Source organism: Ammospiza caudacuta, chromosome 4 (genome assembly GCF_027887145.1).
Source record: "Ammospiza caudacuta isolate bAmmCau1 chromosome 4, bAmmCau1.pri, whole genome shotgun sequence".
Lineage (NCBI taxonomy): Eukaryota > Metazoa > Chordata > Aves > Passeriformes > Passerellidae > Ammospiza > Ammospiza caudacuta.
In genome coordinates this window covers 50,934,810-51,511,525 of record NC_080596.1, presented here as the reverse complement: position 1 = coordinate 51,511,525, position 576,716 = coordinate 50,934,810, and the positions used below count along the sequence as shown (strand labels likewise).

The 576,716-nt window shown below is 40.3% G+C and overlaps 5 protein-coding genes, 1 long non-coding RNA gene and 1 other non-coding gene across 9 annotated transcripts; 4 read left to right on the top strand and 3 right to left on the bottom strand.

The window, feature by feature from the left end:
* Window positions 1–55,298: 55,298 nt before the first annotated feature.
* Window positions 55,299–89,198, bottom strand: USP46 (ubiquitin specific peptidase 46). The gene is made up of 9 exons (XM_058803237.1): window positions 88,793–89,198; window positions 75,223–75,303; window positions 74,256–74,469; window positions 71,726–71,955; window positions 68,253–68,329; window positions 63,777–63,860; window positions 63,284–63,481; window positions 62,523–62,601; window positions 55,299–61,617 (listed from the first exon to the last, which is right to left on the bottom strand). Exons 1-9 carry the CDS (start codon window positions 88,826–88,828, stop codon window positions 61,516–61,518), a joined length of 1,101 nt encoding a protein of 366 aa, XP_058659220.1. The 5' UTR covers window positions 88,829–89,198; the 3' UTR covers window positions 55,299–61,515.
* Window positions 89,199–97,567: 8,369 nt separating this feature from the next.
* Window positions 97,568–100,100, top strand: LOC131557161 (uncharacterized). Its single transcript, XR_009274691.1, has 4 exons — window positions 97,568–97,580; window positions 97,880–98,042; window positions 98,832–98,941; window positions 99,807–100,100. It is a non-coding gene; the product is annotated as an uncharacterized LOC131557161 (long non-coding RNA).
* On the top strand, window positions 99,078–99,196 carry LOC131557337 (small nucleolar RNA SNORA26). The gene has a single exon (XR_009274734.1). It is a non-coding gene; the product is annotated as a small nucleolar RNA SNORA26 (small nucleolar RNA).
* Window positions 100,101–136,672: 36,572 nt separating the features above from the next.
* Window positions 136,673–140,572, top strand: RASL11B (RAS like family 11 member B). Its single transcript, XM_058803679.1, has 4 exons — window positions 136,673–136,835; window positions 136,920–136,976; window positions 138,074–138,150; window positions 138,988–140,572. Exons 1-4 carry the CDS (start codon window positions 136,712–136,714, stop codon window positions 139,453–139,455), a joined length of 726 nt encoding a protein of 241 aa, XP_058659662.1. The 5' UTR covers window positions 136,673–136,711; the 3' UTR covers window positions 139,456–140,572.
* A 1,448-nt stretch (window positions 140,573–142,020) lies between these two features.
* SCFD2 (sec1 family domain containing 2) lies at window positions 142,021–328,048 on the bottom strand. The gene is made up of 9 exons (XM_058803724.1): window positions 327,313–328,048; window positions 322,498–322,666; window positions 297,330–297,457; window positions 279,822–279,997; window positions 248,735–248,984; window positions 156,623–156,768; window positions 153,013–153,147; window positions 147,666–147,785; window positions 142,021–143,680 (listed from the first exon to the last, which is right to left on the bottom strand). The coding sequence occupies exons 1-9, from the start codon at window positions 328,046–328,048 to the stop codon at window positions 143,588–143,590; spliced, it is 1,953 nt and encodes a 650-aa protein (XP_058659707.1). The 3' UTR covers window positions 142,021–143,587.
* A 3,222-nt stretch (window positions 328,049–331,270) lies between these two features.
* On the top strand, window positions 331,271–368,541 carry FIP1L1 (factor interacting with PAPOLA and CPSF1). Of its 2 annotated transcripts, XM_058804412.1 has the most exons (17): window positions 331,271–331,450; window positions 332,143–332,182; window positions 334,535–334,592; window positions 337,199–337,302; window positions 339,552–339,613; window positions 339,819–339,926; window positions 341,069–341,199; window positions 341,475–341,543; window positions 343,818–343,927; window positions 349,593–349,686; window positions 350,660–350,813; window positions 355,991–356,017; window positions 356,574–356,628; window positions 357,495–357,550; window positions 362,813–363,038; window positions 367,324–367,461; window positions 368,199–368,541. In XM_058804412.1, exons 1-17 carry the CDS (start codon window positions 331,369–331,371, stop codon window positions 368,344–368,346), a joined length of 1,662 nt encoding a protein of 553 aa, XP_058660395.1. In that variant the 5' UTR covers window positions 331,271–331,368; the 3' UTR covers window positions 368,347–368,541. The 2 variants fall into 2 exon arrangements, with proteins under 2 accessions (XP_058660395.1, XP_058660396.1); XM_058804413.1 differs by lacking the exon at window positions 341,475–341,543 and having other exon boundaries at window positions 331,273–331,450; window positions 368,199–368,540.
* Window positions 368,542–369,277: 736 nt separating this feature from the next.
* LNX1 (ligand of numb-protein X 1) lies at window positions 369,278–434,412 on the bottom strand. 2 transcript variants are annotated; one of them, XM_058804410.1, is made up of 10 exons: window positions 434,027–434,412; window positions 402,719–402,960; window positions 400,982–401,137; window positions 391,991–392,193; window positions 390,042–390,413; window positions 384,857–384,988; window positions 379,039–379,216; window positions 376,945–377,173; window positions 371,133–371,291; window positions 369,278–370,106 (listed from the first exon to the last, which is right to left on the bottom strand). In XM_058804410.1, the coding sequence occupies exons 1-10, from the start codon at window positions 434,410–434,412 to the stop codon at window positions 369,971–369,973; spliced, it is 2,193 nt and encodes a 730-aa protein (XP_058660393.1). In that variant the 3' UTR covers window positions 369,278–369,970. The 2 variants fall into 2 exon arrangements, with proteins under 2 accessions (XP_058660393.1, XP_058660394.1); XM_058804411.1 differs by lacking the exon at window positions 434,027–434,412 and adding an exon at window positions 430,108–430,208.
* Between the last annotated feature and the right edge of the window lie 142,304 nt (window positions 434,413–576,716).

Below are 576,716 nucleotides of genomic sequence, written 5' to 3'. Positions count from 1 at the left end.
ACTGAGGTGGCTGAGTGTATGTCAAATGCCTCCTTCATTGTGTGCTAGCTAATGTCCTGGGTGAAAATTTGATGTTTTTCTCCTGTTTCTGAGGTGCTTCTTGAACATTTCAAAGTTGGTTTTGTTTTGTTTTGTTTTATTTCCAGAAATCCCTTTTTACATTACAGGGGAAAAATGATACATGGACTGGAGCAATGCTCTTGCCAGATATGTAAGTAGTGGTTACTTTCATCACAGGAATAGAGATATTGGGGAAACTGAGGTAGCTTTCCAGGATCTGAAGGAAAGAATACCCTCAGAGCACATACTTCTTTCTCTTCCATGAAGCTTCTTCACCAGTCTTCCTGAATTTCAGCTTTAACCCACCTTTCTCTCTTTGTTTCCCCCATCTTCCTTCATCAGGCAAGTCATGATGGTACAAGCACTCTCAATTTTTAAATTTTCTTCTTTGAGCTCACCTGGATAAATCATACTCCTCACCACCCAATCTCTCTCTCTCCCATTGTCATGGCTGTAATTGACATCTGCAGGAAAAAAATATAAGTGGAATTTTGACAGGAAGGCTCCAGTGCCTTGAGGGCTGCACCCAGTTTTCTGTAGTGCCTTTAAAACCAAGGTCTGGGCCTGAAAGAGTAATTTATTGGCATGCAAAACCACTCCAGGACAGGAGTGGCCTTCTTGCAGGTATTCGTTCCTCCTTGTAAAACTCCCACCTTTTCTGAGGAATGCCTGAGAACAAACTGTCAAAGAACAAGCTGTCAACACTCTTCAGGGTTGTAAAAGAAATATTTCCTCACCCTAAACCACTTTTCAGAATTATATCAGAGCCTAGTCCAAGTTTAGAGAACAAAAAAAAGACAGTTTTCTAGATTATTGCATAAGAGTTAGAGACTGATCATCTGTGTTTGAGAGTGTTTTAGTGTGTGGTGGTCTGCAGGTGCTGCTGTAAGATACTTATTTGCCAATGTCATTTTCACAATTAGAAATACCAATGAGGCAGGATTTATAATAGAGGAACAGCAGTGGGAAATCTGCCAGGGAGACTGTCCACCTGGGCATGCTGTAGCTCTAGCTGCAGTTCACCACTAACATGTCCTTTATAACTAGAAAAACCTTGACACAATCAAGTTACACACGAAAATAATGCTGCATTTTGAGCTGCAGTTGCACCAAGATTTTCAGTATTACCTGTATCTTCTGCAGGACAGACTGGCTCAAAAGTGCTGGCTCAAGAGTGCTTTGTAATCCATGTAACAGAGCAGGTACCAAAATGAGCATTTAAAGAAACACAGATCTTGCTGTGGAGTCACCCAGATCTTCATGCAAGGCCTTGTTAAGGGAGTGCGAGGGCCAAGTGGCACCTGAAGCAAACGTGGGGGAATGGACTGACAGTGTGCTGTGGTTGCCCTGAGGTGTCTCTTCTGCATCTCAGGGTCCCCTGGGTGCCCCTTGGTGACTCTAAGCAACATTGTGGGCTGGTCAGAGAAGCAAGAGAGCTCACACTGGGTCCACAGGTGTTCAAACAGATTCATTCACGTTCTCTCAGTACATTCACATATTTGGAGAGGTGTTTGAGAAATGTCACTGAAGCGTCCACTCTGCTCTGGCTAGAGGTTTGTTACTGCAGAAAGAGCGCATTTTCAGAAAGAGGTGGCTGACCCAAGAGACCCAGAACACTGAAATAATAGCCAGATTGTATTTGATCACTATCGCTAAAGATGAAAGTATTGTGAACTGAGCTTCTTGGATTCACTTATATGCCATGCTAAAAACATTTGAAACCATTGCACCTGCGATGTAGGTGTTTATATGAAAATCCAAGACCCTACAGCTCCCTTGGCTGCAGCGTTTTCTCCCTTTCCAGGCCACTGCACAGGACCAACATCACTGTGCTGTCCCACACCAACAAGGCATGAATAGATTCCTGTGGGAACCCAGGAAATTCCTCTGGCTGCCCTGGAGGACATGAGACCCTGTCAGGGGGCTCGGAGACCTTGGCACAGAGCCCAAGACCCCTGTGCCTTTGATTTAGCCCTTGGAGAAAACAATTACCAACCTTGTATGAAGAATTACGAGCCACAAAAGTTTATGTAGAATGATAGTGAATTTATCACAGAGTGGAAAAATAGATTTTTTTGGGTTTTTAGCATGGGGGTTCAGGGGCCATATGGAGGAATCTGGGTGTGTCCAGCCTTTCTCCTTCTTCTTGGCCTCCATCTTCTGCTGTGATGTTGGCACTTTTAGATTGATTTAGAGTAGAAGCTCACTGTCTAACATAGGTGATAGGTATTGGAAAGTAATTGTAAATACAGTACACGTAGTTTTTAGTATAAAAACATAACACCGCCCTGGGGCAGGCAGAGTGCCTCTGACTGTCTTGCTGAGCAGATCTCGGCCGGACAGGAGAAAGAATTTTATAGATAAGATACAATAAACAACCTTGAGACTGAGAAATTAAGAGCTCTGTCTCATTCTTCGACCGCCGGGCTGGGAAAAGACTTTCTAACGTTTCTCGGGGTCAGTGACCAGCTAGAGACCCCAAGAGATTCCCACACAGGAGAGGCTTCAGAATTGTTTCACAGACATGCTGCTCACCAGCTCTGTGGCTGGTTTGCCGTGCCTGCGGGGCTCTCCCCGGCACATTCGGGGTGACAAGGGGCTCACCAGCTCTGTGGCTGGTTTGCCGTGCCTGCGGGGCTCTCCCCGGCACATTCGGGCGCTCCTCAGTGACCGGCCCTGCTGCGGCTCCGCAACCCTCGGCCTGTGACAGCAGAGGGCAGCAAGAGGCAGAGAAGATGGTTCCATAAACTGGGTCAAATTCCATTCTCTGACATTTGCTCTCGGATCCAGGCTGCCTGCGGTTCCCGGGCTGCCTCCCCGGCCGGCGGGCGGCGGGCTGGGCTCGGCTCCGGGGCCGTCCCGCGCGGGATGCGCTGCACGGAGCCGGCGCCAGCAGGGACCTGGCCTCGCACGTGTGCGCATCACCAAGTGGGCTAGAGAGGGAATCGTGCTGATTTTGGAGACTTTGCCCAGTTACAAGAGCACCATATGGCATTTTATCGTGCTTGTGTTGAGAAGCTATAAAAATCTGAAATTAGCTATGCTTAGCTTTCACCACACAGCAAAATGTAGCACTTACTTTAACTGTGAATAAAAAATTTCTTATATAATGATGAGAGCTGCTGGGCTGCATTCCTCTTCCCCTGTACTCTGCAAATCTCTAAAGAGAGGTGTATAATCTCTAAAGAGAGGTATATGCTGGAAAATGCTTTCTAATGAAGGACAAATTGAAAGGGTCATTGCTACTATCTGATTTTTAACAAATGCTATTTTTTCCACTGCAGGTTCATAGAAATACATCTTTTTTCCTTTCTTAGATAGCGTTTAGGTAAAAAAACCCACCTCTGTCGTAATGCAAGTCTCCCATCACTTTTCTGCAAGTATGTACTCAAAGCATGTGGTTTTGGTACAGAGTGCAAACCCAGCTGCAGGTATCTTCTCAGGTGACAGCAGGAAGAAACGTGGCAGCCAGGTTCCCTGGAGGTGAGAGTAGCTGCCCTCAAATGTAGGAACTGAAACTGCTGCTATAGCTGGTCTTCATGCCTGCCTGTAAAACCCATGTTGGTTGATGTAAACACAGTGCATATGACTTCAGGCAGGTACAAATGAGCTCTGTGATCTGGAATGAGCAAGTGTAGTGGGTTGGTTCCTCTGCTTGCTTGCCCCTGGCACAACAGCAAGAATATCCAGCTTTGCAGAATCCCAGAACAAGGCAGAGTTGGAAGGGACCCTCAGAGGTCACCAAGCCCAACCCCTGGCCCTGCACAGCACCATTGCCAGCTTGTATGTTGTCTTCAGCAATGGTCTCATTAACTGGGAAGTGAGTGGCCTTGAGCTCTTCACATCATTAACCTTCTCTGAACAGATAATTTATTTCCACGATGAACAAACATTTGCAAAATTCAGCACAATTTGCATGTTAGATAAACTTCTTACATCAACAGAATAATGGTGGACATTTCCTCCTATACAGTGAAAAGTGCAGTTCAGCTCACAGCCCTCAAAAATCTCTGTTTCTCCAGTGTAGGGACAGAGAAGCTAAAAAAACATGGCAAGTGGTTTGGATGGATTGAGAACTGTGCATGAGGGGTAATAGGAGACAGAATGTAAAGAACAATCTGAAGGCACCTTCTATTTTAATAAAAATATGCTTCAAAAGGGGATAGCATTTAGATGTGGTTGTGGTTTTAATGTCTTTACAATATTGCAAACTGAGACAGAGCACTGCCATGTAAGCATGTATCAGAGTAAAGCTGTCTGGTTTAGTTTCACTGAAACTTCAAGAAGTTCACCCTAGTTCAGATTCTCGTTAATCTACTCAACATTGCTCCCACTGAGCAATCATAAGTGTGCTGTAGTACCTGTTTCACTTTTTACATCTGCTGTCAGGAAGTGTGCACCTCTGCCGAGCACGGGGCCAAACCCTGGTGTTTCTTCCTTGCTGTCACTGGCTGGCAAAGTGATGAGAGCACTCAGCATGGCAGACCACATTTTGATGTTATACAGCAAATGAGACAGACCTCCAGATTCATGCAGATAAACTATTCTTATGTTCTTATATAATATATTCCTAACACTTTTTTTTTTTTGTTCTGTTTAAACATCTTCCATTTGGACCATTTTCCACATTAATTCCATATTCCAAGTTAAATTAAATTGTCTGATAGAATTAATTATATTCCATGCTGCTATAATCTGAAAGCAATATAAAAGAGGGTTGGTTTCTACCTAAATGAATTCTATGTTTTTTTAATTCAAAAGGAGCCTAAAATTCAGGGCAGTCTCCAGGCTGAAGTCAAAGCAATGACCATCTTCTCACAAACAGGCTGTGGCTGCTTGTATTCCACAGTAATGAACACATACAAAACTCACAGATGGACACAACTTCAGGAGGCAAAAATAATGAAACTCTGTGTGACAAACACTGCTCTGCTGTGCAGAGCAGCCCACTACCCCTCTCTAGAGGCTCTTCTTCACAAATTTTTACATAATGGTCTAGGAAATGCCCTATGTGCTGATTTGTTTTTAGTTCAATGATGCTGTCACTGAGAACTTTTCAAGTGGATTTTAGAAGTCCTCCATCATCTAAGAAAAAAACCCAATGTATGTTTGTTGACCAAAGACCAAAACCACACATCCTAGAAGCACATTTCACTTTACATTATTCAATTTGGTTGTGATTTTCCAAAGACTTTTAAGATCTAAAATATAGAGTTGAAATTAAATGTAGTTTTAAATGAGAAGGGTTCTAACACTTAAAGTTTCTAACATAGGTAATTACTAAGATAGGTAATTTCTTACACTTAAAGGTTCAAACACGTAATGCTGAAATTTTTATTCCCTTCTTTTTGACAGTAGAAAATGAATGCTCCTCATAAATTTGGAATAAAAGTTTGTGGGTTAAATCACATATCTGGTGAACAAAACACATGTAAGAGCCTAAAGATGAAAATTTCATACTTTGTCCCTGTCCTGATACAGATTAGGAATCTGTCCTTAAATGAACTTTCACAGAATTTAACCCACTCTAGTATTTTGTAGAAATCCATGAAAACTATTGCAGAATATATTTTTCCAAAGTGACATATTTCTCTGTTGATATATTCCTTGATTGTTTTTATCCCTGTTTCCTCCCTGGAGTACTGCTGCATAGTGAAAGCTCCTACACTGAGCTTGTTAGTGAGCTGGAAGAAGTGCAGTGTACCCTTGCCTTTAGGCATAAAACTGTAACTTCATCCCATGCAATTAACTGCTTACTGAATGTTTCTTTCTCTCACTGTTCACGGCACATATTATGGATTGCTTGCTGAAATTTGTCTTCTCACCTAGGGCAGGAATCTGCTGCATGGCAAATTTCCAGAACACATCATCCAGGCATCCAGGTAGACTTACACTCCTTAGCATGAAAAATCCTTCTCCCCATCTGGAATTTCACAGTGATTGATTTCCTGCAAAACACCTCACTCCAAAGTGAATTCAGGATTGGACTCACCTCCTTCCTGCTTCAGGAAGCAGGAGAACTTCAATAGCCAAATTCTTGTGCTAAGCTAAGTTTCTCCCAGAAGTCTCAGGCTGAGTCCATGGACATGATGGCTTTGGGGAGTTGTGGCCATGAGTTCTAGTTTTAATCCTTTGCTCACTCACATACTATGTGGGCTTGATCAAATCATTTGGGGAAATGTTTTTAAACTTTCATTCATTTTGACATTTCCCAAAACTGACATTTACTTATTAAACCTTTTCTTCTTTGCTCCTGCTGCTCTGTGCAGGGCTGTTTTCAGAAGTTCTCAGTGAATCTGTAGGTATTGACAAACAACTCCATAAATCAGATGTTGTAACTCACTGCTAATCCCCCATTCTCAGCAAGCCTGAAAGTCTCTTCCAATTTTCTATTCTCACCAACCCAATCAGTGGGTTTTTTCCAAAGCTATAATCTGTCTCCTAGCAAGGTAAGTTGATTTCTACAATAAAACTGCCCAAATACTGTGTTTTTCTGTAATTTGTTACCACCCTGAGAAGAGACATTTCCAAACATTTGTTAGAGTGTGTATACACATTCTTCTTATAACTGTTTAGTTAAGAAGAATGAATCACCTCTCCTAGATTTATTTTGTTAATGATGCCTAGTTACAGTGCTATTGGGTACATTGGAAATTAACCTCAATAGAATTGGCCTGGAGAATTCATTTGGCAAAAACCTGAAACCTACTAAATATTTTAGAGATGCAGGTGTTATCACAAACTATTCTTATATCAAGTACAACGTGTTTTGTTTTATCTGGCTTAATACCTTTATGCTATATTTCAGCCTGATTCTGTTAAAAAGCAAAGAGCAAATGCTTGAAGAAAACTTTGCAGAGGAAATTTTTTAATGCATTTATTTATTTTAGCAGGTAAAGGGGATTTGAAGCCTAAGAACACACATGTAAATGGCATAGGAGGGGCAATTAGTATGACAGTCTGGCACATGGGATAGGCATACAGAAAAGCATTCCCAGAACCTCAGTATTATAAAATTCTTTTTCACCCAAGTGCCTAACCAATAATACAAGTCCCATAAGATGTTCCTCTTGGCAGGGAGAAGACAATGTGGGATCCAGACATTTCTCTATGCAGAATTTACAAACTGAGCATGGGACAGATCAAATTGGGAAATATTTCTTTACATAGGAAGGTTCCTGGTCAAAGGGTTCAAAGAGTGATAGAAACTCCTCTGCCAGCTGTGTCTGGGGGCTGAACTGTGGGCCTGTCCTTTGCTATGCTACCTTTCTTTGTCCCAGCAGACACAATATGGGCTTCTTGTACCTTTCCAGCATTCTTCTCGGTCTTTCCTGTGTGCCCACTTCTGTCTACACATCTGTTTATGATTTATTGCTTTTGCTACACAAATGTTTCTAAATCTGGTTTTTATCTTAACTGCCTGAGGACAGTAAAGATCTAGCAAAATGTTTACCTGCAGGTCCAGCCCCATTTTTCTCACAACATGAGATTAAAGCTGTGGAAATCAGTTTCAGTAGACCTTGCATGGGTGATCTGACAGCCAGTCACCATCTTACCAGGGCACAGTTTTTTCTTTCTGTCCTCCCTCTTTATTTCTTCTATGGGAACAGGAAATTGTCAGAGTTTCTGTGTGTCTACAGTACTGATTCAGTACTGGGTTGTGTAATTTTTCTTCACATTTTTTTGGTGCTACAGAACAGCCTGAAGCTGTTTCACAATCAGCATCATCTAAAAAAACCTGACTGCAAAAATACATTGACATTCACAAATCAATCACAGCTAGCTCTTAATCCTAAAGACTTCTGTCAGCATTTATACCAGAACCAGATAACACACTACATCTGTTTGTAGCTGGTGTGTCTTTACTGCCTCTCTTCTCTGGTATTTCTGACTCTTATCATGCACACCTGAAACTGTTTAGAAGTAGAGCCATGAGTTTTCCTTGGGAGATGTATGCCTTCTCTGTGCTTTTTGGAGAATGCTGATACATGCCTGGTTTTGGCAAACTCCTGTTGTTTCAGCTGCCTGGTTTTGAAATGGAGTTTCACGACACTTAGAAATCCTTGCATTCATTATTGTTATTACAGCACCAGTGCCTCCTCTAATGAGATCTCTTTCCCTCTTCCCATATCCCATCTCCTCTTACGTGAGCAGATTTGAACTGAGTGCTCAGTGCTGGGGTTACATGCATTGCTGTGCCTGTTTTGCAGTTGACAGCTCACAGTTCAGTGATGAGGCTGCCATTTTTGGATATCCCACCAACTCTATTGTTTCATCACTGCAGTGTGCCCTAAGTTCCACTGACACCAAATGGAGGGCAAGGTTTGCCATCTATTGTTCTGTCAGCATCTCAAGGAAGCCAGAAACTAGAAAGAGAAAGGTACTAGGACAACATATTTCCATGCATTAAAGCATAGGCAATTCCCATTGCATGTTGCATTGAAGAGAATGTCTTGATAAATGTTTTGAAAAATCTAAAGATTAAGAATTAAATATTGAATTTTCTCTTTCTTCCCTACCTCTGGGAATGGGCATTGCATTCTATTTCATTCTACCAAAAAGTCCACAGAGCTGAGGAGCAGTGTGCTCTTTGGGATGCAAGACTGTGTTTTGGGGAAATAAAATACTAGGGCAATTCACAAAGCATTTGAACAAAGCTCTTTGGCTCTCACATGGCATTCCAGTGCAGCACTGAGCTGTGGGGAACATACCAGGTAATTCATACGCAAAAGAATTCAAAAGGGAGGCATAAAAATCTATTTTTTCTGAAGAGCAGAAGTTTAATCCTAAAATAAAAGAAGGAAATTATGCAAACAGGATTTGGCCATAAGAAAATCACATGCCTTGGGTGTGCTGAGGGATTTGTCCCGTGGCCCATATGCATTACAAGGCTGTGTAATGCCCAGATTGTGGTATGCATTCACAGTCCTTTTCAAATCAAATGTGCTTGGTGCTGTAACAATGAGACAATTGCACAGATATACCTCTCACTGTTCCATGCCATTTAGGTGAAGTTAATCTCTTTACAGTCAAGATTGTAAATAGCTTCCAACCAAAAGCCTAATTTAGGTATCAGCATTTCATTCTGTGTTTATATAGGGCCTGGTGCAATGAGATCCTAATTCATGACTGGGCTTCTTTAGCAATACTGCAATAAGATTAACAGATCTTTCCTTTTGTGCCAAGAGTGCTATGGGGCCAAAGGAAAATGTCAGAACACAAGAAACAAAGTGCCTACAAGGAAAAAAGAGGAATTCAGAGTATGCCTACTCTTTGTGATCGAGTGATTAGATTTCTACTGATATCAGTGGGATTGAATTAAGCAGTTGGTGGTCGGTGGTTGACATAAAAAAACCACAGAGAGATGGAAATAATTGTGTTAAGATCCCAGATGGTCATGCTGCAAGATGTTTTCTCCAGGCTTATGTATTTCTGAATGCTTGAAGGAAAGTTCTCCTTCCAGATATGAACTTCAAAACTTGGTACTTGAGCTCATGAAGTCTTGACTTCCCATCTGCAGGTAGCCCTACTTCACTGAGTGGATTGCCTTTTGCACTGGACTGTGTGAAAATATCTATTCCTAGTAAGTAGTGCTCCAGATTAACAGTTGTTAATCTGTCCTTTCCACATCCAGTGTCCTCTCTGCTGAAAATTCAGAAATATTTATTCATTTGCTTTGAATCCTCAGTGCACAAATGGCCGACATTATTCTCTTCGTTGTTTTAGACTTTGAATTGCATTTTGCCTCTCCTGCTTTTTTTCAATCTCAATTCTCTAATGCTCCATGAATTTACTGATTCCACAGAGATTAAAGTGAAGAAGAAAGAGTAGTTTAACCATTTATTTATACTCCCTTTATATAAGGAACTTCAAAAATTCCACCTATTTGTTTTCATTTTTGTCCGAAGACTTTAGACTAAAGACTTTAGACTGAAGCTTTTAAGACATTATAGATGAAATCATATGCCCCAAGGTGAAAGCAGATGAGATCTCTGATCCTTGTTAGTATAAGCTGAAGAAAATTCATTTTTGATTCCAAATCTAACACAACTGTACTCTGAGCAGATAACTGAGACATAGTTCATGTTTTATCAGCTTTATCACAGCCCTTGGAGTGAAGGGAGAAAGTCTGACACACTGAGCTGTGTTTATGGCATTTTCAGTCCATGCTGTACCATGGTGGGATCCTGGTCCACATCTGGGTCTCTTTATCAAGTGGCTCAATCACTGTGCACCACAAAATCACCTTCCTGAGCCCCCCAGGAGGTGAGGGAGGCCCGGAACTCTGAGATGAGATTTTAGCCACTGTTAGGGAATAGCACTGGGTATGACAGGAACACTCTGGGTATGTCCAAGCTGGGTGCAGGGAGGGGATCTGTAACAGAGGGAGTCCCTGGCCACAGAGGAGAGAGGCTGGGTGAGTGCAGTGACCATCCAGCATCCATCTCTGTCCACTGGGCTTTCCTCCTCAGAGCAGATTATCCTACTCCTCCAGAGCAGTGTCTGATTTCTCATTGAACCCTGTTAAGGTGAGGTCCCACAAGAGGTGTCCTTGGGAATCTGGGGCAGGCAGAATCCTGGCTGATCTCTGGTTGCTGTGGCTGCAGGACATCAGAGTCCTCCATGCCATCTGGAGGCCTGGCTGAATGCCCTGGGGTACTACTTGCCACCTGTGTTTGTGAATCTGCATTTGGTAAAAAGTTCCCTCTTCCCCTTACAGGCTGTTTCCAAGTATAAATAGTCCCATATATCTAACCTTAACTCTAAAACCTTGTCTTTTCCAGCATGAATAAACTTGTACTCTGTTTCTCCCTAGATGACCATAAATCTTTTTTATGGTGTGTCCTGTCTCTTTGAGAAGCTGGATAAGTTAAAAGCATTTTCTGTGCTCCCTCTTGTATTCCCACATGCTCCTCAATGTATAAGCTCAGCAAAAAAATGAATTTTAGCAATTCATTCAATTTTAGGCTGTGCACAGGGCCAAGTTCTCTTTGCTACCTCTCTTCATTATTTCTCTTTGTATTTATTGAAGGCATATTGCAGTTTTTTTTCTGGTAGCATTTACAGTCACTCTCAACAATGTGTGAGTTGTGGCTGTTATCACAAGTCTGTGGCCATCACCTGTGTCCCTGAGTCCCAGGTGCAGGCTGGATGATGACTGACTTACCTTGCAATTCAGATAACTCAGCCTCTGCGGTCTGCTATTCCATTATTTTTATTTTGATCTACAGTGAATGCCACCATCAAATACTTCACATTCCTAAATGATTGATGAAGTGTCAGTGTTGGCTCAGGGACTGGTCTCTACAGACAGGGCTGGAATGACCTTGGTAACAGAGACATTTCCATTAAGACATGACAAAATTCACCAATGAGGCAGTTTTTAGTTATTTTAATATGTATTTTGTTATTCTCCTTACAATGTTTTTAAAACAAAATATCACCGGCTCCTCAATCAAATGCCCTGCAGAAATCAATATAGACCATATCAATACACATGACTTGTCAACTATGCCTGAGATTGCCTTGAAAAAAGGAATATTTAATGCCTTGATTTTCTGTTACATGGGACAGCCTGAGTGCCATTTCATCAAGCATATGAAGTATAGCCTGAGGCACTCAGTTAAGGGTGTGTGAAGATAATGCACTACTTTTAAAACTTATCTCTAACCCTGACTAAAGAGTAATAGTAGTGCTTTGATGAATGACTGGAGGTAACTGAGTTTCTGAAATTATTGTTGCATGACATGATTTGCATTTTGGAAGTCTGATATATGAAAAGAGGCCATTCATTTACAAATAATTTGGATTTTTAATCAAAAAGGCTAAGCTTGTCATAAGATTGATGTGTTTGCTCTGGCCACTTTACTCAGACACTGCCAATCATTTTCTGCTAGGACTGGTTGGCATTTTTTTCCATTTTAAGTGATGGTGATCCCACAGTCAGAGAACATAGAATTATTCTTCATTGTAATTTGTTTCTTCTACCTGATTTCTACTTTTATTGCTGTTACCTAAGAAAGTATCAGCTTGGAGGCAACTGGGCCAATGTTGCGGTTCTCTGGGTATAAATGCCCATATACTTCAATAAAGTGTACAGAAGGTTTCAGTATGGATCAGTGAGCCAAATTCCACTCATATAACATTGTCTCCAGGAGACTTGCAGTCTGGACCATTACTCAATTGACAATTAAAATTCCAGCCAGGCAGTGGACTCCTATTCTTAGGACTTTGCCTGTAATATATTGTGTGTCTTTTTGAAGATGACCTTTGAAATTGGAAGAAGCTTTATTCTAAGAAGATCTGAAGATTTTAGCCCAGAAGATATAAAACAGATGATGATATGTCTTGGTTTTTCTAATTCAATTACCGTCTATTTTTATCTCAGACAGAATTTGCATAGAAACAATGTAAGTGAAGGGAAATGGTATCAAAGAATCACGTGGAAGATAATTTGATTGGTGAGACCTCAAACCTATTTATCAACAATTTCACATTAAGCAATTCTCTAGAATGCTTTTTGTTTCTTTCTTATACCTATTTCTGTAGGGTGGCATTTAATCAAGTGCAGCAAAACGTTGTGGTAGGCTTGATCCCATTTCTCTTCATCTCAGAGCTGGAGAAGCTCAGCCAAAAGAGCTATTGCTAAAAATTGATACATCTCTCTCTTCTCAGAGTCACTCTTCACAATTTGTAATTCTCAGAGAACCCTCCTTTCTGCTCATATTTCAGGGTCGTAAAAACACGGATGTGTTGTAATGGGCGGCTGCAGACGTGGTCCCTGCAGAGAGGGGCCCTTGCCATGGGGCACAGCAGCTGCCCAGGCCAGGGAGCGCGGTGTCAGGGGAGCTGCTGGGGACATCAGGGACACAGCTGCCTCCTGGTGCCTCCACAGAGGCAGGGAGAGCTTGGTGTGACCCCCCATGCAGCACCATGGTGGTTCTTGCTGTGGGGTGACAAGGAAGAGCTCCGCTGCCTGAGCGAGCTTCCCCAGTCAGTGAGGCCCGAGAGCCCGGATTGCAGCAGGCAGTGGAACCTGGGGAACTGTGTCACCTGCCAGGAAAACAACCTGCCCACCCCATTGCAGGGGAAACCACTCCAACCTTCAAGACACTGAGGAACTACTGTAAAGGTACAGGAGCCTGTGATAGGGAAAAGAGAGTCAGTGGAAGTTGGAAACTGAACTATAAGACTGAGGGGGATTTTTTGTCTTTGTTTACATAATGCTATTAAAATCAATTGGCAGGTTAAGTCATTTTTGTAAAGAATAGTTAACAAATATTTCAGACCCTGCAGAAAGCTTTTATCCACACCTTTGCTAAGTGGTTGTTTGCCCAATCTTTTGCTACATTTTGTTGCTGCGTTCCTTGCAGTCACTCAGTAGTTTCATAGCAATAAGCCACTGAATTGCTGCCTGTGAAGGCTAAGGCAGCACAAAGAATTTAGTGATAGCTCTATGCCTACAGACTGCACAGGGAATTTGGTTTCCTAAAGCTCCTATGAGGTCTGAGGTATGCCAGCTTTGAAGTTTTGTGCCCTGATAGCTCTAAAGAGATTCCACTGCTTCCTCACCCATGGGGCTTTTCATAATGCCAGCAGTGGCGTCCCAGAGACATTTACTTGCCTAACTGGTAGTGGAATCATATGGGACTTAGAAACCAGAACAACTATGCTGCTTCCCCAGCTGGAACAAAAAGGATTAACCAGAGAAATGCAGCAGACAGCATATTTAGCAGTGTGAGCAAATGCAAAGAGCTCCCCTTGGCATTCTGGCCTGACCAGCTCCAGGCTTGGCTAGCGGAAGCCATGTGTCAGATGACAAATGTGGCCAAACACAGAGCTGTGTGCTCTGGGCTCTGTGCTTCCTGGATGTGATTACATGTCTGTGGGAAGCAGCTTCCTTCAGCCTTCCTGGCCAGTTATGGGAGAACACGGGATGTTGAATGTTATTTGTACCACGAGGTTGCTGGTTCAAATATCGTCCCAAATGGTTTATAACTAAATATCATTGCAATTTGATTAGAGCTCTGTCTTTAATATCAATTAGCCAATGGAAAAGGAACTTGTGGTTTCACCTTGATTCTTAGTAGGCAGATACCCATATCATATCAACTGAACCCTGTGCAGCTCACCTGGAGTGGACAAGGGAGGCATTTGGGAAAGCAGCTGACCATGATCCTGGGGAAAGTCTTAAATCATGGAGTGTTGCTGTATGCTGTACCCTTTGTAGCAGAATATTTTACTTTCCAGTTCTTTTTGCTTTCATGTCTCCTAATCAACTGATTAGGATCACTTCTCTTTAATGACTTGCTTCTAATTAAGAGTGGAAAGAGAACGCAGTTGTAGTAAGAGACTCATCCATCACACAGTTAAGGACAAATCCTTCTCCAGGATAAATTGACATTGCTCTAATGACTTAAGGGGAGCTTCAGTCAACTGAAAGTCTTCCCCATTAATTTGGACAAGTTAAGCCCATAAGCCTGTTGTGGTCCTCAATAAAGATTAGCATGCAAAAAGTACTGGCATTGGCCTCTTGGCAATGGTGTTTGATTTAATTATTTGAAGACAAATTTCAGGGAATGGAGGTCAGTCACAAATGAGAACAAGTGCAAATTCTGTTCTCTGAGTATTTTCTTACAGCTGTACTACAGCCTCCTACTGAGAAAAAAAAAATCATACCTGAACTTGGGTGATGAGATAATAATGTGAAGAATAATTCCTGAGAAGACTTTGCCTTGCCCCATATACCCCCAGCTGCATAGCAGGAATGCTGTGATCAATAATGTACTGCCTTGAACCAAATGCTGTATAAATTGAGTTTAAAAGGAATACAAAGAAGATAGGGACCTTCCCCCATAATGTTAATCCTTCATTTCCCCTTGTAAGTGGAGGGTGTTTCTTACCCTCACCTTGGGTAAGAGACCACTCCAAGATGCTGAGTTGAAAAGCTGAACACTCTCCTGAGCTGCAAACATCAAAGAACACAGTGGAAGTTTTGGAGTATTTACTCATATGTTTCAGATTCATGATGAAGACTAGAAGCTGACAGGAGGAAAAAACCCCACAGAACCCAAACCACTTAGTAGCTGGCTGCAGCAAAACCCATCAAGGTTTATTTTTATCCAACCCCAAACTTCTTTAGTCAGAGTCCCTAAAGTCACTTTATATGCTGGAGAGAAATATGATTGTGCAAACATGGGAAGAAATCTTTCTCTTCATAAGTAGAAAAATATGGCCTTTTATAAATGTTGACTTTTCTTTAGGTAGTCTATAATATTTTAGTGTTGATAACAAAAATAACTGAAATCCAGTACAAAGAGCAAGTGGGTGGTCTGGAAAGAAAAGCAATATGGATTGATCTACTTTTTTTGTGGAGTCTGTGAGACATTTTAGCCACATGACAGCTTGACTTTTTACCTCTCTGATTATTCAGTATGAGATAGTAATAATGGTTACAAGTTTTGCTGCCTAGAAAGCTCTGAGACATCCCATTTAACTCAGTTTTCCAGTGTTTATAAGGACACCAAACATATTTATGGAACTAGGCCAATTATAATACAGGAAAAGAGTATAGGAGATTTTTGAAGACATGCTGAAGACTTTGCAGATAGAGGAAAGTCTTACTGTGGATTTCCATTTTGCATATTTAGTAGTTGATGAAAACTCACAGAAGTACCATACTAATAGAAAAAAGTGATGTAGGAATCAAACAAGATACAAGTTGAAATTAATTGCTTTGAAGTGTTGATCTTGGCTAATAAAACTGCAGAAAGAAGGGAAAAATAGCTTATCTGTGACTAGGTAATTCTGAGGGGTTCATCTTGCTAGAGGTGATAATGCTGCAGTTGGGAAAATGGCACTGGAGAGTTTCACAGGGCCATCTGAAGGGATCTGAGCAGCTTCTGCGTCTCTGTCACCTCCCAGTGGGCCTGGGAGATGTTGTTCATTAAAAAAAAAAGCAGCACTTGTTTGTTTTTTCTTTTTTTACCCCAGAGAAGTGCTCAGGAAAATGTAGTGTATCCATAAGAGAAATAGAAAGGCAACCTAGGAATATATCAAAGGTTGCATAATCTATGTATTCTTTTTTACACCTCATTGAGTAACTGCCTGAACTTTTGGCTGCTGAACTTGAGAGTATAGGGAGTAGGAAGGAACAAAAAATAGTGGTATACAACTACTGCCTGTCCTATAAAAAAAAGCATGTGCCAAAACACTCTCTGGTAAACAAAACTGTTGTTTGATTAATAAATATTAGACTGTTCAATAAAATGCTTGATATGTAACTTAATGAAAGGTGTAAAAAATCAAACATCCTTTCCCTCTTCATTATTTATGCCCACTGTGTTATTCAAACATGATAAAGCAATTTGTTGAGTGATAGGTTTAGTATTGAAATTTCTTTGTTGGAGCTGCATCCATAAAGATAAACTCAGCTAACCATTAGTCAGAGTTTGCTGACGTTAATGAACAGGGATGATCTATATATGAATAAACTCATGGACGCCTGCCTGATTAGTCACATGAGCCAAATTCACACAGAATCAGTCTCTGGTTTGTAAGGAACCTTGAATCAGATGATATATGTTCTTGGTCTGCTGTGTATTATGGACTGAGCCACACTAAATCTAAAGACTTCTGAGGAAAATATTTTACTGTTTGAACACAGGCCTTAATGTAAATATCATACTTGGCCATGCCACCTTGGTTACAGCTGGGACCAAAATCTTAATCTATCAGATGTCCTCAGAGGTGAAGAGGAAATTAAAATCCAGCTCTGCTTGTAAAGGTCAGGTTCATCTGAAAAATAAACACCAAGTATAAGTTTAAAATGACAGCAGATCAGGAAATCACTGAGCAAACAAACTAGCACATCTAGTGTTTAAAAGCCACCATTTATTGACAGGTGTTGAAGACCAGTGCAAAGCAAGGTTATACCTGCAGGGGAGCACCGTAAAACCCCATTAATCACCTTCCCCCTATATTCAGATGCCAAAAGACTAAACACATTCTACAGACACAAAAATGGCTAGAGATTACTCCATCTCTGAGGTTTTTTTTTTTTTCTCTGTGCCAGCTCTTGCTTAATGACTCACATTTGCATACATTTGCAAAGCAGTGATCAGAATATTCCCGGTGGTGTGGCTGCTCTTGATAAAATCTCCCGTGACAGGAAAATGCATGCATGGAGGCATGAGAGGCAGCACCTTTTTCCAAGTGGATGAGGGGGGACAACTGACCTGGTAAGTGAGGAATGGTGCCAAGTCCCCTCAAAATGTGGGCACTGTGTGTCTCAGGGGCAGCTTTTGTTGGCAGGGTGAGGTACAGCCTTGCCACTGCCTCTTGCAACTCAGTCGTCAGGGTTGGTGCACTGAATGTCCTTTGCACCACTCTCATATTTTGCAAAAGTGAACCAAGTTTTTTATATTTACTGTGTTTTAACACCACCATTTATTGAGGAGAAGAGGAGACTCATCTATTCAACCCAAAATCTTCAGTTAAGAAAAAAAAAGGTGGAGATTCTCCCAGAGTCCTTAATAGTGTCCACAGTACAATAAAAAAACTCCATTAGAGCCCTGTGCATCAAAATTTTTTGCTCATTTTCACTTAATTCTGTAGGGACACTGGGAACTGAGTTATCTAGACAAAAACATAGACCTTGGAAAAAAGCAGGACAGTTAAATAAATCCCCTGAATTTCAGTAATAAAATTAGGTTAGAGTGTTAGGCAGCTGCCATCAGCTTCCTTTTAAGGAGGCTTAACAAACCACACAGGTTTTTTTTTTTAACCCCTTTATGTTTTATCTGAATGCTGAGTAAACATCTGAGCTCTACAATGCATGTAGGCTGTGTGAAAGATTAATGTGCAAGAAATAAGCCTCATTTATGTACATCTGGAAATAATTATTGCGCACTTAACCACGGGTATAAATATTGTCATAATTCCAACCAGGAAGGCACAGGAAGCATGGGAGCTCATTAGCTTTTCCCCTTTAGAGAGACAGGTTCAAAACTTGCTTTCCAGAAAGAATGCAAAGTGTTTTGTTATTCTCGTTTATTTACCATGTGCTTGAGTAATCTTCTAACCATGGGACCCGAGACCATCTTATTCTGATTTTTTGGGAGATACATCCCACCTCCGTTCTTGCTGTTTTCCCTCTCACTCTGGCAGCCCTTCCATCCGTCCATCCATCCATCACAGCAATGTGCTGGCACCCTGCAGTCTGCAAGGTCAGAGTGCACAGGCTGCCTGACTGGCTGCTCTCAGCTCAAAGCCACTGCAGGAGGCTTCTCTTAGAACTGGGGCAACGTTCAGTGGCTGAAACAGCGACCTGAGTGCGGTAATTCAGACACTGTGAGCAAAGCCTGCATCCATTGCCCTGTGCCATCTGCCCCTGGGGATCTGGAGGAGCAATGGTGGAGGGAGGTGGCACAGCTGGGGAGTGCCTGAGGGCTGACACTGACCTCAAGGTTTGCATGACAGCACTCAGAGAAGAGATCTGCATAAGACCTGGGTTATCATGGAATCACAGAATGGTTAGATTGGAAGGATCCTTGAGGATCATCTAGCTCCAACCCTCTGCCACAGGTAGGGACACCTTTCACTTAAATCAGATTGCTCAAAACCCCTTGAGTATTTCCAGAGATGGGGCATCCACAACTTCTCTGTGCAACATGTCCCAGTGCCTCACCACCCTCACAATAAAGATGTTCTTCCTAATCTTATCTTAGCCTACTGTCTTTCATAATGCAAATAGCAGGGGTAAAAAGAATGACTGCATTTTGAACAAGAGAGATTGACCCCTCAATGGTATGCTCTTTTTGCATCCCACTACAGATGAAGTAAGTGGACATGGAAACACCTGTAACCTTTCCAATATTTTTGGATGCTGAAAGATAGTGCTGACAGCAGATTCCAAAAATTGGTAAGAAAAGCACTATTGACATAGTCAGAGAAGCATATGGTCTCCTTGTGATCCAGTCATTCCATCCTGAGTACACCCTTGTGCACAAACAGTGCTGGAAATGAACACTTTGTAGTGGTTGTGTAGTAGGTGGCTTAGAACAAGTTGTTTTAAAGGGTGTGTTCTGTATTCAAGCTGCACTTGACATGACAAATCTTCCTCTTATTTTTAAATGCAACACCAGCAAGGACATGCTTTGGCCTCATTTATTTCCTTAGAAGAAGCAAAAGCAAAATGTGGAAATTTCTTGATCCTGCTGCAATCCATCAAAAACAACAATTATGCCCATGGTATTTCAGGAAGAGACATGAATGTTTTCCCCTCAAGGCATCTAAAATGTTGGATCAAATTTATAATGAGAAGATGCTATCTCATGAAATAAAATAAAACACCAGGAAAGACACATGAAGGGGTTAAGTGGCAGGGTCAGAAGTAAAATGAGAGCCAATGTATTGATTTCATGACTATAAAATGATGGGTTTCACAGCAAGGATTTATTACTCTGCACTTCACAGTCTCTAAGAATAAAAGCTTGGCTTTAGTCTCAGTTACAAAATTAATATATTAATTCGTATTTTCCTTCCCTCTCCCCCACAGTTGTATACTTTAGCCTGGATTTTGATTTATCCTGTAACAGAAATAGAATCTGGCATCAAAATTTGGATCTTGACCCAAATGTACTACAGAACTGGGGCATATTGAAAAAAGATGAGATTGTGATACTCTGGCCTCATATTCTGGGGTCAGGTTTTTGATTACATGTGAAAACTGGGAACAGATCTTTCTGTATGCTGGTTTGCAATATGTCACAAGAGAAGAGAGTGGTCATTTGATTATGAACAGACAATCTCAAATGTCTGAACTGCAAAATTCTCACAGTGACCTCACAGCCCACTGTACTTCATTACATTAAAGTTCACCTGGCCATACATACAGAAGATGTTTGTTCATAAATGTTGTGTGTATGCACAAAGGTGGTGTTTATTTGTCTCCTTCAGCCATTCCAACTATTGTATATGGTAGAGAAATATCTCCTGAATCTTTCTTTGCTGAGATCACAATTTTTCCCCTTTAATTTTTAGATTAAGAAGAGCTGGTAACTGTGCCCTTGTCAATAAAAATAACTCCTGGTAACAACATGTATGAGGTGAATTATTTGTTAATCTTCTGAAAGAGCAAGGAGCATAAAAAGGATGAGATGGAGCTGCAGAAAAAAAAAAGTGGCATGAAGGCCAAGATTTCACCACTAGAGAGTGTAATTTTACTACATAATTTGACCTTTTCTGCTCCTACAGAGAAACTGATTCAAGGCAATTAAGTTAGAAATATATGATATGTTGACTAAGATTGCCTGAAGTACTTTCTTTAGGTCTTTTATCAAAATGAAAATCAAATGCTTGGAAGATAAATGCATTACTTCCTCTGTGCACTACTTAGCATGAGTTTCAGGTGGCATTTTGCAAAGTAAGATGTATGTAAATTGGAATAAGAGCTTATATCAAACTTATCCTCGAGGCAGATGGTTATGCATTCAAATTTAAATTTCAAGCATTTTAATAAATTTAGTCAGCCAAAACGCATTTATATGTAATTTTTAATTTTGTTTTCAACTCTCTGTGTTCTATCACTATGCTTTCCCCATGGGCTGATGGTGCAATTTTTACTTCAAAGACAGTTTTAAAAAAATTCTGCCTTTGCTTCTACTGGTATGACTCCCAAAGTGCACTGTGAAAGTCACTGCTGTCCCATGGCCTAATGAGAAGCAAACCAGGCATGTAATGGTTAAAGAAATAGGGGAAATGAACCTCTCACTTACATGTGCTCCCACTTCTGCTTATGGAGGCATAACTTTGTCATGAGGCTCACATGGGGATTCTTCACTGACTGCTGCAGTCTGCCCGTGGTGGCAGCTTTGGGTCTCTTTCAGTGGTCACACAGTCAGACCTCAGGTCATATCTCACTTGTTAATGCCTGGGATTTCTCTGCCTTGCTGCAGCCTCACTCCTCCTCACTGGGCTGAGAGATGAAGCCATGGCTGGCAGCCAGAAGCAAGAATTGGCACCTGCAGGACCTGCTGGAGGGCAGGAGCTCTGAGGGGGCTCTGGAAGCCTGGGGCATGGATCTAGCCAAGACTGATGCTGGCAGAGAGAATGAAGGTTCTTAGGTCACCTTCTATGGCCACTGTTAGCTGATGGGAGGAGCCTGTGAAAGGCAGAGGCACAGCTCTTGGGCTGTGGATGAGAAAAGGTGGAGCTTGGCATCAGGCCCATGCACAGCCTTGGCAGCCCTTGTTCAAACCAAGCTCCAGCTCAGTTAGAATGACCAGAAGGGTCACTGAACCTGAGCAGGAATAAGGCTGCTGAGTATACCCCAGTAATCCATGCTTAAGGGATCATTAATGGCTCCTCTGTGTGTGCACAAGTGTGTGTACAAAAAAACTACAGCACTTGTACCTGCAATCTGGCAGGTTTAAGAACAAGCTGACTGAATTATGTATGCAGAGAGTCTGTCCCGTGCCACTCATCTCCCACACAGTATATTGGGAAAGAGTTTATATGACAGGTTCCAGTAAGCACTTAAATGCTGTGCTCAGGAACCCAGGAAGGGGTCATCATATATACTGAGATCTGTGAATGTGGCTACACCTCTAACAATGTCCATGAGTGTATGTCTTAGCCCTGAAGCTAGTGAAACAATTGTTTTTGAGTGTAACTGCATTTATTTTAGCTGAGTTTGCTGTCGGGGTGAATATGACTAAGTTTTTCCCTGCTGGAATTTTAAAACTTTGCAGTGTATTGAGATATATGTAACCCAGAACATCTTTTAGTGCTTAAAAAGTTTTGCTCCATTCTCTTTTCAAAACAAAGCTGGTATAAACTTACATGTCACATACACTAAATGCAGCAATTAACTCAGTTATAGCATGTTCCAAAGAACATGTTGTTCTGTGACTGACCATTGAAATACCACACCAATTATGTTCAATTCATGTATTCATTTAGGCAACACAAAGCATTTAAGAAAGAATGGGTATTTTAAGTGAGTTTTATATGGTTTCCATGGTGATAGTACTAAAAAAAATAACAATAGTCTTAAATATGTTTTCATTTAGAATATCTTGAAAGAACTTTTATGGTTCTGACATGCTGTGTTTATGCTATAATTTGTTCCAAATCACCGATTATTATAAAATGTAGGAAAATTGGTGTGGCAGTATTGTTCAAACACTTTAACAGAGCACCAAAATAGTTCAAAGCTTGTTGCTCAATATTTTTATCCCAGCTGACATGCACATTAAAGTGGAAAAAAGTTCCAAAAGGCAGTAACATAATGATTTAAATACGGTGCCACGGTTTTGCATTAGGCCATCTTCCAGAGTACATTTTGCTCTTGCTGTTTTATTATAGAATTCAGGAGCTTATCAAGAGACAGCTAAACTTTGTTGGCAGCTTCTCAGGAACACACAGCAGTTCAAAACTGGGAGTATTTGCATAGCAATGAGGGGTAGGGGGAACAGATTGCACTGATAGCTCTTACTTTGGCCTTTCTTTAAAAAATTACAGAAACCACATCATCCTTGAGCCCACCTGCAATAAACAGCATAAAGAAATGATGGGATACTGCTATGAGTATGAAGTAAGGCACAAGGATCTGGGGGCAATTTTTGCAATAGAGATTTTCAGCTTGAACATCAGTGTCCTGGTTTCATGCAACTATTTCAGTTACTACTAATTTACTACAGGATGAAACCTCCTGAAAGGCACTACTGCCTCTTGAAGCAAGAAAAGTGAGCCAGGACTTGTTATGCTTGCTGGGTTCAGCCAGCAGAGATATATGGTCAAAGCTATTCTTTCATTTAAATATAGTGATATTTTGCCTTAGTCTTTGTTTTCTGAATTAGGAGCAGCATACTGGTGAAAGTCATACTTTGCACTAAAATTGTCCTTCTCTGACTTCCAGGTGACCAAAACTAACAAAGTCTCTCTGAGATGATCTGCTGCCTCCACTGAACTTGGGAACAGCAAGTGCAAACAATTTAGAAAAGCATGGTAATTCCCTAAAGCTTCAAATTGTTCTCTGTTTCTGGATTGGTCTCTGGCAGTGCTAATGCCTCCCATGGTAGGGGGAATGGCAGCCTAAGGAAGCGCATCTTCCTGAGCTCCCTCTTCAGCAAAGGGATGGGAACAGCCTCCCCCAGAAGGCAGCCAGGAGCACCCAAAGCTTGGTTTCTGTGCTGGGTGGCCCTGCAGAGGTGCCCATCTGACTCCGGCCATGAGAGGTGCTGGGAAGACCAGGCTTACTGTGCTAAAGATAATGTTTATAACCACCACTCCTCCACTCACACAGGCTTCAAACCCTACCCAGAGCCGAGTCTCTGGGCTTTAGATGAAGAGGAGAGCAAGGTACCTCTGAAAAATGAATGAGGGTGAGTATTAAACAACCAAGTCTTGGACTCTCAACTGAGGAATGAGGTGGGTTTAGGCTTTTTGAAGCTTTGGCTTTCACCACATTGTGTAAGGTGGCAGTATGCATGTAAAATCCTTGTATACTTTTCAAAAGTCAGTCAAGACTAAGTTATGCTGTTCTTCTGTGAATTATAAATGCTGCAGCCACAGTTAGCTTCCAAGTCACAGAGCAAGCTGAATGACATCTCGACTCTGAGGTAACCTTGGATGAAAATGTTCCTCCTGTGTTCAGCTCAGTCTTCTTGGAAGCTGCTCCTCCATAAATGTTTAATAAGGCACAGTAACTGTAGATACTGGTCAGCTGGGATACGGATGCTTTTGTTCATATGCAACTACTTTGAAAAATTGAGATAATGCTAGGAAGACAACTGTGCTTGAACTGAGAAATATTTGTGGTTATTTCTCCTTGACTTCCCTTCCATATTTCAATTTTGGCTGTCTTTCCTCAGGTCTGCATGGAAATCTGCACTTTCCAAAAAGGCTGAGTACAACTGTGTATAATTATGTGCAAATGCACAAGGGTGGTGGTTCAGGAAAATGTGTGCCTGATGTGTTCTGAAACAGCATGAGAGGAAGCAGAAACAACCATTACTCCTGCAGTACCAGCTTCTTTCTGTAAGGAAGTTTATGCTTTGGGAAGGTAGGAATTCAAATACTGCTGTTCCAAAGCTGTATCTTCTTTAAAGCACATTTACTCAGGGTCTTCCAGAGAGAAGCCTAACCTTACTTTTACATGAGATGTTGGATTTTAGCTGATGTACTTCAGCTTTCAGTTTTGTAAGCAGAGACTTCAGCTCATACAGGAGGCTTGCAACTTGCTGCAGAGAATGTGCTGCTGTTACTGGGTGAAATTCTCCATCCAGCTTTGTAGAGGTCAAACAGCCAAATCAGATGATTTTTGCCATAATTTCTTTTCTCTTTTTATTTTTTTTTTTAACTTGGAAAAAGGAAGCAGTGATCACAGTGATTTCTAGTTTTCTGTAGCTCCCTGGCCTTGGCCACAGGCTCTTTGTGAAATACTGACATCTTGGCTCAGGTTTTCCAGGTAGTACGTTTTCTTTAGACAGAGTCCACCACTCTTTCTGCACACAGGGCAAAGAAGAATTGTAGCAAAATTGCTGGAGGGAGCTGTTGAGGAAAAAAACAAAACAGACTAGATTTTGTCTCTCTTGAGAAACATCTTTTGTTTTCCTTCAGCAGCCTGTGCATCAGTGAAAATGGCTTCAGTTTGGGATAGATTTAAGTCAGATCAACATGTAGCAGCTCTAGGAGTTGCAGCTATGAGCAAAGCACAAAAATCTTCAAGAAAACAGTCTCTTAAGTGTCAGAGGGTTGCAGTGACTCAAATGAGAACCTGTGCTGCTAATAACTGGCTTAGCTGAGAAGTGTCTGAGGATTTACAAACAGCCTTTTCTTTCTTTTATAGCAGGAGAAAAAAGGAAAGCTGTTATACTTCAAGGGCTGCTCTGTGTGGGTGGTCTTTTCCTCACAAAAGCTTACCTGAAAAGTGTTATGTTCATAAGCATTCTGCAGCGATTTTAACTTCTTTTTCTTGGCTGTAGTTCTAATACAACTTCTACCCAAGGATCAAAATGTGCCACACACAAGTAACTACTCAGGCAGCAAAGCGGGTTATCTCAGACCCACATAGCCAGCAACACAATGTTTTCCACTCCTGTCTCTAATGTAGACAACCTCTGCCTGGCATAATGCACTTTGCTGTAGAGAAAACTGACACACCTTCAATGGCTGATGGTGATTTGCAATTAACTGTAAAGTGCAAAGCAGCTGTCCTAATTACAACACAGGGGAAAAGGGCATTTAGATCTTCACATAGCATTGTACATATCCTGAAAGTCCCTGAATTATATATTCCTTTGGAATTACTAGCTATCTAGTTACAATCAGCAGAACTTCCTATAATGACGCACCACTGTTTTCTTATCATACCTAAAACTACATGGTAAATGGTCGTTCTGTTTTGGTTCTAACAGCTTCATACACAGGTGTCTACAAGCTTTATTTTTTCTCTTCTTTCACAGATTCCCAGAATGAGCAAGGTTGAAAAGAATTACATTGGATCACCTCCCTGCTCAAGGAGGGTCATCCTAGAACACATTGCACAGGATTGTGTCTTGATGGTTCTTGAATATTTTTTTACTGGATAGCATCACAGTGTTGTGCTTTGCATTTAATGCTGAAAGTAAACAGCAAGTAGATGAAAGTAACAAGCCAAAATATGAAATTGCATTTTTGTCCTGTTCACTGACTTTCAAAACTATTTTAAGTTTTATGCTATTAAATATTGTCACTGTTGCTTTCCGTTTTACTTACCATTGTGATGGGGTGAGAGGGCAGATCAGACTCTGCATCAAACCTTTGAAATCTTTGCATTTGACAAGAAGCCATTGCAATGACTCTCAAACAATTCAAGAAAAGCCACTAGCCTGATACACTAAAAGCACCATGAGTGAGTTTGTGGGTACACCCACCACTGTGCAGATGTGCTTAGGGCTATGTGTGTGCTTTGGGCTGTGTAGGTACCTGGTTTAACCTGCCACATGCAAGAAAAGAGCCTGTGATCAGGTACATCCAGAAGCTTGTACAAGAGGTGTGGACCACTGCCAGGCCTGTTCCTCTTAAAAAGTGCTTGCAAGATAAATAAGCAAAAGTACTATGGTACAGATAATATGGTGATACAGAAGGGAAGGCAATGGACTTGTGGAGTCCAAGGCTGCCTCCACTTTAATTTGGCCACTTACCTTGTTTTTCATTTTGCCAGTACGGAAGAGGCCATACTGTGATAAACAGAAAATATGTTTCATAAGGGAGCCTGAATTCTCTAAGAACACATTGATCCAGCCCAGCAGAGAATTTTACATCTCTTCTCACTCATGCCATTATCAGTCCTCCAGAGCAGTGCATTGTTACCCTTTTGTAATATAGAACACTGATTGTTTTTGAAATGTTGGTGCAGTTCGTCAAAGCAATGATGTTGTTCTCATTTATGAGAAGATTTCTTTCTACAACCAGATTAGTGCAGAAGTGCAGAGGAAGTTTTCAGAAAGCAATAACTGAAGCTCAGTGCCTTAATGTGCCTGTATTTTTTAAGATTAGTACACATTACTGTCAGCAACTTTTATACCTGAGGAATCAGACAATACATTGCAGGAAAACACACTAAAGCCTTAAAGGAGAAAGGAATAAGTGGAACTGTATTGGTTATTGGCTGTCTATTGTCTATCTTTAAGAAAATTCCTCTTTGTGACATCTCTATCCCTACCAATATTCTCCAGCAGGCAAACTATTTTTGTCTATTAATCATATATGTGCGATCAAGATTGACTCCTTTGTTAACAAAGCAAAAATCAATGAAGCTGAAGTGAGGGATAGTTTGGTTTCTATTAGATTTTCAGCATGATTCAAGATGAGTTTTCTTTTACTAATTAACACATCTGAGTCTTAAATTCTGGTGATTTTTGCAAGGGGAGAATTTATTGCTTTAATAATCATACTGGGTTCTCCTATTAAAAAAGAATAATTTAGTCTTCCTATGTCTCTGTGTAAATTTCAGGGAGAAAATGGTGAGGTAGGAGAGATGTGGCTGCCTAGTGCTGCAGGCAGGGGTGATTAGTTTTGTACTTATTTTTTCAAGTGGTGCATCATGATATCAAACTCGTTAAACACTCTTGAGAGCAGGAGACAGGGAAAAAAGGCTTATAAACCCACTCACACACTTGAAATGATATTGTCAAAGTTTCCAGCCTTTGCAGTCCCTGAAAATGATAGAATATTGTTGGGAAATTATCTTGACTATTCTACAGGCCTTCAGATACTATAAATTACCATCTTCCTACAGTAGTAGCAGTTTATATCACTTTAGGGTTTGTTCTCTGTGTTGTAAACCAAACCACCAGACTTCTCAGTTCAAGCAACTTGCTATTTAAAGGTTGGGTCTAAAGTAGTGGTCACAACATGAACAATCCCTATTTAATTCAAGCTCTGTGTGTGTGTTCACTCATCAGAAAACCTGACATCACTTAAGGCTTCTCTTCTTTCTGACCAGTAACACCACCAGCCAATTATTCCTGAAGAGAGATCCCTCAAGAGAAGGCTGACATCTGTGCCACGTATTGACTGCTCTATTAGGAGCCTACTGTTATATGCAGCCCATGTCTGATCAGATTTCATGTGCCTTGAAATCCAGACAACCTGGAATGGGACACTCTTAGGCAGTTAAATGACATCAAATATTTAAACATAGAGTTTGACAGCATCCATTAGATCTCTAAAAGAATCTCTTTTCTTGCTATCAGAACTAACCACACAGCTTAAAAATTGCATGATTTTTACAATAAGTAGCACTTTCTGCTTCCTATGTTCTCCAAGAATAATTTTTCATGGTCGTTTCCAATGTATCCACAATACAGCCAGCATTTTCCATGAAAGTTTCTAATTTTATTTCCACTGAAGGCAATGTCACCAAAATTAGTTTTATAATAATTTGAAGAGAAGAAAGAAAGGAGAAGGGAACAAATAATTTATAGTACAGAGATTTTGAACAAACCTGGATGAAGCAAATAAAAAAAATATCAATTTTTCACTAGAATTTGAGTGCATCAAGCAAAATACTTTATTGCAAGACCTCCTTGGTGTACTACCAAGTTACCAAGAACCCTGGAAGGGGGGCCAGTGGTGCACTGCCAGCTAGTGGAATGAATTCCAGCACAAAGGAGTTATGAAAAACTGTCTTGTGTCCAAGACTGATTTCAATGGCAAAGCTGAGGGCTACAGCCAGGTTTTGTGACAGTTGGTGCTGTCTTTAAATTGGTAACGTTGTCTTCTGTTTCTGGAAAATACCACAGTATCAGCACTGCTCCAGTTTGGCTCCAGCTGAAATCAGTTAATATTAAGTCCATACTCCATATACATAGTAATGATACATTATTCCAATGGCATTTTACCTTCCTAGAAAGATCTGCACCACTCTAACAATGATGAAAACCCTCTGCACTGTGCTTTGTCTGATTTCTGATTTTTCCTTGTATAAATATTTATTGAGAAATATTTATTCAAGAAAGAAAGATTCCTTTATGCACATTCCACTGTCTGTTTTTGAAAGCTGCTCCCTCCTAAGGTTTTGCAAGGCTCTGAAAAAACTCAACTTTCACAGTGCTTGCTACATATTGTTCTCACATTTAGCTCTAAATTATTGTCCTGATAAATTATTCTACTTCAGAAATTGCTCATCTTTCTTTATTCTGTTCTCATTTAGGCCATTTTCACTTTGTGGTCACAACAGGATGAAGGAAAGCAGAGTTAAATTGCATGATATTATAATTTTTGCTGGATCTTCAGTAGTCCGTTGATGTGACATTGTGATAACTTTGAAGTAACTTTCATGCCAAATTAAAAAATGTTTCTTTCAGGGGATGTTGACATAGAACATTTGTACACAAAATGATGCTATACCAGAACGTGTGCTGTTATATGATGATAGCAAATAAAAGAATGACAAATTATGCTAGAAACAGAAACAATGATATGGGAGTTTTTTAATGTGAGAAAAATTGATATGTTGCATTTTTTAAAGAAACATTTGTCTGAAGAAATACAGTTTTATTATTTACTTTAAATAAATAAATACAGGGGGGCAGGATTGCTCATATATGAATGACTGTCATGGTTCTAACTTCACTGTAACTTGTAACCTAAAGGTAACTTCAGCTGCAATGTGATTTTAAGAGGCAGTGTTGGAGGAGAAAGGTGACCCAAGGTATGAAGGTGATGACCCTGATGACAGAGGGTGTAATATTTGGCCAGTAAAAATAAGCTACTTCTTGAGCTATATGGTCTGACTGTAGGAGACACCTTGGAGAGAGCTCTGTGACTGTGCCAGCGTATCTGTGAGGAGGCAGAGTGTATCACTGCTTAGCATACTGCCCTTACTTGTGGTGAGGTTCACCTTGCTGACTTCTCTTGGGTTTCCCTTTGAAGGGCTGTAGCATCCATCCTCATGGAGCTTGGACCCTGGGTGTGTGTGGCTGAGCAGCCCTAGAGGAAAAAGAGGACATAACAGGGGTGATGGCTGCCAGGTCAGGCAAGCAACCTGGAATTCAGTGTGATGAATGACCAGCTCCTGGGGCTGCTTTAGAAGACACCATGGGTCTGTGGGACAACTATTGGACACTCATGGTCCATGAGTCTTCATGATAAGCTGTTCTCTGTGCTCTGCAGAGTGATTTCTGTGTGAGCAGGAGCCCTTCTGCATAATTCAGTTTGAAGGGTTGCCTGCCTTTGAAGGGTTGCCTGATTTTTAAGTTGAAATAAAATCTGGCTTTTTGTCTAATTATTGGTAAACTGCTCTTTTGTTTCTTTCCTTTTTTTTCTTTTTTTCCCTTGTTTTTTACTGCAGCTAATACAAACTTGACTAATTTTCCCTCCCGAAGGAAAATGTTTGTGGTTTCTCACATATGCAAAGCTGTGGATGATAAACAGGAAGATATATAGCACAAATGCATTTATTCAAGGGAGAAAACCCCCTGCAATCATACAAAATTTACCATTGGAAACAGACACTTTAAAACTGGGCCACACTTAATACCTTCTGAAATTGGCATTTTCAAAGGTATGACAACCTTCTGAGGGCAGGTTATGGATAAGTTACAGAGGTCATGTGGGGACAGAAAAATATCTTTTGTCAGTACAGTCACCCCAAGGAAATCAACAGAACCAGATTCCTTTCTTATTCAGAAGAATAAGAATATTTCATCTCTATTTCATCTCTATTTCATCTCTATTTCATCTCTATTTCATCTCTGCCCTCTTCATCTTGATCTTCGCAGCTTTCTCACCTTTCCCCCATACCCACAGTTACGCACAATGTCTGCAAACCTCCCACCTTCCCCATCTGCACTCTCCAGCCTGGCTCTGTGTTTGCCACACGCCTAAGGAGTCAGCAAAGGCATCATCTGCTCCTTTCCTCACCCTCTAACACGGCTGTGGAGATGCAGTCTCCTCCTCACCTGTTATCTTTTACGTGTTCTTGACTTGCCCAGTACACCTCTAGGAAACAAATCTCCTTCTCTTGACATCTTGATACTGGAACTGGAATGTTGCTTTCTTGTCAACATACAAGTCTTATCAAATCTTCTGACAGGATTCAAAGTTCTATGAAGTGGAAGAAATCTCAAGATAACTGATCCGACTTTTACCACTCTAACAGTGAACTGTGTGGTGAATATTGTATCATCCTGTCTTCCCCCAGCTATAAGCCATTTTTCACAAAAGTATTTCTGTCTTAGTTGCATTGCTGTACATCACAAGACTCTTTCCCTTTTTTTTTGTTTGTATCTGGTTTTGCCTAAAGTTTTCCAGACTCCAGGTTTTGCTTTGCTTTTGTTTCTGTGAGCAATTTGGCTTTAGCTTCTCTTTACTTTTGAAGCTCTTCTGCTAGTGCCCTGCTTCATGATCTGAACAACAATGACCTTTGTGAAAGCAAACAATTTTTCCGTCTTTGCTTGGTAAAGAACACATTGAAAAGCAGTATCCCATTTCCTCTGAAATGTCTGTGTTTTTTCATCTGCTAAACTTTCATCAGCAGAAATGGAACACTTCTTTCATTTCTAGTTTCTCAATGTGTCTTAGTTTTTTGCCACTGCTGTATGCAGCCTGAATTACACTGCACCTCTGAGAGATTTCATATCATGCAGTAAAGAGAATCAGCAAATACAGTGACAACTTCAAATACATTGAAGCATTGGAAAAGCACAGAAGAAAATAATTACCATTTAATTTGTGTCATTAGGCTAGACTGACACAGCTCCTTTCAGCATACCATCTGTCTTAGACTGAATGGAAAAGTTTCTTATTAAATGATGCATTTGCAAGGGGTTCACAGCTGCAGAACCAACAAAATCTTTTAGCATCTGTTCAATCTAAAGAGATCTAAGGACCTAAGTCACCTTTGAAAGAATATTCTCGAAATAGTTCTTTACTTCAATGTCAGAATGGGTTGTTCAGTACTGTTGTGCATTTGCAATTCTACATTTAATAATGGTGTTATCAAATGGGACTATGGAAAGAGCATCCACTGGACAGAGTGGCCTGGTATGAGCTGAGAAGGCCTGCAAATATCTCAGGCTTTTTAACTTCCCAAGTACACTCCAGGTTTTCAAACCTATATGATGTGAGAGCTTGAAATTTTGACAGCTGTAAGGAGGCTGTGACTGTGGAAAGAGAAGGGCACTGTGAGATCACCAACACTGCTTAGTCATGGATCTTGCTTTGCCACCAGGCAGTGAGAAATGGTAGCAACAATGGCAGCATATGTTCAATCAGTAATGAATGCATTGCAGACTACAACAGTTTTTGCTCTTGTCAGGTTTCCACTGTGTTTGTTCACTGAAGAGAATGATGAGTTTACTCTTACTTGAGCATTCACTTCAAATGTGTTTGTGTTTAATAATCTCTTTGTTTGAAGCACAGGAAATTACTGTGTGCCAAAAAAAGGACTAAATATTTGGATAGCAGTCCAGAAAGGTCATGCTATTATGCACAAGAATAAAGATAATCCATCTGTGATCAACTGTCTTATTTAAAAAGCAAATAAAATGGCCACCTCCAGATATGATTAATATGTCTGGTAACCAGACTATGCATGCATGGCTGCTCCAGAAGTAGGACACAGCAAAGCTGCTGCTGTGCCACACGCAGGCAGTTAATCCAGTAGGTCCAGCACGTGTCCAAATTGACAGGGATGCACAGATTGATAATATGGACAAGCATAATAACACTGACACATCTGGATCTTTGTGTTATGCTGGCCAAAAAGGCCTGGCTGCCCTGTACTACAGGTTTTGGGTCAGTGAGATCCACTTTGAAATGAAGACACTGGAGGTGTGGGCAGGCAGCTGTCTTTGGCATTAGAAGAGTGGGAGCTGCAGCAAAACCTCAGCCCCATGGGACTGAGCCCAGACTGCATTGGAAGATGGGCCAAGATATGTGGGGCAGCAGTGGAGTAGGAAAATCCTATTGCCCAGTAGGAGAAGGGGTTATTCTACCCAGCCAAAGCCCCATCAGCAGCAGAAATGGCCCAACTGTGTCTCCCAAGCTCTTTGTAGGAGGAGGCTGTGTCTTTTCTTCTTCTTTCCAGGGGATCTACCAAGGAAAGCTTGGCATTGGACCATCATGCTTGGGGAAGTACAACTAAATTTGTGCTATGATGGTAAGAAGTTGTAATGGCTGGTTTGTCACATTCTTCTGCTACAGAGGTCTGGTCTTTGGTCTGATGCAGAGAAGTGGGGATGGGGCTCATTCTTGCAAACAAGACCAGCTTGATGTATGTGAGCAGTCCTGTTAAAACCAGCAGACCCACTCTGAGAGCAAAACTAAATACATGCAGTTTACCTAATCTGAGATTGCCTTTTAAACAGCTATTTAGTTTAAGGATTGCATACCCAGTGTCTCTGGCTCCTTACAAGGGAAAATGTGGTGATAAATGATACTTTGGCACTGGCTATCACTCATTCTCATAACAGCTGGTAGACTGCTTTACTTGACTTAAACGGGCATTAAAATTTAATTGCCCATAATCAAATTATCCTATCACAAATAAACCAACCTTGCTGAACTAATTTTCTTAGTGTGCTTTTATGGTGAATGCTTCTATATTTATTTTCACTTGTTCATTGTCAGAGAAAGGAGAACAAATGGGATATTCAAACAGTTTCTGCCAGCTTCCCCAGTTCACCAGCACCCAACCAATTAGTAGTCAAATAAACATAAATAGCTAAAGTCCAGCCATTCTCTGTGTGGGATGTTGTGTTACCTGGGTTATTCTTCATTTCAATATGTTTATAATAGAACTAGAAGGAAAATCATCTTGTGCCCTGTGTTTCCATTTCCTGGTAGTACATGTTTTCTGAAGAAAAACATATACTTGATGTTAGTCATCCTTCTCCATCTCAATAATGAAAATATGTTCTAGAACTCTGAAAATAACATCAGACTAATTTAATAGAGAAATGGTGTCTGTTTCTTGTGTATTGCTATCCATTATATAGGCACTGTGATTACTCCTCCACTTCATTTTGTGATGGTAAGGTTTTATTTTGCTAGATAGATTTTTCTTTTTAATTTGAGTATGTCTTTTTATTATGAGTATTTCTTTTATTTAGCTGTTTTTGAAAATCAAGCGTTAATTTCCTGATCCCATGACAGAGAAAGAGTTCAACTTCAGAAAAAAATTTCAGTGAAAATGTATAAAAGATGTTAAGGTTCTTGTGTGGAAAAGCAACAGTAAGCGCAGGAGATATGATAAATTCACTAAACTGGGAGAAAGCAAAACATAGAGCAGATTGTCAAGAGCCAAGCATAGCCCTGAAATTGTTACTCTGAGTAGCAAAGGGAAGATGAGAAATAGCTAAAAGTTGATTTGAAGGTGATACCAAACCATGACATCCCTGTTACAACATTTTCATGCTTCAGCCTGTGTTTTATGGCTTTGCTACAAATGAGGTATAAGGATCTGGGTAAGACTGAATAAACAGAGGATGCTTCTCACTTCAGCACATGTCAACACATATAGCCCAAAAAATAACTTGATGGGGTGGGTGTTTTAGTTCAAAAATCAAACACATGGTGCAGTAAGAACAAAAATGTATACAAAGTTATTTGTGAATTTGTGATGTGATGTGGTAGATGCACTTTTCACATGGAGAACAGATGAGTGTTTAAAAATGGGCTTAGTATTTGACATCTTTGGCTGGAAGAGAGGTAACAAAGTAGTGTAGAGTGTATAATACAGTGTATATGATATACAACCTTTTTAAGTGCACCTTGTGACCCTACCATTTGGGTCTCCTGACTCTGAAACTCTTCACATAGCCCTGACCAGGTATCTGAAGATTTTCATGAGAGCTCAGCTGTGGACTGCAGTTCCTGGTGTACAAAGGAGGGTGGTTTCTGTATTCTGTAAGGAAAACAAGGTGGAAAGGAAGAAGGAGTTCTTATTTCAGCTATGCTAGGTGTGGTATGTTTGTTCACCCAAGCCTGGAGTATATTTTTATGCAGTCAAGCAGCTGTCACGAGGAGCAGGATCCAAAGATATAAGCTGGATACAACTATACTCTTGTGATTTTTTTGTTGGGTCTTTTGTTTGCATTTTTTTCCCTCATGAACAAAGTTTAGGACTCTAACATCAAAGCACTGGGACAAAATGGACGATCATGATGACACTGAAAGCTGTAAAACATCTCTAATGACTGTCTGAAGGAACCAAAAGCATGCTATGCAACACTGAAAAACAAGATAGGTCATGATAGGGCTAAGAGTAGTGCTTGAGGCCACTTGCATCAGAAAATGCATCCCTGCAAATAAAAAAGCTTGATACACTCTGTTTGGCCTTATCCTGCCATCAGTCCCAAGCACCAACAAACTGTTGGTGACAGCTTAAATTTGAAAGTCCAAATTTAAGCTTCTGGAAATAAAAATGTCCCAGCACATGAACTGTGGCTTAGCACTGAAATTATGCCAGGTGTCCTGTAACATGTTGTATGTGGCATGCATTAATCTACACTTCCAATTAACCATCACTTGATTGCCCTGGTGGTACAGAAACTCAAGGAAAATCACAGAGTGTCCTTTGGACTCTTCTCAATGAACACCTCCCATCCCAGCTGCAATGCCATTTCAGTTTCCTCCTGGAAAAGGACATTTTCTTGGTCAATGCAGAGGAAACAACCACTGCCAGGCTGTTAACAGCCCCCATTGCTCTCTGCCTGCTTCCTGAACTGCATTGTTTGCTCATTGACTCAAGCTAAAATTCTCATTATTCACCATGTTCTTATTTAATTTTTGTATTTGCAGAAACCTAGTAAGAGGCTTTCTTTTCCTGGCTACCATCTCTCCAGTGGAGCCCAGGCTGGGCAGGAAAATTACTCCAGCAGAAAATGAGAGGACAGGAGGCAAAGCTGATGGTCATGTGAAGGCTGCACAGCCCAAATGCCAGCAACTGCAGAGCAAACAGACTTTGTCTCAGGGAAAGGTTTCCAGTGCAGGGCACTGCTTATGGGAACAGGGCGGAAGAATCACATCCCAGGCTCAGGGATTCTTTGCTGTGGTTAGAAAGTGCAGCAGGTTATACAGGTTTCACTAAGCAAGAGAGAGGGTATTGTGACAATTGTTTGTGAACATGGAATGGCTGCTTAGGCTTGAGCAAAATTTAATGCTGAAGAATGAAGCAGTCAAAAGTGAAGTTCCTTAGTAAAACTGCCATTGGCTTAATTACTCAGATGTTTGAAATCTGGTCTGTTCTTAAAGGCTAGAGAATGGCTAATATAAGATGGTTTATTTAAATTTCATCATTCCACAGTTTATAATCCCTTAAATTATAACAATCAAGAAAAATGCTAATGAATATCTTTAGATTAAATCATAGTAATAACTTAGAGGAAAAAGAAAACAAAACCAAACCAAGCACTTTTTTTTTTCAATCACAGTGCATTACAAAGCATTTGAAGTCCACAAAATTGTTTAGTGTCTGAAATAGTGATCTGGATACATTGTGATAGAGTAGTGGTGACTGGGAACAAAAGGCAAAGTGGTCTGTCTTTTCTTTCAGGAACTTCCAGACACAAACCAGAATGATCAGGTTTTGTAACTAAAATAATCCTTGTGCAGCACTTACCGTCCAGCATGACTTAAACCTGTTGCTTGACAGTGCACAGTGAAGAATTTTATTTACAAAAATTTGGTGACCAATACTACATTTGAGACTTCCTATGGTGGCCACTTCTTTTAAAGAAAGGAACTGCTGGTCTTGCTCTACTTGGTCTCTTTTCTCTTTCAGAAAAGTCAATGGACATAACCATGAAAAAAACCCAGGCAGGAGCTGCCTGCCAAATGTGAAAAAAAACCAAGAAACCCTTAGAAAAAGCTGAATCAAGAACTGGAGCAGGAAGTTCAGAACCTTGAAATCCTCCTCAGATCAACACTCTTTCTGTAAAAGCCTTTTCTATTAGTGTCCCTGGTTCCAAATCATGTTTTAAGGGGACCTACTCACAGGAACACATCATCAGCACTCTCTCTGAAGGGGAACAAAAAATTTGTGCCACTACATTTAGCAATCAGAAAAGGCTGCTTCACAATTAGACTTTCTTGTGGATTAGTTTTTTTTTTGTTTGTTTGCTTGCTTTTTTAATGCTTGTTATATGAAATATCACTTTAAAATAAGTCAGTCAGATATTCCAATAATGGTGGACTTCCTTTTCTCAATTTCCCAAATGTAACTTTTGTATTTATCATTTAGAAATTACACTCTTTCTAAAAGTTTTAATTTTCTAAATATTTAAAAGTTTTAATATTTTAAAGGTAGAAAGTTATCATTCAGATAAAAAAATGGGATAAATATAATTAATATTAAAAACTTACACAGTCCAAAAGAAAATATTCAAAATACTTTCAATATATGACAAACATACTTTGTTTCAAATTCTAATTGACAGCAAGAATTAACTTGCAATATCAGAACCTCCTTAATAATAAAGAAATTCTGAATTTCAATCAGCTTTATTCATTCCAAAGTCTTCGGCTGATGTCTCATTAGATGTGCTGTTATACACTGGATTGCAAGTTAGGAGGAACTGAAGAGGAGAAGGTCACAAGGAAGGATGCTGTGGTCAGCTGGCTCCTGAACTGCCCATGACAGAAGTAGCAACAGCCCCAGTAATTTTGGGAGTGAATTATGCTGAGATGTGAGACTTCTGGCTCATCTGGATTTTAGCATCCACTATAGATGTCTGAACACAGTACAACACTGTCCTTATTTTGGTCAGAGCCACTGACATACCAAAGTAGACACAATCTGAATCCATGATGTGTGGCATTTGGGAGCCAGTCTGGGTTCCCACTCCCAGGTTTTATCCCAGATAAACACCCCTTGTCTGAGCCCATACCCTGACAAGAAGGGCCTTTGTGGAGAAATGGCCTCTCGCTGGCCATTGGAGCTGGCAGACTTTTTTTGGTTGACAGGTTACTCACTCATCACTTTTTAAAACTAAAAAATCTATGTATTTATAGACCTGCAAGGAAATTGGTAATAGGAATAATACCTGGGTAGATGGTTAATCCTTTACATGCCTGAAAGCCCTTGTTATCTGAAGGACCTGTAATCTGGTTTCCATGATGTGTCAGTAGTCAGAAATACTCTGTTCTCAGCTGTGTTGGCCTGGGAAACACCTCACAGATACCCTGTAGCTTTTGCAGTTGCTTGGAGTCATAGAATTCAGAAACAGCTGGTTTTGTTTGTCACATTTGACTGTAATCCTGAGCTTGACTAAACTGAACATAGACACACTATGCTTCCAACTCAAACTGATCTTTAAGCTCTGGCTTTGAAATCTCATCCTGGAAGGAAGCAAGAACAAACAGGAGAAAATATCTTGAGAAGCTTTTAGTTGCTTTTCATTTCTCCTCCTTGCCTTCTTTGCCCTTCTCAGTCAGAAACAATAATTGCTTTTTCTTTTTAACTAAAAACAAACTATGAGAAAAGCAGGTATTTTCCTACTCCAACAGCTGTATGTGATTTACAGCACATATGGAGGATGTCTTCATTTTCATCACTTGTCTCAGAGCAAACCTAAGTGAGTTTGTGTGATGTCTGCAAGTGTGATCCGAAGACAGGGCACAGCACAAAAGCACTGACAATCTTGCACATTTGAGGCAAGGCAGGCTAGGAACTTGCTCTATTTCCTTGCTCTCTGCTTGTGAGAGCTGTCTGAGAAAGTGAGAGCTTTGTGGCTGGTGGGTAATAGCAGAGCTCTACTGATTGCTGTAGCCTAGATCTCCTGCTTATGGAAACAATCACTACTTGTCTTATTTTAATCTGATCTGTCTGTGGCTGCTAGTCGGTGATTTTCCAGTGGAGAAGAAAGTCTGAATGATGAACATCTCCCCTCAGTTAACACTGCTGGGACTTGCCTGCCTCAGCTCCTCCATCTATGCAGACCTGGACTAGGATTTTGTGACTAAGTGCACTGTGCCCCTGGATAGAACAATTATATGCCTCAAGAAACCTTTCTTCATTTTATTCCCAAATACTTTTCATGTTTTTTACCTAGCAGGGTTGACCTGCAGTCATTCCATTTACAGTAGAAGTTATTGATGTTTCAGTGCCTAATCAGGCAGCAATTCTTGGTAATACATTGCCTGTTTGGGGCTTAGAAGATTTTTTTTTCCTTATCCTTGCTCTCAGGTGGCATCACTACTGCAATGCTTTATTTTATGAGACTAATAAATTAAAATTTTCTTTCCATGTTCTGTAAAAAGACAAGAAGTTGTTATTTTTCTTGCAAAACCACATTAAAGAGAAAGCAACAGCAACTCGAGTATTGCTGTCATTGCTTAATGAAAACCAGAGCATTGCAGTGGAAAACATGCTGGGAAGGACAGCTTCAATTAGAGGAACGGGGAGATTAAAGACCTCTCTTTTATACAACCTAGGGAAGGAATGTGAAAGAATGGGTTTGAAGAAGGCTCTAATTGAAGGATAAAATGGAAACAGTAAATGGCTTATGATAAGATCAGTAAGCAGAGACAGTGAAGCCAGTATTGCTAGGAATATGTGTAGAAGTTCATAAAACCCCCCAAACCCAATTCAGTCTGGAAAGGCAGATATAGAGGAAATATCCCAGGAATTGTGAGTATGTAGAAATCCTATTGGACAGGGACAAAAGATTTGAAAAGGAAGAATGTAAATAGTTTGAAAAACAATCAAGTGTTGTTTGCATTTTCAAATTATTCACTGAAATAAGAGGAGAGTCAGAAAGATCAAGGTCTTTTCCTGAAGGAGGAATGAAAGAAATTTGATGACAATTGTGTACTGAAGATATCCCTGTAATCAGGGATATCTTCTCAACAGGGAAAATCTGCGTAGCCATAAATGTAAAATCTCTTTAACTTGAAATGAGTATAACAAGGTGTAGTATTTCTTCTTAATGCATTGTATAAAAGAGCTTTGACTCAGATAAGTATGTTTTTAATTAATATAAATCCTTAATTCAGCCAGGCCAAGAACAAGGTTGGGGAGAGAGGAAAGCTGGATGAAGAAAATTATTTCAAATTCAAAGAACATTCAACTGCATTAACATGAGCAAGAAAAATGAGATACCAAGAAGAGGAGATTTTTTTGCAAAGAAGTCTTCATTCTCTCTAGCTTGGCTGTAACACCTAAAAATTTTAACCTGTTTGTTTGCTGCTTCTCTGATTTTGAAACAAGACCAACCTTGTTTTCACTCCCCTATTGATCCTTTGGAGAGCAGCTCCACCTGAGCAATCTGCTACTTGTATGTGCTGGGTTTTTTCAGCAAACCCAGTTAGCACCACAGGTTAAGTGCTGCTGTACCTTGTAGTTAGTATTGCCATCTGATACCACTGACCATTTAATTTATTCCATCAAGTGTCTGAATGTGTCTGTCCTCTTGGAGGCCACAGATGTCCCATTTCTTGCTGCTCTTAGCTGCTGTTTGCCCTGGTTTTGTATCACGCACTTGATTTTGGCAATTGGTCCTTTCCACTGTCTGTGCCTGTTCCACCAAGTTTCTTTCTCTCTCAGCTATTAAAAGCCCTGAGGCTAGCCCAGTATGTGTGCATAGGTGGGTATGTATATGCACATATGTATATACTTCATTTATCCAGGCCTTGCCACATCCCTGATCCTTTTTGATGGCTGGCCATCATTCATTTTGGGAATGATGTTTTGGGGACAGTTGCTGGCACATGCAGGCATCTGCCATGGTGAAAGGAAAGGAACCAGCCCTTTAGAAAAATGGCTGCTGCAGGTCAGGCCTTAGACACATAAGTATGTGAGGAAACTTGGCTGTTCCCTGCCTGTACCATATCTAGATCTTTCCAATGCCCTGGGTCCATTTATTTCATCACTACTTAAAACCTCTTTGAAGTATTTATAATTTTTTATTGGGTGTTTCTAAGAGACACACATAATATGGTTGGTTCAACAGTAAATCTGCTATGATGTGTTTATAAGGCAGGCTTTAGAGTCTCTGGAAAGATTAGCATTGAATGATGCAAGTTTAGACTGAGCTGGATATGTGAACCAGAAAATCTAGGTAATTATGGGAGAGTTTCTATTTTTACCTGGAATAGATGAACATCATCTGACATCTTTATGAAAAGGTAACATTGTTTTATTATTGATTTATCTTCACTGTGTTTTCCTTTTTGTTTAAATTCTGCCCTGGTGAAGACTAGGGAATGTTCCTGTTGCAGCACAGGTCTATGTACAGATATCCCAGTTTGTCCTGTTATTGAACAAGGTGTATTATCCCAGGCTGAACAGTACCCTGATGGAACTTCCTACTCAGCTGCTTTGCCTCCTAGGCACAGCTCTGTGCCATGTAGACAGGTTTGCATTGACAAACGTGATATGCTTGGTGACTGGTACAATTTTCCCCCAGTTACAAGTGACCACCAGGTGTTCACAGCTGGAACTTGTGAGCCTGTGATCCTGGCCATGAAGCAGAACAGGACCTGGAGCAGCTCTTCATCAACTCTAACAGCCTAACAGGGCATGCCATCCCTTACACCCACTCCAGACAGGTGAATTTTATCACTTTTATTATTCAGCACTTACAGCTTTGTTAATGTTCAGAAAGGAGAAGTATTGCACTGGATAAAGATGACCTAAATTTAAAATTTCCACAGTTTCTCCAGTCAGTCTCCATTCAGGTAGACAGGTCTGTCTACCACCAAGAAACAGGAATGGGCAAAAATTGGACGCTTTGTCCACTGCTATGGCTGAGCAAGCCCAGGGAGGTGAGCTTGTTAGTGTCCATTAGAATGGACACTAATTGTAAGATGGATTATTACTCTTCCCCAAAACACATTTTGTCACTGCATTACAAGCTGGAAAATCTTCTAAAGTTATTTGTCCAGGAACAGGACAATGCCTCCAATTTAAATTTTTGTGGGTTGGAGAAAGCCATTTTGCATTTTTGCTGTGGCCTTTCCATCATCTCCATCCTGCCACACCATGCTGCAGATTCTAGAGAAGGATGGGTCCACAATGCAGGATCCTGTGTGGGCAAGCATTGTTACTCATGCGACCTGTTTTCCTTGGGGGTGGCTCTAGGGCCACAGAGCCAGTGGTGTTATAATTCCAGCTGCCTGAGCAGCTGTGTGGCAGTTTGGAAGGGCACTGCCTTGTGCCCATGCTTCTCGGAGAGCTTTTTCCTTTTTGATTACCTTCAATCACATCCTGCACTTTTCTTGCGTATCTTGTGCCAAGTTGTCCTCAGGTTAAATAAATCTCAAAAATTTAATTGGGCTTTAGGAAAGTTAATCTATTTTTGTTTGTTCCTTAATCATTGAGAAGATGCAAATCCTGCAGAAGAGAGAAAATAATGACTATTTTATATAATAATATGTATATACATATATTTCTCAGTGCTTATTAATTGAAAAGGACTCTTCTATCTACCATGAGGAGAGGTTCCAGTGTGACAAATTTTGTATATATGCCCTTTAGAAATCCCAGTCTGAACCATTGACTTCAAAACTGCATTGAACCAGATTCTATGCTTATTTTATGAGATGATCCTTCAGCTTTGACTTGTTTAGACAAGAAACTGCTGAAAGTGCCTTTTAACATAAAGCAAAGGTAGTGGAAATTATCTACTTCTTCAAATACACTAGCATCCAAACAAAAAGGGGATGGTGTTTGGGTAAGGTATTTCTCAATGTGAGTAAGGCTGAACTGGCCCAAGGCAGGTGTATTTGCTCCTGTGGGCAGCATAGCATTTGGAGTCACTAGCATCACACTAGTTTTACTATTTCCTATTTGAAATTATTTTAAAGTATATTTAAGCATAGCTGAAATTATTAAAACTTGGTGTATTGTTTATGATGTTATAAAATGTAGTTTGAAATTTTAAATAGAGAATAATCTCTGCTTAAGATGAAAACTAAGTAGAAACCAGGGAAATAAGATGTAATAAGGTGCTAAGAAAAGGAAGAGAATAATTTGTGACATGCATTTTGAGCAGAATTGGTGGTTTAGGGTAAAGATGACAGTGGCATGTGTGAGTAGTTTATTCCCTATTGGGGGCAGAATAGCAAAGACAATAAAATCTGAGACTAGTGCAACTCTGGGCCTCCCACAGAGAGCCACAGTCCTGCTTTTGAGGAATGAGCAGAAATAAAATCCTGTGAAGCACTATGGCAACCATCACCAGGGAGACCATCACAGATCTCAAACATGTTTATCCAGAAGAATTACAAGTCACAGAGTGAGATGATATACTTGGAAATGGTATTTTAAAAGTAAAAACACTGTTACCTGGTAATTGCAGTGGTATGGAAATGTGACACTTTGAGTTCTTAATTAAACAAATCTGTTTTTAAGAGATACTGCAGTGAATATCTCCTAGAAACAGCTAAAGAGTTGTACTTGCAAAATATCAGTACGTGAGAGAGCTGGTCTTTGTGCAAGAAGGGAAAGCACTGTGGTAGATTGGTAAAGATCTTTAAACAAAACAGAAGTTAAAAAATCAATGAAACAAATAATCAAAAAGCATTTTATGGTTCTATATAAGACAAACACAAATAAGAGGTGATCCTGTTTGTGGGTGAAACAAATTCCACTGAGTGCAATGTGGTCCTCATGGATAGGGCTCAGATGGACTTTGATCAAATTTGGAAAGATGGAAAGCCCAACAATTGTGTGCTCTGTTTTGTTTTAAACAGGGAAATGGAAATTGTTGCATTCTGGTCCTGGTTATACTACTGATCCATCATACTGGGTAATGCATCTACTTGTTTCAAGTTTCTATCTTACAAAGGAAGATAGAAGCTTGCTAGAGTGTTATGAAGATGAGCCAGTTACCATTTATGCAGAGGTTTACACATGTGAAGTGTAGGTTTATCAAATGCTGTATGTCTCAATTTGTTGGCATTCTTCACAACTGACCTTTTTTTTCACCTGTCTTGAAAGCTTTTCACCTATGCTGCCCATGAGTCACCTTGTTTCTCCAGGAGTTTTTTAATTTCACATAGTTCTTGTTGGCTCTGTCTACTCAAATCTGCAGAAGAGTAGAAAAAGTGTTGCCCATTATTATTGCTGAGTTCATGACTGATCCTGTAAGAACAATATCTAAAAGTAGCAGTCTGGGCATACATGTGTTTCTGAACAAGAGTTTCTTGCTGACAGGCCTGGTTTGAATGTGAAGTTGAATTTGCTGGTAGTTGGATGGTTCCAGTCTCCTGTCCCATCTCTCTGTGTGTATAAATATCCACAAACCTTTGCAGATGACCCAGTTAATAAAAGATAATATTAAAGAAAATCCACAAGCCCCTCAGTCTATACCAGGAACACCAGCTGGTGCTGCTTGATGACCCCATGGAGGAGCCTCGTGCCCAGGAGCAAGTCTGGGTCACCCTGATATGGCACCTCCATGTCCACTTTTACCCCTTGCCACTTGAGAGAGAAAAGAATCAAGATTGAAACCATCATCACTGATTATCCAGGAGGTATGTCACTCTAAATCAGAAAAATATTTCTAATGTTTGAGATAGGAAAGAAACAAGTAACGTTTCTGTAGTAGGAGCCTGATTCTGATTTTGAATAACAAAAAACTGATTCTGAGTAACATGAAGGACAAAAGGAAAAGAGAGAGAAAGATTATCAGAGACATATTCCTTCTTAGTCTCAAATGTACTCTCATCTCTGTATTTCATTGTGCACTTTTTTGACCCTGATATTGTCAGTGCGGTGTTTACCTTCCATTATGACATCAAACCATTCCTCAGTGCTTACGTCTTGGCTTATGTCCTAAGAAAGGAGCACTTTGTTCTGCATTCTTTAATGTTATTCTTCACTCTTATTGGCAGAAATATATTACTGTCACTTGCACACTGACACAAATGTATTCTTTCAGTGAAAGTTGTGCCCCAATTAAATTGATCAGTGTGCATTTTATAAAAATGTTTCAAGATAAAATGGATCAAGTCAGTCAAATAACGAAGTAGTCCAATGATTCATTACAGCTGATATCTTTAGTTATATTAGTATTGCATCTTTAACTTATTTTAAAAGCAATTTTCTTTTTGCAGCCCTGATTTTCTTACTGCTAAACACATAGGCCTTTATGACTGAATTTTCTTGGAGTAGGGAGCTGTATGACTTTTTTGCCATGTAACTTTTTTCCTGTTTTCAAGGGCAGAAGAATACTTGCTTGGTCTGCTGCAGGCTGCCCCACTGTGTGGGTCACAAAAGCACTCTGCATGGCACCCACTTGTCTTCCACTGGGAAAATTGTTTCCTTTCCACTTGTGTCAGCATTTTGCCTGCATTTGCAAACCAAAGGCCACTTCCTTATGGATCATTTTATTCTGAGTGATGAGCCATTCAGGTGGTTTTCTGAGAAAGATAGCATAGCATCTCCTAATGATTCAGTGTAATGTTTTAAAAAGTCAGGGCTTATTTCTAGATGGATGTGGTCATAGTTTTCCCTTTATAAGTGCATGTGCCAATTACAGCTCGACTGTACTGCCATATGAATCAGAAGTGCCTGTGTAGAAACCTGCTGATGTGGGAGTTTCAGGCATGCTTTAGTGGAGAGAAGCTGTGACTCTACCCCAAGAGCATTTTGGAAGACAATCTCATGCTCTGTTACAAATAGAAAAAAACACTACCTGCACTAGGTACACAGCACAAGTACTCTTTGCAATATCTAACCATGAAGACAGGTAAGACAGAATGTTACTTCACTTTGAATGAGTTCCTGTGAAGAAACCACAGAGCTTCAGCTACAGGCTTCATTGCAAAAATGTTGTTTAGGTACTTGGAGCTATCTCTTCTTGGCAATTATATAATCCACTTTTATAGCAAAGGGTATAGGAAGGGGACTAATGAATTTACCATGCTATTATGTATCAAAAATTCTAAGGCTAAGAGTTTCATACAGCAGCTCCCTCATGCCCCTGAAGATACACATATGAAATCAGAACCATTTGGTTGAGAGAAGACAGCAACAATTAAGGATGGAGGGTGGTTTCCATGTGTTGAGAATCAATAAGTTTTCACAGCTCTCAGCAGACCTACACTGCAGAGAACTCGGCTGCTCAGATTCCTACATGTCTTTTTGTCAAGGATGACTCTGCCCTTGGACATGCATGCCAGAGTCCCTGAGCTGCTGGGAAGCCCCAGAGCAGAAGACACAAGACTGAAAAACCTGGACTCAACACATGTTAAACATGGGGGAAAATCTCAGATTCTTAAGTGCCTTCCTTACTCTGAAAGCTAGATAGCACTGATGAAATGCCTTGATGGAAATTTTCCATAGCAATTTTCAAACAGGAATTTGCAAATGTATTCAGCAAATTTAGAGGTTTATAATGGAATATAAGAGACATAAATTGTCCTACCTTTTTAAATAGGCTTCAAACAGTGCAATCTACATACAATCTTATAGCTGTCTGATTATTTAATCTCATTATTTGGTTTGCAGTATTTCCTTTATGATGAGCCTGGCAGCTAAATGGGACTGGACTGTTCAATTTAATGGCTTCCATTAGATTATAAGGTTCCACTAGAATGAATGGAGAATTATGAGCAATTTAATTCATGAAGAGCAGCAGTGAGCACAGGCTGAATTTGAACTCAGGGGCCATGAGGAGCAAGAAATATTTTTATTAACTTTAAACTGCTGTTAGAATCCTCATGAGATCTATGGTTAGAAAAGAAATATAGAATCTGAACATCTTGATTTTTTTAACTAAATGCTTATTAACCAGTCATAACATTCTCAAATTTAGATAAACAGCTATATTAAAACATAGTGTTTGAGTAAAGCAACTTTTGGCTAGTACCTTGAATATATCCTCATTTTCATTGAAATAAATGGCAGAGCTTTTCTTCCATTTTCCCATCTCCAGTACTGACCAGGTCCAGATCCTCAGCTTTATTAAAGAAGCCTTAATTAAAAATCTACTGCATTCAAAGGGAAGATGTCCCTTTGGATTTCAGAAGAAGCAGAAGCAAGACATATAAGTGGCTATTACATACTCTTTGCCTATTTTCTAGCCAAAACTTGGAATAGAATGTTTTGACTACCCACCAAATAGTTGAAGTATGCTACATTATTCTAAGTTAATATCAAAGTAGCCAAAAGTTTAAAGAATTATAGAAGGGATATTCTCATTTTTGCTTGTAAAATCATTTATACTTATAGTTTGTCTTCACACTGCTGTGCTTCCCAGGAGTCACTTTGGAGCTGTTAGTGGTGTTAATTAGTGGAACTCCAGCCCTTCTCAGAGCCAGGTGACTTTACTGGAACAAGAGCAGGTGGTTTACTGGTGAAACAATCAACCTGGGTAAATATCTCAGGGTCATACAAGCCAGTGGGCATGGGAAAAAGGAAAAGTTGTTTGGGGTGTGGATGTGTGCCAAGGGCACCCTGAGGAGCCTAAGAAAATGTAGGAATTAGGAGCTCTGGGCTTCATTGCCCACATGTCACTGACGTGTTGTGCTACTCCAGTTCAGGACTTCACCTGGATGAGCACATGTAAAGGGTTCTACAGACTTGCTCCCTCTCCTGTTCCAGAAGGCATAGCAGCCTTTTTGAAGGGAAAAAATTAGAGTTAATTAAGTAAATAATGACTACATATTATGTTGGAATCTGTAAAATGTGAGTTTATAACTTAGGTACACAGTAAACTAAAAATTTTCCTTCTTGATGAGTTGCTATAGCAAATAATAAAAAAAGATCTTTGGAAGAGATTTTGGGCAGCTTAAATGCAAGTGATTTATGTGAAAAGAATCATAAAAAATTAAAGAGTAGATGTAGTTTTCAATTTAACTTCTGTTTTCTCTGATATCAGAGACTGGAAATTTACTTCCACAGAGACAAAATACATACTGATCAGTGACCCAGGCAGCAAAGAATCAAAAGAAATGTAGCATGAGAACATTTTTGAATTTTTTTAAACTTTACCATGCCTTTTTTGAATTCTCTTTGCTCCCAACATCAGAGAGAGACCCCTGTCAAACATACTCCTGATCAAACAGCCTAGAAGAAGTTTTTATTCAAGCTCCTTGTTTACAAGTTGTTCTTACACAAGTTGTCAGTTTACAGCCAGGGACTAAAAGAGAGGAGAAAAAAATACTGACCTCAAAACTCTGCTGTTCCATGATGAACCACTCTCCTGGAGCTGATGGCTTCTCCAGAAACCTGGCTCATTTTTGGTTTTTTCTGACTCAGTTTTTTTGGAAATTGTCCTAGAAAGCACAGGCAAAACTGTCAGAGAGCTTATAACAGCAGGAAATTCATCATGAGCTACCAAGGGCCACGATCCCCACACTGCATTTGCAAGCACAGTGACATGCACTGAGCTGAGAGCTTTATTGCGCACTTTCAATTAACACACACCTGGTCACTGTCTGTCCTGGTCAGCTTTCCAACACAGCACAATAAAAACTGCTCCAGCTGACTTTAGTCAACACCCCAAAGCACACTGAGTTGTAGCATGCAAAAGGGAGGATTTCTTTCCCATCTGCGTGTATGTATCAAATATTGCACAAATGTAACGATGATAATTCATGCCAATTGGGGTTATTTGGATAAAGTGCTTTGTTTTGATCTCAATTTTCATCAGACCCTGTTCATCAGGGCCTGGGCCTGCTTTGTTCACTGACACTTGAGGTTTTTCTTGAGATACAGAGGGTTTGCTTTGTTAGGCTTTTTATTAAATTTCAATTATTGAAGGATGGCAGGTAGGATTTGGAAGAAAGAAAAGCAATGCTTTTTCACAGGAGGAGACTACAGTTCCAGTGTGAATGATTTCAGTGTGAGAATTCATCTGCTGCTAAGAAAATAAATTTTCTTTGAGAAATAAAATCATCGTTTTCTCCTACTGCAACTTCTGCGAATTAATATCCATGCTACAGTCCAGAGGAAACAGCAATGGGAAGAGAAGTTTCCGTTGCAAAACACTTGGGTGGGAATACACGGGTTTAAGAATATTTTTTACAAAGTAACAAGTGGGATGATATTTGGTGTTCTCATTAGCATCGCAGGACAGCGCAGAGCAGAAGGATGCCATGCCCTGAAGCTCATGCCTGAGGCAGCCACCCATCTCTTCCCCATCACCCTCCCAAATAGGTTTCCAATCTGAGTGCACGGTGTTCTTTGTGTGTGAAATTGTCTATTGACTGAGAAGCAAGTAAAAGGGGGTGATGTTTAACTGTTTAGAAAAAATGCTTGCTACTTAGAAGTTCCTGTGTTACACACTTATATTAGTTATCTAATCTGCTGTATCACCCAGCAGGAAAGCGGGCACAACCTATCCAGCCTTCACCCCATGTCAATGGATTCGAACCACATGGCTTACAAAACTCAGAACAGTCCTAGCAGTGAGGTTAGTTGGATGTGTTGCTTCTAAAGACAAGTATTACTTATGTTTTCACATCAAATTTATAAACTTGGAACTGGTTTCAGCTCTGGATTTGACAGATCTGTGGATTTCCCGAAATTTGGGAATGCTGAGCTGATTAGTAGAAGGTTAAGTAGAAACTGAAAAGTAAAGGCAACACTTGGTAAATGTCCCCAAAGGAAAGGACTAAGTAGAACAAAACATTTTTGTTTCACGTAGCTGATACAGCTGAAACCAAGGGACAGTGACCTTGTAACGCAAAGTCCTTGACTTCACTTATTTGTTATGTGAAGTCTCTTAGTTAAGCAGAAAAGCCACCCAGTGACACAGCTTTTCTTACTTGTTCAAAGAAGCTGAGAAGGTTTTGTGGAGTCCCTTCCTGACTGTGTGTGTGCTGTGTGTGTGCAGGAAGCAAAAGCAAATTATTCTGCTATAGCTAGACAGCATTATAAAATTAACATTCAGCTAAATTAAGATTTTCCTCTAGAAAAGATCTTATATGCTTTTGCCTTTTCTTTGTTTGGTGACCAGTTAAAAGGGCCTGATAAAAACAGACATTGGAAATGAGCAGCAGCTTTTTGAGCCACCAGCCTGTCACAGTGACAGCTGAGGATGGTTCACTTCTGCAGGGTGCATATTGTTTGTTCCAGACTCAAAACGTGGGTTATTTGATCCATACAAGTTCCAAATGCCCATGTGGGCGAGGAATTGCCCTTTATAAAGGGAACACAGCATTTCTTACTCCTCTTCATGGACATTAACCACTTCCTTCCCAGAACAGTGCCATGACTTAGTTGACCTCTCTGCTCTGCAGATATGCAAAAAAAAAGATTAAAATGAAGAATATAAAACCCAAGAGTAAAATCCTTCAAGGACAGAGTTCTAGAAAAAAAATGTTTCCATAAAAAGCCTCACCTTTTTGCTATTTAACTTTATAACGCCATTAAAGGGTTGTTTCTTTTTTTTTTTCTTTTTTTTTTTTTTTTTTTTTGTTTTTGTTTTTGTTTTTGTTTTTGTTTGTTGGCTTTGGTTGGTTGGTTGGTTGGTTGGTTGGTTGGTTTTTTCAGTATTGCCTTATGCTTGTTAGGTCAGTTTTGCTGGTATTCATGTGTCCATGTAATCATTCCAGGGCCCAAGATAAGTAATAATAAGTACTGCTCTAAATAACATGATAGCATCTCATTATCTAAGGCATACATGGAAAATTATTATGGATAACAAAATACTTTTGGGGGGAATTAGCTAAGCAGATACATGAAGAATGAGGCAATACACAGTGCATAACCCATTAGCTTAATTCCTGTCTGTAAAAAAAGCAACCATAAACTGAGTAAGCTTGGATAGAAAGTTTCTTTCCCTTGTAAAGTTTCATTGCTTTCTAAGGAAGTGATCTTTAATGGGTCATTTATTTCATAAGCTGTCTCCTGTAGAATTTTCTCCCCTTCCTTTGAAACCACTAGATGTAGCCATGGTGAGAGACAGAGAGCTGGACCTGGTATATTTTACTCTGACTTCGGTTGGCCTTGTGAGGGGGAATGTTGCTTGGAAATAAAATCCAATAGTACTGACCTTTTATGACAAATTTGGAGCACATTTGTATCACTGAATTAATTCCTGCCACCTCTGGGCATTTTTTTGTTGTCTTGTAAAGATCTTGTGTCAAATAGCAGTTAACTACTCTTAATGTTTACAAATTGCCCTCCTTGAAAGGAGTGCTGCAATTATTAACTGATGAGTGCCTGAAAAGGGAAAAAATGTGATAACCTAATTATTGTGCATGTAAGAGTAACTTAGGTGGCAACCTCTACTTCTCTGATCTAGGCTCCATAGTTCTCTGATGTGTATAAATCTTGGCTTACTCATTTTCTAGCTGAGAAATAGAGGAAGGGGGAGGTTGCATTCTTTGTCCCATGTAATAAAATGAGTTCTTGACAGGGATAAGAATGTAAAGCTCAGATTTGCCTGTCCAATCTACAGCCTTTGCTGCTTTCCTGAACATACTCTCCCAAGGGCTGAGTCCTCTGAATGTACCCAATAGTAGGGGCTAATAAATCATTGCAAAATTCACTGAAGTTGGTGGACTGACATTGCAATCCCTTGGAGAAAGAGAAGATAAGTGCTCTTCCATTCAAGGAGAGCTGGAATAGTAGATGATACTGTCCAACATCACAGCAGTAGTAGGAAAAATAAGGTAGCCCATACATAATGGCTAATAGGAAGTAAAAATCCAACACCCCAATGTAAAGGGCACAAATGTCACTAGAGTACTGCCACCTTGTTCCTGTACCTTGGGTTTTTCCTTAAGAAATAGTATAATGAATTAATATTTAACACAGTTTCATGAAAAAAAATTCACCTGGGACATATGACTTATTATTATACTGCAGGGATTTTGAGTAAAATACCTTTGGATAAATAAAGTTCAACTGTATTTAGAGCATGATGAATGAAGCAGTTTGTTCTCAGCTCAGCATCAGGAGGTGGGGTTTGGCTGCACAAGAGTGAGAGCCAGAGATTCACTATATTAAGGAAACACATTTTCCAGGTACATTATTTTTACAAGTGTCATGACAACTAAACAGAGACATGAAACAGTGAACCTTTATTCACAGCCATTACCACACCAAATACTGGCTGGGCACAGTCTGTGCTCTGCAGTACCACTTCTTTTAGGACAAACTGATTGTCTTTCTTCATCCTCTGTAACTGCATTTGGGAACAATAAATAAGTATGAATGTGTAATTTTAGTTATAATGAACAGTGTTCTCTAAGTCACGGCAAAAATACAATTTAATATAAATATTGAATATTACTCCAAAGCATGTTAATACAAAAGTTTGGTTGATTCAATGTGGATTGAAACAACATGACAGGATAGTGATGCAGTATGCCCAGAAATATCCCATAGATGTCAACAGTAGAATTAGCAACCTGTGTTTGAGTATTTAAAAATATCACAGTTGTAAAGGTTAGGGGGAAGAATTCTTTTGGGCTTTATCTTGTCCTCAAGACCATATTCTGAAGGGCAAGAGAGTGTCATGCTGCTGCCTTAGTCAACACTGGTCTTTGCCTCAATTACTCACCTTGCAGAATTAAAACAGACTGTGACCTCACCTCAGAATACTTTTGTTCATCTGAAAATATACATCCAGAATTAAGAAAGAGAAATAAACCATAAATAAGTTACATCATCCTTGCTTTACCTAATATTTTCTGCTAGTGTATAATAATTAATGATTATGAAGGGGTAAAAGAAAACCAACCCATTCCTTGGAAAGTGAAGTGCTGTAATGACAAAATTCCTGAGTAACCTCAACTGTTCCAGTGCATTCCAGGCAAGATGAGCTGCATTAGAGAGAGCAAGGCATCAGGTTTTAGTGGATCAGTGTGCTACAGGGTCTGCACTTTGAACTGCATCCAGTGATGCCTTAAGTTTTAGCTTTTATATTCTTCAATATAAAAGCTAAAACTTAAGCACTGCTTTAGTGTATAACTCTAAAACTCCATGGCCTGTCAGCTGCCGTTCTCCCATTTTATTCAGACAAAACAATTTCTCTATAGGCCTGAAACTCAAGGACACCTTACTGTCTCAGGCCCCAAAAAACATAAAGAAAAAGTGAATTGGGGGGAGCAAACTGGGGGAATGTGATTACATTACCTGAAGGTGTAATTGGACAATTAACCTCTGATATGCAAATAGACCAAACTTCTATCTGTCTGAAAAACTTGTGATTGTAGTCCATCTTGGGTGTAGTCTCTGTGAGACTCCTGCACTGCCCAAGGTGTGCCTTGTGAAAGGCTTTCAATAAATACCTACCTTCATCCTTTAGCTCTGTCTAGCCTCTCTTCTAGGTAGCCTTTCCCGGCATCACCAGAAGTGAAGGGGTCATCAAGGTAGTTACTGAGGGACGGTGAAAATATTCCTACAGTTCAACTGCTCTAGCTGAGTGGTGGCCAGATTCAGCTCAAGTTGAAGTTATTTAAAATATATAAGGATTTTGGTACACATTACCCAATTTCTACCATTTTCACCCAATTAAGTCTTGAAAGTTTATTTGATTATCAGGTAAACTGCCTTGAGGATGAAAAATGCTTCATAAATGAAAGTGAGAATTACATGATTAGTGAATAAATAAAATTTAACATTATATTTTGCTCCTGAAACTTGTTTTCAAAGAAGAGATAACCACACATTCAGTAACAATAGTAGTAGTTCTTCTCCAGTGTTCACAGTGTTCCACACATTACCATGTCTTACAGCTGCACAGAAATCACAGCTCTGCTCACCAGAATTTGTATGAGGATGCTATAGAAACTTTATTCCAGATTCTGCTATTACTAATCCCACTGTTAAGCTGCGAACCTACCTGGAGCTTCCTTACAGCCATAGTGATGTGATTGATAGTAAAACTTGCTCTCTAAGCATTTGTGATGCCTGGTTTGCAATACTGGGTGATGTCTGTATCTTCTGTTTCCACATCTTCGGTTCTGCCCTGTACATGACTTGAATATTTCTTTTCATATGTGTGTCAAATTAAATCCAAAGGCTGTTTCACTCTGTCTTATTCCAAATTTCATTCAGCTTTGACCTCTTTATTTTATTCTTGCAGTGATTTGGAAAAAAGTCTTTATCAGCCTCCGCTTCTTGACTTTTATTTGATCCTGGTAGATCTCTCCATTCATCCTGGGCCAACCTGCAAACTCTGGGGTGTTGACTCCTTTGCAGTTTCTGTATTCATGGTGAGATGAAATGCACTATTAGCACCAGGTGAAATGTTTGTGACTGGTTAAACTCTGCATTGTGCAGTGAGGCAGTGAGGCTGAGTGAAATTGAACAAGGTGAGGTAGGGATCTCAAAGTACTTGTAAAAAAATTAATAAGAGGAAGTTTTTTCCAGAACAGATAATGGAAATGTCCTGTTGCCATATATATATGTGTGTGTGTGTGTGTGTGTGTGCGTGTGTGTGTTGAAAATGGTTGTCCTATTTTTCTTGAATTGGTACTAGATTTTTAAGTTGCACACAAGCACTCAAGGAAATTGATATCTCCAGAATTGTGGAACGTGGTTTTCTATGTCATGTATTTAGTAATATCTAATAAATATCATTTGAAGTCTGGTGATTACATTTAAATGAGTAACCTTACAATTTTCTCCTACCATATCTGACTTTTCAATTCAGATTAAATTATATTTTTTAACATTTCTCTGGTTATCTGGTGCACAGAACATAACCCTGTTTAATGCAAAATGATTAATCTAATTCATACAAAACAATAATGAACAAAGATACAGGTAAACATCATACAGCTTCTAGGAAAGTGCATTTCTGAAGTGAGAGAAGTTCTAGTGAAGTTCACATACAACGAATATGAATCCTGCCCCTGGCAACTATTTCTTGGTTTCTTAATTTGTACACCATTAATTCTATTTCCTCAAAATGTTTTAAAATAATGGATTCATGAATATTTAGTTCAGTCATCTCCTTTGTTTTAAATTTCTGTCTCCATCCTGCAGTCAAACACTTATGTCCTAATAACCCAGGAATAAATTTGAAGGTACTTCAAATATTTTTAATTTTAAAAGAAACATGTACTATAAGATATTAAATCCTCCAAACCAGTCCTTTGATAGTCTGATGTGCCATAAATCTTACAGTGTGTTAGCTATAAATGCAACATGCAGTTTGGCAGCTATGTTTGATTTCAGTTCCTTAAATGAATATGAAGGGATAAAGATAATCCATTTAGACAGGAGCAAGAAACTCCAGTCCTTTATTTACCTCACTTTTGAGAATGTAAATTGTGTTTGTTAATGAACAACTAAAGGAAAATCAGCAGACAACAGGAACCTTTCAACTCTTGGACAAAATTTTAGACCTCAGTAGCGAAATCCTTTTCCACTCTATTAGTCACAGGTAAAATCCCAGGCTGAAAGGGCTCATTGTTTCCTGATGTTAAAGGTAGTTCAATTCTGGCTGATTTTTATTCTCTTCAGTTTTAGCTGAAACTTTGAAGCTCAAACATTGACAAGGCCAATGGTGGTGTGCTTTAACCGGGTACAGCTCAGTCATGCAATTGTATGTGTATTCTACCAAGACAGCTCAGAAAATACTTGCAAAACTTGTTCTTTTAAGATACTTCAGAGTCAATCAGCCCATGGGGTGAAATATTCTCAGAAGTCACTTAAAATGTGTTGATCACATTAAATGAAATAAAAAGCAAGCATCATTATTCTTGTCATCTGTAAGAACACAGGCATCTGACATTCAAAAACATGTTGTGTAACAACCAACATCAATACTCAGCCTTAGTATGGCTCCAGCTGAAGACAAAACAAATTGAATGGAAGTGAGATCAGCTACAGAGTTTATTTTATGTAAAATATAAACATGTTAACAGGAGAAAATACTGTTTTCTTATGTTACAACCTTAATAACCAACATGATTTTTATCTTACAGTTCTGCAGGTGGTGCAGGGTTCAATTACATGTACATGATGATTAAAAAGAGCAGATATTCATCTGTACACATACACCGAATATTGTATGCTGTACTAGAAATCCAGTATTTGTATGTGTCCCCAACTGAGTGCCTCAAATTCTGCTACCTCTTATTCCATTTAAAAAACTAGCACAAAATTTAAGTAGTTTTATTATGATTGCATCATTTTGACAAGGTAGAGAGGGACTATATATTTACAAACAGATACACATATTCAAAGCCTCTGAAAAAAACCAACCCTTTCCATATTTCATCTTTCTTCTTCCTGCTACCCTACATTCATATCCATACAGGATGTGGTTGCTTTACTCCTAAAGCATCATGATAAGTAATGGAGCTTGTGTTAGGTCTTTTTAAATGAAAGCCACTGAGATTAGAAAATTGTCTCCAGGAAAACCACTGGCACCTGTAACATGGCATCCCTGATGTTGCTCTTGCTGTTAGAATGAGAGTTGAGAGAGGACTAGGAAACAATTTAGTCTGTGGCCAGAGTCTGGGGTGGGACATTTCAAACATGAACACCATTGCAAATACAAAGCTGAGGTTTAAGCTCAGCCCCTCCAAGGAATGTGTACCAATTAATGAGATTCTGGGGAGTGGGGACAGAGGGGTTGCAGATACTCATTAATTATCTACTGCAGCAAGCAATGTTTTGGTGAACTGCAAGATGTCTTCATGAAGGGCTTAGTCCTGCCACTCTGGAATCCTATGAGAAGGGTCAGGATTATCTAGAGGATGGAGATTAGAAAGCTGCATGTCAGTCCAGCTTCTCCCACAGAGCTACTGTGCTATCACAGAAAAGTTACTTTTTCATATTCTTGCCACCTGCCACAACCTTCATCAGAAGCACTAGGCTGTTAAATTGCTGCAGTGAATGGCACACACAATTTATTTTACATAGTACAATAATCCCAAGTCTTGATAACCAAATGAAACAGAATTTATTGAAGAATTATAGCAAGAGATCATGAATAAAGGGAGTTATTTTGCAGTTTTGTATTGAATCAGTCAGGCAAAGCCAGCAACCAAACCTCCTAGAGGGTTAAGAATCATTAGTATGTAAAATGGTGTGGGTTTAGCCAGATGGTCCCATCAGGTGGGCACATACCTCCTGATAGGTGTTATTTGATCCTGTATGCAAAAGAACTGTGCTATCTGAATACATTTTGTAGACAGGTTCAAGCAATCTCTTTGAAGTAATGCATACTAACTGAAAAGAAATTAAATGGGTGTCTATCAAGACTTGCCAAGGGCTATTTACATAGTAAGGGCCATGTTAAATTGAGAAGAAACACCTCAGGATCAGAACAACAAGAAAAAGTTCTGGTCTTTTCACTGGTCAAAGAAAATACAGTATCTAAAGCACTAGGAATAACCCTTGCATTAACAACACAGAAAGTCACTGGCTTTCTGATATGGACATCACAGATGCTGCCCTCTAAAACCCATCATTTTACACAAGCATTTATCTTACTTCATTATCTCTTTGCTTCATATTGGCCCAAGTGAAGAGAAGAAAGATGCAAAAATTTGCTCTCCTTGCCAGCACACACACAGTAGCCAAGAATAATTGTGGCTCATCAGATTATTCACAGTTGAGACCAAACAGAGCATTTATAAAGCAGCAAAGAGAGCAATACCTGTATTATCAGCTGACTGACAGCTGACTCTGTGTCTGGTAAAAGAGAATTCTCCTGTAAGAACTAGAGCTTTTGTAAATTTTAGTCATTGATAACTGTGTCACAGATTGAAGTACTGCAGTCATCCCCAGATGGGTCAGCAGGCAGAGAGCACAAGAGGCTGCGAAATGTGCAGAGTGCAACTCATCAGGTACGTCTTATACATGAACAAATATGTATGAAAATGCTTGGGCTTTCCAATTTTACAATCCAGCTAGGACTACAAGCCTAAAAATGGAAATTGAGTTGTAACTAGAGATATTGGATCACAAGCAAACAGTTCCAAAAGCAGTAAGATAAAGGCAAAATATTAAGCTGATTGGAATTTCACAAGATTGACATTGTTGCTTAAAGTGCTTGGGTTGATTACATTTAAAAAAATACATAAAAACTAAAGCAAAACAAATAGTATTGACCACATAAGTTATTATACAAATACAGTAACAGACCAACAAAAGAAAAATAAATTAAAACAAACTCTTCTAAAAGACATTAGCAAAGAACAGGTACACAGCCAAAACTTCATAAAATTTCTAGTATTCATTCAGCTGTAAGACACTGCTCACAACTATCAGCCACATGCAGCAAAAAAGAGATAAAACAAAAAGGGTTTGCTGTTGAGAGGCATCAAATCACTGGCAGCTGCAAACTGTCAGCTCAGGTGCCAGTACATGAAGTTGGAACAGAAGAGTGACTGAAATGTAATGTCTGAAGAGAAAAGGTTGTGGTAACACTTTAGGATCCATCGTGTAAGGTGAATTTCAGTTGAATTTACACCAAACCTGATAAGAAAGGAACTCCTGCTTCTTTGTTTTCTTTGCTCCAACTGCTAAAGGAACAAAACTTTTCATACATAATCTAGCACTCTGAGGTAACTAAATTGTTAAAATAGAATTGACAGGAGTAATTTTGGGACATAATTTCAAAAAGGTGTTCTGTTTCATTGGTATGGCTTTTCCATCACTCCACTCTTCTGCCTCCCTCTGCTATATCCCCACATTTGAAATGCCATAAAATCCCGACAGCCTGTTCTTGGAAATACAGAAGCTGAGTTCTGAGCTCATCCTGTAAGATAACTGATTCATCAGCACTGCAGTGCTGTGGAAACACAGATAAGACAAAAATGAGGTTTTTTCTAAGTAAAGAACATTGTAATAGTATTTATAAATGGATAGTGCATCTCAGCAACAGCATGGGAAACAATTGAAATACTCCAATTGTTGTTAGACCTAATATACCTAGAACCTGACACCATAAAATATAGTCATTTTAGGGAAGCACACAATAGTATTAGAGATCTGTGCTAGCATTTTGTTTTCTAGCTGCTAGCTGAAAATCTTTTATTGTCTTAGGTATTTTTCCATTATTTCGTAAGGGACTGGAAATCTATGCATAAGCATAAGAGAAAAAGGATTATGCTTTATTTAATCAACTGAAATACTTTACACCATAAGACTGATCCTGTGGGGATCCCAGTCCTGCAAAACCTGAGTGAATGTGCTTAATTTCACAAAGAGGAGTTCCTCTGCCTAGACTGGCACAATTCATAGAGCTGTGACAGACAGCTTTTGGACTGATGTAAAACATTCAGTGCACTGGAGACTGGATCCAATCTACAGAATTGTGACCACAACTTTGTTAACCAAAAGAAAATGCTCCTTAGTTTAGCCAATGTTAATATGAACTGTGTATTCCACAATGCTTCAGAGCTGATGTCAGACTACTGATGCTGGACTGGCGTGATACTGGTGCTGTGATCTTTCCATGGGCCAGCATGAATTAAAAATGCTTTTTCATACTTTGTGAAGCAGCTTATTCTAGTAATTTTCCTCTCAATAACTTACTGCAATGATCTGTATGTTTTACAATCTAAAGCTGTCTTGCAGTGGAGAAAAATAGATTATTATTCTGCAGTTTAGCATTTAAATATTAATTCAAACCATTAACATTTTTAAAACCAATTTGCCCATAGATCTATTGAAATAAGGAATATGTTTCCTAAAATTAAACTGATTTAAAAATTATTTTTATGAAAATTTACTTTTCATATAAACATGAGCCCAGAAGATTCAAATTATGACCTTAAGAATATCTGGTTTTTTTGAATCTTTCTAAACAAAAGAATGCTGTGAGAATGTTCAGCAGTAAACTGCAAAATACAGACCTTTGGTCCAGCACTGATTAATGCTGATCTAGAAAGTGATTTCATTCACAGTAAGGAAACCTTATCCATTTTCAAAGGCCAGTAATTTTCATCTTTTTATACAGAAATTCTGAATGTTTGTAAATAAATCAATTAAAGAGGGATTTGCAGGTTTAGCTTTTCAGTGGAAAAGCTCCCGGGTCTCAGAGGGAGTTGAAGTCTGCTGTAAGATGTCTGTCTTCTGTATTAGAGACAGAACATTTCATTCTAACATCAATGAAAGAATAAGGGCTGCATCCTAATTATGCATGTCTTGAACCTGCATACCAGCCTTCATTCATGTGAGTGATCTCTGTAGACCACTACTCTCATTCACTTAAGTCCTCTAAGGTTACATTCTATGTCTCCCTTCTTGCATCAGTATAATAACATGATAAATCACAAATAATCTTTGCTGAAAAGTCCACTTCTGTTTCTCATTTAGTGTAAAGTGCTACATTGCCTTAGTTTAAAAAATGGCCATTGAAAAATCCAACTGAACTTCAAATGATGTCACAGTAGAAGCTACTTAATTTTCACCAATATTTCACAAAAGATATTTCACATTCACAGTAGAGAACAATGAAAAACACTATTATCTTTTCTACAGAACACTAAAATATGAGATGCAGCTGAACTTCAAAAGCCATTTCTTGAAAGGGATTGTTGGCCATAAAGTGTCAGGCAGGCTTCTTAAAGAAAAAAGACAAAAATCAACATTGTCTGATAAATACATAATGAGTGAATAAAATGTAACAGGTAGAAATAAATTTTGTGGGGTGAGAATATTTCCTTATAAATACTAGAACTGTCAGTCCCCATGAAGACAAAGAAGAGTTTTTTTGCTGTTATGTCATTGGAATAGGATTTTGGCTACTGAAGTTCAAGAATTGTATAATGGAATGGAAGTGGCAAACTGAAGAAGGTAGCTACCCAGCATGACCACTTACTCAAGCCACTATCAATCCCTTCTCAAACCCTATTGATACTTTCTTCGACATCTATTCTTTGCCAAATTCAGGTATTCAGGTGAATTCAGAAATTTTATTAGCCAGTGCATGACAAGTGCCATCCAAATTAATCCAGAAAAATCACAAATTTGGTCTTTTGTACTAATTTTGAAATCCAGCACTCCAGATCCCTATCTGTTTCTGTGGTGACAAAACTCTGTCAAATATGACCAAAATGTTAAGGATGATATATACATGATAGCATGTACACTAGTGGTTGGTATGTATCATGTTTCTAAGAAATTGACTCTGTCTTGAGAAATGAAAATGGGACCTACAGATGTTGAGAAAATTGCAGGATCAAGTTGTGTCATACGTACAAACAATGCTTATTTAAATGGATTGGATAATTTCAGTCCTGATGGATATGTTACATGTGAGCAGTGTTGCAATCACAACACAGTCCAAGTAAACTATATAATTTTAACAAAAATCTAAGCTCAATCTTTATAAAAGCAACTTATCTCTGTATCATATGTGCGATCTTACTCCCTTTATTCCAGTGCTCTGTAAGTTCTGAAATCTCACCTCATCTGTACTATCTCATGACAAAGTGGCTGAACATACAGAATTACTTAGTTCCAGTGTAATTTAAATCCCTCTATGTGAATTTTAGGTCTGCGGTTACACTCTGAAAGTTTTTAACAATCAAAATTTAAATGATTTTGGAAGAATATCTTTTCTGCAGCAGAGTAACATGTAAAAAAATCCCCTATACAACCACAACTCAAATAAACATGAAACTGGTTGTTTTCCTTACACTTAAAAGGGATAAGTACATGTCAGGATGTATTTAAAGGAATGCTTGTAAATCAACACACTCCAAAACCATCTAGAAAGTTTTAAATAATTTTGTCCTAAATGTAATGAACACTTTCATATAAAATACTACTCTAGCTGGATTGGGTTTAACAGTTGACATCCAAATCTTATTATCTGTAAATGTTAGTCCATATAAATTCCACTAAAATCTGACTGCAATTAGCTCTTCAATCAGACTTAAAAACTACACACAACCCCCACCTCTAAAACAAAGTTCTGAATGTCAAGAATGGACGGTCACAGTCAGCATCACATAAACCATGGAACAGGAGACAGTGTATTGTTGTTCAACCATCCGGGATGTGGGCTGTGTAAAAGTCACTCTGGGGGAGCTGGCGCCTTCCTCTACGTGCAGCATCCTTGTGCGCAGTCACCACGGTTTGCCAAGTCACTCTCTTGACTGGTAGAATAAAATATAGCCAGACTCTGAATTTTTTGATATATCAGAGGTCAGACCGTAGAATTCTTCAATAGCTTGAGCGTCTATTTTCTGCAAAATAAATATTTTATTAATATGCTGTTAGATAAAACAAATACTAAGTACAGATTAAATTACTGCAATTAGCAAATACTGTTTGCAATTTAAGCAGTGAAAGGGTAAAGATTAGGGGCTGAGCCTTGCTGATCTCACTCATGAAATTCATAGGCATGTTTCTGTCACTGAACATAACTGAATTAGGCTTTTTCCAATAACAGAGACACTCCTTGGAATGCAGTAATAAACACTGTTAAAACACATAAATGTGACCATATGATCCCATCTTTCTCAAATTTTCAGAAATCTTCCTCAAGACTTGCCCCATCCAGCATCCCAGTGCTTACTTTCCTTACCTCTCGGGAAATCAGACTCAAAATCCCAGTTTTGCCAGTGGGCCACAATGACATAAAAGGGTTTGCATAAGAATGAATTTCAGAGTGTTCAGACAGAATCTGCAATAGCTGTGGGACAGATTCTACTCTAATCTATATTCAGGCAATCCCAGATCAACAACACAATTCAGACTTTCTTGTAACTTCCCTATTCAAAACTAAAAATTCTACAGAAATGCTAGCTTTACTTAGTTCAATTTTACCAAGTGAAATGGTTTTAATGAATTAAATTTATTTTTTTAGATACAGAAAACATTCAAAATTAAACTCTTTAAGTCTGGTATTAAAAACATTTGATCTTGCTATGAAATAAAAAAATCCCTCTGACACTGACAGAGCACAAACTACAGGACTAATAATTTTGTTTACAATTTTTCTTCCTAACAGTATTGAAATAAACATTACAACCAAACTGTAGCTTTGTAGACTGGTAGTCTCTACCCAGTTCTGGATCAGAATTTTAACCCCAAGCAGGGAAGCATACATTAATAAAAAAGTTGTGCTCATGACCTTCAGCATACTGACCTCTACAATGTCATCATCAAACAAGAGCCAAAATCCATGACTTTTCACAATAGTAATGTAATGCCCTCGATTAGGTCCACTAGAAAGAAAAACAAAATCCCAAAATATTAGAATGTACTATTGAGTCCATTTTGAAAAGTCACATTTCTTTATGAATGCAGAATTACAACTAAATGTTATAAAAATCATGATAAATCCACCTGTAGTGGTACTCTAGACATTTAGTCCTTTCCATTTTTATTTTAAGTTGTTGCAAAGCTAATCAGCTGAAACCTAAAGGTGTTATTTTCATCTGTACCAGGACCATTTAGCGAATTATCCTACAGAACACTTAACAAGTTGCTCATGGTAGGCATCAAATGCATTTAAAACTGCAAGAACTAAGTATAGGGGGGGAAATGGACCAAAATGATCTGTTGTGAGACCTACATGATGACGTGTATGTCTCACAACAGATGACTTGAAGACAGCCTTTGGCCCTCAAAGAGTCCTGGCTCCCAACTTTTTTAAGGGGTCTTGTGAGGAAGGAGGTAGTTTTATCAATTTAAGCCAAACTTGTGACTTTTGGAGACCTGAGACATTATTTCTTAAACAAGTACACATTTACGATGAGGGATGTTAGTTAAATGGTCCAGCCCAAGACACGTGCAAGTCCATGCAGCAGCAGGCTTTAAGTCCATCCTCCCCATATTTTGTCAGGGGTAGCTCAGCCCTTGGCCAACACCTGCCAGCAGCCTGTGACACAGATGGAGGCCCCTCACCTTCCACAGTGAACAACCACAGCCACCAAGTCATACATGCGATCCAGGTTGACGGCGTCGCCGGAGGTGTTGAAGAGCCGCAGCTCCAGGGGAAACACGACCCGGTAGGACAGCTTCGTGTACCTGTGCAGCTGCTCCATGTACTTGAATCTCTTGAGGTGTAAGGCAAGAATCATTGGCAGTTTTTTTACTCTCATCCTGTGAAACCATTAAGAATGTATATAATGAACACCTGACCAGTTCAAGGCCGTTCTCTCTTCCCTTAATAAGCAAATGGCTGCATTATAAAAGCACTTTGTAAGTAACAATAATCAACTAGAAGTGGCCTTTACACTAAGACACATGCCTTTAAATTTTTCTGCAGGCTCTCTCATCCACACAGAGAATGCATTTGGGATGAAAGGTTTCTAGGTATTTAAACAAAATAAATATCAAGGAGTAAGTTTGCCAGAGCCCAGGAGGAGCATGGGGAAACAGCCTGCTCTTTGCTTACCTCTTCTGTGCCTCTTGTTTACTGCAGCAAGTTTCACAGTAGTATTTCTGTTCACTACATAGTGTCTCTGTGTTACTGAAGTCTCTGTAAAAAAATACAATCATCAGTTCTTTAAGGATATGAATACATTTACTTGGGCTGATGAACTGGAACCCAAAAGACACACAGGATGAAATCTTCACCCATTCCAGTTTTCTAAAGCATCTGAAGCGACTGTACTGGGGTTTGCAAACAGAGTTAGGGTATCTGGCTGCTATGACAAGTTATATTGGGAGTTGAAGCCCTCTGTATGATACCAATAAAGGTCAGGTGTCTCAAAATGGGGACCTCTGTCTGGTCTCTCACATAAAGGTGCTGCCCAGATTTGGGTATAATCACTCAATTAATTCTATTTCTTTTTAAATTATTTGCAGAATAAAGCAACTTTAAGTGCACTTCTGCCATCTCCAAATATCTCGCATTTTATGGTGTTCTTCCATAAGAAAGATTTGAATCCTCTTACAAAGAAGAAATAAATTGAACTTAGTTTCCTGCATCCTCTAACCTTTTGAACAGTTATCCAGAAGTTTATAGATCATACTTTTCCATTTTCTAAAAAAGGAAAGAGGCAGGTGGTATAGAAAATTTTGTAAATCCTGATCAAGTAAATACACTTGGAGATATTTCTGGATTGAGCTTTTAAAGTGACAAAGGCAGTGGAAGGCTGGTCTAATAGCATCTCTCAGCTCACAGAAAAGATTTGCTGGAAGTCACAGTGCTGATATGCTTTGGAGCAAAATTTAAGGTGCCTAACACCACTTAACTGTAAAAAAAACCCAGTAATTATTTTTGTCATCTCTTGTGTTACATTGCAGCTGAGCAAGAGTTTTGAGAACTGTGAATGCAGATATAAGCACCTATCTTCCATTTTAAACACATGGGTTTTCCTGTGACTTTGGGCCCTAAATAGCTATATTAGAATTCCAGAACTGTCTTATTGAGTGTCCCTACCTTGTACCTGACAGGTTTCTGAACTTCAGGCAAATTCAGACACAAATAAATTCACTTCTATCACTGCAATTCACATTCATGGAGGCTGAATCCCCACTGTCTGCAACTTCAGCCTGCTCTCACAGCAGGCAGCACCAGAATTGTCTTACAAGGCAAAGGGAGGACTCTGGGTGATTATTTCTTCCTGACATCATCACTACAGGGGTAGGTGGGAGAGATGAAGACTACATAGTTTGCTAGGGCATAGATATTAGAAGTTAATTACCTAACCTCATAGAAGCTTAAGGTTGACAGAGCATGACAAAGAAGCACTTCATATGACTGCATAATATTTTTTAAAACTGAGATTACTTTTACTGATTTATTTTCTTTATAAGGTCTTAACACTGAAGAGAAAAAGCTGAAATTTAGAAAAAATACATATTTTGAAAGATAAGTTACAGCTAAATTTTGATCATAAATATTATTTTTTATCTAAAAGAAAAGAAACATTGTTACTGGGAAGGATTTGCTTCAGTGGTAAATACTGATCTCAATATGTGTTTTCATATTTGAATTTAAACATAAAATTAATTTGATTCAGCAAATTCCTCTGAAAAGCATGGTAACCTTTCAGGTAAGTGAAGAGCTGAAATTATCGAAAATATTAAAGATGAGTTATATGTGCAGGGAATGTAAGGCTCAGTAGAATGTGCCTGTGAAAGTTTTTGGTTGGCTGTTAGAGAAAGAGTCTCATATTTATTTTCAAGGCCTAGAGTCTCAATTTTAAAAAAAGCAAACAAATTTGGGGAATTTATTAGTTTTCTTCTCATCTCAAATTGAAGCAAGGAAAAATGTTTTTCTAACATGAACAAACATGTGCAGATGGTAGAAATTTGATAGATATTGGTTTGTTCTATTCCAAGTCTCCCATGGAAGTTAATTAAACTCAAAGAATTTCTGAATTCCTTTTAAAATATACTGGTTATTCTGATGCTATTAATATCTATTATTAGTATTACTATTTATTATTAGTAGTATTTATTAATAGCATTGTGGTATCTATTCTTGGTAGTATTAGAAAAAAATGTTTCACTGAAAAATGGTTAGGATTGAAATAATTTCAACTTCAGTAACTCTTTCAGCAATCAAGAATTTTCAGCATGGCACTTCTAATAGATGTTGAACAGTTAAAAACAACAGATCACTGACTGGAGTTCCCAAAGTCTGCATGTGCAAGAGCCACAGCTTTGCAGAACCCTTCTCTAGACCTGCAAAGCTAGTTTCAAGATATGTCTAACTCTCTCCTATTCCATTAATAGTCCAATCTGCATTCTGCTTATATGTTATTTTAGCAAGAAAAAGAAATTTTTAAATATACCTGCTCAAGATGTACTAACTTATCATTGACCTTGGGCTTCTACAGCCTCTCTGCTACAGTGTGAAAGGTGCTTCCTATTGCTTATATGCATAAATAGTATTAATTTTGTGTTTTAAGACATGAGATAATTATTAGTGTAATATCAATTATTATACCAGTCAGGATCAAACTGACTGATAAACATTGCAACTCCAAGTGGAAATAAAAACAATGGATACATACTATATTTGTTATAAGACTTTGCTTCCGGCCCAGCTGTCTATCCTGTGGATTTAGACCATGCCAGAGGTTTGTATTATTGCTGTCCTTTAGACATCTTGAGCACTCAAGGACTTTTTACATTTTGAAAAACTACAGAAATAAAAGAATAGTCATCTGTAGTGGTAAAGAGATTCATTATACTTAAATGTTATCTTGCACAGCTTTTCTATATTTGACCTTTTAAATGCAGCAGCCCTTAAAGCTATTAAGACACACCAAGGCAGCTGTTAAAAAAAAAAAACAGCAAAGATTGCAAAAAGAGTAATAACTTGGATGTTCTCATTGAAATAAACCACAAAAGCACTTACATTTTGTGTAATAATGCATAATACCAGCAGCAATGAGAGGAAATCCATATTCTTACTGAATATATGTTTTCTAAACAGAAGTTGAAATGTTGCTAACATAAAACACAATAGAGTAGATGAGAGGTGATAACTCTCCTCCTATTCAATCTGTAAACAGTGGCCTGTACCACCTCAAGAAAAGAAAAATTGGGATTTTGCTTTCCTTTATTTCCAAAAGGAGCAATGGATAAACTTCAAAATACATGTCATGCTGTGGGAGTAAAGGCTCTACACTGGAATGCATAAAGAGACTTAGGGCATTCATTCTTCTCAGGATTGTATTGATCTCTCTTGGAATATTATGTCCTGTTCTAGACAGCAACTTCAAGAAAGACAGAGTTCAAGAGAGAGGTGCAATAGGAGAGAAGGTTGAAGAGTAATAAACATGTGTAGAGATTCAGAGAAGATAGCCTAAGAAGGAGAAGTTGAATGACTTTAGGCTGTTTAAATTTTTTTAAAAGTGATTACATTCTTCCTGTATGTAAAAGGCCACTGAAGGGGAATGGGGGCAACCCCTGGTTTATATCTCGAGTACTCAGGGCAAGTAGAAATAGGCTTGAACTGAAACACCAAAGATTCATATTACACAGCAGGAAAAACTTCCTAGTACTAAAGAACAAGAAGGACTGGGACAGACAATCAAGAAAATACTGCTGAAAAGATCTTCTGGAACAGGTTGGATAAGCATCCTCTCTGACATGAAATAGGGGATAACCTCCTTGAAGTCACTTTCAACTCCACCATTTACTTGTTGGTTGCAGTTGTGCAGATGCAGTTCTTACATCTCTTAAGCCACAGCCACTGTCTGTTCAGTAGAAGAAATGCTATTGGTATTTTTAATGAAGTGCTTAATCTGCCATTACTTAAAATGGCCATTCCCAACAAAACTTTTCCAAGAAGATAAAAATCAAGAATGTAAATAAAAAACTGGAGAAAGCCGGACAGATGGTAACATCTATGCAGCAGCAGTTTTTAACATGTTCACCAAACTAGGGATATACCAGGAGCAGAACAGAAATTTGGAATAAAAGACTTCACATAATTTTAGGATGAGACACAGAATAAGTTATTTCTGATAATAAAATAGACTTTTGAAATATTTTGCCCTCTATGGACTCTAGAACTCATTCTGCAAAACACACACTCAACTTTTAATATGTCTACGAATCTTAATCAACAAAGCACTTCTGTAGAAGCTTAAAGACAAGCACATTTAAATCTCTTTGAAACCAATTATAATTCTGCAGCAATTCTTCCAGACAACAAAGCAATCAATTATTTTCCCTGAAAGTTGATTTATTTTCCTCTTTCAAATAGAAACATTGAAAGAGAAAGGGCGTAAAGCAAAGTACAATAATGTATATTTTGTCATTAGAGGAAACATACAGTTTAAAGTTTTTTTTCTCCTGCTTTGGGTAAGTTCAAATCTAAATGTTATTGTACTTTTCTTTTCTATACCTACTAGACCTGAAAAATCTGGCAGTTAGAGTTATCTGCTGAAAAGATGCATTCATTTACCTTAGACAGTGTGTAATCGATGTGTTCTGCTCCACATCAACAGAAAGGTCAAGAAAATCTTCATCTTTGCTACTAACCTGTTGCAAAACACATACATGTAAAACAGAGATGCCATACATCTAAATGCTGTTTATATCTTTAACAAATGCTAATGATATTTATTTCTGTACAAATTGCTCTTAGATAAAAGTAATTAATTTCAATGCTTTAATTTTTTTTTAGTTCAGTTTGAATAATGTTCAGTGTGATATTTATTAGTAACTCTACTAATCCAGCTTTCATATAATTTAGCTTCTTTCTATTCCACTTGTCCAATCCCACCAACCATGGGCCATCAATGACAGCCTACTGTTCAGTAAAGGTGAAGCATCCTCCCTTATATCATCTGGGATTGGTGCATTAAGTGTTTCCTTGTTATGTAACACAGCCTACCTTCTTTTATTATCAGAAATTTGTTTACCCTTTGTATAACATATTACAATATGCATTCACATTTTATTCTTACATAATTATTTCCACTATTAAGGATGCAATGAAGATAACTTCCAAATATATTTCTGTCACAAAAGTCATACTTTACCATGTTATCCTTTCTCTCTAGTGAGTATTGAAAAGTGTGGGTTTATATTTCTGGTTGACACGGCTACATTTCCCCATTGGATATTGCTCCTGGTCAATATTTTGATTTAAAAAAATTAAAATATTAAAGGTAAAAATGGCTCAGTGATAATATTTTGCAAAATCATTTTGGTGTTGCCAATCTTTTTTTTAGACAGAACAAGAGGAGAAAAACTTTACTGAGGAGTTTTTATCTAAAAAATTTAAGTCTGAATATTTTCAGAACTTCAGATCCCGATTTTTGCATTGAAAATTATTTTTCAATAAGAGTGTTTAATCTCAAAGGTGAAGTAATATTAACAAAAAATCATCCAAATGGCTAATTCTTGTAATACTTCAACTGAGTCAAAAGACTGCAGAAATACTTACTGCATATGAATTCAGTCATATTCATAACAATGTTTTTATAAAATTTTGCATGAACACCCCATGTTTTTGCCTCCTGTTGTATTTCTTTAGAATAACTAAATCAGATGGGAAAATAGTGAAGTCCAAATCAAGAACTTCTGTGAGGAGATGAATCCATTGTTCTGGCAGAAGTCCCTTACACTCAGATTTTTGCAGTGCTGTGGATGTGATAGTTATGTACCACCTTGAGCTCAAATTTGTTGTTATGTCAGGGATACTAGAAGCTTGGTGAATGCAGCCCATATCAGACCTGAATGCAGAGAAACACCTTTGGCTGGATTAATTTTGGTATTATCAGAGATGTACAGAGGCATAATGCACACCCAACTTAAATGAGCAGCAGTTCTTCAAACAAAAATCTTCCCTGAGACGTGACTTGACCCACAGAGGACAGGAAACCACAAAACTGGCTGCAATCAACTGCAGTATAAATATACAGCTAAAATTTGAAAGATAAAGCAACAAAGCTTCAGAGAACATCGTGTCTCTACAGCTGGAGCTAGAGTTCTGTCAGACACACTGAGTATCATGAGAACTTAAACACTTGAAAAAGTCCTTGGCAGGCATTGTGCTTCATCTGAGTGCCTCAAAAAGCTAGGAATTCTGTTATTGATTCCTGCACATCAAGTATTTCCTGGAAGGGAAGATGAACTACTTAGAGCTAGAATAATACAGATTAAAACTAAAGGTAGCTGGAAAACCAGATTCAAATGGCACTCTTTGTAAGTGAGAATAAGAATTGCTGAAATCTGAATGACCCTTCATGTACTGCTTATGAATATTTTAGCAAAGGAATAACTTTCATTCTGTTTTACTATTTTCCTAAGATTTCAAGTTACACTAATCCAAGGAAAACACACTGGAAAAACATCCTGAGTAATTTATAGTATTTCTATACTCAGAGGAAGCTACAGACAAGATACATTTTCTATAAAGCTTCATCACTTTGAGTTACAAGTACAGAATTGTGCAGTTATGCTGTTACCCAAGGACACATCCTCACTTCACCAGTTTCTCAGAGTAAACATTAGATAATGATTTAGAATTAAGGCACAACTATTTAGAGAAGCTCGTCAGTTAAAAAATAATTCTAACCTTTCACTTATTTTAACTTGCTATTACTCAAGATTTTATAGTTGAAATAGATTGAATAATTAATTTTCAGTATCTCTGTCATGTGTTCACTTATACAAGCTTGTTCCAAACTTGCTCCAACATCTTACGTCAACTATCATTGTATCTCTTCTCCTCACCATCCTCCTCTGACCAAGTTCCTGGAAAAGCCACACATATTTTTTGGAATATTATTCTTTATGATTAGAAATATCAGACTATATTCTTTTACACATCTGGTAGGACATGGGTAGAGTTCATCTCACCAAACTTCAGTTGTGTAAATCTCAGCTTGCTGTCTGAAGATACCTTCTCTGGGCACCTTCTCCCATCTTAACGCTGCTAATCTAATGCTGTGTTTTCTTTGAGGAAGCCCATAGTAGCAGCACTGATCTTAGTAAAAGTACGTCATTCTTGGGCCAGATCAGTTTGTTAACCCAGTTCTCACATTGCTGCACCAACAATTGCAACAGCTTAGTGACACCATGGAGCCAGGACAAGCTGCATGGAACAGAACACCAGATACTGCTAAAAACTTTGTTTCCTGAAACAGCCTAGAGACAGATGGAGAGAGTTTCCTGCAGAAGCTCCTTCACAATCTCCATCATCTGCAGGAGTAGAGATAACTAGTTCATCCTTGATGCCTATCAACTTTGCTTTACCAAGCAAAGGTTAGGTGATATTAATTCCAACCTTTGTAGAAGGTCAGTGTCACTGTTCTCCCCAAAGATTTTTTTTCCTGTGGTACTCTTTCATGCAACCTCACAGGAACAATTTAAAAAAATTATTTTTTTGCTCTTTCAATAGGAGCATGTGTTTGAAAAAGACAGTAGTAATCAATAGGAGACTTGCAATCAGTTTTCCCAACAAAAGTTAATTTTTACTTATAGCTCAAACATAAGGGATTTCAAACTGACATCATCCTCTAGAAAATATTAGGGAGATAAAAGAAAACAGTTTGTTAAAAATGAACCCTGTGTATACCTGTCAGACTCTTAAGATGGAATAAACACAAATCATCTTAACACTTCACTTTTATAAATATGATGTGAATAACTGTTCTCAATGTTACAGTGATACGGAAAGGTACTGATTCACTAGCAAGGATTTTAACTGTAGACATATGTATTAGGACAGCAAAACTTGGCAGAGATTAGCCAAGGAATGCTTAGAAAAATAAATTTTTAGAAAAGAATATACTCACTTCAAGAAGTAAATTCTACAGGAATATCCACAATTCTCAGATGTCTGAAAAGATTCATATATTCATATATACAAAATGTATCTATCTATTAATGGGCAACAACAACAAAAAAATCTATTCCAATGCTTACGGTTTCACAGTTCAAACATCTAGTTTCGTTAGTCAGTGTTCCCTGAAAAATCTCATGCACCCAGGTCAGTTCTTGTTTATTGTTCTCTTCAGCTTCATTCATGTTGCCATTTTTCAGTTTCCCATTTTGCTTTTCCTGTTTCTTCTCCTCCTGCAAAATGTCTGCAATGGTGTTGAGCAGGTAATTTAAAAACTCATGTGCATCCTGCTGCATGTAGTTGTCAAAGAGATCTGTGAAGAGAGTCAAGATTTGTACAGCTGAATATCCTTTCCTCAAAGAAAGAAAATTATATTTTTCCCCAAGTACTTGTACTGGCCCTTGCTCAGCAAAGTATTTGGAATCATCCCAAAGGACAGTTTTGCAGCCAGTCACCTTGGTTTCAATGAAGTTACTTTGGGGGAAAGCTTCATCTCACCTAACTCAAGCTGTCTAGAATAGTTACACTCATCAGAGTTGGTTGTGTAGGCTCCCATTACAGTCAATGAAGTAAGCAAGAGAGTGACTCATCCTAAATTACTTCCTTACACTAGACACTTACTGCCTAACTTTAGTCAGCACTGACTTCCATCCCCATATTCCGAGTCCCTCAGACACTCAGGAACATCACAGAGCTTTGACAGTAAGCCACATGGCTGGGAAAACTGAGGCCATAGGATGCTGACACACACTTGTGTACTGTGTCTGGGATGGAGTTACCTTTCCTCACAGTAGCCCACAGGATGCTGACACACACTTGTGTACTGTGTCTGGGATGGAGTTACCTTTCCTCACAGTAGCCCACAGGATGCTGTGCTTTGTAGGTGTGCCTAAAATGGAGGTGAAGATGTACCAGTGTTTCAGCTGATGCTGAGCAGCGCTTGCACAGCATCAAGGCTGTCCCTCATCCCGCCCAAAGTCTGGTAGACTGGGTGTGAAAGAGGTTGGGAAGGGGACATAGGTGAGGTAGCTGACCCAAAAACTGGCCAAAGTCATATTTTGTGCCATGTGACTTCATGTTCATCACTAAAATCTAAGAGAAAGATGGGTGGGTTTTCATTATTAAGATATATCTCTTCCAAACAAAGTTCTACACATGCCAAGGCCCTATGTTCCAGGTAGTATCTGGAAATCATCTGTTGATGGGAGGTAGAGAATAAATCTCCTTTGGTTTTCCTTTCTTTCTGCATGTAATTTTTGGCTTTTTTTTTTTTTTTTTAATTAAAATACTTAGATCTCAACTCATGAGGTTTTTTCCTCTTATCTTCTCCTCCCACCCTGCTAAGAGGAGGAGTGAGAGACAGGCTGGGTGGGTACCTGGCAGCCAGTTAAGGTTAACTCACTTCAAGTAATAATAATAACACCACCTAACAAAGCTCATTTTTCACACACAAGTCTGATGAGAAAAGACTTGTCTTGTTCAATACGAATTCCTTGCAGGAAGAGGGGAAAATATCCCAGTGGTGATTCAGTACAGATTTCTCCAGTAAAGGCTTAACTCGCCTACCATGTCAAAGAAAAAAGAATGTGTGTTCCCAGAAATGTGTATTTTATCCCCTGCTCCTGAAAAAGTTCACATGGATTTCCTCAGAAAATATTGTACAGAACCATTGGCTTTGTAGTGTCTAGCCTGGACATATAAGCAGGGTAATACACACTGACTCTGGCACTAATTTAAAAAAGCTGAAAACATAAGATCCAGTCTTTACAAGTGATCCCCAACAGTGTGGAGGCATTTATCACTAGATGACTCACAGTTAACTTTTTCATGATTTCAAATGTCTGCTCTGAAATGAACAGTCTGCCCATTTATATGCTGTCACCAGGAAGCAATTTCTTCCAGGTGTTTGACTCCTACTTTGTCTCTTCATTCAAAGCCTCTCTGTTTCTAAGCATACCATGCACACCAATATGAATCCAGGCCAAAATGGAGCTGTGACAGGCTTCTCTATCTCAAAATGTTCCTCATATCCCTTAGACAGAACTACTACAAGATTAGGTATATGCTGTTGCCAGCTTAATGTTCAAAAGGGGTCTCATGTTTCACCAAGTGAGACTGTGCCCACCACTTCCAAGAGCCAGAGCAGCAGCTGATGTGGAGTGGATTGACCACCCCACGTGTACCCGGCTCCTTATCCTCCATTGCAGACAATTCCTCTGGAATTTGTGGTGCCTGCAGCCTTCCTAGGTCACACAGTTTCTGTACTGCCAGCTGGCCTCAATGTTTCTCTCTGCCATACTCCACAAAAAAAAAATTTAAAAATTACAGCAATGTCACCCTATTCCCAGCCCTAGCTCACCCTACAGGAAGGTCTGCCCCACTGTGCTGTGAAAACATCACTAATTCACACACCTCTGGGAGCCTATGAAATCTGCTATGGTTATTTCAAGCATAATATCATTTACACAGATGCTAAAATAATAATACACCCCACAAAGTACTAAAAGCAATTTACAAATCTTACCTCTGTTTCTGATTAATATGATCACATTGGTCAATATTTATTTGTACTTCTTTGATCAATGCATTAATACCTTTCAGTTTTACACTTACCATTCTCCTTTCGTAACCTTGATATGAACTTCTTTGGTGGAATAACTCCAACTTTTTTCTTCTGAGTAGCAATACTGTGGAAAAGATCTGCCAGGCAAGTCAAGAGGTTTTCCTTCTTTTTCTGTTGGGCCTTGTATGATAATACATTTTCCCGAAACGGCCGGCAAAAATACAATGCCTGCAGCACGGAGTTACAGTAGCAGGTGTTCCCAAACTGCCACGCAGAATTTAAAACAAGATTAATCCCTGTGCATCACAACAAAACTAGCTGTTCTTTCAAATTCTGACTCCTGTCACTGTCACAAACCAGCCATTTTGCCATATAGTAGTTGCAGTAGAAATATATTTCCACACCCACCATGACACATGGAAAAAACTGTGGTGTTCTAAATTAACTAGGATACAAAGTAAAGGTTTCCACTTGTAAGAAAAACATTTTTTTGTACTGGATTTCATTAAGTTTATTCCATATCTGGGCTCTATTTACTGCTCAGTAGCAGAATGACTAATGTTTTCAATGGAAAAATTATTATATCTATATCATTTCTATGGAAACAAACAAGTGATTAAACACTCTTCTCACTCATTTTCCCCTTGGTCAAATAAAAAAGCTCCTCCTAAGAGTTGCCAATGCAGAAGGCTGTACCTAAACTTGTTCATACTTTCATCACTTCCTCCACCCTATTTCACACCTAAAATAGACTTTGAATTTTATTTAAGTGTATGTTCTAATCCCTGGAAATATTCATAGAACTGTTCTCCCTGGGGGTGTATGAAGCCATCTTCAAACATCTGATACAGTTTTACAACTCACTTTGCCTAAAATTGCAACATGAGCAGCACTTGAAAAAAAAAGACAATTCTGCATTAGAATAAGATTGATAAGAGCAGGGAAGAGAGAAAAACAAAACAAAACCAAACCAAGGAACTAAGCAAATTTCAAGTAACATCAAAATTGACCACTTACATTGACCAATCCAAAGTAGTGTTCATTGATTGGAAACTGCTCTGGGCCAATGTCTTTTTCCAGAGCAGAGGCATTGGTGCCCTATACAAAGGGGAAAAAAAATGAAAAAATGTCAGAACACAAACCAAACAACAGCAACAACAAAACATTAAAAAGGAAGAAATTATTTCGAATATTAAGATTCTAAAGTACAATAATGGACAGTATTGAGACAAAAAATAATTAATTCCTTTTAGCTATGATTAGCCACACTAACTCTGTCTTACTGATAGGCGCAACAGTCTCAAGAGCCACTAAAAATATTTGCAAATCTGGATAGTTGAGCTGGCCTGACATGGACCCTCTAGTAACAGATGACTAGAAATGAACAGGTCACAGCAGTGGTTCTTCCCACATCCACCTCCCCTTTATTTTTACTGTGTTCATGGCCATCTGGATCCCATTACTCTCTTGTCTCATAAAGACAGTAGTTGATCTTAAATACAACCCTAAAAACCAGTTCTTAGATGGAAGGCAGGTTTTCTAAGCATTACTGAAACTCCTCTGAATCCCTTTGAATTAAACATCAGCCTGTAACAATACCTGGGTTTCAGATTGGCACCCAGTTCTAGCAACAACACAGATGTTGAAAGCAAGTGTAATATAACTGTTATTTTGTCCTATCTAACATTAAAGAGCACATAAATCCAAGATAGATCCCTTAGTATGTTCAGCTGTATCTTCAACATAAAAGTTGTTTAAGTAACTGCTGGTCTGTAAGCACAACCACTAATTTGGTATGTTACCTGTCATTTTACTATATTAAAATGCCCATTTTTGAACAAGCTTAAATTACTAAGCAAGTAAGGTAGGTTGCTGCCAAAGCAATTGTCATCACTCCTATACACATTATAAGCTTGCCCCATCCTCTGACAGCCTCACTTCAGATACTTACAGATGTTGATGAGTTCCCCTCTCAGCTCTCTCTCCTCCAAGCTGAACAGGCCCAGCTCCCTCAGCCTTTACTCACAAGACAGATGCTCCAATCCCTCACTCATCTTTGTTGCCCTCCACTGGACCTGCTCCAGGAGCTCCATGTCTCTCCTGCCCTGAGGAGCCCAGAGCTGGGCACAGCACTCCTGGTGTGGCCTCACCAGGGCTGAGTAGAGGGGCAGGATCCCCTCCCTCAGCCTGCTGGCAATGTCCTTCCTAATGCCCCCCAGGCCACCTTTGGCCTTCTCATCCCCATGGGCACACTGCTGGCTCGTGGACAGTTTGTTGTCCACCAGAACCCCCAGGTCCTTCCCTTTGCAGCTGCTTTCCAGCAGGTCAATCCCAGCCTGTGCTGGTGCATGGGGTCACCCCTCCCCAGCTGCAGGACCCTGCACTTGGCTTTGCTGGATTTCCTCCCTGCCCATGTCTCCAGCCTGGCAAGGCCCTTCTGAAGGGCTGCACAGCACTCTGGGGTATTGGCTGCTCCTCCCAGCTTGGTGCCATCACCAAACTTGCTGAGGAGGCATTTGCCACTTCATCCAAGTCATTGATGAATAAGTTAAACTCCCAATATTGAATAATGAGGGACACCACAAGTGTCAGGCCTCCAACCAGAACCTGTATCACTGATTGTGACTCTCTGGAGTCAACCAGTTCTCAATCCATCTCACTGTCCACTCATCCAGACCATACTTCTTGAATTTGTCTATGAGGACATTGTGAGAGACAGTGTTGAAAGCCTTGGTGAAGTCAAGGCAGACATTTGCTTAGACTTCATCAGCTAAAATTTTCAAAGTAACTGGTAATCAGATTTAGAATTCTCATGTCCCTTCCCCATCTTCTCCCCAAGGCCTGATTTCTGTTTCCTTACTGCACCTACCATCACCACTGCTTGCCAAATCAGATTATTATTTCATGCCAACTCATTAAAGGAAGATTTAGTCAACAGCATTAGCAGTGTGAAACTCAGCACAGGTACTCTTTGAGAATTTGCAAGCCTTGAAAGTAAAAACTTCTCCTTTAAGTTGGCAAGTTCCAGAAAGCTCACAAGATTTCATATTTCATATCCCCTTCTCAGATCTTTTTCCATTCTCTCACTTTCTCTCACATACACAGAGTTCATTGCTCAGACCAAGTATATGTTATTTCTCAGAAAATCCTTTGAGACTGAAGTACCTTACAGACACAGGCCTCCATGAGAAGATTCATAAGGGATATATGTTCTCACCAGACTCTGCTAAGCCTTGGTGGGAAACTTGGGAAAAAAGATTGATTAATACAAAGCAATTATTGGCTACCATTCAACAGAGATGACAGTGTGATAATTACGTAAGTCTCATATGAAGATTAGTTTCATTGCTTGGAAAGTCAGCCTTGCCAAAGATGCACATATTCAGCAAACCATTCCAAGAGGGAAGAAGCTGATAAATATTTGCCTATCTGATATTAGCAGTGAAGCAAACAGCCACTGTTACCCTCAAAACCTTGTCTGACACAAGAGAAACATGACTACAGAAGATTAATGCAGCTTCTGAGGAAAAACATCTTCACATTAATACTCATTGTACAGCATTCAGATCAAAGCAAAGGTTTTCTTTGAATTCACTTTGAACATTACAATTGAGTTCCCTAAAAGAAAAATGAAATGGGTGTTTTTTTCCAGTTTTGTAGGAAGTATTCTCCACACTGAAATAAATTCTCCCTCTACAGTTCATGGAAAATATTATCTCTAAAAAGTAACCTCCTACACTTTCATGAAACTACAGGTTAGTGTATTCTGTTAGACAAATATGATGCAAGTGCTGTGCTAATTAGTTGTCCTACATTACTCATTTGCCTTTCCTCCAGGCCAGGGTTTCTTACTCCAGAGGATGCCAGATGGCTGGACAAACCCTTTCTTGTATTTAAATTTTCTTGTAAATATTGTGAGAAAGATCAAGAATCAGGATTAACCAAACAATATTATCACTGAAAACCAAATAAATTAATGATGCATACTTCACGTATGCCATACTAACTAATCTTCATATAAAAACCCCACATTGCACAGAAATTTCTAAAGTACTTGCTGTTGAAAAAAACACATGCTTAGTAACATCTCGTCATGGAGCTTTTCTACCTCTCCCAATCCAGGCCTTGGCTGTTGCAAATATAAAATAAAGTACAATGTGACAGTGACCCAACAAAACATGAGGTTAAATTCAATTTTTGAGTAAACTGACATAACCCACTCAGACTTCATTAGGAGTAGGGCCTTCTTGTATCAAAGGTAATTTCAGTTATATTTTAATTTATTCTGAGGTCTCCAAAAGGATACTGTTAGATCCAAGGAAAAAGAAGTCTAGGAACATGGGGAAGAGGCACAAAGACCTGATGCTTCAAAGAAGGATATATTCCTTATATGGAGAAAAAAATGTAGACAGGCCACTTAGTAAAACTCAAACCATGTCACACTGTATATAAATTACTTGTTTTGCATATGAAGTCTCCTTAATAAACAGTTGACATGAGGACAGAAGAAGAAAATTTTTCCAAGAAAGTATACAAGGAACTGCACACCCAATCCAGGTTTAAACTGGAAAAAGTATATTACTAGGGATGTGTTAAAGGTGGTTGAGAATTCAGATTAAATCAACCATATATAATGGAAAACATATTCGTTAGTCTACTGATGTTACTCTACAGCAAACATCAACCACGACTGTTTTTCCAGCGTATTTGTGTTTGTTCTCACTCCCAGCAAGTAATTTTGATTACTTCTACAGTGAAAACCTGCTCAGACATTTTAATGCAACCACTCTCTATTGTTTTTTAAAAGCTTCAGCTAGGAGAAATATCCTACCACAGATGAATCTACTGTAGTTCCATAAAAATAAGCAAGACCAGCAGTGTAGCTACAGAGCCTGAAATGAGGAGAGGCTGCATAAGTCACTGAAGTGGGATTTGGGAGTATTAAATAAAGTCATATCAGACTATAGAGACAGTAAAGGAGACTGGCTCCTTCTTAAAAGAATACACTAGTGAAGGAAATGCAGTGGAGTGACTGTGGTATGCAGACCTTATGAGGGTGAGAACTAGGTCAATGTGGAAACTCCTACTGTGCATTCTGTGGTGTTGGAACCTTGATTTCCCAGTTTTACCACTTAATTCAACAATTAATATTCAGCCCTCGTAAAAAGACATACAGCTAGAGACATAGCCAAGCACAGGTCAATTCAGGCCAAGATTTTTGCCACAGCATGGCTCCAAAAACATTCAGCCCATATGACCTATATTTTTTTCATCTTGTTATTTTGTCCTGGACTTTCCAAAGAATAAGACTACTGGTTTACTTTTCAGTTTAAATTTCTGAATATGTTGCAAAGAGTTTCATTTGTGCTTTGGATCACATGAAATAGATTAGGTTAAAAAAAACCCCTGCTGTTCCTTTACACTTTAGCATATATATAAAAAAAAAAAAGAGTCAGGATAAAAAAGAAGTCCCCAGATTAGTTCATTAAATCACATGTAGAAAAGTAATGTAAATACAATTATTTTAAGGAGGATGAGAAATGGACAAGAGCTAATAAGAAAGATACTGTCAACAGAAGACAGCAAATCAGACTAAACTTTGTACTGTGACAGAGCTATGAAAATGGCTCTAACTTTCTAGAAATATACATGTGTTTAATTTAAAGTAAACGGATACAGTAAAGAAATTAGACCCTTCATAAGCCCCCTATTAAGTGGGTATCACTAAATAAACAGAAACATGGTATGAAAAAGAAAAAATTAATTAAATTTTTCTTTGTACAGAATAATATGTCTGTACAAAGACCAAAAAAATGAAATAAGAAGAAATATCATGTTCACAAGAAAATCTAAAAAATGTAACAAAAACATATAAAAATTGAATAATTAAAACAGAAACTTAAATACACGAAGAGCAAGAGATAATGAAGTAAGATGGCTGGTCCGTATGAAGGGTTTCGGACCATATACATTTATAGACTAGATTTCTTTTTTCTTAGTATTTGGGGAAAGCAAGAGCAACACGATAATTTCTTGAAGGAAGAAACTGAAGACTTAAGACAAACTAATGATGATATTTGGGCTGGTAGAAGAAAAATTAGAGTAAAAATAGAAATGGCTTCAGGGCTAGGCAGCCTGAGTTGAAGGATTTTGGAAGGCACAGCACATGGAAGGGAAGGAAAAAAGAGAATAAAGAAAGATGAGGAAGGCCTCCTGGCCAAAAAATGGCAGTGGTGGATAACTCAAAAGAGAGGAGGTAATTGTAAAAACCTGAAATTAGTACCCAGAAGCAACACAAAGAACCAAGAGTAAAAGGAGAACTAGCAATAGCACAGCATGCAGCATACATGCAGCTGCTTTCAAAGATGCATCACCTGCCCCCAGTGCTGGTCTTTGGCTATCCTCAGGAATGACCTCGACTTTCAGAGAGATATGGTGAGTAACTGAAATAGCTGAACCAGCCTTCTTAAAAACTCATCTATATTAAATGCCAAATGTGAAGAATTTCTGTAATTTTATAAAGTCTAAGTCCCACAAGATGGTTGAATTTAACCAGATCAGCTCTCCCTTCATTCTGTGAGGAAATGCTTTTTGTTCCTCCAGCAAAACTATTTTGGGTCTTTTTGACCACAAGAAGAAAGAGGAAAGAGACGAGTCTATGAAAACACAGAGGAGATCATAGTAAACAGTAAAAGAACCTTGACTGACCGAAAAACCACTGTGTATTCAAATTTTTTTAGGAGAGATGATTTATCAAAATATATCTAAATAAATTATTTTTGTGTGTTTTTTCCAGAGAGTCTTCTGATCATTAAGGCAAATTATAAGAGCTTGAAAGGAGAGACCTAACCTTTTTTCTTGCTGGGTACACTAAGCTATCTCTATTTACAGACCTAAGTATCACATATACCACAAATAGCTTCAGCCCTATTCTGTGTGGTTTCCAAGAAATGGATAAAAATTGCAAGACCAGAAATCCTGAACCACTTAAAACCTTGGACAGAGTTTTTAAGGTACTCCGTCTTACATAGCTGATAAACTTGGTTTTCTCAAAGCACAAAGCAACCAAGTACTGCAAATGAGGCTCTATTGAAGTGCTGCAAGTCCAGTGTCTATATCCATAAGTAATTAAAAAAAAATATTGACCTTTAAACTTTCCAAGATTAGACAGCTTTTACCAAACTGCAACTCAACATTCTCTTGTGAGTCTTTCAGTATCCCCAGCTTAGTTTTTCTTGGATTTGTGGCACCCAGGCTTTTTCTGGAGGAAGCAGCAAGACCATTGGTTTTGGCCAATTTCCTTCTTCAGAAAGCAGAGCGTCAAGATGGTCTCATGAGTCAAAATGAAACTAAGATTTGCCTACAAACTATTAACTTCTTCAGTAACATTTTTGTCTAGACCACCTAGACTGCATATGTGCTGCCTCAGAGCATTTGAAAAGCAAGGCACCTTCTAAACTTCATCACAGCTGCACCAGCTGGGATACTCTGATGACTTGGAGACAGAAGAAGGAATATGTTCGTTAAATCTCCATACAAGGTTGAGTAATGAGGGCTGCAGCTATGTTGCAGGACAGGTTTAAAATTAAAAATAGTTTTTACAGTATTTTTCTTTTAGAGAAATCCTGTAAGGACCTGAGACAAGTGCAAGATTCTGCACATGAAGAGAAGAATCACCATGTACAAAATGGGAAACAGCTGACTAAGGTAGTAACAAGAAAGAGGGAGGGACGAAGGAAGGAAGGAAGGAAGGAAGGAAGGAAGGAAGGAAGGAAGGAAGGAAGGAAGGAAGGAAGGAAGGAAGGAAGGAAGGAAGGAAGGAAGGAAGGAAGGAAGGAAGGAAGGAAGGAAGGAAGGAAGGAAGGAAGGAAGGAAGGAAGGAAGGAAGGAAGGAAGGAAGGAAGGAAGGAAGGAAGGAAGGAAGGAAGGAAGGAAGGAAGGAAGGAAGGAAGGAAGGAAGGAAGGAAGGAAGGAAGGAAGGAAGGAAGTGTCGGAAGGAAGTGTCGGAAGGAAGTGTCGGAAGGAAGTGTCGGAAGGAAGTGTCGGAAGGAAGTGTCGGAAGGAAGTGTCGGAAGGAAGTGTCGGAAGGAAGGAAGAAAGAAAGAAAGAAAGAAAGAAAGAAAGAAAGAAAGAAAGAAAGAAAGAAAGAAAGAAAGAAAGAAAGAAAGAAAGAAAGAAAGAAAGAAAGAAAGAAAGAAAGAAAGAAAGAAAGAAAGAAAGAAAGAAAGAGGAAGTCTATGTGTTGTACAAGATGAATAAGCCACAGGTATGCAGTGTTACTTAAAAAATTCCCCAAAAACACAGCAACAAATGTTGACAACGTAATCAACACTTGCAGATGGTAGTCTACAAAGATCTTAAAGTAACTTTCCTGTTTAACTTGTCAGTGGTAAGACATCTTACATCCAGGTTTGGGTGCCTGGTTTCAAGTAAGATAAAGGTAACTGGAAAGAATCCAAAAGAAGCCAGTCAAAATGGAGGACCCAACTCAAGAGAAAAGTGACCTATAAAAACACGTTTAATGGGGTTGTGTTGCATAAGACAGAAAAGGCTGCATAATGCAGGAAAGGGCATGACAATATTTTCAAGTCTACAATTTGTTACAGAAAGAAACTAGTCTGTTCTTGGCCTCAGCAATGGCCAGGATGAGAAGTACCAAGCTCAAATTACTGTAATGTAGATTCCAGTAAGACTTTAGGAAATGCGATGTAGTTCCTATCATTGGAAATCTCCAACTCTGGCTGACCTACATCAGGAATAACAGGTTTATCACATTCAGTGGACAGTGGGAGACTTTCTTGTCATAGGATACTTTACATACAGTTGTTATGAGGCCATTAATCAAAATCAAAAAATCAAGTTAAATACCTGAAACATGCAATATCCAGTAATGGCTGGTTTGAAACCCTCAGCACAACAGCCTTTTCTGCAATGGCTGAGCACACCCAAGACCATGCTTACAGTGGAGTCCTGACCCTGAGGATGCTTCTTCCCCAGAAGCACTGATATCCTGGGGTGTTAAGCACGCAATGTACGTAATAAATGTATGTAAGCATACCTACAAAACAGCCAACCAAGGACATTTTCTGCAGCTAAAGAAAGGTCAGCAGAAGAGAACTGGCTGACTGCTTCTCTGACTGGCCAGGACTTAGACCCCACAGACTGTGCCTTGTCAAATCCATCCGAACCGAACCTCCTGTGTGGCACTTGCCCACCACACACAGTTAATCAGGGTCCAGAGTCTGCTTTTAATGTCATTTCTTCCACAATTCAGATTCACTCAGCCTTGCTGAGCTATAACTAAGAGGTTCCTTTACTGAGTTGTTTAGTATAACCACTGGTTTATTCTTAATTCAGCAATATGAAGCCGAAGACTACGTGCATCTAAAACAAACACACTGTACACTACATGTCGTGTTCATGAATTGTCCTTTTGTACTTACTTTCTAAACAGCTAGTAAGTACATAAGAACCACTTTAGCCATTAAAAGGTATTCATGCAAGAAAAACTTCAGCCATTACTCAAGGTTATACTTTGGGAAGTATATATTGGGGTGTTTCTCATTTTGTGTATACTCCTCAATCCAATAAAAAATATCTTTTGTGGACTTCCATTCATCTTTTCATGGAATGCACACTTCCTCTCTGTTAGTCCAGTGCCCATTTGTCAGTCATACTCTCAAGTTTCTCATTACTTCATGAAGTTATTACAAAGATTACACTTCATATTCTCCATACTTTTCATATTTTTGTTTCTATATTTTCTATGTCATATTGAAATTGTCACTCTTGAGAAAAACTGCATTGCTTGAACTGTCTACATCTTATCTGATGTAAAAATTTATTTTCCTTTATCAATCTAAATATGCCTTCCGATAACTGTTTTTATTGTCTGGCATGTATTATTTTGCCTTTATCTGTATTTATGGGAAGATATATGAGACATGAAGAAATATACACTGCAAGTTGTCCAAATGAATAAATCCAATTGAAAATCATAGTGATCAATTCTGTAGCCAAATAATATTCTTATTATTCCTGTATGAAACAGGATTTTAGAATTTCCGCAGCATTAAAATCATAAGCTTTTTTTTTTTGTATAAAGCCTTTTCCAAATCTGTAGTTTGAGTCTTCATTCTGCCAATGCCCTATATGCAAACAAATGCTGCAATTAGTCTCTAAAATCATGCTATTAAATAAACAAAAAAATTCCAACATTTATTCTTATTTGTTTCCTGAATGTAGAGACTCCTAGGCTTGTATATTTTTTCTCTATAACCAGTTTCTAGGATTGTTAGAAACACTTTGTTTGTTTGTTTATTTTAAAATGAAAGCTGCAATTCACAGGTGTTCACATAATTCCTGATGAATTGTGTGAATGTTTTCATGCAGAAAAACAGCTATTTTTCTGAAACTCATGAGACTATGAGAAGAAAGAGTAACATGAAATTCCAAAATTAATCCAAGGAATGGCAACTTTTATTCCAAAGGATATCTATACAACAACTACCAGGAGTAACTATGAGGTATCTCAGATAATACCTTGTATCAGAGAACACTGAATGTGTTTAGATTATTCTGTTCATTAATTGTCAGAGGACTATGAAGTTCTAATTGGAATATTTGAGATACTATTACAAAAATGTGAAAGGCAGGGAATTAATACCTGTTCTCAACAGAATTCTAAAAGAGAGAAATATGATCCACAGAGCTTGTTAGCCAGATTCAGTAAATGTATGTCAATACATTCTGAAATGGTTAGATGTCCTTCACTGCACATAACAGTAATATCCCTAGGCCACAGCTGCAGCATGAGCTTAACTCAGAACTCAAGGCTTTACCCAAAGCTCATCAGCTGAGAAACATACTGCAGAGGATTTCAGTAAGCATGAAATGCCAGCATGCCTGTCTACCCATGAACCAGAATTTGGTATTTGAGTCATTGGGTTATTCCACAGAAACAATAAGCAAAGAGAATTACAGCACATGCCTAGCTGGTGCCTACAGTCTCCCAGTGTTAGGAGGCACTGCCTGTTGGTATTCCCTCAAATAGAGTTTTTTCAATGTATTCTATGCTTCTTCACATCTGTTGTAGCTGTCCTACATAAAAGATGAGAACTCGTATACATGGTATACAAGTGTATACATCCCTCAGTGTGAAAATGGTGTGCAGACAGAGTGAATGAGTTTTCGCAGGGGCTGAAGGGCAGGTAAGTTGAACATTCTGTGGACTACACCTCCTTCTCAGTGAACATGGCCATCATGCCCACATAAGAATCCTACTGATCCCTCAGGCACAGTTGCCTTCATCCCCTCCACCCATTCAGAACAAGTTTTAGCTCTTAATTCTCATTAAACAAATCAGTGAATAATAACTAAACTATTGCTGTTATTATAACTTAGAGGACAAAACTGGTAAAAGACAATAGAGGAATTTTGTTTAATTCTAGAGAGTTGTGCATTTAAATATTTACTACAAGTAAATGTGCCAAGTGGAAACTTCCCCAGCCAAATATTTGTTTCTTACTGGCTAGCTCCTACTGTGTCTATCTCAGCATGTGAGAGCTTATCCAGTGAATATATAGTACTAAGGATCTTTTGCAAGTGAGTTAAATACTGTTCCTGTCTTTCTTGCTTCACTACACTTGTTTTGATCCTTCCTGAAAAGACTAATGACCTCTACCATCTTTAGGAGATCAAAATTACAACCCAAGATATCAAATATCAGGCAGACAACTTAATAGCAAACATACATCAAAAAATGCTGGCTAGCCAGGTTTTTCGATTAATTAAGTTAAATTTCAGTAATATTTTTCCCTTCAGGACATGAGAGCAAACATTGAACAAACACACTCAAAAAACTTTGTCAAGGACTACCATTGAAAACACAATCTAAGTTGCATTCAGGGAAGGACAAGCATTTCAGGACCAATTGCTGCCTCTGTCTCTCTTCTTCTACTCCCCCCACCACCCCTAAAAACCAACCAGACATCTTTGTTTAGATTTTGGTTTTTTTTTCAAAAAACGAAAAACCCTCAGTGAACACTCTAAAGTGGAATGGGAAAAAAATAAAGACCAGAACGCCCTTTTTAAAATTACTGAGTTTAACCAGTTAAAAAACTTAGAAACCTATTATTATGTAGCATTATACAGAAAAACATATTATATTGCTAAAGAACTATACAGCTATTTCGTAGTCCACAGCTTGTCTGTAGCTCAGTTTTCAAGCGCTACATTATAGTGCAGGAACAAAGTCTGGGAATCAGCATCTCAGCATCTTTCTAGATAGATTTCTACAGATGTCCTAAATCAAACTATATTTAGGGCAAATATTTAGGTTTTAAAAAGGCAAAGGTTTACTTTTATACCTCTAGCCCTCTGGAAGGTTGTCATAGCTCCTACAGACCACTGAGTTCAAGTCCATCACCTCATCAGAGTGGACACATTTTTGGAGGAGCCATAATGCAACGTTGCCAGCACTTGAAAGAATTTGTATTTCTCTTACAGCCCCAAATTCCTGTAGCTGTCTAAAACTCCATTGTTTTTGCCTAAAAGAACTTCCAGTCCCTGAGGGTTATCCAGAAAAAAACTAAATGTAACCAACACAACATGGCATCTCTAAAAGCTAAGTACACAGACCTCAAGGAATGTGTAGCCTTAAAACATCAGTAACATTGAATAGACTACACCTTCTGTCACAGTACCATCAGCTAGAATTGTCTTGAAGTATGAATCCTGGTATGCTCCCTTTTCTGCTTGGGGCTCTCCTTCTTCCTTTTAGTCTCTCCACCTCTCAGATGCTACTTTTACAGGATTTACTGGCAATGACAGCTGAGCAGCATACCCCTGCAAGAACTTCATCAGTTCTGTTGTGAATCTGTTCAGTCTTTGGGAGAACTGTGCTGCATGCAAGTGCATCTGTCTGAAGCACATGAAAAAATCAGAGTTCCTAGTACTTTATACCAAGGTCTTACATCCACCTATGAGTCTCCAGCTCCCCTTCATGCAGTGTTCTTTTATAAAATTTGCAAGGCATCACATCCACCATTAATCAGCAGTAAAAACTGGAGCCTGCCTCAGAGAGAAGGTAAGTGCATCTAGGTTTTCTCCTCAGTCCTGTACCATTTCCTGAAGCTCTCTTTGCAGTATTTGTGGCTCATTGGACTGGAAATCATTAAGAACAATGAAAAGTTCAGAAAACTAGTTACTGTTGATGAAGAAAGGTGAGCACCCAGGTTATTATACCACAAATCTGGATTTTGTATTAATTCTTTTAACCTCAGAACCAACTCACCCTCTCTGCATTTCAGAGCAGGCATTTCAAAGGGAGGGCTGAGGTTCAAATGAAAGCTATGCATGGGATTTCCCAGGCATCTCTTTTGCAACAAAAGACCAATCGCACTTAAGTGGAAGTGTGGACACATGGAAGGGGAGCAGGCTTGCGCTCTGCACTCCCTCACTCAGACCCCGCAGCAGCCAGGCCTCTGGGGTTGTGCCCACTGCCTTACCCTAGAGACAGGCTCCATTCTCCAGGGCAGGTGAGTGGTATGTGTGGCATCAGCAGCACAAGGCATGCTGGGGTACCACATGGAGGGAAGCTGGCAACTGTGTGTAGCTGCTCTTGAAGAACCTGGAAATAAGGGTGAAAAATACAGACTAAAAACCCAAAATGAACAAAAATAGGATTCTCTTCTGTTTGCATTGAGATGCTTAGCACGCAAGTATTTATTTGGCAAGTTTGCTACAGTCTCACAGTGTTAAAAAGTCTTTGACAGAGTTTGAGCTTTTCCTCCTCCTGCCAAGAAATTTTAAAAACCTAAACCAAATTAGGTGCTCCAAGTTTGTTAGAATTAAAATTAAACCCAAACATAATGCAGAAAGCATCGTTTCAACTGTTCCATGGGGAGAAAAGTAGCAAAGTGAACATAACAAAAATACAAACGTTTCCTTGTTCCTTCCTAATTGCCTAATTGGTTTTGAGAAAGCTAAGTGATTCAAGAGTACTTTATAAACACCAGTTCTCTTCGAGCAGCATGCAGTGCAAGTTAAACCCAGTTAGCTCTAAAGCAAAGACTTCCTAGAGCAACCACCTGGCATCGGGATCTAAAAGTGTTATTAGGCATCTAATCATCCTTCTTTTCTGTGTAATCTGGGGAGCTGCTGGCCCTAGGAGAGCGCAGGGTGCCTGCCTGAGAGGGTTAAACAGGGTCACTGATTTAATGTGGATTCAGAACCCAACTTTGGTCCTTTCGCAGTATTAGGGCAGGAGGAAGGGCCGGCGGAGGAAGGGCGGGCCACGGCTCCGTCTGCAACGCGCCTCGGCCGGGGTCAGACCCGCTCCGGGGGCCTCGCACCGGTTCTGCATCTGCGTCCCTCCCCGGCCCACGCCCGGGCTGCTCCCGGAAAACTCCTCGGGACATCGTCACTCTCCGTCGGCCAACTCCATCCCGGGCACTTCTCGGCAGCCTGCCCGGCTCCCCCGCCGCTGGGGACGGGACGGAGCCGCGAGGTTGGGCTGCGCCCCGGGGCAGCCCCCAGCCGGCCCCCGCAGGGGCAGCCGCGCCGCCCGCCCCCCGCCAGCACTCACCATATTACAGATGGAGGCGATGTTTCTGACAGTCATTAGTCTAAAGGTTGCAGCGATCCCACACCGCCATCTTTATAAGGTGAAAACAGCCCCGCTCATGGTGGGAAGAGCGCAGGAAGGGATAGGGGGCGGCGGCGGCTCCTGCTCCGGGGCTGGGATAAAAGCGAGAGGAGGGGACTACACAGGCACCCTTTGCGCCCGCAGAGCGGCGAGAAGGACGGACCTTCCCGGCCTCCCTCCTCCGGCCGAGTGACCGGGAGCTTCAGCAGCGCGGGGAGAGCGGCCGCATCTCCGCTCCTTCCGCCTGTGCCTCTCGCACGGTCCGCAGGGCCCCGGGCTCCCGCTGGAGCGCTCAGCCGCGCCTCTGCGCCAGCCGGCACCGCGCTAATCTCTCCCTTCCTCCTCCTCCTCCTCTTCCTCCTCTCCCGGCGGCTGCCGTTGCCGCTCGCCGCTCCATCGCAGCGCCGCGCCTGCTGATGCGCTCTGACAGCGCCGGGGACGGGAAGAGAAGGGAAGGGAAGGTCAGAGGCAGTGCCGGGCACAGGGCACCCAGCGGGCCTGGCGGGGCGGCCGCCGCCGCAGCCAATGCGCTGCGGGGCCGAGGGGGCGCGGAGGCGCTGCGCCCGCCGCCCCTCCGGACGGGCCCTCCGACAGGAGCCGCGGTGCTTTAATCACCGGGCCTGGAATGGCCACGGGGCTGGGAATCCCGGCCTCGGTGCGTGCACAGCCATACCGGCAGGCAGCTGGGTGAAGGACAGGAAGGCAGGACGACGTGGATGTATGGCAGGAACGGCGGCACTGTGCTTTGGAACATGCTCACCCCACCTAATTAGGAGGTACACAGGAGCCCAGGCACTTGCAAAATCCAGAACCGTAGGCTGGAATGTAATTTACTGCCCTCACTTGGTGCTTTGTATTGTCATTCATGCAGATAACATTTATCTTCACAGATGCTCTTTTGGTACTGTCCCCACACCATGTGCTCACCACAAATTCACAACATCTAGCATTTATACGACACAGTTAATGTAATAATCTCAGGTTCTCTTCAAACACAAGCAAGTCGAGGCCCATGCCTTTCTCCAAGGCAGAGCAGTGTAAGTGTATTAAATTCACACACGTGACAATAGGCCCAAGGTTGTTAAATAGCTAACTGGAGGTCACATAGCAAATCTCTGAGAGAAGCAAGAGCAGAGTTCAGCTAGGGCAAACCTCATCTTAGAATTCCCCTTTCCTTAGCAGATGTTGCTTTTTTTCAGCAAGAGCCTAAGGCCCGTTTATTGTTCCTCTGCTGTGCTGGGAAAATCATTCAAATAAAGAGAGAACTACTAGCATTTCTACAGACACCTCTGTTCCTAACAGCACCTGAAGGGTGGCATGCTCATTCCTGGCTACACCTTTCATTTCATGATGCTAGAATAAAATAATTGCAGCCTATAGAGCCTGGGTCCACAGCCTTCATTTACAGGAAACATTCTGAAGTCAGTATTTTTTTAAATTATAATTTCAAAAAAAGATCTATGATTACTAGTAAAATCTGGCATCAGCAATAACATCTAAAGATAAATTCCTGCCCTGAAAATACTGTTAGGTAAGTGGCCTTAATCCAGCTCACTGTGGACAAGTGCCTGCTTTATAAAAACGGTATCAAATTTGGCATTAGTTGGTATCTTGCTGAGAGTTTCAGCAAAGAAACTCAAAATCGAGTTGTCACAGAGACAGAATTTTCTTTCCTCCTTAAGTTGGATTAGTTATATTAAATCATTGCAGACATTCAACATACAGGATGGAGAAAGATTTTTGGACATAATGGAGTGAAGTCCACAGGGCCACTAAACTGCTTCATAAATCCGCAAATCACTATGCAAAAGAGCCATTAAATAACATCACTGAGAAAAAAAATTATCTTTGGTATAATTCTATTAAGTTCATGGTCTTACATTATGTGTGAATTTGATCCCAAGTGTTTAATTTGCTTAAACTCAGAGGACTGGATTACACATAATATGACAGGTTTTCTCAACATAACCAGGGAAAATGGGAGTTAAGCCAACATGTCAGGACTGAAGCAATCAAGGTCTGATTAGTTTCCAGTGCATTTCTAAGTAGCCTGGACAGTACTGCACCATCCCTGGTTTTTAAACTGATGCCTGTTATTACACAAGCCTAATTATGTATTCTTTGCTGTAGCCTGCTTATTCCAATTTACTGTGGAGAATCATAATTGCTATCAGTGAAAAGTTATGGAACAAACAAACGGGTTTGAAAGGTGATTAAAAATTTAAATGACACAAAATGCAGTATCTAATAAAGCCATTTGCCTCACGTATATTTTAATGTCAATAACATTACTTCCATAATACAAACCCCAGAGAAATCATAGAATGTGTGAAGACAAAAAAGAAAAAAGTGGTATTTCCATACTTCTTTTTTTCTTAAATGCCAATTACTTGACTTCAGGGTAAGTTTTCTGTTGTTTCTGTTCGTTAAACTTTTTTGACACAAAATTAAATTGCTACTGATTAAGCACGTACTGGTTGTTCAAGGGAATATTTGTCAACATGCACATACATCATTCTGTGAAGAATTCAGTATCATATTCCTTAATGCTAGTATAAATACTTTCATTTAAAGGTGGACACTTTTCTTGTCTTTTTTTCTGAAGATAAATAATAAATATAGAGAATAATATACAAGTGTATTTGTGTCAGTTTGAAAATAGTCTAGCACTGTCTTTTTTGCTCTTCAGACATATCAAAACAGGAAAGAAGAAAGAAACTTTCATGCTGGAAATGGACTAGTGTCTGGTTTTGGTTTTTTCTGCTGTTGTCATTTTCAGGAATAGAAACTTTATTCCTGTCGCTGTTTGAAGATAAAAAAGTGCTAAGCAATGCAACAGATACTAGTAACAAACTTTATAGGAATTGTATAAATAAAGAACAGTGCACAATTGTTTCCACTCCAAAGCATTGCCCTATCTCCTTACAACAAACAACCAACCCTGTGTTTCTTCTTAGTGTTAGACAAAGAGAAGGAAAACAAAGGACTATTTATAACCTAAGAGTGCTTATATAATTTCTGTTGAAAGGTCAAAAAATACCTCCTGCATTTAATTTTAGATCTGTCTTGGTCTCATCTGGTTTTACGCTTGAACATTTCTATTTCACTGCATAAAATATGGACCTATTGTAAATATCCTCTTTGGCTAGCAGAGGCATGGATTTCCATAACATTTTCCACCAGACTTTTCAGAGTATTTTGCAAGTATTCACCAAATACTTGCAAAGTTAACTCAGGAGAGTTGGTAGCAAATCTGAGACTAGAATATCTGTTCATTCTGTGCTACAAAGAGGATATTGCATTTCCTCTCCAGAAATCTTGTAAAATTCCACAGAGGGTTCATTTATGTTTTTCTTGTAATAAACTTGGGTCCAGAAGTGGGTAATCATCAGTCAGTTTGCTGAACAAATGTTTGGAACAGATCAAATTTAGGATATATTTCCAACCAATTAAAAGGTCATTTTAATGGAAAAGGGAGTTAAAACAATACTAAGGCTTCCTGAAAGCATGGAAAATACATAAGAATTATAGGAGAATTCAGATGTCCGAAATATTACAGTGCTGACAATGTAGGTTTAGAATTTTACAATTTTTAAAATGTTTTGTATATAATATTAAATTATGTTCTACCAAAAAATAGCAAAATATCTTTAACAAAATGGCAAATGTGTAGACACAAGAATGAGAAATCGGGATTTTCCATGAAGCTTGGCCTCATTCCAGAACAGACTGGTGGCTTTAGTACAATGCCAAATACCAGCTTGCAGCCTATGGATTGAATCTGTGGCACATGGCTCACAGCAAGTCCATGGAAACCACTCCATCTGCACCTGACATTCTAATGGCAAGAGTGAGTTGCAGTCCATGAACAATTCATGGAAATCCATAGAAAATGTGCAGAGTCTAAAACCAAAATATCAACCCAACTTTGGAATTACTATTTTTCTTTGAGACTGTCATCTTCAAAACAACCCCTACCCAACATTTTCAAATTATCTGAGAAATTATTTCTCTTTATTCAAAATACTGTAAAACTTCATGTTTTTGTGATAGTATGACTTGTCAGGATTCTAAAGATAAAGCATAGAAATAAAACTGCATTAAATTGATCCCTGAATCTTGCCTATCTTTTGCTAGTTTAAACATTTTAGAGTTGGCAAGTAGAGAATACCACCTCTTCATTTTTCTCAGAAATTATTACTTTACAGAAGAAAACAAAACACTCTATAGCATCTTGTGGAATCCTCTGACTCCTCCCCCTCAGGGACATCCCCAGGGCCTTGCCTTGGGAGAATACATCATAAAGTTTTCCCCACCTCAGCGGACAGAGAGGACTAAGCCATGATGCTCTGCAGCACTACTGCCAATCTACGTTAGATTGCCTCCCCCATTGGCCAGCGGATGCTGCCCACCCCAATTACTCCTCCCTCATCCCCCCTACAGGGTGCTGCCCTTTGTCCTTTGCTGTGCCCTCAGGGCACTGGCCACTGACCCCACGCTGAAGTCATGCAGGCCACATGGTTCTGTCTTTTGTCTCTGCTCCCTTTGGCAGGGTGGACGCAATAAACCCCAGCTGGAATAGACCATGCACAGAGCCTCCCTGTCTTTCCTCTGCTGAGCTCTCTGTGGTGTGTGTGTGTGTGTATGGGCTTGAAATGGCTGCTCTGGAGGCCTCACTCTGAGCAGCTTCTGAAGGAGACCTGCCAAAGAAGGTTGCAGCACTTCTGCTACTCTGCCACACTGCAACAGCATCTGACATCATCATTTTTTGGCCGCACACCACATCTGGAAGGCCAAAGACAGCAGAACAAGACAGAAGCAAGTACATGGCTGTTGAGGTACCAAAAGCTGGCTGAGTAGATACAAGGGGTCGAAGAGTTCTCTAGTGAAAGCCATTGCATTCTAGTCTATGAAGAGGCTGTTAAAGCCTCTGCAGCCAGTCCGAGTCAATCATGGCCTGGAGCTGTGAATATCTCATCACACCTTACCCCTGCCCTTTTCCTTCCACTTGAGTTTCACATACACTGTGTTAAGAGCTTGGAACAGTGACTGTAATAGAACTTCAGTGCTCTGTAAATAGTACTGACCTTCCCCACTCTCATTACTCAAGGAAAAATATTCCCACCTTTCCAGAAGGAAGACTCTTGAAGAATGGCCTCTTCATCAGGTATATTATTTGTGGAGAGTTTAGTTCAGGCATGGCTTGAGGAAAAAGGCCATGAAGCCATGCAATTGAGAGAAAAGTAACAGGTAGCTGTGAAGCAGTTCCAAAGCAGTTCCCAGCCTGACTTCTATAAACAATTAGTCTCTCTCAGGCATCATTGTATAAACAATAAGGTTCTCAGGCAGTCTTCCCATAACAAGTGAAACACCCTCTCTGGGAAAAGATGGCACCCTGGGAACAGATATGGAAGTTTTGGGAACCGTTCATATCACAGTGGGAACACTGGTTTTATTTTGTGTAAACAATCAACGGTATTGTAAAACAAAAGGAGTGGTTAGAGTTTTCTCTGTTAGCCTATCATAAACCTGGATTTTGGAATATGCATGAAGTTCATTAACACTATTATTTAAGCTGGCTGATCGATCAATAAACTCGAGTTCGATGCATTATAGGATGGTCGTTCTCCCCTCACTTCAACAATTATTCAGCAAGGGAGCTCACAAGAAAACTTTACTGGCATTTTTCTTACCTATACAAAATGTGTTTTCAGGTGGAAAAACACTATTTAAATTCTAATCGTACATATTAGCTGGAAAGAGATAACAAAAACTTTTAACCATGGAAGTAATTTATCAAACAAAAAGAGACTCACTGAGCAAAAATAACAGAAAATTGAAGTTTTTACAGAAATATATTGATATTTCTGCCTCTGAAAAGGAAATAATGATTCTGGCTTGCCTTCCTCTTCTCCAAAGATTGTATTTAACATTTTTATTCTCTTTTACAGGCTCCAATTTTAACTCACAAACATTCTGAGGACAAAAAAAAAAGCCCAAAGGACAGATAAGCTGTAACTGGCATTTAGTCTATTTTCAGCATGAATTTAAAATAGTCTTTACATTCTATGAAATTGTGCATAAATTAAATTACACTTTTATTACATTACATTACATCTCAAAGTTTTAACCAAATTTAACCACACACAAACACACACATACACACATATATATAAAAATATAAATAAAAGTATTTTACATTTTAAGATTTCAAACATGACAATTATTTAATGCTACTGAATACTAATACTACTTTGCAGGTAATTCACCAGCAAAGACTGATGGACACAATGAGGTTTTACTTGATTGATTTTCCTTCATTGTGGAGAAAGACAGTAAAATTGAAGTGAAATGTTTATGACAATTGCACATTGTGGTAAGCTCCTGATGTTCTTAAACAGGTTGTTTTCAAGAGTCTTTCTTCTGTGAGAAGCATCAAAGCATCAGAGACTTTGAGACTTAATTCTTGCATGTGACAAAGAGAGACTTGGCTAATTAGAGCATCACTCTTCAATATTTGAACAAATTAATTCAGGTCACCCACCTCCTCAAAAAGCTCAACACTAATCTACAAAATAAGACACCCTGCTGCCACTTAATAAATTTCAAAATGCCCTCATGATAACTGGATTTCCTACAAATTCTGCTCATGACCAGACCTGTATTTCTCCCAGTTAGTTAAAATTAACCTGTACCCAGATCCACCAATATTGTGGTCTTTCCCTCAAGTCCCCAAAGTACCCAAGCTGTGGGCAGACTCAGTGCCCAGCTGAGAAGTTCATTCAGATAAAAGTTACATCCTACACACATGGAAACAGCAGATCTGCCTGCAGCCTTGTAGGCAGCAACTTAGTGGTTACAGCCCTATAACAGGAAATGAGACAACTAACATGCAAGTAAAGGGGCTCAAATCCACATCTGATCCTTGCAGTAATTTATTAAAGGACAGTTATTTTATTCTATAGAGCAGCTTTGGAATAGGACAGGCAGGTCAGGTAGACTCTGCATTTCTTCTCTTGAAGTTGTGCCGCTATCAGACACAAAAGTTTCATGGAGCCAGAGAGAAGGCAAACAATACAAACTTTGTATTGGGGAAAACAGAAGAAAACTTCTGAGGGGCAAGAAAAAGGTGTAGGATTATGTGAATTATTAAAATGCTCAATTAGGATGGATACTGATCACTGGTTTGCTGTGGATTGCTGGTTTTCTGTGTAACAGAAGTGCCAGTTTACTTTCTGTACTGGAAGAGAAGAAAGCAAACTTGACATAAATCCCACTGGCATAAGTGCTAAAAATTTAAAGATTGAATACCACTTCATCTTTTTGACTACATTACGGAAAAAGACTGATCTGACTTAGGTGTCTGACCACAGAAAATAGTCATTGCAAAAGGAGCCCACTTGAAATAACTTAAAACTACATGTCTCACAAATTTATCTCCAGAGACTGATTTACCTGCAGTCCTAAGACTGGTTTTGAATCTGGGTGTACAGACAATAAACTGTCACAGGGTTAATCTGCAACAATGTTTTGAGCGTCAAGAATTAGAAGAGGTAACTAGAAGTGGAAGGAAACAATTTCTAGAATCATCCCTTGATTGCAACTATGTGACTATTTGTTTCAGGCTGCATCAGATTGGTTAGCTCTGTTGAGAGTGATTTGAATGCAGGGTTCAGATTAGAGATAGTGGGCCAACTCGTTGTTTTCTTTCTACACACTTTACAGGTGGAACTCAGCGTGAGCCAGGACATATTCCTCCTCACTGAGACAGGAAGGTATGAATTATCAGCAATATACACACCTATTTGAGAAGCAGGGCCTTTCTCCCTCCGCAGTGTGTCCCGAGGAAGCGGCGAGCCCTTCAATTCAGTTTGGACAATGCTTTCAGACACAGGATGTGATTCTTGGGGTGTCCTGTGCTGGGCCAGGGGTTGGACTTGAAGATCCTGATGGGTCCCTTCCACCTCAGTACATTCTATGATATATTGTGATTCCTGCCTACCAGCTTTGCGAAGTCTCTGTCCTACAAACTACTAATTCCCTGTTTATGCTAATCTGCTCGTACTCACTCCAAACCCTCTTAGCAGCATCCCCAGACGGGCGGCCCGTTCTATCTGGGGCAGAAGAGCCGCAGAGCTGCGCACCGTGCTGAGGGCTGGCTCGCAGGCCAGGCCTGCTGGCCCCGCGTCACGGCTGGCGCGCAGCCCGGCACAGCTGCACGGCATGGCCAGGGCATTAGCGAGGCTCGGGGCTTTACCTCGCCATCCTCAGACAGCTCCTAAGCCTCCTAAGCACGGCTTAGACAGGAGTTTAGACAGAGATCAGCGGTATTTAATGCCTCAAACCCGCTACACAGCTGCCACTTCGCACCGAAGGCACTTTGTTAAACGTCTGCGGGCACCCAGAACTCGGCCCGGGGAGGAATGGACGAGCGTGCCCCCGCAAAAGCCTTGATCTGACCCATGGGGACCGCCGCAGGAAGCTCAGCTGCTCAGCCGGGCCGGCCCCTCAGACGCGGCCGTGGCGCGTCCCTGCGGCAGCTCCCGGGCCCTCCGGCTCAGCGCGGCTCGGCCGCGCGGCCCCGCCCCGCCCCACGGGAGGTCACGCGCGCTGTCCTCGCCAATAGGCAGCGGCGGCCGGAGCCGCGTGGGTCTCGCGGGAGCGCGCGGCGGTATTTAGCGGCCGGCGAGGCGCTGGTCCATCCTTCTATCCGCCGGCTGTGGGCGCGGTAAGGTGAACGCGGCCGCTCTCAGGGGAAGCCGCCTTGCCCTCCGCACGGACGGGCTTTGGGCCTAGGGGAGGTGGGACACACCTGTGTGGTTTTCCCTTCACATCTTGCCCTCTCGGAGCTTGGCGGTGCTCCGGGGAGTCAACACAGGGGGATAGAGCAGCTTTCCCTCACTAAAACCCAGTGCGGAGCCCTTCCCTCCGCCCTGCATCCTGTCGTGAGGCACAAATGGCCCGCGTCCCTCCATTCCCCCCTCGCGGTCCCCTTGCTGCCCGGCTGATGCCTTTCTCCCTCCGCAGTGTGTCCCGAGGAAGCGGCGAGCCCTTCAATGCCCGCCATGGGCAGGAGCCCCGGCGCGGCTGGCCCGGGCAGGCCCAGCGCTGGCGGGCTGCGCTCACGGCCTGGGACGCCCATGGGTGAGGGACACACCGAGCTCAGCGCTCCTACTGCAGCCTGGGGCTGGTAAGAAAAGGCTTCCGGAGTGGAGGGCTATGAATCCTGAGAGTTTTTTAAAACAACAGATATATATATGGGGTGCTGCCCTGTGTCTCTGAGTCAAAATAACTGTCTACATTTGCACTCTTCTGTATTTTAAGTCGCAGCTATTGGGCTGCACAAACCTTGAATCCGAATCACTGCGTTTATTTAGTTTTTTAATGGGCCGCATCAAGAAAATTGCAATTGTAACCTGTGATGTTTAGACTGTAGGCACTTAGGGCTTGGGTTTAACTGGGCTTGATAATTGTTCAAACAAAGAAAAAACCCCCTCTGTCTTGGGCTTTCCCTGAATATTCTAGTCCACCTGTAACAGTATCATTTGATGTCTCTTGGATGAGTGCTTTATAAGTTATAACAAGGTGTGTGTATATATCTATCTGTGCGTAGACACAAGGTAGCAATGAATTATCTGGCAAAGACTCAGTCAAACCTACAGGCTTATAGTTCACCTCGGTAGCATCAGCACTGAAAGTAATTTAGGCTTAATAAACGTTACATTGTTTAGGATTAAAAGTATATTTTAAAAAATGTTAAAAAGGCATGTTCTATGTAGTTTAACTGGGCTAATGAACATGCCTTATCAACAGATTGAACCAGTAATTGCCATTTGCTCTAGGTTTTGATTTAAAAATAAACTTCTTGTAAATGACTTTCAACAATATAATAGCAACTCTGTAGAATAAACTTTAGAGTTTTAACTTTAGTTAAACAGTATTAATTATAATTTTACAATTTTTTTTGTGTGTTCTCTAGAGGCCTCACATAGCAACCATGCTTGAAATGTTTTAGACATGGGTAATCACACCTAAATGTGAAGCAATGCTCAGGACTTCTTAGGAATAAATAATGCCTTCTCCTTGAAGGTAAGTGTGCTCTGTCTAATGACAATTTCCAACGGTATTTCAAGCAAATTCTAGTATCTCTTAGATAGTATATTCAGATCATCCTAGTTGATAAGAAAACACTATAACATGCTAAAATCTACTCCCCTTTTATGCTTTGCCCTCTTAAGTCTGGCAGTGTCTTAAGTGGCCAATACTGAGGGGTATAAAAGTTCTCTTGCAAACCCAGAGGTGAGGCTGAAACTCTTCTTTGGATCATGCTTAGGAGGAACACATTTGTATAACTGCTGAACTTCAAGAAGCTGCTAATCAACTTTGTTAACAGTTTGTAGGAAGATTTTGAACTGTCCTCTTGTTATGATAGCTGAATCTTAATATCATAGGTTTCTCAAATCTTTGTGCTTTGTGAACCTGTGTGATTTGTGCCTTAAGAGTTTCTCGTAAATTGTTTGGTCTCCAGGTATGTAATTGTGAAAAGGATTATCAGATAATAGTGGCTGCATTGTCTTCTATTCCTGAAGGAGTTTAATTTACTCCTTGCTGGAAGACAAAGCAAAATAGCTTTGACTGGTGAAAAACTTGTGTGGTAACTCTTAAAACTTTATATAGATTTAGCCAAAAACAAATAGCAAAAATATCACAGGAAAGTCAATGATAGTTACTGATCTGCTTATTCTAATGTAGCTGGTCCTCTGGAATGGAATCCATACTAATGGTATGGGAAATGCAGATCCCATCCTGTACAAACCAAGTAATTTTGTTTAAAAAAAGGTTCTGGCCAAAGGTTAGTGTCATGTAGAAGATTCATGTAGCTCAACCTTAGAGCAGTTACCTGTTTTGTGTGTGCATAATGCTGACTGCAACTGAAATAGAACTTCTTTTACAGGGATGAAGACAACATGTTCCAGGAACTGACATTAGACATCAGTTTATGATTTCCTGAGTGGATGATTTTTGACTTCATACAAGATGATTCCAGTTGTCACCTCTAAGTATCATCTTGGAAGTAGAATTGAGACAAGCAATGGCTTAAATGATAGGTCTTCAATGATAATGTTGAAACAGGCATCTCACCATTTGTTAAAACAGGCTTCCTAACAAAAACTGCTGTAATTTGACTGTGTTTGTGGATTAATTAAAATAAATGAGTAATTATTAAAATAAAAGCATGCTACCAAAACTTTGTGTTTTGAAGGTTTCTTCTTAAGGTATTTTCTGCATGAAGACTTTGTTTCTGTGACAGCACTAAAGTGTTTACATCCATGAAACATTCTTGCCATGTTCAGACTTAAATAATTTAATCTTAAATTTACAAACCCATTGAAAAGGCCCTCTTAATCTTTTATTCTTGGTATCTGAGTATTTTGTAATGCAAAAGCACTGAGATCAATCAGCTAACTTCTAAGTTATTTCATTACACTGTATGTGTTTGCATGTTTTCTACAAAAGAATTATCTCAAACTGAAAAGAACATGTTACCAAGAATCCCATTCCTTGCCTATTTTAAATTAACAAGGAAAATGTTGTAATATTCCATGTAAAGCACTATCAGTGAGAAGGTCCTTAAAAAACAAGATCATTGTTGAGCAATTAAAAGCTTGTATATGCTTTTCAGTAGCTTATGTCTTAATACTGAAAACATTTTTCTTGAAGGTAGATCTTTAATTTTGTGCATCCTGCACAAAATTTGTGTTACTGCCTGTGCTTTCCTAGAATGCACAAGCAAGGATATTAAGTAGAATGGCTGTCAGGTGCTCACCACTGCCTGTTTAGGAGACTGAGATGGTGTGGATTTAGGAACTAATGTATTTACATGTGAGGTCATATTGAACCCCCATCTAGACAGGAAGTGTTTCTTTTTACCTTTGCTTGAACATACACCAAAAGGGTTGAGTAATGCTCTGTGGCCTTCTATGCTCACCCAAGTCTGCTTGTTTTAATAAGAAACAACTATACAGAAGTACTTTCTCTTCACAATATTAAACTTGACAAGTGTCCATTTCCTCTTGCAAGAAACAATGTATCATTTCTTAAAAGTTTTTTCAGTTGTATAGATCTTTGTCTGCTGTGGCCATGCTTAAGGATTAATTTTTAGTCTATTCAGTCTTGTGTTATGGGGTGGTGGTTTTATGTCTCCCCTGCACAAGATTTATAATTTGCCTTTCTTAGATTCAATGTTAATTAATGATATTCAGTACAGACTGATTTCTGAATGTTCACTCCTGTTGTCCTTAACCAGTAAGCTTGTTTACATTTGATAGTTTGGCATGATGATTTCAGTGAGCTACACTTCCAGAATTTCTGAAGGAATTAGAAGCTATCTTAGAATTAGGGTTGGAGTTTTCCTTTCCAGATTAATTTATTGTGCAATAAATGGCATTAAATTCCATATGCTGCTCTGTCCACAAGGATCTTGTCTGAATCAAGATCTGTTGGGGTCTGCAGCCAGGGTTAGTTCTGAATATTCTCTTTTTTTTTTTGTTTTAGTGGTTTCATTGCTGTCTACTTTCCACTTTTTTTCCCCTTTCTTAAAAGTTTCAAGAAGTTTAATTGCAAGCATTCTAGGATCTACCTCTTTCTATTACTGACAACTAAATTTGTTTTGTGTCAGTATGTCTGATGCAGAAAATAAATTTTTCACATTAGTGGCTTGCACAGTATATTGGCACTGTGGTATAAAAGCTTCCCAATAGAATCACTGTTAATGAAGTCAATTTGTGGCTCCTTTGGATGGAATACCCACATGCCACTAAGTGCCATAGCTGCATGCAAGGTCCAGCCTTTGCTGTTCTCTGTTTATGAGACATCTGGTTTGAAAGGCTAATGAAAAGAGAGTCCATTCTAGACATGATCTACTATTCTGATTTCACACAGCATAAATGGAGTAAGTTTAGTGGGTTTAGTACATCTAGAGAGAGATCAAGAATGAAATAAAGTCTACTTGAGACTCCTTGGTGAACACTTAGTTTCAACAATCATGTTCTTCAAATAACTAGGCAAACCTAAGACGTTATTCTTTTAAAATGGATCTGGTTAATGCAAAATCAAAGCAGAGATTATATTTGCAACTAAAGTATCAAATTATTTCACATATTTATAAAGCTACCTTTTCACATTTAGCTGTTTGTAATCATTAAGTTGGGGCCATTGCTCTATGCTGGAAGCTCATTTTGAAGAAACACTCATTGGAATGATAAGTCACTTGAGAGTACTTTGTTCTGTGACTTCTCATGAGTATTTATAAGAAATCTCTCCTCAATTAACTTTGGGTTGCTCCTATTCTATCTACAGGTTTTGGGAATATAAATATGTCAGTTCAGGCATCACCCACCTAAATATATTTACGATATATCACATTAAAGTAGTGAAGCAAAACAAAGGGATTAGTATTAATCTAGGGTCTAAATCCAGTAACTTCATTGGTGTAAATGAGCTCATTCACCCTGACCACCACCCAGGGGGGACTGTGTGCTTGGGGCAGTGCAGTTCACCAAGAAACCTGGCTGGTTTGCTGAATGCTATGCTCTAAATGGAGTGATAGCATTTACAATTCTCCCTTTTGTTACTCCTTGGAAAATGGAAGACTAATGGGAGAAAAATAGGCAGGTTTGCCTGAGACTAGGCCAGGGCTACCAAATTGCCTTACAGCCTTGTTAGGGTAAATGACAGGAAACCATACTTGGTCATTTTATACATTTTTATATGTACGCTTTGTACAACAGGGATTATATGAGAGATTTGGGGAAAATAAATTCTGGCTATTGATAGCAAATGTAGGAATACTGCTTTGGGTTTTCTTTGACTAAATCTGCAAGAAGGTTAATCTGTTCAAGACTGGGGACTGTCAAACAAAAGGGGAAATATTTACATACCTATTTATTCCTGTTCTCATAGACAATTGAAAAGCGTGATATTTCCTATTTCACTTCCTTTCAGTAAGTAGTTACAATTGATGAGACACAATGATCAAAGGAATGAAAAAAACCCAAACCCTGAAGAATATAATTATGGAATAATGTGCTTAGCCTTGGACAGTTTTCTATACACAGGTCTACAGGAAGCAACATTGTGTTATGTTCTGTGCAAGGATCTGGCAAGGCATAAAAATGCCTTTTTTTCAGTGATTTTGTAGTTGTTTTTTTGGTTTTGTTTTCTTGGGAGACCACCTTGAAAGTCTGGTACTCTGCAACAATTTTAGTTCTGAGGAGCTTGTCAATATCAGAGCTTGTGTGACTTCCACTTAGTAACAGAGATTTGTGATCTCAGGGGTTTGTAGTGCATTGTTTTTGATAATCTGAAGTTTGGATGCAGGCATTACTTCATCCTAGAATAAGCTTTATGACTCTGTGGCCTTACATTAACAAATCAGCCTCACTGGTATTCAGTGGGAAGCTTGGAGGTAATACTCAAGTAACAATGGCTACTTGCTGTCCTAGCTGTTTTTCTGAGTTGATGGTTAGTTGACTGCATCTTCCTTACTTTTCTTCATGCTTTCTCATAACGCTACAGTTGTATCCAAGATCCCTCACTTCATGCAAAGAGGGTGAGAACACTGGCTGAATGCACTTGAATCAAAGAAATAATTTGTGTGCATCCCGTGCATTCTGGTTTGGGTCAATGCAGGCAGACATTTCTTACCACACTAGAGTTTACAGCATGTTAAAATCCTGTTAATGCTTGTTACATCTCAGATCTATATAAACTACATTTTCTTAAAACATTCTACTTTGGGTTTCATATGAAAATCTCATTGGATTTTTCCACGCATCAATACTTTTGCTTACCTTGGTAAAGGTGGCCTGACATTTGTTGCTGCAGAGAGGACTTTTCCTGTTCAGTGGACTTCAATGTAAAGCTCAGAGGTTTCCTCCTATGCTTTGATAATAAAATTCTACAGCATTGACTCAATGCATAAATAATGAACATGGTAAAACTCAGAATACTCATACATTTTCAGTTAAAAAGTATAGAAGCTGTCAACAATGACTTGTTATCTTCAGATTGTACTGTGTGTTTCTTGTAAGACACAAAGTTATTTAATTGACCACACATTCTAATAAATAAATAAAAGCCCACTGAATCATAGGCCACAAATTTCAACAAATATACTTTATTAAATATATGAGCAGGAGTAACTGGAAATAGGCAGAGGTCTAGAAACAGCAGTGTACATAAAACCAGGGAAGGAAAAAATGCTGGGAGTTCCTGCTTTTCACACTGCCTGGGTTTGGAGACAATAGGTCATGCAGAGCTCTAATTTATTTAACATGGTAGCAAGTGAAGTCATTTTATTTCTTTCTCAGTGGTATATTGTGCACTAAAGCATAAATGGAATGTGGCCTATGATTCAGTGTGCTTTTCAGACTTTCTACTTCTAAGTGAAGACTCCCAGTTCAGGAAAATGAAAGAAAATCAATAGTTCTGCAGAAAAAAAATCTTAGCAAGCTACTCAAAAAGATTGCCAACTGTAATGTACTCAGGATTTTAATAATGGATCCTATTAGGCTCATCACTTCAGGATTTTGTTCCTCTGAAGTGTAAACATAACATTCACACAACATGCTTTACTGGTAAACTGACTAGAAGAAATAAAAGCCAAGTACAGCATAGAGAAGGATGCAGTTTGTTTCCAGAAATAATGTGTTCTCTTCCACATACCCAGACTGAAGGTACTGATTTCAGGTCGAGTGTGGCACAAGCTTTTTAGAGTTGCTGGCATGCCCTGACATACCATGAGTTTTTTTCTGCATACTTCTTTAATTAAGTTAGCTCATGCACTAAATACTGTGTAGTCCACAATTTTATAAACCCTTCTCTTGAACTTCTTGCTCATTTTCTTTGGAAATTGCTAGGGGAAAGAAAGCATGCCAAGAATTCACTATAAAGCCTTGAGAATTTGAGTATGTGTATTTATGTTGTAGAGAGGGGTTGATGGTCTTCCTTTTTGACTAGAATTATTACAGATAAATGCATATTCATTTATTAGATGAGAGATCTCCCTCCATAACTGGATATAGATTTTAGGTATGAAATTAAATGGTGAAGAAAAATAGTGAATATATTATACACCCTCCTGAATGTACCACGTATCTCAAACTGCTTCACAACACTCAATTATTGTGCTGCTGGCACCTCAGGAACTGTAAGCAGAACCAGCAGTTGTTATGAAGTTAGTAACAGCTCCCCTGTGACCCTTGGACAGGACCTGATTTATGAGGAAGAAAATATAGATAGGGGACCATTGTTTAATGGTGTGAGGTTTTAAAGAAAATTGTTGTATTTTCTTATTAAATGAAGATGTCATTCCATGTAAAGTGTAGCATGATGGAAGAGCTGCTCTCTCAGCTCTCTCTGGCTTTAGATTTATCAATTATATGTTGAAAAGGCTGCTAGAGGCTGGCTTGAAATCTTCCAAAAAATAAGGTATGCACACTTATTTGGAGGTCACTAGGACCTGTAAGAGAACTAACAAAAATATAGAGCAGAAATTCAGTCAGTTTCACCATAATTCAATTAAGTCCTGCTCGTTTACCTCAGCAGAGTCAGACCACCCCTCATCTCTGCGAGCCTTTGTTATCTGTCTGAGAAGATCTGAGGTTCTGTCCTCAGTCTTGCCTTTTCCTTATCTCAGTAGCTCACCTCACCATTCCTGCTGAGTGCTGTGCTGCCAGGTGCCCAGACCTGCGGTTATATAAAACTGGGTTATTTATACAATTTTTTTCTAATTTTCATGCTGTTAACCTGAACTCATCTCTGATCTTGTTCAGCAGGGTGTCATAAATTTCTAGCCTGACTCACACATTTTCTCATGCATTCACTTTGCATTTCACTTTAAGAATTACAGTCTTTATTCTTCCATGTAGTTGATCCACCCTTCTGATGACTTCTGCACTCATTTTCATTACACTAGTTTTTGTTTTCGTTCAGAGCAATTGTATTATTAGTGAGTCTACCTTAAGAAGGTTATTTAATGTCCTGTATGTTTGTGTGAGCACAGAAAGAAAAAATGCCTTGTAATTTGTAATCAGATTCATGAAAGTAGTTCTAGACTGTGATTTAAGTGTCTTTGGTTTTATTCAGTTGGATTGTGTGATAGTTTATATATGTTTTTTTTGTCTTGAGATTTGAGAACAAGTTGCACTGCTTGAGAAGGTCTCACATAAAATTCAGTAGTACAAAATACTGTTGCCATTTCTCATGGAAAAATAAATGAGAACTGAATATTTAATGTATTGAAAAGGGGGTGGAGAGAAATTGTTTCTCCTTTCAAGTAAATTATTTTCAGTTGTCAGACTGCAAAGCTCCAAGTAAGAATATCATATGGATCATCTGTTTTCTTATATCCCCAGCTGCCTTTCAGCTCCATGCTGGCAAAATTTCTTGTGGTAGATTCCATAAATTGCATGTTTTGAAGCAATTTAAAATAAAGATTTTTAGGGTAGGGTTTTTCAGAGGTATTCAGAACTGGATTATTTCCAGTCTTTCTGAAGAGTTTTACTGTTGATATCAATAGAACAAAATTTGGCCTTCTCTGAATAGTTTGAAAAACCCACTGCTGGTAACTAAAATAAAAATCTTTAGTATTCCTTGATCTCTTCAAGTCACAGGGTGTGTTTGCTTCAGCCAGGTAATTTGGATTGCCCACACAGAAACTCTTGTAATGTAATTCCATACTTATATCATGAAGCCAACGGGAAAAAGCAATTTATTACCCTGTCAGCACTGAAGGAAATACAGAACACACAGATGTGGTTGTACACTGTCTTTCTAGAAGTGTTAGTTCATGCCCTAGGTACCATCAAATACATTAGAAAATATAAATGGTCTTGTAAATATGAACTATTTTGAAAGGCAGAAGCTTGATTTGAGAAAATTTTGTTACTCACAATGCCATTTGTTAAGAACCTGAGCTAGTCCTGTGTAATACTTTACTGCTTGATTGAATTTTGTTTCCTAAAATACAGTTCTTGAGGTAGAGTTATTATTGACAGCTCACACCCATAGTCTGTAACACACTACAGTGCCAACCTGTAAATCAAAGCACCCACAGAGAATAGAATTTCTGGAGAAAACATAGATTCATGTGGAGAATGGCATGGAAGACTCAATCTAGAGCACAAGGACAGGCCCAGACTGTAGTGTGCATACCTCAGTGTCATCTTGGGGGCATCACAGGGTAAAATAAAATCCTACTTAAACAATATGTAATTAATTGTAATTAAAAGCTAGATAGAACATAGAATTACAATTATTAAACAAATTTACTTAGAATATGATAGCTTGAGAAAGAACCATGAGATGAGTGAAAGAGCTGTTATAGCCATCCTACACAGCAGTATTTACTTTCAATTTTACTTTGAAACTGGAAAGCTACCACAAATATAAGATTTTTAGACTCAGACTGAAGAAAGGTGTAGATATGATTGTGTGAATGCTTAAATAAAATAAAAAAAAAAGAAAGAAAAAAAAAGAAAAAAGAAGAGAAAGCAAAGATTCAGTGGTTTGTGTTTTGTATGTTGTTCAGGAACCTTGAGAGTTCGGTTTGGTTGCTCTGGTTTAGAATACTTCAATAAACACTATTAGCTGAGTATCTCTTAGTGTGGGAATTGTATTTTGTCAGCTTCTTAAAAACATTAACTGAAGGGAAAAAGGAATCAAAGTGCCTGCTAAAGAGATGTTAAATATTTTTTGTGACATTAGTCTAATCACCTGTTCCACCCATAAATTGTTGATGTAAATGACATAATCTAAGTTAAAATGAGAATTAGTTGGTTCAAAGTTCATCTAGAGCTGATATAAATTTGGCAAAAACAGAACAAAGGACAGAACAAAATGCATACATTTTGTGAAATTGAGTAGGTCTAGTGTGCATTACAGCTAAACTAGTTTTTATTCTTGTTCAATAGCTTATATACCAAAACCAGAAATATTTTACACACCTTTCACATTTCTGGTCTATAACATTAGTAAGAGGTGGGACATTCAATACAAGTCTTTGGTTATCAGTGTCTGTAGATTTGTTGTTTAGGAGTCTGAAACACTCTTTGTTCACAATCATAATCTACTAGAATGATGTCTAAAACACAAGCTATATGATTAAGTACATTACATAAAAACACAGTAATGTTGCTGTAAAAGTTCAATCTGCTATAATTTTCCCTACCTCCCTCTGGCCTCTTCCCCCCACCTCCCCCCCCAAAAAAACCCAACTAATTTTCTGGCAGCTTGTCTAGAAAATGAGTTATTCATTTAGGTAATTGCTGTAATTCAGCTGAAAAAACCCCTCAAGTGTAATGTCGCCCCTGCTTGTTAGAAAAGAAGTGTGCAAATTCAGCAAAACCATCTTTAAGATTTAAAAAAAAAAAAGTTTGTATTGGTTGTGTGGTTTCTGTGCTGATCTAGCTGGAAACAGAGGCATTTGAGCTCAGACACTGCTGGCTCCTTGTTCAGCTGTTGCTCTGCTGAACCCAGCGCTGCTGGGCTGGGTTACCCCATTCTCCTTCTGCTTTTGATCCCAAGCTCTGTGGAGCAGGTCAGTTTGTGTAAACAGGAATATGGAAGGGACCTGCACTCAGAATCGGTGGCTGTTCAAGATGAATCTGAACAGAGGTAGAGGACTCATCAAGAACTGAGCAGGCCCTGCTTCTCTGGGATTTTATGTCTTCAGAGGGGAGTTAGGGAGTGGGGAGGGAAAGTAATGGAAATGGATGGGGCCTCACTACAATGGTATACCTGTGACAGTATCCTCCCAGACATTTGCAGAACAGGAGAAGGGGACAGTTTCCTCACTCAGGAGCTCATTTCTTGTTCTCTCCTTGGAGCTGCAAGTTTACAAAGGGGTGTGATCAATGCAGTGTAAAAAAAACCTCCGCTGTAATTTATATAGAATCAGCCCTTGTTGTGGTAGCAGAGAGGAACATGGTGAACAAAACTGTAGGGAATACCATAAAAGTGCAGCCTTCTTGCAGTATGCAAATTAATCTGCTTAGATCTAATTTTATGGGGGAATTTGTGCCATGGCATCTGGATATATTGTAAGGCACCTGGTTCTCTATGGTGGTGGGCATTCAGCAGCAGTGCAGGATGTATCATATTAATTATTTTATCACAAAGATAATTTTGGTCTTCTGCAACTCTTTCATACTTCCAACTCTTTCATAGCTGGAATTATGTGTAAAACAATAGGAACAATATAATTATACTTCTATAAATAACTGATTTTACTGCATTGAGAAAATTAATTCCTTCTGGCATTATGCATTACATCAGTGTACCCTCTGTGCCACAGCCAGACACCTTGGCTACCTGAGGACAAACGTATGGTTTTGTTTAAAGATGTGCTTTTCAAGGCATTGTAATTGTTAGGTTTGCTGCACACAGCAGCAGAGATGCTTTTCCCAAGTGATGGCTTACAGCAGGTCTACCCTGACTCACAGCAACTTGAAAGAAGCTTTCCAAAATCCCAGAAACAGTAAAAATTCTAATGAAGTGTTACATATAGGATTTTGAAACTGAATGAATTGTAACAGAATGGCTTCTTGTCTAGTGAGGGAAATGTTAGTGTATCAAATCTAGGATATTTTGTAGAAGGTAGAGACTTGCCTTGGTCAATTTCAATGCTTAAATCATGGGTTGGCCATGAAGAACGAAAACCTGAAAAAAAATGAGCGTCAAAACGAAAACCTGAAAAAAAATGAGCGACAAAACACTGGACCATACTAATGAAAACCAAAACCACTGAAAAAAAAGATGGATAGCCTTCCCACCCATTATTCTGAATTATTATTAAATAATATTTTTTTCAGTTTTAAAAATCTCAAACTTAGACGAAGCAAGGGAACAAGGGAAGAAAATGATCCAGAGGGTTGCATTAAGGTTTGCCTGAGCCTGTGTAGGGTTCAGATCCACTGTTAAAACAACTATGTTAATAATCAACGCTGAGGTCATGAGGAGTTGGTAAGATTGGATTGGAGATAAAACTACTGACTTTCTCCTTTTTGCCTTTATTTTGTAACTCAAAAAACCTGACAGATGAGGTATTGTTGCTAGTAATAGTAATCTCACTGTAGAATGACTGCAGGTTTACGCCAGAACCTGGTGATTCTTTTCTTGTTGAGACAGGCAGCTGGTGCACAGTTTTGTACTCATCTAATCTCTCAGTGTACTGGGAACAAGCACACAGGTACATTTTGTTCTCAGAATAATTTTTGAAGAAGTTTCAAAATCATTCAGGTATAATCCTTCACCATTGGTGTTCCCACTAGCCTACCCTGTAACTTACTCCTTTCTGCATATACAACATTTAGTAAGTAAACACAAAGAACTTTGCTGGCCTTCCCCTCTGGTTCCAGTGCAAGGGCAGGGAACTCACCACCCCCATACTGTAACACTTCAGATAATTTTCAGCTGATATTGAAACACCAAGAGACAAAAATAGCTGCATGTAAAGTGTTGTAAAATCATACCTCCAAGGCAATATTCAAATTATGATTCTATTTAAAAAATAAAACCTGTGTGCATTTGCTGTTAGAACACCTAGATTGAGGACAAAAATCTTAAAGAACTCCTAATTGAGTGAAATTTGGCTGGCCCACATTTTTGTTTCGGCTGATCATCTACTCTGGTTTAGCTGCTCCTACATCAGCATACAAATTCAGGCCTGGTACCAGAGGCCCTTTTCAAGAATCCTGCCAATTCAGTTTGACTGCCTAAAATTCTTGTACCTTTTCTATGTTCCTAATTTAAATTGGCAATGCTTGTGAATGGTATCAGGTTGTCAGCACTAGGGAAAAGAACTGTTCCTTTTGTTCCTAGAACTAGTACAGTGTGAGCTTTCTCATCGGGTGACACAGGATGACTGGCATGAAGAGGAAGGAAATAGTCCCATCTTTCATCTAATTTTTTTTTTTTTGAGGAAAGTGCTGAATAACTAAATCCCTTCTTACACAGAGCAAAGGTTCAGTGTAATATATCCTACAGTACATCTGGACCACCTGACTCAACTGTTAAAGAGCAATTAATTTCTCACAGAATTGTCTTCATATTTATAATGTCATCAAGATCAGAGTGGCCAAAAAAGTGCATTCTGAAGTACTTGCTGTTAGTCAAATTCCATAAATCTGCTATCAAGGTTTCTTTGTTTTACTATTGTGGCTTAACCCCAGCTGGCAACTAAATACCACACAGCCCCTAATTCACCTCCCCCCATCTGCAGCAAAGTTTCTGGGTTAAGAGCAGTTTAATAATTGAAACAAAATATTGTAATAATACAAAAAGCAGAGAGAGATGGAGAGAGGACTAAACCCCAAAAGAAACAACTGATGCCTGGTACAATTTCTCACCCCTTGATGACTGATGCCCACCCTATCCCTGAACAGTGACAGCCGCTCCCAGCCAGCTCCTGGTGTTTGCCTACTGAGCATGGCGCTCTGTGCTATGGAATATCCCCTTGGCTAGTTCAGGTCAGGTGTCCTGGACATCTTCTCTCTGGCTTCTTGTGTACCTGCTCACTAGCAGAAATGGGAAACTGGGTAGTTCTTGACTTAGAGTCAGTAACAACCAAAATATCAGAGTGTTAGTAACAGGACTCTCATACTGAATCCAAAACACAGCCCTGTACCTGTTGCTAAGAAGAAAATGAACTCCATCCCAGCCGAAACCAGGACAGTATCCACCCCTCATTCTGTATCATTTACATCATGCTAGGTGCCACACTTTCCAGTGTGCCATTAACTATTCTGTCTTGTGATAGATGCATACACAACAATCATTCCCTTATTCTGTTGACAATGTCTATAAAATCTGTTGAGTTCATTTAGTTTGTGACCTGGAGCTCCTTCTGTCACAGGAGTCTGTGGTGTGTCATTTTGGATTGTTGCATGTTAAAGCCAGTTCTGATTCTGTCACTGCTGCACTTAACCAGTTTTATTAAAGTTAATTCTTTATTAACATGATGATCAAAAGCAAGTCAGGTCCTTATCCTCAAATTTGGAGTGATGGATACAGGCACCTAATATGGTGATGGGCATAAATCCACTGTGGAAATTATAATATGCCACATTATACAGCAAATAACATCATACATTTTAATTCACTGATCATTATTGTCCAGAATCCAATCCCCCCTGGGGCACGTACTGGAGTGTTCCATCCTCCTGCATTACCCACCAAGTGCACACAGGTGCTTGAGCAGAAGCAATCCCATGGACAGATTTGCCTTTGTCTAAGGCAGAAATAACCCAGACTGTTTTCCTCTGCATATTTTTAATGTGCACAGCAGGAATTCTATCCCCCTCTACAGTACATAACAGTCTGCTTTGAGCAGGACCAGCCTGACTGACAGATGCCCTAGTGTTGACTAAGGAGGTGGCCTTTGCTAAATGTGTATCCCAGTGTTTGAAGGCCCCACCACCCACAGCTCTCAGTGTAGTGTTTAACCACCCATTGTACTCCTCAGTCTTCCTAAAGGCTGGTTCGTGGTAGGGAATGTGATATACCCACTCAAGCTGCACTCTTTGGCCCAAGTGTCTAGAATGTTTCAGAAATGAGTCCCAGTGTCTGACAATTCCATCTGTGGTATCCTGTCTCCTTAAGGCTTGCCTTTCAAGGCCTAGGAGAGTATTCCAAGCAGTAGCATGGGACATGGGATATATTTCCAGCCATTCAGTGGCTTCTTCCACCATTGTAAGAACATGGTGCTTGCCTTGGTGGGTTTGTGGGAGTGTGATTTAGACAATCTGCCAGGCCTCCCCAAATTTATATTTCAGTCTTCATCCTCCTTACCAGAGAGACTTTAATCACTTGGTTTTCTTAATTGCAGGTCATGTTACATAGTTAATCTGTGTGACAGTGTTCTTGGTTAAGTGCACCCACTGGTCATGAACCCATTTATATGTTGCATCTCTTGATGTCCCAGGGTGTCATGGACCCACTGAGCTACAAACCATTCGCTCTTATGATGCCAGTACAAATCCACCTGAGACAATTCTGTCTTAGCAACATGATCCGTCTGTTGTCTATGCTCCTACTCTTCAGTGATCCGACCCTTGGGTACAGGAGCATCTATCTACATGATGTACCTTCACAATCAAGTTGTCCATCTAGCCCAGATGGCTTTACCTCTGCACTGCCGGTTATGCTGCTTCCATTGCTGCCACCACCCCCACAGGGCATCTGCCCCCCTCCATGAATCAGTACAGAGGTGAAGAATTGGCCATTTTTCTTGTTCAGTGATGTCTGATTAACCCAGCTGGATGAGTTGCACCTCTGCAAGCTGACTTACCTTGTCCTTCAGCAGTTTCCACATCTTGTCATAAGGGATTTCAAATGGAAAGTTTTCTTCCACCTGTGATGCTTTCCTACAGCACGATCCATGATTAAACAAGGCATATTGTTTTTCCCTTACCAGTTTACATACTGAGCATAACATTTTATGGTGTAGAATATCCCCTTGGCCAGTTTGGGTCAGCTGTCCTGGATGTACTCCATTACAGCTTCTTGTCCACCTGCTCACTGGCAAAGCACGGGAAACTGGAAAGTCCTTCAACTGGAGTGTGCACTACTAAGCAACAAAATATCAGTGTGTCATCAAGATTGTTCTTGTACAGAATTCAAAACACAGCCCTGCAGCAGCTACTGAGAAGAAAATGAATTACATCTCAGCTGAAACCAGGACACTTACTGAGAAAAGGGAGCGGTACTCTAATTCAGATCTAAAACATTGTTTTTTCATGTAAAGGAAACAAGTTTCTTGCACCTCTTCTCATGCAACAAATTCTCTGTATAGCTTCTCCTTAGCTGGCAAGCACCTTCCTCTGCCCCCACAACTCCCTGCCCAGAGCTGCCTCCAGGTTGCCTCCCCCAGTCCTGGCCTTTTAAGATGATACTTCACCTCTGTTTACATCTTCTTCAGCAAGCCTGCAGCAGAGAAGGGAAGGTGAACAGCAGGCTGGGTTAAATTATTTTCCCTCCAAAATGTTAGTTTTGTGCCTCTGAGATGTCTTCTTCCTGCTGCCCACTGTCACCTCTCCTCTCTGCCAGGTGAGCCACAGTCCAGCTGCTCAAGGTAAAAACCACTTAGAAAATAAGTTGAGTAATAGGGAGCCACATAAATTTTAAAAAACCCCATGTACCTAATGCATTATTTACAAGCTAGTGTAAATTATTTACTGATTCATTTGTGTATTTTTCACATAGGTTCACTCAACAAATATATTTTTTCTTTAAATATTCAACAAAGAAATGTTTCTGTTTAAATCTATTGTCAAGGTGAAGCAAAAGCATGTATAGCAAAATTACTTTTGTTAATCTTAGAAAATTATTTTTGCTATTATTTGTGGACTTTGGATCAGAAATCCTCTGTGTTTAATGTGTTCCCCAGTGAACAATGCTGTGTAATTAGGCCCTGATGTTTCAGCAGAAAAATGCTCTCTAGCCTGCTGCCAGAGCAGCACGCTCCTGCTGCACCTGCACAAATCTCCCTGAAAAGGCTGTTCCAATTGGCACCTGAAGGAATGTGGTGTAGATCAGCAGCAAGTCACCAGCACAGTGGTTCCACTGTACCCTCAGTTAAGCTGTAACTGATATATAAATAGGAAAAAAAAGCTGACTTTTTGTTTGTATCAAGCAGTGCATAGAGTTAGAGGGGATTAGATTTGTATTTTGAAAAGAGCAAATTTCAGTGGCTTTCAAACTTGGATTTGGTTCAGATCCTGCAACAATGGAAAAGGTTTGCAAATCTAAACTCAAGCAATCTTAGAATTAGTAGATTTTCCTCTATAACTTGCATTTCTTCTCATAGATAGGACCAAATGAATAGTTTTCCCTTTTATGAAATGTAAATAACAATTATAACCATTCTTCCAAAAGTCATGTATCTTTCTAACAGATTCTTTTGAGTATGGATTGAAATTAATTGTCCTACATTAACACTTAAATGATCAGTTAGGATCCAAGCCACATTTTGCTGAATGCTGCACACAGTTGTCATGCTCAGGCAGTCTGCATTTTGGTAAGCTATGGCAATAAAACATACTAATAGGAGGAGAGAAATATTTTCCTACCCAAATACAGGTCACTGTAGAATCACACAGAGCAATAATTGGCCAATAGCACTCAGAGGGTCTGAATCACAATCTTATGGCTGCTGCTCTTCACACTCCCTGTTACAGCCTGGATCTTCATCAAATGTTAGAGGTGATACACCAGCACCTAAAAGAGTAATTGGTAGCCATGACTCCCTTCATTTAGACAATTGGCTGATCAAGGTAAATATTACAAGGAAGATCAGATTAATCCTTGAGGTTATTTTTCTCAGAAACCCCATGTACTTCTAGCTGAATTGTTATCAAGAAATCAGAAGAGACTAAGGGCTAGAATGGGTCTGGGTGACTGATTCTACAGCTTTTGGATGGTGTGGCTCTGTTAGCAGGTTGTGTGCCATGTAATGCTCATTTCTTCTCTGCCCTGCAGTGCTAGAAAATATGCAGAACAGACTGAGACATTGGATTGTCAGGGCAAAAACCTATGCATAAGAGCCTTTATAAAATCACAAACTATAAATCACAAACTATAAATTGCTTTTTTCCCCCTTTCTAATATCTGAAAACCAGATAAGCTCTTACTGAAAAGCTTTCTAATATCTTTCTGCTTTAGCTCTCCAAACAACAAGCCACTGGGACAGTGTTGCTGTGAATAGACCACATCTCTCAGCAACTTGAAGAGCTTTCCTGACTATTGATGTTTCCCTGACTCAAGTCCAGACCTGTGATAATGCAGCCCCTTTTGGAGCCACTTTTACTGAGATATCTGAGTAGTTTTGGAGTCTTGAGTTCATTTATCTTTGTGATAAAGCTACCCAGTTAAGGCAGCAAGGCATTCAGACTGGAATCTCAGAAATCAAAGATTACCAAAACATGCCTCACCTTGTTAATGTTTTACTAATTGTATGATTGTATGGATGCATTTTTACCTTTTTTAATTTTTGGGATGCAGGGGGAGAAATGAGGGCAGGTGGGGGCATATTTTGTTTTACTTATATTCCTAGACACCCTGATTTATCACATTTTGAGATTTAAAATCACAACCTGAATTAAATCCCCATCCATTTTTAGCTTTGTTGTTAGTACTTGAAGTATCATCTGATGTATTTTGCAGTTATTTAATTATTATCCTTTTACCCAAGGTGAAGTAAAACAACAGAGCATATAGTTTTCAGAAGGTTATTTACAAGATTCTGCAAGAGCCATCCTCTGACCCAGGCTGTGTCTCCACCTTGGCAGGAGTGGGGGAACCTACAAAGGAGTCCCACTGTGACATGGTCTCAAGGTCACCATGGCTGCAATCTCAGGGCAGGCAGCTCTGGGTATATTAGAGCCTTACAGACCTTTCATGTGGCACATACACTGCTACAATGTGCCACTTTCATGTTGCACACACACCACTGCTGCAACAATGGGCTCACAGTGATACAGCACTGGAGGTGATGGCCATAAATGTGACATAGCATGTGTGCTACATGCCATTTCTGGCGGCACCAGTTCCCACCAGGGATGCTGGTGAGAGTCTTAGGGTTCTTATAAAAAGGTTAATGAGGGAAAGGAGACACAAGCATTGCGACTGAATTTCAGAATAACCCCTACCAGATTACTCATAGTTCTCTTACTGAGGGTGTGGGGGTGTATTTGAAGTGTTTCTACAAGACCAGATACATCCTACTGCATTATTCATGGAAAAAAACTCACTTACTTTAGCCTGAAAGACATGTAGGAGGAAAAACTCAGTTCAGTTTGTTCACAACATGAGATCACCTTATATTCTTGCACAGCCAGTGTGGCTGTTGAGTTAGTGGTGAACCTGTGTGCTGCTCACAGCGTGTGATGCCCTCCTGCCATGTGTGACACACTCACACAGGTGTCAGCAGGGCAATGCTCATCCTTTCTTTGTGGAAAAGGTGAAGTTAAAAAAATCAAGCCTCTACTTCAGGACACAGTGTGACAGAATGAGCTATGTACCAATCATTTTAGTATCTGGTATTTGTCATGTGCACATCCTAATAAAATCCATCTTCCCTCAGTTTCAACAACTTGCTGCCTTTTTTAGTAGCTTAGAGATGGGAAGGTCAAGGGCAGATCCAGCTCAGAGCTCTGGCTGATTTGTTTCTAGCCCTGAGATGCTGTCAGTTTACAGACCACTACTGCAACTTCCTTTCCTTGAATCCTTTCTGGAAGATGATCTTAGATGAATTTCAGACAAGGCCAGTTTCAAAGTGCAAAAGCTCTGGAAAGGTGTTTTCATGTATTTCCTTCCTTAAGCCAACAGGAACTTGGCTAGAGGAGCTTGATGAAGAAGGTGGTGTACAATCTACAATTGTTGTTTCTGAGTTACTAGTTATATCTTTGCATTGCTAGTCAGAAAAAAAAATTAAAAATATCTTCCAATTTATTTGTTTTACTTGCCCTATTTATTAATTTGCACTTCATTATCTTAGTCTGGGCAAAGGAAGGAATTTCTCCTTTTTCATTATTATTGTTAGTGACAAAATGTTCAGATATCCATCTTAAAAATGAAATATTCAGTAATGTAAAAAGAAGTGCTTTTAAAATGAAATGGAAATTATTCATAGCTGTTTTTATTTTGCTTGTGGGGTTTAAACTTAGGCAAAGCTCGTCTAAATAACACCCTTCAGATAATGAAACTCTGGCAAATATCTCTTTATATTATGTACTGTTATCCAAAGACTCGGTCATGTGGCAGTCAATAGCTACACATATCTATATCCACTTTCCCTGTAGTTAAATAAACTTTTAAGGAAAATGCTCCATTAGCTCCTGATCATCAATCTTCATGTAATAATGGAGCTGTTTAAATTCAGATAGGCTTCTCCCTGCCCCCCTCCCAACTACCACCCCATTCTATTAAAATATTTACATTGTAATAACTCAGTAGGGTTCGTGTTTTGGGGTTTTTTTTTCCTAAATTGAAGGCCTGTAAGTGGGTGAAAGTATTTTAAAGCAGGGTGAGACTGAAGGGACGTGACATGTTATTGAATTAAGGGCCTTAGAAGGTGAGGGCTGTGCAGTCATAAATTTCAGGAATGCGGATGTAACTCTCTGAATGTGTATATGAAGTTGACAGAGTTTGACAGCTACCATCTGTGAACAATAATGTATAGAGCACCAGGGCTGCATGATGCAGACTGGAATGCACCTATCAGGCTCTAAGGACTGTAACAATTTACTACTCATTATCAGCGACCATGGTCATGATTAGCTGCAGGGGTTGGAATGAAACTTGGAAATTATGAGAACAGAGTTCCCCTTGTTAAGGCAGAATAATTAGTTTAATACATATGAAGAGAAAACAGGCAAGAGAGTTCCTTCTTTTTCCTGCTCATGAAAACTAAAAAAAATGCACAGTGAAAATGGATAGACTGTTACCTCCTTCTGCATCTCTTGAAATATGAGAAAATGGTGATTCTGTATTCATTCCCTTTCTGTTCCAGGGCTTTCCATAGCTCTGCAACCTTTTCAGAGAAAGGTTGCAGAGTTATGTCCCTGCATAGAATGGCAGGGACATAATTATGTGATAACTGTGTTAATGCTACATTCATTTACCAAAGCTGATTTCTTGTGGTCTGTGCTTTCCTGTGCTCCATCAGAGCAAAGCATTGTGGCCAAAACATCCCTTTGAAGCACAGCATCTTACAAGTAAATTCTCCATTAAAAAAAAAAAAAAAAAAAAAAAAAAAGAAAAAAAATTCACTCTTTTCTCAGAATTTGTAATGCAAACAAATCTGTGTTTTCCCATAGGTTTATATTTTTCTTGGTAGACACCTTAAAGTACAGTGGAGCTGGAGCCACAGAGAAATATTGTGAGAAATATTATCATTTCAGCCTGCCCAAGCACACTGTTTGTTGAGACTGAGAGACATTTTATTGCTTAACATAAATACACATGGGTCAGTCCCACTGGAAATTGTTTATTTAAGCTGAGAATCTGTCCCAGGAAATCAAGGAAATTATCAGATAAGAAACAGAAAGCATACAGACTCCACAATGTATACCTCAATGTCCACAAGAATATATATCCATTCCCCTTCTTTTCCTGCAAACATTTGCTTTTCTTACAAAAATGGCATTAATCCTAGTCTACACACATTAGTCAAGAGTGAACTCCAACACCAGTTTAAGATCCAACAAGGTGCCCGGATTCCTAGGAAGGGCATTTGACTTAGAAAAACATCCAGCAAAAACAACACAATGAAAGAGAGAAACAGCAGGAAGTCTACTGAGCAAGAACAATATCATCCATCCTCTTTCAACTGAAAGAGAGAGGTTAAGGTTGGTTAAGAAGAATGTGTGACCAGACAAGAAAAGTATAGTAAGCAGTTCCTGTGATAGATGGTTTAAATTTGGTTGTTCCTGCCCAACAGGGGTGGGGGTTGTGGGGTTGCACTATGTGACCTTGTTGAGTCCCTTTTACAGATATTTAACAGGAAAGGACAAGGTTATTTCTCCATTGGAAAGGTTGTGTGCTTTTTCATTATCTGCTTCAGAAAAATGTACACCACTGAGGTTATCAATAGAAAGCCATTAATAAAGACACGTCCCTGAAAAGTATTGACTTACCCAGACCTGGCTTACAGATGTGCCTGTCACAGTCACAGAGATGCACCTCAGCTCGTAGATAAGGGAGCTCTGAGCTGGCACCTCTCTGGTGCCTGGGTACCTTGGTATGTTTGTTTCTGCCTCGAGATGACTGCAGACTGAACATGCAATGGCAAATGGCTGCAAAAAGTGGGACAAGGGGACACTCCTTGCTCTTGTCTCCTCAGCTTGGTGGGAAATTTTGCAAACATCAGTCAATGCATACATAGCCTGACTGGCAGATCAGATTGTTTTCTGAACAGATTATTTTCAACTAGATAAAGTGAAAAGAAATCAGTTTTAACAGCAACATTTTGTTCTTTTTTCTTGCAACAAGCTCTATCTCAGAAATGGAAGAAAGGTGTGTACTTTAGGTTTTTGATGAAAATGGTTTGTGTTCCAATGGAATAAACACCGTTTTTTTCCAACTAGCTCTAACTACCCATGTGTATAAACAGACCCTGAACAGAATTGACATGCAGATGACTCTTACTGGTGTGTGAAGGAGTAAGGAGTTTAATGATTCAGTGCTGTAATTAGTTCTTTTGATAATGATAAACTTGGGTTGTATCTTGTATAATTGTCAGGTAAGTGATAGCCACTGGACTGACAAAACATGAACACAGAAAGCTGCTTCTTCTGGTGCTACTGATGTGTCATTTTGTGCCTTGCTTTCTTGTTCAGAGCCTGTCTAGGTGCCTGTGAACCCAAATTAGTGGCATCAACTTCATTCCCCCCTTAGAGCAGGCTTCCCTATTGCTTTGCCCCATTCGCTCAGCACCTGCCCCAGTGCAAATAAAAGTCTTAATGATGATGGTTTAAAAATAAGTTAAGCAATAGGCAGGAGATTTTAACCAGACCTTCTGCCCACTACTTGCTGGGCTGTATTTGAGACAGTCTAAAGACAAAGAGTTTTACTGATTATTTTTGATCTTGTCTCCAGTCATTCCTCAAGTGGTTTGAATCACCCATAGAGACACAGACTGCCAAGCATCTAACAAAAAGTACCAGTCAGGAGCCTTGGGTCTGTGTTCTGAAAACTTCCATCCCTGCAGATCTTTTCTGAGACCTTTTCTCTTAGTATCATGGTTTACATGGATGTGATATGCAAAACAACCCCCCTGCTAACAGTCTGTGATAGTGTTTGATGTTACACGTGCTTCAGTTTTGTCCATAGCCTGTTCAGATTTCAGTGGGTGAGGGAGAGCTCTGTTAATTAGGCACAGTTATCATTTGCATCTACTGCCTGTAAGACAGAAAACAAGCCTACACAACATGATGGACAGACACAGACTGGAGCACAAACCAGCAAACCAAATATAAACTCTCCTGGGGCAGGCTCTGTAGATGTTACAGACACATGCTGGTGTGAAAAGCCCTTTCTACCGGCTATGTTTTTGATGCTATTGTTATCTGTAGCAGCAAGATAAAAGCTTGTTGAGGATTTCCACTCTATTTTATGTCCTTTATTTTGCTGTGTGGACATGTCCAAAGACATTGAGGCCTTTGAGGCTATTGCAGCCTGTAGAAGAGAACCATTTTCTAACAGTGCCATTTTAATGCAGGTAACCTACTGTATTCCTTCAGAGCAGTAAAGAAAATACCATTAGCACTGAAATTGCCTGTAATTTTCCTCCTAGCACTTTGTAACAGGAGTATTGCTATGTTATTTTACCTCCCTTTTTTATGTGGCTGTAATTTCTGGGGCTTTGGGATCACATTCCTCTAAAAAGTCTTTATTTGCTTTAAAATATCAGTATATAACATTAAAGTTGGTAGAGATGCTACCAAACAACTTAATGCTAAGTTACAAGTATTCCTTATCTTTACAAACAGCGTTTGTTCCTTTCCCCATTCCAGCAAGCCAGTGCAGTAGTGAGTCTGGGCAGTCTGATCTCATTCTCTACATTTCCTGCTTGCTCATTTTAAAACCTGTGAGCCAGAAATTTGTCTTACAAGTTCCCCCAGCTCCTAGTTCTCCTTTGCATTCAAGCGGTCTAGTAGTGATTAACCAACTTGTAAACATGGTAGAAATTACTACCGAAAATGGGTCTAACCTAAAAGATGGTAATCTCAAAGGCTTTTGCGGCTACTTCATGCCCTGCAAGTTCAATCTCATCAGCTTCCAGAGTTAACACATTAATTTCTGGGATTTGGTTTTGGGACATTATGGGGTTGTTGAGATTTTCAACCCATCTTATTGCTTTTGCTTAAGCAATAACTTTCTGACGATATTTTCGAAATGTGGAACATCAGTGTAACTCAGTGACTTTTTTTTATTTTCATGGATTTTCACTATTCCATGCTTTGCCTCTATTCCCAAGACACTGATCTGTAGATCTCAGAGGGCAAAAAGTTAATTCTAAAAGATAAGCTACCTTATTGTTGCCTGCCCTTGCAAAACTTAAACTTACTTTTAGTTTTACTGAGTGTCTTCCTTTCCACTCAATCCAGCTTTTTAAAGTATTTTTATTTCTGTTCAAATATATGCTATAAAATAACCTTTGTGCAGGGTTCTAGTATGCAGAATATACACTGATCTTTGAAAAAAAGAACAAACACCTTTTACTCTGTGTGTTTTTTGTTTTATTTAACTCAATTATTTCTGAGATGGTATTTCTCAGGTTTCAGGTACAAGGCAGATTTTAAGATACAAGTATCATGATTCCTGTGAATTTAATGTTTAGTGACACCCCTGAGTATCCAGAAAACAGATTAAAAAGTAAAACCTAATGCTGTTCTTTTAATAATAAATCTGATAATGAATAGAAAGCCTCAACCTACAAAAATGGGCCAGAGCAGCATTAAACATCTCTGGCAGAGAGGGCAGAATTAGCAACAAGCCTGGGGTGCAAGACTCATGCCAGCACACTGCACTGGCCCCATATCCCCATATCCTGGCTACCGGCACCCTGCTTAACAAATAAGAGATTATTGAACTTGACCTTCTCTCCCTCTGAGCATTTCAGAAGCCTGGATCCCTGTCAGTCTCTATCCCCTGCTGTTCTCAAAAGCAGAGCTGGGCCAGGGGGAGAAAAAGAACACCACAAAATCCATGCACTTGCTTATGACCTTTACCCATCCTCCCAAACTGATCACTGTCAGGCTGCCTTGCTGCTGAGTTTTGAGACAAAGCCATTTTTGAGGCCACAAGTTATCACCACTGCAGATCTGACCTTGTGCCTGCAGTAGTGACAGGACTGGTCTGTGAAGCCATGTCTTTGGGCCACCCCTGATTTCACCCAGCAAGAAAGGGCTCCAGGGGAGGTCTGGACAGTTGCCACTGTGCATATTGACTCATTATAGTAATACAGGTTGGCTTGGGCTGGCATCCAATTTGTGCTCTAGCGAGACACAGAGCATTACATTCATCAACAGGGCAGCAGCCCCTTCCTGTCCAGCTTGAAGTGTGAATGAATCATTGGTTTGCCTCTGCCCATATGGGATATGGTATGCTAGCAACAGGCATTGTTGCTAGAGATAACTCCTATTTTTCAAGAGGACTGTTCATATTAATTATTCTTACAGCTGGAATGGATGTATACCGCTCCTAAAGTCCTTTTGCCATTCAGAGTTAATAATGCCAATGAAGATTTCTGTATTTCGTTTAATAACAACTACAGTTTTCAGTTGTTAGTTTTTTTCCTTTCCTTTGAATATTTAGTGCTGTAAAGCATTGTCTGAAAAGATATAAACTCTTCTGGAGCAAATGCCTCATTCCTTCAGCTGAATGTTACAACAGTGGATGACACAGGGAGGCACTTTCTTGAGTGTTCTCTCTCTCTGGCCTCTGAAACTTGTTTTTTGTTTGTGCTATCACTCTGCTTTGAGAAAAGAGGCAGAGAATGCCCTGTCTCCATAGAAGTATCTAGTCCAGGTGCTGGAGGAGACTCCTGAAGGGAGCAAGGTATGGCTTTGACTCATCTAAGGCTGAGAAGAACACTGAATGTCTTCCGCTTTCTGGATGAGCACTTCACCCTCTTGTCCATCATGGGCAGTCATAGGCAGCCTCCATCATTCTGCCCTCTGAGGAGAAAAAAGTGAGCTGAAGATGTGCACTCAAAGAACTGACCTGTGTCTCAGTAAAGCTGGGTCTAAAAATCTTCACAGCATCAGTGCTCATACAACCCAGATCATCATGTCACCCTTTGGACATAAGGAATGTATCCTTATGGCTGGCTTTGTATCCTTCCTACTAGCTCTGATAGGAAAAGTCCCTGCGAGGCTCTGCTGGGCCACAGACAGTCCTGTGGATGTCCTCCTGAAGCTGCTTTGGCCATCCCCCAGGAGAGGATGATCACCACTGACAACAGGGCAGGCAAAGCCTCCAGACTTTTTGCCTCATCCTTAATTTATCTGTTGGTAGGCAGCTCTGCCAACTTGCCAAATTGATGAAAGTTTATTCCTCCTAGGGAATCATGGGACTTCACTCCCAGAAAGCTGCTCCAATATTCTTCCTTAGCCAGCACAACCTGGCCTCACTTGCACTCTGAAAGCACCTGCTCTTTTTTTTTTTGCAAGCCATCATTTTACTAAGGATGCCTGACACCTTGATAGTGCTTTTCATCCACACAGCTGTGTACTTGATGGTGATGTGAAGGATTATTGCCTCATTCCAGAGAGGAGGAAAATGGAAAATCAGGCAATTCAGCTTGCTTTTGATATAATTCAGAACTGGAAGAAATACAGCATTGCAGCTAAGAGCTAGGTGAACATTTCAATATTTCTGGTCAGTTGGAGAGGGCTAACTTCATATTTTATAGTTAGGTAAAGAGCAGATCATGTTCATTTAGAAATGCACATTCTGTGGCCACAATTAATACACCCCATAATATCTATTAGCAGACTTGGTGGGAGGGAAAAAGGAGAGGGGGAACCATCCTGGCTTTCTTGAAGACAATGAAACGCTGTCTTGAGTTTTCTGCAATTAGGAAATCACCTACAAGTACCTTTTTTCCTTTAATATTGTTTTTCTGTACGGCATTTTTCCTCTTGTTAAAGCTGATTGAATACTGGCGATTTGAAGAAGCAAGCAAGGCGCTAGCAGGAGGCCTAAGAAACCTCCTGGAGCAATGGTGCTGATCCAAGAACTCATGTCTCTTGTATCAGTGGTCTTGTTTGGGGTTTCTTGGAGAGCCACACTAATCTTATTCTGGCTCTCTAAAAAAAAGCATGCACCACAAAATCATAGCCTGCTGGTACTTGTTACAGCACATATTGCTTCCATTTGTCTCCTTGGAAGATACTGCATTTCTTTACCCACAGTTTTTCCCCTCTGTGGGCTGAGGTATGTCTGAGCTCGGAGCAGCTTGCCTGAGCTGTGACTATGCTCTGTGCCATCTGGGCCTGCTCCTTCTTCACAGTGGCTGCAAGGCAGGACATGTCAGCTGAGCTTGGCAGGGGAACAAAAGCCATTTGGATGCTATAAGGAAAACAACTGCTCCGTGGTTTGGAGGCTGCTGCTGGATCTCAGGGTGAATCAGAGCGTGTCCCTCCCTGTTTCACAACACTCTGCTCCTCAGGGCACAGCCTTGCAGCAAGGCCAAAAACAAGCCTTGTGGCCTATGGATTTTCATCTTGTAATAACAGCTTCGTTTTCTAGATATGAAGTACATGTCCTCCAGTAATATGTGATGAAATGTAAATTCTACATGTTCTGTAGCCTCACTGCCCGTGCTGGCAGCGTCTCCTTGGGAGCCTCAACAGCCTGCACACCATCGTGCTTCAGCTTCCTCATACGCCCCCAACAAAGCCATTCTTGAGGCCACAAGTTTCACCTACAATCCACCTGCAGTATCTTATGTGATCTTTATGGCAATTTGCCAGGGTAAAATACATGAGCAAGTGTTGAGGGGACAAGAAAAATCAGGAAAAAAACCCTTGTGAGAGTGAACAGATGAACTTGCTGGGAGAGACAGGGCTTCCTGACCTCAGACCAGGCCATTCATCTCATTTCCAGCACCACTGACCGCAGTGTGCCAGTGCCCATGCCACTGGTGAGAAGACATGAGCAGATGTGACCCCGAAACTGGAGCTGCCTCTGCCTTCCTCTTGTCACCACTGGGATGGCAGCCATCTGCTGCCTGGGGTGTCCTATCTGCACCCATGGAGGATGGGGGAAGCTCTGGCTTCTTGCCCAGCAAGCCCTCAGGTCTGAGGGTGGCCTGGCACTGAATCCTGCAGGAAAGCCACCAATACAGATCCCATGCTTTTGGCTCAGGATGCCAAAATACTGCTCAATGCATAGGGTGGGATCTGGCAGACAAGTGTGAGGACTGGGCTCAGCATGTGACTTGGAATGGGACAAATGTGGTGGTGAGGAAAGGCAGGGGGTTTGGTTGGGCTTGGCCTGGCGTTGGGCTGGGTGACAGGAAGATGGAGTAAGCAGGTTGGGATGTTCTTCATCCTGAGGTGTGACCAGACAGACCCATGATCACTGCTGGTCAAGGTGTTGGCCAGCTCTTTACATCTCTTTTTGTTTGCCATCTCTTTATATTTTGATACCTACTGCTGTCAGTGGTGGCACTCAAGTTAACTTTGGGTATCGCAGCTCTAGGAGGGCACTCACATCCTGGAGAGCCTGAAGCAAGGCCACCAAGCTCCAGAGTCCCATGTGATGTCAGTAAGCTTCTGATCTGGCCAGGGACACAGACTGGGCTGAACTAAGTAAAAGAGATGGGTTTCTTTCTTCTTCTGCTCATGGCAACAGCTGTTTTGTGTTTTCTGAAGCGAATAAATCCTGTTTGTGTTTCCCTCTGCTGCCTGGATCACAGGAGCCCGTAGCTGCTGGCAGAGCCTGCAGGTGAGGCTGGCAGCAGGCTCATCTCTCAGTCCATAGACGCTGTTGCATATCATTGCTGTCACTTTTGGTGACTGACAGAGTGCCAAGGATGTAATCACTGAAACAACTACCTGAAAAAGTATGTCTGTATGGCTCTGTTTAAGAGACCTGTGCTCTATGGACTACAAAAGATTATAGTGTGAATGCATTCTTCCCGCAGCCCCACTTTCCAAATCCAGCTGCCTGCAGTGTCTTTCTCTTTCCCCATCACAAGTGCTGGCTGTGATTCACTGCCTGTGCAGAATTTGTTTTCTGTTCTCTACTTGTTGGATGTTTCTTCCACCATATTCAAAGGATTTTTCCCTGAGAATACGTTGGGCAATTTTTAAAGTGCTAGTGGAGCTATAGGCCTGAATGACAAACCAAAACTCACATAAGTTGCCTCTGCATTTTTTTTAATGATAAGAGATGACAAATAGAATATCTTGGCTTAGTACTTCTTTGCTAACTAAAAGACAGCCTGTCCTAATGTGAGGAAAAATTGTAAGCTAAATTGGTGCAGATGAGATGCTGTACATCTTGCAGAGAGTCTTGGAAAAAAGGTTTCTTTCTGTAAATGAAATATTTTATTATAACTTTAAACAAAGTTTTGTACTTCTACAAAAGATTTAGTAGCCAAAGAAAATGGGATATCCATTAATACATATAGATAATACTGTATAGAGTATATTTTCTACATATAGAAAATACTGTATGAGTAGAGTTTGAGAAAATTATGCTTTATTGTAACAGTTGTTCTGTTTTTTCCCCTGGAGTATTTTTACTGAGCATTGACTTTTTTTTAATGAGTTTTTATTTCAGAGTTAACATTACAACCTCTCCCAGATCAGTAATAATGTAGTTGTACTGCTTGCTGAGAGGACAGAAGAATGAACTGCAACTTCAGTTTTTTCATAGCTGATTCATAGACCAAAAGAGAATGAATCTTTTATGTGCCACTGCCTCCTGGTATTTTGAAAGAATACATATTTTGAAGCAGCTGAGATTGCAGTTACTCTTCAAGTACAAGTGAAAAACATTCTAGTTATATGTTAATGTTTTATTCATTGCTATATGTAATATTAATGCAAAATACTTCCACTTCTCAGTTATAAATCCTATTAACAGTTTGTGAGGTTTCAGCTATTTCAGATTTCAAGATGTTTGAGAATGTGGGATTTTAAGCAGTGAGTCAGCTGTTATCTACATCTACAGCTGAGCAGTATGGCTGGAATAATACCTATTTGACTGGTTTTCCTAATTATTTGTGTGCAAAATCTATTCCCTTTCACACCCATGGGAATTAAGGAAAGATGCTGACAATAACTACTGTGGAGAATTACTACTTGCAGTTAGACCTGCATATACAGTGATCCTTTGTCTGGAATGCAGTAAAAACCAATGTGTATCGAATTTCAACATTGCCTAATTTTCCAGTAGTTGATTCTAACGGGAACTGCTCTTAAGCCACCATTCTTTTCTATTGCTCTTAGCAAGCATATAGCTTGCTTTAGAGCTAGCTTGATGCTGATTCTTAGTATTCTTTTCAGCAATTTGAAATAATGTCTTGAGTCACCAGTCAGTCTTGGCCAGAATTCCTTTTCAATATAAATGAAAAAAAAACTGTTTTACAAATACAACTGTGAAAAAGCATATATTTTTCCAGACTTTCTAGATACTTTTTTTCCCCCAACTTCAGACTATGGGAATGCATTCTGTAGTCTGTAATTCTATTCCCATACAATGGAAATTAATGTAAACTTTTATTAATACCAACAGTGGAATTAAACTTCTAGGAAAACACATATGGCACCAGTAGTACAGTGGAATATAATGAGGCATTTTCTTACATACTCAAATAAAGAGATAAAGGGTGGTACTTTGCATTTAAATGCCCCTTCATCTTAAATTTAAAGTGCAGTATTTCAGGTTGACACTTTGGAGGCTTTAGCTCCAATCCTCCCTTTACCAGTTAATAAGTGAGGGCAGAGGAGTCCTGAGGTCAGGCAAAGCCCACTGGTAGCTAAGCTGTCCTGAAGCCACTGCTCTGCAACCTGCTCCAAGCACAGGGAAATGTCCCTGATGCAAAGAGCACAGAGTTGTTGCGAGGTCTTGTCAGGAGCAACACTGAAAGGATAAGTCCGTGGTTATCTTGATTGTTTAGGTTATATTATATATATATTGCAGAGATTTTATGTTTTGTAACAACAAAACCAAGCCCAGTCCTACTTCCTAAATGGTGGTTTGTCTGCCGCTGAGAGCCCTGGAGAATCCCAGTCACTTTCTGGCACGTGTAAGGCTGCCATCAGTCCAAGTCACCTGCCCTGTCTGGACAGGGGGAAAATGCTGTGCTGTACTTGCATCCTTTCTGTGGCCATCCCATAATAGTGACTCCATGGAAACCAGAAACTAAGGAAAACCCACATTAAACCAACAGATCCAGATGGAAATCCCTCTGTCTTTAGCCAGCTGGTTTGTTTTCTGGGCCTCATACTCTCAACAGAACGTGCTGCCCTAGCACTCACCCAGGAGAGACACCTTTCTCAGAGGAGCTAGCCAAAGCCAAGGTTTGCTTTCACATCTTCAGCTGAGTCCAACAAGAATTAGTAGTGACAGGCTTTGTTTTGGACAGTGTCAACAAGAAACTTCCTCTTGAGGCTGTAGTTCAATCTGGATGGAATGACAAATACTTCCTAGGCAGCTGGACAAAACTTCTCCAAGCTATGGTGTGTCAGGGCATGGGGTACCCAGGTACAGCCTGTCTGAGGCTCTTACATCCCCAGCTTCTAGCTAGAAGTTAGACAATAAGCTGCTCTCTGTTAGCATTTCTCTTTCTTATTTGGTGGAGATTTCTGTGATTTATTCAGAAGAAAACATGACCAATGTATTCATACTTTGAGAGTTTCTACATCTGTTTTTTTGTTTCTGAGGAATCAGTGAGACTGAGTTAAAGGTAAGTGGTAGTTCAGCCACAGAAATACGTCTCCAGGCTATTCTGGGCAAACAAGATTATTTCCTTTCAGAGTTCCTGAATATCTTGGGCAGAAGGCAAAAGTGCTCTGTCGTAGTTTAAGAAACACATGGAAATATTTTCCTTCTATCTGTAATTGATGCTTTTCTTCCTTCCTATTATTAATGTGGCATTATACCTCAAAATGTGCAATGAATGTGCTGCAGCAGCAGTGTGCCCTGTGACTCGGCCTGCAGGCTGCTGGGGAGGCCGTGCCAGGCTGAAGGGAGGAGAAAAGCTGGAGGCTGGCAGCACCAGGGCCCTGTTTCCTGCCTCGCCTGGGGATCCATTCCAGCCATTCCATGCCACAGCGCTGCAGGTAGCACGGGGCAAATAACTCTGGGCTCTGAGCAAGAAAGCAAATATAAAAATGACCATGAAAATCGCCCAACCGGTTAAATCTGGTTCCAGCCAGGAACTAAGTTCTACCTTGAAACACTTAAATCCCATTTGGAGGGCATAGATTTACATTCCAGATGAGGAATTAATGGCTTTTGCACAATATTCTCAGCAGAGATGCCCCAGCATACCAACCTCTGTGTTTTCAGTAGATGGAATTTTTAATTCCTCCAGGAGCTGCATTCTTCCAAGTGTTACTTCTATTTTTGGACTGACTACTTGCTTTATTTAGGATTATAAAAAAGAGAAACCAAAAACCTGTGCTCTTGTCAAATTGTAGATGCTATATGAATCATCTGTATAATAACACTAAACCATATTTCTCTGTTGTGGTGCAGTTCATCACAAAGGGGTTTATAGAAAACAAACATAGATGACAGTCTGCTCTTAAGCTTCCCGTGTTTAATCCTTGTGCATATTTAGCCAGCTGAACAGTGTACTGTTGAAAAATGGATTGTTATTAAAATGTTGGGTGTTGCAGTAGCTGCAAAGTCCCATGTTTTTTTACTAATAAAAATGAATGCCATTCCTCTGACAATTTTTGGCTGCTTATCTGCAGTCATCTGCCTGCATAGTAATTGTGTGAATGTTAATGACGATCCTGAAACTTTGATGAATAAAATGTTTTAGGACTGTTAAGACTGCTTTGTAGGCAGCAAAGCCTGTTCATTTAAATGCTTTAAGACACACATCCTTCACTAAGTATCACCAGTGGTTTTGAGCCTTGAGCATAATAGAATATAGAAATTTATGGAACAGAAACACAGTCAAGCAGAATATAACCCATTTCCTGTAGTCTGCATGCCTATATAGCTTTTAGTAGTGTTTCCCAAATGGGAATAATTTACTTTCCAGTTTTCCCTGTTGACTTTTTACTGTTTATCTAGTTTGGATATTGACAAAATGTTTTGAATCACCTGGTTCCTTACGGAAATCTTGATGGTTTCAGGCTTTTTAGAAAACCGTTACAAATTGTTAACAGCAATTGCATTTGTAAAATGGTATGCAGATCCATTTCCTACTGAAAGGCAAGATGAATAGAGTAAAACCCACTGCAAAGGAAAACCCTCTCATAAGGAAAACCTTCTGATGAGCTGCTCCTTGCTCTAAGGAGCTCTGCTCTCCTCCATGATCCCTCTCATGTGAGCTGGCAGCAGGTTATCATCTCCTCTCATAGGCACCATTTGCTAGGCTAAGGGAGTCTGTCCTTCCTTCTCTCTTCTTGTAAAACTGTCATTTCCCCCCACCCCACATTGCCCTCACAGCCCCTTGCTGCACCACTGGCACCTGGAAGAGCTGAGCTAGTACTGCAGGAGTTCCCACCTGTCCCATCACCCTTTCCTGCCAGGACTTGGCCTGACATGATCTACTGCCATGCTTGCAGTCTACATCATATTCAGGTCGTCTCTTTCACCTTGTTTTTAGGGAAGGCCTTGGCCCCAGGCTGTGAAATTAATAGAAGAAGGCTCAGAGATGTTGTCTGAGCCTGATGTAGGCTGAGATGTGGTTCTCTCAGTCTTCCTGCCCAAGTTGTTCCAATGTCCTGAGGGATTTGATGCTTATTCAGGTAGAGAGAGAAGGACTCCTTCTGTGCTTCAACTGTTCATCTCAAACTTCAGGGCTACAGTCTCGCTTCAATGCAGTGTGTTTATGGGACTTTGCCACAGAGTATTTGAGTGTATAAATTATTGAGGTATTTCAAAGTGAGGTAGTTGTAGTGGCAGGTACATGCTGGGCTTAGGCAGCCTAGTCCACTTGGAGTTTGAACTGTTCTCATGCATCTTTGCTATACACCATGATAAGCCTATGAAAGAGTTAGCAATTCCTGTACAAAGGGAATGCTTCCTGTGTTGCAGCATGGGCTGATTAATTGAGGATTTAAAACAAATGAAGAACAACAACCAGATCTTCAAGTGTACTTAGGTTCTCTGTTCCTATGGGCAAATAGAACACAGACTGCCAGTATGACAGGAGACAGTATAATGGTAGGGTATTATGCAATTAAGGCTCTAATAAAATGCATATGCCTGTGGGAGGATGAGTTAAGGTTGCCCAGGCAATCTTATTTCTGGCATTATCTATATTTTCGGCAATTGACTTTGCAACCTACACATTCACGCATCATAATAACTTTCTGTTGTACTATCTAATTTACATCCTTCTTGCTAAAAAAGTTATATTAGAAATTTAAAGTTTTCAGTACCTTATAACTTCAGCACAAGGCCAGCTCAAGCCATGTTCAGTGAGGGTGTGTGCCATCCTGGCTGAAACCCTGAGCAGGGCAGGACACCAGAACCCAGGGCCACTCAACAGCTGGCACGTGCTGCGTGCCCAGAGGTGCCAGCTGAAATTTGGGGAGGTGATAATCAAAACACTGCCTTCCCTCTCTGCAGTTTCAGGGATGCAACTTCTGGGTCACAATTCCACAAACCTAAAGGATCTGCATAGGTTAGACTTTAAGAATGAATATGAAACCAGCTCTTCATTTACTTACTAACTGAGAGAAACTGTACCAGCCCCAGAACTCCTCTGCCAGTGTCAACATCATCCTACAGCTGGCCTGGCACAGCAGGACTTGTCACTGACCTTCCCTAAGGCAGCCCAGGCATTGGCCTTTTGATGAACTGACTGTGTTGCGAATCAGGTGAGATTGAGAGTGGCTGGTAATGTGGCTTTAATCCCATAGCTTTTAGAAGGCTTAATACAGATTCTGAGGCATTCCTAAAATGACAAACAAAAAATTTGCTGTGTTCTCTCATGTACCTTTTTGAATGAAGTATTAGAGATTGTATTAATTCAAGACATTTTGCCATTGAGGTTTTTCCCCCCACTTTTCAGATCAAACCAGCACTCTGTGTGCAGAACAACTGCTTGTACTATGGGGGCACAAACCAGCTCAAAAAAATACTGACAGCAGATGGGCAGCCCTGAATGAAAAACAAAACCTTTGAGCTTTTCACTTCTTGGATTAGAGTTGGGCACCATTACATAAAGAGGAAATGGGGAAAAAAATGCAAGCTTAAAAGAAGATAAAATCTGATTAAAATGCAGACTAATATAATTGCAGAACATTACTCAGGCTTTCTTGTGGACAGAGAAAAATGTCTGCTATTGTGCTGCTATAGAAACTACCTCGGGCCTGTGAGTAGGTGAGAGTGCATGGAGCATGTCGTTCCCTCTCTCCCGCCTTTCTCTCCCCTGGAATGAAGATCATATCTTGCTCTGTAAGCTTGGATTTGCTGGCCAGGAGATCTCTCCCAGTACAGAGAGAAGTTGTTTTCCTGCCCATGTAGTTTCTTTTAATATCTCTGCTCCCTCCCTCTTTTATTTTGCTCTTGGAATGTGGCACAGGACTGTGTCGGAGGAGGGATAAGCTCCAGTCTTCCCAGGCTTTTCACAGGGGATGGCTCACTTGGCTTGAAAAGTTGGGACCATGGAATAGGTGTTGTGCCATGGAAAGGGAGCTTTCTTGTATTACTCTTATAAAGCCACAGAAAGATCTCACAGTGCTTTGGAAAGTAAATGCTCATCTGGAATGAGCAGCCTTTGACCATGTTTCTGCACATTGTGTCCACAGCACTCGTTCCTCTGAGGAACTGAGCTGGAATTACCAAAACACTAGGGAACAAAGCAAGGTTTACTCCCTGGCTGTCCATGGAAGTGCCCTTATAGGAAGTGTAAAACCACATACAAACATACCCTCTGTCCAGTAGCATAAAATAAGGCCAAGGAATGTGTCCCTGAACTGTGGAATTGTTTTCCCACTAGCTCTGCCCCCATGACCATCTGGGCTAAGTAATCTCTGACTGCAGTAATTTCTGCCTGAAAGGATGATGTAAGAAATTTGTTATTGAAAAGACTGATGAATGAGAAAGCCTGTCCACACCACATTGGAACTCTTTCTGGTCCATAATACTTAAGAAATTTGTGCAAATTTTGAGAAGATTATTTACTGCTGCTAATGAATTCCAAGGTAGCATAAAGTACTGAAAAATACATCTCCTCTTTTATAAATGCATCCTTCTTTTTATTACAGATGTAATTTTAGTTTTTGTTCCAATACCTTCTTACAGAAATTGACTCAGTGACTCAAATATGCATTTTACAAGAACATATTTTGTATCTCAGTTTTTCCAGAAGTTCTACCTTTCAATCTGGCTGATTGTTTTGCTTTTGGTATTTTGAGACAGAGGAAGAAGATTCCATTCTCCAGTTATTTTAGCACTTTCATCCAGTCCCTAATTAATCATCTCCTTTACAAAACCAGTTTACTGAGGCGTTGTCTCGTTTTCATCATCCTTTCCCGTTTCCCCTTTTTGTGGTTTATACCACACTCCTTCATGTGTTGGAGACACCACGGCTGTATGCATTGCTATATGTTAGCACATTTATTTATGGAATGATGTTAGAACTCACTCTGTAGGCCTTTAGAAGAGATCATGGAATCTCATTGCCCCTGAAGTCAATCACACCACATATTTCCTCCTATAAAATCCTCCAGCTCAATTTTACAGAAGTTACGCTTGATTTTGCTCCTTCCACTCTTGTTAGAGATCTGTTCTCATGTTTTGCTACTCTGACCCAGTTTATACCCACTTATTCTTATGCTGACATTGGCCCTCAGTTTTATCTTTCCTGGCTCATCCATTTTCTAAGCCCCACTTTTGTATATTTTATTTTGTCTCAACTGTTCTTACCTGAGCCATGAGCTTTACTTTCTCTCTGATTCTCCTTCCAAGAGAGGCAGGCAGGGGGGAGTAAGCAAGCAACTGTGTGGTACTTAGTTGCTGACTGGGGTTAAACCATGACAAACACAGATTTACTCTTGACTGGATGACAGAATCACACACTGTACTGCAGATCTTTCCTGAAATTACTTGCCTGACATTGCTGGGTTTACACTTCACTTTTTAAGCAAGTCCTACTCATCTCAAGATTAACTAGTCGCTCTTATCCAAATGCTGATCTTATGGCCAATGGAAAAAAATTTTTAAATTAATCTCTGCATGTCATTAATGTTATTCAATTTAATTATATTTTCATTAAACCTGTTCCAAGAGACATACAGTTTGTCCAATATACTAACTACTCCCAGCTCTGTCAACAGCAGATTTCATTAGCTTGCTTGTGTTCTTGATGACACCATTGTAATGAAAACATGAAGGATGACAGGAGCATTGATGAATCACACAGAGCCCTTTCCTTCAGTCTGACACCTCCCATACAAAACAACCCTCTGTCATTGTCTCCTGATCCATATGCTCTTCTGCTTCAACAGCTGTTTCCTGTCTGGACAGTACCAGATATTACTGATCCCATTTCATTTCTTGAAAAAGGGAAACACAAAAAGATATCTTGCTGAGGCAACATCTCATGTAATTGCATACCTTATTTTTATTTCATTTATTCTCATATCTTGAATTATTCTTTCCTTCAAAATTTGTCTAGATTGTTGTAAATTATTTCCCTCCCTTTCTTCAATGCAACTATTCCAGAATGACTTGAGTGCTAGAGTGAAAGTTTGTGCTCCTTTCACCCTCATCTCCACACGCTTGGCCTGTTTGCACACTGGATGAGATTGTTTGTTTTCCCCCACTGTGGTAATTATCCATGACTTTCTTCCCATAAGTCATCTTCCTTCTGCATCCATCTTTATTAAAACTAGAAGCAAAACACTTCTTGGTTTTCTAAGTATTGCCAGACTTCCTTCAATCTGTATGCCCTTCTCACCACATGACTGCACCGCCCTGTTTCTTTTTTCTTGGTTGAGGTAACTACCTCTAGCTGACATTATTTAACTTCTGCATTTCCCCATCTTGAAGACAAAACTTTCTTAGGAGAGTGATTATCTTCACTTTCACCTTTAGGTTTTCTATTTCCAATGACCTTAATTACAAAGATGCCAGATAATCTTCTATGAGATCCTTTCCCTTTGCTCAAGGTACAATGTCCAGTTCATTTCTGCTGCATTGGCATAAAGAAATCCAGTCTTTTCTTCTCATTCAAGTCCTTGAGTCCTTCAGCCTTGTTGATTAATTTCTAATTGTGTCTCTTGCCCTTTCCCCTTTTCACTTAGAATACCTTTCTATAAATCTTTTTTACCCATCTATTTATTTTAAACCACACCTCTGAGACAATTTCCCCCCGCTATGACCATAGTAGCCTTACAATACACCCACAACACACAAAGCTAATCCACCATCACCTCTGCTGTTGGCCTGGTGGCTGGCAAGGACAGCAGCCTCTCTCTTGTACCCAGCACTGCTCAGCCCCGGGTGTGGTTCACAGTCTGCTCGCACCTCTCAGGGCAAGGCAGGGCAGGGCAGGGCAGGGCAAGGCATCGGGAGGTGTGGGGCGGCAGGGTTCGGTGTGTGACCCATACTGACACCCGCAGGGCCGATGCAGCCGCCAGCCTGGGCACCAGCCGGGCGGCTGAGACTTTATGGACGCCGTGCGCGTTTCGCTCAGCCTGGCGGGATTTTGGGAGCTGAGATCTTCGGAAACGCTCGATCCGTCGCCGTCAGGGTGCTGCGGGCTTTGACTCCCGAAGAGCGGGAGGTCACGCACAGACACAACCTCCCCACTTCCCACATCCTTCCCCACCCGAGGCGCGGGGTCCGCCGCGCCCCCCGCAGCCGTTCACGCTGCCCGGCACGGGCGGACCGCGGTCGGGGCGTGTTTCGGGGGTGTTTCGGGGGTGTTTCGGGGGTGTTTCGGGCGTGATTCGGGGCGTGTTTCGGGGCGTGTTTCGGGCGTGTTTCGGGGCGTGTTTCGGGCGTGTTTCGGGGCGGGTTTCGGGGCGCGGCGGGGCGGTGCCCGGGCGCTCTGAGTGGCCGCCAGGGCCCGGGGCGGGACGCGGGGGCGAGAAAAGGGCCGGGGTCTCGGCGGCGGCAGCTCGGGCGCGGGTGGTGGCCGGGATGCGCCTGACGCAGAGCATGTGCACCATCGCTGAGTGCGCGCCCGGCGGCGACGGCCCCGCCACCGCCCGGCCCCGCCTCGTCAAGATCGCGGTGGTGGGGGGCAGCGGCGTGGGCAAGACAGGTGAGGGGCAGCGCCGGGCCGGGCGGGCGGGGGGCTGGCGGCGGCGGAGCGCGGCTAATGGTGCCTGTCTGTGCCTGCCCGCAGCGCTCGTGGTGCGGTTCCTCACCCGGCGGTTCATCGGCGACTACGAGCGGAACGCAGGTAGGCGGGCGGCGGCGGGGCTTTGTCCTTCCCGCCGGGACGGGGTCGGGCGGGGGCACCGCGGGGCGGCGGAGCGCGGTCCCGGCCGCTGTGCTGCCGGTGGGGGCCTCCCCTGAGGCTGCCTGGGCTGGGGGTGCGAGCCCTGAGGGAGAGCGGAGCCCCAGCGCTGAGCTGGGCACAGGTGGGGCGGGCAGAGCTCGCTCCCTCCCCCGGGGCTGGCAGCGACCCGGATCCCCGGGGTTCCGCGGCTGCTGGAGCCCTGAGAGCCCCTTCCCTGCCCGCTCTGCTCGCAGCCCTCGGAAAGGGGCACGCCAGGCACAGCCACATGCGGTTGTGGTGGCAGCAGATCTAGGGATGGGTTGCACTGCAGGTCTCGGGCAGAATTTGCTTTATGTGGTGGAAGTACCCCTTTTTTGAAAGAGTCTTTTAGCTAAAAGAAGCAAACATTCTGTAAACCTACTACTGTATTGTTCTCTGCAAACTGAGTGCCAGCAGCTGCATGGGCTAGGCAGAGCCAGTCATAAAGGGGAAAATGGAGAGGTGATGTTGCATACCTCATCCAGTGAGTACAGTGCAGAGTCTGAACTAATGCCTGTGTAAAATAGACAGCTTTCTGTTGAGGAAATTACTTGGAAAAAGCCAAACAATAACGAACCCAGAAAATCTTACAGGCCAGCTAACAGGGAGCCAAAAAATGTATTTGTCTTGGTTTAGGACAAATTTGGAGGAAAACTTTAAAAGTGGAGCTTCACTAAATGATGGAAATACTAAATGACAAGAAAACTGCTTTTCTATGTAATGAAAACTGGTTGTTTTGCACTCTTACCTTTATCATTCAAGATCAGACAGTCCTTAAGTGTTAAAAGTTCCAGGTTGCCTACCATTTAATGCCCAGCTTCAAAACAAGTAAATTCATCATTAAATCCCAGGTTTCTAGCAATATCATAAATATTGTTAACACCCAAAGAGCTTATAGCACTAGTTTCTTGCCCCATGAGGGGTGATATGACTTTCCCTACACAACCAATGGGCAGCAGAAGTAACATTTGTCTGTAGAGTGGTGACTGTACCTGTGAACCTGTTGGTGTTCTTGTCAGGTAATCTCTACAGCAGGCACATCCAGGTAGATGGAGAGATGTTGGCCATCCAAGTGCAAGATACTCCAGGAGTTCAGGTGAGCTAGATGCAACCATGCTACCAGAGTAGCTCTAAATGTTTGTGTGCTTGCATCCCTCTGCGCAGCATCTTGTTGTGGTCTTTCTGTAAAACATTTTGCTGCGTGTTTCAGAGTTTGGTGTTCTTTGTGGTAGAGGTGGTAACTTGTGTTTGAACCAGTCAAGCCATCTGTGTTGAGAGACTGTTTCAATGAATCATTTGTGCATTGGAGGCCTGTTACTTCTGAGTGGCTGAATTACTGAAGTGCCTTGTTCCTGTATATTGGGAACATTAGGCACAAATCCAGAAACAATTCAAAGTGGTATATGTGAAATATGGTATATGAGAAAATAAATGTCATGACCACTGCCCAAAAAGCTTCATAAATGTGTATGGCAGAGTGAAGTCTGCTACATTGTGGCTGTGCTCATTAGTGTGTCACAGGCTGAAGTTTTAAATGTAAAGACCTGAGTAATGCTGGACTGTTGCCTTTTTGAACTGGGCAACACTCCAGGTCTAAATGCTTCCAGCTCATATCTTTGCTTCCCCAGACTTACTGTCTAGCCAGTTAATTTCCCATTCTGTGGAACTACAAAGTCTTTCTCTGCATGCAGAACTACTCAGGTCCATTTTCCATTTGAGTATAGCAAACTCCAGTGTTAAATTCCAGCTTTTTGCAGCTGAATCAACATCTGCATTTACTCGCTATGCTCAGATTAAGTTCATACTTGCCATGTGAAATCCAAATATATGTCTGAAGCTGTAAAATGCTATTTGGCTTTACAGAGTCCTGAAGACAGGTTCCTTTAATCTTTTGTGACTTCAGCTATCTAATTTGAGACTATTCATTTTTCAGATCCATGAACACAGTCTGGATTGTAATGAGCAGCTGAACAGATGCATTCGCTGGGCAGATGCCCTGGTGATTGTCTTCTCCATCACTGACTATAAGAGCTTTGAACTACTCAGTCACCTTTACCATCATGTTCGACAGCTGCACCCAGGGAACCTGCTCCCTGTTGTCATTGTGGCAAACAAAGCTGATCTCTTGCATATCAAAGAGGTGGAGCCTCAGCAGGGACTTCAGCTGGCCAATATGCTGGGCTGTACTTTCTATGAAGTATCGGTCAGTGAAAACTATAATAACGTCTTCAATGCCTTCCATCTCCTCTGTAAAGAAGTCAATAAACAGCAAATAACCAGCACCCCTGAGAGGAGGAGAACCTCTCTTATTCCACGGCCAAAATCACCCAACATGCAGGATCTGAAGAGAAGGTTTAAGCAAGCTTTGTCTGCCAAAGTGAGGACTGTCACTTCTGTTTGACAGCACAGCTCTTGGTCTACCCAATGTTTAGCTTGAGATTGAAACCTGGGGTGTTTAACATTGGCACATGTAGAATCCAAGATATTGTGAAAGGAGGATTGTTTGAGTAGCCTTTTACATGGTAGAAGTCTTTAAGCAGCTGCTTAAAAAAGAACAGTATCAGATTAGAAAAGGGGAAGAAAAAGACCATAAAACCACCTGAAAAAGTTGTACTTTGCAACTTGCTGAACAGATATTTTCATTTGGAAAGGGACCTTTTCAGTAAATGAAACCATTTGCCTTTTCCCCAGTTGGACAGATTTGGCTTTCATTTGTGCAGAAACAACTTTTTTGCTGTAACTCAACTTGAGCAGGGAAATGCCCTGAACTGCAGGTCCCTGTTCAGAAGTAACCACTTGAGTTTTGTTCTCACATGGATGAAGGACAGCATGATGCAACTGTTTAATTTTATTGCACAGTAGAACTGGTTTTGTTCTGTGTATTTCAAAACAAATAAGCAAACATGAAATGGTTCTGTAAAAATAAGTGTAAAATAAGTGGACAGGACTGAACATCAAGACTGTAAACAATGGTCTTTATTTTTTACTAGCCATGTTATTGCTGACAACTTGACCTTACTCTTTGTATGCAAAGCTATTGTCCACAGGGTGTAAACATATCTAATTGCAAACAACTTTTACTGTCTTAAAAAAGTACTTTCCAGACTAAATGATCCAACATGGAGCTTCTGAGGAATGTGTGTGGAGTGATAGTCTAATACAGATGCCATTCTAAGACATCCTTTTTTCTCTCTCTCTCTCCTGTGTGCAGTAGGTGCAAAAAGAACAAAAGGTGTGAAGCATGGCTGGCTCCAGGCAATGAAGGTGATGGCTTGTTCTGAGCTGAGCCAGACCCTCTTCCTTCTTAAACATATGGCAGATTTTATATAAATACTTAATTCTTTTTAATATTGAACCAATGGTGTTCAGAGCCTAAGGGCCTTATACACATGCACTTTAAAAAGCCAGTCGTGCTTTTGTTTAAACTGTAACTTATTTATTTTGTGTACAGTTACTCCTCCTAGGGAGTGGACTTTTCATTCTTACTGCCTGGTACAACATTAAATTTTTGAATTGCATGTTTCCTCGTGTGTTCTTTGGGGGTGAGAAACAAGGTGTAACAACCAGTGAAATGTTGAGACAAAGTAATAGCTTTCTTAAGGTAGTTAACATACCCTGCAGAAACAGCAAGGTGTCCTTTCCTGCCTATGCTGTTGCTTTATTAGCATAAACCACAGGGGTTTTGCTCTCACAAGTGCTTTACAACTTCCTTTTAAGAAATTCCTGTAGGAGAGGAACTGAATAAGGCAGAGACCTTTCAAATTAAAATGGGATTCTTCATTTCCACTTGTCAAAAATACTTTGGTCTTTAGTGAGAAGGGAATAGTGTGAGGTAGGTCAAAACCTGGAAGAACATTAACTCTATGTGGCTGCCACTTTCTTTATAAAAATTTATGTTTTGAGCTATATCACTGTGAAGACCTTAATCAAATTGCAAGTTTTCAACTATCTTTTTCATGTTTAAAGTAGCTTTACTAAAAGCCTGCCTGAGGGGGATGTTTGTGCTGGTAGTAGGCTGATGGCCATACAGGCTCACCTTGTTAGCACACAGCTGCCGTAAGTGATTCAGGGAAACTCTGACAGGGCCCCTGATGATAATCTTTTGGACCATGAGTTACTAGCCAAGGGATTTAGGGTTGGAGTTGCAAACAAAACTGAGCTTATACCAAACAGTGCTTAGCTTATTAATAGAGAAGTAAATCAATTTCCAAGAAGTAGCTTTATGTTTTCTCCTCTTTTTGCCTTCTGAGTATTGCTTGGTGTTGCAGGCAGAGGACTCGGACACTCTTTGCTATGGTCTTGCACCTGCCCATTCAACTTTCTTCTGTACTGTTTCTACTCATGTGGGACTGGCAGGAGATCCCTCGTCCCTCCACCTTTTCCCCCAGCACAGGGTCCCTGTAGCTGCTACAGCTATTTCCTACAAATAAATAAGCTTACTATTGCACTAGGGCCACTGGAAAGTCTCCACTGTACTTTTGGTCCATAAGCAGCATCAATTGCCACAGCTGTGGCCTCACTGGCTGAGAAGATACCTCCAAAGTGTGTGTGGGCCTGGGAAGCTAGTGTGTGTCTCTACTTGACTCAGAGGAAGTGCAAGATCACTGCTGTCTGCTCAGACTCAGCCCCTGCCTCCTCCATACAGTAGATGGCCAAGTCAGAGACCTGAGGGCATTTGATGAAAGAGAGGTGAGGGGGTGAAGACCACAACCAGCAGCCTCCAGCAGCTCAGGAAAGCAGCAGCATCTCAGAGGTGGGAGTACCTGAGCTCAGCAATGGCACGGAACACAGGCAAGCCTTTCTGCTATGAGCTGAGTTTAGGAAATGTTCTAGGACCAAGATAGACAGTCTAGATTCCTAGGGGCAATCAAATAATGCAAAAGTAAAAGGGATTGCAGGAATATGCACTTCTGGCATGTGTAGCTCTGCATACTAGGAGAAAAGGAGAAGGCAGATTAGGTTTGGCATTGTGAGAGCATTGCTTTATTGATTACAGAATTTATGAAACAACCATATTCTAAGAAAGATTGAACAGTACAGAATGACAGAAAAACCAAGAGACCAACTACTTGCTTGCCAGTTGCTCTATTCAAACTATTCCTTGAGCTTTTAATATTGCAATCATAGCATTTCTCATTTTTTCTAGCACAAAGTTCCATTCTATAGTCATTCTTATAAATTTCTCTTCCATAGAGGAGACATTGTCTGTGCTTTATAATCAGTCCATTGTTTACTTCCAGCCACTCAAAATTTAATTTAAACCAAAATGCACCCTTTTCTGAAGACCATAAACATTTAGGAGAACTAATGCTAGCTAGTGAACAAAATTTAAAGAACTACTTCCCATTTATTCTACTCTGGCATAATAAAGAATGCTGTGATAGAGTGAATGTCACTTAATTTCACATTCTCATCTCAGTGTAAGCTGTCGTTGTAGCATAACTTGGATGAAGTAAGAGGATGCAGCTTTAGAGCTCCACCATTTTATGTTGCAATTCAGAAATCTCGGTGCTATATGCAATTCTCTATTGGCTGCTGCTCTTTCATCACAGATTGTAGCAAAATTTTATAAAGAAAAGTTACATAACTGAATTTGATTGCAGCTATTTCATGATCATAAATTAAAAATAAAAGCTGTTTTCTAATCAAGCTGTTCAGAAATCTAGCTCAAGAAAGAATCTGTGCTGTGGCCTCTTGAAAATGGGATCATGCCCTTTTTAAATTTTTTTTGTTCCTTCTTTTTTAAATGCATGTGAGGGGAGGATTCTTTTGGGGTTATCATCAAACCATCACAGCCCATATGGCCTCCTGCATAAATCTACAGAGATGTGTGCCATCAGAAACTGTCTTTTCTTCTGGGACTGTGGGTGGAGAAACTAGAGCAGGAAACTGAAGGCTGAGAGAGAAGCAGCCATGTAACCCAGCCCTTGAGTCTGGCTCTGCTTCCCTGCTTCCAACAGTCCTGCTGAGAGAGCATGGCCAGGCTGGGAGCTGTGTGCCAGCCAGATCAGGGCTCTGTTCCATGATCTCTCTGGAGCGAGGAACAAAGTGCGAGTAGATGCTGTTAACATTGTATAAGGCACACATCTTGCAAGGTAGCATGACAGAGGGTGGATTTTGCTAACCTCTCACTCCCTCAGCAGCATTTCCCACCAGCAAGTCCAGCAAAACCATCAGGAAAAACGGTACTGGTGGGGAGTGCAAATGGTGCATCACCTGGTTCTCAGCTGCTCCTTTGCTCGGGAATGATTACAAACAATCACCCTCACCATGCTGAGCGAGGCTGGGAGTGATTCAGCACTGCGCAGTGCTATCGTCAGGGAGGGGAGGTTGGTTGTCGGACAAATGGACCATTCTGAAGAGCTGCCCATGAGCTGCAGGTGTTCCCTTGCAGCCAGATACCCTGCTGTTTTACCTGCAGCTGTAATTGCAGCAGTTGACACATCAGTTTTTGGAGGGCTCTTGAGAAGAGTGACAGAGCAGGGATTTGATATTTCCAGGCAAGGCACTCATCTTCTCCACAGCCTCCCCCGTCAGATGCGAGCATCAGGCTGGAGACGGTCTGAGGCAAACAACAGCTCCACAGCACTGTGTGGTGTCAGGAGCACAGGGGAGAGCACAATTACCTGGAAGAAGGGGAACAAGAAGCAACAAGTCAAGCTGAAAGGGATTGAGACAGTACTAATGAGCCATAGACAGTAACTGTTTGCTTTACCCAGCTCTAGGCAGGCTGTCTGCCTCTGGTGTTTACTGATAGAGCAATGTACCTTGTCCAGCAAAACTGTCTGCTGGCTAATAACTGCAGTTAAATCTCTTTAAGGAGCATAATGACTGCTAGCATTGTATGCTTAATGAATGTGTGCTTTGACACATTTCTACCCACATTTTACCTGGTGATTTATTGTGACTGCCAGTGCATTTATTGTGAGGCACCAGCTGATGAAGCTGCAGTTTCCTCTGCTACAGCACAGATCTGAGTGATGCCTGTTTCCTCTCAGTTGAAGGTAAGGTGAGCAGCACAGAAGTGCCTGCTGCAGGAAGCCAGACTCTCGGTTCCAAACCATTTTTTCAGACCAGGCTGTTCTGCGCATCAGGCTCAACCTTGAGCACTGTCAGATGTTATCACTTTGGTTTCTTCCAGTTTTTAATCCCAGATGGGTCTGATGAATGAAAACATTGCTCACTATAACCATGACAGACATGCTGCCAGGTGCAGGTATCTGTTTTCCCTGAGTGAAAACCAGTATGTAATTATGTGGTGTGAAGGCTTCTCTGCAGAGCAAAGCTATCATCCAGGAGTGAGTGTGTACACTCTTGCTTGGAGGAGCTAAGCCGGGGTTGAAATCATAGGACACTACTCTTACTGAGCCCCTAGTTTAGCAGTGTCCATAGGGTCAGGATTGCAGGCTGGGATCTGGGGGCAGATTTAATCATTCTAGCTCACTTGAAAATGAATTTGCTTCTTCAGCGCAAAACCAAGGAGAGGAAGCACAAACATCAACAACAGAGTATGTGTGTCCATCTACTGCAGCAGCTATCAAATGCCTTGTGCTGTCCATCATGTAGCTTAAGTATGTGGTAATGCTGCATTTAATTTTTTTGTTGCTCTTTCTTTCATCTTTTCACTTCAGATACTGAAAAGATCCCTTCTGTATTGGTGATAGCCTCCCCCTCACTTCTCTTCCCTTGTCCTCCCACACAATCTGCAGCAAACTGACACTGATTATCTCTTCCTTCATAAGCCTGAAAAAGTCTCTGTAACTTGCAGATGCCAAAGGCTGACACTGTCTTACTTATGTTACATGAGAATCAGACTATAGTACAGTATGTGCTCATCTTGTTATCATGCAGCTTTAACTCTGAAAAACATGAAGGGACATGTTACTAAAGTTTTTCTAGTGTACAAGCCAAACATCAACAATAGCCACTGACAGATAAAAGCAATTTCTTCCTGGAGTCCTACTACTGAATCCTCAGGAGATTTGTGCAACAAATAGTAAGCCCAGAGTGAGAAATGAGATCTCCAACTTTAATGTCTCAGAAAAGATGCTTGAATACAGCAGGACTTCTTTCCCTCCAGTGTTTCCAAGGGCTTGTTAAGGGGGATAAATGTGAATGTTTGTTCTTTCATTTTTACAGAAGAGAATTGCCCAGATAAGTAATGTCCATCTCTTCTGCAGGCAGCTCTCTTCAGGACAGTCCTTTGCAGCCTTTCTCCTTGTTCCATACCCCGTGCCTGCTTTTCACCCTTCACCTGAAGGGCTCTCCCCTCCTAGTGGCAGCCAAGGTGGAAGAGCCAGGAGCCCCCATCCTGACCCACTGAACTCCAATGGGAAGTTTCCCCCTAGCACACCTGAAGGTAGGGAAGGATGGAGCTAGCATCTAAAGGGGCATCTGAAAGCTTATCAGTCTGCTGGCCTCAGCCACAACCACATTGTAATGTTGGGAGAAGGGAGGGAGAAACATGTTGGTTGTATGTTGGGAGAAGGGAGGGAGACACATTCTCTCATGCTCTTTCCCCTTTATTACTCTCCTGATAAGCAGAAAAAGAGAAGTAATTTCTTCCTTAAAAAATAGGATACTTCTCACTAGTTATAGGGAGCTATTTACCACCATCCAAAACCAAATGGTGCATAGGAAACACTGTATTTCTTTGTGCTTCTTCATGAGAAATAAAATTGTCATTCAGATTCAGATGCAGAACAGTTCTGTGGATGAAAACATGTGTCTCTTATTCCACATTTAAATGTCATTTGCTTCAACTCCAAACAGTTGCTGAAGTAATCAGTGCATCCTGTCAGTTTTTCTTCAATTCCTTTACTCAATTTTTGTACTTACACATTTCTCCAGTTTTCCAAGAGCCAGTAATTAGTATAAATGTTAGCGCTTTGTTTGACTGGAATGGACTTGGAAGGCCAGTGTTTCCCTGAAGCCTGAACCTGACTGCCTGAACAGCACAAAAAGGCTCTGTTAAATCCTGGCTTGAGCTAGATAAATGCCTGGCTTTTTGAAAAGAAAGTAATCCTAAACAGGTGGTGTATATTCACAACTATAGTGCAGAAATCCAGGTAAAGCCAACAAACTTACAAACTTTTTTTTTGTGAGAGATTTGCACAACTGCTTAGTTTCTTCTTTCTCTTCCTCCTCCCTCCTCTCCCCAAAAGTTCTTTCACCTCTAACACAGCACAGTTGGATAAAGGGCAAGATGCAGCAAAAGCTTAAAATGCTTTAGGAATCTGCCTCAGAGGGTGACCTGCTGCCAGGGTTAAGCCAAAGCAAAGCAACACCAGATCCCATGTCACCACTGTCAAGCCTTAAGTCCCTCTAGAAAGCTAGTTGAAAATCTCCCTGCATAGTTCTCAACCAACTCAGATGTTAACCCTCTGTTTATCTTTCAGGGTGTCTTAATACATTTTGTGTGTGGATTAACTTGTCCATCAGTGTGTCACAACTCAATTCCCTCCAAGAAGGAAAATATAATTTGCTATTTAGAGGAGATTAGCAGCAGACTAATGGGGAAGAAATGTGTTATCAGATTCTAAGAAACTTGCTAAAATGGTACTCCATCTTACAAAATACTGCTTGAGACCGCCTTGCAAAGACAACTGAAACATGGAAGCACATGTCAGACTGAGGGGCTGCTTTGCCTGTGGTTGGCTCCATTTTGCTAATGATTTCTCAATAATCAAAATTCCCTTCCACAGGACTTGAAAACAAGATGTTTGCCAGCCACCCTGGAAACCAGAGTTATGTTTATGATGCAGCTGGTTACACAGCACTTTGGAGTCTTTGTATTGCCCTGTGTATCTGCAGTACTCAACAGACACCTGCTTGGTCCTCCACAATTAATGATGATTTTTAACACCTCAGGTGCCACCAGAGCTCACCCATCCTCCTCCTCTCCCTCCTCCATTCCAATGACAGTTACTGTAGTCAAGTTCTGCTGCCAGAGAGCGGATGAGGCAAAGATCAGCCACATGGACATTACTGAAGGCTCACTGTGGGAACCATCCCTTCCAGGAGTCCAACTGGGGTGCAGAGACTTGGGGCTTTCTCCACATAACCTGCTTCAGGCTACTTAAGGTCTAGTGGTCTGCTATCAGAGACAGCTGGCCAGACACATGAAGAGTACAGCTGTATCCAGGTTAATTTATTTTGCTCCTCACCACTGCTAATTGGCATGCTTGCAGGATTACCACTGGTAAGTCACTAGGTGGTACCCAGGCTCCTGAATATCCCTGCACTATGTCCCGTAGATGGAAGCCCAGGGACCCTGTAGCTTTTTGGACAGCAAATGTTTCTGTTTATAAAGAATACAAAGAAACTAATCTCTTGAGACACGATGGAAGCTACTTCAAATTAATGCTAGTCTGTTCTGAACTCTCCAACCCGAGTTTGAACTTTTGTTGCTGACTATAATGTGAAAAAACAAACACTTGGTGCCTGAATACTTGTTGCCTACAGATGTTTCACAGCAAAATCCCAGCATCATTCCTGCCGATATGGCTGTGGCTTTCTGTAGGTTTGGTACCAGTGCTATAGGGAACACTATTTGATGAATTTTCTTAGTTTTTGTTTGGACAGGAACTATGTGTTTGGAGCTGTTTGTACCTGGGTACCAGGTTTGCGTGTTGCTACCAAATCCTTCACCATTTTGACCTCGGAGACTGACACTCCTCCAACCATAAAGATGATCAGAAGAGGATGATCACCAGGGTGAGGGCGATTCACCTGGAAAATGAAGAAAAGCATTATTTGTACTCACTTCCAGGTCCATCCAGGATGATCAGCTCCCTAAGTGGCTAGAGGAAGACCAAAGAGGAAGCTCAGAAAGAAATATTCATGGAATGCTGTAGCAGCTGAGAGGGAAATCAATGGGGAGGATGCCCAGTTAGAACTAATTAGCTGTTTCCAGGGAAATGATGTCTCCATGGACTCCCCTGAAACCTATGGGAGTTTCTCCTGAAGTCTCAGGGTTTCTCCCTCCATTCCTTCTTCATTACTTTCCTCCCTTTCCCAGAGAGGGAGGAGAGTACTTGGGTGGATGTTTACTTTGGATACACATACACAGGAGACTTTAGGGAATGAGGGGTAAATTACTACCCAGCAGAAGCAAGGAGTCCAGCCCAAACATGCTAGAATCCCTGCCTGAGGTCAACATGGAAAGGAATTTTATGCAATGTGTTTTCACCAGTGCAGTGAATTATCTTTTACAATTCATCCAATAAAAATAAATAAGGTCCATTGAAGTATAAAATCAGTTTACAGCTTGTTTCAATTCAGAGTTTTCAATGCTTCTATGACTACCTTTAGCTCCAAGAAAATACTTGTTTAATTTTTCGTCAATTATCTTTAAAATGGCACAAATATTCCACTTCAGTTAAGACCTCATAATTAATTTTAAATGTGAAGGTGATGCTTTAATTAATTTTAAATATGTATTTTAATTTTAAATGTGAAGATGATGCTTTACATCAGTTTCCTCTCAGCCACTTCTAGAAGTTTGATAACTTTGCTGTTTCCTAGCAAACTGTTTCCTTCTTGAGAAAACACACTCCCCTGACACCACCTTGATCCAGGCTTTGGGAGGGATGTCAACACAGCCCATGCAATTGCTCGTCACATCATACTGGAACATGAAACGCTCCAAATGTTCAGTTCAGAAAAGCGACAAAATAGTTTAATTCCTTTTTAGACTCTCTGCCTCCTCTCCTTGTGTGAGCGTAGGCTTTTAACAGCATTCACTTGACAGAATGAAATTGGTGTCAGCCCATGTTTGGGCAGAGCAGGGCTCTCTTGCTTTCCCCACCACAGCAGCTCGCTTTGATCCTTGTGGCTCCAGATCCTGGGGGTACAGCTCCTCTTCTTTTCCTTATTGTGGCTTTCCTATATTTAGTCTTTCGGCACTTTTTCATCCTGCAGGTCTGTCAGGCTTTATGCCTGGTAACCTTCAGCAAGGACTCTTCCTTTTGAAGCCAGCACAGGGACATGCTCTCTCTCCAGGCTAGCTGGCTTTGATTACATGGGACTGGTTCCCTATTCAATGCTGCTCCCCAGGCAAGGAGCTCTTGAATTCCTGAGCCTTTAAAACTGGTACAACTGCCTTAGACAGATGTATTAGTGAGCTGAGTATTTGCATACTGGGTGTTTATTCTCTTGCTCTCTTTGTTGATAGCATATATATCACAATTCCAGGTCCGGAACAGGAGAGTGGTCCCAGCACCTCACCTGCCTGGATAATACCCTTGGGCACATGGTGTGATACTTGGGAATGGTGTTGTGCAGGGCCAGGAGCTGGACTCCATCATCCTTCTGCGTTCCTTCCAACTCAAAATATTCTGTGATTCTGGGATTCTATGATTCCTAAAATTTTTCCTAGCAAAAACAAACTCATAATAAACATGCATGCAGAACATTGGGCATACAAAGGACACCCAGTATAAGAATTGGAAATCATGAGCTTTCAGGGTTATGCTAAAGAGAAAATGTCTTGACAAATCATTTCCTTCAGTCAAAATAAACCTAGATCCAAACACATGGTGCCTATATAAAACTTACTATTTTTCAGAAGACTAAAGTTCAAACCACAAATTCCAGAAATGCGTATTAAAAATGCTATTTGGCATGCGAACTCTAAATTAAATTAAAACAGAAATGAAAAGGTCTTGGAATCTGTAATTTTGTTATGCTATGTGTAAGTGTTTTGAAGGAGGACAGTACTTTGGGTACAAAATATTTGGCTGTGTTAAGAATGCAAGTTTCTGCCAATTTATTTTTTTTTCTTGTTTGATAATACAACCACCCAAGACTCTCTCTTTTGAAGGAACTGGCTACATGTAGCTGAACACAATTCATTCCAATGATAGAGAAGAAGAGCTGAAATGGATTGCAACAAAAGCAATGTGTATCTTCTGGGATCCTTCTATAGTTCAGTTGATTTGGGACATTTCCACTGCCTCTGAATTTACTGTGAAATTTGAATTTTGCCAAAATCCCTGAGAGAAATTCACTTTCAATTCAAAATGCCATACATAAAAAAAAAAAAAATCAGAGAGCTGTCTCAGACAATTAAAAAAACCCTCAAAACCATTATGTTGACATGAAAGAGTCCAAAGGAAGGGGGATGGTGCCCCCAGCCAGCAGAGTGTCCCAGTAGGACACCAGGGCCTTCTCCCCAGCTCTAAGCTCGCCATCCAGGGTGTGCTCAGGATGCTGGTGCTCAGAGGGCTCTTTGCTGGTGCATGTGTCTGTGTGGAGGAGAGAGAGAGGAGGAGGAGGTGGTAAAACAGGGTAGCAGTGGTCAGGAAAACTCTAAAACTGAAACAGGGTCAATAAAACCTTAAAACTGAAACTGGAAGGCATTAGAGGACAGGTGTTTTCTCATGGCTCATGGCAGCTCACAAAACACAGTTTTTTTCTGAGGAAAGTCAGCAAAAACAACAGTTATTGTTCTGTAACTCACCCAACAAAAAAAAGCAGCACTGATGATTCTGGTATTTGTGACCAACCAGAAACCAATTAATTTAGCTCAATAACTGGAAAAAGGAAAACATGTCAATCAGCAGAAACTAGGCTGCTATGTAGGGCAGTGGGTATCAATGATAGCAAGCTCAGATGATCACAAAACATGTCATCTAGAGCAGTAGTCAAAACAGGAGTCCTTGAAGCAAGGAGGTTTTTTTTCCCTTCCCCATCCCTTAGCTTCAAAACAAACATATCTGCCAGACAAACAACTTCTGGATGAGAGATGTCTTTAAAAGTCTGTCCTGAACTAACACACCTGAGGCAATCACCAAAGTGTTTTTATGTGAGTTGGCATTTGTATTCAGGCATTGAGAAAGAAACAAAAATAAGGAAGCTCACAGAATAATTACTGTGCTGATGGTGTGATTGTGTCAGAAATACAGGCTGGTCAGACACTCATTCATGCAACAATTGAGCACATGCCAGCAAGCCAGGCTACAAACTAAGGGAGCAAGCATGGACACATATTTGTGAAGTATATGATGATGCCTATGAAATGTTTACCCTACACAAAGTTCACTTGCTCATTTCTTAAATATTCCTTATAGTAGGATATTTGTCTTACCAGGAAAGATGCACTAACAGGTACATATTGCCATAATTACCTGTGTCTCTCTCTCTTTCACACACACACCCATCCACCCATCCCTTCTAAAAGGACAGATTAGTCCTCAAACTAGTTAAAGGTGTCAATGTCTCCATCTAACCATTTAGGCCTTCTGAAGTCCTTATATTCTTATTTTTTCCATTTAAAGAATAACCTATATTTGTGCTTAAAAATTCTGCAATAAATACAATTAAATCAATAGCATTGTGAAAATTACTGGTAAATGAAACCAATAATTAAAAAATTACTTGGTTGTAACAGCCTGGTTACTTTGTTTGATAGTGGAATGTGTTTTAAACTATTATTATTGGAGTGTTGGCATAAATTTTTCAGTTCTGACATAAGAATGGAGATATATTGGGTCACTTTTTCTATATATATCTTCTGTTGTCTTAGGGCTTTATTATTAGCTTTGAAGAACTGAGAATTTCAATTTAGGAACCTAACTGAATGTATCTTGGAAATCTATTTCAACTGTGGACACAGATTCCTGAGAACAAGCACTGGATTTTAGGCTTACTTGATTATGTGCTCAATACTAGCTTTATTTGAAACAACAGAAAAATAACGTGTTTATTCTGATACTGGGTTCTAGAATAGCACCAACACAACAGTCAAAACTACTTTTGTCACCTGACTTTAAATGCAGGTCTAGCAGGAATTTTCACAAAGGAAAAAATAAAATTCTATTACCATAGAATCACAGAATCAAATTGGAAGGAGCCTTGTATCTCATCTAGTTCACTTCCCTGCCCAAAGCATGGCCAACTTCAAAATTATATCAAGTTGCTCAGGGCTTTGTTTGGCCAACATTTGAATATCTCAGAGAGGGAGAATTCTCTGGATTTAATCACTCTTCCTGTTAGAATTTTTTTCCTTTATTCAACTGGAATTTCCCTTGCTGCAACCTGTGTCCACTGCCTCACACAGTTTGCTGATGTCTCTTCTATGTGGAGGGGTGGTGGTGGTAAAATTAAAGGAAAAACACTGGGCACAATATTGAAATGTACTTTACTCATAACCATACTACTGATATGGTTTGTGTGAATTCAGGGTTGTTTTCAATGGAGAATTCACGATGTGCAGTAAAACAAGGCTGAATATACAACATGCTGGCTACTCCACACTTCAACTCTGTAAATATTTAGCAGACACTTAGCATGAGCTAATTTGTAAGGCAGAGTAAATTCTTGTAGAATGACTGTCTTAAAACATGCTAAGAGGATCCACAAAGAAATTTCTAACTTACAGGCTTCCTTCCTTCCCCTATGGTACAAGTTGCACCATACCAAATTATAGACAAGGTATTGAATTTGGAGCTCCTCCTTCATCCCCTGTGAGACCAGATTGTTCATACTTACTTCTCTCCTATCTCAAAGCTGCTGAGTGTCCTTAAAGTCCTTTGATGAGGTGCCATGTGGAATGCCTTTTGGAATGCCAGGTAGGTAACAGGAACTGACACTCACTTATCAATTTGTTTGTTGGGTGTCTCTGAAGAGCTCTAAAAGCCATGTGAGTCAGGACTTCCCTTTAGCAAAGCCACATTGTCTCTTCCTAGATATATCATACTTATTTTGGTGTCCACCATGACCCTTATTTAGATGTTCAGTCTGCTCCATTCCTCTTGTTTAGCTCAGCAGGTGCTATCTGTCTGCACTGTACCTGAAATGTGATGCCTTAAGCTATTCCCAGCTCCCCTTCAAGAATTTAACTCCCCTTACCTTATCCCCTTAAATTCTGCTGAGCAGTGTAATAAAGTCAGCTACTGCTGCATGATGCTCTGACCTCAGGAAAATCTTACAGATGAGCTTGGGAAGGCTGGTTTACCTTCATGAACATGCTGAATCCAGTTTTAAGGAGATCAGTGAGGCCTGATGAAATGTGCTCAATATCAACAGGATCGGGCCGATCGGGATTGCAGACCTCTTCCACCACCTGTTTCAGCAGAGGTTTGTAAGAAGCCTGCACAAAGAGAAAATGCATTGTGAGCAAACCTGTTTAGACTCAGTGCAACCATGATTCGAAATATTTTATTTCTGTTAAAGGTTACAGAAATAATTATCCCACAAATGAAAGCATTCAGAGAGGTTGTGACCTTGACTGCAGATGGTGTGCACCATCACATAGAGTGAAAAGGAAGAAAAGGGGGATTTTACTTTCTCTAGAATCTTTTTGGAGGTAATACAGAAATGGATAACCATACAGATGGTGCACAGAGACACTGTTGCCCATTGTGCACCCAGATCTCATTCCCTTTCTAGTGCTTTTATAAACACCTAAACAGGGACTTTTTTTTAATTGACCACTCCTACCTTATTCCAAGTGTCATGTCCCCACGGATGTCTGGATACCAGCAGGGAAGGGAAGAGACCAACCTGCCTGTTTGTCCCTCATGGGAGAGCACAGCTAAGGAGTCTCTGTTAGTCCTTTAGCTTCTATGGCCATGGCATTCCACATAATACTTCCACCTGTGGAAGACTTCTGAACAACAGGCCAAAAAACCTCACCACTACCATGAATGTCAGAGCTTCTGAGAAGTTAGGGGCTAGGAGAAGTGGAAAATGTAAAGGTACAAATGATCAACATGCTGGAAGGTCTACTGCAAAAGGATCAACCTTGTATCCTCTTCAGGATCCATAAACCCTCTCTGAAAATGAAGTAGTAGCTCAATAATCTCCACATTCCAATACCAAGGTTTAAACCACTCTGACACGCGGAAAAAAATTTAAGATAAAACTTTTAGGAACCAATGGAAAGATGTTTAATGAAAATTCAAGCTTGATTTACAGATGGAGCTTTGTTTTACTGCTTTGAACTTTGCCCAAACTGCAACACAACCATGATCATTTCAGAAAGTGCAACCATCTTAGAAAATGAGCAGCTTTAAAATTAGCAGACTTATTTGGTTTTGGGACTACCCCAGATATATATCATGCCTTAGATTACTTAGGGAAATCAAGTGCAACATCATTAATTTTGCAAAGATGGTATCTACAAGAGACATATTGCAAGTAAACAGTAAAAATTGATGGAAAATAAAACACAAACCACTTGGCTTGAAACTAAAATTTTCTGGAGTCATTAAAGAAATGTTTTTCATCCAACACTTTAGAATGAGAAACAAAGCTTACAGTTTTTTTAATACAATGTTGTCAACAAAGATTTATGCAACTCATCTAGTTCTTCTCACAACATGTGCATAATTTTTAGTTGAGCCAACAAAGCAAATTACAGCAGACACGAGCTGCGGGATCTTCTAGAACATGTCAAGATTTCTGTCAAATCTAGTCACGCAATAAACAACTGTTTGAAAATACACATGTAGGCATGAAGTCCTATTTATAAAAATCTGTTTAATATCTTCATAGATGAGGAACAGAAAAACATTAGGAATTAAATATTTTTGGAGCAGAGATCAAATCACAGTTTAACAGAGAGGCTTACTCCACAAAATTAAAGGAAAAACATCATCTGACTGAAATGAAAAATATCATTCAGACAAAACTCTCTACTCAAAAGACATCAAAAATTAGCTATGATTTTGCATGTCTGAATTTTCAGAACCAAAACTCAGTGCCCTTCAAAACAACCCAGTCAGACTACACAGATACTAAAATACAGATAGTACAATCCCCTACCTTTTTTAAGTATAATGGTTTCAAATATTAAAAAAAAATCTTTTATGACTTGAAATTAATCTACTATATTTGTAGGGGTTTTTTTCCCATACAACTCCCAAAACCTGCACTGGTTTCTTTCTCATATAATGAAACTTGGATCAACTTTAAATTTTGGCAGGCACAGATTTGTTTAAAATAGCTGTTAAAAATCTCAATAGCTATGGGACACACATCATATGAGATTATAAAGGGGAGAAGAGAGAGAAACAGAGACAAAGAGTGAGAATGAGGAAAGGAGAGTGAGGCATGGAAGAAGGAATGGAGAATGGGAAGGAGGAAGGCAGAAATATACCTAGATCAAGATGAAAGGAGTTTCAATAACAGGCAAAATTCTGTTCTTGCATGGTCACTACATGAACTAATTTGACAACCTGATGAAAACATTTATCATTTTATGTAAGACATACAAACTACAATGTTACAAAAAGTCCTTCTAAGAGGCTATCCAATTCCCAGTTACTTATCCATAGAAACCTTTTTTTGAGTCTTAAGAAGAAATGGAAGCTTCCCGGCTTTTAACAAGCAAAGTGAAAAAGTATGTAGAGGCTAAACCCACTCCCATAGCACTAAGCAGGTTTGGCAATGAGTGTGGTCACAGGACAGGCACTGCTTCTTCTGAGGAGCTGAACTGACTGCACACAACCCCTGCCAGCCAAAAGAGCGGCCCATTTCCAGAGACCTGTAACTATCATGGACAGTCACATACTGCCTGCTTATTTCTACTTCTATAAACCTCCTGGACTTCCCTCAGGAGAAGGTTCGTCCTACTCAAGCAACTAGATCCCTTGCATGGTTAGATTAAGGGGATGCAAGGTGTTAATATATTCCTTGCTGTGTTCCAGCACTTATCCCTAAGCAAGCAAAGTGGATTACATCCAAAGGACATACTGATGCTAATTACACTTCCAGGAAACTTCCCTTATCTTCTCACTGCCCCTGCACTGAACTGTATTAAATGTTTAACAATTTTCCCCATTTTGGACACCAGACTGGTTCAAACTACTAGAAGACTTCAGGAACAGGTTTTCTTCATCTTAGAAATTTCCAGTGACATTTTGCAACAGTCGTGTTCTTCCAAAGCAATGCTTAATTTGAACTACATTCCTTTGCTGGTCTACAGCACCATTAGGAGTTTGGAAGGATTTTTTTATGGCTCAAGGCTAGAATCATGTTTTATGATCCCTCTCTAAATCACTAGTTTCTGCTGTAGAACTCTATTTTTAACTGGGAAAGGTCTTCAGGAGAGACAGAGAGAAGGAAAAACCACTGTCTATTAGTCCTGATGACCTAAAGCAGGATTGTAGATCATCTGTTCCTATTTCAGAAACAGAAGCTGCTTTTGTGACCTATTTACAAACAGGTTTGTTCCTCATGCTTACAGGGACAGGAGAGGAAATACAACAAGAATATAGCTGCAGTATGGGTGCAGACATCCTGCTTCACTCCGCCTTGAGCAGTCTAAGTTGAAAGCCATCTTGACCTAGCCCTGCCTTTCACAGGCATTCATGTCATTCCACAGTGCTGCAGAGCAAAGCCCAAATCTCTTTCTCAGAGCTGACATTGATATGCATATGCCTGAGCCTGGACAAAGGACTTGTGGAAATTTTTGACGGCTGGGTCAATTATAAAATCTATGCTTAAGTATCTTCTTCATGGGCAGAATGTGTATAGGATTAGCACATCCACAAATTAGTGCTGTAATTTTGAGAGCAGGCTAGAGAAATAACAAACACAGGGAAAAAGACAGCTACACTTGCCTGGTGGGTGTTGCTGCCTGGATTATGTATGGAATGGAATTGTTTCATGGGCACTCGGACCCTGGCAATATCCCGGAGGGACCGGAAGATACCGTCCATGGCATCTGTGGCTTTCTGAGATGTCAGGTTCAGCGACGAGTCACAGCCTAAAGAAATAAAGAAGCACACAGCTGAGTGAGTGAAAAATGTTCATGTGTTTTGATAATAAACAGTAGGAAAAGGTTAACTGGGAGGAAATTTTAAATTATTTTCATTGTATTATATTCTGGAAACTCGGGGGCTTTTTAGGCAGCATGTCCTCAGCATGGCACAAGTCTCTGCAGGTAAGTAAGAAGGCAAAAATTCTGGACAGCAGGCAAAGTGAAGAGTGCCTCTCTTTGTAACCTCCATCACACAGCATTTTCATGAGCACAGAGGATATTTTGCTATTCACAGGCAACAGAAGGTTTCATGCTAGCAGACCCCAAAGAAGAGCCCCCTGTTATGTGGGAAGGAGCCAGCTGTTTGCTGGTCTGCTTGGGTAACAGCCATGAAAAAGGGAACTGCTCCTGCCTGGCCAGCAGCCTGCTCACTCCAAATACATTTCCTACCTTTGTGACAAGAAAAATGGAAGAGTCTGTGCTAAATACAGCAGAAAGGTCAGACAGACTTTGGAAAGAGCTGCATTATCACAAAAAATTTCCTATCCCTCAAAGTGGCAGAGTTATTACCTCCAAAGTATTTTTCCAATGCACTTCTTCTAAGGTATAATGCTTATCTTCCTCTAAGGCTAAATTCCAATTACAGGACCACCTAAAATGTCCCTCTGGGTGGCCAGACAGGGTCTTGGAAAAAAGAATGTCTTAGTCTTGGCTCCATCCCCCTCACCATACGACCTATATTGCACATAAGCATTGAAATAAATGCTTTCTTAACTCCACTGCTGATGAGAATTAGCCAAGTGAGAGGTAAGTGGGTCACCTGATATTTTTATTGCCTTGTCAAGACAGTTCTACTCCTCTTGACATCTCTGCCTGCCTCTCTGCTTGCTTGACTCTTCATCCTCATGGCAGAAAATCCATCATGAAATAATTCTTCTTGCCACATGCTCACACTAACACACTCCCTCCTGCTTATTGCTGTTGTTCTCCAGGCATGATGCTGTAGTGGCTTCTGAGTCCATCCTCCAGTTCAGAAAACAATCCTGCACCAGCAAACTTCTATGTCTATGCAGAATACTGCTGAGAGGACAAGGTCCAGCTTGCACTGTGCTGCACCCTTGGAGCCTGGCACTGAAAACAGGCATCCAGACTGTCAAGAAGGCACCTGGATTTTGGGGTAGAAGATCCCTGAACAAACTTTCTCTGCAACTGACAAAGGACAAAATCCTTGCGTACTTAAAAAAATCAATAAATAGGTGGTAAGTTCCAAATGTACAGGGAATATTTGACAGTGAATCTGAATTACTTTCATACCTTGGTGTTCTACACAGTAAAAACTATACACAATATAAACACACACACACACACACACACACACATACATTTGTAGAGCTCTGAAACTGTTCCTAAATGATGGTGATTAGTCACTGAGCTATCATTTGTCTGAATATCATTTGTTGAGGAGAGGTATGGGAGCCCTGGAGCACTGGGCTGTGCTCAGCTGTGCCTTCCAGCAAACCAGAAGTGTATTTCCTGGAGCACTGGAGCATGGAGGGGCCAATGTCCATTTCCAGTGTCCAGGTCAGAGTGCTGAGCTGGACCCAGTTTGGGATCCCAAGGTGGCACTGGAGGATGAAGATTCAGTCTGGCTGTTTATGGCTGGCCTGACAGAGGAAAGAGAGGTGTACTTTCAAATTTCTCTAAAATGTGACTTCCTTGGGACTTTCCATCAAGAGATATAATGTCTGAGGAATCACGGATATCTATTTCCAGCCTGACATCTGGTACCTCTTTTTCAAATGTAAATGTAAAAATAAGTTTTCTTAACAATTCCTTACTGTTGAAATCAAAATCTCTGAAGGCTGCTGTCTACCTGTTGCTCTAGGGTTATAGAGGGGAGCCAAGTTTCTTTCCAGCCTGGAGAAAAACAGAAGCTTGTTTTTACAAGTGGCAGGCAACTACAAATCACCTCCCATTCACACCTCCCTGCAAATGGGGCTCTGCAGCATATGGAGAGCAGAACACAGTCCCTCTTCTCTGCTCGCTTCAAGCTCCCAAGAAATCTGCCCCTTTTACAGCAGCGAAGAGGTGGAATACATTAGCTGCTGCACAGCTCATGTACTAATTAAAACAAAACTTCCTCTTACTGTTTTTTCTTGGGAAGTTAAATGCCATTTGGAGAGCATGCTGAATGGATTCTTTTGAATCCCAAGCTCTATTATACATGGGAAAAGGTGTTTAAATAAAATTTTGGGATTTCCTGTTGGACTTGAAGAAACCCAGTTGGGGAGAAAAAGAAAATCACCACTAACCTGCAGAGGACTCAAGATTTTAAAGAACATAGCCTAGTTCTGCAGTGGAGAAAATTAGTCTGTTGGGAACTGCATTCAGTGCCTACCAGGATGACACTTATGGACTTTTTCATGAGACAAAGTACATCTCCTCTTAAGCAGCACATCTGCATAACCACTATTCCCACAATTAATCCATTTTCACACAAAGTTTGAAAAAAGGATATTGAATGAGTGACCCAGGAACCAAACAGGACCAGCTTTTCTACTGATTTCTGAAACTGGAAGGAAAATGCTTTAAGAAAAGGACATGGCACTGTGAACCCATAATAGAGATTCATAATTAAAGAGCAGCATGAGATCTATTATCCTCCCTCTACCTCCAAAATGTGACAAATGAGAATTCCAGACCTGAGTTTGAGGAAACCTTTCACTGTTCTTAATCTCTTTTGGTACACATAAACAAACTTGCTCTTTCTCTAAAGCAGTATGATAATTATCAACATTTTCGGAAGGACTTTGATAATTCAGAGACATCATTAGGCCTATGATTCTTACAAAGTTGAAAGTTTAGGAAAGCTGAAAGTTTACCACTCCACTCTGTTGTATTGGTATTAACATCTGCTCTCTCCACCTTAGGCTCTCTCTATAACCCTTTTACAGAAATAAAGCAATGTAAACCCTGCAAACCCTGGAACAGAGCCAGCAGAATAACCAAGCCATTTCAGAGGCACACATTGAATCATGGGCTAAAACAGCAAACTTGCACTCTGAAGGAGAGAAAATCCAGCATCAGGATTTCATTATGCAGGATTTCATTATTTTCTAGATATGCAAAGTGAATATGCTTGTCAGCAAAAGACAGAAGAACAAAAGAGATAAAGGGTTCCTTGAAGGTTAGAACGGAAAATACAGCACTATTATATTTAATAAATTTAAATCTTCTATTTTTATACTTTAGGTGATAGCATAGCAATGTGGGCCCTTCTTTCTCTAGTAGATAAATCTAAGGATCTACATATGCACATCCAGAGCCATATGTTTTACAATAGTTTTGGTATATTTGTGCATCAAGAGATCTTTTATGCAAAATAAATTACAAATGTGTACAGTGACACAGATCATTGCTGGTTTTTGCAGGGTAAAAAAAGTGTAAAACCCAAAACTAGGATGTAATTTGTATAATTCTTCTGTCACTTTTCTTCCCTATGGATTCTGCCACACATTTGAATCTTTATTCTTTCATCTGATTTGTACTGAATTGTCTGATACTCTCTGATGCATCTAAAAAGTGAAGCTGCTAAGTAAGTGTGACACTGTGGGACAAGGAAGGACAGGCCAGAACACAAGAAATCTGCCATTTCCCTATAGTTACACCAGCAGAAGGTGAAAAATTGTAATTGATTCCCTTCTAGTTTGGGGGAATTCAGAAGAAAGTAGTGTTCTACAGCCCTTGAGTGAAGAGAGTGTCCAGAAGGGGCAGACACAGTGGTGCCTGTGACAGCTTCCCTGCAGCACATCCATCCCCAGGGCTGCAGAGGCTCCTGCTCTGTGCTCACTGTGTCCTCTGCATCCCCAGCCAGAGCATGTGTGGTGCTGGATGGACACTCTGTGGCCCTCTTATGCATTGTTACAACAGTTCCATATCCTTCTTATGTTGGGGATCCCAGAGCTGGATGCAGCACTCCAGAAGGGGTCCCACAAGAGCAGAGCAGAAGGGGAGAATCACCTCCTTCAAACTGCTGGCCAGCCCCTCTTGATGCAGCCCAGAATTTGGACTGCCAATGCCAGCAGGCAGAAAAGATAGGGAGCAGGAGGAAAGAACAGAATAGCAGCATATGGGAAAAACATTAGAAAAAGGTGGGGGGGAATGCACACAATATCAAAAATCAAAGCTCTGTGCTTCTATAATTTTAATTTATGATCTGATTGGCACACAGAGAGTGAAAACAATGATGTGTTTTGAGGCTGTCACCAGCACCATGCAGTGCAAGTGATGGTATGGACCTGGTGTCTATGACAGGAGGGGAGTGAGTCTGATCCACTTCCAAGGAAACCCTGGAGGGCAGCATTGTGACCAACAAAGATGCAATTTGTAGTTTTATTCTCATCACAACAAACATCTCCAATTTGAAAGAAAAGCCCAGGATAGTTTTTTTTAAGAGTAAACTAAATTTAGAATCCTATATCTCTGCTTCAGCTTTTAAATATGCATCCACACTCAGCACTCAGTGCTGAGCATCCAGGGATTGCACATGTATGTTTCCAAGGGCACTTGAGCACATTATCTGATCTTTATTACATAGGGACACATCCTACAAGCTCTGGAGCTCCCTGAAGAGCACTGTGCTTGGAAAGGTTGTTTTTGACATCAAGTCTTTGAACCCTCTTCTGAAAATTGCTCTTTGGTGTACAAGGGACACACAGACCATGTGGATAAGAACTTTGCTGGATCTAAAGCTGCACATGAAAAAAATCTGGCCACTAACCTGCATGATTAAATATGGATTTAAGAGCTACCTTAGGAGAGTAATTTTTTTTTTTTTTTAATTTTGGCCTTGATATCTGTCATTTGGATATTTCGATTCTACAGGAATATTTTATTGCCTTCTTCTTGCCAAAATCCAGCAGCACAACTTGTAATATCAACTTTTATGAAGCACTGCAAGCTTGGTACTGCTGGTTCTCATGTTACATGAAATTAAACCTGTCAATTCAGTGAACAATTACAGAGAAAAACTACAGAACTTACTACAATAAATTACGTTAATTAATTGCAGGAGGAATTCAAGTTAGGCTCAGATGTGCTTTCTGAAGGAAATTAATGCAGCAAATTCATTCGGGAACCATTCAGCTGCTCCCTCAAGCTGCCTATATCTTAATTAAAGGCCACAGATGCTAATAAAGCCATGGTAAATGCTCTGTAAGTCCAGTAAGGCCTCCCCATAATGTTCTTGCAAGAATTCAGTAAAACCCCAGGTTTTACTAAACAATATAGAACTTTATGAGCATACCACCCTAGGACCCATATGATCAAAAATCCTTGCTCAGTCGTTTGCAAATTATTCTCAGATACCCTCTTTTTGTCTTCAGAGCAGTGGCTGCACTGTGGCAAGCACTGATTTCTACTCCCATCAAGGACATCCCTTCCATTCAGGTGGGGCATTTGCCAATAACTTCCAGTGATGATACAAAGTTTCACCCTCGGATCTGCTGCCTCCCACCTTGAGCACAAGGTACTCCCAGAGGAACCACGTACGTGAAGGACAAAGGACGAAGGATGAGGTTTCTGTCCAGGTAACAGCAGGTGAGGCAGTCAGGACTACCAGTCCTGGTTCTTCTGCACAGCTGCCTTGACCAGAAGTCCACACAAGCATGAGAGTCTAGATGCTTTACCCATTTGTATTCAGATGGGAATGTCTGGAAAACAAGATCTGTAAAGGCCCTTATTTTTTAAAAAATCTTTTCTTCTTTATGTTGATTCAAATGAATCCTACTTTTAAAACAGTAACAAAGTATTAGTATTATATAAGTATTTCAGTATTTTTATTTGATTTTTTCAGTACTTTTTTTCTTGGATAATGAAAATGAATACAATCAGTGTTTTTAGCGTTCACAGTCCAATCTGTTTGTGTATTCCTCAAACTGCCAAATCAGGCTTGCTGATTGGACATAATTGGTAAATGCTTCCTTCTGAAAACAATGGCCAGACCTAGAATTTGTAAAAATGCAGGAAACAGTTTTAACTAATGGATCTAAGAATGATGATAATGGAGAAGTGTCCAAGAGACATTTTCTTTCCCAGTAAGCTCTGAGCCAAACTCACAAGACTCTCAGTATCCATAAACTAGCGTAGGCACCTTTATACAATAATGTAAATATATAAAAACATAAGACCACAATTAAAACTAATTACTGTAATCTATTTATCAGCTAGTGAAATAAAACAATATTTTCAACAGCAAGAAAAAAATAATCACATTCTAATGCTATGTGTAATTATCTTTTCCAAAAGGCCTCTTCACCCAGCATACTACAGCACAGGTGAAAAGCCATCTGAAAACTGACAAAGACAGTCAGTTTTCTGGGCACCTAGGTTGCATTTAATGGGCAATATTTAATGACAGAAAAAAAAAAGAATAATTGCAATTTAGACTTAGCTACATCAGATATTGCTACTGCCTAAATAAAAACCTAACTCCAGGCTCAGTTCAGAGCAGGTTTGCTGAGGGAGTTATGACTTACTATGGCCTGCTGAGCACAAGCTGATGAGAAGAGAAAGTCAAGTGGCACATCTCCCAGGGGCTACAGCCATTAGGAGGAAGTAGGAAGGCTTCCCTTTTTTTCTATACTACCAAGAACCTGCTAAGTCATTAGAGGGAACAATTTTCTACCTGGCAGACTGCAAAAGACCTTCTCTGGTCCTTCCATCAGTAGTGCAAGAACCATGACATACTGTGCCTCTGCAAATGTAGCCCAAAGCTGACTAGGGTGTATGAAACCATTTATGATGCTGAAAAGCAGAGAAATGTGGCTTGTGATGCTCTGCTGGAGACCTAGAGACCAGGGGCTGTACTGGGCAAGGATCAAATTAAACTTTTTTCTGTTCCTGATGCTGCTTCTCCTGAAAAAAGACATTAACACTTTGGATATTGAAGTGAAATATGGGGCTAAAACAGGGTAAAGGCAGAACAACTGTTCTTTCACCCTGTAAGTGAGGATAATTGTGTGACAACTAGTGTAACAACTTCCAGAGAAAAGCCAGGAATATTTCTGGTAAAGGACTTAATTGCATAACACAAAAAAAAAAAAAAAAAAAAACCAACAACCCAAACCTTTTTAACCTATAATACTGAAAGCAACAGACAAAATTTTCCACAGTGAAATCAGAAATTCTACTTTAATGGCAACCTGCCACACTGCAAGTCACACATGACCAAGGACAAAAGGACTAAGAACTGGAACACTGGAAATTTCTGCATTCACACTGCGACAGCACTTGTCCCTCACAGGAGCTGTTTTGTCCTGCCACTGTCAGTGGTACCATGCACACAAAGATCAGACCACGTTCTCCCTGGTGTCCCAGCCTTGCTGGGAGTGCCTCCAGCAAGGAGCTGAGGCTGCAGGAGAGCTGCAAAGAAGCCATGCCTGAGTCCTTCATGGGCTTCATAGGGCTGGTCACATGTGCCAGGGTTGAATCCAGGGCACAGAGTCCCTGCTCTGCAGACAGACAAGAAGTCACACTGGAACACAGCCCTCTCAATTCTTTCCATTACAGCCAAGAGAGATCATGGCAGGGAGCTTGTGTGGCTTGATCCATGCACAGCATCTACTCTGTGCTACCAGCTCAACTGTGTTGCATGCTGTGCATGAAACAGGCCCACTGGAGACAAAACCCTGTCTCTGGTACTTGATCTACTGAATAAAAGACCTAATATGCAATTACTGTGTTTCAGATGTTTCTCTAAAGAATACACAGAGAAGAACTGCCACTGTTGGTACAGATCTTCATCTATTTGTAAAGCACAACGTTGTGCATATGGGCTTGGGATGCATGAGTCAATTTTTGAAGCTATGAATCATGAATTTAATTTTAGTATAAAAGCAACATGTATTATCTGTTACCTACCAGAGTCTGATACTAAAATGGTTTGTATTTAGGTGAAAAGGTAAATGATAACTTAGCCTACAGTATAGGTGATTATGGTATTTGGAATAAGCATTATGTCTCTGATGAGATTAGGAAAACCATGTTTTGCAGAGGCATTTGGTCTTCATGAATCTCATGGAAAAGTTTAAGCAAAACCCATGTTGCATTTGGAGTCACAAAAAAAAACAGGGGAGGTTTTTGCCTGTTTCTCTCTCTAGCTTTGGTTTAAATGGTTGTATTTTTCATCACCTGCTGTAAAACTATTTCATTTGAAATCGTGGTTGTAGTACTGTCTCAAAAGATAACTCTTCTTGTTTTGGGAATATGTCACATGTGATTGAGGATAACATCCTATAAAAAGTACCTTCACAGACTTTTTTAGTTTTATTTAAGTATAAATTATTTAAAAGTCCTCCTATGCTCATAACCCATTGAAACTGCACTGCCCTTTGCAATGCAAACAGCTCAGTCCAAACATTTCAGTCTATGGATGAACAAGAAAAGGCAACCAAGTAAAAGGCCTGGGAGAACAAGAATAAAGCAATAAGAAATGCAAGTTAGAAAGAAAGAACTGCATGAATTAGCCCACTTTCCGTTAATTTTTAACTTGAAACTACTTTATACAAGATACAAGACAGGCAGCATGAAGCACACTTTGGATTAAAAGCAAAATGAAAGAAGTGAGACTGTGGAAAGGATCTGAAGAGAAGGAACCCTGCTATGGTAAGATGAACCAATGCAGTGCTATTTTTTCCCAAAGAATGAACAACACAACCATGTGCCAAGCCACCCCTTCCTCTGAGTACACGAGGGTTGAAGTTGCCCTAAGACACAGCAGATCCCCAACTATGAATAACACAAAATTATACAATCAATGCTCATTTTATTCTTCTTCTTGTCTGTTAATTAGAAACCACACTGTAGTGCAGATGGCAAGTATCAGTCAATGAAGAAAAAATTATCAGCAGTACAAATCTCAAGTGCATGTAGGAGTATTCTGGACTATTAAGTGAAATGAACTCATATTCATAAAACAGATAATTCATAATATGTGCAATAGATTAAAAAAAGATGCTGGCAGAGGTCTCAATTTAACAGAAAATGTAAACACACATTCAACTTAGAAGGTGTGACAGGATGAAGTTAGGACAGTGGTTAAATGCCTTGTTGATTTACTTTCTGTTTTTAATTCAGAATTAATTGTGCTATTTTAATTGACAAACAATTGAATGGCTTGTGGAGTTGGTCTAAAGTGTTTCTTAAGCATAGAAGAAACAGCATTTTTTGTCTTTAAAACAAATTGAAAATGTGTGTATTAGTGAAACACAGCTTTTAACAGAGGTTTGAAGAAACAAGTAACTGACAGAAAATGCCTGAGATCTGTAGTCATTTCCATTTAGTATAAATTGTTAATGTTTTCAGGAAGAAGAAATAATGAAAAACACTAGTCATCTTGTAGTCAAGTTTCAACACCTGCTTATTTATTGTTGCCAAAAAAAAAGGATAACTTGATTTATGTTCCAAGTATGTGGCAGAAGCACAGGGATTTTTTGCTTTGAATTGTGCCTGCCTAAAAATGAAAGAAGACTTGCAATTTCAGAATTAACTGGGGTTTTTTTGGTTGTTGATGTTGTTTAGGAGACAAAGACATTACTAAGTGCAAACAACCAGTCAAGTCTGATGGTCTGACAGCAGAAGTTTAATCATGAGGCTGGTTTGTGGCAGCTGAATGCTGTTTGCTGTCCTGGGACTGGGCAGGTGCAGGGTGCTCACACAATGAAAACTATCTAGCCACAATAGAAATATTAATATATAATATATCTAAGCTAATAGGTACTCAAATGATCAGTAGACATAGATTCGCTTCCATGGATATGTAATGAAGCCTATGGAGGAGAGGAGACTCCTTAGGCTCCTGCCATAACCATGCTTCATTTCAGATAGGGAAAATACTAATTCTGATTTGATGAGTTTCCATGGAAGCACACTTCATTTCCTGTGCCACTGCTGATGATGGACATTTTACAGTTATTCCTCCTTCTTCCTCCTGTTATAAGGAGATCCCCCCCCCAGAAACACAGAGGGAGATACAGAGGACATGCACAGTAGAGCAGCTGAGCTCAGTGCTGCCACCAGAGCAGCCTCCTAGTGCATCATTTCCCCTCTCCCCACAGCCATGGGGCTGGGCAGCGGCCAATGGCACCTCGGGAATGAATCACACCCGAGTAAGAAAGTGTTTACATTTTCAAGCAATGAAAAATACTACATGAGGAATCTTGCCCATACTCTTGATTACTATGGGGGTTTTTTTGTCAGATAAGAAGGGCTGCTTACTGCAGATTCTGTGCCACCTTACAGCCTTGGCCAACATCACGGCGATGTTCTAGATCACTTTAGTTAAGTTTTTACCAACCTCAGATGTAAAATTCTGACAGCCTCCATTATCTGTAATGGATGTAATAATATCTTATTTTCCTCATATTTGTGACACACCTTACATTTTTTTAAACAGATTTTTATTTTTACACCAAAGTGTTAGAAGTTAAGCTATTTTATATGGTATCTGAAAAAGACACTGTTTCCTTGCACAGGTATTTTGTCTCTTCACTGGGCCAGAACAGCCCCAATAACTGGACAAAACCTGAGAGCAGAGCCTGGAAATCATTACACAGTGATCTTTATGCTGGAGGGAGATGGCAGAAGACAGCACCATGCTCAAGCTCCTTGGTTGAGCTCAGTCTCTGCTGCAATACAGCAACACACCATTTTCAGCTCCCAGGAAAAACACTGACTCACAAGGATGTCACCTCATCCAAACCTACCAGGTTTGCCCATTGCAAGACTGGAATGCTGCATTTTCTGGGCACAGTGGTTCTGCATCCAGTTCCTGAGCTGAAGGGACCCACCCCAGATGTCACCAAGCAGAGCACACAGCAAGGAAAGATTGCTCTGAATTAGGTATAATATCATATTTGAGCTGCTGCTGCAATGTCCCAGTCTTGAATTGTTCTGTCACAGCTCACTGTAACTCTCTGCACTCCCAATCAGAAATTCAATTAGGCCATTCGTTGCTCTTGCAGAACAGCATTAGCACTTTTATGTTGATTCTTTGCCATTAAAAAATATGCTAAAGTGGGATTAATCTCTAAGAATTAGCCATCTTAAAAACAGAAACCTGGTCCATCCTCATTATCCCATCCCACAAAATCTCCTGGAAAGGCCAACATGTTAGCACTGAGTAGAGCTGGACTTTCTAGTTTCACCTGCTGACATCAAACTCTGTGAAATAATTCCCACTTTCAACTAAAGGGCCAAATCATTGACATGGAATAAGCTAGAGCAGTACAAATCTGAGATATGAAAAAAGAAAAAGTATTAATCTGTAGACTAAAAGCACTATGACAAGCATAAAGAGGCATGTGTTGTTCATCTCAAACACAGCTATTAATAGATGCCACCGTCAGCCCCCAGCACATTCAAAGTCAGAAACGCTTACTCTGCAGATATAAATAAACTGTCCTACTTTCTGCTTCCACCAGCACTACAGAAAGGAAGAAGGACAGAGATACTAGCTAGAATATACCTTTTCCTGCAAATGATAAGTGGAATACGACCCATTCGTGAGGAGTCTTTAATATGTATAATGCTTGCTTAATTTATTTGAGCTTTATTATATGGCCTTTTTCAAAGCTTCTCCAGAGTGTTGATCATAAAATTCAGGGTCTGGCCTTCACAAAGATTACCTCAACAAACTCTTGTAGACAAAGGGAAACAAGTGACAGCAGAATGAAGCAGAAAAGCAGTAGGATACAAAACTCCGATACACAGAGCCAAAATGGACAGAGGTTGGCTTAAAAATCTGAGCATGTTTTTGCAGAGATAGCTAGAAAAACATATTTGCAGTCGTAAGTTGAGCAAATTTGATATGAGTCACAGCGGCTGTAAACATGCAATCCCCACAGAGCTGTTTGTAAATTGTTTCTCTCCATATATCCACTTGGTTCAATTGAAGGCTGAATAACTGAGTAACTGCACAACACCAAATATAGCACATGAATGTAAGGGAAGAGGAAAAGTTATACAGGAACCAACAGTCGAGTCACTTGCCTTTCAAACAGGCACAAAGTTCAATCAGACTTTGAAAAGAAAAACTAAGTGTGAAAAAGGAATGAGGAAGTGGGACAAAAGCTGACAAATGCAGGTGACAACCTAGCTTGCTGTACCTGTATTCTGGGTGAGAAAACTGAATGTTCAGCTGACAGAAGTCTGGTAGATGATTATCTGATTTCAGTTAAACACCTGATACAATGCTGCCTGGAGAATTAGTTTGGAGTGAAGAGATGGGACTTCATGAAAGAGTTGGAAGGAACAGAAGCAGAGACAGCAATGGCCTGGGTGGTGCAAAATCTTAGTGATGTTCCTTAAGGATTTGTCTTACTATGTTTATTGATGACTTTTGCACAAAAACTAGGAGTGTTGATGACAAAGTAGTAGTAGTATTGCTAAAGGTAGTAGAAGCCAAAATATTGTACAAGATATGAGTTCTGAAGAACCAGAGATGAGACAAAAGAGACCAATACAGCAATACAAAATGAGATAAACCCCACCCAGGCCATCAACTTAGTGGGCAATAATAGAAAATCTCTCCAGCTGGGACTCTGTGATCAAAAACAACAAGAAGAGAAGAATCTGAGTGGCATTAGTTGATTCAAGGATGACTCTGGGCTACCAGCACTGCATGAGACATGCAAAACTTATCAGATAATATACTTCTTGTAAATACACAAGATATGCTAGTTCTGTCCTAAAAATGGTAGAACTACAACAGAAACAATTCTAGTGCTTGAATTCAAACTGCAACAGACTGAAAGCAGATGTCTAAGGATGACTACAAAAGTAAGAAAACATTTTTATCTGAAAAAAGTGGGGCTTGTTCAGATCAGCAACAGGAAAACTGAAGATAAATAAGCTAGAAAGTTGAATGAAGTATCCAACCACTAAAGGAGCCTTTGTGTGAAATTAGCTTAATACATCTGGAAATAAAAGTAGTTTCAAGATGGATTTTGATACATTTTAAGTGAGCTTACACAATATATTTGCCTTGGAAGAAGCAAGGGGTCTGGTTTGGTGGTGAGAGGAGCACCTCCTTCCCCTGTCTTTCCACATACACCTCTGATCATTCTGAAAAATTTTTTGTATTTCACAGATTTAATATTACATCAAGGAGAAAAACCATGCAATTGCTCAAACTCTCTATAAATGTTCTCATAAATGCTAATGTAGGATTTTGACTATTAAAAGTGCAGCGAAGTCTGGCAGCCTTTTTGAAAGCCTGCTCAGTCTAGCTGCAGGCTGCCAGTGACCAATTTCACCAGGCACATTTTTCTGCCCTGACAAATGGCTCAGCAGATAGCTATGGGCCAGCCTGTCTGAGAGGTTTACAACCCACTAATGACAAAGTGCTCAAAGTGGGAATCAATCTCTAAGAGAAATGAAAGTATTTCTCCCCACAGAAAGTTATTACAGTTCTCCTTCCTTCTCCCAAAACATAAATGTTGAGTAAGTTGTCTAGCTGTTGAAAAAGCCTAGTAGGAATAGTAAAGCCATCAGAAAACACAGCTCTTTCTTTAACTTTCCTAATAAACCAAGCTGCTTCTGTACTGAAATGTGGAAAGGTCATCTGAGAGGCAAAGCAATGAAATAGTCAAGGCTGAAAGTAAAACAGGCAGAGGAAAACACTTCAAACTGGTGTTTTGTGATATGTTTCTAAAAGGCAGGAGAAGCAAGAGGTTTTGTGGTGTACGTGGCATTCTGTAGAATGTGCAATTTATTCTTGCAGGGAAGGACTTGCATCACATATTTCTGAGTAGCATGGCAAGGCAGACTTCACTTCCTCACTATTTAGAAAGCTTAGCTGAGGAGAGAAGGGGATGAAGCAGGGGATATATCTGTTAAAAAGTATATTTTAAACAACTCCTGCTGCCTGTACTCCAGAGAATGGGGAGGTGGCATTTAGCAACTGCCTGGTTCTACAGCCAGAGACATGCATTTCCTTGCTCCTCTGTAAGTCTGGGCAAGCTGCAAACCCCTGAAAGATCATTGCTCACACATGCTCTGCTAAGCCTTGCTGGATTTTCACCATTAGGATGTCTAAGGATGCTCTTGCCAAACATACTCCAGTCTTTAACAGGACATAGTGCTAACAGAACAGTCCATCCATCACTCCTAAAGTGCAGTAAGCTGTGATCTGTTACTTCCCAGCTCCTAACTGTGATCTGACAGCTAAAAATGTGTTATTCTAAAAAAACACCGTTAGCCTGGCACATTTCCTGGGCTTTGCCCAGACCAAGGCTGCTCACCCAGTGCACTGGGTTATACCCACTGCTTCAGAAAGGAGCAGGTTACTAATGACACCCAAGCAATGATGAGGTTGTGTCTAAAGATAAAGTTCATATAGGAAATGAGTTATAGAAAGATAGTTTCTCCTTTTTTTTTGTTTTTTATTGTTTAGTAAGCTGTTAAACTAGAGAGGAATTTAACAAAAAGCAACTATACTACTTACCAATAAATCTATTTATTTTATTAAACCTATTCCTTGCCAGGTTAGGTCCACAAAATTCAGCATCCTGTTTTTATAGAAGACTCAGGAAAAAGACATTCATACTTGAGATGCCTAAAGGGCTCCAATCACGCTCTTCATATTTACTAAGAATGTAAACAAAATGACATGACCTCAGTAGGAATAATTTACTCCATACTTTTCACAAAAGACAATAAACATATGGAAGGAATTACAGAAAGGGAGTCAGTAAAAAATACTAGTTAATCAGAGAAATTGTTTGCATTATAAAAAAGTGACAAAAAATAGGTAGGTAAGCACATAAAATGGGTGAAGTGCAAGGAAGAGTACTCTTTTCTTTAGGAAAATGTTTCTTGATGTTCTTGCTGAAGTTTCAAGAGCAGCTGCGGCAAGAATGCAAAAGCAGATGTCAGGAAGCAACAGTCTGTGTGTCATATGCAATGAAGGAATTCTATCAGGTTTGTTTTAGGGAGCCTTAAAATGCTATAATGGGCAAAAAAAATCACACAAAAAACATTTAAAAGCAAGATGATTATAAATGTAGAAATTGCTAGAATTATGGGACCTAATATGAGGTTTATTATGAAGCACAGTAGAGAATCGGAGGCAGTGTACCTAAGAATACTTGGCAGCAAGCACTGAGGAGGAGATCAGGATGGACTGGGTATTTTCTGCCCCTTGGAGATCCTGCTCAGTGTGAGAAGTTTCTCTGGAACTGTCCCCTGGACCTGAACTGCTGCCCTCAAGATGGAGAAAGCTGGAATAATCAGAACCAAAAATACTGTGTAAGCGACAAGCAATACAGTCTGAAGGTCCAAATCCTCATGGTTCTGTGCACCTTTCAGCTCTTTGGATTTTGCAGAAGACTGAGTGACATAGAGCTACACTCTCAGCTCCAAAGGAATATACTTGGGGAGGATACATTGAACACTACTAGATGAAACCTCAGAAGACTGAGCAGCTGAGGGACATCACAAACTTGGTTTCTCATTGAAGAAACAAATTAGGTTTAGCAGACAATCTTTTTACTAGCTTGTATGCAAGTGTTGCTTTTACATCTTTATGAGGAACAAATCCACACAAAGTTACTCCAAAAGCACTATTTGAAAATGACATCATCAGAGCAACATTAAAAGAAGATTAGCAATAAATTTGGGAAGAAGATTTAAGAACCAAAGGCTCCAGGAGAATTAGTCACTGTTTAAACACATAATTAGTCTCACAATACTGCACTAATCTGCTCTGCAAATATGGCTTAAAAACTGTTTTAGAAAGGCTCCTTTGGCTAATGGAGAGGTGGGAGACAAGGACCTTGACTTCTAGAGAAGCGCTCTGGAGACCTCTGTGTGGCTCAAGTATCCTTCTTCAGGCAACCACTGATTTTAACAGGAGCCTATTCAAAAAGAACTGTGATTCAAGTGACCCGAATTGATAGACTCTTTTTAATTTTATAGACACCTGCAAATTAGAACACCAAAGTTAGCTTGGTCAAAATAAAAACCAATGACTGAACTGGCACATAGAATAGCCTGGATCCTCCTGGGATGCTGGGAATCATAATCATTGTGAATAATAATCATAATCATTGTGATGATGCTGCTGCTTTCGGTTTTTCTGCTTTTAAAATGTTAAATGTGTTAAAATCAGAGTTTATTGTTCACTTGTTACACTGTGTGTAGCTTCTACAGCCACTGCATTTACTTCACAAACTGAGAAGACCATCTGCAAACACTGCATATTTCTTACAAATAGGATTTGTTACAGGATTTTCACTGCTAAAACCCCTGTGAAGTATTAAAATACTTTAAGAAATGAACTGTATGGGTTGCATTCTACTTTCAGTGAAAATGCATTTCATCCCTTGCTTCAGCAGGAGAAACACTGAAGCAAAACTGAGCTTCAATGAAAATTGCATTATAGCTAAATTAATAAAAGTCAGAGATGCTGGAAGTGTATTTTACACAGAGCATATTTTCAGCTAGGAATCAAAAATGTTATGATAGATGTCAGCATGATAGGTGGCCAGATAAATTAAATCTTTCCATCTCTAGGCACTAAATTTAACTTGTTTTTCTTAAGAGAACTACTGGCATGACAGCCTGCTGTATGGGTGGAGAACCTGAATGCACAGGGCATGCCAGAGCTGGTCGCTGCACCCTGAATAGCTGATGAAGCCTCTTTGCATCAGTGGCTTCAGCCTGGCCCACTTCAACAGGTAGACAGATGTATTTAACCAATGGATCATATGTCTAACATCAGATCAGTGATAAACATGCACTAAAATAGGCAGTGGGTCAAATTCTTCTGAAGAACACACCTGCATCCCTCTGGATCATTTAGGAGAGATAGTCCAATGTTAATACATGGAAGCTGTAGTTATAATAAACTCTGGAGTATATTTTAAAGGTGAGATTTTTTCCTTTCACTTTAAGAGTCTTCCATTATAAGATGATGGGGAAATTATTTCTGCTTTGATTAGTCTATTATTATGCAACCAAGACAAAGAAAAGACAGGCCAATAAAATGCACTAGCATTAAAGTACTCTAAAGTGTATATTGTATGCAAAATCACTGCTTTAATAATTTCAGTTCATAGTTCTATACATAAGATACTGTAGACAACCCTGAAACAGAGACTGAAGCCTAATTTGCCAACAAATTCTGAAGCTCAACAGGCAGGCTCACACTTTCTTCACAGCTGGAACCACTTCTCAGCAGTGACAGCCTTTAGATCTTCACCTCCAGGTTGCATCTTAGCCCTCCAGTAAGTGCAACAACTGTTCAGCAATCCAGTGACTTAAAAAAAAACCACTGAACACATTTTAATCATATCTTCAGCAGTTTGCAGCTACAGGTAAGAAAAGGGTACTTGTGTGGTGTGATCAGACAGCTCTTGGCAAAGTACAAGTAAAGGATGTTAAGTCACTGCTTTGGTACGGGCAGCTCAGGCTTTCCCTAAGTCTCCTACTCTCCTTCCTCTCCTTTCTTTAGAGAAATCCCTTTGGTAATTCAATACTGCAATACTCTTCAAATCAAAGGAGTTAAGCCAATTGCTCTGACAGACATCTAGGAGACTCCCCACCCTAAGAATGAAAGAATGAATTTTAGCACAAGTCAGCGTGAAAAAGCTACTTCAAAGAAACAGCAATACAACCCACAATTCTATAAACTACTTCAAATGATCCCTCTACACATTCATTAGACTGAAAAGGGGCATGCCATTGTATACAACCACTCCCAGCCTTAATGCTGCCTTCCGGCCTCTGAATGTTCAAGGCATGGCCTCAGGGAAAACAGAAAAATTTAGAAAGAAGCAGAAGATTTTTTAAAGGTAGCTGTCTACCCAGTCATCCTCCCTTGGGTAATAGCATGAGTCCCATCAGCTTCTATTTGTTACTCAAAAAGAGCTCTTGCAACTGAGATGCTAACTGAAAAAAAAATTAGGAAGAACTAAGAATTGTGTGTTTAGTAATGTAGAAAAGTGCTGGAAGAGACCCCTTGTAGAAAGCTGGTGAACACACAGGCACAGGCAATTATCTGTTATTTGGTAGTGTCCCAGCACATATTCATTTGTGCTTTTAACCAGTTAAAGGGCTTTCTTAATTTAAATTTGTCAAATTGTGTTGCATCACTTCCATAGAGCTTTTTTTCCCTCCCCTTGAGGTGAAGTTTACTGATGCAGTATATCTAGCAGTAAATCTATGTAGGCTGGAAAAAGGTCAGCACTGTGCATGCAGAGTTTTTAGGCTTATAAATCTGGTAAGAGTGATTGGGATTAGTTTGTTGATTCCCAATGTTTGAGCCTGAAGATTATAGAAATCAGATGAAGATAAGGCTTTTGTCATGGTCCTACAGAATTCACTCTCCAACAATGTTTATTTCTAATATATTTACCAGCTCTATTATCTTTGAAAGAAAATACTTTATCCAAAACAAGTTTTAAACTAAAAAACTTACACTACTCAAACTCTAAGCCTAAGAATATCTAAAGATCTAAAGATTACATATAAAATAAAAATCACACAACCAACTAGCCAAGATAGGACAGACATTTGGTGGTGGTGTTACTCCGGTTATCCATGCACGACTGTGCTTAAAGTCAGTTGTGTGTTCCCTTAAAAAATGCATGTAGACAAGCTGAGAAGTAATTCTGACTCACTTTCAGGAGTACCTTTATGGTATAGCACTAAATCCCATTAGTTTCATCTGCATCAGATTTTAGTTTGGGTTAGGAATTTTGATCTTCTAATTCCCATTTGCTGTGCTTTGATTTTCATTAGAGAGTAACCTTGGAGTGCATGAATAGAATTCCTTCTCACTGAAGCTAAACCAAAAATGCCCTCCAATGACTAATTCATATCACAGGACCAGACAAGAATGAGTCTCCAGCTCATCAAGCTGGATTCACAGCACGAGCTGTGACAGTGTGTATGGAGAATAAGCAGAAGGGAAACAGAAAGTTACCTCACTAAAAGAGAAAATGCTATGATACACACACTGAGCTAAGTGATTTAATGAAAGAAAAGTAACATTAGGAGGCAGCAAAGATTTGCAAAGCTGCAATGAAACCTTCTGCTGTTTGAAAAGCTCTAAAAATAACAAATGACCGTGCTGCTAAGTTCCATAAAAGATAATGGTGTGTGGAAGTAAACATTTCAGAATTGTTAGCATGAAAAAGGGAGGAGATTGATAGAGATTGGAGAGAGTGTTTCTGAAAAGGAAAAAAAAAGAATGAAAGGAAAAAATCTGAGTGAGTCTAGGTCACTCTTTTTCTGAAAGGATGTACAAAGCAAAGCAGACTTGTGCTCAAGGAATCACTAATGTCATTAAGGTCAGTCTTTAAACAGACCCTGTATTTTTTGGTGTCGTTTTGATTGAGTTCCTATCTACATCTTCTCTTTAAAAAAACCCCAAAACAACAACAACTACAACAAAAACCCAAGGCAAATTGTTTTGCTTGCTTTTTATTTCTATGCACTTACTGTGTTTCATGTTTTCATTTAGCTATGTGAGTAGAAAAGACCCACCATCAGCTTATGGAGCTTGCAAAATAAACCAAACAGCAAATGTATACTGGTTCAATAGAGTCCTTCTCTGCCCTGTGTCTGTGGTTTGGGTCTTCAGAACTGGTACAACTGGGTTGAGACATGTGGAGCTAGGATGAACCCTCATGCTGACTTCTGTGTCAGTGATTGGTGCATGGATGTTAGGAGGGGTTTAAGGAGCAGATGTTTCTCTCTTCCTTGTACTGACAACTGCTTGTACAGCATCAGGTGGCATAGTGACCCCTAATAGGTCTGTGTTACAATAAATGATGATCAGGTCTTTTCTAACAGGTCCTTCAAACCAGGCAGTAGGAGATAATTGCATCCTTCTTTGTTATGCTAATATAATGCTTCCCTATTTCAAGAAATAAAGGGATCTTTAGGAAGATTATGACATCTGAAACAATCTTTGAAGACTAAAAAAGGCTGTAGGTCAGCTGACCAATTTGTCTTATACCAGTCCCAGATGATTTCTGTGTCAAAAGACCAGACTGCCAAACCCCTACTTCCATTGATGACTTGGCCTTGTGCTTTTAAAGCTGTGTTTCCATGCTTTTGTAGAGAGGAGGGAGGGATTCCCTCCTGTTTGGAGGATCACTTTCTTCCTTTGCTTACAGTCATCCCAGTCACCCTGTAAGACACGGATTGTTTTGGTGGGAAATCAGAGAAAGGCAAAGCTCAGCAGGTGAGCCTCATTCCAGGAGAGGTGGGGGAATTAGGCTGGCAGGATGCACAGCAACACTGGATGCTTATTCCTGTGCTCCTTGAGCTGTACATCAAGACATTAGAGCACTGCTGTCTGTGAAAGAATTGCACTGAAAGGCTCAACTTCTGTCCTGTGTCAAAGGACAGAGGAGGGCAAAGCTGTTTCTCCTCACTTCATGGCACATGCTTGGAGTGCCTCTGGATTAAGTGGTGCCTCAGCACATTCCCCCTGCTCAGCCACACCACAAATCCCAACACATGCAGCTGGATGCAGTTCACGAACCCATGAAACTGATTCAATGCAGCTCAGGAAAGATACCTGAATACATGTGTCTAATACCCCAGATTATCCTTAGCTGAATTTAAAAATGCTGTCTTGTTTCATTTTCAGCCCCCATTAAAAAATGGTCCTCTCTTATCACAACAAATAAACCCAATGTGTCAACATAAATAAAATCATCCTCCAGTTTTAGCCACTAAACAATTCTGAATTTAATTTACAGTGTGTCTATGATACAAAAACATTTATTTGAAAAAAGCAAATGGAGTTCTAAGAACTTCTCTCTTGTCACCGATGAGAACAAAACATGCCTCCTAAATGCCCGTATCCCTGCTCTGACAGTCTGGGTGCTCAGACACTCCTGTACTGCCCTCTCCTGTTCAAGCTTCGGTCTGCTGGGTTTGGACAAAAAAATAGGCAACTGGACAGCCAAGTAAAGAACAGATTATTTTCTTTTCCTGTGAGGTAGGAAGTAATTAAGTTTTAATGCCAGCTGTCAAAACAAAGCTAGATTTGATTTTACAAATTTTAAGAAAGGATAGGAAATTATAAAGTGGATGGTAGGTAACAGCACAGACTGCACTGAGGACTGAAAGCAACTGCTTAACTGGATACAAAGCTTATTGTGATTTCTATTTGTTCCCCAATCTTTCACCTCTCCTGTGTCACTCCATTCTCAAGTTTAACCAGAGTCATCTGAAAGATGCTGCATGAGGGCTACCCAGGGAACCACACACATTTCCTGATAACTCAGGGAATAGTGTCAGACTTATCATGCTCAGAACTGCAGCTCTCTAGTGAGAAACACACACGATAATAAAGCCTCTCAGGCTGCTCTTGCAAATTACATTTGTCATTAAAAAGATTTTTGGTATTCTAGGGCAAAGACTAAAAGCTGGCCAGGGTCTGCTGTTGCATACCTTCTAGTCCTCCAAGTGACAGAAAAATAAAGTGTGGAGTCTCCAACCCCATATCCTTTTTAATAACTTCTTCAGGTTAATGGCAGTGAGAATACAGACAATTCTTCTTAAGAGCAGATTTTGTATTTACGACTGGCCAAAAGATATTACAAATTTTTTAACTAAGAAAAACTAAACTGTATTAGCAATTCCTCTCTGGAGGAAGAAAAAGACTGTTTTTGTCAGTTGAGGACTGAAATACCCCAAGTGCCTTCGATTTCCCCACTGCTTTCCTAATGAGCACACTGACCTCTGCTGTCTTGTGAAAGAGCCTGTTTGGGACTGCAGCAAGGAGAATTCCCCGCCTTCCTCCTCCTGATCCCTTCCCTGCCTTACCCGCTGAATGAACTTACTGCTTCTTATTGTTCTGGATGTAAAGGGAAGAGAGAATGCTTCTGGATGTCTGTCTGTCTCAGCAGTGGAAATTCTTGGAAACTCTGCTCTGGGTGGGCATCACCAGCATGTCCCAGAGGTGCATTTATTGTCCTTCACTTTTTTTCAAAAAGCAAAGTGTTGATCTGAAGGCTCCCTAAGTAAACAATGATTCACTTACTCTCCTCTAAGATACGGGGATTTTTTTTAATCAACTGCAACCATGTCAACAGCTTCTCACAGCAGAAGAAGAACTGGTATCCATTTAAATCCATTCTGGGAATCATAAACAGCTTGTTGACAGAGGTCACATCCACAGGGGAGCTCACAGTTGATTAGTTCTCCTTGACAGAGCTTTTGCAGGCAGTGCGACTGGCGCTCCAGGAGAGGATTTAAGACAGGGATGTGCTGAACTAACCAGAAACAATTTCAAAAAATTGTGTTGTGTCTGCCAAGATGTCTAAATAAATGGGAAATGAAAATAGCCATGAATTTTGAACTCAGCTTTGCTACTTTTGCTGTGTGCTGTATGTCTGCATTTTTGATGTATCAGCCTTTGTTCCCTATGCTGTGTCACACTGAATTCACAGCTTCTACCTCAGTAAAAATACCTCTTAAATAATGAATGACATGAAAATGCTTCCCATCTCATTATTAGGTTTGAACTACTTAAGTGCAAGTAGTAGGGAGATTTTTAGTACAACTGAGACACAAATCTATAAGAAACCAGCAGTTCATCAGTTCTGAGGCATTTATTCCTTCCCTTCAACCATTTTACTGCATAAGCTCCTTCTTAATTTCCTTTATAATTCTTGCCACTGGATAGTATTGACTGAATTTCTACTTCCTTGCTATCGTTTTCTTATCACTGTATATTTGCAAAACTCTTAATAAATAAACAGAAAGAAAGATAATGTGCAAGACATTCTAATACAAGTCCCAGTATTATTCACATACATGAACGTTCTACTGAATTAAAATTTATGAGTCAAATATTTCACAGTCCCTATTTACCCAGGCTGTTTACACCAGCTGGTGTCTATTAGTACTCCAAGACAATGTCCCTTCCAATTACATTTTATACTTTCACCTGTACTGTTCTAAATGATTGTCATTTCTCTGTTAAATCCAATTCTTTAAGCTCCCCTCTAATGGTTCTGTCCCCAAAGTATACCTCAGAGTTTCCCCTACTGGTGAACTTTGATTGACACAATAGGCAATTCTTCCTTGGCATATTTAAGGCTAACAATATTTAAGGCTAACTACTTGTCAGAATGATCTCATTAAGTGGAAACAATTATCAGACCTCTGAATAAAAGGTATTTTGCAACCCTTTGCTCATATATTTTCAATACCTCTTAACATACAACCTGAAACAGTATTTGTTTGCCAAGGACTTTTTATGTATATATATTTCAGTTCTGTTTAATATCTTTCCTGTTCTGTTTAATATATTTCCCAAAGACCTCCATGAGTGGATAGAAGGTATCCTCAACAAGTTAGCAGACAATGCCAGGTTGGGTGGGGGTGTTGATCTGCTGGAGGGCAGGAAGGCTCTGCAGAGGGGTCTGGACAGGCTGGATCCATGGGCTAAGAACAGTAGTGTGAGGTTCAACAAGGCAAGTGTTGGGTCCAGCACCTGGGTCACAACAACAGTGACTCCTGCAGTGCTACAGGCTGGGGGAAGAGTGTCTGCAAAGCTGCCCAGCAGAAAAGGACCTGGGGGTGCTGGTGACAGGGGCTGAACATGAGCCAGCTGTGCCCAGGTGGCCAAGCAGGCCAATGGCACCCTGGCCTGTGTCAGCAACAGTGTGGCCAGCAGAGATTGTTCCCCTGTACTCAGCACTGGTGAGGCCACACCTCAAATCCTGTGTCCAGTTCTGGGCCTTTCACTGCAATAAAGACACTGAGGTGCTGCAGTGAGTCCAGAGAAGGCCAATGGAGCTGGGGAAGGCTCTGGAACATAAGTCTTATGAGGAGTGGCTGAGGGGGCTGAGGTTGTTTATCCTAGGAAAAAGAAAAAAAGAGGCTTGGGGAGACCTTATTGCTCTCTAGCACTGCCTGAAAAGAAGTTGTAGCCAGGTGGGAGTCACTCAATTCTCCCAGGTAACAAGGGACAGGATGAGAGAAAATGGCCTCAAGTTGTGCCGGGGGGGTTTAGATTGGATATCAAGAAAATTTTCTTCTCTTAAAGGGTGGTCAAGCATTGAAATAGGCTGCTCAGGGAAGTGCTGGAGTCACCACCCTTGGGATCATTTAAATGATGTGTAGATGTAGCACTGAAGAACACGGTTTTGTGGTGGACTTGGCAGTGCAGGTTTAATGGTTGGACCTGATGACTTAAGGGTCTTTACCAACAGAAATGATTCTTAAAATTTCTCATTTTGTGATTCTATATATAGGCACATGTAGAACAGGTTTCATATAATGTCTGACCTTCGATTTCTTACCATCCTAATGTCAGCAAACACATGCATACAGATAAATAAAATGATTGAAATGAAATGGTTACTGAACAAAGAGGTTTCACCTAGTGTTACAAAAGCTGATGTTTCTTAATATCCATATATATCAGTGGCTTAAGATTTTAATGTACCATTAATTGTAGCAAAGGAGAAATGTTGGCATTTTGTGGACTTTCCCCACTGTCAGCAAAATAGCAGTGAAATACCTTACTTGAAAAGAATTACTTTTCATGCTTCCACAACTGCACATTGTTTCATAAAAAGCCCAACCAGACTAAGACCTCAACCCACAACACAGAAAGAGGTAGAGAATGTATATACATTCATACTGCCTTTAGAAGGAGTCTATGAACCTGAGCTACTCTGTAACCACATTTCCCATATCAGGTCTTAGTGCAAGTCAGCACATTGTGCTTTTGATTACACCAGGGTCTGGATTTTGCCATGTAATGAACCTTTAGTTGCATGAAATGTGACCTTTCATTATCTCTGGAGCCATCAGAGACACGTAGTTCTGGATGAAAGTGGCATGCAAAAGTCCTTCAGATTCTCATAATTCTGTCAAAATGGAATACTTTTTATCCAATTTCTCCTCAAAAAGTGTATGCACTTAGAAGGAAGGAGAAAAATATTCCATCTGCTTCTGGGAACAGAGAAGAGAAATTTTAAATATTTTCAGCAGTTCTCTTGCTTATCTGTGCTTTAACACCTAGAAGTAGCTGGGAAGCTTTAATCCAGGTTTGAGATTAGGTAGGTATATATTTTACTGTGTCTGTTCAACATCAGTTTTGATATGGCCATGTCTTAAATGTTTTTAAAGCACACAGCTGTACCTTATGAATAATGGCACCTGAAATGCTTAGAAGCAGCTTGGAGCATCCCAGAACTGTGAAGCTTGAATCACTGCACCTGCCTCCCACCTGGGGGTATTTCCACTGTCTATGCACAGCCCAGGCAAACGGAGGCAGAAGCAATGACACAGCCTGCCCCAGAGCTCACAGAAGTTCATAGCAGCCCTCTGAGAAGATGCAGCTCTCATGTCCATGCTGCAGGCTGATGGCTCCTGAACTTCCCATGCCTTTAGGAGCTGCCCTGCCAAATGTTGGGATGGAACATTCCTTGGACAGGAAGAATTTGTACTCCCATGGCTGCCTTCTGCCAGGTCTAGCAAGGAGAAAACATGGGCAGCAAAGCTACAGTCGTGCATGAAAGGGGTTCACTTCCTGCAGATTTTGTAATGGAAGGAAGCATTTTAAATATCAGCAAGGGAAGTGCAATTTTTTCCTGTACCAACAAAGGGTGCAGAGGAGATGAGTGACTTCTGACAGGCCCCAATTCCATTCCTGCTGAAAGCAGAGACAATGTTGTCCTCTCTCTGCTCTTTCCAGTGGCATTGCTAGGCATAGTGTCACACAACATGCTCCAAGACCCCCTGCTCTGCTCAGGGAAGGCTCTATTTATCCCAAAAGGCAACTGGAAAAGGAAAAAAAAAAGAAATAAAAAGAAGACTGATTAATTGAGCCCAGCTCAGGAGATAGATCTATGAATTATTACAGTTCTGACCACCACAGCAACACAAATCCTAGGATGTGCCAAGAACAAATTAGGCTGTCTGCAGCTGGGACTTCTCCCCAGAAAAAAGGCCTTTTTTCTAGATATAAGAAACAAGCAGCTTTGCCAGTGCTGGAGAACACACAGATAAAGAGTCCCTCCTGGACGTCTCACTTGGAAAATTCAAGGCTTTAAGAGAATGAAGATAGTGTTGTTGTTGGTTTTGTTTGTTTGGTTTTTCTTGTTTGTTAGTTTGTTTTGTCTTTTGGCAGGGGGAGGTTAAATTAACTACACAGCAAAAATAAGTAACTGAAATTCCACTAAGTTCATGGCCTTCCATTTCCATCACTGTGTATCAAACACATGATCCTGGGGGTTCCACAATGCTTTAAAACAAGAGGCGCTCCTACCTCGACTGCACCCAGGTGTTTGTGGGCTCTGGGTGAAGAAAGCAATTTTAACATCACTCTCAAATACCCTGCTAATTTTCCAGTCTCATTTTGTCTGCCAGACACAACTTTCCTTTCTCTTTCCAGAGCAAAATGAGATATATGTAAACAAAGAATGTGGGATTTGAGTTTCACTTCCAAAAGTTCTTCAGCAGAAAGAATGAGAGGTAAAACATTAAATCCCAGGAGCCACTGGAGTCCCAGAGCTGCTTGGACATCCCTTAGAAGGAAACTGAAATAAGTTCTTCAGATTATACTTTTCTGTACACTGGTAATCAAAGCACTTAGCTGCAGCGTAGAATTAATTTGAGCCAAAGTAAAATTTCAGCCATAGCCAGGCTCGCAACCATAAAGAAAAATATTAGTTCAAAAGTGATGGTACTTTTTAACTGCTGTGATTTGTGTCAAGCTATAATGAAGGGGCAGAATGTTTAGTTTTCCCAAGTTAATCTCTCTGTGCTGCTACACAGGCACATTGTTGATCCCTGGATTAATTTGTGGTGCTCCAGTATAACTTTGTAGGATGGCTGTTCTCGAGTAAGCTGTGCTGTGCTGGGGAAGTTCACTTGAGCAGAGATAACTCACGTTAAATCAGCTGTCAAAATAAAGCCAAAGAAATCTGAGAGCAGTGGTGCAATTTCCTAATATTATCTTCCTCACTCATGTTTCATTTACCTCTGGGACTGTAATTGAGTTGCTACTCGGTGTAAACCCTTTGTTCTGTGGTCCAAATGGGAGAAAGTGGCAAAGTCAATCTGTAATATCACACTTCAGCATGCCTGGAGAAATTGAACCACACTCACATTGAACATCTGTGACTATTTTTGGTATCCTACTTGGGTTTTTTAAAATGTCCAAATTTCTAACCAGTTAGTAATCTATAAGGAAATTTTCCATACTGACCTCTGGCCATTCAGTTTATGTACAAACCTTGCGTGATGGCTGTGGATGAAATACAAGCATATTATCCAGAGGGTCTCAGCCAAAGACAGTTGATTGCTGGCACGTTCCTTACTCTGCTCACTGAGCACTAACATGTCAGAGTTAATTCTGCAGAAGCCACATTGACTCTTCCCTCCAGCAGAACTGATCAGACACTGGTTTATTGGCTCCCTTGTCTGTTACAGAACATTACACCTCCAAAGCAGAGCGATGTCAATAGAAACTGCTCGAGTCTGAATACAATCAGAATTTTCTTTCATTACGATTTATGTTTTAGCACCTGATGAAGAAAATTTTTGAAGAGAGTTGTTCAGAAGAGAACAGTTTATTAAAAAAATAGTTCTGTACTTTGGAGAAATGCTCAGTTAAAGAGTAACTTTGTCAAAAATGGAATACAAAAAATTATGGGACTGTTTAGCACAGTGAGAAATAAGCTTGGAGAATGGACTTTCTTCCACTCAGTATACAAAGGATATCACTGTTTTAAGCCTTCCATTTTACCCCTGAAACAGGCAGTCTTTGACTAGATAAATCCTTCACTATCCTTCACTAAATTATTTGTTCCTCTAAATGCTTTGCAGCCAAATAAATAACATTAGAGCTTTACTTTGCTTAATGCTGGCAGGGAGAATCATCTGCATAATTTAATTCATCTGAGTTATTCAGTGATTTCTGAACTAGCATTAAAAAATTGGAAAAAAGGCTTCAAAAATCCATATGCAATTTAAATTTTGAATTCTTTCATTGGCTTTGGCACATCTCAGATTCATGTTTTCAGTCTCTTTTCCCAGTCATAAGAAATACCAACTTATTTTTCTTCTCAGGTAGTAGGTTAAACTCAGCTGCTGGAGTTTGAAGTGGAAGACCAAAACCTGTCAGACATGGACATGGTGAGGGGAAGAGTTACGATCGAGGGAAGATTTATGACTGACACTGACCCTGTCACCACTAAATGGCACCAGGCTCATTTCTTCCAACAACCTGGACGTGAGAAAGGCTGATAGAAAATGTTCTTTTTTCCATGCCCAGAATCCTTAAACAAATGATTTTTTCCCGCATCCCTCTTGTGTTTCTAACCCCATTTTGACAAAGCTATGGAGTGGATATCGGAGCACTGGGCTGTCTCTGCTCACTGAAGATTGCCCCAGCAGCTGACTGATATCTGTGTCCACACATGCCCTTGATTCACACTTGCACTGAAGCAAAACCACCTTGCAGTTCCTGTTGTGCACTGTGCAAGGTTTCACAAGGCACAGCCAAAGAGTCCTCCTCATTCATTCAAGCAAAAACGCCCCCAAGACTTTTACAGCAAGTAAGACGATCTCTTTCCTCTGAGAGTGGCATGTCTGCAGATATTCAATTCCACCCAATAAATGGAAACCATATGAACATAAGGCAAAGAAAAGTGCAGCTAGTTTTCACTGCACCCTTTCCACCAAACACCCCTCCAATCTTTCCATGGGGAAAGCTTCTTCTGTAGTTGTCAGACCTGTTCATGGCTTGGGATAATGCCAGTACAGATGTGGCCCCTTTTGTAGGTCCCTCAATAGTTGTCAAATCTCTCTTTTACTCTGTTCTTTTTTCCCCTGGTTTCTGTACCTTGCATATTTATTTTCCGTCTCAGACTTTCCTATTGGTTTAATTTTCTCTCTGTGGATTTTGCCAGGTCTCCTAGTGCTGGTTCCTAATCAAGTTTAAGGTATCTGAGCTCTTTTACTTCAGGGAATGCCAGTCACAGCTGTCACTGCTCTTTAGGGAAACTGTGCAATTCCAAGAGGCCAAAACCCAACCAACAGCAAGAGTCCAACACCAGCCTTCTAATGCCTAAACTGCAAATACCCAGAAAAATTACCTCCTAGGCCTGAGAGATGTGCCTCTGATCACTCACACAATAATGACTGCAGGAAAGAGGTAGAGAGCACCTTTTCCAGTAACTGACCCTGCAAGAGGTGCCTTACAGTACAGGCACTGCAGTACATCTCCTCACTTGCAGAGCTGTTAACATAAATATAGTAGGAGATGCTATGCCTGGAGCTCAGACTTCAACTGTTTGCACACAGGTCCACAATGTTCTGAAATGTAAATAATACCCAAACAGCTCTAAATTACTGACTTAGGAAAGTTGGGATGTTGTACCAAAGGAAGCACTGTGCTCTACATGACCTATACTGCTGTTCTTTAATCCTCTACAGAAAGCAGACAGCCAGGACAGCTAGCCCTTTGTTATTACCTAGCACAACTGCACTTATGTTATTAGCTAATTTTCAGCTGCTCTTACGACTTCATCTGGCAAGATATACAGCCACATTTCTGGAATTGCTCTTAGCTGTACAGTGGGATCCTGCCTTCACCAAAAGGTGCTGCTGACTGACTGAGTTGGGCACTGCCCAGGGACTGGAGAGGAAACATGCCTCTCCTATCAAGCTCACTTACTCAGGCAGAGATGTCCTTTAAATAAGAAATCTGTAGGCAGTTGTCCTTCCCAATTTGCATGGTTGTCATCTTTCCTGTTGTGTTTTCGTTTGCTTGTCCCTACCAGACAAAAGACCTGCTTTCCCTTCTCCTGAAGTCAGTGGGAATTCTGCCATCAATTCCAGCAGTAGCTGGACTGGGGCCAAAATGTTAGCCACTCCACTTCCCCTTAAGTCATTCACAAACAATACTTCTTTGATTACACACCGAGCCTGAGGGGTCCCAGTTATCTTCTAACCCTGTCCTTTATATCTCCAGTATCTATGGATTCCATAGTGCAGGCAGGAACTGTTTGAATAGAAGGGTCTTAATCATCAAAAGTACTTTTCTTCCTCAGCTGTGTTTTTTCTCAAAGGGAGTTTGTTGCTAATTCCTATGGGAATGAGATGGGGAAAAATGAAAAGGAAATGACACCACTTTAAAGAGAAGCTAAACCAAAGAAACCCCCAGAAAGATACTTTCTGACATTTGTGTACTAATGTACCTATGATCAAATTCACCAGGAGAAAAAATATCCTGGTCACATTGGAAATGGCAACTTTTAAAATTATACTGGATGCACAGATGATATAAGCCACAAGGGTAACCTTGGCCAGATTTTCAAGGTGGTTTGCAATAGAGGGCAGTGAATAAGAAGAAAAGGGAACCATATTTATTTAGGTAAATGCACAGAATAACAAGTCCAAAATAGCTTCAATTGATTCTGAGTATCTTCGACTTCCAAACAGTAATTGTGTTGTCCTTTAATTAGACACTGTGATTGCTATACTCTTCAATAAAGAGAAGGGATACCTAGATATTTAGTTTTTAGCCACAGAGGGAAACACCACACTGTGTATGGTTATGCATTACAGATGGCATTTGGTAAAGCATGAAATGACAACAGGAAGCAATCAGTCTGACTCAGAAGACTAACATAGGGTTCTATCCAAACTGAATCTTGCAAAAAATATTCTTGCAACTGCAGAACTGAGGTTAGTATTGATGCTGAGGTTAGTATTATTTATAAAAACACAAAGGAATATTGATTCTGCTGCATAGCTGAAGAGCTTTACTCCAATTTAGACACACAGCAGATTCCCTACACTTCAGATGAAATATATTATTAACTGTCCAAATAGGACAGATGAGAATTTGGTTTTGGTTTTGCAAAATGTGCATGCAGTGAGGGTGATATGACAGCTGCACTAAATATTATAGCTCTCCAAAAGGCTGGGTGGGCATTACAAGAGAGGAAAAAGTACATTCAGAAAGAGTCACTGTATTTTACTCTTCCACCAGCAGCAGGTGAATAAATGAATAGATTCAATATAAAATCAACTTACAATATTACTAGGTTGTCTGTTTGAATTAAAAAGGCTGGGTACTGCAAGGCATCCTATTTTATTGGCTTTCTCTGATTAGATATTCTTAGAGTGACTTACAGGACTATGCTGATTTGGGCCCCTAATATTTTGTCGACAAATTTTGTACATGACATAATATTTGGGCTACTACATGAAATCATGAATGAGTAATGTCAAAATACAAATTCTTTTTTTCATGCATGCAGGCCTTATTAGATATATGCCACACTCTAGAATGGTGGTCTTTCACAGCATACTTCAAGAAAAAGGAGGCAAAGTATGCTAATTGGCAAAGGAAGTTCTAAATGAAGAAGAACCAGCATGTTATATTTCTATCTGGCACACAAAGTTAAGGATTTAACTTTCACATCATAGGAATGTTTTAGGAAAACCATCAGCACATCCAACCTGACTCTTTTGTAAGATTCCACTGTGATATGCAGAATTAGAAGGGAAGAGTGTAAAGAAAAAACAAGCAGTCCAGGCTCTAAAAATGACTGTGAGGGAAAATAACTGTCTATACAGAGATGGTTGAGGCTACACAAGCACATCCAGTAGCTGGACTTTTTTTTCCCCCAATATTCACTTTAGTACCATATAAAACCAACCATCTCTTAAGTAATTCCTCAGAAAGGTTGTGGGATCTTACTCTTCCTGTTTGGCATTCAGTGAAACAGAGCCATTGAGGGGATTTTTATCATTGGTCTCCCTAGGATGGAGAGTGGTAAACGTGGAGGAGTGCAAGCTCACTTGTTCAATGTATTTGCAGAAGACTGTGAATGCCCAAAGAGCACAGCAAATCCCGCCCAGCTGCAGTCACCTGGTGACACTGCAAACATTTCAACTGGGCTTTCTACACTGGGCTAAAATACAGGGCACTGCAGGAAAGGTTCTGAGATGGACTGTGGGATGGAAACCCCATACTTCACGTTCAAATCAGCTGTGTGCCAATTCTGCAGCTTTGGTGGTGGGACAGGGCTTGCCTGTGATCACTGCCAGCCAAGAAGGGTGCATTCCTTCATCTCTCAGCCTCTGTAGAGCAATGCAGGTATGTGCTGCACGGTTTGCACACAGAGGGAGCCAAGGGAACAACAGATTAGTGGGTTGCACAAAACCAGCTCCTGAGCTCTAATCCCAGTGGTGGTGCTGCTGTTAACCACATGGGGTGGCCATGGAGGCTCTGTGTGCTCTACCCAACTTACCTTTTTACTGCACATTTTAAAATATCACACACCTGATTTGTCTTCTGCCAGATCTCTTTCACATGAGTTGAAGGAAAAAGGCCTGAAGTTTGATCTATGCTCATTCACAGCCACTTCAGACTAGTGACAGAGGTGTAAAGGGACCTGCCTGGGAACAAAGTATGAGAGTCACATTCAACATGTGATCCCTCCAGGCATGCTTCCAAACCTACCACTACCTTTTACTGCTTCTTAGCAAGACTTATGTCTAATGAGGTGGGTTTGTTACTAGAAAGCATTTCTATCCTTAGGAGTTTCAAAACAGATCTGTATCTGAATAAGGAAGTATGTAAATTTGGTTATTTTAATAATTATGAAAGCTGAGCTATGAATAATCCTGAACAAAGCCAGGCAGACTGTAGGCTGTACAGGACTTTCAAAATGGCAAGAAGCATTGGCCCTGCAGAAACCCAGCATTGCTATTTATGCTGAGTCATGATTCATTTATTAAAGAGAGTACAGCAATGAAACTTATCTGCTTGTTTATTCAATGTTTACCCACTTCTTTTCAAGGGTGAAAAGATTTTGTTTTGTTTTCCAAACAGCCCATGTAAATTATTTATTAGATATTATATGTCATATCCATGTTATGTGTTATATTATAAATGTACTACATTGCCAAGGATTTGAGACATGCTGCTGTACAGGATGCTGTTGCAGTGAATGCAAAGGCTGATTTCAGATGTCAAAACATGATTAAGCCATTTTTCAGTCCAACAGGAATTATTTTTTCCATATCCATATTTCATTTTGATTCCTAACCACTGGCATAAGCCTCATGTCAACAAGCATGCCGTCTTCCACATTCCTCCACACTTCCCTCCTTCAAACTGAATATACCAGTCTGACAGACTTACTGTTGGGAAAAATCCCCATGTGACTATGTGATTACTTTAATTTGTCAAGGCCTAACATGTGATTTGGGCCTCTGGGAATATTATTACAATCAACCCTGCAAGAAGCCTGTGCACACGGATGGTGGATTTGCATACGTCAAAAGTTAATTTCCTCTATAGTCACTCAATTTAATCTTGGGGAAGCACTCCAGAGTATGTTAAAGACAATGTTCTAATGTAAAGTTATCATCTAGCTGTAGAACTCTCTGTGATAAACAGTATATAAATTAACTCAAGTATTTACATTGCACTTCTGCAGAAGTTAACATTTCTGTCCTAAGGCTCCATTTATGCTGGTTGTAGTTCAGAAGCTGAAGACCAAAACACCTTCATGAAAACAAAATTATGGTAAAAATTACGAGCATGTTTCTAGAAGGAAAACACGTCAACAGGAAGACATTTTACTGAAGCCCCAAATGCTTGTCTGCTGTTTTAGAGTGATAAATATTTTATGATTACTCACATATAAATTTTCCTAAGCTGAACAATGGAAGACATGAAAAAGTGGCAATAATTTCACATTTCTACTTTGACACTTAGGACAACTTAATTTCTATTACTGAAACACTATTACACAAACTACACTTGCTGTAAAATCTTCATACTACATCCCCTGTGCACCTTATGAATTTCACTAGAACTTCACATAAAAAAAAAAACAACAAAAAAAATCTGATTCCTTTCATAATAATAGCAAATAGTTCCAGCTTTCCACATCTGCAGAAGTTTGCTGTCCCTAGAGATTTGTCATGGTACAGCTCTTGCTTCCAATCAAAACAGTGACATAGTGGCCATGATTTACAGCTTGCAGGGGCTTGATTAGGGGATAGCACGCTACTGAGCAAATAATAAAGAACTTTTAATGTACAGCAGGACTTTTAATCTTTACACCCCCACAAAAAATTAAAAAAAAAATCTGGCCCAAAAGCAAAGGGAAATGGGAGCTGCTATTTAAGACTTTTCTTCTTCTGTTGTTAGGTTTCAACAGAAAAGATCATCCATAAATGAGACTGGCTCTTTAAACAACTTCATCCTTATGATTTTAAATATCACACATCTGCACTATTAACAGTAACAGATCGGCAAAACTTGCATGATAGCAGAGAAGAATAATTAAAAGGCTTAGCATCAGACTAAAAATGACTCTCAGGTAAAATTGGCAGTTTTCTGTATAGAATTATTAAGAAATAAATAGTGAGAAGAAAAATTAAAACCATGATAATTTATTTTAAAAGAGAGTGAGCTGATATATGAAAGGAACACTTGTATTTCTGTGTTCAAGCAAAATGTCTTGATCAGCATCAAGAATAAAAATCACTGTGATGCCTATTTGTTGTTTGCATTGAATTTGCCTAAGCAGAATCGAAATGGCAACTGCATAAAAATTCCTGAATTTTAATTTTCTCTTAAAACAAGACTTAAAACAGCCTACAGAACAATATAAAATTACATTTAGTGGGTTGATGATGTTTTGAAATTTAATTAGCTGCCATTCAAATCTAGCAATTTCATTTTGAGAAAGTTAAATCTATTGCATGGGATTTGAGTAGTAATAGAGTGATCTCAGCTTTCTCCAATAAAATAATATATTAAATGAGTGCAAAGAGCATGTATTCTAACTGCTAGTTTCTATCATTTTATGATAAACTTTTCACTGTGAGGTGGAATGAGACACCAACAGTTTAAGGTCTGTATTTCTGAAAATGCCTGGCTTCATATGCATGGTGATTTTTGGATTTCTGTTTAAAATGCTGGCAGCTATGAAAAACGAAAACCACAATGATGCTGTATGGATTCACCACTTGACAGAGATCTTAAGCCACAAATACAAATAGTACATGAAAATTTTATGAGTTAGGGGGTCCAAGAGTGAAATATTTGCAAATGTTGCTATTCCTCTTTCTGCAGCTGTAGGGATATATCTGGTAGAATACAGATTAAAAAAAAAGCCATGTTCAAACCCTTAGCTGCAATGCTAATTCTGAATATACAGCTTAAAAGTATCATTATCGCATATGTTACTTATTAAGTAAAAAGCCTGAAGCTATTTGTCTGTCTACATTTAATCTGATAGTCTATTTTTCCTCCCAATAAACTAGTTTTTAACAGTCAGATTCTCCAGTATCTTTGTTCTCTGATAGCAGAATTCAGGTTTGGAGAATTGTTTCATTTTCTGCAATTTGGAGCCTTCAGCGAAAAAGCTGTTTACTTCCAACATGGTTATACAGTGAAAATGCATCTGCATTTATGGAGTTAATAGTCCTCTCATTAATTTTACTCTGCTTTTTTTTTAATAGAAACCTAATGAAAACCATGTTTATGTGCTCAAAGGCACAGAGGAAATTCATTACTCTGAGGAATAACACACTCCACAAGTGAAATGAAAGTAATCTTATTTATGACAGGAAGGGGCCTTCACTAGACTCAACTCCACCACACTTGGACTGATACTGGCTGCATAAAAGAAGCTGCAAATTCAGGAACCGGTTTCAAATGTAAGCCTCATCTCAGCAATAAACACATTTGCAGTTTAGCCTCACAAACACTTAAAAATCTGCTGAAGGGGAGGTACCCAGTTATTGTATTTACTATAAATAGGTGACAAAAAGAATGCAACAATTACAAGAAAAGCAGGGATATATTTGGCCTCTAATTCTGGGTGCCTTCCTTCCACTTAGAAATGAGCCTCTCTGTTCCTTGGTCAGCATCCACCCCAACACACACCCACCCAAGGCTGCTTGCTTGTCAGCTCTGGCCCTTTGCTTTGGGTTCAGCAGCGGTGCTGCAGCAACTGAAAGCCCCCAGTGCAACGTGCACTGGGCGTGGGGAAAGAGGGGCTCACAAATACACTCGCCTGGAGAGTCCTTGAGGAGTGGGAGGTTCAGGGCTGAGGGGAAGGAGAGGTGCTGCAGGGCTAAAGCCTCAGCTTGCTAAAGGGCTCCAGGCCCAGAGGTGCTCGAGGTGACCTGCACAGCCAGGTAACTGCCCAAGCAGAAAAGGGAAATCAGAAATGCTGAAAATGATTTACTGTCCCATCCACCCAGCCCTGTACACGTGTGTGCCTGAGCATCTGGCATCCATGTGCATGTATGCATGTGTGTCTGAATTTGAAAGAAAAAGAAAAACCTTCCTGAAAAAAGAGAAGATAATGAGAAAATGTCTGACAAGTTATTGCTACATCTAATTTGGTGTGAGATTGCATCTTTTTCTTGAACAAAATCAAATCAAAGAAGAAAAATGTTTCTTAGCACTGTGAAAGTCAAACCCTATGTTCATCCCATTTCTAGAGACTTCAAAAGAGAGCTTTCATTAATGGAAAGTTGTGATGTACAGCAAGCTGGAAGGCTCCACATGCGTTTGCAATTTCTGTATCTAAACCCACATGTTTTACATTCCTTGGGTTTCTTCCCCGAATTGCCTTGAGTTAAAGGGGCAGGCGGGAGGAAGGAGCTGCCGCGCCGGTGCTCCCAGGCGGCAATGAGCGCCAGCGCCCACCAGAAGGCACTGTGTGCTAACAAATAGGAACACGCCGGGATTTCTGGAGGGAATTGACTTTTCAGTTCCCGCCGACGCTAAAGACCCAGCACAAAATGTGTGGATTTCTCCTCCTCGTGAAGGGCAGCTGCCTTTGTCTGCCTGCAGATGTTTGGCCAGTTGCAGTTTGGATGCTTGACCAGCGAGTGAGATAAGCTCCTCAGCCGTGCACAAGGAATTAACTGATATTCTTGTACATCTTCCCCAGAAAGCAACTTATAACACTGAAACAAGCTTGACGAATTTGAAGATTTAGTTAAAGAAAAACATATTTAGCTCTTCCTTTGTTATATTGTTTTTGCAATTACAGTATGTTTGCATTGTATAGGCACTTCACTTTTTCCTCATGTGATCTAAATTCCCCCTCTGCTTCATGGCACAACAAAGCAATTAATCCTTTGTTTGCAACATTGGTCAGTTGTCATGGAAATTAACATGATTTCACAAATTCAACAGTATGAACATTTTTGGATCACATATTAAGAGAACAGGATGTCATAGACAGACCATGTCTTTTAGAAATAGCTTGGTATGCAGAGAGTGCAACAGAAAAAGGATATTTTGGAAGAATATAAAACTTTTAAAACACATAAAAACCCCAGAGTCTTGCCTTGGTATAAAATATTTGAGCATTTCTCCCAACAAGCAAGTTGTACTTTAGATCTTGAACATTCCTCCCAACAGGAAAATTGAACTTTAAATCATTTGCAGCCTTTCGTTTGCACAGAAGATTTCTCAATCTCTTTGTCTGGATTTGAACTTGTCAGCTAGGAGAGCAGAACTGAGACTCTCCTCTTCCCTTGACAAATGATCTATTTGCTGACAGAGATGAGCAAGGGAGTGGACAATCTCAACAGTGTTTTTCTACAGCCATATTTTATTCCCCTCTTAACGTGAACACAAAAAAGCAGAAGCAGCTGCATTGAAGAAACAAGTGAAGCTGCTCTTTGCAATGTCTGTAAACCTCAAAAAGTGCCTGGCATGGGCCAAAATTCTCCATGATGACAAGGCTAAGGGCCAGCACAGAGCCATGGCATGTGCAAGGTCACTGCAGACTTAGATCTACTTTCAGGTAATGCATAAACCAAGGCTCCTACACGATCTGGCTAAAACACTGAGCCTTGTGAACAAGATGACAGATAGTGCCAGACACCTCCTTGGGTTGTGGGAGCTGCCAGACTAGTCTCATACAGCTGAAAGATGCTGTACAGAGAGATCTCTTGACATTATCAGAATGAAATTAAGTTGAACTGGCAATAACAACAGAGGTAGTGTATGGAACTGCTTGCTTTCTAGCTGATGCCTCTTCTCCCAAATTAAATTAGCCACCTCCTGCCCCAGCAGAAAGCCACCTTTCCACTGCTTGCACATACCACCTGCCTTAGGCTGTCAAGCAGGAAGGCAATGCAATTCCCTCCCTTTCACATGTCTCACAAGCTGAACAGACTTGTGTCACAAAGCACAAGCCATGCCAGTGATCTTTGCTCAAAGATATGGAGGTGGAGTTTATAACGAGTATGTTCACTCTCTTAAAAGAGATTTTGAAAACAATGCATGCTAACACTTGTAACACCTGTGTTCTTCCTCTTTTATGCATGCCACACTGATGTTAAGCACCTCAAAATGTTAAAAATGAAGGAAAGCTTGGGTGAAAATGTCTGCCTTAGATTTCACTAAATTCCACAACAATCCATAACCTACTCAACATAAGAGGGAACAACGGGGCAAGTCTTCCCTTGCAACACAGGAAGCCAGTCTCAGTGATAACCACCAGCCGACCCTTTTCTGCCATGAAAGAGAAGTCTAAATTTATTAAAAAGTATTCCTCAGATATTCTAGAATTTATTCAGTTACATTTTTTTCATTAGTATTTCTGGTTATATTAGAATGTTTGTGGAGTACTGGTATCTGAAAACCAATATTCCCCTGGAGCACTTGTAGCTCAATCCCTTGAGTACACTTTCAAGGAGAACTGGTTCAGCAAACAAGTTTAATTTTACCTCTTGGGCACACATCTCACATCTGGATTCAACGCTGGAGTGGGGCCACAGCTCATAAAAATCTGTGTAGCTTTAACTCATGAAGCTACTACTCCTAGGTAAAAGAGTACAATTTATCTTTACTTTGATGAGTTTCTTTGTTAGATCATCAAAATTAACTGCCAGGACGTTTGGATTCTGCCACAGCATGGATGTTAAATAAACCCACCAAATTTTAAGCCCACTATGAGACACACAGACTGAATGAACTGTGTGAACACTAAACTGGATTTAAATAAGCCAAGCTACAATAATGTAATAACACAGTAAATCAGGTATGATGAAGAAAGACTGAAACTACACTAAGATAAATGTGAGGCTGCGCTTTTATTCAGTACAGTTGTCCTACAGGAAGCAACTGGAGGAAAATGCCTTAAGTTTGAGGAGTTTCATTTCACCCTCCATTAGCTGCCTAGATCCTTCGTCACAATAACAGAATTGATACAAGCAGCATGATTTTGGAAAGGTGGGTGCCTTCAAAGAGCCTTTTCTCAAGCTATAGCCAGTTGCACTTAAATAAAAATGTACCAGCCAGGTTCCCTGGAGTACTCCCCTGCAACCGTTCAGCTGACTACAGCTTGCAAATGCTTTGGGTTCATGGCTTTCCTTCTTTGTGCCTTTCTGAAATGCACAGACCTGAGGGTGATGCCAACCATGAGTTACTGGCATCCTTTCAGATCTCACTCAACCCTCCATTAGCTGAAATACAACCAAGCTTAGAGCTGACAATTTGCATCTTACTATTTTCTTTCTGCTTAAATAGGTCCTTCTGGAAAATGGATCTCTGCATTATCTGTACCAAAGATCATATGTAAACATTAGAAAAACACTCAGAAAATACAGCCCAGCTCATGCCAGTCTAACCTTGCTCATTAATCAGTATGTAGAGCATATGTTCATACATAACTCTGGGACTGTACTTGTACAATCAAATTAACCTTTGGACTGCTGGTGTTTGACCATAATTTACTGCATCTAGTTTTCAACTGCATATACAGGGCTGCTAATAGAACAAAAGTAAAAAAATACTATCCCATAAAAATCATAATCACTGATAACAAAGCTGATAATGGAGTAGAATGTTTCGCTTCCACTACGTTAATATAATTACCATTGAACATCCATAATTAGTTGTGTCTGTGTCACAGAAAAAATGTTTTATTTGCAGCCTTTGCTGAAACTCAGCCTAGAAATATTTCAGTTGGGGTGGAAGGCACGAAACAGCAAAGGCAGGGAAGGAAGAGACAAGTCAGTAACTTTCCCAAGACACTGATTTAATTTAAAAGGGTAGTAGCTTTTTTTTAGTAGCAGCATTGTTCCCACATTGCCTGCGTTAGTTCCACCCCATTGCTAATTTCTGTTTGAATGTCATGTCCTGTGCAGAGGCTAAACAGAGCAGTCTTCAAAGCCTCCCCCAGCTGACTCTGTCTTGCTGAGCAAGCAGGAGAGACCTCTGATGAGGGAGGATGGCGTACGCTTGTCAGGCCAGGAAGAAGGGACCAGCCTCCATCCAACCCAAACCCACAACAGGACTCAGCAAGAGCCTCCCCTACCCTGAATGAGCACCAAGAGTACATCTCATCTGAGGAGACACCAGCAGTTGTTCCCATTTTGCCTGTTTGCTTTGAGCAGCTCTCTCCACTGTTGGTGCCCAGACAATACACCAACAAGTGGGATGTGTATTGACCTCAGGTTTGCCCAAATCCACAGGGCAACAGACATTTCAGAAACTTTCAGCTGGGCCAGCAGATAAGTGTGACCAACCTTGCATGGCACTGCTTCCATTTGGGTGGGTTCTCATGATAAATCACCTGTCTCCAAATAAGGTCTTATTCTCCTCTGTGACCAGTGAGTCTGAATTCCAACCTCAAAAAAAGCAAAATGCCCCTTTGTTGATGAAGAAATTATACAGGTGAAACAACAGCACTCAGAAATGCTGAGCTGTTTTCCTTTGACATATACAGTATTGGTTGGCAGGGAAAAGAAAACTTTCCATTATACAAAATAAACCTACTATACAGTAGGTTTATCATAGTTCATATTTTTATTATAGTTAGTTCTACATATAAGAATATCCCACTAAAAAATGCAGATTTTACTGTGATTATCTTAGAAATTACTTTAATATAAACCCTATGATATTTTAAAAATAAAACTATTTTCATAACCAGGTTCAGCATTTAACCTTAAAATATCAGCGCAAAGAGAGAGAATAAAAACCAAAAACAAACCCACAGAAAAAACCCAAAACCTATTTCCCTTTCAAAATCATGGGTTTTAACTTTTTGACATATGTTGGGGAACAGCATAGGAATTTCTCTCCAAAGCAATACATCGCATCACTGCATGAATGTTTTGATAAGGATGTTGTTTTAATTGCCTGCTTTTACATTAGGAACACATGGCAAACTGAGGTGTGTGTGCAAACACAATATTCTCAGCACAAAACTGTGAGAGTCCATCTACAGTGACCTGTTCTGCAGAGGAGAACTGTTCTCTGAAGCTCTCAACAAAATCAGTCTATTTCAACTTGTGTTCAGCACAGCTGAAAAGAAAAAACTACATAATTTGTTTCTCATTTCTTACAGAAGAACAGTAAAAGAATGTTCATTGTGTCATATTTTGCTCCTTCCGTAGAAAAAACCTCACACAATAGTTTGTTTCCTTTGCAGTTTTTTCACTTTATGTAAATCATCACAATCTTTTATTGCTAAAAGAAAGGCCTCATTGCCAAGAGATGCAATGGATTGCCTGGTCTCCTGCTAGGGCTCTTGGCTTGAGAGAGACCCAGATAGGAACTGAGCAACACCTCCTGAGCAGCCATGCCAAGACAGCAGCTGGAACCCATTACAGAGCAGGACAATCCTGTCCAAACAACTGAATGCCAGGATCTCAGGGTATGAAAGGCTTAGAGGACAGTGCTATAAAAATACAAGGATCTTCATGAGAGTTTGGATTTTTGGGTCTAAAAGAAGGTTTGCAGGCTACTGAAAACCTTCCTATAATTTTGTTGTTTTGATAATAATGTGAAAGGAGCTATTCCCCCAGTACTGTGGCTCTGTCAATTGTCTTCTGGGAGAAAAATAAATGAGAAGAAAAGAAGACTGAAAGTGCTTCACAATAAAAGAAGGAAAAAAAAATTAAGCTTAGAGCTAGTAACTATCTCCTAACACCACTAAGGAAACAGAAATTTTACCCCAAAGTGTTGTGCACCTCTGTTGAGGTATGATAAGTTTGCAATAATTTTCAATAACTACGACTTGGATTTCAATGAGACTGGAGATAAGCAATTTTGTTCTGAGAAACTTTTGAAGGTAATCACTTTATGGTAAGATCTCAGTCCAAACACTAGAGAAAGCTGAAAGATAGGATATGTGTAGATAACCCTCTACTGCTGTAAAGCAATTCAAAACTTACCAAAGGACAGTTTGGGATAGAAATATTTCAGTTAGGAAGTGGGAGGGAGTGGGGTCTCTGAAATAAGGAAAGAGCACCAATCAGCTCAAAATGCAGCAGTCTGTACAGCCTCTCCCTTAGACAGTTCCAAGATGCTGGTTTTTGTCTGCAAAGTCTGTGGTGGTCCCAAAGAGCTGCTGCTGATTAGCCCACATCAGGAGCAGAGGAAGACTGAGAGCAGTCAGCCACAGCTGTAAAAGCCATGCCAGAGTGACCTGGCAGGAAAGACAGAGAGATGCCAGCATCCACTCACCAGCAGGATGGAATTCAAACACTCATTTCCACCCTACATATTTCCCCAACAAGGAAAACTCAGACCACAAACTAACCCTGACTGCCAAAACACCAGCACCTGAAATGTGTTTTGCTCCTTTTTTACACTGACTCAGTTTCTGTGAGGCACTCAGATACAGCAGCCTGGGAATAGATTGCTATTTAGTAAGGACTTCCAGCACAGAATAAACATCCACAGATAGAAACCTGCTGTTTTCAGGGTCTGCCAGACACAAGCCAATACCAATGGCAGTTTTCTCAAATCACTCCTGGATTCTGTTGCATTTGCCCCTCTTATTTTTGATAAACTTTGAATCAAACAGCAAGTCTACCTTTTCAAGTGGCCATATTTACCCAAGGCAGAGCAAGAGAAAGATTTGGGCTATATTTTTCATTACACAATGGCAAGAGCTATGACCAGCAAAGCCAACTGCACAAACAGCTGCAACTGGACTGTACAGGCAGAGTAATCTCTGCAGGACAATCACCAGAAAGCAGCAGAGAAGAAAGGGTGAGAGCTGAGGTGGAGGAAAGACAGCCCAGAATGAGAAACAAAACTACCAGAGCAAATATGATGACAGTGGGTTAGCTAAAAATATGCCTCTGGCCTAGTTAAGTAATGGAGGAAGAAGAAAAAATTGTGGCATCTCCTAGGAGAAAAAGCCTGCCTGTGGTGGGGAGTGAGGGAATTGCTGTTCTGGCTGTACCTTTGGGCTGGTTGCAAAGCAACTCAACTCCTGCCACTCTGGGGTCATGAACAGAGTTCTTCTGTGGGGAATGATGACAAAACAACTTTGTAGTTCAATCTGGAGCTCAGGTAAGAGGAGACATTAATATAATCACCTTCTTATGATCTTGTATGTGGTAGACAAAGCTTGCAGGCATGAGAGGGCTTGCATGGCACAAGGGAGGCTGCCCAAGCAGGGAAGATAAAACCAGCCTTAAACACCTGGGTCTGCTGCCTAAGTGGTCAGAAAATACTGAGAAATTAGAAAAGGAAAATGGGCCCCAGAAAAGAGCTGAAAATGACATTTGTCCAGCTTCAGGAAGCTGACAGATTCGCAAGTTTCTGGGTCTAAAACCCAATGCAAACTCAGAAAAAATAAGCTCATGCTTTGAAGAGTTAATGTCTGTGCACAAAACAAAGTGGAGAATCACACTTTGGGACACAGGGATATTGGGGAATCAAATATAAAACTCAAGATGAGAAAGAGGCAGAGATGGAAAATGGTATCTACAATTTCTGGCTTTAATCATCATTTAAGAGCCAAGTTTGGAGCAGCTAAGACATGTGATGACTGCTTGGATACTCCTGAGGGACAAACTTGGCTCACAGAGAAGGAAAACTACCCCTCACATGGGATGGATGGGAGCATGAGCAGGTCCCAACTATCACATTCCACCAGCAATTTATGGTGTTTAACATGGATGCACAATAGGTTTTGCTCTTCAGATGCTGCTTTCCCTTTTTTTGTGAGGGAGTTTTATGTATGCTCCTGTCCATACAGCTTAGAGAATTCACTTTTTAAGCCTGTAATTTTAAAACAAACTTCAGTTTATTTTAACAACATATACACCAACTCACTTTTCAGTTTGGTGAGGCTGAGAATGACAGCAAGCAAGCAACTACTGGCCTTGTCTACTGCAGATTTAAGGTGATAAGGAGAAAGGCAAAGACTGAACATGGGCTATGCCTGTGGAGGCTCTGCTGCTGTGCTGTTTCACTTTGAATGTTTGTAAAAAGCCCACAGTTATAATCCCTAATGGAGGTGGTGCTCCAGCCATAGACCAGAATTAAATTAAAGTGAGAAGCACTGTTTGTTTGTGTCTGGGTCAAGAACTGTTGCAATCAGACCTCACATTTCATGACCATGATCAGAACCAGACCATTTTACCCAGGGGATGTCAAATACACCCAGTAAAATTGTTTAGATTTTTGCTTCGTTTTTTATTTTCTTTTTTCCCCACAAAAAAAAAAAAAAAAAAAAAAAAAAATTGATTGCACTGAACAGTTTTTGCATTTTCATGGAAAGGATTTTCTAGAATTTCAAGCTGTATTGCAAAATAAACCTGCAGGCTGAATCTGAAAATATTCCCCTCTTTTCTGAAAGCCTTGTGTGCAAGTTGACCAAATTCTAGTCTGTTCATGCAGATTTCAATTTAAAAACATTAAAAGGAGAAATGAAATTAAAAAGTAACAAAACAAACAAAAAAAATTCCATGAAAGTTATTTGTGTATACTATATGTTTTTTATCTATTTGATTATGATAGTTAGCTCACAAATGGCTGCTTCCCCCCACATTCTTACTTCATGTTATTAACAAAAGGAGTTAAGGCTGCTTCTGGTTGAATGCTCAGATTACTTTCAAGGGTGGTTATATGTGAATGTAAGATTTACTGTAATCCTTTATTTGAGGAGTGTTCCATCATTCCTGCAACCTCTGAAGTCCTTTTTAATTTTTTTAATACTCTGTAAACATTCCTTACTTTATACATGACTAAAAATGTCATATATGGTATTTCCATGGTTTGAAGATATACAGTAATAGACATACATATATTTTTATGTACATATTCATCGCTGTATCAAAGCCAAAGATGGTGTGCACTCCCAAATAAGAAAAGCTTGCAGTTAGTAAACCATCAGGGGATCTATGGAGCAGAGCAAGACAGCTGAGATCAATGAGCAGATCTGGTCCCTGCTATGTCAGCTGGAAGCTGATTGCAGTAGCTGTGCAAGGTTGGCATTTACTGAGAGGGGAGACAGAGTCCCCTTCCCACAGTATCTCAGGGCTTTAGGAACATGATTGCCTAATCTCCCCTAGAAATGGTGCCTAATGAGCAGTGAAGCAAAAGGCAAAGATGCTATGGGGAGCCTTTACTAATGGGTTAGCCAGTGTGCAATGCATCAGAGCATCAGCAATCAAGCTGTTTAAGTAATGAAAGACATCTCTTCATGTGAATTACTCCAAATTATTCTTGATATTTTTCCAAACCAGCCTTGCTGCAAGATTTGGCTTATATTTAACTGCAGACCATGAGCTGCTTAACTTAGTATTACCAACCCACAGTTGTGCATTTAAAGGAATACATTTTCTTCAGGAAAACATCTCTGTACATCTGAGGTCTTACCTCTGAGATACCAAAACTGACTGGTTAATCTGTCATGAGAAATAGCTAGCAGATAGCTTCAGAAGTAGGGCAAGTCTCATCCTAAGCATTTTGAAATGCACACACACACACACAAAAATCCTTATTCACAGAGTAGGACTGCATGGACCGCATACACCACACATGAGCCTCAGTCAGAACTTATTTGAAGGCAATTATGCTAAAGGATCCACTGTTGGGCAACACCCAGGTAGTTACATCTGCACTGCCCAAGCCTGTGCCACGTGTCTTTGCTAATAACTGTTTGCATTTCCAGTTGATTGGTTTTTCCTTTCCTTTTAGGATTTTAAGCTTCATGACCTGCTAATGTAGTTATGTGGCTACCAAAGTTTCTGCTACAAATGCTATTCCAACTCACTGCAGTCAGTCAAAGCTGATGAATAGCAGCATATCATACTGCTGGCATGGAATACATACATACCAGGCATGGAATAAAGGAAGTTTAGTCCTAAGAAATTTGGTTCCCAAGGATTTGCCATCAGCTTCAGCAGATCCAGGATTTCAATTGCTACTCCTAGGCCTTCCAGAAAACAAAATAAACTCTACAACACAAGCTCATTGTTCTAAACCTTGAAGGGATATAAACTGTAGTCCAGTTCATATAAACTCTTTTTTCATACTACTTACTACTTTTCAGTAATAAAATCCAATAAACCTGGGTCAACCTATTATGAAAAATTAAGTAACACAATATTTTTAGTTTTTGAATGAATAAAGATACTAAGACTTGCTAAGCAAGTACATAGAATGTACAGTGTGTTTTTAAGTGTGTCATAAGACTTTTAACGTGGTTTTGCAGGAACACATGTACACCAGCTGTGCAGAAACAAAAATAAACTTCAGAACTCCAAGGACCCATTTTGAGGTATCTTTTAGGTCAATCCTCTGCAAACTAAGAGTCTGAATCTGTACAACTTAGTAAATGAAAATCTCCACGATTTCAGCTCCTAAGTAACATATCCTGAAAAGTCTCCAAGGCATAGAAACTCAAGCACCTGAGTCAAAGGTAGGAGGGTAATGTGCAGTCAGCAAAATTTTCACTTTGGTAAAGTGAAATACTTGTCTGAGACACTCCCCACTCCTGGAATATAGAAAGGAGGGTTGATCTTCATTGCCCCACACAATTCTCTCTTCCCACAGGTCCCAATAAAATTATGCTTGGCACAGCCTCAGTGCTGAATGTGGATATGCCTTTTGATTCCCTCCTTCCCCCACTGCTATCTATGCCTGTCTGGTCAGCTATTGTACAATTTCACACCGTGATCAAATTATACACCTCTCTTTGAATAAAGGCTGTCTCTAAGCTTACTTTCTGTAATTTAAATGATCTTCTAACTTACTGCTTTACAAGTATCATGGAGCAGGTCAATGAAATGAAGCATTTCCATGTCAGGTAAATGGATGAACTTTCCAGCACTCACCAGTGTGGCACTGGAAGGAAGATCACAGTGACTTTGTCCAGCCAACAGTGCTGCCAATACACTGCTGAATATAAAATTATCTCATGCTGGGGCTGCAAAATAAACGGAAGGCCTGCCAGCTCCAGGAAATCTAGGAAAGATGGAAATGTGTTTTTTACTGTTGTGAAGTTAAGGACAAGCCAACATGATGGTGAATTGCTTTGAGAGTGGGCTGAGTCATGAGACAGGGGTGAATTAGGGACAGGCATCACCACAGACCCCAGGGAATCTGCAGGTGCTTGGGTTCCTACTATTTGAAATTACTGGAGCTCAACTGAAGTTAACCCTTAATTAAGGACGAGCCTAGACTTAAAAGAGGGACTCAGAAGACATCTGACCATATCAGCTGCTCTCATGCCCATCTGAAAATAAAGTTTAATGTAATTATAAATGTACACAAAACATAAAGTTAAGCAGCACTAACAGCACAGCCAGGAATAAGCTGTCTTCACAAACTTTGACACCAGGTGATCTTTTCAAGCATGTCAAATCTTGGCAGATGTGTGACTTTTTATCCCAATACCAACACATGAAAGGAACTTGTGGGGCCTAAGAAGTTCCTTTCAGCCAGTCACATCCTTCAACATCATTCTTACTACTGCAGTGTCCCACTCCAGGCTGAGTGGGTCCTGCCCTGTATGTCTGAGTGGTGCCAAGGAAAAATGATGCTGAAGGTGTCAAAATTAATCTTTAAATGTCTTCTCTATGAATACAATCACAGGCTCTAGAGGAACATTTAATCAGCATCCATTCTTTTGCAATGTTCATGATGTGTGGAAGTTTTCCAAAGTATTTTGTCCTCATAATTTTCCTCTCAAAACTCTCAATAATTCTTATTTAGTACAAATAAACATATTCTCCCTTAGTCAACAAAACAAGAAATGTTTTGTTGTCAAGAAATGTCTTGAATGTCAACATTTTTTGAATGCTATGAAAGTAAAAAAACCTGACTATTCCATTTTTTGTTGAGATTTCAGATATCTGTGAGCAGGACTACGTTATTTTCAAACAGATTTAGTTTAAACTCTTGACCCTGTTAGGCTTTAGATTCTGCCCTTTCTACTGAAACTTTAGCAAAATTTTTCTCATCCTGTCAGCTGAAAGTTCTACTTTGTTTCCTTCCATTAGTGTGTGAAATGCAATTAGTTTTATCATCTTTGCAGGACAAAAAAGGTGACAAGTGGATTTTCAAAAGTACCTTCTGCTATTTCCATGCAGGTTTGGCTTGCAAACTTTGTTTTCCTTTTTTTTTTTTTTTTCTCTTTTTAACTCTTAAACTGTTCTTAAGCATTTGTTTACTACATTCTAGAAAGGTTTTAGAACATTATACATCTTCCAAATATTGCTATGAAAATGTTGTTCTATTTATTCAGATGCTCAGTTGTTAAAAATACCTTAGATTTACTGTTAAAACTACAAAAATAAATAGAAAGTTTACTAAAAACTGTACAACACAATCAAAGAAATGTTAATTAAAAGGTTTAATTATTCTATTGTTACACTATTTTTCAGAAAGTCCTTTTGACTGCATATTTTCAGAAGTAACACCATTGAGATGCTGCTCAAGGAATGATAAAAACATACAGTTGCAGAAAGTTATTTTCTCTATCAACTGATTTTTAAAAATCATCCTTTTCATTATACATATATATATATATATATATATATATATATATATATATATATATATAAATAAAATATCTCCCCAGAACACAATGAGTTATTATCCACTTTAAATGCCTGTATTGCACCATTCCTCCTGACAGAGGACATCTGAGTACCTTCTAGCATTGCAATAAACTAGCCCAACAACCAGGCATTTGCCAAATCAGGCCCATGGCTGCATCTGTTAATCAGATGTCCAGCTGACTGAAGGCTAATCTACAAACAGCCAGAACAGAAATAACTGTGGGCAGATATAAGACAATTTTGGCTAAGTGGGGTCTGAAGAAGGCATGTTGCAGCAAGAGCTAAGCAGACACCAGAAAAGGAGGAACTGGCAATGGGGACAAGAAATGAATGCTGGGACATGTTACCAGCCAAAGCACAACTACATAATCACAGATCCCATGTCAGTGGCCAGGAGTTCAAAGCAAACCACAAATAAATGTATCATGTTCATGCACATCTCCAAGGGTTGTTTAATGTTTTTGTTCCCTGCATTTCTGCATGTTCTACAAATAAATCATCCAGCATTTTGGAAACGTGTCTGGCCTCTCCACTTCTCTAATTCCAAAACATTTCTACTGCCAGTGCTACCATATGATCAAGAAAAAACACCATCTGTCTCTTCCAAATGTGGTCTTACTCCTTTACCACTTCCACCTTACAGTTTGCATATGCTGCTTGTCACATACTTGCTTCTTTCCCCCACCTTCTTTTCAAAGCCCAGAAAAAGAAGGGGAAAAGGCCACCATAATGAAAACAATACATGGTAACCATGATTTAAGTTCTTTCAGGTTAGCATACAGTGATTAAAATTTCCTTTTTTTTCCAGTTTGCAAATCAGAGTTTCAGATATGCATGCAAATACATCTCCCTCGTATTGCAAGCTTTTGCTAATTAGTTTCAGAATTTTCAGAATAGGAACACTCATTGAACTCAGAAGAGTGTTTCCAGCATTATCATGCAACATTGGTTCTCAGCTGTAGTTTCTTCTGGTGCTCAGATGTTCAAAACTCTTACAGAAGCAACTAGCAGAAGTACCCCTCTTTCTAAAATTGGATAATACCAGAATACACCCTTTTTGTGGTCAGAAAATTGCTGCTGTGTCTCGATGATGCAAAGAAGAAATAAATGTGCAGTTCTTTTTCATCCTTGAAGATGTATACCAGAGCAATTAGCAGAATTTCCCTGTTGATTTTTACTTCATGGCAAAGAAAAGAACTGTCAGACCCAGGCAGTACAACAGTAGGCAGCAAGTGCCAGTGCTTACATGGCAAAGACACAATGGGGAATGGTATTTTCTTTATTTTAAGAGAATTGTTTACTAGGACAAAGTTTAACTAAAAATGGCAAAATATTTCTTTATGGATGGGGAAGGAATATTTTTATTACTGTGAATAAATAAATGTACATATATATACATATCTATATATACATATAGATATAGGAGTGTGTATATATATATAATGCATATATATTAATATGTGTGTATATATATAAAAAATGCATATACACACATAATGAATATGCACCACTGAAAATAACTCTATCACCCATCTCCTGTGAAAACAACCTAACATAATCTTGTAGTTCAAAACAAAACTACAAACCAAACACCTTATTTTCTGTAATCTTTCATCTTGGTGGTTAAAAGTCCACACAAAGAAAGCTTATCTAAAATACAGCATTCAAAATATTGTATCAGCCTCCATACTCCACATTTAGCATTTCCATAGAGCCTATTGCAACAGACTTCTTTACAGAACTGCTGCTACTGGCTCCCTGCCACTAATAAGTTGTTGATCACCTGTGGTTAGGAGTCCACTTTCCTGTAAAGCACAGATTTGCCAGTGCTCACAGATCCACAGGTCAGCATTCCTGGCAAACATCTGTAACTCTTAGGCACCTCAGACTGAGTCATTGCAATAGGTGTCAGACCTGTCTGTCCAGTGTCACCACACAGTATCACAGCAAGACATTACAAGCTATGATGCAAAGCACTTGGCCAGGTAGACCTGACCATTGCTGAGACTCTCTCATCCACCAGGTGGGTTAAATTACTAAATTTGTGAAAGGGGGTTGTGCAGTCTAAAGCTCTGCCCTGTACTTTCCCATCTTGTCTCAGAAAACTTTTGACACTCCTTGCAGACACAGGCAGATTATCACCTACAGTTGGGATATATTAAGCTATCTCATAATCAAATGTGCATTTGAGGTTTCACTACAAATACAAGAATGCTCCTGGAGATTTTGTAGTGTTTTTCACTGATTGTGCAAGGCACAAAAGTTATTTTTCAAGTATATATTGCAAATTTGTAATTAGCTATGTCACCTTTAGCTCCTGTACTACAATCAGTAAAGTTCTTAAATGTACAGCTGATCACTTTTTTTTTCATACAGGTAATAGAAAAAGTCATTAGAGGCAGGACTTTTCTAAATTTAATTTTTATGAACAACAGGAAACTTATTGAGATTGTAGGCAGCAATTACACTAGCAAAAAACTTGAAATGGCTGAGTTCACCTGCCTCAGTATGAGAAAAGGAAGAACAGGAACAACAAAAGGATCTATGTTTAAGAAAACAGGCTGAAAAAATGAAGCAACTTTGTATACAAGACTACAACCAAATCAAAACTACAAGCTAAAAAGACTCCAGGAAAGTTACTCTATCCTAAAGGACACAAATCAAGACATAAGCATAAATTTCCCCTATGAGGCAGAAAACCTAGAGAAACAGAAGGAGATTCTCTTGGCTAAATCATAAGGACTTTGCTGCCTTCAGAAACAGAAAGTCATGGGAAGTGCAACTCAGCTCAGACCACTACAGATGAAATACAGGCACTTGGGCAAAATCAGAATGAACAAAGGTGCTTCTAACGTCCCCTGGGAGGTATGGCAAAAAAACACTTGGAGAAAGAAAGAAGAAAACAGGAAAGGAAGGAAGACATTTCAGAGAGATGACAACAAAAATTGAAGATTCCATTATTAAATGCAAGGTAAATATATCCACAGTTATTACTGAGAAGGTTAATAGGCTTGATGCTTCCTTGCTGCAGCCTTTGTTAGCAAAGATAGCATAACCAGATGATTAGAATAATCATGGATAGACTAGAGGAAAACCAGACTAGATAAGCTGAAACATTTTCATGTCAGCTGGGTCAGATGAATTGTACCTGAGAGAATTTCAAGAAGTCAGTGAACTAATCTCAGACCAATTACAGGCTTTCTTTGAGGAGGTACAGGCAGTGGCTGAAGTTTCAAAAGGCCAGAAGGAGGCAAGTATAGCGCCTGGAACGATCCACTCTTGTAAACAGTGTGGCACCACGGCAGAAGAAACAAGTCCCAGACTAGGAATTACAGACAAGTACTGTGTGAGAGAAACAATAATCTATTCTTCTGCTCTGCAGAGAGGACTCTTGCAGTATTGCTCCTCATCGTGACCATTGCACTTGAGGAATCACAAGGAAAACTTGGAGACAGCCCAGAGAAAAGTGCCCAAAATCATCACACAGCTAGCAAAACCAAGAATAAGAGACCTTGGTTTGTTTAGTCTGGGGCAGAGAAGACAGGAAGGAACAGAGGAACATTTTTCAAATACTTTTCTTAGTCATGCTTTACCTAACAGACTTTTCTATGGCCAGTGAGGCTGGAACTAAGTTGCAGAAGATTTAAGGTACTGGATGTTAGGAGAAACTTTTATAGTGAAAGGAATTATGTACTTGATTCTCTGGGAAAGTTTTGGAAGTTTGAGGACAGTTCATGGCAATTTTGAAGAACTGTTCTGAGAAACACCTAGTAAGAAGGATATAGAACTAGGCTTGCTCAGGGTTAGCAGATGCACTGAGGGATGTTTCAGGATCCTGTCAGACTCCATCTCTTGTAGTGCATAAGACCTGCGACTTGGGAGCATGATTGTCTCTCCCTCTGTACACATATGTACATATAAATACCTTACCCAATAAATCTAATAGATGTATTGGTATGCAAATGCTGATTCTGTGCCTCCTCAATTCAGTTTACAGATCTTAACTGTGTCAAACAGAGGACAACAATGAACTCAGGGCACCCCTTGAAGTTATGGGTGGGAAAGGGCACAGGATTGCAGCAAGGAATTCTCCCAATGATGACCAACCTGCCCTAAATGGAAAAAGAACACGATCTGCCAGATGCGACAATGTCAAATAGTTCCAGATGTGCTCCCAATGAACTTGGCAGTAAAAATCTGGTAAAAATTTGTCAATGCTGTAATCTAGCTAGGGGATTTGTTGTAACACAGAATAACATTTACAGATTGTTCTTGGTCCAACCTGACACGTTGATAAGCATGGGGTACAGCAAGAATGCTTGTCTTGCCTGTTTCAATTTCATCTGCCCACAATAACCCACTTGAGTTTGAAAAATAATTTAAATTTAAATTATTTTAATTAATCTCTTTATATATTAAGAGAATGGGATAGAAATATCATCATATGAGATGCCTCTGGAAGGAAAGAAAACAATCATAGCTCAAAAAATTAGACAGAGGGTCAGGAAACTCTTGTTTGTAACCATTTATGTTATGGCCCTACCCTTTGTTATCCTGAATGTTTCACAGTCTCTGTTTTCACATCCACAAGGATGAGGATGAAGGCATTGATCAATCTTTATACACAGTTTCAAGATACAAGGCTGGAAGATAAGAGTCAAAGTCCTGCATCTAGAAATCATGAATGCATTTATCCAAGGGTTTGATGATTACATGAATGGGTCAGCACACCAAATAAAGGCATGAAACAGAGGATGAGACCTTCTTTCCCACCCTGGCATCAAAAGGCTGATGTAGTACAAAGGAAACTGACAACTCCTTATTTTTTCAAGGAAGACTTTCTGATACAAAACCCTGGCAGATTACCATAACACAGCTCTCCACAGAACCTTTTCACAACTGTTGGCATATAGAAAATGGTGTCAGGAGAAGAAGCTGACATAGAAATGCTAAAAACTTTGTGCCCCTTTTAGCAGCTATTGGATGCTGCATTAAATTAGGTGTGCCCCAGATTGTTTCCCTTAAGACTCCCCATTCCCAGAGCAGTGTATTAAGTAGGAAGATGAAAGGTGATGCAAAGAGTACCCTAATTCAAAACAGTCATGTTTTGCCTTTGTTTCTACTTTTTTAGAGCTATGGACCAAAACTGTATTCAGTGTTTTTCCACTGTTCATTTGGAGAATTTTGTGGTACAGACAGATTTTTTTTTCTTGTTGCACCAAAAGCTATGGTCAGGGGAAAAAAACCCAACAAGTCAAAAGCCAACAAACAGACACTGATTTACATGCATATCTATCTATATCTATCTATATCTATCTATATCTATCTATATCTATATCTATATCTATATCTATATCTATATCTATATCTATATCTATATCTATATCTATATCTATCTATCTATCTATCTATCTATCTATCTATATATATATATATGTATGTATGTAAGGTAGAAGCACAAAATTACAAACCTGAAGGATGGAAAAGTCCTACAAAGTAGCTTTTTGCCAATAAATATAACATTATGGAGCAGGACTAACAAAATTATGTGTGTCTGACACAGGAGGGATATCTGAAACCCTTCATTTCAAGTTGGAGATAGCCATCTCCTCCTGCTAGAGCATCACTTAGGGTAGGGAATAGAGTTTTGGTTTTCTCATTAGGAGGGGAATTCTCTCATGAGAATTCTCAATCTCAGAAATTCTTTTTAAAAACCCAACAAAAATGGAGCCCCTAAACTGAGATTGAATGTGCTTTTTAGGTCATAGTACGTGGCAGCATTCTCTAAGGATGGTTACTATAGACAGACCCACAAAGGTTATGAAAATTATGGGACAAATTCTCAGCTGGATTAAAACAACACAGATGCTCATACTTATATGGAACTACCCCAGTTCATTCCTGTTAAGAATTTGCCAGTTGTTCCAGATTGATATATCTATCTACCTGAGGGGTTAACAACTTCAAGCCCCTCAGATACCATGATGACAGCTCCAAAGACAAATGGAAATTGTGTTCTGTACTTGAAAGCTCATCATCATTACTTACTACTTACACAGCATCAACAGCATGTACTTTGGGACTTAACAAAAACTGTCTAAAAGTCAAGTCCCAAGATTAGTAACTACCTACTGCTGTTGTCATTCTGTTAGATGAGCAAAACTGTAGCCCCCCTTTTCAGTTTAATTACATCTGTAAACATAAGAGCATAGCAGAGCATAAGACGCTCTCTAATGCTAGACATTGCGCACCACCTTTCCACTTAATGAAGTGAAAAGAGCACAGAAATGTTTTTGGAAATGTAAATATACTGAAGGGAAACGAAATATTTTCAGTATCTAAAAACCTTACACTGAGACCATCCTGGAAATCTGAGAAGGCACAAAAGAGTCAGTAAAGCCTGCACAAACAAATATACCTAGCTGCTTAGAGCACATTGTAAGCAAGACTTTTTAGTTGATACAATCTGTCAGAGAGGCACAAAACAAGCTGCTGAAGATCTAAAAGAGAAGGCTGAAACTAGTAAGATGCTCAAACTACAAACCACACAGCTCTCCTTTGAATTAGCTCTGACCTGACTCAACTGACCTTGAAGAGCAGAGGATTTGAAATTGCGTAAGTGGGAACTGTAGAGGATCTCAGCTCACTCTGGACCTTACAAAGATACCCCCACATTTTTCTCTTAGCAATTTCCAGGGCAAAATGCCCTTTTCATCTTCTTGCTAAGAAATAATAGCATGCACACCAAAGCAAATAATTAGTATATGCAAGCAAAATCACAGAAAACATGCATTGTTTGATGGCTGAGTCTGACTCCAGGTGCTGTTCCCCATGTAGCAATCAGATACAGAAAACAGAGCTGGCACTCTCTGCATCAGTAGATGTTAGCATTCCAGTGCTCAAGACAACACAGATATACCAGTTTTTCATGTTTCAAATGACACAAGACCTTCCAGACTAGTAAATGTCTTCAGGGTAGAGGAATAGCTGCAAACTAACATCTGCCAACAAAAAGGAAGGTTCTTTCTGTCATAATTATCAGTTGTTAACCTCATGGCCAACACTGCCTTTTTCAACAATTCAGACTGAAATATTTGCATGCTCTTTTAAAATTTTTTTAGCACAAAATATTTTCTCATAGTTGATGTTTGTGTTAGTTTCAACTTTTTTAACATACACTTTAAAGGTGGAAGGTATGACTAACTTGAATTTTTCAAGCTTTTGGCACCCAAAGTGCTTCGTTATAGCTTGGATATCCACTAAATAGAGCCAAAATGTTTTTGGAGGTGCTGAATTTCCACAAAGTTTGAAAACTTTTCTAGATCACTTTTAGTTTTAGACAGTTATTGACAGTTTAGCACTTTTACTTCTCTCTGATGACTGGTGATGGAACCCAAGGGTTCAGCATGAGGCTGAGTCAGGGGACGTTAAGGTTGGACATCAGGAAAAGGTTTTTCACCCAGAGGATGTTTGGGCACTGGAAGAGGCTCCCAAGGGAAGTGGTCACAGCACCAGCCTGACAGAGTTCAAGAAGCACTTGGACAATGCTCTCAGGTACAGGGTGTGACTCTTGGGGATGGTCCTGTGCAGGGCCAGGAGTTGGATTCGATGATCCTCCCTTCCAACTCAGCACATTCTGAGACTGAACATGCAGAAACTGTGGGCTCTTTTTCCTTTTTTGAAGATTACCAAAAGACATCACTGCTATGACTGCAAGAAAATGTACATTGGAAATTGGTGGGAATGAGGTGCTTAGCTTTCAAGAAAGCAGATTTTAACAAGCTCTAGGAAGAGATATATTTTGGTACGTGAATGAATTTATGTAATCCCACTTTCAGCAATTTGTAGCTGAAGAAGATGAGTGTAATAAGGGTCCTTAAGTTTCCAAAATAAAGACGACATAACAAGTACTGAATTAATGAACATTGGTAATAGTCCTAAGCAAGCGGAAATAAAAACATGGGAACACTAGGGAACACATGCAGCCCTGGCAATGTGGTAATACTTATATGTCTCAAATGCCAGAGTTGCACAGAATAAAGTTTTGAAGGGACTCTAAATGCAGAGAAGGAGAAAGCTGTAGAAATAAAGGAGATGAAACTCATGGTCTTAGGGAGTGAGACACAGCAAGAGATTTCCACAATGATCCCTGATACAGAAATACGCCATACTAGCAGAAGAAGCCATTTTCAGTTTGAGAAAGACTTCTTAATATTTCAGGTCAGATTACTCTATGATCAGAACCAGATGTTGCATTACACTCACTTTTTCTTTAAGTCACAATACTAACCATTTTCTACAAAAAATTGCCTGTGCTTCCACCTATTTCAAATACCCCTTAATCTTGCAGTTGATCCATCCCAGAATACTCCTTTCCATGACACTGCTATTGTCGCTACGAAATCCACCACTAGCTCAGCAAATCTTGTAATGATCCCACAGCTGGAGAACTCAATGGCATATGAGAGGAGGATCACTCTGAGAACAGCAGGAGTTTTTATTTCCTTGTAGTGGCCATTTCAGACACAGGCACCATGCTAAGCCACAGTGTGTTCCTGTATGCTCTTCATATTTCCTTGAGGTTCTGAATAATTTCCATTTAAGAGAAAACAAAACCATAAAAACACCCTCCTCTCATTCCAGTTCAGGTTTGGCATTTCCAAAGTGCAAGCACAATCTTCACACTTCTTACAGTATTCTCTTGAAGTATGTATTTTATAGCAACAACTCTAAACTACAGAAAAATCTACAAATATATGAAAGTGCTGAGTTCAGATGTTCATAAAACCTGAGTCACTACATTCCTGTATAAGAACAACAGATGTTTTCCATTTGCTTCTGTGCTACTGTATTTATTTAGCTACTCTTCCTTGTAAGAGCAAAATTCAAAAGGAAAGGGGAACGCATGGTAAAACCAGGCAGCAAGTCATGAGAGCTGGATTTTTAGCAGAAAATGTCTCCTTTACTTGAGCAACTTTAATATCCCCATTTATTTATTAAAGAACTCTCCCCACACATTGAAGAATTGAAAGCAATTGACCTCTTTAAAATTCTTTAAGCATAAAATTCTTTAAGCATTAAAATACTGGAGCAAGCCCAATTTTTTTCTTTCATAACACAAAAACAAGACTGTGAGTTGGATTTGACACATTATCTGTGTGTGTGCAGCTTACAGCAAGGTCAACATCAAGTGAAATGAAATGAAATTATGAATTCTGGGTAGGGGGCAGGAATCACATAAAGGAATCTGGCCTAGCTATCTGTGGTTAAAGCAATTTAATTACTTAAGGATGTTTAAAGAAATTTAATTACTTAAGGGTGTTGTGCAGCCAGTCAGTCTCTATGGCATGAACTAGCAATAATTATTTATCTTCATGGCATTTTCATAATGCATTTTTGTATTTTGATGAAAAAAGAAAACATATTTACTGCACTGACATTTTTCAAATGATAAATTAAGCATTTTTACATGCTCAGAAAAGCATGAAGTGAGTTTGCTGCTACTATAAATTTAAAGAATAGGTGAATTTTGATTGTATGATGGAATTTTGATTATACTGAGAAGTTTTTTTCAGAATTTTTTTTCAGTATTTTTTCAGTGATGTATTATGATTAATTTAGAATATGCCTCACTTAAAGTTGTGGGGTCATATGCAAAATATTCGTAAAGGCTTGATACATATCTACTCAAGGTCTAAAAATAAAGCCTCCTTTGCCTCCCTTCGTCCCCAGCTCTGTCTCTCCTGCCACATCCTCTTATCCATTTCACACTCTGCTATTGCCAAGGCCTGTGGAAAGCATGGGAAAGGAGATGCTTGGTGTGGAGTGGCTGGGAGGTCACCCAGCACATAACTGCTCGCAGGCAGTGAGTTCTGCTCCCAGACTCTTGTCTTCAGGCTGCAGGGTGGTCGGAACAGCACCCTGTTCCACTGGAGCTGATGAGCCAGGCCGCCAATATTCCTGTTAGCATGAGCCAACTGCTCCAAAATAACAGCCCAAACTTAAACAAACTGCAGTCAGTGGAAAGGGAAACTGTAAAAGCATGATACAATCACTGGAAATCTCTCCTAGCAAAACCACAATTTGCAACAACTACAACTTGTGAGTTATTGGAAGACATGTAAGAGCATGTAGTGTATCAGCAGCCACCTGCTATCACATGGCTGCATATCAATTAGTGTCTTTTCTCAAGTGAAGTCTCTTGTTTCTTTCATTCAGTTTTTTTCTGAGGTGAAGCAACACCTGGCACAGCTATTAACAACAAAACACAACCAGAACATAAAAAGAAGATGCATGTCTGCTTTGAACGTGCTCAAATGAGAAGTGCTAGGTTGCTGAATGCATGCTGAGTTCTTTGGACAATACTTTCATTTTACAAAATAGTTCTGTATCATGGGATTTACAGCACTAGGCACTGAATAAGAGAGAAACATCACAAAAATTTAAACTCACACTCTACTGCAGGAAGATTAATTTCATGTGGCTTTATCTGTTTAGAATGAGTTGAACTGCAAAGAATTATCCAAAGCTTTGCTTAGAATATCTACCATCTCTAAAATGAGGTTGTACAGACAAAAGCGAAGTCACTTTTTTATCCATAACAGCAACATGAAATGGAATGAAAGGACTGGAGATAGTAGTATTTTAAGACTCCTAAAACAGCCAAAGAGGATGAAACCTGACATTATATATTAAAACATAAAATATCATCCTGAAATCCACCATTATAAAGAGGCATTTACCTTACTGAATGGCAGATTAACATTATAGCACTAGCTGTCAGAAACTGGAGGTATTAGAGTTAATTTTTTAATCACTTCCATCTTCTTTTCATCACATGGGAACATCTAAGGGCTGAACACTGAACTTTTTATGTTCATCTTTATGCAAGATACTATTGCTGGCAAAGCTGGAGCAAGAAGAAAACTCCTCTTATAACCTCAATTTAACTTCAGACGGATGTACATGGTACAAAGCCAGTGAAGTGATAAATGGTTTCTGGCAGCTCACCCTTCCTACCTTGAGTAGTGTTACAGTTTATCATTGGGACTTGCCATTCACCACAGGAAACAGGGGAAGCAGTGTCGTGTTGTCTCAGGCTATATTCACAGATACTTCATAGAAATCCTTGGCAAATAGTCAGCAAGTACTAAAAAGCATAAAAAGTGTCTTTATTTTGTGAACAGATATATCTCTAAAGGATCCGCTAGGAAGCCCAGGAGAGGGGAAGCCAAGGCTGGGGTTAAAATAGCTGGTTTATTCACTTCTGCACAGAGCACAATAGTTTTACTGATTCAATCCACTAGTCATTTGCTAATTTTGCACCTTGGAAATGAGTATGGACACACATACAAATCAACATTTGCAGCACAAGCATGTGAAATTACTATTTCTCAAAGCAAGTATCAGTTAAAACATTTTAAAGATTCTTATTACTATATGTAATGGCTTCTTTGACAATATTGTAACTTAAGAACCTAATTCTGCAATCATTACTGCCAATAACTTGCAGCAGCAAACTACTTCAGTTGACAATTTGCAAGAACACAACTGAACTCTAGTTACAGAAGAGGACCTTCAGTAATCTGCAGTTGTCATTGTCCCAAAAGCAGAAAAAGAGGGATTAATAAAAATACTCTATTTTCTCTTCAGTGGTAGGCCTTAGCAGAACAACATTCAGAAATTTGCCCACAAATCAGTACCTAAAGGGGCCCTACAAGAAAGCTGGAAAGGGACTTTTTACGAGGGCATGTAAATGGGGAATGACTTTAAACTGAAGTAGAGTAAGTTTAGATTGGATATTAGGAACCAATTCTTTACTGTGAAAGTGGTGAGCCAGTGGAACAGGTTGCCCAGGGAAGTTGTGGATGCCTCATCCCTGCTCAAGAACAGGTTGGGTTGCTTTGAGCAATCTGGTCTAATGGAAGGTTCACTGTCCAGAGTAGTGGGGTTGGAACTCAAGGATCTTTAAGGTCTCTTCCAACCCAAGCCCTTCTAGGATTCTGTGATTCTATGAAATTACTTGCCAGTAAAAGTATAGCTGATGCCACTTTTCCCAGATCTCAGGTTACTCCTCTTTTACCACCAAATTTTTGATGGCAATTCTAATTAGAGAAGTTAATAAAAAAATAACTCATTGAAATTAATGTCACAACCTAAATGACCCCTGCTGTAATGCCACTCAAATCAGTTAAATTGGTTCCAGAATTAATTGGAGTCCATGTGTTTAACGTTTGTTATTTGAACAAAGAATGAAAAAGGTGTCAAATCTCTTGACACTGTATTTCTAATTAAACCAGCCATTGTGTGAGCCTTTACATCTGCAGGATTCCTCATGGAAAGAGCAGATCATGTACAGCATAATGAGTATCAAATGCAGTAAAAATCCACAATAACCTCTATAGCATAGAATTTGGAAACTGACTGTTCATTTGTAAATTATCTGATCCTTCTCCCCTTCCCAAAACCAAAACTTGTCTTCCAAACTGGAAATTACTATTCAGTGAAGGAAAAATAATTACGTTAACCAACAAAATAAATTGCTTTTGTAAAAAATAAATTCCTAATGGAGACACAAAAACACAGCTAAATTTCATGAACATAATAAAAACTGCACAGTAACATCTCACACAACAGAGGTAAAGCCACTGCCACGTGTTTGTGCTATCTGCAGAAGGCTCACCATCAGATCAGACCTAATGCTTAGAGACCCCAAAGGGTCTGTTTTTAAGCAGACAGTAAGGAACATTGAGGTAGGAGAAGTGCAGGGAAGGCATGATCCAGCATGGCTCAGGCTGCTTGTATACCTTGATCTCGTGGTCCACTGCTCACCCTGTCCCAGGAGAGCCTCTCTACACCACCCACTGACAAAGAGACAAACCCCCATACAGGTTCAGCGCTGTTAACAAACACTATTCCTGTCACCAGCACAACTCTGGAAGGTTTCAAAGCCTTGATGCAGTTCCTCCTAAACAGGCTGGATCAAGCTGAAAGCCATGTGTGTCATTTCAGCTGCTTCCTCATCACCTACAGCTCCTAATCGTGCTGATAGCCTCAGATCCCAATTGCTGAAAGATGGCTTTGTTCCTTTCCACCTTACTGCTTTTGACAAAGCCTTCTACAGTGAGAAATGCCTGTGATGGAGGCTTTTCTTAGGTCAGCAGAAATATGGCTGCCCCCTCACCCCCTCATTATTAATGTCCTGCTTCACAGAACCATAGAATATTTGGGTTTGAGGGTACCACCACAGACCTTCCAGTCCAAGCCTTCTGCCACAGGCAGACTCCACTAGACCAGGCTGCTCAGAGCCCTGTCTAGTCTGGCCTTGAACACTTGCAATATTGCAAATGATCCACAACTTCACCACTAGTTCTAGACTGGACCTTGCTCATTTCAGACCTCGCTGAGAGCACTTTAGGAGGAAGTGTTACCTTTCACAGTATGGTGAGAGTTTTGTAGCAGGTTTTAACGTTCTGTGCAGCGAGACTGAAAAATTGCCTAGGGACAGTAAAGTTACACATTCTTGAAAAGCATATTAATGGCCAGCATGCAGGTGGGACTGTCACAACCATGAAATAAAAGACTGTCATATGCCTACAAGTCATTATGAGACTCTCAACTTTCTAGAATATTCAATGTACTAGGACTACAACAGGTACACAATTTTCTTTAGAATTGCAGATACACATAACCTGCATTTACACTAGATAAAATATGATAAATGAAGTAGAAGATCAACGGACTCCTTTTTTCACTCAGTAACAGGCTAAATGAAAGAATCGGTTAACCACTCTAAAACTGCTCTTGCCATCGTAATAGAGGATTTTTAAAGTTGAAGGAGTAGACCACAGTGAAATTCTATGCCTGATAAATAAAGTATTTTGCACACAATCTAATTTTTTTTGAGACTGGGAATGCCATTATCAGCATGATCTGAGGTATGCGTGTCTGTGTGTACATATGCACACATATGGACACATTTTAATGCTTAGAATAATGTAAGTGATCACTTTCCAGACAGGAACATGTGGCTCCCTTTCTTGCTGTGTGTCACGCAGCCAAGCAATGAATTTAGACAGGCTTTCTACTTGGAGGTTTGGGTTTATTATTTTTTTAGAAGTGCCTATTTTAGAAAATGTTTTTGCAATAGGAAAATGCCTGTAACTAACTAAGAATCATGACACATTTTGAAGGCAGCCTCAAGTTACTTACTGCTATTAAATTAGGTACTAGAGCAACTGAGCAGGAAGGCACATGAATTTCTAGCTGTTGCATATATATAGCATGTATACCATACAGTTACAGAAAGAAGTCTTCCTTCTGGTCATTTTTTAACATGATATAATTCATCTATTTGAGAATGATGACAAGATTTGGGAATCCCTCAAAAGAACAGCCAAAAAAAATGCAACCTGATTTGGCTATGAGATTTGCCATGCCTCTTTCAGCTGATTTTCTTCTAAATCCCAGCTTTCAACAGAAGTTAGCATTAAAAAAGCACATCATCATCCTGAACATTTTTTATCAGTCTAAAAGATATAATCTATCCTTGCCGATGCACATTTTTTAAGTGAACGGGGAACGTGTTCATTGGTCTGGGGACGGGAACTTTTACTAAATAGGAAGACATGGAAACAATTTCACAAACCCATGAACCCTCCCAACTCCCTTAGGATGAAGTGAAAGTATGAAGAAGTATACTTAAATGCTGTACATGGCAGGTGAAACCCTACCTCTGTAACACTCAGTGAGTGCTCTGCCATTGGCTTCAGGGCTGGGATATCATGCTGCTCTCTCCCACATGTTTCTTTTGAAATTAATGCATTTCTATGCTTTCCAGTCCTTATTAGTGAAGTCAGTTATTAGGGCCTTTTGCTGTTCAATGTACATTCCCCTTTTCTACTGAGATTTTAGCAATTTGTTTCGGTAACGCCTCTGTATCTGACATTTATTAGAGCACAAATCTATGTTAGATACTTGCTAGCTCATCAGGCCCAGCAGCAGACTACTTGAGTCAGCTTGACAAATGGCCAGAGTTCAGAGTCTTTCCATAAATAATGACTTTGTGTTGTCAGTTATTTTGGCCCACGCTTACAGCAATGAGTATCCAGAGCAGATGGAGCCGCTCTCGGCTGCCATCCCCTGTCTTCTGAACTTCCTGTTCTGTGCATGGTTCTCATCAGCATCCATTCTGCAGAAAACACCTACTTCATAAAGTTGAAATATGTCTTTTTTAAAGCAGAAAGAAAATGGATGAATATCTTCTGTGGTTATAGAATTATAGAAAAAAAATCAAACAAATGTGCATTTGAATGAAGTTTTAACCACACTGAAAGCTATGCACTGTTTCAGTTCAAAAAGAACTCTAATCTGAGCTTCAAATGGATTTAAATTCTATTACAGATTATTCAGAAATTTCATCTCTTTCATGTAAAAATGCTTTTATGATCTTTAATTCTTGCTCACATAAATGTTATTGAAGTCACTTTTATTATTAACTTCTACATTCATAAAAATTTGTAATAGTTTCTTCTATCTTATAATTTTAAGGGCCGATTGCACAGCAGTGTCTAAAGTGACCTTGAAAGTAAAAAAAAAGCATCAATTCTCCGCAAATTAGCTCCCCTGCTGTCACAGTACATTATGTGCATTGTGTGATTCCCATACACAGCTGTTCACAATTCTAACAGCTACGCTTTAGACGCTGCTTTGCAAAGCCTCTTTATTTCAGTGCCTTTAGAAGTTAAATATGGGAAAAATAAATTTTAAAATACGGTAGATTTGTGGAATTACCAATTAAATGGAAGTTTTAAAGACATTTATATTTACAACAGCTATGTTTCCTTACAGAAGTTTAGAGACAGATGTGTAGCCAAATCTAGCTACAATCCTAGACGAAAATAGTTTACGGGAAAAAATGCTAAAGACTCATACTTTCTAAATCTTTCAGTGTTGGGGTTCCCAATTCTCATTGATTGGAATTGCAGAAAGGAGTCACTCCCTTCTCTTAGCACGTAACAAGCCCACTTTGAGTGGCACGGGATCATTGCAGTGGTTCCAGCAGACCTGGCCAGATAATGTTGCACAGTCATGGCACATAATCCAGGCATGTGCACACATGGCTCCCATCTTTCAGTAAAAGAAATGTCAGCTATGCAAGAGTCTGTACATGTGCTGTGCAGCCCATGCATGGAGAACCCAGTGTGCTGGGGACGTGCCAGGCCAACTCTGCATGCACAACACAAATGCACTGCATAGTTACTGCTGCACAACTTGTGCTTTGGTGGAAAAGAGAAGGGAGGGGCACCATGAAACAGTGCCATTCCTTCCTATTGCCCCAAATTGTTCTCCATGTCATCCTTGTTGAGTCTTCAATTTTTCATGTCATTAAGAATGGAGGTCCCAATTACACAGATCTTGGCAGTTAGGCACATTTCAAGCACCCATTCTTAAAGGGAGGCTGAGCCACACCATCCACGCTGAAGCCAGACACAAGAAGATGGAAGATGACAGAGCATACTTGGCAGACTTTGCAGCTCTTCTACAGACTAATTTATTCAGTTCATCTCACTTTACAACCACTCTGAACATCTTCTGGACTGCATTATAAAAACAGCTTCTAGCTATTGCTAAAGTACTATCAGTCACTGTTTGAATCTATATACTCCTGGCATGTAATGATGTTGTAAAGCCAAAAAAGACTTACTTTGCCTTTTTCTCTGAAAGCAAGACATAAGCAGGAGAATATATATCTACTGTTAGGGAATGTGCCCATATTAAAGTGGATTCTGCTCTGACCATCTTAAAAATGTAAAGATTTTTACTGTATTAGTAATGAAGATTTGTAAAATATAAGACCTTTGTCAGCTAGAAAGAATAGGAGCCCCTTCTCATCTTCATTCAAAATGGTTTCGTAAAAGGAGCCTTTGACAGTAATTTTTGGTAGGCATCAAATAATAAAAAATTTGAATTGTCCAAATCCATTATTTTAATAAAATCAGAAACACCTGAGGGAAGAAGCATGAAGGAGAGGGAAACACTGCTCATCACCTGAGTGTTTCAAATAAGCTGAGAGTACCTGCCTTTTTCCTTTAGGAAAGAGAGGTGGGTGTTCAGCAAAGCTGGAAGCACTGCTACTCAGTTTAAACTGAAAGAGAGTATATTTAGATTGGCTGTAAGGAAGACTTTTTTTTTTTATTGTGAAAGTAGTGAGATACTGGAGAAGTGTCCAAAGAAATTGTGGACTACCCATCACTGGAAATGTTCAACATCATTTTTAACAGGGCTTTGAGATGATCTTTGAAGGTCATAATTCCATGATTCTATGATTCTACTTGATTCTTCTCTGACTATAATGTCACACAAACAACTTCACTAAGGCACTCCACTTGGACAGAGGGACAAGCTGAGGTGTGTATAAATGCATTTCCTGGAGGGGAAAATCCTCAGCATAAATATAATTGCAGCTACTTGGGCAGCAATAATTTACTGTAAACAGAAATGTATTAAAGAGAATGTATAAAAGAAATGTATTAAAGCTGACTCCATGTCAAAAAATGCATGTAGAAGACTTCTCTGGTACCTTAGAGTGAGCTACTTAAAGCAAAATCCCCCAGGAATACCCATATGTGTCCATCAACTTAAACAGAAAGCTTTGATAAGTGAAAATGGGAGATGAGAGGATGATCTACTTTGTAGGGAAAAAAGTTAATCTATCTCTCTGTCTGTATTTTAAGTAATATTCTATAACATTTCCCTAAAAGCTCAGAATGAACAGAGTATTTCTAGGTATCATAAGGGCATATCCAGATGAAGATGTCTGCATTTCATTTTTTTTCCCAGTATCATCTGACAAACATACTTGCTATCATATAGACATTTCCATGTTGCAGTCCTACTTTTTTACTTTTTTTCCACCAATCTTCTTTGAAAATATAGTGAAGTTCAATGTTTTTCATATTAAGCATGGATCTGTGCTGTATAGACACCAAATGGAGACCCCTCTGTCTTTTAGAGCTGCTTGCTCTTTGAACCACATTCCAAGCTGAGCTTGGAATTTCCCTGTTAGTTCCTTGACAAAATCTCATCTGCACAACCATGAAGGAGCACAGTGACATGCCTGCAGGAGGAGGAGCCCAAACAATATCCTGCCCAGCCACTCCTACACCCACCACAGGAGGTGTTTCAGTGCACCAATAACCCATCTGCACAAGCCCAGAGGAGCACTGTGGCACAATGGCAGATGGGGAACCTGAATGGTTTCCAGACAACATATCTCATTAGTAATCTCAACATCTATTTTGACCTATGAAATTCTGCCCAATTTCTGGTTCTTTGACATTGTCCAGTTCCTTTCTGCATGACAACCCACCTTCCCCTGTACAACAACACCTGACAACACCAGCAACATGCATGCATGCACCTCTAATATGCTAAAGCCATTTATGGGACCTTATAACTGTCCTGAGTGCACCACCATTGAAGAGCTTTGCTACTTACCTCCCTGGATCCCAATCACTTCTTTCTCATCATGACCCACTGCTGTCCCCACATCCAACTGCATTTTGTTAAAAAAACTGAGCTTTAAAAATAAGATCTGAAATGTGTACAAGTACACAGCTATTGAGGACACAGAGTCCTTGCAAATGACTTTCTAAATTATACCTGTTTTCTGAGACCTTTCTCAGGCCTCTTTCTCAGGCACCAGGAACTGATGCTCCATTTCACTGCCTGCTTTGTTGTAGAACAGAAACTGCACATAAATAAGTCAGTTCTAAACAGACATTGCTTTGAAGAGACTCTTCTCAAAACTGATCTAGCTGGCAGATACTGAAAGAATTACTACTTTGGCCATACCAATTCACCCTAAAAACTAAACAGAAATATACACTTCTGGAAAGCGGTATAAACCACCAGATTGTTATCAGGGAGGAAGAAAGTTATCTGGAAGTGTCATTTATACTGACTTGAGAATGGTTATCAGGAATAAACAATGCAAGATCTGTAGCAGAACAAGCGCATCCTGTTCAGAAAAGCTATATAAGGAAGATTCTGTGCCCCAGCCACAGAGGCTATATTATCAGGTCTTTACAGCACACTTGAAATAGAGCCCTGTGTAGCTCTGTTTTGAAAGCCCCTGAAAACCTATTGAAATGAAGGATAGGGGGAACTGAAGAGGCATCTTAATTAAACAGATTTGAAAAAATATCCTTCTTCCTTCCAATCATTCTTGACAAAGCAACCGGGCATTTCTACTTCAGCAAGAGTAAAATATTCAGGAGTTTTATTTCAGCTGCGATCCTGGGAACTTGGCCCTTTCATCTTGGTGTGGCAGAAATATTTTGAATATGCTCTTGTCTTGTAAAACCAAAAATAGGGGAAAAAAAAGAAAAAAGTCTCTTCAAACACCTGCCAACATGCCTAATATCAGGGCTTCACCAAGCAGCTTTCCTACTGCAAGGGTTTGCAACAAATTGCATGGGAACTTGCAATAATGAGCTTCTTTCAGATATAATTTGCTTGGAGTAATAAGACAGAGTGAAAGTAAGCCTAGTCTGTGGAAAGAGCAGGAGATAGGACCATGTAATTGATGCAACTAGCAACTGTCTGATCAGTACAAAACTCCCATACCATCATCCCTTGGAGGATTTGGAAAGGCCATCCAGAATTAAAGACAATACTTGCTTGAGACAGCAGAATCCATTGCTGCCCAAGTGCCACGTGGTAAACACAGCCTCTCAAGATGAATTTGGTGCCAAAAGAGAGACTTTAGAGCCAAATCCAGCCCACATTCAAAATTATAGCAGCAATTACTAGTTATTGCATTTTACTCTTCCAAGGCAAACACTGTGGAGAATATATGGATATTTATGTTCAGTAGCAACTGGAACCTGGAGTTCTCACCAGTTTCTCAGTTTGGCACATCAAGCCTTTTGCCTCCTACCTTGTTCCTCACCTTTTTGAACACATTCAGAGTAGCAACCCAGCTACCAGACACTGCATAATCTCACCACACAGCTGTCAGGAGAAAAGTTTTCCCCCTCACCAGATGAGTTTTACACTGATCCCTAGGAGACATATTCATAAACACAAGTCTATAGAAAAAATAACTCTGATGTAAAATTCTTAGAGAAATATTGGTGCACTTGAACTTTTTATGTCAAAAAAAGTTGCAACACCTTAAATCCTGAATGAGTGCTCCAGTCAGGAGTTTTGTAAATATTGTTTAGGTGACCTGTGACATGAAGCAGATCAGAGGATTACTGGGAGAGGAGTATCCTTTGAAGTGTTCAGCTGTGAAGTATGGCATTTTGATTTTTATTTCTACCACATCATTACTGCTAATAGAATACATTTCAGCTATTTTTTATATACATATATAATTCTGGTATTTGAGGGCTTTTTTTCTGATGAAATGGTGCTAACTTTAAAACCATGATACCTAACAGTCTGAAATACCAGCATGTGACTGTTTTCATCCTGCAAACTTTGCTCAGGCAAGAGCACAAAAAAGGAAATCAGCACTAGATCCTACTTCATCTCTTCCAGCCATGAGTAGACTTTACAGGGCACATACCTTCATGGAAGTGCATGAAGGTGCATATGTGCACCATGGAACTGAATGTGTCTCCTGAGTTCACACTTGAAAATTAACACAAGAGCTGTATTTGAAACATCTCCACTGATAGCCTCTAAACTGTCTATTATTTTAATTTCTGCACCCCCACATTACAGGAAAATAAGAACTCTGAACAAAATTCTTCATACAAAAACTCATGGTTTAGACCTTTTGTTTTTTCTCCTTTTTCAATTTTCCCAGATAATCCTGGCTCCTTTTACTCTTCCATCTATTCATTTCCCATTGCTTCATTTTGTTTTTTATCTTGTCTATTAGCTTATAGAACCGAGCATAATAAAGAGAAGAATGACTTCATTTGTAAGTCTCATTCTCAACTTATGCAAATAAAACACTCAAAAATGCTAATAATAAATGAATTTATTTGACAACTGCTGTCCAGGCTTAAAACACAGCTAATCTCCTACTTGCAAAAGACTTTATCAGATGTCATTTGTACTGGGTACAAGCCAGAGAGAGAGTTATATACTCTATCCTGCATTTGAGTATGGTGAATTTCTGCAACTTGTTTCCTAAATGCATAAGATTATCACACTATTTCCACATTTTCAAGCAGAACAAATTGAACGAGACTATGCACTGAATAGCTCCTTCCTCCTCCCATCACAATGTGAGAGAGGCTCCTCAGCACATTTCTGATGATCCAGGTTTCTGATGGCTACTGTCCTATCAGGAGAAGCAGCAATTTACCTGCAGTGCCATTAAAAACTGGGGTGAATTCCTTCATGGGTCACTGCTACCTCCTGCAACCCCTGGCCCTGGGCACTGTCCTCCTCTGTATCCCAGAAGTTTCCTGCCTGTGCTTAGAGGTCTCATTACAGCTATCTTTTATACTTCATTCTTTGTGCCAGTAGGAAAGTAAGGTTCATAAATATACCCACTTTCCTAAATTAGGTATGCTGTCAGCAACAGCAGTGTATTTGATAAAGTAATTGTTTTCAGTAGGTTACATGGGAATGTAACTCAGCTGCTTCCTGAAATTCTTCCAGAAACCTTGGATGAGTATCCTTCAGTGCTAGTGACTTAGGGAAATTATGCTTCCCTCCCTGGCTTATCTTTTTTCTCTTTTAAAATAAATACCTGTCTCTGCTGGCAGTTAACCACCATCACCTGCACTGACATGATCATATAGAAAACCTCTACTACTTTCAGAGACAAGAGGATGAATAAAAAGCAGGTATTAAAAATTGCCTCGATCAACAGTTTCATTGAAGTTGAATTTCTTTACTTATTAATATTCCAAATTGAGATCATGCTATTTTTTTTAAAGGGCTGTACTTACATAATAACCCCTATTACTGTCCATTTGATGCTGAATTTTCAAAGAACATCAAAGTACTAAACTGGCAGAAATCACTGGCTGAATCCTAGGGATCCACGTTTTTTGAAGTATTCATCTTTTGGCAGCTGCAGCTTCTTCTGCAGGTGCAGGGAGAACATTTTATTTAAGTCACTTCATTCATGTAGCTCAATTCAAAGGCTAGTTCACTTGAAGCTGAGAAAATCCTTGCTTGTTAGATACAGAGAACCAATTTCCAATTTAGGGATAAAAACCAGATAGCAACGGATGAGGTCTAGCCCAGTGAAGCTTTTAGGACAGTATGATCTGTCAGTTCTATTATTGACTAGAAAAACTTGCATTTAAATTTATCAAAATGCCTTTGAACTCAGTTTTTAAAAGCCTTCAGCACATTTAAATAAGCTTTGTATAATTGATTAAAACCAAAAGACTGTTTGCAGTTTTAAAATTTAATTTCACATTCCATCTGGGCAGAGATTGATACAATTTATGGGGAACAAATAATCTATCCAAAAAATGCAAACAGAGGCTAAGGTATGTAGTCTTTTAAAGAAATGTGGCTGCATGAGACATAATTTTCTGAGGAACAAAGGAACTCTAACTATTTTGTTGAAGCATTACTCCCTTGTGGAGCAGCATAACAAACAGCTATTTAGAAAGAATAAAGTATGAAAAAATACTGCAAGGACTTCAACAAGCACATTGCCAGCACTGTGGTATTATTTTATAGCACCCCATATCCTTGAAGTGATGTTTCTGAGGGGGGATATAAACATGCCATACTGAGGCACTATAAAATCCCAAGACAACTGGAATACTTGCCCCAAGGGAACATTGCTAACTGGTTCTCCTCTTGCTGTATTTAGTGGAGGTATGTGTTAAAAATGCAGTACTTTATGGAATCACAGAATAGTTTGGGCTGGAATGGACCTTAAAGATCATCTAGTTCCACCCCCTTGCCATGGGCAGGGACACTTATCACTAGACAAGGTTACTCAGAGTCCCATCCAACCTGGCCTTGAGCACATCCAAGATGGGGTATCCACAACTTCTCTGGGCAACCTGCTCCTTATAATTTTTCCTAGTATCTAATCTAAATCAATCCTCTTCCAGTTTAAACCCATTCCCCCTCATTAAATCACTATATGCCCTCCTAAAAAGTCCCTTGCCAGCCCTCTTATAGTACTAGAAGGCTGCTATTGGACCTTTCCAAAGCCTCCTCTTCTCCAGGCTGAACAGCCCTTGTTGTTGAAAGGCAAAATGCAATTTGTGTCTAGACCTCTGTTCCACAAAGCAAAAACCAGGACCTTCAGCAGCACAAGATATCTCCTGAGACAACGCACAGGGGGCCAGGGAGCTCCTCTCCACGTGACTTCCCGCCAGGAAGAGGAGAGAATGATGTAAGGGAGGTAGATTAGATTAAAATAAATAAAGGAGAGTATATAAAGATATAATCAGTGCCCTAGAGAAAAATGCTGTGGGGATGGGGAGGAAAAAGGGAAGTGGGGATTAGCAACCATCCAACAACATAACTGATAGCATGCACTTCTGCTATTATGAGGAGATAAAAGCTGCAGGACAATGATAGAGCCAGCTACATGCTGAAGGGCACCAGAGGGACTGACAACTTCTATCTCCAAGGAGTGCCTGCTATTTTATTTCACCAACAATTCAACAACCAGGGTAAAGACTGAACAGAAAGAGCAGGAGGATGCTGTGGTGAAAGCTATGGAATTCATGAATTTGGCTGATTAAGTGCTAATCATGTGGAACAGAGTTCATGAAACAAATAGTTGTCTAGGCTGTTCAGCCGGCAGGGTGACAGCAAGAGTCCTCAACCCACCCAGCACCCTCTGGCACTGCAGACTGACTCCCTCAGCCATGCTGTACAAGCTGGTAGACAAGCTGCACTGTGATTCAGAGCAGGGAATTAATCCAAGTTAGAACCAACAACCTGTAAAAAAATGCTGCAAACTACTCTAAATCCCTGCCTTTTTACAGGGTTACAGTTTTTCATTACTTGTCCTTAGACTAATGGCCAGAAAACAATCTCCTTTCTGTTGAATTGTCCTGCATAGGGGAATTTTTTGCAGGTGTTTGAGAAAACTGAGCAAGCATTTTGCATTATTATGTTAATATTTATAATACTTCATAAATAATGATGGTTATTTCATGGTGTCCTTTTGCTTTTTCTATGCTGCCTTTTACAAACAATGGCAGTTGCTTGTGGTGTAGCATTTGTGTGGATAAACTGAGCAACCCTATCTGAATAAAACACCACTTGTACTCATAAATAAGAACATAGGCTATGAAGCTTCATGCACAATTTGAGGTATATAAAAAAAATCTGCCTCTTCCATTCTAAACCATGTTAACACTTGTATTCAAGACTATATTTACAAAAAATCACTGTTTCTTATGAAGTGCAGAAGATGCCAAAATCACAAAAGCAAATGAGCCATTTAGTTCTATTTCCCCTTGGTAGAGAGAAAACAGAAGCAAGACCCTGCTTGCAAGGAATGCAAATTGATTGTATGAAGGAAGTTATGAAACGAGCTAGTGGATAAGGCTGTGTTTGGAGGCACATTTTCTTCCTCCACCTATTCCAATGCAAAAATCCAGATAACAATGACTTGTAAGCCAGCAGCACTCCCTTCTCACTTTTGTGCTAATAAGTACCTTCCTCTTTGATAAACAGGGTTTAGGAACAGAGCCAGTATTCATGGTTGCACCTCTCCATTTCAATCACCAGCACTTGCCCTGCCCTCCATCCAACCCAGAACGTGAGAGAAAGCATGGACTCCAAAACTCAGCTTCTTCTTTAAATAAATCTGAACTTTGGATGCCCTCAGTGATGCATGGTGCCCTCCCAAGGGCCTTGTGGCTTTATGCTCAGTGTCCAGAAACCTGAGCTGAGATCCCCTCTGGGTCCATCTGCAAAATAGCAGAGAAGAATTTCTACCTGAGCTGAGACTGCAAGGGAGCACTTTGCTCACAGTGAATGAAAATTGCACTGAAGTGCCTTCAGTGATAATCTTTTCAAAGTAGCTGGTGAATTGTGTTCAAAGAAGCTACTCCATCAGCTGGACCATACAGCAACCTGAAGAAATCACATGGACTTGACTCTCAGGGGTGAGGAGCACCAATCTAGCCAGTCCTCACTCCTGGGCCAGTAGTGACAAACATCTTTGGAGATTCTGCCACCATCAAAAAACAACCTCAGGCACTTAATATGAGCAATTAACCACTAATAATACCAAGGTACCTCTGCTACTGAACTGTATAAAGTGTAAGTGAAAGCCTTGCCCAAAGAGCCCCTCAGCCACTGCTGCACCATATATACAATATTTGATACATGCTGGAAAAAATGTACCCAACAGAGGCAGGAGCACCGATCACAGGCATAAGCCAGCATGATTATTTCCACCCTTCAACAGTAGCTCTGTTTTCACTAACCCAGACACAAACACAGAGGCTGATACATCATACAATGTGATATATAAATATTTTCTATCATGTCAAGGGAATGATTTAGCATGGAACAAAACTGGAAAGCAGACAACACATTAGCATATCAATGACTTTCAATTTCCTTTTCGTACCTCCAAAAAAAAAAGCTATTTAAAAAATAAAATAAATAAAATCATTTATTTTAAATAAACTAAAATAAAATTAAATATTTTCATACTATTATCACATTTCAGTAGCTTGTGCTTTTTATTGCTCCAAAGATGAAATTCAGCCTCACACAGAAAAAAAGGTGTACTATCATTAAGGTTTCCAGTAATGTTAATACACCTGCTAAACAAAAGCAAGTAAAAAGGTTTACATTTTCAGACCCATGATTTAAGGACTTTATGTCAACTCTCAATTCAGACTGCAATTTTCTATCTAACAATGTTTTTCCTCTTCTAGGACTATTCCACCTGTGCCATTCAGTAAGGATCCAAGCAGAATTTAGCCTCGTTTAGTGCAGAAAATATTCTGCTTCTCTAAGCTTTTTCAGAGAGAATGATGAAGATGCTTGCCTTAAAATCAAGCTCTAAAATCAGGTGTTTTTTTTTTTTTTCCTTATTGCACACTTCTTTATCCTGAATTCATTGGTTGTCTGGGATATTTGAATTTTAGGGTATCTTTTCTTCCCTTTCTTTTATTTGTAAAGCTATTTTAAGCCCACAGGATTACTCAGTTATAACGTAATGACATGAAAGGGCCTTTTGATACAGCCTTTTGATTTTTATTAATTTCATGTTTTCCTCTGAACACTAACAGAATAATGTTGCATATTATCTTGTCCTTTTTTTTCCTTATTGTGAAACAATACAATACAGTACAATTGACCTAAATTTCTAATTTTTAGGCTACTGAACTTTCTAATCCAAGTATGTTTTCATGGTTTTTGATATAGGGCTTCTTAATTGCTACCATCATCTTCATCACATCTTTCCAAACATCTGCATTATACATATAATTGTCCTACCATGATCAAAAGACTTTTAAAATAAAGATCAAAATGCTTTTATATTTCATAAATGAGCTAGTGTTTGCTTTGTGATTAAACACTCATGCCTCAAAATCTTACACAGTGTTTTATTGCCCACCCCAGCCTCTCATCACTCACATTGCTGTGGGCACAGGGCGGAAATGCCAAGATGTTTTCACCAGGGTTAGGTGAAAGGTAACTCTCATGCAACAAACAGCTCAGCTTTTCTTGTGGGGTGTTTATCTCTGTTTTTCTTGAGGGGTTGACTGGAGATAGAATTAGTACTTCAGGCTATCATTGGTTTGCACCAGACCAGTTTTTATGTTGTAATCTCTTCTGGTTTGGCGAGCAAACACAACAGTTTATTAAGGGCATGACCTAGAGCATGCAGATGTAAGTGAAGAATTCATATTGACTTCAATGATCTTTGGGCTGATGCCTAAGTAAACTCAAAAACATAAGCCCTATTTAGTGAAAAATAGCAATGCTCTTGAGACTTTCTAATGCTTTTAGGGGTGAGAACCATTCAAATCAAAAGATAAATTTTCAGCTCAGTGTTAAGGACCCTGTGGACAGCTGCCATCAGTAACTATACATGCTCTTCTATAAACTTTTAATTCGCACAACCTGCAGAGCAGACACTTGACTGCATGACTTGCATTCAAAACCTATGGGAAATGAGATTTGCCATAGATTTAAACAACAGCATCAAAAAATTGCACAATTTCACTCAATTGCTTACAAACTCTTCTGGCAATGGTATGCCTTGCAAAGATTGTGAAATCCATCTAATCACTTTATATTAGAAAGTTGTTGCAAGACAAAGAAAAAAAAGAGGAATCAAAATTAAATTACACTAAAATTAAGAAGAATATGGAGTTCATTCATTTATATTAAGCTAAAAGGAGATAGAAAATATTATTAAGGGATGTCTTTGGAAAGTCACAGTTTTAAAAATCCAAGAACATTTTCACATTTGCTTTCCACTCATTTAAATGCTTTTCTATGTAAAGAAAAACTTATCTGTCATACCAGAGATGCCTGCATCTTATGTGAAACAACAGCATAATTTCTCCACTTCCCAAACTCTTTCACTAGGAAATCTTTTCAAATTAAATGGAAATCTTTCAAAAAATCAAGCAGAAACTCCCACAAATTTTCTGGTGAATCAAATATAGAAATACATTAACATACAGATCCCCAGCAATAGCAACTTATTTATTGGTGCTATATGCCAATTAAAATAAATTAGTATTATTAGCTCATTTACATTTTTTATTTGTTATTTTTTAGTTCATATCAGTAACTCATACTCTATGCCTAAATCTTCCTTAAAATGAAAAGGCACATTTTTAATGTTAGGGAGATATAAATAATTTATTAAATAAGAATTTAGAAAAATAAAAAAGACACTCTGTTAAAGCTGAGGATATTCTGCAGATGTTTTTATTTTGCCTACATCCTGATATAGTGAGTCTAAGAGAGAGATATTCAGGCAGTGTCTCTAAATGCAGCAGCTCCCAAAGCAGGGTTTTCATATGAATTGGCCTTACAGCAGAAGCTGGTACCAAAACAGCACCCACCAAGGCATGAGTGTGGAATCAGTCTACCCAAAAAAAAGCTGAGAGTTGGTAATCTGGCAGACAGATTTTCCTCAGAACAACTGAAATGCAGCATTTATCTTTTAAACCCAACAAAGTAGTAAGGATAGAATGAAAATCTAGGCTAACTACACACAGGGAGAATTCGTTCATGGCAATTTCTTGGTGCAATTTCACATTGCTTTTTTTTCCAGCACCTTCTTGCAACAGCTCTCAAGCCATTTTATACAGCAGATACTGGGATCAAATTCAGCCTAGTGTGACCAGTTGTCCTCCAGTTTAACCCTTTTGAAGTCCTTACAACATAAATGGTGCTCATGGGCTGTACAGTCTGTAGACCAATTTGTTGTTAAAGGTTGATACAGGATAAGGGTAGCTTGAAAGGTGCAAGCAACTTTCTCCTCAAAAGTTTGCCCCTAAAAGAAATGGCAAACTAATAACTGAGAGACTTGCATGTTTCAGAAATAGATCAGGCTTACCACTAAAGAAACAGTTATTAATTCAAATACACCATTGTCAAAACAGTCAAAAGATGACGCAGAAACCAAAATCACCACCAGAATAAATCCTGCAAATGCTGTGAAAAAAGCAAATAAACGTATTTTATGCCACTATTTACTATCCATAAAGAAAGCCCTACATTAAGAAGGGGAAGTTAAAAAAGCAGGGGGGTTGGGGGAGGGAGGGGGGTATTTCTCTGAGATTAATTCTGCATCAGCTCTGGGGCCTTGAAAGACTGCCAGCTGTTCGGGTGTACATATTTTACCACTGAAGTCTGCTTTTGTTTCAGTGACCCCCAAAATGATGTAATCCCCAGCGGAAGACTGACAAGCTTTGAGATATTCCAAAGCACAGATGACAGACAAAATAGCAAATAATCAGTGCAACTATATTGAACATTATCTTGAGAGAATCCAACAACAGAAACCTAATGCACCAGATAACAGCGCTGCTGTAAGCAAACCTGGAGTAGAGCATCACAAAGATTTCTGCAAAGAAGAAATCATTCAAGAAGCACAATTATCTACATGGGTGGAGGGAAGAAAGATGGAGGGGAACATATGCCTTTCATAATTAGGGGCCTGATTATACTGTAGCCGAAAGGGATTTTTTACATTTTAAATTTGATTACATTTCAGAATGAAGCACACTAATTGGTATTTCTGCAGTCTGTTTGAAGAGAACTTCATCTACTTAGGGAGGGGGAAAAAATAACAAAAACCAGTGACCTTCATATCATCTATGTTTAATATCTAGTTCTTTTGCCTGAAGTATTCATGGTTTCCCTTCAATTGCTGAAGCTATCTCTGGGAATAAGTGCTTTATGACTCATTGCAGTTTATCTCCAGAAAACCAGGAATGAGATACTAGCAAAATATACTAGAATCAAATAGATATTAAATCCAACAATCCCAACTGCTACAAGGAAAAACAAATTAAACCAGTCCATCCACCACTATAAATAAGAGACTGGAAGAAATTATTTGCACAGGCAACTCCCAAGATCGCACCTTAAACTCAGGGCCATCGAGAGAGTTAATTAGGGAAGGGACATGTGCATTAAAAACTGCAGAAAGCCCCATTCACTAAAAAAATCAAAGGCATGATGCACTTCCAGTTCCTGTCTATCTGCCAGAAACACTGTGTTGAGGGAGAAGATGGTAATTGGCATGACAAATAAAAGCAAAAGTAACAAAGAATATCTCATAAAACTTATAAATGAGTATATGTTACCATGTATACATATTCTTCTTTCTCAAATACATGCCAGAAAAATGCATATTTCCTGTCTAAGCCAAAGAACTGAGAAGGAAGCATCATAAACATAACTTAGGGGCCATGAACTCAATGTAAAATATCCAGACCTTTGGACAAGGACAGTGCTGGTAAAAGGACATGCACTTCCAAGATAAGATAAACTTCCAATACAAGAGTATTTCTGAAGAAAAAGGGTTTTGCAGAATGTAAACAAAAGAAAAAAGCCAAAATGAATAAGTACGAACAGAAACAAAGCAACATCTAAAATTTGCAGCCTGACCCTTGTTGATCAAAGCCCCCAGGAACAGATTGGGCACTCACTGTCACATCCTGCTGTGGCCCCGGCAGACAAACCATAAGCCAGGCAGGGATGTCTGCTCTGTAAGTACAAAACCAGCTGGGTGAGGAATGGCTCCCACAGCTCTTCCTTGGAAATGGAGGGACAGGTACTTCCTAAAGCTGGTTCAAGACACCTAACTAAACAAGCAGAGTCATACCCTCAAAAAGCTCTTTCTGTGTGCCATAGAAAGGCAGACAGACAAACAGAGAGACAGACAAGGTTCCTGTTTTAAACCTGCCTTGAAGTAAGGTGACAGGAACAAACTTAATATTCTTCACTTTCATTCCTGGTCACTACAAGTAAATGTTTTGGGGGCCCAGTGTAGGATGGAGTTCACATAGAGAGTTTTAGAGAGCTATAAAAAAATAAGCATGTCTTTGTTTCATTTTCTTCTTTTTAATTTATTTTTTTCCTTCTTAGAAATTAATTTCATAACCAGTTGTGGATGGAACTGTGTTCAGTATAAGCTTATCCTGGGGAATATGAGTGAGATAGTAAGAACATGACATTTTCACCTGCAGATAACAACTGGTCACTGAAGTCTCCTCACAAAAAATGCCTGATCTGAAATTAGGAATAACAAAGACTAAGAAGATACTTCGCCTACACGAATGCAGCAAAGGTACAAGACAGCCTGCAGGTGGGGGTCTGGGGAAGCCAATGGCAAACTTTAGGAGAAGGTAAACTATTACAGTGACCTGATGAGATCTTCATGGTGAGAGAGAAGGATAAGAATCTTGTTTGATGATCAGAAGGCTGGATTTATTGATATATGATATATAATACATTATAACTATACTAAAAAGAATAAGGAGAGAAGTTGCAGAGGCTGCTAAGCTAAGAATAGAATAGAAAAGAATCTAAAAACAAGAGAGTTCTCTGTCACTGTGTTCCAGAGAGCTTGCCCTGTGATTGGCCCTTAACTGTACACATGGAACATGAACCAATCACAGGTGCATCCTATTGCATTCCACAGCAGCTGATAATCATTGTTTACATTCTCTTTCTGGGGCCTCAGCTTCCCAGAAGATGAACAAGTCCCAAAGAAAGGATTTCTATGAAAAAATGCCTGCGACAGGTAAACAAAAAAGCAAATGTAACAAGGAGCTAAGGGCTGGATACATGCGGGCCACTGCGAGACAGAGGCAGCTAGCTGGAAATGGGGGCAGATGCAAAAACAGATGGAGAGGGAAGAATATGAGATAAATGGAGGAGGAAAACAGTTGTGGTATGAAGCCACAGAAGAAGCTAAAAGAGTATAGGCAGAAAATTGCAAATTGAATTAATTTTTCGTAAGCCTCAGAACTCTGTTGCTGGCAAATACCTGCAAAGCCTAGGTAGTATGTTTACCTGCTGGTAAACATTTGGTTTGGAAGACAAGGAAAACAACCTGTCATTGCATTGATCACTTCACTAGTTCAAGCAGTAGACATCTATGATGTGCAGACAAATTATTTGAACTTGCCAGTAAAATATCGTTCTCTACAGTCAAAATGTTGTTTCAGCTTTTAAGAATTTTGTTTGCTTACTTCATAAATTATGTTGAAAACATCAAAAGAACAACAGTGAGCTAGTGAAGGCAAGTGCTCCAAAGTTAACAAATTCCAGAATTACAGTTCTTTAGCATGAACAGCATTAAGATGCAGAAGCAATCAATTCTGCCATTCCTTCTTAGTGCACAGGATTTTCAGGAATGTGGGCAGAGTATGGAGAAGATGACAGAAAGGTGCAAAAGATGAAGAAACTGAAGAATTTGTTTCACTTCCTCTGACTCCCAGGTCTCACCTACTGTTAGGCAAAGCACTTGGAGGCATGGCTTTTAACTCTTTTGCACCTCCACTTTATTAGACCTCCAGTCTAATAAAGATAACACAAGATATCTCCTTTAAGATAACACAAGAGTGCTTCTGCCATTTCTATATATTCTCCAATTGCTCAACATTTTAAGAGAAGAGAGTCAGAACTCTCTCTGGGATCCTGGCATATCTCTGGGGTGCCTTCTGGTACAGACATGCTGATATTCAGTAACAGCCTGGGAAAAGAGATGTAATCTAGGAAGTGCAGCTTGGGGAACTGGCAGCAGCACCTCTCTGTGGCTATAAGCAGTCCCCAAGACTCTTTTATAACTCATTCTACCTCTCTCTCAATCTGTGTTATTTTTTTGAGGTCTTGGTGGCTACATCAATACACATGGTGTACACAGATCTGTAGAATAAATATTCACAGACAGCACCAGAAACAAAAGCCTGAAGGAGATTTGAATCAACAAGGAACATTCACACGTTTTATCCACACATTCCTCACTTTAACACAAAGCCAGGCAAGTCAAATTCCTATTTGTATTGTTTTTCCCTAGGTAAATTTGTCTAATAGGTTGTGACTGGCTGTTGCCACCTCTCATCAGGCAACTTCTTCCAGAATGTTTAATTTAATGCATAAAATGGGAAAGTAAGAGAGAATGAGACATCTGGTACAAACTAGACTTAGTGATGCATTTAGCTTTTAAAAATTGTGTACAACACAAACATCATTCTGTTATTTACACCGAACTCTCAATTAAGAAAGCTTTCTCAATCCAGTTTTAAAACATTACTTTCCTTGCCTGACAAAATTATATCTGTGAAAGGGGAGGTGGGAAAAAATCCTTAGGCTATGATCCTGTGAGCTTTCCTGTCTTGACAGACCACAGTCCCAGTGTCTGCAAAAGAGAGCAGAAGGGTCACAGCAAAATGTAACCTGACCTGAACTTTTACCACCAGAGGTGACATATACTCAACTATAAAATTTAAAACTAAACAAGAACAAATAGGGCAAAAACACTATAAGAGTGCCTTCTCCATGTTGATTTAAAATTCAAGACCATAAAATATCTCATTCTAAGTTCTTTCTTACTAGAGCTTGAGTACACTTAAAGAGATTTGTAAGAAAGTACTAATTTAATAAGGTAGAGTTTTTGAATTTCTGTAATACAGGACAATATTTGGACATAATTGAAAATGCAAATAGTGGTAGCACTACAACATTTATAAAGAAGGTATTTAATTTTGATGTGGAAAAAGGTTTAATTAGGCCAGTTGACAGATCAATGAAAATATTTATTCCTGCTTATCCCCATAAGTCAGAATTGATCCATACACAACACCAAAACAGTTTGATCCAACCCTTTAAACTTCATCTTAGGACTGTTGCAAACATAAGGAGAAATTTATACAAAAGCAGAACCTAACACTTAAAATATTGTGTATATGTGAAAGTATGTAAGAAAGTAAATTATCTTGATTAAAATGAGCAGTTGAACAGTGGTCCAAAGCCAAAATCCATTAGTCTCCAAAATCTTGAGATGATCAGATTATGGGTATGCTGAGTGAACTGCATGGGCAAGTGATGCATGTTTAAACTATAAATCCCTGAGCTATTTATTAAATTCTAGAAATTCTTTTAAATTCTAGAAATTATTTTTCTAGTCCTGGTTCTTCTGTTGAGATGGCAAGATGACCAACACAGCAAAGGTGTTGCAAGATAAAAGATTGCATGGTTATTGTCCATTATTCAAAAATATTTCTTTGGTTTAACACTGCAGAATGGCAGAGCTGTGTAACTCCATTTTATATGTGGGCTTGACTCCTTGAAATACTGGATTTCAACATATTGCATTATCATTAAAATGTGTGGAGATTGTTAAGATGACATAGGCTGACTGTCCAAAATTCAAAGAACAGCATTCACCTCTGATAAAATCTCATGGTTTCAAGAGAATTATCACCACCACTGAGCTGAAAAAAAATAATTAGAAATATCTAAAGATGGCAATTATTCCTCCTTGCCTCTGCAGAGGCAATGCTGTCTGTCCTTGTGCCATCAGATCCAGAACACATCATGCATTTAAAACAGATTGAAAATTCACAAGAAGAAAATTTACAAGAATTAGAGTAGAATACTTAGAAATTCTTACAAGAAAGCATTCTAATGAACCAAGTGACATTTTGCAATCTACAGCAAATGCCTTAACATTTGTGTCTGTATACAAAAGAAAAATAATCCTAAAACAATCTCACTAGTTTTCTGTCATATGGGTGATGACTAGCAAATCTTTCTTTTTGTTTTGACAGTTATGTAATACTTCACAATTTTTGGTCTCCCAGGCTGGGTGTGCTCTGCAAAACAGCAAGAATTTACTCATAATTTTACAACATGATGCCAAAACTTGAAGGTTTGAGAAGGAAGTGATTTGTGTGAAAAGAAGAAAAAAATTATTTAGCCATGCCACATACATACAAAAGTACCTTCTAAAAAGTTGCCTAATTCTGAAGAGGCTTCAGTTTTCATTTTAAGCTTGAAGCAAAGATGTATTTGATATTAGAAGCATCTTCTACATGCCATTGAAATTGCATGCTGAAAAAGAATATAAATCATTAATGAAAATTGCAGGGTATCAGTTTCCTGTTGCAGTTGGCTGTCTGCTAAGTTGGCGGTGAGACAGCAGCCTGCAGAGCTGCAGGCATATGTCTCATGTTAAAAAAAGAAAAAAAGACTTCATGTTATAAACACATCAATGAAAATTACTATCCAGTTTGGAACCAACTGAGAGCAGGTGTTGAAGACAAAATAAACAGACAACATACGAAAGGTTCAGAAAAAAAATCCCCAATGGCACTGGCCTTCCATTGGGATTGTCTTCTACCATAGATTTTAATGTACATCATGAAGTCCAAACAAAATATACCTGCATGTGTGGAAAGCAGCCAGATTTTCTCATGTTTAGGACTACAGCTTTTTAACAGTGATATTTAAGATACACCTGAAATTTTTAAATCTATAAAAAATATGCCTATGCAAATTTAGATATAAATTAATCCAGAAAACTACTGCAATTTGTCTTTCAAACAATTGACTAGAAACCCTTCCATGTTTCTCAGCTGAAAAATAGACCAGAAATCCACCAAGCAAAGTCTGCAATTGATTTGGCTCACTCATCCTCCACTTGTGATCCACAGATTTTGAACAGAAATGGCAAAACCCTTTAGAAAGGTCACAGCAGAAAGGTACTGTGGTCTCAGAGAGCTCAAGGATCCTAAGGAGAGCTGATAAAATTCAGGATATGTGCATCAGCTAAAGCAGAGCAGATCACTGCTTCAGTGCATACCCAATTTCTCCTCGTTTTTGCAGAGATCACAAAAATTCCCATAAACCCTTCTGACTGTTGTGTAAATGAGATAAATATCTTGAGACATGTGAAGTGATCTTTTGTTGCTCAATGGCCCTGTTACCATGAAGCAAAGGACTGAAGTGCTGCAGCAGTGGCAGCATCTCAGATTAATTAAAGTGCAGGCGCTCCCTAAGCACCCCCTGAGCTGGGCAGACAGCAGCTTTGCCCGTGTCTTCCCAGTGCTCCTGGCAGGGTGAACGTCAGATCTACCACCATCTGGGACTGCTGGACCACAAGTGCTTTCCCCTGGACCATGTCCAAAACACACTGAGAAACAGAGATACCAGGAGGTCATTTTACACACAGTCAAAGAGGGGTATTTTAGGTGTCTATAAAATCAGCTGGGGCAACAGGAAAAGAAGCTTCCTGAACATCCAACTTTCACTTCTGAATTGGGAAGTAAATGATCTGGATTTTCTCTAGCTGCAGTATTAATGCCTGCATGCTTGCATGATGAAACTATTTAGCTCTAACAACAGAGAATACATTTTGTTGCCTAACCCAAAAGGGAAAACTCATTCCAACTGCATCTTATCTGCATGCCAGCCTGGGAGGACTCTGCAGGACAAGGACCTTCTCCTTGCTGTTGGAGGAGACACAGGGAGAGTGGGAGGAAGAAACATTGCCATAATCTGAGGTTTTTTCTATCATTTGATTAGAGCCAGCCTATGAGAAAGATTTTCTCCTTTGAAATGCACCCATGGTGAGGCAGCAGCCCTGATGTTTGCACAGCCACAGCACACCAATATTTGCAGCTCCTCTCTATCACAGCAGATATGTACGGATAGCTCTACACAGATCATACTCTGACATTTCTGGCATTTGTCTTCACTATGGAGCTGCAGAGCTTGCAGGAAACGGAACAGAGATTACTAAAACAATGGAGCCTACAATCATGCACATAGACAGACTAACCCCATGGAAAGAGGTCTTCTTCCCACTTCAAACCAGAGTGCAAAGCTGTCCCACTAAAATTAGGCATGAGTATGACTCTTTACATATTCAAGAATTAGGACTAGAAGAAGCTAATCAGTATTTCTGAGAGAAGCCTATTTGGACCTTCTAAATGTTTAGCTTTTTGATGTGTTAAGGTATTCTCTCACCCTCTGTAACCCCTGTGAAATCTTAACATGAACCATTTAGCTTATTGTGCTGGTTTGGACAGAGATACAGGTAATTTTCATCATAGTATTGGGTATGAGTCTGGTTTGGATTTGTGCTGAAAAAAATGTTGATAACAGATGGATATTTTAGTTGCTGATGAGCAGTACTTACATAGAGTTCAAGGCCTTTTCTGCTCCTCACCTCACCCCAGCAGGAGTCTTGGGGTGCACGAGGAGCTGGGAGGGGGGACACAGCCAGGACAGCTGACCCCAACTGACCAAAGGGATATTTCAGACCATATGGAGTCGTGATCAGCATATAGAGCTGAGGGAAGAAGGAGGAAGGGAGGGCTGAGACATTTGGAAGGATGGCATTTTTCTTCCCAAGACACTGTTACAGATGATGGACCCTGCTTTTCTGGGGATGGCTGCCCATGGGAAGTGGTGAATGAATTCCTTGGTTTGCTTTGCTTGTGCACACAGCTTTTGTTTTGCCTATTAAACTGTCTTTATGTCAACCCACAGGTTTTCTCCCTTTTAGTCTTCTGACTCTCTTCTCCATCCCATGGGAGAGGAGTGAGGGGCTGTATGGGGCTGGCAGGGGTTAAACCACAACACTTAAAAAGCTTTGTTTTGGTAGCAAAGTAGTAGATGCCTGTTTACGAAACCTACTGGCAGCAATTTCCACACACCAAGAATCATGGATCAATTTTTAAACCTGAGTCCTCTACCCAGACATGCAGGGATGCCCCAGAAGCATCCAGCATTGCTTACACATGGCTCTTGGTTTTTTGTGCAGATAATGCAAATGCAGAGCTCCTGAAGTCTGAATGGGCAACATGGAAGGTCTTGAGAAGGCTTGCAGACAGCACAACTCATTAAGACTTCTCTAAACATTAAAAACAAAGAACTTTTAATTTCTTGAATTATGTAATCTTTGCAAATTCAGAAAAGACAATATTTTTTTTTTCTGTATTTCCCTAAATGACAGCAAGCAACAACTTGGTTGCAGATGTTTTAGTTTTATTTTGGATAATTACAGCCAGTTATAGTTCCCAACTTAAATGCCTACACTACACAGAAACACCAGATTAACCATTTCTCTAATCTGTCTACTTGTCGCCATAATATGTTTCATTTTTTTCCAAGTCACAACTATTTTTTCCCATCAGTTCTGCTGCAAAACTCACAGATTACATGGAAATAAGATAGGATGCAAGGAAGGGGGTGGCCTAGCCTCCCAATGGACTAGTGCAAACTTTATTAACTGTACAGAAAACATTTGTTTTCTGTAAAAGCATGGAAACTTTAAAATCATTCAGAATTCACTCTTGGATTTTATGTTTTAAACAATGGTTTCTTTTTCTGTATGAATAAAAAAATCACTACCAGATACCTGAGCTATACCTCCACTGTGAAGCTGGGAAAACTCTTTCCTTCACAAAACAAGTGGCACATTTAGTCTAAAGGGGATACAGTATAACTTTAGCCAATTTCATACCTACCCACCCACCCATAATATAGCCAGGTTTGGGAAATTGTTGCTCCAATCCAGCAGTGAAGACCACGACCAAATAAAAGTGTGTATGTCTGTCCTCTGAGAGAACTGGCTGTCCCTGTCTAGGAATGCAAACATTTATTGCAAAACGAGGAGCGACTTTAGGATTAATGACACTTAGGTCACAGTGGCATTAGCATGCAACTTCATTAATATGAAACATCTTCCTCAAAAAATCATGTGCTGAGGACAAGCAGAACCAGTTGAGAAGTGTCTAATCCAATATGGCAATGCCTACACTCCACAGAATTACAGACTGATTTCACTTGGAAGGGACCCTCTAGTTCCAACCCCTCTGCCATGGGCAAGGAATCCTCCCCTGGCCCATCATCTCTATTCTGGTCTTTCAAATTTAACCCAAATCTATGAGAAAAGAGGGAGAAATAGCATCCAACCTCTCCTCCCACAACCAAAGATTCAGATGTCTCTCCAGACAAATAAAGAGACTTATGATTCCCGGCCCCTAGATTTTTACACAGGTCAAAAAGAGTACAGTACACACTTCAGACAGCTTGTATTTCCTTTATGCAAGACTCTAGACATTAAAGAACTCTGCATTTCCACTTTGGTCTTTACTTAAAGATTTCTCAGTTTGCTTTCCCTCCCCACACATTATATAACACACAGAATTTAGAAAAAGCAAGAGACAGGTCCAGAAATCCACCTTGAGATTAAAAATTCACAGCAGTTCCTGGCTCAAAAGAAGAATTTTATTCCTATTACACCTGTGCTCAAGAGGATACAACTGATACAGCCCTATCAGGTGAAAGTTACTGCACATGGGCAGCACAGCCAGCTGCTTGTGCTGGGGCTGGGCTGGGAATCTTCAGAGCACACCATGGAAGGCAGATCTGCTCTACAAAGCTCCCACAGAGACTTGTAGATGAAAAAGAGAATGGCACAGCTGAAAAAATAGACCTTTATTGCTTTGTGGCTCTATTAGCATTACTTTTGCAGACGTTTGCATTTGCACACAGCTCTACACAGACATTTAGAAAACTAGATGAACAGATAAAATGATAAAATAAATATGCTATTTTGCAGCGGGTTTATTTTCAAACAGCTGCCAAAAAGCCCCACCCCTAAAGCTCCCAAACCTAGCATTCTGGGAAAAGCATCATTTTCCATTATGCTCTGGTCTATTCTCTTCCCCCTCCAATTTGTAACATTCTGCTGGAATCAGTGATGAAGAACATATGTTTGAGATAAATTACACCCAGGAGAAATCTTGGAACTGTTACATTCAGTTTTATTACCCAAGGCATTAGGATGCTCTTGCACTACACTTATTATTTAACAGGTCCATTAAACAAGACACTGCTAATGTACTTTTATATTATTATGCATGCAAAAATTAGTATCATATTTCTTAAAACTCAATGTGTGATTAATGCACTCCATTTTCATTTTACTTAAAAGTTCCAGGATATTTTTCAGTGCTTCAATGAAACAAGGTGTTACATAAATGCAGAATGCTATTGTAGAAATATTTGAGAAAACATATGTTCAGGCAACAGTAAGGTTGAGTATCCTAACACTCAACATCCAGGAAATTGGAAGGGCTTGTGCTTCTTACACAATATAAACTTGTGCAAGTGCTGCATATGGAAGGTATTCTGCAGAGGGCTGTAAGCTAGAGTGCCTTAGGGAATCCTAGTGTGCCCAATGAGACAGACAGGCCCTGTCTCTGACAATTGTTTTCTTTGCTCTGCTGCAAATACTGGTCCAGTTTCACTAGGTAACACCAAATAGCACAAATATCCCCTGTGCACCTGTGGGCTGCCTCTTTTGGGAGAGATTTGCACTAGCTCTGGGAGGCAGTCACATAACTGGAGATTTCCTATAGGCATAGACTCATGCATGCATCAATAAGTTTACATTTAACAAGTATAATAGGAATAAAAGATAACTCATATAAACCTGACTAATACTTTGACTGATAATTTGATCTCAAAAGACAAGTCTAAAGCTTTTAATAGGTTTTGCTTTGTATTTTCAAGTGACTCCATGGGAACAACAAATAAAACCAAGAAAAATGTGTACTTGTCAAGACTGCACAACTTCCATGCTTTGCAGAAAAGAAGAAAGCAAAAGGCTGAGGCAGCAGTTCAGAGCCACAGCTAAGATATGGGTTTTAATTTAAATTTCAATTTAAATCAACCACAGAGCCTTAGTACAGTGTTGGGCCCAAGCTAAAAACATCAGGCACCAGGTGTATCGGGAAGCAGAGCACAAAGTCCCTTCTGCTCAAAGACATGTAATCACTAATACCTCAAAATGTAATTTAATGACTTTCTGCTTCAAGTTCCAAAATGAGTCACAAAGCTGAGAGCACCAGTCCCCTCCATCAACAGCAAACTGAGAGCCAGAGAAAGTTACTTGCTGAATATCATAAGAGTCTCATTTTATTAGTACTTCTTCCTCATGTGAAGAATAACCGAAGCTATATTGTTCTAGTTCTCTGTGGTGCTCAGTCCATGCAGTGAATGCAGCCATGGCTCACAGAAAATACACTATATGATCATGAAATGAGGGCTGTGCTGCAATCCACACAGGAGTCAAAGGATGGTTACATGGCAAAATTATTTACTGGCATTTCTCAACTTTGAAGTGCTTGGATTTGCAGCCTACCTATTATTACTTCTGTGTGCCTTTTTTACAGGCAACAGTAAATTTTGCTATCTCTTGCTATAACTCAAGCTGTCCAATCATGGATTGCCAGCAGGGTTTGAAACTTCATCACGGAGATGAGCAATGAGCCAGCAGGCAGTGTCTCTCAAAACCACAAAAAAACTGGCATAGTTTTCTCTCTGATCTATCCCATTTAACATTCTTCCTATTATTTACCTTGATGGACAGGTGAAAATAAAATACCATGAGCATTTTACTTTGTTCTGATCATGAATCAATACTTCTAAGCATTATTGAAATTTATTTTAGTCTATAACTTTTGTGGCCCCTTAATAACAAAAAAGGTTTTCTTGTTTCTGAGTTAAAAGTAAAATGAGGGCAGAATGCTGTAGGTCTGGAACACGATCTGTCCAGACTTGTGGCTGTTGGTAACTTGCAGAGCTGTGTTGACTTTGTGAAAATATGCCAACCTGCATCTGCTAAAAGGAATTAGTCTGTAGTTCATAGATGTTCTGCTGGTAGCAGAATATGTCTTGGCACTGTATCTACAACTGTACAAAAAGGAGAAACCATCACTGCTCTATATTCCCTGACCTTCAGCCCTGCTACAAAGACAGTCCTGCTGTGCCTTTGAAGGAAAGTTTGTGGGTATTCCTTCAGTTCTGAGTTGCTTTGCCTCTCAAGTAGCAAGCAAGCTACCTAAGGTTCAGAGGGCAGCAGGTTGTAGAACACACGCCTGGCAAAATAGAGATCAAGGAGGAATAGGTCTAAACCTGGTCAGGTTTTAAGTCTTCCCAATTCCCCTGTACTGCAAATACAGCAAATTGCAAATTCAGCAAATTCCACCACCACTGACAAAGCAAATGGTTGGATAAATAAAGGCTTGAAAACTACCAGTGGAGTATTCCTAGAAATTTCATGTAATACTTTGCTGCCAACATGACGTTTATTACTGGTTATGACAATAGATGTTATTTTCCTTTGCCCTCTGCAAAGGAATAACTCAAACGAATAAGTCAAAAGAAATAAGATGTCAAACCAAAAAATGCTGAAGAACCAAAAAAATATCAAGCAATGAGTATGGAAAGTATGCAATACTGTCACCTACTTGTGCAGATTGCACAGACATGGTTGTGCTAAAACATAGATAGAGAAATATAAGGATGCAAAGACTCTGGCTTTGTGTTGCACTTAATTTCATCACATAATAATGATGGACTTGGTCTAAAACTATCTGTACTGAGTTTCTTCGCAGCTTCTCTTTGGTACTTGGCTGAAGTTTTAGAGACTTAAATCTTCACATACTTACATTAAGCACAATGAAGAGAAACAAAAAACTGTGATTTAAAACTTTGATATTTGGAGAAAGGGAAAAATACAAAAACAGAGATTTAGAAATTACTACATCCCATTCATTAGAAGACATCACTGAAGCTGCGAGGGAAGCAGCATTTGGTGGACAAGTTGTGCAGTACATATTGAAAAACAGGAAGGCAAAAGCCTACAAGAAGCCTGGAACACTGTGGGCACTGTGGCCAGGAGTATTAAAATAACACCACAGTGCAAATATGACTGAGTGACCTCATTCCTACCCTAAATCCTTGAACTATTACAGTATTTTACACTCAAAGCAACTGCAGACCAGCGAGACCACACCTGTATTTTGAATTAGAAGTGTCCATAGGGAATAGTACCAGAATAACCAACAGCAGTATTATTCCACTTCCCCTGAGACTCCCCACTTAGGCCCATTCTTGGCAAATGCTTTCAATTGTATGCTCCTCTCAACATCTTGATTTATGTTCATATGCTCCCCACCTCCAAGATGACCTCTACTCAATATTACTAAATACTGAGAAAACTGATAGCAGAAAGTGAGATCCCCTCTGCCATGCTAGGCCACCCCTGAGCTCATTCATTTAAAATTAAGTTTTTAGCAGGTTTTTTTTTTCTAAAATGTGATACCAGCAACAAGAGGTTAGGGTTTTCCTATTCTATGAGTGCTCATCTAAAAAAAGGCTTACCATGCTATTTTTAAAGGCTAATGTTCATGTTGTTTCAGCAAAATGCTCAATGTTGGTTTTAGACACATTTCTTCTTTTATGCCAGACAAGCCAGCTCCTCATATTCACAAAGCAACTGTGGTTCACTGAACATGTTTCCAGGATTAATTCTGACTTCCCAGGGTCAACTTTACACCAATCAATGACAGAAATTGTGGAAAAGATTACCTTATGAAAACACACAAACTTAGGAAACCTTTAACAAAAAGAACAACTTGTAGTGCTTTCATCAGACTCAGCACTCTTCAAGGACAGCCTGTCAGCATTTGGCATATATGAACAGAGGAGATGGAACAAATCTACAGGAAATCCTTGTGCTTACTCATGTACTCTCAGCACCACAGACAAGTCAAGCCATTTTTATACACTTCTCCCAGTTCACACGTTCCCAGACATCCACTTTCTCACCACAAAAGCAGAATCTTACCTGTAATTTTCTGCAGCAAAGGAGATGGCTCTGGCTCATCACAAATTGCCGTGACAAGGGCCCTTTTCACTTTTTCTTCAGCTATGTCGAGCTCTTTTCCACCTTTGATTTCTCCAACCACAGAATATATGTATATCAGCAAAACAAGGAAGTCCTCACAGGCATAATCATCTTTTGTCCTTTCGTTGTAAGACTTGATCATTGGCAATAACTGGTTCAAAACACTGGGCATTTCTGACTCGCCAATAGTCTGAAAAACAGAAGGAAGATTGTGTCAGATTGTGTCAGATTGCCTCCATAGTGCTTGTAAGCTAGGACCAGACATCATTAAATATTCACACTCTCAGTAGTCAGCAGATGGTGATGTGATTTATTTGCTGCTCAGACAGTGAGTTTATTAATTGTCTACAATTTTTTTCCTAGGGATTCACAATAGCAGCCTTTTAGCACTTGAAAAGCCTTAATATTAGATCTTTCTAAGTACCAGTATAATGAGAGGATGAGAGCATCCATCCCTTGGTATGAATAGAAATGGTACAAAGTAAAAAGTCAAATACTTCCTCTAAATTTTAGGCTTTATCCTTAAGTTTGATTTTGTACATGAGCGGGGGGTTCAAAGCCCACATTCCATTGACTTGCTGACATCCACATCATGCAACACCGGCACTGGCATTTAGATCCATTGTGCAGTTCTCTGCCACTCAAAGCAGGCCAATGATTAATTGTACCATCAAACTGCCACCCTACTGTCCACAAACACCTGTGGATGAAATTTCTACATGCTAATTTTCTGCTTTGGCTTAGCTGGGAACTCAGCAGCAGGATCAGGTGAGAGGTGGGAACACTGCAAGGCAAACAGGAGGAGCACTCTGCTCTTGGATGGGGAGGGAGGTGTGGGAGGAAAGAAGAACAGTCTTTCTCTCCTGGAGGGAGTGATTGCTCAGGTCCATCCAGGAGGTCTCCTGCAACACCAGTACCCCTCCCCTTGTTCTCTGATCACCCAAAAGATCCCCCTGTGACAACCTGTGGGTCAGTTCACAGTGTACAGTGAAACATCAAATCTCTTGTAATCCAAGGAGTCAAGTTTGCAGGCATTTATTCTTGGTTGTTATTACAGTAACTTCACAAAGACTTGTCATGGTAAATAGGCACCAGAGCCAATAATTTACTCTTTAAATTGATTCACAATAAGTAAATAAAATAGAAATCAAACATACTAGGAAGAGACACAAGTTTAGACAACAGCAAAACCATGCAAGGGCTTTAGGAACACAAACACTGAAAGCTTTATCTCCTGGTGTACTTCATACAAGACTTCAGGGGGTCTGGTTGTATTTTTAGAGTTGTTCTTTGTCAGTCTCAGAAACACTAACAAGCATCTAATAAACTGTCATTTTTATACCTACACTGATCCACCACAGATCTCAATCATTAAGAAAGCATGAATTACTTAAGTTCCAAGAAGCTTTTTTCCAGGCTGTGCTATAAGAAACTACACTTCTGTGGACTTTGGGACTCCACCCTGCTCTTGACATACAAGTTTTGCCATGGACCCATCTCTCCTGAGACTTCAGTGTGGTCAGATGTTATGTTTCCATTTGAATACATACCTTGGAGAAGAATTTGCTAACTATCCACTACACCTAACAGTAAGAGCAACTGCAGACTTGAGGCAGTAAATTACAAAGCTGCAATGGTCAAAAGCATGTGGGAGCTAAGAAGGAACATTCTGAAATCCAGAAAGGGTCGGCACCCTCTGTGTTTGGGCAGGGAGTGGTAAATCACATACACAGTAAGTCCAAGCACTGCTCCACCCAGGAAGGAAATCCATGGTGTTTGGCACTGGTCTGGCATGTGCTGGTAGCTGGGCCATCCTCAAAACAAGGCTGTTTGATTCCTGGATTTCAGCTGAGCCCTGCCTTAATTCAGTATTATCTCTTCTCTTCTGAAAAAGTGACACAAATAAATTCTCATCTGGAGTACAGATTCTTTCAGATCCTAAGATGGATAAAGACAAAGCTTCAAGCAATTCAGAGGTATGCATCTATCATAAGGAAGCCATCTGCAATGAACAAAAGCCTAATAAGCCCCAAAAATCTAAGAAATCAAGATAAACCTATGTGTGGAGTTATTCTGGAATAGATGACAAACTTCAGTATATATTATCCTGAATTCATTTTATGAAGAGGCAAGACCTGTGCCAGGTATTATTGAACATCATCTTCTATCTAGTGGCACATCATCTATGCCCCTCCTCCCCTCCCAATCCACAAACTCTACTTCACTCCATCTCTAAGTGCATGGCATGCTGCTGCAGCACCAAGATGAGTTCTTGAAAAGGCTGTATTTTGCATGCACAGATGAGCCACAGGCATGGAGCACTGAGGATGCCCATGGCTGTACAGAACAGTAGAGTCAGTAGCTCCTGCCTGAGGATCGTGGCTCCTGCAAATACACATGTACAGCATCTTTGGCAAACTTTCAAACATACCTGATTAAAACAATCATGTCTAAACTTTCAGGGTGATTTACTGTAGGACAGGCTGAAACTCAACAACTTCAAGTAACAATTGCCACCTCTTATCTTCAAAGTAAAAATGAAAGAGGAAAAAAAAATTAAAGAGCTGTAATAAACCATTAACTTCAGAATGCACGTAGGGTCTTTCTGGGGTATGAACTTCTCTGGAATGTTTCTCCCCTTATCTCTTGGGAAATGGCACCACAGAGGACTTCAAATGGAACTTCCAAGTCTTAGAGGCTATTTTGTCCAAACAGGCCAGTTGGACTGGACTGTGCATAAAAAAAAAAAAAAAAAAGCGACTCACAAATTCACTGCAGAGCATGGCTCCACAGGGAGTTGGGAAATTTGCCTCAAACAAAATCCACTGGCAGATAGTCATTATCTGGCCACCTCCAGTGATTTAGGGGCTCCCTGCACCACCTAACAATCAATCAATTACCCTGATTGAACAGCCCTAGAACACAAGTTTTAAAAATGTAACTACCCATGACCCAAATTTCCTGCTGGTTATGTTGGCCTCAAGTTAGCCCCATTTGTCTATCATCAAGGGAGCCAATAAAAATAATAAAAACAGGTCAATTCTGAGCTTTCCAAAGACTGTATAAAAACATTAGCGCTGCTTAATGTAGAGCCAGCTAAAAGGGCCCAAGTTCGAACACTTTCTGCTCAGTTGCATTGTTTGGACATTTTAATGCTCTAATCATACATTCTCCAGAATTCAGAGAGACTTTGTGACAGATTTTTGTTGTTTTCCATCTCTTCCCTCCACCCTCTTTAGTTATTTATTTTTAGAACTTAAGCGGTGTAATAATTTGATGTCCCTAAGGATAAATAAACTGATGTCAATTTGCTGATTTTTGCAAAAGGCCTAAATTTTGGCAGATGGGATAATAGTGAAGAAAGTACAAATATATTCTGGGGGGTGGGGTTTAAACACTGAACATGACTTTGTGCTTCAAAATCTTATTTAAAATCTTATTTATAAGATCTACAGGAATTAGGAGGAAGTGTAATAATCCAAGAAAAAATGTTTTGCAATTCTGTGAGAGGCATTATTTTCAGTATTGAAATAACTGTAAGAATCTAAAGCCATATGTATCATTAGACTTATTTTTCTCAATAGAAAAAAGAGTGAGTTTGGAAGGAAGAGGAGGTTCAGAGTTTACTTGAATTAACATGTGTCCCTGACAAAACTTAGAAGAGAACTGAGCACTGTAACCCCTGTGCTTCCAGCCCAGTGTCCTCAACTCGTCATTAAAAACATTAAAGCAAAAATCAACTTCAACCAAGTGGGATTTATTTTCTTTAAAATCCAGGAGGAAGGAGGAGATACATCTTGAGAGACTACCTCAGTCTGTTAATATTCTAGTGGCTTCTGTTCAGGAAGCAAAACATGTTTAATTCCTTCAGAGGTTGCATGAGTTAAACAGAACTTCTTGGAATGGGAACCACACAGCTTTATACAAGTGAAGAATTTTTTTGGGGAAAACCAAAACTAAAAACTCCTAAACCCAGCTACAGGTAAAACCAGTAGAAGAATCAGTGGAAACTCACAAGCCCTTGAGTAATTTGCTGTCCCAAACTCTGGGACTGGCCTATTTAAACACATCTCCTTTTATTGATAACTTAGGTGGCGAAAGAGATGTGGAATAAGCAGCTTTCCAATGTTGCCCTATTTGATTTTTCATGTTTTACCTGGGCTTGACTTGTTTGTGGTTTGTGATTTGGCAGACTGCATATTAACCTTCCCCCTTTCCAGACAGAGGCAAGAACATTCTAACTGCTAAAAGTGACAATGGCACCAAAGGAGAAGCTCATGGGTATGTGAAACTGGCTCAGATCCTTTGATGGTAATAGATCTCTGCAGGAATAGTCATTTTAGTAAAAACAACAGGCGCTGCCAAACTAAGGAGGAGTCCTTGCTGCCTGCAGTGCTCAGCTGCCCATAAATCAAATGCTGCTACTCGCTGTTTTACACTGTTTGGCCATCTGAGATTTGGGGTTGGTTGCACATAATTTCCATATGGGTGGGAAGATGTCTGTACTCCCTGCAAAACAATTATTTCATGTATTTAGTTTTTATTAAATGGCCTACATGTGACTAGTGATTTCACACAATAAATCAGTTAAGTATGATCTTACCATTCAAATTACGATTTGCCACATGAAGCTCTAGAAATCATTTTAATTATTGACTTAGGCAGGTTTTGATAAAAGTGTACCTCTGCTTTGTCTTCTCTTCACATATTTCTAGGGTATCATTTAGGAATAAGCAACCCAGAACACAAAACAGAAAAAAAAGTTCTTCGAAGTACCACACTCTCACTATTAGGAAACACTTCAATCTGTGTATGCCAAAGTATAGAGCATACAGTTACTCAGACAGATGATTTTAGATAACAAAAGTCCACTATCTATGTATTTCCTTTGTCAGGAAGTAAAGTTTTAGTCTCAAACTTATGTTTCCAGCTGGGGAGGGGCTGACAAAGCCTCTCCTTGCAGGGAGAATGAGCAAACTTTGGCCTTAGGGGAAAGCAGACACAGCATTGAGTGAACTCACAGCAGATTGAGAGTGGAGGTGTAAGATGCTGGCAGTAAATGGCTGCCTCCAATTTAAAAAAAAGTGTAAGCCATTCAAGATCAGGAGAGACACCCAGTGCCTTTTGTTGGAGACCAAAACAGTTTTATGACTTGTCCCTGCCAATACCAAGAGACTGCACCTTCCTCTCTTTAATGGCAGTGTCTGTCTAGTCACTTGATAAACGATACAGAAACCTACCAAGGATACACATATAAAGAAAACAGTGCAGAACTAAACTGCTACTAAGAGACACAGGAAACAGTAAAAGAATCTAGGATCTGTCTCCTCTGTCATTACTTTTAATGATTCTTCTGTTTGAATGAAATATCCCTACAGAGCCAAATCAATCTGCCCTCTTTTCTGCCTTTATCACGCACTCTGAACATTGCCCAAAGAACTATGTTCTCAAAACTGGAGAGACAATTTTCAGGCTCTCCCTGTAGAGAGACAGCATCTTAAAATTTTACTATAAACAAATGAAAGAAAAGGAGTAAGCTTTCCAGAAGCTATTTTTGACCTGGCTCACACTGTCAAAGATACAAATTCACATTCATCCCTTGCTCATGCTCTCCCAATTAGACTTCATTCTCACCTTCCACTCACCACACAAGCCTCTTCCTTGTGCACCTGCTAGAGTGTTTCTGTGACTGTGCATTAAATCAAATCATTCTAACCATACTGGTTCTCTGCTTGGGTTTACTGCTTGGCCACAGAAACACACTAGTTGTCAAGGATAAAGATTGGACTGCCTCCTTACGCAACAATGCCAACTTAAAGCTTAGATGAGCTAGAATTTAAGGTTGCCAAGAGATAAAAGAAAATTGTAGAAATAATCACCTGCTCATAGGATGACTTCTTCAATACACTGTCAAATGGCCAGATGCTTAATTGGTGTCTATCAGCCAACACTACAGATAACAAAAGCCCTTTGATATACCTGAGGAATATCTATCCGGGATGTTAGAAGTTACTACAGAACACAGTGACAAGTCAAAGGCAAGAAGAAATTACTGACAACATAAAACTTTTTAAAAGCACAACATCTGTAAGCTCTTCTGGTCAGAGATAATTTTTTTAACATGTCTTGCATAATTCCAAAAACACAGCATTGACACTTAACAGCTAATATGTGATAACAACACAAGTATTTAAAACAGGCTCTTCAAGCCCTATCATTTCTAAAACAAAAACAAAAGCAAAGCCCAGGACAGTTCTTTCTGCCAATAACTCCCTAGCCTATGATCATGACCTAAGCAATTGGATTTTATCTGGATCCCACAGCCAAAGTAGTATATTCCAGTATTTTTCTTTAACTAATATCCTTAGGACATAAAAGAAACTATATTTTGAACAACATAAGTAAGATTTCTTCTTAACACATTTCTCCTGTCTTCACTGAGGACCACAGTTGCTTGACAATTTCTTCTTTTTAATCTTACAACTTCTTCAGTTATTTCTGTTCCTGCTGCTACAACAAGCAGATTCTGTCACTATGTCAGTACTGCAAGACTTAGATATTTTAAGAAAATTCAAATGCCCACTGATATCTCTTCCTCCACAGCACCAAAATCACCTCATTGCAGTGAGTGATGCTGTTGGGCAATGTATCATTACATGGTATGGTCCAATTTTTCCCTCTCTCTGTGGAAATCATCGACATGTACAGCTGTGTTAAGATATTTTAATGGTTCATGGGGGCACAGCAGCAACAATGTACTGAAAAAAAGGGTATTTTATAAGTCTGGATTTTATTAGACGAATCTCTGCAAGGATAAGGAGAATTTTACTTAAATCACTCATGTCTGACATGAGAGACTCATCAGCAGGTTAAAAAGGGAATACCTCCAACCTACTCAGTCAAAGCTTTTAGCTGTGATAGCTTCTACAGACATGCTTGGTAAAAACATGAATCAGCACAGTAAAAACAGTGTCAGCAGAATGAAAAAGGAATACAGGCACAGCCAAGATAAAACCTGTATCAGAAAAAGATCTTGGTGCTCTGCATGTCAGGATCTTTTGTGTATGGCTTTTGAAGCTGTTTGTTTCTGTAAGTCTTAGAATATTGAGAAAATTGCTAGAACATGGTAGGGGTTCAAAACTGAGAAAATCCCTGGGCACAGGGATAACATAGTATGCTATGAGGTTAAACTTCATCAATTTCGAGGGAAACAATGGGAAAACATTCAACCACTACAAAGCAAGGGAAAAGAATCCAGAGGGTTAGAAAACAAATAAAAGGGGTATAAATCATGAAAAATATAGTATAACCAATTTGGTCATTCAATAGATCATGTCTGCAGAAGGAGGGGATTCTGTCCCAACAGATGTGTACTGAAAATGATTTGGGAGATGCTCAGGACAAAGAAAATTATTGAATTCCTGCTTAGAAGACTAGCTGTAATCATTCAGGTTAGAAAAATAGACGACCCAGTTGAGAGAAAAGGTCTAAAAAATCATGAGTGGACCTGGAAGGCAGGTAGGAAATGATTGCTCACTCTGTCTCATCACAACAAGAAAGAGGCAATATACAAAGCTGGAAAGGAGCCAGTTTAAAGAGCAAATTAAATGGAGGTATTTCCTCATGCAATTTGCTCAGATGTGGAACTTCTTGCCAAATGTTGTTGTGCTGCTAAATTCTTACTTGTGCTCGCAAAGATGATGGGAAATCTCACAGGGCAAAAAAATTCCTTCAAATATCAGTAAATACACAGAAACGACAACTGTTACAGAACTCATAATGGTTGGAACAGGGAGAATATCATATAACCTTGTCCTCTTCTCTTAATCTTCTGTAGGCAGCTGGTTTTGAGCAGAAGTGAACTTTTTTTTGTTAAACAAACTAGCTCAGCTGCATTTTTGATCCAATCCATAATAAACATACTTACATCAAGGCTGAGGCAAAAGGACCAATGTCACTATAAAAGACAGTATCCATGGCACAGAAGTAGGAAAGCAGGTTTACTAAAGCATGTGGCAGTGTCAGGATTAATTCCTATATATCGTGCTGAGTCTTAGAGTCCGTATTTCTAAGAGGATGTGAAAAACTAGAGATAACATTGAAAGGAGTTACAAAACAATTGAAAGGGTGAATTTCATAGTGGGAGACAATTCCTTACCAAAAGGAAGAATAACAATTTATGTGTCTCTTTGGACAGAAGAGACAGCTCTTGAATCTAGTGAAGAAAGGCACATGAGGAATGAGAGAAGTTGAAACTATGATTTTTCCAGTTCTCAAGTTGGTGAGGATGTTCCAAGTGGTGTGCACATTTTACAAAGACTTTTGAGGGTGAAAGGGCAGAAAACAAGCAGAAAGCACAGACTCAGTGGTCTCATGGAATAGAATATTGTACATTAAATACATCTGGTGAGTAGAACTACAAACTGTTAGCACGGTTCTTGATTGCAGTGAAAGGAATTGGGAACTGTGAGGGAAAAATACTTCAGAAACAGCAGAAAGGATGAAAGCAATACATGCTGTAAAGGCTGTAAGCAGTGAGTCATAAAATGAGACTAACAGTCAAAACAAGCCCATCTTCTTCTTTTCCTTCACAGGAAAATTCTTGCCTTTTCTATAATCTCTTTTCTCTCAAATCTTCATTTTATGCCTCCTCCTTCAGTCCTATGTGAATCTACCATCAAATGTTCCAGAAACTCCTCAGAGCTGCAGGAAAATCTCCAGACATTTGTGATGGGTCAGACCACGGTGGACACTGGTACCAGAAATGAAAAATGAGGGCTGGGGTAAAAATGAGGGTAAAAAGGCAAAACCAGTCATATCAAGTGAAAAACAAAAGGAATTTGGAGCCTGCATGACTGTTTGGGTCCATCTGAAAGACATTTGTTTTCTAGCTTTCTGTGTTTAAGTGTGTTATCTTACCATCAAACTTTTAAAAATAAATCCAGTCAACTTCTGTCCCTAGAAGCTTGATATTAACAGACAACCAGGATATCAATCATACATTGCCACAATGCCAGTTTGCACCAAAGCATCACTCAAATAATGATTTCAACTAAGGTTGGGCCAAATGTACACCTGGTATTTTTTAGTGATACTTAGAGATCATACTTTTACATAAAATATGATGAATAGGGGTACTGTTTTGAGCAGAACATACCCCATTTTGCAGTATCCCTGAGATTAAAGAAACTTGGTGAAAATCTACCACTAAGACAATCTACACTAAAACAAAAACTGTTGGAATTTACCAAAGTAATAGTGACTGAAACTCCTTGATGTCAAGAAACTTGAAAGACATTTAAAACACCAACTTGCATGAGATGGTTGTCTGAGACTAGGTACCAGATCATGTTGTTCTAGAAATTTAAGCAGTAGCTAATTTGAAAATGTTTTGCATTGTATTTGAAATATTTTAGACCTTGGTTTGCAGATAGACAGACATAATACATAAAAATATATGGACATGGGAGGTTTGCAGAGGAGATCCCACTGCTCTGTCCACAGCCCCAGCCCCAGCTGGAACCACAGGAAGGAGACACAATGGCAACACAAAGACACAAAAGGCAGATTATTGTTCTGCTGCAAAGCACCACGGCTGTTAATCAGTACAGTAAATGTTATCACAATAGAGTACTGGCATTTCTAGCCCTTGTACAAGGCTCACCACGCTTCAAGCAGGATTCAGGCTTTCATGGTGATTAAAGGCAGATGTCATATGTATAAGTTTTTAACTTAAAAATGCCTGGCTCATTTTTGTGTGTGGAAGGAATCTTTCATTCACAGAACATCCTCACTGGAGGATGCTCACTGTAGCCTGATTTGCAAATGAAAGGACATTTTTTTTCTCCTAAGGTTGGACAAAATGAAAGAAAGTTAATTATAGAACCGTATCTCACTCCATCCTATGAAATGTAACAGGTTAAACCTTTAATTTTCCTGTCCAGTTTTTTAGTACCATGAAAAACTAATCATCTTTCAGAGAACAGCAGGTGGCAGAACAATGATACTCCAAAGAAAAGGACATTTTTTCCCCTATAAATGTGTGAACTGCAGCAACAACTACTCAGCATGTATATAATATTAAACATCAAGTGAAGTACAAGCATAGGCAAAATGACAATTATGGTGAAACACTATTGAAATCCCACTCTTTTAATCTTCTCATTCCATCTTGGAAGTGCTTTCCTGCTCTAGAAGCTAGCAGTTCTCTTTTCAAGCACAATTTAACTCAACCACCTACAAACTGTTTCTTCAGCTCCCTAGCTGGGCAGGAATCTTCTGTGCTGGTATTCACCTGCAGTGGTGAGCAGACTGCACAGCCAGGGCTGGTGTGGGTATGTGAATTTTTAGGATGCTTGTTATTAGAGAGTACATGCAACACCTGCTTGTCAGTCATGACATGATGTTCTTTGCCTCTTGGCCCACATGTCCTTCCTTTGGTTGGCATGTGGCAAGTCCTCTCCTCTTTTGGTTCCTTTCACCATTCCCATCATCCCCACATGGAGCCAGGCCAGCTGGGTGGCACTGGCAGGGGTTTTGCTGCTGGCCCTTGCTCTGGATGGAAAAGATGTCGGACTGCTTTCCCAGTGCCAGCTGCAAGGGCCATGTGAGGGCATCCTGGCCATGTGCCGGGGATTGCTCCTGCCACACCTCCTCCCCATCCACTTGTCCAGCGTGAGCTACAACTAGAAAAACCATCCCATTTTCTGTCCGCCTGGGATTTCCCTCCCACTCAACCAAACGCCTGAGTCAGCATAGCTATCCTTCATGAAATCCCATTTGCACAAAGGGAGACCACTGGAGCACAGGACATCTGGTCCCAATATCTAAAACCACTTAAATCATGCATGCCATTCCAAACATTTAAGGACTTCAGAAGTTTTCAGTTTTTTTCATATGTATTTCCTAGTTGTTTCATGCAGAAAGCATTTATGTTCCAAGTTTCACTCTAAAGAGGTAGGCAAATGTATATTCCACCTCATTTTAACTTGGAAAAAAAAATACTCTGCTTTAAAGATGATAAGACTAGATCTGGCTTAAGCTACTTTAATGTTAACTACATTTTAAAAAATTATTTTAGGAGAGTATCAACATGTCCTGAAATACAGCACAATTCAGACTCCATTAACAGGCAACAAAAGATGGTTACTATATTCAATATAAAAAAAGTCCCAAACCTATCCAATAAAGAAAGAAAAACCCCACAAATTCAGCTGTATATGCTAGAAGGTGAGGTTCCAAGGTGTTTTCCAGTTAGTTACCTGTTATGATTTTTAGTAGCCAAAGAAAGGACTCCTGGCCCAGTGGTCAGCACTAGACTGATCCTCTAGAGACCAATGCTCAGCTCCAAGTCCAAATGTGCCCTTCTTGCCTTTCTATGCCTGTAAGCAGTGGTAGCTTCCCATGCTACCAAACACTAATTTGAGTGCTCTGATAGCCTGATGCTGAGGCCTGGACATGAGAAAAAACATTTAGTGTAGTTAAGAGGTCCCTTTACAGCCCCCATGTACATTATGAGCCATGGTACACTGATGCCAACACAACGGAGGCAGACTTGAGTCCTCTGTAACCTATTTAGAGTGAAGCTTCAATAGCCATCAAGGTGTCACAAGATGGAGCTCACCATCAACTGGCTTCTTTCTACAAAAGCCAGTATGGGTATGTCAGTGTATCTCTCTTGCACAGGTCTTAAAAAGAGAAAATACAGCATTTTGATATAATTTCTTTCCTTCTTATCTGGCTCCCCACACTTCAGGAAGGGAGTGCTTCCAACCTTTACCATCGCAGCATACTCATACTACTATAACAGCAGAAAAATCCAAATTTCTTCTTAAAGTACTACTAGAAAATTCTAAAATCACTCCACAGCACTCCACTTTTCTAACAAGCCATCTGTCAGTATGCTCTCAGGACATGACAATCAGACTTCTGGGTCCTAAGTGATACGCTGTATGGAGACACCACTGCAGCAAAAAAAAAGGAGGTCTGAGACACCCTAGTTTGATGAGAGAATCCAGAGTACCTTTGTTATATATTGTAATGCACACAATACTTTAAATCATTTATCTGAGCCTTGGATCATATTTTGGAAGGCAGACTAGTATTACAAAGCTCTTTTAGACACTGTTTATTAACATCAAAATGAAATATGAAAAGCACTTTCTGTTAAATCCAGGATCTGAACAACTCTTATAATGTACCCTAAATGCAGTAAAATGGTATTGCAACAGCTAGAAATAACTGTGTTATTACTAAAAATAATTTTTTTTACTGCACTAATGTATGTTTACTCCTTCTAAAAGTAGGAGTAAACTTTTCAAAACATCATCATCACAATTAAATTACCCAGAAATGTTACCATGTGAGTTAGCACTCCAGTCATCACCTGGGACCCTCACATCCCAGACTATTTCTAGTTTTCGTGGAGCAAGCATTTTGATCTTCCCAACAGAAAGTGCTGGAGGCCCTAGAAAAGATCACATAGCCCACAAAATGTCTCTGCTACTGTGTAAGAAAAGCATCATGGGAAGGGGGTGGGTGAAGATAAATGTATACACAGTTGCTTCTATTTAAAATTTCACCTTTCTTTTTTTATAACTACTACAAAAATCCTAAACTAGTCTCAGAACAATCTCTTCTCCCGCCTCCAAATAACATCCCTCTGCCACCTCAGTCATGGCCACTTCTGTCAGACCCTAGCAAACTACTGCTTGGTGGTCTCTCTGTTCTACCCTGAGTCATATTTTAATTACCAAGAGCATTGAGAAGAGATCAGCGTACAGATATTGGAGAATCTTCAAACAAGAGTACACGCTGTCCATTTTCTTCACAATGAAAAAGTTCTTAAAGAGATTTTGATAAAGATTTGCCTCCTGCTTGCAGCCCACGTTTGTAATGTTTATATAAGTGAGAGATATAAATCATTTTCAAATGAACCCCACGGTTTTTAAACCAGCCTCGTTATAAACTGCCTGTTTCCGTTTTGCCTGCCTAAGCAAGCAATGCAGGGCCTGCTTGGGATAGACTGGAACTAATTTAATGTGCTCCAGGTTTAATCCCCATCCTCCCGGCTTTTACTGGCAGATTTTACACAGAGGACTACTGCTGATTTTAACAATGATTCATGTGATAAGTGGGTTTCGACTTGTTTTTCCACATCAGAAAACATGGAAGAGAAACGCCACCAAAATAATTTTAATAAAACATGGCCGAGACGGAGCAAAGCTGAACTAAGAATAATTAAACTTTAACACAAGAACTGTTTCTCTGTGTTTCAATTCATAAAGGCGAATTTCTAGCTCGCTTTATGCAGAAGAGCAAAGAGAAGTGCGCGGACCTCTCCGCTGGTGTGCAAGGAGGCCGGCGCGCAGACCCGCAGCCCGACACGCGGGAGGAGCGCGGGCAGGGCTCTGCGACGAGGAAGGCGAAACAGCGGGATAGAGGCATAGCCCCCATGCCGGGGCAGCCCTCACGGCGGCATAGCCCCCATGGCGGGACAGCCCTCACGGGGGAACAGCCCCCATGGCGGGACAGGCCCCACGGGGAGACAGGCCCCATGGCGAGAGAGACCCACGGGGCACAGCCCCCACGGGGGGACAGACCTCATGGGGGGATAGACCCACGGGGGAACAGGCCCCACAGAAAGACAGCCTCCACGGCCGGAGAGTCCCCACGGCTGGACAGTCCCCACGGCCGGACAGGCCTCACGGGGGGACAGCCCTCACGGCCGGATAGCCCCCACGGCTGGACAGCCCTCACGGCCGGAGAGTCCCCGCGGGGGAACAGCCCTCAAGGCCGGACGGCTCACGGCCGGACAGCCCCCACGGCCGGACAGCCGTCAGGCTCCCGGCGGCACCGGGCGCTCCCGGCGGCGCGGCCCGAGCGCCCCGGCCACAGGCGCGGCCTGCAGGTGGCGCTGTTGGAGCGCGGCGGGCGCGGAGCCGCCGCCTGGCAAACTGATCCGGGCTGGGCTCGGCTCCTGCAGCCGCATCCCAGCAGCAGCAAAATCCTGCTACGTCCTTTCTGCTGCGGACATGCTGCTTAGCTCTCTCTCTCTCTCTGTGTAATTTTTTTTTTTAATTTGTTTTAAATTCACAGGAGCAAAACATGTTCATTAACACGGCACACTGAAAAAGGGACAGCAATTACAGATGTAATAGCTGTTTATTTTTGCAAAAGGTAACTGAATGACTGATGCAGAGACCACGTAGATGCTATTTTGCAATCATCTTCTCGCGTATCGAGTTCCCTGCTCATTTACATAAACCAGATGTTTCCCCGACAAACCAAATTCCTTGAAGAAAAACCAGAAGTTGCTATACTTCATGTCCAAAATGAAAGATGATGTGAATGTTCCATTAGCCACTAAAGGCAAATGTATACTTAAAGTGCAACAGTTTCCTTTTATTTAGCACAACTTTTGTGAGGGCTTAGATGATCCTCGGCAGAAGCATTAGAAAATAAAAATGAAGCTACTTAATTTTACCCACTGGCCTCAATAGCTTCTACTTCCCTTGGGAGTGAAATGTCTTTGCCAGATCTTGACCCTCGAACCAGTCCACGGGGTGGACAAATACTCTGAAACAAGTAATCAGAATTCCTCATTCCTGCAGGAGAGCTGGCTCCTGGAATCTTTATTTCTGGTACCAGATTCCCAGAGGATCATTGAAGAATAAGAATGATTGTTTTACTAGTTTAGTGATAATTTAAAACTTGCAACCTTTTAGTACACGTGGGTAAAGTGAAGGACATGAAAAATACATATTTGCTGTTACTAAAAGAAAAAATTATTGTCAGGAAAAAAATCTGAAATCTCTGTTACTAATTCTTACTGATTTTACCAAAAACCAGATTGCTAAAGTTCTAGATTACTACAGGAACGACAGTGTTTTGTACTAAACTGAAGTGCTGAATTCATGGAGGATGTCTGAAGGTTATTCTTGTTACTAATCTTCCAGAGCATACCCTAATCCTTCAATAGATGGATCTACCAACTTTTGGTGTGAAGCTATTAAAATTCTCAGGCACAGGGCAACAGAAAATTTGCACTAAAAGCAAAAAAAACCATTTAGCCTGAGAATAACTAGTAGGTAACTGATCAACAGTCAAATGACCAATAATAACCCAAACATCATGAAAAGAGCAAGGGTAACCTCCAAAAGCCAGTATTTCATGCTGTTTCAGCAAAGAGTGTGATTAAATGTGGAATATTTAGTGCCATGGCCACAAAATTCAGAACAGGCTCTGATGCTGCAGGTAGGAATGTAGAAATCACACAGCAAAGGCAACTTTGCTAATGGCAATGGCAAAAAAATGGGTAAAATTTCTTGATTTGAAAAACATTGGGAATCCTGGGAAGTTCCAAACTCACTCTTTATCCTGAGACTGAGGTATCAATGGGTTTTGCAAGAGCTGACTCAGCTTTCAGCTATAAGAAGTTCTCCTTGGAACCAGCACAATCCTTTTTTTCTTAGCTCCTTTCAGCACAGGCTAGCAAACACTGAGCCAACTGCAAAATAACTGAGACTTGGAGTCCACCAGTTCTCAGTCTTGAATTAGGTCACACGTTTCACTAGCCACCTATCTCATCTAACTATACCATGAATTGAGAAGACAAGGTTATTAAATGTCTATATCAAACCACTCAAGGAATGTATGTGGTAGCTTCAGTAAAGCAAAACTGAAACAAAATACTCCAGAACAATGTGTTACAATTAACCTTTACTATTGGTCCTTTCAAAAGACACTGTGGCCCTAGAAGGGCCATGTGGCCCTGGTGTGTGTCAGTCATGTTTCCCTCTCCTGACAGCAGCAGAGCACTGCCACAAAGCCCACAGTTCTCACATCCAAATGCTCCTACACTGGCCACTGAGACAGCCCTACCAACTACTGTTAAATCTTCCACGTCCACAAAAGCTACTCTGGGTGTCTCAAAATCCTCTGTACTTATGTTTCCACTTTCTGGCAAGAATGATTATATGAACGTGATCATGTAAAGGATAAACATCTATCCACAAACTAAGCCTCCTGCCAACACAGACAAAAAAAATTACATGTATAACAGGGGGAAAAAAAGTTAAAATACTATTTTGGCTGCATCCCTCCAAGCTGCAATGATCAGTGAGCCTTTGAAAGACATTCCTTCAAAATCACAAGTTCTCAGTTTACAGTTCTCTCCACATAAAATAACGTGGAATCATCATATGCTGGCAGAATTTTAACTCAGTCTAGAATGGATTTCCACCCCAAATCTTATTATGCAAATAAATAAACAAACAAACAGCATGACTGATCCACCATTTTAACACAACATAATCAGAGCAATTCTAAGTCAGCATTTATGCCTTTTTTTTTTTATTAAGAGGGAAAATCCAGTCTCAGTGTATATATCAAAAAGATTGCTCACATTTTTTGTTCCCAACTCTCACAAGTAATACACACTAATTACCATCAGACCTTTACACATCTGATATCACAGGAGAGGGCTGAACCCAAGTCCATGCTACATAATTAAATTCAAAGTTTTCATCTTAGAGCAAAGACCAGATTGACAGCATGGTGAAGCAAAAGCCTTATCTACACCACTGATAAAGTAAGTATGCAAAAGCTCAGGAGGTTAGGGGTAGCCTGAGCTCCCATACCACTCAATCTCTGCCAATTTGGCATCAATTAGACCCCTAGGAATGAGACTGATATTCTCAATTTACTTGGTATGTGCCATGAATAGCCAGAATGCAACAATGCCTTTAAACCAATGGTCTAAAACTACAACATTTCCTTGCTTATTACTTATCAAAATCAGTGACAAACTGATTTTTCCAGTCTCTCATCTGATGTTTTTCAAAAAATCAGTAATGATCATTGCCGGGCTGCAATATTTGTGATACACTGCTTTATCTTTTAAATAATGTTGTAGTCTGCCAGATCCAATGTCAGGGCTTCACACTATTGGTGGAATTTTAGTATTATTTCTACTAAGTCTCAAACTTTCCAGAACTTTAAATTATTTATATTTAAAGCCATCCACTCATGAAGAACAAACAACTCTTTCCAGGGATATGATATAGATACTTTTAAAAAATCATGGTGCAAAACACAAACAGCTGTAAAAATTAAAATACCAAGTCAATTTTCCTGACACTACATAGCTGTTCCCTTGAGTGTGTATTTTGTTCACAATAAACTGTAATGTGTGAAGAACTGAAAAAGAAACTCGATGTATTTTGCTCAGGAAGTTTTTCCCCAACAGATTTTTGTCAGAATTACTCTCCTGGTCTGTATAACATCCTTTGCTTCTCAGTCTTCTATGCCTGCTACATTATTCAGCTGCTAGACTGGTGAATTATGAGGTTATGAGTAACATGATGTTCAGTATTTATATAAAGACTGCACTTAAGATGTTTTTTTGGAAGAAATGCAAAAGCAGCTTGCTTCTCAACAAAAAAAACCTAAAAGCACACGCTGAAACAGACATGGAAGGCTGACATTACCAGGACTGAGGAGCACTTGGAACTTCTGCAGTGGGTGGGGAAAAGTTGGGAAGGGTGGCAATTAGAAATGTTTTGGAAGAAGAAAACATTTTTTAGGGTGAAAGTTAATTTTTACTGTGCCAATCACAATTTAAGTTAAATTCAACTTTATTTTTCCTCATTCAGTTTATGATCTCATCTAGTCATCAAGGATGATTGATGATGTTTCAGCATTTGGGCATTTGCCAGTTGCAAGTAAAAGGGAATTATTTATTTTTCTTTAGCACTATACTGCTGCCATTAACTGTATCCCACCCCTTTTGTTTACAGCCTGTCACTGAAGCCACAGCTTTATTTTAATGTGGTATAAGCTCTTGTCTGGGGTTGATAGTGTAAGTGATCTAGCAGACATCTTGCACAAAGAGCATCATTTTGCACAGAAAACACACAGCCTTTACTTCTGAAATTATCCCTGCCACTGGTCCAGACAGGATTGTCCTCTCCCATTAAAATGTGGACTTCAAAGCCGTAAGTGAGCAATGGACGATGTCAGTTTCCTTGTGGTAAAACTACATTCATTTAATCCCTTTAAAAACAAACAAACAAGAAAATTACTTTGACCTTTGCCTTGGCACAAGGATTCTGATTTGAAATGTGTATTACATGTCTAGCATGCTGTAACTGTGTCCAGCTGAACTGGGCCAGATTTATGTGCAATTAGGAAAAAAGGAAACCAAAACAATTTCATTTTCATTTTTGTTAATATCAAAACATCTTGTAGCAGCATTAAGTTTTAACTGAAACACACAGAACAATGAAAAAATAAAATAACTGGAGAAGCAGTGATCTGATAGAAACTGCATTAAAGAAATAATATGGACTTTCTCACTTGCATTTTTTCTGGATTAAACTATTCAAAAATGTATGTTTGAATGTCCCCACTTTGGCTGTTCATAAGCCACAGGGAGGTTTTTTTGCATGAACTCTTCAACCTGAGAGTTTTAGCAGAAAAGCTTCTTTACAAGGCTTAATTAAAAGCAGGTTTCAGTCAGGGCCCTCATTCAGTCTGGGTTTTATTTTGGCCTTCACTCTGTGTCAGAAGTCAAGTCCCAAAAGAGAAATGAAGGTCATTATTGAGTCAAGAGAATATTTTCTCCTTCATTCTAAGCCCAACTAAACATGTTTCAGGTTTGGTTTTAGGTATCTCCAAATGAGATTTTATATAATATGCACCTAAGGGTGAAACACAAGAAGATGCTAATCATGGTGTCTAACTTTGCCCTACATAATAAATAATGTGCCAAAAGCACACTGCAATCTTCTTTGCGTGCAACTGGTTTGGTATGGAAAATGTACATTCTAAACAGATGGAGTTCACAGTGAGTGTACGTCTCACTGTCAGATGTTCACCATAAATGCAGCGTCATTGTCATGAAGCGTGCTAAATTGTCATGCAGCCACACTACAGAATGCACTGAGCAATGTACCAAACAGAACTGCACTGGCAGATCTATCAGAAAACATTCAACTTTTTTTTTTTTCCAGAATGTTGTAAGTAGTAACTTCTTGGAGACTCTTCACATTGAATACTAGGCTAGTGGGTTTTAGAGCATGCTCTGCTTAAAAGCAAGATTATATTTTAGTATGAATCGCTATAAAAAAGTTCATTCCTATCAGTCATTCTAGTGCAAGGAACAAGGACCAATAGCCAAGCAGTTAATCACTTCAGCTAACAGGAAATGTATGATGCTATCCTTCGTGGTTTTGTAACTGGACAGTAGGCACAGCCTAGTGCATCCTGTTTGCAACCAATAGCAGAAGCAGATGCAAGACTGTGATATTTGTCACAAGCATTTCTAAGAACAAAAACATGGTGATGCTTTTCAAAAGGCTTTTCAATGTTCACCAGATGTGGAGCACATGTGACCCTTGAATGTGAAAGAATAATGTGACAATAAAGTTGAATCAATACAACATGTGCCAGTAATCACACCAAGATGACATGCAAATGTTTTAAAAACAAAAATATGTAAATTATTTTTAGTTCTTCAGGACAGAAAAACCTGTAACCTGGTCATCCATGAGTTGCTGTTTTCATCCTCATTTGAAAGCCCATCTGCTTGAAATATGTTTCTCCCTATGTGAGACAGCATCTAGCTTTTGTATTTTTACATAAAGAAATTCCATTCCTGTGCCATTACTTACTGAAAACAATTAAGAGATAGATTTAGAAGATTTTAAAAGATTTAAAGCTTTCCTCTGCCTCTATGCATTTTATGAAAATAAAACTCCTATGAATAACACATGCAGGAAAATGATAAGAAAATTAGTGCCAGGCAAGAGTGCTTCAGTGATGTCTTAAAACTATATCTCCTCTTTTGACTTACAGAAGGGAAATATAATGAGAAGAGGCACACCACTCCATGCTTATCTTTACTACTCTAAGTCTACCCATCAGATACTAAAGAAACAATTCATTTTTTGCTAGCGATCATTTCTGAAGGAGATCTTGCTCAGGCTATGGATAAAACACATATGCACACAGTGATAGGCTAGGAAACAATTAATTTCACAGAGGCAACAAAACCATTTGCAGATGCTGATATTTGAAGTTCAAACTGATAATCTTACATGGGTGAATTCATACAGAGAAAAAATTTCATTCCATGTGCTCAAAAATTGTATGAAATCAGAACCCAAAGCAAAACATTGAATTTTTGCAAGCTGTTAACAGACTTCCCCTAAAACACATGGTGGCTTCCCAATCTATACATTTGTTGCCAATGCTTGCAGTCAGACCCCTACAAATTAAATATGGGCACATATGTCTTCAGTACATTCGACCTCTACTCTGCAGATGAAACTAAACCAGCATGCAAAGCCAGACTTGGCCTATGCCAGTGAGTGAGACTGCCTTGCAGCAGCAGCACCGTGTGTCCTTGTGCAGCTGCTGTCATCTCTGTGGAGGCAATGAGAAGATGAATGTGAACCATTTCTCTCCTACAGTAGGTAGCTTCTCAAACAGCCTTTTCTTCCACAGGATAGAGAAAAAGCACAGATTTCCTACAGCTGTGGCAGAAGCCAAGGTCTCACCAAGACAAGCTTGGAGAAACAGTAGATAAGGTACACAGAAGGTGCTGAGTTGCTCTAGAGGCTCTCCAGAACTGTGAAATTCAGATGTTTCAACTTGAATGTTGTGTACTGACTTGTTGAGCATTGAGTATTTTTTTTGTGGAATTCCAGAAATTAAATAACCTGGTCAGAAAAGAGAGTCTGGGGATAAACCTACACAGAGAGAAGCAGGATAGTCAAATAAAGTGAGAAAGCTAAGAGAGCTTTTCACTTCTTTTTTTTTTTTTCTTTTCTTTTTTTTTCTTTTTTTTTTTTTTTGTACAAGAACATATATTTTGACATTTCTCCCTATGAATCATATAGTTACAATCAGAAGAGTTATGTCCAGCTGAGGCTACTGTGCAGTAGAGATAATGAACTTTAACTAGTGGTACATGATACCAAGAACTTTAGCTTCTTAAATATTATTTGTTTGGGATGTAAGCAGAGACTTGCAGAGTTTTTTTCATAACCATATCTGTTAAAACAGATGTAAGAATGAAGGATTTTTAAAAATATACTTTCAAAACCAAACAGAACTTAAAAAAAATCATGCCAGTGAGAGCCTGGTCACCAGGGACACCAAAGCCATAATTAAAATATATGTTAATGAAAAGTCAGTTGAGGATCTGTGCCAGTCTTCCTCAGGGAGCCTTTATGTTAACCACACTCTGATACTGTTACTGGAAAACAATATTCTGAGCAGATACATTTAATATCTACAGCTATTAATAGTTACAGGTAGCTTAATACAGTGTCTATATCTTCCCAAACTCAACTGTCTTATCTCTGTTTCTGTGCTGCAGAAGAATACTGGGTTAAGAAATTCAGATAATGCCAGAGACAAATTTTTTTAAAACCTGAAAGAAAATGCTCCTTATTTTTTATCAGAGAAGAACATTTCTGCTCCATTCATTATTTTTTATCAGAGAAGAATATTTCTGCTCTGTTCAGAAAAGGCAACAGTACTATCTATGCAAGAGTAAATCAGATGCAACTATGAAACATGCCTGAATCCTTTGCTGCCTATGGCTTAGCAGCTACCTCATTTTCCCTAGACTTGAGGATGGGTAGGGAAGAAATATAGAAGAACAACTGATGAATAGAATTACGTCATGTTTGGAGAGTTTCTTGTCTCTGGCACATTACCTTCTCCTCTTCTCTTCCAAGTGCCCTTGTTAAAAAGAATTTGAAACTTTTCCCTTCCCCAGAGACTCAGATTATAATTTATTACTTATCTGTTATCTACATTTTATTTTCCTGAAGAATAAACCTACATCAACCTGACAGTTGTGCTGAATGGCAATGGTTTATGGACCAAGTAATTTATTTATTGTAACTATAACCATATGTTTTAACCTGCTACAAAATCATGAAATACTTCCCATCAATACAATACAATTAGATTTCTACACTGAATTGCTTAATGTGAATGTACAGCATTTCTGTACTTCAAACAAATAGTGTGAGGACATAAACAGCAGTTAAATGTATTCATGCCTTATTAGACACAGCTGCACAAATGGGCTGTCATATTTCATTAGAAAATACCATACAAGTTTTACGTGTGCACAGTACCCTTCATTTCTGCAGGCAACACCATACTTTAAATTACAGAACCCTCACAGAACAACATGCTATTTGTTTTAAAGGCACACAAAGGCAAACAATCTGGGATGAGGTGGTGCAGGGGAAACATCCAGAGGAAATTTAATTTTTTCTCCCATGCCTACCACATTTTTATTTAACAAAGCATTTTTATTAAATAGACAAAAGAGTAAACAGAGACTACAATGCTACAGAAGCTTCAGAATAGGAAATGCAGGTAATTTCTAGTATGGAGCAAATACTTCCTTCTGCTTTTTGGAGGAAGGTGGGATACAAATGAGAATCAAGCAGTCTTATTACAGTCTTGTTAAATGCACTTTTGTCAGGTCCATGGTATGCTGACTTTGATGCTCTTCTACTCTAATATGGTGCCATGGAGTGAAATAGGGAGGCCTCTGAAGAGGCATCTTTTTAGACAGTGAGAGTGCCTAAAGAAACCTCATGGCAATGTAAGGTAACTGGTAGCTGAAGAGATATGAACTGGAGAAAACCTAAAGAAAGACAACCCCTAGAGGAAAACCTCTTTTCATTTCCCAGGAAAACTCATGCTTGGCAGTAAGTACTACACAGGCAGTGGCAAGCCAGATTTGATTTTAAAAATGATTGTCCATTACCTACTGCAAAGGTAAAATCCCAATAGTTTTTTGCTGGCGAAATCAGCATGCTGCTTTCAAACATGACTTGCTTTTCTAACGTAGAGAAGGAGAGCTGAGCCTGCCTTCTTTGCTGGAAATGAGCAAACAATAGCAAGCAAGTCTATACATATACAAACAATTATGTTATAATTTATAATGAAAAAAATCTACCATGGCTCCACAGCTAGACCAGCCACAATCAGCTTGTTGTGTACTAGTGTCTTTTTGTGTAGCTTCCTTTGGCAGAGGGGTTTTCATTGAAAACAACAGTATTGTGAGTTCTCCAACACACTGCCAGTTCCACTTCACCACATAAAAGACAAAATCTTAAGTCAGAAAAAGAAGTTAAGTCCTAGACCACCCTGATCTTAGCTGGCCTGAAAGCTCAGAAAATTAACACCACCTTGTTTTTCATCAAATAAGCAAAATCAAATTAAAGAATATACTTGTTTTCCTGCTGAAAAGGATCTTCTATGTCTATGCATGATCCATGTACTTGGAAATATCTGACCCAAGAAGTGTGGGGGGCCTGTTGAAAGTTAATAGGACTCATTAACGTGGGGAGACAAACAGTGGCAGCCCCACTGTTAATTTTGGATATTGCCCACAGTAAAGTTTTCCACTAGCTTTCAACTGTGTTGTTTCTCTGCTTTCTTCTTGCTAGTCTGTAGGAAATAATCAAGTATATCCTACAAAGGAAGGAAAACCAAAGTGACAGACTAATATAATCACACTCAAACCCACATATACAGTGCTGGCACTATCAAACTGGTTTGCAGATAAGAGATTTGATAGGTGATTATTGCCTTTGAGCTAAGAAACCCTATGATAAGCAGTTCCTATGAATAAAGTTCTCACTATACACTGTGCTTTGTGGTGTTGACTTCATTATTATTACAACAGTATCTGTTGGGAGGGAGGACACAGGGGCTGTAAAAATAAGGCAATGCTCATTTCCTTTAAGACTACAGTATAATTAGTGAAAGCACAAAAAATCCAAAGGTAAACACAGTCTGGCTTTAAAAAGGGGGCAATATCCAATTGCAATTATTAGCTAAGAAATCCTACATATCTCAAGAAAAACCCCTTGCCTTTCCTACCTAGCCTATGACAAGCTGGGTGAACCATTTTGACTGAAAGCATTAAAAAAAAGTACGCCAAACAAGTATTTTTATCAAATAACTATGAATAGCATAGTGAATGAAATTGAAATAAAATAAAATGCTAGAATTCAAATGGAGCTGTCTACTTCCCCATCTCTATTCATATATGACTTTGCCTGCCAGTAACACTCAACTAACATCAAATTGATGAGCTTATTAGCAGAGACTTAACACCACAAAAACACACTTGATTCAGTATTCAGCAAAGCCTTGATAATTAACTTGTCTATCAGGAGGCTGATGAATGGGCATTGCTAATGGGATTTCTGTAGTTAAGAGGCAAAAAGATGAACTAAAGGAATCTGCAGTCTCATACTGCTTACCTGTGACCACAAAGCAACATCTTAAAAGGCACTGCTTACAAGTCCCTGCCTTCCAATATAAAAGATGCTGCTGCCAAGAGTTCTTGACTCCTCCACTTTGTCGGATCCAAAATAATGCATGCCATTTTTCTGTGGGTTAATAAGCCATGACATTTGTCCAGGCTATTGGAGACAATTGCCATGTAGGAAAAGTGCTTTTAAAAACATATTTCATGTATGACAGCCTATCCTGTAGAAGTAAAACCAGAAAGAAGCTAGACAATTTTTTTTTTGTGAGGGTGGTACCAATCTCCTTAAGAAGCAGACACTGGAAACCAGATCCTGCATCCAGGTAGTAGGCAACTCATCACTGGAGCACTGTGTAGAGCAAAGCAAGGACTTACAGGGAATACATGCAACAGAAGCTTTGCCTCTTGGAGCACAATCATCAGTCAAAGAATAAATGATGATTTATTCAATATTATTAATACTGAGCCTCCTCACTATTCCTCTACATATACTGGGAGGGATTGTGGGCACCCACCTTTTGGCACAGTTAACATCAACTCTTTCAGAAAGTAAGGAGTTAATGTTACATTTTAAGGAGGAAAGTCACAGAGGAGAGAGAATGGCAAGTGACAGGCAGGGCGATAGCTCTGCATAGGGATTTATTTAATGTTAAAACAATTGTTAACTGTATCTTATTTGTACTTTCAAAGTAGTCTGAGCAAGAGCATTCTACATACAGGAAACTATTTTAACAAGAAGAATGCTACATATACATATAGAATAAAATAATTTATATGTGTATATATATGCACATACATATCTTTCTTTCTGAGCAGAACCACTTGGAATGCCTTAATCCTGGCATGTCAAACTGGGAAATGACCATAACTAAGCTCCCTAAGCCCATGGAATATGGATTATAGCCAACAAGCTCCTTCTCTATGGAGTGTCATAGATGGTGACACAAAACCAAACACTCTGAAAAGAACTCATCAGTTCCTCTAACTTAGTTCACTCTTTCACCTCTATTGCTGTAGTACCAAGATGTCTCCAGCAATTTAGGGCTCTGCTTTATAGAAATGTTTAAGAAACACATAAACACATCTGAATTCCAGTTAAAAACAAGGTAGCATGAGCATAAGAGGCACTGAACAAGCAAAAGGAATTGAGACCATGTGAGACAGGTGTCAAGATACTTCAGGGTTTGTATATACCAGTTTTTATGAAAGACCCTGAAATTTAATATAAAGTTCATGTAGAATAAAAACTTAAGAAGTTAAAGGAAGAATCCAAATGGGTTTGCATGTAATGGAGTTGACTACAGTGTAAATGCAATAAGTCTAACAAACAGATGGCTAAATAAAAACTAACAGTAAATAATTTGAAAGCTTAAGTAATTGATACATGACTATTTTTACTTAATCAACAAATTACATTTGATTGTTTAGTTGTGTAAGACAGAATGTGTATCAGTGTCCAAACTACAATTTCATCCAAAGATACCAAATTCCAGAGGATGACCTTTGCAATCACCATGGTATCATGCAAGACTCCCACCAAGACAATTCATTCCATATGTAGCTTTATGTTGAAAAGTAACTGAGCTAATTTCAAGATTTATTTTTAAAATGTAAAATCTCTAATTGTGGGCAGCTAACACTATGGTTCTTTCCAAATACTGTTGGAATATCACTTCTGAAGAGATTAACTGATCAGCATTGTAGGCCACCAGAAAGATAATTTATTGCACTGAGCTGAGCTATGTAATTATAAATTACACATAGAAAAAGCAATATAAATAATAACAACAAGGAATGTCACTGATCCTAATCTAGTCTTTGTAGAAGGTCTCTCAACAGCTGACATTAATTATTCTTGCAGAGCAAGAACAAGAACTACAAAAGCTTTTCTATTTTCTCACTTCTTTCTAGTAAACTGCTTGCTTGAGCAGACCAAAGCCCATGCTTAAGCTCTTGGTATACACCAGTTTAGAGTCAATAAATGTTACCTAGTGACTACTGTATACTGTAGAAAAGCTGAGGAGTCTAAAAACTACATTGAGTTCTAGGCAGGGAAAATTTGTAAGCTGTCTTAAGAGTTTCCAAATGTACTGGCAAAGGTTTCTGTGCAGGCATGTATGTGTGAGGAACGCCTAACCTATTATGTGCAAATAAATAATAATGTCACCCTTGATTAAGTAATGAGTTGTGTACCTTACATTTGTAAAAATGGTAAAGAATCACAGCACAGGATGACATGGTTACTAACACCCTAGCTATTAAATCTTGCTACTAAAACATTAACTACAATATAAAATACTCAGCAGTATTGTGATTTTTCCACTTCTTTTTTTTCCCGAATTTGAACGCTAATATTCATAAGAGAATGATGTAATTTATTAAACTAATAACCACTTTCTGCCAAAAGGAAAATAAACACATTGGAATGACATCTGGCATTAAGTCTCTGTTTCGTTAAAAACATGTTTATACTTTCTGTTTCTCAAGACACCAAGGAAAACAATAAAACAATTTTACAGCACCAAATTAGTACTAATTAGTACTTGGAATTTTAAACATGAAAATACTGTACTGTCAAGAGCTCTCCACCTAAGTGTATGTACACAGCTTCCACCACCAAAGTACTTGACCTACTTGTATTACTACTAAGAGTGACTAAAAATTCCAGTTGCTTTTGCTAAAATATTAATGTTCTCTTTTTTATGGTAGCTGAAAGGACTTTTAGTCAGATAGGCATCATAAAGGTAGTTATATCCACTGATCTATAGGATGAAACTGTGAAAGTGTTAACAATTTTTGGTTATGGATTGATTTTGTGAATTTGTTTGGTTTGTGGGTTTTTATACTATCCTTTATTATGAATTTAATTCAAATTACTCTTGAGATTATGTGACATTAATAAGCATCACAAAACAAAATTTTGACAGTTCTGAGATCCAATGGTAGCATCATGGTTTTTACATCAATGCTGAAGCTGTCTAATTTCCCAGAAAATTGTGAAATGTTGGACAGCTGGTGCAAAAACTTTGTGGCACAAAAAATCTCAAGAAGCAAGATTTCCCTCTCCAACACTATAATAGCAATGAATTTAATAATCTTTCAGATACACTTATTTTTGTCAATTCAGCTATTCTAATACAACAGTGCTGGTACATTTGCAGTTTTAGAAGGAAGTTTACCCCAGATACCTTAAAAAAGAAGGGAATGTCCTCATCCTAAAGAAGAAAGACAGCTTCCTCTTTTGGGAAGGGTCACTGAAAAAAATCCTAATCTTGGAATTTAAATGGTGGGGGTTAATAAAATAAGACTTCTACTCAGTATGACAAGTACTTTACTCTTAAATCTTGAGAATAAGTTATGCCAGAAGGATTCAGCAAATTCTAAGAGGTAGCACCCAACCTCAGCAATTTTAGAGTAGAGCCATGCAAAGAGGAAAGACATTTTCCCTTGGGGCACATTATGGTCCTATTCACACTATCTGCTGGGTACTTTTAAACTGAATTTGGAGGCAAAAATCCCTGCTCAGTAAATATATGAGTAGTATATCTTAAAAAAGCAAGGTTTTTTTCTCTCACAGTGTCACATTTTGTTTACTCTGGAGAGAGCTCCTCCTGTGCTTTTGTATTTCATAGGCCCAAGAAAAGGACCAGCTAGCGTGGCAGAGCTCGGAAAATGCAAAAGGCTTAAGTCCTTTAACTCAGAGGTTTAAATCCTCTCCCCATAAAGACACACATTTTAGAGGAAGAGGGAATATAGCTAAAAAGTATGGAGTGGCAACACTCTTTCTTTGTTACCTCCCTAAATACTAAATCTTCGCTTGCAGGGAAACAAGGCAGTCACATGAGGAATACTGGAGAGTTACAGGCAGTGTAAATGGTGCAGCATTTGGTCTCTTTTCCCTTTCCCATTTATCCGTTTTATGGATGGTTAGAATGAGAAAAAATAGAAAGAGGATCTCAAGAGAAGAAAAATGCAATGGGGTAGGATATCTCCTAGGTAAATAGGACAAGCTGTTTCAATTCACACAGTATTTAAAACTCCTCAGTAATGAAAGCTCTATCATGTGCAGAGGTAGAGCAGTAAAACACAGAGAAAACCTTTGATTGACAAAATGAATCACTTTGATGCATTACTCTTAGATCATCATCCTCTTTCCTTTGAGGTCAACACTATGATTCCATTGAAATCTAATTTCACTCTCAAACTACTTATCCATCCCAGTAAAGAAGAAAACAGCACTGTGCTAAGTATGCAGCTGCACTTTTAGCAGACCTTCAGTCAAAATCAAACTTCCTTGATGCAGATGTAAAAAATTTAATGAGCCAACATAAGTCTGGAAAAATGTAGAGATTTTAGTTATGAAAAAATAGTAAAGTGGGCTGTTTTGACCTCTAGCAGACCATTTTTTAAACTGAGTACTTGCAATTGAAAAGGATAAATCAAGGAGCAGAGAGAAAAAGAAAAAACCAAAAAAGGTTATTCAGTGTAATAGTTAGACAAAAGGTTTCTTATTAACAATGTGGTTTTTTTTTCTGAAAAGCACAAACTAGATTCATCAGAGAATCATGAGAGCCATCAGAGAGATCCAGTAACAACAAAAATTCCAGCACTGTGCAGATTTCTTTTTTTGGGAAATCTGAGATTCTAACATCAACTGTTTTTACTGCATTATCTCCTTTAGCATCAGCTGGAATCTGACATTCATCCATCAGCAGAAAATCTAGAATTCCTACATTGTCAGAATCTAACAATATTAGTCCCAGTAGATCTTTTACAAACAGTTATCTTCAATGTTGTTCCAATATACAGTAGAAACAATACTGCTTTCATGTTGAAACAAGTACTTTTTATTGAAGATTCTTTAAGATTTATTATTTTAAACTATATGAAACATAAGAAATATGCTAAAGAATTTCTCAGTAGTACTGCTGAAATAAAGTATCACAGCACCAAATTTAGTGCAGTGTGCTATGTACCAACCATTCACAAAGTAATGCTCTGGATGATTTTTTTAAAATAAAAATATCTCTAATGTCTTCTGGGTCTCAACACTTTGCTCTCCCTACATACCCCTGTAAACAGTGCAAAGACAGGCCATGCACTCAGAAGCAGATAATGCATGTCAGATTTTGTCTTCAAAATAGTCTGTATAATTCAAAATAACAGTTGCTTGAACTACTGAAAACAAGTATGTGCTTCAGGAACAGTTAGAAATGCTAGCCTAGAAAGTTTGCTTTGGCTAACACAGTTTACCTTAATATGATGGTGGAAGGCAGAGGGTATAATCCAAAGCCACCTACGATTATGAGAGTGCTTGTTAAACATTTCTTTTTCATGAAATATGTAGTTTGGTTGCTCCTTACCTCTGTTTTCCCATTCTCTGCTGATTTACTGCATTGCTTTTATATAGGCAGCTGTCTGTTGTTGTGAAAACAATGCTGAGCTTGCAGCTTTATTTTAATTCTAAAGCTGAACTGGTTTTAAGATGGAACTTAGCCAGCCTCTGAGAAGAGCTATGTGACATGACTCACTGTGGGAGAGAGAAGGGGACTATGGGCTGTCAGTCCCATCCTCTACAGAAAAACTATAGAATGGCTAGAATGAGTTCTTTTACCTGAGGTGTTCTTCCTTTTTTTAATAAATAAAGTTGCCTATGATACTCCAAAATACTTCAGCCTTACCAAGAGACAATAGTTTTGAAAGTGAATTTAGACAAGAGCTTGCTACTAAGTTTCACAATTTTTTGCTTTCCAAACTTTGCAGGAAGCCATTGACTACAAAGCTATGAAATGAAGTATGGGCATATTCTTCTTGAAGGACCAGGGACTGTACCCTGCTGCCAGAGATGATGAGGAGAATCAAATTGGTTGGTTGTTCCAGACATCTGATTTTTACAGAGGTATCTGGTTTTCACTCATTTAAAGCTGACTCATTAACTTCATTGGGAGTTTACTCATCAAGACATGCCTCTTGTTAGGGTTTCAGAAGATGTTTAAAACAATAAATAGTACAGGAAGAAAAGTTTTGAGCTTTCTGTGAACTTCAACAGAAATTAGCTTTACTAGGTTCTTAGAAAAAGCTCCTCCTTTGTTTGGTACATCTCCAAAGGTTAGTAGGATAAAGTTCAAAATACCACTAACTCTTAATTTCCTGAGAGCAATCCAAATGTGATAGAAAATGGTATGTAAATAATACTGTGGTCACAGACAGGATGCCATAAAAAATGTGATGGTGGGAAAAACTGAGGTTAGATGACAGTTTTGAACAAGAGAAACATCACTCTCCTGGTGTGTGGAATTTCCAACTCAAAAAATCAAACACGTTTTACACTTACATAGTAACAAACTCCTCTCTGCATTTGATTCAGCATGTTACCTCAAGAAGCATATAATGATAATGATCATGATCATGATCATGATCATGATAATGATAGCAACAACAATCCTGGGCAATGCCAGAATCAATATCTTCTTGAAATTTCATATAAATGTAAAACTGTCACCCAATTCAGATTACTGATATGCTTCACCTTTAATGCCTACTCCTTTGTTTATATAATTTCTTAGACACAGCTATAAAAGAATAAATATGTAGGTTACCATTCCTTTTACCCATTTGGTAATAAGGAACAGCTCCTTAGCAAGACATCCCAATGCAGTTCTTGATAAAAAAATACAAGCTACAGAATGCAATGGAAAATATTAAACATACCTGCAGAAGTAATCGCTCAAAGGCAAGGAAATTGTCCCATTTGGAAGTTTGGGGGTGTTTCAAAGTCTGGACTGTGGCCAGCACAAGCTGTAGAAGACCACAGTGGTTCTCCAAAGCTTTGAGATTGTTTCGGAAAAGCTGAATGTATGAGCTGAGCTGTTCAGGGGTGACTCTGCCTGTAGAAAAGAAAACAGGACACAGCATTCAGTGGAGACAAATGCAAAACTAAATGTTTTAAATTATTGTGAAAAGGTTATAGAGAACTTTAGAGGCCTCTCCACTATGGGTCTGATCTTAGCTTTGCTGCAATCACTGGGAGCTTCAGCAACAGGTCAGGACAAAGATTTACATCATCCATGAATTGTGCCTTGAGATATGCAATATGGTAGCTTTTTAACAATGTACAACAGATGGTGACATAAAGGGTAATACTTTTGTTTTCAGACAAAGAGGGACATTCATTTCAGCTAGGAAAATAATATTTGATGACTACTTCTAAACAATCTTTCTGTTTTTACCAGAAGTCCAATGGCAATTTGTGAGTTTTTTACTTTATAGCAAATTCAAATCTTCTCACCACTTCCTGAGGGTACATTTTTGATTAGTCTTGACTCAAGAAACAGGTATAATGTTAGTGACACAAGGAACTACTTTTGGAGCTGTTCTTGGAAGGGACATTTCCAATGTGTGACCCTTCAGTTTCTGACATGCAGTAACCACAGCATGATTTCACCAGCTGTTTGAAAATAAACACCCCAATGCCCACTCATGGTCCTGTAGATCTTTTCTTATTAGAAGAGCATGAGGAGCACCATTTGGGCCAGATGAACATTACAGGATTAGCTGTTTATCCAGCATTAAAATGCCAGCTGAACTGCTCAAGCAACTTATATTTTGGAAGGGATCTCTTTCAGGAAGGAAGGCAGCTCAACTATCCCAAGAAAATCACCACAGATGGCAATTACACATGCCATCAACAGACAGGCAAAAATGGTGTCAAAACACCATCCTAGCTGCAAGTCTGGATTGCGACCCAGGCCAGGGCTGGTTCCTGGAAGCCTCTGCCAGTAACAAGTCATCTTCCTCAAGCAAACCAGACCTAAAAAGCAGGGATATATGAGCTAGAGTGAGGAGGATCCTTTAACTTAAATGGGACAGTCTTTGGTGCCAGGAAGTCATGAGGGTGTCCTGATGCTTATTGGTTCATAGCTTACAACATTGATAATTTCAGTCAGAATTTTTCCATAAAGGAAAAAACCTTATAAAACTGCCACTGTGTTTCTTCTCTGTGTTAGGTTATATCATCACTTAACAAGGCTCCCCATCTGCCTTCATCCTTTCAGTATCATATAAATGGCAAATAAATTATTCCAACAGTGAATAAATGTTGAAAGCTCCTCCTCTTAGTTTCAGTGATATCAAGGGCGGTCTTTGAAAGAGCATTTAGATTTGGAAAAGCTGCTAAATAAAGCCAAAACACGCGGGCTCTTTATGTGAATTTTAATGGAAAGCATCAAACCGAAAAGTCAGCAAATTAACACACAAATCAAGCTGACACCACTCAGTGGGCCAGAGGGCTGACAAAAGGCTTCCACGGTTAGCCCACGTAGACTAAAACAGCAACCATGGCCATGTGTGTTTTTAGACTAAACACTGGAGCTTTCAGTCTTGTTTTATTTCTTTTAAAGCTGTGTCAGGCAGATTTACACGGTGATTTGAAAATGTAAGTCCATGATGCCTTGCAGCATACCTTTGATAATGACTGCATTACTCAGAGCAGTGCTGATATATTGTAGCATATTCAAAATCTGATAACTTGCTTCAATTGAGAAAAGGTGCAGTTGCCAGCCCTTCCTTCATATGAGTCAGAAAAATAGGAGGGCTTTCAAGACTTCTGATTTCAATTAAAAAAAAAAATTCAAGAGTTTTGTTCCACATTGTTCCTTGTGAAAGCGAATCCAGATGAAGCACCGGATCAGTTTGAAAGCCATTCAGCACCATTTCAGATAAACAATCAAATTCTTTCCCACCCTCAGAATACCACCAAAAGAAAGTCCAACACATATGTAAGTACAAGGAAAATCCTGACCTTAGCAAGTCATTAACAAAACTTATACTGGCATTAAGGAGTGCAGCATCTCATCTGTGATATTTACAATACCCCTAGAACCACTCAGATCCAGGATTTGAGAGTTCCAGCCAACTTCTACACAGCAATCTCCCTGGACAGCTGGCTGATAAATATATTTCCAGTATTCTACTATTCCAGTAGCTGAGGAAAGGAATTTGGGAAAGTAATTGGTGGTAATCAGCAATTAGATGACTTTTCCTGAGGCCTAAATCCTCATCATCTTCCCTGCTGCTTGCTCACAGAGGGAGATTTCAGCACAACAGACTACTGCTAATCTAATTTCAACCCTACCAGCCCTTTGAGTTTTTGAAGTCCCTTTGTTGTTTCAAATTGTTTTATTGCAATGTTGCAGATAGGTCGTAAGAAATCAAGAGGAGATCTATTTCAACCACATCATGTCTTAACTGTCATTTTGTTCTCTTAAAGCATATTTCAAGGTTCACAGGCAGAACATGGCAACTACTGGCAAAAGGACTTTAGTGCAAGTATCTTGTCCTGCTCTCTTCTTCCTGCCCCATCACATTCATACGCCTCTCCAAACTCTAGGTCCATGCAGAGTCAGAAGTTTGTGTGGGCATCAAAGCCTGACTGTGAGAAATATGTTATGCTGACAAAGCACTTGATAATTTTTAAATTCCTGAATGGGAAAAGGAAAATCTTGAATTCAACCACTGTTAGGATTTAAAAATACTGATAACCTTTTTGAATAAATGCTAGGAATTCCATATTGTCTAAGAAATAACCTTTGCCATTAACAGTTATCAAGCAGAATGTGTGAAACAGGTATATTTGTCCCAAACTCAGTCAACTACATCCCAATACAGGACTTGAAAAAATGACATCTACTGAAAGCAATATTAAAACAAAACAAAAACCAACCATGCACACACACAAAAACAACTACAAACCTCAAGAAAAACAACACCACCACCACAAATCACCCCAACACTTTGAAGCCTCAAGCCTCTTCACAAGTATAAGAGAGAGGATAAAATCAGTAAGGTAGTCACTGGGAAGTATCACAGAGAAACCCAAAACTTAACAGAATATAGGAGGATGGGAAGCAGGTAAGAAAAACAGACTAATGATGTGTGGAAACTGCTTCAGCTAAAAAACAACAAATGGCTAGTTTGGCACAATTAACATATTTGTGCACTAAAGAAATGATCTTGGGAAACAGAATGAAATAATAGGGTAGGAAATGAGACTGGATATTACAGAAGTAACAGAAACAGGACAGACTCGTGACCAATCTCACTACTGAGGAACCTGTCCTATGCAAAAAACACTGAACATCAGTGTGATGAAGCAGTTCTGTGTTTTAGGGCTCTGATAAATGGAAGATAAAAAGTAAGACATAGCAGAGACTAGACTAGCCTAGGAAAAGAGAAATCTAACATTTGTGTCAAAGAAACGATGAAATTAGCTACCTTACTTAGCTGATATCAGGACAAATGTCCAAGAAAAAAAAATCTTGCATCACATGTAACACTGGGATAAAATGCAAAGTACATTTATCAGAGAACATCATGTCAAATTGAGATGTAACCAACCAACAAATTAATTACAATACAAATGGATTTAACATAGCATTAATTGTGCCCTAACCATACTTGAGTGGGAATAGAGTGGGATTACAAGAATTGTAAGATACCTAAGAAACACCCAAAAACAGATGGCAGGTAATATGCAATAGAGAAGTACTAGTATATAAAAAGATAAGATAAACTAAGAGTGTTCTGTGTGCTTGTACATATTTATAGTACAAATTTTGGTAATAAATGGTGCCAAAACAGGTGCTGTCAGAAGCTGGTGGAACATCATTAATATGGAGAAAGAGCAGCCAGCAGATCTGGATTGCTTTGAGTATTGGACAAATGTAAGTAGGATGAAATTTATCAGTATAGAAATGATGCATTTTGGGGGTAGGGTAGAGCTATAAATGCATAGTTAAAACCTGGAAATGACAAAAGAAGGAAATAATGTCTAGGCTTGTTCATTGTAAAAGAGCAGGTACAATTCCTTTCAAGTGACACAGTTGTAGTAAAAACAGAGGCCATAGAATGCTTCAATGTCTAGAGGCCATAGAAATGCCTCAATACAAAGCCTCTCCTTCCAGGAGTCTGCTCTGTGCAGCTCAAATCACTCCCGTTCCTGGAAGTTTACTCAAAACTGTGATGCATGCACAGAGAGGACGCTATAACAATTAGGATGACAGAGAACTAAAGTTAGGAAAGCAAAACAGAAATATCTGGCTTATATGGGCTCCCTGAATCAGCTGGTAAAAAAATGAGGTCTCTTTGAATACATAAAAATATTTACATGAAAGTTCAATTCTGGTACTACAACCAATGGGGATAAATAATACATGAATATAATTACACAAGACATTAAGAAACATCACTGTATCAATCAGCCTTCCAGTAGTGGAGGCAAACAAATATAACTTGCTCTAACGTGAGTTTTGATGAGTGTCTAATGAGCAGCTGCATAAATGTTCACAGGCTTAATTCAATATAAATGGACCACTTCAATCCTTTATTCCTATGGTAATTAATTTGTAAAAACACTGGTTGAATTCCACCTCCAACTTTCAAGAATTTAGAGCAGATCTCAAAAGAACCACAGAATAATTTTGCCTACTTGTCAATTACAGAAAGTGCTGCTTGCTTCTGTTTTTGTTTTTATTAATAATTAATTGAATAAATAATTTTTTGCTAAATATGGAAACAGCAGCACTGAATATCAACATTTTCAGTGTTTTACCATATCAAATATACACAGTTCATAATACATGTACAAATGATGTCATGCACAATTATTCTGAAGGGAAGAAGTATTTTTGTTACTGGTAAGCAGATCACTCAACATAGACATACTGCAGCAGAAATTACCAGTAAGTGATATTAAAGGTCTGTCAAAAATCTGGGTTTGAGTAGTAAAAGAAGGCTGAGTGGAACAGAAAGACTTTCACCTCAACAGTTAAACAAAAAGTCAACTGGACAAACCACATTTGTAGACATTAAGACACAATTTACCAGTATGACTTTTTTTCCATTTGAAATTAATGTTGCAGTCTATGCAGTGCAATGCAGGCATTGCTTCAAGAATATAACTATTTTTCAAGATGGATTTACTGGTAGAAGTAATTTTTTTTAAAATTAGAATCCAAAAGTGCTTATGCATCCAATAAAAATTTATGGATGAACAAGGTGGTTAAAGAGCAAAGGTCAGAATTATCAATGCACTCTTCCAAACATCCAGGCCTTATTTTTTTCATATAACACTTAGTTAATTATCTCCATAGGGACAAGGAAACAAGTAAATAGGAAAGTACATTTTGGACCAACTGAGTAAATCTGTGGATGCTCTTCCAAGACTGCAGGAACCGCCAAATACACACAGCTTTTAACTTTGTTCAGTTTTATGCAAGAAGACAGAGCTTCACTGGCTGGAATCCTTTTAGTGAGGTCCATTTTCCACTTGAAAGAATGAAGAATAAGAAACAATCCTGGCATGCTTATGCTCATAGACAAGATTTTTCAAGTCAGTAGAGGGCTGAAGAAATCCAGATAAATTGTTTTCCTTGTCCACAGTCTAAGCAACATAGACCTATCTCTCCCAGTAGCAATGCTGGACACTTCAGAGGAATGTAGAAAGCTCTTGTACTCCACAAATCCAATTGGGCAACTGTGCTGCTAAGGGAGCTGGATATGTGACAGAGTCAGAGCAATTGAGGAGGGCAGATGTTGCCCCTTATGTCTCCTTGTTAGTCTAATTTCCAGATGCTGTTATTGACTCAAAATACTTTTGTACTTCATGGGAAGCTTCAATAACAATCTTTAACAACAAGCACCAGGAAAATAATTTAATCTCAACTTTTGTTTAGCTTACTTCAAAAGTCATCCGGCCTTTAAACTGTTAACAAAGAAAAGAAGAACATCAACTAATCCCTTGTTCTTTGGAGAGAAGGAAAGTAGGCCAGTATGGGATGCTGTTTGGCTGGCTTCTCCAGAATAAGGATCTGAAGAGCTCTAAACCTTACAGCAGACTGAAAACAGATGTCTCAGGCTTATTTCTAACAGCACACGCTCATTTCCTGCAAATGTGAGTCCATCTGTCCTGGGGTTTATGGTCACTTGTAGGCCTCTCCCTTTTTTTGTGGAAGAAACACCAGTACCCAGATAAGCCCATGGTCACAGGTGTGAGTACAAAGAGCAAGTCCCTACTAGAGCAATGCCAGGATAAATCCCTTTCGGGAGTCTGAGCAGTCCCTGAAGTACATCCCAAAGTACACTGCCACAAGGCAGGGGCAGGCTCCTGCTGCCTGCCCCCACAGCACTGTGCCATCAAGGAAGAGCTGTGATCAGCCCTGACTGATTCCCATTCCTCTTGCCACCTTAACAACATCTGCAGAACACAGGCATTGGAGGTCAGCCACTCTGCCCTGTCTGTCATAGGCTTTCTAGTATATCTCAAGACCATGAGGGAGGCACAGCCTGCCATATCTCACACCTGAAGGTGTGTATTGCAGTGGCTTTCATGGAGCCACAGACAATGGTGACAACTATGCTAATGCTTAGCAAATTCTGCAATAGAGGCATATACCCAGAACAAAAAAAGCTGAACTGTATTTACCACTCAGCTAGCACTTGCCATGTGAGCTTGAACATCTACACCCAACTTGGCTTCAGTCCCATCAGCTGTAGCATTGAGTTGGTTATCCCAAAAGCAGTTTATTCTCTATCACTAGATGTGTATGGTGTCATTAAATCCTTGTTTTAACAGTGTTCCTATAGAGCTCAATTATATATGGCCCAAGCCATAAGCTTGCTGCTTTAGCTTTCTCTCCTAATCAGCCTTAATTTTTTATTACAAAACGGAAGCCACACTTAAATATGAGTTCTGTTGACAATTCTTTTGAAATTCTTTTACATGCCTTAAAACAAATAAAACCTAATCAATTAGGTGGGACAAATATAATGAAAGCACTCTAATACAATCATCAAGATTTTCACTTCTAAGCATCTAAATCCAGAAGCATCTAAATATGACCCTAGTTATGATTTATGACTCCTAGACCATCTACAGTTTCATGTTTTCAAATACATCCTGAAGGCTTTGACAAATATATAGTTTAGGTGCTTCAATATGAGTTGATTTTTTTTTCTTTTATGTTCTTCAGAACTTTGTTTTTAAATGTTCTGGCCCTTCAAATGATTGTTTCCTTCTCTGTGTACTCTACCATTCAGTAGATTGTTAAGTCAGTATGCACAGAAAAGTAACAATCATATCTAGCTAATGTCTACAATACACTCTGATTGCCCTTCTAAATATTAAAGCAAATTTAAAGAAAAGAGAACTCCATGAATAAACAGATGAGATCTTGTCTTCCAGAATTAAGCTTCCCAGGGGTTATCATCAATATTAAACTTCCAATTTAATACCGGCATACCAGAGTTTACCAAATACTCCTCAAAATCCTGAGTAAATATGCATAGGGGTGATTTTATTACTTAGTTTTTACCACTTCCACCAAGTTAATAAATGCAGAATACAAGGCCAACTCCCAAACAGACAGTCTCCAGCCCTTAAAACTCAGTAATCCCTGGAAACAGTAATTCACTGTTTCTGCAAAAGGACTTGAAATCTACAAATTTGGCTGAATCATATCCAGAACACTTTAAACTTCTCACAGAAATGAATCAAGTTGTTTGTCTTAAAAATAACATTCCCGAAGGAATGTCAGGTGGCTTGTGCATGTCCTCATTTAGCCCTACGACATATGTTCTCAGACACTGAAGCACTTCATTGTGTTCTTGGCACACTGCCCCAGAGAGAAGGAGGTCATTGTTCTTCTTTGGTACACTATTCACAGAACTTATTATTTCTCTTATGATTTCTGGAAGACTTCTGCAGCTGAGAATATCCTAACAATCATTTTGGGTGGTAGCAATTAAATAGGGATGGAAAACATGATGATGTATGAGTATGTACATATGTAATTCACCACGTCTCTGGTGTAACGAGTCATCCTTGGTGAGACTGAATGAAGAGGCTTACACAATTATACTTGGGCAAAAAAAGTGTTGGGCAACCCACAGAGTTGTACTGAATTGCCATGTTCCACCTCCGGTTTTACACTTACAGATGTTGCAAGCAAACCAGCATCTATTTTATCTTTGGTTTAAATCCTTTGGCACACGCCCTTCTCAGTGACACTTTGGTCACTTTGGACACTTCTACATCACTTTCAGTCACTTTAAGTTTGTTCTCTCTCCTTTTTTTAACATAAGTAAATTCTAAAGTCCTTTCTGTGATTGTCAGACACAGAAAGCACATTACTTAGTGCTCATATCCTCAACAGTGTTCCATCAAAGTGCAGGTGCCATGTGATCCCACTGCATGCCAGAATGAGCATCCCCCAACCCACACTCATCAAGTCTTCCTTGTGTAAAACACAGTCCTTGTGGCTGATGCACCCTACAATATGAAGATATCACAGCACACATTACAGCAAGTTCTATCTTATTTTCAACCAGGCTACTTCCCCACAGATATAAGAGAACAGCAATTGCAGTGGATTTCATTTTCTGAACTTGAAGTACTTTATTTTTCACCCAGATACAAAAAGGCTTAAGGGACCTGCTCCTATATTTTTAGCAACATCTTGATTGTCACAAAAGGAGAGTCTACTGTATAGTGGCGATTTTTTTTAAAAAAAAAACAACCTTCAAATTCAAAAATCAAAATATTTAGTTTCAAGACTGAGATGATACAATAGAACTCAATATCAGGAAAAAATAAAGAAAGCTTAGTGAGTAAAAAAAGTCTGGTGTTTATCTGAAAAAACCCCACCAAATAAATTTTAGCAGAGAACAGAAGATGGTAATACAATTACTTCTTTTGAGGAAGTTGCATCAGCATTTATAACTGATACTTTACAAATTTATATGTGTGTGTATAGATACTTCTTTTCTTTTTAATCAGCTTATTTCTACAGAGAAGGACTTTTGATCTAGTTATATCAGAACTGATTCACAGATGCTCAAAAACCAGAAGAAGCATTTCAACCTTTTCTGGACAATTTTTTTTGTTTGATATAAAATTGTTTGTTTAGAGACATAAGAAACTGACTTCCTATTGCTACAGATTCCAGAAAATGAACAAGTTAGTTGTGAAATCCCTCAAAACAATACCAGTTGCCAGTATATGTACAAGTAAATGCTATTTAAATTTTTAAGCCTTTCACTCTAAATAATTTTCTCTTGATTTAAACAGTATAAAAAAATTAGTAACAATATGGATTTTCATTAAACCTTTGCTTCAAAACTTCACTAATGTTTAACTGCACATCAATGTTTACCCCCAACTATCATGAACATCACTGAAATTGTCTAGAGAAAGCCACATTAACATAGGCTTTTCCTTATACTTTTATTAAGACAAAAAGACTTCATATTGAAGTTTATATAAGCTTTGCAGCATGACATTGGGAAATAATACAAATAATGAAATTAGATATTTATAGAACTTTTGCAAGGCCAACACTTGTGTTTACTTTTAAATTTTTAAGAATTGTCTTCAATTCTAATCACAACCAGACACAGAAGGAGACTTGGCCCCATGTTTATATTTCTGTGTTTTGGTTTATTTTATACAAAAAAAAGTTGATATAAAAATAATGAAAAAATTAAAACTTTATCCAAAAAAATCAAGGATCATAGAAACACTAATGTCACACCAGTCTCTTCTTAAAAGTAACAGTAAGGTTTGCCAAATAGTCCTGCGCCCATGTGCCAACCACAATTTAATCAAAGAAAACATACTACCAACATATTTTTCTGTTTCCCATCGCTGCACAGGGTTCTGCGTTTCACTTCCATCTGCTAACTGTTTCACAGCAGTGAAGGGCAAAGTAGATGAGGTATGAGACACAAATACAATAGGCTTCACAATTTTATTAGGGTTTGAACCATTACTGATATTGTACCACAAGAAACTATTTAGCATGCAGTACATTATTCACAGAACAATGAGGGAAATTGAGACAAAAATACCTTTACTAATATTTTGAAAACTAACTTAAATTATTTTTGCAAGAATATGAAGTCTCAGAAATAGAAATAAAGTAAAAAAAAAAAAATTCAACAAGAACTTAGTGTAAAATGTGGTATTTAGTACTTCAGAACGAGCTGACATTTTTCTTTAAACTTAAATCAAGAATAAGGACTCCCAATATTACACTTCTTTTTTTAAGGGAAATTCACACAACCCATAATTAAGTAGTCATAAAACAATCAAACATAAAACCCTAACTCAAACCAACCCACAACACTCAAAACAAATTTGAGGAACACTTGATCTGCTAAACAAGAACAGCTAAATGCCACTTACAGTCACCTGCAGGGAATACTTTCCTAAAATATGGAGGGAAAAATTTTGCCTCTAAATAAAATTCTTGTAAGAGGCTACAGAATGTAGCCTTGTAATTCTGTAAGAGGCTACAGAATGTTCCCCAAGAATTTTTTTTTTTTTAATTTCAATACTATTCTGGGTAGTTGCAGTTTTGGATTAAAACGCTTACCTATTCTGCTTAAAATTTATTTTTGCTATGACTGCACTTCACATTATCAATCTCAGTCTCCTTCTATAACCACAGCATCCTTCCTTGAAGAATAGGGCAGGAATTGACTCCCAGGACCCCTTCCAAACCCATTCTCAAAAGTTGTAGCTGTTGTTGCAGTAGCAGAAGCTAGTGGGATTGCACATTCCAAACCCTTATTTTCATCTCTACAATTCAGAAAGGTACTTTTTCTTCAGACAGGATATGTAAATGACACAGATGTTCAAGCATCCATTTTTAACTGTCTTCTCATCTCAGGTGGATTTGAGTGTGTACATTTCCCAGAAAAAGAAATCCTGTACTTTGAAAAGCTGTTCATTTGCTCCACAAGAGTGGTTAAGACCAGTGCAGAGTAACCAAACAGGCTGTGGAATTTAGTGGCCAGCGCTCAACCCACCATACTAATATTCAAAATCCAGCTGAACAAGGGGTACAGTCTATCTAGTCTAACTCTTAAGCTGTCCTTGATTTGAGTAGCAGGTTGGACTACAACTTCAGAGATCCCTTCCAATACAAGATTATTCTATAGTTCATCCCTACTTGTTGATATCCCTCATTCTGTGCTATGATGGAAGCAGTTATCAAAAAAGGCAAAATTCCTGCCAGACCTTATCAATCAACTTTGTATCATGTAATTCTTCCTCTGGAATGCACTTGATAAGAAAGGATAAATAGCTGTGCTCTCAAAATAAGCTTTCTGCCACTGCCTTATCTTCTTTACCACCAAGCTTCTGCCACACAGTTGCCTCCACAACAACAGCTGTTCCCAAGCCCAGTAAGAACTCAATTCAATCTTCAACCTGCATAGGATTCACAGCAAAAACATAAATATTTGCTCCTCATAAATCACATGATTCTTTCAAATACAGGAACCTGTATGTGCTAGACAGGAAAAAAGGGCTGGATAAGTTGCAAATATGCATATGGATGCCTCTCTACATGTAGTTCCAATTATTTTGAGGTGTGCTTGTTTTTTCTTTTGAGTAACTATTTTAAGCTCTCAAAGATGCTATTCTGAGTATCAGCAGGTGGGAGTGAAAAGAAAATGAACAGGCACAATATCCAGTTTGAAAGAAGTATAATGACTAGCACAAAGATGGATCCTCAGCTGGTGATGCTCCTAAACAACACTACATGCTAACACAATGTCTCTTACTGATGAAAACTAAACTTCTGCTCATGAATGTCTCTCCATCTCAGCTACTGTGTCACATCACCTGAAAAACAGAGAACTTTGTTGGTAGGAATATGAGGATCCTTCATCTTTTCTGTTACATCTAGTGAGTTACAGAAATTTGAAAAGTTTAGCTGTTTAAGATACTCTTAAGCATGCTTAAGCATACTCTCTGCACATGTGGAGCTCGGAACATTTCTGTCCTAAACTGGCAAACCCAGATGACTATCAGAGGATGGGATCTATTTAGCTAGTTAGGTGAACCCTCAACAGGGTTGAAGCCCCGAACTTCAGCCTGTTGTAACAATGCAAAGTGAAATAGCCATAATATCAATGTCTTTCTACAATTCTCAATGTGGTAAATACTGTTCAGAAACTACCTTCATCAACAGTACCAGAGAAAGCCTGGTATTATCCCCACAATACTCCAAGTACATTCCCCTGGAAATGCAAAGGCCTATACAGAAGCCTCCCAAATAGGAACATTTCCAAATTTTACAGAAACTTGACTTCAAAGTCTTCAAAAACTTTTAGCACACTGAGAAGCAAAAAGCCTTCCTGCCTCCAGGGGTGAATGATGCAACAAAACATCTGCTATATTGACCATCACTGAGGTTGGGAACATTTGCTTCAGGTCAAGACTATGTTTTTAGCTGCACTACAGGGAAAAACCTGTACACTACAGGAACTCACTATTGTAATATGCTGGAAAAAAATACACTTGGCTAGAAAGTCCCACACTGCAGGACTTCTGTTACTTTTAAAGAGACAAAGAGCAGATTAATTGAAGTTAAGAATTGCCTGTTCAGGGTCCAGGGTGTACAGTGGAAGGAATTCAGGTCTGAGAAAAGCAGCATTCCCCCTCTCCTTGGAAAAATTTCCTAGAAGATCAGGGAGCCCTTGAAGAGGCAGTGTGAGACCCACTATTAGACATTTGGGACACCTCAGGCTAAGCCAGGCCAGTTACAGTTGAGTTGGTAGAAGAAGCCACTCACTTCATGAGGCTGCCTGGAGGAGAACTTTGGCTGCTGCCTTACTGATCCTGCTACTTGTTCTCCCAAAGGATTTGGAGACCAGGTAAACAGGCATCAAAGAAACATAACAAGCATCCCAAGAATCAGTCTATAATACCATGTCTTCTCTGCAAAATGAGGAGTCATAGTCTCCAAACCCAGCTGAAATCCAGGTACCCATCACTTACAGAGACATGCTGCAGAATGGATTCAAATACCCCACAGACCACACCGAACTCTGCTTCTTTCTACTCCCTTGCAAGGACTTCAAACTCAGGCTGGTGATGTCTCACTACTTGTCTCCATCACAAAATTGTCCTAATAGTTGGATTTTAGATAACCGAGATCAGACTTGCTTTATCTAGGAAGATATATATATATATATATATATATATATGTACTTACCCACCTTATTAGCTCATCGTCTTGGCTGGTAGCTTTTAACCTTAAAATTTATTCCAGAAATTTAGAGTATTGAATATTGGTTTTGATATTCAATATTTTATTGAATATTTTTATATTGGTCTCATAAACAACAAATAGCATGTTAAACACTGTTGCAGTCCAATGCAACTCTTCATTAAAAAGAAAATAATGTACATTTTATATGCTTTATGTTTTTTAAAGTATTGATCTTGTCCATTTTAAGCTACTGTTATAAACTCAAAATATTATTTCGTATTGTCACACTGGAATGTCAGCATCTTCCTATTTCCATCCAAACAAATAATTCAATTCAACCCATATAAACCACCCCATCTGAAAAAGTTACAGCACTCTTTTTTTACTTCACAAAGACTAAGGCTTTGCTAATTTTATAGTGAGTGTGATTTTTAAAACTGTGTTTGTACAATTCAAATGGAAAGAAACCAAATGGCTTTTCTCTCGCTAACAGGGGCTTGTGGAACAGCACACTGCACTTTGTTTCTGTTACTGTACCAGTGTTTCAACTTTCACCAATCTCCATGCCAGCAAAAAGACACAATAAAGGAATTCAGATTCAGTCAAGGTTTACTGTGTTCTTTTCAAACAGAAGGGTAAGGGTGCTGCTAAAGCCACAGAAGAACATTTGTAGCAAAGGTTTTACCACTGCCAAATACCATGCTAATAGTAAAGCTTTCAAGGAGACAATAAGGCCCAGCCATGCTCAGAGGATGATTAAGATATGCACCAGACTAATGAAGAATGGAGCAGGAAATTCAGGAATGGAAAAAGCAGCAAACTCTCTGCTGCTCCAGAGAGGCTTCGTTACAGTCACTTACTGGAGTGGGCAGAAGTAATCCCTTTCCAGTATTTACAATTTCACCCAAATTTAGCACAATGCTATAAATCTTGCCCAAAAGCTATTAAGACAATCTTTTCTTTCAAAGAGCTTTTCAAAGCGATATTTATTTCTTAAATAAAATATATTTTAAATGCAAGGATTTTTATTATGTCAAAATAATTTACACCTATGTGTTTACACCTACACAAGAGGCTATCTGACCAGAATTTGGCAAGTATTTACCAGCCCTCATCTGGGTACATAACACAAAAATGCAAATACATCAGAGGAAAAATGGAGCTGATGTATTTCTTTAAAAGTGTTGTTTGTTGGCTTTTGGGTTTTTCAAAGTGTGTATGTATATAGATTGACATGAAATATTTTAATGCCTCTTTATTTAAATTACATCTAGAAAAGGACAGCCTCACCTATTTACATGCAAACAAATACTTCAAACATACCCATTACCACCTCCCTTGATACAACTAAAACAATGAATATGCAAATCAAGAACACCTGAAAGCAGAGCTCCAATCTACCCAGCTAAAAAAACGTAACCACAATTGTTGTATCCTTTATTTCTCTTTTTTCTCTTTCATCAGATCTCTTCTCCTCTCTTCCTGCTGATCTCAATGGAAAAATATGGCATTTCCAGTGGCCTACAGACATTTGAAGGTGCTGGAGAGAAGACATGTGTCCTCTTCTACAGTTTTCCTACTCTCCTTCATCTCAGGAGGAGGAAGACACATTCAGAAGATACCAGAAGGCAAAAGCTTGAGCTGTGTGTTCTCCCACAGCTGTCATTGCTCCTGCCACATGCAGGAGGCAGAGAAAGAGGAAAGCTGGGCATCAGGCACATCCCTTGCAGAGGAGAAGTGGAAGCACATGAACAGAGCAATGAGCAGCCTTTCAAAGCTCAGAGAACAACAGAATTTCTTTTCCTTTCACTGAAAATACAGAAACAGGATGTGATTGAGTTTCCCATCATTGCAAAGGGCTCCCATGCTGCCAGTGTCACAAGTGATGCAGGTTTTCAGGCAGGTGGCCACTGCAGGAGGGCTCAACTACACCAAATGGAATGCAAAGCTTTGCTTTCAAATGTAATTCACTCCTTATTTCCAGGGGAAAAACAAAAAAGCAAAAAAGAAGTACTAGGGAAAATACTCTTACCATCTGACACAGCTGGTCTTAGCAAAGAGAGTAAGAGGAAACTTTCATGCTAGAAAATCTCTGACATTTAATATCAGGGCCATAAAAAACTCAGAAAGTACCCTAAGTGTTGAGAAAAACAATGTGCAATCCACTGAGATCTTCCAACACAGGCAGAACCTGAGGTAAAATCACAAAAAACTCAAGTCCAAGCACAGAGCCCAGTGAAAGCACTTCCCTTTTCTCCAGCCAGAGTTGCCTCATATCACAGCTGCAGTGGAAGGAGCCTTTCAATACACCACAGCAATCAGAACCAGAACAGGCCACTATGATTTTTTGCTTCTCAGCAAATGCCACAATTGATAAACAGCACAATTTCCAGCTTCCCAACAAAAAAGCAAAATGTTCTGCAGCATGGTGAACAAGCAGTGAATGCTGTATACATGTCCATTTTAAGAAGTTATTTACCAATATGTGTCATTGCACAATATGACATCTGGGTGTGAGTTTCGGGTTTTCTGCATTTCTGCTCAGTAAGAAATGGTTTATTTTGGTGACTCAAGTGCCCCCCTCTCCTTGTTTCTTATTTTATCCCTGTTTATCATTTACAAGACTACCTCAAACTTTACTTCACCCTTTGAATTTCAACTACAAAGTTAACAACTGATTACGATTCTAGTGCAAGATAAATACACAATTTACAGAAGAACAAAATTCTGTGAATATTACTTTAATCTACATTTCAACAACAACAAAAAAAATCAGGAATTTGTTTCACCATCAATTCCTAATATTTCCATACAGCAGTGTATCAGGCTCCTGGATGCAAGACATTCAGTAAGTGTCAGCCACTGTGATTAAAAACTAGGTTACTGCAGCCTTCACTGGATACACAGGAAGGGGACACAGAGGAAAGGGTGGCTAATCTAATCATTCACACAAAGGAGCAAAGGTCACAGATGGATCATTACCCCTTGAAGACAAGAAGCAATTACTTTTATAACAAAGATGAATTTCAACATTAATAATAATAATAAGCATAATAATTGCTTTTAAAGTGTATGTCACAGAAAAATAGTGGAGGCTTCTTAACATTATTATCGTGAGTACTCACACACATATTAAAAACTTAAACAAGATTTTATTGTTTACTGAACCTTCCCTCCTTCAGACAAATTTGTAATAGCCTTTTCTGAGCTACTCCTTTTCCACTTCTTTAAAACAGGTTACAACATTACTGTTACAGAAATCTAATATTTCTGATTAATAATCTATTAAATGCATGCTCTAGGTATTTGCAAAAACCATACAGTATCTTACAGTTGTAAGGAATTCATGAGTTGGTTATACATCTAATTCTACAATATCTTGGCAGTTTACTCTAGGGTCACAGATAAAAGTCTGTTACTCTTATTCCATGAGGACCCTTCTCTCTTGATGAAAAGTTCAGCAAGAAGTAGACCTAACAGTATGCATAAAACAAAAATATTGCTGTATAGAGCCAATACTAGTTTTTATATGCCTGATATATGAATTTCCATGTTTTACTGAGTATGGGACATGATGAGAATGAGGTTCTAAAAGAGCTATTGAAAGCCATTGTGTCTTAATCTGTTTCTCTAATATTTTGAAAAATTGAGGTTTAAAGTGTGTCCAGACATGGATTTCAGCTTAAACTTCCCTGAGCCAGGCAGCCTTAACATAAACCTCATTACCTATGTAATGTAAATACTACCTAAATAATGCCATCCTATGCAAGAGCTGCACAACTTTCAGTTGCTATTTACAATGTCTGCTCTCAGGACACAAATCTTGCTAACTTTTTAAGAAAAAAATCCTCATGCTCTGTAAAATATAGACTAGTAGCATTGCTAACCATTTACATGCCTTTAAAACCCCCCTTCTAGAACTCCAAAACTTTTCCATGGTTATCAATCTTTTTAAGGTTGTTGTATTCTTTAAAAAAAAAAGTCTCTCCCTTATATACCAGAAAGATCCTAAGGTAGCCATGAAGGCCACCTGAAACCTGTTGACAAGGATGGGGAGGAACCAAGAATGGGTGGGTTTTGCCCAAGAGGGTGATGTGGAAAAAGATAAGCTGATATCTTTCACGTTATTACTTTGTAAGGGAGACTATGTCATATTGCTCACCCATGCTCATCTTAATAGGTAAATTTTCTCTGCTTGCAGCCTCCACAAGGTGTCTCCTGGCCTCCATCACAGCTTCCTTTTGTTTGAGGTTCATGAAAGACTCCCAGAGAGCTTTGGCAGCTGGATCACTGTAAGAAAATGACACGACTATAGTAAACATTGCTTGAATAATGGAGTAAACTTACATCAACATTTATATTTTGAAATGAATGCTTCTACTTACTAATCTCTCAGGTAGGCAGGATACAAGCAAAAATAAAGTGATATAAAATCTTGATTATTCTTAGCAGAACAGTTGCTACAGTTTTACAGAAAAGCTAGATTTTTTTGCTAGCAATTACAAAGCATTAGAATTCACATATAATAAATAAGCATGTCATTCTAAAAGTAACCACTACTGTACAACCATGAGAATATCAGAAACAGTCCAAACTTCTTCAGTTACTAAAATGCTACGGAAAGGATGGGCTCTAACATCCCCATGAGAGTTTATATCCCAAAGTTGGCACTCCCGATGCTGAAGGCTGTTGTCATAATTTTGATGAACTACTGTCACTTTGGGTTTCATGGATTCTCCATATGTGAAATGAATAATTCATAGCAGAAATTAACTGTCCTTATGATTTCTGCAATTACAGATTTCCTTTTTGTTGTTGTTGCTGCTAAACTTAAATTAGGCATTTATGTAGCTCATCTGCACTCAGTTCCCTGTCAGTCTTCTCCTTCCTCCAGGATACTGCAGTTGTTGCTTGTGTGAATGAATTCAGTGTTCTCTCAGTGGCAAGGGAGGACAGGGCAGGAAAATCCCTTGCTTGGGGCTGAAGCCACACATTGGGATTAACTATGATGATTTTTTTTTTAATGTATTTTTTGTTTTAAAGGAAAAGCTTCCCTCTGTTTTCTCCTCAGGAGACATTTAACTCCTAAAGGCATTTTGATGTCATTTACAACATGCTTATAAACATGCCAAAACAAGCTTTGTTTCATGGAAATAGAAATCCATAATAATTCATTTGATACCATTCCAGAGCAGCTGTTCTTATGTTCTGCTGCAACAGCAGGGCTGTATTTAGCAAATCTGTGATGTCTTCCAAACCAGGTAAAGAGGATCACCAAGCCCCACTTCTGACATCCAAGCAACCCACATCCTCTGTCAAAGCCTGAGTGGGTGCAAGGACTGTGGGAAAAAGGTTGAGTTATCCTTCTGAACAGATCACAAATGAATAGGAAGTGCAAATTTCACCCTACTGCCATAAGTGACAAAGAAAAAAAATAAAAATCAGATGACCTAACACAGTCTTTCCATTTCTCTTTCATACAGTGCCACTTGACCTCCTTCTAAACACAGAGGCAGCAGGCAGCACCTCCCAAAAGCAGCTGGCGCACCTGCAGCAGCTCCCTCACCTCCATCACCAAGTGCGATCTGAGCACTGGTGCTGTGACTTTCCATGGGCAGCAGCTCCAAGAAGATTACTCACAAGAAAAACTACAGTAATATGTAATGTACAATAGTGCAAGAAACGAGAGATTTCCAAAGCAACTGGATGCTTCAATACAATATAAAAATTTCTTTATGGAAAGGGTTGTCAAGCATGGGTACCCCAGGGAAGTGGTGGAGTCACCATACCTGGAAGTGTCCAAAAATTAGGAGATCTAACACTTTGTGATATAGTTTAGTGGGCATGGGAGTACTCAGTCAAAGGTTGGACTTGATGATCTTGGAGGTCTTTTAATAGCTCTGATTCTGTGATCCTCAGGCATGCTATTTTTACATATTATCTACTAAATCTTCTCCCCATCCAACACCACTTGTAAATGCACTGTGTTGATCCTGATCACATCACATTCACAGGGGGATGTCTCACTGTCATTTACACCTGGGCCTGAGGTTTGGATTTTATAAGGCCACTGCATTGTCTGATAACTAATCCCTTCCTGAATATACAGTTCCAATAGCAAATCTATAGAGATCAGGAACTGAACCTGAAACAGCAGGAAGCTAGGTTTAAAAATATTTTTTTCTGTATTTGGAAGGGAAAAAAAAGTAAAATTCCTGTAGAAGATCTTTAGCCTGTTCTCATTCTCACAATTCTCTTCATCACCATAAATGTAAACACAGAGTCTCACATGAACAAGATACCAGGAGCTGAGCCTTTCAAATAAAGGGAAAAAAGCAACATAAGGAAGCTAAAATAAAAGCCTATCAGATTTTCCACAGGTTTTTGCAGTCTTATCTTTCTCACTCATATAATTCATAAAGGTACTTAGCAAACAGTAAAGTGTGGAAAACTCATCCTAAAAGCATCTATAGAAGTCAATAGAAGAGTGCATGTGATAAGGTTACACCATTTTTCCATAATCCTTGCTTGCTGCTGTCCCTTTCCATGCCATGTGTGGATCAGTCCTGTCACTTCAGAGGACAAGAAAACAACAGGTATACTATTTTCTATCATCACTACCAAAAGTCTCTGTTTCAGCTGGTACTTCTACTCGTTAATAAACTATAATACCCCTCCAAAACAACAGATCCATTATTTTAAACTAAACAAAGAAACAAAACATTAAGAATGACTCATACTAATATTTTAAGAAAGAAAAAAAAAGGGGAGGGGTGTGGATTTACTTTTTGCTTTTTATAGCATATTCTTTCTTTCTCCTTTAGCCACAGTAACTTTTTCTTTTATGTCAAGGACCAAAGTTTGCAGGACCCCTGAGAGCTGCTTTACTACATCAAAAATAGCAAAAATCAAAACAGCTATGGTACAGCCTTAAAGGAAAGGAGAGTCAACCACACTCCTGTATGCTACATCTCTGTCATCCAGATTTTCTGTAGACATTTTTCTTCCCACTGCTTTGCAGAATAATTAGTGGTTTAGGTATCATATATATAACTATATACAAGCAGGATGAGGTCAATGTATATCAATAGCTTACACAGTCAACTGACTAGGTCAATCCAGAGCAAACAGCTCTTTTTTTTTTTAATATAACAGGGGAAAATAGCCACAAAAGTACTTCTATTTTTTCTGCTGCTAACACTTTTCCCGTTCCCCTTCTATTATCCTTTCCAATAAATGTTTTTGCTTTGAAAAACACCCACTCTTAACCTTCATCAGTAACAAGACAGGAATAACTGCTGGGAATGAGTCAGTAGGACACAGTACAGGGCTCTGGTGTTGCCCCTTGCCTGATCTGAGAAGTTACCACAACATTTTCCTTTTAGAGGTTTCTAGCACTCGGAAAATATATTATCTTATCTTACCCTTTTGGGGAAACATTTGTCTGCAACTGCCTTCCAGCTCTTGTCATGGTGCCCTTCCCCTCCACTTTTTCCCATCTGCAGTTCCTCTGCTTTGGTGCAAACGCCCCAATCCAGTGACACTGGTAATCAGTGATTTCTATGGAATCCAGTACCCCAATTCAAATTTCTCCCTTGTCTTGCATTCCTTGACTTCCCAAGAACTATGTATTGATTTTACACATTATCTTATATTATATAATACACATTATCTTATATTTTACACATTAAAGTCAACCTTTGCACTCTGAAAGTAGTTTTCTGAAATGAAGAAGTTTTTTGGTTTTTTTTAAATACTCAATGCATTACAAAAACCTTAAAAGATATTGTCTGAATGATGATGGTTTGCTTAAGAAAAATAAATCCTTTACAGTTACACAACAGTACATCTCAGGAATTCAAAAACACCTTTCAAAATAAATGTCACAAAATTAGGTAAATATTACAGTACACTGTAATATTTACCTAATTTTAATAGAAAAGCACACTGGTGTGCTTTTCTATTACAAAATGTTTTGCAGGGCACAGCAAACCTGACAAAGAGAAGAGAACACTAAAATGCAGGGGCCTTTCAGGAAAATCAGTTTCACCAGCAAGGGTAGAGTTTTGCTCACAGATTTGATACCCTGTCCATTTCTTTTATCACTATAGTCCTTGTATTGTATCTAATCAACCATTTATATCAGAAAATAGAATTTAATAAAAACAAGCATAGCACTAACTTGGCAGAAAATTTATTAAACAAAAATATCACATTAAGTCCTGAGAAAAAGCGCAAGTCTCTGAAAAGCCCCACTGGACACAATTTACAAAAAGCAGCCTTTGACAGACATCTCATAATTGCAAATTTCTCCCTTTCCCTCACAGACAAGCTTTTTTAATGAGACATTCTCTGTTTCAAAATTAATTAAAATTTAACTGCATATAATTCGTACATTAAAACAACAATGAAAAAGATTATAAAGAAAGAGGGAAAAATCCAGAAAACTAAAAGATGCAGCTCCCCTACTTCTGGTATTTGCATTCCAGTTTTCAAAGCTGAATCAGGAAGACAGAGGGCAAAAGGACCAAGTCATCAGATCCGTAGTCTATACAAATCCTAAAATGAGACACCAGCTGGCAATTGTGCCAGGAAAAAGGTGCTGATGAGAACCAGTCAGAGAGACTGGGATGTTCCATGCTGACTAAAGCTTGACGCAGGTGCTTCAAGGAGAGATAGAAAAACAAAGATCAAAATCAATAATAAAATGATTTAGCCACGAGGTGGCTAACTAGCTGGCTTCTCAAATTTATAATATCCAAAGGAAAGACCACACAATGAAATCTGTTGTTTACAAGATGCAGGGTGGAAAAGCCAAAACCCTGAGCAGAAGTAAGGGTACAGTATGGTAGGCAGGTTTTTTTGGTGATGGTGCACTAGCTTCAGCAATACTTACTTACACTGTGGGGGAACTTGCTCTCGTTCCCATGGAACTCCTTTCAGTAACGTGTTCTGATAACTAAACTATTTTGTTTGATCTAGACATTTACAGGTTGATTATCAAATGCCTAATCTTGCATCAGTTAAAATAATTGTAGCTTACTCTCTTGATCCGGTCTGGTCCAGTCCTGCAAGGACAACACTGCCAAGTTTATCTGACAGACAGAAAGTATCCCTATCCCTGATCATCTGTAGGCTTAGAATCAAAGCTATTCATGTTGACAAATTTGGGGAGAACAGGGGAGGTTGGTGGCACTGGGATGTGCTATTACCAAGCGGGAGGCAGTAGTCTGGAAATAGGTGAAATCAAGCACCAGTCAATGGAGAGCAAACTCGCAGAGCAGATGCAAAACTAGAGGCAAAGACAGAAATCTGGGGCACTTACCCTGAGGGGGCCCAGTGCACAACACCACAATTTACCCATGGCTGAAATGACATGTGACTTGCTTCATACCACCAGTACTGAAAAATATTTACTTCCCTTACTGCTTCAGGTCTTGTCTATTATTTACAAATTATTAAAATATGGTCTTCCTGGTCTCTAATGCAAGAGCAAAAGGTCAGGAAGTAGTAAGCCTATACTAGAAAATATGTTCATTCAATTACTAAGTGCTCCTCATTCATCATTATGTTTTCAGATGTATGATTAGACCATTCCCAACCCTCCTAACATTTACAGTATTAGTTTGGCAATATATTTCTTCAATCAGCATGAGTAATTAACCAATAAAACCAAGTCAAACACTCTTGTCCAAGCAGTATACCATAATCACCAGAATTATCAGCCACTATGTAGTCTCTGGCAAGCTACTGCAAATTATTATGATGTGATCTAATTTCCAGTCAAGAAAGATAAAAGTGACATGAATATTATCTATTACTGGATTTTTGTCTGGACTTCTTTGCCTAACAGGACAAATTCAGGTCATCATGTTTTCTCCTTATAAAACATTGGCATTTTTTTCAGTTACATGAAGGCCCTGCCATGCCCCCAGGCTTACTGAGAAACAGGTCAAAAGTCTCTTCCATAACCTTTTCAAAGGCCAAATTGAGAAATCAGTATCTACATACGGTTTCCTTCGCAGGTTTCCTGTAGCTTAAATGAAGGAAGAAAAAGATGACTTTTTACAGTTTTTTTTTGTTTTAAACCTCTTGGCATCACGTGGAAGCACAGCCTATATCACAACATCATAAACAGCAAAGAACCAGGTGGAGGACATCATATGAGCAAGATGCTAATAAGGAAGAAAGAATAAGCAAATGTTCTTATTTAGATACCTGGCAAAGGACATGGGATTTCAAACAGTAACTTGCTGACATAGGCTCTGAATAGAAGACAGAAAATAACTGTGAGTGGGCTTCAAAAATTAATCAACCAAAATGACAGAATTTCAGCATAACAAAGTAGTCGTGTTTATACTTTCACAGATAAAGAAAATCAGAAGGAAAATTGTGGTAGTTTCAACACGTGATAGATTCTGTGGTTATTGTACCAGCAAAGTTTTCACCTTTCATCTATATAGCTTTACAACTCAGCTGCGTCTGTATCTTTTCACAAGAGGAAGGGAGAAGGGAAAAATTCAGTAAAGATTAAATTAGAGGGTCGTTAATACCACAAAGCTGCCCAAAACTGAGTGACGGCTAAAAAAAAAGGGTGTGCTGCCAAATATTGCCTTTGCAATAACACATTTCTTTAAAGACAACACAACACCCACATTAAGTGCACAGCACTTCAAAAAACAACACCAGGTGGTCAGAAGACCATTACTACGAAGGACAAATCCACTGCTGCAATATGTCATTTGAATACTGATGAAACAAAAAGAAGCACAAGCCTGTGATAAGATGCAAAGATTTGGCTTTGAGCCTGGAGCAAAGGGCCAGGTATCAAGAGACATCCTCCCTCCTCCAACTGCCCCGTGGTTTCAGAGACAGCGGAGGCTGCACCGGATGTGCTGTGGATTCCTGGGGACAAGCGCCAGCCTGACAACGTGGTGGGGACAGCACATCCCTGACTGCACCCCACCACACACACAGCTGCCCCCCACTGGAAACAACCAACAACATCTGGAACAGCCTCCCCGGAACAGCAGCTCCTCCAACAACAGGGATCGTGTGGACATGCTGTGGGGAATACCAGGTGGATGAGAAGAGCTCCACAATGTCATGTTCCCAGAACACAGCTGGGCTCAGAGAATGAAGCTACTCTTCATTTCACCCTTCTGAAAGTCACCAAACAGCTCCAACATAATTTATCTAAAATTTTCCATATAGAAACAACTATCAGTATTTCCAGGAGCTCAGTCTCTAGCATGGCTGCAATTTGAGCACATCCCAAGCATGTGCTCTTGATGGGCTTGGCCAATGTGTGTTCAACTAAACCAAGTAATAATAGTAACCAAGACTTTACTCAGAGAAAAATACAAAATCCACAAAATTTTTGTTTTCAAATAAATGTAAGTTGCACATTCCCAGAGGGACTAACAGTATTTCTAAGACAGCAAAATAACATTAGGTTTTAAAGTGGTTCCTAGCAGTGGGCTGTCCTTGTGCTGTTGAACATTTTGTACAGATCTGCTCAGCCTAATTAAATACACTTCAGACAGTAGAAACTGGAACTATATTCCAATCTGTCCTAACCTTAGAAAAAAAAACATTCAAAAAAGCTAATGTCATCTTGGTAGTATGCTTGCAGAAAACTGCAGGAGAATGAAAATTACCACCTCTGCCATAGATTAGCAAACATTTTGCAAAATGGCATAACACACAAAACCTTTTAAAAAACAAGTTCTTTGCAGCCCTTCAACTTAGAACATTATTCTCACATCCTCTCTTAGATGCATGTTAAAATGGTTCCATGTATTGGTTTTTATGATTAGAACATGAAGCAAATAGTACCAAAAAAAAGTGTCCAACAGCCAACATTAAAAAACATAAATATGTTCCTGAATAATTTAATGGTTACTTCCCAGTCTCACTCCAAGCCCTCAAGCCACTCGGTGGGTGTAATCTGTCCTAGACTCAACTGTGGCTGTATACTTTGGCACTGAGTCAAAACAGAGAGGTTATTGTTTGATTTATATGCCAAGGGCCTCTCAGATAAAGGGCTAATGGCAGGCTGATAGCTTCAGCCTTTGCATATGGTGTTTATACAGACCCTTCTTTCCCCTCCCTCCTCTCTGTGTATACTCCAGGAAGGCTGTGTCACATCAAGATCAAGTTAATTAATTAACTCATACTAGCATAATTTGATTGATAAAACAATTGATTCACTAAAGGTCACACAGAGTGCTGTTAAAACACCAACTTTTCTGCCTCAACTGCACAAGGTTTTGAGACTTGCATTTTTCCATGCTGCAAACAGGAATTTTAAAGAAATAATCTCACTAGAAAAATAGATGAAAGAAGAAATTAATCTGTCAATTAAAGTGTACTGCAAAGTTCAGAAAATAATCAATGCTTCATAAGATACTTAAGCAAAAGCTAAATCACATCCTACAACAGAAAGGATCACGTAAATGAATTCTCTATATTGTTAGTTCTGCAAACTATTGAGCTTCTCCCAAAAGAAAACTAGAGGTCTTGCATATCTGATATACTTTGCTATCTAGTATATCCAAACTAGGGGTATTTCCTAGTATATAAGCTTCTATACTGTTTAAATACTTCAGAACACAGTCCTGTATGGCCAAGCTATTATTTATTAGATTTTAGGAAACTTCATTATCAAATTATACAGGAATTACTTTCCTGCAAGACAAAAGCACCATCAATTTTTAATTAAAAACTACAATCTAATTTTAAAAATACAGAAAAAATCATTACATTAAGACTAAATATTTAAGAGCCTTCTGTCACCAATTTATTTTAAAACACTTTTTAAAACAACAGACATATAAAAAAGAAGCTGCCAGGCATTTTAAAAGCAGTTCTAAAATAATATTTAAAATGTTGCAAATCAGCTTGCAGCCTTCACCACGGCTGAAGCATTTTGAGCAAAACTGGGAGCTGCTTATCAGCCACCAGTTTTACAATGGATTCTCCTCTGGACTATGTGAAATATCTGTGGTAATAAAAAAGGTGACAAGGAGTTTGTCAGCTCACTGTATGTTGTTCAATATCCAGGTAGCCATACCAAGGAAGTACAGTATTCACTGCACTAACACAGTAGATTCATTCATAAAAAGGCAAGATGTGCCAATAGCAGTCAAGAATTTCTTAATATTTTGCCTCCTCCCCTGATTTTACTTTGGCATGGGTCTCCTTGTGCCAGTAATACTGACCCAGCATACAGAATCACTCTGCAAACCAAACAAGGAGCAAAGAACTTCCTTTGCCTGCTCCTTGACAGCTGGGAGCTGCTGCCAGGCAGTTCCACAGGATACAGCCCACGTTTTCCTTCATTACTGGTTTGTCTACAGCTGACTCAACGTGGCCATAAAAAACCCCAACAGGCAGAGTATTCTTTGAAAGCTCTGGCTCACAAAAGAAGGGTACATTGTGGAGTGCACCAGGGGAAAGTTGGTTAAAACACACCAATAAGACAAGGAACAGTTACTGTACACAAGTTATTGTACTCAAGCCATGATATTTAGCTTCACAGAGGCATACCTACAGATATGGACATTTCAGGGCAATGCCAGTTAAGTAAACTTCAATTTTGCAATCATTTTCAGACATGGGATCATAAAACAGATTGTTGCTTACTATGAGGAGAAAAGAAACTCACAAGAAGACTCACAAGACACAACCAGTGACTAAGACCAACAGTATTAGGAAAGTGTTCTTTGAATTTGTTATTGAACATCATGAGAGATTAAGTTTCTGTTTATCTTACCAAGAAGCATATGGAAGTATGGGACAGGATTTTTACAAACATAGTAGCGAGGTCTAAAATATGCTGAGAACACCAAAAATCAAAAAATTTATTTCAGACAGACAAAAATTGTGAAGAGAGGGATATCAAACAAGTTTTTAAACATCATCGTAATTTTAAGTTGCAAAACTGCTGTTTTGTAGAAACTATAAACTACTATGTTCCAAGAAAACCATGACCACTATATGCCAAACCAGGAAGAAATATGCTCCCTGTTATCAGCAGAGCATGGGAGAACTTAAAAATAAACATTTCAGGAGGTACTTATAAACACAACCAAGACAGCAACCCCAAGATGTCACAAAACTTCTCTGTTTACCTACAGTTCCTTGCTTTGGGATGAATTCCTTTTCCTTCCTTTATAGATAATGGAAAGTAAATCAGACTCTTAACATTTGACATATTTTTGGTCCCACAGGTGAACTGAATTACAATAAAATTTAATAAATAATTATTAAAAGGCTGGCAAGGATTCAGTTCACATCAGGAATTGATTAAAAAGAAGGGAAACAAAACCTCCCAGCAAAAGTAAATGATAACATAGCATTCTACATTTTCCCTTTTTTTTTCCTTAAATAAAAAATGAAAGAGAAACTTAACTATTTGTCTCATTCATATATCTACTTTACAGATGGCCATACTTCTAAATTACAATATGCACACAAGTCTGATGAGTGTGGTCAACCACCATCTGAAACATGTTCATCTCTTGCCAAACCCACCATCTTCAGTTTTATCAAACATTTCCTCGATCCAAGCATCATGTAAACTTGTAAGGACAAGTATTTTAATCACAGTCTTGTTTCATGTGGATCTAAATATAGATGTATTTGTATATATATATATGCTGTGATACACATACAGTAAGTATTTTGGCTTCAGAAAGCCAAAAAGTTTAACATACACACTTAAACATCTATGACACAAAACAACTTTACTTGCTAATAACCACATGCAGGAGACAATGCAGCTGTGCACGAATGATGTTATGAAAAAGTAATGCAACTCTATTCATTGCTTCCAAAATCAAAGAATTACAGTGTAAACCAATGACACCAGTGTGCATTAAACCAAGACAGAGAAATAATGCCTGCACTGTATTTTACCATAATACAAGTCATACAAGTCAGCACAAATGCATGCATGCACAGGTACACACAGAGTACCTGAAAACTGCTTAAGAAATCCTCTTATTCTATTCTATTCTATTTATTTAGACTAGTAATACAGAATTTTTGTTTCAGCTTTATAGTAAAACAGTTAGAGAAAAAATTCTTACAAAATATCCAGAGCTTTTTTATGTAGCATTATATATATATATATATATATATATATATATATATATATATATATATATATATTTATATATATATATATTTATATATATATATTTATGGTTTTGGGGGTTTTTTGTCTAATTCTTTGGTCACAGTAATCCTCTAGCCAGACGGCAAACACAGAACTTTCTTGTGTTAAAAAAGAAAACTGCACAGTCCAACAAACAGCTTGGGGATCTATGGGTTCTCGTCCCTTTTGAGTTCTGTTTATTCTAGCTATTCCCAAGATCATTAATATCCATTTGAACCTGTAAACTTGAAGGTCAACAAAAGGTGAAACATAAGGAAGTAATATAACATGGAATATTCAACTAGATTATATATTATGAAACATTAACACAGTTTCCTTAAACCATACTTTAATTTTTTTCCCTTAGTAGTAGAAAAGATGGGAAGATAATCTCCATATCAAGCCAGAGTTTAATTTGGAGGATTTACAGAATGATGAACAATTTCTTTTGGTTAGCAATTTTAAATTAACTAACTCCGCCTTTCCAGAAAATGCTATGGAATCAGAATGAAATGAGTAGAAAAAATAGTTATCAAATAGTCCAGAGATGGAATAAAAATACACACCCCAAATTGGATAATATTATATAAATATCTTACCACTGTCACAAGCAACATTGCCTAAGTCTGCAATGATTGTTGCTGTTAAGCTACAGTAGTGATGTTACAGGCTGTGTTACATGTCTAAGCTTGTGACCAGCAGCACTGAGAAGGCACAAAAGCCTTACAAATACAACACCTCTCAAGATCAAGAGGGATCTGTTTGTGGACTAAACATCAAGCAAAATCTCTGCAATTCCTGGACTACCTTTCCTTTCATAGCTATCCTGCAAATGACACATGCCAACACTAACAAAGTTATACATGCAGATAAACCAGATCCCCTCTATTTGTAACATCAGAAGAAAATACTGATATAAATCACTGTGCCCTACATGTGTGTGGCATCCAAATACAGTACATCAAATCTGTAAAATCAACTGACTAAACAGAAGAGGCTGATATTGCTGGGAGAAACTGCTTGGATCAGGACTCTTTGCCTTCCCTAACTACCCTGCAAAAAGGAGTAGTGCTTAATTCCATAAAGCCCTATTGCCTGCAAATTACAAAATTACTGGATTTAGGTTACTGACCAGTACACCGAAGTTCCCTTTGGAAAATTCTGATTTAAGCACAACACTGTCACACACACACTGGAAGTCATGTAAGCAAGCTGACCGAACTTTCCCACTTCATATGGCAGCTGATACTGCTACAAGGTAATTTCTGCATCAGCTATCAAATATTTTGGGAGAAAGAAAATTCCTCTAAAGGAGTAAGGCTGCTCTGGTGAACTACTGGAAGAAGCAACAGCAACAGCATGAAATGGCTGGCAAAGAAGCGGGTTCAACCTAAATAAATTCCTAAAGCCAGCTCTACTCACATGCTACAAAACCAACAGCCAGTTTCACATCTTTACATGACTACTGTACAAACTGCAATGTTTTGTGTCATCATGTTTATTGTGGAAGATGTTACCCTGAGGCGAGTCCTAAGGAAAAAAAGGCACATTTGGGAAGGTAAGGAGTGTAGGAAAGGAACCCATGCAGAGCTGTCACTGCTTGCCAGGCTGCAGCATGAATGAAAGGGAAGCATTTGTCACGCAAACAGCCTGAAACAGAAGCCATGCCTGGCAACTGTATCAACAAGAAACAGAGCATCATCCTTGCCTCAAGTCCTTTTATGACAGTTACTTATCTACTTCAAGAACCTCTGAAGTCTATAATCTTGCATGATTGTTACCCTGCAACCAAATGCCTCTGAATGTCTTAAAATGAATTTCAGCATGTCTTTTCAAAAGTAGGATTATCTCAAAAACTTTACTGAAAGTATATCAAGAAAAGAGAGATTTTATTAATCTTTTTTAAGGCTTTTTTTTTTTGATCTACAGCAAGTGTACTTAACAAACAGAAGGTTGGATCATTTTAACCCTACTTGCTGACAGCTGAAGCAGAATGAGCTAGTAGTTTACTTTGAGGGTAATGGAGAACAAACAAAACACATCTCGGGAAAGTAAGGTTGGTTTTGACAGATGCCAACTGATCTCTAGGTCTTACTAATCCTTGAAGTATTAAATCCCACTAAGGTCCATCTTGTATACAGACATGATTTTGAACATGTTCTGTGCAAAGAGAAAAGCAGATTAACTATCCACTGGCCAAAGTGTCCTAGCCCTAAACTGTGGTCAGGACACCTCAAACCAGTTTAACTTTTATCCTTCCTCCAACCCCTAGCTATTCTTTTCAAAAATTATGTTATTTAAAAACACATAATACATATTGTTAGAATTTCTATCTGTTAACCAGCTGGTAGGGTTCCTTCCCTTCTGCAATAGCTTCACAGTAGTCATCTCTGCAGAAGAGCCTTTATTACAGGCAACACAACATTTAGCTATTCTAAAACTTTTCCAATATAAGTAGTACTAAAGGGGATCTTAAACAATTGTGGTGATACTGAGGCACTCTGTGGATAACAATGCAGTACACTTGGACTTGGACAAACAAGTTTCAGTTCCAACCAAACACATGGTAGTGTTGTCACTTCTTGACAGGTACTCAGGGCTAAGCTTCTCTGCATTGACTCAGCGTGGGACCAGGTCTCCTTCCTAGTCTTCTCTTGCACCCCCACCCCACAGTCATAATACATTCCTTGGAAGTCTTCAGAGATTTCTCAAAAGGGTCTCCTGTAGAAAGAATAGAAAGGTAAGATGCATAGCCTGGAATAGCATGTGGATTCATTGTCAAGTACAGTTAAAAGCCAAACAAACAAAAACCCAATAAAAAGCCAAAAATAAGAAGGTTATTCCAGCTGTCCATCACCATTTGAAAGCAGAAGTGACACCTGATCTTTAGACCCCAGAGCAACAATTAAAGGCAGACTGGTCCAAATAAACAACCAAGCACGCCACAGCATTTGGAGGACTGCCAGAAACAAAACAACTGACATCCAGATGAACACTTGCTTCCTTCAAGACAAGCAAATTAAAAAATCACTGAAAAGTGAAATTCTTTCTGTCAGAAGTAGAATTGCTTATTGTGACCTAATCCACTCTGTTTTGCAATTAGCAAATCTGGATATATACTACTTCACAAGGTAAAGGGAACAATTGATGCTGAAAGACTTTCCAGATTTCTCACACGCCTCTTAGCCCTCTTGCCCACTGTAATAAAACAGGCCATCATTCCAACCATACCCCAAAATTCACTCTTGCTCCTCTAATAGTGGCCAAACTCCGCAGGGTGAAGGAAAAAAAGTGCATACAAATAAATTCTTAAAACTTTCTACTCGTAACCATCACTTAACCCCGTCTGAATTTCAACTGGCTGCCTTTTAGTCCAACAAAATGTTTCAGCAAAATGTTTCATTCCTACAAGCTGCAGGACAGCTTATGCAGAATGCCAGACTGAGTTACTGCATGAATCAACTTAATTGAAAGCTTCTGAGCAGGATTTTGTGCACTACAAGATACAGCAAAATTCTTGGCAAACATCTCTTTAAAATGTGTATATTAAAGACTTACTTTTCAGGGATTTTAATTTCAGTTTTGGACCAAGCAATGAATTATACTAAATATAAAGTCTGATCCTTACAACAAACATATTGCTTGAGAATATTACATGTAACACAATAGGTTACTTTAGAACATTCTGCTCTGCATTTTAAAGCTATTGCATAAGGTTACTTTAATAAAAATGATTCCAGGGAAAGAGCAGTTAGTAATGAGGTGCTGACAATTGAATCTACATTTAGGGATTGCACTGGAGTGCCAAGTCCACTTTTACAGATGCGCTGCTTAGCTATCCAGTAGATGTCCTCAGGGCATGTAAGACCAATGTATTTTGGGTCACGTTTGGCAGCAGAGACAGATGAGACAAGTGAAAACATTTACCAAAAACACATCTGACGTGTGTTTTTCTTATTAGAGAAATGTAAGAAAATAAACCCAGATACCATGGAATGCCAGGAATTCCTTCTCCTCCATGTTTTTGATTTACAAGGCCAATTTTTGGTAGTATCCTTTGACCTCCCTCCCTCATTTCCTTGCCTAAGGCCTGGAGTCATCAATGCAACCTCTTGACCAAGCCATTTTGAGGACTTAATGTACAAAAATACATCTTCATCACAGACAGAAAGACAACTCTTTCCATTAATGACTCAGTTACCACAAAAATCCCTGCTTAGTATGTTTTATGGTATAAGTTGTTAAAAGAGTCAAAGATACGCTTTTATGAGTTGAGAACAAGTATTCAAGTAGATACTTTGAGATCCAAAATAAATTGTGAAAAAAAAAAAATCTGAAGCAGTCTTTACATCTTAAATCCCAGATCTTTGAACCTGCAGAGCCAGATTCATTGCTAGCATGTTGGTCAAACTTAGATCAGTTTGAAGGCTGAATCCTGCGTATCTTCATTATTCCTCTCTCTCAGTTCAAATTAGCATATTTGTCATAGTTTCAATGCAAACCTAGAGCCCTGGTTTCCTCAGATCTCATGCAAACCTAATATGGACAATTCCAGCCTTCAAAACCAAACTGACAGCTATTCAGAAAGAATAAAGCTCCAGCCTCAGGCTTTCATTTTTATAACCATTTCCATACTCTGGTTGATCTGTCATGAGAAACAGTTAGACTTCTGTCCACATTGCATATATTTACCTGGTGTTCTGGGTATCTTCTCACAACCCATTCCTGATACACTTCTGCCTGCCACAGAATGAGTGAAGAGAACAGAATTTTGTCCTAATCCAAACTCTCTGGATTTTTAGTCACTTTTTGTAGTCATTCAATATTAACTCTGCATCTTCCTCCTAAAATGGGCTTCTGCAATCAGTTTGGTGCCATCTAATTCCCTCCTCCTCCACATACCCTCCTTACCAACACACCAAATGTTCCATTGATGGTGTTTTCTGACCTATCAAAGAAAGTCTGAAGCCACAACCCATTCCTACCACCAATATGAACTGCAGCTTTTTCTGTTGAGGTTAATTTCCCTTTTTTTCAAGGGGTAACTGGAGCTTAAGCAGCCACATGCAGCACACACATTCAGGTTGTGTTCTGTTGTGTTCTGTGGCTGTTTCCAGTTAGTGAAAAATCCTGATAAGGATTTCTTTTTCTTGTTACTTATTTAAATAAGTAGTAGAGTTGTGCAGAGAATTAGGTAAGGTCGTAAAACTTCTCTCCCACAGAGGCTGGAAATCTTTCCCAGTTGAAGATCATTTAAAAAAATATACTCACAACCTATGGAAACTTGGTGAAGCACAGTCATCCAGAACCTGCAGAAGGACTGCTTAGGGGTTGCAGTTCATCAGGGTATAAGAACTGGCTTGGTCAATATTCACAACCACTTTTGGAACTGTGAACAATTATAAAGTAGCAATAGCCATTTCAGCATCCCCTAAATACACTTCAGGAAAAATACCAAACACACACACAAGTAAGCACTAGACCCAGGGATCATGAATTAGATTCCAAAGATCTGCCATCAAAATAACAGAAGCCGTGCTAAATATTACTTAGCCATGCTAAATATTACTTAGTCATGCTAAATAGCAGAAAAGAATGTTGGATTTCTGGATCAATTAAATTAAAATCAATAGTTCTGTATGTATTTATCTGTATAAAACCAGAGTACTTCTCTGTGCAAAATTCCATCTGCTTTTCAAAGTAAAAGCATCTTCAAGTTCTGACAGGTAAATAGCTGACTTCACATAAACTTAAGCCTGTTTAACCTTTGATTCCTGGTTCATATTAAGTCTGGAATCATGAAATAACCCAAATCATATAGTCAAAACTTGCAATCAGACCAGTTGCCAACAGATAATACTGTTTCCTTCCCAAACATTATTTTGTCATCCAAATGAGCAGCTGTCATTTGTTCTTCTCATCAGCCCATTATGGCACATTTCTCTCTGCGGTAAGATACAGCAGGCTTACTTTATAGTATAAAAATGATAAACGAAAACACCCCTCCAGGTCACTCAGTCACTCTCTGTTCTGGCACTGTGGTTGAACAGCAAATGAGTAATTCTGCAGTATGTAATAAGGCCAATGCATATCACTGCATTTTAAAACCTTGCTGTTGAGGTCATTCAGGAGGCAAACTTGAAGGCAGATGGCCAAACAGACCAAGAGCTAGTCTTAGAAAAATCTCACAACATCAGCCAAAACAATAGTCTCCAGGAGATCGTACTATAACACATGAAAGATCAGAGCTCACTTTGGAGAACCACAAAGTCTACTTTAAGAGACACAGTCTTCATGTTACTATTAAACTCTGAATACATCTGCAGGAAAATGCTCTGTGGCCACACCAAGAGAAAAGCACTTTGCAAACTTACACAGGGGAAAAAAGAAACAAAATTCACAAACAAAAACATTAAGGGAACAAAAAAAGTGATGTCGGTTTTAAAAGAAATGCTACAGAGAGAAAAAAACCATTGCCTCTATGCAAATATAAAGATCTTCCCATTCTGTCCTGAGTGCAGGCAGTAGTTAAGTCTTTCTGACAGGTCATCAGAAAGAGATATGTCCTCCTTTATATCTTGCAAGGAATGAGCCTTCAGAGCAGGGCACAATGGCTACAAAGGAACAGCTAGAAGACAAACTATCTGAGGGGTTGTACTCACTGAATTTCCTCACAGGCATTAAGCTACCTTGCTCTGATAATCAGGTGAAGATGAAAGTACTCAGACATGCTGATGGCTGGACTTCAGGGTAAGATTCAGGATAAGATTCAAAGTTATTGTGTCTTTCCATGGACAAAGGAAAATCAAAAACTTGGGACTTAATGACAGAACTCAAATAGAGGGAGAGAATATGAAGAATAATATAAATACAGGGAGTCCTTCTTCAGACTTAAAATGTCTTCAAAAAATTAAGCATGAAGGGTTCTGATTTTGCCATTTTCACCAAACTGATTCTACAGGCAACAGAATCTGAAAACTCTTGATCCTTGTACTCTGAGGACTGCTATGATAATGTCAGAGGGCCCAGAAAAAAAGTCTGAATTTCATCTGAACACTTTCATTACTAAGCCTGGGTAGCCCAGACAATGGGACAGTTAGAGGTTCTCAAAGTACAAGAATGAAGTCTTGAGCAGTCCAAGCTTCCCACAGCCCCCAGAAGTCCTTTTTGTGGGCCGAGAGGCATAGATAAGGAAGAGCCACCTAGCTGATGCCAAGAGCCTGTCAGCTCAATTCATTCTTTATCTCAAGGAAAATAAGCTTCAAACTTCCTCTTATCTAGAAGACAACTTCTAAGGCTTCTGAGCCCTGTGGTAACCGACAATTGACAAAAACGTGGCACCTATTAGGGAGGAGGATGGTTGGACAAAGAACCCTCGTGAGACTCCTCTGCTGCCTACCTCAAGAGACTCACTCCAGCAGCAAACTGGGGTTTTGCAGAAAGGCAGCAAGGTCTTCTAACAACGTTATGCAGCACAGGCAAGCTAGAGGTCCTGACCTCTTTCCAGAATTTTCCACTCTCAGCACAGCCCTCTCACCCCTTCATTTTTTCCATTTCAATGAGGTCCCATGTTGAAAGGATCCGGGCAAATATACACATTTATTGTAAAATATAATAAATCTTATCAGCTTGTTCATCTCATCCTGTGACAACAGTCAATTACATTCATTTGATTCTGGCTGGTTTGAAACTGAGCAGAAAGCATCTCCTGGAAGGCTTGTCTTGGCTGACAAACCCCAGAAGCTGATCCAGCCCGGGCTCCTATTTCCAACAAGAAGATGCCCTGAGAAATTTCAAACAATGAGGAAACTAAATAGGCCTTGATTCAGGACTGCGCTCTAAGCCTGTATTAGTACAATAAAGTGGTGATCAGGAAGGCTGCCAGTCCAGGAGCATGGGGCAGACAGGAAGGAATGCTGTGTTTGGGGCTTTTCTACTGCTCAATCCACCACTCTGTGAAGCATCTCCTGGTTGGACTGCTGGCAAAAGATACCAACATAAAAACCCTCTAAAGCACAATTCATCTCCTTGAAAATGGACCTTAGTGGCACAACAGGAGTCCTAGAATCACAGGGCCAGGCTGCAATTTCAGCTATCATTGATGAAAGAAAGTTTCAGAGTTTTATTTAATGCAATGGGATGGCTGCTTTTCATAAATTCTGCTGCTAAATCTTCCTTCTCTCCCCAAAGTTCTGCTCACCTTGTTCAGAAAGGCAGATAGGAAACAGCTGTACCATGGGTAGTGGCTTCTTTTGGGTTAGTGTGGGGATTTTTTTCCTCGGGAGCGTTGAGTTTAGGTTTCAAACAATCTTTAGGAGCAGAGCACTGCAGCAGGGACAGGAGGCTGGGTCCCGGGAGAGCAGGAGCGCGCAGCTTCCAGCAGGGGGAAGTGTCCAGCAGCGGAAAAGCCGGAAGAACACCCCCCCCCTCCCCATCCCTCCCTACGCCAGCAGCAGGAATGGGCAGGGAGCACCCCGCTGCTGCTGAGCCACCACCAACATACCGGGACAGATCCTAAAGCAGTTTTTAACACGAAGCTGTCTCTCTCCCTGTCTAAAGGAGCCTTGCCATCCTTTGTTTTGGGTTACCCTTCCTCCTCTGCAAGACTCACAGTGGATATGAAGCAATATAGTTGTGACATCTGGATTTTCTTACTGCAATAGTAATGTTTCCTTTTTAATATTAACATTCCAGAAAGGAAAATTACTCGTATTTATGCCATAAATTTCCAGCTCATTCAAGAATAACACTGTCCCAAATTACCTTCTCATTATAAGCTTCCAAAAATGTATGCAAAAAAAAAGTAGTGGCTTCATTCCTAATTAATATCTACAGCTGACGTAAAGGAAATATTTTTTTAAAAGACTGAAAATACCAAAAGGATCCAAGAACCACACTATTTTAAAAAAACCAAAACACCAATATTCTTCAGCTGTTTGTTCCCCGATTAAAAAAAAAAAATCAAACAAAAAAAACCCTTAAGAGAATAAAATCAGCCATTCAAAAATCAGCCATTCATTTATTTCCCAGATTAAAGGGAATAATCTCCTCTTCATTTTATTTATTTCTTGTTGCTCCTTTCTTTGTCATGCACACACAAAAAAATCTTTCATTTGAAATTGACATCATACATGTGACTGTTCAAATACTGCATGTGTATTCTACAGAGATCACTGGAATGCTGTTCCATCAGTTCCCTGGAAAGGGGGCCAGGTGAATTCAACTCAAAACTGCCTCCCCTCCCCAGGGCAACACAGCACTGTGAGCAGGAGTGGGAAGGACACAGAACTAAAGAAAGCACAAATGGAGATCCTGTGTTCAGTAGTCCTGACACCTTAACTCCCTTTTTACCCATCTGCACTGTTACTTGCACCCCCAAACATCAGAACCCCTAGGATTTTTCTGCCTTCAGTGTGCAAATTTGCATCCTGAGAAACTCCCTGTTTTCCTGGTTTGGAAAACAAGTTCCTTGGAGAAGAACTACAAGAGGAATCAGAGGCAGAAAGGAATTAAGTGACCTGTCTGAGATCATGCTGCAAGCTGAAAGCAGAACCAGGACTGGATTACAAGTGCCTTCACCTCATGGCCTTCCTTTAGGTTTGGGGTTATCCAAGCCCCACCAGTACCAGAGGAGCATTGAATCACCACATCACACCCAAATGCAAAGATGCAGTTGAAGCAAGGCTCTCTTCTCCATCCAAATTGTAGCATTTTTAAAAAGTACTGATCAGTCCAAAATGTGAATAACAACTTCAGAACTAAGAATGCTTGGGAGAAGTATGTATTTTCACTAACATGAGACACTGAAATTTCATCATTCTATGTCCAGGAATGTCCTAATTTTTAACCCACTCCCCCATCAGACCTACCTTTCCACTCCTAATACAAGACCTAAAGAGAGATGTATGTGGGTGCTGTGATTCAAACATCTGGCCTGCATAAAAATGCTTTCTGCATCACACCCATCAACATGGCCACTTCATTCTCAACTTGTTATTTCTCCCCCTAATGTAAATACAGATGATTTAGAGGCTCCACCTGCTCTGTCAAAAGTGCCCAAACAGCTCAGCTATATTGCTTATTGAATTGCTTTAGGCATAGCAGCCCAAACATGAACTGTGTTACATTAAAATATTTCATCTTTATGGAAATACGCTTGTTGTAGGAGTCCAATGGTTCTTTGTATATTGTATTAAACACATACATATTTTAAATAAAAAATCTGGACTTTTTAAAAGATTTTAACACCAGACTGAATTCTAAGAAGTCTGCAAACTTCAAACATTGGAGAAAGGAAGCAAGAGTGAAAAAACAGGCAAGAAACCTTCATTCAGAGAGTTCTTAAAATGTGCATAAGCAAATTAAATATTCAGTCTATTCAGCAAAATAGGAGAGCACATCAAAAGCGTTCCTGGCTAATAAAAGAGCATATTGAAAAAGAGTAAACAGATATTCCTTTGGTTGCCCACAGTGTACATAAATCTTTATTTCTCACACACCACAGGCCTGTGATCAGGAGTCAGGCATCTGAACCCTCATTTGGGGTTTTAGGGAGCCACAGGGGCGTCATGCACCTCAGCTCCCAGCTCACAAGAGTCAGAAAAGATAAACTTCCATCAAAAAAAAACTAATTACTGACAACAAGAGGCTTCAACATGCTAAAAAAGGATCTTAAAAACACAAGATGAGTGCTTTGAGAAACATTGTGACCAAAATGTTACCAAATTTACAGGATGGATTGCTCACAAATACACAGAGCTTGACGTTCATCCAAACAGACAACACCTAGAAGCCACTACATGCATGCTTAAAATCAGAAGCTGAAATCTGGAAGAAGTTCTCCAAAAACACTGTAAGGGTTATCAAAGTACAAAGACCAGCAAGAGAACTGTAATCAATTTTTTCAAATCACCCCTACCACTAAGCTGTCACTACAACTTCACCTCTATTATGCATCATGTGTTTGAAAGGACAGGGTGGCTTCTACTTTTCTGAATCAGACACCAGCAGTTCTCATCAAGAGTGGTTGTCTTTCAAATAAATACCTATGAACTGTTTCCCTTCTGTTGTGTACATCCATCTGCATATAAAAATGTATCACGTATTTTGGCACAATTCTGAAAGAGCATAACTCTGCTATCATCCACACAGGAACAGCAGCAGATCAGTGACTACAGTAGGGCAAACAATTACTCTGTGAGATTTTTGAGGCTAATAAAACTAAAAAAAAATTGAGAACTGTAGAATAGTTTGGTGGGTTTTTTTAAGAAATTTCCTCCCTCACAAAGAGAGCACCTTCAAAGTACAGTTACTCAAGCAGCATATGGCATTTACATTTTCATCTAAATCTTTAAAGAAGCCCATTATTTCCTTAGATTTGAGAAAAGAACCCTGCCTTATTTCACCACACCAACCATAAATTATTCATTAATTCAGTTTGCTAACTCTGTAACTGCGCCCAGATGTTTCAGCTGGAGTGGCATGCCATAAGAGAAGTTAAATATAGCAAGCTGTATGCAAGGACCAGACTCTCTCTCTCCCCTCACTACAGCATGCTCAAATATTACTTGAGAGAAAACAATGAAAACATTTTAAAAATATTCTGAATATGTGAGTCTGAAATGCCACACTGTGATCATAAAATTTCATGTGAAAGAGCCCCCACACATTTCATCTGGGTGTAACTGAAGCCGTTGGTCCTATCTCTGGGGAAAGGGCTGGCACTTTCACTCACCAGAGTAAACAGAAAATTTACAAGCAGAGGAACCCTCCTTGCCATGCATCATTTACAAATACAAATGAAGGCTTAAGTTTTCAATTATAAGAAACATTTCTGAGCCAACTACCAAGGGCAACAACCAAGCTGATGAGGAATTGAGAGCATCCTAAGGAATTGAATTTCTTATGGAATTAACACAGAAACCTACTGGTGAGAATTTTTAATCCATTTCAGTGCTTCAGAAAAACAACCATTTTACACTAGCAAATATGATTAATGTTAGCATTTGTAAGCCAACACTGAAAATAGTCCTGTTGAACAGAATGGAAATTACCAACTTCAGCCACTGTTATGGTTTCAAGCACTCTTCATCAACTGTCTTAAGCTAGTTTGGAAGTGCTTATTTTAAACTAGGAACTATCCCTGATCATTATATAGTTGGAGAAGAAGCGAAAAACAGGTTGAACATCACAGTGTCACTTGGAGTTTGGAGACTCTTCTAAGGCCCACAGCTCTTCTTCAGTTGTGAACAGTGATAACAAGAGAGATTTTCAGAGGTCATCTTGTCCCTTTGCTGTGCTACAAGGCAAGATTAAGACTGTTTACAATATTTGCCTGATCTGTTCCTAAAAATTTCCAGTGTAACAGATTCTGTACCATGAGTTTGCAGAGGGAGGGTATTTTGGAGAAGCTGCTATAGATCAGTGTGTCAATGGCACCACTGCTTTGGTACCAGGTATCAGCTGCTGTCATCCAACATTGCCACACTTGCATCTTGTAGCCAAACCCTGCTGTTCTTTAACCAGCTGTGTCCATATGAGACTGCCAAATATGTCAAAACTAACTACTGTTAACATAGGGCACCTTCCCATTAGCCAGCAAATAGACAAACAAACCTTGATATAAATCTATACTACTAGCCACCTTAGAACATAGTACAACTCTGTCAGCTGTTACTAAAAACATGAATACATGACTGAAGTAATAATTTAGCCATGGGAAGGCATACCAGCACTATCTTTAGTCTCCTCATTGTCTATAATGTGAGAAAGAATAGAGTGGTAGCACAGGTCAACAATCTCAGGGCAGTAAATATCTTTTTTTTTCGTAATCCACACTGACAGAATTTTCTTTATTAATGGTAGCTACACAAAGTTAGCACAAAAGGATACCACAAAGTTATACTATGGACAATGGCCTCTTCATTTTACTGTGTAGACAGATCTTTAAAGACATTTCACTTCTACTTCAGGAAACAGTGGGAAAGCAGACAGCAAGAAGCAAACCAGAACAAATTTTATTTAAGCTAGTCACCTTGGCAGCAAGTTACAACTGAGTCCACCTCTATGAGGAAACATTTCCTCTCCAACTTCTATGGAAGAAAAGAGGTATGCAATACAAAATATAGAAACTGGACCCAGTTACAGCACATGTGAGAGATGGAAGGTGACAAAGGATCTGGAGGCTCTCAGAAAATAAAGACCATATGCTGCTAACAGTGGAAATCTATGAAATCTTTGTTGGGGGGAAGGGAAGAAAAAGTGCAGGTGCAAAATCACAAATCAAAAGAGAAGAATAGAAACAATATTAAATAGCTCAAAAAACCATTTTCTACTATATGAGGAGAGCATTATAGTAAAAGAGAAAGAACTTTTAATCTCCTTTGCACTGTATACATTTCTAAAGCACTGCTGAGAAAAATATTTATTGAGGAGTGAAACCAGCACCTGGTATGTTTCCTTGTTTTTACATAGTAACAGAAGCTGCAGGAGAGTTTGGTTTGGACAACTAAATGTAGAAAGTCAAACATCAAATCTGATGCATTTTACTCATAAAGTCTTAGCTACACATTATACATAGCTAAGTACAATTGTCTGAAGTGAATGCTTTTTGGTTGTCCTTTTTAAAGTAAAAATCACGCCCCCATGGAAGCTGTCTGTAAACCTAAATTTGTGCCTTATAATCCTTCTCCACAGGTACTGTGTTTGAAAACAGGGATATAACCTTAAATTACATTCAGCATCCAGCTAACTTTTTATAAAGAGGTTTATGGGAAAAGGAAGTCACCATTGAGACCTACCTGTTTGCACGACCTATTAGGCAGAAAAAGAAATGTCACAAGGAGAATTCTTGATGTTAATCTATACTGATTTCTGCTACAGTAATCTACAGCAATTTAAACAACCCAAATCTAAAAGGTCTTGAGATTCTTCCACTTTTGGAAGTCTCATCTGGCCCACTCACTTAATGCACACATACAGACTATTACATTCCAGCAGAATTACGACCAGATGGGGTTTTGTTGTAAGCTTGACTGTTTTCTTTTGTTTCATTTTTTTAAAGACTTGTTCTTTGTTCATTTTTTCACATAGAGATAACAAACACATTCAACACTAAAAATATAAAAAATAAAAAAGAGAAAAAAAGAAAGAAGAAAAGAATGTTTACTTTGGTTGTGCTAAGCAGCCAGGTGCTATAATATCGCAAGTTTCATCTGTGGTCTGCAGTGCTGTAAGTTCCACCATGTTAACCATTACATCAGTCTTGTGGCCAGGAAGTTTGGGAAGCACAGAAAGAATCTTCTCTGCCAGATTGTCACCATGATGACCAACTGCTCCTGAAGAAAATGGAAAAAAACAAAAAAAACCCCAAAAACTATCAGGTGCATAGCTAGAAAAACAAATAAACACAAGGGATTGAAAAGAAAATAACTACATGTTTTGGGGAGAAGGACACTGGTACTCCTAATATCAAAACCACATTTAGCTTTCAAAAATATTTTTCTACAAAAGTAAAACTAATTTCTAAAATGTGTAAATTTAAAAGCACCTACAACATTTCAGAAAGATTCACTTAAAAAGCACAATTAGCATTACTGTTAAATTACACTTAGTTTTACAGCTGTTAGATATTCACTGATTTTACACTTAGACATGAAAAACATTTTTCTTTGCCTAAGGAACTTGTTAAATAATATTTGCAATGGTTATTAAAATTCCAAGCAAATATTTATATATACACTCACATGCATGAACTACTAGGGCTGTGCTTAAAAGGACTATATACAAATTGCATAAATAACTACCCAGACAGGCCAGCCTAATATTAAAATAAACAATTATCAACGGCATGCCACAATCAAGAACTTATCACTTTTGTACGAACTGAGGGCAGCTCAGGTGAAACAAACATGAAATAACTAAACCAACCCAAGTTACAAAGTATAAAATGTCAATTTGACCATATTCCAAGAGAAACTCTGAACTCCAGCTGGCATGTTTTCTTCAATTTTCCTGATTTCAAACACACATGCTTTTCTTTCCATTCATGAACTTCCAACAGGCTCTACAGGCTCTACAACCAACTTAGAAAATATTAGGGCTGTGAGCCAAGTCAAAGCAGAAAAACATTATACACACTACAGATAAAAAAAGTCAAGAGAGAGGGATCAGAAACCTTATTGCCTTTAGGTCAGGAACAAGTTGAAGTTGTTTGTTGCCTGCCACTTAAGCTATGGTTCAGCCATCAACACAGGGCTGGACAGCAGTGCTGAGCTTAGTTTTGCTTTCACTAGCTTTAATAACAGAAAATTGGGAACTTTTGATGCACCACTGAGAGGCAGGAAAAAGTTCTCTCAGGCTATGGTCCCACTCCATCTAAGTCCATCTGTGTGGCAGCTATCTGCTCTTATGTTTTCATCATTTCCATAGACAGAGAATATCTGTTTCAACAGCTGAATTAGCTTCACATGCTCCATAAATCCAAACAAGGCTCTTACATCAAGTACATTGCTAAGGTCAGATTATTAAGTGCTCTTGGATAGCAGAAGCAGAAGACTGTCTCCAGCAATTCTACAGCAGCCAGGTATCCAGGCTGTAAGCCATGGTTTTCCATGGTCTATCCACTTGTCTGTACTGCAAACTGTTGAAAAGAGAAACAAGGATGAAAAAGGAAAATAAAAGTGAAGCCAAACTCTGTGCTGGCAACACCTTTATCCACAGAAAGCAAAGAAGGCACAAGTTTCCAACACAGGGTGGTAGTGCAGCATGGATATCTGACCATTCAGCTGGGTTATTACTCATTTGTTTCACCAAAAACTGCAACAATTACAGAATAACAGCAACTTCCCTTTCTAACATTCCCAGCCAGAGTCAGACCAGTGAAATACAGATGGAATGAGCTGGGCTTTCTTGTGACTCCCTAAGCTGTCTTGTTCTCAAAAATCCCTACATTGCTCCTACTAGATCAGTCATGTGTAAGGCACACTGCAACAGTTGCAAAGTTGCACAGGAAAAACAGCAATAATCTTCTGAACCTCCACCCCACGTACTGGAAGCAACATCTGCCTCTCCACACATGCTGCATGTGAGCAACATTTATTTAAACAAGACATTTGGTTAAACCAGAAACATCTCAAATGCAAATAAACCCACATTAATTATTGACATCCCTCCTTTCTTCCTGGCACAGGGGGAAGACACAGAGTACTCAAGCTGCTTCCATGAGAGCCTCTGTCTCAATCCCATAACTGATACTTCTTGGAGGTTCCACTGGTCCACCAGTGCTACTGACCTTTGCCATGCCTCATCAAAACAACCACAAAACATCTCATAGAGGTTTTAAAAGTGACTGCCACCCCAATCAACTGCATAAATTAACCAAGCCTGAAAAGACTGTTAAACTTCACAAGACTAGGACAAGAAATCACAGGGAGTTTCTTAGACTGCACTGACTTCAGAAGGGTGCATGGGACTAGTTTTGATCCTCTCTACCCACCACTTCTGAGGACAGTCAACAGACTGCTCAGCAGCTTCTCAAGAGCAACAGTGTTGAGGGCACAAGTGATGGTTTTGACTGCTGCCAAAGTACAGACAGACTGAGTGTTCGTGTGACAACAACTTATCTGACCACTGCAAAATAGGAGCTTGCACGCCAGGCTAACATCTAGCTTCCAGGATACAAGAACTCATGTATCATGCTGTTCTAATTTCACTTTTTCTTTACATTATAACTTACAAACTGAAATAGGCGATATTTGATACAAGTTGTAGCTGACAATTTGCAAAGTCAACCAACCAGTTCTTTAGCAGCAGCCAGAAACTCACTAACTACATCCCCTGCTTCCCCTAAAGTGCATTCTTTACTGTACAGTTTTTAGCAAAGCAATGACACAAACCTTATTGTGTGGCACTAAATTAAGGCACTAAATTAAGCTTTACCTCTGAAATGCACAAGATTTTTCTTCCTTCAGTTTGCGTTCTATTTAATAGCACAAATATCACATCCAAACCATAGGAATAATTCAATGAAATTACCAATGAATTCTGGAGGCATTTGTTGGTAACAAAAGAATGGCTGTATGCAGGGATCTTAATGTCATTTATGGATACTGAGAATAGAATCTTAAAAAAACAAATCCTGTAACTTCTCATCCTTATTCTGTGAGCTTTGATATTTCCTTCCAATGTTGCTCAGTACAGCCCTGATATTATCTCCAAAAAACCTTCTCCTACTGAAGTACAAGATTCTACACTTCCCAGATTTAAGCTAGTACCAAATATCTCTCTTCATACCTCCCCAAGAGTCTCCTTGTCAGGCAGCTCCCTGTCATGCCAAATCTGGTTGTTTCTTGTTTTTACTTCTTCTTACTATCTGAGTGCATAAATCAATCCTTTCCCTGTTATCACCCCAAACCAACACTCTTCTCATAATTTCATTTTAAGGTTCCTTATCCAAGTCCACTTTTCTGCAGTCTTCTGATCAATCTTCCCAACCTCAGCTCAGCATTAACTGCCTGGATTCATAGCTGCTCTTTAGCACCTTGTGGATAGCTATGAACCCTACAGCAGTTCAAGGATACACAATAGTGAAACTATGGGAGGAAAAAAAATATGGAGGAAAATTCAGAAACAGACAAGCTGCAGGGTGCAACACTGTGCCAATTATTTGCTACATGATTTGTGGTGGCAAAAAATTATGACCTGAATTATTGACTACAAACAGAACCAGGCCCACACCCTGTGCATGCCAGCAGGAGGTAAGTATGACTGGAATAGCAAATGCAGTCATTCCTATATCAATGCACATACCTACAGAAACACTTTCAGGCACACAGATATGGCTAAGGGTCTGTATCTGCCTAGACAGACATAAAGATAAGAGTGACAGATTCACTGGATCCTTCACAGCAATCCACAAGGCTTAGTCTGAAAGATGCAGATCATTTCCTTCACACCTCAAGGTGGTACACAGGCACAGTTAAGGTTTCTAGCTTGCAGCAAAATGGAAGTGCTAGAAACAAGATTTTGGATTTGCAGCACAGCCTTCTGCCTTACTCTTCATTTCTATGATCCACTGGGATACAAGGGTGTGCAAGTAACCATCATGGCCATAGGATTAAACATGCTCCTAGTGTTGCCAGATGAAGAACTGTTTGCATACCTGGTGGTTTAATACAATTACTCTTCAAACCACTAACCTGAGGAAGGGAATTGCACACTGCTTAGTCTGTAAGATCATGTTAAACACAAACCAAGAAGAACAGGAAAGTAACCAGCTCAGTTATGTCAACTTTTCTCCAAATAAGGAAAGCAGCACCAGTTCATTAGGCAGTCAAGTATGACTTTGGGGTCACTGACCCCCAGGGACCACCACTTAACCAAAGCATTTGAGCAATTTCTGCATGAAAGGATGCACTTGGCACTAGAGGTATTGGCACAACGTCTGGGGTCATGGAAGCAGCCTGTAAGATACTTTTCCAAACAACTGGATAGTGTGAGTAATGGTTGATCTGGATGCTTGAGAGCAGTGGCTTTTAATCCAGGAAGCATGAAACTGACACTGGGACAAAAGATTATCACATACATATCCCACACGGTAATAGCTGTTTTGGAACAGAAAGGAGGACACTGGGTATCACCAGTAGAATACTTGAACAGCAAGTTTTCCTACTGGAGCAGGATGATGCGGAACTTACAGGAACTACTGCTTTGAACCCAGCCATGTTTCTCCAAGCTTCAGAAGCAGCCCAGAGATCTACCTGGTAACCACTGAACAAGTGAATTCTAGCAGACCAGATCTCAAGAGCAATCCCACCCAGGACCCAGAACTGGAGCTATATAGCCATGGGAGGACACTGTACAAAATGGAATATGGATTTTTGGTAACATCAGGTCTCCGGGGTTCCCACTGTCTGACACCCTCCCGATGGGGTGGGTAGGGGACCTGTAGAATGACAGCCCATACCAGCGAAGGATTTCTTACCAGCGAGGTCCAATGTCCTGTCCACGAAGATGACAGAAGCCTTGTTGGTGGCTGCTCTCCTCCTGTTTCTGGCTGAGGCGTAGCTTGCCAGTTCAGCGGCGACCACCCTGCTAAGGGCCCCCACAGCGAAGCTCTCCTCCCGCAGGCCCAGGGCGGTGAAGAGAGAGTCGAGCTCACCCACCAGGGCCCGCACGGCCGCCCGCAGCTCGGCGGGCAGCGCACCCAGCCCGACCTCTGCGGGGCCGGGTCCGCCGGGGCCGGGCAGCGGCGGGAGGAGCGCTGCCAGGGCGGGCAGCAGGCACAGCTCCGCCGAGACAGGCGCCAGGAGCGGCGGGCCCCGCAGCAGCACCTCGGCGCGGCCGCCCTCGCCCATCCACCGCCGCAAGGTCTCCTCCAGCTCTGCCGCCCCGCCGCCGTCCGCCTCGTCGCCGCACAGCAGCACGCAGTGCCGCACGGCGCCCCGCTCCAGCACGCCGCGCACCGCGGCCGCCGCGCCGCCCCGCAGCGTCCCGCTCAGCACGATCACGGTGCGGGCCGCCCCCGCCGGAACCGCCGCCTCGGCGCACAGCGCGCTGACAGCCAGCGCCCCGGCCGCCAGCAGCTCGCCCGCCCCGCCGGCCCAGTGCAGCGCCTCGGCGGAGGGCGCGTCCATGAGGACGGCGGCGCGGTGCGCCCGGGCCAGCGCGGGCTCCCAGGCTCGGCGGCTCAGCTGCCGCAGCACCTCCGGCACCGCCATGGCGGTGACAGCCACAACACGCCGCACGTGCCGAGCGCGCCGCCGGCGCCGAGAGATGGCGTGGCGGGCGCGGGTTGGCTGCGCGCGCGCGGGCCGGGGCGGTGGCTCTCCCCGGCCGTGTGGGAGCTCCGCCCGCGCCGCGGCACCTCCGGGTGACACCGCGGGAACTGCGCCGGGTCCCCGGCACTCTGCGTGCTCAGCACCCGGGAGGCCAGGCTGGCATCGCTGCTCCCTGCCTTACTGCTGTGTATGTCTTGTGTTAATGTTAACTAATGCGTATTCCTTGTGTTAATGTTAACTAGTGCTTTGGAGAAGGAGCTGGCAACACGGAGTGCTCTTGCTCACTAAATGCGACTTTTCTCTGTACAGTAGGAGACGTATGACAAATTATTTTAATTTCACTTTCCCCTTTAAAAGCCCTTTATCTCGAAATCAGTTTCAAAGCTAAGGAGAAAAAGCTCCATGACAAGCACCCACAGTTTCTTCTCCCCAGAGAATGGATGGCCCGCTGGCAAATCTGTGTTGCACACAGTACTCACTTGGGCAGCCTCCTTGGGACACAGCCAAGACACCTTTTCTGACATAGCAGTCTCATCATCATAATTTTTAATTATTAAATAATAATTAATGCATGATTAATAAAGAGATTAAATACTTAATAAGTTCAGCTTCCAGCTTAACTGCTGCTCTTAGGTCTCTTACAGATATAAATGGTTTCAGAACACTAAAAACCATGAGTAACACCAAAATCACTAGATTTCCAGAAATTAAATCAGATCCTTCCCTTTAATGTTCTCCACTGACATTGCTACTCAGATGCATTCTTCCCTTTCTTTGTGCTATTCTAGCACCAATCTGTTATTTTAACCTTAGGGCATATAGCTTCATGATGCTAGAAAAATATGTAAGTTAATACCCTTCTTGACTATTTGATTTGAAAAATGAACACTAAGAAAGGATGGGGGATAATTAAAACTGGGCCCGAGTTTATAAACAAGTAGAATTATCCTTCTCTCAGACTGAATTACCTCAGAGATTATGTATCTCTGAGTTTTTGCTTTATGGTTGAGTGCCACAGACAAAATCTAGACAAATTATGGCTTGCCCAACAATTTAAAAGGGGTTATTTACCTTTAAAACCATTAAAGAAAAGGGATGGGGGGGGGGCTGACCTCTTTTAAAAGGTTGAAAGGATTTTTTTCAGATATTATTGTCAAAACATCAGATGCTTTTTTAAGAAAGTTAATAGTTTTTTACTTTATTAATACTGTATGGATTACAACTAGCCAGTGTTGAAAAAAAACAAAAATTACTTGCTAGAAGACAAAATGAAGTTAATCAGTTTAAAGTACAATGGTTAAATTACAGAACAAAATTATCTAAATAGTTTTTACAGCTTATTTTGTCCCTTGTGTAAGGTGACAACTACTGTGTCAGAAGAACTGTACTACTCAAGGGTTCCCATAAATTTGATATTTTTGTGGGTTTCTGGGGTGTAACATGTGAGTGAAGATGGTGATGCAGCTTGCAAAGATGAGTTCTGTCTTCAACCTTTCAGCTACTCAAAGCCTTAGAAGAAACAGCTTTTACAGGCCACAACTGTTCAAAGTGGGCTTTTCCATCACCACCAGCTCTCTGTGATTTCTCTTTAAAGGTCTGTACAAGGAAAACTGCTTGGACGATCTGCATCAAAGTATTTTAAAATATTTTTTGTTCTTAGCCTACTCTTGTTGTGGTTTTCTTGAACATGGTTTTTTTCTTCTTCTTTCTTTCTTCCTTCCTTCCTTCTGGGTCTGCAGCCAAAGGAAACTATTTGAATTCAGCTGTGCCATTTAATGTCAGCCAGAATTGTGTTAAATGGCAAAGTAAACAAAATAGGAAGGAAAATTCAGACACTGATGTCTATGAAGAGGTACTACATATACACATTTGTCTTATGAGAAACAAGTGACCAAATGGTGGAAAACCATTTGCTGACTCCACAACTATTTGCATAAAAATATGAAATAGCAGGATGAAAACCTACCCAATTACACCAGATAATTCATTACCTGTACACAATACTCAGACATTTAATTTTAGGTGAAAAAAAAATTTGAGTGGTTGGTTGTTCATGTGAACTGTCATGCCGTATATGAAACTTTCCAGTGAAATATCATGCCGTATGTGAAACTTTCTAACAAGCTTCTCTATGCAGGCAATTCAAATAAGCTCTCCTCACTGAGAGTTGTGTTTATGTTACAGTCAAGGCCTCCAGTCTGATTTTTCCCAAACTGACCTGCTGTGAAAAGCAGGTCCCTGTTTTAGTTTTCACATACATCCTGAAACACCACAAGCTCCATTTGTACACACAACTGGTTGAAACTTATTTGGACAGTTGTTGGTACTTAACCTTTCTAATGCATCTTGCAGTTGTCTAGCATTCACAGATGTAAAGTGAGCAAATTACCAGGAAAAATGTCTCACTACTCCCCACCGCTTTTAAAATAGAATTATGAAATTCATAGAAACACTTCGAACATAGAAACACGTTGTGACACTCACGGCACACACTACAAATATTAAATCCTTACTGTACCTAAAAACAACGGCACGAAATTTGTGGGGGGGGGGGAAATCTATGAAGAGTTGTTAAATTTAAAATCCCACGTCCAGCTGGGACAGTCGCTGAGGCCAGGGACAGTCCTAGCAGAGGCACGGCGTGTTTACCCCGCGATTACGCGCCCTCAGCAGCTGCCATCAGCCGCCAGCAGATGCACGGCACTGGAGTGTACGTGTGTTTAGCCAAGTCAAGACAGGCAGGAATGTTCTGGAGGAGCTCGCCATGCTGCCGGTGATCCCTGCTGAGGGGACGGACGGCCGTCCAGGGACGCGGGAGAGCACAAGGACCGCCGAGAGCAAACGGCAGCGGGAGGAAGGGAAGGCGGCTCTCGCAGCGCGCCTCGGGAGAGCGGCGAAAGCACAGGCTCGGTGAGTGGCCGCGCACGGACAGTGCCCGGGCGGCTCGGCGGGGAGGGCAGTGCCGGGGCCGGGCCGGCCGGGCCGCCCCCCGCAGCCCGTACCCGGGGCGCCGCGGGGCCGGGCCGGGCCCGCTTCCTGTGCGTGTCACTCACGCGGGGGGAGGGGAAGCGCCGGGCGGCGGCGGCGGCGGCGGCGGCGGATCCTCCGCGACAGGCCGCGTTGGGCGTTCGCAGCCGCCCGCCCGTGCAGCGCCTGGCCGCGGTCCGAGGCGCCGGGGGAGCCCGGGGGCGGCGCGGCGGGGCGGCCGGCGGAGGGAGGCGCTGCCGGGGCCGGGCCCGCGCGTCCCGCGGGAGGCGGCCATGTCTACCGGCGAGGCGGAGCGGCTGTCGGCGGACGCCGATGGGGCCGCCGGGGACGAGGAGGAGGAGTGGCTCTATGGCGGTACGGACCTTCCCCGACCCCCGTGCCCAGCCCGCCTCCCCAGCGGGCCGGCCCGGCGCCGCCGCGGCGGGGGGGCCGTGCGGGGGTGCGCAGGCCGCGCCGTGAGCCGCCTCGCCGGGCCGCTGAACAAGGTGCTCCGGTCCCGCCGTCCCCGTGGCTGCTCAGCCCCCTCTCTCCTCCCGGCCAGCCCCTCGGGGGCGATGGCTCCCGGCCCCTTCCCTTCCCCGGTCTCCGGTGCCGGTGCCGCGGGCCCTCAGCCCGGGCCGCGCAGGCCGAGGCGTGCTGGGCCTCAGCGGCGGGAGCCCCGCGTGGTGACCCTGCCCCATAGGCACCCCTGGGGCCGCCGAGCTCTCCCTGGTGCTCTCCTGCCCGACTTCTCCGCGTTGAAATACTGAAAGAGGCTTAATCTTTTATGTATTAACTTTTTATGAAACTTTATGGACTATCTTTATGTTCAGATGTTAATGAATCATATAAATTATACCTTGCCCATGTGGTGGACCTGTCAGTGCGGAGCACTGTAATTGCTTAGGGGTCTGCTCGACTGATTTCACAACTGAAATGTTAAGCATATGTCTCAATAGTCAATATGTCTCTAAAGACTTGCCTAATATTCTACATCCCAAGATAATCTGTCACAGTTGATACCCTAGGGATTTTATTCTTAAATATTGTGTTTTTTCTTATGGTAGATGAAAATGAAGCAGAGAGACCAGAGGAAGAAAAATCTAGGTGAGTATCCTGACAACTGGAAGCCCTGTAGCATGGCTGCACAAAACCTGTGCTCACTACGTTCTTCTTCCCAGCTCCTACCAACTTTCAAAGCTGGTAGGATCTTAACCCACTCTGGTGTCTTTGAAAGTGTCCTTAAGATAGTATATTTGGACTTTGCTTTTCTTTGAAATGGCTGTACCTGTGAAATTGGGTCACTTAAGTATGAGAGTTAGTTTAACTGTATGGACAGCAATAACCACTCACAGAATGCCAACAGGTCTTTTATTTTTGTAATCGTTGTGCTTTGTGATCTTAATGATGGATCAGGACTTGTTTGGGATAATTTAGCAATGGAAAAACATCCTGTCTCCCAAAGAGTTTGCAGTGCAGTTGCAAAAACAGCAATACAAGGAAGCAGTGGAAGATTACCAGGTGGTCTGATGTACAGATCACGTCTGCTTAGGCTTGCAGGGCTAGCATGGTTAGTTTTTTTTTAACCAGTAAGACAGTATTTCAAAGAAACTTAGAGAAACTTAGGAAAGCTTTGGAAGTATCTGAGGGGAACCTGCTTGAGTTACAAATTGCTATATGAGGGCACAAAGATGCTCCCTTGGAAATCTAAAAAAGTTAATTTAGATTAGTAATGAGAAGTGACTGGAAAAGGGAATCAATCACTTGTGCTAAATGAAGGAAGTCTCATAATTGGTAAAATATGGAAATTATTGATTGTCAAGGTATATTAAACAAATAAAGGGCAAATCAATTTGTGAAAACATACATTGTTATTTTCTGTAGTTGTTTCCAATTTTTCAGTGAGAGCTCTTGCATTTGGTTAGCTTTGGTGGACTGCTTGTTCGTAAGCTTGCTCAGTTGCTCCTTTGAACTCAAGTCAACTTTGACAAGCACAGAGTGACAAAGCAGTAATTACCTCCACCACATGACTATAAATGATATCATTGTGAAGCAGCTAGAGGTGTGATTATTTGATTCCCATTATTTCTGAAGTATAAGAGTTGTTTTCTTTGACTTTTTCCATTCATTTAGCAGGTTTTTAGGGCTCTCTTGCATTTGTCTTGAATCTTGTCTCTTCCAGGACAAAGAGTTCTAGTTATTTATTTGCTCTTTATTTAGAAGCTATTCCATATCAGTTGATTCCTTATGTTCAGTTACCTTTTCTTGACCTGGCATATTTGTCACTACTATTGTTACTTAGGAAAATTACTTGCATGGAGGCCAAAATGATTTTTAGAAAGTGTACTCCAGTTTTTGGTCAATGGTGTCTAGCTTGGCATTTGGCTGTCACAATGCAGTTTTGGACAAAAAGCATAACAAATACTAACTTACCCATCTTAAAATTTTGTTGAGAACTGTGGAAGTATGGGGACAGTTCAGCTGTTAAAAGTTTTGGTCTCTGGCCTCTCAGATTTGGCGTTGTTTGTATATACAGAAATTGTGATGTGTTATTCAGGTTCTGTACCTAGTCTGTCATTTTACCAGGTGATGAAGTGAAATGATCAAGCTTGAACCCTGAGGCAGTAGCTGGGCTGTGTTGGGGGCAACGCTCACGGGTGTGTTGCCAACAGAGTATGGGGTTAGATTCATTCTACTCAATAAAAATTGCCGGTTGCACACTCTGTTTCATAAATATCTTTTCAGTGAAAGAATATTATTTCTAGATGGCTCCCTACTTACTCTGCTATTTGTGGTGCAGCATCCTAACAGCTAATGGGACTGTGAAAGTTAAAATATTACTGTGTAGGAAACAGCCCTATGTAGGCTCAGTGAGACAGCTCATGGGCCTGGATGTCACAGTACTCATCCTTTCAGATGGACCAGTAGTTTTAAAATTTTTACAGTTCTCAGTCTACAGTTAAATATAATTGAATTAGTCATTGCATTGTAACTATTCCATATGGGAGAAGGAAATTTCACAATGCTGATATGGGAATTCTGTTTAGTGACATATTATCTGGGGATGTTTAAATGCTTTTTTTCCATTATGTCTTTGAAAAGTGTCAGTCTGCAGGGAAAAAAAAATCAAACAGCTTATTCTCCCTTCATAAGTTACAAAGTATTTCAGTTTGATTTCAAAGGAAGATCCAAGTGTAATGCCTCATTGCTTCCAACTATTCTATGAACATTCAGTTAGTATGATTTATGATAGCAAAATATTGCTAATATAAAGTTATATTCATCTTGGTTTTTTTAACAAGTCAACTTTGTTTTCTAATCAATGCTGAAGACAACTGGAGTTTTGGCTTTTCATCTGGAATGAGGAAGCAAAGCTTTTTTTCATCATTAGCTGATACCTGTGAAATAGCATGTGCATAAATACCTAGTTTCACCTTTTCCTGTTTGTTTTTGTTTAAGTGTTCCACCCCCACCTGGAAGTGAAGAGGAAGCTGCAGAAAATGGCGTTGTGAAAACGGTAGTTTTAAACATGTTTTTGAAATACTGTTTTAAAATGTTGTGATGTAATGACTTTCTGGGAATCCATAATTTGACTAGGACTTATATTTAAATGAATTAATGCCTAAGTGTGCACCTTTTTTTTCTAAAATGTGTTTGTGAGCTGCAGAAACTGTAGAAATTACTAAATTAGGAAATCAATTTTCTAGTTAAGTCCAATTCTTAAATCTAATTTACAGAAAATAAATAAATAGTACTCGTAGGTTTTTTGGGGGGGAGACAGACGGTGCCTGAAGACACCTCTCTTTTCTCAGAGACATGCTTTTCAAAATGATGGTTTGTTTTTTCTTAGTGATGGGAAAATAAAGTCCTCTGAGCATTTTTCTTATTTTGGATATGATAGACAAGGAGAATTTGCGAAACTATGTGAAAGTGTGAACCAAGAGATGAATTACACATGCCTTTCAGAGGCAATGTAACACTTACTTGGGGTGGTCTTCAATGTTTGATATGTGTGATGACATCAGTGTTAGTATGATGATGGAAAGGACCAAGAAATTGAATTTACAGTTGCTGTGTTGGTTAAAGGATTCAGGTTACTGTGAATGGGAAAAATTTAACTGTGAGAAGTTCTATGAGAAGATTGTAGTTTTACTTCAGTGGGAATTTTTGACTTATATACTACAAGAAATAACTTTAAATTATGTAGAAACCATTATTGAGATATTTGTGCAGGTTTCAAGGACTGGCCTCTTAGGGAAGTACTTTTTTTACAGTAACTCTAACACTTTATTTATGAAAGGCATTACAGTTTATTTAAAATTGGGAAAGACGTTATTAAAATCTTAAAACTTACTTCAGTTGTCTAAACTGAAAAGCTACCTAAAGTGCATCAAAAGTGTTTGTATTTCTGGAAATCCTTACAGGCTCCATTTTCTTCTACTTGCATGTTTTAAATTTTTTTAATCTATATATAGCCTGGCATTGTTAGGTTATCATTAGAATGTCTCCACAAAATTGAGAACTTAATTGTAAATGGTGTCCATGAATGTTCTAAGCAGCAGCTTAGAAAAATGGATGTTGTTCAAGTTGATGGAATAGGAGCAGGTGAATATTTCTGTGCAGAGGGAACTAAAAAATCATTGCTTATAAGTGAAGTGGGTTTTGGTTGAAAAGGTACATTGTCCAAACAAAATTTTATTTCCTGTTTGATGCCTTTGTAGTGACATCTGTGTGGGTTGCCTGATGAATGGTGAATTTGCACTTTTCAGCCATGTGGAATTGAAAGACTGTCTTCAGCTGTCATTTACAGAATATCCATACTGATCTAGACTTGCCCCACCTTCCCTACCCCAAGAACAGACTCTTCATCATTATGAAATTATATTAATGTTGTGTAATGAGGATGAACTGCGCTCCAACATCTTACTTTCTAAGGAGCTGTTGATTTTTGTTGATTTTCTTTATGTACAGGGCCACTTAATAGATGGTATAGTAGACAAGGGCTGGAACCCAGCTGTGCATGGATAACTGAAGGCTGCTAGGGCAGAATCAGCTTGGCTTCCACGAGTTCAGTCTTTTGCTGAAGAATTCCAATATGTGAATAAGAGTGATTTGGTTGAAAAGTTCATTTGAATTCCACAAAGTTTTAGAGGAAGTTCCTCACCAAAGTATTTTTAAAAACTGTGCAGTTACAGAATGAGCCGTATGTGGATAACTGATTTTAGCTGGTTTGTAATAGATAGAAAACACAGGGTAGAAGTCAGGGTTCTATTTTCACAGTAAAGGAAAGCCACCTCCAGAGAGGATTCCCTGGAATTTTATGCTTAACCTGTGCTGTTTAATGTATTTACTTGGAAAAGAGCTAAGTTGTGAAATTAGGAGTTTTCTGATGATTCAAAGTTAATCAAGATAGTGAGATTGAGGTCTAACTGGGAAGAACTGACTGGTTAATATATGTTTATTGAATTCTGCGTAGAGAAAGGAGAGTGATGTTCATTGGGAGGAAAGAACCAGATCTACAAAAAAATAAAGTAATGAATTGATCATTGCTATGTAGTAGGGACATGTTTAGTGCTTGTCTGGAGCCTAAAAAGCTCCATGTATCGTACAGCATACAGCGTGCTCTCGCATCTGATTTTTCAGTCTGTTTGCTGAAATGTCTCAAGTATTTTATGTAGCTTACTTACTTAAGGAACTAGATAGATTTCTCCAATGTTCATCATCAGCTGGGGAAACATTTACTTGAGTTATGCTGAGTATATAATTGATGATGGCAAGAAGCTAGTCTTCTATATCTTTTAGTCCTTTCCTGAATGACAATGTAAGAATAGAACCAGTGTGTATGAGCTAGATAGAGGGAAGGAGGATATTAGATAATGGAAACTCTTTTATGTTTGAGAAACTGAACCTAGTATTAAAGACACTTCTCTATTTTGATCCAGATGTTTCAGATACTTGTAACCTCCTGAATTTGCTGTTAATGCTACTCAATTCTAATGTCTAGGAAGAGGAGAATTTTCTTCTTTCAAAGCTTTCTAGAATGGATGGTTTTGTCTGGATTGTGTTTCCATTGTGAAGGTAAGTGACTGCTTTTTGTCTAAGCAATGACTTTTTCTTTTATAGAAGGTGGCAGAGGCTGAGGATGACAGTGATAGTGATAGTGATGATGATGAAGATGATGTTCAAGTCACCATAGGGGATATTAAGACAGGAGCTCCACAGTTTAGGTAAGTTATTTGCAAACATTAACTGAGGAAACATTTGAGATTATATTTAATTGTAAATGCAGTCTCTTTAATGCTTGTAATTTATTTGCCTTTTTAATATTGATATTCTTAATATTTTTTTATTCTTTTCCAAATATTTGCCATTTAATACTTGCCAAAAATGGCAGATTGTGTGCACAATTACTGTCAATTAAGAACTTTGTTAGTTCTTTAACAATGTTTTTAATGATACAGTGGCTTGAAAACAAGTGAAATGAAATCAGTGGAGTGCAAGGAAGAGTTCTATATAAGTTTAAATTGTGTTTTCAGATTTGAGAAATGATTGTATTAAGTTTGTAAATGCATGGGTTGTTTCTTATTAGGGAATGGCTATGTTATATAGCATTTTTTGGGTCGTTACTGTGACAGTGACATTTTGGTTGCAAAGGATAGAATGGCAAGAGCATGAGAAGTGTTTGTCCCTCATCCTGTTTGTAGTGGACACAGTTCTAATTAGACCTTTGTAGTTTCAATCCCAATTGATGTTCTCAAATAAGATTTTAATCTACTTAAGAATGAAACTGTGAGTCTCTGGAGATTATTTCTCAAGATCATTGTTTGGGCATTTATACTGATCTTGCTACTTTTATTGCCCCGTATTCCTTCTGATCTTGCAAAAGGGCTTATTTTTACTGAACACTTTCATACAGTGCTAATTTTACCCAAAATTATGAAATAATATTTTTCATTGAATGGAAATTTGCTGAGGGACATGGTTTGCTTGTTTTTCTTGGCAATGCTAATATTTTTATGCTTATTAAAACCAGAGTTACTAGGGTGCCATTTCTTAAATTATGACAGGTCTGCAGGTGGGTCTGACTCATGTATATAGTGTTTTTAACTTTAGAATGCAGGTGATTTACTCCTGTTTGAAACATAGTATTTTTAAACTTTCAGTGTTTCATGTTCTAAAATAATGTGCAAATGAATGTAATAGAAGAAGCGCCAATTCTTTCAGTTCTTTTTTTTTCTGCGTTCAGTAACTTGCAGTGTTCTTGTGGTCTAGGCAGTGGCTTCCAGCTTTGTGGTCCTAAAGCAAAACTAGATTTATATTCTCAGTGATTTGCTGATGCTCTTTCCATGTATGCAGGAACAATGAGCAGGTGATCCTAAGTCTAATTAGAGCAGAAAGTTTTATATAGAAATGCCTGTCTTCTGAAAAGTCTTCTTTTCTGGGTGAATTAGACATAAAGTTCACAGAAGAGCAGAAATCTAAAACAAATGGAACATTGTACATTTCAACTGCAGTAGAACAAGTCTGTTTTATAGGATTAAACAGTTTTCCATATAGTAGTTAGCTGCAGTTTAAAAATCCTAATAGATTTGTTTCAGAAAATCATGCACAAATACAGTGTGGCAGATCAGAAGGTTAAATGTTTTGTGTTGGTTTTTATGCTGTTGTAGCACTTGAAAGAAAACTAGCACTGCATGGAAGTGGATACTGTAAACCATACCCTGATCTTCTAATTATATGCAAATCTCATGATGTATATGGGTCACCTGTGAGGATAAGTTACATTACACACAAATGGTAGGGAGAGCTAGCTCTTAATGTTACAAATGAACAATTCTGTAATTCCTAAGGTAGTTAGATCTATGCAGTAGTTAGGTTTCCAAGGTTTTTTTGAAGAAAGCTCTCAAGTATTTTAGAAAGTGAAAAATTGCATACTTTTCTGTTGTTTACAAGGGTAGATGATTACTAGAAGTACATTGAAACAGCACTTCAGTCATTTTAGAGAAATGCTTGTATTTTTCACTTCTGTACAGATTAAATGGAATGATTATGAAAAGATAAAATGATCCATCTAAACCCTTTTTTTTAAAATTTATTTTGTTTTTACTCTAATCCCCAGACTGTCATCTGTATCCCTAAATGAACTGCATTTTTCCTTTCTCTCTCTTCTTCTGGTTCTGTCCATTCTTGTTTCTATCAAGGTCTTTATCCTTTCATCTCAGGAAGAGTGACTGGAACTTGCTTCACTACTGTTTATTAGTTGGAGAAGTTGCTACTGAGCATAGAAAGGTACTCTCTCTTCCTCCTAGGCTGATCTCTTTACCTTTACAGTTACCAGCTTGGAAAGCTAGAGATTCAGGATGGTGATTGAGCCTGGGTCCAATATGTTTCTGGATCTAGCTATCTCTTGTTTTGTGTTTTCTTCTGGTTTAAAACTTTTCTTTGTCTAATTCCGGTTTTTGTTAATTTCTTGAAGTTATGGAGCAGCACCTGTGAATCTCAATATTAAGGCAGGAGGACGAGCTTATGGATCTTCTGGTAAGAAAATTTACTCAGTAATATTAGTAAAAAACCCCAAAACATATTGGATATTGTTTTGGATTAGGAAAATAATTGTTTATTTTAAAACTTATTGATAATTTTTTTCTAGCTTTTAATTTATTTTTTATTATTCTAAGTGTAATGGTACTGACAAAATTCCATTTGGTAGAGACAGAAGGCTCTAACTAACTTTTCTTCACAGGTGCAAAAGTTAAGGGACTGGATCTAGATGCACCAGGGAGTATTAATGGTGTGCCACTTCTGGAAGTAGATTTAGATTCTTTTGAAGATAAACCTTGGAGAAAGCCAGGTAATGTCTGGTTTATGTTCACTGATATGTAGGTGTTCAGTAGGTTATTTTAATAGTTGTTTCTGTTGAGTGCATGTAGATGTCATTTTACCTATCTCTCAGAGGTACTGTACAGCATAATTTGGAAAAAGCAACTATGTTACTTGTTACCTTCCTGCTGTGCCACAGAGTGCTTGGTGTGCCATGTTTGTTAGTATACATCTCCATCGCATGTCAGGAGAGATAGGCCATTTTTTTAATACATGTGTATCCTGAGCTCTCCTTGGAAATCTGTGTTCCTGTGGAGATTTCTGCCATTGCTCTGTGCCATGGAACACTAGACAAAGCAAAATGTGCAAAATAGTTCTGGCTGGTTTTAGCATGAAGAATGGTGAAATGTAACTTCCCGTGCTATGTTGTGTTCATGCATAGGCATCCTAGACATGAGCTTTGAATAAGAAACTGGGACTTGCTGCAAAGACTTTCCATGAGTCTCCTCTGTTTTGTCTCGTTGGCTCAAGTGGTTTGTCCAGGCTTGTCTAATTTTACCAGCGTTGATTTGGTTTTTTAGTACCAGTACATCTTGCTGCTGCATATAGGTTTTTTCTTATGTTTGTGTATTGCTATGGTAGTACAAATAGTGTCTGCAAAATGGAAAATAGAGAAGCCTTTGATGATTATCTGGTGTTTGAAATGTTAGCTGTATTGAATATATTCTATGCATTTGAGTTACAACTGTTCTCTCTTACCCTAAAAATACTTCATGGCATCACATGAAACTAGGAGCCAAAACAAAGTGAGAAGTCAAATACAGAACTAGCTAAACAAAAGGGACTGGTTCTTCACTGAACATAAAGCAAATCTATAGATCTTACATTTATCTTGTTGTAAAGATGTGGGAGATTATAATATCCCATGATATTCTCTACCCTTGGTCCCCACTTCATGATGCTAGGCAAGTTTGTGTTTCTGACTAAATTTTAGTGGGTTTACAATCTTAGCAATGAGCACTCTGTCTATTGATGAATTGTACATTTCAGTTGTGCTTTTTAGATCAATACCTAATCAGTGTTGATGCTCTAAGTAGAGGTGTGTATATATGTTTAGTGGAGGAAGGATGAACTTTGTAATGTCCTAAAAAACCTATGCTTCTCTGCTTAAAGGGGCTGATCTCTCAGATTATTTTAACTATGGCTTCAATGAAGATACCTGGAAAGCTTATTGTGAAAAACAAAAGAGAATACGAATGGGTCTTGAAATTTTGCCAGTTACCTCAACCACAAATAAAATCACGGTAAATAGTGATTTTTTTGTATTGTACATGTTTTTTTCCCTGTAAAGCTGCTTGTGAGTCATAAGCTTGTTCTGCCCAGTTCAGTAGATTTGTTAGAGTTTGCACCTGACTCCCTTCCCTGAACCTTGAGTGTTACTGTGTTGCTTCACTGGCAGTTTGTGTGGATAGTGTGACAGACAGCTACAGCTAGATTGCATCTGTACCTTTATTGAGACTGTGGCCCATCATTTCAGAATTGTGTGGTATCTTAATGGGCAATGTGTTATTTAACTTAGGCTGAAGACAAAGCTATGGAACTAAGACCAAGTGCAGAGATTCTCGATGGCAGATACCATCTTTTAAAGGTGAATTTTAGTAAAATTTTGTTGGTTGCTCTCATTTTTCTTGGGTATTGCTTCCCATGCCAGCACAGACTGATAGAAGAACAACTGATATGGACGCAGCCATTATTTCATACTCTCATCCTACATCAGTGACTTTCTGTGTATGTCACAAAATGTGGATTAAAAAGTGTTGCTTTGTTCATCACTCTTCTGCAAGCATGTGAGTTAGTGGCCTGGTGAACTAACTAATTTCCCAGTGAAATTAATTTTTCTTGATGTGATGGTTTATTTGTAGTTGTAGTGTGTTCATTTGTGCAGATTAAAGGATTTGTGCAGATGTGGTGGGGAAGCTTTTGTAGATTATGGCATGTTTGTTTTTCCTGTGGCATTGTAGCTCTTACTACAATGTTTGTAACAGTTATCCTTGACAGCTCTGATAAGAAAATCAATCTTCCATATTTTTGTGTTGCTCTTCTGGGGTTAGCTAACAATTAATTGAGTTATGTATAATAATTTTTCCATTCAGAAATCCTGGTTTTCAGAGAATAGAACGACATGACAGCATTTATCTTAAGGATTGAACTTTATTTTTATTTTCTCAGTTTCTCATTTACGTCTTTGATACTAAACTAAAAATTATACCACAAAGGTTATTTATTTTACCTATTCTTAATATGTAGTCATTTTTGTTCTTGAACTGTCTTTGAAGTGACTTGGAACGGTTTCTTTCTCCTGTGTACTCCTGTCAGTTGCAGATACAGAACTGTCAATTGCAGACAGGTGTTTTACTTGCTACTTGAGGATATTAAATTATTTTGATTTTATTCTAGCAAGAATGGATCAGAAGGTTTCTGGGGCTTTATACCTTTCTCAGGTATCATTATAATAGTACTGTGGGACAGTAGAAATAGTGAACAGTAGGAGTTACAATTTGCAACTGACTGTAATCTCAAACTTTTCTGAAATGTTCTGAAGGAAAAAGGATAAGTAGTCCAACCCAAAACTTCCCCTATTTCCAGCTCAGTACTGACTCTGGTGATCAAACAGTACTGGTAATAATGTTGTTGTAAGAGTTTGTTGTGTTTTAAAAGGAGTTTACATGTAATTATTAATTTCATTAACTTTTTTCATTCTCTTCTGAAACAGTCTCATGTAATTCCCATTATATTTCCATGTATTTTATATTAATCTCCTGTAACTAGCAAGAATGTCTCCTACATTTTCCAATTGCTCATTAATTTGTAGAAGTCTTTTTCAGATAAATACTTCGACCTTTTCCACTCTTATTTCTGGATAGGAAACATTAATTTAATTTTAATGAATTTTAACTATTTATGTGCATTTTTATGTGTTTGGAAAAGATGTGCCCATGTTCAGAAGCAAGGTTCTGCAGAAACATAATAGTTCACTTGCCTACAAGCTGTGAGATCACAGCTTATACAAGGTTATAGCATGAGTGAGCTAGCTACATAGAGTGGTGTAGCTGGTACAGTGGGAGTGACTTTAAAAATTGAATCACTGCATATTTGTCTTTAATACTAACCCATACAGGTTTTCATGTCACGTGTAGCTGCTGCTGAACAAAACAATACTTGATGTACTTGCACCAAAGGTTTTGCATAGCTTTAATGGTGTCTTTAATAAAAGAAGTGTCTGGAATTTTGCAGTACTTCAGCAAGAGCAGGGTGTTTCTGAAGTATTCAGTCTGAACTAATGAAAAGTCTTTCACAGTTTGCACAACCCAGAATCAAGGTGACTTCCTGGTATGACTAAGAAATTAAGTGGTTACTAGATCTCACAATCAGTGAGGGAGATGGAGAATCCATTCAAGTTTCTTGTCTCATGGTTTGCTGGTAGTGGATAGCAGGCTTGTTAGATATCTTTGTTATGATTATGAAAAGTTTTTTTCAATAAGTGTCCTTCTTTTAAAAATCAAGATGTAATTTGGTTCATACAGGAAATTCTTCAGGAAAATTATTTTGGTTTGTTCACATACAAATGAAGTGCTTGGAAAATAAATATTTAAGCTGTCTAATCTTTTATAACAATTCATTCTCTGGCATATTGATTTATATTTATATATATATATATATATATATATATATATATCAAACACAGTACTTAAGTAATATCTCACTAAAAGATACATAATTTTGCTAGTTGTGCAGAGGTGAGAGTTTTTGAAATTCTGAATAAAGTTGGACTTACTTTCTTTTGGTATTGACTGTGTTTTTGTTGAGTGTTGGAGCTACTGCACTTGCAAGGTTAAACTAATGATGAAACATTATTTTGAAGGTACAGCAAGGCAGAACTGGAAATTTGGAGAAAGAGTTGGCAGTGCAGTCGACCAAACCAGATTTCACATCTCCTCCTGCCTTATTTAAATCAGGAATTCCAACAAACAGGTCAGTTGGCTGTAACTCATGACCAAAAAACTCTTTGTACTGTTACCTCTATGTCTTTGAAGTTTACAATTTTTTATAGAAAAATAAGGAAAATATGTTTCTGTAACAGGTAAAATGAAGGGTAGAGATATCCTTATCACATTTACCATAATCATACAGGAATCCTATACTTCCTTCTTGGCTCTTTGGGAAAAAGTAGAAGAAAAGGGGAGAAAAAACAGCAGGACCAAGTAACAAGACAGTTACAAAAATCTACTTGTTGATTTATGACACTGTGTTTTCTGTGTGTAATTAAATTTGCCATCATAATACTTCTTGTTAGGGTCCTGATGAGTATTTTAACTAACTCATTTTTTCAGTTAAACAAGATGGAATCTGACAGCTATGACTTTAGCAAGTGGAGGAATTCCTGGAACCTAGTCTCTTTCCTGCAAGGCAGCTTTGGTTTCTCCATATTTGAATATTATACTTTCTTTGAAAATTGGAGAGAGTATGTCCTTACTGTGTTCCTTCTCCCAGCCCCAGGCTTTAATAAGTTCTGTCTTCTGTATCTAAGCCACTGCTGTTTGTTATTTGGCACTTGGCTTAGGATGACTCCATGCTTCTGCTTTACTTGAGTTATTTAGTGATCCTGTTTAGTTGTTTTGGTTCTGTGCAAATTAAAAGCCCTTATATTACATCATATTACAAACAATGGTAAGAAAGGTAGAACAGGTTGTTCATTGGACACTTTGGTTGTCAGCCATTAAAGATGAGGAGCTATCACCCATCTTTAGCACTGCATCCATAAGTGCCTTGACTAATTTAGAGGCACTTGTGTTCAGTTATTCCATCCTGTAAGAGTCAGTTCAACACCCAAATGTATTTGTCTTGGGGGGAGGGTTAGGGGGCAGGAGGAAGTCAATCATAGCCTTGCCTGCACTTTTCTTTCACTTCTAGAATATTCCTTCTGGTAGCCTAAATTTTTCTCTGAACTATCAGGTTATGCTGCTCTGTGTTTAGTAGATTTTAGTTCTGTTTGTCTGTTTTTCTTAGTCAAAAGAAACGAGAAGAGTTTCCCAAACTTTGTGCTAACCCTGTAGCTGTTTTTAAAATTTTCTTTTCTGAATTGCTTTTAACGTATGATATTCCTGTAACAGAGTTCTCAAACTGGAATGTATTGTTCGCAGGGTAAGGATTCCAAATCTATATCTAGCATAGGTTTTGTTACAAGATTTCAATTCTTTGTTCATCTCAGTGCTGGACAGAAAAGCTCTAAACTACTTTGGGAAGTAATTGACAACCAGGATATTAAAATGTAGTTAAGTTGAAAGTTGTAGAAAAAATGCATTGTGTAGATTATTTGGTTGTGTGAAATTTGCAGGTGTGATGACTGTGTCATTTCCTGACATTTATTTTGAGATACCACTTTGTGGCATATCACTTTGACAATTGTATCACTTGTGCATTCCATTGGTAGAATAGGTTGTGTTGTATGTATTTAGTGTGAATACTGTAATTGTAAGTTGTTACAATGACAAAACTGACATCTTCCCTTATTTAATACCTGCTTCTATGGATACACTTGCTTAAAATATATTATTCTGTAAGGAAAGGTATTTCTACCAAGTTGTCAGAAGAGATTTTGAAAGAAAACTGTATGGTCAGAAGTCTGAGTAGCTCAATGAGAATATGTATTGAATATATGAGAATACATATTAGCTGGATTATATATATTTCTACTTTAATGACTTATCCATAATGCATCTACTGTTTTCTGTTTCTAAGTGCCTGTATTATTGACTTCTGTATAACCAGATAGTGTTTTATGGGGTTACACTAATTTCTTTCTTTAGTTAAGAGTTTATTTTAGGTAGACAGAAAATTTTCAGCAATGTAACCCTTCAGTAATTTAAAATAATTGCCTTTATGCCATGTGGCATTTGCAATAATCTTGTTGAGAAATTGCTGGAAGCATTTCCAGAGAAGTTTCAGAGAAATTAGCTCATCAGTGTAGTGTGCTATTTATCAGCTTTATCTGTGCTTATGGCTTTCTGTAAAAAGATATTTTAAAGAAAATGGGTTTCTGATCTTTTATTTCCATGAAAAATACCAGTTCAGCCTTGCAAGAGTAAGTGATGGAAACTCAGGTGTTATTTTGAAAAATATAGTGTGTTTTTTAAAAAAATATAAAGTGTGGTTTTATACAAATGGTTTCTTTAGTAAATCTATTAGGTTCTTATTCATATCAGTTAGTGGTGAGCTCAGCAAAGTTGAGGCTGTCCTCAAGAGGAGGAAAATAAACCATGAAATACATAAGAAAAACAAGAAAGAAGAGAAGAAATATTGAAGCATATTATAATTCCATACATATTAGACTGTACTGTGTATAAAGTCTACTGAACAAATGTGGCATCCCATAGTTAGTCTGATTCTGAACAGTCATATGGGGGTGTTCCAAAAAGCAGCTTATTTATTTTATCTGTGGTAAGGATAGGGATTTTTGAAGCTATGAACTTGGAAAATAACTGGATTTGCCTTTGTTTTTTCTTCTTTTTTCCCCCTCTTTCTCTTTGCTCTGTAGAATCTAAGCTGAGCTTGCCAAATGAGATTGAGTTATCTTTCTGAATTAATCTCCATGGAAGTGGTATTCTCAGTGCAAATAGCTCATAAATAACCATTCTCTAATTAGAGTGAGATAACTCAGAGTTGCTGGAATGTTCCTTTCAAGCTACACTTTGTATGAACTCTGCTGTGGGTTCATGTGCATCCCACACGTGTGGCTTGCCTTTTTATGTTTCAGAGGATCCTTTGGGAATGCATCTGTATCCCAGGTGCCTCGATCACGTAAGGGACAGACCAAGCCCTTCCCTTTCTTTGCTTACAGCACTGAGACAGAAACTGAGTCTTGCCTGCTACTTATCACAACTCTGTTTAATGTCTAGGGAGTTGTAGAAGTTTCTCCTTTTGCCATCTTGCTGTGACTTAATGTGTGTGTCACTTAGCATGTGGTTGGAGGTGTCATCTGCTTCTTCGTTTGCAACTGAATCTATGCTTTCTCCTGTTCAATTTCTAACTCTTTTAGTGAAATTCTCAATGAAATTGTTATTGCAATCTTGGAAATACAGAATTTGTCAAGTTCAAGGTATGATGGCAAAATCCATCATTATGAAAAATAGTATCTTGGCAGTTGTTGGGAAGAACAATGGACATAACACTATACAGCATTATTTAAATAATAAATATAAAGTATAATCTCATTGAGATTGAGTGAACACAGGTATATGCTTCAGAATCTAAAAAAATGAAGTGAAACTGTTTATTTCAGGAAAATTGATGTATAGGAACCAACTAATTGCTAGTCTGGGTTTGCTTCATTTGATATTGCAGTGGTGTGTTTGGGCTGCTTCCCAAACCAGAATTAATATTATTGTAATATGATTGGGGCATATATTGCTTTAATACCCCATACTCTTGCATTGGTATTGTGTGTGTTTTCGGTGCTGATTCTAAGAGTTGCTGGCAGTGTGCAAACAGGACAAGAGAGGAAGAGTCTTAATTCTGCTGTGTACATCACTCCCAGTGGAAGCCCTGTAAATCAGTGGTGTGAGCCAGGCAGGGACTTTGTGCTGTAGGAGTGTCATTTGTTGTACACAAGGACTGAAGCTGGTAAAATGAGTTTTCTAGGATATGGTTTAGAGAATTAAGAGAGGATACCAGTGATGGAAGAGAACAAGTGTCTTAGAACTCTCAAAACAAATGCACTATCAGTGAAGATTAAGATGGTGAGAACATAGGTTTAACAACTGTTTTATAGTACCTATGTTCTCAATTCAGTTACTTAAAGCAAAGTAATAGTCCAGTGTAGCAGTGCTGGAAGGCCATGCAAGACCACTGGGGAAGTTTAGAAAAGCAGATGTTGATTATGGGAACAATCTAACTTCTAGCATGGGGTATCAGAAGTCCAGAGAGTTTCTGACACTTCTGTTATCGTTGTATAGAATATATTGCTGTGGAGTATACACTCTTTAATTGAAGGAGTGTTCTTGGACTCTCATACCATCACACTGATTTTGTTTGGTTTTTTTTTAAACTCTAAAGTGTTGTGCTTAATAAGCTTACTTTAACATCTAGGAGGAAGCTCTAAACCCAGATACTAAAAAGCTCAGAGGACAGGCATTTGTATCATCCTCAGTATGCAGTCTGCTATGAAACTTCAGATAATCTCTGAGAGATCTGACTGTTACTTCATGCTCTAGTGTCTGCTGTGTCTTTTTCAGTTGCATTGCAGTCTAGGTATCTGAGCAATGGGAGTCCAAGTTATCAGTCTGGCAGAACTCTGAGCCTATAATTCCAATTTACAGTTGTTCTCCCTAATATTTGTATTTGTGTGGTTAGTAGTACACTAGATGCCAAAAAGACAAGAACTCCTGAAACTAGAAATACTTTTTACTTTCTATGGATTTGTTTTCTGTGGAAATTTCCGGAAGGTTTTTTCCAGTGTTTTACTGTTCTATATCATGCTCTTGGTAAAATTTATCAGTTTTATCTACAGTGGTTTCCTTTATAGGTGAAACCCCAAGTGAAAATCTGTGTCCCTTACCGCTGAGACACAGATTTTGTACCTTTGTTTCTCTTAACCATGAGCACTGTCGTTTTATTGCTCATTTTCTAACAAAGTTGACCCAGGTGAATCCTACTTTTTAACCTCTCTTAGAAGTCAACAGTGGCCTGCAGAGCAGGTAGAATCATAGAATGTTAAGAGGTTGGAATGGACCTAAAGCATCATTTAGCTCAACCTCCCCTGCCATGTGCAGGGACATCTTCCCCTAGACCAGGTTGCTCAAGGCCTTAGTTCAGCCTGTTTTTTATAACTCTTATGCTGACAGATTTTGTTATATCTGCATAAAAGTTATACAATTTCTATAAACCTTGGTTTCTGGCATTTTAGGGCTGCAAACAGAAATGGTCACTATACTTTAGATTGTTCCTCTCTTCAAAATAGTGATTCCTGTTGTCACAAACATCAGGCTTTAGTTTTACTAGATGACATTCATATTTTGTCATATTTTGTCCTATTGTCTGGTCTGATACCTGGAGTACTTCATTTGTGTCAGTGTATTCCTCTGAGATTAATTTACTGAAGATTTTGAGATATTGATTATACTTTGAGTTTTAGTGGTTTTGTTTTATGCTAATGTTTTTTCTTCTGCCTTATCTTTGTTTGATCTTCCATGGAATCCTTCATTATGGTTTCATGCAATTTAGAAATTACTTTTAATTAATAGTTTATAGCTGGTTCACGTTAGATTTTTGAGAAAGTTCTGCTTGATTTAGTCTTTTCTTACTGAAGTTTTGTGATCTTTGTTTGGGGTTTTTTTTTGTTTGGGTTTTTTTTTGTAACAGCAAAGCAGAAGTACTGTCTTTTATGGGGGGAAGGAGACTGCTGTAGGGTCAGCTTTTGTCTTTGCTTATCAAGTCTTTTTTGCTGCATTGTTTAGTTCTGTACTCTTGCATAGTTCAGCAAATGCATCACCTTTAATGTTCTTCAGAAATAGTGTTTTGTGTTTTCTACAGAAGAAAGAAGAACTTTTGCCATTTAGAATGAGAGAAGTCCATAAGGCTTTTTTCTCTCACCTTTTCTTTTTCTTCCCCCTTTTCTGATTCTGTTTGCCCTGTGTTGCAGGCGGATATCTGGCACAATAGATGTGATTGGACAGAGCATCACTATCAGCAGGGTGGAAGGACGACGGCGTGCTAATGAGAACAGCAACATACAGGTTTTACATTGCAGTTTTGCATTCTATTTTTGACTAAAAGACATTTTTGCTTTTCCCATAGCTTCTGACTAAAGCACCACTGTATGTGAATGAGTAACACATAAGTAACTTTAAGTCCAGAAGTAAAGTTTTGGCAGTTACTGAAATATATTAAGATGAAGTAATTGATAGATTTCAAAAATGTTTTGGTATACCTCTTACTGAAAAGAAATGAGTGATACTGCAGACTTAGAATGCAGGAGACAGCATTGGCTCTGCTAGATCTGTGTGGGATTGTGTTTTGTTTATGGAGTGAAAAGATAAATATTTGAACTCCCCATTTGTCCCCCTATTCCTGTCAGACACTAATGCTGGAAGTGTAAGCCTCCTTGTATGTAGTTTGAGAAATGCAGTCTTTTAAAAATAAGGTGTGAAGGAGTAAATAGTTGGTAGTAGCTTGTTTTTAATTATATTGTAGTACTTTACCAAAAACTGCAAGATTAGTCTTTATGGTTTTAGTATAGACTTTTATTATCCTCAGAAAGCAACTAAATCTATACAGATAAAATACACATCTGAAGAATTAGAGAGAAGGATCAGGGTTGCTTGGTGCTCCAGTTGCATTTCCATGCCAACTTGGGTTGAGGTTAAACAGTGAAAATAGTAAAGGATTGTAGTGCTGATATTGAAAACATTACCATGTGATTTTCATCTGATCTTGAAGTATTTAAGTAATTTATGATCTTGGGTTGTTTTCATGCTTTTCAGATTGATTTTTAAATATTTTCCATTATACAAATTTAAGGTGCTCTTAGACCTTTAAGGGGCAAATAAGGGACACTGAACATAGGTGTATGCAGGTGGAACTTACACCATCTGAATATGGGTCTTTAGATGTGAAGTGATACTTTCCTATTTTAGTAACTGAAGGAGAGGAAACCTGTCTTGTACTCTTTTCACAAAGCAATTGTAACTAGAGTTTGATATTTTACAGGTTCTTTCAGAACGCTCTAATCCTGAAGTAGACAGTTTTACCAAGCCACCTCCATTTTTCCCTCCAGGAGCTCCACCTACTCACCTTCCACCACCTCCTTTCCTCCCACCCCCTCCAACTGTCAGTACTGCTCCACCTCTGATTCCCCCACCAGGTAAATATCCTGCACTATATAGGATGTGGATAATGAGAGATTTCTTGAGGTGCATTGTGCAGAATTTCAGAATTTCATGTTCTGCTCTTTTCTTAAGTGTATCTGCAAAGCAAATCCAGAAACTTTTGTTTTTACTTTCTCAGTAAGCATAATCCCAAGTAGTAAATAATTACTTAACGACTAACTGCTGGTTCTTGCGTTCTTGAAAATGTTTGAAGTGAGAAGTTGTTTTCTGTAATTCAGTAAGTGTTAATGCCATTGAGAGGTACATGTTAACACATTATTCTACAAACTTTAGAACTAGAATTATGGCATACCATGAATTTGTGTCACAAGTTGGATTCTCTGATGTCTAAGGTCAAGGCAGCAAGAGAAGTTCTAATTACCCTTTTCTCTCACAGCATGTATGAATTCCCACAGGTCTGGTATTATTGCATTTGCTCCATATCCCTTCTTCCAGTTAGAAGTCTTGTTAGTCCCTGCTGGTTTTTTCCAGTGTTCTGTCTGTGAATCTTAGAGGAATCAAAGCTCTTTGAGAACTCATCCCATTGTTAATCTGTTTTGAAATTTACTGATGTTTACTGAACATTTATTGTAATTTGGCATATATGGAAATTTACTGGGCATTTGCACAAGTGGTACAGTGACCTGTACTTCTCATTTTAAGACAGTAAGTTCAAAAGGATTTGGCAAGAAACTAAGAACTGTCAGTGAGAAATTAAAATAGATGGAGAATCTTTGTGGTGTATTTGAGTAGGAAAGTGAAGCATTTGTCTGCAGAAGAGACTGATTTAAGGTGGAGCTGCTTTCCTTGTTTTCTCCTGGTCCTTGAATTCTTTAGCTTGACTTGTTCTGAAAATCATGCGGAGCAGTTTCTTTGCTATTCTGCTTGCAGAGGAAATACTTTTAAAGTTTCTCTGTTAATATTCTTATGTAGAAGCAAAGAAGTCACATTATTTAAATGCAACTAGTATGAGCTTTTATAGGGTTTAAATCCTCATAGAAGTTGCTTCTTCAGTTGCCCTTCCTAATTTTAAAACTTTACTCATTTTGCCTGGCAAGCTCTGACTTTCCTCCATAATGGTCATACACAAAAATCACAGCACATAGAAAACTGAGAAGATTTAAAAATGAAATCATTCTCTGCCCTTTTTTTTTTCTTTTTTAAAATAAATATAAAAAAATACAATCTCTGAAGTGAGATTATGGTAATGCTCTGGTGATTTTGTTTCCTTACTGGCAAGGGGGAAGAACAGAAAGGGGATGGATGTGACAATAATACTTGCTCTGGTTTTAACCTTCATTTAAACCTTTATGATAAACAATATATGTAATGCATTGCAACTTTTTAGAAAGTAATTATTTTAATTGTAATTGGATTCAGAAAAGGTGTTCTAAGTTGTATATTATCAAAAACCTGAGAACCCCTCTCACAGACACCCCAGATGCACTTGGTGCAGGGGTACTGGACTGTTCTTATGAAACCCCTCACCTGTTGAGATTTTAAAGGTGAAGGAAATCCACATGTGTTGCAGATCAAGCCAGCAGGTTTGGCTTTAGTCTCACGGTTTACAGGCAGGTTTATGACACAGGCTTGTTCAGAAGGTCTTCTGGAACATCCTTCAGTACTTCAAGTAGATTTGAAAATAATGATTAAGAGCTGTGGATTTAGTTTCCTCAGGCCTGTGTTTTAATTGTGCTGTTGCCAGCTCTTTATCATCAAAGCTGTTCCAAAAATAGGTTCTACCATCCCTCCTTGGTTCACTGGAGTAGGAGTAAAAAAACTACACTTACCCAATATTAAACTGGGACTACTTGCCAGAAAATTTAAGTATACCAAATATAAAACATCCTCCAAAAGCGCCTTTGAAAAAGGATCTTGCTTTGAAGTTATGTCTCTTGTTCTGTATTCATTCACTCTTGTGATTCAAATCTTTTTTGAGGAGCAAGTGCTGGAACAATTTAGAGCATCAAATGTAGAAAATTCTCAAATAGTCCTAGGAGATGACTGACTGTGGCAAAATATGTGCTAGTTTCTGTTTGGTAGGTTTATTACTATGTTGGTGTAATTTTCATCTAAAGCAAACATGTATGCTTGTTACCAAGGCTTTAAAAGTTTGTTTATGTGCTTTGGTTTGTCTGTAGTTAAAAATGTGACATGCATTTGTGATTTAAGAAAAAAGAATTTTCTCTGAAATACTGAACTTCTGTTGCATAACTTTGCAATGTGTGCCAGGCTTTGGTGTGACTGCTCAGGCTTGGCATCCTAAGTGTGTACTTCTAATCTTTTGATACAGAAAATTTGACCTAATTTAGCCTATGGCAAGAGAACTAAGTTGAGATATATTACATTTCTGAGGGCTAGTGCACAGTTCAGCTAATTTACAGTATGTTGTTAAACTCTGGCTGTGTTGTTCATGTTTGATTCCTTGCTCCACAAGCAGAGCACGTGTGGCATTACTTTCCTTTAGTAAAACATAATTTTCTGTAAATACTTACCAGCCCTGAGCTAGTAGGATGGTATACAATGTTCTGAAGGCAGTTTTGAGCATGGTAGTTAAAATGGTGCACTGATGACATTTGAGTTGCTTTTGGCACGCAACTCTGAGTATTTAGGTTTATGCTGGATGTGTCTTTATGGCAGCACAATGATGTTGTAGGGACATGACAAAGTTGATACTAAGCCACATTGTTGCATTTGTACAGTGTAGTCTCTTCATTGCAAGAAATGACAAAATATTTCAGTGTCTATTCTCAGAAATAGTAATTGGCTGGTGACACTGCAGGTATATATTCATGCACTTAGAAGGCAAAGGAGTGAAGAGTTAAGAAATTATTTCTTTTCCATTAAGTGAAGCTTATGATTTTTTGTCTTGTTTTGTGTTGTATTGGTGTATTAGCAAGGAAAAACACTTATTTTGATTTTTTTTTTAGATTTTTTGTCAATTTGGCACATAGAATCTTTTGTCCTTTTTGATACCACCAAGTAAATTAGCTTCTGTTTTAAAACTATATAAGCATTAATCATGATTCTTTAAAAGTTTTTAAAGGTTTTTGTGGGAAAGTGTGCTTATGGATTTTTTTGTGTAATACTCTAGATTCACCAGTTCATTAAAATTATTTGGACATTTGATCTCTGGATATTAGGTGAATTCAGTCTGTCTTAATTTTGTTCGAATGCTTGTTAAGTGAGATTTTTCATTTGTCTTTTAGTCTTGTGATATTTTTACTTTTAATTCTGTACAAGATAACATTCTTGTAAGTGAGGAATACATTAATTGTTTAATACAAACTTTTTCCTTTTTGTAGAGAGGAGTTAGCTGGTGGATTTCCAGGCAGTTCTCTGGAGAGTGCTGAGTGCTATTTGCAGTGTAACAATATACTGGTTTTAGGGCAGCAGTTGAAATCTTTTGTGGTGTAAGGTGGAGCTAATAAGTCACTTTGAGAGAATTTCTGGTATTTTTCTACCTTATGTTCTTATAGCACTTATATATTATTATGTGTTATATAATATGTACATGCTTAACATTTATTTATTATATATTTTTTTCTATGTGTTAGGCTTATGAAGGATCTATTAATTAGAACAGTTAACCAAAGAAGATTAATAGTAAACAGTTTGGCAACAGTTTGAGTTCGTAATCTTGACTTTCTTTCAGAAATTTTCATCAGGACTGTTTGGGCTTTTAAATGTTACACTGTCAAAAATTTTGTGGTGTTGTACCCAGTGTTCTTAACAACTGTAGTGCACATTGGAAAGCTTGCGTGCTGGTGGAGAGAAAATGGCTCATGCAGTTCAGAAATTTGGCTGTGGGAGTTCACTGATTTGCATTTTGGCTAAGAGATCTGATTTTAAATCCTCCAGATTGGACAGAAGCCTCAATTATATTCCACCATGTGTTTAATCCTATAGGATTAATGCTGTTAGGAATTACTGTCAGAGAAATTGCCAACAATCAGTGAACTTTGATATTGATCTCTGTTCCTCTGCTTGCATACTCCTTCATTCTGTCCTTCTGTCAAGTCAATCTGGGAGCAGTTGGCATTTCTAGACATAATAAGTACATAGATTTAGTAAAATGTTGCTGCCATACAATAATCTTTTAACTTTAATGAGATATATGTAAATTTTGTCATGTGGCCAGTACTATTCTGTGTGAATGTTTATCAGTTATGTCAACACTGATGAAAGCACTTGCCAGAGTTTTCTGTTCTCTCCCTTCCCAAAGTTTTGCCATGAACTGTTAGATTGAACATACAAACTTTTTGATGGAAGCAGAATTGTTGATAACTGAAAGTGCTTTATACCTGGTGAAGTAGTCTATTTTCTGCCAGTATTGTTTTAGCCCAGTTTATTATATAGCAGTGTAATGTGTTTAGTTCAGGGTAAAGCTAGTTCTTTGCAAACCATGGGAAGATAAGAACCTTTGAAGTTACAAATTATTTTTACCTTGTAATCATTCCTTTCATAATCAGTAAGGTATGGTTATGTGTTGATGCAGTTTATTTTGTTAGGTCAGCTAATTTAGTTGGGAACAATTTTCTCAGCTTTTAGTTAGATTCATAACAGCTTAGCTAGATCTGAAAATCAGGTTAGAGTAATTCTTGCACATGTTTCTGTTAAAGGCTACTCCTTTCTCAGATAGCTACAAGAAAATAGAGAAAAAACCCAATCTTTTTCCCTCCACGTAGCAAATGAATGATGAACCGCAGTGTCATAGCATTGACTCAGACATCTGTATTGCTTACTGCTGCCTGAATTCTTTGTTCATGTGGACCTACTGTTTCCTGAGCCAAGCTATTGAAGGTCAGAGGCCAATTGCATTTCCTTCCATGGAATGTAAAACAAAGCAAATGTAGTCTATGGGATGTTGCTTTCCTTCTCTATATTAAGCTTTTTAGAATTATTAATTTAATTTTAACCTTGAGGCCCAGAGTCACTCTACACTGGTTTTGCCTCTAAATAAAAAAGATCTTCAAGAATAGGAATTTAAACCAAAAGCTGGATTTCACAAGGCTTGTACAAAATTTTATCAGTATTAATGTGACATCTTGACCTGAGGACACAGAAAATATGTTGTCATTCTTCTTGATCATGTATGCAGTGAAAGCTCAGTCTGGTTTCAGATCTACAGATAAGAAACTATTACTATAACTGATATTTGTTGTCTTTTTAGGTATACCAATAACAGTGCCACCACCAGGTAAATTTGCTTAGATTTTTTTTTCCACGTTTGGTTAAGAGATGAAAACTTAACTGATGTGCAACTTACCAGCTTTGTTCAACTTTATCTATAAAGAGTTATGCATGCTAAACTATATGTGCATATTTAGGCTCAGTTATTTTGATGCTGGGCAGAAGAGAAATTGTATGAAAATGCTGTTGACTAATGGACCTAATCAGCCAGTTTTCTAGATGTACATTTCCTTCTTTTCTTTAAAATATTTTTTTCTCAGCTATGCAGTAAATAGTTTGGATTTTTGTTTATTAAGTGTTGTTAGAATTTGCCCATGCTTTTATATCACCGTATTTTTAAGAATGATAAAGTTTTAACTTGAAGCACTGATAATATATGTTTCGTATTTTGCCTTTGTCAAGCTGAAAAGTAGTTCTTAGTCTTACAAAATAAAACGTGGAAACAATTTTTCATTGTTCTCTCTGGGATTTGTTTGCCATGGTATGCTTAGCCTAGTTCTTTAATGTGTTTATGGGTGATAGATTTTTACTTTTTCCCCTCCTTATCCAATTTATTGTTACAGGTTTTCCACCACCACCTGGCGGTCCTCCACCTTCCCTCATACCCACAATAGACAGGTGATTATCTCTTTGAAACCTTACTAAGCAATCTGTCAGTATTCTGTAACTGAAATAAATGAATAATACTCTTGCATTGCCCATTGTTTTATGGATTTATGTCTGGGAAAGGGAGACAGCTTCAGATTTTTACAGTAATTTTACAGAAATGTTACTAGTCTCACCACTCAGCATATTCTGAGTAGGTTACTTGGCCACTTATTAGTTTAGTGATGACACAGTATCAAAATACCAAATTAGTTACAGTTTTGATAGTAAATCAATGCCAAGACCTAAGGGAATGATAAATAAAGTATTCTTTAGTAGTCTGAAGGCTTGTTTATGTGATCTGTTTACTTTTCAGCTATCATATCCTTTTTTGTAGACGTACACAAAAATTTGAGCACAGATTTAGGCCCTCATAAACTATAAGAAATGCCAGAGTTCTACAGAATCCAAATTTGTATTTATATTCTGATCTAAGTGTTCAATTATAACAGGCCTAGCCTGTTAGGCTAGGAATTTTTCAATACCATATTTAAATGCATTTATATGCACATATCTGTTCCTTTGAAGTTGAAAATTCTGTTAAAATACATTGATACAGGAGAATGATGGAAAATCTCTGAGAAAATCTTTGTATGATTTAATTGAGAAAAAATCCTAACTTAATACATCATATGTGCATTTAAGTAAATTTATTACTTTGTACTGACAGTTGCTGTGGATGAGTAATGCTTGTGATTGTATATATTGTATATAATATATGTATTATATGTATTATATGTATGTAGCTGTTAATTGAAGGAGGTAGCTTTGTTGCTAAAGCTGAGGTTTAACATGTATCTTTGACATGCTGAAACTGGTTTTGCACATGCATTCCACAGTGGGCATTCTTCTGGCTATGATGGTCGTCCTGTTCGTGCATTTTCATATGGCAGTGGTAAGTAAGCAAGCTTGCTGGCTTTGGAAATTTTGACCAGTGTGATACCAAATTGTTTGATACACTTATGAGGATTTTGGCTAGACAACTAAACATGTCCTATCACTATTTCATTATGAAACCTCATTACTGACCATTGTAAATAGATACATGCTGTTGCAAATTTAACTACTGTTGGTAAATACTATTGTTTTGCTTATTAATTTATATACTGGATATCTTTTCCTGCTGCTTTTGCAGAACTGTGATTTTGAAGCATTATATACCATAATATGGACTGCAAATCAGGGAGAATTTTTCAAGACTTTAAAACAGGAGAACAAGTACTGTTGACATATCATCAGAATTTTAATTACTAAGAGCAATCATTCAGAAATCATGATGATGTACATCTTGTTTGAAAAACCATTTGTCCAAGACACTATAACCTTCAGTTATACTATTATAAAGTCTGTCTTTTTTTTTTTTTTGTCTTTTTTTTTTAATTACTGTTATTGGAGGGAAAAATCTGATGCTGAATTTGACTTCATGTTTTTTTCCATAAAAGTGATACAAGAGTGAACTAAAATGAAAGCTTCATCATGTGCCACCAAATGGGCATCCACAGAATGTGCGCTGAGTTTAGAGCTGTTACCTAGCTTCTTGACCCAAAGGAGAAAATAAGAAGATAAAGTAGATAGAATTATGAAATTATTTGGGTTAGAAGAAATCATCAAAGATTATCTATCTCAAGCCTCCCTACCATGGGCAAGAATACCTTTCACTAGATGAGTTTGCTCAAAGTCCTGTCCAACCTGGCCTTGAACACTTCTTTCTAATGGTTGGGCATCCACAACTTCTCTGGGCAACCCATGCCCCACCACCATCATCATAAAGAATGTCTCTCTTATGTCCAATCTAAACTTTCCATTTCTCAGAGTAAAACCTTAGCCCCTTGTCGTGTCACTACAGGCCCTGGCAAAAGGTCTTTCTCCATCTTTATTTCTTGTAAGTCCCTTTGCAGTATTGAAAAGCCACAATAAGGTGTGCCTAGAGCCTTTCCTCCTCCAGGGTGAGCAACCTGAACAACACAGGAGAGATGTTACAGCTCTCTGATAATTCTTCATGGCCCTCCTTTGGACCTGCTATAACATATCTTTGTTGTACTGGGGTCCCAAGAGCTGGATGCAATACTCCAGGTGGAATCTCATGAGAGCACACAAAAAGCCACCTCCCACCAACCTACTGGCCACTCCTCCTTTTGATGCAGCCAGGATACAAGTGGCTTCCTGGGCTGCAAACTCACACTGCTGGCTCATGTTTAATTTTTGCCCAACAGTATGCCCAGGCCCTTCTCTGCAGGATTGCTTTGAATCAGTTCATCGCCAGTTTGTACCGACATTGAGGACTGCCCTCGCCCTAATGCAGGACCTTGCATGTTGACAGTCACTGCCTCTGCCTTCAGTACATCTGCCATCCTGCCCCATGCCTGGTGCCTTTTCTTTCAGCTGAATTCTGTTGCCTTGCTCCTTGTTCCTTTGAACCCTAGCTGGTGAGAGGAGAAACTGTAGGGGAAGTTTTGTCTGTTTCTGGGATCTGTGATGTTCAGCACAGATAAAATATTCAGCAAATCTCTTTCCCAAATGTTCTGAAGTTTTAAGCATGGATATACAAAATGACATTTGTAATGGTTCACAATTTCTTGAAGTTGTAGCAGTTCATGGAGTAACAAGCAGTACTTTTGACATTGTAAGGATCCTCATCAGTTACCAAATGTTTGCTTTCATGCATTGGAAGCTTGTTGTGTTTTCAAGAATTCTTGGAAAAGAATTCATAAACATCGGCTTTACACAGACTTCTTTTTTAGCAGTAATTTAATTGTGTTTTAGCAAAATGGTAAAACCTGAGATGTACAACTAAAGCCATACAGAGTATCATAAAGAAAGCAGTCTTACTAACACATACTAATGTATGTATGTGGCATCTATTACATAGTCTCCAGTGTAGAGTGTTTTTCACTTTGGTGTCTCTTCTGTTAGAATTTTCTATTCTGTCAAATATTGTCAGGGACATAAGAATATTTCCAAGTTTCATGTCGACCTTTAGAGCTGATGGCATGCTTGTGTTGTTGCAGCACCAGTCCTAAAGGATGACTGTTACCTTGATCTTGCCAACATTGAATTTTAACTTCATCAACAGGATTAAAATATTGTTTTCCTTTATATGATTATGGAGACCAAGGAGCACAGTCCACTGCTATCTTCCCAGTGTGCTTCCAGTGTATCTTGTATCCCTGTTGCAGCAAAAGCTTTCATATTTGCTGCACAAAGCAATTATCTGTCTCAAAGCTGTCTGTGTCATAGGGATTTTTGAATCTGTAGAGACTCAGTGGCATTTTATCACTGTTGCTCATCACTTAGTGAGAAATGTTTTCCTAGTCAGCATCATACTGTCACAGTCCCTGTAGTGCAGTGTGATCACTGGTGAGTGTTCAGCAGTGCTCTCTGTGAATCAGAACCTGGGGACATTGAAGCTCCACAGCGCAGCTGGGTGCAGATCTCACTGCAATTTACAATCACTAGGTATATTTATTTAATAGTTGCTTTGGATGATAGCAGTGAATCTCCAACCTGTTGTCTTCTTTGACAGTCTGTGCATTTCCTAGCTTTGTCAAAATTGCAGGGGAAGATGTGCAAATGGAACACATTGCAAAAAGTAGCAGTCTTGATTAAGGTACTAGCCCTTCTTCTGCCTATCCACATTCCTCAGCTCATGCTTTGATGTATTTGATGTCTTGCTGTCAGTTGGGTTTCCCATTGCAGACCCTTTAGGAAGGTTACATGGTAAAGTAATAACTTATAACTTCAAGAATGTCTGTTTTGTTTTTGTGCTCTTCCACCACATCAATGTGGTTTAGTCCACTCGCACTTAAATCCTTTTACAATTCAGTGCTACGTCCGCCATCATATCTTTGGCTTTGCTTGAGCTGCCTTTGATCAGCCACTGAAGTGCCCTCTATCATATGCTTGTTTGCGTTTTCCTCAAGTAGATCTCTGGTCTGTGCTCTAAATGTTTTTTAAATCTTAGAACTTGCAAGACATTTAGCATTACAGAAACAGTTTAAGAGTCAGTATTTTTTGAGGCACAAGCAAGAAGTATTAAATAGTTTGCTTTATGCTGTGAAGCTTTAAGTTTTTTAAGTAGCTCCAAAACTGGGCTCATGTCTCCAAAACTAGTAATTATTCAAAGCTCTCCTTCTGTTTTAAAAATAAAATCAGAGTTTAAATCAGAGTTTTTGAAGTGTCTTCCTTCTTGTAGAAATTATTGGAATAATCCGTGTAGAAATAACAGAAGTGACAAATTATTTTATTCAGTGTAGTAAAAGCAGAATACCAGTTCATACTAGAAAATAAGCTTCTTGTGTGTTGTGAATAATTCCTGGTGAAAATCTAGATATAAAAATGTGTAGTGTGTCAAATTACAATTTTATCTCATGTTACTGGGGAGAAACACTTATGTCTGATGAGAGTTACTCAAGATGTGATGGAGTATCCCAAAATTTATTGTAAAAGTTTGTACTACCATTAATAATTGGTTTGTAGTATACATTTAAAGTTAAGTTTAAGTTTAAACTTTAGATCAGAATACACTGACAGCCAGTGTCTCGTACCATACGTGTGTTGTTGACATAGTGGCAAGTCAAGGAAATTAGCAGTCTTTTAAGTGCAGCTGGTTTTTTTGCTATTTCTGGCTGCTTTCCTTCAATGAATTTCAGGTCTTGGCAGCATAATGAGCAGCATAATATTGTATTAGGACATATTTATCTGTTAACCCTTCATTTTGCTTTTAGACCTGAAGTTAAACAGTGTCAAGCATTTTATTAGAGGCAAAACCTTGTATAAATGCTTTTTTAAAGGAACTGTAATACTTTTAATTACAAATGTATTTTAACAATGAAGTGGTTTTCTCGTGCTACGCTGCCTGCTCTAAAGGTCTTTTGTATTCCTCCTCTGGACGCTTGGCAAACTGCTCTCTTAAGCTTCTGCCAAAGCTTTCTGGGGCAGGCATACCCAGACATTACAGGCAAGGCAGTCTGAACTTAGCTGTCAGCAGAAGCCACTGGTTTTATAACCCAATAGTATTAAATACAGCACCAGTAACACACTTTGCATTGTTCAGTAGATATTTATGTTAATTGTACTGTTAATCTCTTTGTGACACCATGAAGTCAAGTAAATATTGTTCTCGTGTTATAGATGATGAAGTGGAGCTCAAAACAAACGATTTATTGAAAGTTAGGAAAGCTAGCAAGGCAGATAAGCAGAAAGGGAGAAGTCCTCAGTACTGTAAGTCCGCTAGAGAGTGCTGTTTCCAGCTAAATACTCAGCCCTTGTTTTTCCTTTACAGGGTGCGTTCACGGGACTTCTGGCGAGGGAGGGCAGGACAGAACAATTGGGGCATTAAATACAGCAGTTCTGTATTACACTGAAGTTGGCAAAAAGCAGTGGAGAAGCATTCCTTCTCCCCATTGCTAGCTATCTAAAAAAGGTTGGGAGACAGTGTTAAGACTTCCTTCTTAACATCTTAACATGTCACTTCTAGATTAAGACTATGCTTGATTTTCTTAAACTGTTACATTTTAGTGGTATTAGTGTTTGTGCTGAGTATTCATAAATGTTATCTTACAGAGCACAAGTGGGAGCATTATTTCTTCTCCCCAGAGTGAATTTATTTCTTAAGCTCCTTTTACATCCGTAATCAGAAAAGTATGACAAAGCATAGTATAGAATATAAATTACTGAACAACAACTTCATAGCTAACATTGTATTTTAAATACAATGATTTTAAAGTACAAGAGATAAAAATAATAGCATTTAACTACAAGGCTGGAAGTGTCCTTTTTCTGAACTATATTTTCAGAGCACTTGAGTTTCAAAGGCATTTTTGTTTTCCAATTGTTTCTGTTTTGTTGTTCCCCAAAAATAAAGCCATTTGACCACATAGAATCAGATTCTTTGAGCAAGTATTTGCACAGTTTTTTTTCCCCAAAAGTGTTTAGACAGTCTTTGGGGTATGGCTTTGTACATCCTCATAAGAAGTCTTTAAATGAGTGCCAGAGCTTTTGTAATAATCATGGAAAAAATGCAGTGTTTGCTTAGCATTAAGTGAAAGGGGAAGATTAAAAAATATAATTGGAGGAAACTGACAAATGCATTTTCTTGCATTAGTTTCCATATGATATTTGATTTTACTCTTTCTAATAACTACATCTCTTTCTTTAGTCACCTTTCCACACCCTGCAGGTTCTGCACCCTCGTGGTCCAGTCTTCTGGACACCAGCAAACAGTGGGATTACTATGCACGAAGAGAGAAGGATAGGGAACGTGAGAGAGAGAGATCCCGAGATCGGGATCGCGACCGGGACCGGGACCGAGACAGAGATCGGGACCGTACCAGAGACAGGGAGAGGGACCGAGATCACAGTCCATCTTCAAGTGCGTTCAACAGGTCAGTGCAGTGTCCTCAACGTGCTGGAACTCCGCTCAAAGCCCTTGTCTCTGTTAAACAGGGTACTTCAACATTCAACTTTAGTGTTCTGCTGCATGCTCCAAAGAGCTGGGTGGTGTGGCTTCCTCACCTTTGCCCTTTTGGAAACTGTAATTCTAAATTTCCACATGTAAAACAGAAGCAGGAAAAAAAGGACAGTATACATCCAAATTGGTCATAGTGCTTTACAGGTTAAAGGTGATTTAAGTCTTGAGAATATCTGAAATATTAATCTCTTTTTGACATCAGTAGGTTTAGAAAAAATCTACAGAAAAATCTACAGAAGTACTAAATGAATTTTCGTTGCGAGTTTGGTACTAAGAGCAATGTGTTGCAACATTTGACCTTAATTAATGGTAATAAATACTGCTAAAATGATTCATATGGTTGTTAAAAATGGCTGGATAATAATCTCTCCTCTCTTATTTAAAACTATTATTTCAAGGTCAAGAACTTTAATTTGATTTAGATTATGAAAATCACGTCAGATAAATTTATTCAGCTTTCTAATTGCTTTTTAAAAAAAGCTGCAACTGTTCTGTGGTTCATGTGCTCAGGCACAAAGCATTTAATGTTGAGCTCACTATGGCTCCATAGAACAAAGGTCTATTGGTTAGCCAGATTTTTCTAAATTTCCTCTGCTTGTTATCTGCTAAGCTTTTTGGGGTAAATGTCTGACGCTTTTTTCTCAGTGTTCATTGTTAAGTTTAAATTTTTACAGAATATATATGTTAGCTATTAGGCAGATTGTTTTTACTAATGGTTTTAAGCCAAAGGGAGAGCACTGAGAGTCAACATTTCTGCGGTTGAGAGATGACATTTTTGCATGATGACTGTCAGCTGAAGACCCAAACTGGGTGCAGGCTGGGGGATTTTCCATGTATGCTGGTGTGGTGATGTCCTCTCCTGTGGGTATGTGCTTCGTTCCAGGGTCAGTTTCTGAGGGCTGAAGACCTATGTAAACATCTGTTTCTCAGACAGCTTGATTGAAGGCCAGAAAGAGCCCTGGTCATTCAAGGGTGCTTGAAATGAACCTTAATAGCTTCCAGGCCTCAAGAAATCTCTGTGCTGCTGCCAGAGTTATCTGTAAAGGAGGGGGAAGAGCAGGCCTCGACTTTTTTATGTGACTAAATTATCCACCATCTGTAGCAAAGCTGTTGCCACATGGCTGTATAAGAAAATGGGAGGCCCTTAACTGGGATAAGTTGGTTTGGGAATCACAGAAGAGGTGTGAGAGGCTTAAGAAAGAACATGCAGATATAATATTTCTTAAGAAGGTTTATTTTCAATTCTGTGCACTTATGAAAATAAAATGCATGGAACTGTGAGGAAGAGAATGTGAACTATTTTAAAGACTGCACAGATTTATATATTTTATTTATATTGCCTTTGTTTAAACTTTGATCAAGTGGTATTTTGGTGAAGTTTGTAGTAAGCATCAGGTTTATAATTTTACTGCTCAGAAATTACAGCTTTCAATGCTTTTAGCAGTTATTTTCCAGATTAATAGTGTGTGGTTTTGTTACAACATTTCTTAAAATTATCGGAAAACAGGATTATTTTTATTCTATTATAACCAAAATGAGGTTTTAAAATGAACTTTCAGCTGTTTTTATATTCTGTTCTGCTTTTACCCTGCTATCCTCAAAAAAAAAGTGTGCATTTTTACAATGCATCTCACTCTGCCCCCTTGAGAAGATGCCATTATTTTTGGACTGTTTCCCTCCTGCAAAGGTTGGGACTTTGTTTGTTTGGGGTTTTTTTTGTTTTGTTTTTATTTTGGTAGTTTCAAGTCAATTAGTTACCACTAAAAATGTAGACATTGGAATTTGATTGATCTGTTACTGTATTGTGGTTCTTCCTCAGCAATTTGAAAAATTAAAAAAAAAAAAAAAAACACAAAAAACCAGAAAAACCCCAGCAACTGTGTTTCTAAAGTCCCCAGGAAACTTAATAGAAAGTTAATAGTTAAGTTTAGAAACTTAATAATCTCATGGAGAAGAGCAGATGAGGGTCTGCCTGGCTGGATTGCAGCTTTACAGGATTTGGTGTCCTGGTGGTCAACAAACTGAACAAGACTCCACGATCAGTGTGCAATAAAGGTCAAAAGCATTGAGCAACATTAGAGTGTTCCTGAAAGCTCCCAATGCACTGGTCTTGGCAAACTGAGTTTTTGCTTTACTTAGAGAAGTTGTTTATTTTCATCAGACACACTTACAAACTGTCATGGTTCTTTAGTAGTTTGCCAAAATAAGGTTTAAAAGGGAGTGTCAGTAATATTTTTAACCTTTTCTAGAGTGTTTTAAAATAACTGGGTAATGGAACAAATGCAGAGTGTGAGTTACCATTAAGGGCTTTGGATCTCTTTGAAACCAGGCTGTAAGTCTACAAGTAGCAATCCTATTTCTCATGGGAAGCTTATCAGAAGTTAGTGGTAGGCATTCAGATTTTAACTTTTTAATTAGATACTGATCATCGAAATATTAGTTTTGTGAAGCAATATGAGATATGGGAGGAAGCTGCAGTTGCACAGAGAGACTGGGGAGTCTCCATCTATGCAGATAGCCTGAAGCTGTCTGGACATGGTACTGGTCAGCTGGTCCTCATGGCCCTGCTTTAGCTGGCGTTTGGTCCTGATGACCTCCACTCATGCCTTCCAACTTCAGGTTTTGTGCCATTTGAGCACAAATGTGCTTTTCACAATTCGATCCGATTACTCTCTGATCTGAGGTTATAAATGCAGTATAAAGTCAATGAAGTTGTATTACTCAGTGGCAAATCATAATTTTGAGTTCAGTAGTTGTAGCTGTAGTTTTCCTTGTTTTGGTGTGTGACTATTTTTCATGTCCCTCAAAAAAGCAGAATTTTCTATTGAGTGGCTAGTGTTTCTCTACAGTGTCTTAAATTACTAATTTCTGACATTTGCTTAATGATGTAATCATACAAGTTTTCATAAAAAGACTAGTGCTGTTGCTTCAGGTGTTCCCCCTTCTCACTGAGTTTTCATGCATAGCTGTAATAATCATTAATGGAATGTTCTCACTTGCGAAATAGCCAGGGGATCCAAGTTATGGCAGATAAAATGGGGTAGATCTCAGTTCTCACTGCTCCAGGATACGAGAAATCTCTGTAGGCTTGAGCTGTTCTCCCTGTGTGATCTGTCTGATCCCTTCTGCTGCTGCAGGGACCTCAGGAAGGTAATTTCTTTCGTGGTCTATGTTGGCAGAGACAGAAACACTTGCCTGTCGTTAGGTCAACAGTATCTAAATTGTTACTGATTTTAGTGCTTTAGAAAGACTGGTTACATTGTGCCTTTCTTTAGGACTTGGTGGGGATCTCCCAAACTATGGTTAGAGAAGACTTCATGTGATGTATAAATAATTACACTGAGGTTATTTGTATTGAAGTTACACTCTTAAATGATGCTGGGTAAGATTTTCTTATAGAAATGATGAAATGATCATGCCTTTTTAAGCTATGCTAATGTACCATTTGAGTTGTGTTGGCTAACAATGGACTTTGGAATTTTCTTGGTTTTTTGGTTTTTTTTAGATTTCAGTAAACTCTTAGAACTGTCCTTTTCATCAAGTCAAAATATGAAAATATGTTTTTAAGTAAAGCCTTTGAATTCATGTCTAACCTGTAATATTTCGGGGTTTTTGCCAACATTGTGGCAGGGCAGCATTTCATGGCAATCCTAGAGAGAAGTAGAGACAGCACTAGTGAAAAATTAATTTCAAAAGTAACCCAAACATTTAGTATACTTTACTCTTTGTGCTTAGTGTTTCCTTTTCTTGAAGTGAGCGTAAGGAAGTAGATAACTGTACCAAAATCTAATTTTAATTTACCCAAATTGTATAATAGTCCAAAAGTGTGCTGATAAGTGTTGAATGTTTCAAACACTGATCCAAAAAAATTACTGAAGTTTATGTAGGATTGTATTTCCTTCACAGTTAGATACAGGTTCAAGCTAACAGCTTGATAACTCCTGTATAAACTTAGTGGGGCACTGTTGTATTCTTTTTTCTTTCATTTTTAATGAAAAATTTCCTTTCAAAACTGCATTAACTGCATAAGTCTAGTGTATAACATGAAGAACTTCATTGTCCTTTAAGCGCTGAACTCATGTAGACACACCCAGAAGCAATATTAAGATTTTCCAATATAAAGATTTTTTCTTGATTTAGCTTGTTATTGTTATACTCCTTGGTCTTACTGTCCTGAAAATCTCATCTTTCTGAATCAGTGATGAAGAACGCTACAGATACAGAGACTATGCAGAGAGGGGCTACGACCGCCATAGGACAAGCAGAGAGAAAGAAGACAGACACAGAGACAGGAGGCACAGAGAGAAAGAAGAGACTCGACACAAGTCATCTCGAAGGTTTGATTTCTCTTTTTTTAATAGGATATGAAAGACTTGCCCAGTTTAAAAAAAAGGAAAAAAAAAAAAAAAGAAGTAAACTTCTAAAATAACCCCAAACAAACAGGATTTTTGTGGAAAGACTGTAAACACTTGAATGTGCTACTTGGAACAAGTCTGCCGTGTGAAACATGGACAGACAAGAAGCAATACTGACCCTGGGTAACCTCGTATTGAGTGACGGTCAGTGTGTGAACAGAAAGTAGGACACTGGGGAAAGAAGGGTAAAAATGGTGAGTCAGAAGGGGGTGAAATGAAGCTGACATTCAGCAGCATGAACAGAACAACTCAATAGTCATTCTCAGTAAGTAAATTAATCCTCACAGTCACTTGAGAGAAATTGTTCTACCTGACCCATTTTAAGTTAAAAATAAAAGTTAAGTCCAGAAAATGGGGTCAACAAGAAGGTCAAATTATTAAGGAATGCCAGTAGGTGCAGGATGTTGTTAAAAGTCTTGCTATTGGAATATGGGTTACAAATGAGAAAAATAATTCTATTTTTCCCCCAAAAAGTACAGGATGGATAGATGTATGTTCCATTCCAGGAAAAATTCAGTTCTGCACTGACATCCAAAAACTCTGAGTTGGGAGCAGATGCCAGTTTTTAAATATGAATGCAGAAGGTGTTTTTTTGGTACTTTGTAATGAAATAGGGCCTGAAGTGTCAAGTGTTTGAGGCATGTTTTCTCTCTATTTAGTAACAGCCGACGTCGTCACGACAGTGAAGAAGGGGATAGCCACAGAAGGCACAAACACAAGAAGTCCAAGAGAAGCAAAGAAGGAAAAGAAGCCAGTGGTGAACCTGCTCCTGAACAGGAAAACACTGAAGCTGCCCCTGTGGAATAGGCTTGTGTGATTTTTTTTGCCTACTTGCATATATATTAGTGCCAGAAATAGATTACTATAAATCTTGTTATTTTTCTGGGAATTATAATAATTTGCTCTTAATCTTGTTCTGTTAGTTTGAAATCAAAGGTTACTTTGGTTTTTTTTTTGAAAATAAAAGAACAAATTTTTCATGTTAAGATTCTTGGACTGACTTTGTCTTTTAAGAAACAGCAACAGTGAGAAAACATCTTACATCTAGAGGCTTATGCTCTTACAATATAAGTAGGGCTTAAATTCTTTGTATTAAATTGTCTCCTTTTTTCATAAGCCAACGGGAAGGTCATTCTTTTACTGACTTTAGAAACAGTGTGTATTCATTTTAATATATACCCAACATCTGGAACAGTGTGGGTTTAGCATAGCTTTTGGAGACTTATTTGGAAAGGTCATCCTTTACCACAGGGACACACAGGAACTGCAGGCTCTTCAAAAGCCTCGTAATAACGTGAAGCAAAAAATAAAACCCAGGGAAAGTGGGAAAGGTGCTGATTGTTCTTAGTTGAATGGAACACTGAGCATGGTGATGATACACGTGGTAATTATGTCTGGTTTGTGTGGGTGCATAAGGATGAATTAAGCTGGATAATCGTCCCTGCTGCCTTTCAGTGGCTTAAGAGAGAGTTCATTTTAGTCTTTGTTCTAGGGGAACAGCTGCCCTTAACATGATAAAGATTAACAAACATATCCTCTTCCCAGTGTAGGCTTGTGAGATAAAAACAAGGCTGTGGAACATGAGTAATTTGCAGAGAAAGACAAAGGACTATTTTAAAAGACATATAGGACCATCATCACTTTCAGATTTACTTCATGCAGAACAGTATCAAGTGTGATTGATAAGGCAGTCCCACAAAAATTTTACTGCTATTCAAAAGACTTACTTGATGGCATTAGCAGGCTGCAGTGTATTTCCTTAAAAGTAATAGTCTATATAAAAATTCCAGATTTAATAGAATTAATCAGAACAAACCAGGGAAACGAGGTAATTTGGTTTTGGATGAAAATAATGTCTGTACAAGTACACAGTTACAATTATTTTTAATTATTTTAGAAATTTCATTCACAGTTTTACAGACTAACAAACAGTACTTGAAAGTCTTGAAAATACCAGCTTCATGCTGACCATGAAAAGGTACACATAATCAAAGTGCTATTAATGTGTTGGATAAAAACCTTCACCTGATTATTGCAACTAGAAAAATTGCAAGAAATATTTCCATTAGTTATTCAAGGTTTTCTTTTTGTAAATCAAAATAAAGTGGGTGAGCAGAAGCTGCTGCTCCTTAAATTCCATTATTATTATTATAATGCATTAAATATATATATAGGTATGTATAAAAAAAACAACAAAACCCCTTAAGAACACAGGGAAGGAAGGACTTTAGTCTGTAGCTTGGATCACTCTGAAGTGATTTTCTGACAGGTGTCACTGCTTTGCCTTTCTTGACATGCAGGTTGAAATTTCACAAACCTTTTCTTTATAAATACATACTTTACTCCCCAAAAAAGCAAAGACTGGTGTTCCTTTTTTTAAAATGTTTTCCCCATGTTAAGATACTTGTCACACTCTCCCTGAAGACTTGTTTTATAAAAATGTGCCAGGCCAGGACACAATTGTGAGAGTAATTTTTCCTTTTAGTTCTTTGAGCATCCTTGCCAAGCAGGCATGCATCATTCCTGATGTGTTCCTGCCATTGACAGCAAGGAGGATGTCACCGCATCTGAAAAAATAAATGCAAGACAACAATTAAATCTTAAATATTTTCAAATGCCAAAGCACATCCTCAAGCTGGGGGAAGAGGTAGAAATTAGTATTATGGCTCCTCCTCTAGCTAACTGCTGTTCATGACTAAGGGGATAAAGCAGGTGAAAATATTTCACTTGTTTGGGTTTCTTACAAATTTATAATCAATTCAACATATATAGTTTAATTCAACAAATATAGAAAACATGATATAGTTCTTCTGACACTCATTCTGGTAATTCATCATCACAGAATCATAAAAGGGCTTCAGTTGAAGGGAATTCAAAGATAATCCAGTTCCAATCCTTGCTCTGGCCAGGGGCACCTTCTACTAGACCAGGTTGCTCAAAGGCCCAGCCAGCCTGTCACTGAATCAGGAGGAGCCATCCACAACTCTGGGCAACCTGTTCCAGTGCCTCACCACCCTCACATTAAATAATTTCTTTTTAATATCTGGTCTAAAACTACTGTATTTCAGTTTAAAGCCATTGGCCCTTGTCCTAGCACTGCATACCCTTGTAAAAAGTCCCTTTCCAGCTTTCTTGTAGGCTCTCCTTAGGTACTAGAATGATCTGTGTTCTGAACAACTGTACCTTTTAAGCCTTGTTAATTGATGTAAGTTTGTGCCACGATTGTGCATTTACTCTCTTCAAGTGTATTGGTGTTTGCAGGGAAGGTGTTTGGTTGGGGTGTTTAGAACTGGAGATGTGGGAAATGTCTGTGCTGGCATGCTTTGTACCACCCCAGAGATCAAATTGACTCTTCTTTTAACTTACATACTAGTAGATTGCTAGACATCTGAAAACATTCTGCTATGAAAGCAGATCTGTTAAACTTCAGGATACTTGTGTCCTGTTTCCTTATCTCCCAGAGTTACTTCTGTGTCAGTGAGTCCTTCCCCCGTCCCTGCCACTGCCTTAATGAAAACATGTTTTTTAAAACTCCCACAGGTTAACCAGAAGAACTTACATAAATGCTACTTTTTTTAGATATTAATCATTACCTAATTCGGCCATCATTATATGCTGGTGTTCCCCCAACAATGGATTTGATAAAGAATGGTTTGTTCCCAGTATGTTCTTCATAACCTCCTACGATGCTGAAGCCAAGACTTCCAGATGTATTTCTTCGTAATACAATTTCTTTGCAGCTGTACAAATATCTGAAATAAACCAGTTTAATTAAATGTTTATAGTTAACTTGAGATTCTGATGAACCACTAATAATGAATCTGCCTTTTCATGGACCCATACACTGTTCTTAAGAGTTACAGTAGTGCCATATTTCTACTGTGTTAAGCACCTACACTTCTCTTCTGTTCCTGTAGTACTGCTTTCCTGTTACAACCAGATAAGCAGTTATCCCAAAAGTAAAATTAGTCTTGGTCTTAAGTATTAAATTAGTTTTTTTTATAGGGTAGGAATCTATGCAAATGCTGTGGTTGCTGTGATGGAGAAAAGCACTTAAGCCTGGATTTAATGTTTGTAAATCAGCAATTCAAAAAGCTGTGTTTCTTCTACCTTGTACACCCCAATGACTTGTTTATCTTCCAGATATGAGCCCGTATGTGATTAATTAGGTCAAAGTGCTCAGACACTTAATACTGTGGTGCATGTCAAAGTGAAATAATTTTAAGACCAATGGAATGAACTACAAAAATAACAGATTACACGAAGACAGGTATTGGTGGAATTAGGGATCCTGAGCTTTTCATGTTGAGTAATCTGATAAGTCAAAGCATGGAAGATGAGAGAAACTTAACCATGTGAGTCAGTGCTTTGGAGTTCTGAGTCTGCTCTCAAGAAGATAGCTTGTCTTTACTGTAATGATTAACACAAGATTTTGTTGTAAGAGAACTGAAATCTGCTTCTCCCTCTGTCTTTTGAATGTATTTTATGATACTGTATGTTATGTTCATCAAAGCTGAGGTTCCAAAAGTAGGAATAGGGGAAAACTAAGAATAGTGTTATTAGACTCTTAAATGTTCCCTAATGCTCTGAGTACATTAATTTTCTTCCTTTTTTTTAACCAAATTAATTCCATTTGTTAGAGAATGACTGATAAAACTTTCTGTCCATAGTACTTAACCATCTTATCATTAGTGGTGTCCCCAGGAATGATTGAAATTTCCGAATGTCTAAAAATATATTTGCTACTCCAAATCTTAAAATATAGGCTGACCTACAGCAGGCAACTGTTACAAGCTCTATTCAGGGACATTTTATGTTTCTAAGAAGCACCTGACACTTCTATAGGAAGATACATAGCCTTTATCTTAAGGACTGATATGCCTAGTGTTTTAAAAATTGTGTTTTAAATAGTGCATTTGCTGTCTTTCACAGCATAATACTAGATTAGTCCCCCAGGGCCTACAAATATTCACCTGCTGCCAGGATGGTAGGTATGCAATATTTGCACAAGAATTCACTGGTCGCTAATGTAAGAAACAGGTGACACTTGCTTCTTCCTGAGCAGCCAGGCATTATTACTTTACCATCTGTGGACTTCAATGTGCAAAATCACTTAAACCCTCTATGTTTAATGGTACTTATCAAGGTCATGACCAAGCAGTGCCAGGATTCAGCCATTAGTACTATAATTCAGTGTTGATTTTGGGGCAGAGGTCTCTGCTGCCCAGGGCTACACTCACTAAACTGCAGCTGGTCTAAGGAGAACCATCTCCTTGGAAGAGAGCAGCTCATAGTCTTCAGCCTTTACTGGTAAATACTCCAGAAGATGAGGATAAGGAGTAATTTATGTGTGAACCTGCCTCAGATTCAAGATTTGGGGATATATAATATCTAGCCACAGGGTCCTATCCTGAGCAATACTACAACAAAGCATCGGTTACTGATGCATGAGGAATTTAACAGTGCCTGTTTTCAAGCAGTTAAATGTACAATTCCTGGCTGATTTTCATAAAGCACAAGTAGCCTTATGCTCTAGGAATGAAAACCAGCCCAGTTACAGGAGGATTTCAGCACCAACAGCTATGAAAAGGGTAACTCCCTCCTCCCTCTCCATTACAGTACACAAATGGCAGCCAAGTAAGTAATATTTGAGAATTGTTTCCACCAGTGTCCTACAGGCCAGATTGAGTTACTTTGGAGGTGTTTCTGTCCTAATTTCATGTTTTACATCTTGTTGTACCCCAGGTTTGCAGAATGACTTTGGCCACCTTGTCTCTTTCTCATCTCACTTTACAGATGAAGAAAAGCACTTGTGTGAAGTACTAATGTTTGTAAATGTTATGACAAGATGATCTAAAAAGTATTCTAAGTACTAGCTGAGGGAAGGAAATGTGAGGAGGGCAAAGAAAGGAGAGCAGGAAAACAAGCAAGGGTAGAAGCAGCACCACAGAGCTGGGGAAATGCTCTTCGCCAGCTGTTCCCTGTTATTTCCTTTGTGCATGCTTCACAACAAGTCCCTCTACCAATAAAGGAGTTCTGTCTTCCTAAACAACAAACAATTAAATTAGCTACCCTGAAATAAGTCTTGGGGCGAGAATGCTTAAGGTCCTGCATCACTGTTTCCTCCCGCCGGCCTGCCCGCAGCCCCTCCGCTTGCATGCAGGCCAAGTTTTGACAGATGTCAGATGCACATGTGCACGAATTTTATAACCACCACATATTGGATCGTACTACAGAAAGAACAGAGGAGCTGTTTATGTATTATTAAGCCATACAAAAGTGGGAGAACCCAATTCTAAGAACTCACAAGAAAAGGACAAACTAAGTGAGATCCATAAATGTTAAATTAGCAAGATGGCTTTTCCAAGTCTTTGAGTTTTGGTGCAAGGGATCAGATAACTTGTCTGATTCTGCTGATACCAACTTCATCCAGAAAAATTATATCATTCCCTAATACTCAATATTTGTGTCTCTTGACTGTACCCATCTCTGTAATATGCATGCAGTCCCTGGGAAATGAAGAGTTCTGTTCTAGTATTGAAAATCGGGCATTTACAGTTATCTACTTTGAATCTTGTAACTATTATTTATGCTAGCCTGTTTTCTACTTCATTGGACATGGGCAGAAGTTTGTAGGCATGCTCTAGCGTTTAGTTCAACTCAGCACATTTTATGGTACCATTCACGGGATTTTCCTCAAAATTTCGTGGATTTGGACAAAGAAGGAAAGACTCTCCCGCCCCCTCAGTTTCTTAAGCCTGAACATCCCACTCGAAATTGTGAGGTCAAGCTGCCTCTGAACACCCCACCTTGCTTGCTTGCTGAACAAATACACACACTGCACTGCCAGGGCTTGTCTTGAGCCACATCTTTCCCTTCTCAAAATAATTTAAATAATCTACTATCCAGCTCCCCCTTTTTTAAGCCATGCCTGTTCCTGACCTACCAGTTTTACTTCCTTTTCTATTTGCTCAATTTGTCTTATGTAGGGTTGCCCCTTCTGGCCCATCTTCCCAAGTACTTTGCATGATCCTGCATAATAATGATTTTGACATTTCTACTTTTCCATTAGCTGTACCAAACATTCTTAGACTCACACATCTTGGAACAGTCCTTCTAGTAAATTGTTTTAATTAAAGTAGGTGATTCTTCAACATTTTACCCCATAACTGCACTTCAGGCACTTTTTTCAAGGTGGACCTATCAGACATCTATTAAGACAGAGCATAATTTTCTCTAACAGCCTGGAAAATGTCATGAGACTGCTGACAATATCTTGGGACCTAATGAGATATGATCCTTGCCAAAAGCAAACTGAAAGCCAGAGAAAGGTTAAATGCTCAACCTGGAGAAAAATGAGTTAACATGATACACATCCTCATAAGAGAACTTGTTGAAGGACTTTCAGACGTCTGATGTGGGCCCTGGAGAATCAGAACAGTAAGTGAGTGAGCACAATTATGCAGGGGAAGACTGAAGGGTCTGCTAATACCTAGTGAGCAATCCCAAACCTGATCCTCTTGTGCCCCTACTCAGCCAATCAGCTGCCAATAAGAAAACAGAGCACCTTTGTTACTGTCACATCTAATGTGCATTGGTGCCTGTCCCAGGCGCTAGTTTGATGTTCAGAGCAGTGTCCCCACTCAGCATACCAATGTCCCCATGTCTCTTTGAAGGAGAAGGGCCATGCTGGGCTCTGTGCACGGCCTCACAGCTGGGGATGGAGTTACAATGAGCTCTTGTCTTCAGCCTTGCTGACACTGGGGCTGATTTCCCTTCAGACGAAAAGAGTTGGAATGCCTTCACACACGCAGCCTTCAGAGGATGAAGGCTAAAGTGAGCTCAGAAACTGTTTCTAAAACAGGAAAACCCATTTTATTGCCAAACTGCGAAGTGGAACTTACTGATGTGAACTCTGAGTACAAGCCTGCAGTACTGTGGAGCTCTGTCCTTCGTGTCCTCTACCATGCTGAGGTACTGGGAACTTCAGGCAGCTGTGAGTAGAAGATGATGACCAGGCAGCTCAGGTTTTCTACACAGCCCAGTGAAGGTGGCATAGGCAGGGTGTGATTGTTTCAGTCCATCTAGCAATGGATGGTGATAGAAGGCAAGACTCAGCACTGCAGATTGCAGCATCTATAAGGCCTCTGGTCTGTTGCTGTCTCTTCACTGAGAGCATTACCCGTGCTCTAGTACCTTCACCATGGTGCTGCTCAAGCTCAGGAGAGTAGAAGTTAGCAGGAATGAGGATCTCCTTGGGCCTGCCTGTCCTCAGACACCGAGTGAGGAGAATTTACCATTGCCTGGGGCATCCATTTACTGCATTTTCTTTTTACTGCTTTTCTTTCACAGGTATAAAGATGTAGTCCTCCCCAGTGGAGGAGGAACGTTGTGCCTGTGGGTTACAGACACACAGCCTGCCTCCTGCTCTTGCAGTGCTTCAGCACATGTTATACAGTCATTAGCATCAGACCAAGCCTCAAAAAACATCTGGCCCTCACAGCAGACCTTGCTTCAAGGTCAAAATGGCTCCAGCTAGAAAGAGGGAAACCTATTATGCAAGAGTAGGAAATGAAGAGGAGTCCTGAAACTGTGCCTAGAGAAAAGCCCACCTGTTCTGCAGACCATCTTTTCCTGCCCTCCTGTAAAAGAGAGACACTGAACTGCTGCCAGAGTTAGGAGTATAGTCAAGAAGAACTTATAGGATAAATCCTTAATTCCTTAAAACTGTCAGTTTCAAGTCTGTGATCCCAGCTTTGCATATTCACAGACTGACAGTGTGTCCTCATTTCATTCTGTCTGGAATGTCCTGGAAGCTGTAGGTATTACACCGTGCACACTGAGAGCTCAGCGACAGCCGATGTGGCTCCAGCTATCCTTGCTGAAACGACAACACAGCTGCTTCCTGTGTGTGACAAATGGACTACTTTCAGGCGGGGGTGGGGTTAAAAGAGGTGATTTGGAGACACTGGCCAACTGCATGAACTTTGCAACATCTGGGTAAAGTCAAACAATTCAGCTGGATTTGGCAAAGGAGAAGGGCTGTGCAGCTTGAGTGTTGCAGGAGGGGTATCTGCCTTCTGCAGGGTGGTTGAGCCTCAACTCCCATTCAGCAAGCTCCTGTATCCCTGTAAGATTTTCCTTTCACTCCCTAAGTGCCAGATATGTTTACAAGATTGAAGCAATTCAGCATCCTATCCTCCCTCATGGGGGAACTGCATGTCTATTTTGCCATGTACACATACCCATTTACAAAAGGGAGGTATTTAGAGTCAAGTCAGTGACAGAGCCTGGATTTAATTAAGATGTCAGTGCAATGAATCAAGCCAAAATAAAGTATTGCCAGAAAATACAAATCTTTCCTCCCACTCCCCCTCAGCCAGAGGTTGCAATCTGTGCACTTACCGTGGCAGCCCCAGCCACATAACCCAGGACGGCGACCACTCGCTGCTCTCAGCAGTCACTTGTGTGTCCTCAGGGGATGGGAGGTGACCCTGCTCCTCCTGGGCTTCACATGCTCTCATCTCCAGGGCTTTGAGCACCACTGAGGAGTTGGTGTTCTTCAGCAGGGCGACGGCCTCGCTCCGGCTGACTCCCGTCAGATCAATGCCGTTCACGTTCAGCAGGATGTCACCTGAGACCAATAAAGCAGATGATAAAAAACCCTGCAAGTGTTTCCAGGATCCCCTCCACAAACAAGTGAGTCAAATCCATGGCCAAGAACCGGCAACCTGATGAGGTTTTTTGTTATTCCTGTCGTTTAACAAAGCATATGCTAGTAAACATGCCACAGGCATGAGGGGAGATTCCTGTACACAGAAACCTTGCGTGGCTGGACAGAGGATTTTTCCTGGTTTCTTTCCACGTCATCTCCTGCATCTGGAGCTGAACAAACATCTGGGGTCCTGCTGTACCTACAAGCTTTGGTATTGGTGCCTAGTACTGCTCTGGGTCTCTGGAGTCCACTTCCAGCTAACAACATTTGTACTCAGCCTAAGTTTGAAACCCCACAGCTCAGTGATGTTTTTTCTCCCAGCTCTCCCTTAGCAGAGGACTGCCACTCCAACTGGCTCTTCCTAGTTTGCTTTGTAGAATGACATGTTATTATTTTCATATTAATGCCTGTTTGAATGGCTGCAAGCCAAACCATTTTTCTGTATGCCTTATTTATAATATAGGCACAGCAGCCACAGAGAAAAATGCAAAGATGACCTCAATTACTACAGGAAGAACAATAAAGACATCACAATGTCATGCAAGCAGCCTCAATGCCAAGTGCTCTGCAACCCTTCAGAGCAGGCTGCCATGCCAGGGCTTTCCTGGGTGCCCTCTATACTTGGCCTGGATGCTTCTCCAGGCAGAGATTTATCACTGGCAGGCCAGGCACTGCAAATGAGCATTAATCTCTTCTTGTTGTCTGTCCCCAGTAAGAAGGACAACAGCCTAAGAGCTGCTCTACATCAGAGACCTATGGTGCTATTATAACATCACATATGCATTTGTTTCTAATTTTATCAAATTAACTAGGCTGAGTTTTCCATACTGCCTCATGATGAATATATTTTGGAAAGTGTATTCCATTGACAGGCAGTCATGTCCCAGCAGAAGAAAAGGGGAGATCTGCTGTTTTGCTCCTGTTGCTGTGTTCTCACATGGGTTTCATTGAGTACGCACAAAGAGGGAGTTCCCACGTGTGCCAATGCTGGGCACTGAGACCCAGGCTCCTGGGGTCTGACTGGGTTGCAGCTATTCTGCCCCATTTTTGGGTGCCTTCACTTCCCTTAAACTCAGGATTTCCCTCCAGCTTCCAGGCAGAGACTGGACTGAGGGAGAATATAGGGGATGAAGGGTAGGTGAGCTGTGCCATTGCTGGATGCAGGCTACTGAGGGATCAGGCTCTTGAGGATGTAACATCCTGAAACCTGAGAGTTTCATCTTTCCTCTGCTGCCCAGCTATTCCCACAAAACCAACTGATAAAATATGGTCCTCATCTGGCTCTAAAAGCTTATTCACGCAGAAGGGGAGAAACTATTAGCCTTATCATCCTGTTACATCAGTAGCTAAATGGGGTTAGGAAGCCAATATTTTCAGACATGAGGCTGAGCCACAAGGCATTAATATGGCTTCATATACAATGGGAATTTTGATCCTTATATTTAATTCAAATTAATGAATGCAATGACAAATAAGCAAAAAAATTTACTTTGAAAACACATGAAGGTTGCACAATGAATGCATCAAGAGTTAGGAGAATTTTCCAGTGAAAAGCTATTTATCTTTTTTTTCCTACCAGAATATTCCTATGTCCTACTTTACAGAGATGATTACTGCTGCATATTATGCCTTTTCTGGTAGCTGACTTGAGATCCTCTAATCTGACACATCCCAAAATTGATAGGATTGCTGAAGATGTCAGAGTGTGAAGCTCTTTCACTATCCCACAGTTTTCAAAAGAAGGTCTTGATTTAAGGCAGGCTTTCAAAATCCCCCCTTTTTACCTGTTTTTATCCTGCTGTCTCTGCTGATCACTCCTCCAGGTTCCACACTTATCACATAGATAGGCAGATCCCATTCCCGGTTAGATGCTCCACCTGCCACAGTCATTCCCAGCGATTCCGTGTGATCTTTCCGGACAGCCACCACCTTCTCGTGACAGGTGACAGTGTGAAGGGTGCTCTGTGATGGAGAAAATAGCAACAACAAACACAGTTTGTGGGCATGGTGACCTCCCTGACAGTTTTGGCATTTTCTATCAAAACAAATATTCATGGAAGTAACACCAAGACACTTCCCAGCCACATGGCCTGATGGCCGGCAGGACTCCCTCAGGGGCGTGAGCATCTGCAGTCAGAGCTACCACCAAGATAACTGTGCTTTAAAAGTTAAAGTCAGGCACTGCTCACATGAAAACCAGAGTTGTTTTAGTCCTAAGGCTAATAGAATCAGGTCCTTGACAAGTAAATAAGGAATTTGATTTTAAAAGAAAAAAAATTCTTGATAATAATATCACAACTGGTCATTATATCTTTTACTATCAGGTTGTGCTTTGTATCTTGCTGCTTGCAGTCTGAGCATCATCTGTAGTTAGCGAGAAATAGTCCTCTTGGATTTGAGGAATGAAACCATTTGGGACATACTAGAAGACACATATTTCATTTGATCTTCCAGATGTCTGTGTTTCTATGTAAGTTATGGGTGGAAATAGACTTGAAGAATAAGTGTTTCTGTTCAAGAAAAGAGAAGAACATTTACAGTGGAGAGAGAGCAGTTTCCAGGGTGCTCTTAGTGCTTCTGCTTGAAGGGTCAATTCGGGACAGCCATCCCATATATTTCTGCCTCTGAGCAGGAAAAGTTAAATACACACAGCTGGTCATGCAATAACTGGTGCATGAGTGAGGGTGCAACAAACCTGAGGTGCCCTCAGGATGGAGAACCACTGCAGTGCAAGCTCCAACAAAACCTCTGAACTGAATGCCATGTTTACCATGCACTCAGTTCTTGCAGAAGAGTTTGAAAGGCAAATAAATCTGGATTTAAATGTTAATTGCTTTGCTCTCCTTAAGTATTTCCTAAGCAGTGCTCCTGACATCAACTCCTGACAATCCCAGCCCTTCTTGCAGGAGCAGCATTATCCACTCCAGTCTCATATATAATAGCATGCTTCTAAATACATTTCAAATGCATATTTAAAAGACTCTTCTCATTCACAAATGTGACCTCACATTCGTAATATGCAAAAATAATCTATAAAACTCATTTAAAGCCACATTAATCTCTTAGTAATCTGACATCTCACAAAGACATTTTACATTGATTCCTGGGCCAGCAGCATGGAAAGTGGAGCAGATGAATCCACAATGCCTCCCTAAGTGACAATGATGGGACAAAGGAAGATTATGGCAAGAATGTTTTTATGGGAGCAGGGCAGACCATGTCTTTGATTTGTGCTTTCTTTTAAAGGTATGTTTGGTGGAACTAACTCCACATCAAGATTTCTGTGATGCGATGTTAACAACAGAACACAGGACCTCCTAAAAGCTTAGCAAAGGACTCCTCCATGCTTGAGCAGATGAACAGTAGCTGCCACAGAGCTCCAGAAGCAAAAAGGCAAAGAGCTCGGTGGAAAGAAGAATTCTCTCAGTCTCTGAGAGAAAACCACACACAGTTGTTTGGACATATTAGACATGGTCCATGCAGAACATAGGCACTATGTCACAGGAATTTGGCTTAGGGCTTGCAAACAAACCTATCAATTTCTGAAGATTTTAAAACCTTCAGAAAATGTTCGATTTCTAATAAATTTCATGTTCTGATCCAGATAATTTTTAACCTTTCACCTTTGTCTTTAAGGTGTAAATATTTTAAACATAGTAGTTCTATCTTTATGCAAATTAAACTTAATGTTTCATCCATGTTTTGCAAAAATATCCTTTTTCCCTTGAAAATGAATGGCTTTCCATCAGGAAAAGGCCACTTTTTGAAACATGTGGGATAGGGGGCTACCAATTTTCCCAAAATTGCAATTTGAAATTTTGCAGCAACACATGAAATTGGGATTCTATTTTTGGCTCTGAGTGAGAGAGCAGTCATGTTACTTATGCAGCATACATCTCAGACAATTAAAACATAAGAGCATTAGCCAGCTTATCACTATTTTTTGAGGAATCAGCACAGAGAGGAATGATTTCAAAGTACTGCTTGGGAACAAATTGCCCTGCTACATATCAGTGGAGAATTATAGAAGTACCATTACTTATATGCTGAACCACAAAGAACCAATTCTCTTTTGAAACTACTCTTTCCCATGTCATTTTTTATATGGCTGCAGACAGAAAGGACTTGGGGTGACTTGACTGAGAGGAAGGCAGTGATGAAAGGAAAGTAAAGCCTTTTTTAGTAAACACACGTAGAACTTGCTTGGAGGTACAATCGATAGCAAGTAAAGCAGTTAAAAGGCAGTGTTTATCAGTGACTGCATTTCAGTGCATTCTCTTCTAAACAATTGTCCTTCTCTGTCATTTTGAAGCGACCTTGGAGGTCAGGAGAAGAAAAACATAACAGTTCATCTCCTCCTCTTTTTATTTTTTCCTCCGTTTCTGTATATTTACTAGAAAATAAATATTTACAGCAGATTATCACAACATCAAAGCCATGACACGTGTCTTGCAGGCAAAAACCATCGCTGTGTCTGTTTGGAAAATGTACTTTACCTGAAGGTTAACCTGCTCATTTGGTCAGGAAACATTGCCTGCTCCAGCAACATTTTCTTTGCCCTAAGTACTAGACAATTAATTTGAAAGAAATAAGAAAACAGTTCCAATTAAAAACAAGTGCTATATAATTAATGGCAAAGCTCCCAGTGACTTCAAAGGAATTGAATCAGGCCTGTTTATGTGTTACAGCCTGGCTTCACAGCCTCAGCTGCACAAGAAAGTGTTTGTGACATCTCTTCTCTGAGTCTAGGCAGCAGCCAGAACAGTTTGGGCTGTGCTTCCCCAATCTCTGTACGGGGGAAAACAGATCCATGAGACCCTGGGCAGGACCAATCTCTTGGCACCTGGCATACACCACCAGAGAAGGACATGGTCACAAGGGATCATCCTCTTCTTACCCAGAGCCTTGTGGGCAACACGGCAGGTCACCACTGGCCTGAAGGAGATGCACCTCCCTGTCACCTCCCCATGGAGTACAGATGGAGGCTGGCTGTCCTGAGGCCAAGAGCTTGGCCCAAAGTGGCTCCTGAGCCACTGCATGAGCCAGGTGGCTGCTGGAAGCTAGGGTTTATTCTTGATGGAAGCTAGAGTTCCTTCCTGATGCTGAATACAGCCACAGGCTGAGAGCAGATTTCAGCCCATGTACACATACATGCTGTACAGTGAGAGCAGTTTCACTCAAAGAGAGCATTCCTGACTGTCTAATATCACTTTTCTCAGTAAGCTCAGGGGACAAAAAATGCCTTAAAATTAGCCAGAAATCAAGGCAGCTAGCAATCCTCTATTAATCACATGTAATAAAGCAATCCCACTGATAGCAGTAGGCAGCAGACCCATCAGACCACACACACATGGGAGACTTCCCTGACAGTGAGGCCCAACCAACAAGCACTAGCTTGGTTTTTGGGCAGGAGCATGTCCTGTACAGGCCCTAGGTTTGCAAGCATTGCTCCTGCAGTAATGCCTGCTTAAAATAAATAACATTTTTTTTAATCTTTCAAAGCCAGTTTAAAAATCTTGAATTGCAAATTATGTTCAGTTAAACCTTCAGCAAAATATAATGAAATATTTAAACTGACACAGTCATGCCCTATAAAAGGGCAACTAACACTCCAGTAATGTTTATATCAGACCAAAAATCCACAGTGCCTGAAGCTCATTGTGTCTGCTGGCTGTACTGATCTGCTGATCTACTGCCAGAGCATTTTCTCTGATAGAAGACCTCTACTACCTACACACAAAGCTAAAGGGAGGTAGGAACTGTTCAGAGCTCTCTTTTTTGGCCTGTGATCTTCCCTGGAATGTGCCCAAATGGTGGCATTGCACAGAAGTCCACAGCAGTACTCCCGCTCATGTGCTCATGCAGTACTCATCTCTTGTGGAAAACTGGAAATCCCCCTAAAAGCTGTGGCCTATGCAACAAGAGATGATTCCTTAATCTTTATAGCACTTGCTCATTAGAGGACTGTTCATTGTGCCTTCAATCTCACAGCTACCCAAAATATTGTGGGACTTACCAAGAGCTCCCATCCAACATCCCTTGGTACAGGAAGAGAAATGAGGATCTCAGGGCAGAGAGAGACAAGCTCTGTTCCCAAATAATCCCGTGTGGTATCAATTAATTACTCAGACCAACATGGCAGAGTTAGCAGGTGCTTGGATCTTCCCTAGGAAGAATGCAGTACCAACACAAGCTAATTGCTGTCCTACACATACCTTCCAAAGGAAATCATTGCTTCAGTAGAAGGTCATGCCTGGCAGATGCATCATTTGTTGGGCACTACTTGCTAGTAGCTACTGAACACTGCCTGCTTGCTGTTTTAACTCCTGCTAATCTGGTCCAACCTAACAAGAGCTGTGATTGCGGCTTTGTGGGAAAGGAAAACTAAAAATACGTAAGTATACACTAGAGTTTTTAACACATAAAAACACTGAATAATGTAGTTTTAAAAGACCTGCAAAAATGGGTATATTTTAACATTTGTAAAATCCAGAGCTAGACATGTCTCCTGGCTGACAGCTGTGCACCAGATATTTGATCCAAAGTTCCCTTTAAGGACACAACTGGCTATCCATCAAGCAGGATGAACTTAAGCCCTGCCTGCACACCTCCCTGATACACCCCTGGCACCCGTGGCCAGGGTCAAGCTTGCATGGGTTTGCATAAGTGACACTCAGGGTGATTAATGTAAATTAGCCAGACATGTGGCTTCAAATTTAGTGAAATAAAAAAAATAAAAAAAATAATCAGTTCCTCCAAGGACATGCCTTGTTCTGTCTAAAGTGGAAAGAATAACACCGAGCAAGCTCAGAAAACATATTTTCAAAACTCTAACTGCATTGGTCATACTTAAAACCTCCTATGTTTGAAGATCAGCATCTCTCTGCCTCAGGCAAAGAGAATACTGTGAGTGTAGATGCACGGAACACACACTCTGGCCAGGTACACAGGGACAGCTGGGGCACAGTGTGGCAACCACAGCCTGATCTGCGTGAGATGGCTGCTCTGTGCTGTGTCCCTGGGCTGGGTGCTGCACACAACCAGCCCTTGCAGACCCCACACCATGCAAGCTTCAGGTGCTGCCAAAGCAGAACAAACATGCTTTGGGTCTAAAGCTCCACAGAAAGTCCTTGAGCTCCCAGCAGCCAGGGCATGTTAATAAATGAGCAACAGCCTAATGATGACCACAATTTTCAAGTAGGTTATGGGAATTTTTTAGGCCAGCATGTGAAAGCTTTTTGTCTGAAGACTATGCTACAGATGGAAAAACTTCGGAAAAAAATTTCTTTTTGTTGGACCTCATTGTCCTCTGCAGATTCCCACTGCTGGTCAGACCTGTGGCCGTGGCCAGGACACTGTGCGCACATCAGCACCTGCCCCAGCACTGCCCATTGCCTTCTCTTTCCCTCCCACGCCAGGCAGAGTCAGGGCAGAACCAGTGGAGAGATAATGAGCGGCACAGCCTTTGTGTTTCCATTGCCAAGCGAGACGTGTTTTTTCTGGTGGCAGAAGCCAGAGCAAACACCCTCAGACACAAAACGCTCCCTGCCCTCCCGTTCCCCCGCCCCAGGGATGGCAGACACCCCACACAGGAGCCCTCACCTTGCCGGGGCCGCTCCTCTCGGCGGGGCAGGGCTGGGAGCCCCCGGCAGCCCAGCCCGTCTCCTGCAGCAGGTCCGGGGGCTGCTGCCGGCTCTGCCGCGACACCACCAGGTGAACCTGCTTCTCGCTGGCCTGCGGGGGAGCACACTGTGAGTCCCACGGCCCCAGCGCTGCGAACCCCGCACCTCAGCCCCACAGTGCCTGGGAAACGCAGGAACCACTTAAACGTTGGTCGGACTTCCCATTAATGAGGTTGCTGTGACATAAAGCAGTGCGTCAGTTCAGGTCAGTGAAGTTCATTAAAGTTTACTGTCTGCTACTTAATATTTCTCTTGAAAATTTGGTGATAACTCTAAAAAATCCTTCCTACCTGCCCCAAATTTGGCTGAAAGCAGTGATCCACCACAGTGCATTCTGGTCAGCTCTCTTCTGCACCTGTGTATACCACTGCAAAGCAATGCTATACACCATTTATACCATTGCAATTCTCCTGCCATGGTAGAGAGACAGGCAAACTACCAGAGCTGTTGCTGCCCAATAGATGGGAAAGCTGAAAAAGCTACAATTAACCCTGAAACCAGGGATGTGCTTAGGCCTTGCCCAGTGGAAGTGGGGAATAAACAATGTCATTAAGTCCACTGGCATGCAATGAGCATGACAAATGTAAGGAAGCTTAAAGAAAGGGAGAAAAGGTATTTTCTTTAGCGAAATAAAATCCTACAGCAGCGGAGCACAGAGAAAGACGGTGGGCATAAGCAAGCACACAGGGTAATGAAGTTTAGGATGGGAAAGCAGCTCACAAACTCTCAATCTAGGAAGAGCAGTTTCAAAGCAAATAACCCAAGCTCAAAAAACTTCTAGGCCTTTTTTCATAATGCAGTCAGAATACTTGTGTGCCTGAGAGATTGCTGCAATGATACTTCTGAGATTATATTTGTTTGTTATATTTAAGGGGCTCTGTGTGTGTTTGACTGATATTAGTGTTAATTCTGTGTACAGGTGGGGGTTTTTTCTATCTTATTGAACCATCACTGTTTCCCTAGAAGCAAATGGCTTCATTTGCTCCTCACTGAGGCTCATATGAATCTGTTCAAGACAACAGTGATGCAAAGATAAATCTGAAAGGGAGTGGAATTTACCCAGATAAATCATAGATGCCTGCCACAAACAAATATACTAAACTAAAATGAAGAACAGTGTAGCAATAACCTCAGTGCTATAGAGGCATACTCAGAAGATGTTAAAATTAATCCTCTAATCTCCTTCTCTCTAGGCCAAAGACCTTGCTGTTTTGCCAGGAAGGAGGGGCTCTTAATGACCAGTCTGCAGAGGCACTCCTGCCTGCTGGCTCTCAGCTTATACCAGAGGAACTGCTCAGTATCCAACATGAAGCCCCCACAAACATATCTGGAGCCTGATGCTCTGGGGCTGCAGCTGCAATGCTTGGTGGCACTACAGCCTGATGCCCTGGGGCTGCAGCTGCAATGCTTGGTGGCACCACAGCCCTGGGGCTGCAGCTGCAATGCTTGGTGGCACTACAGCCTGATGCCCTGGGGCTGCAGCTGCAATGCTTGGTGGCACCACAGCCCTGGGGCTCCCGACCTCCTGGCTTGCTTGCTAGCACTGCTCACTGGAGAGAAGCTCCAGGGAAAGCTGGCATTGAAAAAGCAGCTGAAAATCAAACACAGATCCAGTTGCACTATTGAAATCAAATCTCCCGCAGACAATTAACAGAAGCCAGAGGAAGCTTCTGGGAATTTTGTTTTTATAGCTTTGTTTGTCCTTTCTGGAGCTGAATTTAAACTGAGAGTTTAAAAAAGCTTTGGAAAAATGTCATTTTAGTTAAGAAAAAGCAACCTAACTCTCCTAAACCTCCAACTTCAAGTTCAAAATATACATGTTCAAGCCATGCTATTTCAGTGAAGTAAAAAATGTGCATGTCTTTGTTATTTCCCAATATCTTGGGGAATGCTATTTTTTTTTACTAGAAACTCAAATCTTCATAACTTCATAATATACAATTTAGTGCATACACACATATTTCAAAATAACTTTCTAGGCATTTTTAACAGATCTGGTTTTATGGAATATTAATTCATGGACTCTGGACTCAACTGGTACCCAAAAGTAGAATTCTGTATATTGGGAGAAAGGAAATCACCCTGGTCCCTAGTTTGTTAAATGACTGAGGTGGAACTGAACAACACGAGATAACACCTCCCAAGGGCACGTGGCCATATGAAAATACGGTTTTCTCTAAAATGAACAGTTTCAACTTAACATAACTTCTTTTTGAAATTTATCTGCTGCCACATGGTAAGCCTCAAAGCTGGTTATTTAGAGAAAGGTTGTAAAACATGATTAATTCTCATAGAACAACTAGCAAAAGTTCAACAAGAGTCTCTGTTGCAATGGCACATTTGTCTACGGGCCAGTCAAGCTGAGTAGTTTCTCAGAAGTCAGAGTGGTTTAGAAAGTTATCCAAACAACAAGAACAGCTTTTGTATTTACATACATATGAAAACCCACTAATGTTTCTACTGATCAGATTATTTATTGCTGATTCATTCTGATCTCTTACCTCCCTCTTACCAGTGGCTTTTCCCACAATTCTTTCTCTGTATTTCATGCTGAAGTGAAAATTAAAGAGAGGAGGTGAGCTTTGATGCCAAGTGCAAGTAAGAGCTGAAACACTCTGCTAGAATTAAAATCTGTTAGAGCCAAGGCAAATCAAGCAGGAAGGCAGAGACACAAGGGAAACTTCTGAGCATCTAGTGGGTAATTGCACCTTAGACAGAGGAAGCAGGGCTGCTCCTGGCAGAAGCTGCCCCATGTCTCACTGGGATGATGGAGCACGGATATGCTCCACATCACAACCTGCTTGTCAGAGGCAGTGTTGGGTAGAAGAGCTGCTCCTCTGTCCCTAGCAGCTGCTCTGAACTGTGGGGGAAGGAGGTGAGGAGGAGGGTGAACATCTGGGCTCAGTAAAGTCTGACTCAGCCCATGTCGCTTGGCTCGATGTGCTCACATGGGCACCCCATATCTGTTACCTTGCACTTTTCTTGTCACTCTCATGGAAAACAGATGTGGAATGTCTTGTTACTCAGATTCAAAGTGCCACTTCTGACACGAGGCCATGGCTTAAGATGATGTGGCAAACAATACCCAAGTTTTAGGAGGCAGCAAATACCCAAGTGTTATGATGTGTGCACATTCCTAATTAGCACTTATACATTTTCTTCATTTCAGTTCTTGTGACAGAGCTTAGAGCTTATAAACAGCCAGACACTTAATCTACTGATTAGCAATTGCTTCACATATGCTATTGTATAGTTTCTATAGGTCTCAATTGTCTCAATTATTCATTATTTAAAGGTCAAAAATAATCAGATTACACAGAAATCTGACAGTCTTCCTGCTGTGCTTGGTTTAACAAGCCACTGCACCTTTTAGTGAATGTTCTGTTTTTAAAGAAACTGATGGTGTATTTGCAGCTTTCACCACCATAAATTAGAAGACCTCAATGCACTGCAAGCGGCATGCTGAGCTCTCAACAGGCAGGAAGGATGCTGTTGAGAAATCAGAGGACACAGTGAAATAGCCCTTCGTGTAAGAAGCAAATGCAAAACACCTGTGGCTTCAGTATAAAGGTTTTTCTCTGGCATAACATGGAAACAGGAAAGGCAAATGATAATTGATGAAAAACAACAAAAAAGACACAGGTTCCAGGAATTTTGCATTAGATAAATGTGATTTGTAGAGCTCACATCAATGCAATATAATCCTGGCTGTTTGGAAACCTGAATTTCCCCTTTGATGGGCTTGTTTAAATTCCCAAGGATTGGTGTGCATTTCAAGCATTATTATAATTATCATCCACTCTTTGGAGACCAATAAGGGCTTTGGTTGCACTTTTAAACACTTGTATGTGAATACTCTTGTTAGTAATTTTTTTTCCATTTCATCTCATGCGTTTTTTGCTTATGAAGTACTGATGCCTTGTTTTGTAGCCATAAAGAACTGTTCCAAGAATAAAAGTTTTTTAGAAAATTTTTCATTCCAGACTTGTTGCCCTTAGAGAATTTAAAACTTCCCCCTTCTGCCTTCTGTTCCCAGTTACTGAGCTACATAAGGTAATCCAGAAAGAAGCTGGACCAGAATTTCAACAACTGGCATTATGTAAGGGGATGATATTTTCTTCACCTATGCTATAAACTTCGCAATAAAAGCTGTCTACAACAAACGGTGAATCTATGCTAACACAGAAATCCTTTCCACAAAATGCATGGATTTGACTGTTTGCTTCAGTCTGACTGATATTACCCTCATTATACCGGTCAGAAAGAAGAAGAAGCTGGCCTGATTTGACATCTTGTTACTGAAGCCCATGAATTTCTTCAAAATGTGAACAATCTACATGCCTCAAAATGAAATTCAAAATTGCACAAGTATAAAAACAGCTATAAATATGAGATAAAAGCAACAAAATATTCTTGGCTTTGCTTTTTATGCTGAAGTTTTATAAAAACATAGTCTGTAAACAAGAAACCCAAACTGGTTCTGGAGGGAAAATTAGGCAGAATCTGACCAATTTTGCACCTGAGAAAGGCATGAGTTTTTTTCATCTGACAGTTCTGTGTTAGCTAGCACCCAATTAGTACTCCATGTGAGTCTAAACAGAGGTGAATAACTAGAGATCCATTTTTCCAAAATATACTGGATTTAGGTAAGAAATACCTACAAGGTGTGGACTACCTTGTAGTGGTAGTCCACAGCCTTAGGCTACTCTGGTTTGGTCCAGGGCTGTACCAGAGAGCACAGTGACTCCTGAGCCAGAGGAGTCAGGATTCTGCTGGAACCAGTGCTGCCAGGGTGGAGGCTGGCATGCCTACTGGCAGCTGGCAGCACTCTGGTGATGATCAGAGTATACAGATTTTGCACTGATCTATATTTTCCAAACCCTGCTGGTAGCAAGTGCCTCTGTGGGAGTCCATGCTCATGCTCACACTCATCCCCACAGCAAAACCAAGGAGCTTTCACAGGAGTAAATTCCCCTCCAATCTTGACTCCTTCCGTCTTCCAGATACACAGGCTCAGTGTTTGTTTGCTTTGCAGTGGATGGTGAAAAACCGCTGTTTGCTTTTTGCCCAGCTCAAACGCCGTGGTCAGGGCGGGGAGGACAAACCTGTATGAGCTGTGCGGCGCTCTCGGGGCTGCCGTAGCGGTGGTCGTGCCCGTTGATGGCCAGCACGCGGTCGTTCTCCTGCAGCTGCCCGTCCCGCGCCGCCATGCCGCCCTCCAGCAGGTTGAAGATGAACACGCCCGGCTCGTCGGCCTTGCGGACCAGCTTTATCCCCAGCTGCTCATCCGGACTGCTCTTGTTCAGCACGACGTGGAAGCTGTCGTCCCTGTTGCAGTGAGCATCGAGGGAAAGGCCGCTGTTGCGGCACCGGTACCTCTGCTCTCGCAGCACCGTCAGGCGCAGCACGTGGCACGGCTGCTTCAGGATTGACAGCGCGTAGTTGTGAGGCACATTTTTGATGTCCATGCCGTTTACCTGGAATAGAGAAGTGTAAATCAGCAGCAGAAAGACGGTCTGTTCTGAGTTGGCACTGAGGAGGGCAGATCTAGATACACAGATGTCTTCATATGAAGTGACATGTGCTATTTCTAACTGTGTCACACACGAGGCCAAGTTTGTGGTGCAGAACAATTGTCCCCGCAAGGAAAGGATGCGCTGCACAGTTAGTTTCTGTCCTTTTTCTTCTCCCGCTCCCTGATAGTCTCCAGACATACATGCTAGTTCTCATCTTTCTTATTGTTCTTTCCCAAGCTCCAATATCCTTTCATATATCTTAGTTTTATTCCACAGGCTTCTGATTTCAAATTGCCTTGCCAGCCTTTCCTTTCACTCCCACTGTTTTCCCGCTGTTTCTTTTCTTCTTTATCTCCCAGCTGTTCTAGGTACAGTAAAAAAATTCTTCACTAATGAATCTCTAACTACAAAGAAGGAAAAAGCCTCAAGTAGAAGTTTAAATGCCTTGGATATTTACTAACAATTATGCTGATTTACCACACTAGAGAATCAGACTTTCCTTCTTTTCCCTCAGTGTTTTCCAGGTAAGATGTAATTCAGATGAGAATAAAACTGTATAACTACCACTTTTTAAATCTGAATGAGGAAAAGAAAGAGGAAAAAAGAGTTTCCAGTCAATCCCATCATGTTCATATGTGTAAGAGTGACTAGGCATTGCACTTTATATTGCTAAATGAAAACCAGTTGCAAGATTGTATTTCATCGCTGGCTAGAAAACCTGAATCAGAAAAGATATTTCCATGTAGCTTTACATTGCACAAGCTGAACCATTTAAGTATTAAGAAACATCTCCAAAATGTAAGAGAAATAATCCCCAGCACAGACAAAGGCATTTGGCTGGTGTTTGCTTTTGCAGATTTCCTATGTGGGAACAATGGAACTGTTCTGCTGCAGTCTGGTGAGGAGGACTGCACCCAGAGAGACAGCTCAACTGGCTTTAAGTTGCTACCTTGGGTACCACAAACAGCATGAGCTGCACCAGGATGGGGCTGAAATTCACAGGAATCCTTGGTAAATCCTGGGCAGTCAGCCATGGCAGGGAAGAGCCAGGCTGGGCCCATCCGTGCCACAGTCACAGCTTCATTGTGCAGTTTGGACGTGCCCTGCAGGAACAGCTTTGTCTTAGTGGTGCCATTAACTATGCTGCTCTGTGCTGGCACCAGGACAAAAAGGCTCCCTGAAACACATAGCTGGGTGTGCATACTATGCAGCTGCTGCTGGGAACCACCATCCAGAAGCATTTTTGTTCACTGCTAGAGTGAAGTATGCCCACATTGTGATCCCTTTCCAAAGGGAAATCCCTTTGGCCAAGTCTGTCCGACATAAAGCAGAAAGCATGGCACAACTTCAGCATGCCTCAAGTGTCCTCAGCTACCAGTGGGGTCAGCAAAAGCTTTGAGATCATAGTGCCTTACAGGTGGTGCTCTGAACTTTAGAACAGCTTTCTGCATGCAACTTTGCAAATCTCATCGTGATCAACTTCAACCATCTCATTCTTTGTCAGGATATTTTTATGTCCTACCTCCACAGTACTGTACCTTTAGTATCATGTCTCCAGGCAGCAATCTTCCATCTCTGGCAATCACCCCATCTCGATAAATGTGCTGTATAATAATGTGAACCAAAGGGGTCTCACTGCCCCCCACGATCCTGATGGCCAGACTTTCATGGGGATCGCTGCGGCTGATCTTAATGCAGGTAATCTCCCCATCTGGAATCAGGTGGTACAGCCTGGGAAAACCTGGAAATGCATTTGTAAGGTATTTATCTGACAACACAGCTTTGCTTTGTTGAAACATGCACTGCACAACCTCAAGTACCTGCCAGTTAGTCAAGCTAGGTTTTATGCATGTATATGATTCATACCAAGTGGGAAGAAAAGGATAGATAAGCCTGCTGAATGGACTTGAAGGGAACTTTCTACAATTAATATATTCAAACTTCCTCTTTCCCCCACAAAATACAGCCTTAAACCTCTGATGTAATCCAGACAGATCAAATGTACTTACACTTATACACAACAATATTTTAAGGAAATCAAATACATTTTTGGTCACCAGAGACACCTCAGAACCAGGCCACAGTTTCTTGCTGGCCCTAGAACAGATGGGCATGGGCACCTCAGCAAACATCCATCCCTGCTGTGCTGGCTGCAAACCCTATCTCACTGGTAGCATCCCAGGCCGTCCTGTTTTCTCCATTTTTGGTGTCACAGTGGAGGACAGGGCTCTTGTCTTGTGACATCCAAGGAAGTCTTTAATTTATCTTTAGCTACCAGAAAGGCAACAAACCAAAGGTTTGGACAAACCAAAGCACACAGTAGTTTTCCTACCAGACCACTCTCCATTCATCTGTGCCTGAACTCTAGGAAGTAGGAATGAGCGACTCTTACTGTGATGTGTCAGTTAAAATCACAGTATGCTCAAAGTACCTGGAGGGAAAGATCTCTGCTGGCCCTGGCAATCTGGCTGGGGGGACAAGGGACTAATGGTGGGTCCATTTTGTATTTAAAAGGCACTGGATTAGAGTATCATCTTCCAAACCCTACTTTTCAACTGGCATGTCTGATTTCACAGCATGTCACTAATACTTTATTTTCTTCTAGGTAAATTCAAAATTTTAATCCATATTCAGCAGTGAGCAAAGTTGAGGTAAAAGCAGCAGTGAATTTTCCAGCACAGGCATAGCAGCCTTCAATTATTTTGAATTCCCCAAAGCTGAGAGAAAGCATTTAAACTTTTTGCATGTGAATCCAATCCAGTGGTTATATGACAAACCTGTAAGTCAAAAAATTACCTGCTAATATTTTTTTCAATAACTTATTTTAGAAATGAAAGTATGAGTGTTAATAAATAGCAGTTAAGTGAAAAATGAAACTTTATAGACCAGAATCTGAGATAGAATTAATATTTGCCACTACAGAATTAGCAGGCAAGGCACCAAACCAGCAAGGCACCAAAACCTTTTGAGAGAGCACAAGGGGAAAAAAAGAACAGGAAAAATATATTGAGAAACACCATGTTGCATCCCTTACCACTTCTTTGATCATATGCTCTTCAGGGTGGGAAGCTGTCCTCCTCCACGTCTGTAAAAAGCACCTACCAGTAGCACAGACTTCGACTTCGTGGTTTTACACAGACTTGACAGGCAATAAAAGTCTGTCTAGATAACTACACAGCCTTCACCAACCTAATACTCAACCATTTATTCATTCAATAGCAGTTTCTGTGCTAATACAGGTTTACTTCAGTTTTGCAGGCAACTTTAACATTTCAGGAATGGAAGGTGCTTCATTTCCCCCTCGCTCCTCTATTTTCTAAATGCTATTTGCTCAGCTTGTAATTTGCTCAGTTCTCTCTAGCCTGAGGGGTGGATTCACATGATCTAAATCCAGGCCTCAAACGCACAGTTTGGTGATCTACTTGCTCTGACTTCCTTTGCAGTGCACAGGCACCCAAAGAGATATATTCCCATGCTAAATCACCCCTGGAGGTGCCAAATCTCCACTGCTGTGTAAGAAAAGAGGCAATTAGCTCTGGCATCTCAGTGGGGTGCTTAAAGTCAGACAACACAAATACTCCTCAAAAATCACCAATGGCCTGACCCCTGCATGCACATTTCATGTGGCTATAATGGTTATGTGTTCAGGGTTATGTGTAAGAGTTATGTGCAAAAATACAGATGAAAATCCAGACACCTAGATCTTCCCTGCATGCAAATAAATTAATATACATGTATATATTAAAGATAACAAAACAGTGCTATAATTGACCTATTATGATGACTCAGTTCGCATCCTAACAAACTATGCTTTTTGACACTGATGTTCATTTTCCCATAGCTCATTCTGAAAACCCTTCTAAAGGAATTATTCAGTTATGTTTCTTGTCCATGGAGAATTGTAGACTGAGCAAGCTATTGACACTCTCATGTTATTTCAACCTGCAATTATCCCAGACCAAAATCAGGGCAATGTGGCAGTGAACAAGTCTCTACTCTTGTACAAGACTTACCTACATCTTTACATATGTATAGGTTTCTTTGCATTTTGAACAATGCCTTATCTGGTTTGTTGTCTTGCACTAGTATTTGGCTGACTTTCAATATGGCTTTATGCAGATTTTTTAAGAGGAAGTTTTGATATCTAATTTCCTTCTGAAATGTGCAGTCTACAACAACCCAAATCTTTCCAAGACATTTTTCTTTTGCCAGTCTGCAAGTCTCTAATGCCACCCTTTCATAGTTAGCAGGCTGTACTGCCTCACTTCCTGTCTTCATTTGACTTGTGTTCTTTATCAAATATACATATTAAACAGAAATATTTTCTCCTCAGATAAGCTAAGCAACCAAAACAATTCCTTTATGAACCATTAATTTCTGCTCTCTTAATTGAAGACTTGCCTCTTCTTTTCATCCCAGACATTTGTATTCTCAACAACCTAGAATGTCATAAGTAAAAGGCCAATTTTGATAAACTAACCTATTTACCTAATGCCTATTTTGATAAACTAACAGTAAATGAGGCAATCTAAATATATAAAGTACACAAATACACTTTTTAAAAATAATATGAATAAGAAAATTCATAATTGCTTTTTCACCAAAAAGTCTGCATACATTGTGTGCAGTTTGATGAAAACTTACCATGCATATTTCACGATGATGCCATGTCTAGAAAGCAATGTCTTCAAATTGAATTATTAATGCATAGACCATACCCAGAAAAGGTGGAGCCTGGTTTAGAACACAGTTGCATACAATGACTGGGGGCTTAGGAACCCAATTGAAGGAACTCCAACTGAGTTGAGAGCTTGTACCTTTCAGACATATATACATTCTGTTGTGAGGCTGGAGTATCAGTTTTTACAGACTCCATTTTCCAGCCCTTACACTCTTATTTAAAATTCTCCATTTTCTTTGGTCAGGTTTTCCAGAGCAGGAAAACCCAGGAGTATTGCATACCTTTCTTTACCATTTTATATTTCCAGTCCTTAAATATCGAAGAGCTGCTGAATCTAGAAAGAAGGAAACTTTCTGTCTTGTTTTTGGTGATTCTTCCAGGTTTTCCCACAGAATGTTGTGTTTTTGTCACAGGGGGTTGTATGGAGCATTCTGAATCTGTTAATATAATAAAATGTCACCTGCATTCAGAAAGATTGTGTGGGCTTTTTTCTCAAGCAATACTCTCTTAATATTAGTGTGCAATGTTATTAATACTTTCACACATTACTTTATGGTAAACAACACAGGAGAGACCAGCTTTGCACAGTGAATTCCATTTATCTGGCACAATGTGGGACACTGAGCATTTGTTACTTCATGGCCATGACAGAGAATTACAAAATTTTAAGTAAGCATACTATTTTTCCCCACAGTTTATAATATTTAATGGTAGCATTCTTCCAGTGCTCAGGTTTCTGCTGACTTCTGTGCACATCATGCTCATTCCAACAGTGCTGCCACGAGGGTAGCTTCTGCCTTCATTCCCAGGACTCAGTGTGACAATGTTTGCTGTGACTCTTGGGGCCAGATTAATCAAAGGTCACTGTAAACAAAACTTGTATCTGTGGTTGCAAGTGCTCATTTAGATCAGGCAGCCTGACTAATGTGCCAGCTCACCCCCACAAACAGGACCATCTGCAGCAGCATGCATTCATCCTTCCCAGCATCTGGACACCAGAATTTAAATTAAGCTTGTGTAACCTAGTCTTGGAAAATTAATGTGTCTGTAAGTATCACATGCCCTTGTGCTGGTGGGGAACTTTATTCTGCAAATTTTCCTTCCCAATAGATTTTCATTTATCATGCCATCCTTCCAAAGGTTTGCCATCATTTTGATTTAATGCCTTCCATAAATTCTCCAGTGATGCTTCTCCAATGGAGGGGCAGGTAGAAGGTGATGCCAGTTCTAATTTCTCTTCTTGCTTTTGGACATTCCGCTCACCAAAGGAGTCCCAAAAGAACTAAAATGAAACTGTTGCTGAGTTGACTGTGCATCTAAAGAGTTGTAACTCTCAAACACAGCAGGGAAATTCATCAGTCTGCAGTAGTGGAAGTGCTACAGAGACAATGTTTCTTCGGGAAATTGCCTGGCTCATCGTTCCAGAGCAGAGTACTTTGAACCAGCTCTGTAACAGCTGCTTTGGGAAATCAGAATGGCAGCTGAATCAAATCTGAGAAAAATAGGAATGGTGTGGGATTTCTGTGGGGTGCAGCCTTCCTGAGACAGAGGTTGGGCTGCACTGTCTTGTCCTGGGGCTGGATAAACCACTTTTTTCTGCATACAGACAGCCTTAATGCCATGAAATGGTTGATACCATCTGTGTTTCACTTACCTTCTTTTTCTTCACGTACTTTTCCAAATACTGAAATATTTATATTATCTATCTATCTATCTATCTATCTATCTATCTATCTATCTATCTATCATATATATGTATGCATATTTATATCTCTCAAAAATATAACAGGGTTCACACTGAACAGTGCAAGAGGGAAGCCTGTTCTGTGTTCTGTGGTTCTGCCAGTGCCTGCTGGGGCTGCCCTGGTCTTGACTGCTGCAAAGCAATGCCAGATGGTAGAACTGCATCCACTATGAGACTGAGTTTGACTTTGAAAAACATTTGCCATCCTCAAGGAATCCTAAATCAAATTTCTTTTACAATGGCTTGACTGCAAAATGAAATCAATGAACGTTTTTGGAAGTCAAAAGCAGAACTCTTTTACTCTAAAACTGTAAGGAAGTTTATAAATTGTACCTGTAAATTCTTTGCTCCTAAAACATTTGCTGGTTCACAACTTGTATTTGTAGATCAGTTTGAGTAAAGAGTACATATATATCTATAGACGTTCTTGGAACTGAATTTAAGGTGTGAAGCCAAACTAAGAGCACAGTGATACAAACAAGCATAGCAAAGCTGGAGCACTCTTTGTTTGGAGATATTTTATCACTTAAGTAGATTGTCAAGTTTATTTACACTAGTAGATCTAGCCAGAAGATATTACATCTTAAATGCATCCGTGCCTTAAGCATGTCCCTGTCACCTTCCCTCACATCTCAGTGTGAAATTCTTTCTTTTAAACTTTCTAAACTTCTACTTCAGACCTGGAAAGCTATTTGTAACTGTAAATGCTGTTAATGAAATTGCTCTCAGATAAATATCACAAGCTTGGGTGCTGCCTGCAGACAAATATTTCTTGGCATGGGATTTTACAAATAACAAAGTATTAAAAATAGGAAAATCTTAACAGTTCCTTCCCCTTAAATATTTTCTCTTTAGTGTTTGTACTTTTCATTCACCTCTAACATTTTCTTTGGTTTAGACATTTAACAACTCTCTACTGAAAATGCCACAAAAACACAGAAACAAAGAAAGCCCAAATCATTTAAATCCAAAATGAACACATATAGCATTGTTTAAACAAATGAAACCACAGGATATAAACATAAATCATGAAGTAATCTCTGCAGTTCAGGGTGGCTATCAGCTCCAGGTATAAGATAGCATTAGACTGTAACTATTTCTTTGCTGTAATTATAACAGAAACACATTTGATATTATACACCATATTATGCAATGTCCCTGGGTATCAGTTTTTTCCAAAATATGTTCTAGATTCAGTTTCAAGTTAAGAAGAATTTGAATACTTTTTCTCCCTCATCAGAAACCATTATTTTGTCTTGTACCCTCACAGTCATATTGCAATTGAGCACTGGCTCAACCAACATAGCAGCTTCAGATTAAATGCACCCACACACCCTTAATGAAGGGTTGCTGAGGGCTAATACATGGCTACTTGTTGTGGTGTTCATTCCCAGAGCTCCTTTGACCAAAATACAGGCAAAACACATTAAACAGAGACATGTGAATTGAGATGGGGGTATTCTGAAAACTGGAGTCAGATGAATTATACATTGAGCTTTGCCCAATGATCTTTCCTTTATCAAGAAGAGGTTATCAGCAAGAAGGGGCTTATTCACTCTGTGAGGCTGGCATAGTCTCAGCTTTATTCTGCTCATGGACTGACTAAGCCTGGTGAGGAAAGTGGTCACCAGAGAGTTGGTGAAGCGCTGCCTGATCTCCTGGGACAATGAGTCATGGCTCAGTTCTTTTCTCAGATGATCCCAGACAGAAACTTTGGGAAAGGCAGCAGCACCTTTCCCACTGGCTGTGGGGACCTCTGAAGTGAGGAAGCACCTCATTGACCCGCACAGGAGCACTCCCACTGCCAGGAGAGTGGCGTGGCAATGGTGAGACAGATACACAGGGCTCCCTTTTCTTCAATATGCATGACTCTCAGCATAGGAGAGCACAGGACAGAGCATACAGCAGCTATCCCTGAAGGCTGACCAACAGCTCTGATCAGAAGTCTAGCTGCAGAGTGCTCAGAGCAGCTGAGGTTTAAAAAAAATAAAAAGAATAAAACATACAGAACTGTAGAAGAAAACCAGCCCCCAGCTGGCAGGATGATGATAACTGCTACAGAAAGAAGCACATTCATTTCCTCCTCCAAGAAGAAACAGAGAAAGCCTTTGAGATGCCATTACACAAAGCACCTGTTGCAAAGGATTGAATTGCAATCTTTGTTCAAGTTGTATTTGTATTTCTTCAAGTTACTTGCTGCATTTTTTAAAGATCAATTTCCAGAACTGTGTAATCAAAAGGCATTCTTTGCAAATGTAATTAATAAAGTAATTTAGGTACCCAGCTTCTGTGATCTCATACTTAAGAGTAACTGCTTATTAAGTAATTATATGCCTACCTGGTTTTTCCAGTGCAGCAGAATACATTTGGAAGTTTACAGGCGTGCTGGGTGCAGAGGAATGAAACCACAAGCAGAGCCAAGGAGAGACTGACAATCCTGCCACTGTCAGTGGGGCCCTGGAGTGATTGCCATTACACATCCCTTACAGAGACAGCAATGCTTTTCACTTGCTGGGAATGTAAAGGCCAGTGACATCTTCACACATTTCTGCTAACTTCTGCTAACATCTGGACTGCACTGGGCTACTGGATAGGTGCTGCTGACATCCAGATTATTTGCACACGCTGGACATGAAACCAAGAATTCAGTGGAGCTATTACTAATGTCAGCTATATGTCTAGGTAGAAAGTGGTCTGTATATCATCCTGAAGGGATGTCTTTTGAAAAATATGAACTTGAGGCATGGAGAATTTCACTCCTAAAAAAAAGGCAAGCTTTTGCTCACAGTGAATTGAAGTGTTACTATGGAACAAGAAATCTATCTGCCTGCTCAAACAGAGGTATAAACAACTTGTAAAATTTTGCTTGGGAAAAAAAAGAATATTTTTAATAATAAAAACAATTTAAAATTATTTTAAAATATAGTAAAGTTATTCATGATGTTTCCAGGTCAAGGAGTATATTCCCATCCCTTTTATGGAGAAGGTTCACACTTTTGAATTACCAGGTTTTATTTTGGCTCTGTCAGCGAGTATGTGAAGTAGGAGAGTAAGTACCACAGTAACATAGTGAAACTCTCCTGAAAGAATGAGCAAATAAAGCAGAATATTGAACATGGTTCTCCAATTCACCACTATTCACAATGGCATCACAATGATGCTTGAAACTAGCATTTGGCAGCCTTTTGTGCTTATTTTGTGTGTGTTTCAATGAGAAGTTGAATACAGAGCAAAAGGAAGCTGGGTATTTTGTATTCTTAAAGCCTGCATTCTGAACATTTGATCTGGGAAGAGACTTGAGGTGCTGAGGCATCAAGCAAAGGAATAATAAGGTGAGTGGAGACCTTGATTAGGACATTGATTCCCACTCTATCATCACTTCCTCTTGATGAATGAATGCCATTGTTGGTTTCATCATTATGGTCCAAACTGATTAGTAACATTTGCTTATTGCTTTGAGAATGCCAAATGTTAAGTGTTATTACCTGCCAGACCCCTCATCCCTGACATACCTCAGACAAACTTGCCTCTCCCTGCTGTTTAAGAGCAGAGCATTCTTACCTCATCACCTGCCTGGCTGAGGTAATAAAGGAGCCCACAGAAATGCAGAATAATTACAGTACTTCGCGCTTCCATACCATCCTCCCACTGGGAATTTCCAGTGCTTCATAAGCATTAGCCAAAACTCATTAAGTTCTTCTCAAGTATGATTATTGTGATCCATTTGCTTTAGAGGGACAGGCACATGCCGATGGAGAGACTTGCACAAAATTACAGAGCAAATCAATGACAGCTCTAGTAACAGATCCCAGATGCCCAGATCCCACATCCCGTGGGCTAGATGCTGGGCTGGCTATAGCATGCAGGCTGTTACCAGAACAGCCCTACGTGAGGTCCCACACACCCCAGCAATATCCTTGCCTGCCAGTCAGTAACATCTTGTGAAAGAAGAAAATAAGGAAAGATTGTGTTTTCTGGTTTGTTTGTTTTAATCACGCACAGCCCACCACATGAAAGGCACGTCAGTCATGGATATCCAGCTCCCACATGGACAGGGCCCCCTACCCCCTTTTGAGTGATACCACAAGATGAACAAAACATTACCTTCCTCTCCAGCATCAGAGTTTCCAACAGTCTCCCTTTCCCGGTCAGTCTGGTTGGAAACAGCACTTCCACTTTTTGTCCTTCGAAGAACGCTGAACGCTTTGTTTATTTTTTTAAAAGATCTGCTTCTTATAGTGGAACGTTCAAAGTGTCGAGCTGCAACAGCAGGAAAAAAACCAAATCAGTACAGTTCAGCAGTTCTGCTCTAGAACCACAGCATTTCTGAAGCCCCTGGCATATGATGGGATGTAACACCAACATCATATGCTGCCTGTACTTCACCTTTGCCCCCGAGTCCTGCTGGTACTTCAAGGCTGCACCCACCTGAATCTGGGTACAATCACCCTACCTCAGTCCCACACCCTCGAATTGCCTCCTTCCTGTCTGTTTTGCTAATCACATGGAGAAATCTCCTGTAAGTGTGGTAGCTTTGGAAAGAATAATCCTCCATCAAGACAGAATTAGGAGAAATTCTGTGAAAAATACATATTTTCTCAGCTATACATGTTTGACCAAAAAAAGCTGGAAGTCATTAAAAACTCTTCTTGACAAAATCCCCACTACTACTTCTGTCTCAAAACCTTGCAATGCTTCTAAAGCCACCAATGATTGCCAACTGCTTCATGTAAAAATATTCAAATATTATCATCAGGTGGGAGGGATCAAAACCTCACATATTCTGACTCGAATACAGCAATACAAAAGAAAAGTCATAATACTTTCAAAACATGTCACTCTTTTCCATCCTGCTAAAGATATCTTCATAGCTGTGGCTGTTCTGTCTGTTCCAGCTCTGCATGCTAGCCAAATATTGTAATCTAATAATACAACATTCCCTCAAACCAGACTGTGGCCTCTACACTCAATAAAACTGACAGAATTTAATGGGATTCTGGTGCTCTCTTCTTGCACCCTTCCTTTCCTCACCTCTCCAAACCCTGGCACAACAAATGGATAATGCTTCTCATTTCCTAGTCTTTCTTCATCCCTTCATCCATTTTCCCCATATGCAACTGGCAGCGCACAAGGTGGGCTTTTTCCATTTTAGCTTCAGAATCCTCAAACACATGCTTTGAACTCACCATTAACACTTCTGACTCTGCTTTGGCCAGGCCCTGTTTTTCAAGCATGACACTCACCAGAGACAGGTGAAGTGTCACAAGGTGAAAGATCAAGGCAAAGTCTCCTGATGCAGCTTGTCCCTGACTGTTGTTATTTCAGCAGGACCAGCTCCTCCAAACTGCACCTTCCCAAGAAGCTGGCACATGTTTCCCAGGCTCCTAAGGGTATGTTTTCCTGAAAATACTTGGCAAGTGGGAAACACAGTTCCCAATAGGATTTTGGGTAGGTGCCCATGTCTGTGGGCATTACTTGGGCCACCAAGATTTAGTGGAGACACATTACCCAGCTACACCATCTCCCCAGCCCATCACACATAACATTTAATCTTTTAACTGAGCTGACTTACCTAAATAATCTTTCTAAAGATTTGCAGTGTACAGCTAGTCCGTTTTCAGCTTGATCCCGCCCCTGGCCAAGCCATTTTTTTTTCACCTCAAATCTATTGGGTCACTGAGTGCGCAATTTGATAAACCATGAAAAATGAAAGCTTTCACTTCCCCCACCCCTTTTTCTTTTTTTAAATTATTTTTTAATCCTCCAGTGACACATATTTAACATAAAAATGGATGTTGCAAGGGGCTAGCAGGCCCTGAAGCTGCCACTTTTGGCCCTTACTCCGGTTGCGGTTGCTGCGGTGCAGGTCCCCGGGGCTGCTGCCCAGCTGGCTGTCCTCTGAGGTGGGGCTGAAGGCCGGGTTCACCAGCCCTGGCTCGTCTGTCATTAAGGCGATGGCTGCAGCTGCTGAGAGCTCAGGGCCCAGGGCAGCCACTGCCAAGCTGGAGCCACGGTCTGGAGAGCAGTCCTGGGAACGCCTCTTCCGTTCCTTGGTAAGGCCATAGTGGGATGCTCCTTTACATCTGAGGAGAAGGGGGGAAAGAGAGACATGATAGCAAGTTGTGTTTAAATGCTGCGTATTTATGGACATTCTCTGGTTCCAAGGAAGCGCTTGGAGTACAACCTGTGATGATCATGGTGACCAGTGAAATATGGATGGAACAAGAGGGGAAAATGCCAGTGTGTGCTTCAAAGGAGGTGAGTTACTACCTCACATGGGAAGAGCACTGCTGGTCAAGGAAAAATAGAGAGCCTCAGCCTTGCGTATGTTCTTATGTGTATAAATTGTTACTGTGGATGCAAGAGGACAAGAATAGCAGGTGGTTAATAAGACCAGAGGCTACAATCTGTAATTTCCTACTTGCCTGTGATTGATGAAGGAGAGCAGGGTGAGGCCTGACCCTTCTCTGGGTCTGCTAGTAAAATAAAGGCACCTTACCCAGTCCTGCCTGCTGAAAAACCCTCCCAGCCACCAACGTGGTCACATGTGGAGCATGGCACTGTGTCTGTAGAGACCCGAGCAACCCATGAAGGGAGGACTGCAGGTGGGAGCAGAACACCTGGGGGCTGCAGGAATCCAGGCCCCAAATGGTGCCTGTACCATTTACGACTCGAACTGAGTCTGATGAATTGTTTTCAACTCAGCCACAGAGGTGAAGTTGCCAACTCTGCCGTTCCAGCTCAGCTGAGACACTAAAAGAGGCAGGTCATTGCCTTGGCAGAGGAAGAGGTGCAGGTGTGGGTAGGGGGTGCCACTGACCCTGCAGCCTCACCAGGGTCAAGGGGGCACTGCAGAGCTCCCACCAAGGGGCTGGGGCCTCATGCCAAGGTCCTTGGGCCAGCCTGGGACTTCACTAGCTCGGGGACCTCAAGGCAGGTTCTAAACTACTTCTGGGGGAAACCCCTCTGTTTCTAGTGGAGCAACACATGTTGCCAAAAGAGCTGAAGATACAGCATTATAAGGGCAAGTTACAGACCTGCTTTGAAACACATGTAGTTATGCTTCCAACTACCTGCTCTAGATTCACCCTAGACCGCAAAGGCAGGACCATGCATGGCATTTCTTTTTTAAGACTCATGAAAGAAAGTCACTTGAATAAAATTAAAGGTCACTGTAGTCTTCATGAGTCAGTATTCAATTAAAGCTATAAAATAACTGAAAAGACAGAGTGACCAAGGACACGGCACCTGTGACTTCATCAGCACCACTTCTGCCCAGTGCCCACCCACTAGAACCACATTCAGTGCATTTAAAAAATAAAAATCTGCCTTTTAATCATAATCTAATGAGCTTGGCCTACTTTCAGTTACTATTATCCCTTTCTTCATGGTGAAGGCTAACTGATGACTTTCATGAAAGTGCCCTGTAGAACAAACTCACAGAAATAGCTGCAGAAACCCTTAGGGATAGAAAGCTCTTCGTAATATATGGCATGCTCAAAAAGCAATGCATAATACATACAGTACACAACGCTAGTGGGTTAAGTGTCACAAAAAGAAGTAGTACACTGAACAGAAGACTTGGAAGAGAAGTGATTATGGAAGCACCTCCTGAGATAGAAAGATGATATGAGGATATCATTGAGCCGTCTATCAACTTCAGAGTAGCAGTTTAATTTCTATCATGGTACTGACTTTTGATGAGACAATTAGTTAGAACCTTTTTTTGGCACTAGATTATGGTTTACCATCATTTACTTCATGCTGCTTCTGACAATTTTTATCTTAAAGAAGGAAAATATACCCAAACCAAAATCTGTCATATTGATGCCACTGTGTAAGCGTTATGTATGTGCTTTAAGGCTTGGATAGGAATGGCTGTAACAGAAGTTATTTCTGAAACTTTTCACAACCAAAATGAGGCATCTCAGAGGAAAATACTCTTATGGAAGAGAAGATTGGTCAACTACTTCAAAAGACCAGTGAACAAGATTGGTCAACTACTTCAAAAGACCAATTTGAGGCACCCATTGCAAGGCAAAACTGCAACAATAGTCATGTAAAGAAAGGAAAAACTCTTCTGCCTCCATTGCAGCAGGTATTTTTCTGTTTCCTTCCAGATTTTCTCACTTCCCCCAGAACCCTAAACTATGGCAGGATGCTCTCCTTTAGATTTCATGGGAAGCAGAAGCACAAAGGCCTTTTCCTCTTGCTACTCACTTAAACATCTTCATCACAATGTTTTGGAAACCCATCCTTGACATCTGCCTCTTTTAGTAAAGTCACATCTGCTAATCCAGTCTATGAATGCTTTACAAAATAGTTTAGAAATAGTCTAAAATCTCAAGTCAAAGAAGTGGCTTTGGGGAGAACTGTTTGCTGTTCTCAGAAGACAGTCTCTACTTTATAACAATCTTGCAAAGATTCAGAATATGATAAGAGATATTCCTACTCCTGCTTATTTTATTTAATTTGCCTGTGTTTTTCCCATGTCAGTAAAGTTTCAGTGGCTGATACTAGAACATCAGCCTTGTGAATGGGTTCTCAGATGCAGATGTTTTTTTATTTGGAAAGCTCTATGAAGATCAATATGAAGATCAGAAGTGGCTCTGCCCAAAGATTCCCAGCTATTTGGATTCAATCACTGCCTGGTGCCCATCTGCAGCTCACTGCTACAGCCTTCCCTCTCTGTGGAAATCCTCACTTGCTGCTGCTGGCTGCACTGCAGACACACAGTCAACAGCTTCATTCCAACAGCAATGAACAGAAGACAGCTACTTTGAATGTAGAGAGGACTGACACAGTTTAAGATGTGGCTTATTGGAGAAGACAAGTTGTCATGATACAAAGCACAAAGCATATCTTTCTAGCGCTGCCAGAAATAGTTAAAGAACCAGAGCTCTTCAAGTATGATCACTGAAGCTATTTCTTAAATAATTGTGGCAGGCATAAATGAACACAAATCAAGACCTCTTTCTTCAGATTAACACAGTGTCCTTGAAGAAGGGGAAAAAAAGTCCCAAGACCTCAAACTTGTAATAAAATTTGCAACAGCATCTCTTCACTTTCATTGTTTTGCTTGTGCTGACACTGCTGTGATAACAGAAAACAGAAGAAATTACTGTCTAAGTGGAATCATATTTACAGTGTTTAAGCTACATTTTTCCATATGGTTGGATTTGGCTTCCAGAAAAGAGAGAAACATAAAACAGCTACATGCCAGCAGTAATTAGCTCTCTCATTGTGAGTATTAATCACAATGCCTGATTTGCAGCTGGAAGAGTGGGATACCTGATTAACATAGCCAGTCAGAAAGTGAACTCAGCACTGTCTGCAGGCCAAGGTGAACCACAGATTTATGTTCCTTCCCAGTCGTGCTGGACAGCGAGTACATCCGTGCAGCCGTGCGATACTGAAACAATTTGAAGGCCAAACCCCAGAGAGATAAACAGACATGAATAATGTGTGTTGTACTGTTCGTGACATTAGTGTCACTAGGTGCACAGGAAGCTGAGAAAGTAGTTTCTTCTGTTTGCACAGCCTCTTTTATGAAGCAGATATCTACTGTCTGATATTCTGGTATGAGCTAACCACTGGGCCGTATGAGAGCAGTGGTGGCTGCTGAAATTTCATCCAGGGCTGCAATTCTGGCTGGTATCAACACTGGCAGCCACAGGGCAATCTTTGCCCAGCACCCTGTTCCACCCTTGAGGGACACTCTGCACTCCAGGCTTCAGGAGCAGCACATCCCAAGAGCCAGAGCAAGGAGATCCAAAACCCTGTGGCAGCCTTTGTTTGGTCCTACCATGTGTAAAAACAGCCTTCAGTTAAACTCAAGGCCAACAGAAACATATCCACGTCATTTGAAATTCAAATTAAAACCGTGGTTTGAAAAGAGAGTTCTCCTTGAGCATCCCTGACTTGCACAGCAAAGGAGGAATTGAAAGTAAGATTGACCTCAAGGATTTCAATTACCCAGGCTGACATAGGGAAAGAATGTAAAACCAAAACATAAGCAAGGACAACTGCATGGATTTTTTCACCTCATTTCTAGTGATCTAAATAGAACAATTCCACAGGTTAAAAAAAATGTATATGTTTGCCCATGGTAGGGGGACTGTAACTAGATGATCTTTATGGTTCCTTCCAACACAAACCATTCTATGATCCTATGATTTATCATGCATGTGTTCTTAAAAATGCCCTGCCTTCTGTGTCACTTCACAGTCTATTTGGGCATGAAACAGGGAGAAAAAAAGTGAATCTGAAGAGTCACAGTGGTTGTGACCCAGGCCCGACACAAATAAACAGAGCAGGACCCCTCCCCTGCCCAGTTCCAGTAGTGTTCTCCCAACCTCACTTCCAGCACCCCTCATATTTTGAACTGCTTTTCTTTAGTGCAGAAGCAGCAGACACATTGTCAGAATGCAACTAAGAATAATGTATACGAAGCACATAAGATTGCCCATCCGAAGAAAATACTGCATAATGGGCTGTCATTGCTGTTCCACAGCTAAACCCTGATCAGGGTAGACAAGTGTGTTTCAGCTATGGTCTCACTGCAAGAAGCCTCATCCCTTTGTAATTTGGGGGTCCAAACAAGCTGGGGTCCAAAGCATCAACAATGTGTACCATACCTCTGTTCCACAAACTCCCTGAGTGCTCTAGCATCCATAAACTAATCCAGTGGAAAAGATGATGGAAAAACCAAAGCTGATCAACCAGGAGCATCCTGGATAACCTGGTGCTGATAACCTCACTTGTGACACTCTGGTGAGAGGTTCCTGCTGTGCCTGGGAATAAAGGAGGCATGGGGTTTAATTGGAGAGGTTGACTCACAAGAAGGTGTTGACAATTCCTGCCCCACAGCAACCATTCACACTGTGTGTGCATTAGCAGTGACAGTAGTCCAAACATAACCCAAAGCCCAACCACGTGGATTTCAGGCCACACACTTAAACTCTGAAGTTTTCTCAAACTCCATCACAAGGGAGTGAAGTGACTGGATCAGTTCTTCAGACAGGATTAACACCAACTCTTCTGATCTCACTTTTGCCAACAGTGCACCAAGAAATGGAGTCAATTACGAAAAAGAAGCGAGGCACCTGAACTCCCACTATATCCCATGCTACAGATATAAGCTAAAAACAGAGCACTTCACAGAAATTATTTTTCCTTGGTAATTCTGAGTTCCTGCAAAGATTAACTATTGCGTGAATGTTGCATGTGGAAAAAAGCTTCATAAGTACCTGATTTTTTTAAACGCATGTGTCTTTTCCACTTTTTGTAAAGAACTGTCTCATGTTAAGAACAATCCTCAAGCTACTGTAATCAGGGTATTCAGTTATGGCTAGAAGACCTTGCCTACATGAAACCTTACTCAATATTGTTAAAGAAGGGAATGAGCCATATAAAAAGCAAACCCTAAACTTCTGGATCACAGTTTCCAGTGAACATTTGCTGAAAGACAGGCTGCAAAACCCATATCTAAGCAGACAACTAGAAACAGGCTGATCTGCACCTGCACTTGAATTTCATAATGCCAGCAGTATTTCCAGGTGCTTGCCACTGCTGTTCTGTGCACTCTGTACCCTGGCATTGATGCACCTGGGCATCCTCTCCCTGAGGATCTCTCAGTGTCAGAGACTTGCCATCTTGTTTGGAGAAAAAAAAAGCATATTTTTCACTTAAGTGGGAAATTGTCCCAGTTGCTACTGCTCTTTGTCTCCAATAACCTTGTAAACAAAAGCCTTTTAGAGGCAGCTTCCTGACACCTGGGGCATCAGGGCTGGCTGGGAGGGCAGCACGGGCCTGCTGGTGGCATGATCCCTGCTGCCTCTGCAGGGCTGGGGATCAGCAATTCCCTCCTACAGTTCCATAAACACTGCTCTTCTGGGTGTCAGCACAGAGATAGCTGTGATAGAAACTAAGATGAGGCAAATGGCTTCTCTGTCTAGCTGTCAGAGAGATTTTCTCATGTTATTTGCTCTCCATTGTCAGCCAGAGGCCTTTGCCATAGTAAAAGCACATCATAGATTTAGTGGTTCTGTATTTCTGCATTACTAGTCTCTAAATATTTATAAAGGTCCTCATAATATTTATTGTATTAAGCTAAAGTTATTTAGCTTAAATACTTTCCCACAAGATAGGAAAACCTCTCACATATTTATCTGTTTCAGTTTAATTTCTGCATATTCCCATTATGGTTTCCTAAGGGTTTTTTCCACAATTTTTGTGTTAATGAAGACATCAAAATTCAATAAATTCTGGAAAACTACCTTACTAGCAAAGTCTAAAACTGTGCTTTGTCCTATCTCTAAAGATCTGACCCCAGGGAAGGGCTGTCATTTTCACAACGCCTTTGCACTAAGGTGCTGTCAAACAAAATATATTTGTGCATTATATAAGGAATATGCACAGGAGTATCTGTATACTCATATTTTCATGTCAGCTACTCTGTATGAATTTGGTTCCACTAGTAGAAAAAGGAGTTGTAGTTCTGGATTAAAAAGGTAAGGTTTTCTAAGAATATGAGGAAAAAATATTGAGCATTCATGATAATTCCAATTTAGTCTTCAGCTATAGTGACATACTCACATTTCTGGCATTTATCTGCTAAGAAGGAGGAGCAAGCGTGGTTCATCATCATGTTTGTGGCCCTTAAAAGTATTTTGGTGAAGTATTGATGAAGAACAGAACTGCAGTTCAGAGTTCAGACCTCACAGCTCCCAAAACTACTGACGGACAAAGACTTGGTGTCAGACAAAAACTGAACAAGCATTCAATAAAAACCAAACACCTATTACATATTTGACTGCTCATACTGAAAAAGGGGGTATTTCCATATTACCTACTAGTTTTCAGTAGAGTTGAAAGAACTTGGAACACATTTTTAATCTTAAATATAATGTGGAGCTTAAATTTCACGTGCATGCTTGCAAAGTATCATCTAACATGGAGTCATGTTTAGGATTTTTTCCCCCTTCTCTTTAAAACTCAGAAAGTTGTATTTCAACCACCATCTTGAGCTTTTATTATGAAATCTTTTAAAAGGCCCATTAGCATCTATCATGGGAAAAAGAATTGGAAGAAATCGGAAAACAACACTAGTTGCCTGCAATTGCAGACAAAAATCATGGCTGGGATTATTGTGCAATGATCCCAGTTATTGTTGGGACTAAGTACAAATTGTTGGTCCAGAACATTTTCTCTTTTTCTCCTGACACTTCTTTCAGTCTATTATTTTGTCACTGATGGTTTTGAAACCACAGCTGTACTGATGTTTTTTCAAACATGTGGGATTATAATTTCAATTTCTAGTCTTAAAGCAATCCAACAAATTTGAACAGTCCTACATATAGGAGAAAGGAGCTGTAAATTGCTAGAGAGAGCTGAGATGGGCAAATTGGCACCCAGGCTTTTCAACTGTTTTTTACAGGTTAGCACACCTAGTTTATTCTTAACATAACTACTTCTTTAGAGAAGCCAATATTCACAATTGACTTTGTGAATATTGCTTTTGCTTCACCTTCTGTGCCCTTTTCCCCCGTGTTCAAGTCACAAATGCTCTGAGAATGCACAAAGGCATCAGCAGACTGTTCCCACTGCTCACATAAGACATAGCCTTGAGTTGCCTCTAGAGCCTCTACCTTTTCCAATACTGCCTTCAAACATAATGCTTGGGGAGCATAAGTATACCTGGAGCTACAAAACTGAGGAGTTAAGCAGGGTGGAAGACTGCAGTGAGCCTCTTATTCATTATTTACTCCTAGATTACAAACAAATTCACCTATGTTGCTCCTAAACAAACATTTGTCATCACAGAGAAGATACTGGCCAGACATACAGTACCAGAGTGATCTTGTGTGATACAAAACAGCAGCAATATTTATTTATACTGAGCTTAATTAAAGACTGAAGCTCCCAAAGAGTGATCTACATATCTCATGCAATCTACTCACACCAGCTGACACAAGCAAGAAAAACAGAAGTAGCACACTATCTCTAATTCCTGGTAGGTGCCCAGGTATTGACACAGCAAGAAACCTGTGAGTACTTGGTTAGGAGATTCAGAGCAAAGTAAGAGTGAAAAACAAGACACATGGGACTAGCAGTTGTGAGCTGGTGAGAGCCTGTAAACCTTGCTGATGGCTTGTAATACTTACAACATTCAACAAATTATACGTTATTTAAACCCACTAATCTTGTCCAAGTGCTGTATTAAAGTACCAAAGTACTAAAAGCTCCTCTTGACTTCAGCAGAAGTGGAGCTGGATGAAAGCTTTACCAAGAGCTTTCATCGCTTTTCAGAATTGTATCATTACCTAAAAAACATACTTAAAGATTCAGCTTTTACTACTTCAAGAGTCAAACCTGAACATTTTTTCCAAAGGAAAATGAGAAAACAAAATTAGAAAGAGAGTTTTCTTCATGAAAGATGTAGGTACTTAGCAATATTTGTACATTCTTCTATCTACAGAAGTTGTGGATAAGGGAGCAATCACAAGTAATGTGTATCAGTTGGGTATTTAGAAAGCAACACAAGACCTGCCATGAGCAGCTCTGAGTTTCATATCTGCTTTTCAAGTCCATCCGAGACCACACAAAAAACTAGCACTCAACCAGCAATCTTGACCACTGATTTTGCCTCATACTAATAAAATAATGATAATACAACCTTTTTACATTAGGAATTGAGATCATACATAACAAAGCTGCAGCAGGATCACTAAAAATATTCGTAATTTAGAACATTAACTAAGAAATTACCCTAGGGAAAATCACAGCATATATACACAAAGCTTCAAAAATTGCTGCTAAAATCAGGTTATCTGTGACAAAAATAACAAGTGCAAAGACAAACGAATTCTTGAGGCGCTGCAATGCTCTTTCTCATATCCAATACACTCATCCAATACTCATAATCCAATACTCTCAATCCAATACACTACATTTTTCAAATTATGTGTGTACACATATAATTAATATTAAGAATAAGCATTCAATCTGTTGACTCATATGCTTTTCATGTTTATTGTTCTCATGTTTTTCACTTTTATTGTTCAGTCTTTTGATCACTGGATTATTTTCAACAGGTATAACCAGTCTCCTGGAACTTAATACCTCAGCATTGTCTTCCCCTCCTACTATCCCCACCTATGCTATAAAAACTGTATGATGCAGTGAGCAAAATATGTTTGCAATGGGACAAGTGGGGTTGGTTTTTAACAGGGTTGACAGGATCAGCTTAACCCGAATTCTTGCAGCTACAGACAGAAAAGCCTGACAGACAGAAACTTTGTATTTACATATACTTAGCATGCATTTATTTTTAAAATAAAACTAATTACAATATCTGCTGTGTCACAGACTCAGCAAGCCAGCACTACTGAGAGCAGGTGTGAGACTTCTGTTGGCAAAGAGAAGTAACACATGCCCATAAGCCTCTAGATATAATAAAAAGAGAACACTGTGTTCAGTTTCAAGATGTTTTCAACCCAAGACTTGGATTTACTACAGTGTTCTCCACTGGAATCTGAAATCATAGGAAATAATGGACCTGCATCCAGCAAATCACAAATGCTGTCCTTACAGAATCTTATTCACAGAACATGCTGTGGACAACCATTCACAGGTCTAGCTCTGGTGGCATTTGTCTCTGACCACTGTGACCCAAAAGTCACATAAGATCCCTTCTAGGTCAGCATGGATTTCCAAATTATACAGCTAACACATCCTGGTACATATCACACTCTAAACACATCTGTGCTTCCTCAGAAGGAAGGTCACAAAAAAAGGAGGTCTCAGCACACCTCAGCAGTTGAAAAACCACAGAGAGCCCTGTCAGATGCCTGGCTGAGTCTTAAGCAAACATCTCTGCCAGTACAACTAAGTAGCTTCTTGAAATGTCACAAATGTTTCCCATATTCTTATAAAATCTGATGTCTAATAGTTAACAAGGAACCCAAATCAGCCCTATAAGTAAACTAGATTGCATTCTTCTCTTTTGCCTGTATGATTAGAAGAGGGTGGATCAGAGGGACAACCCAAGCCAGTTTTCAGAACAAATCCCCCCAGACCCATTTGGCAAGCAAAAATCTTCACTCTTTGTGTTTTATGGGTTCCACCCAGTTGAATATGAGATATTTCAGTGAGATATTTCACCCATCCATTAAAATAAACACACACTGTGAAAACATTTAAGGGCTTCAGAAAGTCCAAATCCAGCCACAGCGCAAGCATGGCTGGAATGTTGTTTATAGTCCCCTGAAACCTCACATAGTAGGAAATGCTCACTTGTGCTGGAAAAAATTGTGAAAATTTCTCTTTTTTTGGAACACGCTTTTATAATAGATTTATCAGGAATACTTTTTACCTGAATTCCTTTACCCAAATTTGAAAAAAGCCCAGTCCACTTGCCCTTCTCCCCAGACAGGCATCTACAGGCAGTGCTGTGCTCAATATGATGGAAAGCACCCAAGAGAGCAGTGGTGTGGCTTCCCTCCTGTTGTATGCAGACCACTGACAGTGGAGGGTGAGGAGGCTGAAGGAGCTCACAGCCTCCCACCTCAGTTTTCAGGAGTCTCTAACCACTAAAACTCAGGTTGGGATTAGGCTGAGTTCTATTCCTCCTGCTGAAGCTTATTCTGAGAGTGAGTTAAACCAGAGGTAGGCCACTGCTGCATCCAAATAAAAAACTTGCACAGAGGGAGGGAGAAACTGAGTCCTGCTTCAGAGCCTGATGTGGCTTTTCAGTTGAATTTGAGAGAGGTTCACAGCAAAGGCATTCTCCTTTAAATCCAGCCTGGATTAGCAATACCATCAAGCCACACAAGCCCCTTAGTCTGAAGCTGAAGAATTGGCCTTAGAGGCTTCAGATACGGGCTGAGAACCTCTCTGGGAAATTGTTTATTGTTTTCTCAGATCACTGGGATATAACTGGTGAATCAAGGAATAAAACATAAAAATTAGAGTGCAAGCAAGAATTCAACCTTAGGGACAAAAGAAGTGTGTACCATGTTACCAACACAAAATGTGTTGTACCCCTTACAAAGAAAAGTACCATAAAATCATAGAAGAGCCAAGGCTGGAAGAGACCTTAACAGATCATGTTGTCCAACCTTTCATGAGAGAGGAAGCCTAGATGAGATTATCTAGCATCCTCTCCGAAACTTTGAGTGATAAAACTTTTATCTGAGGTTTTTAACTTTAAGCATCTTGAAAACTTTAAGTGATGGGATCTCTACCACATCCCTGGTGATGTTGTTCCAGTGAACAATTGTACTCACTGTGAAAAAAAAAGTAGGAGAAGTAAACAAGTTTTACCCTGTATCTTCCTTTAAACCAAATTTTCTCATGCTGTTGCTCCTTCATATTCCTTAGTTTACAGATGTTTTGTGTTTCTTTAGGTTTTCTTAGTCACCTCTAATTGCTCAGATTTCATGCTGCTTTTGCATTGTATAAATAAGAGAAGATCATAAAATGGTTTAGGTTAGAATGAACCTAAAAGACCATCTAGTCCCAGCCCCACCTTCCATGGACAAGGACACATTTCTAGACCAGGTTGCTCAAGGCCTTGTCCAACCTGTCCTTGAACGCTGCTAGCATTCACAACTTCCCTGGGCAAGTTGTTCCAGTATCTCACCATCCTCACAGTAAAGAATTCTTCCTTATACCTAATCTAAGTTTTCCTTCTTTCAGTTTGTACCCATTACTCCTTGTCCTATTACAAGAGTCCCTGGCAGAGTCCCTCTCTGGCTTCCCTGTAGGCTCCATTCAGATACTGGATGTTTTCTCTCTGCTTTTTTTTCCTTAATTATTGAATTTTTAGAAAAGCCTCTTCAGGATAAAAGGCAGTCACTTCATCCTGTCCTATTACAAAACACATCAACTTTTGTATTCATCCAACTAAAGTACTGGACACAGAATAAAAAAATACAAAATATTCTTCAGGAAGCTGCAGTTTCCTTTCCCTTTTACAACACTGCAGCCTTGGAAATTTCAAGAGTCAAGCTCTAATGACGAATCTTGCTTTCAATTTTAAAATATAAACATCATACAGCTGGGCACCTAGAACATGGTGGGAAAGCCTGAGCAGCAGGTTTGGAGTACTGAACCTTGAGCATGGGCAAAAATTACATTTCCCTGGGTAATACAGGGCAGTGGCCTTGCTCTTGCTGTCCTAGAAGGAACATCCTGCCTGACCTTGCTGCTCCCACAAAAGGGGTTGGGGCTGCTGTGCGACAGCCTGTCCTGAAATGAATTCAAACTGTGAATTCTGTGTGACAGTTGGTGGCATCTGGGTGACTAAGACAGCCTCTGTGCCCGAGGCTGTTCCAGCCCAGGCTGTGATTTTGTTAACGTCACAATTTAAGTAGACTTGGGTCTTGTTAGCAGTAATGATGGACTCCCTGAAGGAAAACCAAGGTGGCATTGGAAATTATGTCATTTCATTATCAGCTCTGAGATAGGGATAATTGCATCTGTCTTCTTCAGACTGAGATGACCCTGGTCCTTCAGAAGGCAGCTGGCAATCTAACTTCCAGCAGCATGCTTATGCCATGCCTCATCATCTGCTAATTTTCACATCAAAGGCATCGCTCAAGGTGACCCAAACCATCATCAAAAGACAGGATCTGCAGCTGGACGTGCATACTGGTGTCCAGTGGACAGCACCATGCTGGGGGCATTGGACATGTTTGCAGCCCTGACTGGGACGTACATAAAACAAATCCTACTTGCTTCATGTAAATATAAACACAGCACGCTGTTAATGCAGATGGCTTGACAAGCCATACAATAGAGAATAGTCTAGCAGATAAAATGAGTAATTTCCCAATGGTTACAAAATATGCACCTTAGCCTGATGTGGACACGGAGGATTTAAAAAAAAATGGGTAGACAGACTAAACAAAATTTGTAGTGCATTTAAATATTTATATTATAAATTGAGACATGGGTTTCTGTAGTAATTTTTCACAATCTTAGACCTGTGGTTGGCAGTTTACCTATCTTCAACTTCTGAGAAACTTCCTTAACTGCCCTGAAGCAAGTTTGCTTCCTGAAGGGCAAAGCCAGATACTCAGCATTGTGTGTTTCTAAGAATGCAATGTAGAGAGAAAAGGAGGAAGAAAAAAGGTAAATAAATACCTAACAATTAGTGATTGTAAACAGAAAAGCCTCATGACAAATTATTTTCTTTTTCTTTAAAAGTTAATTGAAGATGCCACAGCACCATGTTGCAGGGTTTTCTGAGAACTTAGATACTGGCATTGAGATGACCTTAAAAATGGAGTACAAAGTATTCTGCAAAGGTTAACCACATTCAGCTTACAGGGGTGGTGCTGCTTCCTAGGGGCTGTCTGCAACAGGGAAGTACATGATTACTGTGGTGCTTGTGGAATGATACCTGAGGCACACTGTGTATATTACATGTACAGATACACACATCTGAGAATAGCTTCCCTGGAGAAATCCCCATTCCAGAGTAAGGGTATTCACCAGAGATGCTATCCTAGAATAAGAACAGTATTGTCACTTCACACCCAATTTTATTAGGGATTAGCTTTCCTGTGTGTTCAAACCACCTTTTTAAGTGGTTGTCCTTTCCTTTCTTCACTACCCTTTCTTCTGGATACCAAATGCCTCATTGGTCAAGCCTCTCTCTCTTTGAGAGACAGGGTCTATCCCTCAGTATGCCACATCTTGAAAACTAGTTGCTAAGTTTGCTTTGTTTAATATGTAATAAAAAGTCCCTTTTGCTTACTATGGTTTTTTTTCAATGTCTCCCACAACACAGGCTTTGTCTCTTTAAACTACCATAGCACAAAAAGCAGTAAGAGTTAAAGCACTGCCACAAAGTCCTAACTGTAGGAACAGCACTTTATCCCCTCAGCATCTCTATCAAAAAAGGGAGAGGGCGATGAAAGTAACACCCATTTACCTTCTAAAAGCACAAAAGAATTCAGGACTTTAGTAAGATGTGCTACTAAATATGTCACTGCACCCACATGTTTCTAAAGAATCAGGAGTCACCTGAACTTCTGTGCTCAGGCCTGGACCTGAGAACTCAGCAACAGCTTCAAAGGGTGAGGACCACATTTCTCTGCAATGTGACTGTTTCAGAAGACCTGGAAGAAGCACTCTTTGCAAAGCAGCCAGAAGGGAGGGGAGGATTACATCAGCAACTGCTTCCCTGGCACAGGGGACCGTAAGCAGCACAGCTGTTCTTTGTGGAAATGTCAGGGAGGGGGAAGAAAGGTGCCAAGAGAGTTGTTACTGTCATAAAGCACAATAGGTGGTTCCAGAATGATGGTTCACATGGTTTCAAGCTTTTCTTGAAAACTTTGCTCAGGAAGCCCAGGCTGACTAACTTTCCAAATAGTGAACACTACTTGAAAAACAGACACGTACATTATAAAATTACTTAGCATCCAGTTTCTCTGTTTCTCTCAGATAAAGGAGAGCACAGCTGTGTCTCAGTGTAGAGGCTGCAGCTGAGATAACCCTATATGAGCCCTCTCCTGCTCAGTCATGGCCTAATATACAGAATGTCCCAGGAGGATTTCAGGTAATACCCATGACTCTACCTCTCTTCTTGTGTCTGCCCCCTTGGCCAGCTGTCCCAAAGAAAGCAGCAAAATTCTGTTTATTCCTGGGTTCTGCAGGAAGTCACACACCTTCAGAGCCAAAACACCATCTCAAGGTTGCTTTGAAGTACTGCCAGTGTATGCCCATGCAGCAAGCCAAAGCAGGTCTCAGATGGACATGTGCTGTCTCCTGCCCTCCTTTGTGTCCACAGCCTGCCCAGGAGGGAGGACAGATAGAGGAAGGTGTGCCACGTGGTACCACACTCACCTCACCCTCAGACACCGCCAGGAGATCAGGAAAAAAATCACACAGAAGATTTTGAACGAAGAAACCATAAGCCCAGACTTTCCCTTCAGTCAACAGAAAAAGAACACCAAACCTGAACTCTCTGCTTCCTTATGTCTGGCACACTGAGGTGAAATGGATGTGTCAAACTGATTCCTACTTCATCCCCATCACTGTGGTCAATGAGAGGTGGTGAGAGGGGACCAGGATTAATCCTCAGTCTATAGCTATGCCATACAGCTTCCTCAGTAATTTGTAAGACAGGCAGCAAGCCTGTCCACCCCTGAACACCTAGAAGCCTTCTGTGGTGGCATGCACGGGCCTTACAAGGACTAACAGACTTCAGAGCTGGAGACAAACAGGGACCTTTCTGTACCATGGCCCTTCGGCAGCAGATCTGATTATTCAGCAGTGGGTCACTGTTTTATCCCGAGTCCTGCTACTCTCCTGAAAACATGCTTATCCAAAGGGACTTTCTGGTCAGTGTTAAAGTAATGGAATGTGCGTTTGCTAATGCAGGGAGACAAATTTCATTTAAAAAACCACCAAAAAATAAACAAACAATCAAGCAAAAAAAACCCCAAAAAACCCATGAGAAAAGTCACTGTTTTATAAGATCTGTTGTCATACAACTACCATTGTCACAAGGGACAGGAGAAGTGAAGTCTGAGGTTTTACAAATCTCCCACACAGGGGTGTGTATTTTTTGAGGGAGGAAGAGGTTGTCACAAAGATTGCAGAAGCTGGAGTCCATGACATTTTATTCATATTGTTTCAACTCATTCACCCACATGCCCTCAAGGGATGTTCTGTTTTTTTAAATTACCGTTTCTGCTAAAAACCACGCGGTGTAAATTAGTGCGGTTAGACACTCCTTTCTCAAAAATATTTCTTTGGATCTCTACTATTCTATCTCTCTGCTCTATAGGTGTGAAAAGCAGAAGTTTTCCTGTGTATGAAAACCCCTGTCTTCTTCCAAATTAATTAAAATTAAATTCAAGAGAGTAATTTGTTGAAGTCAGTGGAGTAATACCTGCATAGAACTAAGTTAAGTGAGGCAAAAATCAAGCACATTGATCTGGCTGTTTTTGCAACTTCTTCCATAGCATCCTCTGTTTGAGTACTGGAATAGCAAACAGAACAACTAGAAAAAGGTTCTGGAACTAAAAAAATCAACTAAGCAAGAGGAATTGAATTACACAGGGAGAGAACTTATGACCCCTATTTTTTTTGGCTTGTTTTATTCTCACCATTCGTAGTGAGTTTTGTAGGACAATTTGCAACTCTTCAGTCCAGATGGTAATTTAACTAGGCAGAGGATCAGTTGATAAAACTCTGATTAGATGTCAGCTCTTCAACTGAGCTATTTCCATGGTCTGCCTTAACCCATGTTTAGTCTAACAGACAAATGTTTAGAATTCACCAAGACTGCTGAAGTGAAAGTAGTATAAAAGGAGTCTTAGCAAATCTGGTCAACCCATAAAGATTTCCTTGCTTTTAGCCTTCAGCTCCACATGTTTTGCTGAAGTTAAGTTCTACAGCTTAAATTCACAATACATTACTCATACATTAATCCATAAATTCAAAGTAAGAAACATAATCAGCTCAGAGTTTCGCAGTGCTGCAACAGTGCAAGGTAATAGAGGGCACATGGCTCGGTGTCTTCAGCACAACTGGAATCAACCTCAAGGGTCCTTGCCAGATCAAGTCAGCCAGTTTCTCTCTTATCTTCTTCCTCTCTTTCAACAAGACAAGACATTCAAGTGCATTATCCTTTCACTGACTCTTTCACTATTACACAGATGAGAGAAAGATGCAGACAGGGTCTTGCCACCACTACAACAGTGAGGACATGGCTTGTGCAGCCCCAGCAGAAGTGTCTATCAATTGATTGATTGAACCCACTAACTTCAAGAGGTTTTGAAATTACATTTGGTGATCTCTATTTGCAGTTCAACCCAAGAGCACCTAATGTTTTTAAACCAGTTCAATTCTCCTTTACCAGACAGAAGAAACCTGTTGCTGTCATGCTGTTCAGTGTTCAAAGCCATACTTCCCTGATCCTTTGGTATAGTTCAGCCTAGTGGGACAGAAGTGTGGGAGAGGCAAGAGTCAAGATAATATAATAGGAATTGAGAGGAAGCAAGAGAAAGACAAAGATTTAGTGTAGCCAGGAGCAGTCACATGGAAAATGGCCAAAGAAACCAAAACACAGCCTGGTACTGGTGGTGACAGAGACTAAATGAGCTTTACAAGTTTTGTCAAGAGAACCCACAGAAGAACCTATTTAAAGCTCAAAACTGCATCTTTTCTTAAAAGATAAATAGGGCAGAAGCAGCCAATTTGTACTTTGCAGGTAGCGTCCAGAGAGTTTATGTAGTACTGCAAAAAGATAAGCACCTATTTAAGAGTAAATTGTTATTTTTACCCAACATGCAAACAAATTCATGCAAACACTTTCATCACAGGCTAAACCCTTTTTACTGTCAGCTGGGAGTCTTCTTGGTGCTGCAAAGCACCACAGGGCATAAAATCACTATGGTATTTTTTGTGTTGGTAGTCAACGTCTGTTTGCTGGAGATTTGAAAAACAGAGGAGACATGTAGCACAGGAAGATCGGAGCAACAATTAGCAGCCCTTAAAAAAAAGCAAACCTGTGAAATTCATTTTGTCTCTGAGAAGGAGACTGTTAACCTCTCTGCAAATACTAAGTTAGCAAAAATGTGAAGGATGCAACTTAGCATCTGCTGGCGAGGAGAGGTGAGAAAAGGAGACAAGAGGACAGGACATTTTGTTGTGAGGTAAATGGAACAGGAGAAAATGTTTTTTTCAAATATCTGGTATGGATTACAGTTCATCATCTCCAGAAGAAGGTTACTTGGTCTTGGCCTCCCCTCATGAATTTCTTTTGTTCACTTGGGTCACTTCACTATTATTTGAACCTAGATTATAGAAAAAGCAGATCTGCAAGGCTAATTTGTTTGCTTTCTCAGCTCAACATATTAAATGCAAGTTTATATTTATACAATATATCTTATTAGATGCTGTGTCCTGTTTTGGTCTGTTCTCTTCTGATTTATTTTGAGCTCAAAAACCATAACTGTAAGTGCCTTCAAACTTACAGATACTTAGGCTACTGGGGAAAGAGCAGAAAAAACGTGAAATGCAGCAACCATTACTGTCCAACTTCATTACAGTCATGCCCTGGAAGAATAAAAAATGTACTGGAATTTAATCTCCTCTGAGGGAAGAAACTGAAAGCAGCACGTTTGCTAGAAACTGCGCACATTCGGTCCACTAAAATTCGTCAAGATATGCAAAATTTAAATGCCACTTAAAAATGGTCACTGAGAAAATTGACAGACATGGCACCAAGGAAAGTACATTTGTTTGGCCATATCTGTGACCCATGACAGCACAATGCAGGTAGAAAGCAGATGCTGAGAACACAGCATGCTCCCAGCACTGGGGGCCGTGTGGGATGCACAAGATGCTGCCAATCTAATGGCAGGGTCCACGCTGCAGCAGGGAGGCATGGGCTGCAGTAGATACCATGGGCAGAACCCTCTTAGCATAGCTAAACTGATTTACTAATACTTTTACTAATGTATCAACATTTCCATCACAGCCTGGGTGGGAGCAATGTAGCAGCCACTGACACTTTCAATTCTGCATCGCCTCAACAGATCCCAATGACAACCTCAGGCATAGCAGCACCAAGAACAAAAAATGAAACACCAGTATATACACACTGCATTTGAAAAATAATCTTATTTATCCTTTCCCCAGCAGTGCCATCTTCCCTCTGTAAAAACAAACCAGGTAGTAATGATTGAAGGAGAGATGTGCCAATTGTTTAAATCAGAACCAGAGGTCATGCTCCTTTGGGAGCTGACAAGGGCAAGCCACAACAAACTCCTGGGATTTATGCTCCCACAGCAAAACCTGCCTGGCAAAGGGCTGAGTTGCAACATGTGCTTTTCATACAGAGCACTTATTTTTGACTGTAATTTAGTCTCTTGGCAGGAGATGTTCATCCATATCAAGAGAAACAGCCTTGCTCATCCATATCAACCTACACATCCTCATATAATAGCAGCAGCACAGTACACTCTACTTCCAATGGTCTCCCATGGATCACAGGACAGATTTGGTTAATCAGGCCCATCTCCTCTCCATAAAAGCCTGCTCCACAAGGGATGATTTCTGACCTTTGATACTGTTGAATTGTAAAACCCACAAGTGAAGAGGTCTCTGTGGACATTTCTGTGAAACCATCCCACTACTCCTTTTACATGGGAAGGAAAGTTAAAACCAGTGGAATATCACCAGTGCTTACTGGATGTTAAAAATAACATATAACAGTAATGCTTATCACATATGGGAGAAGAAAAGAAAATACCTGAATTATGCTTTCAAAATTAGTACTGTCTGTTCTTAATAAAACACAAAAATCCTAGGCCATGAGTCTACTAATCTTATCCATTCACTAAGTTCTGCAGAGGAGAAAGGAGAATACAACCCTTGGAGCAGATTTCCCTTGCCTTCTATTTAAGAGGTAGATAAATTATTGAAATTCTACATTAAAAATATATTGTAGACTGTCTAGTGAATGATGGGACTGCAATGCGTAATACAGAGCGTAAGCTTCACAATACATGCACATGAAATGACTTGCTGATCTAAAACACTTGCTTCCTGCCAACATGATTTCAAGAGAGATGAGGAGAGAAAAACAAGTTACAAAGTAACACACTAATGATTGAATTTTGTAGCTGAAATTTATAGCTCTAAAGGCATTTTATTCACTTATTTTACCTTATTCAGGTAAATAACATGCTGTAAGTTAGTAGAAGAGCAAATAAAAATTAAGACGGCTCCAACAACTGCAAATATCTTGTCTTAGCCTACTTTTTACCATGTGTCACAGCAATCTGATGGAACAAGACAAATCTATTAAAACAGAGGAGTGATTTCTAACTCCTCTCCCAGGTGTTCTCTACACTAAGCCCAGTGCCTTGATAAAAAGAGAGAATGGGAGCAGATACAGCCAATGGCAATGTGTCATTGTTACAAATCTGGTTGTCTGCCTGCACTGCTGAGAACAACAAGACTTCATCAGTAAAATTTGAGGATGCTGCCAGCAGAAATCCATCCAAAATGACAAAAAAAACTTTCTGAATGTATGACTTGACTTGCCCACTGTTACAGTCAGCCTACTTTCTTTCATATGGGGAGGAAATATTGTACACCATGTAAAAGTTATGGATGATTTACAGAATTTTTTTCTTTGTGCAAAAGTTGTACATCTGTTGAAATCTCCAGCTGTTTCACTGGGCTGCTGCTGAACTTGCCTTGCTCAGTATTCAAAATCTGTTGTCAATCAATAAATTCAATGAATGGATAAAGCATGTTCTAGGGAGAGCCCAAGGATTCACTAGTGAAATGCAGCCTTTACCAGCTGCAACTTGGCTGAGGCCAAGGGGTTCCTTCAGCTTTTTAAGACATTGTAAAAGCAATTCACTTTCTTAATCCCAAAATAGAGTTCAGATCCAAACCAGGAATTCTTTGGTGGTAGTGGGGGTTTAGTCATGACATGTGACATGTCATTGACTAACAGACACCCCCACTGAGATGCCAGCTCAACATAGAGGGACCAGCCTGGACCCTCTTTTGAAAGGGGAAGCCCCAGGCAGTCACCTGCACGCTGCAACACAGGCAGTTCTTAGTCCAACATTGCTGGCGATGTTATTACAAAACCTCTGGGTTTGTGTCCTGTGCTTCTGGCATCCTTGTGCACCCAGTTACTGCATGGCTCCAGGAGGCAGTTCAGACATGCTGTCACATGCCAAGATGCAGAATATCAGTTCTAGTTCCTGAAAAATAGCTCCCATCATGGAGAAGGTCATGAAATGCACTTGGCTACTCTGTGGACTGGGGACCTTAAAGGCAGATTTCCCCAAAAGGTCAAGAGTGTTAAAGACATCCAAGAAGACCCTCAGACCTGCTAGTCTGCTTCCCTAGAGTGTAACAAGCTGCATTGGGGCTGATCTCAGAACCATTATTCAGAGCAGGATTTAAGCTACGACAGGCATAAGAGCCCTGCAAGAGCAGTGCTTATCCTCACGTTGCAGGACAGCCCAGTTCTGGCAGATTTGTCAGAGAAATAGCTCAAGGAAAAATATCCTTGTCATGCTGCCAGTGCCAGTGTTAAACTAGGTTAATTGTCAGAGAGATGCGGAGGTCGGCCAAACTTGCAGCATACGGCCTGTGCGGCTGAATGTCGGGCAAGAAATGGGAATCTGCTGCTTGTGAGTGAGCACCAGCCTCCTGCAACTCCCACCACCTCATTCCTCCCTCCTTCCCCACCAGACCTTCAGTGCTTTGCCCTCTTTGGTCCCCATTCCAAAGTGGATTGCCTGTTGTGAGTTGGCCTCCAAGTGGGGTAAAGGTTTGACCCCTCTGTGCTCCTGTTACATGGGCCTTGTAAGCACCTTTCTTTTGCATGTAAGCACCTTTTTATGAGCAATTTACAGAAAAATCAAATATAATTGAGACATAAGTCATTCATGAAAAGAAACCTTTCTGCCAACCATAATTGTTGCACTGCCTTTCCATCTTGGCAGGGTTTTAGTGGTTTTTTGGCTGGCTGAGGTTTTACTTTTGGCAACAGAATGTGTTTGTTGAGATTGACACAGGCCAACGTCAGTGTTTTCCAAAGGTGTGAGAAGCCTTGAGAAAACAACCCAGAAGAATAAAAGGTCTAATTCTGATCTCAAGTGTGTGTAGGTAGCTGTGATTGGAGTAAAGGTAACTTTTTTGCATGCATAGAAGGATATGAAGCAGGATCTTTCTCGGTCTATAACTAAAATGCCAATTTTCCTTATACACAAAATTCCCAGGCAGAACCTACAAATTCTTAATACTCTCATGGGGTTTTTGGTTTCTGGAGCTGTCCTAGACAAATTTATTTCTGAACCTAGAATCACAGCGCTGGGGAAAAAATGCTAACCAGTAACACTTAATCATACAAAAACTCAGCCCTCTCTAACCTGTGCAGAGAAGCCAGGAGGGATGCGCTGGTGGGGAGAGGTACCATCTCTGTGAGAGGGTGGCAGAAGGTAGGGCAGAACCCAGACCCCACTGTGCTGCCAAAGGGGTGCAATTAAACTTTGGCTGAAGAGTGACCAGGCCCAGACATTTACAGTCAATTAAATGACAGCTTTCTGCAGCACCCCAATGCTAACATAAAACACTCTTGAATGCAACATAATATATTTAGAAAATTCTGTTTGGGCACTTCAATACTAAGAGTTTAGATTACAACTCTTTTTGTACTTTTAACAAGAATACAGCATATTTTCAGTTCACCTACATGAGATTCTACTTAGAGGCTTTCTGGCCTTATTTGCACTAATATTTCAAGTTTTCCTGTGGAAATCTAAAGGCTGGAAGTACAAAGGAACACAACAGAGACAGAGGAGGGGAATAAACAAAGCTAAGGACCAGAAGAGGCATGAGGCAGAGGAGAGAAGTAGAAGGGCAAGGGAGAGAGATGGTGAAGAGGAGTGAGACTAACTGCAGTGACGGACTAGGCTGAGAAAGGCGCACTAGTAGGTCATTGCTGGAGATTTTGAGGTAGAGCTCAGAATTCTGAAAGAAAACCAACTCTATGTTTGGCCCCTTTGTGAAGCTGTAGCACAGGGATGGAGCTAATGGTAGCCCATGACACACTCGTGCCTTTCTGTTTTAATTCACCTCAGCTTTGCTTTCCAAGAGACCTCCAATTCTAACATCTTGGAAAAGACCCTCTGAATTTTATCTCAGTGTGTTTTGTCCTGGCTATTTAATGTAGATATCCTAAACATATCATTTATATTGTTATTCAAGAATGTTTCCAGTCAAGCCTTGATTTCCAGCACTTTCAGCTTTAATTAACCTCACAGTTTATCTTTATCTTTGACACAGATTTCTATAAACACAGCTTTGCACAGAATAAGGAGGCCAACATGTGGTTATTGCAGTGGACTAACACATGAGCCCAAAAGGTGCTCCAGGCTTATCAATTTTGTCATGAGTATTGCAATTGTCATGAGTGTTCCCCAGCCTCTCTGTGGGGAGGATATTTTACAAGGATAGATTTGAAGACAGACACAAGTTTCCCCACTGAGTTGAATAGGAATTAAAGTTGGCTGCAGAGTTCAGTGCTGTAAGGGGGCTGGGAGAGTGCATCTCACTGTTTTTACCATAAAAAAGATGTGCTCAATGGCACTAGAAGACAGCTGCCACCTGCATCTCTTCTTTTTAAATTGAATAAACAGAGAAACTAAATTTTACTGGTTATTCCAGCCCGAAGTGCTGATTTCAAATTTAAGAGAGTAGTTATTGTATAAGTTATATGGGGAAACTGGATCCAGTTAATTTGGTGAGATTACTTTGACTGTTTCATGCAAAACTCAAGAAGGGTAATAAAAAAATAAAGTACTTTTTTCCACACGTGAGAGTAGGTTGTGCATTTCCATTTCCACCTAACAGACAAAAGATTTTAAAAAACAATGGCTTGATTGAGATTAGTGGGGTAGATGTAGCTGATGTATTACCAGCAGGGACCAAGGCCAGGAGATGTTTAATCCTTGGAGGGAAGGAGTGCCAGCAGGAGTGGCTGCCAAGGACTCCCCTTGTGCTGGGCACACGCAATGCCCGGCACCACGCGGGCACTCACTGAGCTGGGATAAGGCTGGACAGCACCCCAGGCTGTCATGTCATTGACGTCCTTAGGGAGACAAGGTGAGGTTATTCACTGCCCAGTCTTGCAACCTCCCTCCCCTCAGTTTTATTGCTAAGTGCCCTTTGAGCTAAAGGTGCAGAAAGTCCTGCACTTTTTGTATTGAGGAATACCCTGCTGCAGAGCTTGTCCTATGAAGTAAGAGGGGTAGCAATGGTGTGAGCAGCGCCACCAGGTCATCACACGCAGGAAAGCCTCCTCAGAGTGACCACAGGCTGCCTCTCCATGCACACGCCATGTTTTTAACTGGAGGGAATAACATACCTCAAACCAAAAGAATGCTGGGGCAAGTATTTCCTCTCTAAAGATATGTTAAATAAGAAAGAAAGAGAGCAGATGCCTTTCCAAGTCTTTACAGGTATATGAAGAAGAAGGCATGGATCCTGGGGTAGGGTTTCCTCAACACCCAAGCATACCCTTACGATGGTGCGAGACATTGTGTGGCTACATCCCCCCATCTCCCAGAGATCCCTCAAGGTAGATCTCATAGGTTTCTCTTGTTCTTCTGTCAGATGTTTCCATGGGCTTCTCCTCAAAAGGGAGAACCCTGGCTTACCACATGCTGCTCTTCATGATTTGGCAAAGAGCAAGGACAGGAACAACATGCGTGTCAATATATGTGCTTAGGGAAGAACAACAGACAATAGCCAGGGAAGTGGTTTTAGTGCAGGTGACAACATCAGGGGACATGTATTTGCTTCCTGTGAATACCTGTAATTATCAGACTGCTAACAGAAAACTAAAAATAGTGGCACCCAACATCTATTCCATAAAGTGCCACTACAACATATCCACACACCTCCCTTTTCCATCTGTGTGGCACCTAGCTGAAGTGCAAAGGTCTGGCACAGCCTTTCCCCAAGTTAATTTCTCCTCTTCAAATCTCCTAAAATCTCTTTATTTCTTAGCTGGATTCCAGGATCTGCCTCTCCAGATGGGTTTTGTGCTATGCTGTAATCCCTATTCTCCAAGTAGCCTATTCCACATTTAGGAACAAAAATGCCCTGGAACTAAAGCAAACCTCAGCAATGCAATACAAATAACATAACCTTTGAACAGAGTAGAAGGAAAGAGATGGATTGTGTGAGAGAGAGGGCAGTGTGAATCCCAGCACTCTTAGTCTTCCTCTTGTGCCAGCACCAGTGATGGTAACTGCATCCCCCACTGTCCTACAGCTCTTTCCTTGTTGCTAGCAAACCCATCATCCCACTCTTCCTCCTCAGCTGGTATTTCTGGTGGCTGACAGCCAAGAAAATAATGAGTCCTGACTGAGGCCAGCATTTGTACTCGTCAGCAACCAAAGATAGTGTGATAATGAAAAAAAAGCTTTCTGCCTACTATGGTCTAGTTTTGAGCCATGGTGCAAGCCATCAGACACAGCACACCGAGCAGGTGTAACCATGGTGAAAGCCATCAGACACACTACACACAGCAGGGACTCTTCAGTCAGCTGTGGGGAAAAATTTACAAAGCTGCTTGTTTAGGGTGCAAAAGTTAACCCATGCCCCTGAGTGTCAGGCTGTCCTGGACACCAGTGGCTTTTCTGTTTCACTCATAAAACTGCATTAAAAATGCCTGAGCAGTGCCCAACCAACTGAAGAAGCAACCTGTAGGTCATAACACTTGTATAAACTGATTAAACAGGACTGAAAACAGTATTTCTCTTTTTCTTTCAACTGCTGTTATTAGAAAGGACCTTGAATCCATCCCACTGATTAGTATATCAATGCCTTGTACAGCATCCAGCAGCAGCCAGAGATGATGAGATAACTCTTCTACTACATACACGTGGAGGAAGAGAAGAAATTCCTGAAAGGAGGTCAAACTGCCTGGTGCCCATTTGGGTTGTGTCAGCCCCAGTAAATCCCACTTTCTGCTGCCCTGGCCAGAGGCAGAGTGGTGTGGCAGGCCCTGAGCAGGGGCTCCTGGCAGCAGGATGCCAGATAGCATCCAGGGCTGGGTGCTGGAGAGGGGATGTGCACCTCCCATTGCTGACAACTGAAGATGCACGTCCAAGCCCCAGTCCACACCCACCCACTCCATTAGAACAACTGCAGACATTCAGCACAACTAACATCTCTGTGGGTTAGAAGGCTAAATAAATAAGAGATGAATAGCTACGTACATCATAGCCCTTTATCCTGGGAGACTCAGTGAACCTGAATTCCCCAAGAAAAGCAAGTAGGCTGCATCTGTGCCTGTGCTCTGATTAATCTCATTGGTTTGTTTTCCTGGAAACTAGATGCCCCAGATGCCATTGTTTCCATTATAAGTGTTCATCTGCCCTGTTTTGAGCTTGATTGCTCCTGTAGCCTGCTTGGCTTAACTGTTTTTTGTTTGTTTGTTGTTCGTGGTTTTTTGGTTTTGTTTTTTTTTTAAAATTAACATTCTTAAACAAAATGCCAGTAAATTAAAATGAGGACATAGCTGCAACCCTCAACACTAGATTTGTTAAATGTTTAAAAACACCTACAGCATACAGAAATCCTAAGCTGTTGTACGCAGTGTGACTAAATTATTAATAGTTGCCATGCACATCACACAAGGATTTTAAAAGGGGACTTTGTGTTTCTGCAAAACACTGCTATTTTTGTCTGACAGTAGAGACAAAATAATTTGAAAATTAGTCTCTTTGGTACTAATCACAACTGTTACTAAAATATTCCCACTGTAGGCATAATACAGTCATTTTTTATTTTTGAGAGAATTAGACATTTCACTCGTTATCTCAATGAAAATCTTGAAAGTTGACAATTTGTTAAAATACAAACAACACGTAATTAATGAAAACATAGTGAAGCAAATAGCTATTTCTAGTCATAAAAGCTCCACTAACTAGTACAATAACATTCAAGCACAAATTAAAGTAGTAACATTTACAGAAGATACCATAGAATATTTGTTTTATGGTTTGGAAAGACCAGCTATGGGGTCGTTTGAGGTGGGATTTTTAAAAGCATGAAGATATATGAATGGATTGCTACAGTTAAATTTGCTTTACAGAAAAAATAACATTCTGCTGTAGGCAAAACCAGAAATACGGGAAAATTCTCTTCTGTCTCAAGTGAATTATTTCTGGTGAAAGGCTTCTCAGCGTTTTGCTACAGGCATGCAGCTTTACACACAGAACATTATGCATGTACACAGACAGTGCTCTACTGGGGGTGTCTATCCTCATGCCCTCCCCTATACCCAGATCCCCACAAGGCTATTTACAGGACTAAAGGAAAAACACGGACTAGGAAATGGAAATAAACCCCAAACCAACGAACACCTAAAACAACAGCACAGAAAAACAAGTTGATAAGGGAGAAAGCAGCTTCACTCAGTACGTCTCAGCTGCTTCCAAGGCAGAAAGCAATGGGGACATACTGCTATTATTAGCCCTCCGGATGGGAAGCAGCACGGTGTGAAGCTGTTGGCAAGAGGTTGCAGGATTTTCTTCACACGTATGCACAGGCACAGACACACAGGCAGACAGACCCCCGACACTCATGGTGAGCCCCTTCCCGCCACTCGGGTCAGACAGACAGACAGAGAGCACGATGCCAGCGCGACTGTGCGTACTCACAGCTCGGAGTACAAGAAGTGCAGGTTGCCCACATTGTCTATGTAGTTTGCAGGACTTAGCCAAGGTAGGACCAGTAACAGGAGAGCCTTCATTTTCAGTGCAGTGCTGGCACTGCTGCTAGGTTTCCTCCTTCCCACTGTCTCTCTGTGCTGGTGGGACACACCACGAGAAGCTTTCGTGCCAGCCAAGCCCCTTCTAAGCAAGCCTTTCCATTTCAACGCAATGGTAGCACATTATGAATCGAGCTTAAATCCCTTAAACGAAGCTACACTGCAAAAATCATTGACCTGTAAGAGGATTACTCGATCTGACTCTCAGATGGGTAGATGTGAGGGTTTAGGGACAGCACAGCGTGGTTGGCGAGACAGTGACTTATGCTGCAGAGGAGAGCGATGCTCGAGGAAGAGACCTGCCTCCTGCAGGATTCAGAGTGGTTCTTCAGAGGCAGCTGGTATGTTTACATCACTGCCCACAAGCAGATGGGTTACGAGCTAAACTGCATCACAGAAGGGTGTAGCTGTCTGACAAGGAGGGGGAAAAAATGCCCCCTGTGGAGTTTTGTAGCAGGCGATATCAGAAGACCACACCTTTTTAAAGTAAAACGCTGCAAAAGATCACAGCCAACTGCTGGCTGTTTGCATCTCAGTCTGAATTCCCCAAATCCGGTCAGATGTTTTTGTACAAACATAAATCTTGTAATAATACAAGGACATGTCGCTTCTCAGGGTTTTTTTGAAGGATGCAAGAGCAAACATTTTAAATAAGGATGCTTTCAGTTGACTGCTCCATGGTAACCAGTGTTTTAAAAAAATGGTAAAGTTCTCTCATCAATTAAAAAGCATAAAACAGCAAGCTCACCTTGTCCCATCAGTGACCTCATCTCTGATCAAGGCAAATTTTTGTTTTCTTTCTGAGAACCAGGACTGGTCTGAACCTGAATAATGCAAGTAATGTGAGGACTGCTGACCACCCTGGTGACCCTAGCAGAGTCTACTTTTATTTATTCACTGAGAACACAATAATGTTCTCTGGAGATATCAGGTGGGCTCTGAACTGTTCTTATTGCAGACACCAAATATTTATGATTATTATTGTATTTTTAATTAGCAAAATCACACATTTTCCCTTCCCTCTACTGACTCACAAGAGTTAAAGAGAACAGCATCAGCTCAGTCTGTTTAATCTGTCCCTGGGCATGACAGAGCACAACATTCTCCTCCTCGCCATTAATTGGAGATGGGGTGGCAAGAGAGGTTTCTGCATTTCCAACAATTAAATTAGGCAGAGGCATAACATACCTTAGGTGATAATTAATTAATGCTGTGCTTAAAGAAAATAAAGGTACTGTGCAGCATCTGCAAGAACAAGGATGTAGAAGTCCACCTTTAGGGATCACTCAGAATGTTCTTTCCTATTTCTTCCCTCAAGTGGGAATGCTAGTGGCGTTGCAGTACCTGTCCCCTGTAAAGCTGAAACCCCCACAGCAGAAGTTCCCTGTGGTTTCCTATTCTCCTGACTCTGCCCTTTGGCCTTAAGGTAACTCAGCACTCCCAACCATTCTGAGGAAAGAAAAGCCATGTCATGAGTAGAAAGACAAAAAATGTCCAGCCTATGTAGCAATGTTTTGTACTACCCTACATTAGAGGCCTTAGGGTAGGAAGACCCTACTGCATCTCTCCAGCCTTCTGCTCCTGGGGTTTGCAAACCTGGGACTGGTGCAGGGAACCTGACACAGGCAAGAGGCAACTGCAAGAGATGTTGGGAATACACTCCTGAGACAATTCTTTCTATCTCTGCATGGGCTCAGGCCAAGCAAGCCAGAAGCACAGGATCTTGAGGATCCTGAGGGGAAGATCCAGGCCAAGCCACTGACATTCAAAAGGAAGTGCTAGAATAAAACTTGCCAGGCCTTTACAGGACCAAATCATTGTTTATAGCAATGCAATTCTGCAAGATATGTAGTGAATGGTCCCTTTACTACCACCTTAAGGAAAAGAAACTAAGACACTGGAGTGACTTGCACATATCCACGTAGGAAAATCAACACTAGAAATCAGAAGCTGTTCTAGCTGTGTGGCTTCCATGCAAAACCCAATATTTCAATTTGCTTATTTATTGGGGTTGGGGGTAAATTGGGAATGGGTGACCTGCTCATTTTATGGCCACAACATCATCATGTCAAAAAATGAAGACAAGCAGGAAGGTCTAAATCACATTAAATTCAGCTATAGGTATAGCAAAGGGAAATGGCATTTGCACTAGGGGTTCAAGATTTTGTGGCTGGAATATGTAGAGAAAAATAATTTCAGTGACAGCAGCTCACAGAAGACTGATAGTCCCCTTACCTGCATTTCTGTTGAAATGAACATTTGAGGCCTGTTAGAGAAGTACTGACCTAAGACATAAAATTATGAGTAACTCTGTTATTTTGTCCCCTTAGCCACACACAATGGAACTCCCAGAGCACTGCTGGCCTGGGCTGGGGCCTGCTGCCACTGCCTCTTGCACCATGAGCCACAGGCATCCTCACAGGGAAAGCCAGGTCCAGAAATGTGGGGACAAGGGCACCCAAATCCACAAACACCAAACCTCCAGCATGTGAAAATGGTCTCATGACCTTCACAAGGGATTAATAAACCCATTGCTAAAGTTTGTGGAGTTTTTTTTTTTGTTTTAGTACTGCAAAATCATGACATTTTTGGTTGGTTAGGATACCATAACTCAGTGAGTATCTTCAAGTGAATAAGTTCCTAGTGGGAATCCAGGAAATGAGGTCTCCAGTGCAAATGAGGACATGTTGAAGGGCAGGCTGCAGAGCCATTTCTGGTTGTAGGCTTGCAGGCTGTGAGGGGTGCATTGTGTGAGCACACCTCCACCCTCTGGCTCATCAGCCTGCTCACCAGCCATGCTCTTGTCCTCAGTACGGCCATGTCTGTGCAGGACAGTCTGCAGCCCTGTGCTGCCTCCTCCTTCATGTTGCACGTGCAGAAGTACACATCTAGCAACGCAATTTACACCTACAAACTTCAGGGGAATTAATTTTGGGTAATAGATACAGCTCACAGAAAAGGGCACATCTTAGACCCCCTCTCTCCTCAGACCTGAGGTGCTGTTACGCAGACTATGCCAAAGCGTTAGTCTGCTATCAGAAATCACAGCCCTGAAAGTACCTCTTTACCTTTCTGCCTTCTTTACAAAAGGCAGAACATGCAAGACAAAAGCAGCAGCACATGCTTTTACTCTGCAAAACAGAGAATCATTTCATTCTCTCATTGCAGAGGAACCAAACCGCTCCCTGGGGAGGTCTCTCCCAGAGGCAGGATGGAGGGGCTCCTGGCTACCTCAGGAGGGATAAGGCTGGAGAGGGAGTCCAGCCAGATTTCCAGACTCTGTCTCTCTGTGAGCCCCATGGTGCCCTGGGTAAGTGCTCACCTGGAAAAAGGGAGCACTCAGGTTCAAAGACCAATACCAAACTGGAATATTTTCTGCTCTATTTCTCATATAGGTCATTTGTGATTCAAAAAATGTTTGAAGAAAGGGCAATTATAAAACCTTTAATGTGCTATTAAAATATTTATAATAGTTCAGCTTCCCAAAACATGCAGATCTCTTTGGACTACATACACATTGTCATTGTGCAGCTAACCACAAAGTATTCACCCAGAACTTCTAACAATAGCATGAAGTACCTTACATGCATTGATGCATTTGATTCTAAAAAAAGGTGTAAGATATAGCCTATATCTTGGACTATAAATGGACTAAATTCAGCTCAAAATTAATGATGCTGTGTTCATTGGGAGTGAAATAAACAACTCTTTCTTTACATTAACTGTCTATTTTGACCGGTATTAATTGAAGATATTTTTTCCTCTGCAAGATAAAAGGAGTGAAAAAGCATCTATCAACAACAACTTACTGGGTTTGGAAATGCTGTTCAAGGTGACCACGTTGCACGACCTCTGAGCAGTGTTCTGTGAAAGGGCAGCTAACCATTAGCTTGTCCAGGAGGTTATTCACTAGTATGCTGGACTTCCTGCACGTCTGGAGAATCACAAGCTTGCGGTCCATGGGACAGAAGTCTTTTTCCACAAGGAAGTTTGTAAGGCAGGCTGTGCAGAAGGTGTGACCACAGAGCGTGTCTAATGGCTGAAGCAAAGGTTGCAGGCAAATGTGGCATATCAGATCATCATCCACTTCTTCGGTGTAGCTGTACAAGTGGTTTTCTTCCGGTAGATGCGCTTGGCCGCAGGTGACACAGAGTGGCAGGGAGCTGTCCTCCATTTCTTCTTCTTTCTGGCTCATAATCTGAATTGATGCAATTCAAAAGGGGGCAGTGGGAACACCCAACCCGTTTTCTGTTTGTGAGAGCTGTAGCAAGGCTGGTGTGCCGTTAGATCTGTGGGGAGGAAAGCCAAAGGGTTATGCTCTGAGTTCTGTTTCCTTACCATACTTGCAGTATGTAGCTGGATATGAAGTACATATCAGGTACTAGGAAAGGATTGTGTCTGTGGAATGGGAGAGTGAAGCAAAGAAGGGGGCAGAAAAAAAAAAGATAATTAACTCCAGGGACATGTTTTCTCATAAATCTAACTTAATTTACACAGATACTTTCGTAGTAAAGAAATATATCAAAATAGGGAGAAATACTACAGGCATTTAATTGTTGAAAACCTTAAACTGGCATATAATTGCAGTTCCAGTCAGATGACTTTGTGGCCGCATTACTTCTGCCAGAAAAGTAGCATTGTGTGTGGGCAAACACTGCAAGACTGTGTGCAGAAATACAGGTAAGAATAAAGGTTGCTGGCCAAATTGCCTGTTCAGCACAGCAAGGGAGAGCAGCAGCTTCACCTAATACACACAAGCATACAAACACTGTGTTGTAGCCAGAGGCAGGATAATTTGGGTCATGAGAATTTAGAGCTTGGGGCCCTGTAGACCATTCTCATACTACAGCAGCAATGGACCTGGACTCCTGCATTTGAAGTTTGCCTGCCTGCAGCCAAACAGTTATAACCGTCTGCAGCAGCATAATCAGTTCAAAACTTAATTTGCTCTGCAAAGAACCTAACATCTTGCATACTGTAGTCCACAGCACAATGCTAAGTAGTGTATTGCCTATTCCCTTTATAATTTGTCATACAGAAACTCAGTATGTCCCTAGCTAAAAACCCAATTAGCTCTGGCCACAACACCTGCCTGCTGGTATTTTAAAGATGTAAACTCTGTGGGTGGCAGTAAAAACAAAGAGTAATTTGTAGTTTTTACTTGATGAACCCCAACTGCTTGTTGGAGCACTTATGTTTCATTACTTCTATGCTTATTTTGATACACCACTCTGAAAATAAACATGAAGATATAAAATATGCAATGGCCTAATTACTGCTCTTGCTTGAAAATGTAAATCTTATTTGCTGCTCTTCCTTCACACTGTACCCTTGCTTTCAGCTTGACTTAATTTGCTGAGACAATGTGTCAGCCTCAAACACCCATGTCTGAGGGCAAATGAGGGAAAGAATAATAAGAAAAATCTGACTATGACAGAGCATATTTTCATATAAATAAACCCTTATTTTTATGCAAAGCTCATGGGTTCTAAACCTGAGAAATTAAACTGTAACATGGCAGGTTTTTCTGGCATGAAGGTAAAATAATAGCCCCACTAACACTAACCAGATGTTTAAATGTCAAACATTCTCTTCAATGTTTTGCTAGATCTTATTCTTATGAAGCAATTATGTTAAGTGCCTGTTTTTGCTTGCAAGAGAGAGTTCTGCATAAGCTCTGTCTCCTGATTAGCAGTAGCTTCCCTGGAATTAAAATCATTGCCTGGTAGAACCCTTGCAAATATTTAAAATACACCAAACTGGGTCAAATGTTTCCTTTTGTAAAAATATTCACCAGAGCTTTATAAAAAGTTATTTGTAAAGAAATAAACATCTTTCCATAGTGCAGGTAGCAGCTCCACTTGTTATCTTAATATAAGAATTATTATCTAACTCTACTAAGGTGACACACAGCAAAATAAAATGAGATAAAAAATTATCAGGGGCTGGGCTGGAGATTATCTGGGCACAGTAAGTGGCTTCTGTAGGAAGCTCTTGGATTACTTCTAGGTGGAGTGGGGTGGCTGTGGTGGGTGGCCATGCTCTCCACATTCCTCATTCATGGAGGGAGCCATCTCAAGTCAACAGGACTGCTTGTAAGAATGGCAACACATGGCTTGGGAATTTGCATGATTCTTAAAATAGATGTAAAATGAATTAGAAACCAATAAGGCATGACAAAAATAGCACTGGGCTATAAGCTTTGTTATCTTTTACATTTTCAGAATGCCTTGCACCTGGGGCAACCAGGGCTGTGGGCAGCATCATGCTGTTTTTCCACTGCCCCACCATGTCCTCTTGCACCAGCACACACAGGGATGTCTCTGTGGGTGCCTGCCCTATGCCCCACACACCAGAATACAGCAAACTCCAGCATTTTTTGCCTCGTGGATGTTTTCAAGGACAGAATTCTTGCTGCTTGCTGGCAGGAGACCCAGCACACATCTCCCATCAGGTAACCTGAAAGCTAAAGCCAAAGCCCTGCTCTGAGGAAGAAGCAGCCCCCAGCAACATCTGAGCCACCCCTTCCCAGCCTCATGCCCTAACCCTGGAAGTACCTCTCCTCCACTTCCACATGTCCAACACAGCAATTAGCTACCTCTGGAAACAGTACTACAGTTCCAAAGCTACTGCAATTATTTTTCGCAATGACAACAGAGAGAGGCACCGCTGCCCTAAGGCCATGTTCTGCTGCAGCAAAAATGATGAGAGAAACCCCAGAGGAGTCAAAGTCTGACTGTCCTGGCCACGTTACAGATATGCTTTATCAATCTGACATACTAATAATGCAATGCTAGTGGAAAAGGGCAGGTACGAGGAGTTGTACCTGAATTTTACAATGTTTACGTAAATTACAAGTACTTGCTACAGCACAGGGAAACAAAACTATCCACATTTATTAGTAACAGGCACTGAGTTTTTAGAACATGAAATTCAAGTCAATGAGGTCTATTATTTAGAAAATTTTGACTACATACTAGTATAAACTCTGGAAAAAAATCTCAGCCCTTCTGGCTAGCTTGGTCCACAGTCACCCATGAACCTTCATAAACTGCTGGACATATCAAGCAATGGAATGATTGCTGTCTTTGGGCAGTGATTATCCCACCAAAAGTGCTAGCATGGAGGGCATGTGATGGAACTGTCACACAGATTCAGTCAGAGGCTCTTTGCAATGTTTGCAGTCACTTGTATTTATAACATTTATGTGCTGTCATATAATAGCTACATAATTAGTATCACATCCTTTTAGGAAGCTTAAAGTCTTAATTCCTCCTGAATATTGTAGAAGAGAGGGGAGAAGGGATTTAAATTCAAGCTATTGGTTCCTAGCACATCTTTCTACTTCTTCCACTACCTATGAATAAAAAACAAAAATACACTTTGAGCAAGAAAACCTGCATAAGTAGATGGTAAACTACAGTGAAACAGGAAATGTAATAATTTTCTGGATGAACCTCTATTCTTCAAGCCCTGTCCTTGAGGGAGGAAGAGATGGGAAACCAGAGGGAAGGAATCCTATGCTCCTTTGAGTTGGTGTCAGCCACCACTGGCAGCCTCAGTGGAACATGGATGTCACCTCATGCTTCCTGCAGTCAGAGCCATACTGACAGAGGGTGGTTCTTGCAAGGATCATTGGCAGGAGAGGCTTTTAGAGGCAGTGTGGGCCCATGCCTAAGCAGGCATCACCAGCATTTGCCACTTCCCTGCTGTGCAGGAAGCTTTCAACAACTCAGGTCCCAGATTTAGCACAGTTTTACAGCACCTAGCACAGATTGGCTTGGATAAAGAAAATCAAGTACTGATTTCTAAGAATGTCACAGTGCTGTGACACTGTGGTGAGCCAAGCTTCAGTCCAAGGCAGAGACCTGAAGCACAAGAATACAGTGCAAATGATGAAGGAAGAACATTGTTATCTGGATATCCATATTGCCAAGTTTTCAGCCACAAGCTGTAATGACAATGGTCACATCAGGGCATAAAATAACCCCAGAGCTGTGACCACAGTGAAAAGCACTGTCATGATAACATATTTTTTAAAAAGTTACCCCACAGGCTGTAATGATTTGAAGAAGTTTGCGTCTTACTTGTCTTCACTGCTTAGGAATTTGCAGCCACCAGAAGCACTCATGAGAATGACAGAACAAACCCACACAAAAAGCCTGGACAGTAAACACAAAGAGTAGGTAGAGAGAATGCCTTTCATCTCCTTGCAATAACAAATCCATAGTTATCCCATCCCAGTGAAGCATTTAACCAATCTTAAGCTGAATTCTGACTTACCACCACAGCTACACTGGCAGCAGTGTAGCAAGAAGAGGGCTTGCCAAGCAGAGTGGCAGAACCCTACTGCTTCTGCTCAGCCACTGTCAAATATTAACCCAGCTGGTCAGGAGGCTGAACTTGGAAGTAGCATGGCACAAAATGGGAGAAACTTCAGGTAGCAAAAAATGAGGAACAAAAGCTAAGGGAAAAGCAGTTAAGTGATGAAAGATGTTGTGGAAATGGCTATCATAGAAAGAATAAAACAGGTGCCTAAAGGTCAGAGAAACAGTGACATGGAGCCTGGAGGAGCAACTACCGGCTTAAATCACAAAGGGAAAAAGATAAGGCAGTGAGCAGGCATCACTGGAAAACAGAGGAGTGAAACAGATGAGCTGCAGAGCAGTAAGAGGAATTTAGCTCCAGTAGTTCATTCTGAAGGAGTACAGCTTGGTGGTAATGAAATCTTCAGTCAGTGGTAAGAGTGGCCAGTATGTATAAAGGAAATGGATTCTAAATAGTAGAGTAAGATTGACAAATAGTTGGTTTGGTAGCTTCGTTTTCTCTCTGTGTTTAAGGGACACCTTTTATTGATGTTCCTGTTTTATACACACTCAGAGCATGTGTATAACAAATCCTGTATCTGCAGATTAAAACAGATATTTTTCACACCCTGTTTCTCTGCTGTACAACCCGTGGGAGATGGAGGCTCTACTGACAGAGCTGTTGTGCTCTTCTTAGCTAAATTATGATAGCAAAGTCATTCTGCATCCTTCCCCCAGTCCCAGCATGGGCTCTTATCTCCTACTAATGGGTATCTCTGAGTGACTCACAGCCATACATTTATGTGGGTCAGTAAGGGAGTGTACGGCCAAAGGGGCTGGCCCACAGGCATGTAAGGAAACCACCCTGCCACAGCAGCATTCACAGCTGCCAGGTAAGGGTAGGAGCTGCTTATTCTTCCAGAGATGCTTTTACCTGGCCTTCCTTTCACCACACTAGCTGTGAGCATGCTGCAGCAATGCCTGCCTTCCTTGACAATCAGCTCCTTTGCAGAGGGCTTGGAGACTGCCATCTTGTCCGTGTTAAAAAATATGCACATCAAATTGCTAGGAGGCTGAACAGCTCTCACAGTTACAGAATTAGCTCTTTAATGAAGCCTCAGCCCGGCTGCCACTGGCTAGATGTGGGCAGGTTAGATGTGGGCATTGTCCGCATCTAGTGGCTCGCCCTCTCTGGGGAGGGGAGTGGCTCATGGCTAGGAGGGAGCAGAGCAGAGGTTCTTCCTCACCCTCCCAAGCAAAAGCACAACAGTCCTCCAGTTATGCAGGGTTAGCTGTGACCTTCCTGCTCCTGCCAGAATCTGGGTTGCCAGATCACATCACTTATTTAATATTCAGGGTTTTATAATGAAGTATGAGGTTGAATGCTTTTAGAAAACTCTTTGCCATTAGTAAAATGGGAACTGTTTTGACTTCCTACCTTTCATCAAAGTGTCTTCCCTTGTAACAGCCTCCCAGGTTTCCCATTACCATGGCTTGTACCAACTGCTTTGCTCAAACTGAAGTTTTTTATAGATTACACTGACTTTAATTTTCAAGGTGGTACTATACAACAGTTGTGGAAAACATCATAGAGTGATTCACACTTCAATTATGTGTGTTATACAGTATTTTAGATTAAAAAAGACAGTGATTATTCACATTTCAAAGACCTGGTTATAAAATATCATGGAATAATTTGCACCAGTCTTGGCATAGCTGCACTAAAGGCCAAAGGGGTGAATCAGTTTGCCTACACTTGAAACCTTATTTGAAGGAAGTTTATAAAACATTAAGGTGTGCAAAATCTTAACATCATGCCTTCTGACCAGAATTCCTTCTATGTATAGTCTACTCTCTCTTTTTCCCCCGCTTTTCCACTTATTTTTAAATCTAGTCCGACTAAAGAAGAATCACAACATTTTTTTTCTGCCTGATGTGTAATTAGATGGAGATTTGTTATGGGCAGAGGCAAGACACATACCTTCAGGTAAAAAGCCAGTAGCTGGAGGAGAGTTGTGAGTCCTGGAGATGTCATTTTAGCAGGTAAGAATTCATCTTGACTTTTAAGATGATAGGAAAGACTGTTATAACTGGCTCTTAGAGGAAAAGAATTGTATTTAAAAGTTCAGCACATCAGTACAGAATGTGTCTGAGACAACAAACAGGAGCTCCAAAACCTCTCCTCTGCCTGGCCCCAGTTTTAAGACAGCTGTTCTTCCAAAGTTATTAATAGTCAAAAAGTCTTTCTCAGAGCTTATAACAATCAAAGTACTTTGCAGAGCTTTTAGTGATGAAAGGCATTTCCAACTGAATAGAAAAGTCCATTGCTACAGTACAGTAGGTGAATAACCCCAGGTTTTTAAGTTGTAGCTCAAGCTGTGAGACCCAACAGCAATGTCATACTGTGCCTGCACGCAAAGTAACTTCTAAAACCAGAACCAGACTGTTTGAAAAGAATTTTCTTCTCTGTGGCTCATGCTGGAATTTACAGAATTAACCAATGTTGGAAAAAGTTTTTTGTTGTGGAATTATGTAGCTGAAATGCCTGTTAGGAATGTATGGAAATATATTTGGCTGTTTTGTCTGTCTCTCACATGCCCACGCAAACCTGGATTGCTCTTTCTGGTGATTTCAGGGATGCAAAACTTTACTCAGCATGTTAAAATGAAAAAAAAAAAGCAGCCCAGAAGTACTGACAACATTAGGAACAGCTGGACAAGATCTGAGTGAAGAGAAGATCTGAGTAAGACAGTACATATCTGTCAGGTTAAGTATTCCTTGGTATAAGGAAAATGTCCTAGGAATGAACTCACCTCAGTAGAAAGCAGTACTTCCAAGAAGACTTGTTGCTGGCATGCCTCTAGTTGTCAAATACTGATGGTTAAGGCAGTAACTTGTGTTTCTTGCTCTTTTCAAAGCTCAGTAAACCCAGACTTATGCCAGAACTAAAAGCTCAGACTCCAAGTGCGAGGATGAGTTGTAGCAAAGTGGGCAGGCTGTGGGTAACTGCTTCCCAAAGGCACACAGTCTACCTGCTCAGAGGAAGTCAATCATGTGGTGGAAGCAAGGCTATGTGAGCAATTATGATTGACTCCTCAAGGGCTTCCTAAACATATGCTCATTCTAATTGACATAATAAATGCCACTGGCATTTCACATAGTAAATTACAAAATGACATGGCTAGTTATGTAACAAAAGGTGCACCTCCACTCCGATTTGGCTGATTGCTCCGGATGGCTTTGCCAACACTGGCAGCCTCACAAATACCTCAAGCTGCTTTCAGCCATTTGAGCAGATGACAGAACTGTATTTTTGTGGCTGGACAACCACGTGTCCCAGCTGCCTTCTAAGATACTGGTAAGCCAGGAAGAGGTACAGCATGCAAGCTGCATGAGGGAGAGCATCCCTGGTCCCTGCTGCAGGTGTGTCTGCTGTGTTTCTGTGATGGGCACTGCAGACCACGTGTGCTCTGGGCAGGCTGTCCTACTTAACTTTAAAATAAAAAAAAACAATAGGCAGAGTAAATTGCACGGGATTGTGAAAATCTTAACTTAATACAGCTTCACAGTAAATATTAATCTGTTTTCGCAATCCTCTCCCAGGGCCCCAAGTGGGTCAGCAAGGAAGGTGGGTGACGCTACCACCCTCCCAGAGAGGGGAGGGAAGAGGGAGCAGATGAAGAGGGAGCAAAAGAGAAGTGGAAGACTTCTTCCCCTCAGGACACTGAAACCTTACAGCTCAGCCTGGCTCCCACGCCATGGTACCTGCCACCCTCAGACCACACAGCATCTCCTCACATGTGACCACGAGATAACATTTAATAACTACAAAGCACGGAGCATGTGATGGATAACCCTGCTAATAACACATAATAAAGTAAACTGTGCTTTAATTACACTGTGCCTTTACAACTGCTTCTCTGATCCAGGAGTTTCTTAATACTTGGCAAACTGCCTAATGAGTTCTCACAACACCCTGTGGGGACCTTTTTTTAGAAGCAACCCACATGGTTAGAAGCACCTACTTGGGTAGGTGAGCAGGGGAAGGGGAGTTGGCTGCCCCCATGCCAGTGGGGCCAGTGCCCAGATTCTGTCACAGGAATCCTTGTGCAGCAAGGTGACCACAGAGATGCTCTTAGACCTCATCTGAGGGAAAGCCCCCACAAACTCCTGACTTCTAGGATTGCATTCTCTGCTTTATGGACATGCACCTGCAAGGGAGACAGCAGAAACTTGCAGCAGTTGGCTCCCCAGAGTAACTTGTCTAAATAATAGAAGCAAATGCCTGGGTTAAAACCTCTGGCTCGTTGCACTCAAAGGAAAAATTAGGCAAATTCAGTGGAACAAGGATTTAATCATCTGTATCTCCAGTTTATTTATGTTTCACCTAACTCCTCTACTATGATTTAGATGTAATTATTATATTATACATTATTAAATAATGAAAATTATTGTTAAATATTATACACTATATACAATTAAAACGATAGGTCTGTAAATGTCTATAACTTAAATTATACATGCATCTTATTCTTTCCTCCTCCTGCTACTTGGGTCGACAAAAATGATGAAATAAACAAATCTTAAGCAGAAAAAAATGGTCCCTATTGAAGAACTGCATGGCACAGTGACACTCTGCTGTTTAAAACAGCACAATCTGAAAGCATTCCTTGCCACTCAGTCCCAGGGTCACAACTGCTGGGGCCCAGTCCCACTCAGGACTCTGGATAAAGGAGGGCACAAGCCCTGGTAAGGAGGTCAGCAGGTAAACTTGAACAACTTAGGGGAGTGGTACAGCCTAGGGGAAGCCTTCAAAAAGATGGGAAAACACACGGTATGCAGCCATAAATAGAAATTTTGGTGGACAAGGGAAAGAAACTTTGATGACCTTACAATTCTGTGCACTGCTGAGTACTGAATATCACATTTAAGAAAAATGTACTCTTGGGAAGAGGGAGATAAACTGGACACTGAAGAGGCTGAACCCAGCAGCCCAGTTACTGTGGTCTGACTGTCAGTTTTCTGGGGCTGACACAAATTACATTTTGGCTCTTGAACAGACCTCTCTTACAAAGTATGCTGACAGTGCCCATTATATCTGCTGGTGGTCCCTATTGCTCATTTGGGAGTCAGGTGTGCAGTACAGCTTATAGCTCTGTTTGAAATGGAAAGGACTGGGGAAACATAAAGTATTCAAGCAGGAGTGGAAGCAGATCTCTCTAGATGAAGCTGTGCAATAGTTTCTGTTCCAGGGCATCTTTTTTTTTTTTTTTTGTAGCAGGATAATGACTAAGCTCCCTGCCCAACAAAAGTCTCAGCAAGTAAATTTTGTTTATTATAGTGACCAAACCCTCAGCCACCAAAACACATCCTGTAAAGCCTGGTTCTGTCTTCATCTGCTCAGTGCTGGGAAACAACATCCCTGAGTGTGGTACTACTCACTGGACTTGATTAATCACTGCTTTAATTGGGGCCTCATGGGAACTCCCCCAAAGCCCATTGCTAATTAACATGCATGTGTTGCTGATGGCCTTGTAATATTCCCCTTAACAACAAGAGGCTTACTAAGGTTTTGTCAGCCAGGACACACAAGTGACACCAGCCTGGGAAAGATAGTTAGGTCTGTGGCTGAGTTAATATCTGCTTCCAGAACCAGTTCTGTGGGTATGGAGACCAATTGTGTGCTGTCTAGTCCCGTGATGAGACACCAATTAGGAATTACATGCTCAAATTGTCCTGCTTCCTGTATCCTTTCTCACAATCAGGTGTTATCTGCTGTGTGCAGGCAGGCAAGGGGACTTTTTAATTCTTTGAAATTCCTCCTACAAGTCAAATTTATTTCAGTGCCTCAGACCCTTTTTGACTGGATCTAAACTGAGATATTCTTTTAAATAGCAGTAGTGTGATTAGATGAGTTCTCAGAAACTATGAGAACACAAAGCTACACTTTCCAGCACTGGGTTCTACCTGTAAAATCCTGTGAGAACTGATACTATGAAATATATAGTACAAAATCAGCTTTGTAGTAGGAAACAAAATAAGATAATAGCATCACCTATACTTTTTTTAACATCAGCATTTTAACACAATCTATACCATGTAGCTGTAAGCATGGAAAGCAAAAGGTTAGGGAAAAGATAAGCAAAAAGTTGCCAGGAATTATATCTAAAATCAATCAAAATTTATTTTCTTTCAAACGAGCCATTTTCTGAAAGATATACCAATCCGGACAAAGAAATAGGAAGCATTCCTTAATAAGAAATTTCTGGCAGATAAAACCCATTTATTTTATTAAGAATCTTTGTTTCAGTAAGAATGTTGTGGGTGTATTAAAGTCAAACTGGAGGACCAATGAGAGGATTCCATGAGCAGCTAGACAGGTAGGAAGTTTGAGTTTTTAGCTCCTTATAAAGAAGGAATTGATTTTTACTCAGTGGGATGAGAACAGTGCACAGTGGAAAGCAGTTGTACACAAAAGGAACTGCCAACAAACCATTCCCTGGACATGTATTGAAGGTGAAAGTTTGTTTCTGTGCTGAATCCTTTTGAATCCCATGATTCAGATAATGATTGCTTTTGCAGATTCACGTTGAGCCTTTAGGGAAAGCCTTGGAAAGATCAACTGCATATATGTCCATCCCAGCTTCTAATTTCTGTGAAAGAACTGCAAACAAGTGCTCAGTCAGACTGCACTGCAGGACGCCAGCGTCCCCCTTTAACAGGAGTGGGGTCTCATTACCCCCTCAAAAGGCTCTGGCCACGGAGTCCCTCCAAATCAGCCACAGGCCTCCCTGTGCCCCGACAGAGAGAGGAGCCAGGTGGCAGCACCCAGCAAGGGTAAGACAAGGGGGCAAGGATAAGACAACAATGAGACAAGATTTCCCAGATTGAATCAATTTATATCTTTGGAAAATACACGTAGGCCCTGAGGTTTGGGGTGGAAGAATAAAATAGCAAATTAGTAACAGATCACTTCCTTAGGAAGAATTTTCAGTCTTAGGAAAGTAGATGGGAGTATTGAGGATACAACTCCCCACACATCAGCAGCTTTCCAAATTCCTGACAGTGATTTCTGGCTTTTATTTGCAGATCAGCGTTTGTGCTTTTCCAACACAGATAAGAGACACTGCTGTTTCAATGAAGTGATGGAACTGCCTTGATGTTGTTCTGTGTGAACCTGAATGAGCAAATGAAAATTATTTTGGGCAGTGGGAGCTCCATTCCTACAAAAGTTTGTGGGAAAGCAAGTGCCTTGCATGGTGCCCAGTACAGTCATCTAAGGTTATCCTGTTTTTCCTGCTGTTGAAGGAACCCTTTCCTAGTTATCAGGCATCATAGAAGAATGTGACATACAAGTCTAATATGCACCTTTTCTGGTATGTGTGTTTTTCTTTGGCAGATATAAAAGTGGCTAAGAGCTTGATGCAAGCAGTCCATCCCTAGTCATTGAAAACAACCCAAAACATTAGGAAGTTTAAATATGTGAGTACTCTAAGTATACATTCTGCTGAGTGAGGATGTCCACATATCTGCATTGCTGTTCTGGGTTCTGAGTTGGCATTGTGAATTTACATGTTCTCACATGAACAATCAGTCTTATGGATAGAAATAAAACTTATGAGAAGTTATGCCTATTCATATATATTCACAGGTTTGCAACTGCTGCAGATACTGGTACTGAATTACAAGATGTTTTGAATAAAGAACTGAGTGTAAGCTTAAGTGTGAAGAGCATGAGCTAAAGATAAAAACGAAATCAAGTTCTCTTTTTTTTTCTCACCTCAGCTGCAGTTCTATGCATAAAATCAAGCTGGAAGATACAGCAGTGGTGAATGTAGCCTCAATTTACCTCATACTGCTGCAGTGAGACTTTGTGGGTTTTAACCTGGGGGAGGGGAAGAAATGGGTTTCCAGAGGATTAATAAAGCGATGGGCTAAAGCAGCTGCAGTACAAATGGCACCTCTCCACAAATAATTGTTTGGATTTCAACACACTTTACTGAAGAAATTGACCTTCTTAGTAACGCGGAGGACAGAAACCCAAGCACATCTAGCTAACAAAAAGGCTCTGAACTAAGCAGTGTTTTTGCCTACCAGCATGTATGTATGTAAGTAGTATTTTAACAGTGCCTACCAAGAAGAACAGCAACCTACAGGTACGTTATATAAGACAAACTCTACATTAGGCTATGGGGAAGCTGAATCATTAATGACAGACACAGTAGATATTTATCACTGCCTGGCTGCATGGCACTCTAGAGTGTGCAGGCTGAGGATTGAACCCACTCCCCCGCCACTAAACAGGGCTGGATTGTTTACCAGAGCATTTTTTGCACCTTTGCTCCTCGGGAAGAACTCACAGCAAGCTCAAGGGGAAAAGCAGGAGCAGGGCAAAGGAAGATGCAAGCCTGTGAACTCACGTGCGTGGCCTTGCCGTGTCTCCCATGCGCCGCAGGGCGAGGTGCAGGGGCAGAATCAGCAGGCAGGGGCTGGCATGGCTGGGCAGGGCCGGGGCTCAGCCCCCCGCTGCGGGCACACAGCGCTGCTGCCCGCGTCACACGGCGAGGCCTGTGGCATGACAGAAGGCACAGAAAAGCTGAATTGCATAAACCTGAGCAATTTAAGGTTTAAAAGGCCACACCCTCCCGGTCGTGTCTCCCACAGGCAGATAAGCGTGTGCAGGTTGCTCATACAATAGTGTAACTTGAAGCTTTTACTTTTCTTTCCGGCATATACCAAAGTTCATTTTCAGTCAGGTTCTTCCTTGCATTTCTTTTCTTCTTTTAACCTGACAATCAACCTGGCTCAAATCTAACAAATACAAGTGGACCATCCTAAAAATTGCTTCAAGACAGAAGATTCATGTTGGCTTTCCCCTTCGAAAAGGAAGATGGGGTCCACAAGTACTAATCCAGAATCTATAGTTTGGAATCTGATTCTTCAGCTTGTTCCTGTATTGTTCCTGTTCTGTTACTTGGTGGTGAACACTTGAACCATGTAAGAGGAATTTTTAAACTCCAGAATCAGCTGTCTGAAAATACAAGCTCTGTTAATTTTCTGAATATTGCAAAATTAAGACTGCATTAAACCCTCTTACCCAGTAATTTTCGGTTTAAAATGCACCCAGGAAAGGGATAAAATGCTGTACTGAAGATGAGGTGTCATGCTGCTGCACTGTGATGCAACAGCTGAATGAAAAAACAGCAGCAGCAAAAAAGATCTTCTTTTCAAAAAATATTTTCAATAGATGAAAAGAAACCCTCATCTTACAACTACATGAATCACTAATAAATGCAATGATTTCAGCCATCTTAGGCATTTGCTCCTAAGGAAGGAAGTGTTATTCAGGAAGCAAAGCAGCTTTGGAGATGGACTTGAATCAAGCAACTGCAGTGTACCATGAAAACAGGCAGGAGGAAATCCCCAGCCTTCAATATAAACATCTATGGCTACCAGGTCTTGGCCTCCAATTTATTCTTACACAAGTTTGTTTCCCTTCTAACATTTTAAAAGCATGCTTGTTATTTGTGACTATAAAATCCCTCCTTAAATATTTATTTTAAGAAATCATCAAGGGACACGTCAAGTCCTACCAGCAAGTGTGACAGCCATACCCTTGGCTGGATGGATGCCTCCTTGCAGTAGTATTTGCCTTTTCTGCCCTGACAGCACAGCACCTCAGCTCCAAGTTGCTCAAGAAAACCTGGGATGGGTCCCTGCCAAGCCAGCCGGCCAGTGTACAGTTGTTCCAAAGCCAGGCAGTGCTGTGCTGGATCTGGGGCACTGTGCAGCTGCTGCTCTTCCCCCAGGATGGGTGCAGAACGGAGAGACACAGCCCGCACGGGACCAGATGTCCACGGCAGTCACAAGGCCAGATATGCAAGCCTCATGCGTCAGCCGTCTGCAAAATTGAACTATGCATATGAAATGTACTTTTAAAAACATGCTTAAGCTACAGAAGCTTAAACATTAACAAATACGTCCCCACAGAGCAAAGCCTGTGTTTAAATCCTTCCTCACATGGGAGGTCTCTCTGAGGCTGCTTGCCCCAGATTAGAAGCCCAGAGCCCTGTTGTCACAAGTGACCACATCAGATGCTCAGTTACAGACTTAATTTCCATCCTAGCAACTAGCCAAGTCTGCCCTCCCTCCCACTGCTGGGAGGCTTTTCTAAGTTTCCAGACTAAGGGCCAGCTCAAACTCATTTGTTCTCACGCTAATGTTACTGAATTGCTTAAATTGCCTTTCCTATCTCATGATATGCTTTCCTGTTTTCCTTTCCACTCAAATTCTCTACATCTCTGCTCAGATAAAAGGCTCTCTGCTCTCCTGCTCACACAAACAGCCCTCTTGGGCACTCATTCCTGTCCAAATTCTTCACTCTGGAATGGCATTTATACTCCTTTATATATACCAGGCAAATTATTTTCCTAGAAGGTGAGTTATTTATTGGCTCTGAACCAAATTGTTGGTGAGCTCTTTGGTACCTGTTGATGGAAGATCCTAGCTGAACCTGTCTTTCATCTGCTGGGAAGGAACATGGAAGAACCTCCTTTAAACCACAGTGTGTGCACTGTATTATTTATCAGTTCCCTCCTTTGCCTAGAGCAGATTTTTTTCACCAACATCACAAAAAGTGAGAACACTTTCCTGCTACAATTCATTAATTTGCACCAAGATGACAGGGTATCATAGATCTGACTGGTGCATTGACACCTGTTTGATAAACTTCTAATTTCCTGGTATAGATTCATACATTGGAGACAGGAAAAAGTTACATATTTAGCTGTTTAATTTTAAAATAAATTTGTACACATATCTCAAGCTGTGCAGATACAGGGATAAGGACAGACATTTCAAGTTGACGATATTCCATACTTCACTACCACTGAAATTATTTCCAGGAGGACAATATGCCATAAACTCTATTGCATTAGACTTATTTATTTACTTCAACTAAATGATTTCAGCATACATTGAAAGTATTGGCAGTACAGAGTGTACAAGCTACATTAGAAGATTAGTCATGTCACATTAGGGGAAACTGTAGTAATCAATGCTATTTGATAATATTGTAATGGATGCCATCTGTGTTGGGTTGAAAAGATCACTGTGTCCTGCAGACACACAGGCCTGTGCATCCTCCTGTGGAGCCCCATGAAACCAGGGCAGAAGAGGCAGGGGTCAGGTCAGCTCTTTGCCTGCCACTGACCACTCTCTCCCAGTCCCTGGTCCAGGCCAGGCAGCACACTGCTTACAAAGAAGGAAATAAAAGAGCTTTCTCCAGTGCATGTTACACTCCTGCCCACACAGCTCTGGCAGGGGCCTGAGCCACACTGTCTCTTTCATGTACTCAACAGCACTAGAGATTCCTTGGGGATTTCTATGATGTACCCACCATGGTAAAATACACCCTTGTCCCTGACCCTCGTGGATGGACATGGGATGGGGACCAGGACAAAGGGGACAGGTGGACCTGGCTGGAACTCTGACTCAGTGGAGCAGCAGTGAGAAGGAATGATGCCAGGAAAGGAGCAGCAAGAGCTGTGGGTCACACCTCAGAGTGGTGGGGACGATGAGACAGGAGGAGTTTGGAGTCCCCCAGATGAAACTGTCTCTCCTGACCTCCAAATGGCAGAACACATGCACATCCAATGTTCTCCCATGGGATTGCACCTCAGCTTGTAGAGGCATACAGAAGAATGGGGAAAAACCCCTAGGAGGGGAATAATCAGGTGTAGACACAACTCCAGCATTCAGGCTAGGATTTTCATATCAGTCCTCTCTTGTTTCCTCTCTGTGGAAAATGAGCAACGTGAATTGGATCACAAAGCATAAAAGGATTGCCAAGCACTTGTACTCTGGACTCTGCTGATTACTGAGTGCCACTGACAGTCTGCTTGGAAATTAGACTGGACTCTGCAGTCATTAATCACCAATATTAAATAGCAATTCTGTAATGTGTGACAGTTTAACTAAGAAGCTGACTTCCAAAATTGACCCACTTGGTATAATTTACAGTTGGCAAAGCTCTTACAAAATGTATGTTACTCTGGGAAGTCATGTTTCATTTGTCATAAGCATTTACTGGATCTTCTGTATCCAGTATCTTTACATTTTCTAGATGGCTCCTGCGAAGGAAAACAAGAGCATAATGAGGAAATTAAAATATCAAGATTAAAATAATCTCTTGACCTCAACTAATGAGCCAACAATAGTACCAGACTACTATTTTTCTGAAATGTACTGCTTTCAGAGACTAAGGGAGCACAGGATGAAATATGTCCCTGCTGGGAAAAATCCCAAAGCAGCAACTTGTACCCTACCAGCAACTAAAATCATCCCACCAAATGACCTTGACTTGGAAAGCCCACAGACCCAGCTGTAAAACCTCAAGGAATCTTGGGGTCCTTCCACCTCTTCCAGAAAACAATCTGTGAACACATGAGCTTTACATACATAAGCAAAACAAGCATTTAAGCGGCCAAATCACTCTGGCTGTAGGGAGAGGATAATGTTACAGATAGGCAGGGGCTATATGTTTCCCATTGGGAGAAATTTTTGAAGTCAGAAGATTAATCTGGTCTCTCAACACATTCATTAGTTAAATTGCAAAGCAAGCTTGTTACATAACCAACCCGAGGACAATTATATTTATCTCATCAAGGTTCACAGTACAGATGGATTGCTGACCAAGGTAACATGAATACCTTTTGCAGGGTGAAAGTTCTCTGATCTATTTGAAACATCAGTCCTGTGGTGCCTTACCCGAGTTTTCAGATTATTTGCACCTTTTTGGAAGAATACATTTATGCAGTTCCTCCCAGAGGTCTCTCCAGCATGAAGAGAGGAATTGAGGAAAGCTGGTATTCATTCTCTAGAAGTGGGCAAATCAAGGCACAGAAATTAAGTGACTTGCTCCTAATTATCAAAGTCTCTGGAATAAAGAGCATCTCACGAACTCTCCCATACTTTGTTAGATCCAGTAAAGGAAATGTTTTAAGGTGGAGTGAAATTTCTGTACTTTAAGCATGTGCAAATACACAGTGTGCTCAGTCCACTCTTGAATTAATTTTCCAGGTTTATACCTGAAGAGTTCAATATTTGTTGAGAGATGGAGGTCATCTTGTCTGACTCCTTGCATGTCACCAGCTGCACATACCCTGCTCTATCCCTTTGTGGAACCCACTGCCTGGGTTTAATCCTATAAGGAATCTTTCTAGAAAGGCAGTCTACTTTGGTGAGAAGAACCAAAAGGTGGGGAGTCCACTGGTCTCTTTGGTATCTTATTCTGGGAATTAATTGTGCATACATGTAAAAACATGTGGATAATTTATTGCTAATTTGATGACATTACCTCAGGTTATTGCCATCAATTGGCAATAATGTTATGCATTTCCTGGGAAGATGAAGGAGCTGGTATCTGTATTTTGCATCTCTACATGTGTTGTATTTGTACTAACATCCTCATCTATTTTTCACATGGAACAAAAAGCTGTGGTAGAGACCTGCCAATATAGCAGGTGTACTAGCTAGCCCTCATGTAAGATTTTTGCATTCTCATCCAATTTAAAATCCTGTTTTAAAATGCTGCCTGTGATGGGACTGATGTTATTCCATGAGCCTGTCCATATGCATACATACAATAAACACAGACAAAATCAGGCCTTTGCACATGTACTCAAGGAACACACCAGATACTTTGCCCTCCCATTGAGCTATGATTACATTCTAAGGCTCTCCATGGAGGTCTACAAAGTCTTTCCAAAGTCTCTATTTTTTTTCTGAAACTGTTTCCCCCATATGATTCATGTTCTCAGTTTCCATGTTTATAATTTTACACTTGACTATGTTAAGGCACACTTTTTTCAGTTTGAAGTCCACTTTTGAGACCACTCAGATTCCCTTTTCTCTAGTGCCATGCATAATCAGTGAGTAATTCAGAGTTTTTCCTGCAAGACTAAGTAGTGAACATTGTCAGAAGAGGTCTGGATCTGGCTATTGAATCTCACTAAAAAATTTATTTTTAGAGTGATTTTGCAACAATTCCTTTCATCCACCAGCCCTTAGCCACCTGACATGTTCTTAAACAAGAATGCAAAATGCTACATTTTTGATCAAATTATGGTAGCAAACAAACTGAAGACTTTTAGTTTCCATTAGGTTTATAGTTATTTTTTTAACCAACTGGGTAACCTTACATTAAAGAAGCAAGCCAAGCTTACCTGACAAGACCTGAATTCAGTGAAAACATCATTGGCTGCCATTAACAACAGTCCTGTTTTTTATACTTGAATTCCCATATCAGCTTCTCTATTATTTTGCTGGAAGAGAGGTCAGGCTGGCTGCCATGCTGTTATCACAATTATCCTGTTTGTGCCATTGGGGCACTGGCAAAAGAAAAAATGAGCTTGCCTTTAGTCTTGGTAGATTGCTGCAATGTTCCCAAATTTATCAAAAGCTCTTATCAGTGAGCCAGAAAATTTCTCAGCCAATTTAAGAAAGAAAAGTAGAATGCATAGCTGCTCACAAAACAGGGGCTGCTGCCTTAAAGCTGATTCCTCAAAGTAGGAGTTGTCTAACATTCTTTTAGTTGCAGATGGGCTGGAAAAGAATTTGTCTTCCTCACATGATATATACAAACCATATTCTTTCTTTCAAAACATAAACCAGAAGTATTTTCTGAACATTTCAACCATGTATACATTTCTTGTTAACAGTTTCAGTACCTACAGCCCTTGCCTGGCCCACATCATTGCTACTTTGTTTTTCCTTATGTAAATTTAAGACTCTTCAGAACACAATTTACTTGCCAAGAGTAGATTTTGGTTTAAGTGTTACTAGTAATTTCCATACTTGATAACATGTATATATATCAATGGATATTCATCTCCCTTTTATAGCCTATTTTCCCAATACGCAGCCACAGAGTTTATTTAAATATGTACGTACTGTGTGTTTGCATGCCCAAGTGTCTGTAGATATGTATACCTATGCAATCCTATATACACATAAATGTGGACAAACTGATACCTGTTCAAACACATCTATACAGAACAATAAGTCCATTTCTACTTTCTGTCCTCTTTTGCTATACATATTGTCTTAGTAATGTTTTGTCCATTTATTAAGCTCTTGAAAAACTTTCAGTTTTGTTTATGCCTCCATGCCTCTGCTTATTCAGTTTTATTAAGGGCAGTCCTTAGCTTTGGGAAATTGGTCTTTTCAAATTAGCATGTGTGTATATTCTGGTTTGGGACTATATTCTCTTCATGCATATTAGATGTAACCAGATCATGATCAGTTTTTCCTGAGACAACATTGATTTCCAGTCTAGTGGATCAACTAACTTTTATCTATCAGGCTACCTAAAAGGAGAATTTTTCCACTCTAGATCTAACAACTTTTTTTTTGCAGAAGAATCATCCAGTATTTAAAGCTATTCTATTGATGTTTCACCAGTACCTGAAAGAAACCTTCAGCAGGTGTGCCAAACTAAGTTCCCCATAATTACACAATTGCCTCCCCACATGCAATAGTAGCTCAAACTGTCTTCAGATTCATTTTGGTGATTTATGTTACCTCTGCCCACCGCTGAACCTTGATTATCAGCCCATTTATTGTGCTGCATTTCCTAAGATCCTGCACTTCCCTGTTCTAAGGCAAATATATGTCACCAGGTCATAGACAGAGTCATTGCCCTCACACAATTTTTTTTGTCACCCTTGGTCAACTTATACAATATTCTAACATAGTGAGCCCTCTAGCACTGTAACCTGATGAGACAATTAATTTGAATCTATCTTGATAATTAATAAATTCTACTTGCTCTTACTTATTACCCAGATTCCTAGCTTCAGCATATAAGCATTTCCAAATGTATTTCTCTTTGGATCCTCTACCATACTGATTTAATTTGTTCCTGACAAGGAAAATCTGAACCACATTTACTTTCTTAAGCCCCTTCTGCATGCAGTTGCTTTAAATACAGTTGTGGCAGTTCCCAAGGGCCAGAATGTTTTGTCCCTGCCACACCTATTCAATCTCTCCATCTTTTAGTACTGTATATATTACAAGCCAGTACAGGGTTTAGCTCCATGGTATGTAGTCAGTCCAAAACCAACATGGATATTTTGTGCTGACCTGTGGAATGCTGACACGGGCTGGCTGGAATACAATCTCTGCAGCACTGTTTAAAAAATGGCTCTCAGCATCATTCTTTCTGCATCAGTGTCATGTTTTTGCAGGTGGCCTTGCAAAATAATTCAGCAAGTAAAATTTTTAATATCAGTGTAAATACTCCATGTAGGCCACACAGGCACAACTTATCAAGGAACTGCAGTCTTCTGCAATTCTTGCAACACCTTGCAGCCAAAAGGCTCAGTGCTGGCTTGAGCCAGTCATGGAAACTCTCTGAAGAGACCCAGATGTGTTCCATACAGGAGAAAAACATGCCTTAATAGCTGTGCATGTCTCACAGTTACCCACTTATATGTCTTTTTTTTTTTCCACACAGCACAAACTGGAACGTTCTGCAGAAACCTTCTGGGAACAGGCAGGGGGCCCACAGACCTCTTGGATCTGCCTGGTTAGTGCACTGGTACCTGCCTTCTCATCAGAGGACCAAACCCAGCACTGAACCCTGGATTGTCCCTCAAAGTGTTTGAAGCCTGTGCAATCCAGCTAAGAAAAACAGGGCATGCTTTACAAAGTGTGTCACTTCCATCAATACAACAAGAACTTGCAAAGACGTAAATTTGAGTAAGGATGCTATGGGCACTATGCTCTTGCCTCAAAGAGGAAAGGCATCTTCTCTGCATGTGGAAAAGTTGTGTCTTTTACTGGACTAATTGGTACAACTGGAGGAATGGTGTGCCTTCAGGAATGCAAGTGTTCCTTTGATCACACACACTGCAAGTTTTATTATATCAACACAGCAAACCATGAAAGGGAGCTGCTGGGAAAGAGCACACAGAAAGGGGGCACCTCAAAGGCAGTGAGAATTTTTCTACCCACTGGTTCCTGAGCAGCCCAGCACTTTGAATCTGAACACGTTGTTGCCTGGAGATTGTGGTACCATGTACTGATCCAGCAAGCTCGGCAAACAGGGAATAGCACACATCTCACAGATAACTCTTTTTCACTAAGTGAGTTGAGCATCAGTCTAAGCACACTCCTCTAGCATGCTAACTGCTACATTGCTTATTTATTTAATGAATGGAGAGTGCAATCCATACAGTACAGATTACACCAGAAACAAAGGTTGGAAGGAACATGGCCACACAGGACACCCAAGCCAATGAAGAATATAACATATTATACATGTACAGAGAACTTTATTAGCAATGCCTGATGCAAACAGAGGGCGATAATTGAAGGTCTTTATCTGAGAAATGTAACCTAAAACTCAAATGAGCAAGTGCTACTCTGTCCTTTACTGTTCTACTTACAAAGCCAAAGGCCTGAAAATAGGGGATAGAGGAGCAACTGGGTTGTTGACCTTTCCCATGTAGAGCAAGGCCTCCCTCCTTTCAAGGGTTTCTGCCTCCCATGAGACAGAAAACATATTTTAAGCAGCTCATGTAATGGTGCTTGTGTACCTGTCAGTCCCAAGGACCGACAACGACTTTTGGAATTGAGGAACAATTTCAACCACTTTTGACAGATGACAGGGGCTTTCAACAGCAATTAAACAAGTTTGGTGAAAGCAGGTAATGATAGCATTACACTGGGAGAAAACTCTCTCTGAGAATGTCTAACTAAAATGCAGGCTCTTGCTCCTATAATGGTAAAGTGGTCTTAAATATCCAAAAAGCAAGAAAATCTTCTGAAGCTCACAGCAGCCATGAATCTAGAGTAAGATTCCTTGACTTTGGTAGTCATCTGTTTGTTTAACACCAGTTGTTTTCTATGCTGCAGTAAAGGATCTGTTTAACTATTGTTGTTTTCTGCACTGTGTATTCAGATGATGTGTATTTTTAAAAATCATAACAAATGAATGTGTAACTGCATAACGTATTATATATAAAGCATACATATATAAAATTCAACAGAAGATTGAGTGACATTTCAGCAATTCATAAAGGAAATAGCAGTACTAGTAGCAGTAGTATTGAATTTGTTTGTGGTCTACAATGTGAATGCTTAGTATAATTTCAAATTATGTTAGTATCATTTCAAATATCATTTCTCCTTGAGCAAACATTTGTTTTTATACATTGGAAACACTTCAGAAGTGGCAACTCCATCAAAGCTATTTAAAAGAAATTCATAAGTCCATTTAGCTGACTTATTAGGTCAGAGCACAGTGTTAATAACACCAGGGTTATGAGTTTGATACCTGCGTGGGCCATTCACTTAAGGGCTGGATTTGATAATCCTTGTGGATCCCTTCCAACTCAGAATATTCTGTGATTCTAGAAATCTCCTGTTATTGGGTCATTGTTGTTGTGCACTTCCCCTTTAAGTGTATTCCGGTCTGCAGCAAAACCACAGAAAGCTCTTAAAAAATAGAGAAAATAAGAATTATTTCTGAACTCATTACAAAACTATAAACTCAGCTTTCAGTTTCTGGTGATGTTCTGAATATTTTGTGTGGGGTTTTTTTGGATAATTATTTCTGAAGAATATCTATTGAGTGTGTTTAACTTCTGAAAATGTGAAAATCAAAGTCTAACCCGGACACACACTTGTACTACAGCTCATCTATAGGAATCTCTGTTGATAATGTTGATGCAACATTTTCTGCTGTAGTTTTAGGCCTCTGAAGACCAGATATGCTGAAATATTCCAGATGTGGGACAGCAAAGGCATCAAACTATTCCTATGTATGGTATGATGGCAGGAGCTGAACCCAAACCTCCACAGGACAGTGATGACATACTTGTGCTTCCTGCTACTGACCTCTTGTGCCGCTTTGCTAGGAGCTGGTGCTGACACTGTACATTGGATGAGATACCACTAAGGGTAAATGAAGGGTATTACTATTATCTTTCAGAGGCTTCAGACTGCAGCCGTTGTTCAGAGCATCCCTGGTGCTGAGAGAACAAGTCTATATTCATGCCCTGTGGACAGAATCGCCATTCCTATTTAGATGTGCACCACGTTCACAAAATTCCTTGGAAGATCTGTTCACTTTGTATGTGGGGAAATGGATCAGAAAATACTGACAATTTTCAAAATGCTTGCCTTGAATTTCAATGTCTGCTTCTTGTACTGGCTAACAGTGAGCTACTGTTGGTACACACTAAGTCCCTCACACTGCACGTAAAGTAAGTTGACTTGACGAGTGTGTAGAGACTGCAAACTCCCTTGCCTACCCCTCCCTTCCCAAAACACCAGCAAAGGACCATTATCTTTGATTTTGACATCTGAAGAGAGAATGCAAATGCCAGGAAGGAAGTTTTCAGACTCTGTAAAAAAATACTCTCTAAAAGACCTTCCAAAGGGACTATTACAACAGGATACAGTAAAGAAAACAGGAGAAGAATTTGAGGGGGAGATGCTCATACTATAAATGAAAAATACTTCTGAGAATAAACACAAACAAAAGCACATCCAAACTCACCTCTGCTTAAAGAAAATTACTGACTTTTCTGCTGAAAATAGACTCAGTACATTAGTCAAATACTTGAATATGTCTAATTTATACCTTCCAGACTGTGCAATGTAGTACAAGGAAGATGAAAGTACACTCAGAGTCGATGTTGGGGCTGCCCCCCCAGACCACCAAGGCAGAAGGTGAAATCCAGAGGTTACAAGATGAGTAGGAATCAAATTCACTGAAAAATTTCCTTTATAGCACCAGTGTATCTCCTCAAGAATCAGGAAAAATTATCTCTAAGGTTACTGAACTGAAGATTAGGAAACCCCAGCCTTTCTGAGCATCTTGGTAATCACTATAAAAATTGCCATTACTTATTATGTTTTGGGGCCAGTTACTAGATTAGGGCTATCTATACTCTACACTATGACAACATGCAGTATAATAGCATTACCCTAATTGCGGCCCTTCTCTGCCAGTTTCTCCTACTAAAAACTGTCAGAGTAGACTGTGCTGTGCAAACCACACAGACAGTCTGCACATCAAAGAGTTTGCAAGCTAAGCAGCTGAGATCAGGAGCCTAGATCTGCACAAGAAATTCCAGAACAACTCAGTATTACATGGATTTGTACAGGATTCCACGCACAACATGAAAGACATTCTTAAAAGATGAACTTTCAAAAAAAGATAGGGGATGGTGACTTACAGAAAAAAGGTTAAAAGTTCTGAACAATTGCGAAGCATGGCTGACTTTCAAAAAAATTCCTGAGCAGCTGAGAAGCTGAGAAGCAAAGAACAGAACAGAGCACAACAAGGCAGCAGCACTGACTTAGTTTATGGCTACTCTTGTGTTACCAAGCAGCAGGTTTTTATCAGAATGCTTTCCAGGCCTGAGGACTTCATGAAAAAAATCTGAGCAGACTCTTAGTGGTCTACATGAGAACATGCAGTTTCATTGCAAAATAAAATCTGCTGGTTTGAACTGAAATTGAAATGAATGATCATGGAGGAGTAAATGAAAGGAAAAGTATTAAACTTACAGCTGAAGTTATGCTGCAGTCTGAAAGGAAAAATGTAGAGCATCCTTTGCAAGTGTTTTCATAAGCTACTGACCTGTAGGTGCTGAGCACAGGGTGCAGAGCTTGAGTGGCCCTCACAAGGCTCTGAATGAGTGACAGGACTGCTCTGCAACCCAATCAGTCAAAAGTTACCTTGGAAAGAAAAAGGTGTCAAGACAAGGGGAAAGAGTATAGAGAACAATTCTTGCAAGAGGAAATTTTCTGTGTCTACCTTTAATTAAGAAAGTAGAAAATTCTCAGAATCATAGCTTTAAATTCATCATCTCCCTAATTAAGAATTTATCCTTAACCCAATTTCTTAGGGAAACAAAGTTGAGGCAATCACATCTTTGCCTGTGTCTGTCTACACATCTTCCCTCTACATCTTCCGAGTCCAGTGGCCTTTTCCACTACCTTAACTTGGACAAAAGATAGTGATTTCAAAGATATTATGTGCCATAGATGTAAAGAAAGTAAGGTAGAGTCATAGAGGAAAAAGACCCCACTAAGCATTCATATGGAGAGAAAGACAACAAATCAACAAAAGGCTTGAAATTCCTGAATGCCTCATGGGAAACACTTCAATTAAACTCACACCTTTCTAAACATCGGGAAATACAGCTACCAAATAGAAAACTGTAAGATACAAGGCTGCACTGGCTCAGCTGCTCACCCAGCAACTCCACTTCAGCAAGCAAACCCACTACTACAATTGGAAAATACCTGTATTTCGTCGGATGGCAAGCGCAGCAAACAGGCTCTTGGTGAACAATCTAGGCATGAAAAATGTCAAGGAAGCCGTTTCCAATTAGCAGTCCTCACCAGAAGAAAGTTTCCCCTGTACCCCCCTCCAGGGCAGCATTTTCGGGAGCCCACGGGAAGGGGCCCCCATGGCCAGGGGCACGCAGGGCTGGGGCTGCTGTGCAGGGAGGGCTCCCGCGCTCAAGGGGAAGCGCAGTCGCCAGCCCAAGAACAACAAAACAGCATTACACTTAATCCACTGCCATCTGGCTTCATTTTGACAATCCACAAAATCAGACACAACATTCTTCCACAAAATCCCTGAAAAACAGCACAGAACCAGTGTCAAAGTGTGTCCCCTCCCCCCAGCCCCTCTGAGGGCTTGGAAGAGAGGTTTCTCGTAAAATGAAGAGCCATTTCCCCAGGTGACATTTCTGCAGGAGCATTCAAGCTGCAGATGTTTCCACTGTGGAAGAAGAGTTTGTATAATGCAGCACTGCTTGTCATGTTTGTGGAGGTAGGGAGGGGGAAGGGGTGAGAAGCAGCAAGAGGAGAGGCTGCAAGCAGTGGTGTTGATCCACAGGCGATGAACTGCCCGAGGCTATCAGCTCCGTGTGTTTGCTCAGCTCTTGACCTGACCAAGGGACAACAAGGACCATTCAACTTCTCCGGCAGAAACCGAGCAGCTGTTCCTGAAAGGACAAGGCAAACCACACAGCCTTCAAGCTAGATGGGAACACAGTATCTCTGCAACACAGCAAGACAAATCCCATTATTCCTATTCTTGTTATTTCAAAAATGGGCTGCAGGAAGCCTTGATTTGCAACATTTGCCTTGTTACTGAGGCATTAAGGTAGTCTGCATGGCCTGCTAACAGAGCTCAAATATCACTTCATAGCCTACAGCTTTCAAAACTTCTTAATGGAGGGGTTTCTTTCCACAACAGAAGGCAGAAACACAAACAAAAACATTGAAATAAAGCCTGCTTCATGCTGAATTGTGTTCCCAAACACTGAATTGGGTTGACAAACACTGATTATCCACAAAAAACAGTTGCTAAGAACTGAAATGCGTTTTTATTGACACCTCATGACTTAGGGTTGCAACTCAACTCTTGGGCTTCTCATGCCCTTTCAGACAATCAAATGCTGAGGATGCCTGACCTCCATTGTGACATGGACCTTCTGTAGCTCCTGTGACATTGCCACCAACTCTATGTGGATATCTCAGGTATTCTGGGGTCTCTCATCTAACACTAGATGCCTAAATTCAGGCATCTGCATAAGATTTCAAGAGTTACCCCAAAAAGGCTATATCCTCCCTTAGAGCATCCTCCTGTAGTCCATGTTGTGATACATCTACTTGCATTTTCTGGTACCTATGATAGGAGCAAGTGTGTGTGCCTCTCAGTTGCCAAAATAAGTGGACTAGCAAGCAAAGCATCCACTCACTAAAATAGTTATTTCGTTAATGATACTTTGCTGGTTCCCATATAAAAGCTGTCAGGACAGTAAACAAGGCAGACTCCATTTGCACATCTGTCTTAGGGCTGAACACCACAGGAATGTCCCCAGGCATGGCCTGTGCTCTGTTTCTTAGCATGGCTGAGCATCCTGTCTTTCAGAAAGCACATTACTGACAGCAGCATTAACGTTAACAGGCACATCTCTGTGGAGTGCTGCATGTGTGCATGCATTAATCAGGCATCTTTCTTAATGCTCAAGATGGTGCCAGGGAACAGCCTTGTCAGGCCTTCACACAGGAATTAGAAGATTTGAGGGTAACTGGAAAGAGTAAGTTCCCTGAGCAACAGCAGTGTCACCTGCAAGGGACACGTAATGTCATAAAAGTTTATCCTATTGAAACTCCCAAATGTTTCCAGTTGTAGCATACAAAAACCCACATTCATATCACAGCCTGAGAGGAGGAAATGGCACACTTGTGCTAAACACTGGAGGATTGTCTTTACAGCACAGACAGTATCTGCAGGAGCTTCAGCACTGTGGTTAGAAAAGCTGTGTGATCACACACCAGCAGCTCAAGCAAGTACACACCTGGAAGGAGGGGAAGAGAGAACATAATCTCCTGCAAAACCAGAATTGTAAGCAATACAAAAGAAATCCTTATACTGATGAAGGCGGTAAAGAAACAACAAGCAAATAAGATATCTGTATCCCTAGTATTAAAAAAAAAGAAAAAAAAGAAGCAAAAAACTTGCTATGACCCAGACTAAAAGAACTGAGGAACCTGCACTATGATGAGTAATGCTGATCCATGATTTCTGATGTTAACAGATTTTTAGAGTGGTTAGGAAAATAGTGTGACTAGTAACAGGCTTTATGCTGAAATTAGGCTTCTAGCTGCTGAGATGTTGCTGTTTACTTATAGCTGTATATACAGCTATACTTATATGTAGTTTATATGCTCTTTACTTATAGCTAAACATATAGTTATAGCTCATAGCTTTACATATAGCTATATATTTTGTGAAACAGTTTATTTTGCAGGTTCACTTTGTGGGTTTGATCATTTCAAACTGTAGGCTTCTGTCCCTTCTCACAGTGTTCATCCTCTGACTATGCTACAGTAGCACAAGAGGTGGAAGGTTACAAGTGCAACTCCACAGCCAACAAAAATCTAAAAGGACAGTGGAATTTGAATTGCAGGTTTTTACTGATAGCAGCAGACTCCAGGTTAGAGTTCCTTTTTGCATAGATGTGCCTGGTACCTCCCCCTTTCTCTCTGTCCTTTAAGTCCTTCCTGTACACAATGACAAAGCACTCACTCACCTTAGAGGTAGGTGGAGCTCCTGATGGCATCACTAAGGTTTTTCTCAGAGACTGAGAGCAAACATATAAGGTCAGGATGACGGAATTGCTGGATTTCTAAAGGGTATTTCTGTTTGTTTTTTTTTTTTTTTGTTTTTTTGTTTTTTTTTTTTTTTTTTGAAAGAATAAACTCTATTTTGTTATGCTTTCATACAAGGTCTGTTCAAATCTTCATAGCGATCACAAGAGGATTTGACTTGGTTCTTTGCCAAAGCTATGTTCTCTGTATAATCAAGAGGGAGATCTGCTTGTCAAATGTTTACAGAGCCTTATTCTACATAAAAGTAGAAAAGTTCTGCACCATCCCTTCCAAAGGAGTCCCTTTTTCTACTCCAGGGAGTTATGAAGACTTAAAAAAAACAGGTTCATATCCTCTTATGCTCATACAGCAACACCTGGGGCAGCAGCTACCTGTTCAATATTACTGTTAAAATGAAAACAGCAGAAATCTGACAATCGCTCATATGCCTGCAGTGGGAAGGAACTTTTTTCTCTATGTATTTTTGAGCATCTTAACTGTATTTGTTGTGGAAATAAAGACTGAATACAACAACAATTCAATAATTTTTTTAAATAGAAAAAATGCATGCCCCTGAAGCATTCCCCTCTATATTCAGGTCACCACTATATGATCTATTTACACCTTTCCTTCATCTAATTAGACATACACAGTTATGACTTTCCCTGTGCCACTGGTGTTACCATAAGCCTACTAGTGGTTTGTCAAGAGCGGTTGGAATGTCAGTCTGGAGCTACTAAACTTACATATTCAGAACAAGGTACTTTGAGTACATTCTGCTTCCCATTGCTCTTGCTGTTCTCTGCCTTCTCATTTACTGAACCAGAGCTTCTCCAGGCAATTGGAAACAATAAGTATTTTCAGTTGATGCTAACTGACGCCTGACAGGAGTCTGCAGCATTTATCAGGCCCAAATCTATATAATTTCAAAATTGTCTCACTGTACCGTACCCTAACTTCATTCCTTTACTGGGGTACTGTCAGAATATTAAGTGAAAAGAGGGGCTTTGTTTTAAAGATGTTGCTTTTGCTTAAGTATTATCATTCCCTGTATTGCAAATTGGCAAAATTCATGGAAATCTTTGCTGAGAGGGTATCCTGTAGCAATTAAGGTGTCTCACAAAGCTGCATAAAACATTTGAGGAAAATGGAGTTAAAATTGTGAAGGACTGAAATAGTCATCTCTTGTCATCTGCTACACAGGATATATGCTATTTTAATTTATTTCAATGCCTGTAATCTCTCTATGTAGAGCAGTTTAAAGCTTTGCTCTGTTTTAAAATAGAAAGGTAAAGCTTTTTGTCACACTTCATTTACTGGCCAGCTGGAACTGCACTGCCTGTTCCTGCTCATTTATGAGAGTTCAGAACTGAGTGTTGTGGGCAGCGCCCCAGTTTAGCTTCTCTAGGAAAAAACAATGACAGGAAACAAGGGGAAAACTGACTATAAAGGTCTTCCTTAAAAGGCAAGAGAGGTCTTATGAATGAGAATTGCACTCCTTAACTTCATCTCACAAATAACATTCTCAAGGCCAAAATCACTCATTTAGAAAGGATATCAGAGACCAACCAGAATATGCTGCATGGCCTCACAGTGTCTGTTGTTGCAGACTCAAAACCTGTGCCAAAACATTAGAATGCAATTGTAGGTCACAGCACAGCAATTGTGGAAAAGGAAAGTGTGTAACAGCAGAAAATAAATCAGAGCTAATTGAAACATCATTTTAGAAACTACTGTGGCTCTCATATTAAAATTATTGTTGCTCTTTTTCAATGGAAATATTTTTTCATTTTAAAAGAGTACACTTTCACAGTGCTTTATACTGCGCAGTGTTATTTTATCATCTGTTTGTTTCATCTTCCTTCCACCACTCTCTTTCAGTCACTTCACAGAGTGCTAGCTCAATACCAACAGTGAATTGAGTGGATATTAAATGTTCTGTCAGATTATCATTAGCATTGCCAAAATCCTGTTCAAAATAGTCCCTCTCAACCCTCTCCATGTTTTGAACACAAAGCCTTAGGAGCAGGCATCTGCTTTTTGGCTCATTTGACAGTCATAATAATATCTTAACAGACACTCTTATCTGGATAGCAATTTCTATAGCCAACCTTCTGCTTTAGGTCTTTTTACCCCTCTCTCTCAGATCATGGGAAGAATTGTTCTAGTTTGATGTATGTAACAACCTGTTTTAAAAAATAAAAGATTCTCCTCAAGTCTTTTCCAGCCTATATTGTAGTTAGCATGGCTGCAGTTGACAAAAGAGGTCTCACACTCTGGACTTGGTCCTGGAGCTGCTCAAACAGGACTGCCGGCCTATGTTACTCTAACAGAGGATACACCTTCCCGTGGGAGAGGCTCCGCAGTAACCCTGTCATCCTTTCTCTCTTCCAGCTGGGTGAACTTCAGCTGTGCCTTGGTTGAACCAGGGCCAGAGGCTTTGCTCCCTGCTGCTCTCTGCATGGTGAGAGGGAGAACTACCTCCACCTCAGCAAACTGCATTCATGACAATGTAGGTACATGTAAACCATTGATGAAATATTGCTGGCACCTCAAATTGTTCTAGACGAGGTATCAGAGAGAAAAAAATATACTAAACTGAAACCTCCCAATGAACAAGCTTTTATAAAAGAGCAGGAAGTTGCTTTACATTAACTTTGTAGAGAGAGGAAGGATAGGATTTGCCACAGTGCTCTCCCATCTGCTCTGCAGCTTTGGTGAGCTGCAGCACTCAAGGCAGTGGTGTCTGCCAGTGTGCTTTGTATCTATGGGAGCTGCCTGGGCTGCAGAGAGTGAGGGGCATGCTCAGACCTCCAAATTACCCTTGCTCTCTACAGAAGTACACTCATGCAGAGTAAGAAACACAGAGGGGACCAAAATTTCCTTCATATGACAGGGAAAACACAGTTGATGTTACATCTGTGTTGCTACCATTCTTCAGAGAGGAAAGTCTATAAAGTGACAGTCCTCTCCTCTAAGAGGTGTCTGATGTGCTTCAAGCCCAGTGTTTTGATTTTCCTGTTCACTGCTGTCACGAAACATAGCTAAAATCCTCTTCAGAATACCTTGGCATGCTGAGGATAATAATTTAAAACCAAGTTACAACATGTCCAGAAGGAAAAGGCAAGTCCTTGTGGAACATGTTCCACAAGCTCATAAAAATATAGCTTTTAACTAAGATAAAATAAGAGTTAAAGTGCAACAGTTACAACAGGAAAGAAAATACAGCACCTGCTCAGATTTGGAAAACAAGAAAAGAACATGTAAGAGTAGAAAGAAAATTAAGTATATTTCTTTCATCTTTCTGCATAAAAATCCTAAAATATCTGCTACTTGAAAAGTCTGTATTTAATAAAAGACTAGGAGGATTCCTGAAAGCAGCTGCAAATTATGTAGCTACTGTACTCCTGCAAGGAGGTGTGGAGCAACCTCCTTTGTAAGCCCCCAGCACACAGATCTTCAGAGAAGAGCACAAATGAGTCACAGTTGTATCTTACTAATTGCATGTCAATTATGGAACGGGAAGGCTTTACTTTGACCTATGCATGAAAAACATCAGCTTCGCCACTGGATGTTGTTGTTTGGGGTTTTTTTGAAAACCCATATTCTAAGTCTCTAATGAAAAATGGAGATTTGATGCCCTGATGGCAGCATAATAATTTCAGTCTGCCTGGATCTGTTAGGATCCACAGGGAGGCTATTATTGGGGAGAGAGAGGACAAGGCCTCTGTACAGACACAAAAGGCAGCGACACTTCATGAGTTAAATCAGTTGGAAGCTGCAGGCTGAACAGCCCAACCCCACCACTGGAAAGGGACCTGCGCTCCAACTCCACATCCAAACCTCCAGCTGCATCGCACACAGAGGCATGCTGTGAGAGCAGCGGCGGGACACAGCCTGTGCTCGCTGCTCCCAGCGCACTCCCAAGGCAGCCAAGCCGCGGTAGGGACCAGATGTGCAAACCTGCAGGTGGGCTGCGTTTTGCACAGACCAAATGAAGGCCAGCAAGGCAGCAGAGCAGGGGTTTACATGAGAAAATCACCAGAGCTTGTTTCAGTTTGGTCACTCTGTCCGTGCTTCTCTCCAATGAGGGTGATGCAGCTCAGGTATCTCTTTCCCTGGCTGGGGCTACTGTGCTGTAATTTCCCTGTCCCAAGGTGGCATTGCTTGGCCTTTCTCTCAGTATAATCTTTGAACAATCACCACACCTAAGAGTGTCTTAATCCACCCTTGCAATAAAAGCTCCCAGGATCTTCAGTGTCTTTGGCATCTTTACAAAGCAACTAATAAAAGCATTGGAAAACAAGGCAAAGAGCAGCTGGCAAGTTTAGGAGGGAACATTGCCTATGGTTTTCAAAAGTGGAATGACTTTTCCTCCTTACTGCATTTCCTGTGAGATTCTGCCCTTTAACCTGCCACTAAATTTCAGTGTAATTACATCATTAGTTTTCTCTCCCTACCAGGACAAAACTTGGCCTAAAGTGGTTTGGATAGCATAACCCAAATTCATTTTGCATTGCCCAAGTTAGCTCAAATGCTATTTGGGATAAGAAAAAGCCATATACAATAGTGGACACCATGATAAGGCGTTGCAGATTTTCCTGTAAGAGGGAGTTTATTCAGACAGCCAAGATGAGGGGTGGACACATCAATGAAACTAGAGAAAACATCTTAAGAACACAATGATTGTCTTCTAAAAAATTACAGAAATCTAGAGTTGAGGTCAATTTGCAAAGCTATACACGTTTTGATTCACAAAATCAACTTGCTCCACATGAAGAATAGTAGATATCATGAAAACCCTTTTTACCATGTTGAGTCAAAGCAGGTGGTGCAACTGATCTGAAATTTAAGTGTAGGTGCTGGTGTCGCTCACATTCCTTTCCCAAAGTGGGCAACTGGAATTTATAACTTACAACTAGCAGATATGTTCTCTCAATATGTTAACTGTTGTCTTGATTTGTGTTGTTTATTCCTAACATCCCAACTCCTTCACTAGGCTTTGTTGTGGACAAGGTTATGTACATGGCATGGTATATACATATGTATGTACATGGTATGTACCACATGGAATGGTTTAATGCCTCTGGGATATCAGTGCAAGTGCTGTGGTTTGCAACAGATGGGGCTTGGTTAGCCAAGGAGCCAGTGACCGTGGGAGTTTCTACAATTGTTTTATGCAGGTCTCCTATGACCACTTGGGAGTAAAGCAGACAAGAGACATCTTCAGGGATGGAGAGAGAAGATAGAAGAGACATGTTGGCCAAAAGGCAGGAGGAACCAAGGAAAGGTTAATGCATAATGTCCATGGCTGCATTGGCAGTTCAATTTGTTAGCAACCTTGTAAGTGCCACTTAGCCACTGACCTTATTATCAGCCATGAAGTGCCCATTAATTCTCCTCTGGGTTGTGGCTGATCCAACCAGTCAGGCCAACAGACAGCGCAGACACAACAACCTCATCTCCTTCAGCTGTTTCACCCCTACTTTCACTTTCTCCATTCACCTCCACCCCCCAAGAACAGGACCTGTTGTGCAACAACACACACATTAATGTCACCATGCGGGCAGAGAAATGTATCTACAACCTCAGCACAAAATCCTGAGCTGAAATTGTCACATCACAGTCCTGAAAGCAGATGTTTTTCATGTGAACCCAAGTTAGGCTCAAGTTCAGGCTGCGACTATATTCCACAGAATAAAGGTGATGCATATGTCCTCAGCTCAGGATTTCCCTCTGGGTTTCTCTGCTGGCAAAGGCAAGCATGACCCCACTGCTTGCACATGCTGGTTACCACTTGTAGTTTGTATTTCCTCCTCAAAACCACCCTAAGAGAGGCAGAAGGTGGTGAAAACGAGTCTGATGAGGACTGAATGCACCCTTGCACATTTGCTAATTTCTGAAACAGGCTGCTGAGAAGTACCAAGCTCATCAAGGGCTTGTGGAGCAGGTGAGGGGGAATATGCTCCAAATAACTTGGGAGACAGTGTGGAGATGGGAAAACTTTAGCCCTCCTCAGCTTGTTTCAGAGACAAAACTATCTTTGGCCCTTTCACAGACTCAGCTGATCTCAAATATAATAGAGGCACAGATCTCCTTCTCTCAGGGTCAAGGAGCAAAGTAGACAGCAGTGTCTGAGCAAGTAACAAAACAAAAATCAATTGAAACAAAGACAGGCATTTAGATGAGGAGAAGAAGAAAGAGTTGTGTAAAAGCAATGACATTTCTAATGGAACAAAAAGCATATTAGCTGAAAGCCAAGTATTGGATCCAGGGAGAATATTTGAATCATCCCCTTGGAACTATTCCACCCTTAATAAAACATTAACTATTCATTGAGAGAGAACACACGTGTGTGATGAATCAGTAGCCTGGCGGGTCTTCTTGTGAGAGGTTAGACTTCCTGAGCACCAGTCACTCTTCTAGTAAATTTTAATTGTTTATCCAAAGTGGAACAGCTTCAAAAGGAGAGGTTGAGTTCCTCCTGACTGCTTCCACCTTGGGCAAGGCAGTGATAGAAGAAGTGGACCAATTCCTTAACTGCTCCACCATTCAGTAAAGGTGACACTCAAAAACCTCTTAATTTGTTTCCCAAAAACCAGAAATATTTTGGGGTTTGGTCAGAAAAAAAGCCCAGAAACCAGAATCTCTCTCAGTACCATCTGACTTGGATTTAGCCTTGCATTTTTCAGCTGCAGACCAGCCCCAGTGTTGACCCAGGGGAAAGAGCCCTTTCCAGGCCCAACTCTCACTGTCACCCCAGCCTTGTAACTGCAACCACAGACCTGCCAGAAGAGTTGTGCTCTTATTCAAAAATAAGCTGACTAGATGCCACACAGAGGCAATGTGATTTCTACATGCACTGCCAAAAGCAGCCCCTCTGACAGTAGCCAGGAACAGCTCCTCTGTAACAGCCAGCCACCTGTCTTGGGCTTTGTCATGTCCAAGAACAGCAATAAGTCTGTTTTAATGAAACAGTATTTAAAACCATAAATCAGCTAGTCACGCTTACCTATATTCACTGGTCACAATCAGCTCTTAGCCAGTATGTTTCCAAATCTTATTTATGCTTCACATCAACTATTTCCCAGAGGATCAATTCCTGCTAGCAGGCTGAATGCTTGAAAGCAGTGTTTTCCAGCCATTTTGAAAGCAAGGAGTAATCTACCACTGTGGGGGAAGAGAAGCCACTATCCTAGTATTACTATTTTGTTTAAGTTGCACACTTTCTCTTGAGCATTGCCAGTGAGAAAAGCCATTTTCCCATTGCTATGACCAGAAGGCAGGGTGTTTTTTAGCCATCATGTCTCCTTTCCTCTTCCTATGTGTTATGAATCAATCAGGGGCTGCAAATCACCGGCTGCACAAGACTGATGTAAGGCAAATATTGCCTGTCATTGTTTACTTGCCCTTTTTTCTGGGGAAAGCAGATGTTTTGCTCAGTCTGCAATGGGACTGCACTGCCTACCCTTATTTACACCTCAAGATGCAATGTACACACATGGAAAGAGGGATCTGCCTTGTCATGCACATACTGGGTGGCAGAAGTCCCAGTGCTGAGGCATTTTCAGGACCGAGGAAATGCAGCCGAGCAGAGGGACAAGAAGGAAGCAAGAGTGACAGCCCCAGGAGCGAAGGACCTGGACCTGAGAGGCACAGACCACTGCCGGAGATCCCACAAGATGCTTGGCTTCCAGTGCATAGGATGGTCTAGGAGTCCTGTTTTCTCCTACAGAGATCCCTTGTTGCCTCATGCTGCTGGGATGATAAGGAGCCTGGTTCTCTTAGCACACCAAGAAAATTCCTTTACACTTGGACATTACTTCTTGGTTTGTAACTCAAACTTATAAATAGAGCTCAAAGGGGAAAACTGCACTGAAACAGTTGGGATAAGAGTGTGAGGATCACAGGTTCTAAGGAGCAGGCATGGGCAATGTAACATGCAAACTGTTTGCAGATCAAGATGAAAAGTACTAGATGGATTGTTTTCCTGACACTGTGGAGCTCTTCTCTTTTCACTGTGCAGTGCCAATGTCAGCTGGGTGCTTTTCATTCCTTTCCAATTCAGACAACTCAACTGTGTGAGCCATCCAAGTGGATGGCTGAGCTAGATCAAGTACAGGGCATGCTTTGCTAAATTAAATAAGAAGTTAGTAGAAAAAAGATTACACCAAGCCCTAGGAATTGCCTGGCACATCTCTGCTAGACAGAAAGCAGCAGGAACTTCCACATGAATAATCCTTGTGTTAGAAGGCCTGCCATTAGTTCTGAGTGAAGCAGAGAAGACACACCAGACTGAGGTATCTTGAGTCTTCATATCTTCCTAAAAAAAAAAAATTCATTCCTTTAGTTATTTCTTCTTAAGGGAAAGATAGATGGGCTTAAAATGAAGGAGGAGTTTTTAAAATCTTGCTGGACATGAACAGGTACAAAACAGCTCCAATGGGGAGCAGAACCACAGAATCCTTGAGGTTGAAAGGGGCCTCTGGAACCCTCCTGCTCAAGCAGAGCCACATGGAGCTAGCTGCCCATGATCATGTACAGATGACTTTTGAGCATCTCCAAAGATGGAGATCCACATCTCTGAGCACCCTGTGCCAGTGCTTACACACCAACCTAAAAACACTTTTTTCTTGATGCTCAAGGAACATTCTGCATTCTGCTGAGGTTTATTTGAGAACTAAAAATGCTAGCAGTAAGAATGATGTACGATTGTGAATTTCCTTGAATATCCCTGGATTTCAGAGCTAATCTTGGAACACTTACAGGAGTTGCCTAGAAACCACCAGTCTGGCCACACCACTAAGTACAGGCTGGGCCTGTATGGTACAGCAGATACTTGAATGTATCTATTATAAACATGTACTACCTGTCACCAAATCATATGAATGAGAACAGAAATTATACCCATACTCCAAATATACATCATTATAGCCATGTCCTATTATCATGCATGCAGAAAACCACATTTTACATAGAATCATATGTATATGGGACATATATTGACGTGCATCCTCCCCTACCTCTCTCAACCACATTGGAAACCAAGACAATTAGTTCCACCAAAGCAAGAAATCTCTCTTACAGGAAATGGAGCAGACTAAGTAGTCTGGCTTTCAGGCCCTTCTATAAAATTACACACAAGTTACACACAAAAAAAATCTCTTCATGGTTAAGGAAAAGAGTTATATTTGTAATTAAGCAAGAGATTGCACTGGTGTAAAAAAAAAGAAAGACCAAGCCAAATCTAAAGCATTGTAGTAAAGTGAATATAATGTATTTATGACACCCCAGGAAACCTGTTATTACAGTGAAGAAAAATAAAAACATTTCAGGTTCCTTGCAAGCCAACTGCTAAAATCATTAAAGCTTCCTGGAATATTAGTGTATTCCCTCATGCCTTAGCTAGACCTGTCAACAACAGGAGCCCTGAGGAATCTGCCATGCTTGCTGGTTACTGCTCTCCTCCTTGTGGCTGTTCAATCACGTCATGATGCTCATCTCAAGGGCAGAGCACAGCTGTCTGACTTCCTCTGGAGCCTACCAGGACCATTCCTGGAATGACCCCACAGCTGCAGAGGGGCAAACCAGCCAATGTGCTATGGGAGGTGGCTACCTTGGACACCTGGGACTCTCCACAGGACTTGGTCATCCCACCCTGCCGCCTCCTTCTCCTCTTGAGACATACCCATTTCTTCTCTTCCTCAATATACCCTCCTCCCTCTTCTGGAGCACCCTTTGCATTTATTTATTGTCACTGCATTTCCTGCACAGCCTGCATCTCCTTTATCTCCTGTTAATTCATAGCAACCCAATCGCCTCCCCCAGAGAGGAGCAGCCCTGCTCAGAGGGAATGGAGCAGCACAAGCAAACTACTGGGCACAGCTGGCTCATCTTCAGTTGCTGTCAATCAGCACTCCCAGGCCCTTCTCAGCTGCTCACCTTTCCACCCACTCTGCCCCAGCCTGTAGTACTGCCTGGGGTTGTTGGGACCCAAGGGCAGGATGCAGCACTTCACCTTCTCGAACCTCATAAAATTGTCCTCATTGATCCAGCCGGTCCAGTTCCCTCTGCAGAGCCTTCTTGCCCTCCCAGCAGATCAGCACACCTGCTCAACTTTGTGTCATCTGTGAACTGACTGAGGGGACACTTGATCCCCTCTTCTCTCAACCAGTCTCCTAAACAGGCCAAAGTCTGCCCTCTAGAAGTCCAAGACAGAATTTCTGCTGAGGCCCTTCTTGCTTCTCTGTGGAAGAAAACTCTATCATTTTGTGTTCGCTGTGCCCAAGAGGCCTCCATACACTACAAGTTCTTCACTATTCACAAATACCAGGTTCAGTGGTGGACTGGGCCCCTTCACCAGCTGTGCCAGGAGTTGTAAGCCACACTCTCCAGGAACCTTCCTAGGCTGTGTCCTCTGCTGTGTTGTATTTCCAGCAGGCATCTGGTCAGCTGAAGTCCCCCCAGGGGCCAGTGACTGGGAGACTTCTCCCAGGTGCTTGCAAAATATTTCAGCTGCCTCTTTGCCACACAGACTCCCACCAGGATACCTGCCTTGTTGCCTTCTGATTCTAACCCATAAACACTCAACTCTATCCTCACCATCATTAAGCTCTAGACAATCAACTCTCCCTAACTGGAGAGGGCTACCTCTCCCTAACTTATAGGGCTACCCTGTTATCATTACATTGCAAGAGTCCTACATTGCTAGAGTTTCGTACCTCCCTGATGTTTATTGTAGGCAGCTCCTCCAGGCACTGACTCTACCTTGTCCTCACAGCAGCCAGCTGACTCCAGTTCCCACCAATCCACTCTTTTATAAAACTCTCCTTATTTGCTACAGCTGTGGCCTGTTAACATCAGGCCTGCTCCTAATCCTTAATGATTGGCTCAGCTGCAACTCTTTAGGGGGTAAGATTACCTTCTATACTACCTTTATTTACCTATGTTCTATCCCCCTACACTACCCCACCATCTCCCCTTCTTTACCTGCCCCTTCTGAAGTGTTTCTAGCTATCCATTGCAGCATTCCACTTGGAGGAGCTTTCCCCTAATGTCTCTGTGATGGTAACTGAATTAGTTTTCCTGCTCCTTCTGTGTGCTGCCCTCTGTGTGCACTGGTGTAGATCTAGCTCAGCTGGGCTTTTGATCCCACCCACCATCTTTTTGGAAGGAAGCAGCCCTAATTCCCACATGACCTACATTATAGTTCTTAGTAAACAATCAATCACAGAGATAGTACATTGCTTTTGGGGTAAAGCTACTCCCTGTATTATGTTTTTTTCTCTGCTTAGGGGGGAAAAACAATCATAACAAGCCTTTCCATAGGCCTCATGATTATTTAACTTATACTAAGCAAATGAGGACACAGTGGTGATGCATTATTCTTCTGAAGCACAGGCCATGGATGAAGCTATGAAAGAACGTTGATTCCAGCCTTGCAAACACCATTTGGAATAGCTTGGATCCATGGCTAAATTTAGGCTTAAGACAACTCTTACCTCTACAGTGAGCTAAGCCACATGAAGACAAGGGAATCTTTATTTTTGAGCACATTTGGAACAACAACTGTTGAACTAGACTAAGACACTCAGAGGCAAAATGTTCTCATCTGCATAATTTTTTGCTTTTCAGACTTCCTTCCAGATCATCTGGTTTTAGAGAATAAAAAAGAGTATCCTGTATCCAGCTTTGCCTGTCCATAGTGGAACAATGAAAAGGTCTTAGAAATGAAGGCTCTTGTCCAATGGTTTGAAAACCTAGCAGCAATGCCTGAGCAAATTTGCCATGTAATCTATTTCAATTGTTTGGCTTTGCTCAAATAATTTTGAACAATAAGAACCAAATTTTTGGTTACATTTTTGCAACATTACAAATCAAGTAGTGACATAAATGTAGAGTGAAAAAAGACTAGAAATTATGTGCCATTTGAGAGTTTAGTTTTTAGTTTTTCTATCAGGATAGGATCATATTTTCATGAAAGCTCTTCACAGTCTAAGCACTTAGATTATATACATAATTAAAGCTGTAGTATGTCTGTATTGACCATAAACAATCACAGTGTGCAAGCAGAGACAGCATAGAAAAAGAAAGAAAATCTTCTGCTACAAATAAGAAACTTGTTGCAGGAAAATACTTAACCTGTCCACCAACAAAGCCCTTTAGAATGTGCTACATACAGAACCATATCAAACCAGAGCTACAGACACACACCTCCTTTCACAGGCAGATATAAAATTCTTTACCTATTACTTCCAGGCAGGTTTTAGACACTGACAGGCAAAGCACCACTGGGTTGTTTGGGCATCTAAAAGAAGAGCACATTGCTGTCACCTGAGTGGCTCAGTTCAGCTCTGCTCACCCAGGTAGCCCAGGAAAAAGCAGCTCTTTCTCTCATTCAGAAATCTCTACTCAAAATTTCTGCAACATTTTAGGTTTTGATCAAGATATACTTTGGACCTTTAGCAGAGGTTGGAAATGTGTTTTCTTTTGTTGCAGAACTTTTCTACTCAAAAGTTCTGCAAAAAACTAAGATCCAACCAAAAACAGGAGCAAAAATAAACTGTTTCCATGAAGCCTTAGTAGGATCTACAGTCACGGCTGGTAAAGACTTTTGCTAATGGGAAACAGCAGAGGGAACTGATTTAACAAGTAAATTAAGTATTTTCCACACCTTGTATATACAGGTCTCTTACCCTCAGGCATACTGTCAATGAATGCAACTGCAGCTCCCTCATCACAGCCCTGCATTCAATACCACTTTTGTCAGGGGAAAAGTGTCAGGGCTTTCAGGCAAACTGTAATAGCAGGCCATTGCTTGCAGGCCCTGAGTCTAATTATTGGCAAAACAGCACTTGAAGATTTAGCTTTAGTTTGCACTGTGCTTGTTCTCTGGCCATTAGCAAGTATTTAAATAGAATTAATTGGCTACTTGCAAGGTCATCTCAATAATTTTTGAGACAAAGCCTAGTGAGTTCTCACACATGCAGGGTTAGTGGTACACAGAGCCCAACCTGCCAGCAATGAAGTGTGCAGTACACAGCCTCAGTGACACAGCCAACTATTTCAGTCCTCAGATTAGCGACCCTATTTCTATGCAGAACTACACATAGGCAGAACCTGTGTATAGTTATCCCAATCCCTCTATATTTGGGGCTCAAACCATTAAGAGAAATGGCAAGAATGAGCAAGGTGAGAGAAAGCTGGAGAGAAAGGAATTTAATTTTGCTGATAGCGACAAACTGATCTCTTCCCCCCTCCACCAAAAACCATGCATTTACCTTTGAAGGGAAGCATGGTTCAGCAACATAGCCATATCCTAAGAGATTCCCTTTTAAAATCAATCAAATAGTCCCATTCTAAGGGCAGCATTTCCCTCAGGTACATGCTTCTTTGTCAGGAGAGGACTTAAACTCCATGTTTCTTTTGTGGTTAGCAGCTGCATTAAACAATTAAATTAGCAATGTATATTTTACAATTAGGAATCTATTGTGCTTGAGCCAGTTCTTAATTAAGAGCCAATGTGTAGTTTGATTGCATAATTTGCATAATTAACACAACACATTTAAATCCTATCTTTGCTCAGGAAGTTGCCACAGCCTGCAAATCAACAGCTATCTACTGTAGATCATGAACTTCTCAAACCCATTTATTAAATTGTTGGCAGAAAATTCACCAAAAAAAGACAGGGAAAAAATCAGGAAAAAACCCCAAGAATAGGCATGGAAGTCTTATAAATGTTCACACAGTTCTAGTAATACTACAGCAAAATGACAGATGTGACATATTTAAACAATTCTGAACAGCAAACTGTGTGTGTGTCCTAGGAGATAAGGTGTAGCTTGTAGTGGCTGACTCAAAATGGATAATCAGAGTTATGATATATTGACAATTAAAACTAAGAAAACAAAGCCATGCCTTATTGCTGACTTAAGCTTTTTTTTTTTTTTTTTCCCCAGAACTAGAATAGGCATAAGAGTTTCATGTTAAAACTGGATTGGTACATTAAAAGTAGTGTACTATGGAAAAATTGCTCTAACTGTACCTGTAGTGGGCTCTGAAATAGCCATCACCATACAGAAAACAGATGTCAGTATCACTGGGAAAATGTCACCATGCTGCTCTGGAGAGACACTGTATGAAATATCAGAAATTATTTAAAGAAGAAAATGTTTTCTCACTGCATCCATCTGTGGATACATTCAGATAATTTTTTTTTTTTGCCCTGAAGGCAATAGAACTAATAGAACTGCATAATAGAACTGAATAATAGAATGCAACAGATCAAGACAACACAGGACATGCAATGAAGATCTATCAAATCATTAAATACACAGGGAAAATAAACAGGGAATGATTATTCCCTTTTCCTTGATACAGAAGAAATAGGCAGCAGTCAATCAAGTTATCAAGCAGCAGGCTTAAAACCAACAAAAGAAAATACATTTCCAACCTCTGCTAAAGGTCCAAAGTACATCTTGATCAAAACCTAAACTGATCAGAGCTACAGAGCATTACTCTTCTATATATTCTAAACATAGTAGGTTATATTCAAATTATGGTTCACAATTTCCAAACCTGTAAAGATTCCTGAAGGTGCCTTCAGGCACTCTGCAAAATTTCTTTTATCTCTTCCCCTGATTTTTGTTACTGCCCATTTCTGAATATAAGGCACCTGGCTATATGGACCACTATGGAGAGCTCTTGTGCATTAATTAGCCCTGTTGTAGGCACAGCTCAGCTATAAACAACATTCTTAGCAGTAGAACTTACCCTGGTGTGGAGAACAAAAAGAAGCCAAGTTAATGTAAGGACCCTGAAGCTGCATCTTCAGCAGAGTGCTTCTCATAACAGTGCTGGTGAAAGTATTTTGTAAGCTATTTCATAAGCTTTGTCTATGTTTCCGTGATCATGGAGAATATGAGAAAGCTACAAGTTAATTTGTGCTGGCACCAGGACATTCAGAGACCTACAAGTCTGTACTTGGCTTAATACAGAGTTCACCCAAAATCAGAACAGAGACAGCATTATGTATTTCTAATTGGTCATAAGCAACATTTCGTATGTGGAACTCAGCATTCCCAAACTATTTGATCAGACTTTAAAAGAGATGAGGCTGAAATAAAAATCCACTGAATCCATTTGTTCTGCAGAAAAAGGCAGTAAATTATCTTAATTAATGTTGTCATTGTGAGTTCTTTGCTGAAGTCTCTTAAATAAGTAAGCAATTTAGCTAGTTCCCAAAATCAGGGATGTTTTCACACAGGAATCAGAACTGAAAAGTTCCATCACCAAAATCTGTGTTGTCATAACCTGCTATCACAACAGTCTGGTTTTGTCTGCAAGCTCCCCGTGCAACTGGGTGTTTGCACATGCATGTGTGAGAGAAATGACTGATCTGGAGTTTGCACATGTGCCTTGTTCTCCAGGAAATTTACATCAAAATAGGAGACTTCAGTGGGGAACTCTCCAGGATTATTTGAAAGGAATAATCCTTTTATGAGCGACCTTTTATAAAGTCCTTCATTTAAAACATCTTGTTTGGTTATCAGTAGATAACCAAAAGATCTTTTAAGATGATATGGCTTCATCTGAAAGAGCTTGGTAATCAAAGGAATAGAACACAGTCTTTTCATTTAATTCCTTCTGTCGGCTGCAAACAGATTCCACATCTGGTTGGTTTTCAAAAACAAGCACAGCAACAAAATGCAAAAAACAATGTACCAATTTAAAAATACCAAGAAACAAAGTAAGGAGCACTTGAGTGCTAAGCACTGCCATATACAATATGGTGTGGGGGTTTACAGAGATTTACATGGCATCTGCTGGTCTCAGGAGTGCAATATCAAGGAAAGGTTGTCTGAGTGCTGCCTGGTACAGAAGGCAGCAGTCAGAGGCTGTGTTCTCAGGCATTCTCATGACTACTGTCCTGAACTCATTCTTTTGGCTTTCTTAATTTTACAAGTTTTTGCATTTGGCGGGCTAGCAGAAAGCAAATACCATTGGAAATCCTTGTGAAAAGTTGTACCAGAGGTGCTTCCCCATCCTGGAGAGCAAGACCTGGGCTCTGAAGGAGAAAGGAAGCTTGAGCAGCTTTCAGATAAATTAGAGCCCAAGAAGGAAAAATATATGGGGTTTTTTAGGTAGGCCTTTCTTTTTCAAATGTTTTATTTCTAAAAAAAAAAAATCTTCCCACCTTCCTCCTTATAGAGGAGGAAATAAAAAATGGCAGTGCAATTTCCATATAGACAATGAGAAAAATGCAGTAATGCTGCAGTATTTAGAGTGAGTGGAGGAGATAGCCCACACTCCAAGTACAACAGAGGAAGGAACCACAACATGTACCAGAGAGAGATGGTAAATACAGTAATGGTGTGGAATTGGATACAGGCCAGTGCCTCCTACAGGTGTCAGTCAGACATCCCCTCTCCCAGCAGGACCTCCTGGCCTGGCCTAGCCCTCACTGAGGACTTTTCCGCTGGGGTCCATGGGTTTCATCCACCTGCTCCTGCTGCACTGCACAGGAGACTTTGCCGCTTGTGCCATGCCAGGGCATTTCATTTCCTGACCTCTTGGTTCATAGAACTGTTCCCACCAACCTTAAACAAGACTGGTTCTGCATTCTGGGCATAGCTGTGAAAAGCAAAACTTCCATATCTTGGGAATTACCACAATTCTATGGTGAGCAGGAGATCTTGGCTGCTGGCTAGAATTACCAGCCTATGGAGAGTTCCTTTTGAGTATGAATTACTTGCAATGAACACCAGAAAAGTGCCATAGCAAGCAGCAGAATGACTGTGTCATTGAGCCTGACAGGTAGTGTTTATTCATAAACTATTTCTTTTTTTTTTTTTTTCTGACTCCAGGCTGGATTTCTGCCCTGTATTTTTTCCCATCCAGCAGGATGTACTGTTCCGGCTGACAGTGGTTAAGCCCACGCATGGAAAAACAGTTGCACCAAGCTGAAGAGAGGCAGCACTTCTCCAGCACTTGCTTACATAGACTTTGCTTGTATTTTGGCCAGAACTATCACTTTAAATGGTGCACATTTTAATTCTTTACTAGAAAGGACAGGATGAAGTGGAAACTCAGTCTGACTACCACAAAGCAACTGGTGGGAGCTTCCTACTTGGTTTAGCTCATGCAGTAACAACCTCTACAACCACCACCTCATCCCTTTCACAGACTCTCACAGTAGGCTTGCCAGCCACCTCAAATAATGTTTTTTCATGTTTTCTAAACTCCTTTTTTGAAGGTTAATAATTTGTTCACTTCAAAATGTCATGCTTACATACCCTCCAACTGCTCAGCAGAGACCTGAGAGCCTCAGCAGAGTGCAGCTCTCTGCTGGGACTCTCCTTGCTAGTGCAACTCAGCTGGGACAGTTTTAAAAGAAAGATAGAAAAGACCAAAAAAATGCTCCAGAAGCCAGTAAAATTATCAGGCCCTAAAAGAAAGTATCCTGTAAAGAGGAGAACCCGTTTACTGTGTGGGTAATGGCATGGGAAAGTTAGGGGGGAGTTTCTGAAGGAAGGAAGAGCTTGATGGTACAAGTAAATACCAGGCTGAGTATTTTGAAGTATGTGGTTTCTGTCCTCAGCTTTTGGTGTCTTCATCTAATCTTAAAATGTGGCTATCACCGCAAGGAACAGTAAAGCAGGAGTCAAAATCAAGCTCCAGCTGTAACAAGATGACAAATGTGGCTGCCATCAGCCTGAAAGGCAGGTCCTTCTGTTATTTTAGCTAATAATTCATGGTTGGTAGATATAAACCCATAAATAAATAAATCAGTAGGCTTTCCTAGCAGTGGTGGTTAGGGTGGCTGCCCTGCCTTTGGGACCATGTGAGCAGTGATGCTGCTGCTGCTGCACCAGGGTCTGGGTATCTCCACTGCTGCAGGTGTCACTGGCTCTGTCCTCACCATGCCTGGCTGGTGGCAGCAGCTCTGCTAGGGTCCAGGAGCCAGGCAGGGCCAGTGCCTGTGGATTTGCCATGGGAACCTGCCTGTGGGCTCCTGGGAGGCTGCACAGAGGAGGGGGCTATATTTCATTACACACACTGGCTGAAGCTAAGGTTCAGTTACCTGTGTGTGCTCCAAGCAGATGTTTAAATTAGCTCACAGCTATCCCAACATGTGGGCAAACCCCAGGCAGAGAGCCTCCAGCGTGGTGCTGTCCTGCCACTTGCAGACTGCTGCAGCTGGAGCTGCAGTTCTGCAATTTTTCTTGCATATGACTTCTTCCATGAGTCAGGCAAGGCTGAATCAATACAATTTTTTTCTTTTGTATTTCAAGGATTATTTACACAACCAAAAGAAAATAAATCTCATAAGGAGGAATCTTATTGCAAAGGGTGAAATCTTTGACTTGTTCAGAGCAGTAAATTCCATGGAACTAAGCCAATGTAGGCCAGCTGAGTTTCTGTCCCTTCATATTTAAAGATGGAGGTAGAGACCTGGTCCAGAGTTTTATGATACAAAGATGGTTTATAATGAAAACAGACCAACTCCATACAAATGTTCCCAATATTGAACTTATTTTCATAGTAGACATTAAGGAGAGAGCAGCACAATATTGGGATTTGAGAAACCTTTATGAGAATTAGACCAAGAAAAAAAATCAGAAAACAACCATTAATGTCCAGGGTTATTTTCAAAGCCTCCTTTGCAGTTTTCTCTTCCCTCGTTTTTACAAATGTGGGAACAGTTAACCACTCAGGAAGAACACTTTATAAATTTGGAAACTTAAAGAATTCCCCTTTCAGACTCAGCCCACATTAAAACAAAGAGTTTAAATTTTTTTAATCTAGTGAAGAATAAACATAATATTTTGTGTGACAAAATACAAAACAAGCTTTCCACCCCACATTTCAGTCAGCTGAGATTTTAAATAGCTCTTAAAAAGTGTCATGTAACAACCAGGCTAGCAGTACTGCAGTGCAAAAGGGAAGTCTTTCTGACTTTTTACACAGCATACCAAGCAAAGAAACCCAGCCCGCCAGAGACCAGATCTTACATTCCCTCTGTGGATGAAAGGACTTTGTTACAGCTACAAGCAGTCTGCACAGTAGTGATCCTGTCAGACAGGGTAAGCCTAATCAGAGATGTCTTCTCCCTTCCAGCCAGGGAGACTTTGCCTCATGGGAAAGAATGTCTATGAAACTTGGAATCAGCCTGGTCAGAAGCTTGTGACTCAGCTCCATTTCTCAGCTCTCCTAGCAGCTTGGATAATGCCCTGCCTCCTTCTCCATCTCCCTGTGGTACCACCTCTGGACTTCTGACACTGAGCCCTTCTGGTCAGAGTTTTTTGTGCATTCATTTCAAAACCCATCTAATTTTTGATGGAGTGACACACTCACCATCATAATATCTTCAGGGGATAAAGCAAGCCTGAGTTCAAACAGCCCAGCCTTGACCATTAATAGCTGCACCAAATGCAGTAAGAGCACAGATACTGTGCAGTCTCCAAGTATTTTTAAATGTGCCTAGAAAAGCAGAAGAGACCGGCATCTCCTTCCTACAAAAAGGCATCTGGTGGCTCAGACAGCAAGTGTATTAGACTTTTGTCCAAATATGTTCATGGATAAATATGTTCATGGATAAAGAGGCAACAAGGTGCCTGCCATGCTACAGACACTATCCATAGTGTTGTCCATGCCTGAGAAGCTCTTCAGGCACAAAAATCTCTGCAAGGTTGGAGAAATGCTTCTCAAACCAACAGACATTTTGCCTAGTATAATGTTTGCCCAGGACAGTGTTAATAACAGCAGGGGTTTTGTGAGTGTTATTTAAGTTTGTTGTGTTAGAATGTGTTGGGTTGATGAAAAGCAGAGGAACAAAAAGAAGTTTTAAAATTACCAAAACAAACAAACCAACAAAAACTGAAAAGTATCTCTGTCTCTCTGATCTGCACAAATTTTTTTCTGCCTAAGCACAGCATGGAATGATTTTTTGTTCGCATGTCTGCATATCTTCTTAACAACCAGAAGAATGTTGTGGCTGGATGAAAAGGTCTTTTTTGACCAGTTAATTCCATGAGTAACATAATCACAAATGTCCTGCATCCACACATAAACTAGTTTGCTCTTACCTGTACATCTGTTGTATGTTGGGAAGCTGAAAAAACCAGACCCATGGTCTGGATGTAAATCAAACATCTTTACAAACCTAAGCACTCTGTCCCTATTAAAATTCAACAGGAGTGATATATCAAAAACTTTGTTGTGAAAATTTAGCTTCAGGGAAGTTGACCTCTTTTATAGACACAAGGAGGATTTTTCACTAAAAGCTCACTTGAATGTTATTATTACAACTGAAAATCTTCCCATATTCCCAGGAGATGACTGCATTGCATGTTATCCCAGAGAAAAAGATTGCAGGACAGACTTGACAAATCCAGACAACATTAAAAGTAAGCGGATGACGATTTTTCTGCTGGGAGAAATCCAGCAAGTTCTAGACTTGTTTACTAGCCCCAGACCAGAACAGCTCATCAAACTGCAGTACTTAAAACCAGAGCTGAAGCTCTAATATTTAAAAATGTGTTTTGGAAACAGTCTGTGTACACTGAAAACATTGGACTGGATTCAAAAGTAGCATTTGAAACTGCCATCTCCTAATTAAAACAATGTACTCCTAGATGCTTGCTTCAATTGATACCTTAAGCATATCTTGATGATTGAATTTGTTTAGTGAATGGAGATAGAAAACTTTCCTCATAATTAATTTTCACATATTTAAATGTCTAAACAATTTCACAGGCTCTTGTTTCCTCCTGATTAATTTGACTTACAAATGTTGAAGATTGGGGTACAGTTTATGTTACTGTCTTCCAGATTTTTGGCTGCATGATTCTATAAATTCTGTGCTGATACTGAATGGAAATTTCAGTGTTTGAATCACTTTAATTTGGTGAAATTTTTAATAGAAGCTTGTGGAGAGGAAAAGAAATATCCCCACCTTATTTAAAGGTGTTGAAGATTTTTACAAAGACTTTCCTTTAAAAGCCAACATCCCAGTTTCCTATAGAAAATGCAGAGTTTCAAAACTTTTAAAGGAAATTCATAAAGGAGTATCCAATGGCTTTCATTGAACCTAAACTTTCAAAGAATATTCTACTGGTAAGGAAAATATAATTGAAAATAAAATTAAAGGCAAAGTTATATGTTCATAAAGTCTATATGCAATGGCTTTAGAGACACTGATGACCATCTAACACCATGTATGCAGGACTTCAGGAAAGCCACCATGTTTTTCACTGTTGCAGAGTAACTCACTGTATTATGAAAAGTAAACAGATTTATTCTAAAAGATTCTTATATTGTCCTTGGTACTGTCTTAGAAGCGGCTCATCAGTGATGTAATTTTTACCTCTCATTTATGATACAATATTGTTTGTTCATTTCTTTTCTATTTCAGGATCTTTTTGGGCACTGTTGAAAAGAAGTACTATGGCATTTTACTGCATTAGAAGTAAAGAAAAAATAATTATCAGCTAAAACTAATTTGACTAAGGGCTTCTTGCTGTTCTGAGAGTATCACAGTGGCTGAAGAGAGTGATCTGGAAAACTCCCCACATTATTCTAGAGACTGTGTCTAGAGCCAGGAATAGCCATGCTTTCAGAAACAGCCTCTGTCTGCAGAGCTGGGTAAACACCACACTGGAAATCATCAGCTACAAGGTCTAACTGGGGTTCATGACAGATAAGCAACATTCATCTTTCAAATCTACAGCAAGAAAAGCTGGAAAGCTTTGAAGAAAGGCTGTGAATAAGACATTGTTAAAATCAGTAGCAGTTTACTACATACATTCTGGTATGCATTATTTAGGTTTTGAAAAATCTTGAGAGGGTAAAAAGGGAAAGACAAGAAGACACAGAGGACTTGAGAGCAGAAGAGAGTGTAATTTACTGAAAAGCTTAATAAAGTGAAAAAAAATTATTTTAAAAAGAGAAAATATTCTATGAACTGCAAAATTCCTGATCCTTAAATTCATATCAATATTTGGTGTAAAGGGGTTTGATGTAAACAAAACTTGAGGAAAACTCTCTCCAGTTTGGTGTCTCTTCTGACTCCACTAATGTGTGCTGCAGGTGCCCTGTAAATACCTTCCCACAGCCATGTGCTGCCAATAGTGTGTGGCAGCTGAGGTCTCCCTTCTCTGAGTCTCTCTCCTCTGCCCAGGCCAATTTTTCATCAAGCCTGCAAGAAGTCTCTTCTTTGAGATTTCTACATTCTTTCAGACTTGTTTTAAATCAGGAAACAATTCCAAATGTGTTGGATAAGAGAAGGTAGTGGGCAAAAGAAGATCACAAATCTTATCACTGCAGGATCCAGACACAAAGCAAGGCTTACTTGATGACCATGTGGACATGTGTATACCTTCACTAAGAACAGGTACTAAGAGTGCTTTTTAATCTGAAAAAAGCAAAACATCTTTTTAACCTGAAAACTTGGCCAAATTCAAGACAGAAAGGTTGACAAGTGAATACAATAATTTGTCATGTGAGCAAGTCACTGAAGACGTTATTCTACATCTCTCTCATATTCAACACTAGATGCTGATTTGGAAAAAAACATATTTTACCCAAAGGGGATGAAATATGATGGTATAATAAAGATGGGGCAGCCAATGGACCCTAAGGTCTTAAGACCTGTGAACCATTCTGCATTAGTTATGGATGCTATCATGCAATAGGTTGGTGTTAGCAAGAACTCTGTGAGTAGTCCCAAAAGCTGGGTTGGATGAGCATGCTGTGAGCATGGGCCATCAAACAGCAGAGACTGCAAACTCTCCAAAACAATTTTCTTTGCAGCAGCAGACCAAGCACCACCCTGCTTGGGATCTTTACTAAAAATCCCTATAATCTATCAATTTACACGTGTAAGCACAGCTGACAGTTTGCCACTGGAAGTGGTTGCTATTCCTATCCATAAATGCTGCCTTGCACTTTTTGTTCTGGGGCGCTGCAGCACTTCACAGCTGCTCAGCGCCATGGTGAGGCAGGTTAGAGCTGCAAGGACCAGACACAGCAAAGCTCTGTGTGGCAGCCTGTGCCAGGATCACCGTGTCCTCAAACAAGAGCTGCCTTAGCAGGAACTCTGGGAGAGTGAGCACTTAGTCCATTTGGAGTGATCTGGGTACTTCAGACAACACTTGCCCCTTTTTAAGCAGCTGTGAGTCTGCAAAGTGTTCAAGACCTCATTCTGTGCTGTTGTTAGACATGGTGCCTGATTACCATTGCCCACTCTGCCTGGGAACACTTCTGAAATTTCAACTCAGATGGACAAGTTCCAGCCTCCAAGGCTCCATCTTCTCCACCACATGCCTTCTCAAGGATCCAATGAATGCCTGACCTTACTTGGCTTGGGAGCATTAACTGCAGCAGACACAAACAGAGCTGTCTGTAAGTGGAACACTTCCTCTGGGAGTGTGTCCTCCCTCCATGCTGAGTCTCAGGGGCCAGGCTCAGTCACTGCTGGCTTGGGCAGGCTGACAGCAAGGAGTGTCCCACCACAGCCATCCACAGAGCAAGGCTGGTGGGGAACCTCGTGCTCTGTAGTGACAGTATTGCAGCAAAATGCATCTGGCAGAAGGAGACAACTTGCAAAAAACTAAGGTGAGAAGAATTGAGTGTTGGCAACCTTAACAAGCTGGATTCCCAAAATGAGCTGGAAGGATTTGGCAGAACTCAAATTACATTTTTAAACAGTTACTGTAAGTGTAAATGTTATTTTATCCGCCCCCTTGAACTGATCATCCTGGCCAGCCACCAGGCAACCACACCCAAGCTGTTACTTTTACAGCTGCAGAGATGGGGGTCAAGATTGTCTATATTCTGTATAACTCAAAACTTATTATTAAAGTAATTCATTTGCAAATAAATCATCCTTGTTATGAAGCTCCAAGTAAAAGGAATAAAATAAGAGCTTGTGAGCTTGAGATCGTTTGCTGAGTGCAAATCCCCCTTCCTTCCCTGGACACATTTAAACCCTTTACAAGAATTAGTCACCAAGGGAGCTCCTTATTTCATTCAAATCTGGGGAAGTTGACATAGGAATCATTAAAGAAAAAAAAAAAAGAACAAAAATACCCCAAAACGAATCACAAAGTTTATCAAGTAATGGCTCTTCACAGGAGAACATAAAAGGTATTGCATCACTCAAAGGTCTAACACTGAGCCAGAACATCACTGAGAACGTGATTTTTAATTAATTTCAGCATTACTTTAATCAGAACATGAGAATGTGAGCCTGGTCCCAGGTGAGTCAGTATAAAGCCTCACTAACTTCAATGAAGGCAGGATCTCACTGCTATGGAAAGTTTGAGAACAATCACACGATGCCTGAGAGGAAACAAGTGCCTGTTGTCTGCAGCCCTTTACATGATCCAGCTCTAAACACTTTGGGCTCCAGTTCAGCACTTGTTCAGCACCTCACACCAGCCTGTTCAAAAGTTGTCTTTTCCTGGTGATGCTTTTTGATCTTTTTAAATTGTACCCTTTTTTCTTCTTACAGGATCAGGTTTGAAAGCTTTTTCTGCATTTTTAGGAATGTCACCAAAACTTTTGAATGTTTTGGTATAACACATTTTCTTTTAGTCTTAAGGTAAAAATTTTAGGTTTGTTTACTTCTGCAAGTCTGCACTTGGTTATTCTTCCAGTACTTTCTTCCATGATTCTGTAAGATACTGGATATTCATGAGAACCCCAAGCAAATTTAATGTTAATCAAACCTGGCCTTCAAGATTCATGATATCTTTAAACAAAACAAATAAAGGAATAAGTTGTTATTAAGCATAATGTTATTTTGTGCTTGCTGAAATATCCACAAATATACATCAAGATTAGTCAGCACTCTTGTGACGAATTAAAGCCACAGGATGGGCTTTAAAGTGATACCACATCCATAAAAATATTAGGCTGGAACTGAAACAGCCAGAGCCAGGCTTTTGTCTTTATGGTATAGAGAATTCTGAAGGAAATTTCCACAGGACATATTCCCTGATTTTTATTAACCATTCCTTATGTAGTGTGCCTTCTCTGGCTCTGTATTTTAGGGCCTCTAGCCCTGTATTTTACTGGCCAGAGGTCCAGCCACCTACTTGCTGCTGTGGCTACAGACCAGACCTTGACCAGTATCCAAGCTGAAATATTTTGTATATTTTGTTTTTATTTCCACAACTATTCTATACTTATACTTAGACACACTTTTTATAATAACTACTAGAAAATAATTTATTAAGTTTGCTTACATTCTTTACTGTCTACAAAAGCATAAGGTTCTTTATGGATGTTTCTAAAAATGCTGTGATTCTTCTCAATATGTAGTTATATGGCCTGTAAAATTAAATTGATTTTTTCTACAGGAAGATTATATTTTCAGTACATTTTCCATTCCTTTCTACTAACATTTTAACACCAAAAAAATTATATTTTTATATATTTATGTTGGCAATGTCTTGAAGTCACCATGTTTTCTGAATCCCAAACTAAAGAGGATCTAGTGCAAGCAGCCAATGTATTTTTGAATGCTACATATTAAGCCCCACCACTTTTTTCCTGCCTGTGGTCTACATGAGTTAGATCTTGGGTCCCCGGAGACAGCACCCAGATCTTGCAAAGTGCCTTTCCCAAAGGAACACTGTAAGTTCCTGCTCAGAAATCTTTTAGTAGCTTACAGGAGAGAAACAATAAGCCATATGTCATGCAAAGTCTGTGCTGTTACAGCCAAAGGGAGAACTGAATGGAAAAACCATGTACACACAGAGCGAACGGTCAGTAATGTACTGTATTCCTCCACCTTCCCTTCTCCTTCCCTCTGTGGGACCTACCTCAGCCATCTACGGAGCACAGCTGTGGCAACCACCTGTGAGGAGACCATTCCCACCACCAGCTGTCCTGCCACTGAAACTCTTGCAGCACTGTCCACCCTTCATCTGGAAATTACCTCATCCTTCACCAACACGTGTCTAGCTGTGAGAGGCTCGGGATCCCGGCAGTGATGCTCCATGGTTTGGCCAGGGAATCGCCTCCTTTTATGAGTCTCGGGATAAAATAATCCAGTAGTACCTGCAGAGTTGGTACTCACTGCTCCTCCCCCATTTTTAGGTCTTCAAATATGTAAAAATCAAAGTGGCACACTGGTTTTACATTTCAGAGAGTGACATGTCAGGCAAAGAACACACATGAGATTTTGTGGAGGGAAAAGTATCAATGGTCTCTTATTCACGCATCTTCCAAAAAACAGCACCACCAAAACAAAGGCACAACTGTTCCCACAGGATAAAGGGAGCATTGATAGTGCTCCTAAAAACAAGCTAGTGCACTCTTGACATTCCTGTCTTGTTGAATCTTCACTAAACTGCCACAACTGCTCGATTTCAATTTGTCATGATCACCAACTAAAATTGCCATTAGAGAAAAGGAAGTGAATGCTTGGGAAATGCATGTCTCCATGCACAAGCAAGAGTACCTGAGGAGGTATTAGAAGAACAGCAGGGCAAATATAAAGTAGAGATTCCAAGAAAATTATCTATTGCATCTGACTAATACTTTTCCAATAATATTACTTTTTTGGTCTTAACAGAAGTCCATAGCACTGTGTCCAACATTTAAGTTATTGATGCACACACAAAGGCAGCAGTGTCACAAGAAGTCACATGGGAGCAGGTACCAGACAGGACAAACCCTGCTGCCCAGGCAAAGTTAGAAACACAAGTGAAGAAATATTTTTACAATATTTGTTATTATATTCCTTCCTGTAATTTTGACAGGGCTCTAAATATGATGCCAAGGGGCGACACGTGTGAGTGAATATCTGAGTGGTTACATTTCTGCTAAAAAAAAAAATTATAGTTATTTTTCAAAGTTTTCAGTAAACCAAAAGAAATAATTTCATTTAGGAAGAAGAAATATTTGTGATCAAATTTGCAAAGCATTTGGAACCAAAGTAATATTTAGTTTTAAAGATTATATAAATCTTTAGTTAAATTTTATGATATTTTTAAAGTGATACAGGGGCTTCTAAAACTATTACCTGTCTTCCCCCAGTAGAAATAATTTGCTGTGATAAACTCTTTTTTCCAAAGCATATTAAATTTCTGTCTAGGTTCATTAAGGGATTCTGAACTAAAACATTTCACTCAACCCTTACTCTCTCAATCTTGTTTAGACTGGGGTTTGTTAATCTAAAGGAAGAGCACTAGTATGGTCTTGTTGTGTTATCAGCCAACATTGTACAGAAAAATGCATGTTGTTTTCCAAAAAAATAACTGTAACAAGCACTCAGGGAAAGCACTATCACTATATGAAATATGAAGGGTGAAAAAAGAGAGATAGCTTTTTCCTAATCTACTGGAATGCTGCAAACTGAGATGTATAGGGCTGCTTTCCAAGTACTCAGAGCAAGAACACTGCCAAGTGCATCCCATGGAGCTCAAACACCCCAGCATGATAAATATGACAGTAATTTTGTTGACTTTATTGAGAGGACTGCCTGTGAGCTTATAGAAAAATTTGTATCGAGCAACATCTATGAAGCTGTTCATCCTGCCTGCAGTTCTTAAAGCAAAATGAATTGGGTTTTCTTTACACTAACCTACAAGTAGTATATTTCCAATTTTAGCTTTCAGGGCCAGGAACTGTTTTCCATACAGTTACACTGAAGCTGCTCTGCATTAAAAATGTGAACAGAAGAAAGGATGTGTCCCTCTGAACAGATACAGTGCCAAAGAAGGGTCCAAAGAACAGCACAGCAATAAAACATTTTGAAAGAAAAAATAATTTCTAAAACATGGAATTGGAGTTAATATTTAAAAATACAGCAGCAAGCTTCAACAAAGGTGAAAAATTGCAACTGATTTCAGACCCTGAGAGCTGATAATAACATTCTGCATAGACACAGGTCATGGTCACAAGACAAATAGTGGTGACTCCTAAAGAGATGCAGAATATTAAACATCAATATTTATTATTAGTAAATAATGTTTTGTGATTTGCCTTTTTAAAATAAACTCCAGAATATGCCTCCAAGTGGCTCTTTTTATTTCACTTGTGCATCACCTTGTACTACCTAGAATAGTTTGTACTTATAACATTTCTTTTCAATGAATGCAAAAAAAAAGGACAGATGTTTCTTATTTTGCTCTATATGCATGACAACATAGAAATCTGGCACTGACTCATTCTTGAAGTAGATTTACCACATGTCCCAGTCACAAAACAGCAACACATAGTATAATGTTTCTGGAAAGAATCTTGCTGCAATAAAGTGGATCACAGAAAGTTTGCAATCTCTGAATTCTACCCAGAATATAAAACACCAGAAATTCCCATGATTAAGTATTTGAAATTGGAAACAATTCACAAGCCAGGGTGGAGGCGAAGAGGAGGGGGTGGAAGTTAGTTGTAGTTTACAGAAAAAATGCTTTCCTGTTCAAAAATCACTACACACTGCTGACCACAACAAATTTTTACAATCACGCAGAACATCTTTTGCAATCTGTGGAATATATCCAGTGAACTTACTATTTGGAGAAGATGTTAATAAATTCATAAATCAAAAGGACTAGCACAAGTATCCAATTTGATATGCCTTACTACACAGGTGAGAAGGCTTCCCTGCATTAATGCCACTTTAAACTACACACATCTATTTTAGTTAAAATCAACTGGTGGTTTCAAAAACTCCCAGTGATGAGGAATGTACTATAAAACTCGTTAGGTCACCTAGTTAACAGCCTGCTATATGCCACAGGATGTGTGTCAAGGCCTGAGGGTTTTGTTTTCCAGGGAAGTGCTTATAATCTTCATGTTCCTTTCATCCCCCATTTCAAAAGCTGAGCAGCTTGGTCAGAATCTTTCTGGACACATACACACCTTCAGTCCCAGACTAAAATTTCTCTCACACCAATGACATCATTGCCCTGGACAGAAACCCCCAGAGCATTCCCTGAATCCACATTCCAAAAGCCCCTTTAGTGCTTCTGGCCACACTGCTACTGTGGGAGTGCATGAGTAAATAAATAAAACAGAACTATCCCTTGTCCTTTTTCCAGTTGTTGTTCATCAGTTCCAGCATGTTTCCTGCACATTCACAGACCACTTTTCCCAAGAGACAAGGAGCTGAGGAGCACACCAACCTGTCCAGAGCAGCATGTGTGCTGACAAAACAACATCTGCTCCCACCTTGCTCGACCAAATGGCCCTTCAAGGTACCCTGGGAAAGTCACCCTAAGCCTTGGCAACTCATTTTATCTCACTTTAAAGACAAAACTTGGGGATTCCCAGCAGGGACAAGGACAGTGGAGTGACATGTGCAGGCAAGCTGAGGAAGATGAGGGCAAATTTCAACCGGTCCCTCTGTCCAGGTAAGTGACCAAGTCAGGGCAGTGCGAAGTGCTCAGGATGGCGCTGCCTGGAGGGGTGCCTGGCTAACCCCTGGCACTGACTCACAGGGTGCTGCCCTACCTGTAAGGCTTCAAGGAGATGCTTCTGGTTCTTCCTTCAGGGGAAAAATCTAGCAATTCAGGAGCGGGGCACTACCTCCTGTGGCTGCTCCAAGCACAGCTCTGCCCAAGAAGGAAGCTTCACCAGGTTGCACAGGCTACTGGGAATTTTCAGATGCTGTGTCACTAAATAGAAACTTTCTTCTGAATCTGATTTTGCTCTCAACCCAGCAACAAGACTTTCAGGAAACTCATGTTAGGAATAGGAAAGAAATCATCAAACAGTTTAAAAAATCAGAAATGTAGACAAACAGAATAGTGATAGAGGGAGAGAAAGACAGTATTTTTACATGGTTTCTGGATGATGGATCTACCACAGGCATGTTTAATTTTTCGTCTTCTTTTATGCATCTTCCCTTTTGTATTTCCCACGTAGAGTGACATCTTTTTTGTAATTTGTAATGCTACTTATGTATGATATTCTGTAATTATATGTATTTTTATAATTAGTTTTATAAAGCTATTTTTCATATTACAGCTAAAGTGCACCAAAATACAAATGCATAGAAGCACTTTAGACACACTTCAAATCCTCCAGACTTCCTACAACAGAAATAAAGGAAACCAGTGGTATCAACAACCAGAACAAATCTGCAACAGGATGTAGGACGACATTTCCTAAAAGTCAACAGCCATCCTCAGGATCAGTGCAACACTTTGTCCATTCCTCATCTGTGGCAGGCTCCAGAGGAGATGGTGAGAGCAAATGCATGTCCTTGGGGCTGTTCATTATCAGACATCTGGAATGCTAATGAGAACACCTTGCATTTATTCATGCTTTGTCTTTAAAGACTTTTGCCAGCATTACTAATAATGTTACTGCTCATAGAGCTTTTATAAGGATTGATCTGCTGTGGTCACTAGAGTCCACTGCTCTTTACCACAGTCATGTAATAACATACTTGCTGTACTCACCAAAACAAACAAACAAAACAACAAATCATGAAAAAGAAGACAGCTTCAGTGCATTAACATCTGCTTATGGAAATCCAGTAATTTTTTCCTCCTTGTATTCCGGTGATGACATGTAGCCACATACTACAGAGTCCTAAATACCACATCTGCTCTAATCTTCATATGCCCATCATCACAACATCTGCCAATCTACCATTTCTTCTCTTTCATGAGGGCACTTTCTGTGTAAGCTGATGTACCAAGCAGTACTTCTTCTGGCAACCCTGTGAACACTTCTTTCCCCTGAGTATGGTTCACCCCGTCCTCTGAGCCTCTTCCAGAGGTCTATAGGAAGACAGCAGCTTGCCTGTCACTTTGTTTTCTAATTGTAACAGAGAATCCAAGCTTTGGCCTGACAAGTCCATAAGGAAAGGCTAGCTTTTTCAAATCCTCATGAGTTACTTGGTATGCAGCACTGGTGCATAAAGAAACAGGTTGGGATTGGTCTCTAAATTAAAGTTCCCTGCCCTTGTCCCCATTTCTGTCTCATCAACATTCCTCACTACACTCCACGTATTCCTCCTCCTCACCCTTTTTTTGGCATAAAGACCATTTCTCTTACTTCAGGGATGAAAATTGATGGCTTTTACCTGAGAGTTAGTCCTTCACTTCAGTGCTTGGTAGTAGTCCCTCTTCTTTTTCAGTCTCTTTCCCAGCCCTTCCCCAATGCCTTCAGCCCCCTCCCCAGCTTCTAAGAAACACAAGGGATAGAGAGACCACAGCCCAGCATCATCCCCGGCTCCTCTGGAAAGGAAGCAAAGCTCCTACTTCATGCAGTTCCTAAATTTAGCTGGGATGAATCTGGGATTACACCATCAAAGAAGGGAATAAAACCAAGGCGTCTCAAGTATTAGGCTGGAGTCTTAACACCATCCGCTACACCGTGCCGGGGATCGCTGCTACTCAGTGTGCAACACTAAAAATGACACTGATAAACACCAGCACTGAAATCAAAGCAAGTAGAGATCAGGCCTTTAAAAAGGACAGTATTTAGCATACATTATCACTTCCACTCTACTTCTTAGTTCTCTATTTTTTTTTTTTTTGTTGTTCTTTTTTAGGGACAGCAATATTTTTATTAAGCCTGATGCTGTCAGTATAAGGCTGGAGCAATATCTAGCTTCTCATGTGTATATGCAGGAATGTGCCACCCCCTTCCCCTCATGGTCCTGACCTGGCACCTTTACAAGGTAATTTCATGCACCAGGCTGCCATGGCATGCTGCAGTGCAATTGGACCCTGTGTTTTGCTCCATGACGGTGTTTAATTGAGTCTGTGAGCAGCTGGGCAGGTAGACAGCCCTCCATGAGTCATGGATGCTTGTGCTCAGGCAGCTATGCCTAATGGTGGTAATTGCATAACTCTGGAAAGAGCAGAGGAGCCAAGGCACACCCCTGGGTAAATGGTGCCTGATGGTATGCTTAATTATAGGTAACATGCCTGGCATGTTGTGCATGATCTCAGAAAGAGAGATGGAAAAGACCTGCTACATAACCTGACCACTACCATGGTGAAGAATGTCTCCCTTCCTGTTGGAGGCAGTGAGCCTTTCACTGCTTTCCTTTGCAGGAATAGTCCACATTATTTACCACACTCCTGCTTCTTGCTGTCTCTTATTATCTGTCATTATTTCCTGAGTCGGCCCATTTCCAGCAGCTAAGGGCTCCTTACAGACCCACCTCCCACCTGCTTGGTGCTTTACTGAGCACACTGACGTGTACCCATCCTTCAAAACAGGGAGTGCAGGCAGCTGTGGAGAGCCCCGACACCACAAACATTCAAATTCTTTCCCTCTTTCTACTGCCTGTGCCACTCATATCTACCCATCTAAGGCACCTTTCACTTGTTTGCTGATTTCTTTCTGCTCTGCTCTCTGTGTGACAGATATCCTGAAGGAAAAGAATAGGAAATATAAAAGGATTGCTTTCCGTCTATTTTTTTCTTTTTCTTCTCACTGATGTTTACACATTTTGGTGGTGCCTGCTCTGGGCTCCGTAAATTTTTGCAGCATCACTGGTGCAGGAAGTCCCAAACAGGACCCTGCATGCACAGTGCTAATCCCAATCACAGCCTTGTTCCCTGTTATTATCTGCTGAGCGCTGATGTGAGGTGCGTCACCACAGGAAGTTCTTCCAAAATTTTCTGTCTGGTAAGTGAGGAAACACCTCATGCATACAACAGGGAGTTCAGATGTGCATTTCTCTACTCCAGAGTCAACAGATTCTGCTATTTATTTATTTATTTTGTTTTTAACCCTGAGATGGCTTCTGTGCACTTTTGACCTGCTCTCAGTTTGAGCAGCAATCATTTCTTCACAAAATGGAAGTACATACAGAATCAGTGATGCATTTATGTAAGTATGAAATACCAGCAACTGCAGTGATTTATGTCCCCTTCTATGCATTCAGCACTGGAGATAAACAACAGTGAAGAGAAAGGAATGGGTCTGAAACTCAGAAAAGAGCCTCCTGTGTTCTGTTGACAGGTTCCTAAGCAGGCTGAGGCTGCCAGCCAGCTCAGGAGCAATGCAAGTTTTCAGACTTGTAGCCGTACCATAGTCTTTTAGTGGAGCTCTGGGGGCATTTTTCAGAATTGCAGCATTTTTACAAAGAGGTTAAAAAAAAAAAAAAAGGCACACTTTTTTTGTTAAATACATAAAAACTCCAGATAAGAACATACTTGAGTGAAGCCTAAACTTTTGTACAACACTGCAGAAACACCTTGGTGCTGTGATTTGGGACCACACCATTGCTCTCTGACAGGGTTCCTTGGAAGTGATGCCTGTGTCACCCCATCACATTTGCTCATTACTTATTGCTATTTTGTGGTTGCTGGCACAAGATACACTGAGAGGTGCCTGGTTTCCCAAAGAAGAGCTTGGTGTACCCTGGTGGAACACATCACTGGCTGCCAGGCTGGAGGCAGCAACACAGAAAAGGGTCTGGGAGACTCCAGGGATGGTAACAGGATGTTAATGGACTACATGAGAGCCTGATTTTCCCAGAAATCCTGATATCTAAAAGAAAACACTTAAAGATGTGAACCAAATGGAAACATCCTTTTCCCCCCAAAACATTGCTCAGGGAAATTAAAAAAAAAAAAAAAAGGGAAGACCCATAATCCAGAACAAGTCAGAGACATCAAAAGATGCAAAGTAAAGCTTTAAAAAAAATGAAAAATCACTGCGTAATTTAGACCAATTAGTCTCTTTGCATTGTTATTCTGCTGCCCAAAACAAGTTCCTGGCTGCCTAACAAGAAATAACTATTTTGCTTCTGAAATTCATCATCCTATCAGAATTTATTAGAAACTGAAATTTTATAAATCAAACAAAGGCATATTTGGTTAAAAATTATCTGACAATCTTCTACGTCACTGGGATTTGACTGTTCGTTCCAAGGGGCAAAAGGTAATACCAAAAAAACTCCTGAATGATGTTTTAAAAAGGCAGTAAGAAGCAAACTTGGGAGCATCTGCTCTGGACTGACACCTAAGAAGCAGCAGCAGCTAAATAAAATATTTATTAAATGTTGTTCAAAAATTTATTTCAGAACTCAACAGGAAAAGGTTATTCATCCCTTCTGCTCTTGAAATTTTTTAACCTAAAATGGCCAAAGTTTTTGCAGATGAAGAAATAAGAAATATTTATAATCTGAACTGAATGAGAAGAGGGATGCTGTCATTCTTGCACATCATTTAGGTTTCAGAGGAAAGTCACATTCCTCACACAAGAGAGTGTTTTCTTTTCTTTGTGAAGAAGAGATGGTAATTCCTCATGGCAGTTATGTGCTTGCAGTGCACCACATAAACCAAAGATCTGCTGGAGATCATGTTTTCCAGGGAAGCACAGATCTCAGATACCCAAAGAGAAATTTCCATTAATGTTGGTGGTATCGTTACAACCAAAATATTTATGCTTCTGTCAAATGCTTTAGCCTTTGGACAGATGAATAAATAAACAGCACTTCTGAATGTGAGATGAACATTCACTCTTTTCTAAAGGAAAAAAAATCCACACAAATAATATATTTTTACAAAGTAAGCAAGGCCTTAAACTAGCAACCTCGAAAATATATTTATCAAAGAAGAGTGTGTGTGAAAATACACTTTCTAGAAAAACACATCTCTGAACAGCAGACAAGTTCCTTCTAAAATGTAACCCAGACTACAGGAATCTGTGCTTGGAAGGGCTGCTCTGATTTAGGACTTCACAAAACAAAGGGGCTTCCACTGCAGGGAAGAGAAGTTCCTCAGAGGGAGCTTCGGCAAACTGAGGCGAGATTTCTGCCATCCTCTGTGTCCCCAGATTGCTGGGAGGTGCAGACAGCAGCCTGTGCTTATTCTGATAAACACCTCAGAGACTCACTTCCCAGTATTGAACTTCTGGGGATTGCTATTTAATTAAATCCCATTCATGTGGATACGAAAAGCCACTGCAGCTGCTCTTCAACTTCACAGGGGTATCTAAAATTTCCATGTAAAACGTTTTGTCTCCAAAGCCATGGAATTCCCATCATGAGTTATCCAATGCCAGAGTCAGTCTGAACGGAAACTGTAACTATCAAATGCAGTTGAAAAAAAAAAGATAAAAGGAAAATGTTTTCTGCTGATGCTCTTTCCAGGATCCTCAAAAAGAATGAATGAAATTCATAGGCTTCTGGCACTAGCAGCAGGTCTAACCTGAAACCATCATGCTTATTAAAGCCTTGCCAGGAATATTTTCAGGTTTTGACTATTTCATCTGAAAAAAGTGCTAAATTCTACTGGACATTGACTCCAATGCCTTACCATTTCTATGTGCTGTGAATGCATACATTATATTCTGACCCAGGGCTGCATCTTGACATATGGAAACTCTTAACTTCCCAAGCTCTAAAGTAGATGAACATAGTTTATGCTTCTGCAAAATTCCTTTCAATGACACATTTTAACATTTTTGTGTTTCTGAACAAAAACCAAAACACACTGAAGAAAAATTGGGTTATTAACTGGAGTCATTAAAATGCCAGGCATAATACACCTCAAAGGGGAAAAAGAAACAATCTGGAGTTGCAACACTGACATTAATTTGTTTTGAACCTTTGTAATGTTCAGCGTTGTACAAGAATAAATCTGAAAAGAAATTATAAGTTTCCCTTTTAGATAAAATGTAACAGATAATTCCTTCAGGAAGAACAAAATCTGCACTGAAAAGTTGAGGTCAGTACAGATAAAGTCAAATGACTGCATTCGGTCAGGGGGTTGGTGCTGCCTTAGGTGGGCAGGAAGGTGCCTGGCAAGCATCCTGTGCCCTGGGGAAGGGGAGGGCAGGGAAGAGTGACCAGGCTCCCGGCTGCTCCCCTGTCCCCCTAAGATGGACACCAGCGTTGACACTCAGCCCCCGACTTTGCAGATTTGTCACAGAATTTATACCCAGGAGCTATTTCCCTCCTCCCCAAAGAGAAAGTTTTACTCAGCATTTAACCTGGATTTTATTGGCTGAAATGAAAGTCATTAATTTATATCCTTTCTACAGATGCCAAGGAGAGCAGAGTAGCCCCGGTAACATTTAGGCATTCTTTAAAACTGCAGCCTGGTCCTGTACCACTGCCCTTTTAAGTACGACAGTAGGTTTAATTCTTCCATCCTCCCTCCCTCCCTTCAATGATCACAGGCCACAGAAACACAATCTCTCCCACTACTGCCCTCTGGTCTAGCTCCACTTTGTCCATTTTCTCTGGAAATGGGTCATCTGCCATACTCCAGCTGAGGCATGATCCATGTGGAGCTGGACAGAACTCTGCTGACTCACAGGCAGCTTGTGGCCCCTCCAGAGCCCACTCTCTGGGTGCACCACCTCTCACACAGCCACCCCACACCTGAGTGTGCCTCTACTGACTGCTGCCATGGGCAATTCTGTCCTCATCATGATCACACTAAATGAGAGTATCAAGGTACTCCCGAAAATCTATTCAACAGCACTTCATAAATTTATTTTTCTTCAAAGACATAATTGTCAGCATATGGCAGCCCAGCAGATGGCATGAGCATGGTTCAGAGCCCATGCCACCAAGGTGTCCATCTTCTCTGTCTGCTTTTTAGGGAGGGAGGAATGCTGATCCAGAGATGGTTTTCTGGGTGAGCTGCTGCAGAGCAGAGGACAACTCTGGGACAGAGCTTTACAGAGCAGCTCCCCAGCTGACACATCTTCTGCCCTGATTCCAGGGGGAAACTGGGCTCAGCATGCCTGCAGCAAGGCTACCCAAGCAGAAAGTCCATTCCTAGCACCACCCCCTTTGCAAACAGTCCTTCCTCTGTGGCTGTCTCTGCTCATCTGGAATCAATCTGAGGCCGTGATGAAATACATGCCCTCCACACAGGGAGGTGGGAATTTTGCTTGGGGGTCTCTGCACACACACAGACACACAGACAGACACACACCCACCCCCTCAGCCCTGGGAGCCACTGGCTGGGGTCAGGCTCCCAGCTGACCCCACGACCATGGTGCAGAGAGGGCAGCAGCACAACCACCCCCACAGGCTTGCCATCCTTTCCAGCCTTATGGGGATGATGGGATCTGGGGAGAAATAAACCTCCTTTCTCCAAGTGGTGTTGCTCAAACAAACACCACACAAGATGGGACTTTCTGTTCTTATTTGCTAAGTCCTTTCACAGTACATGGAAGATGCTTGAGCAGTGAATCTAATTCAATCACGTATTTGTTTATCATACACTCCAGAAGGAGCCTAGGCTCCTGAATAAACATGCATTGGTCTAAGTGGGGTTGTTTTTTCCAAATGCCTCTATATCTTTTCTTTCCCTGTGATCTGTGCAAAAAGGCATGTTTCTAAACAAATTGCTAGATCTATTTATACTATAGCTCAAGACATTTAGACAGTAGCATCTCAGAGACTTTTGATGGAGGCAGTAAATGGGGCTGGAAGTTGATCTGACAGGAAATAAAAGCTAAAATTGTTTCTCTAAAAACCAGCAGATAACATTAACAAGCTGGAATGAATAAGAGCATGGAATCCAGACCAAGCCATTGGATGCAGCAATCTATGTGCTGAAAAATCCTCTGTCAACTGAAAGAGATTCACATTTATAGAAGAAAAACAACAGCATATTTCAATCATACAAGAACAGAAGTGGAGCAGAGCTACCAAAAGCCCCAGCAGGATCTCATGTTTAGCAAGAGAAAATTTCATGGTGAGCAATATACAAAATAATAAAATAAAAGCCAAGACTAATAAATTACTTGAATCCATAGACATATTTTCTGGATGACTGGTTGGGAAGGTCAGCATGATCTCCATAGTTTGTTCTAGAAGAAATCTTGATTAGATCCGTTCATACAGATCTTTATCACACTTGTGAACTTCAAGTTTTACCATGACTCTAAAAGTAAATAGCAGATGCAGGATGGAAATCACCCAAATTAAAGATGGAAACAAATACTCTTGCAGCAGTACAGTTGTTAATGCCTCTGGAGGGGTACAGCTACATTGAAATACAAAAAAAAAAAAAAAGCAAATGTGCAACTTTTTATCCTGGTAATGTAACTGTCAGATAAAGAGCTCCTAACAAGCTCATGCAACCAGGACAACTGGGGGAGGGAAAGCCCGCAGCACCTGGATGAGCAGTATTAGACATAATGAGAAGGAAAAAACAGCCATAAAATGTGAGCATGCTGCAGCTCCTGCGCTGCCTGAGTACACAGTGCTGAGCTTACAGCCCAAGCAGCTCCGGCAGGGCCTCTGGAGGAAGCAGTGCTCAGCAGACGGCTTTGCAGCGCCAGCTCCAGGAAGTCATCAATCAGCCTGGGGAGGGTTATGCTGAGATTCTGCCCAGATGAGAGGTTATCAGCAGAAATAATGCTCCTGCCGACAAAAACGGAACCAAAAATAGAAGTTTGAGTACCTAATCAAACCACAACCTTGTTGTGCTCAGCAGGCAATCTCAACACCCTGTGCAAGCTGGATGTCCCTGACCTCCTTCCAAAGGTCCTGTGGAGACAGAGCAGTGCTGGTGGCAGCATTTCAGCATGTCAGGATGACACACCAGAAAGAAATAAGTGAGCTCTTACATGAGCAGGGCAGTTTTGACTGGAAATGAAGTGGCTCACACCCAAGTAATAAGCAAAGACAGCCCCATGGAGTCAGAGTGAGGATCCTGCTCTGGCCCCACAGGAGGTGTCTGGGAAAGAGCAAGAGAGCAAAACACCTGCAGACAGATGCTTTCCTGCTTCCTTCTCCACATCACCTGTGAATGAAGAACCTTGACCAAAGATTCCCATCCCCCTCAATAAAGAATCTGTGCAACTGAGCTGTCAATTCAAAGAAACGAAGGCACTGTGAGTAATACTATCTCAGTGAGGGAGAACACAGCTGGATACAGGGGAGCAAATAAAATAATAGACAGCTGAGGTGTGAAGTAAAAACGTGTGAACCCCTCCAGTCCGCCTCAAGCCACAGGGGAGTTATAAAGCACATGGAAAATGGGGCTCCAGGCTCCTGCTGCCTACAGTATCTGACAGCCAGGAATGTTGGCAAGAAAATGGAAGATTTTATTTTCTGGCATAATCACAGCATCTGAATCAGGGTTTCAAAGTTAAATACAGTTTCATATGACAAGGTCAATATTTTCTCCAGCCATGAGCGTCACACTCATTGTTTTCATGCATGTCAAGTGCAGAGATGAACTGTGGGGATCACACCTAGCTGGCAGCAGCTGCTAAGATGTTGTGGGGTTCCCAGCTAGAAAGAGTCCTCAGAATGGGTAGCTGCCACCTAACAAATCTATGGTTAGAAAAACAGCCCCCTGTGGGGCTGAGGTAAGGGGAATATTTTTCCTTTTGATACCATCAACTGTTACATGCACAAACTGACAACCTTTGGAGCCATAAAACTATACATGGAAATCTGTACTTCAGCAAATAAGCCAGTAAAAGATGTGCATTTACAACAACAAAAAAGAAGTCTATATCAAATTTCTATTAATTTAGAACAATTAAAAACATAAAAATCCATTAGCATTTACTATTGCCCAAATCTTTATAAAAGAGATATTTCTCATTCTCATGTATGTAATAATCTTCAGGAATGTTGCCATATAGTGAAATTTTATTTTTCATATATTCTTAATATAGGTTTCGTTAGTAAACAAGAAGACATCTATTAAGTTTCCATGTGGAAAAAATATGCAGATCCGCTGATGACAAAGACTGCTTTCTACTTCCATAGTCTGAAAGGTGAACGATAAAACGCTTTTTTTTTTCAAAATAACAATACCAGCTTAAGGTAGCCCTTTTGCTGGTCTTAGCAAATCATAAAAACACCCTATAGTGCCTTTTGTACCTCTACCATCCCTTAAGAGCTGAGTATATTCTAGCTGTGATGGATAAGAACACAAAATGAGCAGTTCTGCTGGAAATCTATCTTCAAGATGAGCACAGGTGCTGCACATCTGGTTGTGCACCTAGTGGTAAATATTTGAAAGTGCTCAGGAAAATAAAGGAAGCTAAGATCTTAAACAGGAAGGGAAAATATAAAAGGGGTCAACAAGGGGTTAGCAAGGAATCCTGCTTGCAATGTGAATATGAAAACCCCACAAAAAAAAAATCCACACTGAGAAATGGAAATTCATCAAACTGATTCCACTGAAAGGAAGTCAGAAGTCTATGCCATCCCAGGAAGCATGAAGTTCTGTGGCTTCAAGTCACAGTGTCTCATTAGACAAGTTTTTCTAATTCTTACCTCTGTTTCAGTGTTCTCACCACTTCTCCTACTTTTACTGTGATGTATGATACCAGCTGCAAGGTCATTGACCAGACATTATGGACCAATTTCCTTACAAGCTGACTTCAGATCAGTTGCAGATGACTAGTTTGTTTGTGCCAATGATGCTGAGCATTTGAAATTGTTTTATCATGCAGACAATATCTTCATTTCTAGGGAAGGAAAAACTTAATCTTCTCCTTTTCATCAGAAATCAGGAATGCATTAGAATATTTTGGTCAATATAAACGTTGTAAATTTATATATCTATGGAAATTTCAATACACTATTCATTTCTAGGCCAATTATGGAGCTTGACAACTTTGAAAAAATATTAATGTTAACTGTAATATATAATCCCAGAGAGAGATCATAAAATCATCTCTCTGTTGTAATAATAGTTTGATAAAATATCAAATTTATTTTGCTGCTGATCAGCTGTTTTCAGTGCTAAGAGGTTACCCAGCTGATTCTTACACCACCACTACAGCAAGGCTGGAGGATGCTCTCTTTTCTCTTCTTAGACCTGAGCTGCAGGTTGTGTGTCTTCTGTAGGAAACCTGCTCCCAGAAAAATACTGTACAAGCATACATTTTCTTTTCAATATCCTTATAGTGCTTGGAATTGTTTTTTCCTTATCTCCTTATCTGTTGCCTATTTCCATTTTGTGGAGTTTCACTGAATGCCACAATCTTTAGGGACTTTTTAATAGGGACTGTTATACTCTTAACTTGATTGCTCAACATAAATCTTTTCAGATTTATTGTGTTTGAGACTAGATTTTAACAGCAATACTAGAACTGTTTTCACCTCAGGTAGACTAACTATTCAGCATAGAAAAATCTCACCTTCTTTCTTTTTTTTTTTTTTTTCTTTTATTTACTTTTTTTTTTTTTTGTGAAAAGACAGAAATATATTTCTACTCTAAGTACATAGCCAAGATTTGCCTTTATCCAGGACACTATTTCTTAAAACGAGTCATCCATGAAAACAGAGAGGTTTAAATTACAGAGAAAATGTTCTGCAAACTAATCAGTGTTGCACAAGCAGAAATAGCTCAGGAGACCTGGAAAGACTCCAGTTCCACAGCATTCATCCATTCCCCCAGTCCTCAGCCATTCAGTCTTCCTGTCATCCTCCCTCCTTTTGGGAAATTGTTACATTTTGGTTTAATGCAAGATTAAAAATCTGTCCAGAAATGGATGTGTTAATAGGGAGTAAGAAACAAGCCATTCTTTAATGATTTCCAGTAGGAGAATCACATTGTAGAGGCTGTACTGAATTTTTTATCATGAATTTTGTTACACACATGAATTTGGGACAGCATTTTTAAGTAACAGATAACCACAGAGCATATAATCCGATGCATTCCCTTGCCTGCTCATGAAGAGAGTTGATAATACAGCACAGTGTTTCTGTCTGTCATTTTCATGAGCTGAATCCAAACCCAACCATTCTCTGCTCCATCTGGGGCCATAAAACTCAGAGCCTGGCCTGGAAGTACAGGCATTTCAGATGCAAAAGGAAACTTCTTCAGCAATTGTGGAAGAGCCTGCAGCACATAAGATTTAGGCTGTTCGTTTTTCAAAACCTTTCCTGCCATGAAACATTGCAACACGGACTTGTTTCAAGCACAGATTTCTGTGTCCTGTTTGCAGAGGTCTGCTCAGGGACAGGAGATGAGGCAGAGCTAAATTCCTGCCCCTTCCCTCCTCACCAGCCAATGCAGCCAGCCAGGGCCACAGGGGACAGCTCATCTCAGCCACCACCCAGGCCCAATACTTCATTTCAGGCTGCATATAATTATTTGGGGAAGTGATTTTCACAAAATAGGTAGTCCTGTGACCTCAGAGATATTTGCAGGGAAAGCTCTGTGCTGTGTGTACTTCTTGTACAATGGTAAATCCTGAATCTCATTTGTCATGAGTCAATATCACTAACACTGCTGATGGCCTGAAGATTGTGCAGGAAGGAGTGCTACCTTGGGCATGTCCTGATCTACCTGCCCCTGAAAAGTTCCTTCTGGATACCATTTAATCATAGAATCATAGAATGGTTTGGGTTGGAAAGAACCTGAAAAATCATCTAGTTCCCAACCCTCTCCTGTGGGGAGGGACACCTTTCACTTGACCAAGTAACTCAGAAGTTCAACCTGGTCTTGAAGACCTCCATGGATAGGGAGTCCACAACCTCTCTGGGCAACCTGTTCCAGTGTCTTACCACCCTTTCAGTAAAGGATTTATTTCTAATATCTAATCTAAACCTACCCCCCTTCAGCTTAAGGCCATTCCTCTTTGTTATATCACTATATGCCTTTGTGAAAAGCTCCTCTACAGCCTTATTGCAATCCCTCTTAAGTACTAGAAGGTGTTATAAGGTCTTACTGGAGCCTGCTCATCTTGCTCATCTGAAAAGCCCTGATTCTCTTAGCCTGTCTTTATAGCACAGTGGCCCTCCTCTGGACTCATTCCAACAACAGGCCAGCGACTTCCTTGTGCTGGAGCCCCAGAGCTGCACGCACTGCCCCAGGTGGGGTCTCACAAGCACAGAGCAGAGGGGAGAATTGCCTCTCTCAACCTGTTGGTTTCTCTATCCCTCTCCTTACTCACAGGTCTCAGGCCAGGGGTACCTGAAGTGCACTGCTGGGAAGGGCAAGGCAGAAAACAAGGGGAAAGCCAGATTAAAAGCAGATCAGATGGTGACTTCCCTCCCAACCTCCTAGGTCAGAAGGAAGCTCTGTGTTGTGGCAGAGGCTGGCAGAACTGTACAGGACCTCATCTTCTGAGGCTTCTCTTGCCTTACTCTCCTACTAACATTAAAGCAGATCTAATTCAACAGCTCCTCCCCTCTCCCCTGCCCTCTGTGGCTCTGTTTGGCAGCAAGGCTCAGTACAGAGATGTTCAGTACAGTCCTGTGTTGCAATCTATTACGAAGGATTGCTCTGCTGCAGGTGGGCATCGAGAGCCACACAACACTTCCAAACTTCAGCTTTTACAGATGAATGTCTGTGTGTCTTTCAGGCACCTTCAAGAGTGTCTAGCATTTCAAAATGCTGAAAGCATCTGGTCTTGGCATTCATATTTTGTGGGGATTTTGCAGAAGGATGTAAATAGTAATAATATGAAGTATACAGGTAGGTTTGGGTGGAGATTTTTAACATCTTCAAGACAAACCTGGTAAATATTTTCAAGTATTTTAATGAATCAAGTACACATTTAAAAATATTTTGTACATCTTGCTTTCTTCAACTCATAAAACTCCCACAAAAACTGCAATGTTTTATTTCAACAGAATTAGAGGACACAGGGGAAGAAAATTTGTAAATATTTTTATGTCAAATTAAGCCAGACATTTGTATTTGCATTTCTGTTCTCCTAACACAGTTTCTTAACACCTACACAAATTCAAAATATTTCTCCATGCCATTGAATACTGATTCATTGTTTACATTTACCACCTCTTCTTCCTCTCTCCCGTTCTCCTTCCTTCTACCTGTCTCCAAAGAGGTTTGACCAAAAAACTGCAGCCAGCTCAACTACTGTCAACTTTTCAGGCATTTGGGTGCCTGTGTGCAAAGGCTGAGGACAGACCCCCAGCTCTGAAATCAGACTGTATACCAATACTTGCAGTTGCCAGTGCGAACATCTTACTTCTGTTCCTCTCTCCCATTATTATTTTTCCTTTCTTCTTTCCTTGCTCTCACGCTCATGGTTGAGGGAGGTTTAAACAGAGTCTCACCATAGCCCAAAATACATAGCAGCACTTTGGGAAGTTTGACAAACTGCAATACATGTTTAGATTTCCTGGCTCAGAGACAATGCAGAGAAGAGGGTTCTGGCAAGCTTCCTGGAGATGAGATGCAATTGCTCTGCTCTGCAATATACAGTATGGGTTACAGGCACTTTGAACATTCACAGAGCACCAGTTCAAGAGGAACAAATCATTTTTTAATCTTTGGGTTGTAATTAAATGCAACTTAGTAGATTTTCTGCATATGAGAAAGCAGACTGGAAAGAAATCAGATTGCTGCAAGCTAAAAAGAAATTACACATGACAGTGCACAGAATGTAAGTATGGTACAGTTCCTTTCAAAGTGCCTCTCAAATTTTGTCATCTCTTCCTCCTCTGACTTCTTTAGGAAATATGTACCCCTTGATCACTTTCTTATCTGTATGACTACTCATTTCCTGCACACATGGCATTTGGGACAATTCACAAAATCTCTCCAGATCCATGGAACCTGGGGAAAACAGATTGGAATTTGCAGGTGATCTTTGTGCACATTGCTATAAAAAAGATTTGCTCTAGCTTCACAGCCATACAAATAACCTGATTTGTATTTCCAATCTTGATAACAGATATCTAAATATATTTGAACCTTTCCTGTTTTGGTTGGTCCTTAGCTTCCTTTCTCTACAGTGTGCTCTCTTTAGAGCATCTTCCTTGCCCACAGCTTTTTCCAAACTCCTTCTCCTCCATTACTGAACTGCCTTCTCTTCCCCTTCAGTGCCCACAAATCCCCTGACAGGCAGAACCCATCATCCCCAGATCTCTGGGTCAGCTCCTTGCATTCCCCCATGTTGCTGTCCCCAAGGCAAGAAGCAGTTGAAAATTATGCAAAGAAATTCCAAATCCTTCCCATATTTTTAAATTGGATTTTTCATTTCGAAATTTGGATAATTTTTTTTTCCTGCAGTGAATTTATACTTGTCGAAAGCATCATTATTTATAGTGCACTTTAACTCCAGTGATCAGTTTTAGTTTTCATCAATTTGCATTTTTTTAGCATGATTCAACAGGCCCAGATTTTCAGAACCAGGAAGCTAATGTTTTCTGAAAAGCTGAACAAGTAGTACAAGAGGTCAAGCACACTGAAACTGATCTCTCAAATTCAAAGCAATGCTTTCTTGCTTTCTTTAAAAAGAAAAAAAAAGCAGATCACAGAAACTTTAAATGAAGCTGGGGAAACACTTCATAAAGATATTTTTATCTCACTGCAGTTATCAACAGTTTGTGTAGAAAACTCAATGCACACAACACAATCCTGCCACTAAGGCGCTCAGCTCCCCCTCTCCCTGTGGGGACATTGCTTGGAAGCACACATGATTCACTCTTGGAATATCAGTATAATGATCATAATCACATAAAAATATTCTGGTTGGTCTTTGCTTTTTTGGCTCACAGACAAAAGAAAACAACCATAAACTGCTTCAAGAATACTGAAGGGGTTTCTTTCCCTTCCATGAAAAATCACAGATATTTTTTCTAACAGAAATGACAAAAACTTTGGTAATAGAAAAAATCTTAAGAAAAGATATACCTCAAAAGATATACCTGTTTCAGATATACCTCAGCTAAAGAAAAGACAGCCTCAAAACCAAGGTCCACCATGCTGCAGTGGCACTGAGATTTTTATTATTTAAAGACAGTCTTTCTTAGTGTAAGAAACCTTCAAGGGAATAATGAGGCAATTCAAATGTATGTAAGACGAAAAGCAGGACATGCAGAACTTGAGACAGCTTACTGCATTGTTCTGAAATGATCTCTTCAAGCAGGTATGTTTTAACTCACATCACAGGCACTTTTAAGTGATCTTGCTGCAACCTGCCAGATTGCATTATCTGTACAAATATAGGTAGACAAATATTTTAATTCATAAAGTCACAGCATTGGTTAGGCTCATGGGGGATGTGCAAATAAAATTCACAGAAAAAAAAAATCAAGCTCTTCTTAAATGCAACAACAACCAGAAAAAAAAAAAAAAAAAGAGGACCTTTAAGGAATAGGTTTTAGGAAGCACTAATTACATCTGAGAGAGGCAAGGTTATCTGGGATTTATAAATTTTTCCAAATATTTATGCCAGGTGCTAAAAAGCAGCATTGCCCTTGCTTAAAACTATTTGGACAAGCAGACTTACAGCTTTCCTCTCTGTGTAAACAGTAAAGCAGCATTCTAAACAGATTAATAGCAGTATCAGTTCAAGTCAAATATTTGTGTAAGCTAGATGAGTGGAAAAGGTAGTCTGTGGGGAATATTTTAACCACAAATTCTAGAAGATACAGAAGTGTCCTGCCTGCATGCAAACAGCCCACCTTGGCCAAATAATTCTGTTTAAAATTAAAAGGTTTCATGACCTAATCCATTACTTCTGGTGACCTAAGAAAGATTTTTCTCTCCCTTCCAGCACTATCAGAGATATTTATGTTTGGGCTAACCATCACTGCAGAGAGGTACCAGTACAGGAGCCTTCAAAAACAAGATTCAATGTCCATGCTCTATACTGAGAAGGGATAACTGATTCTCTCTGGTCTTACTGTTGGTTTATGCTACAATTATGAATGAATAACTAATGCTCAAATTGTCACCTCTGCACCCAGACAGAAGGGAAAGCAGTGGAGGGGAGATGGGGACCCCACTGCTGTGCCATGTCACAGCACAGCAGAGCCATTGGGCCTCAGGGCAGGCTGCCTGGACACAAGCTGTTCCCATACAGAGTTATTGCTGCAGTTTTTTGAGCAGTAAGGGTCTCATCCTACTGTCAGACTGTAACAGAGGGAGTCTGGAATAACTCCTTATAGCTGCTATAATCCATAAAGCCTATTGGAGAAACACAGATTTTATGGTGGTGTTCTGAGTCAGCCAAAATTGACAGACACTAACCTAGGTCAAATTTATGAAGACTAAAAAGCTGAAGTGATGTTTGTCTCTCTCATACCCATCATCAATGGGTTTGAAGAAAAACTTAGACATCCCCTTGCATATGAATCAACATCACTTGTTCATTTCTGTCTTAATGTTTTTATTTTTTGAATTCAAGTCAGAATTCACTTCAAACAATGAACAGCTATGGAAGTAGAGCAGCACATCACAGAGGCTGAACTATTTTATAGCTTCAACCTGATGGGTCATATTTCACCATTGTTTTCAACATCTGCAGATTTCTCTTGTATCATGGAAGACAGAAGTCAGGGTCTTGGAGGAGATTTAAGTGGCACAGCTGTACTGCCTCAAGAGCTGGAGGGAAAGGGAGGAAGCCTGACACAGCTACAGGAATTCACTGCTGCTTTATTAAACTGGGCGCTGGTCTTCTGCTTGCATGTGAAGCCAAACAGCAATGGTAAATTGACCCACATCATAGACAGCCTGGTGGGAGCAGTCAATTAAAGGGGAAATCCCCTTCCCCCAAAGTCCAGTCTCTAAACAGCAGCACCTACTGGGCTCTGCTCTGGGGAGGCTACAAGGCCAGCAAAGCCACCACCTCCAGGACTTGTCCATTTCTGCACCACAGTGCATGGCAGTACAGCCCTAAATCTGCTCTTTTGGGAACCTCAAGCACAGTCTGAAAGAGCAGAAGGGGAAGAGGCACTGCTGGGTGCATCAGCAGCAAGAAAGGGGTACACTTCGAGGCAGACCGCTCCAGTGAAAGTAAGCAGGGATCCTGTTAAGCCAGTGGTCAGTGACTTTTTCTGCTTGGCACACTAAGGGGCATTTGTGTGGCCCAAGCACTACGTGGGAGGTAATGCACCTGGTCTGCAGCTCTACCGGGTCATCATCTCATCATCTCCTCTCCAGCCTCCATGTGTGGTCTGAATTTGTCTGTGTTAAGCTAGAGATGCAAACTATGACAGCAGAGACCTATTAATACAGGGGAGAAAAGGAAACTAAATCCTCTGTGTACAAGAGCTGCAAACAAACAAACAAACAAACAAACAAAGGTTTCTGCAGAGGAGCACAAGTGTCTGGGCACAGTAGTTTTTTCCCCCATCATTTTTCTAACTTCATGCAGAGGTGTACAAGCAGGTGAGAAAGGCTTTTGAGACACACACTGCCTTACCAAGGATGCAGGAGCACCTTGACTTGCTGCAGGTGACTGCCCTGGGAGGAGGGGGATGCTTCCACAGCCAGAGGGATGAGGAGGAAGGAGGAGATGAGTCCTCCTCATGAGGGTGCAGGAGCATCAGGTGCTCCCAGAGGAGAAGGCTGTGAGCTTCAATGCTGCCACACCCAGGAGTCCCAACTCTGACCGCAAGAGTTTCTGACCCAAGAGCAGCCAGCACAGCACTTCCCAAATCGTGGTACATCCTTACCAAGAGCCAGGGGCTTTTGCAGAGCCACCTCAGGCACATACTGGGGAGAAAGTTTTACTCCCTTGCTTCATTTGCAGGGACAAGGGAGTCAGCCCACATGTAAGTGTTGCATGAGGTCCCTGCCAAAGCCCCTTGTGCCCTCTCTGGTTTGGAAAAGCCTGCAGGATCAGCGGCTCACACTGCTGAGCTCCCTCTGAGTTCTCATTGCTGCACAGGCTCCAGGGAAGAAGGCTTGTGTAGGACCTGGTTTTCCAGCTGGTTTTCAGCATTCCCAGCTGAGCTTTCTTGCAGGAAATGTGCACCTTGGAGCACAGCCATCTGCATGGGCTGTAATCCCAGAGGCCTTCCTGTCTCACTGGGGCTGAGGCTAGGAGCTGTGGAGCCTGGCACAGGAATTGTTCTGTCCTGTCCCAGCCTCAGAAAGGCAAAAAGTTAAAAAGAAAACACGAAACAGCCCAAAATACATGACCACAATCCGCTGTTGCTCAGCAGTTGCACTGGTCTGATTGCTGCTATTCACATGAAGTTTAGAAAGGTTTTGTGCAGCCTCAAAACTGTCCTCCCATCTGAGCCTCAGCTTGCAAGAAATGCTCACAGTAAGAAAACTCACAATGTCAAATATTAACTTTTGTGTGATTACAGACAGGGGCTATAAATCCTGGGCTCAAATCTGAGAGATAAATGGGTTTGGATTAAGTACTTCATCTTCAGAGGCTTCAGTGCTGAATTTCAGCTATTTTGTTCAAGTACAGAGGTGGTGCTCTAAGCTGCTATACATATTTCCTGGAGATGTCACTGCCAAAGAAAAATTGCTGAGGACAAGTGGGACTAGATTAGAGTTTATTCTAGAAGATCAGGAAATGGAAATTATGTTTTAGCTTAGATTTAGATGTCTGGTTTTCAGAGGATTCTCCTCAAAAGCAATGCTTCCACTGAGTTAGATTTGTAAATGAGTGAATCCCTCTTTCAGAGGATGATGACTGCTGGTAGTCACGGCCTTGTCTCTCATGCCACAAATATTTTCTTTCAAAGGTTTCTAGTCATAATTAGTCTTCCAGGCACATTTCTCCAGAATGTTGGATTGTTTCCAGAGCACAGGCCAGGATCTTTGTTTTGGATGATGATGCCTCTTCTCCTTTCAGGAGTTACTGGACTGGCAATTCAGCTGGAGTCATCTAATTCGTCAGACAAACTGAATCATGAAAAATCTGGTCTCACTCATCAGAGGAAATTTCACATTCTTGTACACACAGCAACACAGGAAAAACTCCCACATTTTCTAATGACTAATCAAAGATATAGCTATTTATGAAAGAGATTCAAAATATGGCTGTGTCCTTACACTGGTGTCAGAAGTGCTATAGACACAGCCCACACTTCTGCTTTGTACCAATGGATTAGTACAAATCCACCAAACATGTTATCACCTATTCTAACTTACTGACAAAGACATTTTACTTGCAGCGTTGAGAGAAAACATTTTTCCATCTCAACTAAAAATAAGAATAATAGCTCAATTGCATGCAGGAAGTATGAAATGCTCTTCAAAACAGGAAGGAGAGGATGCTTTCTGGATGAACAACACATCTAGATGCACATTATTTTCTAGTCCAAGTGGATTTTGTTCCAGATGAGCATCTTTTTTGTATTGCTGCTTGTGTAGGTGGGATACATTACATGTTTGTCTTTCATTAGTCGACTTTAGTTTACTCAGTTGATAAATATTTAAAATAAAAAAGCTCACAGAAGTCTGGTCTTTTAGATATAACTCTTGAATATAAAGCACTGCATAGAAAAACAAAGTCACTTGAAACGTAGTTTGTATTCCAGTAACTTTTTTTTTAAACATCTTGATGCTGTACAGTAATATTATACCATAAGAGGGGGGAAAGTACATCTTTGGGGGGTGCGGGGGAGTCTAAAACAAGGATTTTGAGACTGAAACAATTTTTAGAAAAGTTACAGGAAACCCAGTTAAATGGATGCCAAAAATTTTCCAACAAGACAAGCCAAATTCAATGTAATCTAAGGAACATCAGAGGAACACTCAGAGCCTTGCTATTATCTGTGTCTGCGCCTCAACGCAGTCTAATTTTCAGTGCAGTGTGACTTAGCAGGGTGTTCATGGACCTAACCTTCCACTTAAGACACATTAAAACTTAATTAAGCATCCCACTGAAGTGCCATACCATATGCACAAGTACCAATTAAGGCATTGATTAAAGGGGAAGTGCAATTATTCCAAACTCAGAAATACCTAAAGCATTCTTGCCTTCCAGCAAATCACGTGCTACACTTGAGCTGGCAATGGCTTTCATCCAGCTAACAATACAATAATTTCTTGTACTCTGTGGAGATGGGATTATCTCATTTCCTCCCTCTCTTCCATCCTTCTCAAAATTTAATGGCAATTAATATGCAAACATACTAAAGAGGTTTATTCTTAAAAGCACTGACTTGTAATTTAATCCACGGAAGATCCAGAGCCAGTCCATTGCCACATCAGCAGAGATTCACCGCTCTGGATGGGTGCAATCTCTCCCACAGCACCCTCTGCATTCAGAGACTGGCAGAAACCAGACCTTGCTGAGCTCTCACGATGAATCAGTTACACTTGGGAGTCTCACACACCTCCACTGGGACAGAAAAAAACTGCACTTAAAATAGGGTTTTTCTTTTCTCTATCCTCCCCCTGCTTTCTCATCTTTTACATAGATGTATTCTTTGGCTTATCCCTACTCACAGGAGGAAAACAGAGGACGCATTGGGCTGGTAGTTCAATGTACAAAGATGAAAGACTAAAAATCAAGCCAAAGAATCATAAAACTTTCAAGGCTAACTGATGAAACCTTCTGGATGCTGTCTGAGCATATATATTTGTGTGCCTTTACAGATTATTCTGCCGATAAGAAAGGTCCCTTCATATTTTTTTTCTACCACCAGCCAGTCTAAGCAAAAGAGCAAGCCTTGGTGGCACATGCTTGCACCTCCAGCCCTGCAGTGCAGGATGCCAAAGGACCCCTCTTGCTGAGGATGGACATGGAAAACATCGACTTTCAGTCTAGGCTGCCCTACTACAAGATATCAAAGTAAAAACCAAGTAGACCTGTGGCTGTGCAGAGCTCAATGCAATGAGCAGAGAGCTGTGGTGATCCTCCCTCAGTAATCCAAATTGCTGGAGGCCAAATGAGAGTCTGGGACAGTCACAGCCAAATTTAGGTCTGGAAGAAAAATTCTTGATTGGACACAACATCTGTTGTCCAGCCCAGAAATTGCAGATGTGGATCTCAGTGGCTTTTCCAACAACTGACAGTGGGAAATACAAACTGCAGCTTGCTGCAAGTCAAGGAGCTTGAGGAGCTGCTTGACTCTCCAGAAGCAGCAAGGCGCCTGGAGGGGCCCTGTGCACCTCGTGGGGTGCCTTGCCAGCACCAGCACTACAGAATCTGAAAAACTCATTAAAACATCTCCGGGTAGATATAAGGCCTTATATTCAAGAGCTATATCTAAAACACAAGACTAACAGGCAACCCCCACTCAGGCCAAGGGGACAGTCATTCACTACGCAGAAAGAGCAATACAAAGTGCTTTATGTCCATTGTGCACATCATGAACATCAATCCTTCCATGGCACCAAGCAAAGCTGCCACAGTGTTGTTCGTTCTATCTCTACCTTTTCACTCATAAGACAGTGATGAGCTGTGATCACCTGCCACCCTAACCAAGGACAAGCCTCACACACTCAATCACAAGCAGTTTGGGCCTTTGAAACAGATGGTGAAAGAAATACCATGTATAAATCAGAAAATTCAGCTAACAACTTACAGGCAAAAAAAAAAGTTCCCTTTCTCTCAACAAAATACTTTTCTGAACAACTCAGTACTCAGAAAAGCTGTACTTTTCACAAGCAGAGACTTCTATGATGCTGGCTATTTTCCAGTTTATTCCCTGGTATTACAGGAGTGCTCTGGCTGGAGGATTTCCTTGGCCAGAACAACAGCTGAATTTGAATTTCAAATCTCACAGTCTACACAGTGCAGACTTCCCTTTCAGGAAGCACTTTAGTCTTCTAAATTTCAAATTCCAGATTTTAGCAGACTTGGCAAAAGACTAGGATCTGTAATTGTGAGTGCAAAATATTGAAAGTATGAGTGGATGCCAGCAATTCCATCCTGCGCAGGCAGGGCAGCTATGTTTGCAAAAAATCCTCTCCTGAGAAGGACTTCTGTCCCAGAAATGTATTATTACTGTTGCAGCTTTTGCTTCTATAGTACAGTCAATGCAATTAAGGTCTGAAATAAGACTGACTGCTGGTCTGGTACAGGAAAATAGTGGCAGGGAAGAGACCATAATATCTACGTATTTCTCCTGTTTTCTTTGCTTAGGTATCCACAACTGGGCAGCAGGCAGTGTCAAAGCAGTAGGAGGGTGACTAAAGGAGCCTGGCTTGCCCAGGCCCTCCTCACTGCAGAAGGCACCAACCATTGCCCTGCCATGACAGCAGCTGAGCAGCAGGTTCTCCCAGAGCCCTTGATGTGGGCCAACACACAGCCTGTTCCCTTCTCTGCAGGACCATTGCCTCCTACAGAGAAGGACATAGTCTCTTGAACTCATTGTGGCTCAGTATGACACCCAAACCACCCCAGATTTTGGTGTCCTAGATGTATAGCTTAGTCTAAAATACCTCAAGAGATGCAGCTGAATGATTTCAGGAAAATGGATTTTAGCTGCTGCTTTTTTCTCATGTACTGAGTGCTTATCTTGATGCTCTGTTACAGTTCCCTCACCACACAGTGAATCAGAAAGAGTAAATACACATGGGCCTGTGGCAGTAGGCTGCTGATAAGTCTGTTCTACCACTCATTGGCACAATCTAATGCTGTGTGTGACAAAATCAAACCAACCACCTTCCACAACACACAGTCTGCTGTAGTTGTTGGTTTTTATTTTATACAGTGACAACAAAGCAAGTTTGTAAAAAAATATGTGCACCTCATTTACATACATATATAAACATATACATACCTTTAAATTCCAGTACTGTGAGTAGCCACGAATGCAAACAAGTCAACTTGACAATTAGCCAATATAAAGAGAGCTAAAAGAAATTTTAGCTCATACACCTATCCCTACTTTCCCTGCCAAAACGTGGTTTAGCCATCACTTTTTCCTATTAACAAAAAAAAAGTAAATGTTTCCTCTACTCCTGTGTTAAAACATGTAGAAATAGGAAAAGTTACTAACATAGCGACTGTATGGACAAAACTTCCTAACTTCTATACTCAAAGGGTAACATTGTGGTATTTATTGCAATTGACAATACTCAGAAATCACCAGAGCCAAGATTCCTCCCCCAAGCAATCCAAATGCACAAATTAAATAAAACATAGAAAAAGAGAAAGACCGTAATGTGTTTGAACTCATGCAGCCATTAACCTCAAGTATGGCTGCCTTTAGCACAATGCCTCTAGAATCCTGTAGGTCCTCTTTCTTAGAAATTTCAGTCTTAGGAGAGAATACTCTTAATCTGAAAAAAGTTTGAAGTCATGCAGCAGTGAAGCTGCAGAAGGGTTTAAGTGACTTGGTGAAACTTAAGAGAGAAGATAGAGTCAGCACCAGAGCTGAGAGCAGCACAGCCTGATCCTGTTGTAAACCCTTTCAGACATTCTGCAGCCTTGATCCTTCAAAAACTCAAAACACTGCTCAGGTTAGGACCATCTTTTTCAGGAACCTACTGTTTGCAGTATAAATTCCTTGCAAAAAAAAAAAAAAATAGGTAGACCAAAAAGTAACAAATAAAAAAGGAGCCTAGCTCAGAAAGCAGTTCCATACCTTTAAGTGCTTTGACAGTTCTAAGTGTTTTCTTCCTTCTCAGGAGGTTTGTTGGCAGCCCTGGCCGACCTGCAGCCTGCTATGTCTTTAATCATGGGCTTCTGGCCATGCTTCATCTGGGAGCTGCTTCCACGTTCCTGGTTAATTTTAGCCTTGCCCATTAGCATTAGGGGAGATGTGATGTCTGGCATGGAGGTAGAGGGAGCCCTGGCTTTCAGGCTTGGGGTAGCACAGAAATCCTACTGTGGCTGGGACAGGCCTCAGCTTATGCAGAGAGAGGGGCAGTTCTTTCACCAGCACACAGGAGCCAGGTGACACAGGCCAAGGACCCACTGCCAGGGGGCAAGGGCTGCCTTGCTGCTCACTCCCCCCTCCTCAATAGCACATAGAGGTGAGAGCAAAGGAAAGAGCTTTGCTGCACCTTTTGGGGCTGCCTGCTTCCTGGGGCCTGAGGAGACAGGTGAACATGGGCATGTGTTCCTCACAAATGTCCCCAAACAAGTCACACAGCCCAAAGAGCTGCCAGCAACTCTCTTCTTGCCCCAGGCAGAAAGCTGGGCAGCCTCTGGGAATCATGGGAAGAAAAATCATAAGGACTTTAACTTTTGAAACCTTAGATAAATGGAAAAGGCAAGAGACACCATAAAGGAAAAAGTTCTGTATGTCTCTGTGGTTACTTTAAGATGACACTTATATCTTCAGAGGTTTTTTTTCCCTCTGGACATCATACTTCAAGAGACATGGCCCATATTTATGGGCAGCAAAAGTATGAACTGTTTCCCAGGACCATCACAGTAGGAGCAGGATCTTTATGGTGCACTAATTACAATGGTGAGGATGAACAAAGTGCACTCCAAAACTCCTTGTAGATGCATTAAAGATGACATCTCTGCTCAGAGGCTCTCCCAGAGCATCCTGTCAGACTGTACTAGTCATGTCACTTCATATTATTTGATGTGGTGCCACACAGGGCTGATAAAACCAGACAGACATACACAACAATAATGTAATCGTGCCTCCAGAAAATGGCAAAATTAGTCCCCTGTGACATTGTGACCAAGTAAATTACAGCCAGAGTGGAAAAAATATGTTTCACATGTATTTTTTGTGAATTAGTATGAAATTATTCATTTAGTTTTACTCTCCAAAACTTCTTGCAAGCAGCTGGCCCTGTAAAATAGGGACGGTACTACAGAGGAAATATAAACTGCCCTTTTGTATGTGTAAACGAAGAGCAGCCACAAAATACATCCTGTTGACAAAAAGATACAAAAACCACTGGAGGGAAGGAGAAAGTCAGGTATGCTGCAACAAAGCATTTGTTACTTCATCACATCTTTCTGGAAAAATGATGATGCTTGCCATCATGTCAAACTAGAAGGCACCTTCCTTTCAATTTAACACTGTGCTCCTAAGTCCAGGCCTCTGGCCTCCAGGATTTTAGGTCCTGAGCTGTGAGTCAGCAGAGCTACTGCATTGCTGAACTGATTCAAGCCTCGCTCATCGAGCCTTTGTCAAAAGGACTGTAGTGCCATTACCTCCCTCCTTGGCTATTACACCACCTTCAAGGAGCTGAAGGTTTCTGTCTATCCTTGTTTGCTTCATCAAAATCTCTCTTTTGTTCAGGCTGCCATACTGGATCAGACAAAAAGTCCATTTCTTCAGAAATTCTGGGGTCTAACAGCACTCCATGGCCCCCAGTATGCTTGCGAGGGAAACACCATCCTGACTTCTCTCACCCCCCTGTACTTTCTCTGCTATCCTTGATTAATACATAGGTTGTAGCAATCACAGAGTATAAATATTTTTGGCATGAAATGGAACTATTATTGATGTTAAATCATCCTATAAAAGCACTTATGGTAGATTTCACAGATACTGGATAGCATATAAATGCTTTCTGCTGTCAAGCACTGTTTGGGGAAATATAAACACCTTAAGTTCTTTACGTTTATAGAACACACACTGCATGGTTAGTCTGACCTGTCTGTAGTGCTTCTCAATCCTTTCCCAATTCTACTACAGTTGCCCATTTTCCCCTCTAAGACAGTAACAACAAACACCAGAAGCAGGACTGAAGGAAACCAAGCCTGAATTCTTCTTCAAACATTTTTTTTACAGTTTGGGCCCAAATATTTGTCATTTCTGAGAACAAAGCCTGAGGAAAATAACATTTTTTTAGCTCACATTAAAACAACCACTGTACACTTACAAGAAAAACACTCAAGCCTTCTTGCTCTGAGGGTGGGACTTGGAATTTTCTGCAGGAGCACGGACTGTGACAGCCAAGTCATGACTGCAAGAGAGGGAAGCCTCAGAGGGGAGAGAGCAGAGGGACAGCAAAGAATGCAGCAAATGGGCAGAAGTGGCAGGAATCAGTGGGCAGAGGTGAGAAACAGCCACACACAAAGGCATTGCTTACCAGAGCATCTCCCCATCCCGAGGCCAAGACTGAGCCCAGCTCGCCTGATGTTCACCATCCCTCTGTGCAAGGAGATGGTGACCAGTGGCCTCTCTCTCTGCCCTTGCCTAGGTCCCTATGGATAAGCAGCAATTATGGATGGCCAGTAACTACATTATTTAAAGTACCAGAGGTCTGTGTAATAGTTTTTAAGGCCTCAGGTGCAGCTCAGGTGACAAATACATGCCTTAACAATGTTGTGTTGCAAAGTATTTGGGGGCAGAAATAGTCTTTTGAAAGCAAACTGGGAAGTTATACACAGAGAAAGAGCAAAGGCTGGTACTTATAAAACTAAGTTTGGTAATATCAGCTAAAGCCTGAAGCAACGCTGTCTCTACAAGCTTAAAGCAGTTCCTTTTATGCTTGTTTGTTGAGATACTGTCTTGCAATTCCACAAGTACTTGGAATTTATTCCATACAATCCCTCACCAGAGTTAACGGAAAGGGAAGAGAAGCTTCAGAAACACAATAGACTTAGATACAATATAAAACTGTTGATATAATCCAGATTCTGTGGAAAACAACTAATTTTAGGAGATGAGGCTGGAGACCACAGATGAAAAAAGTTAGTTTCACACATAATGCAGGAGAATATGGACCAGCAAATAAGATTTACTATTCACTTCTTCCTAGATAATACAGGAGTAGATGAACTAAACTCTTCACTGGCTTTCTGCATATTCCTCTTTTTTTAGGAAGCTGAGCTTATCTGCCTTGAGTTCTTTGCTGAATTCCATGAGCATTCACAGAGTGGACCCCTCTACCAGAAGATTCCCAAATCCCAGACTTTTCTCTTTTACCTTTCATTGACTAACTTCCCATGCACAAAGTCATCATAATGTGCACTTATTTCAATGAAGCACCAGAAAAATAACTGTGGTAATGTTTGTGAAACACCAAGTTACTATAATGATAAGCATCAGACTAAGCCAGGAACAAACAGTTCTATCTTAAATATCACACGTAAATAAGACAGAATGCTAAGCTGAATAAGAAAAAGCTGTAATATGGCTTGAGAAACAATCATCCACTCTGAACAAGCAGGAGGAGAGACTGCATTCATGTGTTTAAACACTACCATTAAGGCAATGGAGACGAGTCAACAGTGCACTGCAGTTTGACTCTGGTATTTCTTGAGTGTCTAATTTTATAAGCTTTATGACATTCTTCTAATGTTTCTCCTGGGTAAGCATTTGATACAAATATCATGGCTTTTAAAACAAAACCAAAACAAAGCAAAACTTCAACAGGCAAATTCTTTGGTGTTAGGAATAATCACTTGATAAACTTCTGTCTTGGAAAAAAATGCCTGGTAGAGTTTTTAAGTAGTTCAGTGAACAAGCCCAAATACCTTCCTGTAAGTAAGCACTGCTTAACATTGAACTAGCACATTGCTCTTGCAGTGCTTTCTCAAACTGCTGGGCTGCAATGCCTGCTTGGACCTCATCAGACACAACCATGCAGCAAGTCTGGGGAAATGCACCCACTTGGGCAGGAAGAACAGACTGCTCCTTTTTACTTTTAGAGGATGCAGCACAGCCCCGAGACATGTTGATAGGAAAGTGTCTGGCTCAGAGCACAGCTGTGTAACATATGCATTTTACTAGGGGTGATGATTCATGATTTCTATCTAGCAGTTTCATCTGGTTATTGTATCAGGCAGAGTAAGGAGATTCCAGAATGTGTGCTCTGGCCAAGGCAACAACCACTCATTTCTTCCCAGCACCCTCAAGTGGGAATGCACCAACACCTGAGCTCACCTACCAGCACAACTCACTGCAGAGTTGGCATTTTTCTCTCCTCTTTTCTGGAAGCAGCCTCTATAAACATGGATGTGTGTGTGGGATTTACTCTACGGGACTCCCACTTTAGATGAGCCAGACTATGCCCACACTTAATTTCCTTTGAATGCTGCTTTGCTCAGAGTTGGCAGATTGCCATTCACTCCCAACCCCTGTGGGAGCCCACCTTGCCCCTGCATGTCCTGTCCTGAGCCAGGAGCCCAGCCCCAGAGCCAGAGCCACCTCCTTCCTCCCAGCTGCCATGGGGCAGGCAGGATGGTGGGCAATGCTGCCTGCCCAAGCAGCTGGCTGAATCTCTTCTCCTTCCTCTTTGGGAGCTGGTTCCTCTGTACTGGTTGACTTAGAGAATAGGGCAGCTTCTTGTCTGTATGTATAACCAGTTTGTACCAGGGCAAATAAGTCCCCTCTGGCAAGCATTTGCTCCCCCGCCTTTGGAAAACCTAGCAGAAAAAGCAGGAACAGTAAGATTTTTCCAAAAAAGCTGCCTAAATCTCTTCCACCTACTGAGAGGGTCCCTATCTGGGCTCTGAGAGCAGTTCACAGTCTCTCTGGTTCCTCAGTGGCACTGGAATGTCAAATACCTGAACTGCAGAAATGCCTTCTTCCTTTTGTGTGTGGCCATGAAAAGAGCCCTACTCTGACAGGGGCTGGGATCCCATCAGATACAGGTTTGGCAATGGTCATCCAAGCGATGGAAGCACCCTGCCCTTCCCTTCCTGCATGGAGGCAGCCACAACACCAACACATGAGGATTTATTAACTGTGCCTGCTCAGCAGCACTGGTCTAGTACAAAACTACAGCAGGGTAAACACAACACTTGAGAATCAGACTAGCAGTGCAAAGATTCTTTCTTGTCTTTGACCACCCAATTTCCAAACACTGGTCAAGGAAGACTCAGCCATTTAGGAGCTTCTAGATTTGAGAGAGCTGCTTACACTACGCTGTATGCATTTTGTCTCCGTAAAAAGAAAATTTGACTTGGCAATAGTTTACTAAAGGCTGTTACTTGAAAATACAAATGGAAATAATATTTCTATTCTTTGTTTGTTTGAATGATCTTCCATTTCATAGCTTAAGGGAAACCATAATTTAGAAGACATACTCATCAGTTGTGAAGAATTCACAACCTCCTTTGTGGTAACAAAGCTAAGCATGAACCATGACTGCACATGTATCAGTCTTGCATGGACTTTTTACTTTTGGATGCTAGTACTCTTTAAAGTACTGTGTCAATTAAATGTTTTGAGAAAAGTCACAGATGATAAGCCTAACATACTTTGTGATGCAGGCTACAAGCCAGCAGACATGTAACCCTGGAATGGGCCTCAAGTTTAGTCCATCCTACTAAACTGCATGCAGAGAAAGGATGATCCAACCATTCTCAACAGACTTAGGCTAACCTGTTTTTAAAAAAATACTCCAGAGAAGGTGATTCTTCTTAGCAGGTAATTATGCTGAGAACACACTAATCTTTGCAAAACTATAATCAGGAGAAATTGAATATTTTTCTGAAGGTCATTAAAGACCTCAGTAGGCAGCAGTGTACTTAACACTGGTTCCTGTGACACCACAGAACCATCCCTGGTCTATTTAGTTACATCTCTCTTTTGATGACCTCATTTGGAGATGCCAGCTGTTTTCATCTTATTACAAACTTCCCATACCTTTTTGGTGATTTCTCACAGGCATCTCCCTGCAGCACTGACTCCTTCTTTACAATACAACCAACAAACCTGATCCCTCATCTCACCCAGCTAACCCACTCTTTTGTAGCACTCTTCTTCTTATTGGACACAGCTGTGGCCTATTAAGGCCAGGCCTGTTCCTAATCTTTGGTGATTGATACAGCTGCAACTCCTCAGGTATGAGGCTACCTTCTGCACTATCTTTCTTTTCTTACATTCTATCCCTCCACAGTCAGCTGGCCATACCTTAAGTCACTTGTTAAGTGTCTTGCTAGATACATAAAGGCACTGCTTTATAATCAGGATGCTACATGTTGTTAGTGCACCACAGAAGTCACCACTTGTGCCAGCTACCTGCCCCCTTCACCCTTGCCTCTAGAGCTCTGACATCAGGAGCATTTAACAAGTCGCATTTATTTTCTGAAACCACATTGACTTAGTTGCAAGTATGGTCCTTTTGTTGCCTTCTTCTCTTACTTAAGGTCATAAATGGGCAGCTGACACAAGTGATATCTAAATAACCAATCTATGATTAGTTAGCAAGCATGCCAGAGCTCCACTTCTGTGATGGGATTTCCAAAACACAGTAGAAATTGCAGTCAGTGGGATTTAAATCCCTGCAGACGTTTGTTTATGCAAGTGAAACAAGACAATAGCAGCGGAAGGGATGAAACCAAATTTGTGTCCTGCTTCACCCTTCCACCCCAGGCTCCTTTTTCTGGAGCACAAGTGTGTGAATCTGGCTGGCCATGTGAAAACCTGAGGTCATGGGCGTCTGGCCAAGATATACCTGGCAGGCTTGGCAACAGCTGTGTGCAGTCAAACAGCATGGAGAGCAGTTTTCCTTCATGGACTGAAGTGTTAATGGGGCCTTTCTCCTCTGCCCAGATGTTGATTTTCACAAAGTTTGCGGGGGCTGATATCTATGAAATATCTCCTCTGCTGAATTGGTAAGAATTAGTCTGTGGGCTTGGAATTATTTGGACAGGATCTTGCAGACTGAGGTCTTTTTTGCCTCATTTCTGTAGGAAACCAAACTGAAAACTCTTCTTCTGCCTAAATGGTCTTTTTTTTTGTATCCACTCAGGCACTGAGAAAATGGAAAGCACTTCATTCTCATGGGTCCAGACAGAGCCTGTCACTACTTTTAAAATAAGGCAAATACTTATTGAATCCCTTTTTGTATCACTAGCACTTAACCATCATGAGTGATTCTGGACAAAAATAATGTCTTGGTACTTCTTCAATTCAAAATCACTTTATGCCCAGGCTCTCATTAAGTGATTGTCCTCTGTGGCTTATCTCTTGAGGAGAGCTTGGGATTGATAAATTTGAAGACAAGTGAAGCACTCAGATCACTCAGAGGTAAGAGCTTAAGCCCTGCTCCTCTCCTCAGCTCTGCCAGGTGCTCAGCCCCCAACTCCATGTACTTGCTTCTGTCTCTCCACATCAGTATCAGCTTTCCCATTCCCTTTGTGAGCAGCCCAGCCAGCCCACTTGGAGATCCAGGGAGATGCCTTAAAGAGGGGCACAACAGAGCCCCTGCCCTTTGTAGATTTATTGTGATACATCTTAGAAAAATTGGCCCTAAATACAAACAATGGCAAGCAGTTTATTGCAAAAAAAATGCTTTTTAATGAGTCATGATGGAGCTTTGGGAGAGTGAGGAATACAAAAGACATTTGCTGACGGCATAAATATGTGAAATCCTGGCGATAAATGAAGATTTCCTTTCTTGTGCAATAGAATTAGTCTTTTAAATTTTAACAAGACCTTTCAAAATATTGTGAACTCTCCTCCCAACCTGCAGTGCTGCCACAATTACAGCAGAATATAACTGGGGAGAAAATTACTGGGACATTGCTGATACTGCTAATTTCTTAGCATGCTTTTCTGCCTTAGTTTCCCTATTAGCAGCACCAGCTAAAATTGTTAGCTACATGACCTTGAAGGCTCTTTTCCTTTTAAATTAAAGACATTAGTAAATTAAGGACATTCTCACCTTAAATGTGTGTAGACATGTAACTGTCAGACCTTTGTGTGGCAGCACCTAAAGATTTTTTCTGAAAAAGTTGTGGTTTCCACAAAGAAACCCCTTAAGGAAAATAGGTGGTTTAATGTATTTTTGGTAGGGAGAAAAGGCATTGCATTCTTGACTTTGCAGATAGGCAAACATGCATAGATCCATATTGTCCCTTCATGGTGAACTGCCCTGCCTGAAAGAGCTCTGAACCAAAGCACACCTCAGCTCTGAAAACCATCTTTTTAACCTTTTTGTTTAGAAAGGTGTTTTAGACCCCAAAGTCTTAAAGCCTAGGATTGAGGGAATGAGGAACATGCTACATGAAGGTTTAAGACAATGGCAGAAACCTGCACTTTGCCAAGTGTGTGTTGTGTGTTACCTGTGAATTTCCAGCCCTTTTGAATAGTGAGATGGAGGGAGGACTTGTACTACATTTAAACATTAAAATCTCTTTAAAAGTCACATGATGCAGAGACATAATGGCCTATTTTCTAAGCAACTGTGAAAATCCCTCTTACATATCTTCTGATTGTACCAAAAGTGCACATTGACATTTTAGTGATGTAAAACATGTGCTCTTGAAGTGTTCCAGATAGCACCACACATGAAATTACAGGAGCATTATATTTAAACACTGGTCATGAATGTTAAGCTTCTAAATTAATGTTTATGTTCCTAGATATGAATTACAGAAAGATCAATTTATAATCCTAATTTCAAGTACCTACTCTGCACTCCACAAAATTATTTGTACTCATTATTAAATCCTAAAACCAATTATTTTTTAGATAACAAAATGGAAAGTTCTTTACTAATATTAACAACCATAGCACCCTTCACAGTGAGAAGGGCCAGCCAAATACCAAAGAAGTTCTTTCTGCATTTGCAGAGAAAGAAATTAATGTACTATCCAACTCAGCTGATAGAATTCATTACACCCATTGCCCAGCCCCTAGGAGCTCTGTGACATGGAGATCAGAGCTGTGCTGGGAAGGATGTGGATAACTGACCATTAAAATATGCATCCTGAGCCCATTCTTGAAGCCCACTTCAGGAAGCACTGCTGCTCCTTCCCCTGGGAACCTGCTGGCCTGTTCTCAGGTCATCAAAAAGGGTCCTTCTCTCTCCCTGCTTGCTTAGGCTTTGATCCAGTAAACTATAGTCCCCAATCCCTCTTTCAAAGCACCACTGATTCAATTTCATATTTTTCAAAAATAAAAAATATTAAATTGAGGAATTACGAAGCAAAAAGAGTAATCTGAAGGAACATGCAATCTTAGTGATGGTCTCAGCACTGAATTAAAGGGCAGAGACTCTCCTGTCACAATGTCCTAGCAAGCACAGTTAAAATAAATGTTGCTGCTTGATGTAAAAATGAGAAAAATTTTACAAACATTTGGATTATTAGAAATCTGCTTTAGTGGAGTCCAAATCAGAGCTTGGAGGCTGTTTCTTTTACAGAGAGAGATATCAGAGAATTCAAAACATTTTAAAAGAGGAGGCAATGTCTGTTCTTTCCATCTCCAAATATGAGCACCATGTCAGAGGTGATGGTTGTCTACCACCCCAGGGGCACAGCTTAAGGAGAAGGAGCAGGGGCCACAGCAGCTGCCCCTCTGACACACTTGACCACTGGGCTGAGGGAGAAAAAGTCTGTGGGAGGTTTGGGATATGACTAGAGGAAGCAGTTTAGCATGTTCAGAAAAATAAGATAAGAGCTTTATTAAAGATAAGTGGCACTTTGAAACCTTCAATCAAAATATATATTAAACTAACTAATTGATCAGTGTTGGAGCTGGTAAGGATTTTTTTTACTAAAAAGATTGTAACATATGATCAAAGTGGAGTGTGAGGAAAAGGCAATGACTGGTTTCTCCTCCCTTCACTGGTCTGATGCACAGCAACTTCTCTTCTAATCCAGACTCAGGAGAGAAAGAGAAAGGAGAAAGAACCCCCTGATTTGAGATACCAAACCCCATCCCATTGACCTGGGACCTCCATCCCATGCCAGCAAGTTGGAGGGCATAAATTTTTTGTCAGGATGAATCACGGCAGGCCATCATGTGAGTGTTTTATGCTGTGATACAACCACTTACAGATACATACAGGCCTTTCTCGTTCCCCTGGAGTATTTTCTGCACACGCATAATGGTAGTAATAATAGTAAAAATCTCCAGGATCTTTTGGGTCCAAAAGAAATCACTTCTAACCCTCCCAGTCTTCAATTATCCTCTTATTCCTAGGCATAAACCACTCTGTGCTGGTGAGAAAGGACATTTCAATAACAGTGTGCCCTGCCAAGGCTGATATAAATTCTCACTCACAGATCAGCTTGTTTCTGTGTAAACCCATGGGCTTTTTTCCATGATGGGCTGCCTTCCAACATCAGGCTGTTGCACTAGCTAGCAAGGAGCTGAATTCCTAAAAATACTGACAAGGAACATGTCAATGCCCATGTGTACTGATACCAAGCAGATCTCATTCCAGAGGCATAACCCTTTTGAGCAGAACACACTTGCTGGAAAGCCTGTTGGAACAGATGGGGCTATTTGCTATCTGATGCTGGGCACGGTGGCCAAGGACCTGAGCCCCTTCATCCCCAAGCTAATCATCCAACAGTCTAATGGCTTCAGCAGATACAAAATGGTTCCAGAGGCCATATATCTACTCTTGGACACACATAAGCAATCCCTGATGATTTCCATGGCATATTGCTATTTTATACATCCTCTTCATTTTTCAAGTGTGAAGAGAAGTTATCTAAGAGGCCAACAAACTGTGACTAAAGGATCAATTTCACACAGATTTTTGCAGCATGAGATGTATTTGTATGAAGACCTGGCACTATATCCTGACATCTCTCTGGAGACTCATCTACAAATGCTCCTGAGCAAGACCTTTTCCTAAAACATTTTGTACAGCTTTCTTGTACAGCTAGAAACTGCCTGGAACAAATCCCATTCTGTCCCTTCCCTATAGCTGTGACTGGACTCAGCGGCCTATAGAACCCCCAAGAATTTCTGTCTCACTTTTGGACCTTTTGAATCTATACCAACCCACCCCTCTTTTGCTGGCCCTGACAGCTTAAATATCCCTGGATTCTTTTCTGTCCCCTTTCTCACTTTCTTGTCTGCTCTTCGTGCATGAGTGCTCCTCTCACACACCCTGTGGCTGCAGCTGAATTTTCCTGTGTCGCCCCTCACCAAGTACCCTCAGGATACAGCTATTATTAATTGTTTGCCATGCCTTGGACAAGAAACCTTTCTTTGAGGACAAATCCCATACTGAACCTGGACAAGACAAAGGAGGACACCAACTCCTCCCTGAGTTAGTGTCTTAAAGATAGAGAGTGGGCTTCTGCGAAGAGGTTCCCCAGTACACCGCTCAAAGAGAGAAAATGTCTGGGAGGGTTTTGCAAGATGTGAAGGAATTTGGAATGCCTCAAACAATGAAATGGAAATGCAGTTAGTATTTTGGATTCAGTCCTTGTGTTTGAATTACTTCATGTTTTCATCTATCATATAATGACTTTGTTAAAACATGAAAAAATATATAAGTGTAACATCCATGGTAGAAAAACAGAATATATTTTAATGTGGTCTAATGCCAAGGGGGGAATTTACCAACAAGCAAAAAGTTATGCTATTGCCAAATGGCTGGTCCAATTAGGTTGACCCAATTAAACTAACATGAAAGGCTCTTTTTACACTCTTTTCTCCAATGTAAAAATAACTTCTTATAGTTTGAAATACATTTGTTCCAAATGTTTCTAGAAGGTTGGATGTATGGCAGGATCCACAGCATTTACTGGCAGCAAGAGTGATAACTGCAAAAATCTGTGTAACCACCTTTTACTTCCTGAGCTTTGAGGCCAAACTCTACCACAAAATGAAGTGCAATGGCATGCCAGACACAAGAGAATCAAACAGTATTTGGACTGACATAGGCATCATACTCTGCAGGAAAACCTCAAAACAACTCCCCTAGCTCAGCGTCCTGCATTGTTCCTAAGCTGTAATTCATACAATTAACAATTCTGTTGTTGCTGCTTCAGAAAAACCCCAAACTGCACTTCTGAGAGGATATATTTATCATACCTGGGGTTTGGCAAAATAAAGTATTATTCACTCTTAGGTTTATAAATTTTCTGAGATAATTTCAATGTGCAAAAGCGAAACCCTTTTCCAATATAGACATTTATTCTATTTGCATTTCTGTCAGCCATAGAATTCTGCACAGCAGAATACAGTTCTCCCTGGAGTACAGCCCAGTGAAGAATTGGTGAATAGTTTATATTTTATAACAGAGCCTTAAGTCTCTGTTATTAGCTATGCATTTGGAATAGGACATTTCCTGAGTCCTCATTTACTGCCATGGTATTACAACATTAAACCAAGATTTAGGTTTTTGTTTGCTTGTTGCTTTGGGAATTTTACTCATTTAAAGGTATATTGTTTTGCTACATGTAGAGAAGGAAAGAACAAAAGACTCTTGTTTTGAAGAAGGAATTATGGTATTAGATGTTGCATTACATCTACACGTGTAATAGAAAAATGGATATAATATGTACCACCTAGCGTGTGTGTAATTTAATTTGCATGAGGATTTTCTATTCTCAAAAATTAATATTATTCTCTTTAGTGTTCTATTAAATAATCAACAGTCATTTAAAATCATTAAAATCACTATTACTGTAGATATGCATGCAGAAATAGTGTTGTACAGGACCTTTTTAGCGGAAATAAATACTGTGTCAATAAAAGTAAATTTCTCCCTTGATATTTTAATTTAAACACAACATTTGTGAGGGTCTGGATTTAAGCATGTTGGATTTATTTTATTTTGGATGCATTAATTTTTTTTCTTCCTTTTTCTGTAGCCTGCATTCTTTTGGAGTGTCAGGAGCTGCAATTTGTTTCACTAATGCCAAAAATGTGGCTTTGCTTTGTATACTTAGCACTAGTTTCTATGTAAGATACACACTGGACAAATCTCAAGTAAAGGTCTCTTCCAGCAGAGGGTCAGACGCTTGGTGCCTTTTCCATATGTTCTGAGCTGTGTTGCTGGCTGGCTGTGTGCTGAAAAGGAGCTTTGAGAAAGAAATCAGTCCTCCTTGCACATCTGGAAATGTTGATGGTCAGTGAGATTTTAAAGCATTATGGTCATTCTCCACAGCAAAGATTCAACATACCTTCAAGGCAAAAGCAGCGATTTCCAAATGCTCATGACATTCCGGTGGTCATTTGAAAGGAAGAGAGAATGGATTTTAGAAACCTAACAAGTGACCTTACACCCTTCAGGGTGCTCCTGCCAGCATCTAAATTTTTACACTGCTATTGCAGTAAGACAAAACACTTCTGTTGTTGTTTTTTAGGGTGAATTCAAATTGTCAGTATTATTTACATCACAAGGCTCATCCTGAAAAAGATTAAGGAAAAAACAAGGCAGGAAAACACTTCTCAGGCAAGAAGTGAGCTCTGTTTTCCTTAAGAAAAGGAACAAAAAAATTGTGCTCTGTGTTTCTAGCTAAATAAAAAGATACCATGTTTTTAAAAATAAGACTATCTATAGAGACAAAATGATTCTTATTCATGAGTTTTATGTATATGGCTCTTACAAAATCTTTCTTCTCAGAAAACATTGTATGTCTCCTGGAATACAGAGAAAAGACATATGGTGAGCATTTTTGGACCATCAATCAGATTGTAGTTCATCAGTCAGATTTGTGCAATAGAAACACCTAAAACACAAGGTTGTTTTGTTATGTTTTATAAGTGTAATTTGTAATATTATTTATAATATTATTTACTTACTAATATTTACTTTTTACTACTACACTGGAAGAATTTTAAATTTCCCAGTGTGAGAGTTTTACCATCTGACATCCCTGCAAGAATCATTTTCCTGAAAAGAATGGATAAACACCTCTAAAAATCAAGCTTCCCTACATCTGAATGCATAATTGCAGAGAGAGTCAAAATAAGTTATCACTTTAGTTAACTGTTGGTTGACTAAAGACCTTCTGTACTTTCCCAAAGACTTTGTATTTCACACTAGGATTGAGGATTGGTGATTCTCACTTCCTTTTGCTTGGCCTGCTTGTTGGGTTCTTCTGTGTTTGACATCCTGAAAAGATTTTGTCTTAGTCTGAATCTATTTGCAGCAAATTTGTTCATCTGATTTTTCCGTATCAAGAGACCTACAAACGAGTATAGAGCTGTCATGTTACAGGAGATCAATGGCTATAATTTGCATTTAAATGAAGTGAGATAACTGCAACACAACCAGGTGGTTTGGGGGTGGGCTGAACCCCACACCCTGAGAGGTGTGAGGTGTTTGCTCACTCCGCCTCTACTTGGTACCAGTATTATATTCCCTGTATCTAAGATAAACTCTCTTAAACCCTTACAATTCAGATATGGGCAGGTCTTGCTGGCTTGGGGTCAAATTCAGAATTTGACTTGTGAAAATCTTAATGTATTGGATTAAGTGCTGCTGACTTGCCACGCTGTGTGGAGAATTTATAATTCTCCCTCTTTATAAGGTTTATCCTCAACTGTGAGTTTACCAGGTAGCATGAAACTGGAGACATGGAGGCTCTGCTACCTGCCCATAGCTGCAAACAGTGGAGCTGTGTAGGCAATCTCTTTGGCTTCAGCATTAACATATGAAAAGTTGGCTTGAAAAGCTTCAGAACTCTATGGTCTTCCATTTGTGCCACTTGCAGTGGGTATAAATTCCAGGTGCAGGTTTCCTAAGGCACAGTGTTTGCTTTGGATCTTGGAGCAGAATGGTAATGCCAGCTCCAGACTTGAAAGAGTAACTCCCTCCTCTTTTTTAAACACCCTGGTATAAGGGTCAGGCTTTCTTGCTCCTCTCTCCATTTCCATTTGTATATATGAAATAATTACCTGTTAAAAAAAAGTTTACAGAATGTTTAAAAATCTCTAAAGGTAACCCTCAAATTATGAAATAAACTGTTCAAACACTGTGTAAACTATATTTTGAAGCTACCAGTTGTGGTAAATAATTTGGAAAATAGATAAACAAGATGGGTATTTTTTCAGCATGCTAGGCCAGTTGTTTGTGAAACATTCTTCAAAACCTCTTGAGAAAATGCTGAGAGGCATCATGGAGCAGCAAGGAAGCATGAGGCTCCACAGGGCAGGCAGAGTGGAAGATGACACCACCAAGATTCTCTGGAGCAGTGGCTTTGGGGTCTGAGCCCAGACCACAAATTGCAAAAGAAACCTCTGGGAAGTTAAGGGAAAAAAGCCTAGTAAGTTCATCTGAGAGCAGATCTTTCCCAATGCTAAAACTAGCTGTGTAGGGGATGGCTTGGGTGGTGGTGGGGTAGCAAGAAGCTCACTCTGAGCCCAGTGACCAGCTTTGGCCTGTGTGACACTCAGAGCTGGTGTGTCCAATCTAGATGTGCCTACCACAGAAACCATGGTAGGGATGGTCATGGCACCCTGTAGATATTCCCAGAGGCTTGCACTTCAGGTGATCTCTTCCTTTGCAAGCTGTGGATTGATTTTAAGGGGCTTTAGTGTAATAGGCTTAGCTCTGGCCATGTTTAATCCATTAATCTTTTCAACATGCATTAGTTTGCTAAGAGGCAAGGCAAATTCAGGACGACAGTGAAAAGGAGACCACATTCAAGTAATAATTGTTTCCATGTCAAAGACCGAGCATGAACCTAATCTGCATAAAGCTAAGGGATTCCTTTCCTTTTAATTCCTTTTAAGTTTAGCATAACCAGGAACACTGTTAATATCTCAGGCACTACTTTATTTCAGATATGGCACATAGATCTGAGCTAATTAAAAGCAATTAATTTTGAGCTCTGATTCACCTCTAGGATTTACTGAGCATCCAGCATCTCCAGCCAGACTATCCCTGTCACTGGCCACCCTGGTGCCAAAGCCATTGCTACTGCCACACAAGGTGAAGGGCCAGCAGGCAAATTCTTGAGAGAGGGATGGGATTTCCAAATATAACTCTGGGAAATTTCCTATTATCAAGGATCTAGCCATTAACAAAGAGCAGCTGACTGATATTAATCACACCGAAGTAAACAGGCGATGTTCTTGGTTGCAGTGCAGTGCCTGTGCTGACTCAGGGCTTGTAAATGTGTTTTGCTCAGACCTTGTTCCTTCAGCTGTGCTTTACACTTCTCCTGCTGCCAGTAAAGCCCAGTTCCCTTGAATCACATCAGCATTTATGCTAGTAAAATTGATTTTAAATTAAATTTTGTGACACAGACAAAAGCAAAAGCATGAGAAGACAGAGGGCAAGACTGTGAATTCTTTATCCTGGAGGTGACTGTTGGGCACTTGTAACTTCTAGTCCCATGCCTCCAGAGCAGGGATTGTGTGTAGGACAGGTTGGCTTCTTCATCAGGCAGTGCTCCGTGCTGCCCAGGACATGCCTGCTACACCACCATGGATTCCATCCCATGCACAAGCTGTCATCAGAGCCTTGGTCACTTTGGTGCTTGGGCATCAGTGTGACAAGGTGGGTATGAGCTGAAGAGTGAGACAGGAGTCAGGTTTCTCAGTACAGCAGATTGAGGGTAGGACTCTGTTCAGCTGACAAGACCAGAGGATTTGAGTTCCTTCAAACTGAGGAGAGAGCCATCTCTCGAGGGAAAGGGGGAACAGAAACTGGCAGGGCTTTTGCTTCTTTGTCTCTTGCCATCCTTGAGAAGAGGGAAGCAGCTTTGCAAAGGGTTGTCATGCCCATGGCTGTCAGGTGCACAATGTGAGCCTCAGCACACTTGGTATATCCCAGGGGACTTCAGCAGAGGAATTCTAGTTTTGGGTCTAAGTTCGGTGAAAGCCCTGGGCACTACTGGGAAGCACAGTAGCCCTAAGTACAGGGAGAACCTAAAGAAAAGACCTGTGTCATTTGGGTGCTTCTAGGTTGGGAGACTAGCTGAGCAGGATCTTTGTCATGTTGGACTTGGGCTTCCCATAAATGTCCACATCCTACTCAAGTTGTAAGAGCTCCTCCACTGATCTGATCATAAGAGACTTGTCTAAGACAGAACAAGCAACTCTTGCCCTATCTGTTCCTGTGATGCCCAGCACAGCTGATGGTCCTTTCTCTCTGGGCTGAGTGGGACAAGTTGCTGTGGCTGGGTACTGTAAAGGCACACAACTCACTCGTGGAGGCATTGCGCAACAATCCCCAGCACCACACTGAGGGGCAGAAAAAGCTAACTTACACATCTCAGTCCAGCTCAAGTACTGGCAACAATGTCCCAGCAAGCCAATGGAGAGGAGCATTATCACCTCATACCTGAGGCCTGTTCCTGTATCCTGACTATAGTACAGCCCATCCTTGCAGAAAACCACCTCTGCATTCCAGTGTGTAAGAAAAAGGCACTACTTGGCTAACATTGTTGTGTTTCTGCTTTGCCAGGAGACCAAGCACCTCTAAATTATGGTAAAAACTCCAGGATCAGCACTGCTTCTTTCTGTGGGCTGCAAAGAAGACTGCATGCCTCACGCTCAATCCTTGTCAAACAAATCTTGATGAACAGCAATGCAATGTCATTTCTTGTTTCTCCCAGTGCAAGAAGGGTCCTATTTGCTTTATTATCAGACATTATTTCTTGGCTTTGATACTGTTCTTCCCAGTTAAGTCAAAAGGATTTTTGTCTTCAACTCTGATGTAGCAGCACTATACCCATTTCACACTTGCACTCCTCAAGAGAGATTTCTTATAACTCTTAGGGCATAATGTACCTGGAGAATTGTGGCTGCTGTGATTTTTGGTTTGTCAGTGCTGTATATCCATTTAGTTTAGCTATGTTTCAGACACCTCATACAAAACCCACAGGCCTCTGATTATTGAAACACCTACAGAATTCAAAAGTTGTAAGATCTTCTTGAAAAAATGCACCACTGAATTTTGTCAGAGCTTGACTATTTGCCATGACTTTCCAGCTGGACGCCAAAAATTTTAAAGACCATATCATATCAACAAATTAATCTGGCAGTTATTTTTAATAGTCATTAATTCAATGTTTCATAGACAAAGCACTGAAAAAATGATGAGACACTCCATCAGTAGTTAAAAAACATTCATCCTTTAACAAGGACACATTAGTTAGCCAGCCAGCTTTGAAAATAGATTGACTGTAGCTAGTTTTTAAAACAGTTCTGAAAAGACTGTGAGCACATCTGCTGCATGTTAAACTGGAAAAATCTGGCACCTGAAGAACTGTTACACACAACGTAAGGACTGTCAGACCTGCAATATATCCCACACCAAGAACTCTGCGAGATGTAAAGCAGGTTATGTCAGACCCAAGAAGCAATGCTGGGCTCTGGGTACAGCACACAGTAGAGATTTGACATGCTGTTTAGGGGCAGCACAGGCAAAGCAGCTTTCTCAAGCTGTGACTTCTGATGCAGGAATTAAGATTTAGAAACAATCTGTGACCCATTAACTTATGCCAGTGGGGAAAAGGGCCGACTGTCCCCTGTTCCTGCTTTGCACTGGCTGCTGTCTAAGCCTCTGCAGGCAGTGTGGGTGGGGAGCTGGCTCCTGGGTTGGGAGCAGGACCAGCAAGGCGGCAGGTCCTCCTGCAAATCGTGCAGTGAGCTGGCAGGGCTGCCTTCCCCCAGAGGAGGGGTCCGGGAAGCAGATATGATTCAGCTGCTAATGATTGAGCTGTACCTAAAACAGAGCTGGTAATAGAGCTGAACTTTAACCCTTGGGTTGCTGGTCTCCTAAAACGTTCATGTACATCACCTGCTTCTCCCTGTAAGGGGAAAACAAAAACAGCCTCTGCTGTCCCCTGGGACACTGGAAGCAGGAAGAAGGAGTCTGACAAAAGCAGGGAGCATTTTAGCCTGATCTGAGCAGCAGCAGCCCAGAGCAGCTCCAGATGCCTGCCTCTGCACCCCAGGGACAGAGCTTCCCCTCGAATATCTGGGCAGCTGGTGTCCAGCAAACCCTAACTCTTGCTGGCTTCTCACCCAGTGCACACACTTTGGGACGCTGTAGATGACAGCCCTGAGCATCTCAGGCTGTGCCTGTCCCCTCCAGCAGGCAGGCAGGCAGCAGAGGAGCAGAGTGCTCTCTCTGGATGGCACAGAAGGAACAAAGAGATGTGCATGGCCAGGGGTGAGCCTCAGGTTGCAATAGCGGGACAGGAGCAGGGGGAGAGAAACAGGATGGAGGTCTGGGTGTTTCCCAGAATGGGTGCCAGAAAATCCAGGTTTCCCTTGCTGATTTCCTTGCTGCAGCTGCTCATCACCAACAAATCCTGCAGCATTCAATAAAACAGGCTTTTGAGTTCCCATAATAAATTTAGGAGAGAGAGAAGAAAGGGAATAGAGTCTTCTGAGGGTAGCCCAGCTTTGTTCTGAGTTTACTGAAGTGCATTTTGGGACAAGCAGGCAAGAACAGGGGACACAGCCTTGACCACAAAATAGCTAAAAGCCCTTTCACAGATTTTACAGAGGGAGTGGTCTGGGAAAGTTTTAGAAAATGAGAAAATTATGCAACTTTTCTTAGAACTGGAAAATACTAAAATATATGTATAATGTGTATTGACTATAATGATTGTTGGTTGTGACTCATCAGCCACATAAACTTCTGTTACCTCGAATCTTCCATGAAATGGGGGGAAAGAGAAACAGGGAAAGTCATCAACAAAGACTTGTTTTCTGTGTATTTTGTTTCTTCTGCCTTTTCCAGCCTTTCTGCTCTAGGTTCTGTACACAGAATGGTATAATTAAATGGAAATACTTATCGTGGAAATACTACAGGGGCTAGAAGCCATCTACTGCAATGTCTAAAGACATCTTAGATCTAGGATTAAAGGTAGGGCAGGGAAACACAGCTTTGTTTAGCTCTGTTTTCATTGTGTGCAAATTATAATTTGTGTTTGTATTTTTTTTCTTGACTGCTTTATTTAGGTGGTTTGTTCCTACTGCATCCTGGGGCTTTTTGCTCCCCTAAGTAACACCTGCTGTTGAGAAATCTCTGTAACATCCATGCCACACTCCTGTGTTTAAGTACTCATTAAGTCTAAGGGAAATCATTTGCTCTGGGTGGTCCTCACTGCATACACTCATTTCCATACAGTACTCTACAAGAAGCCAAGACTAGAGCAGGCCCCACAAAATGTGCTCTGCCAAGCCAGCCTGTTAACAGGGTTTTGAACAAGCCAATGCTCTGTTAAGATCAATGATTTTGTTCACAGGGATATCCTATGCATGTTCCTGCCAGTCACAGACTGCAATGTGTAGATCTTAACCCAGTAAGAAGGAGTGCAGCCTGCCAGGATATTGGATGCAAAAAGCCATGGTGGGGCTGTGCTGCTCTGGCACCAGGACGAAGTGAGGAGCCACAGTGAGCCAAGTGGGTTGGAACATGCCGATAGCACAAGTGCCAAATCTTGTAACAGGGAGAAACTCTGGGGAAGCTGAGCCTCTCCAGCATAGCTTTCTTCCCTCCCCAGTGCTACTCTCAGTCTTATCTGGCTCAGATTCAGGGACTGGTTTTCATTCAGTCATTATTTCAAGTAGGCCTGAGAGAGCTCCTCAGGCATCTGAGCCATGTGTGAGCGCCCTGGGAAGGCTGTGCAGCACCAAGGCACCACGGGCACAGCTCTGTGCAGCACCCCCAGCTCAGGAGCCATCCTGGAACACTCCTGCACCACAGGAGCTGGGTCAGGCAGGGGAGGAGCTGGCTGCCCCTGCAAACGTGCTGAGTGTCAGCAAAGCCCTTCCCATCAGGGGGCTGAGGGAAAGGGCTGACACTGCCTCAACATTATCTCACTGATCAGCCGGCCCACGAGCTGCGTGGGATTCACCAGCACACAGAGCTGAGCAAAATCAGACCGTGCTTAGCCAACTCAGCAGGAACACAGGAAGTTTTCAAAAGCAGAAGCCTTTTCTAAAATAGTATTGAAGTATGAAATAATAAAAATTGGAAATTACTATACATGATAGTGATGGGGACTACACTGTTACCCCTAAACTTTCCTGTCTAATTCAGCTTCACCAAGGACATGAAATACCTGTCCTGTTTGGTGATTTGTGCTGAACTGAAGCACTCCCCCTTCACAATGCCCTGTGGATTTGATGTAGGTATTTGCATTTTCTCAACAGGCTGCCTGTCACTAGTGCTATCCTGCTGTCATCCCCCAGCCAAAACAGGGAAGCCATGGTCTCTTTGTGGTCACACTGTCTCACCAGTAAGGCCAGTGAAGTAGATGTGACCTTGTAATTTCCTTCTGCTCTTGTCATTGTGGAAATAATTGTACCAAAATTGTGGTACATTTCTGAATTTTGGCCACACTGAACCACTCCTCATTTCTGATTTCTCTTCTCTGAGCAGATAAGAATGACCTAGGGCCTCTTAGTGTGTTTTACATCAAAGACTGATGAAGAGTCCTGACAGCCTTGATGTCACTGCTGTAAATAAACCATTAATCACACTGCCATTCCAGGGAACAGCCTTCTCCCAGAGGGCATGAACCTCCTTCAGGTCACTAATATAAACCACATCTCCACTAATCCTGTGGGGTGGAGGGAATGTCAGGGCTTTCAAGGTGGGCTGGCTCTGTGTCAGGGGGACACTGCATTACTCTCATTGCAGTGCACAGGTCATTGTTATGGTTCCAGTGAATTGTAAATGGTCAATTAATGGACAAAAAGCTGTAATGAATTGAATCATGTGCATTGCAGAAGGAGTTACACTAAGAAGTGGGAAGAATAGAAGGCTCAGTGTACTGTTAAAACTTCAGTACTGCATAAAAACTTAATACAGGGGTGCAAGAGAAGCAATAGGGTCAGTGATCTAGCAGACAACCAGAGCAGTGTGTGTCTAGTACATACTGCACAGCCTAATACCATGAATAACAAAAATTATTAAAAATTGATCTAATTTTAAAATCCATGCCAGGCTACTGTCTTGCCAGCACTTCTCTTCAGTAAGATTGTGGAATTTATATTTAATACTTATAAACAAGCATCAAAGGTACATAAAATACATGTTATTATACCTAATACATTATAGGTATTATATATTTACACACACATATACATATATCAAAATAGCATATTAGTGAGGTTTAAAAATACAACTAAAACCAAAGTCAGTCAAACCTGTACTCTGCAGCTGAATTGTTCAGCTATCATGGGTGAAGTGCAAACAGAAATTTGGCCTTCTGACAGAGCAGCTTTTGCAATGGGAACTGCCTCATTAAGCATGGCCATCTACATATGCCAGTGGAAAAGCAGCATAAAAATAATGGCACAACAGAGCTGATTGCTGCCTCCCTGCTTTGGAGACTCCTGAGGGCAGTCTGTAATTCCCAGAAGTTATTCAAAGTAGCCCTAAATCAAAGAGCTCAGGGCTACTTTAAACTACAGTAATACATTTTTTCATACAATAAATTATATTTCTAAAAAGTGGTCCCAAGGGCATGTGAGCCAGATAGCACTGGCCACTTTCACACACTCCCTCCACACCACAGCCTGGCACAGAGACTGCTAACACAGATTTCTGTGGCCAGAAGAAACCCCCACACTTTCCCTCTGGAGGCTGAGCCTAAGCTTTAGGGCTGTGCCCTGTGGTTTACGTGTTCAGCCCAGCCAGCACGGCTTTGAAGCCACACACAGGAAACCTCTGCAGAGCAGTGATGGCAGTGAGGGGCTGCAGGGAGCGCAGGCACATCACATCCCTCCTCCTGGAAGGAGCTCTGTGGTATGGCCAAGATGGGGTTCACACCATCCCCCAGGCCTCCCCCTGCTTCACCAGCCGTGCTGGATCTGGGACTCCCAATTGAAATGCAATATCTCACAACTTGACTTCTCTAGACACTTTAAAACCTGACACCCAGGTGGACATAAAGCTGGATCTTCACCATGCAGGCTACTCTCCAAAGGCAGATTCCTTACAGGGAAACCACTCCACTGGTCTGCTGTGCATGACCCAAAGGCCCAAGCTCTCATCAGCACCACAAATACAGCTAATAAACTACTAACACCTCAGGCAACTAAATCACAGCTCTGCTGGGCTCCATCTATTTAAAACACAGTCAGGGCCAGGACTAAAATTGTGAACTTACCCTGCTAAAAATTTGGGTGACCCTCACTTGCCTTCTAACAAAACAAACCAGAGTGTGTAGGGGTGTCTGTGTTAGCATAAGCCTGACTGTAAAAGCCTGACTCCCTTGCTTGATGCCTTAACCAGGACCAGAAGATGAGATTGCTGACTTGGAGCGGAGTTTCTTAGGAGAAAAATGAACCAAAGAAATGTTTTACTCTGCCGAAGCACGGATTGTCTTTGGAGTCCAAAACACTGCTATTTAAAAATGTCTTTTGCAAACCAAGGGTCACGAGTTTCCAAGCTGTCAAAAGAATCCCTCTCATTATAACCATACGTGGGTCAGGATTCAGCACTGTCCAGCACGGAGATTCATGAGCTGGGCCTCCCACAAGCATCCCTGGGGAGATGAGCGCAAGGTAAGCTGCCTTCCACTGCTGTCAACAGAAGCTCAGCTGTGTTCTCCCAAGCCTCATGCCACAGTCTGCACATGTAGTTTTTCAATACAATATTCATTTCAATTTTAATTTGTAAGTTTATTTACATACCTACTTCAAGTTCTTTCTATGCACCTTCAGCATAATCTTCTGTATTTAAACTCAAGTTACAGGCCTGAACCCCTCTTCAGCAACATTTTATAAGTAGCAACAGTAAGATAAAGGTATAAAATTTTGAATTTTGCCTTTTTGCACTTTCTTAGGGAATATTTGTTTTGAAGGGTATAGTTTATAAAATAAGGTTCAAAACTATGTATTTAAACCATGTTTCATGTAATTAAGAACACTTTAGAAGTCAAGTTGTTATAAATAAAACCACATAGCTGGTTTGCCCAATACATAGATTTGAAGCTATTCCGACAGCCTGGGACAATATTAGCTTTATTGCCACCTACATTAGATTGAAATAAAGTTTCAGGATGTACCTGTGAGCTGGACAGAAGATACCCATGAAGTCTTAAGAAGCAGAGATAAGCACATATTAGTGCTTTTTCTGACAGGGACTGACATTTATGTGTGCATTTCTGGAGTTGCCAATGAGCCTTTTGGTAAAAATGAACCTAGAAGATACACACATGGTGCGCACACAAAAGTCCTAAACTCCTGTGTGAAGTGAGACCCTCTGTGTCTCACCATACCTATCAGTGCAGGCTTGCCACTGCCCCTCCTATCATGCCCACTCCCCTGCACCCTGCCACAGCCTGGAGAGATGCACCAGCAGCGTCTGCAGCTGAGGGAGGCTGGGTTTGCTGCCCTTCAGCTCTCCTCCTTCCTTATCCTTATTGCTGGGCCTGGCCACAAGTGGCTGCTTCCCTTTTACCTCTTCTCTTTCCTGAAGAAAATGCAACAGCTCAGCATGGAAAAACAGGCAGCAGGACCTACTGGTGATCCTAAGCTGCTGCCAGCAGCCTGATGCCCTCCACACCCTGGCTGAGCTTTCATGGTGCCTGAACCGGTCCCAGCATACTTGGCTTTCCTCTCCAAGCTCCCAAATAGAGTTTACAGCCCTGAAGTAGCCCGAAAGTTAAGGGGCTGTTTCAGATGATGTGGCCATCCATGGTCACCGGGAAGGCTTCACAGTTCCCTTCCAGTCCAGGGAAGAGAAATTGCTTGTAAACAAATGAGTAGTGTTTAGCATTAACTAAGAATGCCTCAGCCTGATGTGTATTCTACAGTGCATCAGAAAAAATCTTTCTTCTAAACAAAAGGGAAACTAAGTATAACCAACAAATTTCAATACCTTTAAAATGTAACACTGTTTTGCATTTGGAGTACTCGGCATTAAAGATTAACATTACCTTTTGAGAAGGACTTCTTATGTGATATGCAAGGAAATATGTATTTCTCAAAATTATAGTTTACTTCCAATCCACATTCTACATAATGTGGGAAAATGCTGCATTTAAAGCATAGGGGTACGGGGAAACCCCATGTGGAAGTACACAGGACTGAAACCTAAGTCTGCAAAATTTCAGAGACACAAAAGCAGCACATGTTGAGATAATTTTTTTTTTCTGATGCTTGCAAGTGTAATAGATCTTTTGCTTTACTGATGAGCAAAACTGTGCACAGAAACTTGAAACCATTTCAGAATTATTGTTAATCACAAAGACCTTGAAACTGCTTGTGAGCAAACTGGGTCCTTTTATTTATTTTTCTTTTGTCATACAATGAGGGTTATCAGGAACAGGAATTGTTCCCCCAAAACAGAATTTCTGCTAGTTGAAATACACAGCCTTTTTTTCCAACCTACAATTTGTATTAAAGAACAGACATATTTAAAATTAATCAGGCCACTTTTTGCATCTATTTCTGTAAGTGCTGCTGGCTATTGCATTGCTGTAGCACATCATCAAGGAAATGGCCAGTAGGAACAAGAGTTCTGCAGATTGACAAGACAAGCAACTTTCATTAAACGCAAACTGTCAACTTTTGTACTTTAGATAAATGCTTTGATTTAGGAGGGTCAGAGACAGGCAGAAGGTGTCAGCAGACAGATTGGAAGGTCTCTGGGACTTTTCAAGAGATTTATAAGTTGACTTTTGTTTAACTGCTTGGTTTTTAAGAATTTTGGTTTCTTTGAGGTATTCAAACCCAAGCTGACATACCTTCTAATTTTGCTGTGTGCTGACTATGAAAGTTTAATAAAAACACTGCAAATTTTCACTGTTCTCAGTGATTTAGCAGGAAATCTCAATAATCCTATTGGTAAAATGACCTAGAAATAGCCTTTGATCTGCAGTCTATGAATGCATCATAAAAACACAGAAAACAGCACAAAATGCTGCAACAAAGCATTTTGTGGGGTTTTTGAGTCAGCAGGCTGCAGTACATTTTGTGTGTAATGAAATGGCCATTGCTCTTTCTCAGTAATAAAGCAGTTGGATCAAACTTCTCCTCACCTGTGGGTAGGGGGAGAGGCTGCTGTTCTCTACTCAAACACATTTACACTGTTGGCCCCAGATCTGGTTTTAGCTCTAGGGAGAGCCTGTGACAACAAAGCAGTTCTTACTCTGTCACCTGTGTGGGAGATGTGGTCAGCCAAGAGCTGCTGAGGGAAAGGAGATGCCTGGGGAGCAGAAACATCATCTCTGCCTATCCACACTCAGCTTTCCTTGTCCTTCCTCCTGCAGTGTCTCCTGTGCAAGGGAAAGGGTGCCAGGGCTCATCCTGAGGCAGGGAAAGTCATCTCTCCTGGTGTTGCTCAGAAAGCTTAGGGCAGTGTGGGAGCTCTGCTGCCAAACAGCCTCCTTACAAATGGAACTGGAGCCCCCAGGCTACAGCCTTTCATGTACTTCATGGAGGATCTGCTGGTAGGGAAGGAGCCCAGCTCCCAGGGGCACCATCAGCATTTCTGATCTGGGCTCTGTGCATGTCCCCAGCACTGCCATTAGACCACTTGTGATGGAAAATTCATGGTGGCGTTTCCTCTTGAAAGCTCACTTTTAAAAACAGCAGCAGGGAGAACACTTCTTTGCTTTGACTTATTATGGAAAATGCACACGAGTAGAAGGTAGTGGGACCCACCTCCTAGAATATCATGCCCAGTGCAATATCCTATTCTTTGCTGTTGGACATCACTTAAAAGAACGTTTCAACTTTTCCTAACTGCTAGCCAGCTTAAAAAGGAGATTGCTAGTGGTGTTATAAAGCTGCTTGCTTTTATTCATTATATCTGCTTTGCTGTATGTGTTTTCCTGCTGTTTTTGTAGAAGAGGTTATTTCCTTGACCTTCACATGGTTTGGGAAAAAGGTTTTCATTTAGATTTTCATTTTAATTTCATCTAGTGTTTAAAGAACAAAAATGAGACTGTAAGCTCCCTGGAGGATGTTTAAGGTACGAGCTGTGAGCCAGATGCAAGCTATAAACCTCCTCAGCTGAGACTCCTGTAGGCAGCTGTAGTCACCAATCCTTGGAGAATTCAGGTCCCAGTGTGCATTGAAGCCAAGCCTCTGGGATCAAGGAAGAATATTTAATGCTCTGACCCAGGGCCTTGGTGGCCATGCTTATCTTAAAAGCACAGATTGTTATCCATTTATTTTTATGCAAATTAATTTTTCCCTCCAGAACTCCTGACCAGAGAAGACTTTCATGAGATACCATAAGCTTCTACACATAAAATAATTATGATTAAGTCTTTCTTCAAATAAATGCAGCACAGAGATGAATATGCAGATTTACTAATATTGCTGCTTTCCATCTTGCATGGACTGAAATTACGGGGTTTTTACTGCATTAATCCCATGATCCATGGAAGAGATAAAGCTGCTGCAATATTGCTGGAAAATTCCCAGCCAACCCAGTCTATCCAAACCACAGACAAATCCAACAAACTCCCCATTTCAAAGCTAACATTGCAAATGCTTTAAGTACCCAACTCTGTGTCAGGAGCAATAAACAAAGGCCTTGGCCCAAAATGTAAATCTTAACTGGGCTCACACATATCATCAACTGTGCAACACACACTAAAAGAATTATAATCTGGGTATGCTCACTGCTGTAAACCAGTTTGACAGAGAGCCTCCCTGGGTTACAAACAGCCACATCCAGAGCCCTCAAGCTGCAGGAATTCATCACCACCACAATCAGTGGTGAGTTACACATCTCACATCTGCCCAGGAATGGAGGAGAGGCATGATGGGGCCCTGATATGCTTTGTGTGAGGGTAGGTGTTTAAGAAAACAAGAAAAAGAAGTAGCAGGAAATATAAAGAGGAACACAAAGAGAGACTGAAGACTCTCAGATACAGAAAAGCATTGATAGGACAGCTCTTGGGTTTTGGGTCAGGTGCTGGGTCAATAAAGTTTGGGCTGTTTCATCCCATGTGTCTGCAGGACTTCTGTGGATTCTTCAGAAATCAAAAAGACTGTGGTTAAGAATCCATATCCATCATCACCATCATGACCCACAACCTGGAATACCCTGCAGTTTTGGTTACTAACTGAGACTGAAAGCAACTCCATGTCAAGAGACAAAGTTAATTTATGATGGGTCCTTGTCATAGTTCCAGAAGTCTGCAAAAACTACTGAATACATTTAAAAATTATTTCTTCATTCAGGATACTGTTGTACATGTTATAGATGTGTAACTGAAGTGTCACAAGGAGTCATGACTTGCATTTTAAATTGAGGCACTTGAGCCATCTCAGCTCACAATTGTTTTCAGAGATAATTGACATAAAATAACATCTTAAGTTAGTTCATAGGTCATTTCAAAACACTGTGCTATATAGAAATAGAAATGAGTGGGCTTTGGATGCCTAATTCATTTAAGTGCTTTTCTTACAAGTCTGTTGGTGTCAGTCCTATTGCTGAGGAAAAATTATCTGTGCTCATTTAAATGTTAAGAGAGGCTCAGTGCTGAAAACTTTTTAATTACATTAGACAGATGATACCAATTAGAATTTATACATAAACCAGAGACAGAGTTAAATTCAAAAATTCACAGATTTTGTTTAGATGGCTGTGACCATGTTTTTGCTTATTACAAGAGGAGGGTTTTTTCCCTTAAATAATTTTATTTGTTTGTACTGGCACAATGTGTTCAGCACAGGATCTATCACTATATCCAAGTCATCTGTTAACTTCATCCACTTTCTCAAATGTTTATAGTTCCCTATCCTATACTGAGTGAAAAATGGACACCAAAGCCACAGGGTGACCTGAGCAGACCTAATGTTTGATTGCCTCCATCCCAATTCGTGGGTGAGAGATGGTGTTGACTTCCAAAGTCTTATGCACAGCTCGTAATTGATTTCCATTTGACCCGCAGTGTTTAATTTTGTTCATCAATGAGTTCCTGGATGATCTTTGTTGTTTGTTTGTTAGTGGGTGAGGTCAGTGCATCATATGTAGGCCTGGGACCAAAGGAGGTCACTGGCCACTGTCACCTACTGGGGGACCACCAAGGTCCATTTTAGATGCAGAAACAACCCTTTCATCCATGGGCACTGGGAAACACCATAAAATTCAAAAGATGCCAAAATTTTAAAAAAAATAATCCTAATAAAAACTAACAAATTTGTCTTCACTGTTTTATTTGACAAGTACTTTTGAACATGCAGAGACTTTGGTTTTCAGAGGGAAATCTGGGAAGAGTTCATGCTGGTGATATAGCAGCTCTGGTGTCCATATGAGTCTTTAAATAATGGCACAAACGTAGTATTAACAACAGATATGATTATGCCTTTAGTAAGTACCCTAGGAATAAAAGATTTCTGAGAAAGCACAGCAGTGTGCTGGCAGGAGCCTGTCCTATCACCTACATTGTCCTCCCCTGTGCAGTGTGGAAGGTTCATTCATATGGTCAAGACAAATAATATCAAGGTAAAATTATTTCAGTTCATCAGGCAAAGCAGTGATCAACTCTCCTAAAGGCATGACAGTGTCAGTAACCCAAAGAAATTTCCTATGCTCCCCTTCAGAACTCACCTTTTTGTGTGTGTGGGCAAACATGGCTATCTCATATGTGGCTTAATCCTGTTAATAGAAGAAATACTTCTATTTCCAAACAAGCATCTCAAAACTGGTTGCATCCTGCAGGAAGATGTAGTTACTGGATGCTGCAGAGCATCACCATTATTTACATGAAGGTGCTTCCTGTTAGCATGGTATCCTCCATTCCCTGGCCTCATATTTTGTCTGGTGCATGTGGCTAATCACTCTCAAAACAGGAAGGACACTTGAAAGATCATCTAAATAAACCCTGGTGTGTATAATTCTCTGGTAGGTTAATGAGGAATAAGTTGGGCAAAAAAAGAAAATTGTTACATGCAAGACAGCAGTTCTTAACGAAAGTAAAAATGTCTTTGCATACGAGACCTCCATACTGCCTAAAACCACTCTATGAGTAAAAGTCTAAACAAAAGGAAAACCTAAACTTGGCTGTTATGCATGTTTTCTGACAAGTAAAAGCACAGACATATGTCCAGTCCCCGTGTGGCCCCGGGTGAAGCCAGAGGAGTCACACAGAAGGGATTATCTAGCCACCTCTGCTCCCTTGTCAGCTGGCTTTGTGACTCCTCCTGTGGACTTTTCACCTCAAAGCTGACAGACAGTGTGGTCTGGCACTGGGCACATCATAAGCAAATGCTAAAAAACTATCTAGCTTAAGATGGACAGTAAAGCAGCTGAAAACTCTGCATCATTTGTCAACTTTTTGTCCCTCTTCCAAAAACTCCGAGACTCTACTTCTTCATATTCACTTTTATTTTCTAACACTGAAATTGTTCAAAAAAGCAACTCTATTTTACTTTAGGTCTCAGATTGGTCTTTATTCCATCCAGATGTTACTACTCATACTCCTGTCTTCATTTAGAGCAACACTTTGTGGAATACCTAATCTTTAAGTCACTTTTACTTTAATTCACCGCTATATTTTTTAAATGACTGTGTTTGACATAAACCACTGGCGGGTTTCACAACTGTGGTGTCTCCACCTTTGGCAAACTGTTCACTTAGTTGTTCCATCTATGTTTAATGGAATTGCTGGAACCCCTTAAAATCCATTAATATGCTACAAATTACAAGCACAAATCGTATCTGGTGAATTAGTACAGTTGAGAAGAATGAATAATAACTTCTACTCATAAGAAATCAAGTCCATTGCAAATGTGTAACTATAGTTTTCAAAAATGTTAAAGATTTTCCACAAATATTCAGAATCAAACCTATACTTTGAAATATTTATCCACTTTTGAGTCTCTTTTTTTCTTTTTATTTTTTATTTGCTAACACATTCTACGGGCTTTATGCAGCAAATTTGTTGTCACTTTCAGCTACAAATGCATCTTTACACACTATATCAAGCAATCATAATGCTTTTTTTGTGTATACTTGCCTGTGTATTATTTCCATCCATTCCACATAATAAAACATTTCTCAGGGCCTAGGTCGTCTGCTTGCTGATGCCCCTTATTGAATTCCATGTTGATGTGCCAGACAAGAACCTTTCTTTGGCTTTAGCCAGCCAAAGAAAAACTAACATCACCTCACAGCCAGTGCCAAAAGTTCAGCTGCTCAAAATGAAACTCAATTGAAACAACCTCAAAGCTTTCAGTTAGTTTCTTCAAATGCATTTTTTTTTTTTGAGAACTTAAAAGATTTAAGAATGTAGATTCTTGAATTAGACTAAGTCAACAAATTTAAGTAGTGAGGAAGGTTTGGACTAAAATGCTTTGGAAGCCAATTTTAAATTTATAGAACTTGTAATCTTATCATGAAAACACATCATAATTTTCAAAAACAACACAAGCACTTGAAGGAAGCAAATATTTGGTAGCCCTGCTTATAGAGCCAAGTCACAGTAGGTTTATACCCATGCTAAGCAAGGGGGAGTGCCTTGGTGTGGCATTAAATGAACTGATCCACTGCCTGTCAGGACTCTTGCAGCAGTCTCCTAATGCATTCCACAGCTCTGGCCAAAATCAGACCCTGATTTACTAGAAGGGCTGTTCTGGAGTTTCTCCCAAGTAGCCAAGACAGAAATTTATTCTGCTGTATTCAGTTCTCTCAGTCTTATTGCTGGTTTGGGGGGAGGTGAAGGGAAAAGCAATACGGTCTGCCTCAACCATAAAACCACCCTGCATCACTGAGACTTTCCATCCCCTCCTAACACCCTTAACATATTTTCACATCTTCCACTCACCCCTTTTTCCCCAAGATAACAAGCAATGCTGAAACCAAACATGACAGCTGTAGCGACCTCAAAAATACACCCTGCCTTGAATGTTCCAATTCTTTCCTCCTCCCAAAACATAGCCTGCAGAGCATTTTGCTGTTGAAACATTTTGTGGTTGCATTATCTTTTCTCGTTTTCTTCTCCATTTTCCCTTTTCTTGTGCCTCTTTCCTAGGAGAAAGTTACTTGCTGGAAAGCTGAATGCCTTTGGACTTGTGCTGGAAAGAAGTCAATTGCTGCAGGTGTCCAAACTTGCCAGAACCTGATACTTCCTTTCAAGCCAGGGTGGGGAAGCAGTTTCATATTTCACCTTTTCTTCTATTGCAATGGACTCGTGCAAAGAGTGTCTGCAGCACAAAAAGGATCCAGAGAACTCTCAGTACCTCTTGGTGCTGTTTGGTTTGTGCTAAGGAGCACTGATGCCTCAAACCCCTTGAATCAGCTGCAGCTGCAGCATAAAGAGAGAGTAACACTCCTTTTTGTTTCCTCCCTCCAGAAGCAGCACAAACTCCTTCTAGGAGCTTACTCCCTGCTCCTCTCAGCCACCAATGCAGAGCCACACCATGCAGCTCTCACATCCCAAGTCATAAAAGTCCATGCAGATCTTACCCTGTTCCAATTAACTGTACTGCTCAGTCTCTCGATTGGTCTTTGAGACTTTTTCTCTCTTTGGAGACTTATGGGACCAGAAAGAAGCCAAATATTCAGACCTCAGGACTCCCCTAAGAGGGATCTGGTTTCCAGAGAGGAATATTGATTACAAGCAGCATTTAGGCAACAATGTGCTTTAGGTGTCTGCTCTCAGGCCAGCACGGAACAGAAACAGCCCCAGCGTTGTCCCAGCAGCTTTATACTGTCTTGGCTTTTCCAGTGAGCTTTCCTGATTGATGCTGATGTGAAAGAGAGAGAGGAGAAAAAAAGAGATGTGAAAGGGATCCGGAGTTTTGTAGTAGAAATAGCCAAGAAGCAAGAAGGAAGAAATCCTTCAAAAATCTTCAAAATGCAGTGTAAGACTGAGTAAGGGATTTGATGGCACTGATTTATTGTCAGGGAAAGAGACAAGCATGCACCAGTAGAAACATCTATTTTCACCGCTGTTCTGATAGACAAGATTCAGTTTTAATGACTGGCCCAGACCTTCAACAGTTCTGGTTTGTCCCATGTCGTGTTCAGCTCATCTATCAGAGAGTGGCAGGCAGTGTTGTCTTCATCAAAAGAAAGAAAAATCACGTCAAGAATTCAAACTGAAAGATGTGATCTGCCATAATAAGAAAACAATTAATTTTTTTCCTCTGACTTTTCCCAAAAATGTGAAAGCTCTGCTGTCTCCAAATAAAAAGATAAATGAGACTCAAATCTGCATTATGTTAGCAGAAACCACCTGGAGTTAATTACAACTAGATAAAGGGATGACTTGTCTTTTGGTCCAAATCTTCTGTCTTTGAGGCCCATGTCTGTTCCAAACCACATAAAGAAAGATTTCAGCTCTGATTTATTCTGTGATAGGTGATGGAGGGCACTCATGCCCCTTCCACTCCTCACTCCTCCTGTGTGCTCCCATAGCTGCACCTCTTGGTACTACATGATTCTCCTTACCTACATGAATTAATGAATTTTGGCAGGGGTGAACTGCATGACTTAATTAAAATGTTTCCCCAACAACGAAAGTGTGTATACCCATTTGTACTGGTTTTCATTCTTCAAGGGCTTCTTGCCTGCAGGAATTTTTTTTTTTAATCAAAGTAAAGAACAGACTTTTTTCCTTGGCCACTAGTAGCAGTATTCGTTGCATATTAAATTATTATAGAAGTCCAGAAATTATATTTTTTTAGTATCAAACTCAACCTTGGAGATCTTCCCTTTCAGACAAATCTACTGTTCTGATTCACATTAGAGATGGGATGGCACAAAGAATGGTCTGACAGCACATTTTGAAAGGAAACTCTTTTTTTAAGATGGCAGAAATCTTTGGGGTTTTATATCTGATATACTCTACTTGTTGGCAATTTTTGTGTGTGCACACCAGACCTGATGGCTGCATTACTTGCCAGAAATGTGTAACTCAGCTAAAGCAAAGTACATCACATCCACTGTAGCTATCTCCTAATGGTTCCTAAGCAGTGACTTCATCGGGGCTCTGACACACACTCAGTGGTTCATGTAGACTAAATAACATTATGCAGAACTTCCTTTGTTCTAAAGCCTGCTTTTCATGTAGAGAAGGGATCCAAGGCTTATCCCAGACTAGGACTCTTTGATTAAACACAATGTAATTCTATTTTTCTGCTGTGTGCCAGCAACAATCACCATATCTATCAGTTCAGCCGCATAGCTGTCAAATTTAGATGCTGCACTTACTTTTCTAAAGCCATTATCAACCAGATTTGTTCACCTAATTTCAGGGTAGTTACAAGACAGGGCCGTACTATGGACTTCTTGAGCTACTGTCACATCTAATTTAATCATTTTCTGCTAAGTTAAAGTCTAACCTGCCAGACTTTTCACAAATCAGAAAACCATTTCACTCTTTCTTTAACATCTCATCTCACACAAGGGTTTGTGAACAGACAGGTTCTCCGAGTGATCCATTCCATTACTGCTGTAACAGAGAGGGAACAAAGATATGAGCCTGTGTCCTCCAGACAGCAGTGTGAGAGCTGTGACCACATGCAAAGAGCCAAAAAACTGCATCCAAATGCTACCAAATCACCTAAATATTTGAACATGCTGGTTTTATTCATAATCAATTCCTTTCCTTGTCACTGGGTGAGTCTCCACAGCCTGAGGCAGGGAACTGCCAGCTTGGGGGGCACAGCACCCCACAGAAGAGCTTTGCTGAAACAACAGTTTCTTTATTTTACTGTTTAAGTGTTGTTTAACAGTTTTCTGCTAATGTGCCTGAGAGTCTGAAACTGGCTTTTACCCAGCCATATAGCCATAGAGTTTGTTCATTTAAACTCCAAAGCTCTGTTCTCTCTGTTTTCCTTCATCTGTCCCTTGCCCCTATACCCCCTTTGCTGCAGTTTCCTGGCCAGCACAGCAGTGAACAGCAGCAAGGTCACGGTGTGGCTCCAGGGTCCCTGCAGCCACAATGAAAAGAGCCAGAGCAGCATCCCTGTAGCATATTTTGGTAATCCACTGCTGCCCCTAAGGACATGGGAGCCAGGTGAGTTCCAGCCACTTCTCAGGGCACCCTAGGAGAGGATAGGAAGAGGTGTCAGCAATAGGTTTGACAGGATGGTTTGAGTGGATTGAATATCAGCATGAGAACTGTGCTTGGCTGTGGAGGAAGAATTCAAAATGCAGAGATGTGCAAGTTGTGCAGAGACATGCTGGGAAAATACTCTGAGCATCAGCCCTGAGTGGATGTGAAACCCAGCAATCTTCACAGCATGATGAATATCTGCCACTTTGACAGGAAATGCCAAATGCCTTGACTTAATTATGTCTCTAACCTTTTCCTGCTGGAGAGAGTGCATTGGCCCATTTGAAATAATGAAGCCTGGACAAACAAACAAGAACTGAAAAGGGTAAAGTCATTGCTGTTAATCAATCTTCAGTGAAATTAATGGATATTTCCACTCTTTCTGCACCTTTACCCCTGCTCCAGTTTACTTCCACAGAGCAGAGCCCATATTTCAAGTGCTTTTGCTGTAGCCTCACCACATAAAAGCCCCAGAAAATGAAAGGATTGGAAATCAACAGCAATAGCTAATATTGCTGAATATTGTGAAGTGGCAGGTGTAAGGTGCCTTAGAAAACCACACCAGATAAGGAAGCAAGGCTGCTGCTGGGGAAGTGCCGTCACAGTGGTACCACACAGGGACGAGCAAATCTTGGTGGTAATCCCAAACTGGCCTCTAAGGAGCAGTAATGTTGGAACAAATCACAGCAGCCAAAAGGAAAATTAATAAATAAATTTTTAGGCAGGGAGAGAGGCTTACATGGGAGGGCCATGAAAGGCCAGAAAGAGCACAGAAGGAAACTAGTAGCAAACATCCAAATAGTTCCTTGCCATTCAGAAACACTGGAAAACATTCAGCAGAAATTACTATCCTCAGGTTCCCTGAAGAGAAAGAATATCTAGATTAGACATGCTTCATGAAGGAATTATCACATGGACCTTCAAATAAAGTGCTGATATGTTCTTTACAGGCAAAACTTCCAGTTCAAAGACTGTGTTGGGTTTGTCTCTTCTATAGACAGCAGGGAGAAAATAGCATTGATGAAATCCTCAACTGTTATTTTATAAAACTGAGCTTAGCTGTGCAGAATGATCAAGTAAAGCTTGAAAAGATTTAGAAATTTGGTGAGAGAATGAACTAATGCCAAGACCACTAAGACTAAGACATACTACTCCCTCCCAAATTGCAGCTGATTTATAGAAGTTTGTTATAAGAAGTAGTTTTGTCTGAGACAAAGTACCTACCCTACGCTACCGGGCAGACTAGAAGAGTTTTAAAGGATTACCCTTTGAGAATGATCTCTATCCAGATATAAATCAAATTCTAGTCTGAATATATCAAGTCTTCCATTGAAATGATTATGTGAAGCACAATTTTGGCTGTGTGCTTGATATCTGTATTTTCACTTTTTAATTATTTTTTTTTCCAGAATCTTTTTCAAAGTTTGGCTTGGAGTAAGTTTTGCATTTAAAAGAGCCTGTTTACATGACTGCATGTAAATATGCAGAATGTCTTACGTTTAACAGTTATTTGCACTGAACCACAAATTCCAGGGCAATGCAGCTCTTCATTTAAGTAGGATATATATTCCCAGATTCAAATTTCTTTGCAAGCTTCCAGTCAATATTCGCTTTTCCAGAAAAGGGGAAAAGTAACATAGAATAAAGGATCAACTGGTAAATCCCCTTTCTTTTATCTGTCCCCAGCTTCATAGCAGAATCTGAGGAAATTGTATTCACACTGGGACCTGTTGGGGCAGTGAAGAAAAGTAGAGTGATGTCTGGCTGTGCTGAAAATTACGTTGTGATATAGGAAAGATTCCTGTGATGTTTCCCAGAAAATCTAACCCAAATTGCTTTTCTGAAAGATGTTTGCAGCACACAAACTGGCATTTGGGCAAAGCCCAGCTTTGCCCAGGAGACTCTCTGTCCTTGTTCTGTCAAAATAGCAGGTAGGATTTCAGAATGTATATTGTATAAGCACAGACATATGTTTAAACATGCTTAGTTTGTTTATTCATCTGTATCCACAGATGCCACCAGACAGGCTTATGGCTAGTCTTGCTCCCTGATTTAAAAAAGCTGATCAGCAACTTGCACAGGACACAGGCACACTGAGACAGGGCCACAGCATGGACTTCATTTTGATATCTGACAAGTATGCTAATGTTCATTAATTAATGCCAGAGTTCAGAGGAAAAGTTATTCAGTGAAGATATTTACTTTAAGGTTGTTTCTTAGAACTAAATATCAGAGTAGAAGAAGGGAAATGAAAAGTCCAAAGTCCAAAAGAAGTCCAAAGTTCATACAGTAACTTTTCCCCAGGAATAAAACTGACCACATCTTTGGGATATTGAACAGTTGTTTGTACAATCAGTGAAAAAATAGTTATCAATATTCACCCATAGGAATATCCTTACAGTTCAGGTCTGACACTCCTAAACTAGTTGATTTCTAGAGTTTGGAGAATCCTTTATGGGTGACATCCATTCATTGACTCAAGATTTATTTTGCAATTAGATTTATACTTCTACTTTGGAGAAAGAAAGCTGGGATCTTTCAGAAACAGAGGGCTGACTAACTGTATTAATTATAGTAGTGAGTTGCTCAGATCAAGCCCTGCCAAAGGCCAGCAAAGTGGGTAAAATACTCCAGAAGCATAAAATAACATTTTCTGCAACAAGTCACTGCCCTTTCATCATAAATCTCAAAGATCTTTTAACCTTTGGGATATATTACTTTCACAAAAAATAGAAATAGAGTTGCTTACTTAACTTCTCAGTGAATGAAGGGTGAGTATGGAGACAATTTTTTTCAAGAACTTCACACAAAATATTTTACGGATTATTTTCCTAATTCCTATTCCTGAATTATTGCAAATGCAGCAGCCTGTCAATTGCAATTACTGAGAGTGAGAGATGACCAGTAGGTCACTGTTGCCAGATATCCTAAACATGTCAGCTTTTATTATTGTATCTTAATATCATCCCTTCTCCAATTGCTGTCTGCATTCTTCCACAAACTGGTGCCTGTTGCATTTTTGGGTGAAATTCCCAGTTATTGAGCAGGACTAATTTATAGCTAGGCATGAAAACACATTCTTGAAAGCAGTGGGGTGATTGGTAAAAGCTATTGTTTGGGTCAAAGCATCATTGAATGTCTAAGCTACGTTAGATTTGTCTCTGATTTCTCAAAGCCTTGATCTGCCCAGTCCCTCCCAGTACTTCTGTGATTTGGGATCCAGTGCCAAAGCCTGATTTTACATTGCTGCACTCTTACAAACTGGTGCAGAAAGCAGAAGCCCTCTGGCCCTCAATTTTGGTGCAGTTTTCACAAAGAGATTATTCTTTCAGGAGGTGTGAATCCATGTGCCCAGTGGTGACCTCTCGCTGCAGCTGCCGTGTGTCTCAGGACAAGGGGAGGCACAGGAGGCAACTCCTGTCCTTCCTCCTGTCCCTGCAGAGCTCCCTGCCTGGGCACACTGCCAGCATGCACAGCTGGGGTCACACAGGGAGAGCAGCTGAGGTCCAGGGTCACACTGCAGGGCTGGTGGGAGACGCTTGCTGGGGCCTGCAGGGGAGAGGAGATGGGGAATGTAATGAGCTCGGAGAATGGGGATCTTGACAGAAAAATGCACTGAGGGCAATGAGATGAATGAACATGGGGTCTCAAAGAACAGGGGAGGGTTTTTTTCTGCAGAAGCCAGACCCCATTTCACTATCAAACTATACAAACATAAGCTAGAAGTAGAGGGAAAATACATTTACCTAGTGCAAACAATTGAATTAGAGAATACAATGGAAATTAATTCACCGGCAGCTGTCCTAAAATCACCAGAAGTCAGTTTATCTTTGCCACAGGCCATCACATGGGAAAAACTTCCTGCCTGGTTTTTAAAATATTGTACTATGGAAAAAAAAAAATGCAACCACTGGGTTTTTGGAGTTTCTGATGTTTTATACCAGACCAAGCTGTGACTACATCCAGTGTCCGCATTTCCCATTAGTCAGCTTTGAGGGAATGCAGATAAGTTGTTCTTTTTCTATCTCAGGATGGCCAAAGAAGGCTCTGAACTGGAGAGAAAACTTCAGATATCTTCTGTGGCAGGAAAAGTATCAAGCAAGCATGGGTAAGAGGTATTTCTAATAAAAAATGTACCAGGAAGCGTAAACAGAAAGGTTCTTTGGATTACTGCAAGACCTTAATTGATAACACAGTTAACAAAGAGACAACTCCACAGGGATGCTCAGATGCAGTCAAGATGGGCTTCTTACAAAGTTAAGTCAACATGGCACAGAAAAAAGCAGTCCCCAAGCCCTGGGGCTGAGGCCATTCCAGGCCACCGCACTCTCCACAGGGAATCCTTTTGCAGTGGCATTTTGCCATGTGTCAGCCCTTTGTTTCACCATCTTCCAGCAGCCCCTGTGCTCCTCAGTTCTCTGCCTGGACATCTACCTACAGCAGTGCTTGCTAAGCAAAGACAGTGCTGAGAATGGCAGCCAGGATGTGGACAAGGGGAAGGAAAAAGCGTGGATACAGGGAAAGAGGTTGGGAGCTAAGGGAGGTGCTGTGATCAAAAAACAGATAAACCAAAGGAAGGGCAGGCTCACTGCAAGAAAAAACTTGTAATACAAGGTGGCATCCCTACCCCTTGCTGGGAGAGGCCCAAGGACCTGACCAAGAGAAGAGAGAAGACTGAAAGACAGAAGGCAGGAAAAGGGACATGTGAGCACAAGACTCAGCAGCACACACTGGGCAAGGCATCACCTCTGGCACGTGTACCTAATAAATGGAAGTAGCTGCCCACCCTTGGCCAGAGCAGGGTGCTGTGGTGTGGAGGGCACGACTGCTTGCAGTCTCTCAGCACACAGCATGGAGGCTGCCTGCACCCTGATTGCCTGAGGGAGCCAGGAGGGGACAACTGCACCTTAGACACCTTCCTGGGAAGTGCATTTGCTGTTATGGAATACAGCAGCTCTTCTTGAAAAGCAGTATAATCCCTTATTTGCTACAGGGCATGAGAAGAACTGGGCTTAGCACCACTCCCTGCTTAGCTTTGAGCTAACAGTGAAAAAGAAAGAATTCTCAAAAAGCAGCTTTGAAACCTGGTTTTTTCCCACCTCTGGCCCCATATGGAGCAGTTCTGCATGTGCTGGGCAGTTGCAAGCGTGCCCTCGGTTTGCACAGCTGTGAGCCCTGCAGTTTAGTGCTCCCACAGAAAGATTGGCCTCACACAAACAAACAACATACCTTTGGTGTGTTATTAAGGAAGAGAGGCACTTTTGTTTGGTGTAAAGAAGTGAGTAAGGTTTCTTTACTACTTTCTTCTTATGTGATTAGATAGAGAGGCTGACAAAAGTAATTTTCAAGCAAAAGAATCCCAGTTTCTCCAATTATTTTGCAATTATTTTCTTTCAGGCAATCTCCCATATTAACAGTTCTCCTTTTGTGTCTACAGCTGCTGCCCCCAGCCCACACCTCCTTCTTTGAGTTTTGTAATGACTCAGCCCCAGGAGGTGGCTCGGGCATGACCATAAGCTCAGTTGATATCTGAGCCGTGTTACTGAAAGCTGCTCCAGAAAGAGGAGGCTCAGAAGAGCAGATCCTCTGAGCCCTTACATCACAAAATTACACATTCTGCACTCCTGAAAGCACAGGGGAGATGAGACTTTCAGATGTGTCAAAACAACCAACCTAGCCATCAATCTTTTCCTGCGAGGCTTGTACAACAGCCCGTTTGCCACGCATCCCTGAAGTGTGACTCTCCTGACATCGTAAAACCATCTGAGCTAAAATATGGGCAAGTCAGACAAAATGTTGCAGAAAATAACATTCCTTATTTTTGCAAAATAAACATGTTTTGTGAATATGGATGTTTTACAGTGCAAGGGAAGCTGCAACTCACTGTCTGCACTAGGCACTTGGAGCTTCTGGAATGCTTTTCCAGCAAAAGCAAGCTAATAGCACACTATGAAAGAAAAAACAGTGGTTGCGTAAGAAAATGCTTTGAATTTGGAATTAAATGAAACCTGAGGCAAAACCAGCATTCAAGACACATCCTGAATCATTCACTCTGCTGTCTTTATGACTGAGGAGATCAGCACAGAGTCAGGCCCATGAGTGGCTTCACCAAGTCCTTTGTACAGCCCACATGCACGAGGGGAGCCCACATGCTCTGTTGCTCAGTGTGGGGAGAGAAGGTCACAGCCCCCCTGCCTGTCCCTGCAGAGGTCTTGGTGTTGCTCTTAGCTGAGGCCTTCCAGGAGGCTGTTAGTCTGTTCAGCCTTTATGTCTGAGCCTAGAGACTCCTTGTGTCCTCTTTTCCCTGTATAATGCTGCCTTACTCCATCTGAACTGGGCTGGCTCCTTGGCAACCCTCTTCTACCAGTACACACCATGGGCGTTCAGTAAACGTCTGTGCACTGACAGCTCCTTTCCTTTGATAGACTGAGCTTTACAATGTCAAAAAGCTCAGCACAGATCTTCCTGCACTGTGCAACCAGTCACATGGACAAACTTGGGCAGAGGATGGAAAATGCAAAAAGCAAAGACCTGTCCCTCTTGAATGCCGAGAGCACCACAATTCTATTTCCTATTGATAGGTAAGACCTGCAAATGGCAGCACAGCTCCTTGTCTGCAGCTCTGCATCCCTCCTAGTGCAAAATCACCTGGAAAACTCCAGGAGCCCAAGAACTGACAAAGCCTGAAGAAATGGGAAGGGGAATACTTCCCATCAGGTGTTCTGGCTGGTGTTTGCTCAGTGGAAAACTCAGAGGTAGAAAATATCCATTTACACCACATGGGACTGACCTAGTGAATCCCAGCCCAAGCACTGCCTGCTCTCCCTCCTGCTGGGTGCTTTGGGGCCTGGTTCACAAGTGCACCCCTGAGCAGGTCTTGTACCCATGGATGAAGGCAGCAGGAGAGCCCAGTGCAGTGAGGCCCCTGCACAAGCAGGTCCTGCACATGCCCTGGAGCAGCAGCAGGGAAAGGCACTGGGATGCACCTATTCCCCACTGCACCCTCCATGTCCTATGGGACCACCACACCACACCCGACTCTCTTCCTTTGGAAAAGGGATGTCATTGGCAATGTTAAGTCTTACAAGTTCTATTTCTTTGCTGGCACCCCAGGATGTCAGACACACGACCTTGGTGCATCATCCTGCAGGTGAGAACACCCCAAGATAACAGATGTCTCTACTGTGGGATTTGCTGGCCTGTGTGAGGGCTAGCACCAGGCTTTCACAGGGAATGCATGCAGGAAGCAGAGCAGCCCTCAGACTGGGGTGGGAAATAGGGCCTGTATTTAACAGGATGCAGGGAAGCATGACAAATCACTAAGTGTGGTTTTATGGGCTTGTGTGCTTTACTGTGCTATTTTTCCCTAAGCTCCTGTCTTCAGATGTTGGCAGCAGGTGACAAGCTCTCTAGCCAGTTATAAAGAGACAACTGTGTGAGCTCCACCATGCAGGGTGGAACTGACCTCTTGCTCCTCTTTAAACTGAAATGACAAGGAAGATGAGACATGGGGCAGAAAGCTCCAAGGTGGAAGGGCCAACATAAGAAATAAGAAATGGCAGTGGTTCAGTGGAGGATGCTAACAATTTGGAGTGTTTTCCTTTGGAAGCAGTGAAATGAAGAAGTGATGACAAACAGAGATAAGGGTAACCTATCAACATTCCTTGTAAAGCATATGGCCCCGTAAATGAGAGTTCACTGCCTGATAGCATCCATTATTGTACACTCTGTATGCTGTGGGACTTTTCAGCAGATGCTGCTGAATAGGCCTCTCCTACTCTGGGTTTTATTATATGGATTACAGCCTTCAAAGTTGTGAGCTGGCTTTCTTTAGATTTAAAAAAAAAAGGAAAAAAAGCAATTGTCTGAGCTGTTTTCAAGTTGACTTACAACTAGCGTGACCCTGAGATTTTCAGACAAAGCATCCTGCCATTTATTTACTTCTGAACTTCTCCCCAAGTTATTTAAGACCAAACAAGTTTGGAAAAACTGAAAAAGCACCACACTGGAAATCAACATTATGATAGTTTGAAATCTGTGTAACACTTTCAGAAAATTCCTGTGCCATTAGCCATGGTTAGCTGGAAAACACACAGCAAAGTCTGGCAGGGGCTGGGGGTCTCCACCTCACAGAGCCCTTTCCCCAACCTTTCTGCCTGCTGACATTGAGTTGAAAGGCAGGGCTCTGGAGACCTGCTCTGTCAGATGGGCTGGGTGTCTGCTGGGTGTGTGTCAGCCCCATGCACAGCATCATGGAATGCTCTGGAAAGGGACAGCACAGACTTCTACTCCTTATTTATTTACACAGTAGCGCGTGGAGATTTAAATGAAAAAAGAAAGCTTCAGTGCCACGAGCACAATGCCATCAAAAGTGTTCTGGTGCCAAAAAAGGCTGAGTCGTTAAACCTGTCAGATTCTGGATCTCTGTGCGCAGGTCAGCTAAAAATGTTTCTTCTTTTTTTCCAGTTTGTAAAGTAGGCATCTGTTCAGTTTTTTTATTACTTTTTACTTGATTTACCAGCAAGCTACTGAAGTGTCAAAGCCTATACAACGCAGTAGCCAGCAGTCTGCCAAGGCCACCTTCAGCATGCTAGGTGTCACTTTCAAAATAAATACCATACTTTTGAAGTAAAACTGAGTTCCCTGGTAGTAAGCCACATTTCCCAGCCATATCTTGCTGCTCTCAGGAGGCAGTAATTGAGGTTTGGAGCAGCCATGCCCTGCTGGGGCCGAGATGCAGCCAAAGAGTCACAGAGGGGAAGATGGGGTAGAGAGGACAGGCAGAAGGGGTCCAGGAAGGATCCATCTCCCCTTATCATCACTGAGGGGAGGGAAATGCATCCCATTTCAGCTGAAGATTTGCTTCCTCCTTGGGGGACCCAGCTCATTAAATTAACTAGGCTGTTTTCTGTAATTTATTCCTAGTCTGCTACAGAAAATATCTCCATTATGTTGCATACCACTTAAGATATACAACAAAATTTTGAGGCCTTAAGTAGAAAAAAATCAAATCAACTTGCTTTTAAGAACTTTTGAAAACAAGCATTTCAAGAGGTTCCCACTATTTTCTTTGCAAGGCTAAAGTGTTTTCCTTTCTAAGAAAGACTTGCTTTTGCTACCTCTGCATACTCTGTGTTTGCTAAAGTAAGAATTTTTCACTAGGCATACATACAGTTTCCCAAGTTGTACTTCTCTCTCTCCAATTAGTAGATGAGTCTGCAGAACACTTAAAATCAAGGTAACAATACTCACCAAATTATTTGAAAACACTGTGAAAGTGCCATCAAAAAAAAGTGAAAAAGTGTGATTATATGATTAAAAGACTGAATGAAATATATAATATGCAGGAAAAAAATCCTATTGAAATAACAAGAAATCTGAAAATGCTAAGGTAACTTTTTCAAATAAGGCAATGAAATTAGTTTTCTGTTGAATCATGAGATTTTGTTGAAGTGAAATGTTTCTTTAAGAAGAGCGAGAAACCAAGCTGGGTGGAAGATCTGTTTTGCCTCTTTAATTAATCCCTGTCTCAAACTTTGAAGACCTTTCTGCCCACTGTTTTAAAGCAACATAATTTATCTTGAGTACTAGGGATCCATTTAGTGGTGTCCACAGTCATTCAGCTCTTTCAGCAGAGTCAGTATCCCCCCAGCCTTGATAAGACTGGCAGATTTCAGGGCAAACTATCACTGTTAAATGTCTTCACAAACATCAGCCTGGCCTTGAGCGAAGGGAAATCTGTAGGAGCTTTTGGGTAGGACAGCATGGAGCTTAAGAAAATATTGGAAGCAGATTTACATGCTGCTTGGTTTCTATCTTCTTGCAGGGCAGAATTTGCAAAGCTGTTGCAATGCTGCAATTGCTTCGTCATCTCATATGAATTATAAAAAGCACTTGGCTATTCCTAAGGCATAAGAGTGATTTTCTGCAAAGTGCTCAGATATAAGCTTGTAAGAAAGTTATCTATTTATTTCAGGAGAAAAAAATATTGACTGGAATCATAAAACTGGTAATGCAGTTAATCATGACATTAAATCTCAAGTGAGAATGTGTTTCATAAAAGAAAACATATTCCAAATACAGCAAAATTTACAGTTTAGAAGAAGAACTGTATCATTAAGAAGCCTTCTTAGTATAGCTATTTTTCCCATTAAATGAAAAATTTTGATTAGAAAAGTAAGCAAACAAATGCAGTAACTTGACTTCACAAGGTATGGCACAAATTAAATGGAGCATTTAACTCTGAACATGCAATTTTTATTATAGTGGTGCCCAGAAAGTCACATTTCATATATACAGGATTGTTAGAACTATCTTGGAAAACTGACACTTCACAAGTTATTTGCTTCTAGCTTTTCACAATAAGTAACAAACAACAGCTCAATAGCTGCTGTTAAAACATCTTTTCCTTGGACTTACTCTACTACTGGATTAAGCCCAGCTGACCTGACTCTGAGAGTGAGGGTTAAAGAGATTTTTATTTTTACCCAGTAGAATGAAGTTTTACTGGGAATTAAAACTGATGAGAAAAATATAATCAAAACCAAGTTTTGTTGAATATTTTATAGATAGCATGAGAGACGCATCTCCCACTGTGTTTTTAAGGACTTATTTCAGGGGTAGCGTTTCAGGGCTTTATCAAAAATAGTTAGATGTTTCACTGGTTTTGGTTTCATTTTTTTCATCTGGGTGTTGAATGCCAGCACTTGCTACTCAGCTTTTTCCAAACGTTTGAATTCAATTTATATAAAGTAGAAAACTGAAGTTAAACCCTCAGTTCAATGTAATTTAACAGGGGTTTCTCTCTGATTTTAGCCTGATACTTTTACGTTGCAGCAAACTGGCCAAAACCAGCAATGGACAAGAGAGGGAGCTCTTTTGCTGCGTCTTCCCTGAAGAAGTGTGCTTGCTTTCCTTAAAATTCAAAACTGTTTCCAGGATTTCATAACACAGGAAGCAGAAGTTATTTGTTCTGCAGAAGATTAAATGTTGAGCAATGCTGTTACAAAAAAAAAAAAAAAAAAAAAAAAAAAAAAAGTCTAATAAAAAATCCTCACAACAACCCAAACCTAAACAAAAGCAAACAAACGAGTTCCATTTGCCTTTGATTCCAAACTGTTGCTCTTTTTAAAAGTCACCTTTTCGTATTGAGCTGGAGGTTCTTCCCTCCGCCTTTCTAAAGTGTGGAGACTGGGGGAAAACAAATCTTTTTTAAGGCTTCATTACAAAAAATGAAGAAACCTGAAGGCTCTTTTCCCTGAACATCCCTGGACTGCCCAGCCGAAAGGTTATCATGTTCCTGCTGCTCCGCATTGCTGCCAAGCTTTACCTTCCCTGCTCTCAGAGCAGCCGGTCTGCTGCCGATAAAGATCACAATGTGAGCAGGGCAGCTTGGTGTGCCAGAGCCGAGGCGCTTCAGCAGCGCCGTCACCGGCACTGGGATGCTCCATGTGCTCCCAAACGAGCCACGTCAGCACATCCCTTCCCCAGACAGACAGCACATCCCTTCCCGGACAGACAGCCGGGACCGCGGCTCAGGCATCCGAGCATCCCACGGGGGTAGGGCGAGTTCAGGCACTGATCAGCATCGCTGGTGTGCCAGACCTTGGTTAAAACACTCCTGGCAAGTTAAAACACTTCTGGTTAAACCACTTCTGCTGCTGCCTGCCCTTGGGAAAGCACAGCACCGCTGCCGCTACCCAAGAGAGGGCAGAGCGGGAGCAGCCCTGCCCCACACCTCCCCGCGGCGCCTCCTCGGTTCTGGGAAAGATGGCAATAAATATAAAGAACACAACAAACAAACAAAGGATAGGCAGGGTTGGTGAGCAAGCAGAGGGCTGGGGAGGGCCTGAGGGATCACACACTAGGCTTTGCCAAAGCCAGCCACATCTCCCAACTGCAAACACAGAGCCCCCTCACTCCCAGCAACAGACTTGAGGATGGATTGTGGTGAGGAAAGGACCAGGCTCTTGAAGGGACAGATGCAAGGTCCAAAGCAGCATTTTGCTGATGTTCAGTACAGCCAGCAGGCCATCTGAACATGAACTTCGTGCTAGGTTTTAAGTTGAGACATTCTTGCCTAACAGAGACAGACAGCAAATCCCAAGTTCTGAGGGTGGATAGGAATTTTAAAAACATCATTCCACTTTCAGGAAAACTGCAGCAGTTTCCTCACTTGTGTCCATGTCTACTTGAGCTCCCTCCTCCAAAACAACCCCACCCAGAGATGGCTGCTGTCCCGGGAAGTGTTTTACCTCAGCACAGCTTGAATTGGAAGAGGCAGACTGCAAGCAGTGCTCACATTTTCTGTTTTTCAGTTTTTTCTCTTCTTTCCTAAGTTTGACTCAAAAGCAAGAGACACCTATTCCCCAGGAATGAAAAACATCCAGCTATGCTGTAAACAAACTAGGTCTTTGCTGGACTCAAACTCTAATGATGCTTCTTGTGTGTCTGTGCAACACAAATGGACCGGTGACCATAATCTACCCTATTCTTCTTCCTGTGACATAAATAATGCTCAGATCCCATAAATACTGCTCTCTCTCTGCTCTCTGACTAGAACTTGGCAGCTCCATTCCTGTGGAGCAAAGCCAGAGCCAGGAGAACCCTGAGCACCTCATGCTTGCAGGGTTACTTTGTTCACCTGGGGACTGCTTGGTGGCCCAGACCCAGGCTCACCCTTCTGGGGCATCTCTGCAGCACCAAGAGATAGAGCAAGAGAGTGGCACTGAGTTTAGCATTTAACCACCCTTTCGCATCAGTATTCTTGCCGGGTGGCAAGGGGCAAGAAGGTAGGGGTTTCCTCAGCTGTAAGGAGACCACGGGGTGAAGAATTAGAAAGGAGGAACTACAATGAAAGCAAGTTTTTAAGGTGTTGGAATAATGAAGCTGCTGCTTTGACTTAACCCAGATGCAATGCATACATTCACCATGGCCCTGATCTGCCCAGTACTAAAGCCCCAGTCCCAGCAATTTTAAGTGAACAATTCATGTACCAGTACATGTGTAATGCTATTTGGACAGAGAGAGGACATGGGAGCATCCAAAATTCACTGCTCAAGAAAGAAAGCCTCTCCTTAAGAGTTGCTTTGGGCAAAATGGAAGAAAATTCCAGAGGCCTGGCAAAACCAAATATGTGTACGGAGAGGCGAGCCCAAACCAAGCAGGGATCATGAGCACCGATACAAAGGATATGTACCTCATCACGGCTATTCCCAAAGAGAGATTTCCCTGTTCCTATTTGAGGTCAGTGTGTGCACAAAAACAAACTGACAGATGTAACCGATTACAACAAACACAAGGGAAGGGTGTGGGCAGCTACCAAAAGCCAAGAAGTGTAGAATGTCACAAGCAAATGTACAGCCTGGTGGACCCACAGCGCTCTTCCAAGCAGAGGTAAAAACGTTCCTGTGCAGAGACAATGGTAATCTTGGACCATTTCTTAATGTGAGTCAAAGAATTTGGCATTGCATGAAACACAAGGGAAGTTCCCGCTCCCACAGGCTGAACTTCTAAGTCTTGTGACATGCTTAGGAGGTCAATACAATACAGCACAGATTGGTTATTTATCCAGAATTCCATGACTAGCTCGGAGCAAAGCTAAATGCAGAGCTGAATCCAATAAAATTCTTGACTGACTGCAAACTTGGCCCAACCGACTTTGTTATGCAGATTTTAATCATTGTAGTGCAAAATGGTTCCATTCAGACACAAATGCTCAACGGCACCGTCCAGGGGACGCCAGGAAGTAGGAGGTGAGGGATCCTGGGCACTTCAGGCTGAGGACATACCTGGATTCTGCACCCCTGGGCAAACTCTGATCATTAGATCTGTATATAACAACTGCCACCTCCTCCTCAGGCTTAGTTCTCAAAGACAAATGGCTAGGTGGACAGGATTCGTACACTGAATACAGAAAAGGAATTTTGAATTCTTGCCTCTTCTGGCAAGTTCCTCCCATCACCATTCTTTACCACTTCTTATTCTCCAGCTGTTTTATTTTCAGCTAAGTCGTTCTTATTCTCCACAAGGACGAGCCCTAAGAAACGCCAAAGAGCATTTGAACCCCAAGAAGTGCATAGGCTGGTAACGAACACATTATCCTTCCTTTGTCCCATCAGTTGGTACAAGCCAAAGCAAGTCAAAGGGCAAAGTTTTTTCCACCTCCTTCTTGGACTGCTGCTCTGTAGAAGGGACCATCTTCCACAGCCACGGAGGGAGGGAGAAAGATGAAGAGACCCAGTCCTATACGTTGCTGTCTGCAAAGCTCCTGTCCAGTACAGGACACAGCACATGATGTTCTTCAAGATGTTTGGAGACTGTAGGTGCTTTATTTTCAATTCTTCTCATCAATGTTGAAACTGAAAGCCTGGCGTATTTACTTGTGTTCTGTGACTAGTTGAAGCTTATTTAATTCTCATATTCTTTGCAAATTCTTTCTGCATAGATTTTCTGATGCCTAGCAACGTAGTGCTGCAGTCAGAGCACTTGGAGAAAAGGGTCCTTTTCCTCTTCCACTAACACACTTTAGTGGAACTTCAAGAACACTGTTATCTTCAAGACCCCTGTGTCTGTCAGGCACAGGAGGAGTTGGTACAGGGTCAAAAACACAGAGAGGTAGACTCAGGCAGAGGCTACTCTGCATCTCCCTGAAAGGACTACAAGAGCACATGGCATGTCCCTGTAAAGCAAAACTTTTCATAAAAACCGCTTCTCCCATCTCTGCTTCTCTCTCTCTCTCTGTCTTCAAAATCAGTTGCAACAAAGGCACTCACTATTGCCCATGAGGTTTCTCATAATCAGGTTTCTGTCTCTGGAAGGCATCAGTTTTCCACAGAGCACTGGAAGAAATCCAAAGCACAAATTATGAGATCCATATGAGGGAAACAGATGTTTCCAGGCAATGTTTATGGGGAACAGCAAATCTTTGGGGAGACATTGAATTACATTTTCTTTAAAGCAAATACTTAAACTCTACAATAAATATCCAAAATGTAAAGTGTAAGAATAGGGAGATAGACACAAAGGTGTAGGTATCTTTGTCCAAAAAAAAAAAAGAAAGATTAAAAAGTGCTTGCATAGATGATGTACATTTTAGTGACTCAATACATTGGGCACATGGAGATCAGGAAGGCCCTTAGGTCAGTGAGACTGCAGGGGGAAACACAGAGCCTTCAGCCATCCTGAGCTGCACAAGGCTGCCCCAAGTCCTCAGCTGATCATACAGCCCTCACTACTCATCCCTTCAGCCTCTCATTCCCAGGCCAGAAGGGAAGAAACCTCTTACAAGCAGAGCAGCTTATTACCATTTCCGGGAAAGATTTCTTTCTTTGCAGCACTGGTTTGGTGCAATCACAGATAGCCTTTGGTACATCTCAGACACTCTTTGAAAAACCCCCAGGCAGGGTATCTCCTGAACTCTATCAGAATGGTTTTTTTCTTGCAGTGCAATGCCTGAGGACAGGAACTGAGCCAAGTGAAAAAAACAGAGTTCCTTGGACCGTTTTGTAGTTCCCATTATTCTCCTCGTTGTTTAAAATCAAACTCCACATCAGCATTTTCTGCCAGGGAAGAAATTAACTGCATGGGAAGAACATTCAGCTTCTGAAACACAGTCAGCCTTTGCCAGCTGAGTAGCAGATGGATGGCACCCATTTGCACAGTAGCCCTGCAGTCTCATTTGAGAGGTCATGTTGGCTTATGAAGCCATTTCTGCCTTGGAGAACTTACTCCTATATGCAGATACACTTCAAATCATATATTCATCATTCTCCACTCAAAAAGATCATGTGAAACACTGGCACAGATTAATGGAAGCAAAGTCTTTGATGTGTTGCACTTGAGTCTTCATTTTCTACTCTATTAACTGAATGCTACTTGTACTGGCCTCAGTCTCTTCCTAAGCCTTCTCAAAATAAATAGATGTCATTGCAGAAGTGGTTAACTTCACAAATTATAGAGAAGAAATCACTCAGAAATTATCAACTTTTCTGCTCCACATACTAGAAAATACCTGTGTAATATGGGTATTAGAAAGGGACTCGACTGCCAGCTGACAGCACAGGGCACTCTCTAGTCCACCCAGCCTTAGAAGCCCAAAAGCAGGGTTGGTCATGCTGGACATGTGTTGCTCTCTTGCACAACTACTTCAGTGTCTCACTATCATTTTTGTCTGTGCAAAGAGATGTGATAGTGCCTGAGGCCAGCTCTGAGGCAACTGTGTCTAAATCAGCCCAACAGAGCGAACCCACAACCAGGATAAAATGCTGACAGTCACATCTTAAATAAAGTGAGGGGATGACAGACCTTCAAAGTGGTTTGCTTGTTTTCCAGAGTCAAAATGCTTCTTTTAGTAATTAGTGTGTTCCAAAATAATTCATAGCTGTTGCAAAATGAAAGTGCAGAGGTGTTTATGGCATCTCAGATAGAAGAATAGTTAATAGGTCAGTGTGTCAGGTTATGTATTACAGGTTGATGAGTCAAGACTGACAAAATCAGGAAAATTGTTAATCAGAAATGATTCAGAACTCAAACAACCTAAATACTCCCAGAGACTATGGTAAAAATCTTTCACAGAATAAGTGAAAGATTTTCACTCTCTTCTATAAGCCCAGGTCAGAAGTCTTATTTCATCTGTAATGAAACAGGATCCTTCTTGACCAGTGTTTCCAGCATTATTTGATTTCTTAAAACTATTCCTTATACCTGATCTAATATATGGTCTTTCTACTCTAGTTAAGGAGAGCTTCACCTTTGCCTGTTGAGGCCTCGCTGGTGAAATATTCTGACACTGTCCAGGGTCAGCACATTCTTCACAAGCAGCTTTTATACTGATGTTGCTTGAGACTCAGCCGACACAGGTAGGTAGTTCCTCTTTTGTACAGAGAGTTGTAAATGCAAGGGCAATATAAGGCATGAGGGAAACTGAAATTATTTTGTAATGTACTATTTCACTGTACCAAGTAGCTATCTTTATTGTATTTAAGGCTAGAAATATCTTCAAAGGAGTGTACAAATTCTGCTGATTTATTTGATAAACAGCTTCTGAAAAAGGAAGATGTAGCCCACTGCCTTTTCCCTTGCCTTCTTCACCCACCACTGCTCCATCTGCCTTTACACACAGCATTAGGAAGCAATCAATTTGTTCCTAGCATTACAAAAGCAAATAATCTTTTTCCTACCATCACAAAAGTCGCCCGTTAATTCAGAGTGCTATGTCTTTCCATTCCTTATTGCTATGCCTTCCTTAACCCTCTGATTCAGCCCTGCTTGGACAGCAGCACCCCTACACCCCCTTCCTCCCCTGCTTCACTTCACTATTCTCTAGAGTGCCACCAATCTGCTTTTAAAATTATTCAGAGGGATTTAACTTCAGATCTCCAGGCTTAGATTCTTACTCTGGGCACCATCTCAAGGGAGTGCTGTGAAATTTAATTTATCCATCACACCTGCAAAGCTGCAGCACATGGACAAAGTCCACTAAAACTCCTGGGCTAGGATTGCATTTTGTACTCCGGTAGAAATCAGCCACCAAGGAAGCTGCTGTAAACCCATGCTATCCCAGTAAATACTGCATTTCCTAGTAAGCATAGTTCCTCCAACTGGTAAAGAATTATTATAAAAACTAAAGCTTTATATGGGTTTTTGGGAAATTTTTTTTTGAGAGCATGATTATTTTTTAGTTCGTGCATGTTAGGGATTCTCTTTAATCTAAAAATAAAAAAATAAAATCCAAAAAATAAAATCCAATTTTCATAGGGAAGATCCAGTCTTCTTGGATGCAGAGACCACCTTAAAAGTACGAATCAGGACAGCTGATATTCAAGGAATACCATCAACAAGACATGGTGTCCTTTACATTGAGGAGTAGAAAAGGGTTAAACCAGAGTTTTTAGATAAATTCACTCCACCTGGTAGTTTTGAGAACAGTAAAAATTATGAAACATTTTTCTCCTTGTCTGCCTGTTATGTTTAGGAAGGGCTTTCAGCAAGGTCCAACAGCAAGAACAAGTGGGCCAAGGCAAAGAGAACACACAAACAAAAGTCCACTGAACAAAAATGAACTGCAGAGCCATTAACTGAGAAACAAATACAAAGGTGTGGGAAGAAATATGTTATTGCTGGAGTGGAACTGGGAGCTGCAGCAGGAGATGGAGTTACCCAGTGGGCATCACCCTTTTCTTCAGGCCCCTGGTAGCAGAGGATTATTTCCACCATCAGCAATCCTACCTTTGAACAAAGGCTGGCTTTCATGCACCAAGAGAGGTCAGGAAGCACACATGTGCATTCAGGTGTCATACACCTCATGGCCAAGACCTGCTCACCAGCACCTCAGAGTACCAGGACAAGTGGCACTGAAAGCTCTGTCAGCAATGGCTCCAGCTTATGGAGAACTGGAAGCAGCTTCAGCATCAGAGGATCACACACAGGCAGAGACACAGGCTACTGAGCTGGAGAGCAGCTCCTGTGGGCTAGCAGCAGGGAGAGGCAGTAGCGCATTGCTGACAGTCACCCTGGGGGTCTGCTCTGCTCCCGTCTCACCAGGCACTGCCTGCAAAGGTTTTGTTTTCTGTTCTCGGAGAAAATGACTCCTGCAAGACTGCTGTAAACCTATCCTGCTCAAGGACATCTTGTTTGTGTTAATCCTGTAGATTAAGCACACGGCTTTTCAGTTGTGGCTTTGTGGCTATTGTTACCAGTAAAGCCCTTACAAGGCTTGTGGGCCAACTTCAAGGCTGTCACTGAGATAGCTTGAACAAGGAGGAGTCCCCAAGAATCATGAGAACTGACTCTCACACCAAATACTCTATGTTTAAATAAAAAAGGTTTGGAAGAGAACTGCCTCCTGTGATCTCTGTGCTGAAGGGTCTCAGCTGTTACTGGCAGCAGGAGACACCAAAGCTGACGATTGCAGGCTTGTGTGAGTACAATGACCCAGCACACTCTGCAAGAGCAGCTCAGCCAGATCTGGAGCCTCCAGGGACTCTGAGCCAAGTCTGTTGCTTGGGCTCGAGCCCACAGAGGAGTCCAAATGGGGTGGACACACCAGCTGACATAGAAAAAAATCAGGATTTCCAATATCATGCAGAGGCACTCTTGCACAACCTCCCCTCCTGCGTTTGGCTCGGTCACACCAGGCCTTGGCTAAGCCTGCAAGTGTACATTAAGTCATCACTCAAGCACCAGGCATTTGTTGGTTTGCTCTTAATTATGAATGGTGTTACCTGTAAAATATTCACAGAAAATTCCAGGTGGGTAGAAAAGCATAAATAACTATGTATTAAGGGCTAATTTTATTTTTACAAATATACAGGAAATGAAGAACAGCTGGACCACAAAATACTTCTTTGTATACACTGTTTTTAATATGAGTTCCATCAGTTCCCTGGACTTCTCTGGTACTGAGGCTTTGCTGAAAAAAGAACTGACTGGTGTTTTCTTGGAATCAAAGCTAGCTAAAGCATTCCACAGGATTTTTGCAAGCTTTGCTCATTTTACTTTTCTTAGACAGGTAATTCACTTTACTAATTGCATGTTATATTTTCAAAAGAGCAATAAATTGTGCAACAGATGGATGCAGGAACTTGATTTTTATCGTTGATGTTTATCCTGTAGCTTGGGCTTTTGTTGAGGAAGATGCAGAAGGTCTCACTTTAAATGCAGTTAGTCTCGGGCCAACAGATAGAACCTGAAATACTGTTAGCTCAGAACCTCACATTTACTGATCTCAGTGGAACTGAGCATCTTTACACATCAGAGCGCCTTGCCAGCCAGATGCACCTTTAGCAAACACTGCACACAAACATGCAAAATGATCAAACATTGCTTGCAGTTATGGCACTGGGGCATTTGCAGTTTCAGCAAGATCACACTGTGCACTTGGAGAGAACTTCCTTTGTCTGTGCGTTTCAGATTAAAAAGTCTCCTGCAAATATTTCTGGACCTTAAGACAGAGAAGTCCATGTTTTCCTCACAGAAAAAGACAAACTACACCTAAAGAGGACTTAATAGTACAGCTGCCATTCCAGGATCTTCAAACCAAGATCTGGCCATACTCCAAAAATTTGGGGGGAAAGAAATGTTTGGATGCCATCAACCCAGGGATGTTTTCGATTGTGCTAATATTTCCCAGCAGAAAGTGGCCAGGTTTGGCTCCTAGTGACTAATGAAGCTGTCATACACCATTCCTTCCTGCTGTTTAATAATGCTTTCAAAAAAGCCCTTTATGGAGATGAATAGTATAGTAGTGCTGCAGCTGAGAAACTGGCGTGCTGTCAAAGAAAACAGAGGCCAGTTTACTATGCATGGCACTGTATTTTTCATTACACTTCACAAAGACTTGTTATTAAACTGAAAATGAATTCATCATTAGGGAATAGATATTATTTAGTACATAGTTCAGTGTAATTTTGAGACTTGATTCCAATAGTCAGATTTCATTGTAGCAGCAAAATTACCTGTTACTCTAAATGTTGATACAATATTCACTGTTTTTCAGATCCTGGATTTCAGGAGATAATATCAGTCCTACCAGAAAAATTAATTGCAATGGAAATGTAGTTCATTCTTTCCACTTTCTCCTCAGTAACATATACATGCACACAAGCCATATATCACATACACTTAATAAAGGTGGCAATTCAGCCAAGTCAGTGGTGTAACCAACACTGACGTGACAGTTCCTACATTCAGATCCAGATCTCAGCTTCTGCTCTGTTGGTGGAGTGATATAATCAAGTCACACACGTGATATTTATATACCTCAATTGACTTGTCAGTAACATCAGTAATCAATATTATTGCTGTGCAGAACACTCATCTGAAACATGAGTCCCAACCTGTAAAAGCCTACACAAATCTACAAGATTTCAACTTCAGTGCTGCGTCCAGGGCTGTCTCAGGCAAGTTCACCTATTTATGGCCTCTTGGGGGCCTTTGGCAGCAGAGCTGAGAGGGTGTGAAACACCTCTACACCCTTTTACTCTTGCTGTGAAGCATCAGGGAGAATCAAATCTATGCTCTCCATAGCCATGCAAGACTCTTCACCACATGTTTCTTTCAGATATAAAGCAGGGAGATAAGAGACTGACATATCTTATCAACTCTCCACACAGAGCTCCATCAACATCAGCCAGATGAGCCCAAACTGATTTGCAGAGCGTTTGTTTGAACACAGTTGACTTTCAGAAGCTGCAATCAGAGATCATAAGCCTTATCTGCGCAGGGAAGTTCAGATAAATAGTGCAGTCAGCTTGCTATAGAGCACCTTGGGTTTGCACAAAACCTACTTTTAACCATTTTGAACATTTGCAAGTATCAGATGTGGTACTGCATAGATCTAGCTTGCCCTTTATTCTATGGTGGAGGAAAACACCTCTGACCATTTCCAACCATAAAATCCATGTATTTGGAGAGTTAATTATGGAGCAAGGCAGAGAATAAATCCATCCTGCACAAAGCTTCACTCTACAGTATTTCTTATTATGCATTCCCTTGTCCTCATTGAAAAGTGCAGAGATAAAGGACTTAAATTCAGTTAGAAGGCCCATTATTCTCTTGCAACATACTCATTTTGTCACTGCCATTTTTAAACTGCTGGCTTTGAGGTCCCAGTGTCAGATACCAGACAGCTGTATGTACTTGGAGTCACACAGGCAGATAAATCAGGCTTGGCATCTTCATACTTCTTTTGATACCAAAACCAGCGAATTGCAGAGGAATAGCAGGAGAACTGAAATCAGTCAGTTACTTCTGTGAAGCATCTTTCCAGCAACTTCACTCAGCACAGTGTTATTTCTGGCTTCCATCAACTGGCAAATGGCAATTTAGATAGTGGCAATTTAAACGACCTGGTCAACCATTCTAAAAACTGTAGAGTGCTCACACTAGAACTAAGACATTAAAAAAACTTCAAAGTCTACACCTCTTCTTCCAAAACCAGAAACCTAAATCCAGGCATAAGGGATCTCTGAATCTGTTAGAAAGAGACAGGCCTGTGGTTTTTTTCCTTCTTTTAAGTGGGCTTGGATCAAAACGCAGGACAATTTTGCAACTTCCAACATGTGCTGCAGTGTTCATGACTTGCAAAAGGCCAGAAAACAGAAAAATCCAAGTGTATTGTTTACTGTGAGAAGGCAAAATGCATTGTGCATTAGGGAAAACATTGGCAGAAGTAGAATTTTTAATTGAGAGGGCATTTGAGCAGTTCTGTAACTGGGTAATCCACAGAGTGGATCATAAAAATCAGTGAGAACCAGTAACAGCAAGCACTGATGGCCAGCCAACTGACTCTAGATATTATTCACCACCATTCCTGCACTACAGTCCATTAAGCCCAGTTTATGTTATAATATGGCTATTTCCCAACATTACATACTGTTTAAACAACATCTTCATTAAAAAACTGTTTTATGGAATTCTCACATCCCATTTGCACATCTCTATTTATTCATGATCCCAGTACATCGTTTTGGCAACCAGAACCATGTCTTACACGGATAAGCAGTATTTGGAAGGCATCCGTGAATTTTCAATTGTTTCTAATACAACAAACATCTGGAAACATGCAGAGGAGCCAGTTCAAGAGAGACCACCAGCAAGGGCTGCCCACCACAATCTCAGGGCTGTTGACATAATGATCTCAGCGCCCGCAAACTGAGCAGGCTGCGGCAGGCTTTGGGCACTGCCAAACACCATATTTCCCTGGATAAGCATCCTTCCCTGGGTACCAGCACCAAGTCACCCCGTGCAATGGCTCATGGCACTGCTCTTGGAGGTGCTGCCTTTGGACTGAAAATAACCCTTTGATTGCTGGAGGCCGTGGTCCACTGGTCTTCAGGGCACTGAGCTAGGTTCTGCTCTGGCTCAGTTTCAATTTCAATAGTATGATTTAAAGGGAAAACTATGTTAGCAGCATCACAACTGTTCACAACGCTCATGCAATATTCTGATACACTACAGAAAGCTCTATTCTGTAGCAAACCTTCAAAGTAGGTGCAACCATTTATTTTTATCTCAGCTTTCTCTCATGGCGGTCACACTCAACTGATATCAAAATATTTGAATTTCATCTTGGGAAAGCACACTGAGGAATCACAGCATTCCACATGTTTTAAGGGGATAGTCTGGAAAACATAATGGATAAAAGAAAATTTCTTATAATGAAGCTTGGCTGGGATATTTGAAACAAGATCCATGAACTTCAGAGCATTTGGATTTTCAGTAATCTAACAATTCCACTAGTAGTTGTGCAAACAAAACTTTTTTTTTCATTAATTCCTAAGAGCCACACAATATGGTATCAACAAATTAACAACCACAATCTCGATGGTGAGTTGAAGAAAATAAAAAAATCCAAGGTAGATTTTGACCAGCGTCTCTGCATGAATAGCCACAAGGAATTAAGAAGCAAGGAACTCCTTATTCTGTATTTCTGTCTCAAACTCACTGCCACCACTGCTGTCAGTTACTCTCCTGAGAAAAAGACCCAAGAATTCCACCCAAACTGCTCCCTCACTTGCCTTACAAAGTATTGGAGCTGGTAATAGAAGCATCACACATTTCACTGTGAGGTTTCCAAGAAACTTGAACTGTAAATTTGAAGACCAGAGAACCCAGATTCACGCAGGAGCAAGACTGAAGCACTGGAAGGTTTCAGCCCATGTTATTAAGGAAGTTTTTTGCATGCAAGTTTGAGGTAAATAGAACCTTCTTGGCCTCATTTCATACAAAGACCAAATTTCTGAAACTTTCAGGTAAATTTTTCCCTAAGTTGTTTTTCAGTTTCTCCAAGAGCTTGATAAAACAAAATGGAAATAAGCACTCAAAAAAAGTGAATTTCAACTTCACATTTGAGCCAATTTGGTCAGAATTACAAGCAGAGCTCAAAAGTTATCTGCATAATGTGAGGAGGAATTATACATCCCTTGCTTCAGGAGCAACAAGAAGTCACTACCCCCTTTCCTGTCCAAGAATGGGTTATGTTGTCTTTCAGTCTCCCATCAAATGGGGATGCTGTTAGCAAGGGTGGTGCAGTGCTATTAGAGAGATGAAACCTGCCCCCAGCCCATGCCAGACCCACATTCCTTAGCAGGCTGTGGAGGCATAACTTGGCAGTGCAGCATGGAAGCCCAGGGAGCCCTGTTACACCCCAGGGTGACTCGCTCAGTGCACGGGCAGCGCTCAGCGGAGCAGCCGGACGCACGCTCTGCCCAGAGGAGCCTTGTTGTGCTTTCCTAGAAGATCATTGCTTTCAACTCTGGACCTTCCTAATCCCCTGACAGATGCTTTAACCACAAGTTTGCTCTCATGCCTCAAGACATGCAAGTGATCACCAAATTCAGCCTCATCCCCAGAGTTTACATTATGGGCTGTTTGCCCATGTTGGAAAGAGTGCCTGACATCAGGATTAAATCAGCTTCAAGGACTTCAGTAGCTGGGACGTCAGCTATGCTTCCCTTCTCCACCACTTTTCAGAAACTGAAAATTTCTGGCTGAAATCCCTCTCTCTTCCCTCTAGGAATCATATGCTGACCTTAGGTGTGCTTACAAGGTGTCTGTTTTTTAAAACTTGAACACCAATTCGCTTTATATCAAGATAGTTCTTAATTTCCAAAGGACAGAAGTGTGTTCCTACTGAACAGCCACAGGGCTAACACCATGGCTTTACTGATTTCAGGTAGCACACAACAAAATGTTACGGCGACACTGAACACCACCCTACCCATCTCACTTAGAGAAGAGCAGTAAATGGATAAAAGTGCAAGCATCAAAGAGCTGATAAAAGAATAAACACTGAGCAGCAGTTCATCACATGGTTTCCATCCCAGTGATCCAAGATTACTTAAAGCAACAGTTTACCCATGCACAGACCTAAGAATACAGCTGCTGTGCTGCAGCTCTGGAGATAAACTGGATTCACATATAACTTTCCAAAGGTTACCAG

What these genes read in the sequence shown, in the direction of transcription:
- USP46 (XM_058803237.1), bottom strand. Translation starts at nt 88,828, where the DNA reads ATGACTGTCAGAAACATCGCCTCCATCTGTAATATG. An exon ending in AAGGTTACGAAAGGAGAATG is followed by an intron (nt 71,956 to 74,255) that starts GTAAGTGTAAAA and finishes CTCTCTTCACAG; the next exon opens with ATCTCTTTGACAACTACATG. An exon ending in GATGTTTGAACTGTGAAACC is followed by an intron (nt 68,330 to 71,725) that starts GTAAGCATTGGA and finishes GTTTTGCAACAG; the next exon opens with GTTAGTAGCAAAGATGAAGA.
- RASL11B (XM_058803679.1), top strand. Translation starts at nt 136,712, where the DNA reads ATGCGCCTGACGCAGAGCATGTGCACCATCGCTGAGTGCGCGCCCGGC. An exon ending in CAGCGGCGTGGGCAAGACAG is followed by an intron (nt 136,836 to 136,919) that starts GTGAGGGGCAGC and finishes GCCTGCCCGCAG; the next exon opens with CGCTCGTGGTGCGGTTCCTC. An exon ending in AAGATACTCCAGGAGTTCAG is followed by an intron (nt 138,151 to 138,987) that starts GTGAGCTAGATG and finishes TTCATTTTTCAG; the next exon opens with ATCCATGAACACAGTCTGGA.
- SCFD2 (XM_058803724.1), bottom strand. Translation starts at nt 328,048, where the DNA reads ATGGCGGTGCCGGAGGTGCTGCGGCAGCTGAGCCGCCGAGCCTGGGAG. An exon ending in ACCTATTAAGATGAGCATGG is followed by an intron (nt 279,998 to 297,329) that starts GTGAGCAATATG and finishes TCTTTTCTACAG; the next exon opens with GCAGAGTCACCCCTGAACAG. An exon ending in TTTGCTGCAGAAAATTACAG is followed by an intron (nt 156,769 to 248,734) that starts GTAAGATTCTGC and finishes TTATTTCTTTAG; the next exon opens with GCTGTGACTCGTCGCTGAAC.
- FIP1L1 (XM_058804412.1), top strand. Translation starts at nt 331,369, where the DNA reads ATGTCTACCGGCGAGGCGGAGCGGCTGTCGGCGGACGCCGATGGGGCC. An exon ending in CAACCACAAATAAAATCACG is followed by an intron (nt 341,200 to 341,474) that starts GTAAATAGTGAT and finishes TATTTAACTTAG; the next exon opens with GCTGAAGACAAAGCTATGGA. An exon ending in TCAGGAATTCCAACAAACAG is followed by an intron (nt 343,928 to 349,592) that starts GTCAGTTGGCTG and finishes CCTGTGTTGCAG; the next exon opens with GCGGATATCTGGCACAATAG.
- LNX1 (XM_058804410.1), bottom strand. Translation starts at nt 434,412, where the DNA reads ATGAGCCAGAAAGAAGAAGAAATGGAGGACAGCTCCCTGCCACTCTGT. An exon ending in CTCTGATGCTGGAGAGGAAG is followed by an intron (nt 392,194 to 400,981) that starts GTAATGTTTTGT and finishes ATGCATTTCCAG; the next exon opens with GTTTTCCCAGGCTGTACCAC. An exon ending in CTGGAGACATGATACTAAAG is followed by an intron (nt 390,414 to 391,990) that starts GTACAGTACTGT and finishes TCTCTATTCCAG; the next exon opens with GTAAACGGCATGGACATCAA.